Here is a 554,137-nt window from a genome sequence, read left to right as displayed (position 1 = left end):
TCCCATTGGCTATGAGCATTAAATCCACCAGTGTAAAATTCACTGCCGTGTCTCTGCAAAATCTACCATTATACATATCTTTACCTGCTCCATTAAGAAAACAAAATTGCGGACTCCTTGTGTACCCTGTAAAGAGAAGGGGTTTACTATTGGTTGTGATGCTCTCAGGGGGAATGGGTTGGGTGATGTTTAGCAGCTGCTCTAGGGTCACTGGCCTTCCAACCATCGGAACTGAGTGTCGGCCAGTTCCCATATGGGAACAAACCCAGCATTCTGAATAATTCTGCTTTCTTGCGAAAGCATGCATCATTATGGTAGAAAAAGGGGACACTCAGAGGAGTACAGACGAAAGGGCTGCGCACGCCCCAAAAGATGCATAGAAAAAACAAGAAACCCCCTAACGGGGCTTTAATGCAGCCAATAATATATAATTCAGGATGAATAGATGATCAAAAAGTAATTTTATTGGTACAAAAAAGTATAAAAATTGTAAATTCTGACATTAAAAGTCAAGACATGAACTGGAGTACAAAATTTGATAAAAAGCAGACAATACCCATAACCGGGAACAGTGTACAGTACAATGGCACTAAGACAACAAGATCAAAAATAGTAGAATCCTGACGCGTTTCGACCCTGAGGGTCTTCCTCAGAGGATAGATGACTAACAGCTGTAAGGATGTAAACATGTATCAAAAAATCTTTAAAGACAGCACAAAACAGAAACAATGAATTTGTATGTATGCATAAACAACTTCATATATTGCATAATTACCAATCATAGTGCTCCCAATGAGTATAAATGGACGTGATGTAAAGAGGTTGCCCCCTCTTGTATCCTTGGTTTCCCAAGCGACGGGCCGGTTCCCCGGAGAGCAGGTATCAAGCCAGCATGACTTACAAGGGATCACGCATAAATTACCCCCGAAGGGAGTTGGAGGAGGGGAGGGGCATACACCGCACCCACAGTATATTAACGATAATACTAGATCAAAAATAAGAGCAAAAAAGGGAAAAACCAAGTTAAGATAACTTTGAACATGTTAGGCAGTGTAGGTCCATGAATGTGCAAGGAGCAAGGTGGAAAGGGGGGAGGGGAGGTCAGGGGAAGGGGGGTAAGGAGGGGAAGGGGGGGGGAAGCGGGGAGGGAGGGGGGAAGGGGGGGAGGGGAAGAAGGGGAGGAAAGGAAAGGAAAGAAGGGGAGGAAGAAAGGGGACGGGAAGGAGATGAACAATGGACATGGAAGGGGGGATAGTGTGATGGAGGAAAGGAGAGAAGGAAAGCGCAGTGAAAAATCTTGTGTGGCTAAGGAGGGGTTGTGAGGGAAATAGAATACTGGAAAGAAAAAAGTGGGTGAGACATATGCAAGGCAAGCAACTTGCAAACATGTCTGGACCATCCAGCGACAAGGATGTGGTGATCGCATTGTATGGGTGAAATTGAAGTGCCAAGATGCAAAGTGAGAGAAGCCGGCCGGAGGCTGGAAGGAAGGAGGGGAAGACCGGGGGGAGTGATGGGAGTGGGGAGGTGGAGGTGGGGTGGGAAGCATGTGTGTGTGAGTGAAGGATACAAAATCAACAAACAAACCAAACCAAAACGTGATATGTGGAGAGGAAGGTGATACGTGATAATAACAATGCAATTTACCTATTGGTAGGGGCACAGGTAAATAAAATCAGGATGCCCGGAACTCTGAAAAGTTGTAAGTATATCAACATCAAAAGTGGGTTGATAAAAAGAATGGATGAGAAATACGCATAGTGTGAACCACACATCAAAGGAAGCAATTAAAAAGAAGGGTTGAGGTTCTTACCCGTCAATCTGTAGGATTTCGGCATAAAAGCGTTCGGCGGGACCAGGAGGTATCAGTGGACCTCCCCCGCCATGATGTAAAGAGGTTGCCCCCTCTTGTATCCTTGGTTTCCCAAGCGACGGGCCGGTTCCCCAGAGAGCAGGTATCAAGCCAGCATGACTTACAAGGGATCACGCATAAATTAGTCCCCGAAGGGAGTTGGACGAGAGGCTGGCCATACACCGCACCCACAGTATATTAACGATAATACTAGATCAAAAATAAGAGCAAAAAAGGGAAAAACCAAGTTAAGATGACTTTGAACATGTTAGGCAGTGTAGGTCTTTGAATGTGCAAGGAGCAAGGTGGATAGGGGGGAGGGGAGGGAAGGGGGGGGTCAGGGGAAGGGGGTGATGGAGGGGAAGGTGGGGGAAGCGGGGAGGGAGGGGGGAAGGGGGGGAGGGGAAGGAGGGGGAGGAAGGGAAAGGAAAGAAGGGGAGGAAGAAAGGGGACAGGAAGGAGATGAACAATGGACATGGAAGGGGGGATAGTGTGATGGAGGAAAGGAGAGAAGGAAAGCGCAGTGAAAAATATTGTGTGGCTAAGGAGGGGTTGTGAGGGAAATAGAATACTGGAAAGAAAAAAGCGGGTGAGACATATGCAAGGCAAGCAACTTGCAAACATGTCTGGACCATCCAGCGACAAGGATGTGGTGATCACATTTTATGGGTGAAATTGAAGTGCCAAGATGCAAAGTGAGAGAAGCTGGCCGGAGGCTGGAAGGAAGGAGGGGAAGACCGGGGGGAGTGATGGGAGTGGGGAGGTGGAGGTGGGGTGGGAAGTGTGTGTGTGTGAGTGAAGGATACAAAATCAACAAACAAACCAAACCAAAACGTGATATGTGGAGAGGAAGGTGATACGTGATAATGACAATGCAATTTACCTATTGGTAGGGGCACAGGTAAATAAAATCAGGATGCCCGGAACTCTGAAAAGTTGTAAGTATATCAACATCAAAAGTGGGTTGATAAAAAGAATGGATGAAAAATACGCATAGTGTGAACCACACATCAAAGGAAGCAATTAAAAAGGGGTATGAGGTTCTTACCGGTCAATCTGTAGGATTTCGGCATAAAAGCGTTCGGTGGGACCAGGAGGTATCAGTGGACCTCCCCCCGCCGCCCGGTTCATTTATAAGAGTGTTAATTGCTTCAAGGTATTGTCAGGTGCAGGAGCCTGTCCACTCCCCCATCTCCCCTCCAATCAGGGGAGAGAGCAGCACATAGTGGCGCTCACTGAGTGACCCCCCCGGCGTTCCAGAGGATTGGTCATCCCGGGTCCCCCGTCACTTCCCCTGCAAATGCGCAGGCGCCGTGACGTCATGCGCACGCGCATTCCATCGCGCGCGTGAGCACGGCGTCCAGAAGAGATGCGGGATGCCGCTGGCAGGGAAGAAGGCGCCCAAACCAGGTGCCGCCACCTGGTGGGCACATCAGGGAGACGCAGGGCCCTTGCGCCTCCCTTCTTACCCTGCCAGAAAGGCATGTATGGCACGATCCCGCCCCCCAGGGAAAAAACACGGCCGGCCAGGGGAGATAGCCAAGGTGGTATCTCTCCCTCAAAGTGGGTGAATTGAAAGGAAAGGGGGAGGGGGGAAGAAAAAAAGGGTAAAGTGCACACATATAGCCATTGGACAATGACTTGGTGGTAAACTTACATATAAAATGTAAAAGATCATTTGTTGAATATAGCATATATACTGTATATACATTAACACTGTCATGGTAGAGTTAATTACATAGCTGATAAACCATAACATAATAAAATGTATTTAAACAAGAAAAAGAACTGTGGACTGGCTTTTTAGTAAAGCTTTATCCCTATGAGATATAGATGATTTTCACTGAGAAGGAGATACACGCTCCCATGCGTTATATTATTCAGGTTGAAAGAATGGTAAGTCATATAGTTGAGGATAATATATGTGATCAGATGGAATTACTAACAACGGGGTAAAAGCACGGCAGGAATAATCCATAGAGTGGAAAGCATTTTTCAAAATGATTTCTCAAACTGTTACCAAAACTAAATACGGCCAGAGGGCAGTATCAGATTTGTTAATATTAGTAATTTCTAAGGCACCCCAGGTGCAGATCAAGGGTTGTATACCCACTCTGATGTAAAGGACTATTGGGTGGTATGCATCTTACATACAAATGAATTTAAAGATTTGTTCAGATTAAATTCAAAGATTTCATCACTATCTGATTCGCTCACTGTGTCTTGCCAGAGGAGAACCCCTGCAAGAAAGGAGCGATTGAGATGGATTCATTGAGGCCTGGGGGAGAGGTGGCCTCTAATTGGAATATCCATCTCTGCTCTTTTTGTAGCAGAGACTTATTCCAATCCCCACCTCTGTTGGGAATATGCATCCTACAAAGGGCCATGAAGGTGACTTTTGGGACTCTATAGTTGTGTGTTGAGACCACATGTCTCCCAATGGGGAGGTATGGGTTCCCCACCTGCATGCTATATACATGTTGAGAAATGCATCATTATGAAATGATGAGGAATTGAGTCTGGTACTGAGTAAGTTTCAGGATCTAGTTGTGCCCCCTTATTAATACTTTTAAAGTCTGGTCTTAGGAGTTCCCTTCTGGATTTTAGGAATTGGAATTTTGATTTGGGGGCCTTTTTCATACTGGTATTATTTAATGGTGCAAAGGGCGCGTAGTTTGATCTCTTGTTTTGAATAACTTGACTGATTCCTATATCCCTGAGTTTGGCCTTTTTAAATTTGGACACCAGGTTCTGACTTGGTTTATGATTGGGATTCATACACCAGGTCTTTTCTACTCCCTTATATTTGGCTGTAAAGACAATGGCTGCTATGTGGCAATTCTCATCCCTTCTTTGATTTTGATACCCTGTAACTGCTTGAGATTGGGTTTTGGACATTTGTCCGGCTACCTGAATGCAGCAAGGATAAATAGAACTTCCCATAAAACCTCGCCAAGTACGGTTAGTATGATTAGAGGGGGGCTGAAAACCACAACTGTTAGTCATCCAACATACAAAAGTGGTTAGTAGAAAAATCTTAAACGTGATCAGCATGGCAAAGACTAAGATTATTTGAGTGGTGCATTTCCAGGGCCTCCATTTGAGTGGATCCTGGAAACCTAGGGGAAATACTTGAACATCTACTACTCGAATGTCATTAGGTTTAAGGTCTCTGGGGCTCCGGAGTCCTCTAGGGAGGGTGCTGCAGGGGGGTTTGGGGGGCTTGGGCAGGGGTTTGAGTTCAATGTCTCTTTCTTTTGCGGTTCTTGGCTTGCTTCCAGGCTTGGTGCTCTTTTTATCCTTGATGCGTGGATCCATTGTGGTCCCTGGTCTGTGAGGATGGCGGTTCGGGTTGCTTTGAGTCCTTCAAATGGTCCTTGGTAGATGGGCCCTGGTACCTTCCTTGCTGCAAGCTGCTTTATCAAGACTTTGTCACCACCAAGGCTCTGTGGAGAGAGGAGGAAAAGTGACAGCTACCTTGTCGTAGTTTTCAGTAAGGCTACTTACCAGATATTTCACATGCTCTTCCTGTAAGGAATAAATATTAACCTCCTCTCCCTCAATTGCTTTCTTCTGGGCCGGCTTTCCTATTAGTATTTCATATGGGGATAAGCCTGTCCTGCTATGGGGGGTGGTTCTTATCTGGAAGAGGACCCCTGGCAGGTATTTTAGCCAGTTCTTCATGGTACCGTTAGTGGCCTTTTTAAGTTTGTCCTTGATCGTTCTATTCATTCTTTCCATTACCCCTGAACTCTGTGGGTGATATGGGATGTGTAGCTTCCACTGTATCCCTAATACCCTTGTCAATTCTTTCACCAGCTTTGAAGTAAATGCTGGGCCTTGGTCAGAGAATATGGTAGCATGAAGTCCGTATCGACTGATCCAATGATTGATCAGACACCGGGCTGCAATGCCTACGGTTTCCCCTGTAACGGGTATGGCCTCTGGCCAAGTTGAAAATTTGTCCACCATCACGCACAAATATTTGAGATTACCTCTCTGCCTGGGCATGTGTGTGAAGTCTATCTGTAAGTCTTTTAGCGGGCCTAATGGTGGTGGCAAATGTCCATGTTTCCCATGTTGAGGGTCCTGAACATTGTTCTGAGCACAAGTCAGACTAGAGGAGACAAGCTGTTGTACTCAAAAAGAAGGAAAAAGTGGGACTTTGAATGAGGTGGCTGACATGTGAAGGTGAACAAATGAATTTTATTAAGCAAAAACATTATATGAAACATGGCAGTATATAAACCACATAGACTCTTGTATACTAAATCATAATAATCCATCCACACGTAACATACAGGTGTGGTATGGATATAAAGTACATAGGTAAAAGGTTTCTATTTAATACATTGCATGAAATAAATTCATATAAAATTGCATTGGACATGGAAGCAGCACTAGCAGCAAGAGTATGGATAAATAAATAAAACAATGAAACCGTAATTAATACCTCAAGTAAATAAATAAATAGTCTATTTGAGACAAAAGTCAACATCATAATTCATTGTAGATATGGGTCAGCATCGCATATGCCCGACCGTTTCGTGTAAAAACACTCTTCAGGGGCGGATGCTCAATTAATCTATAAAGTATAAAAAATGGTAACATTAGTCTAGTTGTAAATAATATAAAGGAAAGGCAAATTGGCCCATCCTAAATACTTACAGAGGGTCCAATAGGCAAAATACTGCGGCCATGCGACCAAGACCCCAAACATGATCTTTCCCGGGAGCTGAGGTAATTAAAGCCGTGTGCAGGCAGGGCACATACAACCAAATCCCCCGATGACACAAAGACATGCTGCTGGTAGCTATGTGAGAAAAAAAAAAAAAGGTGTATAAATGTGATGTGAAAAATTGTATGATAAATGTGTAGATTGTGTGAACAGGAGCCAATGGCATAAAGAGGAGTGAGGGATAAAAAAGGTGAGGCCAAAGAAATAAGCCCAAAGTGAAAGGCATGAAAAGGAATATCATGAAAGTGTGTCAACCAGTGAACAAACTTACTCGTGGAACAAACTAAAAAGGGGAATGAGTGCTGCAATGTGGTGTGGCGTCTGGAATGTGTGGCAGCAAGGTTGATCTGACACCGGGCTGCAATGCCTACGGTTTCCCCTGTAACGGGTATGGCCTCTGGCCAAGTTGAAAATTTGTCCACCATCACGCACAAATATTTGAGATTACCTCTCTGCCTGGGCATGTGTGTGAAGTCTATCTGTAAGTCTTGTAGCAGGCCTAATGGTGGTGGCAAATGTCCATGTTTCCCATGTTGAGGGCCCTGAACATTGTTCTGAGCACAAGTCAGACAATAGGAGACAAGCTGTTGTACTAGGTCGTGTGCCTTGTGTGTACTGAAACAGTCTTGGTACTTTTTTAAGAGTGGTCTTGGTCCTATGTGTCCTGGACCGTGGAGGTAAGACAATAATAGGGGCGCTGCTGCTCTAGGTATGCCTATGATTCCCTCCTTATTTGTCCAGAGACCTGTAGGGTCTCTGGTCAAACCCATATCAGTTCAGTAGTCCAGGTCATCAGCCGATGCCTGTTTTTGCAAGAGTGCTGATGTGTGTTGGAACGAGGGGGTGGTAAAGTAATTTTGGAATAATAGAAGTTGTGTCATGTGGCTGTGGCTGTCTTTCTGCTGCAGCTTTTGCTACTCTGTCTGTTAGAGCGTTTCCCTGGGACTCTAGGGATCCATCTGTGGCATGTCCCTTAATTTTGATAATGTTTAATCTATGGGGCTGTTGTATTGCATTAGTTAGATCGTACACATACCCACTGTTATTTATTTTTTTGTTATCTGCGGTCCAAAATCCGCGTCTAAACCAGATAATGCCGAAATCGTACGCGACCCCGAATGCATACCTGCTGTCTGTGTAAATGTTCACCTTTTTTACCTTTGTGGATTAACCACTTAACAACCGGCCCATAGCCAAATGACGGCTACAGGGCGGTTGTTTAACTCTGGGAGGACGTCCAGGGACGTCCTCCCAGAATTCTCCTCTCGCGCGCCCCCTAGGGCGCGCACTCGAGAGCATCCGTGACCGCCGGGTCCAGAGGACCCGGCGCATCACAGATCCCGGTAAATGGCCGCTGATCGCGGCCGTTTACCATGTGATCGCTCCGTCAAATGACGGAGTGATCACATGTAAACAAACCGGCGTCATCTGATGACGCCGGTTCCTCTCCTCCACTCTGTGTACCGATCGATACACTGTGAGCGGAGAGGGGGATGGATGGATGGCTGCAGCGTTGTGGGCTGCATGTGTAGTGCCCACAGCGCTGCACAGAGACATCCAGCCATCCATCCATCCATGCTCAGCCATCCCCACTACTCTGCATGCCCTGCAATGCTCTGCAATGCCCTCTACAATGCCCCACAGTACTCTGGTATGCCCCACAATACCCCTGCAATACTCTGCCATACCCTGCAATACCCCTGCAATACTCTGCCATACCCTGCAATACTCTGCCATACCCTGCAATACCCCTGCAATACTCTGCCATACCCTGCAATACCCCGCAATACTCTGCCATACCCTGCAATACCCCGCCATACTCCGCAATACCCCGCCATACTCCGCAATACTCTGCCATACCCTGGAATACACCGCAATACTCTGCCATACCCTGGAATACCCCGCAATACTCTGCCATACCCTGGAATACCCCGCAATACTCTGCCATACCCTGGAATACCCCGCAATACTCTGCCATACCCTGGAATACCCCGCAATACTCTGCCATACCCCGCAATACTCTGCCATACCCTGCAATACCCTGAAATACCCCGCAATACTCTGCCATACCCTGCAATACCCCGCAATATCCCGCAATACTCTGCCATACCCCGCAATACCCAGCCATACTCTGCGATACTCAGTGATACCCAGCCATACTCTGCAATACTCAGTGATACCCAGCCATACTCTGCAATACTCAGTGATACCCAGCCATACTCTGCAATACTCAGTGATACCCAGCCATACTCTGCAATACTCAGTGATACCCAGCCATACTCTGCAATACTCAGTGATACCCAGCCATACTCTGCAATACTCAGTGATACCCAGCCATACTCTGCAATACTCAGTGATACCCAGCCATACTCTGCCATACTCTGCCATACCCAGCCATGCTCTGCAATACCCCGCAAAAATCTGCAATACTCTGCCATAACCCGCAATACTCTGCAATACCCCGCAATACCCAGCCATACTCTGCAATACTCGGTGATACCCAGTCATACTTTGCCATACCCAGTCATACTTGGTGATACCCAGTCATACTCGGTGATACTCTGCAATACCCAGCCATGCTCAGCCATACTCGGCCATGCTCAGCCATACCCAGCCATGCTCAGGCATACCCAGCCTCTGTATGTGGCCAGGCTGTGGAAGTCTCACACATGTGGTATCGCCGTACTCAGGAGGAGTAGGAGAATCTATTTTGGGGTGTCATTTTTGATATGTACATGCTATGTGTTAGAAATATTGTATAAATGGACAACTTTGTGTTAAAAAAAAAAGCGTTTTAACCACTTCCGGCCTTCCGTCATACGACGTCCTTGAATTTGTGTGGGGATATTTGAATGATGGGTGCAGCTACAGGCATCATTCAGATATCATCTTTTTCAGCCGGCGATTCCCTACACCATAAGAATGATCATAGTGGCTGTTACACTGCTTGATCGTTCTTACGGGAGGAGAGAGGGGACATCCCCCCCTCCCGCCGCCCTCCGGTGCTTCTACCGACTCACCGCTACGATCAAAGCCAGGATCTTTTTTTTTTTTTTTTTTTTTTTTTAATTTCAGGCACAGCCTAGAGGTGAGATTTGGGGTCTTATTGACCCCATATCTCACTGTAAAGAGGACCTGTCATGCCATATTCCTATTACAAGGGATGTTTACATTCCTTGTAATAGGAATAAAAGTGATCAAAAAATTTTTTTTTTGGAAAAAAGTGTCAAACTAAAATAAATAAAGTAAAATGAACAATAAAAAAAAATAAAAATTTTTTTAAAGCGCCCCTGTCCGTGTGCTCGCATGCAGAAGCGAACGCATACATAAGTCCCGCCCACATATGAAAACGGTGTTCAAACCACACATGTGAGGTATCGCTGCGATCGGTAGAGCGAGAGCAATAATTTTGGCCCGAGACCTCCTCTGTAACTCAAAATTTGTAACCAGTAAAAAATTTTAAAACGTTGCCTATGGGGATTTTTAAGTGGCGAAGTTTGGCGCCATTCCACAAGCGTGTGCAATTTTGAAAGGTGACATGTTAGGTATCTATTTACTCGGCGTAACTTCATCTTTCATATTATGCAAAAACATTGGGCTATTTTTACTGTTTTGTTTTTTTTTAAAGCAAAAAACATTTTTTTTTCCAAAAAAAAAACGCTGCGCAAATATCGTGCGAGATAAAACGTTGCAATGACCGCTATTGTATTCTCTAGGGTCTTTGCTAAAAAAACATATATAATGTTTTGGGGTTCTATGTAATTTTCTAGCAAATAAATGATGATTTTTACATGTAGGAGAGAAATGTCAGAATTGGCATGGGTGCTCCAGAATGCCTGAAGGTGCTCCCCTGCATGTTGGGCCTCTGTATGTGGCCAGTGGCCACGCTGTGTAAAAGTCTCACACATGTGGTATCGCCATACTCAGGAGTAATAGCGGAATGTGTTTTGGGGTGTAATTTGTGGTATGCATATGCTGTGTGTGAGAAATAACCTGCTAATATGACAATTTTGTGAAAAAAAAAAAAGAAAAAAAAAAACTTGATTTTGCAAAGAATTGTGGGAAAAAATGACAACTTCAAAAAACTCACCATGCATCTTTCTAAATACATTGGAATGTCTTCTTTCCAAAAAGGGTCATTTGGGGGGTATTTGTACTTTTCTGGCATGTTAGGGTCTCAAGAAATGAGATAGGCCGTCAGTACTTCAGGTGTGATCAATTTTCAGATATTGGCACCATAGCTTGTGGACGCTATAACTTTCACAAAGACCAAATAATATACACTAATTTGGGTTATTTTTACCAAAGATATGTAGCGGTATAAATTTTGGCCAAAATATATGAAGAAAAATTACTAATTTTCAAAATTTTATAACAGAAACGAAGAAAAATTAATTTTTTTACAGATTTTTCGGTCTTTTTTCTTTTATAGCGCAAAAAATAAAGAACCCAGCGGTGATTAAATACCACCAAAAGAAAGCTCTATTTGTGTGAAAAAAAGGACAAAAAATTCATATAGATACAGTGTTGCATGACTGAGTAATTGTCATTCAAAATGTGAGAGCACCAAAAGCTGAAAATTGGTCTGGTTATTAAGGGGGTTTAAGTGCCCAGTGGTCAAGTGGTTAAACAGGCCCTTGTGAGTGCATATAACTCGGCTTGTTGTGCGGAGGTTGCGCCAGTAAGGTAACCATCTTCTAGAATGAGATTCGGTAGCATTACCACTGAATAGCCTGTCTTGTATTGATTATCCGCTGGACGTGTGCAATTCCCATCTACAAAGATGTTAGGGTAATCTGAGTTAGGTAGATCAGTGAGATCTCTGCGAGGTGCTGTGACAGTGAGAAGTTCCTGTGTGCAGTCATGACAGTCTTGGGAAGTGACTGGGAGTTTTAGCAAAGCATATAAGAGTTTGATTGCCAGTGTTACCTCAGCACAGCTTTTGACAGTTAAGTTGTGCGTGTTTGTAAGAATGATTTCATACCCTGATGAACGCTGTGTAGTCATGTGTTGTGTATTCATGTTTTGTAGCAAATGAAGAACACTATGTGACGTGTATAGGGTGGTTGGAGTCCCTAAGGTGATCTTTTGTGCATCTTTTACGATCATGGCACAGGCTGCTAATGCTTGTAAGCAGCCCGGCATCCCTTGGACTGTTACCGGTAGTTTTTTTGAGATGTAGGCTACGGGGCGGTAGTGGGTGCCATGCATTTGGGCCAGAACTGCAGCAAAGGCATGACCCCTGACCACACAGTATACGGCAAAGGGCTTTTCATAATTAGGGAGGCCAAGCGCCAGAGCCGAGGCCAGTGATTTTAAAAGAATTTGAAAGGCTTCAGTCATTTCTGGTGTGTATGTGACCAGTTTCGGTGCCTGTGCTGTTGTTGCCTGCTGTAGCAGGGAGTCATAATAGGAACAATCAGGTATCCACTGCCTGCAGTATACTATTGAGCCTAGGAAGGACAATAGTGACACTTTGTCCTTAGGTGGGCCGAGACAAGTGAGGGCTTCGATCCGTTTTGGAGACACCATCCGTGTTCCTTCTGCAATGACGCACCCCAGGTACTCTACCTGCTCTTGGCACCATTGGATCTTCTTTCGGGACGCCAGATGGCCCTTGAGTGCTAGGTGCGACATCAGACTCTCGGAATCGACCTCACATTGTGCCCTGCTTTCACTACATATCAGTAGATCATCAACATACTGCAAGAGTGTGGATTTCATTGGGGGAACCTAGTCATCTAAGGTGGCTTTAAGCACCATTGAGAAGGCGGCCGGACTGTCCACATAACCTTGAGGAAGCCTAGTCCAAGTTAGCTGGCCAGTGGCCAGTTCTGTGGACCATGTAAAAGAAAAGATGTCTTGGAAGTCCTTGTGCACTTCTATACTGAAAAATGCATTTGATGAATATTCCTGTGATGTCTGCCTCTAGTGGGGGTAAGGGTTGTATGCTTTTGTTAACTACCCTAAGATCCTGCACCATCCTCCATTCCCCGCTAGCCTTTTTAACTGGATTAACTGATGTGTTCCAGGGACTAATTATAGGTCTTAGAATACCTAATCCTAGGTATTCTTCTATCTGGGGCTGTAGTCCCATGATCTTTTCCTTTGGCAAAGGATATTGTTTCTGGAATGTGGGCACTATGTCTGTTTTGAAGGTAGGTACGTATGGTGTACATGGTATGTGTCCTACATCAGTTTTGGATTTTGCCCATATGGGGTGTGTTTCTAAGTATGTAGGAACTGTCATGAAGTAACACAGAAAATCTTGTCTTTTTGGCATCTGTAAATCACAGTGGGGGTATTTGGCAATAATCCCTCCTTCTGCTGTAAAAGTTATATGCAGTTTCAATTTAGACATGAGGTCTTGGCCCATTAGGCATAGGGGACATTGTGGTAAAATTGCAAACTTAGATTTGGTCAATACTCTGTTCTCCAAGTCACAGACCTCTAGGATAGGTGTAATTTTGTGTACCACATCAGTTCCATTGATCCCCATAGAGCAACCCTCCATACAATCTTCACATAAAAAGTTTTCATCGTTTAAGCAACTGCTACTAGCGCCTGTGTCCAATAGCATACTGACCACTTGACCCTTGATCTTGAGGGTGACTTGTGGTAAGATTTTCCAATGATCTGAAAACATGTGAAGTACCAGGGCTGGAACCTGCTCTGGGCATCCCTATTGTCTAAATGGGTTATTGTTTTGATCCCTTGAATGTCCAGAATTACCTGGCCAATTCATTTGCACTCTCTGTTGGGTATTCCTGTTAGCTTGGTTGTATCCTCTTCTATGTGGACAGTCTGATTTCCAATGTGATGGGTCCCCACAATTGAAACAACCCTGATCTGTTTGGTGAACATTATCTCTGTTTTGATATTGTTGTCTGTATGCATAGGTGGGCATTGGGAGAGATGTACACATTGGTGTGATCTCTTCTTTTATTCCAGTGTCCTCTACTATAGTAAAGAGTCCTCCTTTTGTGTTAAAGACACCAGATGTTGCCCTTGTTTGTATGTCTTCCATAAATGTCTTAACTGGTTGTGTTCCCCAGTTAGTATTTACCAGTTTTATAAGTTGGGCTGACTTGGGATCCCCGTTATTCATCACAGTACTGACAAATAAGGGTTCACTTTCTATGCCACAGGAGACATAAATTTTGTATAATCGGGAGACAAAAGCGTGAAAAGATTCTCCGGGTAATTGTTTACATGAAATTAAGTCATTGATGGGCATCTCAGGTCTATAAGCTTTTCTCCAGGCAGCTAACAATAATGCCCAAAATTTTTCCCAATCTTCCCCATCCTCATATAGACTACTTTCTGTTACCCATGTGCCTATTTTAATCTCGGCTGTACTGTCAGGATCTACTGCGTTAATGATAATCTGTAGATCCTCCGCTGACATTCTTCCACCTAAACAATATCGTTTTAAGAAATTAACTGCTTGTTTCAGATCTTTGTTAGTCTTGGGACAGGTGTCTTTTATTTCTTTAATTGTGCCCAGTGGGAGGGGTATTTGTACTTGAGTTGTTCCCATTGTGATAAGGGGACATATGGTCTCTCTGGTGGGCATGGGTATGTCTGTGATAAACAAAGTCTGAGTACCCGGAGACCCCTCAGTTTGTCCTGCAAAATGGGTGTTCCGGGGGGGTTGATGGAATAACCTTAATCTCCCTTATGGTCTCCTCTTCGGCCCCTGACTCTTCTGATTCATCTTCCTCCCTATGTTCTGTTTCCTCCATCAGTTTATATTTTTCCATAACTGCCTGAAACCTCTGTCTGGCGGCTCTAGTAACCATTTGTCCCTCTTGGTCTATCTCATTCAATATTTTCTGTGTTTTAGCAGTTAACTCTTCTATTTTCTTCTGTCTCTTTTGACTTTCTGTTTTGTTAGATTTTTTTCCACTCTCTATTGTGTAATGGGTGTCTATAGTGTCGGTTAGATTATCTATAGCAGATACATATTCTTTGATAGTTCTTCTTTTATTTTCTTGTTCATCTAACCAATGTGTACCCTTTTCCTCAGGTATAGCCAATAATCCCCCCAATGTCAGTTCTAATGAAGGATACAATTTCTTTTCCTGTTTAACAGTTTTATTTGTTTCTATGGGGGTCTCAGGATTCTCTGGTTTATTTGTTTCTATGGGTTTCTCAGGATTCAATTTCTCTTTAGGTTGGTCAATTTTGGGAAACACATAAAGGGGTGGAGTAGATTCATAAAAAGGATTACAAGCCTTTGGAGTATCTAAAAGTGGGTCGGGTGCGGTGGGAAAACGTGAGGTCGGGTTTTTGTATATAGTCTGTGGGAATTTTCTTTTTCCTTCAGTGCTTTAGACCATATTTTATAACACTCTTTCATATAGTCATTGTTAGAAGGAAACGGTGGATAATTATACTGTTTATGTTGCCCACACATTTTAGTAACTTCTTCCCAATCATTCTGACTACAAGGGCCATAGGGAGTTAATCCCGAAATTTGCAGACTATGTGACCATTTTAATATTTGAGACCAAAAAGGATTAGTATAATATTTTCCACAGTTTCCAGACAGGAAATCAATTGGGGTGGGTTGTTCTGACTTACCACCAGAATTTGCCTTTTCCAAATGATTTCCCATTATTTATACATCTCTCTACAATCACAGACCAACAATGAATTAGGACAAATTGTATAAGTTTGTTTATAGAAATGCTCAATAAGAGCCCATTCACACAGGGACGACTTGTCAGGCGACCTAGTCGCCTGACAAGTCGCCTCCCGTTCTGTGCTATGGAACCGTTCTAAGGGGAGCGACGCAAGTCGCTCCGACTTAGAAAAAGGTTCCTGTACGACTTCGGGGGCGACTTGGGGCGACTTGCATAGACTTCTATACAGAAGTCGTTTTGCAAGTCGCCCGGGCAGTCGTTTGCAGGTCGCCTCACTGAGGCGACCTGCAAGTCGTGTTGCCCCTGTGTGAAGGGGTCTTAGACTCCTTACACCACCTACTGTTAAATTTGGTCTTAAAGGAACCTGATTATGAATGTTAAATCTCAGAGTCCAAACCTTTGGATCTCCTTCTTCAAAATAAGGTCCCTTTCAAATTCTATGTACATAACCTCCTGGACAAGTTACTTTCAATATTGCCTAGATCCTTCATACACAAATAACAATCCAAGACTACAATTATTGCAGCGTCCCGCGTAATACCTCTCACTCTTGGTGGCCACCTTAGTTTTATCAAACATATCTCAATACACCATAGACGCTCTTTGATGTCCAGTCCTATTTCTTTAGTAAAATATTTACAATATTCTACCAGTCCTAGCCAACCTAGCGGGGACACTTATACAATTATTCTTCCTATTATATTTTGACAAGCTACTTGACCTTACCAGATTCTGGAGTCCGGTCAAGCACAAGACCTCTTTACAAAAAAAAATTAGAGAGACCTTACCTTTTGGCTTTTGCCAAAATTCTTTGGCTTTGGCTTAACCGGAACTTCAGAACCCCACTTCTGGTACCACTGAAAGGGTAAGGGTCAACTGGTCAAGTGCGCCCCCAAACCTTTTCCTTTGCTCGAGCTGAACTTGCACACCAAAAAGATATTTCAATCGATTGGGTAAATCAAGACACCATACACCGAGTTGGATATCCATAAATACAAATGTATTATACCATTTTACATGTTATATAGGGCAACAATCATTACAATCATTATACATCGTAAGGGGCAGACTAAGGGGCAGTCCCTTAGTTTATCCAATCACAAGAGTACAAATATCACAAGTTACATATCACAAGTTACATTTTATATGACATATATGTATTTGCATAATATTCTGCTCAGTGACGTGCCTAAAAAGTACCTAAAATGTCCTTTGTCTAAATATACCTTCTTAGCTTGAATTCAGAGAAAATGAATAATATGGGAATACCCTTTTAAGATAGTCTCGGTCATGTACCATTGGCTTTAGGCCCAGATGTGCGGTGAGATGTATTAGCTAGTTCCCTTATATCTATTAAAAGGGTATCATCGCAAGTACTTCCCTATTTTGCTAGTAAATTTCCATTTGACATTTAAAAAAGCCTTGCGATAGCATTTCATATAGCTTGTATCAAAAGTTCAGGCCCCTTATCTAAAGTATATAGTGAACCAAAGTGCAGCCATTTTCCTTACAGTCTGCATGACTGTCATCCCAGAAGGAAGCCTATTCTAAAGATGATGCACAAGAAAGCCTGCAAACAGTTTGCTGAAGACAAGCAGACTAAGGACATGGATTACCGGAACCATGTCCTGTGGTCTGATGAGACCAAGATAAACTTATTTGGTTCAGATGGTGTTAAGCATCTGTGGTGGCAAGCAGGTGAGGAGTACAAAGACAAGTGTGTCTTGCCTACAGTCAAGCATGGTGGTGGGAGTGTCATGGTCTGGGGCTGCATGATTGCTGCCGGCACTGGGGAGCTACAGTTCATTGAGGGAACCATGAATGCCAACATGTACTGTGACGTACTGAAGCAGAGCATGATCCCCTCCCTTTGAAGACTGGGCTATAGGACAGTATTCCAATATGATAATTACCCCAAGCACACCTCCAAGACAACCACTGCCTTGCTAAAGAAGCTGAGGGTAAAGGTGATGGACTGGCCAAGCATGTCTCCAGACCCAAAACCCTATTGAGCATCTGTGGAGCATCCTCAAACGGAAGGTGGAAGAGTGCAAGGTCTCTAACATCCCCCAGCTCTGTGATGTTGTCATGGAGGAGTGGAAGAGGACTCCAGTGGCAACCTGTGAAGGTCTGGTGAGCTCAATGCCCAAGAGGGTTAAGGCAGTGATGAAAAATAATGGTGGCCACAAAAAATATTTGGGCCCAATTTGGACATTTCACTTAGGGGTGTACTCACTTTTGTTGAGATACTGTATATGAATACACTGTCTGAAGTGTATTATATACTGTACCCCACCGAATGCACTGTATATATAGTCTAGACTGAATGCAGAGTATACAGTATCTCACAAAAGTGAATACACCCCTCACATTTTTGTTAATATTTTATTATATCTTTTCTTGTGACAACACTGAAGAAATGACACTTTGCTACAATGTAAAGTAGTGAGAGTGTACAGCTTGTATAACAGTGTAAATTTGCTGTCTGCTCAAAATAACTCATCAAGGCCACACAAAAGTTTGACATTTTGGGCCCAATTTGGACATTTTCACTTAGGGGTGTACTCACTTTTGTTACCAGCTGTTTAGACATTAATGGCTGTGTTGAGTTATTTTGAGGGGACAGCAAATGTACACGGTTATACAAGCTGTACACTCACTACTAGGGATGAGCCGAACAACCCCCTGTTCGGTTCGCACCAGAACATGCGAACAGGAAAAAAGTTCGTTCGAACATGCGAACACCGTTAAAGTCTATGGGACATGAACATGAATAATCAAAAGTGCTAATTTTAAAGGCTTATATGCAAGTTATTGTCATAAAAAGTGTTTGGGGACATGGGTCCTGCCCCAGGGGACATGGATCAATGCAAAAAAAAGTTTTAAAAACGGCCGTTTTTTCAGGAGCAGTGATTTTAATAATGCTTAAAGTCAAACAATAAAAGTGTAATATCCCTTTAAATTTCGTACCTGGGGGGTGTCTATAGTATGCCTGTAAAGGGGCGCATGTTTCCTGTGTTTAGAACAGTCTGACAGCAAAATGACATTTTGAAGGAAAAAACTCATTTAAAACTACCCGCGGCTATTGCATTGCCGACAATACACATAGAAGTTCATTGATAAAAACGGCATGGGAATTCCCCAAAGGGGAACCCCGAACCAAAATTAAAAAAAAAAAATGACGTGGGAGTCCTCCTAAATTCCATACCAGGCCCTTCAGGTCTGGTATGGATATTAAGGGGAACCCCGGCCAAAATTTAAAAAAAAAATGACGTGGGGTTCCCCCTAAATTCCATACCAGACCCTTCAGGTCTGGTATGGATTTTAAGGGGAACCCCGCGCCAAAAAAAAAAAAAAAACGGCGTGGGGTCCCCCCAAAAATCCATACCAGACCCTTATCCGAGCACGCAACCTGGCAGGCCGCAGGAAAAAAGGGGGGGACGAGAGTGCGGCCCCCCCTCCCTCCTGAACCGTACCAGGCCACATGCCCTCAACATTGGGAGGGTGCTTTGGGGTAGCCCCCCAAAACACCTTGTCCCCATGTTGATGAGGACAAGGGCCTCATCCCCACAACCCTGGCCGGTGGTTGTGGGGGTCTTCGGGCGGGGGGCTTATCGGAATCTGGAAGCCCCCTTTAACAAGGTGACCCCCAGATCCCGGCCCCCCCCCTGTGTGAAATGGTAAGGGGGTACATAAGTACCCCTACCATTTCACGAAAAAAGTGTCAAAAATGTTAAAAATGACAAGAGACAGTTTTTGACAATTCCTTTATTTAAATGCTTCTTCTTTCTTCTATCTTCCTTCATCTTCTGGTTCTTCTGGCTCTTCTGGTTCTTCCTCCGGCGTTCTCGTCCAGCATCTCCTCCGCGGCGTCTTCTATCTTCTTCTCCTCGGGCCGCTCCGCACCCATGGCATGGGGGGGAGGCTCCCGCTCTTCTCTTCTTCTTTTCTTCTCTTCTTCATTTTCTTCTCCCGGCCGCTCCGCAATCCATGCTGGCATGGAGGGAGGCTCCCGCTGTGTGACGGCGCTCCTCGTCTGACAGTTCTTAAATAACGGGGGGGCGGGGCCACCCGGTGACCCCGCCCCCCCTCTGACGCACAGTGACTTGACGGGACTTCCCTGTGACGTCACGGGGAATGCCACAGGGAAGTCCCGTCATGTCCCGTGCGTCAGAGGGGGCGGGGTCACCGGGTGGCCCCGCCCCCCGTTATTTAAGAACTGTCAGACGAGGAGCGCCGTCACACAGTGGGAGCCTCCCTCCATGCCAGCATGGATTGCGGAGCGGCCCGGAGAAGAAAATGAAGAAGAGAAGAAGAGAAGAAAAGAAGAAGAGAAGAGCGGGAGCCTCCCCCCATGCCATGGGTGCGGAGCGGCCCGAGGAGAAGAAGATAGAAGACGCAGCGGAGGAGATGCTGGACGAGAACGCCGGAGTAAGAACCAGAAGAGCCAGAAGAACCAGAAGAACCAGAAGATGAAGGAAGATAGAAGAAAGAAGAAGCATTTAAATAAAGGAATTGTCAAAAACTGTCTCTTGTCATTTTTAACATTTTTGACACTTTTTTCGTGAAATGGTAGGGGTACTTATGTACCCCCTTACCATTTCACACGGGGGGGGGGCGGGATCTGGGGGTCACCTTGTTAAAGGGGGCTTCCAGATTCCGATAAGCCCCCCGCCCGCAGACCCCCACAACCACCGGCCAGGGTTGTGGGGATGAGGCCCTTGTCCTCATCAACATGGGGACAAAGTGTTTTGGGGGGCTACCCCAAAGCACCCTCCCAATGTTGAGGGCATGTGGCCTGGTACGGTTCAGGAGGGAGGGGGGGCCGCACTCTCGTCCCCCCCTCTTTTCCTGCGGCCTGCCAGGTTGCGTGCTCGGATAAGGGTCTGGTATGGATTTTTAGGGGGACCCCACGCCGTTTTTTTTTTTTTTTTGGCGCGGGGTTCCCCTTAAAATCCATACCAGACCTGAAGGGTCTGGTATGGAATTTAGGGGGAACCCCACGTCATTTTTTTTTTTTTAATTTTGGCCAGGGTTCCCCTTAATATCCATACCAGACCTGAAGGGCCTGGTATGGAATTTAGGGGGACTCCCACGTCATTTTTTTTTTTTAAATTTTGGTTCGGGGTTCCCCTTTGGGGAATTCCCATGCCGTTTTTATCAATGAACTTCTATGTGTATTGTCGGCAATGCAATAGCCGCGGGTAGTTTTAAATGAGTTTTTTCCTTCAAAATGTCATTTTGCTGTCAGACTGTTCTAAACACAGGAAACATGCGCCCCTTTACAGGCACACTATAGACACCCCCCAGGTACGAAATTTAAAGGGATATTACACTTTTATTGATTGACTTTAAGCTTTATTAAAATCACTGCTCCTGAAAAAACGGCCGTTTTTAAAACTTTTTTTGCATTGATCCATGTCCCCTGGGGCAGGACCCAGGTCCCCAAACACTTTTTATGACAATAACTTGCATATTAGCCTTTAAAATTAGCACTTTTGATTTCTCCCATAGACTTTTAAAGGGTGTTCCGCGGCATTCGAATTTGCCGCGAACACCCCAAATTGTTCGCTGTTCGGCGAACTTGCGAACAGCCAATGTTCGAGTCGAACATGAGTTCGACTCGAACTCGAAGCTCATCCCTACTCACTACTTTACATTGTAGCAAAGTGTAATTTTTTCAGTGTTGTCACATGAAAAGATATAATAAAATATTTACAAAAATGTGAGAGGTGTACTCACTTTTGTGAGATACTGTATGTATGTATGTATGTATGTATATATATATATATTAATAATTTCAAGTCCAGGCCTCAAAGGTTACTCGCCACCAGTTGTCCCGCCCAACCCCTACCCTGCCCCGCCCCTTATCACGCCCTCATAAATTATCTTATGAAATTACACTTAAATGTTTTATGCAGAATTAAGTTAGAAAAATAAATATTAACAACAACTTTATCCGTGTCCACCAATGCAGCCTACACGTGTCCACCAATGGCTGCGCCCCCCAGTGCAGCCTGCGTCCTCCAGTGCAGACCGGGTCCCCCCAGTGCAGACCAGGTCCCCCCAATGCAGCCTGTGTCCCCCCAATGTAGCCTGTGTCCTCCCAATGCAGCCTGTGTCCCCCAATGCAGCCTGTGCCCCCCCCAGTGCAGCCTGTGCGCCCCCCCTAGTGCAGCCTGTGTCCTTCCCCCCAGTGCAGACTGTGTCCCCTGTGCAGCCTACCTCTGCAGGGGGAGAGAGAGGAGAGATGCCAGCTGGTTATTTAGAGCACCGGGAACATAACAGCTTTCATTTCAATAGCTGTGTGTTTCCCGCCGCACGCCATCATATACAGCCCCTCCCCCCTGTCCGGGCACTTTGATAGACAGATCACCCGTCCAATCCTGGGATGGGTGATCTGTCTATCAAAGTTCCCCGGACAAGGGGGAGGGGCTGCATATGACAGTGCGTGGTGGGGAACACACAGCTATTGAAATGAAAGCTGTTTTGTTCCCCAGCGCTCTAATCAACCAGGCGGCGGCTCTCCTCTCTCTTCCCCTACGATCGCTGGGAGAATGGCTCCCATACCATCCAGGCTGCCAGAGGTGCTCGCCCGCCGCTCCCAGGCAGCCCACACTCGCCAGTATATACAGTGGGGATGGAAAGTATTCAGACCCCCTTACATTTTTCACTCTTTATTATATTGCAGCCATTTGCTAAAATCATTTAAGTTCATTTTTTTCCTCATTAATGTACACACAGCACCCCATATTGACAGAAAAACACAGAATTGTTGACATTTTTGCAGATTTATTAAAAAAGAAAAACTGAACTATCACATGGTCCTAAGTAGGGATGAGCTTCATGTTCGAGTCGAACAAATGTTCGACTCGAACATTGGCTGTTCGGTCGTTCGCCGAATTCCGAACGTTATGGGCCGTTCGCGCCAAATTCGTGTGGCGCGTCACGGCCCATAATTCACTGCGGCATCGCAGTGCATTGCTGGCTGATGATTGGCCAAGCATGCACTATGACCCGCATGCTTGGCCAATCACAGCGCCGCCGGTAGAGAGAGCTGTAATTGGCCAAAGCCAGGATGGCTTTGGCCAATTATGGCTCAGGGGGTTTAGAACACGCCCCACACTATATAAGGCCGCCTGCACAGCGGCCCTGTGTAGTGTGTGTTCCGGCGTTGAGATACATAGATAGAGAGGCAGTGTCATTTCATTTGAGTTAGCTAGATTAGGCAGGACAATCAGTGAGTTAGCTGCACTTACAGTGTATTGTGTATATATATGCATCCCAGGTGTTGCATATATATATATATATATATACAATGTATTCAGTTTAGCTAGATCCGATCCTGTTATCTTCCTACTGACAGGCAGGCTTGTCTTGTTACAGTATTTACAGCTACCTGAAGAAAATTGCTGGTGTTCTTTTGATCCTATTAGTACCACAGTCAGGCAGCTAGACTATTTACAGTTAGTGTAGTGCGTCCTGCTCACAGTGTATAGCTAAAACTACAAGTTAGTGTAGTGAGACCTCTGCACAGTGTTCATCTAAAGCTACAAGTTAGTGTAGTGCGTCCTGCTCACAGTGTTCAGCTAAAACTACAAGTTAGTGTAGTGAGACCTCTGCACAGTGTTCATCTAAAGCTACAAGTTAGTGTAGTGCGTCCTGCTCACAGTGTTCAGCTAAAACTACAAGTTAGTGTAGTGAGACCTCTGCACAGTGTTCATCTAAAGCTACAAGTTAGTGCAGTGCGTCCTGCTCACAGTGTTCAGCTAAAACTACAAGTAGTGTGGTGCGTCCTTCTCACAGTGTTCAGCTAAACCTACAAGTTATTTTTTTGCGAGCTCTGCACAGTGTTCATCTAAAGCTACAAGTTAGTGTAGTGCGTCCTGCTCACAGTGTTCAGCTAAACCTACAAGTTATTTTTTTGCGAGCTCTGCACAGTGTTCATCTAAAGCTACAAGTTAGTGTAGTGCGTCCTGCTCACAGTGTTCAGCTAAACCTACAAGTTATTTTTTTGCGAGCTCTGCACAGTGTTCATCTAAAGCTACAAGTTAGTGTAGTGCGTCCTGCTCACAGTGTTCAGCTAAAACTACAAGTTAGTGTAGTGAGACCTCTGCACAGTGTTCATCTAAAACTACAAGTTAGTGTAGTGCGTCCTGCTCACAGTGTTCAGCTAAAACTACAAGTTAGTGTAGTGAGACCTCTGCACAGTGTTAATCTAAAGCTACAAGTTAGTGCAGTGCGTCCTGCTCACAGTGTTCAGCTAAAACTACAAGTTAGTGTGGTGCGTCCTCCTCACAGTGTTCAGCTAAACCTACAAGTTATTTTTTTTGCGAGCTCTGCACAGTGTTCATCTAAAGCTACAAGTTAGTGTAGTGCGTCCTGCTCACAGTGTTCAGCTAAAACTACAAGTTAGTGTAGTGAGACCTCTGCACAGTGTTCATCTAAAGCTACAAGTTAGTGCAGTGCGTCCTGCTCACAGTGTTCAGCTAAAACTACAAGTTAGTGTGGTGTGTCCTCCTCACAGTGTTCAGCTAAACCTACAAGTTATTTTTTTGCAAGCTCTGCACAGTGTTCATCTAAAGCTACAAGTTAGTGTAGTGCGTCCTGCTCACAGTGTTCAGCTAAAACTACAAGTTAGTGTGGTGCGTCCTCCTCACAGTGGTCAGCTAAACCTACAAGTTATTTTTTGCAAGCTCTGCACAGTGTTCATCTAAAGCTACAAGTTAGTGTAGTGCGTCCTGCTCACAGTATTCAGCTAAAACTACAAGTTAGTGTGGTGCGTCCTCCTCACAGTGTTCAGCTAAACCTACAAGTTATTTTTTTGTGAGCTCTGCATAGTGTTCAGCTAAAGCTACCTGTAGAAGGTTGGTGGTGTTTTCCTGATCCTATCACTACCGCAGGCAGCTAAATAAGCTGCAAGTTATTTTTTTGCGAGCTCTGCACAGTGTTCAGCTAAAGCTATCTGTAGAAGGTTGGTGGTGTTTTCCTGATCCTATCACTACCGCAGGCAGCTAAATAAGCTGCAAGTTATTTTTTGGCGAGCTCTGCACAGTGTTCACCTAAAGCTACCTGTGGAAGGTTGGTGGTTTTTTCCTGATCCTATCACTACCGCAGGCAGCTAAAAAAGCTACAAGTTAGTTTTTTGCGATCTCTGCAGTGTTCAGCTAAAGCTACCTGTAGAAGGTTGGTGGTGTTCTCATACTACAGGCAGGCAGTTGATTTTGCTAGCTGCAGTATCAGTACATATATATATATATATATATATATATATATATATATATCCCAGCTTAGTGCAGCTACAGGCCATTAGTATGTCTGGAAGGCCAAGAAGGAGAGGCAGACAGTCACAAGCCAAAAAAGAGGGCAAGCAGGCTCTGTGTCTAGTGCTGGTCGTGGAGACGGTGCATCCTCATCAGCACGTGGCCGTGGGACACGCTTGGCCTTTTTTTCGGCAGCTGGCCGTGTTGAGCCGCAACATGCGGAAGACTTGGTCGAGTGGATGACCAAGCCGTCCTCATCCTCCTCATCCTCTCTCACCCATGCTCAGGGTACTTTGTCTGGCAAAGCAGCGGCCTCTTCCCTCGGCTCAATGTCATCAGTGACTCCTTCCCTAGCCCCACCATATCCTCCTGAGGAGTCCCTCGAACTGTTTGACCACAGTGTTGGGTACATGCTCCAGAAGGATGCCCAGCGTTTGGAAGGCTCTGATGATGATACTGAGCTCGATGAAGGCAGTAACATGAGCAGTAACATGACAGAGGGGGTGCCCAAGAAGGACAGCAATCTGGCAGTTATGCTCCCCCTGCTGCAGCATACTGCCAGGTTTGCTCCAGTGATGAGGAGGGAGGGGATAATGAGGTCACTGACTCAACGTGGGTGCCTGATAGGATAGAGGAGGAGGAGGAGGAGGCGACACATCACCAACGAGGCAGGATGCCCTCCAGGGGCCAGCCTAAGGGCAGAACACTGACTGCATCACACCCCAAAGCTCCACATGTGCAGGGCGCTGCAGTCTCTACGCGTTATTCAAAAAGTTCTTTGGTGTGGACCTTTTCTGAGACGAGTGCATCAGATCGCACCGCTGCTATTTGCAACATATGTCTCAAGCGTATCTCGCGTGGCCAAAACATCTCCCGCTTGGGTACCACATGCTTGACCAGACATATGTTGACCTGCCATGCAGTTAGTTGGCAAGCGTATCTAAAAGACCCACACCAAAGAACAAAGAGGACCTCTCCTTGCTCCTCATTATTATTATTATTATTATTCAGGATTTATATAGCGCCAACAGTTTACGCAGCGCTTTACAATATAAAAGGGAGACAATACAGTTATAATATAATACAATACAATACAATAGGATTAAGAGGGCCCTGCTCAGAAGAGCTTACAATCTAATAGGGTGGGGCAGGTGGTACAGCTGAGATCTCCAACCCCACTCATCAGCTGAGATCTCCAACCCCACTATACCTTAAGTCCTCTCTGAGACCTGCACTGAAAGGAATGAAGGTGTAGAATTAGGTGTGTCACAGCCAAGTACTTGTGAGCAATCTGCTTTTGGTACACCGACGTCAGATTGTACCAGGCAAATTTCCCTGCCCCAGCTGCTGCACCGCCGAAAGAAGTTTGCTCCCAGCCATCCACATGCCCAGCGGTTGAATGCTAGCTTGGCAAAATTGCTAGCACTTCAACTGCTGCCTTTTCAGTTGGTAGACTCTGCCCCCTTCCGTGAGTTTGTGGAATGTGCGGTTCCTCAGTGGCAGGTACCCAAACACCACTTTTTCTCACGGAAGGCGATTCCGGCTCTCTACCGGCATGTGGAAGGCAATGTCCATGCCTCGCTGGACAGGGCGGTCAGCGGTAAGGTGCATATTACCGCTGACTCATGGTCCAGCAGGCATGGACAGGGACGTTACATAAGTTTCATTGGGTGACTCTGCTGGCAGCTGGGAAGGATGCAGGACAAGGTGCAGTAGTGTTGGAGGTTGTTCCGCCACCACGCCTCCAAAATGCCACTACTAATGATTGTGACACACCTCTCTCCTCCACCCCTCCTCTTCTTCTTCCTCCATGGCTTCTTCCTGTGCTTTGTCCTCGGAACCAGCGGTGCTCCGTAGCCGTTCAAGGGGCTACGCAAGTATGCAGGCCAAAAGATGACATGCGGTGCTTGAGCTGGTGTGCTTGGGGGACAGGAGCCACACTGGGGCAGAGGTTCTGTCAGCTCTGCAGGGGCAGGTTCAGAGGTGGTTGATGCCACGCCAACTTAAGGCAGGTATGGTGGTTTGCAACAATGACACCAACCTCCTCTCTGCCCTCCGACAGGGACAAATGACCCATGTGCCCTGTTTGGCTCACGTCCTTAACTTGGTGGTGCAGCAGTTCTTGGGCAGGTCCCCGGGCTTACAGGATGTCCTGAGGCAGGCCAGGAAAGTCTGTGTGCATTTCCGCCGGTCATATAATGCCAGTGCTCGGCTGGCGGACCTCCAAAAGGAGTTTAACCTGCCCAAGAACTGCCTAATCTGTGACAAGCCCACCAGGTGGAACTCAATGTTGGCCATGCTGCAGCGGCTGCACACGCAGCAGAGGGCCATCAATGAGTACCTGTGCGACTAGGTTTTTTTTCCCCACGCCAGTGGGCCATGATCAGGGATGCATGCACTGTCCTGTCACCATTTGAGGAGGCCACGAGGATGGTGAGCAGTGACAGTGCATGCATCAGTGACACTGTCCCCCTTGTCCACGTGTTGGAGCACACGCTGCATGGAATAATGGACAGGGCACTTGAGGCAGAACAGAGGCAGGAAGAGGAGGACTTCCTTAGCTCTCAAGGCCCCCTTTATCCAGACAGTGTTCCTGCGTGCCCGCCGATCACACAGGAAGACGAGGAGGAGGAAGATTGTGTCAGTATGGAGGTGGAGCCTGGCACTCAGCATCAGCAGCAATCTTTAAGGGATCGGTCCCAAGAAACACATGGACTTGTACGTGGCTGGGAGGAGGTGGCTGCGGACCATGTCTTCCTCTGGGTCACCTTAGTGACCCAGAGGACTCCGGACCGAATGCCTCAGCAAACCTACGCTGCATGGCCTCCCTGATCCTGCAAAGCCTGCGTAAGGATCCTCGTATTCGTGGTATCAAGGAGAAGGACCAATACTGGCTGGCAACCCTCCTTGATCCACGTTACAAGGGTAAGGTTGCGGACCTTATCTTGCCATCGCAGAGGGAGCAGAGGATGAAACATCTTCGGGAGGCCTTGCAGAAAGGTCTGTGCAACGCATTCCCAGAGACTGGGAGGTTACAAACTCCTGTTTCTGGACAACGTGTTGCTGAGGCTTCGGTCAGTCAAAGAAGGAGCGGTGGAGAAGGTGGCCATCTGACCGATGCGTTCAGACAATATTTTGGTCCGCAGCCCCAAGGTATGATCGGTTCCAGCAACCATCGCCAGCGTCTGTTTTACATGGTGCAGGAATACCTAGGGGCAAGATCTGACTTGGACACCTTTCCCACCGAAAATCCTCTGGGTTACTGGGTCTTGAGGATGGATCACTGGCCAGAGCTTGCACAGTATGCAATTGAGCTACTGGCCTGTCCTGCATCCAGCATTCTTTCGGAACGCACATTCAGTGCTGCTGGAGGCTTTGTAACCGATCACAGGGTGCATCTGTCCACCGACTCGGTCGATCGACTGACCTTCATAAAAATGAATCAGTCTTGGATCACCACCAGTTACCAAGCACCTGATGCTGATGTAACCGAATAATTTTTTTTGAAATCTCAGATCCCTTCAAAGACGGCCTATGCTGATGCTGAGTGACTATCCTGAGTAATTATCCTCTTCCTCCTCAATGATCACGCTGATAGCTTGTAAGAACATTTTTGGTTCTGGGCGCCACCACCAGTGCCTAAGGCCCAATTTTTCAGCCCCTGTTTAACAGGGGCGTGTAATTACAATTTTTGATGCAATACTTTGCAGCAGGGCTCGTTCCTGCGTTCCAACTAGAGTATCTGTGAGGGGTTGCAGTGTTGTGGCACCAGCACCAGTGCCTAAGGCCTCATTTTTCAGCCCCTGTTTAACAGGGGCATGTAATTACAATTTTTGATGCAATACTTTGCAGCAGGGCTCGTTCCTGCGTTCCAACTAGAGTATCTGTGAGGGGTTGCAGTGTTGTGGCACCAGCACCAGTGCCTAAGGCCTAATTTTTCAGCCCCTGTTTAACAGGGGCATGTAATTACAATTTTTGATGCAATACTTTGCAGCAGGGCTCGTTCCTGCGTTCCAACTAGAGTATCTGTGAGGGGTTGCAGTGTTGTGGCACCAGCACCAGTGCCTAAGGCCTAATTTTTCAGCCCCTGTTCAACAGGGGCATGTAATTACAATTCTTGATCTAATATTTCACAGCAGGGACCATTTCTGCGCCCACCAAGAGTGAGTGAGGACTTACAGTGTTGTGGCACCAGCACCACCACCACCACCACCAAAGGCCCAATTTTTCTGCCCTTGTTCAACAGGGGCATGTAATTACAATTCTTGATCTAATATTTCACAGCAGGGCCCGTTTCTGCGCCCACCAAGAGCGAGTGAGGACTACAGAGTTGTGGCACCAGCACCACCACCACCACCAAAGGCCAAATTTTTCTGCCCTTGTTCAACAGGGGCATGTAATTACAATTCTTGATCTAATATTTCACAGCAGGGCCCGTTTCTGCACCCACCAAGAGCGAGTGAGGACTTACAGTGTTGTGGCACCAGCACCACCACCACCACCAAAGGCCCAATTTTTCAGCCCTTGTTCAACAGGGACATGTAATTAAAATTCTTGATCTAATATTTCACAGCAGGGCATTGATACATGTCCCCTGGGACAGGACCCGGGTCCCCAAACCCTTTTTAGGACAATACCATTCAAATTAGCCTTTAAAATGAGCACTTTTGATTTCGAACGTTCGAGTCCCATAGACGTCAATGGGGTTCTAACGTTCGTGCAAATTTTCGGTCCGTTCGCAGGTTCTGGTGCGAACCGAACCGGGGGGTGTCCGGCTCATCCCTAGTCCTAAGTATTCAGACCCTTTGCTGTGACACTCATATATTTAACTCAGGTGCTGTCCATTTCTTCTGATCATCCTTGAGATGGTTCTACACCTTCATTTGAGTCCAGCTGTGTTTGATTATACTGATTGGACTTGATTAGGAAAGCCACACACCTGTCTATATAAGACCTTACAGCTCACAGTGCATGTCAGAGCAAATGAGAATCATGAGGTCAAAGGAACTGCCTGAGGAGCTCAGAGACAGAATTGTGGCAAGGCACAGATCTGGCCAAGGTTACAAGAAAATTTCTGCTGCACTTAAGGTGGAAGACTGCGTTTAACACTAGGGACAGGCATTACGAATACCTGGTTATGCCTTTTGGTTTGTGTAATGCTCCAGCTGTGTTCCAGAACTTTGTCAATTAAATCTTCAGGGATCTACTATACCAGTTTGTTGTCATCTATCTGGATGACATTCTCATCTTTTCTGAAAATCTGCTTGCTCACAGGAACCATGTCCGCACCGTACTTCAGCGCCTTAGAGAGAATAATCTCTATGCCAAGCTGGAGAAATGTTCCTTTGAATGTCCTGAGGTCCTGTGTCTGGGATGTTTTGTTTCTAGTTTGGGTCTTCGCATGGATCCCGGAAAGGTCTCGGCCATTACCAACTGGCCCCTTCCTGCTAGCCTTAAGGCCACAAAGCGCTTTCTTGGCTTCACAAATTATTATAGGCAGTTCATAAAGAATTACTCTTCCATTGCCGCGCCTATTATCGCTTTAACCAAGAAGGGTGCAAATGCCAAAGACTGGCCTCCTGAGGCTGTCTCTGCGTTTCACGATCTGAAACAGGCCTTTGTTTCTGGACCTCTCTTGAGGAGACCAAATCCTAAGGACCCATTTTTTGTTGAAGTAGACGCTTCTTCGATGGGGGTGGGAGCTGTGCTTCTTCAGTTCTTTGAGAAGAGACGTCAACCATGTGCGTTCTTCTCCAAAAAATTTTCTCAGGCAGAGAGAAATTATGTGTAACGAGCCCCTTGCTCACTCGGTTCCACTCTCCCGACACTCCTCTGCAGCTATAGAATCAGATTGCAACGTCTGATGGTTCGGTCATCCAATGCTCCGGGATTAGAACTTCGGCTATGTGCCATTCTAACCCAGTTGTGATAGCTCAGAACAAACACCAGGCAGGCTGTATGTAAGTTCAAACAGGAATCTATCTTTATTGACAAAATACAGGCTTTTATACACTCAAAGTGGAGGTGCAGACCTCCTGCTCATATTACTCTAACAATACAGCTGTAACCTAATTAACCTAATTAACATGAGCTAATTAACTAATCCCTTTAGACAGCCTAGATGACTCAGACATGACCGTTAGGCCAGACTGGCCGTCTTGTAGTTCAGAAAATCCAATCAACATTATCACAATCAACATAGACTCTTCTTCATACAATAGCAGAGTTAATTAACACAAATAACAATGGGGATCTAATGACTCTTAGATCCCATAGTAGACTTATTTACAATACACATTTTAGCAGACAATAGACAGACAGGTGTTGGAATTTACATCAGCATCTCCTAACAGTATCTGTCCCAGCATTTTGAATCAGCCACTATTCCAATATGGCAAATCCAGGGTCCCCAGACATACAGCTCACAAAGAGCACCGTTCCCCCAAATGCAAGGGCCCCCGATCGATCGGCAAAAGGCTAGCATACAGTCCCCTCCAAAAGTCTCTCTCCCGGCTAGGTCTGTCACATTTCTCCCCTTTCGGCAGGAGACTAACACAGGAGGAGACCCCAGACGGGTTGACTCTGAAGTTAGTCAGTAGTTTCAGTCCTCCAATGCCTGTACCCACACAGTACCCCAAACAAATTGTTCCAAACAAAGCATTACTCACCCAGCCAACCTCTGCCTCTCTCAGAGAACATATCTGCCGCTGGGGAGAGGCCTGGACTGGCCCTTCTACCTGGAGTCCTTTTTGCCGCTGGAGAGAAGACAGGGTGTCTGGGCTCACTCCGCCATGCTGTTGGGGATCTGGGCTGACTGCCCAGCATCCCTGGGGTATACAGGTGGAGACTGAAGTCCCATCCACCTTCACAGGACATCCATGCTCTGTTAGTTGAGGGCAGAGTCCAGCAGTACTCGGCCCTGTTGCCAGCCCTTCTGCTGGAAACCCCACACCATCTGCTCTGGCTAACTGTTGGGAAGGGACGACGAACACCTCCTCTCCCTTCTCCCCCTGTACCCTTATCTGCTGCTGGGAAGTGACCACCTCCTTCTCACCCTGAGCCTCCGGAACTGCTGCATGTGTAGGGCAGAGATCTTGGACCCTCTGTCCGGTTGCCAGCGCTTCAGCTGGGGAAGTTCCTTGTAACTTCACAGATACTTCTGTTGGTGCTGGGCAGAGCATAGTGAAGTTTGGCCCTAATAACAGCTCTTCTTCTGCTGGAGGCTAACCAGGTTGTTCTTCCTCAGCAGAAAAGTCTATCAAATCCCCTGTCTCTGCAACTGGTGTCTGGGGATAAAGGTTCACCATCTCCTCTCCATGGAACCCAGAAGATGCTATCAGTGCTGGGCAGAGGTTAGCAGAGCTCTGCCCTGTTGTCAGCACTTCAGGTTTGGGGACGGCAATTTTCAGATTTTCCACTGCCGATTTTCTGGCATTCTGCTGAACAGGCACATTCCTCCATCCAAGATCATCCAATGCAGAAACAGGTTCATCAAGGTCAATCAGCACTTGCTGCATCCGCCATAAGACCTCCGCCTCCATAGCTGCGGGTGCAGGTTGGCAAAGCACACCGTTACTCTGCCACATGGTCAACTCTTCAGCCAGGATTTCAGAGTTGTCAACTGGTATTTCCTGATAGTCCCAGGCAAAGGGAGCACCACCCTGCTGCTGAGCAGAGTCTAACAGCTGTTTGTAGGCGATCTCCAACTCCCATTCCTGAACGGCCAGAAACTCCAAATCTTCCAGTACCCAGTGCACTTCTGAGACATTCAGTCTCCGCTCTCTGTGCTCCATTATTTCCTCCAAACGCCACTCCCGATCACTTCCAAAGTCAGGGTCCCTGGACAGCCTCCAGTATACCAATCCCAGGCCATCGTAGTCAAAGCCTTCCGTGGGGCTGTCATCCGCTGTCCATGGGCACACCTGGGCTACATACCACTGGAGGGCTCTGTAGCTCTCGTCCAACCGCATTTCTGCCCGGATCAGCCTGCTTAACTCGGCTGTCCACTCCTGGTTCAGCTGTTCCCCCAAAAACAGCATTCGCACTTCATACTGCGACCAGTACCTCACATGGACGGAGGGGAGAACTTTTCCCTGGTGTCGCTGCTCACGGGCTAGCGCTTCCTTCCAGAGCTCACAGCGAACAGAATCAAACCATCCTAGCAGGACCTGCTCTGATACTGGTCCTCTGTGCTGTATCTCCTCTCGCAACCTCCTTCTGAATTCCTCATCCATGGTGGCTGGTATTTCTCCTCTCCTGCTATCCTGCTACCTTGGATACAGGTGATGGTTTGGATGTGTTTACGGCAAGGAAGCGCGATCCCACCATTCCCTCCACGGCTCTCAAGTAAGTCTTTCAGCGTGGCTCTCCTGCAGGCTGGTTTGAAGTGTCCCAGTAACTGGAGAGCAAATCCCACCGCTGCCACCAATGTAACGAGCCCCTTGCTCGCTCGGTTCCACTCTCCCGACACTACTCTGCAGCTATAGAATCAGATTGCAACGTCTGATGGTTCGGTCATCCAATGCTCCGGGATTAGAACTTCAGCTATGTGCCGTTCTAACCCAGTTGTGATAGCTCAGAACAAACACCAGGCAGGCTGTTTGTAAGTTCAAACAGGAATCTATCTTTATTGACAAAATACAGGCTTTTATACACTCAAAGTGGAGGTGCAGACCTCCTGCTCATATTACTCTAACAATACAGCTGTAACCTAATTAACCTAATTAACATGAGCTAATTAACTAATCCCTTTAGACAGCCTAGATGACTCAGACATGACCGTTAGGCCAGACTGGCCGTCTTGTGGTTCAGAAAATCCAATCAACATTATCACAATCAACATAGACTCTTCTTCATACAATAGCAGAGTTAATTAACACAAATAACAGTGTTGGAATTTACATCAGCATCTCCTAACAGTATCTGTCCCAGCATTATGAATCAGCCACTATTCCAATATGGCAAATCCAGGGTCCCCAGACATACAGCTCACAAAGAGCACCATTCCCCCAAATGCAAGGGCCCCCAATCGATCGGCAAGAGGCTAGCATACAGTCCCCTCCAAAAGTCTCTCTCCCGGCTAGGTCTGTCACATTATGGCATTGGTGATCGGGAACTTTTAGCAATTAAATTGGCATTGGAAGAGTGGCGTTTATCTCTTGGAGGGTTCCCCTTACTCCATTACGATCTTTACTGATCACAAGAATCTACAATACCTACAGACTGCTAAACGTCTGAACCCCAGACAGGCCAGGTGGAGTCTCTTCTTTTCTCGTTTTAAATTCATGATTACGTACAAACCTGGTTCCTGCAACGGTCGGGCTGATGCGCTCTCTAGGTCATTTGACACTTTGGACGAGGAGTCCACCCCTGATCCTGAGCCGATCATTCCAACCTCATGCATTGTTGCCCATTCTACCACCCTGGAATCAAAAATTCCTCCTGGCAAGACCTTTGTTCCCACGGAGCTAAGAGCTAAGATCCTTCGTTGGGGACATGATTCCAAGGTGGCAGGTCATGCTGGGTTCCTCCAAACCTTCCTGCTCATCAGTCATCTCTACTGGTGGCCTAACCTCCGCTCGGATGTTAAAGATTATGTTAAGGCTTGTCATGTCTGTGCTCAGTCTAAATCTTCCACACAAGCCCCTGCTGGTCTTCTCATGCCCTTGCCCATTCCTAAGGAGCCCTGGTCTCACATCGCCATGGATTTTATCACCGATCCTCCACTGTCGGAGAATAATACAGCCATTTCGGTGGTAATCGATCGGTTCTGCAAGATGGCTCATTTTGTTCCTCTTCCTGGTCTCTCTTCTGCCTCTGCCTTGGTTCCTATTTTTGTACGAGAGATTTTCCGCCTTCATGGTGTTCCTTCCCATGTCGTTTCGGACAGGGGTGTTCAGTTTACGTCCCGTTTTTGGAGAGCCTTTTGCAAATCTCTCAACATTACCTTGCATTTTACCTCTTCTTACCATCCCCAATCCAATGGCCAGACTGAGAGGGTTAATCAGGAGTTGGAGGTCTTTCTCCGTACCTTGGTCCCGGCTCATCATGTTGATTGGGCATCACTACTCCCGTGGGCAGAGTTCTCCCACAATAATCATGTCAACGTCAGTTCTCAGAAAACACCCTTTATCACTGTTTATGGAAAACATCCTCAACTCCCTCTTCCTATGGCCTGTTCTTCTGACATTCCAGCCTTGGCTACTGTTCAGGAATCATTCAGTTCCATGTGGGCTGACGTTCATGATTCCCTCCAGAAAGCTGCCAACAAATTCAAGAATTTTGCTGACTGTCACAGGCGTAAGCCGCCTTCTCTTCAGCCAGGAGACAAAGACTGTCTCTCCACCAGGAACATCAATATCCGGGTTCCTTCTCTCAAATTTGCCCCAAGATTCATTGGTCCGTACACCATAACTTCTAAACTGAATCCGGTTTGTTTCAAGCTCCAGATTCCCAAAAGCCTCAAAATCTCTAACTCCTTCCATGTTGCCCTTCTGAAGCCTTTAGTCCTCAATAAGTTCTCTCATCCTCTCTCTACCGCAGCGCCGGTCTCTGAGGATAATCAGGAGTACGAGGTTAGCCAAATTTTGGATTCCCGACTCTGTAGAGGCATTCTCCAGTACCTTGTGCATTGGAAGGGGTTTGGTCCTGAGGAGAGGTCGTGGATCAAGGCTTCTGAGGTCTTTGCACCTCGTCTGTTGAGGAAGTTTCATTTGAAGTTCCCCTCTAAACCTGGTCCCAGGCGGGGAAGGGGGGGGCCTCGTAAGAAGGGGGGGACTGTCATGGTTATGCAATAGAGGTTGTTTGTCAGCTTACCTGTTTCCATGTGTTCTTCTCCAAAGACCAGCTGTCTCTCACCTGACTGCTTTTATTAACTCTCCTTTAGCATGGCTCCACCCCAGCTCCTATCAGAGAACTCTATATTAACCTCTGCTGTGCAGGTCAGCTCTGCTGATCAACCTTTGTGTGTTTGGCTTCCTGTTCCTGCCTGCCGTGTGCTCTACGTTTGTTTCTGTTACCGACTTTGGAGTGTTCTCTACTATTCCTGTCTGCTCGTGACCCTGACCTCTGGCGTGTCCCTGACTATCCCTGTTTTCCTGTGACCCTGAACCTTGGCGTGAACTCCGTTGTCCTTGTCTGCTTGTAGCCCTGACCTTGGCTTATTCCTTTATCCCTATCCTCCTGTTGCCTACTGTGGGTGTGAGCTGGGGGACCCTGGGGGCCGCGACCTGGAGACAGTTGCAGCCCAGTCCATCCTCACCTCTAGAGGCTCTGGTGAACACCTCCTGGATCTTAGACTCCGCGCCCCAGGGAATCCTACGCTCTAGCCCCGGTGGGATCAGTGTTGGTGTCCCAGCGGCCCTGCCTTCCTTACCACCCGGACTCCCATCCACAGCAGTCAGCCGTAGGGTCCACTGCCTTGTGGTGCACTCCTGATTCCAACGGTGTGCATCACCCAGCCTCTAGATGACCTGACACAACTTTTACTAGAAAATCAATTAAAGAAAAGGATCATAGGATTGAGCCTCATTTATACCTGGGGCCCGAGTGGCATCCAGACGCTCTATCCAGAGTGTTTCTTGTCTAAGTATTTGTTTGTCCCAGTCGCCACCTCAGGGGCTCTTTGGGATCACTACAAGAGCAATGAAAGAAACCACTGAGGTGTCGAATTTGTGGTAGAGATCCAAGTGTCTACTCACTGAGGTAATCATCTTGCCCCCTCCTGAATAGTAAATATGATCTTTGATGCGGGAACTAAATTGCCTGTTGGTTTTCCCAATGTAAAAGGCTCGGCAGTTACAGGTCATTAGATAGACTACACCCTGGGTTTCGCAGTCAGCGTGAAAAGTGGGGGTAAAGATTTCCCCATTAGGTAATTTGAAGCAAATGCCTGTGCGGATCCAGGGGCAGAACGTACATCTCCCACATCTGGTAATGCCATTTGGGTGGCCTTGAGATGGGGAGTTGTTGTGATAGTGGCTAGACGTAAGTTTATCCCGTAGGGACCTAGATCTACAGAAGGTAATAGCCGGGGTCGAGGTAACGTATTTGGCCAGAATTGGATCATCACGCAACAAAGACCAATGTGCTGTTAAAATGTCACGTAGTTCGGCATGATGTTGGGAATATTTAGTAATACCGTATTTATCGGCGTATAACACGCACTTTTTTCCCCTTAAAATCAGGGGAAAATCGCGGGTGCGTGTTATACGCCGATCCCCTGCGATCCTGACCTGTCAGAACGAAAAAATCGCTGACCGCGATTTGAAAATGGCGCCGCCGGCGCCGAAATACACAGTGCCGGTCCTCGGCTCTTCTCGGCGGCTTTCGGTTTCACTCGAGCGCCGCCCGAACCTAGCCGAGTATACTCGGCTAGTTTCGGATAGCTCTGCTCACCGTCCGAGTGGAACCGAAAGTAAATGAGAGCCGCCGAGAAGAGCCGAGGACCGGCTCTGTGTATTTCGGCGCCGGCGGCGCCATTTTCAAATCGCGGTCGGCGATTTTGAAGCTCAGAGGCTTCAGCAAGACTGCACTGGGGCAAGGCTGGACTGGGGCAAGGCTGGACTGGACACTGGGGAAGGCTGCACTGACATGGCTGCACTGACAAGGCTGCACTGACATGGCTGCACTGACATGGCTGCACTAGCAAGGCTGCACTGGCAAGGCTGCACTAGCAAGGCTGCACTGACATGGCTGCACTGACAAGGCTGCACTGACAAGGCTGCACTGACAAGACTGCAATGATGGGCATTTAAATGTAAGTTTTTTTCCCTTCAACTTCCCTCCTAAAAGTTTTTTTTCCTTAAAATTCCCTCCTAAATTGAGGTGCGTGTTATACGCCGATGCGTGTTATACGCCGATAAATACGGTATATCTTACCGTAGAGGTCTTGCTCTGGTACAATAAGGAGTTCCGTGATTGGCACAGCGCTTTGTTATATGCGCAGCGGAGGAGGGATTTGCTGTAGCCTCTTGCCCTCAAACGGTCACGGAGTAAGTTGGCTTGCCGTTTAAATTCCTCCGTGAAGGTGCAATTTCTACGGAGCCTTAAATATTGTGCATACGATATGCTTCGGATGAGGGTATGTGGATGAGCACTTTCAGCGTGCAACAGAGTATTGCCTGCCGTCTCTTTGCGAAAGAGCGTAGAGGCCAGGCACCCATTGCTATCTATACAAATTGTGAGGTCAAGAAAGGTGATTTTGGATCTGTCACTACAGACTGTGAATTTAAGGTTGAAAGAGTTACAATTCAGAGTCTCAATAAAGGTATTCAAGCTTTCCGTGGTGCCCGAACAGATGACAAAGATATCATCAATAAAACGCAGCCAACACAAGGCCTGGCTCGTAAATTGTGATAGATTGTCATCCGAGAAAATGGTACGTTCCCACCCCCCAGGTACAAGTTGGCGTAGGTGGGTACACAACACGTGCCCATGGCTACGCCCCGGAACCTGGAGGAAGTGGGACTCTTTAAAAGTAAAACAGTTGTGCATAAGAATGAATTGTAACAAGTCCAAGAGAAACTCACAGTAGTCCCACCGGTGGTGGGTTTGTTCACGAAGGAAGGTACATGCTGTCCTGATGCCCTGCTCGTGAGGGATGCTCGAATAAAGAGCCTCGACATCCAGGGTCACGAGCAGAGCATCAGGAGGCACGACCATCCCCTCGATCTGTTTGAGAAGGTCTAATGTGTCTCTAATATACGACGGTAATGCTAACACATGTGGTAAGAATATTGAATCAACTAGGTGGCTGGCATTCTCCGTGAGAGACCCAATGCCTGATATTATGGGTCTGCCAGGGGCTTTGGTGGGATTTTTGTGCACTTTAGGAAGTGCATAGAATGTGGCCAGTCTTGGATGGCTTGTATTCAAAAAGATGTAAAGGTCCTGGTCAATGAGGCCTCCCTGATGGGCGGAATCAATGATAGTCAAAAATTCCATTCTGTATTGGTCAATTACAGTAGAGTCAATATGTCTATACCATTCTCTATTACACAGAATATTCATAACCATGTGTTCGTAGTTAGCCTTTGTCATAAGGACAATATTCCCACCTTTGTCGGCGGGCTTGATTACGAGGTCTGGATGATTCTGTAACGGTATAATTGCTTGTGTCTGTGCCGGGGTAAGGTTCTTGTGTTTCGGAATCACATTCATTTTTTTGACATCATTGTTCCCATCAGGAAGGCCCAGATGTTGGAGTTGGTCATTAGGTCGGGAAAGCGTTGAGATTTGCCTCTAAATGTAATTTTGGGTGCGGATACTACGGGACTAGGATTAGAAGCCAATGGGGTGTCAGTCTGTTCAGATTGTTCATTTTCATCTAGTAATAACATTAAATCACGGAGGGCCCGAAAGTCCTCCATTGTGTAATTTTTGACTTGTTCAGAAATGTGTTTATCTTGTAAAAATCGGAGGCGATCATTGTCAAAAAGAAATTCATATGTAAGGTTGCGAGAAAATAGATATAGGTCCTTGATAGTTTCATATTTGTCAATTGCCATAGAAGGGCAGAAGCTCAAGCCAAGTCGAAGAACCTCAACTTGGTGAGTAGTGAGAGAATAAGGTGTGAGGTTAAAAATGTCCAGATCGGAACTCAAGTGGGAAGTGGTGTGTGAACATGTGTCTGAAAATTTAGTGAGGGGTTTCTAATTTGAGAAACATGTGAGTCTAGCGTGCTTTGCCGTAGTTGAGTAGCAAGAATATTGTTTCTGGGAGTATTCTGCAGTGATGATTGTGAGATCTCGGCGGCAGCGGCTCCCTGCAAGGGTAGTCTACCCGTGTCGCCGGCAGTTGAGAGGGGGATCCCATTTACAGACATAGTCTGTATTTGTGATTGTGAGTTAAGAAGCTGGATAGCCTGTAAAGCTGTTGCACCCAGGTATTTGACTGGTGGGTGACCATTAGTGTCTACAGTTTGAGGAGTGTCATGAACTGGCCTAGTGTGAAAGAAAGTAGTTTCTGAAGGAGTACGTTTTTTGAAATAGGGTGTATAAGACCCACCACCAAGATCCCGCTTACGTGCTCCTTGATGAGAATGATGAGCTGTAGAGTTGTTTTTCCTGGAAGAAGGCTGTGGAGGAAACAAAGAAGAATCAGATTCTGTATCATCATCAGTAGTATAAGGAACATTTCCCTGATTTTTTGATGTCCGGTGTTTTGTCCTAGGTCCTTTATTATGTGAGGGTAGCTGCCAGTGGTAGGCAAAGCCTTCCATGAAGGCCAGCCTGTCTTTGGATAGCTTATTTTGTTTTTTGTAAATAATGTCTCTGGTGATTCTGGTAACAAAATCCTTGATGTCTTGCCAACGTTTAGTATATAAGGCATGGGTTTTTATATTCTCATTAGAGGACTGTAACAATACAATCTCCTGATCAAGTGTAGTTCAGAAATGATATTGGATAATGCGAAGTTTCATCAAGTTCGTGCTACAGGTCGTGAGTGCACTTTCCCATGCTACTTTAAATTCGGGAGTGGTAGTTTGAAATGAAGGATATATTTGTATCCTAAGGCCCAAGGGACTTATGTTTTCACGGACATATTTATTAAGGAATTCTATGTGCCAGTAAAGGTTAGATTTCTTTTTCAGAAGGCGTTTCATTTTCGCCATATACTGATTGATCCCAATTTCCTGTTCTGTGTCCACATTACAGTTGGTTTGGATTTCTGACATATAGCCAGTCCATGCTGTGCCTACAAAGTCCATAAATTCTATCAATCTATATTATATTCAATCTATACATATTTTATTAAATTAATAAAAAGAAGACTATTGATCGATACAAAGGTAATCAATCGTCTGGTAGTGAATCAAGAAAAAAATAGTTAGAAACCACTAATGGTCCCCACGCGCATGAAGTGTGGGGACCAAGGGCCTGGGTGCTTCTGCCCAATTCAATAGATGCAAAAATAGGGATGTATCATAACAGAGAGTGGTGCTGTGGATACATAAACCGTATACGTGTGCCACGTCCTGAAACTGTATTATCAAATGAAGAACCAAAAAGGGGACTTTGGACTTTGCAGGCACAGTAACAACAAGTATATATAACAAAAATAATTTATTGAAAAAAAAAACATATAAATAGGACATCAATTAAAAACCACAGATCATATATATGTAACAAGATATTTAGTGGAACGATTGCTATACAAAACCATTTAAATGTGTGATAACTTGGACATGAGGATATTCATCCAGAGTAGCAACAGGTCCGAGAAGATGGTTGGATAGCAGATCAGCGAACGATTAGTTCATATCATGCAGGTGCTCAGTGCTCAACATGTTTCGCGTGTCTTCACACTTCTTCAGGAGCAGAAAGTGTGTTGTGGCTATCAAAATACATAGCATGTAATTAGTATATAAAACCATAAAAACAACATACAAAACAAAGCAAAGTACTATGATTCAAGAAATGCGTGCTGGTCAGACCAAAGCGATAAAGGATGGAACACCAAAAAGGGGGCAATGAAAGGTTACCACGGGGGCGTGCACAACATAGTACTACCATTGTATCTGAAAGATGTGTCATGATAGGGAAATTTATAGTTCATCTACGGACCATAGAAACAAAAAAATAGGGATGAGAAAGAGCAACGAGGGATGGGAGAGGGGGGAGGGGAAGGTAAAAGAAAGGGAAAAGGGGGGGGGAGGGAGGGAAGAGGGAGAAGGGGGGGGGAAGGGGAGGGAGAAAGGGAAAAGGGGGAAAGGAAGGGAAGGGGGGAAAGGAAGGAAAGGGGGGGAAGGGGGGGAGAGGAGAAATGAAAAGAATGGGAAAGAGGAGGATAGGTTAAATACTTACAAAGTAGGTATGTATGATAATATAACATAAAATGAAGTGGCCCGCAGAGGTAGGAAGAAGCAGATGATACAATTAAGCACCACACGTGTGGTTGAGTAGGAATTGGTAATATATCCTAAAGGGAAATATAGAACTCAATTCAGTAAGCAATGATAAACAAGTCTCAAATGGTAAGGGTATGGCATAACTCACTCACCAGCGGATAGGATAGAGGGGTGTAATCCACACAGAGCTCATATAGGTAGATATGAGTACATATAAAGAGCTCAACAATCACAAGCTAGTGTGTAGATATAGGAGCCATAGTATCAAGGGGGATAATCCTAGAGTGAGAGCTGCATAAGCCTAAAATACAAAAAGGATAAAAGTCACAGCGTGTGGTGCCCTCCGTCTGCTGGAACGGGTTGTACACAATAACAGGACGCCTATTTTTTTTTTTTTTTATCAGAAAATTTTTTATTTTAATTTAATACATACACTTCTCAAAGCAATTATACATAGTACATAATAATACAATTTCTATAAAATTATACAAAATCTCTATTGTGTTCTCATTATCATATCTTGTCCCTTACCCCCTCCCTCCCTCCCCTCTACCTGTCAATCATCGCTTTAGGGTTGCTTTATTTTATTTTAATTACCACTCCCTCATTTGCTGCTGGCTTCCCCCACAACCTATTCTTTGTTGTATCGTCATCACCCCTTGGGTCCACTTGCTGTCTTGCTCCTTCTTCTCCCCTTTCCTTTCCCCTCCTCTCTCTTCCTCCCTTTCCGTCTATTTTTTAGCTGCTCTTTCCTCTCTCCGCAACTCCCTCTCCTCTACATCCGGAGCTTTTCCACTACCAGTCGATGGGGGGCCACATCCGCTTCCTTCAACCAGGATTGCCATATTTTCTCAAATTTCCCCTTGTCGCTTCTACGGTTGTAGGCCAGTCATTCTCTTGGAAGAAGGGAGTTTACATATGAGATCCATTGCCTCCCAGTAGGTACCGTAGGAGCCATCCAGTATTTTGCAATAAGTTTTCTAGCTAAGTACATCAATCTAGTTATCATAAGATACTTTCCTCCAGGGAACATTTCTGCATCAATGGTGCCAAGCAAATAAACTGTCGGATTCAGGGGGATATGGGCTTGCGCCAGCCCAGAAATACGTCGGGATACCTCTTCCCAGTACCTATGCAACTTTGGGCACCTCCACATTAGGTGAATAAAGTCCCCCCTGTGCACTCCACACTTGGGGCACATAGGAGAATCCCTACCTCCACATTTGTGGAGTTGCACTGGTGTCCTGTAGGCCCTGTGCAAAATAAATAATTGTGATAACCTTTGTGATGCAGATAACGAGACCACTGGGATAGCTTTGAGTGCCATTTCCCACTGATTATCGTCTATCTTGCCTACATCCTCTACCCATTTTTTCCGACACTTTAATGATGTATGGTCTTGGGTCCTAGTCAATAATTCCCTGTATATTTTTGTTATTAGTCCTTTCCTTGTGTCTGCTTTCAAAACTTCATTCAATATTGGGACTGTTGTTACTCCTAAGGAATGAGTCGTTTGTTGTGCCTGTAGGGCATGGCGAATTTGGAGATATTGGTAAAAGCCCCTAGGGTGCAAATGGAATTCCCTACATAGTTGTTCATATGACTTTAATACGTCCCCCTCATAGATTTGTGAGAAGAACCTAATCCCCCTTTCCTTCCAGTGTGAAAAACCTCGCAATTCCTGGACCTGTGTATCTGGACCTCAGTGTATCTTCCTTCCAGTGTGAAAAACCTCGCAATTCCTGGACCTCAGTGTATCTTTTATTGTTCCATATTGTTCCTTACCTTTTTGTATTTTAGGCTTATGCAGCTCTCACTCTAGGACTATCCCCCTTGATACTATGGCTCCTGTATCTACACACTAGCTTGTGATTGTTGAGCTCTTTATATGTACTCATATCTACCTATATGAGCTCTGTGTGGATTACACCCCTCTATCCTATCCGCTGGTGAGTGAGTTATGCCATACCCTTACCATTTGAGACTTGTTTATCATTGCTTACTGAATTGAGTTCTATATTTCCCTTTAGGATATATTACCAATTCCTATTCAACCATACGTGTGGTGCTTAATTGTACCATCTGCTTCTTCCTACCTCTGCGGGCCACTTCATTTTATGTTATATTATCATATACATACCTACTTTGTAAGTATTTAGCCTATCCTCCTCTTTCCCATTCTTTTCTTTTCTCCTCTCCCCCCCTTCCCTTCCTTTCCCCCCTTTTCCCTTTCTCCCTCCCCCCCCTTCTCCCTCTTCCCTCCCTTCCCCCCCCCCATTCCCTTTCTTTTCCCTCCCCCTCCCCCCTCTCCAGTCCCTTGTTGCTCTTCCTCATCCCTATTTTTTTGTTTCTATGGTTCGTAGATGAACTATAAATTTCCCTATCATGACACATCTTTCAGATACAATGGTAGTACTATGTTGTGCACGCCCCCGTGGTAACCTTTCATTGCCCTCTTTTTGGTGTTCCATCCTTTATCGCTTTGGTTTGACCAGCACGGATTTTCTTGAATCGTAGTACTTTGCTTTGTTTTGTATGTTGTTTTTATGGTTTTATATACTAATTACATGCTATGTATTTTGAAAGCCACAACACACAAGACACGCGAAACATGTTGAGCACTGAGCACCTGCATGATATGAACGAATCGTTCGCTGATCTGCTATCCAACCATCTTCTCAGACCTGTTGCTACTCTGGATGAATATCCTCATGTCCGAGTTATCACATTTAAATGGTTTTGTATAGCAATCGTTCCACTAAATATCTTGTTACATATATGTGATCTGTGGTTTTTAATTGATGTCCTATTTATATGTTTTTTTTTCAATAAATTATTTTTGTTATATATACTTGTTGTTACTCTGCCTGCAAAGTCCAAAGTCCCCTTTTTGGTTCTTCATTTGCTAATTGAACACACCATGATTCAACAATTTATTCTTGAATTTCGGAGTCTGTGCGTTGGGGGATTCTGGGGGGGCCTCATTGATGAGGATACTCTCAGGTTCATCAACACCCAGACTCCTCGATTACCTACATTTTACACATTACCAAAAACCCATAAAAACATTGTCTCAGGCATTGGGTCTCTCACTGAAAATGCAAGCAAATTCATTGACGCATTTTTAATGCCAAATGTTTTGAGCCTACCATTCTATATTTGGGACACAACGGATCTGCTCTGACATATCGAAGGGGTCCAGGTCCCTCCGGATGCCCTCCTCGTGGCTATAGATGTCGAGGCGCTATACTCGAGCATCCCCCACGAGCAGGGCGTCTGGATGGCTGGTACCTTCCTGATGTAGCAGGATGGGGATACTTGGCAATTTAACCACTTTATTTTGACATTTCATTCTGACTAAAAACTATTTTACATACATGGACCAAATGTATTTACAAACTCAGGGGGTGGCCATGGGCACTTCCTGTGCACCCTCTTATGCTAATCTCTACTTGGGGGCATGGGAGAGATCCATCTTTGGAGATGAATCCCTGCAACCTTTCTTTTTTTTTTATTTCTTTCTTTTTTTTATTATATCAAAATGTAATCACACTATACAATAAAAAAAGGCCCTGACCACTCAGGGCACGTACAGAGTTATCTTACCTTTTACAATTTCCATTCCTCTCCTCAACCAGCCCCCCCCCACGCTCCACCCCACCTTATCCATTACATCTACCTCTAAGAATTCATCAACTCAGTATATCTCCTCGTCAGTTTAAACATTTTCCATTTTCCCCATCTGTTTATGAATCCCTCCTGATTTTCTTCTACATATATCGCAAATTTTCCATATTATATATCTCCTGTATTTTATTCATCCATTCCCCCAGTTTGGGGCTATCTACTTCTTTACATTTTTTTGGGATCAGGCTTTTAGCTGCATTCATCATACAAGGTATCATTGAGTCTCTATATTGCTTTATAGAGATATCTACTCCATGGAACAGACACGTCCATGGTTCTTCGAGTAATCCTATGTTGGTAATCTCTTTAGTATATTTCAGGATCTCCCTCCAATATGTCTTAATCTTGGGGCAACTCCACCAGATATGGGCCATAGTTCCCACTTCTTTACAGCCTCGCCAACATTCTGATGTTTGCCCAATTTGATATTACCCTATTTTATCTGGTGTTATATACCACCTAGTAAGACATTTATAGTTAATTTCCACCATTTTTACATCTACAGAAGTACCATGTACCAGTTTTAAAATTTTTCTCATATCCTGCCTCTCACCACATGCACCCAATTCCCTTTCCCATTTTTTTTATATATGGCGGGATTTCCAGCCCTCCCCCGTTTCCAACAGGAACTTGTATATCCTGGAAATACCCCCCCCCCCGAGTTTTATCCGTTATACATAACTTCTCAAAAACTGTAAGTTTCTCTCCATCCCTTATTGGCTGCGGTAGGTTTGCTATGAAGTGCTTAAGCTGGAAATATTGCCATTCATTAACCTCCATCAATTCTTTTTTGTGCTTAATTTCTCCAAGTGCGCATATTTTCCCCTTGTGCAATATATCCCGTAATTGTGCATTGTCGTTTTTTTATCCAATTACCACCCACAGACCTTTTCCCAGGTGCAAAGTAATTGTTATCTTTTAACGTGACTAAAGGTGAGTTGTATTTCCATTTCCTTTGTTTGTGTTTGTGTATAAGTCCCAAATTCTGAATACGTTACGTGTCAATACATGTGTGTTTTCTCCTAGTGCCCAAAATTGTGGTGGTGTCCAGGTGGGCATTAGATCCGGTCGTGATCCGTTTCCTGAAGGCAGCCATTAAAATCAGGCCTCCCCTGAAGTCCTACTTTCCTAAATGGGACCTGACTCTGGTCTTAAAAGCTTTGTTGGCTCCTCCATTTGACCCGACATCATCTTGTTCTTTATTTCATCTAACACTGAGGACGGTGTTCTTGACGGCCATAGCCTCCATTAGGAGGGTTTCCGAATTATGCGCCTTTTCATCCAGAGAGCCTTTTTGTGTAATTTTCCCAGACAAGATTGTTCTTAGACCAGTTCCTAGCTTTCTACCAAAGGTTTCTCCGGCTTTTCACATGAATTGGGAGACTATTCTGCCAGCCTTTACCTTGGACCAGTTGCAGGATGAGTGGAAGAAGCTAGACTTAGTCTCCTCTATTTCAGCTTACTTGGAGCGGACTGAGGAGTTGCGCAAGCAAGATCAACTGTTCATCTTTCCTTTGGGACCCAAAAAGGGCATGGCGGCTCCACCTAGGGTTGTCTCATCCTGGATTGTGAAGACCATCCCGATCGCTTACGAGGCTCTGGGCCTTTCCTCTCCTGCAGAGATCAGGGCACACTCCACCAGGGGCATGGCAGCATCATCGGCAGCGTTACCATACTGCACGCCATATCATTGATTTTTTCAACCTTTGCAAGCCTGATACAGAGTGGTGTACTTACACACCTGTTAAATGTGAGTACCCCGTTGTGGGGAGTGTGTATTTTTCAATAAACCTTACGTTATTATACTATTGAGTTTTTTCTTATTTATGGCCGGGAGTGGTACTAATCGAACGAGCTGGAGACTGACACCTGTACTGCATTACTGAGCCCGGGGGTGGCTCCAAAGCATGTTTGGACGCAGCTAGCCACTGTGTAACACGCTCTATGGTGAGCGCATAAACCTTTGGGGGGTCACAGTAGTGCACCGGAGCATGATTTTGGCATCTACACGTATTGGATGGGCATGCTGGCGATACCACTGATGGACACTATTTATAATATTTGATTGTCTACACTCATCACTTATGAAGTTTTTTATTATATATATTCTTGATGTATATGCAGTTTCACTGTGTATTTTTACATTTTTATATGCACTCTGATTATATGCACATTGCACTTTTAATACCTTATCACGGTTTGTCACTTTAGTATTTTAGTGTCACGGAATGGTAATACTTTTCCACATTTTTATGTGTTCTTTGCATCTAGTATTTGTTTGAATTTCGTGTGAGCACTCATTTTTTATTTTTATTTAAATACATTGTCCTAGCGCAACGCATATTTTATCTTTTGTTATTCTTTGCACGATTATGAAACGTGATCTGCGTTTGCAGCTGGATATCACCGTTACTTCTATGTATAGGCATTAATTCATTGTGGCTCGCAAGATCTTTTTTCCTATAAACAGCGTTTCACATGTAGTGTTCCCGATCTCGGCCGTGATCGGAAACGAATGTCACCCGACTCTCTTCACTGACGCGTTGCATCACTGTTCACGTGACTCTTTCAAAGGGTATAGAGTCGGATGCACGGCGGTGATTAATAAAGCAGAGCGGTTGCTATAGCAACCCTCCTGATCCTGCTAAAAAAACTCCTAATTTGGTACAAAGATGCAATTACACTGCTCGTATTGACAAATAAAACGAAAGAATTGTCTGAGGATTTAACAACAAAAATTGTGGAATCTCCAGGGATCTTAATGTTCCTGTGTCCACTGTGCACAGCATTGTCAAGAAGTTTACAGCCCATGGCACTATAGCTAGCCTTCTAGGTCGTGGACGAAAGAGAAAAATTGATCAAAGATTGTAATCAAGGATTGTTTGAATGATGGGCAAAGAACCTCGATCTTCTTCCAGGCAAATTCAAGTTGATCTTCAGGCACAGGATGCAACAGTGTCAGCTCACACTATAAGTCGCCATCTGCATTAAAAATGAACGCTATAATAGGACACCCAGGAGGACCTGGGTCTGTTAACAGAAACATAAAAAAGCCAGATTGGAGTTTACCAAAAGTTACCCGAGGCAGCCAAAATCCTTTTGGGAGAATGTTTTGTAGACAGATGAAACAAAATTACAGCTTTTTTGTAAAGCCCATCAATATACGATTTTAAGAAAACAAAGTTAGGCCTTTATAGAAAAGAATACAGTTCCTACAGTCAAACACGGTGGAAGTTCACTGATGTTTTGGGGTTGCTTTGCTGCTTCAGGCACTGGATGTCTTGACTGTGTGCATGGCATTATGAAATCTGAAGACTACCAAAGAATTCTGGGGTGCAATGTAGGGCACAGTGACAGAAAGCTGGGTCTCTGTCATCGGTCATGTGTCTTACAGCAGGACAATGACCCAAAGCACACGTCAAAAAGCACCCAGAAATGGTTTAAGACAAAGGGCTGGAGAGTACTGAACTGGCCAGCAATGAGTCCAGATCTAAATCCCATAGAGCACTTGTTGAGTGCACAGGTTGGGAAACGGAACAGCAGTTGGGAAAAGGAACCCATCCAATTTGAGAGACCTGGAGCAGTTGTGGAAAGAAGAGTGGTCCAAAATTTCAGTAGAGAGGTGTAAGAAACTCATTGATGGTTACAGGAAGTAATTGATTTTAGTTATTTTTGCCAAGGGGTGTGCTACCAAATATTAAATTGAGGGTGCCAATAATTTTGTCCAGTACATTTTTGGAGTTTTGTGTGGAATGTGTCAGATTTGGGTTTTTGTTTCTCCACTTTTTGTGTCATACCAATACAAATAACAGAAATAAACATGAGAGTGCCTAAACATTTGTAATTACAACATTTTTCTGGGCGAAGTAGTGCATTATATGACAGAAATGCAGGGGTGCCAATATTTTTGGCCATGACTGTACATACATGGGTGTGCAAAATCACATGTAACACATGTAGCACACAGCTCAGGCAAATTAGTGCAATGATAGACAGCTGTGAGTGTTCCCCTCGGTTCACCACCATGGATACAATATAGGAATACAGGAAATGGTGGCACACTGCAGACGTAATCAAGTTCTTTGAAAATATTTATTGGAATTCAGCCAGACAATACACAGGGTGCAAATATGTTGACACGTTTCACTCGAGTCGCTCAAGCTTACTCATAAGCTCCCCCCACCCAGTTCCAGCAGGTGGGCATCTTCTCCGGGTGCCTGCTGTCACGGTTTGAAAATAATGTGGCCGTGCGGGGCTCTGCCCAGCCATGTCATTTATTCACAGTCCTCTGTGAATGGGAAACTACAAGTCCCGACAGCCTTTGTGTCTGTCGGCTTGTAGATTCAGTGAACTACCATGGCACGGTTGAGCTCTCTGGTAGTTCATTGTCTTTTCCTGTCAGTGTGTATCTGCCTGCCCATACGAGCAGACAGATACACTGGGAAGTCTGCAGGCGTTCTGCATGACACCTGTGAGCTACTAATCGTGAGTGCAATGCTTTCCTGGCTCCAAGTAGAAAAAAAATAACTGCAAGTTTTTTTACCTGCAAAAAGATGTGCATTTATTTTTTGTTTAAAAGGTAAACTTATCCTTTAAAGATTCACACTCTGAATGGTCTAAGGTTATTAGTGGTATACCCTAAGGTTCAGTGTTGGGACTTACATTTTATAAATGGTATAGGGTCTGGGATTAAAAGTACCATTTCAGTGTTTGCAGATGACACCAAGCTATGCAGTGGAATTATGTCCTTACAGGATGTCTGCAACTTACAAGCCGACCTCAATGCACTAAATAGGCAACTATATGGCAAATGAGGTTTAATGCTAATAAATTTAAAGTTATGCACCTGAGAGCATAACACATGCGGGGGGTGAATTTATACGCACATGCCAATTATCATTTTTTTTATTTCTGAAAAATAGTTTTATGTATATATTTTTCTAATTTTACTTCACCAACTTAGACTATTGTGTTCTGATCCATCACAAATAATTCAGATTAAAAAAACATTGAACTAAAAGCTGTAATGTAACAAAATAGGGAAAAAGCCAAGGGGGGTGAATACTTTTGCAAGGCACTGTAGGCTCTTTACCATGGCTCTTTAACATGCAGTCAGCTGTGTCCAAGCTGATTACATGTTAACAAATGCTGGTTATCTACATTTCCTTTCCTCAGAGCTGTCAGTGTCTGAGGAAAGGAAAGTCGATAGGTGGCTTTCCTGTGACAGGAGCACATTTACACTGAAAATCAGTGCTGACTATCAGTGTAGCTTCATCAGTGCCACCTATCAGTGCCCAGTGTATTAATTTGGGATTATGTGTGTATCTGAGTGTGTTAATTTGGGATTATATGTGTGTCTGCCAGTGTGTTAATTTGGGATTCTTTTTGTGTGTCTGCCAGTGTGTTCTTTTGGGATTGTGTGTGCGTGCTTCCAAGTGTGTTAATTTTGGATTGTGTGTGTGTCTGCCAGTGTGTATATTTTGGAATTGTGTGTGTGTCTGCCACTGTGCTAATTTGGGTTTATGAATATGTGTGTCTCCAAGTGTGTTAATTTGATATTGTGTGTGTTTGCCAGTGTGTTAATTTGGGATTTTGTGGGTATTTGTGTCTCTGCAAGTGTGTTAATTTGGGATTGTATGTGTGGGTGTCATTGTGTTATTTTGTGATTGTGTGTGTTTATCTATCAGTATATGTGTGTATCAGTCATTGCAGCATGCACCAAGAACCGTCACAAACACACAAAGAAATCATCACAAACACATACTGACAGTACACACACTGAAACCATGACACCCAAACAATAGAAATTACTTTCTTGAGACAGGGATACTTAGGATTTTTTTTTAGACCTGCATGGGTACTTCACGGTAAAAGGTTGAGAAACACTGCACTATGCCACTAACGCAGTCGTGTCAAGCCACAGGCAAAAGTTCTAGTTGCTGGTGTATGGAAGGATCCAGTAAGATGGCTGCATTGTGAGGACTGCTAAGTAAAAAAGGACCTCAAAGATAGCCTCTAATCATTTACCCACAGGGGCCTTGATAAAAGGATTATCCTCTACAGCGGAGGTAGGCAACCTTTGAGAGATGGAGATCTACCTGGACAACATTGAAGAGACCAAAGATCACCGGGGTGCAGCGCCCTCCCCTCCCCCCTTTTTAAAAGAGATTAAAGCGTAGGTCCACCCACCGCTGCAAAAATGAAAAACCAGCAGCTACACATACTGCACCTGCTGGCTTTTAATAACCTGTCCTGGAGTCCAGCAATGTCAGTACGTTTCCATCAGCTGTTGGGTGCTGCCGCCGCCATTTTAGAATTTCGGCAGTGTAGCCTTACGGCTTCACGCCGGGAACCCTACTGTGCATGGGCAAAGCTCTGCTCCTCTCTCCTACTGGCCCAGCGACAGGAGGAAGAGGAGGGAGCCGTGACGTCAATATCCACGGCTGTGGCTCCTGGAAGTGGGAAGACAGGTATTCTGTTCCCCTTCCCCCCGAAAGGTGCCAATTGTGGCACCAGAGGGGGGGAGAAAACAAATGAGCGGAAGTTCCACTTTTGGGTGGAACGCCGTTTTAACTAGCATGTCCCCAATAAAAAGTAAAGACAGCATTAAAAAAACCTAGAAAAATCTACTAAAACGAATGTCACGGTAAAAATATAAACTTAGCCTTCCTTAAAAGTTAGCTGCATTCGTTTTCATTCACAATTTTTTTCATGTCTGGGAAGCTGATTTTCTTAACCACTTTGCTCTGATTTCTGGCCAGTGCAAGTAGTTTGTAGGGCAGTGTCCAGGGGTCAGTAGTATGTAGGGCAGTGTACAGAGGTCAGTAGTATGTAGGGCAGTGTACAGAAGTCAGTAATATGTAGGGCAGTGTACAGAGGTCAGTAGGATGTATGGCAGTGTACAGATATCAGTAGTAGGTAGGGCAGTGTACAGGGATCAGTAGTAGGTAGGCTAGTGTACAGAGGTCAGTAGTAGGTAGGGCAGTGTACAGAGGTCAGTAGTAGGTAGGCAAGTGTACAGAGGTCAGCAGTAGGTAGGCCAGTGTACAGGGGTCAGTAGTAGGTATGTCAGTGTACAGAGGTTGGAAGCATGTAGGGCGGTGAACAGAGGTCAGTAGGATGTATGGTAGGGGTCGGGAAGGCATGGTACAGGGAGGTTAGGAGGGCAAGGTATAGAAGGTTTGGGGGGGACGGTACTGGGGGGTCAAGAGAGCGCGATACTGGGGGATATGGAGGGCACAGTACAGGGGGACCAGGAGGGCTGGAGTCTCAAAAGGGCATGGCACTGGGGGGACAGGAGGGTATGGTATTGGGGGGGATCAAGAGGGCTGAAGTGTAAGGAGGGTATAGTATTAGAGGGATCAGGAGAGCTGGGGTGTCAAGAAGGTATGGTATTAGGGGGGATCAGGAGGGCTGGGGTGTCAGGAGGGTATGGTATTTGGGGAATCAGGAGGATGGTATTCGGGGGGGTGTCAAGAGGGTATGGTATTTGGGGAATCAAGAGGGCTGGGGTGTCAGAAGCATATGGCATGGGGGATCAGAAGGAAATGGTACTGTGGTGTCTGGATGACTGGGGCGTCAGGTGGGCTGGGGTGTGTACAGAAGTTTTAAATGCAGAGTGGCGCAGGGAAGGTGCGGCTCTGATGCCTGCAGGCAATCCTCTCACCTTCCCTCATGGTATCCTTGAATTGAGGAGGAGGGCCGGTGACGATGGGCGTGCAATATCCATATGAAGCACTTGGGCTTGTTCGGAGAAGAGCCCAAACCCACCCGAGGTATTCTGGAGGCTTTCCCTGCCCTGCACTAAAATGTGCGGGGCAGGGAAAGCACTAATGAGTAAATCTGCTGGGCCTGCATCCGTTTAGACGTGCTCCTTTGAAAGTATCTTTTCAAAAATTACATTTTTGTTGCAGGGGATGCCTGAAATCTGACTTGTATCTTAGGCAGACTTCTGGGAAAATTGGTGAGCCAATCACACAAGCAGAAAATTATGTTTCTGGGGAGTGATCAGTACACACTCTGTGTACAGAACAACTCCATGCAGCCATATTGCAATGCATTCTCAGAAAATAAATTACAGTGACTGCAGATTAAAAAGGAAAGGTCATTTAAATAACATTCAATTACAATATGACTTGTGTCGCAATTATATGTGCTATATTATTTTTTCTTTATTTGCCATTTTTTTCCCCCACGAAAGTGGTGTTACCCTTTAATGGTATGAAAAAATTTTTGGAAAGCTACATATAAAAACACACATGACAAGACACATACATTGCTAAAATTATGTGACCACTTCTACGGTTGTATTGTAAAACCATAAGTGCTATTGTGTTGTATACATTGTATATACAGTTGTGCTCATAAGTTTACATACCCTATCAGAATTTATGATTTCTTGGCCATTTTTCAGAGAATATGAATGATAACACAAAAACTTTTCTTTGACTCATGGTTAGTGTTTGGCTGAAGCCATTTATTATCAATCAACTCTCTCATAATGACAACAGAAACTACCCAAATGACCCTGATCAGAAGTTTACATACCCTAGTTCTTAATACCGTGTATTGCTCCCTTTAACATCAATGACAGCTTGAAGTCTTTTGTGGTATTTGTGGATGAAGCTTTTTATCTTCTCAGATGGTAAAGCTGTTCATTCCTCTTGGCAAAAAGCCTCCAGTTCATGTATTTTCTTGGGCTGTCTTGCATGAACTGCACGTTTGAGATGTCCCCAGAGTGGCTCAATGATATTGAGGTCAGGAAACTGAGATGGCCACTCCAAAACCTTCACTTTATTCTGTTGTAGCCAATGACAGGTCGACTTGGCCTTGAGTTTTGGATCATTGTCATGTTGGAATGTCCAAGTACGTCCCATGCGCAGCTTCCTGGCTGATGAATGCAAATGTTCCTCCAGCATTTTTTGCTAACATACTGCATTCATCTTGTCATCAAATTTGACCTTTGTAGCTCACACAATTTTTTTCTCGTTTTTATTTTTCATGATTATTTTTTTATTTCATTTCATTTTTTTGTTATTTGTTTATTCATTTATTTTATTTTTGTTTTGTTTAGGTGGAAAAATTGTTAGGTTTAGTCCACCTGAAAGGGGGGGTCATTGGCTATGCCCTCAAGTAGCAGCTGAAAGGGGGGTCATTGGCTGTGCCCTCAATATAGCAGCTGAATACATTTTAAGACAAGAGTTGGTAGAAAGCCATTTTAGCCGCTGGAGTTATTGCAGTTTTTTTTGTTTTATTTTCATTCAGGTGGAAAAAGTTCCAGAATGTTTAGGTTTTATCCACCTGAAAGGGGAGTTTTGTTCAGTAATTTGTTCAGAGATGCAGAAGCCAGGAATACTAAGTTCCTGGGTTCCAAGGAGGGAACTATAAGTAAAGATAACAAGCGAGTAGATATTGTGCATAAAAATTTGATTCTGCTCTTATTTTTCACTTCCAGAGTCCTGGTGGAGCGAGAATTTGGAGAGGTCTCTGAAACATGGATGAAAGATGTTCATCTGGTTGTCAGTTTGTCTGTGCATACCACACCGCAAATTTGTTCTGACAAACATTCAGGGGAGAAGGGATAAATGAGAGGATTCAGATTAATACTTGCAATATAAGGTTTCTTCTTCTTACGGACAATTTAGTGCTAATGTTGAAGCTGAAAGACTGCCCAGCAACAAGACTGACTGGTGAAACATTTTGCCGGAGTCCTTCTGTCATTTATGAATGCAAACGTACTTTGAATACATGTGCAGTGGGTTGAAGGTTAGGGAAGGAATATAACCTATCCAATCCTTCAGAACAAGAAATGTAAAATATGTTTTGTTTTTGTGGGGAGGAATTGAAAGAAGGAAACCATGTTTTTAATGTGACATTTATTGACATAACTGAATTAATATGGTGCAGGTACCCAGGAGACTGGCACTTACGCATAGTAAGGTGTCTATTGGCCAGACTAGAGGGTGCCAGGTGACACATCAATGGGGTGAAAATTTCTTTGTGGGGGTGGTGTCTCAATATGGGGGGAGATACACCTGGTTGATGTCTCACTTGAGAGGGTGGAACCTTGCACAGGTAATGCCAGTGACTACACACAGAAACATGCTCCGTTAGAGAAAGGGGAAACAACACTGGCTACCAGGGTACAGTATGCCTTCACCACATGGCGCTTAAACATCCCACAGTGGTTGATAATAACCTATTACCCTATATGTGCTGAGTATGCACTGAATCAAGTGCGGTCATTGTACCAGTGGTTTACTTCCAGAGATGTGCTGGCAAAGAATGAGGTTCATGCAGGACCCTTATTTCTGAGGAGTAACTGAAAGAGGAGGCATGTATTCAGCACTATATTGGGGGGAATAGGAGCTGACATGGGTGTTATTAATGGAGTGGACATCGGTCTCATGAGGAAGAAACTCTCAGCCATAGCTTCAGACAGTAAGCGGGGCTTTGTTACTCAGGAGATTAATGACATTCTTGATAACATTCAAAAAAGTCACATAAATACCCAGGTTAAAGTGGCTCAAGATTTTATCCACCATTTTAAGAGGCTGGTAGAGAGTGTGGTGGTCAGAAATCTGTCATGGGCTCTGGCGTGCATGCAGGGGCAGGCATAGCTATCAACCAACATCAAGCTGATTGTACAGTCTCTGTATGAGGGGCAGTGGCCTGGAGTTAGCCTCACAGCTCAGTAATGCAGTGTACACACGATCAGAAATTCGGCCAGCAAAAGACTGATGAGAGCTTTTGGTCGGAAAATGCGACCATGTGTATGCTCCATTGGACTTTTGCTGGCGGAATTCCCGCCAGCAAAAGATTGAGAGCAGGTTCTCAATTTTTCGGTCGGAAAAAGTTCCTATCCAAAAATGCGATCGTCTGTACAAATTCCGACGCGCAAAATTCTTACGCATGCTCGAAAACAATTCGACGCATGCTCAGAAGCATTGAACTTAATTTTCTCAGCTCGTCGTAGTGTTGTATGTCACCGTGTTCTTGACGGTCTAAAGTTCAGAGAACTTTTGTGTGACCGTGTGTATGCAGTGCTCAGTCTTTGGCTGTGGAACTTTGTGTAAGTGGAACTTGGTATAAGTGGGAGTTAAAAACTAGAGTTATAGAGTGAATAAGTCTTGCTTGTTGATTGCTGGGTTTGCTGGGGTGCATTTTTGGGGCTTTTCCTTTTTAGTTTTTCATTTGCCTTTTTCTGTCACTTTTTAAATAGCTTTTTTTTTTTTCCTCTGGTTCCTTCAGCCTATCAATTAAGGGGGGTGGTTAATTGCTCACAGGTGCCTATTTAACTGGGTGTGGAACTCAGTCTGAGCGTGCTCAGTCTTTGGCTGTGGAACTTTGTGTAAGTGGAACTTGGTATAAGTGGGAGTTAAAAACTAGAGTTATAGAGTGAATAAGTCTTGCTTGTTGATTGCTGGGTTTGCTGGGGTGCATTTTTGGGGCTTTTCCTTTTTAGTTTTTCATTTGCCTTTTTCTGTCACTTTTTAAATAGCTTTTTTTTTTTCCTCTGGTTCCTTCAGCCTATCAATTAAGGGGGGGTGGTTAATTGCTCACAGGTGCCTATTTAACTGGGTGTAGAACTCAGTCTGAGCGTGCTCAGTCTTTGGCTGTGGAACTTTGTGTAAGTGGAACTTGGTATAAGTGGGAGTTAAAAACTAGAGTTATAGAGTGAATAAGTCTTGCTTGTTGATTGCTGGGTTTGCTGGGGTGCATTTTTGGGGCTTTTCCTTTTTAGTTTTTCATTTGCCTTTTTCTGTCACTTTTTAAATAGCTTTTTTTTTTTTTTTTTTTTCCTCTGGTTCCTTCAGCCTATCAATTAAGGGGGGTGGTTAATTGCTCACAGGTGCCTATTTAACTGGGTGTAGAACTCAGTCTGAGCGTGCTCAGTCTTTGGCTGTGGAACTTTGTGTAAGTGGAACTTTGTATAAGTGGGAGTTAAAAACTAGAGTTATAGAGTGAATAAGTCTTGCTTGTTGATTGCTGGGTTTGCTGGGGTGCATTTTTGGGGCTTTTCCTTTTTAGTTTTTCATTTGCCTTTTTCTGTCACTTTTTAAATAGCTTTTTTTTTTTTTTTTCCTCTGGTTCCTTCAGCCTATCAATTAAGGGGGGTGGTTAATTGCTCACAGGTGCCTATTTAACTGGGTGTAGAACTCAGTCTGAGCGTGCTCAGTCTTTGGCTGTGGAACTTGGTATAAGTGGGAGTTAAAAACTAGAGTTTAAAACAGGAGGTTATAACAGGGGTCATAGTACCTGTGTAGTGTGAGTATCTGAGTGTTGTCTGAGTAGTGTGTGTGGATCGTTAGTACTTGTGTATTGTGTACTGTATACTTGAGTATTGCGAGTGCACATAGGTCTGCGACTGTTCTGCGATTGCACGTAGGTCTGTGAGTACCTGTGTATTGTCTTGTTGTGTACCTGTGTATTGTATTGTCGTGTACCTGTGTATTGTCTTGAGTATTAGTGCCAGGAAGCTAGCTGTTAGGTAATTTGGACAGGGTAAAATCCCCAAATCCTCACTAAATTTAATAGGTACGATGCCCGGCGGGTGTGGAGAGGCGACTCTTTGTACATCTTGCCACATGTATGCGTTCCTTGATCATCCGATCGAGGGTGAATACTGCTGTGCAAAATGTAAGCACATTGTTTCCCTGGAAGCCCAGGTTCTGAATCTAGGGAAGCAACTGTCAGCACTGAGAAGTCCCTCCATACTAAAGGTGAGCCAGGAATGTACACGGCAGGTGGCGGCAGGGGCCAGCACAGAGGCGGGTGGAGACAAAGAGGCACAGGCACTAGCAAAGAGTAGATGGGTGACAGTCAGGAGGGGTAGAGGGGGAAGTGCCAGAGAGGCCGATCCAGGACTGGAGCATCCCAATAACTACACTCCATTGAGTGTCATTGGGGAAACCAGTCAGGGACCAGCACTGCTGGAGATGAGGGACTCTCCTAGCTGCCAGGGGAAGAACTCCTCCAGTGAGAGTGGGGGGGCAGCAAAGGGAAAGGAAAGACAGATTCTGGTGGTAGGGAACTCAATTCTTAGAAGGACAGAGAGGGCAATCTGTAACCAAGACCTGAAGCGCCGAACAGTATGTTGTCTACCGGGCGCTCGGGTTCGGCACATCACGGATCTTGTGGACAGATTACTGGGAGGGGCTGGGGAATACCCGGCTGTCATGGTGCATGTTGGCACCAATGACAAAGTCAGAGGCAGATGGAGTGTCCTAAAGAACAATTTTAGGGACTTAGGTGCTAAATTGAGCAAAAGGACCTCCAAGGTAGTATTCTCAGGAATACTACCGGTACATCGAGCCACACCAGAAAGGCAGAGGGAGATTAGGGAAGTAAACAAGTGGCTGAAGAGCTGGGGAAGTAAGGAGGGGTTTGGGTTCCTGGAGGACTGGGCCGACTTCTCAGTCGGTAACCGGTACTATAGAAGGGACGGACTGCACCTAAATGAGGAGGGTGCAGATCTGCTGGGAATGAAGATGGCCAAAAAGTTAGAGGGGTTTTTAAACTAGGCGATGGGGGAAGGGTCCAGAGACAGTGATAGCCAGCGCGGATGATATTCCAGAGGGTAGTGTTGGGGGCATTAGTGGTAGGTTAACCAAAGTACAAAAACACAAGGTGAGTATAGTAGCAAGTCCTAGTTGCAATTTTGAAACACCCAATACGAGGACAATATGTGACCGGTCTAAACTATGTGGCATGTTCACCAACGCCAGGAGCATGGCAGACAAGATGGGTGAACTAGAGATACTGTTGTACAAGGAGGATTTGGATTTTGTGGGAATTTCAGAGACCTGGTTCAACAGCTCTCATGATTGGCTGGCAAACATTCAAGGGTATACCCTATACCGCAAGGATAGAGAGGGTAAAAAAGGGGGAGGGGTATGCCTATATATCAAGAATAATGTACAAGCGAATGTGAGAGATGACATCACTGAGGGAGCTAGAGAGGAGGTGGAATCCTTATGGGTAGAGCTCCAAAGGGATGAAGCTAAGGGGAAAATAATACTGGGAGTATGCTATAGGCCCCCTAACCTGAAGGAGGAAGTGAAGACGGATCTCCTATCACAAATTGGATTAGCAGCAAGGATGGGAAGTGTTATCATAATGGGGGATTTTAATTATCCAGACATAGACTGGGCGGAGGGAACCGCGCATTCATTTAAGGCTCGCCAGTTCCTTAATGTCTTGCAGGACAATTTTATGGGTCAGATGGTAGACGCACCAACTAGAAATAAAACATTACTGGATCTACTGATTACCAACAATACAGACCTGATCACAGATGTGGAAATACGGGGCAATTTAGGGAACAGCGATCACAGGTCAATTAGTTTCAGCATAAATCACACAAATAGGAAACATAAAGGGAATACAAAGACACTGAATTTCAAAAGAGCCAACTTCCCTAAACTACAAACCTTGCTAAAAGGCATAAATTGGGATAAAATATTAGGAACAAAGAATACGGAGGAGAGATGGGTTTGCTTTAAGAGCATATTAAATAAGGGCATTAGCCAATGTATCCCATTGGGTAATAAATTTAAAAGAGCGAACAAAAATCCTGGATGGCTTAACTCCAATGTAAAAATGCATATAAAAGCAAAGGAGAAGGCCTTCAAAAAATACAAGGTTGAGGGATCATCCTCAGCATTCAGACTTTATAAAAGAATGCAATAAGAAATGTAAGGGTGCAATTAGGACGGCTAAGATAGAACATGAAAGACACATAGCGGAGGAGAGCAAAAAAAATCCCAAGAAATTCTTTAAGTATGTAAACAGTAAAAAAGGGAGGACAGACCATATTGGCCCCATAAAGAACGAGGAAGGACATCTGGTTACAAAGGATGGGGAGATGGCAAAGGTATTGAATTTATTCTTCTCCTCAGTCTTCACGAGTGAATCGGGGGGCTTCAGTAACCAAAACTGCAGTGTTTATCCTCATGACACAACACAGGAAGCACCTCCATGGTTAACAGAGGACGGAATTAAAATTAGACTTGAGAAACTTAACATTAATAAATCACCGGGACCAGATGGCTTGCATCCGAGGGTACTTAGGGAACTCAGTCAGGTGATTGCCAGACCGTTGTTCCTAATTTTTACAGTCTATTGACTGGAATGGTACCAGCTGATTGGAGAAAAGCCAATGTAGCACCAATATATAAAAAGGGCCCAAAAAACATCCCTGGGAATTACAGACCAGTTAGCCTAACATCAATAGTATGTAAAATCTTGGAGGGGATGATAAGGGACTATATACAAGATTTTAGTAATAAGAACGATATCATTAGCAGTAATCAGCATGGATTCATGAAGAATCGTTCTTGCCAAACCAATCTATTAACCTTCTATGAGGAGGTGAGTTGCCATCTAGATAAAGGAAGGCCCGTAGACGTGGTGTATCTGGATTTTGCAAAAGCATTTGACACAGTTCCCCATAAACGTTTACTGTACAAAATAAGGTCCGTTGGCATGGACCATAGGGTGAGTACCTGGATTGAAAACTGGCTACAAGGGCGTGTTCAGAGGGTGGTGATAAATGGGGAGTACTCAGAATGGTCAGGGGTGGGTAGTGGGGTTCCCCAGGGTTCTGTGCTGGGACCAATCCTATTTAATTTGTTTATAAACGATCTGGAGGATGGGATAAACAGTTCAATCTCTGTATTTGCAGACGATACTAAGCTAAGTAGGGCAATAACTTCTCCGCAGGATGTGGAAACCTTGCAAAAAGACCTGAACAAATTAATGGGGTGGGCGACTACATGGCAAATGAGGTTCAATGTAGAAAAATGTAAAATAATGCATTTGGGTGGCAAAAATATGAATGCAATCTATACACTGGGGGGAGAACCTCTGGGGGAATCTAGGGTGGAAAAGGACCTGGAGGTCCTAGTAGATGATAGGCTCAGCAATGGCATGCAATGCCAAGCTGCTGCTAATAAGGCAAACAGAATATTGGCATGTATTAAAAGGGGGATCAACTCCAGAGATAAAACGATAATTCTCCCGCTCTACAAGACTCTGGTCCGGCCGCACCTGGAGTATGCTGTCCAGTTCTGGGCACCAGTCCTCAGGAAGGATGTACTGGAAATGGAGCAAGTACAAAGAAGGGCAACAAAGCTAATAAAGGGTCTGGAGGATCTTAGTTATGAGGAAAGGTTGCGAGCGTTGAACTTATTCTCTCTGGAGAAGAGATGCTTGAGAGGGGATATGATTTCAATTTACAAATACTGTACTGGTGACCCCACAATAGGGATAAAACTTTTTCGCAGAAGAGAGTTTAATAAGACTCGGGGCCACTCATTACAATTAGAAGAAAAGAGGTTTAACCTTAAACTACGTAGAGGGTTCTTTACTGTAAGAGCGGTAAGGATGTGGAATTCCCTTCCACAGGCGGTGGTCTCAGCGGGGAGCATTGATAGCTTCAAGAAACTATTAGATAATCACTTGAATGACCGCAACATACAGGGATATGTAAGGTAATACTGACACATAATCACACACATAGGTTGGACTTGATGGATGTGTGTCTTTTTTCAACCTCACCTACTATGTAACTATGTAACTATGTATGCAAGGCAAGCTTGAGCAGAATTCCGTCAGAAAAACCATCCAAGTTTTTTCCGACGGAAAATCCGCTCGTGTGTACGCGGCATAAGACTTTGCCAAAACACGTTGCTTACACTAATCCGAAGTGGTGGTCGAATGCCTGGACGGGCTGTGCTATTTTGGATTGTGAAAGGTGTTATGCTGCCTCATTGATCCCATAAACAGAAGTGCAGACTCGGTCTGTATATTTCGTGGCATCAGTGGGCTTACTGACTGGGGATTCTACCTTGTTGCATCTGAGGCTAAATTACCCACATGTGATCAGAGAGGATGGAAGCTGGAGGCAGGTTGCTATTTCCCTGTCGGAGGCATGACCATGATGTCCTTTGTATGCCAGGTCAATACACGGTGGTGAACGAAAATGTTGGGAAGATATTTTTTCACTGCGTGCTGGATGGAGAGATCATTGCTGGGAAGGAAGCACCTGGGTATTATTTGGGACATAGACGAGTTTGTTTCTATTTGTCCTAAAGGATACCGATGTAACGTTAGTCATGGAACTAGGGTATTCCTTGAACCTAACAATAGGTAGAGGTGCATGATATACCCTGGGCATGGTCTCTGAAATCCAGGCACAGGGTTGTAATTTTGTGATTTTTGTCATTGTTTGAAGTTGTGTTGCTGGACTCGACATTTATATAGGAAGGTCTCACATTTATCTACTGTATGCAAGTTGAGGGACAAATTGACAGTAAGGTCTCCTCGTACAAGTTAGAGGCTTTGCTGCCAATTCAGATTCCTAAAGTACCGCTGACATGCCAGAATTGCAGTAGAAAAGGCCACTTTGAGCAAGCCTGCCTAATCCCGACCCGTACCCACAATAAAGGTTTATAGGAGGTTGGGGGTGGGATGCTTAATTTGGTTGGTCACATACATATGCATATATTATGGTAATGGGTTGATTTATGTGATGGTATAGTGAGATATATATGTGTATTTTAGATTAGTAATATGGGCGAGTAAGACCCTCCTCGAGGTTCTGTATCTAAACGCTCATTAAAACGTGGCTCTGAGTGTGCGCTGGTAAATGGTGAGTGAATGGACACCCCTTGCCTGTATTGCACCCCGTCGTGAAGACACAGAATGGTGACATAGAAGCTGTCGCTGAAGAATGATGGTGGCATGTCACTCAGGGGCAAAGCGGTACATGTTGGGAAGCACAACACATTAAGACTATTTTGGACTGTTCCATAGGAGCTGTTTCTGAAGCACATGTTGGGAAGCACAACACATTAAGACCTTTTTGGACTGTTTCATAGGAGCTCTTTCTGAAGCACATGTTGGGAAGCGCATCAAGTTAAGACAGTTATGGACTGTTCCATAGGAGCCATCTCTGAAGAAGGGTGATATGCACCCTTTAGGCGCAAAGCAGCCTTTGTTGGAAGGCAACATGTTTTATATCATAATACAAGATATGTTTGAATATGAAATCTGGAATGTAACAGGTTGCCCATTCCAAAGCTTTGTAACATATCAGAAGCTTCATCTGAAAGAAGATTCATGCCCCCGGGGGGGGGGGGTATGGGAACAAAAGCTTGGTTCTAGACCAGTGGTTCTCAACTCCTTTCCTCGGGACCCACTAACAGGCCAGGTTTGCAAGTTAACTGAAATACATCACAGGTGATATAATTTGCTGCTCAGTGATTGCAGCATTCTAGTCTGCATCTCCCCAAGGTAATACTTAAATTCTGGCCTGTTAGTGGGTCCTGAGGACCAGAGTTGAGAACCACTGCTCTAGACCAACTGGTGTGGTAAAGATTGAAATGCTTAATTAACAAGCCTCAAAAGAGAGCAACAGCTGCCAGATGATTGATGAGTTGGGCTACATAAGATCAAAGGGCCAACTGTCACTGAAGATGACCCAGGTCACATAGCGATGATATATGGACGAATTCTGCCCCTAGAGGACTACAGCATGCTTTCTGGAGGATGGACAGATACTAGGACTGCCTCTTGGCGATATTCCATTGGACAGGAGGCTAGTGAGATGAGGTGTATGAGGGAGTCTGAATGCAGTTTAATGCACAGAATGGAAAAATCTCTCTTGCTTCTTTGCCTCATGGCTTGCTCTTGCCATTTTGAGCCCAGCTGACAAGACAATATGTAGGGGACGACCTTACGTAACCTATCATTGATGTTTTTGTATTTTATATGCTCTGTAATATTTTCCTTTAGTGTTTTTATGTTAGCATTTCCTATTTTCTTGGGAACTAAATAAGACTTAGTTTTACTAAGCAGTGTGTTTGTTTTCATAGCTAACCTTATATCGTTGTACTATAAACAGTAACATTATCAGAGCTTTAATAGACTAGTTAACTATAGGAATAGACAAGTTAATACGTATATGGAATAAATAGGGAATCCATCTATAACCCCCTAATATTTATTTCACACATCCCCAAAACATCAGCAATCCACCTCCGTGTTTCACAGTAGGAATGGTGTGCCTTTCATCATAGGCCTTGTTGACTCTCCAAATGTAGCATTTATGGTTGTGGCCAAAAAGCTAAATTTTGTTCTCATTACTCCAAATTACTTTGTGCCAGGTTTGAGGCTTGTCTCCGTGCGGTTTTGCATATTATCAAGTGCCTCCTTATTGTGCATCTTGAAGCAGCCACACCACATGCTTTCAGAGAGTTCTGTATTTCACCTGAAGTTATTTGTGGGTTTTTATTTGCATCCCCAACAATTTTCCTGACAGTTGTGGCTGAAATTTTAGTTGGTCTACCTGACTGTGGTTTGGTTTCACCAGGACCCCCTCATCTTCCACTTCTTGATTAGAGTTTGAACACTGCTGATTAGCATTCTCAATTCCTTGGATATCTTTTTATACCTCTTTCCTGTTTTATACAGTTCAGCTACCTTTTCCTGCAGATCCTTTGACAATTCTTTTGCTTTCCCCACGACTCAGAATCCAGACACATCAGAGCAGCACTGGATGAAAGATGCAAGGGTCTGTCAGGAGTCCAGACACTCACTGACCTTTTATACACACACTAATTACAAGCAAACAGATCACACGTGAAGATGGTTACCTTTAATAGCCATTCAAACCCCTTTGTGTCAACTTGTGTGCATGTTATCAGGCCAAAATCACCAGGGTATGTAAACTTTTGATCAGGGTAATTTGGGTAGTTTCTGTTGTCATGATTAAAAAAAAGTAAACACATTTGATAGATAATAAATGGCTTCAGCCAAACACTAACTATGAGTGAAAGAAATGTTTTTGCGTCATCATTCATATGCTCTGAAAAATTGCCAAAAAATCATAAATTCTGCCGGGGTATGTAAACTTATGAGTTTAAGTACTAAGCTACTTGGCGGGAAAAAAAAACAGATGGAATTATGCACCCTGGTAAATGGCAAAATTATCCTGTGAGGTAAGGAATTGAAGATGATCCACAGAAAGAATGCATGTAGCACCAAAATCCCAACTCCAAATGAACACAGACCGCTGGCAAATTGTGAAAGTAAACAGGATTGAATGCATCTGAAAGCTGATGACAGTGGTCAAGTGTCAGGAACTAGATGCGAGAGTTAAGCATCTTTCATTTATTCATGTATGCAATGGTGGGATCATACTGTATCTTAGACTGCCTCCCTCCCACTAAAAAGTAAATTCAGTCTATAAAGCACTGGGCTACCAATGAGATTCCTGTGGAGTCCTTATGGAGTGAATAATCCGGACTAAGTTGTTACACAATCAATGTTCCTTTGAAATAAAGTATGAACAGGTACTTATCCGGTCCTAGGCTACTTCATCAAACTCAGTGCTCAGTCATTACAGGTTATGCCATGCTTCAAATCCTCAGGGTGATACTGTTGTGGTCACAACATCAGAGGTGGTCACGAAAGATCGCCTGACCGGTTTCACCAAACTCTCACGGCTGCTTCAGATGCTAAATCATAAAACGGTCTGCTGCCATGTGCCAGCCCTTGCCTTTAAATGGCTGCAGGTGCATGTCTATGCCCACTGCATCATGTTTCACATTGGACAGAGGCATCTAGCTGTGCACATCCAGACACTGATGCTGCAGATCGCATCACAAAAACCAAGTAATGTCCTTGGATGTCCACAAGATGGAGACAAATCCTAAAGGCAGATCCAAACAAACCAACACTGCCAAGATAAGACACAGGGCATCAAAACTGTTAAGTAGCTTAACCACTTCCCGCCCGGCCTATATCAGAATGACAGCCGGTCGGTGGTTCAGTTATCCTGACTGGGCGTCATATGACATCCAGCAGGATAACGTGGGGGTGCGCATTGCGGCGATCGGTGGTGTGGTGGGTCAGTCTGACACACCACTACATTGATCTCAGTAAAGAGTCTCCGGCGGAGGCTCTTTACCATGTGATCAGCCGTGTCCAATCACGGCTGATCACAATGTAAAGAGGAAGAGCCGTTGATCGGCTTTTCCTCACTCGCGTCCACAAATGGGCACTGACTGGCACATATTTACATGACAAAACAGGGATGCCCAGCAATGCCACCTATCAGTGCCCAATGCCACCGATCAGTGCCACCCATAAGTATGCATCAGTGCCACCCATAAGTGCCCATCAGTGCTGCATACCAGTGCCGCCTATCATCAGTGCCCGTCATTTAAGAAGAAAACTTAAACATTTTTTAAAAGAAACAAAGAAAAACTTGTTTTTTTGCTAAATTTTCAGTCTTTTATTTGTTGTGCAAAAAATAAAAATTGCAGAGGTGATCAAAGGCGGCACAGTGGTGTAGTGGTTAGCACTCTCGCTTAGCAGTAAGAAGGGTTGCTGGTTCGAATCCCGACCACGACACTACCTGCCTGGAGTTTGCATGTTCTCCCTGTGTCTGCGTGGGTTTCCTCCGGGTACTCCGGTTTCCTCCCACACTCCAAAGACATGCTGGTAGGTTAATTGGATCCTGTCTAAATTGACCCTAGTATGTATGAATGTGAGTTAGGGACATTAGATTGTAAGCTCCTTGAGGGTGTAGGGACTGATGTGAATGTATAATGTATATGTAAAGCGCTGCGTAAATTGATGGCGCTATATAAGTACCTGAAATAAATAAATAAATACAGTACCACCAAAATAAAGCTCTATTTGTGGAAACAAAATGATAAAAAATTTGTTTGGGTACAGTGTAGCATGACCGTGCAATTGTCATTCAAATTGCGACAGCACTGAAAGCTGAAAATTGGTCTGGGCAGGAAGGTGTCTAAGTGACTAGTATTGAAGTGGTTAATATCAATTGATTTGTATAAAAAAAATTACAAAATACCCCAATATGTACAGTGGGCTTTGAAGGGGGGGGGGGAAAGGGAGAGAAAAGGAAAAAGAGGGGGGGGAGGAGGATTGACTTTCCAAACATCACAGCTATTTGAGAAAAGGAACAAAACTCAGACTGTCATTCAATCCTGGGACCTTTGTGGCCATCTAGTTCCCAAATCCAGCGGGCTTCATGTTGAAGAACCCGCTGATCAAAGTTACCCTCCCTCTTGTCCTGTGGGATCACTTCCAACACCCAACATTTCAGGCAACTGGGGTCCCTATCATATTGTAAACATAAATGCCTCGCAAGTGGTGCTTTTAGATGTTAGGTCTCAATCTCATAAATATGTTCCTGAAACCGTTTGCGAACTGGCCTAATTATCTTACTCACATAAAATTAATTACATGAGCAGACAACTATGTATACCACCTCCATAGTGCCACAGTTAGCCCTTTGTCTACATTTAAGGAGCCTCCCAGTAGGTAGCTGTAGGGTGTCACCCTCTATCATATAGGGGAAAGATTCAAAACTTCCACGTGTACATGCCTACACATGCGGAATATTGAAGGGGTTTCCAAGAGACGTCACTGTGAACCAAAATGTCATTCAGTGATCGTGCCCTTTTGTATATCAATTTTGGGTCTCTAGAAATTAATTTGCTATTGGCGGCATCCTCCCTCAGGAGGTGCCAATGTTCAGAACAAATGCCCCTTATTTTATTAGTCTTCTGTGTGTATTGTATACTTAATCCTATGGGACTGGATTGCATATCCTGTTCCTCCTCACATTTAAAGAGAAGGGAATCCCTGTCACTACTTTTTGCCGGACTATAGGGCTTGTGTCAGCCACTTATTATAACCTCTCTATTGGAATCTTTCCCTTTGCCATTATTGACCATGCATTTTCGGTATATCTAATTAATAAAGACACTGTTGAATTTTTAAAAGTGGACTTTCCAAAGCGCCTATATTTTATGCACTTATCGAAGGTTCACAAGTCCATGGAGGATCCACCGGGTCATCCAATTATTTCAGGAGTGGGCTCACTCACTGAGCAGATTAGTGAATACATATACAGAATCCTACAGTCCTTTGTATGTAGCCAGTTATCCTATGTCAAAGACACCTCACACTTACTAACTTTATTGCATGATATAACAGTGCCGGAGAATATGTTCCTTGTGACATTGGAGGCTCTATATTCCTCATGACAGGAGGCTACGAGCCATCAACAAAATCTTGGACAGTAGACCATTGGGTAGGAGGGATCATAATAAATTTATTGTGGAATTATTGGATTTCCTACATAAAAACAACAAGTTCCAGTTCAACAGCATATGCAAATATTTACCTAGGTGATTGGGAGAATTGGCTATTTGATAGAGGGGGGGGGGGGGGGCGTCAGAGTGGTGCCTGTCCAGGTACATTGACGACGTCCTCCTGCTGTGGTTGGGTAGTGAGATAGAATTGCAGTCATTTGTGTCTTACACTTTACCTGTGAGTTTCACAGGGAGATGGTCACGTTCTTGGATTTGACATAATTAGTGGACAAAGAGAGATGTATCCAAACAAAATTGTTTAGGAAGCCCACTGCGGCCAGTCTATTACATGCAGAAAGATTCCATCTTAGAACATTGATAAAAAACATACCTGTTGGTCAATACCTCAGGGCCTGTTGTATTTGTACAAACGATCAGGACTTTGAGGAGGAAGCTCAAGTTTTAAGGGAAAGATTCCAGGTTATAAGTGGCTCACACAAACCTATAGTTGGTCAAAAAGACACTATCAGATTTTCTGCTGAGTTTTTCCTTCAGATTTACCAAAACCATATAATATGAGGTCAAACCTTAGGAGTTCCAGTGTGTATGCAATCAGTCAGGCCCTTGCATTACATGGTTTTGGTAAATCTGAAGGAAAAACTCAGCAGAAAATCTGATAGTGTGTATGGGGCTTAAGGAGGAACAGTATATGCAATCCAGTCCCATAAGATTGAGTATACAATACAGTACACACAAAAGACTAATAAAATAAGGGACATTTGTTCTGAGCATTGGCATCTCCAGAGGGAGGATGCTGCGGTTAGCAAATGAATTTCTAAAGACCCAAAATTGGTATACAGAAGGGCACGATCACTGAATGACATTTTGGTTCACAGTGACGTCTCTTGGAGACCCCATTCATATTCTGCACATGTAGGCATGACATGTTGTGGAAGTTCTAAATCTTGCCCCTATATGATAGAGGGTTACACCCTACAGCTACCTACTAGCAGGCTCCTTAACCTATTCAGCCCCGGACCATTTGGCTGGCCAAACACCAGAGCACTTTTTGCGATTCGGCACTGCGTCGCTTTAACTGACAATTGCACGGTCGTGCGACGTGGCTCCCAAACAAAGTCAACGTCCTTTTTTCCCCACAAATAGAGCTTTCTTTTGGTGGTACTTGATCACCTCTGCGGTTTTTATTTTTTGCGCTATAAACAAAAAAAGAGCGTACATTTTTTAAAAAATGCATTTTTTACTTTTTGCTATAAAATATATCCCCCAAAAATATATAAAAACACATTTTTCTCCTCAGTTTAGGCCGATACGTATTCTACATATTTTTGGTAAAAAAATAAAATAAAATCGCAATAAGCGTCTATTTTTTTTTTTTTTACTAGTAATGGTGGCGATCAGCAATTTTTATTGTGACTGCGACATTATGGCGGACACGTCGGACAATTTTGACACATTTTTGGGACCACTGGCATTAATACAGCGATCAGTGCGATTAAAAATGCATTGATTACTGTAAAAATGCCACTGGCAGTGAAGGGGTTAACACTAGGGGGCAGTGAAGGGGTTAATGTGTGTCCTAGGGAGTGTTCTAACTGAAGGGGATGTGGACTGTGCAGGGAAACTAACAGATCCTCTGTTCATACTCTGTATAAACAGAGGATCTGTCAGTTCTCCCCTCAGAGAACCGGAAACTGTGTGTTTACACACACAGATCCCGGTTCTCCGTGTGCACTGAGCGATCGCTGGAGCTCGGCGGTGATAGAGACCGCCGGGCACTTGCATCGGCACCCCCTAGTGGCCACATGGCGAAGTGATGTTACATAACGTCGTTTCACCCAGCCGTGCCATTCAGGTATGTGGTTAATTGTAGACAAAAGGGCCAACTGTGGCACTATGGGGGTAGTATACATAGTTACCTGCTCATGTAATTAAATTTATGTGGGTAAGAAAATTAGACCAGTTCACAAACAGTTTCAGGAACATTTATGAGACACCTACCATCTAAAAGCACCACTTGCGAGGCATGTATGTTTACAACATGATAAAGACCCCAGTTGCCTGAAATGTTGGGTGTTGGAAGTGATCTCGCAGGACAACAGGGGGGAGGGGTGTAACTGATCAGTGGGTTCTTCAACATGAAGCCCGCTGGATTTAGGAACTAGAGGCCACGAAGGCCCCAGGATTAAATGACAGTCTGAGTTTTGTTCCTTTTCTCAAATAGCTGTGATTTTTGGAGAGTCAATCCTCCTCCCCCTTTCCTTTTCTCCTTTTTTTTTTTCTCACAGCCCACTGTACATAATAGGGTATTTTGTAATTTTTTTTTTTTTATACAAATCAATTGATATTAAGCTACTTAATGGCTTTGTAGCCCTGTGTCTTATCTTGGCAGTGTTGGTTTGTTTGAATCTGCTTTTAGGATTTGTCTCCATCTTGTGGACAGCCAAGGGCATTACTTGATTTTTGTGATCTGATCTGCAGCATCAGTGTCTGGATGTGTACAGCTAGATGCCGCCGTCCAATGTGGAACATGATGCAGTGTGCAGAAAGACATGCACCAGCAGCCATTTAAAGCCAAAGGCTGGCACATGGCAGCAGACTGTTCTTTGATTTAGTCTCTAAAGCAGCCGTGAGAGTCCGGTGAAACCGGTCAGGCGATCTTTCGTGACCACCTCTGATGTTGTATCACCCTGAGGATTTAAAGCATGGCATAACCTGTAATGACTGACCACTGAGTTTAAAGAAGTACCCTAGGACCGGATAAGTACCTGTTCATACTTTATTTCAAAGAAACATGGATTGTGTAACAACTTACTTAGTCCGTATTATGCACTCCACAGGAATCTCATTGGCAGCCCAGTGCTTTATAGACTGTGAATCTACTTATAGTGTGAGGGATGGAATCTAGGATAGAGTGATCCCACCATTAAATATATGAAAGACACTTTACTCTCACATCTAGTTCCTGACACTTGAACCTCCACTAGACCACAATTATCAGCTTCCAGAACATTAAATCCAGTATTTGATTGCTTTCACCATTTGCCATCCATCTGTGTTCATTTGGAGTTGGGATTTTGGTGCTACATCCATGATTTCTGTGGATCATCTAATTCCTTACCTCACAGGATGATTTTGCCATTTACCAGGGTGTATAATACCATCTATGTTTTTTTTCCTCCAAGTAGCTTAGTGCTTAGAGGACATTATATAAAATGTATATAACACAATAACACTTATGGTTTTACAATACAACCGTAGAGGTGGTCACACACTTTTAGCAATGTATGCGTCTTGTCATATGTGTGCTTTTACATGTAGCTTTCCATAACTTTTTCATACCATTAAACATTTTGCCTTAATGAGATGTACGGTGGGCTGTGAGTTTTTTTTGTCAAATGTGGAGGTGGTTGAGCTAAATTGTAAGTGGACCTTTAACGAACCTTTAAATAAAGACGGCAAACAAACTTTTCTTTTATTACGATTGTCTTAAAACTTTATTTATAAAAAACATAATTCTTAGCATGAGATTGTTATGAAAAAAGTTGCAAGTATAGCATGATGAGACAAGGTTAGAGGAGTCCATTACACAACCACCTCCCTCCATTCCTCAATAAAGGCCACTGGTGATTCCAGAAAAAAAAATAGAGGCAAAAAAAAGAAGAAATCATTTGCAGCAAATATGAAACCAAATCACCCAGAAGGATTAAAAAAAATGGAAAAAAAGGTGATGCTGGAATAACTGCACCACAAGATGTCCTAAAAGACTGTTAGTGTTGTATATCAGCCACATTATATGTTAGTGTTCCTGTATTTACAGTCAGTCATTGTTATTATTGTGATATTCCAGTGTTATTGCATCCGCTGCAGCTGATGTCCAAAAATCCAGTAATTATCAGCTCAGTTTGCACTTCATCATTGATCTGCAGAGGACATTAGAGAGATGGGAATGAAGAATGGAAAAAGAGGCAATTGGGGCTAAAAGATTAAGAGTTCCTGGTCCAGTAGCTCCAATGAGATCAAGCACGAGTGTCACCCTGCAAAAAAAAAAAAACAAGATGAAGTGGGTCATTAATGAAAAAATATCTTCCAGTTAGTGTGCAAATAAATCATAATGCTATATAAATTGAAGTATGTATCCTATACAAGTGGTTTCAAGAACTGGTATGGCATGCTCAAAAGTGGCTTCATAATTTTCTCTTTATTCCTACATTTTATATTTTGGTCAATGACACAGAACAAGCATACGGCTAGCATTCATGTTTTTGCCCCTACAGGTTCCCTTAAAGGTACAGAATTCAATCAAGTAACTCAAAGCACTAGAGGTGCTCAGAAAATAATTAGCTTTGCATTATCATTCAAATGATAGTCATTAAAAAAAAAGCTGGTGGAAGGTTAAAAAAAAGCAGGCACCTAGAAATGTCCGCACACGCAGTACCTCCCATTCCCTTCTGCTGTGACCAAAAAACCAGGCTGTTATAAACAGACATGTAAAAATGTGCACTGTGTCAGAGAGAAGGCACAGTGCCAAGTGCCACACAGGAGAGCCCAGGGAAATAATAACCAAAAAAATGCATAAACAATTAATCAAATATAAATTTATTTAAAAAACAAACCAATTGATTAAAGGTATGCAGAAATTCTACACCTAACAAAATAAATAGAAAATGTTGTCTGGTGGTACTGTGGTGTACCTTTATTTAGATGGTTCCCTCTCCATCCTTTTGTTATATGCTTGCTTCTATAAGGTACTAGTGACCTTTTCATGGGAACCATTTTTGTTCGCATATTTATTCTCACCTTCCATCATCTTGGATGCCCACTTTGTTTTTTTTTTTTACAGTAGTTATGATACTGGAAGGTCCCAGCAAATGCAGGGACCCCTCACTTTTTATCATCACAGTTTTTCATGTTTGCTAGTATGTGGTTTCTCACCAACATCACCTAGTTAATGGGGTTTCTTTACTTCACTCATAGATTTATGTAAGCAATCATAGTTGGGTCTTTGTGAGCTTATTAGTGGGATCACCTGGCAATTAGCATCTGCCCTTCAAAGCTATCACTTTATATAGTCAGCATCAATTATTGGACATTTTTGCCATTATCACCTTTAAGATTTGATATTATGTATATTAACTCATATACTCATCTATTATTCACTTTTTTCGAATGGCACACAATATTCAGTTCTGAACATATATATATAGTTAGTAAGGTTGAATAAAGACACCAGTCCATCCCGAGTGAGTGTGGGTGCTTGTCTACAATTATCCCTATTTATTTAAAGGTACCCATATAGTGCCGTCAATTTACGCAGCGCTCCACACATACTTCGGTCCCTACCCTCAAGGAGCCCACAATCCAAAGGTCCCCAACTCATACTCATATACAGTCAGATCCATAAATATTGGGACATCGACACAATGCTAATGTTTTTAGCTCTATACACCACCACAATGGATTTGAAATGAAACGAACAAGATGTGCTTTAACTGCAGACTTTCAGCTTTAATTTGAGGGTATTTACATCCAAATCAGGTGAACGATGTAGAAATTACAACAGTTTGTATATGTGCCTCCCACTTTTTAAGGGACCAAAAGTAATGGGACAATTGGCTGCTCAGCTGTTCCATGGCTAGGTGTGTGTTATTCCCTCATTATCCCATTTACAAGGAGTAGATAAAAGGTCCAGAGTTCATTTCAAGTGTGCTATTTACATTTGGAATCTGTTGCTCTCAACTCTCAATATGAGATCCAAAGAGCGGTCACTATCAGTGAAGCAAGCCATCATTAGGATGAAAAAACAAAACAAACCCATAGAGAGATAGCAAAAACATTAGGTGCGGCCAAATCAACTGTTTGGAACATCCTTAAAAAGAGAGAATGCACCGGTGAGCTCAGCAACACCAAAAGACCCAGAAGACCACGGAAAACAACTGTGGTGGATGACCGAAGAATTCTTTCCCTGGTGAAGAAAACACCCTTCACAACAGTTGGCCAGATCAAGAACACTCTCCAGGAGGTAGGTATATGTGTGTCAAAGTCAACAATCAAGAGAAGACTTCACCAGAGTGAATACAGAGGGTTCACCACAAGATGTAAACTACTGGTGAGTCTCAAAAACAGGAAGGCCAGATTGGAGTTTGCCAAACAACATCAAAAAAGCCTTCACAGTTCTGGAACAACATCCTATGGACAGATGAGTCCAAGATCAACTTGTACCAGAGTGATGGGAAGAGAAGAGTATGGAGAAGGAAAGGAACTGCTCATGATCCAAAGCATACCACCTCCTCAGTGAAGCATGGTGGTGGTAGTGTCATGGCGTGGGCTGCCAATGGAACTGGTTCTCTTGTATTTATTGATGATGTGACTGCTGACAAAAGCAGCAGGATGAATTCTGAAGTGTTCTGGGCAATATTATCTGCTCATATTCAGCAAAATGCTTCAGAACTCATTGGATGGCGCTTCACAGTGCAGATGGACAATGACCCGAAGCATACTGCGAAAGCAACCAAAGAGTTTTTTAAGGGAAAGAAGTGGAATGTTATGCAATGGCCAAGTCAATCACCTGACCTGAATCCGATTGAGCATGCATTTCACTTGTTGAAGATAAAACTGAAGGGAAAATGCCCCAAGAACAAGCAGGAAATGAAGACAGTTACAGTAGAGGCCTGGCAGAGCATCACCAGGGATGAAACCCAGTGTCTGGTGATGTCTATGCGTTCCAGACTTCAGGCTGTAATTGACTGCAAAGGATTTGCAACCAAGTATTAAAAAGTGAAAGTGATGGATGATTGTTAATCTGTCCCATTACTTTTGGTCCCTTAAAAAGTGGGAGGCACATATACAAACTGTTGTAATTCCTACACCGTTCCCCTGATTTGGATGTAAATACCCTCAAATTAAAGCTGAAAGTCTGCAGTTAAATCACGTCTTGTTTGTTTTATTTCAAATCCATTGTGGTGGTGTATAGAGCCAAAAAGATTAGAATTGTGTCGATGTCCCAATATTTATGGACCTGACTGTACTAGGGCCAATTTTGGAGAGAAGCCAATTAACCTAACCAGCATGTCTTTCGAGTGTCGGAGAAAACCGGAGTACCCGGATGAAACCCACGCAGGCACAGGGAGAACATGCAAACTCCAGGCAGGTAGTGTCGTGGTTGGGATTCGAACCAGCAACCCTTTTTATTGCTAGACGAGAGTGCTACCCACTACACCACTGTGCCGCTATATATATTATATATACACACACGTTCACTACTTAAGGTGAATTTTTTTATTGATTTTTTTTTAGGATTTGGGTGTTCCTTTTTGTATCTGACACTCAATCCTGGGGGCTCACCCTGGGAGTGCTTGGCTTCCTCTCCCTGCGTATCCACAACTCCCAGTTAGAAAACAGTGAACCTGTGAGCTGTTTCATCCTGGCCTCTCCTTTTTTGCACACACCTGGAAGACATTTGATTTTAATAATCTGCTTGCCATACTATCATATCAAGGTGGAATTTGGCCAAAACTCTCACAACTGTAAGTCTAATATGTGAGGTGTGATGTATGGTGGACTTTGGGTTTTTGTTTTATATATTATTGGCACTTATGTGTATCCTTAGTCTCCAAATACTCTCTGTGCTTCTCCTGAGGAAGCAAGGTTTTGAACTCACGAAATGCGTTCATAATACCAGCACCGATTTTCCAGGCTAATGGCGGATATCAATACAGACTATATAGGTTCTATGCAAAAGTCTTGCACATGGTAATTGCTTTTCTGGTGTAAAACAATAGGAGCCCAAGTAGTATCCTTCCAGCCACTGTAGATGGCAAGTTCTCAATGAGGCCTAAGAGGCAGACTTTTGGAAACAGGATGATAGAGATTTGAGCAACTGCATTCATAACCCTGACAATATCTGTCCAGTAGCAGGCAATGTCAGAGCAAGTCTAAAATACATGGAAGATGTCTTTCATTGGATGATCAGATCTCCCACAGAGAGATCATAGGGTTAATCCTGTGGTGCCTAACGAGTAAAGTATGCTCTGTGAATTATTTGGAACTGGATACATTTATCTCTGATGGATACTAGTTGCCGAAATTATGAATCCCATAGGTCTGTCCAAACCTCATCAACCATATCTGGAACATGTTAACTGTTTTTTTTTTCCCCAGAGAGAGGACATGTTCAAAAGTGCAGCCATAAGGATTGGATTGTAAAGAGCTGAAGCTGGCTTCTCCAGATGATCAGAATGGAGCAGCAGTCCAAGATCAGAGCAGGCAATATTCAGAGGGTGTTGAGAAAATTGTTTACCGAAGGCATAGGAAATCCTGCAGATGTCTGAAATGATCATTGTTGCATCTTTTGTGCACTAATTTTTGTTTTATTTAATCCTGTATACTGCTAGATATGTGCTCTATAGTCCGACGGTGCAGTGTAATGGATGTGATTAAGAAATGTGATCATGGTGAAATGTCTATTCCAATACATGCTTTATATACCTAAAATAAATATATATATATATATATATATATATATATATATATATATATATATATATATATATATATATATATATATATATATATATATATATACACACATACATATATACTTCTACGCTTAATAAGCCTTAAGACATATTCAGATATTTTGCAAAGCTTATCCCTCCCTTGCTGCTGTGGAACTGAAGAGTTAAACAGAAGGACAGTTAACAGAAGAATCGCACCTCTTCTAAGAATACACTCAGAGTTAAGACCAACATTTCAAAAGAAGCAAGAAATGCTGCAAGAACAAGTTACTTCCCCATAACAGCACCCAGCTAAAGCCAATATTTTGTCACTATATGCATTTATATAATTGTGGCTGTTTTGTGGTTTGCATGCGCTAGTCTTATTGACGTATCTTAATCTTTAACGAAATTGTATAAAAGTCTGGAAAAGAGGAAATTAAAACAGAAAGTGACTTGACTCTGAACTAAGTCTCAGTGGGTTGTTTGAAGCATGCATGCTTATAGATATTCAATCTGATCAGGTGTAGATATAATAATCAGACTTTTGTTCTGATCCAAAACAGCAGGGGAATGTACCTTAAACAAAAGCTACAAGTTGATTGCAGTGAATAAATGATTTGCTGTGGGGAATGCCTGAAGTAGATTGTAAGCCCTTAAGGAGCAGGGCCTCTGATTCCTACTGTGGTAAAGTGTATTGTATTTGTACTGTCTACCCTCGAGTTGTAAAGCGCTGCATAAACTGTTGGCGCTATATAAATACTGTATAATAATAATAAATAAAAAAAAAAAAAAAGAAGGAAGAGATCCCCCAACCACAGGCTTATGTGGTGGAGTCCCAGAAAAAACTGAAAACCAGAAATGGTTTACAAAATAGGCAAAAAAAACCAAATTGTCCAAAAAGAAAAAATAACTAGTGTTAGAAATATAGCAGAACTCCAAAGGGAGGGAGTGTGTTGAATTTGACAGGTATTGTAGATAATTCCATGACCACGTTGTCAAGGGCTTGATGCATTTACAGGTACAGTGGATATAAAAAGTCTACACACCCGTTAAAATGTCAGTTTTTTTTTATATAAATGTGATCTATAAATTGTACAACTCAGTTGAACAACAAATTGAAATCTTTTAGGTGGAGGGAAGTAAAAATAAAAAAATTAAATATGGTTGTACAAGTGTGCACACCCTTAAACTAACACTTTGATAAAGCACCTTGTGATTTCATTACAGCACTCAGTCTTTTTGGGTAGGAGTTATTAGCACAGCACATCTTGACTCAATATTTGCCCACTCTTTGAAAAAAACACTCCAAATCTCTCGGATTGCAAGGGCATCACCTGTGCACTCTTCAGATCACCCCACAGATTGGCCGGGCCATTCCAAAACTTTAATCTTCTAGTGAAGCCATTCCTTTGTGGATTTGGATGCATGCTTTGGGTCGTTGTCATGCTAAAAGATGAAGTTCACTTCATGTTCAGCTTTCTAGCAGAAGCCTGAAGGTTTGGTGCCAATATTGACTGGTATTTGGAACTGTTCATAATTCCCTCTACCTTGACTAAGGCCCCTGCTCCAGATGAAGAAAAACAGCCACAAAGCATTATGCTGCCACCAGCATTCTTTTAGTGATGTGCAGTGTTTTTGCACTAAACTTATCTTTTGGAATTATGGCCAAAAAGTTCAACCTTGGTTTCATCAGACCATAACACATTTTCCCACATGCTTTTGGGAGGCTTGGATGTTTTTCTTTGTAAGAAAAGGCTTTTCTCTTGCCACTGTACCCCATTAGCCCAGACATATGACGAATACAATATGGGAGATTGTTGTCACACGTACCACACAGCCAGTACTTGCCAGATATTTCTGCAACTCCTTTAATGTTGCTGTAGGCTTCTTAGCTGCCTCCCTGACCAGTTTTCTTCTTCTTGTCAATTTTGGAGGGATGTCCAGTTCTAGGTAATGTCACTGTGCCATATTTTCTCCACTTGATGATGACGGTCTTCTCTGTGTTCCATGGTATATCTAATGCCTTGGGAAATTCTTTTGTACCCTTCTCCTGACTCATACCTTTTACCAATGAGATCCCTGTGATGCTCTGGAAGCTCTCTGCAGACCATGGCTTTTGCTGTAGGATGGGACTAGGAACATGTCAGGAAAGACCTACTAGAATAGCTGAACTTCATTTGGGATTAATAAGAGGCACTTGTGTGTGCTGACTCCTATTTAACATGAATTTGACTGTGATTGCTTAATTCTACATCCCCAGTTATAAGAGGGTGTGCACACTTATTTATTCTTACCCCCCCCCCCTAAAAGATTTCAGTTTGTTTTTCAATTGAGTTGTAGTGTATAGGTCACATTAAAGGTGGAAAAAGTTTTTTACATCACAGAAACCTGACGTTTTAACAGGGGTGTGTAGACTTAATATCCACTGTAAGATCCCTGAGTGCTGCTAAAATTTTGACAGGTTGATGTCTGCAAGGAGAGAGCTGCAATTACACATGGCAGATGTTACTAGGATGAATCTGTAATTTCAGTCAGCAGCAACATGTCACCATCTCTGTAAATGAGCAGCATGCAAAGAAGAAATGGCCGTGGTGGTGCCTCCGGCATGGGAGTGGGGGGGGTGCAGTGTACCCACTCATCCATGAACATGGGTGGCAGATTCTGGGAGCCCAGGTTAGTTAAAAAGGTTTCCCCAAATTTGGCTGGCCTGGGCTCTCTTTCTGGTAGCCTCAACAATTTCAGGTTCTTGGGGTGAATTGATTTTTTCTGGAGGTCCTTTACTTGCCTCTCTACAGCATGCAGCTTGAGGGAATCTGATCGAATGGTGTCCTGTACCTGGGAGATCCACTCCTCTGCCCCCCATCAGGCGCAAACAGAATTTATGTAGTTAGTTGCAGATAAGACTAATGTCTGCAGACAAAGTAAATTTTATCAGCAAGTCTCCTTGCAGGCTCTCCTTGCCACACTGGAGGGCTAGTCCTTCCCCATGACTGCTGAGGAGATCTGAGTGCTCACGAACATGGTAGTTGCAAGAAACCACGTCAAAGATGGTCACTGCAGGATGTGTACAGGGGACACTGAAGTGCATGTGGAGCACAAATTGTCAGACAACATATAGAGAGCTAGTAGATAGTAAAATCCAGAACACCACAGTAAGCTTGGAGCTCTAATTCAGTAATTTAGCTATGAATCACTTCCTATCCACATGCCTGAGGGTTAAAGACTTTAACGCAGTTGTTCAAAACCCCTGAAAGCTTTTCCGATACTCTGCAAAAATGATGCTCCACACACCACTCTTCTAAAAGCTGAAGCAAAATTATAAAGACAAATAAGAAAAAGTGATGAATCGGAAGTGTGCGATTAGGCACTAATGTGAACATATACTATGTAAAGCACACCGTAAAAGCGCAAGCACTATATAGATGCCTGCAATAAATAATTGAAAAAGGTCCCTAGATATCTTAACTGCAGATATAACTGTACTTGCACGATTAAAGAATGGGGAAAAAAAAAAGTACCTGGAAAAAGCAAATAAAGGAATATAATAAAGCCACTATTAAGTTGGAACAAAACAGTCAGTAACCACTGGAGGCTCAATTTACTAAACCAAAATTAGCACAGCAACATTAGCACTAATAGAAAAGCATGCGTTTTTATTTCCCCAAAAATGGGATTTCTTCGTCATACTTACCTGTAAAATCCTTTTCTTGGAGTACATCACGGGACACAGAGCAACCATAATGACAACAATAAGGGTTATACGCCACCTACTGGTGGATGGACACTGGCAGATAGTCAAACAGGAAGTCCACCCCTATATAACCCCTCCTACACAAGAAGGACCTCAGTTTTGTAGCAAAGCAATGACTATCCCAAAAAAGGTGGGAGGAAATTCTGTGCAATGTACTCCAAGAAAAGGATTTTACAGGTAAGTATGATGAAAAAATCCTATTTTCTTTATCGTACATCACAGGACACAGAGCAACCATAATAATGACTATATGGGATGTCCTAAAGCAATGCACTTGAGGGGAGGGAGACAATCACAGAAACTGCCACCTGAGGACTCCTTCTGCCTCCCAGAGCATACTGTGGCCAAAGCAGTATCCTCTGTGGCTTTGATATCAATCTGGTAAAATTCTGTGAATGTATGAACAAAAGACCATGTAATGGCCTTAAATCCTGAGCCGCCGACACCGGATGGCCCAAGATGCCCCCACACACCTGGTAGCGAGTGCTTTTACCAAAAAAAAAAAGGGGTGGGGAACCTTGCCCTTTCAAGCCATAGGCTTGAATAATTAACCACTTGACGACCGCCTCACGCCGATGTACGTCGGCAAGGTGGCACGGACAGGCAGAATCATGTACATATACGAGGCGGTCGGCTATTGTACAGCGGCGATCGGAGATGAGGGGGAGACCATCCATTCGTGCCCCCCCCCCTCGCGATCGCCACCGGCCAATAGAATCATTCCTCTGCTGCTGTATGCTAAACAGCAGCAAAGGAAATGATGTCATCTCTCCTCGGCTCGGTATTTTCCGTTCCGGCGCCGAGGAGAGAAGACTGCAATGTGAGTGCACAAACACTACACACACACACACAGTAGAACATGCCAGGCACACAAAAACCCCCCTTTACCCCCCGATCACCCCTCCCCCCCGCCCTGTCACACTGACACCAAGCAGTTTTTTTTTTTTCTTTTTCTGATTACTGCATGGTGTCAGTTTGTGACAGTTACTGTGTTAGGGCAGTTACTATTAGCCCCCTTTAGGTCTAGGGTACCCCCCTAACCCCCCCAATAAAGTTTTAACCCCTTGATCACCCCCTGTCACCAGTGTCGCTAAGCGATCATTTTTCTGATCTCTGTATTAGTGTCACTGGTGACGCTAGTTAGGGAGGTAAATATTTAGGTTCGCTGTCAGCGTTTTATAGCGACAGGGACCCCCATATACTACCTAATAAATGTTTCAACCCCTTGATTGCCCCCTAGTTAACCCTTTCACCACTGATCACCGTATAACTGTTACGGGTGACGCTGGTTAGTTCGTTTATTTTTTATAGTGTCAGGGCACCCGGCATTTATTACCGAATAAAGGTTTAGCCCCCTGATCGCCTGGCGGTGATATGCGCCGCCCCAGGCAGCATCAGATTAGCGCCAGTACTGCTAACACCCACGCATGCAGCATACGCCTCCCTTAGTGGTATAGTATCTGAACGGATCAATATCTGATCCGATCAGATCTAGACTAGCGTCCCCAGCAGTTTAGGGTTCCCAAAAACGCAGTGTTAGCGGGATCAGCCCAGATACCTGCTAGCACCTGCGTTTTGCCCCTCCGCCCGGCCCTGCCCAGCCAAGTGCAGTATCGATCGATCACTGTCACTTACAAAACACTAAACACATAACTGCAGCATTCGCAGAGTCAGGCCTGATCCCTGCGATCGCTAACAGTTTTTTTGGTAGCGTTTTGGTGAACTGGCAAGCGCCAGCGGCCTAGTACACCCCGGTCGTAGTCAAACCAGCACTGCAGTAACACTTGGTGACGTGGCGACTCCCATAAGTGCAGTTCAAGCTGGTGAGGTGGCAAGCACAAGTAGTGTCCCGATGCCACCAAGAAGAAGACAAAGACAAACAGGCCCGTCGTGCCCATAATGCCCTTCCTGCTGCATTCGCCAATCCTAATTGGGAACCCACCACTTCTGCAGCGCCCGTACTTCCCCCATTCACATCCCTAACCAAATGCAGTCGGCTGCATGAGAGGCATTTTCTTTATGTCCTCCCGAGTACCCCTACCCAACGAACCCCCCCAAAAAAGATGTTGTGTCTGCAGCAAGCGTGGATATAGGCGTGACACCCGCTATTATTGTCCCTCCTGTCCTGACAATCCTGGTTTTTGCATTGGTGAACGCTACCATTCACTAGTTGAGTATTAGCGTAGGGTACAGCAATGCACAGACTAGGCACACTTTCACAGGGTCTCCCATAATGCCATCGCATTTTGAGAGACCCGAACCTGGAACCGGTTACAGTTATAAAAGCTAGTTACAAAAAAAGTGTAAAAAAAAAAAAAATACATAAAATAAAAAAAAAATCGTTGTTTTATTGTTCTCTCTCTCTCTATTCTCTCTCTCTATTGTTCTGCTCTTTTTTACTGTATTCTATTCTGCAATGTTTTATTGTTATTATGTTTTATTATGTTTGCAATTTTTTATACTTTACCGTTTACTGTGTTTTATTGTTAACCATTTTTTTGTCTTCAGGTTCACGACTGAGTGGTTATACCAGAATTATGCCTGAAGGTTTAGGTATCATCTTGGTATCATTCTTTTCAGCCAGCGGTCGGCTTTAATGTAAAAGCAATCCTAGCGGCTAATTAGCCTCTAGACTGCTTTTACAAGCCGTGGGAGGGCGCCACCCGTCTTCCGTGTTTTTCTCTGGCTCTCCTGTCTCAACAGGGAACCTGAGAATGCAGCCGGTGATTCAGCCAGCTGACCATAGAGCTGATCAGAGACCAGAGTGGCTCCAAACATCTCTATGGCCTAAGAAACCGGAAGCTATGAGCATTTCATGACTTAGATTTCGCCGGATGTAAACAGCGCCATTGGGAAAGCATTTTATCACACCGATCTTGGTGTGGTCAGATGCTTTAAGGGCAGAGGAGAGATCTAGGGTCTAATAGACCCCAATTTAAAAAAAAAAAAAAAAAAAAAAAAAAAAAAAAAAAAAAAAAAGAGTACCTGTCACTACCTATTGCTATCATAGGGGATATTTACATTCCCTGAGATAACAATAAAAATGATTTAAAAAAAAAATGAAAGGAACAGTTTAAAAATAAGATAAAAAAGCAAAAAAATAATAATAAAAAAAAAGAAAAAAAAAAAAAGCACCCCTGTCGCCCCCTGCTCTCGCGCTAAGGCGAACGCAAGCTGCGGTCTGTCGTCAAACGTAAACAGCAATTGTACCATGCATGTGAGGTATCACCGTGAAGGTCAGATCGAGGGCAGTAATTTTAGCAGTAGACCTCCTCTGTAAATCTAAAGTGGTAACCTGTGAAAGCTTTTAAAGGCTTTTAAAAATGTATTTATTTTGTTGCCACTGCACGTTTGTGCGCAATTGTAAAGCATGTCATGTTTGGTATCCATGTACTCGGCCTAAGATCATCTTTTTTATTTCATCAAACATTTGGGCAATATAGTGTGTTTTAGTGCATTAAAATTTAAAAAAGTGGGGGGCGTGGCCGGATGTGAGCGAGGCAGCTAGCTTTTCTTCAGAGCTCCGTCCATCCTGATCACAATCCGCTATATTGGAGCATTTCGATCCGTTCTAAAACAGAACTGGCACCTGGGGGAAGGTGAGAGGATCACAGAGATGCCTTCCGCGGCCTCTAAAATGCAGCAGAAGGGCCATACAGAGCAGCGCCAGACTCGCTCCGCTAAGGGGACGGACAGAGGCTCCGCCCCAGCCATCTTGTCTTCCCGGAAGCCTGAACAGCGCGCCCAGCACACAACCAAGATGGCACAGGCAGAGGACGCAGAGGAGCTGCTGGCTGATGCAGAGGGGGTTGAGGAGCAGGCTGTGGTGGTGGATGCGGAGGCGATCACAAGACCGATCCTGGAAGCCATCAGCGCTAGTAAGTCAGAATTAATGGGGAGAATTGACCACTTATCTTCTGAATGCACATTGATTAGACATGATCTTGACAAAATTAGAGGTCGCCTGACCACAGTGGAGGACAGGGTTTCCGGGGGGAAGAAGACACATCCCACACTCAGAGCAACCAGCTTGCTGAACTCCGCGGCCTGGTAAACTCCCTGCAACACAGAGCAGATGACGCTGAGGACCGCCAAAGAAGAAACAATGTAAGGGTGGTTGGCCTGCCAGAGGGAGCAGAAGGGGACAGGCCAGCGCTATTTGCTGAAGAGTTCTTCGCAAAGCTCCTCTCGCTGGAAGATTTACCCCCCACTTATATAGTGGAAAGAGCGCACAGGGTCCCCACTGGAAAAAGACCACCAGGAGCCTTCCCAAGACCCTTTCTGGTGAGATTCCTAAACTATAGAGATAGGGACATGATCCTGACGCAATCCAGGAAGGCCAAAGAATTAAAATTTGAAAATGCCAAGATAATGCTGTTCATAGACTTTTCTGCAGCCACGCAACAACAGTGTCGTTCCTTTAATGATGTACGCAAACATTTACGGGAGAAGGAGGTGCAATACAGCATGCTATATCCCAGCAGGCTCAGGATACAGTACAAAGGCAATGTGAGATTCTTTGATAATCCCGCTGAAGCATCTGAATGGATGGACAAAGAACTCTCCTAAAATCAGTGATTAGAAAGAATGATACCTGGGTGGACAGATGCAGTTTAACCTCTTTAAAGGCACCACTGTTTGAAAGCAAGGTTGTTATTTGCTAAAAATCATTCCCGCTGTTGGAGATGGAAGTATGCCAATTGGTCATGTGTCGGATCCAGCGCCAGGAAGATACGTCATGAAGCTAAAAAAATGGAGAACTTATGACCACTCCTGGAATTAACATCGCAACCAGAAGGAGTTAACATATGACTACAGGGCCTGGGAGTTAGGAAATATCCCGGTTTCAGCCTCCAGAATTTTAGAGCAGTTTGGCAGAAGTTATGACAACCTTTCTGAAGGTCTCCGCCTCAAGTGGTGTTGACACTTATTAAGCTGATTTTCATTCTTATTCTTTTTTTCGAATCTATTTCTTTATTTTTTTCTTTTTGTTCCTGTTTGCCCTTTGGGTGGGAAGTATTTCACCAACAAAGGGGTGGGGTGGTCCTCCTTAAGGGTGTCTAATGGAGATCACTCCAATCATACCCGCCCTCAAATCCCAATAGCGAGCGGAGGGCCCTTGTAGGGACTCTCATTTAAGTCCCCTAATTCCTCTAAAGTTTACAGGCTCCAAAGAATATGTTGCCCGGAGCGTTTTGAAGGAAGAAGAGTACAGTAGAAGAGCTGTCAGACTTTCGTCGTATGCGGCAGATGCCCACGTTATTTTTTGTTTTTTGGGATAAAGCTACACGCCAGACTTCTTTATGTTCGGTTGGGGTTGCTCACTGGTATAATAGCAGGGGGGGGAGGGTATAGCAAACTTGTCACGGCTCAGATTGATAAAAGTGGAATAGATTACATAACTAGTTGGTGTTTAATGCAAAGGAGGGAGAAGTTTTCTTTAAAATGTGGTAACAAATTTTATTATCATTCCAATGACAGGGACGGATAATTTGCATATAGTGTCTTGGAACGTTAGAGGCCTAAACAATAAGTTTAAGAGGGCTTTGGTGTTCCAATACCTAAGGCAATCAAAACCGCACATTGTATTTTTACAGGAGACACACTTGGATGGTGGCAAGGTGATGTCTCTCCGCAAACCATGGATACAAAAAGCTTTCCACTCCACCTACTCCACTTTTGCTAGAGGAGTGTCGGTACTGGTTAGCAAGGCAATTCCGTGTAACGTACACCAAATTATAACAGACCCTAATGGCCGCTATGTGGCAATGGTAATGGATGTGTATTATAGTAGGATACTACTGGTAAATGTTTACATTCCTCCTCCTTTCCAGATCCAGATGCTATATGACATGTTGACCCGATTGGCCCAGTTTCTGCATCTCCCTCTGCTCCTGATGGGAGACTTCAATGCGGTACTAGATGCTGCATTGGACTCGTCCAATCCGGGCAGGGTGAGTTCGGCGGACCTGTGTGGATGGGCCTCTGCGGCGGGCCTAATAGAATTATGGAGATGGAAACATCCGACGGATAGATGTTATTCTCACCTGTCGTTGACACATGGGTCGGCAGCGAGAATCGATCTAGCCTTTGGTAATAACAAAATCTTACAATATGTGGGTAATATTGAATATCTGGCCGGAGGCCTTTCTGATCATAATCCTCTCTCTCTTGCTCTGTCCCTACCATCCGGGGCAGGGGGGGAGGATGGCGCCTCTCGGCCGTCTGGTTGCAAAACGAGCAGGTGGCAACCCAGATAGAGGAAGTTACTAAGTCATACTGGGTGGTTAATTCAGAGTCTGCTGAACCAACAACGGTGTGGGATGCTTTCAAAGCAGTAACTAGGGGGGAATGCATATCAGCTATAAAAACTGCAAGAGTAAAATGAGAATGAGGAAATGGAAACTTTAAAACAGGGTGAGAGGGATTGTGCTGAGGTTCATGCTAGGACTAACAATGGGTCCTCCTATGAAGCTCTGCTAGAGGCGAGATGGCGATTATCTCTACATGTGAAGGGTTTAACTAGCTCAGACTTGACAAGGGCAGCACATAGGGTGTTTGCAGAGGGGGGCAAGAATGGCAAGCTCCTGGCTATGCTAGTGGCAGACCAATCACCCATTGCTCATATACCGGTCATTAAAAACAAGCAGGGTGTTTTGGTCAATGAACCAACCGCCATAATGCAGGAGTTTATTGATGACTTCTCCTCCCTATACTCACCAATCCCTAACTATAACGCTGAAGAGATGCACGCGCTATTAGAGGGGCTACCTATCCCGAGATTATCAGATAGTGATTGTCAATTATTAGAGGCAAACATAACAATTAAAGAAATACAGGCAGCAATATTTGCTTTCCCGCCTAACAAGGCTCCGGGGCCGGATGGGTTCCCTATAGATTTTTACAAGGATAACGTAGAACAGTTGGCGTCCAGACTTAATTGGCTACTGGAGTATTGTCACAAAAATTCTTCCCTTCCTAACTCTATGCTAGAGGCATATATGATCCTGTTGCTGAAGCCAGGGAAAGACCCTACGGACTGTGCCTCTTACAAGCCAATAGCACTTTTAAACACAGACTTCTTGCGACAAGACTAGCGACGGTAATCCCGGCCATAGTAAATATCGACCAAACGGGATTTATGCCAGGTAAATCGACAGACACAAACTTGAAAAGACTATTTACTCACTTGCAGCTACCGCCCTCAGACTCGGAAACAAGGATTGTAGTATCCATAGACATAGAAAAAGCATTTGACTCGGTCGATTGGAACTTCATGTTTAGGGTGCTGGAAGTTACGGGATTTGGTCTGAATTTCAGGAAATGGATTTATATGCTTTACAAGAATCCAAAAGGTAGCTATAAGACTTGGATCTACAGTTTCTACATTCTTTGAGGTGGGTAGAGGTACTAGACAAGGGTGTCCACTATCCCCATTTCTGTTTGCCCTGGTAATGGAACCCGTGGCTATTGCCCTGAGATCCTCGAGTAGTGTAGAGGCGGTTAGAGTAGGAACAATTCACGAAACGTTGGCCTTATATGCCGACGACATGCTTCTGTTTCTGAATGACCCTGTCAATTCCTTAAAAGCGGTCTTAGAAATTCTAAAAAAATTCGCCCTCTTTTCAGGGCTCAAGGTAAACTGGAGTAAGTCATCCATATTGCCCATAGACGTCAAAGCAAAAGATGAGGCGGACCCAAATCTTCAACTGCAATGGGTGGATACACTCAAATATCTCGGGGTAAAAATAACAGCGAAAGTACAGGATTACTTCAATCTAAATTTGCTCCCACTGCTAACCCTAATTAAGCAAAAATTTCAGGGCTGGGCTAAAATACCCCTTTCCTTGATAGGCAGAATATGCCTTATAAAAATGAAAATCTTACCGGTAATCCTGTATTTTCTCAGACACGCCCCGGTTTGGATACCAAAGGCGTACTTCAAGCGCATATATAGTTTGATAGTTTCATTTCTGTGGACACCTAAGCTTCCCCGGGTGGGTCTCAAGGTTCTCCAGGAGCCAAGTGCACAGGGAGGACTAGCGTTACCGGACTGGCATAAGTACTATCTGGCAGGACAAATGGTGTTTGCCCGCAGATGGCTACTGTCTGACGATGGGGACGCGGCTACGGTTTTAGAGGCGGCTCATCTTGGGTCATACGAAAGCCTACGACTGGACTTATTTAGGGGCACAAAAACAGACCTACCACTTACAGAGACAATGATAGCCACAATTAGAGCTTGGGGATTGGCGGTAAAATTAGCATCTCCTAGTTACCTAGGTATCTCCCCGTCCTCACCATTATGGATGAATCCTTTACTACCACAATTTTACAGTTTGCCGGACCCAATGATATGGGCAGTAAAAGGCATAAAAACACTCAAGGACATCACATCATTTGGTGAACTTGACATTTTCACAGCTCAAGGCCAGACATGACCTGCCGAATTCTTACCTCTTCCGATTCCTCCAAATCAGGCATGCATTCCAAAAACAATTCGGGGAGCTGAAGGTGGAGTCCCTGCCTTCGGCTCTTGAATCTCTGTTGACAGCGGAGGATTTACCTAAAATTCTCTCAGTAACATACAAAGAATTTTTCAAAACTACTCCTAAGGCAGTTCTTAAATGTAGAACTAATTGGGAGACAGAGGTTCCAGAACTACAGGGGGAGGAATGGGATGATTTATGGACACAACCTTTTAACTACTTAGTTTCAGCAAGAGATAGATTGATACAATTTAAGTTTTTACATAGAAGTTATTATACCCCGGCCAGGCTTGCAAAAATGCACGGAGGAGACACAGCAAACTGTTGTATGGGGTAGGCTTAGACTGTACCTGTTAGGATTTAGACATGTTAGGCCCTGCGAGGCCAAAGTTTACTGGGAGGGTGTCACGTTGACCCACCCAGTTGTACACTACTCTATTGAAAAAACTCAATAAAAAGAAGTTTAAAAAAAAAAAAAAATTTTTTTAAAAGTGTGTTTTTTCCCCAAAAAATGCGTTTGAAAAATCGCTGCGCAAATACTGTGTGAAAAAAAAAATGAAACACCCACCATTTTAATCTGTAGGGCATTTGCTTTAAAAAAATATATGTTTGGGGGTTCAAAGTAATTTTCTTGCAAAAAAAAAAAAAAAAAAAAATTTTCATGTAAACAAAAAGTGTCAGAAGGGGGTTTGTCTTCAAATGGTTAGAAGAGTGGGTGATGTGTGACATAAGCTTCTAAATGTTGTGCATAAAATGCCAGGACAGTTCAAACCCCCCCCCCCAAATGACCTCATTTTGGAAAGTAGACACCCCAAGCTATTTGCTGAGAGTCATGTCGAGTCCATGGAATATTTTATATTGTGAGAGAAGAGAAGCAGCTAAATGTATTTTGGGGTGCAATTCCACATATGCCCATGGCCTGTGTGAGCAATATATCATTTAGTGACAACTTTGTGCAAAAAAAAAAAAAAAAATGTCACTTTCCCGCAACTTGTGTCAAAATATAAAATATTCCATGGACTCAACATGCCTCTCAGCAAATAACTTGGGGTGTCTACTTTCCAAAATAGGGTCATTTGGGGGGGTTTTGTGCCATCTGGGCAATTTATGGCCTTCAAAACTGTGATAGGTAGTGAGGAGTGAAATCAAAAATTTACACCCTTAGAAATCCTGAAGGCGGTGATTGGTTTTCTGGGCCCCGTACGCGGCTAGGCTCCCAAAAAGTCCCACACATGTGGTATCCCCATACTCAGGAGAAGCAGCTAAATGTATTTTGGGGTACAATTCCACATATGCCCATGGCCTGTGTGAGCAATATATCATTTAGTGACAACTTTTTGTAAATTTTTTTTTTTTTGTCATTATTCAATCACTTGGGACAAAAAAATAAATATTCAACATGCCTCTCAGCAATTTCCTTGGGGTGTCTACTTTCCAAAATGGGGTCAATTGGGGGGGGGGGTTTGTACTGCCCTGCCATTTTAGCACCTCAAGAAATGACATAGGCAGTCAAACTAAAAGCTGTGTAAATTCCAGAAAATGTACCCTAGTTTGTAGACGCTATAACTTTTGCGCAAACCAATAAATATATACGCTTATTGACATTTTTTTTTACCAAAGACAGAATACATTTTGGCCTAAATGTATGACTAAAATTGAGTTTATTGGATTTTTTTTTATAACAAAAAGTAGAAAATATCATTTTTTTTTCAAAATTTTCGGTCTTTTTCCGTTTATAGCGCAAAAAATAAAAACCGCAGAGGTGATCAATTACCATCAAAAGAAAGCTCTATTTGTGGGAAGAAAAGGACGCAAATTTCGTTTGGGTACAGCATTGCATGACCGCGCAATTAGCAGTTAAAGCAACGCAGTGCCAAATTGGAAAAAGTCCTCTGGTCCTTAGGCTGCATAATGGTCCGGGGCTAAAGTGGTTAACTGGCAAATCCAAATGAAAATAGTTAACTTGGATGCCTCCTGCCCATCCTGGGCTCTACTGGCAGCACAAACCAGGATTCCTGTCCTGTACCAACAAATCAAGTAATTCTGACCACCAGAACTATCTCCAGAGTATGCAGTGATCTAACTCCTGCCAACTGAGGATCAGAAAGAAAAACAAGACAATGTCTTGATTCAAGTGAAAACTAGACACCCCTCTAGGCAAAAAAAAAAAATGTATGAGGATCCAACTTCACCTTAACATGATGCGAGACCAAAAACGGCTCCTTGCATGAAAGGGCCGCAAACTCTAACACTCCACGTAGTGAAGTAATAGCTATCAAATATACCACCTTCTGAGATAAGGGACTAACAGAAGCTCCCAATTGGTTAAAAAAGTGGGCTCTGCAAGGACAGTCAAGATCAAATTCAAGTCCCAAGGACACAAGAATGTCCTGACAGGCGAGACTGTCTACGTTACACGCTGTATGAATCAAGGAGCGAGAAACAACAGCCCCTGTAAATGTATAGGGACGAACCCTGAACGGTACTTAAGGCCAATCTCCTTTCCCCTACTGATTGGAGAAAGAAAAGAATCTCCCACTTGCATATTTCTGCGGGTGCCACTTCCTGGCTTCACCCCAGGCAAAAAATATTTTCAAGTCCTGTAATTGAAGTTCCCTGAAGCTGGCTTCCAGGGGCTCAACAGTGTTGAGATACAGGACTCAAGACCATTAGGTCCCGCTGGACTGGGAGTGTTCAAGAAGCGACCCCCGCAAGACTGTCGGTGTACCAAGCCCTCCTGGGCTAATTTGGCTAACACTATTATCAGTGTTACCACCTGCCGGATCCTTCACAAAAGATGCAGGAGAAGTCGAAACAGAAGGAAGCGCCAAATAAGGGAGAACTGGTCCCTAAGGTGTTACCAGTGCATCTACCCCCCTATTGCCAGTGGGACCCTCGTCCCGGACACAACCTGTCCCAACTTGTTGTAGAACTTGTAATCTAGTAGATTCACCTGAAGAGTTTCTCTTGCCACTATTCTATACCTGAAATATGCACAGATGATAGAGACAGTCCTTGTGCTGTCCCAGACAGAATGTGGTTCACCTTCCTGTGCCGCATAACTCCTGGTGCCGCCCTGATGGTTGATATACTGTATATGCCCCCTGCAGAGGTTTTCCTGGATAGAACCTACAACTGGTTTGTACCATAATCCAGACCAAGGCGTACTGGCCAAAAGCTCCAAGATATTTATGGGCAGTATACTTTCCTGTGGAGACCAAATCCACTGAACTGTAGCCACCCGCAAACCAAATGGAGAAACTGGCATTAGTGGTTATCTTCCAATACCTGAAAGGAGGAATTCAACCTTTCTAGATTCCGAACCATCAACAACCAATCTTTAGTTATGCAACATCCCGGGAACAAAGCCCTCTGGCAATCCAATGCCTGGATCTTTAAGTTCGAGACAGAGAGAATGATCCTCTCCAAGACCTGGAGTAGGACTGTTCATAAGGAATGTGCTTCGACCTAGATACGGCTTCCTACTGCAAAATGTATCGAAGAAAAGTCTGGACCAACTGCTTCCTGAGGAAAGGTTATTGAGGTATACTGAGATTGACACCCCCTGCGTCTTTAGCAAGTACAGCACCGGAGCTAGGAGCTTTGTGAACCTCAGAAGCTGTGGCCAGCCTGAAGGATGGTCACAAAAAAGAAAACAGACGACTTTCCACTGCAATTACAGAAATCTTTGATGAGGCTGGAAACACAGCACATAAAGCTGTGTGTTTCCTGATGATTATGGGTCGCGCTACTCTTGCAGAGGAGGTCATCACTTAACAGACCGAGCCTATCTGAAACAGAAGGATGCCCAGCAGATTGAGATCTAAAGATATACCTCATGTTCCTATTCAGTTTTGTTAATTTTTTTTACAATAATGAGCACATAACTTTTACTCCAAGACCCAACGCAAGGCAAGGACTGACTCGACTAGGGAAGGAGCAACCACCTCAGAGACTGCTCTAAAATCTTATGGTCTGAGATGCTCTCAAACACAGCAACCTCAGATGCCTCCCTCACTTAGGAGGGAAACCTGGGCATTCTCCCATCCAAGTACTAACCAGGCTTAATCTGAGATCAGGCGCCACAGTGGCTCAGATCACCCTGATGCCATTGGTCCAACAGGAGACGTGAACATTGCCAGAACACTGAACCAGAGGGCGGTGTGCCTGCCTCACCCTTCTAAGTCATTTAGCTAGTCTAACAGATACATAATAAAGTGACTGTATTAGACAAACTAATACGCAGTTCCACGAGAATGCAGGCCTAGACAATGTTGGTCTACCGCTATACAACTGCTATACCCCATAAGTATGCAGGTACCCAGGTATGCAAACATTCAGGTATACAAGCATTCTTGCTGTTCATGGATCTATGTATGCAGCTCAAGGCAATAAGCACATTTGTATGTAGTCCTAGGCAAAAAAACAGATATGTATGTAGTCGTAGGCAACTAAGCACATATGTATTATTATTATTATACAGGATTTGATTTATATAGCGCCAACAGTTTACGCAGCACTTTACAATATAAAAGGGAGACAATACAGTTATAATACAATAAAATACAAGAGGATTAGGAGGGTCCTGCTCAGAAGAGCTTACAATCTAATAGGGTGGGGCAGGTGGTACAAAAGGTTGTAACTGTGGGGAATGAGCTGTTGGAAGTAGTAGGAGATTAGTTGGAGACGTGATAGGCTTTCCTGAAGAGTTTTCAGGGATCGCCTGAAGGTAGCAAGAGTAGGGGATAGCCGGATAGATGGAGGTAGCGAGTTCCAGGGGATGGGAGAGGCTCTAGAGAAATCCTGGAGATGGAGCATGGGAGGAGGAGATGAGAGAGCTTGAAAGCAGGAGGTCTTGAGAAGAGCGGAGAGGTCGATTTGGGTGATATTTGGAGACTAGATTGGTGATGTAGCTCGGGGCAGAGTCGTGAATGGCTTTGTATGTTGTGGTTAGTATTTTGAATGTAATTCGCTGGGTGATTGGGAGCCAGTGTAGGGATTGGAATAGAGGGTTGGCAGACACTGAGCTGTTGGTAGATAAGTCTGGCAGCAGCATTCATGATAGACTGAAGAGGGGATAGCCTATGGAGAGGTAGGCCAATGAGAAGGGAGGTGCAATAGTCAAGGCGAGTGATAACAAGGGAGTGAATGTATACAGTTTAATGCAAGTAAGCACATATGTATGCAGTTTAATGTCACTGAGCACATATGTATGCAGTTTAATGTAACTAAGCACATATGTATGTAGTTCAAACTAAGCATATATGTATGAAGTACAAATAAAAAACATGCCAGCATGTGTTTCATCAATGTGCATTTAATGGAGGCACGCGTTTATGGAAGCATGTAGGTATGTGTTTAACTGCTCACGCGCACGTCGGTGTCAGCGTGTTCCCGGGAACATTGCTTGTCACCGACGCTGGTAAACAGCCATTGGCCGGCGGCTGTTTACCACGTGATCGGCTGTGATCCTTTCACAGGCGATCACTAAATGTAAACAGAGCAGTAACGAGACGTTACCGGGTTCTCCTCCTCACACACCGATCGTGTGTGAGAAGGAGATTGCGGTAACATCTCGTTACCGCTTACAGTGTACACCAATCACACTGAGTGCCCCCACCCCAATAAAGAGGACCTGTCACAACCCATCAAAGTACCTGCCACAGTCCTCATGAGTACCTGCCACAGTCCTCATGAGTACCTGCCACAGTCCTCATGAGTACCTGCCACAGTCCTCATGAGTACCTGCCACAGTCCTCATGAGTACCTGCCACAGTCCATGAGTACCGAGTACCTGTCACCACCCTACAGAGTACCCAAATACCAGTCACCAGCCCATCAGAGTACCCGAGTACCTGTCACCAGCCCATCAGAGTACCCGAGTACCTGTCACCAGCCCATCAGAGTACCCGAGTACCTGTCACCAGCCCATCAGAGTACCCGAGTACCTGTCACCAGCCCATCAGAGTACCCGAGTACCTGTCACCAGCCCATCAGAGTACCCGAGTACCTGTCACCAGCCCATCAGAGTACCCGAGTACCTGTCACCAGCCCATCAGAGTACCCGAGTACCTGTCACCAGCCCATCAGAGTACCCGAGTACCTGTCACCAGCCCATCAGAGTACCCGAGTACCTGTCACCAGCCCATCAGAGTACCCGAGTACCTGTCACCAGCCCATCAGAGTACCCGAGTACCTGTCACCAGCCCATCAGCGTAACCGAGTACCTGTCACCAGCCCATCAGAGTAACCGAGTACCTGTCACCAGCCCATCAGAGTAACCGAGTACCTGTCACCAGCCCATCAGAGTAACCGAGTACCTGTCACCAGCCCATCAGAGTAACCGAGTACCTGTCACCAGCCCATTAGAGTACCCGAGTACCTATCTGCAGCTCATCAAGTTACCAGAGTACCTGTCTCCAGCCCATCAGACTACCTAGAATATTAAGTTGGGTGTTTGCTTTCCAAAATGGGGTCATTTTGTGGGTAATTCCATTGTCCTGTTGCACAAGGACCTTCAAAAAGGTGATAGGTAGGAATGAAATGAGGTGTAATTTATGCTCCTAGAACGCCTGAAGGTACTACTTCAATGTTGGGCCTCTGTATGTGGCCAGGCTGTGTAAAAGTCTCACACATGTGGTATCGCCATACTCGAGAAGATTAGCAGAATGTATTTTGGGGTGTAATTTGTTGTATGCATATGCTGTGTGTGAGAAATAACCTGATAATATGCCAATTTTGTAAAAAAAATAAAAAAAAACCACAACATATTCATTTTGCAAAGAATTGTGGGAAAAAATTACAACTTAAAAAAACTCACCATACTATTACTTAATACCTTGGAATGTCTACTTTCTAAAAAGGGGTCATTTGGGGGGTATTTGTACTTTCCTGATTTGCTAGGGTCTCAAGAAATGATTCACCTGATGTACTGAAGGCCTGATCAGATGATTTTCAGTGATTGGCACCATAGTTTGTAGACTCTAACTTTCACAAAGACCAAATAATATACACTAATTTTGGTTATTATTACCAAAGATATGTAGCAGTATACATTTTGGCCAAAATTTATGAAGAAAAATTACTAATTAGCAAAATTTTTTGACAGAAACAAAGAAAAGCATTTTTTTTCACAAAATGTATGGTCTTTTTTTATTTCTAGCACAAAAAATAAAAAAACCCATTAGTGATTAAATACCACCAAAAGAATGCTCTATTTGTGTGAAAAAAAGGACGCAAATTTCATATGGGTAAAGTGTTGCATGACTGAGTAATTGTGAGTAAGTGTGAGAGTGCTGAAAGCTGAAAATTGGTCTGGGCAGGAAGGGGGTGTAAGTGCACTGTATTGAGGTGGTTAAGCAAATATGCGTTTAGGCAAAACATGAAAGAACGTATCCATGCAAACACGCACATACGCAATACGTGCTCATGGAGACATGCTTTTACGGAATAAGCAAGCATGCGTTTATGAAATGTGTTTATGCAACATATATTACACAACACGCATCTATGCAAACATATGTCTAAGCACCATGTGTTTATGCAAACATGCATCCACGTATATCTATGCAACATGCATACACACTTATGCCCACACGTCTATACAAACATATGCTTACAAAAACCTGCGTCTACGAAACACGCGTCCACGCAGTCGCGGTCAGCCTTGGGGGGCTGCATGCTGGGTGCGGCTGGCTTGTCGGACGCAAGGGCCCCAGGGCGGGGCCCTCTGCAAACATGTGCCTATGCAGGCGTGTGTTTTATGCAAGTAAGCAAGCATGTATACTATGCTGAACCTGCTCAACTGCACCTGGGCCCATACTAGTTATAGTCAGGATTATCCAAATACATAGGCATCCAATGCAGCCTAAGGCCTCTTCCACACCTGTGCGACCCGTCCTGCGACTTAGGACTGGAAGGCTGCCTGACAAGTCACACCCCATGATTTCCAACGAGTACCCTTTACATACATGCGTCTTCAAGTCGCAGAGACCTCAAGATTACACAGACACTGCTTCACGTCGCTGCAAAATCGCATTAAAGTTGCGGCCAAAATGCGCGTCCTTCAAGTCGCACAAGTATGAAAAGGGAGCCCAAAACTAAGCTCCTGCAGACCCAATGAATGCTTTTCTGGAGACGCAACTCCTTCAAGTGCACCGATGTCCATGTTCTTCCAAACATGTGTTTATGCCACATGTATGTATGCAACATCTATGGAAAACATGAGTTTATTAAAGCATGCGTTTAGGTAACAAGCTTGCAAGCATGTATACTATGTTGAGCCTGGCCTACTGCACTTGGCCCCATACTAGTTTAGCACATATGCATGCCATGCAGCCTTTTCCTGCTTCAGCCTAAAAGTAAGCTCCTGCAGATCAAATGCACATTATTCTGAAGTTTGCAAGTATGCACCTGTTCAACTGCACCAGGCCCCATACTATTTTTGTGCCAAATGCACAGTATTCTGGAGACCCAACACTTTAAAGTGCACTGCTAGGGGTGTATCGACTTTCAGTTGTACAGGCCCCCCGGATTAAGCAGTAAGTAAGCAGTATATAATCATGACTTGTCTGGCCACACAGTTCTCCCATAGTAATTACTTAAACTTCACTAGTATCCATGGGCTGGTGTTATGTCTCAAGAGGCCCTGCTGAAGCGGTCGACCTCATTGCAACATGGCCGCCCTTCCACTTCCTGCCTATATAAAAATAGGCCATACTGAGCCTGCGTCCACTAGTGGCTGGGGGAGAAACAGCAGCCCACACGACTAAGTACACAGCATGATTAAACAGCACACTGCCCCCAGTGGCCACTGGGAGAACAGACAGATCTCTCTCTTTTTTTTTTTTTAAAAGAGAAACTGCAAAAATGCAGACTTGCCATTCCTGCTGCAGGACTCTGAACATAACAGGAGCCCAATCACGGCAAGCTTTGTCATAAAAGACCTTCAGGGACTGGGTCCCCCTTAATATGGGGGTCCACTCCCCTGGACCTGTATAGCACCCTGCAGGAAAGCACCTTGGTCAGAACAAAAACTGCACAGGGCTCAATTACGCAGGGGCAAGCTCCATAAGGCTGCATTACAGGAAAAACCTTGAGGAGTCTTCTCTCCTTCCAATGAGGCTTGGGTACCATCCATTTTGGCTGATAGCTTTTTCGAATGGATCTGAATGAAGTCTATGATTCTAAATAGAACCGTCCAGACATCCAAGTATGCTCCAAGAGCACATGTGTCACATCAGTGACCATTCCACCTTACAGACACTATAGGGGTGGACTTCCTGTTTGACTATCTGCCAGTGTCTATCCCCCAGCAGGTGGCGTATAACCCATATAGTCAGTATGGTTGCTCTGTGTCCCGTGATGTAAGATAGAGAAAAGTTATTAAATAAAAAACATTTCTTCAAATAATGCATGTATTACATTTTTATTTTGTGGTATTTAGCACATTTTTTACACTTTATAGTACCATGCTTTACATTTGTAAAAAGTTTTTTTTTTTTTTTTTTACTTTAAAATTTTTGTTGAACTTTACTGCTATCACAACTGTATTCAGAGAGTAGTGATGGATGATTCAGACTCTGAATGGTATAAGGTTATTAGTGGTGTACCCCAAGGTTTAATGTTTACTTTTTAACATATTTATAAATGATATAGGGTTTGAGATTAAAAGTACCATTTCAGTGTTTACAGATGATACCAAGCTATGCAGTGAAATAACATCCTTACAGGATGTCTCCAACTTACAAGCAGATGTCAATGCACTAAATGGACAACCAAGTGGAAAATGAGGTTTAATGTTGATAAATGTAGAGTTACACACTTGGGGGCTAGGAACATGCATGCATTGTACATTCTAAGAGGAGAACAGCTGGGGGAGTCAATGGCAGAGAAGGACTTGGGTGTTCTAGTAGATCATAGATTTAATGACAGCATGCAATGTCAAGCTGCAGTTTCTAAATCTAGTAAAATACTTTCTTGTATTAAACGAGGTACAGACTGCAGAGAGACACAATTTTGCCCCTGTACAAATTAGTAAGACCTCATCTGGAATATGCAGTTCAGTTTTGGCCACCAGTTCACAAAAAGGATATCAGATAACTGGTGAAAGTGTTGAGAAGGCCAACCAAACTTATAAGAGGCATGGAGGATCTCAGGAATGAGGAAAGATTAACTGAACTGAATGTATTCCCGCTTGAGAAGAGGAGATTAAAAGGAGCATATAAGCAACATGTATAAATACATAAGTGGCTCATATAGTAAACCTGATGTAGCGCAATTCACTTTCAGGTCAGTACAGAGGACAAGGGGGCACGCCTTACGTCAGGAAGAGAAGACTCCCTCAAGAATAGGTTCTTGCCAGCTCAGTAGATTGTTTAAAAAAAAAAAAAAATGGATGCATTCCTAAATGCAGACAATAGAGCTAAATATTTAGATTAAATATCACCAGGGATAGTTGATCAAGGGAATACTCGAGTGCCTCCCGGGGATCAGAAAGGTATTTTCTGCCCCCACTGGGGCGAATTGGATCATGCTTAATTTTTTTTTCTTTGCCTTTCTCTGCATTAACTGTGGGTACAGGACGTACGAACACTGGACGGGAAGTGGTTAAACTGTCCATGCTCCTTTGTTTACATTTGCCTGACAGCTGGGAATCCACGGCTGACAGCTGAATGAGCAGGGCAGTAATGAGTCACTGGCTGTTAAAGTGGTGTTCCACCCTAAAAAAAAAAAAAAAAAAAAAAAAAAATGCATGAATGTGCCTAAAAAAAATAAAAAAACATTTGGAAATTTTTTTACCTCTAAATGCCTGTTGCTAGGGGGTCCCTCGTAGTCTGCCTCTTTCAGTGCCTGGGCTGGTGACATCACTTCCCCTCGGCACAGGAAGGGCTCAGCTCTGCTCCCTCCCCCTTCTCAATCATCTGGGACCCATTACAGGTCCCAGATGACTGAGCGGCCAATCACGGCATGCGGCGCCCCTCGCGCATGAGCAGTGGGTGCCCGGCTGTGAAGCCACAGCCCGGCGCCCACAGTTGCAATGCAGAAGCTGACGGAACCCAAACATAGTGATGTCATCTTGGCATGGCCAAAGAAAGTGGCGCCAGCAATCGTGACCCGGAAGCCAGCCACTCAAAGATGGCTGGCAGGGAGTTCAGGGACAGTGCATAGCTGGACTGAGGGGGAATATAGTTCTACTTTAATACATTTGATATGCCTGTTCAGGCCCTGTTATCTTTGTCAAAAAGCTTTGATATTTGGGTACAACCCTACGCTGTTCTACTTTATTTTTCTGTAAAACAAAGATATAAATGCCTCCAATTAATACATTTGTTAAATAGCGAGTGGTTTGACCAGGAATTTATGAATGTGTTATTTTTTAAATGAATTGATCTTTAATGCATATCACAACATTTTATGAGGTATTTAGCGTCTGTTCGTTTTGCGGTATTTACCACAGGAACCATAAAGTCGATGGACTTTTTAATTAGCGCATTGGATATTACATTGGAATGAATCACGTGACCTAAATATTGAATGCGCTAATACTTAGTGAATTGAGCCCTGGATGTGTTACTCTTTAGGAAAAAGGAAATTAATTTCACCAAGAACACGCCATAACTATGACAGTTGAAACAAAATTAAATGAAAAACAAATGAAAAAGAGTTGGCTTTACATACACGTGTGAAAGATGTATGATTAGACTGGTTGGTCTTCAGCATCCCCAAGATCCAAAGATCCCCCAGTACTGAGAGACCTCTCCTGTGACAGAGAGGGTTAGTGATGAGATGAAAAGTCACAACACAGTATGAATGAAAAACACAGATGAGGTCACAGTCTGATATTTTAACTGAGCAGCACAATGTTTGCATTAATATTTTCTACACTGTATTTACTGAATTACAAACAGACACAGTTCAAAGGCATGCAAGCAATTAACCACTTCGGGGTTTACAAGTTAAAATCAGTTTTTTGTTCCCTAGAAAATTAACTTAGAACCCGCAAACATTTTCTTTTTCAGACACCCTAGAGAATAAAATGGCTGTTGTTGCAATACTTTGACACACTGTATTTGCGCAGTGGTCTTACAAGCGTACTTTTTTTGGAAAAAAATACACTTTTTTGAATAAAAAACCAAGACAACAGTTGGGCCAATTTTTTTTTATATTGTGAAAGATAATGTTACGCCGAGTAAATTGATACCCAACATGTCAGGCTTCAAAATTGCGCCTGCTCGTGGAATGGTGACAAAGTTTTACCCTTAAAAATCTCCATAGGCGATGTTCCAAAACTGGTAACCTGTAGAAATTTTTAGTTACAGAGGGTGTCTAGGGCTATAATTATTGCTCTCGCTCCAACGATCGCTCACATGTGTGGTTTAAACACAGTTTACATTGGCGGGTGCGACTTACGTATGCGTTTGCTTCTCTGTGTGAGCTCGGTGGTTATCAGCGCTTTAATTTGTTTTCTTATTATGCGTTTTTGTTTTTTTTTGACACTGTCCTTTTAGAAAAAATTTTTTTGGGACACTTATTCCTATTTCTATTGTAATAGAAAAAAAGCCTGACAGGACCTCTTAAATATGAGATCTGGTGTCAAAAAAACCTCAGATCTCATAATTACACTAAAATGCAATAAAAAAAAAAAAATCCCGTTAAGAGCATTGGGCGGAAGTGACGTTGCTTCCGTCTTCCAATGCTATGGAGCCGAGTGGGACCCATCTTCCCCTCACTCGGTATCCAGGCTCAGAGGAGAGCAGACGCAATAGTCTCCCCTGCTGCCGACGGCTCCGGTAAGCGGCGGAGGCGACCGGAGCGCGGTGGGACGGGGACCCCTCTCCCGATAAGAAATCTTGCAGCGAATCCGCCGCAGAGATCACTTTTATCTGAAAGCGGACTGCCCGCTGAAGAAGAATATACCAGGGTTATTGCAGCTAGCTGCTGCCATAACAACGATACTCCTCTTCAAACTGCCAACGTATAACGATGGCGGGCGGTTCGCAAGTGGTTAAAGTAATTTCTGTAAAGGGAAACACTGCAAGTAACCATTTAAAATACTTGATTTTCTGTGCTTTTACCTGCAATTTTAGATTGGGTGACAGAATATGTTTAAATAGGGGCATTTATGTATATTTATTAAAAATGCTGGAATTTTTATAGGTGTGAAGGTCCTTGTTAATGTAGAGATCACCATAACCCATTTAAGATTAGAATAATGTTTAGTTAATTAAGACAGTGTGGACAGGTGAAAAAAATAAAAAGCATGCATGCTGTGCAACATATTTACCTTAAGAGGCTCCAGTTCAGAGAGATCTCCTGAACGATTCAGTAGGCGAGAGTTATTTTCCCCATTGAATGGTTCTGGGGAAAAAGTAATGTGATAGGAGAAAAAACATAGAATTTATTACAAGTTGCAAAAAAGTATATGCAGTATATGGAAACATGCACTACTGTGCAAAAGTTTTAGGCAGGTGTGAAAAAAATGCTGCGAATTAAAGAATACTTTCAGAAATAAAAGTGGTAAAAGTTTATCAATTAACAAAATAAAAAGTAAATGAACAGAAGAAAAATCCAAATCAAATCATTATTTGGTGTGATCATCCTTTGCCCTGAAAACAGCATCACTTCTTCTAGGTAAACTTGCACACAGTTTTTAACCAGTTCTGGAACAGCTACTGCAGTTATATTGCGGCAGGTTGGCCCCCTTGGCGGCCACGACGATCGGATTCGCTTCAGAACCAATCAGTCTCCAGGCCCAGGCCAATGATTTCTGGCCTGAACCTGGTGATCGGTCCTGGCAAATGAAACCCTTCCCCTGCATGTGTAAGTGTAAACACAGCAGGGGAATTGATGTCATCTCTCTTCGTGGAACTCTTTTCCATTCCAGAGAGAGGAGAGAAGACATCTCAGAGTAAGTGCACCAACACTACACTGACACCAGTTCACGTAGGTACACTACCCCCCTGATCACCCCCCCCCCCCCCAGTTAACCCCTTCACCCCCCTCACTGTGTCACCCAGTGCAGTGTTCATATTTTTTTTGATCACTGTACTGGTGTCATTAGTGACAAAAATCAGTGTTAGGGTACTTAGTGGTAGGCCCAGATAGGTCTAGGGAGCCCCCTAATAGGTTTAACCCCTTTGATAACCCTGTCACCAGTGATCACTGTATTAGTGTCACGGGTGACGCTGGTTAGCTAATTTTTTTTTTTAAAGTGTCAGGGCACCCGCCGTATATTACCTAAATAAAAGTTTAACCCCCTGATCACCCGGTGGGTGATATCAGTTAGGTTTTAGTGACAGATAGGGTCTACGTTGCCCCAGGCAGCGTCAGATTAGTGCCAGTAGCGCTTACACCCACACACGCACCATATACCTCCCTTAGTAGCATAGTGTCTGAACGGATCAATATCTGATCAGATCTATACTAGCGCCCCCAGCCGTTTAGGGTTCCCAAAAACGCAGTGTTAGCAGGATCAGCCCAGATACCTGCTAACACCTGCTTTTAGCCCCTCCGCCCAGCCCAGCCAAGTGCAGTATCAATCACTGTCACTTACAAAAACACTAAACACACAACTGCGACATTCGCAGAGTCAGGCCTGATCCCTGCGAACGCTAACAGTTTTTTTGTAGCGTTGAAGCAGTCGCTGTCAGGAGCTCCTTTTCCTGTGAGTCTCACTACTGTACCAGTAAATTTAGAGACCAAAATGTCAAATCGAAGGTACAGTAGTAAAGAGGCCTACATGTTTCTGAGCATGACCGATAGTGAAGAGGAAAGTCACCCATTTGTCAGATTCAGGCTCAGAATACAAACCGGTAGACAGCAGCAGCACCCTGACAGGGCACCCTGACAGATACCTCTGTAGACGGAGTAGTGGTCCCTGCCAATGTCAGGCGTACCCGACCCCGTTCTGCTGTCATTGAGGTGCAAGAACCGCAGGGCTCTTGTATGGAGCAGAGAGCAAGTACTAGTGCCGCTGATCCTTCTGGTGAACTGGCAAGCACCAGCGCTCCTAGTACATTCTGGTCGTACATCCAGCACTGCAGTAACACTTGGTGACATGGCGAGTCCCATAAGTGCAGTTCAAGCTGGTGAGGTGGCTAGCACGAGTAGTGTCCCGCAGCCAGCAAGAAGAAAACAAACGCAGGCCCGTCGAGCCCATAGTGCCCTTCCTGCTGCATTTGCCAATACTAATTGGGAGCCTACCACTTCTGCAGCACCCGTACTTCCCCCATTCACTGGCCAACCCGGAATTCAGTTGGAAACAGTTGATTTTACATCGCTTGATTTTTATTTGCTGCTTTTCAAGGAAGATCTCTATAGATCTATTGTGGATCAAAGCAATTTGTATGCTGGTCAATTCATTGCCGCTAATCCCCAGTTGATCCTTGCCAGAGATTGGAGACCTATTACGGTCTCCGAATTTAAGACTTTCCTAGGCCTATCCCTCCTCATGGGCATAACTAAAAAGAGTGAGTTGCGGTCATGTTGGTCCACTGCCCCAATTCACCATATGCCCATGTTCCCCGACTCCATGACCAGGACACGATACGAGCAGATCTTGCAGTTCATGCATTGCAATGATAGTGAACTCTGTCATCCTCGGGGTGACCCTGGATTTGATCGGCTCCACAAAATTTGGCCCCTCGTCAACCACTTCAACCAACAGTTTGCAGCCTTGTTTACTCCCGATCAAGTTGTCTGCATTGATGTATCCCTGATTAAGTTTTCTGGCCGCTTTTCTATCAAACATTTCTTCCTAGCAAGCGTGCCAGATATAGGGTCAAGATGTATAAGCTCTGTGACAGGGCAACAGGCTATACATATAGTTTTATGATTTACGAGGGGAAAGATAATCACGTAGATTCCAGGAAGAGATCGTCACAGCCCTTCTGTTTCCAGACAGTGCTATGGCCCACCTTCCCAACGTAAATGCATTGAGCTGGCTGCATGAGAGGCATTTTCCGTATGTTCTCCCTGGTACCCCTACCCAAAGAACACCCCAAAGAAGATGTCGTGTCTGCAAAAAACACGAATTTAGGCGTGACACCCGCTTTTAGTGTCCCTCCTGTCCTGACCAACCTGGTCTCTGCATGACTGTTTCAAACGCTACCACACACTAGCGGGGTATTAGTGTAGGGTACAGCACTGCACAGTCCTAGGGCACACTAACACAGGATCTCGAAAGATGAGATGGCCATCACATTTTGAGAGACCCTAATCTGGAACGTTCAGTTTACAGTTTTTATAAAAGTGCAAAAAAAATAAACATAAAAAAGCCAAAAATAGTTGTGGTTTCATTTTTCTTCTCTCTCTCTCTGTTGTTCTCTTATGTTTTCTCTCTATTGTCCACTCACTATTGTTCTATATCTATTGTTCTCTCTATGTTGTTACTGTATTTTAGAACTGTAATGTTTTATTTTTACTATGTTTTATTAGATTTGCTTTGCAGGTATTGGTATGTCTTACTGTTATACTGTAATGTTACTTTGTTTAATTGTTAACCATCATTTGCTTAGCAGGTACGCCATTGGGTTTATTTAATCTGACAGCAACAGCATTTGCTCCCACGATACGTAAAGCCGTGACTCCAGCACTTTAGGAGGTGATTTCACCACCACAGTTAAAAAAAAAAGAGCATATATGCTAACATTAGGGCGGATTGTGCCCCCATGCTTCAGCATATATTTTTTAGGCACAGATTGTGTTAAAAAATGTTTTATTGTTTACTATGTTTTATTATATTTGCTTTGCAGGTATGGTATGTCTTACTGTTATACTATAATGTTACTTTGTTTTATTGTTAACCATCATTTGCTTAACAGGTACGCCATTTAGCTGCAGCACTTATTTATCTATCTTGACAGCAACAGCGTTTGCTCCCACGATACGAAAATCAGCGACTCCAGCGCTGTAGGAGGTGACTTTACCACCACAGTTAAAAAAAAAAAAAAAAAAAAAAAGTGCATGTGTGCCCATCATTAGAAGTGGGTGGATGAAGGGCAGTATTCTAATGGTGGGCATACCCACTGATCAATCTTTTTTTCATGCAGCCCACAGCCTGCATGAAAAAAAGAGCATTACAATGTATGCCCAACAAGGACCAGTGACGTACTGGTATGTTGCTGGACTTTGAGTGGTTATACCAGAATGATGCCTGCAGGTTTAGGTATCATCTTGGTATCATTCTTTTCAGCCAGCGGTCGGCTTTCAGGTAAAAGCAATCCTAGTGGACAATTAGCCTCTAGCCTGCTTTTACAAGCAGTGGGAGGTAATGCCGCCCCCCCCCCCCCCACAGTCTTCCATGTTTTTCTCGGGCTCTCCTGTCCCAACAGGGAACCCGAAAATGCAGCCGGTGGTTCCGTCAGCTGACCATAGAGCTGATTAGAGACCAGAACGGCTTCAATCATCACTATGGCCTAAAAAAACCGGAAGCTACGAGCATTTCATGACTTTGGTTTCCCCGGATATAAACAGCACCATTGGGAAATTGGGAAAGCATTTTATCACACCGATCTTGGTGTGGTCAGATGCTTTGAGGGCAGAGGAGAGATCTAGGGTCTAATAGACCCCAATTTTTTCAAAAAAAGAGTACCTGTCACTAACTATTGCTATCGTAGGGGATATTTAAATTCCCTGAGATAATAAAAATGATTAAAAAAAAAAAAGAAATATGTCCCCTGGTGCTTACATGCAAAGGCGAACGCAAGTGTTGGTCTGGTGTCATATGTAAACAGCAATTGCACCATGCATGTGAGGTATCACCTCAAAGGTCAGATCGAGGGCAGTCATTTTAGCAGTACACCTCCTCTGTAAATCTAAAGTGATTACCTGTAAAGGCTTTTAAAAATGTATGTAGTTTGTCGCCGCTGCATGTTTGTGCGCAATTTTAAAAGCGTGTCGTGTTTGGTAGCCATGTACTTGGCATAAGATCTATTTTTTTATTTCATCAAACATTTGGGCAATAGCGTGTTTTAGTGCAATAAAATTAAAAAAGTGCGTTTTTTCCAAAAAAAATTGCGTTTGAAATATTGCTGCGCAAATACTGTGTAAAGAAAATTACAACAACCATTTTAATCTGTAGGGCCTTTGCTTTAAAAAATATATGTTTGGGGGTTCAAAGTAATTTTCTTGCAAAAAAACAAATATTTTTCAATGTAAACAAAAAGTGTCAGAAAGGGCTTTGTCTTCAAGTGGTTAGAAGAGTGGGTGATGTGTGACATAAGCTTCTAAATGTTGTGCATAAAATGCCAGGACAGTTCAAAAATGACCCCTTTTTGGAAAGTAGACATCCCAAGCTATTTTCTTATAGACATGTTGAGTCCATGGAATATTTTATATTTTGCCACAAGTTGTGGGAAAATTGATTTTTTTTTTTTTTTGTACAAAGTCGTCACCAAATGATATATTGCTCAAACATGCCATGGGCATATGTGAAATTACACCCCAAAATACATTCTGCTGCTTCTCCTGATTACTGGGATACCACACATGTGAGAATTTTTGGGAGCCTAGCCGTGTAAAGGACCCCGTAAACCAAGCACTGCCTTCAGGCTAAGGGTGTAAAACGGTGATTTCACTGCCTCACAGTTTCGGAGGCCATGAAATGTCAAGATAGCACAAACCCCCCCCAAATTACCCCATTTTGGAAAGACACTTCAAGCTATTTGCTGAGAGGCATGTTAAGTATTTTGCAGATCTCGCTTTATGTCACAAAGTTTTGAAAATAGAAAAAAGAAAAAAAAAATATTTTTCTTTTCTTTCTTCATTTTCAAAAACAAATGAGAGCTGCAAAATAGTCACCGTGCCTCTCAGCAAATTTGGGGGGGGGGGGGTTCGTGCTATCTTGACATTTCATGGCTTCCAAATCTGTGATAGGTAGTGAGGAAGTGAAATCACCATTTTACACCCTTAGAAAGCCTGAAGGCGGTGCTTGGTTTTCGGGGTCCTGTACACTGCTAGGCTCCCAAAAAGTCTCACACGTGTGGTATCCCTGTACTCAGGAGAAGCAGCAGAATGTATTTTGGGGTGTAATTCCACATAAAACCACTTTGTGCAAAAAAAACCACTTTGTGCAAAAAAAAAAAAAAAAATTGTAATTTTCCCGCAACTTGTGGCAAAATATAAAATATTCCATGGACTCAACATGCCTCTCAGAACATAGCTTGAGGTGTCTACTTTCCAAAATGGGGTCATTTGGGGGGTTTTGTGCTATCTTGGCATTTTATGGCCTTCGAAACTGTGATAGGTAGTGAAGAGTGAAATCAAAAATTTACGCCCTTAGAAATCCTGAAGGCGGTGCTTGGTTTTCGGGGTCCCGTACGCGGCTAGGCTCCCAAAAAGTCTCACACATGTGGCATCCCTGTACTCAGGAGAAACAGCAGAATGTATTTTGGGGTGTAATTCCACATATGCCCATGGCATGTTTGAGCAATATATCATTTAGTGACAACTTTGTGTAATTTATTTTATTTTTGTCATTTTTCAATCATTTGTGACAAAAAAATAAAATATTCAATGGGCTCAACAAGCCTCTCAGCAATTTCCTTGGGGTGTCTACTTTCCAAAATGGGGTCATGGGGGGGGGGGGGTTGTACTGCCCTGCCATTTTAGCACCTCAAGAAATTAGATAGGCGGTTATAAACTAAAAGCTGCGTAAAGTCCAGAAAATGTACCATAGTTTGTAGACGTTATAACTTTTGCGCAAACCAATAAATATACGATTGACTTTTTTTTTTTTTTTTAAATTGAGTTTATTGGAATTTTCTTATAACAAAAAGTAGAAAATATAATTTTTTTTTTCAAAATTTTTGGTCTTTTTCTGTTTATATTGCAAAAAATAAAAAGGCAATCAAATACCATCAAAAGAAAGCTGGCTGTGGGAAAAAAAGGACACAAAATTTCCTTTGGGTACAACATTTCATGACCGCGCAATTACCAGTTAAAGCAGCGCAGTGCCAAATTGTAAAAAGTGCTCTGGTCATTGAGCAGCCTAATCTTCCGGGGCTGAAGTGGTTAAAGGTACTCGGCACATAGGTTGTATGGGTAAGCTGATAAACTGACAGTGTGCAGGAGACCTGCGTGGCACCAGTGATTTGCACATTGCTGGTGCAATGCTTTACAGGCCTCTACTACAAAAAAATAACAAATGCATGTATTGAATTGTATTGTAACTGCACTGTCTGCCTCCATGTTGTAAAGCACTGCGCAAACTGTTGGCGCTATATAAATCCTATATATTAATAATGCTAATTTAACTGCAAAAAAATGGGCATTTAAAAAAAAAAAAAAAAGTGAAATAATACTTTAACCACCTCAATACTGGGCACTTTCACCCCCTTCCTGCACAGGCCATTTTTTTTTTTTAGTTTTCAGTGCTGTAGCACTTTGAATGACAATTGCGTGGTCATGCAACACTGTACCCAAATTATTTTTCTTCACACAAATAGAGCTTTCTTTTGGTGGTATTTAATCAATGCTGGGGTTTTGTTTATTTATTTTTTTTAATAAAAAATAAGATCGAAAATTGTGAAAAAAATAAAAATAAAAAAGTTTCTTATTTTCGGTCAGTAAATTTCGTCAATAAATAATTTTTCTCCTTCACTGATGTGCGCCGATGAGGCTGCACTGATGAGGAGGCACTAATATGCCGCACTGATAGGTGGCACCATGGACGGGCGGCGCAAATGGGCAACACTGATGGGAGGTACTGACGGCATCACTTATGGGCACTGATTGGTGGCACTGCAAGGGCTTTCCTGTAATCAGGGCACTGATGATCAGTGCCCTGATTACCTGCCCAGGTCTTCTCTGCGAAGAGATGACGCTGATTGGCACTCCTCGCCACACACTGTCAGTGTGAGGCGAGCCAATTCACAGCACTTCCGTATTTACATGCGACTGGCCGTGATTGGACACAATCTTTACAGAGATCGTGTCACGACGTGTCTCAGCAACATGGCGCAGCCACGATCGTTGCGCGCCCCCGCTATAGCAGCCGTTTTATGACGTCCTCCCAGAACGAGGACGGCGGGCGGCAATCTGTTAATGCACGAAAATACAATACCCAATTATTTTGTAAAATATAAAAGATGTTATGGCGAGTAAATAGATGCCAAACATGTCACGCTTTAAAACTGCGCACTCCTGTGCAACAGCGACAAATGACACAAATTTTACTATCCATAGGTGACGCTTTAAAAGTTTTTATAGGTTACCACTTTAGATTTACACGGGTGGTCTGGTGCTAGAATTACTGCCCATGTTCTGAAGTTTGCGATTATACAGCACATGCGTAAGGCGATGGCTGTTTGCACGTGTGGGACCGATCTGTGCATTTGCCTTTGCGTGCGGGGCACTTTACATTGTTTTTTTACTTGTTGGTTTTATTTTTACACGGTTGCCTTCATTTTTTGAAATCACTTTTACTATTATTACAAGTAATATAAATATGGTTAGGGACACTGATGTATAAGAATGATATTTTATGTAACTTGTGATTTCTAGACTCATTATTAGTAGTATTTTACTCATTTGTGCACACAGCAGCGCAACAGCAGATTTATATTTATTATTACTTATTTCAATGAATGCACTGGGATTGAAGTGGGAGCACATTCCTTTTTTTATTTCATTTAACATATCTGAGGTTCATATGCACTTGTGCTTGCAGCCATGGATATTTTAGCTTTCTTGAAACCATCTAGAGGAAGTTCCCTGCACACAATACTAAACAAAATGGAGATTTAGATTTAGTGCCTTCAGAAAGCTAGAACATCTGATGGAAAAAAGAAATAACAAGAGAAAAAAGGGGGCGGTGCCCTCTAAATGCAGCGTGTTTTACAACAAATTATAGTGGATTAAAAACAGCATTTTAGGCACTAAAATAGGTTAATCCGCATGTTCCCGAGTGGTAGGGTTATCACGGGCTGGTGTCCTATGTCCTGGGTCCTTTGGCTTCCTGGCGGTGCTGTGGGTACTCAGCGCTTCCGGGTGGCTGGGACGCAGAGGAGGAATGCTCCACGTTTTGATGGTGTCCTCACTTCCGGGAACGGGGTCAGGTGGGCGGCACTTTGCGTTTGGAGCATGCGTGCTCCTTCTTCAGGCTATGCTGGTGGCCAACTTGGTTGAGGGAACTCATACCATAAGCGAGGGGAGGGGTTGAGTTGTAATTGGGAAGAGGGCGGAACTGTGTGTAGTGATGCGGTGCATTTGTCCATGACAAAGCAAGAGAAATGGTAGCAAACCCCACCTGAGGCTGATCAGAGCCAAGAGCTATTCCTAGCAGCGTTGATTCTCTCAAAAGAACAATAAAAATAAATGTTATTTGGAATATACGTGGAAGACTATTGCACAAAAGAGGTCATGTGACTCAAATGTAGCGCTACCCCTGCAGGAACTGCTGGTGAATGAAGATTTCAAACCTTGTTCCCACTGGTTGTTTTCATATAATCCCAACATTATTCCCGTACTTTGTTTACCTCGTTTCCATGGTTACAAATGCACCGCATCACTACACACAGTTCCGACCTCTTCCCAACTACAAATCAAACCCTCCCCTCGCTTATGGTATAAGTTCCCTCAACCAAGATGGCCACCAGCATAGCCTGAAGAAGGAGCACGCATGCTCCGAACGCAAAGCGCCGCCCACCTGACCCCATTCCCGGAAGTGAGGACACCATCACAACGTGGAGCATTCCTCTTCTGCGTCCCAGCAACCCGGAAACGCTGAGTACCCCACAGTAAAGCTGGAAAGCCACAGGACCCAGGACACTCTCCACCGGCCCGTGATACCCCTACCACTCGGGAACTTATCTGCTCAAATGAGTGTTTTTAATCCACTATAATAAATTTGTTGAAAAACACGCTGCATTTAGAGGGCGCCGTCCCTTTTTTTCTCTCGTCTTGTTCCAGAGCTCCTTCTAGCTTTTTTGGACTGGCTGCCTTTTACACTTTTGAAACTTTTAAAATTACCACCAAGTTCTCCCTTCCCCCTACATTGGCAGACCCTGCCCCCCCCCCCCCCCCCCCCACTTCACCCCCTATTATATGTATACAGCTTTATCCAGAGTGCGCCAAATTAACCCCTTGATTGTCAGAAAAAAGAAATGAGTCTATGGTGGGACATAACCACCCAAGAGGTGTACAGTATATCAAAGAAAAAATTGTACCAGGAGGATTGAGATGAGAGGTCCCCATCAATGAGAGTCTCACAGATGAGGACTCAGAGGAATGATTAAATTTTTTCAATGATAAAATAAAGGGGGTGGTTTAAAGCTTTTTTTTTTTTTGCACATTGCTTGTGCTGTGTAATTTGGCCCTTTCGATCACCTAAAATACCTGGACGATACTGCCTAGTTCTGCCCTCCCCCCCTGTAAACTAACCAGTTTATCATGGCTGCTGAGCCCTGACATTGTGGTCCCTCATCTGCAGCTCTCCTCTGTCCTCCTCTCCCCCCCTCCCTGCTTGTCAGCTCATACCAGTACCCGCTCCTCCCCTCCTGATGCTAAGATTACCTTTTGAATTTCCATACAAGCCTCTCAGGCTTATAATCATAGGTGCCCAGTGTATGTGCTTTATAAAAAATGTAGTTCTGTACCTTATTTCAGAGCGCAGCTCAGCATTCATGTGACTGCCCGCCTCTCTCCTCCTCTCGGCTGTCATTAGCGGGGAATTCTCGGCCCCTCCCGCTGTAGCTGTCAGATCGAGAGAGGGAAGAGGCAGCCGGTCACATGAGCGCTGCTCTGAAATAAGGTATATAGCAGCATTTTCTTTTATAAAGCATATACACTGGGGCACCTATAATCAACCCGAGAGGATTGTATAAATAGATCACAGTGGCTTAACAACCACTTTAAGTTGTTGTTAAAAATGAAATAGCTTAAAATGAGGAAGAATGAACAAGTAATGGATAGAAAAGAAAAACTGGAACAGTTTAACTACTAGGTTCAATCGAGATTTAGAAAAAAAAAAAAGATCAGGAAGTAAGGCACGGGAAGAGTAAGAAACATCAATGAGACATCAGTAATTATAAAAAATGAACAGGTGCTCAATTGGCAAAGTAGAGTTTTGGAAATGGAACTGGGATTGGTCAACACAACACCAGAGCAAAGTAGGGAAAATTAGGGAGTGATGAACAGATCTAAAAGTAAAAGCAGTGCATAAAGTATGAGCTCCCCTGGTTGAGTTTTGTAAACAACCTCTTCCTATTGGGACATGAATAGATTTGAAACTCTAGGCACAAAATTTGGCGCTCAAAGCTATTCTCCTATTTTTTGCTTAAAGAACTCCGGTTTGTAACAAAAATAGTTATTCACTAGACAGAAATCCTGACATTCTACCAAAAAATGTCTTTGTGCATTTCAACTGACTCAACTGTCTTAGCACCCATTTAGTAGCTTCTATTGCTTCTTGATGGTTTATGATGGTATAGAGAGAGGCTACATCAGCTGTGGATAATTACTGTATATGTGTCCTGCGTCCAATTCTATCTTGTCCAGCATTTGTAGCAAATGTTTAGCATCTCTAAGATACTCTTTAGTTGGTTGTACTACAGGTTGCAAAAACCAATCTATATATTCCCTCATTCTTGCTGTGACGGATAAAATCTCATTCACAATGGGCCGTCCAGGGGTATTTGTCCTATCTTTGTGTATTTTCAGAAAATATATATATATATATATATATATATATATATATATATAAAGAAAAAAGCAGATTTAGATTAGATGAACTTTAGATTTAGATTAGATGAACTTTAGATTAGATGAAGCACACAGTTGCAAGTGGATGAAATTGTCAATATATTGTCATATTTATTGATTCATATATATCTGTCAAAGTACAAAATAGTAATACATAATAATAGTAGGTATCCCAATAAATATAGGATTTTTTGGTCATCTTTACCGGTAAAATCCTTTTCTGTGACTACATCTTGGGACACAGAATGAGGCTATTATTCCTTACTTAGCGTGACGTCCCAGAGCAATAGCCTTGAGAGGAGGGAGACACCCTGCCAAAACAATAGCTATCAGACCTATTACAGCAGCCCGCAGTACACTGCAGCCAAAAGCCGAATCCTCGGCTGCTCGAACATCCACAAAAATTTTGTGAATGTATGCACTGAAGACCAGGTAGCAGCCTTACCAATCTGAGCCACAGATACCTGATGGCGAAAAGCCCAGGAGGCTCCTACATCCCTGGTAGAATGAGCTCCCACCCTGAAGGGAGGAGCCTTACATTTCAGACCGTAGGCCTGAATGACCAAATGACGGACCCAATGGGCAATGAAAGCCTTGGAAGCTGCCTGTCCCTTCTTGGGTCCATATGGTAAAACAAAAAAGAGTCTGATCCTCGGATCGCCACAGATCTAGACAAATAAAACTCTGACTGCTCGCACTACATCCAAGGAGTGCAGTCGTTTCTCTTCCGCCGAACAAGGCTAAAAGAAAAAAAGGCAAAACAATGTCCTGATTCAAATGAAAAACCACCTTAGGTAAGAAGGATAGAACAGGTCGTAACACGACCCTTTTGTGGTGAAGGATCAAGTATGGTTTCCTGCACGAAAGGGCCAACTCCGACACCCTTCTACCCGAGGTGATGGCCATCAGGAAGGCTAGCTTGTGTGACAGCAAGACTTGGGCCTTGAGCCTATCAAGGAGATTCCATTAAACAGTTGTTTCTGTAACACAGACATTACCAGGTTTAAGTCCCAAGGACACATAGGCGACCTAATGGAGGGAAGCAAACGAGTGCCCCCCTGCATAAAGGTACAGATCAGCGAATGGGACGCTAAGAGGCTTTGGAAGAATACCAACAAGGCCGTAATCTGACCCCTGATCGTACTCAAAGCCAATCTGATTTTCACAGTCGACTGTAGAAAAGAGAATTCTCCCAATCATGTATTTCTGAGGATGCCATTTTCTGGCCTCACACCAAGCAAAATAGGCTTTCCAGATCCTATAATGGATTTTCCTAGTGATCGTTTTTCTGGAATTCACTAGGGTAGACACTTCCGGTCCCGAGATGCCACGATCCTTTAACACCCTGGCTTCAATAGCCATACCGTCAAATTTAGAGACTGTAATTTGGGGTGGAATTATTGGACCTTGAGACAGTAGATCAGGGGCGGCACAGAAGCATCCATGGCCCATCTATTGCCAATCTCACGATCTCTGGGAACCAGGGCCTTCTGGCCTCTCTGGCCCTTCTGGATGACTGGAGCCCCCTCTCTTCAAATCCTGTGCAACAAATGTGGAAGGAGAGGGTTTGGGGGGAGCATAAACCAGAACTGGTTCAATGGAACTACTAGAGCATCTGCTCCGATTGCCAGGAGATCCCTTGTTCAGGATACAAACTGCTGTAGCTTGTTGTTGAACCTGGATGCCAACAGATCGACCTCTGGCCATCCCCAACGCTGGCAGATCTCCTGAAACATGTTCGGGTGTAGGGACCATTCCCCTGGGCAGATCTGCTGGCGACTGAGATAATCTGCCTTCCAGTTCTCTACTCCCAGGATATGGAATGCAGATAGAACCGGCACATGTCCCTCTGCCCAGGTTAATATGTGGTTCACCTCCTCCTGAGTTGAACAGCTCCTGGTACCGCCCTGGTGGCTGATAAAGGCCACTGAAGTAGCATCGTTGGACTGAACCCTGATCGGGCAGTCCTGAAGCTCCACCGTCCAGGACTATAGGGTCAGACGTACCACCCGTAACTCCAGGATGTTGATGGGCAGGCTCTGCTCTTGACTATCTCCCCTGAGCTGTGAGCCCCTCTAGGGTCGCTCCGCAGCCCGAGAGACTGGCGTCTGTGGTCAGTACTCGCCAAGACACCGAGAGGAAGGAGCTTCCCTTTTGCAGGTTCCGATCCTGCAACTACCAGCATAGGCTTAAATGTGCCCGGGGAGATAAGGACATGGGGTAATCCAGGGCTTGTGCTCTCCTGTCACTTTTTATTTTATAATCACTTTTTCTTTATTAACCGCTTGTCGACCAGCCACCGTCATACTGCGGCAGGTCAGCACGATACCGTGAGCCGTCGTAGCTATATGTCGGCTCCTTTAAGCGGGATAGCAGGCGCCCGCTGCACTGCGGGGGTGCTGATGCTCGCGATGACCGCCAGCCACGAGCGATCATGGGCATGAGAGGCAGGACAGGGATGTGTGTGTTCTTTATAATGCTAGAAGAATGAAGTTGTTTTGCTGCTGATATTCACACAGCGTTCTCACAAGCTTATTTCTTTATTATTTCTCGTGATCTCCTGAATCTTTTTTGTTTTTAAAGCCAGATCTCCATAATAATGTTTAGAATTATTTTTTATAGTCATTTTTTTTTATTTTTTTAATCAAGAACTCTTTTTTGGATTATTTTTAAATTATTTTCTAGTGATCTCCATATTTTTTTTTTTTTGGCGTGTCAAGTTTCCACAACATTATTATCTTGTATTTTTAAAGCTCAGGAGGTTGGTGTTCCTTGTGAATTAGACATTGTATTTTTGAACTGTACCTGCCTACTCACAAACTGTCCTATTTGAATAAAAACACATAGGCAAGTATTGTCATATAAAAAAAAACCTCCATTTATTCTGGCTCAAAATAACAAAATAAAGAGGAAGGCAACGCTGGAGAAACTGCTGGAATTTGCGAAGCCTTTGGCCCCCAGGGCAGACATCAACTCTTTGTAAATTAAAATTGGTAGCCTGAGAAGTCCATATAATAGGGAGCACAATTTGGTCCAGGACTCCCAGAGATCAGGAACAGCAGCAGATGACATATGTCCCCAGGCTGTGGTACCACCACAGCCTGCGTCTTCCCTCAGACCAGACTGAACCCAGGCCATCACTTTCTTGTCTTCCTTGCAGCCTTCCCTCCACACTTCCCTCCAGCCTTCCTTGGAGGCTGTGGCTCTGGAGGTGGACTTGTGGCAGGAGGAGGAGATGGGCACGCGCACATAAGTATACGTCATCAATCATTGTGAATGGCCTCAACAAAAAGTTTTTCACACTTGTGACGTTGGCCCTCCTCCATTTGCAGCAATTTGGAAGCTATATAGTAGCTATAGGCCTCTTCAGCGTGTGGGGGGGGGGGGGGGGGGGGTTTCAGGGCCGCATTAGCCTCCTTAATGAGGCCCAGTGCTGCCTCCTCCACGTTACTCGCCTTCCTGGCCCTTTTTGTTGGAAGGCGGAGGGTGAGGGTACTGGGCCCGGCCACCTCCTGGCTGACACTTAGACCCGCCTCCTCCTGTGTGACACATTCCAGAGCCTCATTCTGAGGTCTTCCTGTGTATGAAAAAGGGACACACAATTTTCAGCTCATGACTGTTGCAAATTGAATGTTAATAAATAGAAAAGACTATCATTCTGAGCCCAGCATTTTTCATTCTTGTCCCAATCATTGCTGGTCTCTACTGTCTATTGATATGTAAAACACTTTGTTCAATCATTCATTTGTTATAAATAATAACATCTATTTAACAATAATTTTCAGACAATCAATAATTAAAAAAAATACTATACCTGCCTCCAGCTGGGCTCCTCCACTTCTTCCAGGATGGAAGGCCCAGGTTGGTCCTCGGAAGCCTCGGCTGGGGTTGAGGGAAAGGAGGAGGGAAGGCTGGATGGAAGTGTAGATAGTGATTCCCTGACTCCCATCTGGTCTTCCAGAAACCGCATCCTGGTGTAGTACCACAGACTGGGTACATGCACATCCTTTGCTGCTGCTCCTGACCTCATGGAAGCCTGGATCTTATTAAGCTCCTTCCTATACGTGCTTCTCAAGCTACCAATTTCCCTCTCCACAAACTTGATGTCTGCGTCGGGGACCTGCGTCTTCACAAATTGCAGTTTCTCCAGCGATGCCTTCCTTGCTGGTTTGTTGTGATATAAGGGGTTTTTAACCTCCCACAAATTTGTCATATCCCTGTATTTGTCAATGAACTGGCCCATGAAATCCGGGTCTTTGAATTGTTTCATCTTTGCTGAAAGGCCAAACACAAGACAAAAACACAAATTACCAGGCTACACTCTCCTAATCTTATCCCAATATAGGCCTCAATCGATAATCAGTATAGGCCACTGATGTCCCAAGTTAATATGTTACCTTCGTTATAACGTTCCTCGGTTCTGATCCTCCTTTCTCCGCACACAGAACGTACCTACGACACACATGTTAACTTTATATACACTGCGCATGCATGAAACTCTGACCCGCCCCTGAGTTCCTTCTAGAATATTCTCCGCCCCTTCTCTTTCTGCGCAGTGGGAGATGAACATGGCGGAGACACAGCAGGTGCGTAATAGCAGTAACGAGGAGGAGGAAAGCCCGGAGCCCAAAATGTCCCGGAGGAAAAGATTTAAGGCCTCAAATACGGCCTTTGTAGAGATGTTGGACATCTTGAAGAGGGCGAACTATGACGGGAAGTATGGACCGTACCTAAACCCAAATGTGGGAAAGGCTAAGATCATGACTAAAGTTGTGAAGAGTCTGCACAGGAATTTTGGGGTATGAAGATCCAAGGAGCAATTGAGGAAACGCTGGTCAGATCTTAAATTGAGGGAGCAGGATCAGTACTTGTCATGTGTTCCGATTATTATTACTTGCATGCTGCGCCATGTACTCTTCTTTACTGTTGCACAGTTTAAAATGGCGACTTTCATGTTCGTGGGCACAGTAATAGGAAAGATGGTTCGTTTGTCAACTAAATACGTTTTTGGCAGATACAGAGTTAATTACATTTGGTCATGCTAATTTGTATTAAAAGAAGTTTAGGACATTGTTGTCTAGATGTGTTTGTAACTAGAATGAATTGCAAACTTGATTCAGTGTAATGTAAGGAGAGGACACTCAGCAGCTGTTCACACATCTGGACTCAGGAGCACTAGTGTGGGACACAAGAACAAACTTTTTAGGGTGTCCCACACAGGTACACCAGTGGATACTTGGGGTGTCTCCATGTGTGAAACTTGTCCAAAAAAAGGTAAGTATTGAAGCTTTGTTAAGGGAATAAATAATGTCTTCAACTTGGAAATCTGCCCAAAACAGACAATTGTACCCCACTTCCAAGCAATGTTTCACATTCACATTTCTGGCCACAAATATCTGTGTGCCCAAGTATACCTTTTATTTCATTCTCATAGGGGAGAAAAGACTTGGGATGTCTGAGGACAACAGGAATCCCCCCCACCAACCTCCTGAAGGAGGGGAACAGAGGACACAACCAGAGGATGTGGAGGAAGGAGAGGTGGTGGAAATTGTCACAACAGGTGAGTGTCTGACACCACAGATTCAGGTAATAGATGTATGACTGCATATTTATAATACATGGCGTTTCTTTTTTCTTTTAGGTGATGTGCATGTTGTGGAAGAACAATCTACTCTTTTCACGACTGACAGTGCACAAAGACTAATCCAGGACATCATGTATTGTAGTCAGGATTTAGACATCATCAAGCAAAAGACAAATGAGGTTGAACAAAAACTGAAGAACATGATTGATGTACTAGGAAGAATCTAAATAACTACCAAATAACACCAGTTTATATTTTTGGGGACCACGTTTTTAAATTTTTTGACGCATTTTAAAAGCCAAATTTGGAAGATGCACACAGTGTGTCAACATGTGCTATCTGCCATCAGGGGATATCAATGTACGTGTTTTGTGGATGCAACTCCTTCCTCGTAACTCTAGTAGGTTAGAGGAAGGAGTTGCACCCCCAAAACACGTCCATTGATCCCCCATGATGGGAGATAGCACATGTTGACATGAGGTATGGGATCAGAAAGGAAATCCCCAGTTTTAATCCCAATTTTTGTGCATCTTCTAAATTTGGCTTTTACGGGGTGACATCACCCCATCTGATGAAGGCAAGATCAAGACATTTTTGACACTATAATGTCTGATATTGCCTTCAGTTTTTCAATGTTGAACTTTGTAAGTTCCAGAGTTGTGTAGGTTATGTTTGCAAACATGCCTGTTTGTTTATGTACTTTTCTAAAAATTTCAAGGTAAAACTTTAAAAAACAATTTGTGTTTTTTTGAACACAAAATGTTTTATAACGCACATGTGAATGTGCACGGAGTAAAAGGTTTTATACTCAACAATGTGAAGCTTCTTCTTTCAATGCTCAATACCACTTTTTCTATTAAGTGGGTGTTTATAGTGACAATGGGGGTTAGTTAATAATGTAAAAACCACTTGGCACTACAAGTGCACTAGGAGAACCTAGGAGACAGATTAAAACAAACACAAGCAGTAAATCAAAATCAAGATTTTATCAGATCATTTTTTTTTTTTAAGAAAATATTTATAAAATTTTTCTGGCAAAGCAATGGGCCCCCTACTAGGGCTAGATTTTCTTAAAAAAAAACTCGATTCACAATTCGAATAGAGTTTTTTTTCTGTGGAAACCGCGCCGGAGCTTATAGGCGAGGCTGCGGCCTAGTCCACGGGGTCTGGCCTCGCGGACTAGGCCGAAGCCGCGGCCTCACCTAAAAACTCCTTGCCCGCAGCGCCTCAGGACCGGCACGGTGAAAAAAAAAAAATCTAAAAAAAACCGATTTGCTTAAATTTTGAATCGATTTGACCTCTCAACTCGATTCAAGATTTAAATCTATTTTTTTCCCCAGCCCTACCCCCTACCCGTAAAATATTCAGCATATTTTTCCCGCACTTCTCGGGCGCAAACCAGGAACTTTGGTAAGTAAATAATTTTTAAGAGGTTGCCTCTTCCTACCGGGGTCAAAGGGAGAGATCTCCAAGTGGAACACTTCTGTTGGAGTTGGGTCAACAGTGGGTACACATTTTTTTCTAGGTAACCTGTCATTTCATTCCCTATTTTCACCCTCAGGTCAGTGAATTCGTCCACCCATTGCAAATGCCAAATTTGTCAAACACAGCTGGAGCTGCTCTTAGGGATTCAGAGGCGTCTGCCAGATATAGGAGCGAGTCGTCGGCATATAAGGAGATCTTCACCTCTGCGCCAACCTGTAGTCCCTTAACTGACTCATCCGCTCTGAGAAGGATGGCAAGAGGCTCGAGGGCTAAGGCGAATAGAGCCAGGGAAAGCGGGTACCCTTGCCTCGTACCTCTCCCCAGTGTAAAGGCCCATGAGAGGACCCCGTTGATACGGGCTCTGGGCAGACAGCAGCTGGAGCCAAGCCAGGAACCTAGGCCCGAATCCAAATTTGCTAAGGACCGCCCAAAGGTAGCCCCACTCGACCGAGTCGAAGGCCTTCTCGGCGTCGAGTGAGGCCACCACCCCTGGTTTATCTGAACGAGGCGATCGCTATATGTGTGTGCAACCGACGGATGTTTATGTCTGTTCCCCTGCCAGGCATGAATCCCATCTATCAGGGTGCATCAGGGCCGTGATGACCTCGTTCAATCTATTGGCCAGAATTTTAGAGAGAATTTTTGTGTCAACATTAAGGAGGGAAAAGGGGCGATAGGAAGAGCATAGAGTCGGGTCCTTTCCTGGCTTGGGGATGACCACTATTACCGCCTCATGCGTTGAGTTGGGAAGGTGGCCCTCATCCATGGATTTAGCTAGTAGAGATTGAAGTCTAGGGGCCAGTTATTCTGCATAAATTTTATAACATTCCACCGGGATGCCGTCAGGTCCCGGTGTCTTACCTGCTTGCATCATTTTAAATGCCTTCTGGATTTCTTCAATTTTAATGGGGGCATCTAGTTTGTTCGCATAGGTTGGGGTGAGGGTCGGTATATCAACATCCTCAAGGTAGGCTATCAACTACTCAGAGTCGTAGGCGACTCGGGAGCTATATAGAGGAAAATGATCACCGCTCCAGGAGCACCAGGCAGACAACAGGTGAATCAATCTTGGTTCGGAAGTCATGGGTGCTGACTAATGCTGATAGCAACAAACATGAACGAATTCTGGACAGCCGCACTCGTATATAGCCTTGTTTATTGAAAGATGCACATCAAATTCGAAAAATCACAGCGGACAGAAAAGAGCTGACGTTTCGCACTAGCGTTAGTGCTTACTCATAGCTATATAGTGTTTGGTAATAGGAGGCAAATTCGCGATTAATGTCCTCCATTGTGGAGAGGAAAGAACCGTCGGCAGCCTGGATCTGTCCTATGGTCATACCTATGGATTGCTCCTTGGAGAGCCAGGCGACCAGTCTTCTCCCCCTGTTCAAATATCCTCTGTGTTTGATGGAGGAGTCTCTTCTGTGTCAGAGATGTCCTCGGCAGAAGGGTCTCTCGCAAGAGGGATTGCAATCGGGCATAAGTCTGTGGGTCAGGGCACCTGACATATAAAGCCTCCTGTCTCTCTGCCTCCACCTCAAGGTTTGTAAGATCCTTTCTACGATACCTACGAACTTGCACTATTATGGTCTGGTACTATCCCCTGGAGTATGCCTTAAAAGCATCCTAGACTGAGGAGGCCGAGTCAGCATTTATCCTCCGGTATGATTCTATCCCTCATCCCTGTATTTCAGTTCCACCTCAACATCCAAGACCCAATATCTGGACAATCGCCAGAGTTTGTCTGATGGGGCCAACGAGAGATCTAGCTCCAGGAGAACTGGAGTGTGGTCAGAAATACCTTGGGGAAGGATTGTGACATCCCAGACTTTAGGGAGAACAGGTTCTCCCGCATAGACTAAGTCGATGCGAGAGAAAGTTCTGCGAGAGGCAGCGTGGCATGTGTATGCTCTGGCCCGGGGGTATTTCCATCTCCAAAGATCATAAAGACCGTAGGTGTCAGCCCAATCGGCAAGCCCCTGGCGGGTCGTACCAGAGGGAAGTAGTCTGTCTAGTCCTGCGTCGGGAACCAGATTAAAGTCCCCTAGTATAAGTACATTTTTAGTGGAAAAATAGGATTTTTAAAACAGCTTACCTGTAAAATCCTTTTCTTGGAGTACATCATAGGACACAGAGCCTCAAGTAATTACTTGGTGGGTTATGGGCCTACCTTCAGGTGTTGACACTGGTATAACCAATACAGGAAGTTGACTTCCCTATATAACCCCTCCTCCTTCCAGGAGTCCTCAGTTTTTGTAGCCAAGCAATATAAGCAATATACTCTCACCCCATAAAACAGAGGGGCGGGAGCTCTGTGTCCTATGATGTACTCCAAGAAAAGGATTTTACAGTTTTAAAAATCCTATTTTCTTAATCGTACATCATAGGACACAGAGCTTCAAGTAATTACTTGGTGGGATGTCCCATAGCAATGCTACTTGAGGGGAGGGAGACACAACCCCTAGGGCACCCCCAGACCTTGAGGAATTATACTGCTGCTTGCAGCACACTGCGCCCGAAGGCGATATCCTCATTCCATTTTACATCTACTTGATAAAATTTTGTAAATGTATGCACTGAAGACCAAGTTGCGGCCTTGCAGCTCTGAGACATGGAGGCCTGGTGACGCACTGCCCAAGAAGCACCAACCGCTCTGGTAGAGTGCGCCTTAACTTGAAAAGGGGGAATCTTTCCCTTTAAATCATAAGTTCGAATTATAATTTGCCGAATCCACTTAGCCACAGTGGATTTTGACGCTGCCTGTCCTTTTTTAGGACCCTCTGGCAGAATAAATAAGACATCAGTCCTGCGAATTTGAACAGTTTTCTTTAAATAGATCTTCACTGCTCTCACCACATCAAGACAATGTAGTGACTTTTTCTTCCTTGGAACATGGTTTTGGAAAAAACGATGTCAGGACAATATCTTCATTCAGATGAAAGCCTGAACGAGGGCGTAACACCACTTTGTCCTCATGAATAATCAAATATGGCTCTTTACAGGAAAGAGCAGCCAATTCTGAAACCCTCCTTGCTGAGGCTATAGGAACCAAAAATATCAGCTTCCTAGTCAGAAAGACTAAGGGAATATGCTGTAATGGTTCGAATGGCGGTTTTTGTAACACTGACAAAGCTAAATTCAAGTCCCAAGGGCTTAAGGGTGATTTAATTGGCGGATTAATCCGCATCACTCCTTGCATGAAACCCCGGACTAAAGAATGCGTAGCAAGTGGTCTTTGAAATAAAATTTATAAGGCTGAGACTTGGCCCTTAATAGTACTCAGGGCCAACTTCATCTCTACGCCTACTTGTAGAAAGGCAAGAATTATGCCTATAATATATCTCCAAGGGTGCCAACCCTTGGATTCACACCAGGAAACATAAGCTTTCCAGACTCTATAATATATAGCTCTAGAAGCTGGCTTCCTAGCATTAAAGTAGAAATAACTGCCCTGGAAAGCCCACGTCTTTTCAGAATGTGGGTCTCAATAGCCAGGCCGTTAAATTTAGCATTCGTAAGGTAGGATGGAATATCGGCCCCTGTGAGAGCAGGTCTGGCCTTAGTGGAAGGGACCACAGATCCTCCACTGCCATCTTTACGACCTCTGCATACCATGACCTTCTGGGCCATGCTGGTGCTGCCAGAATTACCGGTTTTCTTTCCAGCTTAATCCTGCAAAGAAGTCGAGGCAGTAACTGAATAGGGGGAAATGCATAGATCAGTAAAAGCTGATCCCACAGATTCACCAACGCATCTGTTCTGCATGCGAATGGATCCTTTGTTGTGGACACAAAGTTGACTAACTTTATGTTGCACTGGATGCTAGAAGATCTACATCCGGAGTCCCCCATCCTTTACAAACAGCCCGAAACATGTTGGGGTGAATAGACCATTCCCCTGGGAATAATCTGCTGGCGGCACATGTAGTGCGCGTGCCAATTCTCTATTCCCGGAATGAAGACTGCCGATGGGCACGGAATATTTCTTTCTGCCCAAGTTAGAATATGGTTCACTTCTCTCTGCACTGAGAGATTCTTGGTGCCCCTTTTGGTGATTGATATAGGCCACAGCCATGGCATTGACGGATTGGATCCTGTCGGGACAATACCTTAACCTGGAAGTCCAGGCTTTTAGAGCCAGATGCACTGCCCGAATCTCTAGGATGTTGATGGGCAAGGCTCTTTCGGTTCTTGAACACTGTCCTTGGACAGTTGTCTTCTCTGTCATTACCACTTTCCAGATAAGTGGTCTGAAGGATTTACCCTTTAGGACATTCTTTAGTAACCACCAATTGAGGCTTTGGGACACCCTTGGGGACAGCTGCATTGGCAAGTCCAAAGCTTGGATTGTTTTGTTCCAACCAAAAAGAATACTGCTTTGCAACAGTCTCGAATGGAACTGGGCAAAGGGAACTGCTTCGAATGAAGCCACCCTCCTTTCTAACAACCTCATGCAAAGGAGAATGGAGGGACCTCCTTTTGACCTGACCATCCGCACCAACTCTTATGGAGTTGTGTTTTTTTTTTTTCTGGGCAAGAAGACCCTTTGTCTGGGCTGTATCTATGATCAGATCCAAATACTGCAGCCCTTTTTTAGCGATTTTAACGGAGACTTTACTAGGTTGAGAACGCAACCCAGACCTTTCCAGGTAACTGGTTGTAATGCGTACACCTTACCCTGAACAGCGATTGGTCTATTAGCAATAGATCGTCTAGGTATGCCAAGACTGTTTAAGCCCTGTGCCCTTGACCTGGCTACAGGTGGGGCTAGCACTTTTGTGAACACTCGAGGTGCTGTAGCTAGCCCAGAGAGTAAGGCTATAAACTGAAATGCTGCTGTTCTACTTCGAACCGCAGAAACCTTTGGTGAGCGGGAAATATATGGACATGCAGATATGCATTCCTGATGCCGATAGGCACCAGAAGTATTCCTCCTTGCAGGATAGAAACTACTGACTTGATCGACTCCATAGAAAGGAGCGGATCTTCAGGAACTCATTTCGATTCTTTTAGATCTAGAATGGATCTGTTGAATTTCTGCGTGGCTCTGTACATGTACAGGAAACGCATTAAAAAGGCAGTGAAGGTTCTAAGGAACCTAAGAAAAAACAGAACTATCAATGCTTGTGTATTCTAGAGGTCTATGTTCCTCAAGTCGCATCAAAGTGGTACCAAAGTAGTGCAGGGACTACCTTGAAGTCGCACAGATCTGAACAGTACTTCTTGGAAATCATGCCCTAGAGTCTCACGGTGAAAGCTGTCACCGCTGCCTAGAGGCAGCTGCCCCTGCGTAGGGGAAGGAATCCGTTTAAATGACTTATCCAAGGTCACAAGCAGCCAACGTGAGGACGAGGTCCCACGTCTTTCAGGAAGCCTCCCATGGCTAGGCTGTTCACTAGTGAGGAGTGGCTCCTTCACTAGTGAACGCTGACATGTGGATCTGAACCCATGTCTGTCAGGAAGTCTCCCATGGCTGCACTGGCCGTCAGAGTACTTAACCTGTGAGCTGTTGTGGCTTCACTTTAAATAAAAGGACATTTATACCTTTTTTTGGACAAAAAGAGTTTTACTGCTAGAAATCATTTGGATGTATTTCACCAAACCTTCCCCAATGAAAAGGGAAACTAGTCAGACACCCTTTTTTGCAAGATGCTTCGGCTGACCAACCCCTTTAACCACAGGGTCCTAAGCATGCATTTTAGCACAAGCGCAAGGCGAGACGCCTGGTGGATAGGGTCTTTTATTGCATCTATGGCGAAACATAGCACCATTGGTAGGAGGATTTTAACAAAAAAATTTCAACTCCTTATTTGTTGGATGCTTAAGCAATTATGCATCTTTATTGATGCTGGAAACCGCAGCGTCTACTGCTGGTACTTTCCAACCTTTGTGAATTTTTCCTCCATGATAGAGAACTGAGAAACTCTTTGGAGGGAAAAAATGCTTATCCAGATGATCCCATTCAGCATAAATAAGCGCTGTAAAAAGGTTTTTTTAAAAAACAAAAAACAAAGAAGGGACCTGGACTTTCAGCTTACTCTGTCAGGAGTAGTATAAAAAGTGGAATGAACCATCTCTGTAAGAGTTTGTACCATCAATCTGTCAGATTGTGAGGTTGCATAAGGTTCATCAACTGTTTCCTCCGCAGAGGAAAATTTGGCTTGTTTTTCCCCGTGATCACCTGAGGATAACACCTCATCCTGTGCCCACTGTTCCCTTGGAAAAATGGGTTTGAGGTGGGGGGGGGGGGGGGAAAAATCTAGCATGCTTCCTATCCTCTTGGATGGAGAATGTGATTAAAGCCGCTAATCTTCCTTCTAAGCCCAACAGGCAGAGGAGAATGCATCTTCAGTCACATACACAGGGGCTGAAGTGTGAGAAGCAGTTGCACCACCAATTGCTTCCAATGACTCACCCTGGCTTGCCATATCAGGTATCTCCGGAGAGGATGACAGTGTGGAGGCATGACTGGAGTTCCCAGCGCCTAGGGGTGGAATCCTTGGTACCTTTGTGGTACACTGGAAATCAAATGTGCTAAGCACAAAAGCAGAGGCAATTTAACAAATTATGGTATTTGCTGAACAATAATTTTAGCAAAAGAAAACAAACGTCACCATAAGGATCAGCCTTTGATGCTGAGTACCATAATATTTCCTGTGCTGAAAAACCCTATTTACATACCTTTACATGCCCAGCGCTCCTGTGTCTTAGTGTGACAGACGTCTGTCTTCAGCATATGAACTGAGAGCGTCTGTGTTAAGCCTCAGGTGAGAACCTGATTACACATAAGTGTCAGCTGTTACCGCACCTCTCCAGGAGGAGAGGGGAGGGGTAGGGGAATTTTTATCAGCAGTGTTTGTTAGGCTCCTAGTTTTAAAGGAAGACTTCATCTTATACAAAAAAAATGCAAATGGCTGGTTTTGTATGTTCATAAACTACTGCTGTAACCCCTTTAGATCCCTCAGAAGAGGAACAATATCTGTTCAATTAAGAACTCCCCTCTGGCTGCAGGGACCACACCCGCTGCTATAGCCAGACACAGAGCTGCTGAAAAAGGCATCGTACTAGGTAAGTGTAATATACTCCCTCTAGGGGAGACATTTTACGGCATACAGTTATACATTTTATTTATATATATATATATATATATATATATATATATATATATATATATATATATATATATATATATATATATTTTTTTTTTTTTTTTTTTGAGAAAAAGGCATAAGTGGACTTTTTACAGTTCCTAGGCTTCTCCCCTTACCTTATCCTCGCTACAGGATACTGCTGATTTAACAGACAGATCCAACCTTCACCCATCACAGCGGGCAGCGTAGTTAGACCTTCAATGACTGGGGCCCTTTTTAATAGGGGTTCCGCTCCTTTGGACCTGTATAGCACCCCTCAGGAACAACTTTAGGTAATATGAAAAACCAAAGAGTCCTGGTTCCTAGGGTCCAGCTCTCAAAGAGAAGCTTACAGGCAAAACCTCGTTCTTCAATGTGAGGCCCAGGTACCATCCTATGGCCTCAGTGGCGAGGATGGATCAGGTTGTGGAGGTTTTTTAAATCCAGCATGGATCCCTCCCTGGAGCTCCTCAGAGCACATCTTCACTCGTGACCAACACCTTAGACACTGGCGAAAAAACTGTGGACTCCTGGAAGGAGGAGGGGTTATATAGGGGAGACAACTTTCTGTATTGGTTATACCAGTGTCAACACCTGAAGGTAGGCCCATAACCCACCAAGTAATTACTTGAGGCTCTGTGTCCTATGATGTACGATAAAGAAATTCTGCTATTTTGGCAGTGATTTGGTTCAATACCTGAAGGGAGGCCGGGGGCGGGAGGTACAGGCCTACAATTACCCATGGCATGTTGTGTATTAATGCATGTATCACCACATACCTACCCTCCGGGTCCAGAGCCAGATCGAGGAGTCGGAAGGGGAGTGTTTTTAGAATTAAAATGCTTACCCCTCTTGAAAATGCAGAGGAGGTTGAGTGGTAGTGGTGACCCACCCACGTTTTTTTTAAACTTAAAGTCTTCTTTCCCACCAGATGAGTCTCCTGGAACACACACATGTGGATGGTAGGTTTTAACAAATTGGAATACCAGGGAGAATTTAGGCCTCTCGTGTTCCAGAAGAGTATCTTAAGGGAAGACATCTGCGTTGTCTAAGAATGTTATAGGATGATAGGTGCGGGTCAGACTTCCTCCATGAGGGCATCCGCGCCCAGAAGAACACACAGGAGACATTAACAACCATGCAATGTTAGTCAGAACATTCACCAGCAATACTGTCATATACCATAAAAACAATAAAAATAATAACTCAGGGTCTGCAACAGCAGTCCAAGATAACCAACTGTCCCCTCCCTCAAACCCGGCAGGAGGGCTTTCTTCCCCAAAAACAGGTCGGCTTTCCAGCCTAACATGAGGGCAATGTGCAAGAAGTACCTAGCCTCCCACTTCAGACCTGGCTGAAAAACGATATAATCATTTTGCAGTCCGGCAAGGATATTTAGTGTAGATCTACCGGACCCCAGGGGCACTTACTTCAGAACACGGGGGAACATAACATAAGCATCAACCCCTGAATTATAAAAATTATTGGCTCATCATAGCTGCATACCCTGACCCCTCTGAGTATGACACAACTAAGTATTTGAAGAGAGAACATCCCAAACTCTGTAAGGGATATCTCCCCCAAGCATTCCCAGGGCATTGGGGTATCTCCAGGCAGGAGCATTATAGGAGGACTGTAATTAGAGTCTGGGAGAGACCTTGCGCCCAGGGGCAGTACCCTCCGCCACTTAGTCAATTCCTCTACGGAGGGAGCACCACGTGGAAAGTACAACCATATGCATAATTTTGCAGGGTGGGTATCGTGCACGGCCAGGACATCCTCCCAGCCAGGTTAGTGTGCCGCAGCACCATCAAACCATATGCCATTGTGCACAGAGTGATCCTTTGAATGGAACAGGGACAACAAGTCTCTAAGCTGTGGAGTCCGTTGATCAACCAGCATATCTCATGCTGTCTATAGGTGCAAGAACATTGGGCATTTCAGTACTGAGCGCAAATATAAATACACTCCCCACCCTCGCCGCCACAGTCCGCCGCTCCGTGGCTCAGCCAGGGGAGGAAAGGAACAGTCCCCACGTCATCTTGAGTCCCCTCACGCCCGGGGTCCCCCGGACAAGGACATGCAGGGAGGACAGGAATCCATGTGGGAGCATCCATTGCATAAAGGAGTGAGTTACTCAGCTCGCCTTCCAATATCTCTCAAATTTAAGTTTCCTCTATACTCAGTAAGGGTAATGTCTCAGTTCAGGAGTATAGACAGGGGGCTCGAACAAACAGTGGGCTAAGGTATAAAGGGTTTAACATACCTGACAGGGTCTAGTTGGGGAGTGTTTCAGCCCATGCTGCAGCGTCTCTAGGCGAGGTGAAGAGCTGCACTCTCTCCCCATCTTGGACCCACAGCCTGGAGGGGTCTCAGCGTTCCTCTTTTGGCCGAGTCATCTGCCTCCGGGCATCACCCAATCCTCTTGCAGAAACTCCGCTGAGGGATGGGTGTGATTAAGTCCTCATACACCAGGATCGTGGCAGGATGAAGAGACGGAGACGGGAGCTCAGCTAACACACGTTTGCTCCCTGCGCCATCTTGGACACGCCCCCTACCTCTGTTCTTTAAGTATGTGTTTTTGTTGCCAAGGCAGCAAACATTGACAGCTACTTTAATTTTACAGTTAATCTCAGTGCACTGCAAACCATGACCCGTGGTCACTATTTTCGGAACCCTGTCTTGTGTTACTCAGGTTTTTTCTGAGTTCCAGAACAATGCAGTTATCATTCTTGTGATTTGTCATCCTCTACTAGTCTTTTCACAAAAGTTCAACAGTCAAGAGTAAGACCACTGGACATGTTCTTATGACACCCGTTACTGGAGGGTGGAGACATTGGTAACAATGGATTTTGATATAAAGTATATCTATCAACAGAAATGGTAAATTCTTTGGAGAGGTAAAAAGAGGATGCCCAAAATGTATTTGGTGTTGCCCTTACTTGATACAGACATCAGTTTGGTCAGATGCTTTACAAGCTGGTAACGGTAATAAAATTACATATAAACATACATTTTGTTTTAAAACTACAGTTCTAATAAAATACTACAAAATATAAGATATCATGTACTGCAGTAGTAGGTTCTCTTTATAGATATCAATATGCATCTGTAGACACCTGTCTACAATATGGATGGGGAAAATTAATTAGAGTTATGTATTTATGTAAGAGGGGGGCATTAATAAAATAATGTAAGTGTGTACTACCTGTTCTAATGTCACTCAGTGGAATGTCCACACCTTCAGACATTTTATCTGGGGGGAAAAAACAAAACGCACAACTATAAAACATATTCTACCCATTACAAATAAAATAAGAAAGTTCTATACATCACACAAAACATTAATGGATAAGTTCACCTTTTGGAACATGTTACACCCATATTTAGGATGGAAAATTAACATGTTCCAGCAGCTGCAGCCATTTCCCCTCCTGCCCAGTAAAAGCGGACGGGCATCTTCTCTGGGCGCTGAAACGAATGCGGTCATGAAGAGCTCCGCCCACTCAGCCATTGAGCCCAGGGTTCACATTGAGGGTGGGTTTGAAATCGTTCAGCCGAATTCGCAAAATTAAAAACCTTCAATCCAGTCTGACTACGGGGGGCGATTTGATAGACATCTGTGCGGGTTCATGCACAGATTTCTATTCAAATCTTCCCCGAAGTCGCCAAAAGTAGTACAGGAACTACTTTTGGGAAAAAGTTGGCGTTGCACCAATTCAGACGGTGCCGTTGCCGGCAATAGCCGGCGATTTTACATGTCAAACCGTATGTTAAAACGGTCCGATGTGAACGTGGGCTCACAGTCCTCTGTAAATGGGAAACTACAAGTCCCAAAAACCTTTGCAGCTGTCAGCTTGTAGTTCTCAAGGAACTACCACGGCGCTGTAACCCACTCTGGTAGTTCATTCATTCTTCCTGTCAGTGCGTATCTGCTTGCCCGTACGAGCTACGAGCAAACAGATACGCTGACAGGTCTACAGGAGTCCTGCATGGTACCAGTGATCTATTGTTTGCTGATGAAATGCTTTACAGGCTCCCAAAACAAAAAAATTTAAATGCTAATTTTTTTACCTGCAAAAAAATGTGCATTATTTTTTATTGAAAGGTGAACTTATCCATTAACAAATATTTCAAAATGTCTTGAACTGATTGCATTACAAATAGGAAGAAATACATAATGCTATATTTGTTTATGCCTTGAAATCAGAAAGAGAAAAAAAAAGGAATTTTGTATTTTCCATATGATCCCTTTATGAGAGTTACACAGCATTTTGTACTCATTAACTTTGGGCTAAACAGCAACCAACAAGAGTATGGACAGTAGGCAGAAAAAAAAAAGAACTGCCCCTAGGGGCAATAAGCCCTACTCTAACCTCTACTTTTTTGCTCAGCTGTACCAAGTAGTACAAAAGAAAAAAAAATAACATACAGCATTAAAGCAAAGGGCGTTGACACTTAAAGTGTTACTAAACCCAGGACCCTGCATTCACCATATCTGGTTTCCCACAATACACAGAACATTGAAATGCAATTATTTTAGTAAATAGAAGCTGCTAAATACCTTTACTCAGTAGTATATAGCAGTCTCTGGTTTAAGCTTGTAGAAGGAGCTTTCATTTTACTCTGATTGTCCTATGAGGCTGCAGGACCCCTGACCCTTTGTCTGGACAGTGCCGATTGGCCGTGTGCTGGTCACAAACAACCCCCCCCCCCCCAGAAAAAAAAATATCTCTAGCAATACACACCAAACTGAGCATGTGCAGAGTGACTTCAAAGGCTCTGTCTTATCAGGAGATGGATTGGGGACAGTGGAAGAAGGGGAGGATCAAAGAAGACTGGATTGAACAGCCTTTTTACACAATGCACAATGCAGAGCATGAACCTCTTAGGTTCCACAGTGAATATAACGCATGATTTACTCCATTTACAGAATGCTGTTCAGTAACACTTTATCTTAAATAAAAGTTTTTATTGAACAAAAATAAAAATAGGCATCACAAAGTCCAGAACAAGACACGTTTATACAGGTTTCAAGGAACATTATCTTGTGTGGAAAGGAGCCTCCTTTTAAAGTTTGGTGGAAGAGGTGTTTCCTGTTTGAAAGGGGAGGAGTCACTCTCTCAAGTGCTGTCCTGAAAGACGTTAAGGGAAATATAATCTCAGTCATTGAATATGGAAGGACAACCAAGGATCTATACAAAGAAAAACTAGAGTTAGACTTACCGGAAACTGTTTCTGGGAGTGGTCAAGGACAACACAGGAGAGAGACAGGCTCCACTTCCGGAGGCAGTAAACACAAAAATTCCAGGAGGCCCAGGCATCCCCACTTCAGTATAACATACGAGTATCTCCCAAGAACACTTCAGAAACACCACAAAAAAACATCCACCATTAAAACAGCATTTTAGGTAGGGAATCCCTGCTATCCTGGACAACTCCTAGAGACAGAGTTACCGGTAAGTAACTGTTTTTCTCCAGTTGTCCAAGACAGCAAAGGAGAGGATCAGCGAGAACTTACCAGATTTGGGGTGGGTGGGGTGAGGGAAACGACTGCCTGAAGCACTTTTCTCCCAAACGCCTGATCTTTCACGGAGAGAAGGTCCAACCTGTAATGTTTTATGAAGGTCGGGTAGCTTGACCACATTGCTGCTCGACAAATCTGCTCTGGTGTGGCCCCAGCTCACTCTGCCTATGAAGCCGACAGTGCCCGTGTGGAGTGAGCCATGGGGGGTGGGGGGGGGGGGGGGTGGGGGGGCTACCTTATTTAAGACTTTGTAGGATTCCACGATTGCCTGCTTAATCCAGGGGGTGACCATATTCTTTGAGGCTTGCAGCCCTACCCTGTTAACGGAATGCAGAATAAATAGGGCATTCGTTTTCCTAATTTCCACTAGTTACCTCTATATACTGCAAGATACAAGCCCTCACATCCAGATGGTGGAACTCTTCTGCTTTCGGATTCGCTGGAGATGCAAAGAAGAAGGGCAGGAGGATTTCCAGTGATCTGTGGAACTTCGAAGACACTTTCGGCAAGAACCCCAGGTCAGTGTGCACCACCAGTCTATCCTCAAAGATTTGCAGGTACAGCTCTTTAATAGAGAGAGCGCAATATGCCTGTAGAGATAGCCACCAGAAAGACCGCTTTAAGGAGTAAGCCACTTCAATGACATCTCCTGAAGCTGACCGCTTAATCCATCCCTGCAACACGACCGACAGTTCCCATTTGGGCAAAAACTTGAAAGGCACGGGGCCTTAAAGAATCTACTAACCAGCAGATCTATCTCCAAGGGATACCCCTTTTGCTTCCCCTTTCCCCATGGTTTCCTGGAGGCTGGCTCTTTGGAAGCCTGTTAAAGTGCCTTTTGAGAGAGAGAGAGAGAGAGAGAAAAAAAAAAAAAAAAACAACACTTTGCTGGAATCTGCTCATTTTTGACTGGAAATGATTTCTTTTTATCTGCTGTTCGGTCTAACACTTAACACTCCTTCAAAAGGAACGCCACAAAGCCTCACCTTCGAGGCTGGGTCCCCTGATCAAGATTTCAGCCAAAGGGCCCTACAAGAGAAGTTCACTAAGGCTGCGGCTTTTGCGAGAGCTTAACGGACTCCACTGTGGCATCCGCCATATAGCCTGCAACGTAGGGAGCGAGTCTTGGATCTCTTTCCGTGAGGTTCCCCCCTCTAGATGGGCCTACAATTGGCCTAACCAGACCTCCAAGTTTCGCGCCACTACCGTGGTAGCCATGGCTGGCTTAAAGTAACACTAAAGCTTTGTTTTTTTGTTTTTAAAAAATAACATGCATATTATACTTACCTCCACTGTGCAGCTCGTTTTGCACAGAGTGGCACCGAACATCCTCTTCAGGGGTCCTTAGGCGGCTCTCACAGCTCCTCCCCGCATTAGATAACCCCCTAGGAGAAGCTCTCTCCTGGGGGGTTACCTTGCAGGCGTGCCCCTGAGTCATTCCTTCGCCGTCCATAGAAGCTGAATGTAAGACTCGGCCCCGCCCCCCGGGCCATTGGATTTGGTTAACCAGTTGCTGACTGCCGCACGCTGATGTACGTCGGCACAATGGCACGGGCAGGCATAAGGGCTTACCTGTACGTCCCTGCCTGCCCGCGGGCGGGGGGTCTGATTGGACCCCCCCCCCGCTACCTGCGGCGGTCGGATTCAGGTCAGGGGCAATCAGAGGTGAGGGGGAGGCCACTCAGAACATTGTACATTGTAATGTAAACAGAAGCGGAGGAAGTGATGTCACCTCTCCTCGAGCCGGTCTTTTCGTTCCGGTGCTGAGGAGAGAAGACATCAAGTAAGTTTGCACCAACACTACACTTCCAGTAGAACACGCAGGCACACTTTTCACACCCCCATCACCCCTCTGTCACAGTGACACCAATAGCAGTTTTTTTTTTTTGCATTGGTGTTAGTTTGTGACAGTCATAAGTGGTAGGGCAGTTAGGGTTAGCCCCCTTTAGGTCTAGGGTACCCCCCTAATAAAGTTTAAACCCCATGATCACCCCCCGCCGCCAGTGTCACTAAGCGATCGTTTTTTTGATCGCTGTATTAGTGACACAGGTGACGCTAGTTAGGGAGGTAAGTATATAGGTTCGCCGTCAGTGTTTTATAGCGACAGGGACCCCCATATACAACCTAATAAAGGTTTTAACCCCCTGATTGCCCCCTAGTTAACCCTTTCACCAGTGATCACCGTATAAGTGTTACAAGTGACGCTGGTTAGTTTATTATAGTTTTAGGGCACCCGCCGTTTATTACCTAATAAAGGTTTAACCCCCTAATTGCCCGGCGCTGATATAAGTTAAGTTTTTAGGGTCAGATAAGGTCTGCATCGCCCCAGGCAGCGTCAGGTTAGCACCAGTACCGCTAACACCCACGCACGCAGCATACACCTCCCTTAGTGGTATAGTATCTGAACGGATCAATATCTGATCCGATCAGATCTATACTAGCGTCCCCAGCAGTTTAGGGTCCCCAAAAACACAGTGTTAGCGGGATCAGCCCAGATACCTGCTAGTACCTGCGTTTTGCCCCTCGGCCCAGCCCTGCCCCCCAAGTGCAGTATTGATCGATCACCGTCACTTACAATACACTAAACACATAACTGCAGCGTTCGCAGAGTCAGGTCTGATCCCTGCGATCGCTAACAGTTTTTTGGTAGCGTTTTCATACAGTCGCTAACAGTCAGGAGCTTTTTTGCCTGTGATTCTCACTAGTGTACCACTAAATATAAAGCCCAAAATGGCAAATCGAAGGTACACTAGTGAAGAGGCCTACACGTTTCTGAGCATGACAGATAGTGAAGAGGAAGTCACTCATCGGTCAGATTCAGGCTCAAAATACGAACCTGTAGACAGCAGCGGCTCCATGACAGATAGCTCTGACGACGGAGTTGTGGTCCCTGCCAAGGTCAGGTGTACCAGACCCCGAACTACTTCTTCTGTCCTTGATGTGCAAGAACCGCAGGTCCCTTGTATGGAGCAGAGCAGTACTAGCGTCGCCATTCCTTCTGGTGAACTGGCAAGCACCAGCGGCCTAGTACACCCTGGTCGTACATCCAGCACTGCAGTAATACTTGGTGACGTGGCGAGTCCCATAAGTGCAGTTCAAGCTGGCAAGCACAAGTAGTGTCCCGCTGCCACCAAGAAGACGAACACAGGCCTGTCGTGCCCATAGTGCCCTTCCTGCTGCATTCGCCAATCCGAATTGGGAACCCACCACTTCTGCAGCACCCGTACTTCCCCCATTCACTGGCCAACCCGGCATTCATGTGGAAACAGTTGATTTTACGCCACTGGATTTTTATTCGCTGTTTTTCACCGAAGATCTCTATAGATCTATTGTGGACCAAAGCAATTTATATGCTGGTCAACACATCGCCACTATTCCCCAGGCCTCCCTTGCCAGAGATTGGAGACCAATTACGGTCTCCGAATTTAAGCTCTTTCTGGGCCTTTCCCTCAACATGGGCATAACTAAAAAGAGTGAGTTGCGGTCATATTGGTGCACTGACCCAATTCACCATATGCCCTTGTTCTCTGCCTCCATGACCAGGGCACGATACGAGCAGATTTTGCGGTTCATGCACTTCAACAACAATGAACTCTGTCGTCCTCGTGGAGACCCTGAATACGATTGGCTCTACAAAAATCGGCCCCTCGTAAACCACTTCAACCAACGTTTTGCAGACTTGTTTACTCCCCATCAAGTTGTCTGCGTTGATGAGTCCCTGATTAAGTTTTCTGGCCGCTTGTCATTCAAACAGTACCTTCCCAGCAAGCGTGCCAGATACGGGGTCAAGATGTATGAGCTCTGTGACAGGGCCACAGGCTATACATCTAGTTTTATGGTTTAAGAGGGCAAAGATAGTCACGTAGAGCCGACAAACTGCCCTGACTACATAGGAAGCGCTGGCAAGATTATGTGGGACTTGGTGTCACCCTTATTCGGAAAGGGGTACCACTTATATGTGGACAATTATTACACGAGCGTGACACTTTTTAGTCACCTTTTTGATTGGAGCATGTGGCACCGTGCGACCTAATCGCTGGGGCTTTCCCCAGCGGCTTGTAGATTCCCGTCTTAGGCTGGGGGAGAGAGCCTGCTTCAAGTGTAATAATTTGCTCGCTATGAAGTGGAGGGATAATAAGAATGTTTTCGTACTTACCTTCATGCAGACACGACGGTCCAAATTACTACGGCGACTGGTGTTGTGGAGAAACCCCTCTGTGTCCACGAATATAACCAAAATATGGGAGGGGTGGACCTCAACAACCAGTTGTTGGCACCGTACCTAGTTGCCCGTAAGGCCAGACGCTGGTATAAAAAAGTGTCTGTATATTTATTTCAATTGGCTTTGCTGAACGCGCAAGTGCTATACAGAGTTTCAGGACGGACTGGATCCTTCCTTAAATTCCAGGAAGAGCTCGTCAGAGCCCTTCTGTTTCCAGACGGTGCTCCACCTCACCTTCCCAATCTAAATGCCATAAGCCGGCTGCATGAGAGGCATTTTCATTATGCCCTCCCGCGTACCCCTACCCAACGAGCCCCCCAAAGAAAATGTTGTGTCTGCAGAAAGCGCGGATATAGGCGTGACACCCGATATTATTGTCTCCCCTGTCCTGACAATCCTGGTCTTTGCATTGGTGAAGGTTTTGAACGCTACCATACACTAGTTGAGTTTTAGCGTAGGGTACAGCACCGCACAGACTAGGACACACTTTCACAGGGTCTCCCAAGATGCCATTACATTTTGAGAGACCCGAACCTGGAAACGGTTACAGTTATAAAAGTTACAAAAAAGTGTAAAAAAAAAAAAAAAAACCCCCAAAAAAAATAAAATAAAAAAACCCAAAAATAGTTGTCGTTTTATTGTTCTCTCTCTATTCTGCTCTTTTTTACTGTATTCTGTTCTGCAATGTTTTATTGTTATTATGTTTTTATCATGTTTGCTTTATAGGTATGCAATTTTTTTTATACTTTATGGTTTACTGTGTTTTATTGTTAACCATTTTTTTTGTTTTCAGGTACGCCATTCAGCTGCAGAGCGGATTTATTTATCTTGACAGCAACAGCGTTTGCTCCCACGATACATAAAGCCGTGACTCCAGCGCTGTCGGAGGTGATTTCACCACCACAGTTACATACTTCAGCATATATGCCGAAGCGTGGGGGCAGCAGTGGGCGGAGGAGCGATTTGCTCCTACCTTTTGCGGGAGGATGCCCCCATGCTTCAGCATATATAAACGGTGCATGTACGCCCATCATTAGAAGTGGGTGGATGAAGGGAGGTATTCTAATGGTGGGCATTCCCACTGATCAATCTCTTTTTTTCCTTCAGCCCACAGGCTGCATGAAAAAAAAGTTTACAATATATGCCCAACAAGACCAGCAACATGTTGGTAGACTTTGAGTGGTTATACCAGAATGATGCCTGCAGGTTTAGGTATCATCTTGGTATCATTCTTTTCAGCCAGTGGTCGGCTTTCATGTAAAAGCAATCCTAGCGGCTAGTTAGCCTCTAGACTGCTTTTACAAGCAGTGGGAGGGAATGCCAACCCCCCCTCCCACCACTGTCTTCCATGTTTTTCTCTGGCTCTCCTGTCCCAACAGGGAACCTGAGAATGCAGCCGGTGATTCAGCCAGCTGACCATAGAGCTGATCAGAGACCAGAATGGCTCCAAACATCTCTATGGCCTAAGAAACCGGAAGCTACGAGCATTTTATGACTTAGATTTCGCCAGATGTAAACAGTGCCATTGGGAAAGCATTTTATCACACCGATCTTGGTGTGGTCAGATGCTTTGAGGGCAGAGGAGAGATCTAGGGTCTAATAGACCCCAATTTTTTTAAAAAAAAATTACCTATTGCTATCATAGGGGATATTTACATTCCCTGAGATAACAAAAATGATAAAAAAAATGAAAGGAATAGTTTAAAAATAAGATAAAAAAGCAAAAAAAATAATAAAGAAAAAAAAACAAACAAAAAACACCCCTGTCCCCCCCTGCTCTCACGCAAGCGTCGGTCTGGCGTGAAATGTAAACAGCAATTGCACCATGCATGTGAGGTATCACCGCGAAGGTCAGATCAAGGGCAGAAATTTTAGCAGTAGACCTCCTCTGTAAATCTAAAGTGGTAACCTGTAAAAGCTTTTAAAAATGTATTCAGTTTGTCGCCACTGCGCGTTTGTGCGCAATTTTAAAGCATGTCATGTTTGGTATCCATGTACTCGGCCCAAGATCATCTTTTTTTATTTCATCAAAAATTTGGGCAATATAGTGTGTTTTAGTGCATTAAAATTAAAAAAAGTGTGTTTTTTCCCAAAAAAATGCGTTTGAAAAATCGCTGTGTAAATACTGTGTGGAAAAAAAAAATTAAACACCCACCATTTTAATCTGTAGGGCATTTGCTTCAAAAAAATATATAATGTTTGGGGGTTCAAAGTAATTTTCTTGCAATAAAAAATAATTTTTTCATGTAAACAAAAAGGTGTCAGAAAGGGCTTTGTCTTCAAGTGGTTAGAAGAGTAGGTGATGTGTGACATAAGCTTCTAAATGTTGTGCATAAAATGCCAGGACAGTTCAAACCCCCCCCAAATGACCCCATTTTGGAAAGTAGACACACCAAGCTATTTGCTGAGAGGCATGTCAAGTCCATGGAATATTTTATATTGTGACACAAGTTGCTGGAAAGAGACAATTTTTTTTTTTTTTGCACAAAGTTGTCACTAAATGATATATTGCTCAAACATGCCATGGGAATATGTGAAATTACACCCCAAAATACATTCTGTTGCTTCTCCTGAGTACGGGGATACCACATGTGAGACTTTTTGGGAGCCTGGCCGCGTACAGGACCCCGAAAACCAAGCACCGCCTTCAGGCTTTCTAAGGGCGTAAATTTGATTTCACTCTTCACAGCCTATCACAGTTTCGGAGGCCATGGAATTCCCTGGTGGCACAAAACCCCCCCAAATAACCCTATTTTGGAAAGTAGACACCCCAAGCTATTTGCTGAGAGGTATAGTGAGTATTTTGCAGACCTCACTTTTTGTCACAAAGTTTTGAAAATTGAAAAAAAAATTTTTTTTTCTTGTCTTCATTTTCAAAAACAAATGAGATCTGCAAAATACTCACCATGCCTCTCAGCAAATAGCTTGGGTGTCTACTTTCCAAAATGGGGTCATTTTGGGGGGGGGGTTTGCGCTATCTTGGCATTTTATGGCCTTCGAAACTGTGATAGGTAGTGAGGATTGAATCAAAAATTTACACCCTTAGAAATCCTGAAGGTGGTGATTGGTTTTCGGGGCCCCGTATGCAGCTAGGCTCCCAAAAAGTCCCACACATGTGCTATCCCCATACTCAGGAGAAGCAGCAGAATGTATTTTGGGGTGTAATTCCACATATGCCCATGGCATTTTTGAGCAATATATCATTTAGTGACAACTTTGTGCAGCATTACAGGAGGATTATCACCTCAATGCATAGAATGCGTTGAGGTGAAATAAGGTTGGCAATGACCACTTCCCATGACGGCTTACACAACACCTCTTTTTTATCCATGGGTTCTCTTAAAATGGTTGTATACCCTTTTTTAAAATTTTTACCTACAGGTAAGCCTATAATAAGGCTTACCTGTAGGTAAAATGAATATCTCCTAAACCTGTACAGTTTAGGAGATATTCACTTTGCATGCAGCCGCTGACGTCAGCGGGACATGCGCTGTGAAGGCTCAGCTAAAGGCCAGTATATTCACATCATTCACAAGATTCCTCGGAGAAAGGCCTTAAAGGTCTCCCAAGCGGTACCCACACTAGGGTATAGGGTAGAGGGACGCTCCCGCTGTGATTAGACAGACACTCTATGCCTGTCTGCCACCACCCGCCGATGCTTCAGTACACTGACAGAACTGCGGTCTGTCTATGGAAACAAGGCAGATCGCCATTCTGTCACTACAGAAGACATGTATCCTGTGTGTCTGCTATGCAGAGGCACTAATTCATGCCTTCTCCTAGTACAAACACCTCCCCCACAGTAGTAAAGCACATGTCAGGCATACATTTAACACCGATCGCCCCTGATGTTAATCCCTTCCTTGCCAGTGTCATCAGTACAGTGCTAGTGCATATTTTAGCACTGATCACTGTTTTGGTGTCACTGGTACCCAGATAGCGTCAGTTAGTGTCCCGACTACTGCAATAATCGCAGTTCTGCTACAAGTCGCTAATCGCTGCCATTACTAGTAAAAATAATAAAAATAAAAATATCGAGCCTACAAACTATGGGATAACTTTTGCATCAACCAATCAATATACGCTTATTGGAATATTTTTTTACCAAAAATATGTAGCAGAATACATATTGGCCTAACTCGATGAAGAAATTCGATTTTGTAAATTTTTTTATTGGATATGTTTGATAGCAGAAAGTAAAAAATATTGTTTTTTTTTTCAAAATTGTTAGCCTTTTTTTTTTGTTTATAGCGCAAAAAAATAAAAACCGCAGTGGTGAACAAATACCACCAAAAGAAAGCTCTATTTGTGGGGAAAAAAAGGATATCAATTTTGTTCAGGTACAGCGTCACACGACTGTGCAATTTTCAGTTAAAGTAACGCAGTGCCGTGTAGCAAAAAATGGCCTGGTCATGAAGGGGGGTAAACCTTCTGAAGCTGAAGTGGTTAAAAGAGCAGATGATTTTAAAACACTCACCAGTTTTCTGGCTGCGGTCGATGAGAGGGAGTGTGCTGTCATCATATGACTGAGGTTGTGGTGTGCCAGCAAGAGACACCTAAAACACAAAAACAATCATTAACATACTTTTAGAATTAGAATACTCTATTAAAATTTTCAGCAATTAAGAGTTACAGTACATTTCTATATTCTCTTTAAAAGACTTCGGAACCAAGTAACACAAAAGAGCAAAAAACAGGGGTGCCCGTTTATGAAATCCAAGATCCTGATGATCTTGTCTGATCTCTCATGTGTGCCAGTTTATGTAGCTGAAATGAGGAACAGAGAACATGTTCTTCACTTCCCATCACAGAACACACCCTTCTGTCATTCACTTTTACAGAGATAGCTGGTTTATGAAGGTGACATCTAAAAATCTCACTGGCCATTTCTGTAAAATATCTCTGTCCCAGCTTCTCCAGTGCAGAGGTAGAGAATATGTGAGGAAGAAAGCTTATTTCTGCCTAATATCAGAACCAACAGGATTTAAAATTGATAATAACTACGTATGTTTATATACACAGAGTATACTGTATAATGTTATATATGGTTATACTGTATTGTCTTTTATGCCCCATTCCCATCTGAGCAATGCAGAACCGTGGGCAGAATCTCGCAACTCTGACCACAATTACAAATTGCGCTAAAATCGTGTCACAATACGTAGTACGCTTTTGGATGCCATTCATTGTTAATGGCAATCCAAATGTGGTTAGCAGACATGTGTTTTAAATTCAAAAGTGACAAGTGAGCGCTCAGTGCAAAAACAATACTAATAAGCCTCAAGCACTAAAATTGTGAAAATACAATTCTCAGACACAATGTAAAAGATATAGATGAGGGACTCTCCTAGCTGCCGGGGGAAGAACTCCTCCAGTGAGAGTGGGGGGGGCAGCAAAGGGAAAGGAAAGACAGATTCTGGTGGTAGGGGACTCAATTCTTAGAAGGACAGAGAGGGCAATCTGTAACCAAGACCTGAAGCTCCGAACAGTATGTTGTCTACCGGGCGCTCGGGTTCGGCACATCACGGATCTTGTGGACAGATTACTGGGAGGGTCTGGGGAAGACCCGGCTGTCATGGTGCACACTGGCACCAATGACAAAGTCAGAGGCAGATGTAGTGTCCTAAAGAACGATTTTAGGGACTTAGGAGCTAAATTGAGGAAAAGGACCTCCAAGGTAGTATTCTCAGGAATACTACCGGTACATCGAGCCACACCAGAAAGGAAGAGGGAGATTAGGGAAGTAAACAAGTGGCTGAAGAGCTGGTGTAGTAAGGAGGGGTTTGGGTTCCTGGAGAACTGAGCCGACTTCTCAGTCGGTAACCGGTACTATAGAAGGGACGCACTACACCTAAATGAGGAGGATGCAGATCTGCTGGGAATGAAGATGGCCAAAAAGTTAGAGGGGTTTTTAAACTAGGCGATGGGGGGGGGAGGGTCCAGAGGCAGAGATAGCCAGCGCGGAAGATATTCCAGTGGGTAGTATTGGGGGCATTAGTGGCAGGTTAACCAAAGCACAAAAACACAAAGTGAGTATAGTAGCAAGTCCTAGTTGCAATCTCGAAACCCCCAATACGAGGACAATATGCGACCGGTCTAAACTATGTGGCATGTTCACCAATGCCAGGAGCATGGCGGACAGGATGGGTGAACTAGAGATACTGTTGTACGAGGAGGATTTGGATTTTGTGGGAATTTCAGAGACCTGGTTCAACAGCTCTCATGATTGGCTGGCAAACATTCAAGGGTATACCCTATACCGCAAGGATAGAGAGGGTAAAAAAGGGGGAGGGGTAGGCCTATATATCAAGAATAATGTACAAGTGAATGTGAGAGATGACATCACTGAGGGAGCTAGAGAGGAGGTGGAATCCTTATGGGTAGCGCTCCAAAGGGATGAAGCTAAGGGGAAAATAATACTGGGAGTATGCTATAGGCCCCCTAACCTGAGGGAGGAAGTGGAGACGGACCTCCTATCACAAATTGGATTAGCAGCAAGGATGGGAAGTATTATCATAATGGGGGATTTTAATTATCCAGACATAGACTGGGCGGAGGGAACCGCGCATATATTTAAGGCTCGCCAGTTCCTTAATGTCTTGCAGGACAATTTTATGGGTCAGATGGTAGACGCACCAACTAGAAATAAAACATTACTGGATCTACCGATTACCAACAATACAGACCTGATCACGGATTTGGAAATACGGGGCAATTTAGGTAACAGCGATCACAGGTCAATTAGTTTCAGTATAAATCACACAAATAGGAAACAAAGGGAATACAAAGCGATGAATTTCAAAAGAGCCAACTTCCCTAAACTACAAACCTTGCTAAAAGGCATAAATTGGGATAAAATATTAGGAACAAAGAATACGGAGGAGAGATGGGTTTGCTTTAAGAGCATATTAAATAAGGGCATTAGCCAATGTATCCCATTGGGTAATACATTTAAAAGAGCGAACAAAAGTCCTGGATGGCTTAACTCCAATGTAAAAATGCATATAAAAGGAAAGGAGAAGGCCTTCAAAAAATACAAGGTTGAGGGATCATCCTCAGTATTCAGACTTTATAAAGAATGCAACAGGAAATGTAAGGGTGCAATTAGGACAGCTAAGATAGAACATGAAAGACACATAGCGGAGGAGAGCAAAAAAAATCCCAAGAAATTCTTTAAGTATGTAAACAGTAAAAAAGGGAGGACAGACCATATTGGCCCCATAAAGAATGAGGAAGGACATCTGGTTACAAAGCATGGGGAGATGGCGAAGGTATTGAATTTATTCTTCTCCTCAGTCTTCACGAGTGAATCGGGGGGTTTCAGTAACCAAAACTGCAGTGTTTATCCTCATGACACAACACAGGAAGCACCTCCATGGTTAACAGAGGACGGAATTAAAATTAGACTTGAGAAACTTAACATTAATAAATCACCGGGACCAGATGGCTTGCATCCGAGGGTACTTAGGGAACTCAGTCAAGTGATTGTCAGACCGTTGTTCCTAATTTTTACAGATAGTCTACTGACTGGAATGGTACCAGCTGATTGGAGAAAAGCCAATGTAGCACCAATATTTAAAAAGGGCCCAAAATACATCCCTGGGAATTACAGACCAGTTAGCCTAACATCAATAGTATGTAAACTCTTGGAGGGGATGATAAGGGACTATATACAAGATTTTAGTAATAAGAACGGTATTATTAGCAGTAATCAGCATGGATTCATGAAGAATCGTTCTTGCCAAACCAATCTATTAACCTTCTATGAGGAGGTGAGTTGCCATCTAGATAAAGGAAGGCCCGTAGATGTGGTGTACCTGGATTTTGCAAAAGCATTTGACACAGTTCCCCATAAACTTTTACTGTACAAGATAAGGTCCGTTGGCATGGACCATAGGGTGAGTACATGGATTGAAAACTGGCTACAATGGCGAGTTCAGAGGGTGGTGATAAATGGGGAGTACTCAGAATGGTCAGGGGTGGGTAGTGGGGTTCCCCAGGGTTCTGTGCTGGGACCAATCCTATTTAATTTGTTCATAAACGATCTGGAGGATGGGATAAACAGTTCAATCTCTGTATTTGCAGACGATACTAAGCTAAGCAGGGCAATAACTTCTCCGCAGGACGTGGAAACCTTGCAAAAAGACCTGAACAAATTAATGGGGTGGGCGACTACATGGCAAATGAGGTTCAATGTACAAAAATGTAAAATAATGCATTTGGGTGGCAAAAATATGAATGCAATCTATACACTGGGGGGAGAACCTCTGGGGGAATCTAGGATGGAAAAGGACCTGGGGGTCCTAGTAGATAATAGGCTCAGCAATGGCAGGCAATGCCAAGCTGCTGCTAACAAAGCAAACAGAATATTGGCATGCATTAAAAGGGGGATCAACTCCAGAGATAAAACGATAATTCTCCCGCTCTACAAGACTCTGGTCCGGCCGCACCTAGAGTATGCGGTCCAGTTCTGGGCACCAGTCCTCAGGAAGGATGTACTGGAAATGGAGCGAGTACAAAGAAGGGCAACAAAGCTAATAAAGGGTCTGGAGGATCTTAGTTATGAGGAAAGGTTGCGAGCACTGAACTTATTCTCTCTGGAGAAGAGACGCTTGAGAGGGGATATGATTTCAATTTACAAATACCGGACTGGTGACCCCACAATAGGGATAAAACTTTTTCGCAGAAGAGAGTTTAACAAGACTCGTGGCCACTCATTAAAATTAGAAGAAAAGAGGTTTAACCTTAAACTACGTAGAGGGTTCTTTACTGTAAGAGCGGCAAGGATGTGGAATTCTCTTCCGCAGGCGGTGGTCTCAGCGGGGAGCATTGATAGCTTCAAGAAACTATTAGATAAGCACCTGAATGACCACAACATACAGGGATATACAATGCAATACTGACACATAATCACACACATAGGTTGGACTTGATGGACTTGTGTCTTTTTTCAACCTCACCTACTATATGTAAATATAACAGTGCAGTGCTAGAAAACTTAATATGTGAATTTCCAAAGATCAAAAAACAAAATACAAAAAAAAAAAAAACAGTCAACAATTATTAAAAAAAGATTGCTTGTGGATAAGCTTGGTAAATCACAAACAGTTCTTTTTACAGATATAGATGGTATCAGGACTAGGGATGGGCTGAACACCCCCCAGTTCGGTTTGCACCAGAACATACCGAACACGCAAAAAATTCGGCAGAACACACGAACACCGTTAAAGTCTATGGGACACGAACATGAATAATCAAAAGTGCTAATTTTAAAGGCTTATTTATATGCAAGTGTAGCACTAACTCTCGGTGGAGCTGCTGGTTTAAGCGGGTCTGTTACCTTCACTTTGCTTCCCTTGGTTTCACCGTCACCGGGTCTAGGGGTTCCGTTGAGTTTACTTCTGGACGACACACGCACCAACACTGGAGTACGTTTTCAATGCTTTATTGAACAAACTTTAGGAAGTAGCAGGAAAGAGGCGGAAAAGGAAACTTTCAGGAGAAACTCAAATATCTCCTTATAGAATCTTAGCGACAAATGTCCTGGTAGAATTCAAATAATTAGGTGGATTGCGCTTCCCCTCGTTGGACACACTCCTTGCTCGTCTGGATAGGCCTCTCTCACCGGTCTAGCAGCCAGTACGCAGCACAAATTAAAAGTCTCTGCCACAGACTTGTTTAGGGGGTAAATCCGTACGAGCCTCTGCCACAGGATGTATCAGATTTTTCTGGAATTAAACAGTGCTTGAACCTTTAAGCCGAACCGGCAACAGTATGCTGTATGGTTACTTCTTTTGGATACGTCCTCCAACCGAGTCACCAGGCCCCTCTATAAACCAGCTCACTGCGTGATCTCTCCAAGACGGGTCCTCCCCTGGGATCTCCTCGGTTGTCCAGCTTCGTCACACAGGACCGACAGCTCAGGACCATTCCTCGGCCGCGGTGGTAGGCCCCAGACAAGCCTCTGGACCCACCCCGGTGCCGTTGTATCGTGGGCCTCCCGATCGGAGGACCACGAGGTAGCTCCTTAACGCATACTTGTCGGCCAGGAGGGCCAGCAGGTGGCTGTAAAACTAACCCTGGAACATGGCGTCTTTCCCATAAATACCCCCTTCCCAGAATGCAACTCGGAGGACCACCTCCACCGAGCTTGTCTCCGAGACAGAGGAGCATCTATACACTTCGACACGTTGCCTTTTCAACACCGACCAGTGGTAACAGCGACACCCACCGGTCAGCATGGAAGTACACACAACGTCAGCCAAGCTGGAACAGAGGCGAACTTTTAACCTTCCTAACACACAATTTACTAAATTTACCTAACCTGCGGTAGATTGCAAATCTACCAGCGTTGCACAAGTTATTGTCATAAAAAGTGTCTGGGGTTCCAGGTCTTGCCTCAGGGGACATGTAGCAATGCAAAAAAATGTTTTAAAAACGGCCGTTTTTTTCGGGAGCAGTGATTTTTTTAATACTTAAAGTGAAACAATAAAAATGAAATATTCCTTTAAATATCATGCCTGGGTGGCGTCTATAGTATGCCTGTAAACGGCACCACAGCAAAATGACATTTCTAAAGGAAAAATTGTCATTCAAAACTGATAGCGGCTGTAATGACTTGTCGGGTCTCGGCAATATAGATAAAAATCATTGGGAAAAAAAAAAAAAAAAGAGCACGGGATCCCCACCCAGTCCATTACCAGGCCCTTTGGGTCTGGTATGAATATTAAGGGCAACCCTGAACCAAAATAAAGAAAAAAAAAATTACGTGGGGGTCCCCCTAATATCCATACCAGGCCCTTCGGGTCTGATATGGAAATTAAGGGGAACCCTGCGACAAATTAAAAAAAAAAAAAATGGCGTAGGGGTCCCCCTCAAAACCATACCAGACCCTTATCCGAGCATGCAACCTGGTAGGCCGCAGGAAAAGAGGGGGCGGAACGAGAGAGTGCCCCCCCTCCTAAACCATACCAGGCCACATGCCCTCAATATGGGGAGGGTGCTTTGGGGTGGCCTGTTGATGGGGACAAGGGCCTCATCCCCACAACCATTGTCCGGTGGTTGTGGGGGTATGCGGGCGGGGGGGTTATCGGAATCTGGAAGCCCCCTTTAACAAGGGGACCCCCAGATCCCGGCCCCCCCCCCCATGTGAAATGGTAATGGGGTACTAATATACCCCTACCATTTCACAAAAAAAGTGTCAAAATGGTAAAAAAGACAAACACTGTTTTTTGACAATTCCTTTATTAATAATGTCTTCTTCTTTCCCCCGCTTCTTCCTCCATCTTCTTCTGGTCTTCCTTCGGTTTTCTCCTTCCTCCGCTTCTTGCTCCATCTTCTGCTTCTTCCGGTCTTCTCCATCTTCCTCTGGACGATCCACCTCAATGGGAGGCTCCTGCAGTGTGACGCTTCTGTGCTTGTGACAGTTCTTATATAACTGAGGGCGGAGCCACCCGGTGACTCTGTCCCCTCTCACGTCACAGGGACTTCCCTATGGCTTTCCTGTGGCGTCAGAGGGGGGGCGGGGTCACCCGTTTACGTAAACAGGTGACCCTGCCCCCCTCTGACACCACGGGAAAGCCATAGGGAAGTCCCGTGGAGTCAGAGGGGGCGTGGTCACCGGGTGGCCTCTCCCTCAGTTATATAAGAACTGTCACAAGCACAGAAGCGTCACGGGGTCACCGGGTGGTCCCTCCCTCAGTTATATAAGAACTGTCACAAGCACATAAGCGTCACACTGCGGGAGCCTTCCATTGAGGCGGATCGTCCGGAGGAGGAAGTGTGGAAGAAGAAGCCGGAGGAAGATGGAGAAGAGCGGAGGAAGAAGCAGAGGAGGATGGAACAAGAAGCGGGCGAAGAAGGAGAAAACTGAAGGAAGACCAGAAGAAGATGGAGGAAGAAGCGGTGGAAAGAAGACATTATTAATAAAGGAATTGTCAAAAACCAGCTATTGTCTTTTTTTACCATTTTGACACTTTTTGTGAAATGGTAGGGGTACACTTGCACCCCATTACCATTTCACATGGGGGGGGCGAGATCTGGGGGTTCCCTTGTTAAAGGGGGCTGCCAGATTCCGATAAGCCCCTCCCCGCATACCTCCACAACCAACGGGCAAGAGGTTGTGGGGATGAGGCCCTTGTCCCCATCAACATGGGGACAAGGTGCTTTGGGGGGCTACCCCAAAGCACCCTCCCCATGTTGAGGGCATATGGCCTGGTACGGTCCCTTTTCTGTGGCCCACTAGGTTGTGTGCTCGTATAAGGGTCTGGTATGGATTTTGAGGGGGACCCCTATGCCTTTTTTTTTAAATTTGGCTCAGGGTTCCCCTTAAAATCCATACTAGACCTGAAGGGTCTGGTATGGATTTTGAGGGGGGCCCCCACGCCATTTTAAAAAAAAAATTTGGCGCAGGGTTCCCCTTAATTTCCATATCAGACCCAAAGGGCCTAGTATGGATTTTAGGGGGACCCCCTCGCAATTTTTTTTTTTATTTTGGTTCGGGGTTCTCTTAATATTCATACCAGACCCAAAGGGCCTAGTAATGAACTGGGGGGGATCCCACGCTCTTTTTTTTCAATGATTTTTATCTATATTGCCGAGACCCGACAATTCATTACAGCCACGATCAGTTTAAAGTGATAATTTTTTTCCTTTAGAAAGGTCATTTTGCTGTGGTACTGTTCTAAACGCGGGAAAAATGCTACACTTTACAGGCATACTATAGACACCTCCCCAGGCACGATATTTAAAGGAATATTTCATTTTTATTGTTTTACTTTAAGCATTAAAAAAATTACTGCTCCCAAAAAAACGGCCGTTTTTAAAAATGTTTTCTTCATTGATACATGTCCCCTGGGGCAGGACCCGGGTCCCCAAACACTTTTTATAACAATAACTTGCATATAAGCCTTTAAAATGAACACTTTTGATTATTCATGTTCTCATGTTCGTGTCCCATAGACTTTAACGATGTTCCGGCGACTTTCGAATTTGCTCTGAACACCGCATATTGTTCGGTGTTCGCAGAACATCCGAAAAACCAAATTTCGGCCCAAACTTATGATCGGGCCGAACCGTCCACTCATTCCTAATCAGAACATATGGTGACCCACAATAGAACTTAAACCTCCTCTTTAAAAAGGAAAATAAACCCCCACTCTGTGCGATGTATTAAAACTTTGCAGTGAATACCCGCCACCAGTATACACTGCACTCACCAGAAACTGGATATAAACCAGCCTTGCATGGGTACCCTGTGTCCCAACGATGGTGCCCATTAGATGCGAGTATCCTCAGTCAGCATCCAGGTGGACATGGAATTGGGACGGTAATCCATCCGCAATACCCGCGGGGGGTGAGTACTGTGTGAAAAAAGCTCACCGGGAGCTGAGAAGCTAAGGTGTACTATTTATTGGACTCCAATATTAGTACATGTACAATATACATGGCCAGTAAAAACAAGCAGAAAAACCATGTGCAAAAAAAAAACACAGCTACCACGAGTCTGTGGCAATGAAAACTCTGCCTCAGATCCCTTTGACAATGTGCTTGAGCACGAAACGCATCAGTAAAAGTTCTACGCACTGACTGTTTCATTGCCGCAACCTCATGGTAGGAGAAGCGTTTTTTGCACGTGTTTTTTTGCTTGTTTTTACTGGCCATATTGTATATGTACTACTATTGGAATCCAATACTAAACCATATTAGCTTCTCCTCGGCTCCTGGTGAGCTTTTTTCACACAGTACTCACCCCACCGCGGGTATTGAGGATGGATTAACTTTCTGATTAGATACTGACATCTATTGGGCACCATCGTTTGGACACAGGATACCCATGCAAGGCTGGTTTATATGCAGACATGCATTTTGCCGCACACTTTGTTATTTGACAAATGCGCTACAAATGTGCCAAAAAACACGAGCATTGAAAAAACACAGAACGCTCCATGCCCAAAAAGGTTAAATTTTTTTTTATGCTTATTTTGGTGCAGTTTTTTAAACACATTTTGGCGTGTTTTTAAAAAAGCATTTAAGCAAATTTTTTACGGACATTTTGGTGCTTTTTTAATGTGCATTTTTGCTCATTATTTTAACCTATGTTTTTGTTTGTGTTCTGGGAACGCATGCAAAATGAATATCCTGCTTGTGGTGACATTAACTGTTAATGGCACCCCAAAAGTGGCTAGCAGATATGCGTTTTGCCAAAATGTGCATACAAACTACATCAAAAAAGTGTTAAACTATGTTAAAAGAAGTGCCAAAATATGCGTTACAAACTACACCAAAGTGCATGTTCAAATAACCTGCGCCAAAATGTGAGTTTAGAAAAGCGACAAAATGCACATTAAACAAACAAAAAAAAAGAGCCAAAATACATATTTAACCAGTTTCTAACCGCCCACCGCAGAAATACTGTGGCAGAGTGGCCGCTCTGCGCCATGGTCTGGGGAGCACATGCGTGTTGCTGGCGCCCCGCTCCTGCTATGATTAGACACAACGGGAGCTGATCTGTGGGTACCGCGGCTTTATGTCCGCTGGTACCTGCCGATCATTAGGCAGAGAGCCAGAATGGCGGCCTGCCTATGTAAACAAGGCAGATCGCCGTTCTGTCAGTAAGGAAGACATTGATTCTGTGCTCTTGCTAAGCAGAAACATGGATCAATGCCTTCCCCTAGTAAAAGCACCTGTCACATAGTGAGAAAACACTGGTTAGGCATAGAGTTAACCCTTTAATCGCCCCTGATGTTTAACCACATGCCGACCAGCGCACGATGATGTACGTCGGCACAATGGCACGGCTGGGCAAATGGGTGTACAGGTACGTCCCCCTTAAATCCTGGCATTGTAGGCGTGCGAGCGCCGCCGGCAGCGCCCATCGCGTACTTCGTGACCGTGGACTCGACCGTCCGCCGGGGGCCTGCGATCGTGTCACAGAGCGGAAGAACGGGGAGATACCTTTGTAAACAAGGCATTTCCCCGTTCTGCCTAGTGACATGACAGGGATCTACTGCTCCCTGTGATCGGGAGCAGTGATCGATATCATGTCAGTGGTAGCCCATCCCCCCCACAGTTAGAACACCTCCCTAACACACTTAACCCCTTGATCGCCCCTTAGTGTTAACCCCTTCCCTGCCAGTGTCATTTACACAGTAATCAGTGCATTTTTATAGCACTGATCGCTGTATAAATGACAATGGTCCCAAAATGGTGTCAAAAGTGTCCGATGTGTCGCCATAATGTCCCAGTCATGATAAAAATCGCAGATCGCTGCCATTACTGATAAAAAGATATTAAAAAAATAATAAAAATGCCATAAATCTATTCCCTATTTTGTAGACGCTATAACTTGCGCAAAACAATATACGCTTATTTCAATTTTTTTTACCAAAAATATGTAGAATACTACATATCGGCCTAAACTGAGAAAGAAACGTGTTTTTTTATATATTTTTTGGGGATATTTATTATAGCAAAAAGTAAAAAAATATTGCTTTTTCTTTCAAAATTGTCACTCTTTTTTGTTTATAGCGCAAAAAAAAAACAAACAAAAAAAACTGCAGAGGTGATCAAATACCACCAAAAGAAAGCTCTATTTGTGTGTAAAAAAGGACGTCAATTTTGTTTTGGTGCAACGTCACACGACCGCGCAATTGTCAGTTTTTCAAGCGACGCAGTGCCGTATCACAAAAAGTGCTCTGGTCAGGAAGGGGGTAAATTCTTCTGGGGCTGAAGTGGTTAACAACTTCCCAGCCAGTGTCATTAGTACAGTGACAGTGCATATTTTTAGCATTAATCACTATTAGTGTCACTGGTCACCAAAAAGTGTCAAAAGTGTCTTGACTGTCCGCCGCAATATCGCAGTCCCACTAGAAGTCGATCAAGGCTGCCATTACTAGTTAAAAAAAAAAAGACAAATAAAAAAAAAAATCCCAAAGAAATCCCATCGTTTTTAGACACTATAACTTTTGTGCAAACCAATCAATATACGTTTCTTGGGATTCTTTTTTGCTGAAAATATGTATCGGAATAGATATTGGCTTAAAGTAAGAAATTCAATTTTTTTTTTTTTTTATTGGATAGGTTTTATAGCAGAAAGTAAGTGTTTTTTTTTGTTTTTTCAAAATTGTCGTTTTTTTCTTTATAGAGCAAAAAAAAAAAAAAAAAAAAAAAAAAAAACGTAGCAGTGATCAAATACCACCAAAAGAATGCTCTATTTGTGGGACATACATTTTGTTTGGGTACAGGGTTGCACAACTGCGCAATTGTCAGTTAAATTAACGCAGTGCCATATCGGAAAAAATGGCCTGGTCATGAAGGGGGGGGGGGGGTAAATCTTCCAGAGGTCAAGTGGTTAACCACTTGGCACTTAAACCCCCTTAATAACCAGACCAATTTTCAGCTTTTGGTGCTCTCACATTTTGAACGACAATTACTCAGTCATGCAACACTGTATCTATATGAAATTTTTGTCCTTTTTTTCACACAAATAGAGCTTTCTTTTGGTGGTATTTAATCACCACTGGGTTCTTTATTTTTAGCGCTATAAAAGAAAAAAAGACCGGAAAATCTGTAAAAAAAATACATTTTTCTTTATTTCTGTTATAAAATTTTGTAAATTAGTAATTTTTCTTCATATATTTTGGTCAAAATTTATACCGCTACATATCTTTGGTAAAAATAACCCAAATCGGTGGATATTATTTGGTTTTTATGAAAATTAGAGAGTCCAAAAGCTATGCTGCGAATATCTGAAAATTGATCACACCTGAAGTACTGACGGCCTATCTAATTGCTTGAGACCCTAACATGCCAGAAAAGTACAAATACCCCCCAAATGACCCCCTTTTGTAAAGAAGACATTCCAAGGTATTTAGAAAGATGCATGGTGAGTTTTTTGAAGTTGTAATTTTTTCCCACAATTCTTTGCAAAATCAAGTTTTTTTTTTTACTTTTTTTTTTCACAAAATTGTCATATTAGCAGGTTATTTCTCACGCACCGCATATGCATACCACAAATTACACCCCAAAATACATTCTGCTATTACTACCGAGTATGGCGATACCACATGTGAGACTTTTACACAGCGTGGCCACATACAGAGGCCCAACATGCAGGGGAGCACCTTCAGGCGTTCTGGAGTGCCCAGGCCAATTCTGACATTTCTCTCCTACATGTAAAAATCATCATTAGCTATAAAATTACATAGAACCCCCAAACATTCTATATTTTTTTTAGCAAAGACCCTAGAGAATACAATGGTGGCCATTGTAACTTTTTATCTCGCACGGTATTTGCGCAGCAATTTTTTTTAACGCATTTTAAAAAAAAAAAAAAAACTGTTTTGTGCTTTAAAAAAAAACAAAACAGTAAAGTTAGCCCAATGTTTTTGCATAATGTGAAAGATGAAGTTACGCCGAGTAAATAGATACCCATGTCACCTTTCAAAATTGCACGCGCTTGTGGAATGGCGCCAAACTTTGCTACTCAAAAATCCCCATAGGTGACGCTTTAAAATTTTTTACTGGTTACATGTTTTGAATTACAGAGGAGGTCTAGGGCCAAAATCATTGCTCTCGCTCTACCGATCGCAGCGATACCTCACATGTGTGGTTTGAACACCGTTTTCATATGTGGGCAGGACTTACGTATGTGTTCGCTTCTGCATCCGAGCACACAGGGACAGGGGCGCTTTAAAAATTTTTTTTTTATTGTTCATTTTACTTTATTTTATTTTGATGCTTTTTTCCCAAAAAAAATTTTTTTGAGCACTTTTATTCCTATTACAAGGAATGTAAACATCCCTTATAATAGGAATATGGCATGACAGGTCCTCTTTACAGTGAGATATGGGGTCAATAAGACCCCACATCTCACCTCTAGGCTGGAAAGCCTGAAATTAAAAAAAAAAAAAAAAAAAAAAGGATCCTGGCTTCGATCGTAGCGGTGAGTCGGTAGAAGCACCAGAGGGCGGCGGGAGGGGGGGACATCCCCTCTCGCCTCCCGTAAGAACGAACAAGCAGTGGAACAGCCGCTATGATCGTTCTTATGGTGTAGGGAATCGCTGGCTGAAAAAGCTGATAACGGAATGATGCCTGTAGCTGCAGGCATCATTCAGATATCCCCGCACAAAGTCAAGGACGTTGTATGACAGCCGGTGGGCGGGAAGTGGTTAAAACGCATTTTTTTTTTTTTTTTTTAACACAAAGTTGTCCATTTATACAATATTTCTAACGCATAGCATGTACATACCAAAAATGACACCCCAAAATAGATTCTCCTACTCCTGAGTACAGCGATACCACATGTGTGAGACTTCCACAGCCTGGCCACATAAAGAGGCCGAGTACAGCTCAGCATTGCAGAGTATGGCAGGGTATTGCAGAGTATGGCGGGGTATTGCAGAGTACGGCGGGGTATGGCAGAGTACGGCGGGGTATGGCAGAGTACGGCGGGGTATGGCAGAGTACGGCGGGGTATGGCAGAGTACGGCGGGGTATGGCAGAGTACGGCGGGGTATGGCAGAGTACGGCGGGGTATGGCAGAGTACTGCGGGGTATGGCAGAGTACTGCGGGGTATGGCAGAGTACTGCGGGGTATGGCAGAGTACTGCGGGGTATGGCAGAGTACTGCGGGGTATGGCAGAGTACTGCGGGGTATGGCAGAGTACTGTGGGGTATGGCAGAGTACTGTGGGGTATTGCAGAGTGGTGCAGGGCATTGCAGAGCATTAGGGATGGCTGAGCATGGATGGATGGATGGCTGGATGTCACTGTGCAGCGCTGTGGGCACTACACATCAACAACAATCAACATCAACAGCGCTGCAGCCATCCATCCATCCCCCTCTCCGCTCACAGTGTACCGATCGGTCGGTTTGTTTACATGTGGTCGCTCTGTCATTTGACGGAGCGATCACATGGTAAACGGCCGCGATCAGCGACCATTTACCGGGATCCGTGAGGACCTGGCGGTAATGGATGTGTTCGGGTGCGCGCCCCAGGGGGCGCGCGAGGGGAACTCTGGGAGGACGTCATAGTACGCCCTCCCAGGGTTAAGCAACCGCCCTGCAGCCGTCATTCGGCTATGGGCCGGTTGTTAAGTGGTTAAAGAATGTGCCAAAATGTGTTAATTTTTTGCTAGAAAATTACTTATAACCCCCAAACATTATACATGTTTTTTTAGCAGAGACCCTAGGAAATAAAATGGCAATCGTTGCAATTTTTTATTACGGTATTTGCAAACTCAATTTTTTGCAAAAAATAGTTTAATGAAAAAAAAATAAAACTTAAAAATGCAATAGTCACCCCAATTTTTTTCTATAATGTGAAAGATGATGTTATGCTAAGTAAACAGATACCCAACATGCATCAAACTAGGCTACCTAAAAATCTCCATAGGTGATGCTTTAACTGCTTGCCAACCAGCCGCCGCAGTTTAACTGCAGCAGAATGGCAAGGCTGGGCGAAACGTTACCTTACGTCGCTTTGCCTTTTGCCCACTAGGAGCGAGAGCGTCCGGACCCGATGCGAGTGCCAGAGCGAGAACCAGGATGTGTGTGTTTAAACACACACATCCCGGTTCTTTCAGGGGAGTAGAGACAGATTGTGTGTTCATACTAAGTATGAACACCGATTTGTCTCTCCTCCTAGACAGTCTACAGTTAGAACACACCTAGGGAACACGGTTAACCCCTTGATCGCCCCCTAGTGTTAACTCCTTCCCTGTCAGTGTCATTTATACAGTAATCAGTGCATTTTTATAGCACTGATTGCTGTATAGTTGGCAATGGTCCCAAAAATGTGTCAAGTGTCCAATTTGTCCGCAATATCGCAGTCCCGATACTATATAAAAAAAAAAAAAAAAAAAAAAAAATCGCAGATTGACGCCATTACTAGTAAAAAAAAAAAAATAATAAAAATGCCGTAAATCTATCCCCTATGTTGTAGACGCTATAACACTTACGCAAATCAATCTATATACGCTTCAGATTTTTATTACCAAAAATATGTAGAATACCACCTATCGACCTAAACTGAGGAAAAAAAGTTGCTTTTTTAAAAAAAAATTGGGGATATTTATTACAGCAAAAAGTACAAATAGGTGTTTTTTTCAAAATTGTCCCTCTTTTTTGTTTATAGCGCAAATAAAAACCGCAGAGATGATCAAATACCACCAAAAGAAAGCTCTATTTGTGGGGGAAAAAAGGACGTCAAATTTGTTTGGGTACAACGTCGCACAACCGCACAATTGTCAGTTAAAGCGATGCAGTGCCATATCGCAAAAAATGGCCTGGTCATTGAGCAGCCAAATCTTCCGTGGCTGAAGTGGTTAATTGCCTTTACAGATTACCGGTTTAGAGTTAGAGGTCTAGCGCTAGAATTATTTCTCATGCTCTAACGTTTACGGTGATACTTCACATGTGTGGTTTGAATACCGTTTACATTATTTTCTTCCAGCCTGGACCAGAACATGACATTGCTCCAGTCCTCCAAGGCCAAAGAGTGTTTACTCTTTGATCGAAAAGGGGTCAAACACCTCTGGTGAGTTGCCACCTTCCCTTTGAGTGCTCGTGGTGAAAGAACTAGAATATACCTACCTATAGAAGCATAAAGTTGGTGTTGAGATTTGTCACAATGGACTCTTTATGTTTGTTTACATATTATGTCACTGTTTAGGGTTGAGTTTTGATGACATCCAGTATAGTTTAAACTGTATTTGGTTCATTGATGCATTGTTTTTAATGAGCACAGTAAGTGCCAATTCCTTTACACACTTTTTTATGTATCTCAGAGGGGTCGTTTAGGATTTTTAATATTTGAATACAACACTCTAGATTTATCAGAGGAGTCCTCCAGAAGGGAATCTGGACAGACATTAAAGCGGAGTTCCACCCTAAAGTGGAACTTCCGCTCATCGGATTCCTCCCCCCCTCCGGTGTCACAATTGGCACAACACAACGGGAACCAGTGAAGACGCGCAGCGCGAATCGCGCATGCGCAGTAGGGAACCGGGCAGTGAAGCCGCAACGCTTCACTTCCCGATTCCCTCAGTGAGAATGGCTACGGCAGCACCCGAGGATTGAGGGACGGTTTGGCCTCGGGTGCCGACATCGCTGGACCCCGGGACAGATGAGTGTCCTTATTTTAAAAGTCAGCAGCTGCAGTATTTGCAGCTGCTGACATCTAAAAAAAAAATTTTAGCGAAACTCCGCTTTAATATTTTAGGCGGAAATAGTCAAACTCCATAAGTTTCCGAATGGCCATTTGGAGAAAGGGTACCTGAATAACATTTGATGCATAGTTGTTTGCTATTGTGACTTCTCCATTTTATAATATGCCCCTAAAGTAGATATCCACCCCTACTGTCAGACTGCATAGAGTTTATAATATAGGAAATCAGAGTTACTAAAGCTGGTCATAGACCATTCGAATCTCAGACGGTTCACCAGGACCCAGCCGAGATTCAAACCATGTATGGGCAGACTGAAAGTACCCAAGTTGATTGATCAATCAACTTGGGTACAACCAGCCTGCCGGATTGTACATGCACTAGCTATAACTAGCGGCTGGTATAGTCGTCCCCACCGGGAGAATACAATACTACCCTGTGGTTGCAGGAAAGAAATTTGCTCTGTCTATGGCTGGCTTAAAGTGACTGTAAAGTCTCAATTTTTTTTCTTTTAAAATAACAAACATGTTATACTTACATGCTCTGTGTAGTGATCTGCACAAGGCAGCCCTCCTCTTCTCAGGTCCCTGGCTGGAGCTCCTGTCGAGTGCCCCCACAGCAAGCAGCTTGCTATGGGGGCACCCGAGCTGAGCTGAAGCTCCGTGTATCCATTCAAACACGGAGCTGTGGTTCGGCCCCTCTCTCTCCTGATTGGCTGAGTTTGATCGACAGTAGTGGGAGCCAATGGCGTCATTTCTGTGTCTCAGCTAATCAGGATGGAGGGTGCCGGACGGCCGAGGCACTCGTGGACATTGCAGCACACAGAAGGCTTTTTATCTGAATGCATACCACAACAGGAAATCCTTCGATTGTTGTCTTGGCGAGGAATCAATTTAAAAATGTATCTCCAGGAGACATGCAATTCCACCCATAAATTGAGTTGATTCCACTGTTTCAACTGCAAGTTTAAAGCTGTGTTAAACTCAAAAACAAAAATTTATTAAACTGCAGCTTACCAATTCTAAGATGTGGTGGTTGCATTAGTATTTTTTTTCAACTGATGATCAGCCAGCAAGTCTGCTATTTAGCTTATGTTAACAGACCAAGCTCTCTAGACAAAGAAGCATTTAGAGCAGGTGTCAGTAAATGTCGGACCGAGTTACAGTTCTGTCTGGACCACAGCCTCACCACTGGGTGGACTCCCATCCTGCTGCTGCGGTTAAAACTCACAGCAAGGCAAAGGGCGGGAGATACAGTAAGGTTGATTCCTCTTCTGTATATGTATTCCCCTGCCTGCCCCTGTTGCTGCTGTTAAAACTCGAAGCAGGAAGGGGGACGGTAGATATGGCAGGTCTACACGAGGAGTGGGAGCTTTCGCTTGTTAACAAAAAGAGTTGGGCAGCTCCTGCACTCAGTGCAGAGCTTCCATATCTTCCGCCCTCTTCCCTGCTGTGAAATGGCAATGGCAGGCAGGAAAATACATAAAAGGTTCCTTGCACAAAAATACATATATAGAAGAGAAATCCATCCTACTGTGCCATCCACCCTCTGCCGTGCTGGGGTAAGGTAGGACTGTGAAGGGGGAAGAGCTGTAACTGCAGTGGGGGGTGGCTGTGATTGTAAGGGAGGATGGTTTTTGGGGGGAGCTGCGATGTGAGAGCAATGATATGGGGGGGGGGGATGTGAGGAGGGTGGCTGTGATTGCAAAAAGGCCTGTGAGGTAAGGAGGGGGGAGCTGTGATGTGGAGAGTTGTGATGTAGAGGGGGATTGTGATGTAGCGGGGGGTTTGTGATGTGAAAGAGGATTGAAGTCCAGTGGTGGCACGTGCATTGTAGGCGCCGCGAACCCCCCCCCATCCCTGCCACCTCACCCCTATCCATGCGCCCTTTCAGGATGCCGGACACATGGATTTCTATGGTGGGGGTGGGCCAGAGGCTCTAATAGGCTTCAAAAAGGGGTGGGCTCAAGGCGCAGAGTATGTGCCCCGATCCCACCCAATTGTGTGACCATGGTGAATGAATTTTCACTATATTGCACACTACAGTACCTCCCTGCCAATTAGGAGGCAGGTCAGTGAGACACAATGATTACTGCAAGGTGCTATATTCACTGGCCATAATTTGCATGCTAGAAATCGGACATGCTGAATGTACATTTTTGACATGCTGAATGTACATTTTTATCTTTGCATTTAATACCGCTTTAAAAACTTCAGCCCCGGAAGACTTGGCTGCTGAATGACTGGGCCACTTTTTGTGATTCGGCACTGCGTCGTTTTAACTGACAATTGCGCGGTCGCGCGACGCTGCACCCAAACAAAATTGACGTCCTTTTTTTCCCACAAATAGAGCTTTCTTTTGGTGGTATTTGATCGCCTCCTTTTTAATTTTTTTTTGCGATATAAACCAAAAAAGACAATTTTGAAAAAAACAAAACAAAAAAAAAAAAAAAAAAACCACAATATTTTGTACTTTCTGCTATAATAAATATCCCCAATTTTTTTTTTTTTTTAAAAAAAAAGCTAATTTTTTTTCTCAGTTTAGGCCGATATGTATTCCTCTACATATTTTTGGGAATTTAAAAAAAAAAATTTAAAAAAAATCGCAAACAACGTATATTGATTGGTTTGCACACAAGTTATAGCGTCTAAAAAATAGGGGATAGATTTATAGCATTTTTATTTTATTTTTTTTATTAGTAATGGCAGCGATCTGCGATTTTTATCACGACTGCAACATTATGATGGACACATCGGACAATTTTGACACATTTGTGGGACCATTGGCATTTATACAGCGATCAGTGCTATAAAAATGCATTGAATACTGTATAAATGTCACTGGCAGGGAAGGGGTTAACACTAGGGGGCAATCAAGGGGTTGTGTTTCCTGGGAGGTGATTCTAACTGAAGGGGGAGGGGACTGACTAGAGGAAGTCACGGATCGTGGTTCCTAGCTAAAAGGAAAACACGATCTGTCACTCCTCTCAGAACAGAAAACGGATTTGTGTGTTTACACACACTCACACACACTTCCATGTTCTGTCCCTCGTGCTCGTGATCGCTTGCGGCCGGCGGTCATCGGCACCCCTGCAGTGCTTTGGGCGCGCGCCTCCGGTGGCATGCGTGCACCTACTATCCCGATTCCGCGAGCCAACGTATAGCTATGACGGTTCGCGGGATCGTGCCGACCTGCCGCCGTCAAATGACGGCGGCTGGTCGGCAAGTGGTTAAACCATAGACATTATATGTGTAGATTACACAGTAAATATAAGCAATCACTTTTTGGCTGGTATTTGGTACGACACCAACAGGTGCAGAAGATAAATAATAAAAAAAAAAAAAGTGAGAGAGAGAGAAAGAGAGAGAGAGAGAGAGAGAGAGAGAGAGAGAGAGAGAGAGAGAGAGAGAGAGAGAGAAGACCAAGTAGAAGCCTTACTCACTTGCACGACAGAAGCTTGAAGTTGTATCGCTCAGAAAGCGCTGACATGTTTAGTGGAATGGGCCTTGACCGAGAAAGAAGGAATTTTGCCCTTAGGACCACAGGCCTGAGAAATGAGGTGATGATTGAGAAGCAGCCTGACCCCTGAGAGGACCCTCAGGTTGAACAAACAGGGAATCAGACAGGACAAAAAAAAAAAAAAAAAAAAAGACAAAAAGATGGCATCTTTAAGTGGATTGAGAAAACCACCTTAGGTAGGAAAGAGGATTGAGGCCTCAACACCACTGTATCCTGGAGAACAACCAGGAAAGGTTCCTTGCACGATAGAGCAGCCAGCTCCAAGATTTTACAGGTCACAGTAATTGCAAATCAATAAGACAAGCTTGAGTGTAGTAAGTGAAAAGAGAACCTCTCGAAGAGGCTGGAAACATCTGTAAAAAGACAACACCAAATTAGGGCCCTACAGAAGCAATGGAGACTGCACAGGTGATACAATCTGCACAATACTCTGCATAAAGGATTTTACCATATACCCTGCATAAGGATTTCTCTGAAACAAAACAGCCAAAGCCAAGATGATCCTTCATGGTACTTAAGGCCAGAGACATATCCAAACCAGACTGCAGAAACGCCAAAATGTGCCATCGACAGTCAAGGATGAAACTTTTGAGCCTCAAACAAGGGAAAATAAGCCTTCTATGTACGATGGCACACCTTCCTGGAGGTCGACTTTCTTGCCCTGAGAAGAGTAGGAATCAGAGTCAGAAACACCTGTGCACTCAGGATGTGACCTTCAACTGATATTCCATCAAACGACCATAAAGCAGGGTAAAAGATCAGATCCTGTGCCAGCAAGTCTGGCTGATCTTATCTACCAGGGGATTAAGTCCCAGGTTCACACTTGTGTGATGCGGGAACCAGCACGATTCCTGCATCGCATCTCACTCGCAGTCAGTTCCCACTGTTCTCTGCTGCGGGTGTCAATGTAAAGTTAATGACACCCCCAAATCGGTTCGCAGATTGCAGTACAAACTGTGAAATTGGACAGAAATCGAATCGCATGGGTGTGAACACCCATGAGTACCAATTCCAGTGTAGGCCAAAAAAAGGGTCCTGCACCATTTTGGTGTGAAATATCCAAACAAATAGACTCGCTGCTCCAGGTGAGGATTTGAGAGCCTGATGATCTGGACAGGTGCCCGCCTCGGCTCGCCTCCGCATTTAATCAAAAGAAGAAATGGCTGCACTCTGCACTCGATCAAAATTCCTTTATTCAGAACATCCCAAAGTGTTGACAGAAAGCTGGTAGATGCATTTCACACACTCCAAGTGCACTTAATCATTGGTAATGAAGAAGGAAGAAGCTGTAGTGAAGAAAGACAAAGATCAGGGAGAACTAACAGTAATGGACATCTACTAAACTAGATCAAGCTTTTTTTTTAACAGTGTATATAGAAAGTAAGGCAAAAACGCATGTGATTTTAACACCTCTGTTGTAATTAACCCCTTCCCGACCAGCCGCCGCAGTTGTACTGCGGCAGGTTGGCTCACCTGAACGAACTGACATAACTGTACGCTGGGTCACCTTTTGACCACTAGGGGGTGTGACACCAGAGCCAATGCACGTGGTCGATGGTCACGATGACCACCGGGCACCAGCGATCGCTCCACACAGAGACAGAACGGAGATCTGTCAATGTAAACAGACAGATCTCCGTGCAATCAGGGGTGAGGAGACTACCAAGTATGAACAACGATTGCTTTCCTCACCCAGTCAGTCCCCCCCCTCCCCCCCCCAGTTAGAATCAAACCCTAGGGAACACACTTAACCCCTTCCCTGCCAGTGACATCTACACAGTAATCAGTGCATTTTTATAGCACTGATCACTGTATAAATGCCAACGGTCCCAAAAATTTGTCAAAAGTGTCCGATCTGTGTGCCATGTTGCAGTCCCGATAAAAATCGCTGATAACCACCATTACTAATAAAAAAAATAACAAAAATGCCATAAATCTTTCCCCTATTTTGTAGATGCTATAACTTTTGCACAAACCAATCAATATACGCTTATTGCGATTTCTATTACCAAAATATGTAGAAGAATACATATCGGAATAAACTGAGGAAAAAATTCGCTTTTTTAAAAAAAAAATTAGGGATATTTATTACAGCAAAAAGTACAAAATGTTTTTTTTTTTTCAAAATTGTCGCTTTTCTTGTTTATAGCGCAAAAAATAAAAACCGCAGAGATGATCAAATACCACCAAAAGAAAGCTCTATTTGTGGTGAAAAAAAGGACTAGGTACAAGGTCGCATGACCGCGCAATTGTCAGTTAAAGCAACACAGCGCCGTATCGTATAAATGAATGGTCATTTTCGGGGCTGAAGTGGTTAAAGATAAATTTCTTTTCATGTTTTAAGGTGCTTTTAAAACTTGTTCAGAATGTAAAAACACTTTATTTGCATAGTCTGGGTCCTAATTTACTATCTTTGGAAATGCTGCTGCCAGACTCATCCATCTTACCAACCACTCAGTGCCTCTCCGCCAACCCCTACACTGGCTTTCTAATGCCCAGCAAATTAAATTAAAAAATACTAGCTACAAAATACAAAGCCATTCACAACTCTGCCTCCAGCAACATCACCAATCTTGTCTTCAAATATCACCCAAACCGTCCTCTCTGCTCCTCTCAAGACCTCCTGCTCTCAACCTCCCATGCTAGTCTCCAGGACTTCTCCAGAGCCTCTCCCATCCTCTGGAACCCTCTACCTCTGTCCGGCTATCTCCTTCTCTGGCGGCCTTCAGGCAATCCCTAAAAATTCTTCAGGGGCACCCCGGTTCTCAGACTACATTTGATAGGTGTACTGAGGTCTCAGGGCCCTAAGGGCTTAATCTCTGATGTCTACTCCAACCTTCTGAATAAACCAGTCAATAATAATCCCCTAGCAGTTAAGGCTAAGTGACAGATACTCAAACCTGATTTATCGGAGGATGACTGGGATGAGGCGTGCTCCTCTCATTTAACTGTCTCTCCGGCCAAAAATATTAAATTAATTCAACTGTATATGCTACATCAGCCATATCCATCACCGGTAAGGTTACATGCCATGCACCACATTCCCACACCTGGGTGCACTAATCAAAAGGCTGACTTTTTTTAATCCAATAGCTTTTTTTATTGATTTTTACATACATACACAACAGAAAAAAAAAAATACATTGCAAACAAACTCTACCTACAGTCCAGATACCACCCGATAAAAGCACACACACACAAAAAAACAAAACAAAAAAAAAACACACCCCTACTCAAAACCTAGACGTCTCTCCCTCTCCCCTCTAAGCCCTCGGGAGGACTCCACTGCCGCCTTCTTTTATGTACAAGCGCTTTTTATCATCTAAATCATGTAAGTGTATTTCCTTTTTTAATAAAACGCGGTTTCTACGGTATCACACTATGTGGCCCTTTTTATATTTTCTTTATGAGCCATATGCGGGGAGATCCTTTGTTACGTTTGGAGAAGATACATCTTCATGAACCCCCCGTGATCCCTTCAGGCTGTCAAGGTCTTCCCACCATTGCCAGTGTGCAATAAAAGCTGGTTTGACCCTTACAGTATATACTGTCTTGGGTTCAAACCCTCCGGTAAGCCTCCACCTTTACCGTCTGAGTGATTTGCACGTTTGTGAAGACACTGTGGTGTGATGTTTTAGAGCTGATCCATCCATACATTATCCAACATGGACATGTGTGTTTTTTAAAAACCAGCTGTTCATCATCATTTTCAAAGACTTTATGGCCTCACACCGGTGAAGGTGGTTCACACATCACTCATAAGCAGTGACCCATTCAGTTTCTCACTCACGGACTTCTTTTAAATTGTATTTGTATCCATATTAATTTTTTAATGTGAGACATTCAACTGTTTTTCAGTTAAACTTTATGTATGGCACTGGCTCTTTATCTTACCAGTTTGAAGGTGCCTTATTCTTCCTTTTAGCGCTACACGTTTGGTTTTATAGCTGCAAAACCCCACCTACATATCAGGGCCAAAATCAACCAACCACCACCTCCATATACTCTTGAACTTCCCTGGACAGTCCCGATGCATAAACACATATTTCTCTTAACAGATTTTCCCTGATTTGTATTCTCCACTCTTTCACTGTATGTGGATATCCATTTTTGAGCTATTAACTTACGCGCCTGAAACATGCTTCTCAATATTGTGATATAGTCACCATTCAGGTTCCCAAATGATTCCATCATATTTAACAGGCACAAACTGGGATTGAATGGCAACTCAGTTTATAACAAGCTGTCAATAGTCTCTATTACCCCCCGCCAGTATCGGTGAAGTTTGGGACATTTCCATAACACATGAATGAGGTTCGTAGGCTGGCCCCTGCATCAAGGACAGAGGGGAGTCCCTTCATTTCCATTTGAATAGTTCTCAGGAGTGTGATACACCTTATGTAAGATAGTTGTGTTAACTTTTGTGTAGTAAAGATACATCAGGAACTGTGGATAAGGCCTTTAACCATTAGTCATCTGATATTGGACTCATCTCATGTAACCATTGAGCCCTTGCTGGTATAACTACTGAATCTTGAAATGTCATATATAGTACCCCATACTGTTGTTGATACAAGTCCTTTCTTTTGTACTGTATTGAGTCTAATAGTGAGATTATTGTTGACTTATTTAATCTTAATTTTAAATCGCAGAAGTGGGACTGTGCTTTTATAACATGTCTAAGCTGGAGGTATTGAAAAAACTATTCTTCGGGATTTCATATTCTTCCATTAATTGAGTAAAAGATTTTAAAGTATCCTCCTGGAATAATTGACTCAGGTACCTTATTCCATGTTTTTGCCATAGATCGAATCCTTCCAATTTTCCCAATTCCTCATAGTATATATTTCCCCACATTGGGGTATGGGATAGATACCCCTTTATATTGGTAGTATTTTTCATTTCTTGCCATACTCTATCAAATAATTTTCCAGTCATAAACCCTTTTACCCTACAAACTTTCCCTGTCTTAAGTAGAGAGACGAGAGAATAATCCCTACACAATGGCAGCAACAGACCCTGTATAGGGTCAGCCTCCGATATTTCCGTCCAACCAGAGAATTGCTGGAATTGTGAGGCTAAAAATTAGCTTTTTATATGTGGAATAACAAGCCCTCCTGCATCTTCTGCTAACATAACGGAGGTTAATTTTATACGAGATTTTTTTCCGCCAAATAAGTTCTCGAAAGAGATTCTATCCTCCGAAACCAATGCGATGTAATCCAAATGGGGGCGTTATGAAGAATATGGAGAAGCTGCGGGGTCCAAATCATCTTAATAAGATTTGCTCTACCTATCACTGTGAGCGGGAGTTTACACCAGTTCCAGCATTTTTCCCTAAATTTAAATATTAATGGTTTAAGATTCAAGTCAATGTAATCCTTCACATTTCTAGTAACCTCAAGCCCCAAATATTTAACCCTAATTTTAATTTGTATTTTGTGAGGCCTGAGCAGGCAGAGGGGTTTCCAACTCATCCAATGGCAACAGAGTTGATTTCTCCCAGTTGATTTGGAATTCCGAAAATTGACCAAACGCAGAGATAAGCGTCATTAGTTCTACCAATGAGCCTGCGGGATCTCCCAAGAAAACCAAAGCATCATCTGCATAGAGGGCAACTTTATCCTCCCTGCCTGAATGACAGAACCCAACTATCCCCTCTGACTGTCTGATGGCGATAGCCAAAGGCTCTATCACCAATGCAAACAGCATAGGGGACAGAGGGCAACCATGTCTAGTTACTCTGGATAATGGAAAGAATGGGGATATTGTGTTGTTGATTCTCAACCTTGCCTTGGGATCCTTGTACAACAACCTCAGCCAAACTAAGAAACCTGGGCCAATTCCAAAGGTGGACAATACAGTCCATAAATATTCCCATACTACCATATCAAAAGCCTTCTAGGGCTCCAGACACAATATGGCACTAGTCCCGCCATTATCCTGGGTAGTTGCATATTCAAAAAACGTCTGCGAATTATTTTAGAAGCGGCTCTAGTGGGGATAAACCCAGTTTGGTCCTTATGAATCAAAGAATTAATATACCTAGACAGTCTGTTTGCAAGTACCCTAGCGAGAATCTTAACGTCAAGTAGAGTTAAGTAGGGAGATAGGACGATAGGAGTCTGGTTTTAATGGATCTTTACCCGCTTTTAAGATTACTGTAATTATTGTTTCTTGCATTGATTTGAGGAGTTCTTGCATGTTATATGCCTCATTTAACAGTTCAGGAAGTAGGATCTGGCCATATTTTTTGTAAATTTCAGATGGTAACCTGTCTAGTCCAGGAGCCTTATTATTCTGAGTTTGTGATACTGCTTCCTCTAACTCTTTCAGAGTTACAGGATTGTCCAGTATTTTTCTTTCTTTTAAATTAAGTTTCAGGATAACAAATCTTTCCAAAAATGGTTGACTTTGATTCATTACATCTACTGTTTTAGATTCATATAATGAATTATAGAAATCTACAAAAGTACTCTGAATACTCAATGTATCATATACAATTATTCCATTTATATTTTTAATGGCGGCTATTTCTGATGGGCCATCTTGATTACGCACTATCGCCGCTAAAATATGACCTACCTGCTCCATTTCATAAAGTTTTTGAAAAAAATGTGCTATTCTCTGCTTTCAATAAAGAAAATACGCTACACATTTTTTGGGCTTCCTGCCAAGCTAAATGTCTATCTTCCGTCGGATCCAGTATACATTCCCGCTCTACCCGATTTACCTTTTGCAATGGTTTGTAGCAAGAGATATACAAAGAAATTGCGCCAAAGAAAAGTGCAAAGCTATATAAAAGATGTGTAAATGAATACAAAATGTGTGTACATACACAGTGTACAGTGAAAAAAGCTGCCACTTAAATACGTAAACTGATCAGAATACCAAAACTATACCTCTCACACGTGTACAGATAGAGATAGTGGCGCTAATATAAATTGTGTAAAATAATGGGTCAGAGCAGCATAACGCCTACGACCCTCTACTTATATATAAAAATAATAATAGTGTCATGAAAAATATTTTTATCATGAAAAGAAATTTCTTTAACACCCAGTGAAAAGTGTCACAATAAATTACAAGAAATGAATGAATAAGTTCAACAGTTGTTTTTCAATCTTCTTGTGTGAAAAATCTTCTACTCTTCCACCACACCACCGTGATAGTGGCACCACTCCCTCTGAAGAGCGCACTCACCAGATTGTATAGCCTCCCACTCTCGTGTTCGGCAAAACAGCAATTTAACCACACCTGGGTTGCATGTGATGGACCGTGAATCCAATCAAGCCAGCTCCATATGTGAAAAAATGAATAAAGTGCTCCACATAGCGTGATACCATTTTGACAGATTTATTAAAATTACTTCAAACACACTTCAATGGTTACACTCACTTTTAAACTGAAACATAAAAGCCTTTAAAAAAAATCCACAGCAAGCAACAGGATCAGTGATCCAACGGTGCACCGCGGTCACAGCGGACCTGAAGTGTAAACTGGTGTATCCGTCACCCAACCTTCTAAGGCCCAGCCATCCGATTGGTGCAGTGCTCCTCAGACAGCGGTATCTAATGTCAGTGCGATGGAATGCCGTGTCTATAGTTTTGGGATTCTGATCAGTTTACCTTTTGCATTACTTCCTCGTGTTGGCTTGTTGATCTCTTAAATTTTAGAAATTTCTTTAATTATCAGTCCTCGCAGGTAAGCTTTCATAGTGTCCCACACTACTACAATGAAGTTGACTTCTTATTCTCGCTAAAAAATACTGATAGCAAATGTTCAATTCTATTCTCCTCCGGAATCAAGGATCACCACTGTGGGTTGACTTTCCAGGGCAGTCTAGGTAATTGCACCCCTGACCTCAGGGATAAAATCAAAGGGGAGTGATCTGAAAGACCTCTCGGGGCATATTGAATCGAGTCCAACCACGGAGAAAAAGAACCATTCCCCAGGGCCAGATCGATTCTTGATAACGACCCGTAAGTGCTGGAGCAGCATGAATATTCTCTAAGTGGGTGTCTAGATCTCCACATATCAACCAGCCCCATTTCCTGCAATTGACTAGCAAATCCGGTTACTTTTCCCCTCCTATTAATACTAATACATTAAAATCTCCCATCAGCAGTGTTGGAATATCTGACCATTGTGCCATTTTATTAAACACTATTTTTAATACCTCATCTTTATAAAGGAGGGGGAACGTAGATGTTTACCAGTAAAAATGTTTTCCCTCCAAAGTGCACATAAGCATCAAGTAACAACCTTCGGGGTCCTTGATGCTCTGTGTACATGCAGAACGGAGCGAACTAGCGATCAAAACACTTACTCCTCTTAAATATGTAGAATAGGTGGCATGGTACTGACAACTAAATCTTGAAGTTCCAAACAAAGTAATATCTTCCTTTTCCAAATGGGTCTCCTGCAAACATACCATTTCTGGTCTATAAAATTCAATTGATTCAAACACTGCTTGTCGTTTATTTCTATCCCCCAATCCTCTCACGTTCTAGGAAATCAACTTTATTTTACTTAACATCTGTACCTTCTATCAGATGAAAAGAAATATAAAAAAACAAAATAAGGCCCAAAAGAATCCTTGGTACATTTATTGTGTATCTCCTTTCTTAGTATTGCACCACTAGAGGGGCAGAGAGAGAGAGAGAGAGAAAGAAAGGAGAGAGAAAAAAAAACAACAAAACAAAAAAAAAACCAAACACCCCAAAAGCGGTCCACCACCCCCAACCCACCCCTCATACAACCTGCACCTGGGCACAGTCTCAACTGTACAAATCTTGTCCTCACGGGACACATACGGAGGACCCATTGAAAGGTCACGGAATCTTATTAGTACCTTATGAAAAATCTGTGTTTAACTTCTACAAATGTCACCCTTTGTTTCTGTATGTCAACTGAAATATCAAGGAAAAAAAGACACTTTGCTACCATTATATAATATTACCCCATTGCCGTGCCTTAGATAATATAAGATCTCTGTCCCAAGAATTTAATAACTTGATTATAATTGGCCTGGGCATGCCTCCCCGTGGTGGGGACTGGCTAGGTATACGATGGGCACCTTTAATTGAGAAAAGCCGTGAAAAACCCTCCACTCCCAATATGTCCATTAACCATTTCTCAAAAAAAGCAACAGGGGATTGGTCGTCTTCATGCTCCGGGAGGCCTAAAATACGAACATTGTTATGTCTGTCTATTTTCCAGAACTTCCAGTTTCTGTCCACAGCCTTTTATCTGTGTTTTAATTAACTGCAAATCCTTTTTTATTAGGGGTAAAACATCCTCCAGCACACCCACTCTCTCTTCTATAGCAGTCGCGTGTTCACATATTTTTTGATTCTCCTGCCTAATAACTAATGTCACCCTTTAATTCCAACATCTGATTTGCTAATGAGAATAACGAGTTGTTAAAAGACATCACTTAAGGTGCTGTTAATACAGAAGAGGATGGACTTTTTCTGCAATCTTTTTAGTACCCGACCGCCACTTGCCTCCTGACTTTGCGGCAGATAGTCCACTGACTCCATATTTGTTTTGGAATCCATTGCTAACGTGGAAGACATACTGGATATTGATCTCCCCTTCAGACCCCAAGAAATTTGTGGAATCCGGGACACCAGTGTTTAATTCTAATCTGGTAGATTCTGATCCATCTGGAGTCGATAGGGGTCACTTTGTGACATGTTCTTTATATTATGTTTGTCCTGTATATCAATGCTCTCCATAAAACTAGGTTTAGAAAGTATATAAGTTTCAAGCCCCTGTTTAATTACATTTTCTCTGAGCCCTTTTTTAAAAGCTGTCTGGGCTTTAACATGGGGAATATTGGGAGCACTGGCCACACAGGGTTCTTCAATTTCCTGTAATCCCTTCTCCGATTCCTGCTCCCTTCTCTGATGAGTCATAATCCGCAACACTTTCCTTGTAACAGACAAATTACTAAAGTATTAATATGATGAAATTTGTCAGATATGAAGCGGGGACACAAACTTTAATTGTTTTTCTGGACAGCTTTTTTACTTCTACTACTAGAGAGATGCAGATAAAAATATAGTATACTACTACTAGTGTCCCTAAATAGATCAGCACATTTATGCTGTAGATTTCCACACCATGGATTGAATAGCTAAAAAAAAACAAGGCTCCTCTCGCCTCTATTCCTTATTTCTCCACTCAGATGTAGTGTCTGTTTATTCTTCAAGCTGGAGCAAGTTAGCTAATAATAAATGTCTTGAGAAGTATAAAATCTCAATGTCGGCTCAAATTGTTGATCAGACCAGCTAAATAACCAATGTGGAAAAATCCTTCAGCCCTTCTGCCTATAAGGATGCTGGAAGCAGTGGAAAAAAACACACAAAAAAAAAAAAAAAACAGCCAAATATCAGATAGGTGATAGACGCACTAAACTGGATGATAAATCAGTTCTCAATCCTGCTGGATTAGCCCTTCAAACAGTGAAGCTACGAGTCAGCTGGTTGGTGGACTAATGCAAATTGACGGCCCATCCACGGCTAGAACCGGATAGTGTCTGATGGACGACCGGAGCCAAATACCAGCATATAGACAGCAGGGGCCAAATGTGAGCGTCTAGCCGGCAGTTAAAGCCACGTAGTGAGGTTTGATTAATGGCAAGAGTCGAGTGGGGCCGAGTATCAGCGTCTGTCCGGTGCTTCTGACTAGCGGCTGGACCTGGAAGGTGACGTCCGGTTAACGGCAATGGCCGAGTGTCAGCGCCCGTCTGAAGGCTAGAGCCGAATGGCGGCAGGTATCAGATTTTGGCTGGCGGCGAATGGTGGCATTCAGTTAACGGCAATAGCCAAGTGGTGTTGAATTTCGACGTCCGTCTGACGGCTAGAGCCAAGTAGCAGCGTCCAATTGGGCAGAAGCCGAGTGTCGTCGTCTATTTGACGGCTTGGAACCGACTGGCAGCTGAACAACAGATAGAACAGACCCAGTTTCAGGAAATATCGGTGTTAAACAGGATGGGAGCGGTACAACGTGAGCTTGGAGCTACGCCCACCTGCTCACATCACGTCCATGCCGTAACTACCTCCCCCAAGTTGGCTGACTTTATTCATATTATGTGGTTAGGTCTGGTTATAGCTGGCTATTGGAAAAGGATACTTGCAGTATTATCTCAAATTCTCTCTGTTCCAGTGCCATGTGGTCCACAGATATGTTTGCTGGGTATTCTAGACAAGGAACAATGGCCAAACCTCACTAGAATCTTGTTGAGGGAAACACTTTTCTTAGCTCGCAAGGCCATAGCGATTAAATGGAATCGATCTGCTTCTCTATCTACCCGACAGTGGATCCAGATGGTGAACCAGATACTCCCATTTGAAAAAAATTATCTTTGAACATAGGGGCTGTACTAATACAACAAAGTGTGGGATTCTTGGTGTTCATCCACTCCTATTATTAGAACTACCTGAAGAGTTTGGGACTTATACTTGGTTTATAGATTTGGACGTGATCATGCATGTATATTTGGTAGAGCGTTGCCTGATACCTGACCCATCATTACACGGTTGCTGAGTGACTGGACGTCATCTTTATATGTATAAACTGTACCGCTGGTCTCTGTATGTACAGCTGTAAATATGATACGCAATTGTGTACAGAATTGTTTATTCCTTGTGCTCATGTTGTGCACATTGGTCATTGCACCACAATGTCTTTTTGTACATCTTGTCAATAAAAAAAAAACAAAAAAAAACACAAAAAACTTTCAGGGAAGCCCATCACGCCTCCAACTAACATTTTATCATTTCTATCAGCTCATTCCACACATTACAACCTCTTGTACCACTTGCCCCACCCTATTAGATTGTAAGCTCTTCTAAGCAGGGCCCTCTTTTTTTTTTAATCAAATAATTTTTATTGTGAACTAACACAAAAAACAAAAAACAACTTTTTTCCCATTTCACTACACAGTACAAATCCTATATTTGTGAGGACACATAGATATCAATGTGAAATGACCATGCAGTCTGATATGTCATTTGTTTATACAGTAATAAACGTAACAGCACTTTCGAGAATAAAGATATGCTTGTATAATAAGGCAACTATGGTTGTATTTCTTTAGTCTTGTTGCATGTCATGTGTTCCCTCCTTATGTCTTTCTTTCCCTTTCTGCTCCCGGTCCTGTCAGGGTCACTGAGCAGAACAGGGCACCATCATCCCCTAACCAGAGGGGAGCGGTGTATAGCATTATCATATATTAACCGTTGGGTAAAACAAACAATTTAAACCTCTGCAGGACCCAGTATTATCATAGTTGCTCCCTTTCGGTAGCTGTGTATATGAAGCGGTATTGTTTCCCCCGCTCTCATCTCTAGTAAGTTCCTCTTAGTACTGGTTCTAAAGTGATCTGGTAGCTGGTGTTGTCCTGCCCCCTAGGATTCTATTGTGGGCAGTGGAGCTAAACCAGGGATGTCCAACCAGGGATCCCAAATATTCTCAAATTTTCTCGGACTACCTTGGTGTTTGTATGCGAGTTGTTCTCTAATAAGAGAGTCGTTTATGGATGTAATCCATTCTGTCTTTGTGGGGGCTGTCGTAGATAGCCATTTTCTAGCTATAAGTTTCCTAGCTAGGAATAGTACCCTGAGAATGGCAGTATATGTGTGGGGTGTGTATTGTTCTTCATCCAGCCAGCCTAATAGACAAAGTTTGGGGTCAGTTATAAGGTTGAGGTTCCATATGCTATTGATAGTATTTATCACTGCTGCCCAATATCTTTGTAGTTTCAGGCATTTCCATAGCATATGGATAAGTGTACCACTGTCAACAAGGCAGCGGGGGCAGAGTGTGTCATCTCTTCTGTGCCATCTATGTAATTTCTCAGGTGTGCGGTACCTGAATAATGAATAGTTGGGTACGTTTTTGAAAGGAGGATAGATACACCTTGAGTAAGTTATCTAGTATGGTGTTCCATTCCTCGTCTGAAATGCGCCCTATGTCATCTCCCCAGCCAGCTCTACAGTTCAAAGTCATCGCTTTTGATATATGACAAAGAGAGCTATATATAGAGGAAATTTGTCCCTTCCGGGATGATGACATAATTAGCTGTGTAAGCACCACGGGCCTGGTTAGTTTCCAAGTGGAGATCGTAGCCTGTGCCGTTATAGCATGCCTAAGTTGTAGGTATTGGAAGAATGAGGTATTTGGCAAGGTAAATTCTGAGCGTAATGATTGGAAGTCTCGGAGTATACCCCCACAATATAGTTGTGGAATATAGTTTACTCCGCTCCTAGACCAATTGGAAAAGTTCTGTAGTTTGTTTAGTTCTGGGTAGTTTTGGATATTCCAGATGCATGACCAGTTTGTGTAGCCTGTATATTGCAGGTGTTTGGTTTTCTTCCATGTTCTATCTATAGGGTTGTCCCGATACCACTTTTTTAGGACCGAGTACAAGTACCGATACTTTTTTTCAAGTACTCGCCGATACCGATACTTTTTTTTTAATGTCACGTGACAGTGTTTTCTTTTTTTTGGGGGGGGGGTGAACGGTGTATGTGTTTTTTTTTTTACAATTTTTATTTTTTACAATAATATTTTTTTTATTCTTTATATGTTTTTTTTTTTTTTTTGTGTTTTTTTTTTAATCAGCCCTGTTAGGGGGCTTTGGTGAGATATCAGGGGTCTTAACAGACCTCTGATATCTCCCCCTTGAGACAAAGAAAGAAACAGAGGATAGAGATTCCCCAGTCCCTTTCTCTGCAGCCTCAGCTGCACTGAGAATGAATGGAGAGAAGACAGCGGCTCCTCTCCATTCATAAACTGAGACATCGTAATCACAGAAGATTACAATGTTTCAGTTATGTGAATGGAGAGAGTCAGCTGACTCTCTCCATTCACGCAGCGGAGAGAGACAGCAGAACGGAGAGGCACAGAGAAGAGAGAGGAACGGAGGGGACAACGGAGAGGCACAGGGAAGGAGAGAGGAACGGAGGGGACAGCGGAGAGACACAGGGAAGGAGAGAGGAACAGAGGGGGACAGCGGAGAGACACAGCAGAACGGAGTGGACAGCGGAGTGACACAGGGAAGGAGAGAGGAACGCAGGGGGACAGCGGAGAGACACAGGGAAGGAGAGAGGAACGGAGGGGGACAGCGGAGAGACACAGCAGAACGGAGGGGACAGCGGAGGGGGACAGAAAAGGAGAGAGGAACGGAGGGGACAGCGGAGAGAAACAGGGAAGGAGAGAGGAACAGAGGGGGACAGCGGAGGGGGACATAGGAAAGGAGGGGGCATGGAGGAGGATGCAGTGACATACAGCGGTGACCGATCACCGCTGTATGTCACTAAAGCTGCTGAAAGCCGCTGGGGGAGAATCTTGTAACTCTCCCACGCGCCGATCACAGCTGACTTCAAGGTATCGGGAGAAGCATCGGGAGCATTTGCCCGAGTACAAGTACTTGGGCAAATGCTCGGTATCTGTGCCGATACCGATATTAGTATCGGGACAACCCTAGTAGTAATGTGGGGTATTGAGCCAATGCTCCCAGTTCACCTGCCTCTCTACATTCCACAAGTCCATCGCCAGACATCTGCGTGCACACGATGTTCCGAATGGGATCAGAGGACTCAGGATATAGCCAGCCCGTTAATTGTTGCAGCTGAGCTGCCATAAAATAAAATGGATTTGGTACCGTCAGGCCACCGGAGTCCTTCGCTTACGGTAAGGTTTCCAATTTGATTCTTGGAACCTGTTTCTTCCATATCAATGTGCAAAAAATGGTGTTGCACCTCTTAAACACATGGATAGGGATCCAGAGAGGGGCATTGTGGAGTGCATATAATATATGCGTGTTCCAGATCATCTTTATTAAGTTGCAGCGGCTGACTACGGAGATCGGCAACTTAATCCTGGTAATTGTTTTTTCTTGAAATTGTTTAAGCAGTGGTCTATTGTCTAATATATTGGTCTAGGCTAGGGTGTACAGTATACCTGGATATTTGAACTTATCCACTACTTTAATCTGTTCAGCTATCCCACGTAGGGACCCCGCCAGTGGATCTAAGGGCAATATTATGGATTTGTCCAAATTTATTGTGAATCCGGAGAAGGTCCCGAATGTGTGAATCAATTCCATAAGTTTTACCAGGGATGTAGAAGTGTCACCTAGAAATAGAAGTGAATCATCGGCATAAAGTGCCAATTTGTCTTCCAGCTCACCCCACTTAAATCCAATTATTTCTGGGCTCCCCCTTATGGCAGCGGCCAGGGGTTCTATGGCCAGGGCAAAAAGTAGTGGAAACAGGGGACAGCCTTGTCTAGTTCCCCTGTGTAGATCAAAGGAAGCCGATAAGGTGTTATTTATTCTGATGCAAGCTTTTGGCGCTTTGTACAATAATTTGATCCAAGAAATTATATTTTCTCCCAGGTTAAGCTTTTCTAGTACTCTCCATAAATATTCCCACTCAACACTATGAGCAGGGCCCTCTTAACCCTCATGTATATTATTGTGTTGTAACTGTATTGTCTCCCTTATATTGTAAAGCACTGTGTAAACTGTTGGCGCTATATAAATCTTGAATAATAATAATACTACTACAATGCACAGGAAGAGAATACAGGTTGCCAGATATTTTTACCTGAAAGTCACTTTTTTTCCATCCTTCTTTTTCCAGTGGTTTTCTAAGCTCTTTAAACCCCCATACAGTCTGAAGGCAGAGACCAGCTGCACGTATCTCTCGATCAGAGCGCCCTCTATAAGAAGTACAAACCAACTCATGTTACAGTAAAAAGTCAGACCTTTTAAGTCTGCAAAGTACATACAAATTTAGTCAATTAAAAATATATTATAAAAATCTAATTATATATATATATATATATATATATATATATACTGTATTTATTGGCGTATAACACTCACTTTTTCACCATGAAAATCGGGTGCAAATAGCGTGTGCGTGTTATACGCCAATACTTCAATTTTAGCTACCTCGGAGGGGACAGGACGAGCGCCGTCAGATTACATACAATGAGAATCTCCTGTTTACTTGGCGGCCTCTGTAATAGGAAGTCCCGTCTCCTGAGCCGCCATTGGACCACTGTTCTGTCTATCATAGGAGATTCTCACTGTATGTAATCTGTCGGTGCTCGGCCCACCCCCCTCCCTGTCCCCTCTAGGCTGTAGATGGTCATCGATCAGACAGCACTGATGGCAATGGTGAGGCTGCTGCATTGAATGCATTGGTGAGGCTGCTGCATTGATGACAATGATGAGGCTACTGCATTGAAGGCATTGGTGAAGCTGCTGCATTGATGGCAATGGTGAGGCTGCTGCATTGATGGCAATGGTGAGGCTGCTGCATTGATGGCAATGGTGAGGCTGCAGATGGGCATTGATCAGGCTGCATTGATGGCAATGGTGAGGCTGTAGATGGGCATTGATCAGGCTGCATTGATGGCACTGGTGAGGGTGCAGATGGGCACTGACCCTTATTTTGCTTCAAAGTTCCTTATTTAAAATGTAAGATTTTTTCCCTGAAACTTCCCTCTTAAAATGAATGTGCGTGTTATACCCCTGTGCGTATTATACGCCGATAAATACGGTATATATATATATATATATATATATATATATATATATATATATATATATATATATATATATATATATATATATATACACATACATACATACACACACACACACACATATCCTGTACATGCAAGCTCTATAAACTCAGGCTTTAAAGTAAAATGCAAAATACTATCAGACACTTACCCTCCTTTGTTGATGAGAACAAGCCTCTCAATTCCTTGGCTCTCCCGCAGCTTCTTAGCTGCCTCCAAATTTCCAGTGATGACTTCCTGGATGGTGCCAAGTACGGCCACAGTTGTATCCTCTGAAACTTTGTTTGACTGGGGAGAAGAACTGGGGAGACGAGCAACCAGACTGCTGAGAGCATGCTTACCTGCAAAGGTAAGAAATTTAATATGCATGTTTAACCTTATTCCTTATCCACTCCCCAATTAGCTTGTTCTGTCATGTTCTACCCACTCCAGTAACCAATCCCTACAAGAATCACAAGACAACTGCCTCACCAATCAGCTCCCTGTTCCGGTTGTCTCCACATAGATTTCGAAGAGCCCCACATACGGCACGTACAACACGCTCATTCTCATGGGTAAGGTGATCAGCAAGTGACGAAAGACCTTTCTCCAGACGGACAGCAGCACGAATACAACGGCCATACTGCGAAAGCCACACCACATAGTATGAGACACAATGCAAGCTCACTAACCACAACAAAATCAAATTATGCATCTCTGTAAAAATTACACACCATTAAAAAGGTTAAGAGTATTTGAGGCCACATTTACGTGTTTTTGTGCAGTATAATAAAGTGCAGTGAGGTGACTTGCCATTCAATTTCAATGGCACCCCAAGGGACATGCATGAACAAAAACACTTGAGCAGTGGAAACAAAACAATCTAGCAGGGGTTTTTGGCTTGTGGGTTGTCAGTGTTCCAAAAAGGCCGAAAAATGCAAGTGGGAATAGGAACTTAATGCTGATATCTTATTTCAGTATTTTTAGGACACCAAGCAGATTTGCAAATAGAACGACATACCTGTCAGTCAATGCCTTCAGTGCAATTACACAAAACTGATTATTTCTAGACTGCACTCATTAACCAAGTAGCCACCGGACCATGAAAAAGAGGAGTTTTCACTTACCTGTAATTTCATATCTTGGAGTACAGTGTAGAACACGGACTGAATATTCATAGACCCTCAGATGTAACCAAGCAATGAAGAAGGGTGAGCAACAACATATTGTAAAAAAGGAAAAATTCCCCGTGGGTTTTTTTTTTTTTAGCAGCAATTGTGCGTCAACAAAAATTTGTAAAAAATATATAGGTAAATTTTATTATCAAAAAACAATTTGAACAATACCAACACAGAAGTTAAAACATGAGCTCTGGGTATGTACAATGCGAGACTGGTAGATTAGAAAAGGGGGAACACAATGTTGACAATACCATAAGGGTTAGAAAAAAGTGAAATTATCTAATGTATCAGCCTACAATAATTAAATTGTGGTTATACTGTCCGATGTTTGGAAAACAGGCCCCAATGTATTTCGACCTATATGTTTACCGTCTTCCTCAGGGGGTTCTTCTATTTTTCTATAATTACATCAAAAAGACAGTTTTCAATGGTATAAAATATAATGTATAATGTATAATCATTTATGCATCTATCATGTTAAATGATTATGATTGTACATTATATTTTAGACCATTGAAAACTATCTTTTGATGTAATTATAGAAAAATAGAAGAACCCCCTGAGGAAGACCATAAACATATAGGTCGAAATGCATTGGGGCATGTTTTCCGAACATTGGACAGTAGAACCACAATTTAATTATTGTACGCGGATACATTAGATAATTTCACTTTTCTCTAACCCTTATGGTATTGTCAACATTGTGTTCCCCCTTTTCTAATCTACCAATCTCGCATTGTTCATACCCAGAGCTCATGTTTTAACTTCTGTGTTAGTATTGTTCAAATTGTTTTTTGAAAATAAAATTGCCTATATATTTTTACAAATTTTTGTTGACTCACAATTGCTGCTAAAAAATCCCACAGAGAATTTTTACTTTTTTACAATATTTTGTGCGGGGTGTGCAGCCTTTCAGACTCCGCATATGTGTCATACCATGCTAGGGTGAGCAACAACTAGCCAAACGATACTGTGCCAACAACCCATCTTCAGAATGCCACTGCATGAATCTTGTGGCTGAAAGCTGCATCCGCAGAAGATTAGATGTCCATCTGGCAGATCTTTGCAAGGGTATCAACAGATGTCCAGGTGGTGGCCCGGTGCCAGAAAACCCAGGAAACTCCCATGATCTGGTGGAATGGGTACAAAAAAGCGCAAGCGGATATTTATACTTCAGAATGTAAGTTCTAGTGGTTATATTTCTTATCCATTCAAGAGGTGAAAGCTTTTGAAGCAGGAGCTCCCTTGTGAAGTCCTAAACACAGGACAAAACGCAGAATCCGTTTTCCTGATCGAAGCTGTCATTAAGCGAAGCTGTAGACGCTATAGGCTCAGACTAGGTTCAGGCAATAAAGATTTTGTTTTGATGCTTTAGAGCAGGGCATAAGGAAGGGTAGGACTATGCCCTCACTGAGGAGGAACTTAGGACAAACAGTCTTGGGCATAAGACTATGCGGTCAATATAAAAGAGAAGTAACAGCTCGTTACAAGAGAGTACAGCCAGCTCAGAAACACATCTGACAGATGTGATGACAACCAAAAAGGACACTTTGCAAGAGAGGTCATCTACAAGAATTTAAAGGGTGATTTCTAAAGAGGCAGAGAGAACCAAGATAAAATCCAAAAAAGTACAGGGTGCTGTAAGGTGGGCTTTATGAGAGATCCAAAATGAATAAAAATGTTTTTTTTTTTTTTTTTTAACAAGGGAATGTGAAGCCAGAGGTCTTTCAAAAAGACAAGACCGGGCCAAAACCTGATCCTTTCAGAGTGGTGAAAGTCAAATTCTGCTCAAGGCTTAATTGCAGAAAGGCTAGGATGTGAGGCACAGATTTATCACTGGGATTTAAGTGCCTGTGTTCATACCAGGCAAAGAATGGATTTCCACATACAATAATAGATCTTTTTGGAAGTGGCTTTTAAGAATAAAAGACTCAGATGTTCCTCCATCTCATAAGACCTGGGCTTCAGCAGCCATGCCATTAAAGCTAGAGACTAAGAAGCCAGATGGAACAGGGAGCCCTGGGACAGCAGATCTGGGAGGGGAGAGGCCAGGGGTCATCTGCGAAAAGTCAGAGTATGCGTGTTTACCAGGTTCTTCTGGGCCATTTGGTGCAACAAGAATCACCCTTGTCCTCTCTAGCTCTATCTTCTTGAGTAGATGAGGCAAAATTCAAACTGGGAGGAATGCATAGATTAGCCTGAACTGAAACCAGGAAATTATTAGAGCAATCAAATTCAGCTCTAGGAGGATCCTTGGTCCTGGCCACAGAGTTAGTTTGTCATTCAATTGAGGTTAGGATGTTTAAATCTGGAGTCCCCCACTTTGTATTGGCCTGAACTCTGGGATATTTATGAGTAGCTTAGTTCCCATGGGTGACAATGTTCCCTAGACCACGAGGGAATGGAACACACCTCCTCTGCCTGAAAGACTGGCATTTGTTATTTTCCAGTGATAAAGGAAAAAACTCCACTACTGCTAAAACTGGGCTGGAGCTCCACAAAATTATGAAATTCTTGCTTGGCTGGGTAGCAGCATGGGTAATTCACAAGCAGGAATGTGTCTGTTCCTGATCGACAATTTGTGTTAGAGAGGTCTCCGATAAAATTGAGTGAATGGTACAGCCTTGAAGGAAGCCAACAACGCTCATGAGATTATGCTCCCGTGGCTTGCCTTTGATCTCAAAACATATTTTCTAGGAGGAAAGCCTGGTTTGGGATAGGTCCAAGAGCAGACCTAAATATTCCTGGCAAAGAAAAGGCTGGAAAGCAGATTTTAGGAAATGTAACCAAAGGCCTGGAGCACCTGAATTGTCCTGTGAACATTTGCAGATAGCTGTAATACAGAGGAGTCCATCAAGATAAGGACGTCTAGTTAAACTGTGACATGGATGCCCTGAGTTCTGAGAAGTGCAAAAAAAGGCACTCAAAGCAGAGAAGAGGCCGAAGGGCAGCGTGACAAGCCGGAAATGAATGTCTGTCCCTGAAAAGTGCAGAAAGAACCCACGAGGTAGATAAATGGGAATATGCAGCTAGGTATCTTGCATATCTACAGATGTCCAACCATGCGGATTTCATGCAAAATTTTTAAATTTTGTGAAAGTATTTGTTGAGAGATTCCAGAATAGAACAAATACCCCATTGGGCTTTGCTACTGTAAAAAGATTTGAGTAGAAGCCTTTAAACCCATCCTTTAAACCCATCCTGTAGATACTGCCATAACTACTTCCTGAGATAAGAGATGAGACTCAGAGCCACTCATAGCTGCTACAGATCATCTGTTACTAAGTAGCTATATAAAATCCATCATTCGCAACGGATGCTTCTAATTCTCCTGGGTATTGAGTTTCCCCAAGTTCCCAGTCTCAAACTGGGGGATAGGGAGAAGGCTTTTTATCTCCTTTTTACAAATTGTGTATATGCTATATGAGAAGTGGATATGGTATTGGTGGGAAACTTCCCGCAGACTATTCTACAATATACCATTATCATGCAATATAGTAGTTTGAATGCCCAGAGAGAATTTATCCGATTTATATTCAGTGGATATAAAAAAATCTACACACCCCTGTTAAAATGTCAGGTTTGTGATGTAAAAAAAAAAAATGAGACAAAGAAATAATTTCAGAACTTTTTCCACCTTTAATGTGACCCAAAAACTGTACAACTCAGCTGAAAAGAAACTGGAGAGTAAAAATAAAAAAAAACTAAGATAATGTGGTTGTATAACAGTGCACACTTTCTTGTAACTGGGGATGTAGTTGTGTACAGAATTAAGCAATCACATTCAAACTCACGTTAAATAGGAGTCAGCACACACCTGCCATCATTTAAAGTGCCTCTGATTAACCCCAGATAAAGCTGTTGTAGTAGGTCTTTCCTGACATTTTCATATTCTACATGGTTCGCAGAGAGCTGCCAAAGGGATCTCATCGTTAAAAAGTATCAATCACGAGAAGGGTACAGAAGAATTTCCAAGGTATTAGATATAACATGGAACACAGTAAAGACAGTCATCAAGTGGAAAAAATATGGCACAAGAGTGACATTACCAAGAACTGGACGTCCCTCCAAAATTGATGAAAAGGCAAGAGGAAAACTGGTCAGGGAGGCTGCCATGAGGCCTACAGCAACATTAAAGGAGCTGCAGAAATATCTGGCAAGTACTGGCTGTGTGGTACATGTGACAACAATCTCTATTCATATGTAGAGTGGCAAGACGGAAGGAAGCCTTTTACGAAGAAAAATATCCAAGCCTGGCTAAATTAAAAAAAAAAAAAAAAAAAGCACATTTGAAGTTTCCCAAAAGCATGTGGGAAAATGTGTTATGGTCTGATGAAACAAAGGTGGAACTTTTTGGCCATAATTCTAAAAGATACATTTGGTGCAAAAACAGCACTGCACGTCACCAAAGCAACACCATACACACAGTGAAGCATGGTGGTGGCAGCATCATGCTTTAGGGCTGTTTTTCTACAGCTGGAATAGGGGCCTATTCTGAACAGTTCCAAATATCAGTCAATATTGGCACAAAACCTTCAGGCTTCTGCTAGAAAGCTGAACATGAAGAGGAACTTCATCTTTCAGAATGACAGCGACCCAAAGCATACATCCAAAACAAAGGAATGGCTTCACAAGAAGATTAAAGTTTTGGAATGGCCCAGCCAGCGCCCAGACCTGAACCTGATTGAAAATCTGTGGGGTGAGCTGAAGAGGGCTGTGCACAGGAGATGCCCTCGTAATCTGACAGATTTGAGGTGTTTTTGCAAAGAAGAGTGGGCAAATATTGCCAAGTCAAGATGTGCCATGCTGATAGACTCATACCCAAATAGACTGAGTGCTGTAATAAAATCAAAAGGTGCTTCAACAAAGTATTAGTTTAAGGGTGTGCACACTTATACAACCATATTATTTTATTTTTACTTCCCTCCACCTAAAAGATTTCAGTTTGTTGTTCAACTGAGTTATAAAGTTTATAGGTCACAGAGGTGGAAAAAGTTCTGAAACTATGTATCTTTGTCTAATTTTAGAGAATTCTGCAACCTTGTGTTCGGTTACTCCAATATTTACTGCCCCTATATCTTTACTACTACGGATGGTGGTCAGTAGTGGTCCTAATGATAAAACAAACAAAAGAGGCGAGAGCGGGCATCCTTGTCTAGTTCCGTTGAACATTTCAAAGGGAGGTCTGGTCTGTATGTGTCCAGTCAGGCATCAGCTCTTTTATTCTTGTAGCCAAGATCTTTACGTATAGTTTTGTATCGCTATTTAATAGCGCGATTGGTCTATAACTAGAACACAAAGTTGCGTCTTTTTCCTCCAAGTATTACCGTAATGTGTGCTTATAGTGATTCCCATCCCTTCTCCATTCCCCAATGCGTTCATATAGGCTTCTAATTTTGATACCAGCTGTTCTTTAAATCTTTTATAGTATAAAATTGTGAATCCATCGGGGCCTGGACTTTTCCCATTTCCTGTATTTTTTATCGCTGATCTAATTTCTCTTTGGGTTATAGGGTCTTCAAGGGCAGATAATTTTTCTATTGAAACCTTTGCTAGTTTTGCTTCTCTCAGGTGTTTTTTTGTTTCCTCTAACTGTTCTTCCGGAGTCCCCCATGTCTTACAGAGTAAAGAGCACTATAGAAGCTGTGAAATGTCCTGGCGATTTCTGATGTTTTATATACTTCTCCTTTCTCATTTTTTCTATATAGTTTTTACATTTTTTACTTTTAAGTATTCTTGCTAGGTATTTTCCTGGCTTATTCCCCCCCCCCATTTATATCTACCCTTGGCCACTCTGTTCAACGCTTGTCTTGTCTCTTGCTCCCCAAGGTCTTTCAGATTCTCTCTTTTAATACTAGGGCGTGTTGTATCTCCCTAGCTGGTTTCTTTTTATGCATCTGTTCCAAGTCATATTTTTCTTTCACTAATTTTTGGAGGTTGTTGGACCTTTCCTTTTTTCTTCTGGCACCTATAGATATTAGGATTCCTCTGATATATGCCTTGTGTGCTTCCCATTTCATGGCCTGATGCATCCGGAGTATTGTTTAAATGAAAATATTGATTTATTTCTTCTATTTTACCTTCTACTTCTTTGTCCCAAATTAAATCCTCTTTTAATCCCCAGGCACTCATCTTTTCATGAGTCTCTGGAAACCTCAACATCATTATTACTGGAGCATGGTCTAATATAGTCCTTATTCCTATTGATGTCTTTATTACCAATTCTAACAGTATATGTTCTACCATAAAATAGTCTATTCCAGAGTACGTCCTGTGCACCAGGGAGTAAAAGGAGTAATCATTTGTCCTAGGATGCGGATTTCTCCAAACATCTACCAGTTGACATTGAGAGTTTCTTTTTTAGCTTCCTTTATTACTTCCAATTCCCAGAGCACTTGACGTACTGTCTACCTGGGGGTCCATGCCAATGTTAAAGTCTCCGGCAAGGATTATTTTACCCTTCTTAAACTCCATTAATTTTCCCAATATCTCTATCAGATATCTAGTTGGATTTTTATTAGGACAGTATATGTTCGCCAGTGTACATTCCATTCCCTGCAGAATTCCTTTCAAGAATATAAATCGTCCATCCCTATCTACCAACCTTTCTTCCAACTGAAATCTTACGTCTTTTGCTAATCCTATTGCGAATCCCTTTGCTCGCTTGATTGGGGAATCACTGTAGTACCAAACTGGGTATTTTTGAGAATATAGTTTTATATTTGTATCCTGGGTTAAATATGTTTCCTGTAAGAAGATTATGTATGCGGAATATCGTTTACATTCCCCCAACATTTTGTCTTTTTTCAGGGCTATTAACCCTCGTGTTTTTTCACCTTAATGCATCCTATGCATTAAGGTGAAAAAATACCTGGCAGTCACCGCCCCCCCACCCCAGCCCCCCGTTTCACCTGAGCTCCTTCATCTCCTCAGTGGGGACGCACTGCCCCCCTCTCCACGGGGTCCCGGCTCTTGATTGGGACTCTTTCCCTTCTGTTCTGGGGGGATGCTCTATCTGGACCTCACTAGACCCACCCCTTCTATCTCTGAAGGTGCGGATCTATGCCCCCACCAGGAGTCCAGGTCTTCCTCCTTTGTTTCATGTTTCTTCCTTCCTCGGTTCCCTCCCCCCCACTATCCCCTCAGTTTATTTTTTTCCTAGAGATAAGTTGACATTGATCTTCTTCCTGGATATTTTTTCTCTCACTCCTACTTCCTGTTCATTCTGGCATTTCCAGTATAGGGATTTTCAGTCTTTTACAGAAATCTTGTAGTTCATCTGGGTATCTCAGTCTCCCCGTACGGCCTCCTTTCTGACCTATCAGACAAGCGGGGAAGCCCCAATTATACTATAGACAAAGATACGTAATCTTCAGGGTTCAATGCTTGGTGCTCAATGTAAGATGGCCACTACTCAAGTGCTATGGGAATGGTTATCCCCGTTTTTGCATGCTGCACATAAGACATATAAGGCTAAGGTAAGGGGGACCCATAAGAAAAGTAATAATAAATGATGGGCAAGAGGACCTTAACCTCTATATATTACTTCCAACTAATCCATGCTTAATAGCGGGGGGTGTCACTCTCAAAGATACTCTGTGTACCCACACAAGGTGGGTTCAACTGGCTCCCTGATGATCTGGCACTTCAGGGCTCTGCCTCTAACTGTCTCCAGCTCCCGTTGCTGCCCTGGGACTCTGGCTGGGACCCCCTCTCTCACTCTGGATGTCCGAATGGCCGAGTTGGTGCCTCCTCCTCACTCCCGAGCAGTGCAGGGTCCTCCCGCGTGTCACCTAGTGTCCCCGAGCTTCATGTGTATTCACCAGCCTCTAGGTATTCACCAGCCTCTACCGGCTATCAGGTCACCTGGGACCAGGTGACAGATGCACTCTGTAGGAGTCGGAAGTGCACCGCTAAGGTAGTGGACCCTAGGACTGACTGCTGCGGATTGAACCCTGGAAGGTTCAGGAAGCAGGTCTACAGGATAACTAACATGGATCCCAGTGGGAGCTAGAGCATAGATTCCCCAGGGCGCAGAGTAAGAGCCAGCGGGTGTTCACTAGAGCCTCTAGTGGTGAGGATGGACTGCGCTGCAGTCTGGCTCCAGGTCTCGGCCCCCAGGGTCTCGCAGCTCACGCTCACCGTAGACTACAGGAGAAGAGGAAGGAGGCAGCAGGCTGGAACGACAGGGAAGTAAGGGACAAGCCAAGGTCGGGGCCACAAGCAGACAAGGACAACAGAGTTCACGCACAGGGTGCAGGGCACAGGGTCACAGGCAAACACGGATGGTCGGGGACACGCCAAAGGTCAGGGTCACGAGCAGACAGGAATAGTTAAGAACAGGCCAAAGTTGGTAACTGGAATCAGACGTAGGAAACACAGCAAGTACACACGGAGGCTAACACACAATGGTTGATCAGCACTGTTGGCTTGCGGTGCACAGGTTAATATAGGGTTCCCTGATAGGGCCTGGGGTGGGGCCATGCTTAGAGGAGAGGTTATAAAACCAGTCAGGTGAGAGGCAGCTGGTCTTTAGAGATGAACACATGGAGACAGGTAAGCTGACAGAGAAACTATTGCATAACCATGACATCGGCGTCAGCGGTCACGGCTCGGGAATTTCCACTCAGCCCCGGTGCACAGGTCTCTGGAATCGCTTTCCAACCAGCTTAACAGGACAGGAATCAGCCTAAGGTAAGGGGGGTGGGAGGGAACCGCCAGTCAGCCGAGGGGTCCGACGCAAACAACAGGGTGGCTCTTGTTCTTGGACATCACATGACGGCGTCCCAGAACAGCCACGCCGTACCCAATCTCTGTAAAGAGCCGCGTCCTCGGCTCTTTAACTATGTGGTTGGCTGTGTCCAATCACAATCGGTCACATGCAAACACAGAGATGCCCGTAATCGTCGCTCCTCATCTCTCACTGACAGTGTGTGTGGCGAGGCGAGCCAATCAGCGGCATCTCCTGGCAGGAGACAACAAAACATGTAATCAGGGCACTGATCATCAGTGCCCTGATTACATTATAGTGCCACAAGTGTCACCAATCAGTGCCCATTAGTGATGCCAGTCAGTGCTGGCTATCAGTGTCGACCATCAATGCCCAATTGTCAAAGTGAGACAGCGCTAAAAACTGAAACTTAGCCTGGGCAGGAAGGGGTAAAAATGCCCAGTAGGCAAGTGGTTAAATAAAGTCCAAATCTCGCAATGTATACGTAATGCAATGTTTTCTTTGTTTTGTGCTTCTCCACCTGCCACATCATCTGCTCACCTTTATAAAATTGACCCATAAGAATAATGAAATGCTATCCTTATGCATATATATTTAACCACTTCCCTCCCGCCCAAGGGTGTCATATGACGTCCTGGACTTTCAGTGGGAATATCTGAATGATGCCTGCAGCTACAGGCATCATTCAGATATCCTTGTTTTCAGCCGGCGATTCTGTGCACCATAAGAAGGATCATAGCGGCAGTTCTGTCGCCTGTAAGAACGATCAAGCGACGGAAGGGGACATCCCCCACCTCCCGTCGCCATCCGGTGCTTCTCCGGGCTCTCCCGTGCCATCAGGGACACGGAGAAAGGATCGGATGACGAGCATAGAGATGAACGCTGACCAGATGGTCACCGGTCATCTCTATGACCGTCGGAGGCCCGGGCGTGACGTTAGGTCGTCACGTCCGGGCTGCGGATGTAAACAAAGCCGCGATCGCGGCTGGTAAGCACGAGAGCGTGAATTTTTTTTTTACGATCTCATGCTTTCCAGCCTGGAGGAGAGATGTGGGGTCTTATTGACCCAGCATCCCTCCATGAAGAGGACCTGTCACGAATGATTCCTATTACAAGGGATGTTTACATTCCTTGTAACAGGAATAAAAGTGATTAAAAAAAAATGTTGTAAAAGTAAAAAAAATAAAATAAAAATAATTAAAAAATTAATTTAAAACGCCCCTGTCCCTAGTAGCTCGCGCTCAGAAGCGAACGCACGCGTTAGTCCCGCCTACATATGTAAACGCCGTTCAAACTACACATGAGGTATAGCCGCGTGCGTTTGAGCGTGAGCAACAATTCCAGCTCTAGAACTCCTCTATAACTCTAAACATGTAACCTGTAAAAAATTTTAAATTGTCGCCTATGGAGATTTTTAAGTACTGAAGTTTGGCGTCATTCCATGAGTGTGTGCAATTTTAAAGCGAGACATGTTAGGTATCCATTTACTCGGCGTAACATCATCCTTCACATTATACAAGAAAATTGGGCTAACTTTACAGTCTTGTTATTTTTTAAATCATGAAACTGTTTTTTCTCCCCCCCCCCCAAAAAAAAAATGCGTTTGAAAAATTGTTGCGCAAATACCGTGCAAGATAAAAAATTGCAATGACCGCCATTTTATTCCCTAGGGTGTCTGCTAAAAAAAATATATAATGTTTGGGGGTTCAGAGTAATTTTCTAGCAAAAAAATTATGATTTTTACATGTAGGAGAGGAGTGCCAGAATAGGCCCGGTATTGAAGTAGTTAAAAAAGAAAAAACTACAAGAAAAGCACTCAATGCAAGTGCACTTAAAACCAATGTGCAGAGAAAATCGCTTAAAAAAAGAATCGCCTGTGTAGAAAAAGTATAATTCATTCACTTTCCTGGTATTGTGAAGGCCATCACTGACTCCTCCCCAATGCATTTTTGTCACAGATCGTGTGACTTCCTTAAGGGGAATAACTGAAGACAACAGTCTTCAGATGGAAAAATAAAACAAATATCCCATTTAACGCTTTTGCTGCCATTTTTTCCTAGAAATTTTTTCCTAAAATCATTTTAGGCCTGAAGATACACTATATTACCAAAAGTATTGGAATGCCTGCCTTTACTCACATGAAATTTAATAACATCCCAGTATTAAGCCTGATTCACACCTATTCATTTTTAGTGCTTTTTGCAGATTTGCACTACAGTAAATTTAACACGGTTTCCTATGGAACACTTTCTGTAGTGCAAAATGCAAAAAGCACTAAAAATGCATAGGTGTGAATCAGGCCTTAGTCCATAGGGTTCAATATTGAGTTGGCCTGCCCTTTGCAGATATAAAAGTTTCAAATCATCTGGCAAGGCTGTCCACAAGGTTTAGGAGTGTCTATAGGATTGTTTGTCAATTCTTCCAGAAGCGCATTTGTGAGTTCAGGCACTCATGTGGACGAGCACAAACAAGGTCCATAAAAAAAATGGATGAGCGAGTTTGGGGTAGTGGAACTTGACTGGCCTGCACAGAGTCCTAACCTCAACCCGATAGAACACTTTTGGGATGAATTCGTGCGGAGACTGCGAGCCAGGCCTTCTTGTCCGACATCAGTGCCTGACCTCACAAATGCGCTTCTGGAAGAATGATCAAACATTCCCATAGACACACTCCTAAACCTTGTGGACAGCCTTCCCAAATAAGTTGAAGATGTTCTAGCTGCAAAAAGGGTGGGCCAACTCAATATTGAACCCTACGGACTAAGACTGGGATACCATTAAAGTTAATGAAAAGGCAAGCGTACCAATACTTTTGTTAATATAGTGTACGATAGTTGCACAATATTACCAAAACTTCAGTAAAAATGACACTAAAGTTAATTTTAGAACACACAAATGCAATAAACTACCCAATGTTTTTATAAAAAAAATAAAAAAATAAATAAAAACATGGAGGTTGCACCAAGTAAACCGATACCAAACATGTCAAACCTTAACTGCTTTCCGACCAGCTGCAGTTGTACTTTGGCGGGTTGGCACAGCGGTGTGAATCACCTTTATTGTATGTGGACCGCTTTAAGAAGCTATAGGGGGGCACGTCCGCGGCAAGACGCCGGAGCCGATGTGCGTGGCCGGGGCCCACGATGTCTGCTAGCCACCCACGATCGCTCCTCAGAGAGCCAAAGTGGGGATCTGTGTGTGTATGTAAACAGACAGATCCTCGTTCTGACAGGGGAGTAGAGAGATCTGCTGTTCCTAGTGATCAGAAACAGCGATCTCTCTACTCCTCCAGTCAGTACACTGTCCCCAGTTAGAAACACCTCCCTAGGGAACACTTAACCCCTTGATTGCCTCCTAGTGTTAACCCCTTCCCTGCCAGTGACATTTATACAGTAATCAGTGGCTATTTTTAGCTCCGATTGCTGTATAAATGTCAATGGTCCCAAAAAAAGTGTCAAAAGTGTCCAATCCGTCAGCCACAATGTTGTAGTCCTGCTAAAAATTGCAGATCGTCGCCATTACTAGTAAAACATAAAAATGCCATAAACCTATCCCCTATTTTGTAGATGCTATAACTTTTGTGCAAAGCAATCAATATACACTTATTGCGATATTTTTTACCAAAAATATGTGGAAGAATACTTATTGGCCTAAACTGATGAAAAAATTTAACAGGAAGATTTTGGGTTGCAAGATCAAAAAGGACACGACATGCCAATTTTTTATGAGAAATACATGAAAAAAAAGGAAAACTGTGGGACTTTAAAGACTTTTAAAGGTGTCAAAGAGAAAAATGTAGTATTTTTTAATTATAAAAACACTTCCATAAAAAAATCCCTTGTTACATATCAAATTCATTTCATATACAGACACTACTGCTCTACATGTTTCGCTTCGAGTGAGCTTCTTCAGGAGATTTTAGACTGCTGTATGAAATGATTACTAAAGAAAGTAAAACAACAAAGATGGGATTAATTACTACAAAATTACAATTAGTTACACTTGTGTATATATTGAATATATCGTTAAAAAGGAATTTTACAATCAAATATTGTTGAAGCATAGAAAGACCTACCGAGCACTCTAGAATTTATTTTACATAATATGATTCCTAGGCGTTCAATTTCTGAGTATTTCCAGCAGACAACTCCATGTAAAGGTCATAGTAACCACAGGGAGGCGATGTAGACAAAACTGACTGAAACCTGAGAAGGAAACATATGTATGTGTATATATATATATATATATATATATATATATATATATATATATATATATATATATATATATATATATATATATATATATATATATATATATATATATATATATATATATATCTATATCTCGCTCTATCTATAGAGATATATCTCTCTCTCTCTCTAAAATCAGGGGAAAATCGTGGGTGCGTGTTATACGCCGATCCCCGCTAATTGTGATCTATCGGCGGCAATCGCCGCCGACATTCACATAGCGTGTAGTTTTAAATATGGCGCCATGGAGTTCGGAGGGACTCGGTGGAGCTGAACGAGCGCCGCCGAAATCACAGTGACTGAGCGGAGCCGAGATGCACACAGTCGAGTGTTCTTGGCTCTTCCTGGCGCCGCTCACAGTCACGCCCAGTCCCGCCATTGGACCTGTGTTATGTCCATCATAGAGCGGGACTGTGAGCGGCGCCGGAAAGAGCCGAGTACATTCGACTATGTGTATCTCGGCGGCGTTCGTTCAGCTCCGCCGAGTCCCTCCGAACTCCACGGCGCCATATTTAAAACTACATGCTATGTGTATGTCGGCGGCGATCTGTCCAAGCATGGACACTGGGGGCAAGGCTGCACTGACCATTGGGGCAAGGCTGCACTGACAAGACTGCACTGGGGCAAAGCTGCACTGACACTAACAAGGCTACAGATGGACACGATAAGGCTGCATTGATGGGCATTTTAATGTAAGTTTTTTTTTTCCTTAAACTTCCCTCCTAAAAGTTTTTTCCTTAAAATTCTCTCCTAAACTTGGGGTGCGTGTTATACGCCGATAAATCCGGTATATCTATATAATATATATATATATATATATATATATATATATATATAGATCTATCTATATATATAGATAGATCTATCTATATATATATATATATATATATAGATATATATATCTATATATATATATATATATATATCTATATATATATATAGATATATATATATATATATATATATATATATAGATCTATATATAGAGAAGGTATACCGGGACATATCCCCTTTGCCCACATGTATTTTTGTACATCTATATAAAACTCTATAGTTAAACCCAGATTATCCCAAAAATGAGATAAAGGTAATGGTAAAACGTTATCTGGATTAATGTCGGTAGGATCAAAAAGGAAAGGAAATATATCATTCAGGCTGAGTCTTTTGGCCTGAGAGGAAGTAAAAATTGGCCAGGTATAAATCTGGGGGAGCAGGATCCAAGTCTGTTTGAATATCACATGATCAGATGCGGAGAGAGAGGAGAGATGGACACTCTCTCTCTCGTGCGGACCCTCTGACAGATGGCGGCAAATGCCGCGTTCATAACCCCCCGTTCAGGAAGAGTCTGACATCACTTCTGCAAAGCGGACGTCAAAAAGGTTGCTAGTGCGCACGCGCAGTTCAAGATGCGGGAAATATGCATCGCGCATGCGCAATCACCGGATCCGCCATCTTGGACATGGGCTGCCAGCACATCGCAAACACTACTGGATATGGGGACGCAGAGCAGCAATTGTAACAACTTGCGCAGGGGGGGTTATGAACGCGGTGTTTGCTGCCATCATCTGTCAGAGGGTCCGCACGAGAGAGAGAGTGTTCATCTCTTCTCTCCCTCCGCATCTGTTACTTCCTTTACTGATGGGTAAGCTGAACATGCTGTCCGATTGCTGTTCACTCGCTTTCTATGAATTTATTTAATTCATGGCAAACTCTTCTTTTATGCACAAACCCTCATTTTCTTTAAAAAAATACCATTGTTTATTGGCTTTTTTCTTTGTTTTTTTTTTTAGGCAAGCATTCCTTAATGTATCTTCCATTTAGGGGGACCAAACACTGAGTTTTTTTTTTTGGTGGAGTGATATTCAAACAGACTTGGATCCTGCTTCCCCAGATTTACACCTGGCAAATTTTTCCTTCCTCTCAGGCCAAAACACTCAGCCTGAATATTTTTCCTTTCCTTTTTGATCCTACCAACATTAATCCAGGTAATGTTTTACAATTACCTTTATCTCCTTTCTGGGATAATCTGGGTTTAACTATTGTTATATAGATGTACAAAAATACATGTGGGCAAAGGGGATATGTCCCGGTATACCTTCCATATATATATTATATTTAGACATCTGTTTCCTTCCCCTTCCTTCCCAGACCAATATTCAGCTTTCAGCGCTCTCGCACTTTCAATGACAATTGCGCGGTTATGCTACGCTGTACCCAAATGAAATTTTTATCATTTTGTTCGCACAAAGAGCTTTCTTTTGATGGTATTTATTCACGACTCAGTTTTTTATTTTTTTGCGATATAAGCAAACAAAGAGTGGAAATTTGGAAAAAAAACATTTTCTTCTGTTTTAAAAGAAATCCAATAAAATCGAATTTTGTCATAAATTTAAGCCAAAATGTATTCTGCTACATGTTTTTGGTAAAAAAAATTTCCGTTAAGTGTATAATAATTGGTTCGTGTGATCACGGACAGATGTATGCAAATGATCCTGTACAGATGTGCGCAGGTGATTACAGACATATGCGAGCAAATAATCATTGGGACATATGTGGGGGACAGGTGTTTTGGGGACATTGTGTGGTGACACAAGGTTGGTGATCAGTGAGTAAAAAGCTGTAAAAAAACAGCTCATACTCACTGATCACCAGCCGGCTGCAGCGATTCCCTCTCCTCTCCGACAACTTCTGTGTGAGGAGAGCCGATTGCCTAGCCACCGGCTCTGTGTTTACATCATATGACGGCTGTGATTGGACACGGCCGTCATGTGATCAGGAGGGCCAATCACAGAGCCCTCCTGCCGATTGGAGATGCGCCATGTCTGGGTGACACGAGCGCATCGGGGCTGCGCGGGCACGCGTGCGACCCCCCTCCTCCTGACGTTCCTGAACATCCACTCCACAGAAGGAGAGAGCGCCCACCCGGCCGTTTATGTACTTTGGCCAGGTGGGAAGTAGTTAAAGTCCCACAGCTTTCCTTTTTTCATGTACTTCTGATGTTTTTTTGGATATTTTATTTATTTATTTTTCTCAAAATTGACGCTTTTTTTGTTTATAGCGAAAAAAATAAAAAACGCAGAGGTGATCAAATACCACCAAAAGAAAGCTCTATTTGTGGGAAAAAAAGGACATACATTTTGTTTGGTTACAAAGTCGCACGACTAAAGCGATGCAAAATTCTCAAAATTCTACAAACAATACCACATAATGACGGCTTAAGACATTTGTTTGCAATCTTTACAAATCTATTAAAAAAAAAAAAATCCCATGTACTTAAGTATTCACAGCCTGTGCTCACAACTTTGTTAAAGCACCTTTGGCACCAATTACAGCCTCACATCTTTTTGAGTATGATACCACAAGCTTGGCACAGCTATTTTTGGGCAGTTTCTCCCAATCTGTTTTGCAGGACCTCTCAAGCTCCATCAGGTTGGATGGGGTGCGTTGGTGCACAGCCATTTTCAGATCTCTCCAGAGATGTTCAAATGGGTTCAAGTCTGGGCTTTGGCTAGGACACTCAAGTTGTCTTGAAGCCACTCCGTTGTTATCCTGGCTGTGTGCCTAGGGTCTTTGTCCTGTTGGAAGATGAACCTTCCCCCCAGTCCGAGGTCTAGAGCGCACTGGAGCAGGTTTTTGTTAAGGATGTCTCTGTACATTGCTGTATTCATCTTTCCCTTGATCCTGACTAGTCTCCCATTTCCTGCCACTGAAAAACATCCCCACAGCATGATGCTGCCACCACCATGCTTCATTGTAGGGATGGTACTGGCCAGGCGATGAGCGGTGCCTGGTTTCCTCCAGAACTCTTTGGCCATTCAGGCCAAAGAGTTCAATCTTTGTTTCATCAGACTGGAGAATTTTTTTTAAGTGAAGGACACTCTCCAGGAGGTAGACTTTGCCAAAAAACATTTAAAAAAGCCAGACCAGTTCTGGAAAAGCATTCTTTGGAACTAAGATTAATCTGTAACAGAATGACTGGAAGAAAAAAGCGTGGAGAAGGCTTGGAACAGCTTATGATCCAAAGCATACAACGTCATCTGTAAAACATGGTGGAAGCAGTGTGATGGCATGGGAATGCATGGCTTCCAGTGGCACTGGGTCATTGGTGTTTATTGATGTGACAGAAGCAGCTGGATGAATTCTGCAGTGTTTAGAGATATATATTGTCAGTCAAGATTCTGCCAAATGCAGCAAAGCTGATTGGACGGCGCTTCACAGTACAGTTGGACAATTTTATTATTATACAGGATTAATATAGCACCAACAGTTTGCGCATCGCTTTACGACATCAGGGAAGACAGTAAAATTACAATAAAGGAAGGATCAGAGGGCCCTGCTCGTTAGAGCTTACAATCTAGAAGGGAGGGTCAAGTTGAACAAAGGGTAGTAGCTGTGGGGGATGATCAGATGGACAAAATGAAAATACAGTTGTTAGGTGTGGGATAGGCTTCTCTGAAGAGGAGGATTTTCAGGGATCATCTAAATGCCAATAGAGTGGGAGATAGACAGACATATTGGGGTAAGGAGTTCCACAGGCTTAGAGAGGCTCTGGAAAAGTCCTGGAGGCGAGCACGGGAGGAGGTGATGAGTGAGCTAGAGAACTGTTTTACCAACAGTTAATATCTTGGACTCGCTCATCTGGTTTTGGTCTGTTCTGTGTTCAATGGCTAGATTTGAAAGACTGAGATGGAAATGCCTGCTTTCAATGCCAGTGTGAACTTGACATATGAATGCATTTCAAAATATTGTTTAATAGTAGAGAAGGTAACATGGTGCAAATAAAAACACAGAAAAACACAGGGGTTTTAAAGTGAAAACACTTAAAGTCTGCATCAGTGAGTTCGGCAGAGTCCAATCAAAGAGCAAGATGGATCAGTGACTCTCACAGATCTTGGTTGATGTTTCCTTTAATGAAAAAAGAGCTCCATCTTTTCTGGTCACTGAAGAGGGTGTTGACAGAAATTAACTGACGAAGAAGGTCTGAGGAGTTGCCAATGGGATGTCACATGGAATGCATTTTGGGATACCTACAGGTTGCATTGTGGTAACTTGCATATTATTGTGCAGCATGAAATTACGGTTTGAATGAATACAAATATGATGGCTATTACACCTATGAGAGGTAATGGGCCTAATCTGCTTCTGGTACCTCCCTTTGGGCTTAAATGCTGCTAAAGGACTGTTAAAAGAACTGTTAAAAGAGAAGTATGGGTTATCGTTTTGTTTTTTAGATTCATACTTACCTAGGTGGATGGAGCATCAGATCGATGCTGCAGCTGTCCCCCAGCGTCTCTGCACTGAGAACCGAGCCACCGAACACGGTCGATGGCTCGATTCTCACTCCTCCCTTAAGCAGAGAGATGCTGCCTGTCAGTCAGCATCTCTCCTGCTCTGATCTTCCACGCTCATTGGAGCGATGAGCTGTGGAGGGGAGGGGAGCAGCCATCTCAGCAGCTCACTGAGACGCTGAGTGAGACTGCCAACAATCAAGGTAGCCGGCGGATCCAGACTTGAGAAGTCAGGATGATGCACTGCCTCGACTGAACGACAAAACGAATTGCACTCCTGTGACCCAGAGGAGAAGCCCAGCCTAAAAAGCTCAGGCTGGACTTCTCCTTTAACCACTTCAATACAGGGCATTTTCACCCCCTTCCTGCCCAGGCCAATTTTCAGCTTTCAGCGCTGTAACATTTTGAATGACAATTGTGCGGTCATACAACGCTGTACCTATATGAAATTTTGATCCCCCCCCCCCACACACACACAAATAGAGCTTTCTTTGGGTGGTATTTGATAACCTCTGCGGTTTTTATTTTTTGCGCTATAAACAAAAAAAGAGCGACAAATTTGAAAAAACACACTTTTTTTAAAAACTTTTTGCTATAATAAATATCCCCAATTTAAAAAAAAAAACACGAAATTTCTTCCTCAGTTTAGGCCGATATGTATACTACATATTTTTGGTAAAAAAAAAAAAAAAAAAAAAATCGCAATAAGCGTATATTGGTTGGTTTGCACAAAAGTTATAGTGTCTGCAAAATAGGGGATATGTTTTTGGCATTTTTATTATTACTTTTTTTTTTTTTTTTTTTTACTAGTAATGGCGGCGATCTGCGATTTTTGTGATTGGTGATGACATTGCAGCGGACACTTTTGACACTATTTTTGGACCATTGACAATTATACAGCAATCAGTGCTATAAATATGCACTGATTACTGTACAAGTATCACTGGCAAAGAAGGGGTTAACACTAGGGGGCGATCAAGGGGATAAATGTGTTACCTAGGGAGTGATTCTAACTGTGGGGGGAGGGGACTGACTGGGGGAGGTGACAGATTGGTGTTCCCCTATACTAGGAACACATGATCTGTCTCCTCTCCCCTTAGAGGACATGGATCTGTGTGTTTACACACATAGATCCACGTTCCTGCTCTGTGACCAGCAATCGCAGGTGCCCGGCAGACATCACCCCCTAGACTGCCAGGAAGCTGAGGACGTCAAATGACGCCGCCTGGAGGGACAGAGTGTTCCTGCGGCAGTCATATTACAATACGCGGGATGGGAAGTGGTTATAAAAAAGGTAAATATTTCCTTATTCTGGTTGTACTATTTTCAACTCAGAAGTTATGAAATACACTGAAGCTTGGATTCTTTGGTTTATAACAGACAGCCAGGAATGTGTATTTGGCCATTCCATTGAGCTATTAATGAGAGGTGATGAGCCTGAGAAGAGGATGGATATTTGTTAGAATTCTAGTTACTCAATCTTGAAGGTTTATGATGACTATTAGAGCGAGACGAATATGTGTATTGTGTCAATTATGGTCATGGGGCTAAATTATAGGTTTATCTGCTTTCAATGCTTTGTTTTGTTGTTGGTTAATTTGGTTATGAGGTTCTGCTGTGTATCAAAAATGCTGATAAGGATGTTTGGAATACAGCTATGATGTTGTGATAATAGGAGATGCATTCCTGAAATTATGGAAAAGGAATCAGTGTTATGTGCCTCCTATTCTACAAAAATGGCATGACTGACTTATGAATTCTGAACAACATTCTGCCCTCTCAAAAGCTTTTTGGTTGCCCAGCCCACATTCTCCTCACAGATATGCTTTTGAGGAAGAGCCGAGTGCTGTTCTTTGCTAAGCTACAGCTGAGTTGTGGTGTACTTTTCTTTGGACCCCCTGAAACAGAGACTTAAAGCCTGGGAAGGGGCAAGGTCCATAGTTTATGGACTGCTTTTGTTTTGCACGGTGAAGAAAGGCAGTTTTGTTTCCAGGTTTTTTAAATCGCATATAGGCAGTCCACTGAAATGAATCAGCTGCTCTGTGTGTGTTGCACAACATGCAAAAATGCATAGAAGTGTGAATAAGGCCTTAGTTCAGACAGCAATGGCCTAGTATACTGAAGCAATCTAGTGTTGCATGGTGAGGACCACAAAAAAACAAAACAAAAAAAAAAAAAAAAAAAAAAAAAAAAAAAGGAATTTTGACTTGCCTGTATATTTCATATCTTGCAGTATAGTACAGGACACAGGCAACTTTTCACACACCATGGGTTACACTCATACCTTCAGGTGATTGGAAACAGGCAAAACTTTCATGCGCCTAGCACAGCCCTCAAATTTTCCACTCGCCTACTCGCATTTTGCGAGTGGAAAATGAGGGCTGACAAGCGTGGGCTGCCTCGGAGAGGGGGGACAAGCACAGCTGGCAGAGAGCCATTCCCCCAGCGATCGCCCCGGGGAAATAGAGCGTGGAGGAGAGACGTGAGATCACAGAGCGGGGATTGCCCATTGTAAAAGCTTGCATTAGAATTGCCGTCCGCTCGTGGTCACACAGACCCGCCTCCTGACCTGCGCCTATAACAGATGGAACACCGGTCCAATACTGGGATGTGTTCTGTCTAACACAGGTGCGGGGTCAGGAGGCAGGGCTGTGTGTGACCATGAGCGGACGGCAATTCTACTGTAAGCTGTTACAGCAGGCTATCCCTGCTCTATGACCTGGCTGGCAAACCTCTTCCTCCACGCTCTCTTCCCCTGTGATGATCCAGCCGCCCTCTCTCTTCCTCTGCACATGTGAGGCTGCAATGGTGGGCACAGGACGCGGCTGCAATTGTGGGCACAGGTCATGCTGCAATGGTGGGCACAGGTCATGCTGCAATGGTGGGCACTGACGAGGCTGTGCTGATGGGCACTGACGAGGCTGTGCTGATGGGCACTGACGAGGCTGTGCTGATGGGCACTGACGAGGCTGTGCTGATGGGCACTGACGAGGCTGCGCTGATGGGCACTGACGAGGCTGCGCTGATGGGCACTGACGAGGCTGCGCTGATGGGCACTGACGAGGCTGCGCTGATGGGCACTGACGAGGCTGCGCTGATGAGCACTGATGAGGCTGTATTGATGGACACTGGTGAGGCTGCACTGATAAAGTTGTTAATATTTATTTTTGTAAATTAATTCTGCAAAAAACATTTAAAGTGTAATTTCATGAGATAATATTTGAGGCCGTGTTTAGGGGCGAAATTAGGGGCAGTACAGAGTAGGGATTGGGTGGGGCAACTGGTGGTGAGTAACCCTTAAGGCCTTACTAGTTGCTCAGGACTTGAAATTTTGAGCCCTAGTCTACCTATAATCCTGCTCCATTCTGTTAATCCTCAGTTATGCAGCAAGTAATCTCAATAAAAATTAAATATGTAGTGGCACGCTCACCATCTCTTTTCTCCTTGATGTTTACATGCAGCGCACAAAGACGGCAGAACAATGTCCTCACGGTCATCGAACACTGAAACCACTTTTAGAAGAAAGGATGGTCTAAGACATAATACAACCTTGTTGTGAAGTATAAGTAAGGGATCTTTACAGCAAAGGGTCACCAGTTCAGAGACAAGTCTGACAGATACGATGGCCTCCAGAAAGGCTATTTTCGCTGGCAAGAATCTCAAAGGGTAAGTCCCTGATGGGCTCAAAAGGTGGCGTCAGCAAGGAAGAGAGAACCAAATAAAGGAATCAGGAAAGCACAGGGTGTTGCAAAGGGGTCCTAATGCAAGCAACACCTTGATCTTGAATAAAGGCTTTTATAAGTGAACGCTAAACCCTTGAAAAAGATGGATAAGGCTGAAAGCTGGCCTTTTAGGATGCCAATAGCTAAGTTCTGGTCAAGACCTGTTTGCAGAAAATGTCAGAATGAGAGGCACAGAGTAATCTTTGGGAATGAACAGACTACGCTCACACCAAGTGAAATCAAAATTTCAGGTACAAAAATAAATCTTCCTGAGTGTAGCTTTTCTGGCCTTCATCTAGGTAGGACTCCAAAACCCCTCTATCCTTTAAGATCTGGGTTTCAACAGCCATACCGGTAAACGACAGACGTAGGGCTGGAATTGAGGGCCTTGAGACAGCAGTTCTGGCCTGCTGGTAAGAGGCCAGGGGTCCTTATCAAGAAGTCTCAGTATGTCTGTGTATCAGGTTCTTCTGGACCAGTTTGGTGCTAGAAGAATTGCCATCTTCATCTCTTGCTCTATTTGGCAGAGCAGTTGAGGCAGAATGCTCAGTGAAGGTAAGGTATAGAGCAGCCTGAAATGAGACCATGGGATAACTAGTGCATTTGAGGTCAGAAGGTAGAGGATTCCTGGTTCTGGATACAGACAGTCTTCTGTTGTATTTGGAGGTTAGCATGTTCACATCTGGAGTCCACCATTTTAGGCATATCATATTGAACACATCTAGGATGAAGAAACCATTCCCCTTTGTCCAAGAGGTGGCATCTCTGTCGGCCAGTTGTCCATTTCGGTCATATGTACTGCAGAAATCACTGGCCAGTGAATTTCTGTTTAAGATAGAATCTGGTTACCATGCGTCAACAGCCAGTCTCTTCAAGCCCCTTTGATGATTGATATATGCTACTGTGGTGGCACTGTGTGACTGTATCTGAATTCATTTTCAATTTAGGAGGGGGGTCCATTGCAGAGGAACAGCGTGACAGCCCAGTTCCAACACACTGATAGAGTGTTTGACTTCTTCTCATGACCATGATCTTTGTGAACCCCCTGGGAGCAAAGGACAGGCTGATGAAGTGGGTTAATTCAAACATGCAGATAAGCATCTTGGATGGTCATAAAGAAGCAATTACCTTGCAAATTTCCATTTGAAACTTTGGAATGTGAAGAAACATATTGAGGATCTTTAACCACTTCCCGCCCAGCCTTTTGCAAAATAATGTCGGGGCAGAAAATATAAAACAGTGAAGGGCGCAACAATAGTGCGATACAAACATACTTAATACATATAAAGTGAATATAAATGCAATTAAAAGTTCATATTGTATCCGAAATTGTTATAAAACAAAAACAATGAATTTTCTTAAATGTGCTCCAAACACGTGTGATGCTAAAGTGAAATGCTTTAAAATAAAGTGCTTCGTCAAAGCAATCACCAGATGATATCGGCTAACAAGTGACCCCCAGGCATGTAATAAACCAGACAGACTTCTTTCATCCGATGTTCCCTTTATGAATGTTGCAGCATGAGTCTGCTTTATAAGGACACCCAGATCTCAATCCAAGCGGGAATGATTGAGAGATAGATATCTATCTATAGCTACCCTGTTTCCCCGAAAATAAGACCTAGCGTGATTGTCTGTGATGGCTGCAATATAAGCCCTACCCCCCCAAATAAGCCCTACTCTGTTTCCCCGAAAATAAGCCCTACTCTGCAAATAAGACCTACAATGACTTTAATTAGGGCTTATTTGGGGGGTAGGGCTTATATTGCAGCCATCACCGACAATCACGCTAGGTCTTATTTTCGGGGAAACAGGGTATATCTATATCTATCTATATATAGATAGAGATATAGAGATATATAGATAGATATATCTATCTATAGATATTTTTTATTATGACTCCTTAGGACAATCAGCTCACATCCAGTTCCTCCACAACATCTGCAAATGGTGGCTCCTCATAATTCCCGTTTCCTGATGATGAGCGCATGAGCGTGAAATGTATTGAAAGTGAGGCTCGACACGCAGCACATGAGTCCTCTGTTCCTGCATATAGCTGGGACGCACGCCAAGACGCATGCTGAGTGTTATACACACTTGCAAGTTGCCGGACTAGACTCTGCTTCCCTCTACAACTGCATCCCGTTTGTACCTGTACCTTACACCATACAAACTTGGATTTGTAAGTGTTGTTTTAAAGTCATTAAAAAGACATTATTACACTATCCGTGTGTAGTGCTGGTAGATTTATGATCTACCATCTGATAGGTAAATTTAGTGAATTGCTCGTTAGAGGAAGTTAGATTTGCCTCTGTTCCAGCTTGGCTGACGTTGCGTGTGATTCCACACTGAGTCGGTGGGTGTCGTTGTTACCCTGAGCTGGTGTTGGTAAAGCAACGTGTCGAAGCGCATGGGTGCTCCTCTGTCCCGCAGACAACTCGGTGGAGGTGGTCCTCCGAGTTGCATTCTGGGAGAGGGTATTTATGGGTCGAACGCCATGTTTAGGGGTCGTTTTACAGCCACCTGCTGGCCCTCCTAGGGCCTGACAGGTATGCGTTAGAGTACCACCTTGCGGTCCTCCGTTCCGGAGGCCCGCGTCACTGCGGCGCGTGGGTGGGCCCAGAAGCCTGTGTGGGGCCTACCACAGCAGCCGAGGAAAGGTCCTGAGCTGTCTATCCAGAGTGAAGAAGCTGGACAACCGAGGAGATCCCAGGGGAGGACCCGTCATGGAAGGATCATGCAGAGTGCTGATCTGGAGAGGGGCCTTGTGACTCGGTTGGATGACGTATCCTGAAGTAGTCTTATTACATAGTACTGCCGGGTTGGCTTAGAGGTCCAAGTACTGTGTCTGACATTCACCGCAAACCAATACATCCTGTGGCAGAGGATCGTACGGGTTTATTTCAAGCAATCTGTGGCAGAGACTTTTGTTCGTGCTACGTACTGGCTGCTAGGCACGTGAGAGAGGCCTATCCAGGTGAGCAAAGATCGTGTCCCACAAGGGGATCGCATTCAATTACAGTATTCAACGTTAAAGGACGTTCTAAAGAATCCTAAAGAAAGGTATTTGAGCTTCCCTGTAGCTTTCCTCCTGCCTCTTTCCTGCTACTTCCTTCGTTACTTGGTTCAATAAAGCATTGAAAACGTACTCAAGTGTTGGTGCTTGTATCGTCCAGGAGGTAAACTCAATGGAACCCTAGACCCGGTGGCGGTGCATATATATATATATATATATATATATATATATATATATATATATATATATATATATATATATATTTATTTATTACACACACACACACATCATTCCCGCTTGGATTGAGATCTGGGTGTCCTTATACAGCAGACTCGTGCTGGAAGATCCATGAAGGGAACATCGGATGAAAGAAGTCTGTCTGGTTTATTACATGCCTTGGGGTCACTTGTTGGCTGATATCTGGTGAGCGCTTTGACATACCACTTCGGGTGAAGCACTTTATTTTGAAGCATTTGCACTTTAGCATCACACGGTGTTTGGAGCACATTGAAGAAGATTAATTGTTTTTGTTTTATAACAATGTCGGATACAATATGAACTTTTATTTTAATTGCATTTAGATTAACTTTATATGTATTAAGTCTGTTTGTATTGCACTACTGTTGCGCCCTTCACTGTTTTATATCTTGCTTATTAGTTATCGCTAATTTTAGGAGCAGCATCAGGTTGTGATAGTGCTTGATATTGGATTTGGCACTGCACCCATGTTTTTCATTGGCGGGGCATGACTTTCATCGTTCCAGTTGGACGTCATATGACATCCTCCCATGACGTGGCCGTGCTGCTGGCCCGATTTGTCCGATGACAGATCACTGTGTCGGCACCATATAACCGCTGTGACCAATCACAACAGATCGTATGACAAATGTAAACAATGGATGTCTTCCTTTCATACCATCTTTTGTGTTGCTAGCTGTAATTGGTCACAGTGATCATATGGTACAGACCGGGCCAATCACAGCCCAACTGTACCCATTTTAAACAGTTAAGGATAAAGAGTGACTGTCTTAGCTGTCCACGACACTGGACTGTATATAAATCTCAGGCTTTGCCCATCATGGTGGGCATACCCCATCCCAGTTCTATAGCAATCAACCATGACCCTGCACCTGTATAGCACCCTGCGGCTAGCTCGACACCACAAGTGGCAAGGTGAGCTTCCCACACAGGATTCAGTGCCGTCCGTACAATGTGAGGTCCAGGAATAGCTCCCCAGGAATTACAGAGGTTGCACCAATCCAAATAGACAAAAAAATAGCAAAATAATAAACTAGTCAAGCTGGTTTATCATGGAAGAAGAGGTCCCATCACCTAAAGACACTAGCAAAAAAAAACTGACTCCTCACGGAGTAGCATATGGTCATAGGGGAGACACCCCAGAAGGACATGTCCTCAAAAGCTTGCCAGTTTTCAAATACCTGAATGTACAAGCCTAAAACCCATGGTGTATGAATAAGGTGTCTGTGTCCTGTACTGTATGATTAAAAGAAGAGCTTTAAAGTGGATGTAAACCCTCACATATACCCAATGAAGTTAACAGCTTCAGATGATACACAGAGATGAAACAAATCCTCCTTCATAAGTTTTACATGTATATAAGCTGTCTTCAGCTTTATATGCTGTTTAGAAAGTGCACATCCCATTAGAATTTTCACTTCCTCATTCAGCAGTAGCAGAGTAGTGTTGGATTACACAGGGAGACAGCTGATGAGAGGAAAGACACACACACCCCTCTAGATAGGCAGAGACTTTCAGAGCTGTGTTGTGACAAGTCAAGCTGTCTGCTAATCCATTTATAGCACGCACCCCGACACAAATTTCAGCCTGGTTTTATCACGTGTCGAAGAACTTGTCAGAGGTTATGCTGATAACAAAAGAACGGAGCAGGAGAAAGCCACGGGACTTAGTGCTTTAAAGAGAGAGAAGAAAACACTGCAAATACAGTGCCTTGCAAAGTTTTATCCCTGTATTTAGCACAATCCATCTTTCCCTCAACTCTGACCAGTTTCCCGGTCCCGACTGCTGAAAAATGGTGTTTTTTGGGCGATGTGATGTGTTGGATTTGCGCCAGACACAGCGTTTTCTTTGATGGCCAAAAAAGGTCAATTTTAGTATCAGGCCAGAGAACCTTCCTCACTCCATTTTGGGAGTCCCCCACATGCCTTTTCGCAAACTCAAAACATGACATTTTGTTTTTTGCTGAAAGTAATGGCTTTCTTCTGGCCACTCTGCCATAAAGCCCAACTCTATGGAGCGTACAGCTTCTTGTACAGATACTCCAGTCTCTGCTGTGGAACTCTGCAGCTCCTCCAGGGTTACCTTAGGTCTCTGTGCTGCCTCTCTGATTAATGCCCCCCTTGCCAGGTCCGTGAGTTTTGGTGTGCGGCCATCTCTTGGCAGGTCTGCTGTTGTGCCATGTTCTTTCCATTTGGTTATGATAGATTTGATGGTGCTCCTAGGGATCATCAAAGATTTGGATAATTTTTATAACCTAACCCTGACTTGCACTTCTCAACAACATTGTCCCTTACTTGTTTGGAGCGTTCCTTGGTCTTCATGGCAGTGTTTGGTTTGTGGTGCCTCTTGCTTAGGTGTTGCAGCCTCTGGGGCCTTTCAAAAAGGTGTGTAAAAGTAATGACAGATCATGTGACACTTAGATTGCACACAGGTGGACATCATTTCACTAATTATGTGACTTCTGAAGTCAATTGGTTGCACCAGAGCTTTTTATGGGCTTCATAACAAAGGGGGTGAATACATACACACATGCCAATTATCAGTTTATTTATTTCTGAAAAATAGTTTTATGTATATATTTTTCTAATTTTACGTCACCAACTTTGACTATTGTGTTCTGATCCATCACATATAATTCTGATTAAAAGAACATTGAACTAAAGGCTTGTAATGTAACAAAATAGGTAAAAAGCCAAGGGGGTGAATACTTTTGCAAGGCACTGTATATGTGCCCAGCTCAAATTTCATGAATGGGGTTTACATCCACCTTAAAGAGGTGTCTACATTGTCCTTGAACATAGTATTATCATCCACGGGTGCCATGAGGGTCTTGCCAAGACAAGAAATGGCAGGATCTCCCACAGAACTGCCCAATATCTTAACTTCCATCTCTCCTCAATAACATACAGCTGAGTGAAAAATTCCTCTCCAGATAAGGCCAGTCTTCATACAGGACAGACTACCAACAAGTGGACCCGCTGCTGGATACCAGGCTACTCTAATGCTAGGCAGGAGTGTACAGCATCAATACGGGTAGCTAAGGTAGCCTTAAAGGATAAGTTCACTCATGTTACATGTTCCACCTGTATTTAAGTAGATGCAGCCTCTCCCCCCCCTCCCCAGTGACAGCCGCCCAGCCATGTCTTTCATTCACAGTCCTCTGAATGAGAAACTACAAGTAGCGATAGCCTTTGCGGCTGTCAGCTTGTAGTTTCAATGAACCACCATGGTGCTGTTGAGCACTTTAGTAGTTCATTCTCTCTTCCTGTCAGTGTATCTGCCTGCCCATATGAGGTATGAGCAGATAGACTGACAAGTCTACAGAAGGCCTGCATTGCACCTGCGAACTACTGATCGCGGGTGCAATGCTTTACAGGCTCCAAGTAAAAAAAGTAATAAATGTAATAAATGCATGCAAAGATGTGCATTTATTATTATTTTAAAAAAAGGTGAACTTATTCTTTAAGCTACAAATGTGTCATTGACTCCTTACATGCTAGTACGTATGTGGTATTATGCCAAGATCAATAATGCTCATCTCCAGGACTTCTCCAGAGCCTCTCTCATCCTCTGGAACTCTCTACCTCAATTTGTTCTACTATCTCCTAGTCCAGTAACCTTTAGGTGATCCCTGAAAATATCTTTAGGGAAGCCACCTCCACCTAACAACTGAAATTTTCATTCTTTCATCCGCTCATCTCTCACAGTTATGTTTTGTACCACTTGCCCCACCCTATTAGATTGTAAGCTCCTGCGAAAAAGGGCCCTCTTAACCATATTGTACTGTACCCGTACGGTCTCCCTTTATATTGTAAAGTACTGCGCAAACTGTTGGCGCTATCTAAATCCTGTATCATATCAAGTCTTCTAAGACCCTCTAAAAGAAAACTATAGAAACATAATCTTGGAAAAGGATTTAAAAAGTTGATTTGAAACAACTGCTATTTTGTTCTTGACTGGCAGGACCTGCAAACTCAACCCAGGAGCGGATCTTGTTTGATGCTAAAAGTAGTCTCCATAAAGCCCAAAATTTCATTGTGGTCTCTTAAGTAACTCTTGCAACAGTTGGGTTCAAAGAGCATTCATTTAGAATCACAAAGATTGCACTAGTTAAACCCGAATGACAGGTGTGTAAAAACAAATCTGCTGTTTAAAAAAAAACAAAAAAACAACAGTGCTGGATTATAGTTGGTCATTAACCACTTGCTGACTGCCCTATAGCTGGTTTTACTGCTACAGGGCGGCAAGCTGTGCTCAGGATCATGTGTACTTCCGGGTAGCTGGCACGAATATGACTATACACAGCGGGAGCCGATCAGCAAGTACCGCAGACTTGATGTCCGCCAGCACCCACCGATCATACTGCCAAGACACCGAACAGCAGTCTGCCTATGTAAACAAGGCAGATCGCTGTTCTGACAAGAGGAAAGGCATGGATCCTCTGTCTCTGCAAAGCAAGGACATGGATCGATGTCTTCCCCTAGTAAAAGCAGGTCCCACACTACAGTGAAAAACACTGGCTAGGCACACAGTTAACCCTTTTTATCGCCCCTGATGTTAACCCTTTCCCAACCAGTGTCATTAGTACAGTGACCGTGCATATTTTTTAGCACTGATCATTGTATTAGTATTACTGGTCCCCAAAAAGTGTCAGTGTTCTAATGTCCACCGCTATTGCAGTACTGTTATAAGTCGCTGTTCGCCGCAATTACTAATAAAAAAAATGAATACGAATATCCCATAGTTTGTAAACGCTATAACTTTTGCGCAAACCAACCAACATACGCTTATTGGAATTTTTTTTTTTTTTACTAAAAATGTGTAGCAGAATACATATTGGCCTAAATTTATGAAGAAATTTGATTTTTTTTTCAGGTTTTTTTTTTTATAGGATAGGTTTTATAGCGCAAAAAAAAAAAAAAAAAGAGACCAAAAGAAAGCTCTATTTGTAGGAAAAAAAGGACATACATTTTATTTGGGTACAGCATTGTACAATCGCGCAATTGTCAGTTAAAGTAACGAAGTGCTGTATCTCAAAAAATGGCCGGGCCAAGGAGGGTAAATCTTCCTGAGCTGGGGTAGAAGTGAGTAAAGTCCTTTTAAACCTTCACAAACACCATGAAGTGAATGTCCTCAGGTGATACACAGACTAAATTATTTTATATATATATTGTACCTGTTTATCTGCAGTCTTCCTATCTCCACCGCCATTAAAAGTGCCAAATTTATACAGCATGTCTGAGCTTTCAGAAAACAGGGGATGTGGAGCTAAAAGTTACACTATGCAGATCTCAGTGAGGGGAGCTCTGAGAGCTAATTGGATGGAAAGGGACAGAACACCTTCACACAGCATACAGGAACAGAGCTGAAGCCATTCATCACAGGCAGCTTTTTTTTTTATTGGGGTCAGGAAAACACGTCAGAAGTGACTCATGTTAATAGCAGAGCAACAAGGCTGTAGACAGAAATGAACACTTTGTGCTCTGGATAGAAACATCTACACACTATTCCAATTTCATGTCAGAGGTTAACAACCACTTAACCCTTTTACTGCCAGAGCAATTTTGTAAATACTGTATATATTTTCTGAAAGCAGGCACAATAAAATGAGGCTAGTTTAAGTTTTTTGTCACACAATATTAGCCTCACTGAATATTAAAAAAAAAAAAAAAAATACAAAATTTTAGAGCACACAAAACACAATATATTACCCTTTTTTTCCCAAATAAAATATTAGTATGCATCAAGTAAATAGATACCAAACCTGTCAAGCCTTAAAACTTCATTACCCCAAGTTGTCCATAGATTATGCTTTAAACGCGATTACAGGTCATCAGTTTAGCGTTAACCACAAATTATTACTCTGTGTCTTGTACGTAGCCACACCTGACTGCAGTGGCGGCACACACCACCCCACCCCCACCACCCCAGTCGGGTCACCCACAACCCAGAGACTGGTGGGCAGTTATATACCTATAGGAAGAAATTTCTAATAAATGGCAATACCAGCTTTTGATGCCAAAGGTATAAACTTTTTCCAGAATACACCATTACATCTGATATTTTTGACTGAAAAGGCACATTTTTATTGTGTTCTTATTTCAAGCATATAAACTTTATTGGTAGGCAGTGTTTGAATAAATATCCAGTGTTTGTCTATTCAGATATGTTGAGAAAGCCAAAGATTTCAATGGAGTATGCTTAACTCTTTATATGACTGTATTTCTATGCACTTGCCAAATTTTTAAAGGGAAATGGGCACGTACTGCAGAAATGTACTGAATGTCTTTTTCATCTTTTGCCCAGACTTGGACTTTAAAAAAACAGCAAGCGATTTTAGTTAGCATGTAATTGTAACATTTCACACAAACACATGGGACAGAAGCTCCTGAACATTTCACCCCAAAAAATTTAAAGCAACCACAGGAACCAATGTACAGTTAGATTCAGATAAAACTTACAGTCCAGTTTCCAGCACAAAGGTTCTGTATTGCTCCAGCCGCCGCTTCCAAGATAGCAGGCGTAGGCGACAGCTTCACAAGAGAAATGTAGAGACGCACTACCTCTGGTTGAAAGAGGAGCTCATAACCTGCCATTGAAAAAAAAAAAAAAAGTTAATTAGCTTGGAACCACAATATGAAAATGATCAAAAACCTAAAAACTAATTCCAGGATTTTTCTCCTATTGCTGCTTTTTAGACAACAGGCTGATTTGTTTAACATTCTGTGCAGCATTGCAAGTGAAAAGTTTAAAAAATCTAAACAGCAAAAATATTTTTCAATTTTTTTTCTAAGTAATATCAGCATAGGTCAGACCGCTATAAAGCACAGAGGTCTTAATCTAATAAATCCAAACAAACAAGTATGGATTACATAGGAAAGGACACAATATACATTAGCTGATTAATACAGGGTCATATTTATGCTTCACAATATGACATCCAGTATACAGACCCCTGGACACAGTTTTGCAACTGATGTAGATTAGTAAAACTGTACATATCATTGCAACCACTTAGGGCAGCTTCACACTGCTCCGCTGAGCTTTTGGATGCTCTCTCAGAAAGCACACCTAAGTTGCAGCATGCAGGAGTTTTGGTGCACTTTCTGAAACTGCACCAAAACCTGCAGGATCTCATAAAAGTCTACGGGACAGCTCAGCTAACCCGCAAGAGAACTGCAGGCTAGCTGCGCTTTAGCAAACGCTAAGCAGGGCAGTGTAAAGCTGCCCTTAGTGTCTCAAGGTGAATTATACCTGGTTTGTTTCAGAACACATTGTCCCTTTCATTTAGTGGTAAATAGTAATGGATATCGCATTATCAAAGAAAAAAATGGCACAAAAAAAAAATAGTAAAATAGGATTTTTAAAACAGCTTACCTGTAAAATCCTTTTCTTTTGAAGCGGTTTTAAAAATCCTATTTTTTTATCGTACATCACGGGACACAGAGCCATAGTAGTTACTATGTGGGTTATAGGCCACCTTCAGGTGATGGACACTGGCACGCCCTAAGATAAAAAGTGCACTCCCTATATAACCCCTCCCACTACTGGGAGTATCTCAGTTTTGTAGCAAAGCAATACACGTGGTTTACCAAAGAAGGGAGGGACCTCTGTGTCCCGTGATGTACTTCAAAGAAAAGGATTTTACAAGTAAGCGGTTTTAAAAATCCTATTTTCTTATTGTACATCATGGGACACAGAGCCATAGTAGTTACTATGCGGGATGTCCCATAGCAATATCAACTGAAGGGAGGGAGACAACAAAAAGTATGGCAATAAGAGACTAGAGGACTAATACTGCAGCCTGCAGTACCCTGTGCCCAAAGGCGATATCCTCATGACCTTTTACATCTATTTGATAGAATCTGGTAAATGTATAGACCGAAGACCAAGTTGCGGCCTTACAGATTTGAGCCATGGAGGCTTGGTGATGCACTGCCCAGGAAGCACTAACAGCCTAAGAGGAGTGCGTTTTGATTTGAGAAGGTGGAATCCACTTCTTAATCATAATATTGAACGATTACTTGTCGAATCTATTTAGAATAGTAGATTTCAATGCTGCCTGTACTCCTTTAGGACTTTCAGGCAACACGAATAAAAACATCCGTTTTCGAATCTGAGCAATCGCCTTTAAGTAGACAATGCTCTCACCACATCAAAAAAAAAAAAAAAAAGTGATTTTTCTTCCAAAGAACAGGGTTCTGGAAGAAGGATGGTAGAACAATATCCTGGTTTAGATTAAAACCTGATACTACCTTTGGTAAAAAGTTAGGATGAGGACGCAATACTACCTTATCCTTGTGAACAATAAAAGTATGACTCTTTACAAGAAAGAGCAGCCAATACCGATACCCTTCTTGCAGCAGATGTGGTTACCAGAAAAAATAGTTTCCTTGTCAAAAAAAGGACCAAGGGAATATGTCGTATCGGCCCAAAAAAGGGTGCTTTGTAATGCCGACAAAACTAAATTCAAGTCCCAAGGGTTCAAGGGTTACTTAACCAGGGATTAAGCCGAGTTACCCCCCCAAATAAAGTTATGGACCAAAGAATGCGAAGCAAGTGGTCGTTGAAATAATACAGATAAGGCAGAGACCTGACCTTAGAAAGCACTCAAGGCCAGCTTTATTTCTCACCCCATGTGCAGAAAAAAATCAAGGACTCTACCTAGACTAATTTTCTGGGGTGCAGCTCCTGGTTTCACACAAGGAGACATATGTTCCCCAGACTCCATAATATAGAACCATGGAGGCTCGCTCTGCATAAACCAAGGTAGAAAACCACCGAACCCAACAGCCCACACTTCTTCAGAGTGTGGGCCTCAATATTCAAACCTTTAAAGGGGTTGTAAAGGTATTTTTTTTTTTTTTTTTTAAATAACAAACATGTTATACTTACCTTCACTGTGCAGCTCGTTCTGCACAGAGTGGCCCCGAACCTGGTCTTCTGGGGTCCCTCGGCGGCTGTTTCAGCTCCTCCCCGCAAGCATTTACCACCTTAATGCGAGCTCCCTCGCATGGTGGCGAGTGCTTGCGGGCGCGCTCCCGTGATATAGCCGCTCGCTGTATCACTCGGCCCCGCCCCCCAGTGCGCCGCGTCATCGGATGTGATTGACAGCAGCGCGAGCCAATGGCTGCGCTGCTTTCAATCCATCCACTGCAGCCAATCAGCGACCAGGCTGAGCTGCAATGAAGATGACGAGGACAAGCAGCGAAGATTCAAGGCATCAGGTAAGTAAAACGGGGGGGCTGGGGGCGGCGGTACTGTCAAAAGTTTTTTCACCTTAATGCATAGAATGCATTAAGGTGAAAAAATTTTTACCTTTACAACCCCTTTAAATTTATTGTTTGTAAAGTAAGATGGAACTTCGGCCCCTGCGAGAGAAGGTCTAGCCGCGAAGGTAGGGTCCATGGGTTCCCTACTGCCATCTCTACGATCTCCCAAGATTTCCTGGACACCGCAGGGGTTACAAGAATCAACGACTTTCCTTCCTGCTTGATCCTGTGAAGTTGTGGATGCAGGAAGAATAGGAGGGAATGCACAAATCAGTGAGAAACGATTCCACGGGAATAGCAAGGCATCCATTCCGCATGCTAGCGGATCCTTTGTTCTTGACACAAAGTTATCAATCTTATTTGTTGATCCTAGATGCAAACAGGCCATGTCTGGGATTCCCCATCATTGACAGGAAGATATCGGGGTGAAGGAACCATTCTCCTAGGAAAAACTGCTGGCGACTCAAGTAGTCCTCCTGCCAATTTTCTATTCCTAGAATGAAAACTGCCGATAGGCAAAGTACATTGTTTTCTTCCCAAGAGAGAATAAGCTTTACCTTTCTCTAGACCGCACAACTTCTTGTGCCCCCTTGGTGATTAATATAGGCCATTGCTGTGGCATAAACAAATGGACTCTGAGCAGGAAAATACCTTAAACTGAAGGTTCAGGCCTCAGAACCAAGTGTACTGCCTGAATTTTTAAAATGTTAATGAGCAAGGCCATTTCTGATCTAGGCCACTTCTCCTGGACAGCTGCCTCTTTCAGGACTGTCCCCCAACATACACAAAAAAAGGTTGGCATATGTTATTTCCCAGTTAACTGAAAGAAGGATTTTCCCTTTCACAGATTTTTGGATGTTAACCATAAACTGAGGCTCCGGCGCACTCAGCCTACAGCACCTGGTATTTCCAGGTGGTCTTTCATCCAGGTACTAACCAGGCTTGACCCGGTTTAGCCTCTAAGATCGGACGAAATCGAGTGCTATCAGGGTGATGTGGCCGTAGGCTTTGGAGTCAGACACATTGGGAATATAGAGCATGAATTCTCTGTTTCAAGACGATAGGATACTGCTTTGCAGCAGTCTGGTATGATGAGACTGAGCATAAAGAACGGCCTCGAATGAAGCCACCATCTTTCCAGACAACCTCACGCAAAGTTGAATAGAAGAAAAACCATCTTGCTTCGACTACCTAGATCAGACCTTTATGGTGCTGATCTTAGCCTAGAGTACGAATACCCTTTTCTGGGCGTACCTATGATCAGACCCAAGTATTTTCTTCATGTTTTAAAGAAAATTCCTCCTAGGTTGAGAATCCGACCTAGATATTCCAGGTAGTCAAATGCGGTGACCATACTTTTGGTCTAAGCGGGCCTACCGACTGGTCTAACGAGAACAGATCAAATAGGTAAACCATAATAGTTATACCTTGGACCCTCAATCTGACTAGAAAAGGAGCCAGAACTTTGTACTCAAGGTGTAGCAGCTAGATCATAAAGCAGAGCTACACACTGAAAAAGAAGATTTTCCACTTTGAAAGAAAATAATACTAGAGAGCGAGGAAATAGGCATATGGAGATATGGAAAAATTGGAAAAAACTGCGCTAAAAACCAAGTGAATAATTAGATCGTTTGAAAAGCTGCAAATCCGACAATAAACATTATTTGTGAATAAAACAAATAAGGAAAAAATAAGGAGTTGCGCTAATACCTATATAACATACCATAAAAATCTACGGTGAAAGAAGATAGTGATAAGTATAAATAAAGGTGAATATAAAAAGCGTGTGATTGTAATCAAAAAAGTCCCATTGAGTGAAATTTCAATAAAATATCCTAGTGGCTGCAAATCATCAGCATAAAAATAAAAAACAAGTCCACGTGATAATGAGTGTTAATCCGTGACAGCAAGGGAGGGTCCACCACCGGGAATGGAAGGGGTTACTCCTTACCAGATGGCCGTGACCCCCTACTACAGAGGATCACAGCAAGCAGATAACTTTGTGAGCCACTAGAGGTCGTCTCATCGTCCGCCACACCAGCGAAACCCAGGGCAAGGGTACTTTACTTGTCCTCGTCCATGTATCCATTTGTGATATGGATATGGAGATATGCATCTTCATGCAAAAAGGGGAGAGATTATATTCAGCAATTGAATTTTAGATTTTTGAGATCGAGAATGTCCATTTGGATTTAACCAAATCACAATCTCTGCTCTTACATGGGGCCACCATGAACACTTTTTGCCAAAACATGGTCCAAAGCTAGAGCGAGATTTCTTTTTCTCTGGATCCTTAGGAACGTTTGATCTGAGAAAACGAGGAGATGGAAACTCTTGGAACTCCAGTTTGTACGTTGGAGCTATTGAGGAAGTCCCCCATTCGTCTTGACATGCCTTCTGCCAGATCCCTGAGAACTGTAGAAGAATTCTCCCTATTGAGCAAGCAGGGGCACCTGCTCATAAGGAGGCTATAGTATCTTGTAGGCATCCTCCTTCAAGACCTCTTTTGTTCCTGGGGTTAACCCTGAGGATTACCCTTTGAACCTGACGGCAGAGGCTGTCGTGACTGCCTGGAGGCTGACGCCCCTGGCACAGAAGAAGGAACTTTGAAATAAAAAAAATACAATTAGTCCTTCATTTAAAAGGCAAAAGGGGTATCTTTCTTTTGCTAGAAATTCTTTGGATATATCCAAAATATCCCCAGATAGCTGTCTTACCGCAAAAGGGAATACTAGCCAGGAGCTTCTTGCATGATGCTTAGCGAAGGCGCAATCTGTCATAGCAACTATTGCAAACAGAAAGCTGCCTCCTGGACCTGCTGAGCAGGATAACCTTAAACACCTGTTTAATTGGTTAATCGTTGAGAAACCAGTTTTCTGTTAGCGCAGGCTGGGACACTCAACCTGCCAGAGAAAAAAGTGTTTTTTTTTTTTGTAATAGGAATTCCAACCTTTTATTCATTGGATCCCTAAGTATTAGAGTAATTTCTGCCTGACAAGTCAAACTTACTCACAAAGGATATAGTAGCGTTAATTGCTGGTATACCCCGCTTAGTAAATTTTCTCTACTATAGGATAAAGTATGAAAACTTTTTAGAATGGAAAATGATGCTTATCTGGGTGATCCTACAGATACAAAAAAAAAATTCCCAACAAAGAATGGACAGTAAAAAGCATGCACAGCTTGAGGAGGCTTTAGCGAACCCAAACACTCAGTTAAGGGTACATAAATGTGGAGTGGATCATTCAGCAAGAAATTGTACCATCAATCATACAGATTGTGAAAGCTGACCCTCCCGCAATTGACACCTCAGAAGAGGAGTAATCAGCCTCACCACGATCCCGAGGGAATAGTTTTCTCCTGCCCCTAGTTCCTCAGTCTGAGGGTCTTTAGGAAGATGGAAGAGAACCTGTCGCATCTTGACCACACTGGGATGCGATTAACCACTCTGGGATGCGATTAAATTCACTAAACTTATTTAAAAACTTAGCATGGTTGGGGAAAAAGAGTAAAATGAACAGGGACTGTGGTGTTGAAAACAGCTGCAAACATTTCATGGCCCCGATGCTCCCTCTGACCAGCCACCCCCTCTCAGGGGAGGATGCCATTTGAAGAGTAGGCTTTCCAGAGCTTGAGGGAGACCCTTTTAGCTTTTTTTTGGGGGTGTTTCAACCCCTCCTTCTGAATATAGCCCGATGCACAAAGCAGAGGTACTACCAGAAGAATCGCATCCATTGCTTGAGCAATAGTCAGCCACTGCCGCTGCTATTAATGCTCAGCCTGATGCAAAAGTAAATGTGTTCAAAAAGAATGCTTGTGTCACCAACCTCTTACATGCCCCTCTGCAGCTTGCAGCAATAACACTAGTGCTTTTAAAAAAACACTCTTTCCTGCGCTGGGCGTTGGACGCCAACGCATCGCTAAGCCCCACCCCCCCGTCGCCTACGACCCCCCTACTCTCTTTGAAAAAGAAAGTTTTCCTCTCTGATCCTATGGGATCTTACAGAGAGGGGAGAAAATGGCGAGGAGAGCCTGGAAGCCACAGAGTAGTACGGCGTGCCGTTCGTTTTTTTTTTTAGTGCTTCTTCCTCTTGAAAAGGGGTAGCAAATGGCACAGGTGGGGGGCGTTTGGTGGGTAGGAAACCCCCCCAGACTTACCGGAGGTCTGCTGCTGCTCCAGGCACATCGTGAGCTCTCTGAGGAAGCGTGAGAAGGCATGTGCTCTATACAGCCCCCAGTGGTGACACATAAGCATGACAACATTTACTAACATAACCACTTCCCGCCTGACGTATGCAGAATGACGGCTGGGAAGTGGTTCTGTTATGCTGACTGGGCGCCATATGACGTCCCGTGGGGGGCGCGCAGCACGGCGATCGCGAGTGTGGCATGTCAGTCTCCAATTGTGATAAGCCACCTGTCCGTGCCCATCACTGCCGCCTGTCAGTGCCCATCAATTCTACATATCAGTGCCTCCTCATCAGTGCCCGTCAGTGGAGGGGAAAACAAAATTTTATGACAAACTAAAAAAAACATTTTTTTTTTTCAAAAATTTGGGTCTTTAGTTTGTTTAGCAAAAAATAAAAACCGCAGAGGTGATCAAATACCACCAAAAGAAAGCTCTATTTGTGGGAAGAAAATGATAAAAATTTAGTTTGGGTACAGTGTTGCATGACCGCGTAATTGTCATTCAAAATGTGACAGTGCTGAAAGCTGAAAATTGTCCTGGGCAGGAAGGGGCGTAAGTGCCTGGGTTTGAAGTGGTTAAAGGAGACATTCATAAGAAAATTCAAAAATTTCTTAGAAAAACTCCACTTACCTTTCCCGCCGCAGGGTTTTCTGTGGTAAAAACCAACAGACCCAATCTTCACCCTTCACGGTGGGTTCTGTTAAACCTTCAGGAGCTGGGGATCCTCGAGGAAACCCACAATCCTGGACCTGTAATAGCACCACCACCAGTAAAACTTTATGGGCTTACTACCAAAAGTACTGGATCCCGGGGTCCAGCTCTCTAAAAAGAGAAGGCAAGACCTCGTTTCTTCGGACACGAGGCCCAGGTACCATTCAATTCTGTCTAAAAGACGCTTTGAATGGATCTGGCTGCATGGCTAGCCCCAGCAAGGATTGCTCCAGTGGAGCTCAGCACAGCACATCTTTACTCATGACCAACACCTTAGACACTGGCAAAAAAACTGACATACTCCCAGTAGTGAGAGGGGATATATAGGGAGTGCACTTTTTATCTTAGGGCGTGCCAGTGTCCATCACCTGAAGGTAGCCTATAACCCAAATAGCAACTACTGTGGCTCTGTGTCCTGTGATGTACGATAAGAAAAACATTGTTTTAAATTTAGCTGTATATTTCTTGCTATTACCATGACCTACAAGCAAAGAACCACTCAAAACAAATTCTCCTACTCCTGACGATCGTATCGATATCACATGTGTGTATTTTGTTTGTACCTAGTAGGACCCAAAGACAAGAGGGCACATTTTGCTTTTTTTATCCCACCTAAGAACACACTACAAGACACAGATAAATAAAATAAATATATATATTTTTTTTAATCCTATCTAAAATACACTGACTCTGAGCATAACCTAATCCACCGACACCTAGATCAAACCATGATCTAGCCATTTTATCTTTATTTTTTTAAACTATAAACTTATTATTGCCCATGCTTTGTTTAGAATTTTCACCTCTAGCAAGTAGAAAAAGATGCATTGCATATTCAGTTCCATTCAAGATGAGAAATAAACACAGGGGCAGGTTGTACAGTGACCGATTATGGTGATAACCAATCACAAGCTATCACAGCAATCAGGTGATCGGTGGAAGTTGCTGATTGTTGGTGCAAACCCCAGGGCTGTTGGTTTCAGCTCGGTCTCTGTACTGGGAGCACACTGTGTAGCGCAATTCCAGCACAAACACAGTAGCATACATACATACATATATATATATATATATATATATGCTGCCCCATGGATTTCTGTGTGGCCGCATATACAGTGGGTATAGAAATGCATCATCCCTTTTAAAATAATCATATTTTATTGCTTTACAGCCTGAAATGAAGACACAGTTTTTGTTTTAAAAAATTAAAATAAAATTGCATTTGCGCTAGGAAAATAAAAATAACACCAAAATAAATAGTTATATAAAGTGCATAGCTATCAAACGAATGTACCCAAAAATCTATTATAATCCTTGCACGATTAATCTTGTGACACAACAAATAAATAACACAAAAATAAATAGTTATATAAAGTGCATAGCTATCAAACGAATGTACCAAAAATCTATATCCATCTAAAATCTAAATCTAAAATCTATACCATGTGAGTACCCCATGAGGGGAATATTTACTTTTTAATAAAAGTCCTTACAATATCACACTATGGAGCTTTTCTCTTTTATCCATGATCTGGAATCCTGCTGATTGAGCGAGTTGGATTTCATCACCTGCATATCGTTAGAGCCCAGGAGTGGCTCCTAAGCGTGTTTTGGCATAGTTTAGGTACTGTGTCACACGCTCTGAGGTGAGCGCATAGACTTTTGGGGAACACTGGAGAAGCACTGAAGCATGTTATATGTTCTGCACTGGTTTTGATGAGCATGATGAAAAACACTTTTTGATGAACACTGGATCTGTGCACTCATGATATAATTTTAATGAACGTTTATGGTTTTTTATAAATAAATTTGGTGAAGGAGTGGATACTCTCATGCCGGAGTTTACACCTGTATCTTCAATATTTTTCGCACGTTGCACTTTGTTGTGTCACAAGATTAATGTTGCACGGATTGTAATAGATTTTTGGTACATTCGTTTGATAGCTATGCACTTTACATAACTATTTATTTTTGTTATTTATTTGTTGTGTCACAAGATTAATCGTGCAAGGATTATAATAGATTTTTGGGTACATTTGTTTGATAGCCATGCACTTTATATAACTATTTATTTTGGTGTTATTTTTATTTTCCTAGCGCAAATGCAATTTCATTTTAATTTTTGAGTGTTATCTGCACGAGTATGAAACGTGTTTAGCTTGCAGCTTGGTAACGCTACGTGCTCACTTTATTAATATTATTCCATTGCTGGCTCGCAAGATCCACTTTACAGTTTTTGTTTTATCCAGCTGTATTTACTAAGAGCAACTTATAACAAGTGAAAGATATAACAGCAACATGTCAGAAAAAAAAAAAAAAAAAAAAAAAAAAAAAAAGTACAAAACAGAATCACTGAGTTGGAAAAATGATCTTTTGCTTTAAATTACAGCCTTTAGTCTGTTGGGGTCTCTACTAACTTTGCACATCTAGACTTTGCAATATTTGCTCAATCTTCTTTCAAGAACTGCTCAAGCTCAGTTATATTTGAAGGCGACCACTAGTGGACTGCAATCTTCAAGTCATTCCACAGATTTTTAATGTACTTTAAAGTGATTGTAAGGGGTCTTTTTTTTTTTTTTTTAATAACATATTATACTTACCTCCACTCGTTTTGCATAGAGTGGCCCCGAAACTCCTTTTCTAGGGTCCCCCGGGGCTCACGGCTCCTCTTGCATCAGATAAACCCCTAGGAGAAGCGCACTCCCGAAGGGGTTACCTTGCGGGCGCACTCCCAAGTCCATCATTCGGCGTCCACAGCAGCAGGAGCCAATGGCTACGCTGCTATCAATCTTTCCAATCAGGACATGACACACCGGCCGGAGCTGGTGTGCTCGTTCCCGTCGCACAAATTTCGGGGCTCAGGTAAGTATAAGGGGGTTCGGGGGCGCTGCTGCATTTAAAAAAATGTTTTTCACCTTAATGCATAGAATGCATTAAGGTGAAAAACGGTGAGGGTTTAAAACCCCTTTAACCACTTCAGCCCCGGAAGGATTTACCCCCTTCCTGACCAGAGCACTTTTTACAATTTGGCACTGCGACGCTTTAACTGCTAATTGCGCGGTCATGCAATGCTGTAACCAAACGAGATTTGCGTCCTTTTCTTCCCACAAATAGAGCTTTCTTTTGATGGTATTTGATCACCTCTGCCGTTTTTATTTTTTGCGCTATACACGGAAAAAGACCGAAAATTTTGAAAAAAAATGATATTTTCTACTTTTTGTTCTAAAAAAAATCCAATAAACTCAATTTTAGTCATACATTTAGGCCAAAATGTATTTGGCCACATGTCTTTGGTAAAAAAAATGTCAATAAGTGTATATTTATTGGTTTGCGCAAAAGTTATAGCGCCTACAAACTAGGGTACATTTTCTGGAATTTACACAGCCTTTAATTTATGACTGCCTATGTCGTTTCTTGAGATGCTAAAATGGCAGGGCAGTACAAAACCCCCACAAATGACCCCATTTTGGAAAGTAGACACCCCAAGGAAATTGCTGAGAGGCATTTTGAGCCCATTGAATATTCATTTTTTTTGTCCCAAGTGATTGAATAATGACAAAAAAAAAAAAAATTACAAAAAGTTGTCACTAAATGATATATTGCTCACACAGGCCATGGGCATATGTGGAATTGCACCCCAAAATACATTTAGCTGCTTCTCCTGAGTATGGGGATACCACATGTGTGGGACTTTTTGGGAGCCTAGCCGCATACGGGGCCCCGAAAACCAATCACTGCCTTCAGGATTTCTAAGGGCGTACATTGTTGATTTTACTCCTCACTACCTATCACAGTTTTGAAGGCCATAAAATGCCCAGATGGCACAAACCCCCCCCAAATGACCCCATTTTGGAAAGTAGACACCCCAAGCTATTTGCTGAGAGGCATGTTGAGTCCATGGAATATTTTATATTTTGACACAAGTTGCGGGAAAGTGACAATTTATTTTTTATTTTTTTTGCACAAAGTTGTCACTAAATGATATATTGCTCACACAGGTCATGGGCATATGTGGAATTGCACCCCAAAATACATTCTGCTGCTTCTCTTGAGTACGGGGATACCACATGTGTGGGACTTTTTAGGAGCCTAGCCGCGTACGGGACCCCGAAAACCAATCACCGCCTTCAGGATTTCTAAGGGTGTACATTTTTGATTTCACTCTTCACTGCCTATCACAGTTTCGGAGGTCATGGAATGCCCAGGTGGCACAACCCCCCCCCCAAATGACCCCATTTTGGAAAGTAGACACCCCAAGCTATTTGCTGAGAGGCATTGTGAGTATTTTGCAGCTCTCATTTGTTTTTGAAAATGAAGAAAGACAAAAATAAAAAATTTTTTTTTCTTTTTTTAATTTTCAAAACTTTGTGACAAAAAGTGAGGTCTGCAAAATACTCACTATACCGCTCAGCAAATAGCTTTGGGTGTCTACTTTCCAAAATGGGGTCATTTGGGGGGGGTTTGTGCCACCTGGGCATTCCATGGCCTCCGAGACTGTGATAGGCAGTGAAGAGTGAAATCAAAAATTTACGCCCTTAGAAAGCCTGAAGGCGGTGCTTGCTTTTCGGGGTCCCATACGCGGCTAGGCTCCCAAAAAGTCTCACACATGTGGTATCCCCGTACTCAGGAGAAGCAACAGAATGTATTTTGGGGTGTAATTTCACATATTCCCATGGCATGTTTGAGCACTATATCATTTAGTGACAACTTTGTGCAAAAAAATTTGTCTCTTTCCCGCAACTTGTGTCACAATATAAAATATTCCATGGACTCGACATGCCTCTCAGCAAATAGCTTGGGGTGTCTACTTTCCAAAATGGGGTCATTTGGGGGGGGTTTGAACTGTCCTGGCATTTTATGCACAACATTTAGAAGCTTATGTCACACATCACCCACTCTTCTAACCACTTGAAGACAAAGCCCTTTCTGACACTTTTTGATTACATGAAAAAAATTTTTTTTTTTGCAAGAAAATTACTTTGAACCCCCACACATTATATATATTTTTAAAGCAAATGCCCTACAGATTAAAATGGTGGGTGTTTAATTTTTTTTTTTCACACAGTATTTGCGCAGCGATTTTTCAAACGCATTTTTTGGGGAAAAAACACACTTTTTTACATTTTAATGCACTAAAACACACTATATTGCCCAAATGTTTGATGAAATAAAAAAGATGATCTTAGGCCGAGTACATGGATACCAAACATGACATGCTTTACAATTGCGCACAAACGTGCAGTGGCACCAAAATAAATACATTTTTAAAAGCCTTTAAAAGCCTTTACAGGTTACCACTTTAGATTTACAGAGGAGGTCTACTGCTAAAATTACTGCCCTCGATCTGACAGTCGCGGTGATACCTCACATGCATGGTGCAATTGCTGTTTACATTTGACGCCAGACCGACGCTTGCGTTCGCCTTAGCGCGAGAGCAGGAGGGACAGGGGTGCTTTTTTTTTTTTTTTTTTCTTTATTATTTTTTTGCTTTTTTATCTTATTTTAAAACTGTTCCTTTCATTTTTTTTTTTTTTTAATCATTTTTATTGTTGTCTCAGGGAATGTAAATATCCCCTATGATAGCAATAGGTAGTGACAGGTACTCTTTTTTGAAAAAATTGGGGTCTATTAGACCCTAGATTTCTCCTCTGCCCTCAAAGCATCTGACCACACCAAGATCGGTGTGATAAAATGCTTCCCCAATTTCCCAATGGCGCTATTTACATCCGGCGAAATCTAAGTCATAAAATGCTCGTAGCTTCCGGTTTCTTAGGCCATAGAGATGTTTGGAGCCACTCTGGTCTCTGATCAGCTCTATGGTCAGCTGGCTGAATCACCGGCTGCATTCTCAGGTTCCCTGTTGAGACAGGAGAGCCAGAGAAAAACACGGAAGACGGTGGGGGGGCATTCTCTCCCACTGCTTGTAAAAGCAGTCTAGAGGCTAATTAGCCGCTAGGATTGCTTTTACATGAAAGCCGACCGCTGGCTGAAAAGAATGATACCAAGATGATACCTAAACCTGCAAGCATCATTCTGGTATCACCACTCAAAGTCGTGAATGCTGTACCTGAAGACAAAAAAATGGTTAACAATAAAGCACAGTAAACGGTAAAGTATAAAAAATTGCATACCTGAAAAGCAAACATGATAAAACATAATAACAATAAAACATTTCAGAATAGAATACAGTAAAAAAGAGCAGAAGAATAGAGAGAGAGAGAATAGAGAGAGAACAATAAAACGACAACTATTATTTTTTATTTTATATTTTTGTTTGTGTTTTTTTTTTTTTTTTACACTTTTTTTGTAACTGTAACTTTTATAACTGTAACCGGTTCCAGGTTCGGGTCTCTCAAAATGCGATGGCATCTTGGGAGACCCTGTGAAAGTGTGCCTAGTCTGTGCAATGCTGTACCCTACGCTAATACTCAACTAGTGAATGGTAGCGTTCAAAACATTCACCAATGCAAAGACCAGGATTGTCAGGACAGGAGGGACAATAATAGCGGGTGTCACGCCTATATCCGCGTTTGCTGCAGACACAACATCTTTTTTGGGGGGGTTCGTTGGGTAGGGGTACTCGGGAGGACATAAAAATGCCTCTCATGCAGCCGACTGCATTTGGTTGGGGATGTGAATGGGGGAAGTACGGGCGCTGCAGAAGTGGTGGGTTCCCAATTAGGATTGGCGAATGCAGCAGGAAGGGCATTATGGGCACGACGGGCCTGTGTTTGTCTTCTTGGTGGCAGCGGGACACTATTTGTGCTTGCCACCTCACCAGCTTGAACTGCACTTATGGGACTCGCCACGTCACCAAGTGTTACTGCAGTGCTGGTTTGACTACGACTGGGGTGTACTAGGCCGCTGGCGCTTGCCAGTTCACCAAAACGCTACCAAAAAAACTGTTAACGATCGCAGGGATCAGGCCTGACTCTGCGAACGCTGCAGTTATGCGTTTAGTGTTTTGTAAGTGACAGTGATCGATCGATACTGCACTTGGGTGGGCTGGGCTGGGCCGGGCGGAGGGGCAAAACGCAGGTGCTAGCAGGTATCTGGGCTGATCCCACTAACACTGCGTTTTTGGGAACCCTAAACTGCTGGGGACGCCAGTATAGATCTGATCGGATCAGATCAGATATTGATCAGTTCAGATACTATACCACTAAGGGAGGTGTATGGTGCGTGCGTGGGTGTTAGCGCTACTGGCACTAACCTGACGCTGCCTTGGGGCTGGTGCTTGCCAGTTCACCAAAACGCTACCAAAAAAACTGTTAGCGATTGCAGGGATCAGGCCTGACTCTGCGAACGCTGCAGTTATGCGTTTAGTGTTTTGTAAGTGACAGTGATCGATCGATACTGCACTTGGGTGGGCTGGGCCGGGCGGAGGGGCAAAACGCAGGTGCTAGCAGGTATCTGGGCTGATCCCGCTAACACTGCGTTTTTGGGAATCCTAAACTGCTGGGGACGCTAGTATAGATCTGATCGGATCAGATATTGATGCGTTCAGATACTATACCACTAAGGGAGGTGTACGTGCGTGGGTGTTAGCGCTACTGGCACTAACCTGACGCTGCCTGGGGCTGGTGCTTGCCATTTCACCAAAACGCTACCAAAAAAACTGTTAGCGATCGCAGGGATCAGGCCTGACTCTGCGAACGCTGCAGTTATGCGTTTAGTGTTTTGTAAGTGACAGTGATCGATCGATACTGCACTTGGGTGGGCTGGGCCGAGCCGGGCGGAGGGGCAAAATGCAGGTGCTAGCAGGTATCTGGGCTGATCCCGCTAACACTGCGTTTTTGGGAACCCTAAACTGCTGGGGACGCTAGTATAGATCTGATCGGATCAGATATTGATCCGTTCAGATACTATACCACTAAGGGAGGCGTATGCTGCGTGCGTGGGTGTTAGCGGTACTGGCGCTAATCTGACGCTGCCTGGGGCGACGCATATCACCGCCGGGCGATCAGGGGGCTAAATCTTTATTCGGTAATAAACGGCGGGTGCCCTGACACTATAAAAAATAAACTAACCAGCGTCACCCGTAACGGTTATACAGTGATCAGTGGTGAAAGGGTTAACTAGGGGGCAATCAAGGGGTTAAAACATTTATTCGGTAGTATATGGGGGTCCCTGTCGCTATAAAACGCTGACGGCGAACCTAAATATTTACCTCACTAACTAGCGTCACCAGCGACACTAATACAGCGATCAGAAAAATGATCGCTTAGCGACACTGGTGACAGGGGGTGATCAAGGGGTTAAAACTTTATTAGGGGGGGGTATCCTAGACCTAAAGGGGGCCTAACACTCACTGCCCTAACACTGTAACTGTCACAAACTGACACCAATACAGTAATCAGAAAAAAAAAAACAGCTTGGTGTCAGTTTGTGACAGGGGGGGGGGATCGGGGGGCGATCGGGGTGTTTTGTGTGCCTGGCATGTTCTACTGTGTGTGTGTGTGTGTTGGTGCACTCACATTGCAGTCTTCTCTCCTCGGCCCGCAACGGAAAATACCAAGCCGAGGAGAGATGACATCATTTCCTCTGCCTCTGTGTACAATACAGAGGCAGGGAAATGATCCCATTGGCTGGGAGCGATCGCGGGGGGGGGCCACGAATGGATGGCCTCCCCCTCACCACCGATCGCCGTGGGAGATTTGCCGACCGCCGCAGGCACCGGGGGGGGGGGGGGGGGGGGGGTCTGATCGGACCCCCCACCCGCGGGCAGGCAAGGACGTACCTGTAAGTCCTTTTGCCTGCCCGTGCCATTCTGCCGACGTATATAGTCGTGCGGCGGTCGGCAAGTGGTTAAGTCTGGGCCCTAACTAGACCTTGCAAGGACATTCACCCTTTTTTCCTTCAACCAATGTGTGGGTAATTTTTGCTGTGTGCTTTGGGTCATTGTCTTGTTGGAAGGTAAACCTTTTTCCCATTGACAACTTTCTGGCAGAGGGCAGCAGAATTTATTGGCATTTTGCCCCATCCATTTTTCTTCTATCCTGACAAGTGCTTTAGAGAAACATGTAAATGCTTTACTTTAGGAATGGTGTTTTTTGGATGGAGAGCTGTATTGGATTTCCGCCAGACATATCGTTTGGTGTGGAGGCCAAATAATTACATTTTAGTCTCATATGACCACTCTAAATGCACCTTGAACATTCTGAGACCACATGGAAGGTGTTATGGTCAGATGAGACTAAAATTGAATTATTTGGCCTCAACACCAAACAATATGTTTGGCGGAAATCCATCCAAACACCATTCCTACAGTAAAGAAGCATGGAGGTGGTAATATCCTGTTATGGGGGTGTTTCTCTGCAGAAGGGACTGGAGCACTTGTCAGGATAGAAGGAAAAATGGATGGGGCTAAATACCATCACATTCTTGAGGAAAATCTGCTGCCCTCTGCCAGAAAGTTGTCAATGGGAAAAAAATTAGCTTCCAACCTGACAAAGAACCAACACAGCAAAAATAACCACACAGTGGTTGAAGGAGATAAAAGATGAATGTCCTTGCATGGCTTAGTTAGAGCCCAGACTTAAACCCCATTGAAAATTTGTGGAATGACTTGAAGACTGCAGTCCAAAAAAGGGTCACCATCAAATTTAAATGAACTTAAGCAGTTCTGTAAAGAAGAGTGGGCAAATATTGCAAAGTCAAGATGTGCAAAGCTAGTAGAGACATATCCCAACAGACTAAAGGCTTTAATTAACCATTAACTGACCAGCCGCCGTCGTTATAAGGCAGCAGGTCAGCTCTCCTGGGCAAAAATCGCTGTAGCTGTATGGTGGCCCTTTAAATAGCCTTAGCAGGCGCGCATGCCCACCGCATGACATAGGTGCCGATGCGCATGGCTGTGATGTCTGCTGGGCACCCTCGATCGCTCCTGAGAAAGACAGAATGGAGGATCTGTCGATGTAAACAGACAGATCGCATGGTGACAGGGAGAGGAGGGAGAACTGCTGTTTCCAGTGATTAGAAACAGCGATGTCTCTCTACTCCCAGTCACTACACTGCCCCCACAGTTAGAAACACCTCCGTAGGACACACTTAACCCCTTGATCGCCCCCTAGTGTTAACTCCTTCCCTGCCAGTGACATTTATACAGTAATCAGTGGCTATTTTTAGCTCTGATCGCTGTCTACATGTCAGTGGTCCCATAACAGTGTCAAAAGTATCCTATCTGTCCGCCGCAATGTCGCAGTCCCGCTAAAAATTGCAGCCATTAGTAGTAAAAAAAATAAATAAATAAAAATGCCATAAATATATCCCTTATTTTGTAGACGCTATAACTTTTGCACAAACCAATATACACTTATTGTGATTTTTTTTTACTAAAAAGGATACATATTGGCCTAAACTGATTAATTTTTTTTTTTTTTAAATTGGGGATATGTATTAAAGCAAAAATGTAAAAAATATATTTTTTTTCTTTCAAAATTGTCAGTCCTTTGTTTATAGTGTAAATAAAAACCGCAGAGGTGATCAAATGCCACCAAAAGAAAGCTCTATTTGTGGGAAGAAAAAGGACATCAATTTTGTTTGGGTACAGCGTCGCTTGACCGTGCAATTGTCAGTTAAAGCGACACAGTGCCGTATCGCAAAAATGGCCTGGTCATTAAGTGGGCAAATCCTTCCGGGGCTGAAGTGGTTAAAGCAAAAGGTAGCCCAACAAAATAGTGACACAAGGGAGTGACCCTTTTTCCAGCTAAGATTTTTTCAGTTATATCTTTCACCTGGATGTTATAGGTTGCACTAGTAAACATAGTTGGATAAAACGAAAAATGTGCGTCTCCATTTCAGGTTTCAAAGCAACAAAATGTGATTTAAAAATGGGGGGGGTACGGGGGCGATTCTTTTCTATACCCACTGTGTAAGTGCGTGAACAAGGGGGGGACATAGTTAACACCTCGTGACTTTATAGTAATTGTATTCCCCTTTGTCTGAGGGGAAGCTCTGCTTATTTGCACCCTCCACTGCCACATTTGGCACTTTTATGGGGGGGGGGGGAGCAGGTACCTAGGTTTGGTATCTTTGAAGCAGTTTGGCCCCTCCCCCTTCCAGGACACATAGACTGCAGGACTATCCACAAAGGGAGTGCGACTGGCGCATGCACAGTTGGAAACTGGCTGTGAAGATGCCGGTGCCTGCACCCAAAGCCCATTGAAGAATTGGCGCTGGCATCGCTGGACAGGTACTGTAAGTGCCCTTATATTAAAAGTCAGCAGGTACAGATTGGAGCTCCTCTTTAATTGAAGGACATAGAAACAGTAAATCTTTACATTTGGGTGTACTGGCTGCTATAGACACTAACCCCTACCTGCATAAAAGCTCAGTAAAACCGGTAAAAGGTGGTAAAACCAGTAAAAACAACAGTTAAACTTATGTGTACAACAAATAAAAATGAGCAACCAATAAAAGCATACAAAAATGTGCTGTGATTAATATGCTGTGATTAATTAAAAATATTAAACTATAGTCCAAAAAGTGCTTGACCCGATGCAAACAACCAAGACGAACTTCTCAGAAGAACAAACGACTTTTCTGTTCAAACAAAGTAAACATTGCCGCTTACCAGATGTGATGGATCTCAAATTATAGAGATCAGATAGGCACACACAGGAAGGATCACTTGGCCAAAAAAAAATGTATCCACAGGCTCTTCCAATAGCGGGAGCCCTCCTCCTGTAGCGGCTTTCCTCTGCTGTGATATTCCTCACAGAGCCTTTAGCAAGATAAACTCCACCGTGGGATGTATTATGAAAAGGAAAGAAGAGGCTTCATAGTGCAGTACTCAAATTAAAAGGTGTTGATTCTTTCGATTTTTTAAGAATAAACACCTTTTAATTTGAGTACTGCACCATGAAGCCGCTTCTTTCCTTTTCATAATACATCATAATAAAAATCAAAAATTCATAATACAAAATTGATTGTTCTTCTGAGAAGTTCATTTTGGGTGTTTGAATGGGTCAAGCAGTTTTTGGACTACACGGTTAAATATTGTTTTTAATCAATCACAGCACATTAATCACGGCACGTTTGCATTTATATATGCTTTTATTGGTTGCGCATTTTTATTTGTTGTACACATTTTTTATTTATTGACTGAATATTCAGGTTTTTTTTTTTTTTTAGATGCAGCACCAGTTTTAACTATATATATATATATATATATATATATATATATATATATATATATATATATATATATATATATATATATATATATATATTTATTATACACATACACACACGCATACATACACACATATACACACGTATTCCTTTGTCTTTTGGGTTTAGTGCAGATATCCGGTTTTACATACTTTACCACCCTAGAATATAATATATCTTGCTGCTACCCCGTATTTAATTACAAGGTTTCTCATTTTTTATGAAATATGGATATTTTTGAATATCACATAAATAGAAGGATTAATCTGGATGAAGTATTCGATCAGACGAGCCTGTAGACAGACAGTATACGGGGGATTTTTATTATATTAAAAAATGTCCTAGTATCCGAACTGGATACAGGCAGTCCCCGAGTTACGAACAACTCCTACATACGAACGGCCTCAAATGCCGGCCACTTGTGCTCCACGCTGGTCCTGGATACCTCCGGGCACATCCCATACTGTAGTACTACATGTACTGCATGGCCAGACGAGCCCCATATAACATAAGCGGCCGGAACATCCCAAATCCATGCACAAGCGGACGTTACACTTACGAATGCAGTGTTCCAACCGGAAGTTACATTTACAAATGCAGCGTTGTGACTTAAACAAACCTACAGTCCCCTATTGTGTTCGTAAAGGGACTTCCTGTACATCCTGGGACATAGTTTTCTTGGAAGGATATCCCCAGGAAAAGATGATCTCCAGAAGCCTAAGGTGACATGTATGTCTGGACAGAGGGGACAAAGAACTCAATGAGTGGTTCCTATATTTCAATGGTGTAGGTTTGGCTTTCCTTGAATTCTTGGTGTCCAAAAAGAGATCCAAGGTTGCCAAATTACAGCAAGAAATAAATGAAAGCAAGAAAAAACTTGTCCCTATGAGTAAGGAAGGTTTGTACCAGGTATACACTAAGGAATTAAGGGAAATTATGAAAGAAGAGGAAGAGCAACAGTGAATAAAAAAACGGGAAAAATACTTAAGCAATGTGGAGGACTTTAAGTCCCGCAATGTCTTTAAGTGGCAGGAGATATACAAAGAAAATTTTATACAAACACCTGAAGTTTTTAATATTGGACACAGTGTGGAAAATCTTGTAAGCACACAACCACACCCTACTTCTGAGAATATGACATCAGAGCCCGGATCCCAGACCCCTGGCCACAGAGATCTGGGACCCCCGAGGGCAGGGTGAAATCGCACACCATAGGAAGAAAGGAAGTAATGGTACATTCAGACACCAAACTAATGTATCTAGGAATTATTATCAACAGCCTTCAAATAATGGTTTCAGAAATCAAGGAAGGGGTCCACATACAGGATCCAATAGGGGAAACAGACAATCTCATGTACCTTACAATAATTATGCCAATCAATACCCATACCCCCAAGGAAGGCAACCTCATATGGATCACAATGGAAGGTATCAGGATTCTTCTCAAAGGAGATCTTCAGAAGGTGGATATTTTGAAGGTCCACCCAATTCCCCTAGAGCCTCTTGGAGATATGATATACCTATGGGAAATAGATTTGGACCATTACAGGAATATGGCAATATGAATGAGGATGAAGGAGAATATTCCACTTTGGGGTATGGACCCTCTAGGGACACTCAAATGCGTCCCAATGAGGGACCACCAGGAGCAGTCCCTTTGAGGAATAAAACAGATTTTTTTTTTAGGAAAGGGACAAAACAAAAAAAGGAAGACTAAGAGGGGATGCAGGGGAGGGAAGCAGAGCCATGCCCAAAAAAAGAAAGAGGTGACATGCCAACAAATTTTTAATTCAAGTGGAGAGGAACTAACCGAATCTGAAAAAAATCACATTGAACCAGGGTTTGAAATATGCCCCCAAAAAAATCTCTGAACAAATTTCAAATGTTCATAGACATACAGAAATATGTTAGGGAGTTGAGCATAAAGCGACACTTTTTTTCTAATCCTAATTCTAGGGATGGCAATCAGTACACAGGAGGTAATACTTGGGGGACAGGCTTGAGGAATGCATCCCTGTTTATTCCACCTGGTAAACATGCCCCTAGTATAACAGTTTTCAAAGACTTAGTATTACGTGATTTACAACAACTACAATTTAAAAAGGAACACCAGAAGGATATCAACGAGGGTATAGCATCATTATGCGAGAGAAAAACGTAATCATACATCCAGCAGATAAAGGGGGAGGGATTGTGCTACTAAAAAAACAGGATTACTTGGATGAGATGGAACATTTATTATCTAATAGACACACATACACTGTCTTAAAGAGGGATCCCACCAACATTTATAAGAGATCTCTTAATATTATAATTCAAGAGGGATATAGGAAAGGGATCAATAAGAAAGAGATGGAATGTTTGATACCATTAGCTCCTCGTATTCCCATCATTTATTATATCCCTAAAGTACATAAAAAAATCCTGCCCACCCACCAGGTTGCCCTATAGTAAGTGGCATAGACTCCCTTACCTCATGAGTAGGGAAATTTGTAGACCAATTTCTCCAGCCCTTAGTCACCAGAACTCCAGCCTTTTTGAAGGATTCTATGCAAATAATTACATTTCTCAATGTAGTCTGGACAATGACGTCTTACTGGTAACTCCTCTTTATACACTATTATACCTCACGAGCTAGGATACCAAGCAGCAAGATTTTTTTCTAACTAAAGAACATTCTCTCCAAGCTTCCACTTTAGAATTTATTTTGAAACTGTTACAATTTGCTATGGAGCACAATTATTTCTTTTATGATGGGGATTACTATTTACAGAGTACCGGAGTGGCTATGGGGGCTAAGTTTGCCCCCGAGCCTTGCCGGTCTTTTTATGGCCCTTTAGGAGAATGACGATTTTTTTTTCCGAAATGAGCCCTCCTTTTTTGGTGTCGCTATATAGACGACTACTTTTTTTCTATGGAAAATGGATGAGGAATCTTTGTGTACATTTATGTTAAGTCTCAATGACAACCAATGGGGGGATTACATTCACCCATGAATGCAGTAGAGGATCAGTTAATTTTTTGGATTTGGTAATTTTTAAAGAGCAAGGTTTACTATTAACCAAAACTTTTTTTAAAGACACAGACAGAAATGGATACATTCCAACAGATAGTTATCACCCTAATTGGCTTAAGGCCATACCCAAGGGACAATTCCAGCGCATTAGAAGAAAATGTTCTCGCCTTGAGGATTTTGAATCCCAGGCTAATGTTTTAAGGGTCGCTTTATGGAAAAAGGGTATGACTCAAGGATTTTGGATAAGGAATTACAAGCAGTTTCTCTACTGAACAGAACTAATTTATTGGTCCCCAAAAAAGAGAGATAAAGAAAGTGTTGGTAGTGGTTTTGAGTGGTCCTTTAGAACCACTTTTTCGTCTTAATTTTGGTGGGTCAATAAAATAATTAGAAAACATTGGCAAGTCCTGAAGTGTGACAAAATAATGGGGCCCACATTTCCTGACAAGCCAAAGGTTCTATATAGGAAAAATTAAACTCAAGGACCTTTTGGCACCTAGTGCAATAGATCCACCTCAAAAAAACTAGCATGTTTGGGAATTTGAAGAGGTGCACAGTACTTCGAAAACCATCAAGACCTCTACTTTTTCCTCTTCTGTCACTTCTAGGGTTTATAATAGCACAGATTTTATCACATGTGGAACTATAGGGGTGCTATATCTTCTCAGGTGCCCATGTGGCTTCCAATACGTTGGGAGGACCACAAGGGCACTTAAAGTACGAATAGGGGAACACCTCTCCAACATCCCCAGGGGATTCATCTGTCACGGTGTTTCTTGGCATTTCTGCCATTATCACAATAGAGATCCCTTCCTACTCCAGGTTATAGCTATAGAAAGGTTTATCCCCCATTGGAGAGGAAATAATCTAAAAAGACACATTTCACGTCGAGAAACTAAGTGGATTTTTTTTTTTTTTTAATTCCTATTAGAGTATTTTTAAAACAAACATTAAAAGAGTGACCCTGACAACGCCAGGCCCCTCCATGACCAACATGGTAGACAATGACACAACATAGGCAACTGACTGTGTGTACTCATTGAAAAAGCTTGAAAAAGCTTCACCCCCCCTCCCCCCAACAGCCCATAACTCAGTTCACCACGGTCCTCGGATGGCAGATTAACAATAAAACAAAAAGGGGATACACAGGGATACAGACCACGGACATACAAATGTGGCCAAAGTAATGACAAGGCAGTGCACGTCTACCACCAGCAGTCTAATACAATACCCAGAGGACATACCTACAATTATTTAAGCTCCACCCTCAGCATAACAGGGAGATATTAGAGGTCTTTTTAGCCCTGGCTCAGGGGTCCGTTATTTACAGCAGACGAGACAGCGAGCTGACCTAGCCAACAGTTTTATCAGAGTTAAACCATGCTTGCCATACTTTGTCAAACTTCTTCCCGCACCCCCTGGAGAGATACGTTGCCTTACAGTAGAGCATCATGGAATTCACAATATCCTTCCAAAAGGGTACACTGGGGGGTGTGGAAGACTTCCATTTAAGTAAAACAGCCTTCCTCCCATAGAAGAATAGGATGTTCAGTAACGTTCTAAGAGCTCTGGAGGGAACCACCTCCTCTACCAGGCCCAATAGACATACCCTAATTGATACTGGGATAGGCACCTTGTGGCCTTGCAGTATGTCTATGCAGGAGGCCACCCCTTCCCAGAAGGTCTTGATCTGAGGGCATTCCCAAAATATGTGTTTAGCATCAGCCGGTGAAAAAGAGCATCTCCAGCACTCCGAGGAGACCGACGGGTAAATAACTGAAAGCCTAGCAGGAGTGAAGTAAATTCTGTGCAAAAATTTGAAGTGTATTAGTCTATCCGTTGCAGAAACCAAGTGTTTGAAAGTGTGATCCCACATATCATCCCATTCCTCCCCCTCTATGTCGGGGACCTCCCCCTCCCAGGGCTCCCTACAATTAGTCAGTGCCACCAGGCTCCTCAAACAGTTCCTTATACGTGACATACAGAGTTTTGGGAAGGTCTTCCACCATAAGCATATCTTCCAGAGCCGACGGAATGGAATCCCCCCCCCCCCCCGACCTGAATTGAGCTTGAAAGGCATGGCGAAGTTGTATGAACCTGAAAAAATATGAGTTAGGGAGATCGTGCCTGGCCTTAAATGGCATCTGAGAAGGAGTAGAAGTGAGGCAATTTACGGTTCCCCCACAGCGGAGTCTGTGGCGAGAAATCCAAATAACTAGGGCATGCTAACTCAACCGTCTCATCCCATGCCTTAATAGTAGCCTTCATAGACAGTGTGAGGGGTAGGTCCGATTTTGCACCTCTATGAATGGCCAAGCGAAGGGTCTCGTACAACCCTAAGTGAGCCACTTCCACAACTGTAGCGGAATCCCCATAGTCAGATGTCAACCATCTATGGGCAAACACCAGTTGACTGGCGAGATAATATTTCCTCCAGTCGGGTAGGGCCAACCCGCCCTGTCCCCAGGGTTCTTGAAGCACCTTGAGACCTATGTGTGGTGGTTTGGGGGCCCAGAGGAACGAACTACTAATGCCATCCAACTGTTTGAAAAGGACTTAGGTACCCACACTGGGGCGTGTCGCAAGAAGTACAAAATGACTGGAGAATTTTCATCTTCAGTAAGTTTATTCTCCCTATAAGCGACAGTGGAAGCCTCTGCCAGGCCTGAGCCTTCTGCTTTAAGAAGGTCAATAGGGGCAACAAGTTAAGTGTCAAATAATCAGTACAGTCGGCCGTAATCTTAACTCCTAAATGCGTGATGGAGGAAACCCACTTTAACGGCAGACTGGGGTCAGCCTTCTCCCTGGCCCCATCATCCAAAGGCAGAATGGAGGACTTGCTCCAATTCACCTTCAGGCCAGAAAAGGTTGTAAAGTCATTCAGAATTTTCAGGGCCGTCTGCAGCGAGGACCCAGAGTCCTCAAGAAACAAAAGCATGTCATCTGCATATAATGCCAGGCATTCCTTAATGGTTCCCACTCTAATGGCCTTGACTTCACTAGACGATCTGAGTGCCATTGCTAAAGGTTCCATCATAAGTGTGAAGATGGGGTTAAAGGCCATCCCTGCCTAGTACCCCTACCCACTGAAAAGAAGGGAGAGGTAGACTGGCCCAGCCGAATTGCCACCCTGGGATTGCTGTATAACAAGGTAATCCACTGCCTGAAGACCCGGCCATACCCCATTTCTTCCAGCACCCGGAGCATGTACTTCCAATCAACTGAGCCGAACACCTTTTCAATTTCGATTGACACAAAGATTCTGGTACCAGCATCAGGCCCCGAAAGCTGGAGATGAGTAAATAACCTTCTTTAATTAGTATCCGTAGGCTTTCCGGGCATGAATCCTGTCTGATCAATATTGACCAGGGAGGAAATCATCCTGACAAGCCTATTGTCTAAGACCTTCGTCAAATTTTTCAGATCCATGTTTAGCAGAGCAATAGGCCTGTAAGACGAACAATCTAGAGGGTCCTTACCTGGTTTTACCAGTAAGACCATGTACACATCCAGCATGGAGGCTGGAAGCCTATTTAGTTCCAAACATTGGGCCAGAAGTGCGTTTAGTCTAACTCTAACTCTTCGGCATAACTTTTGTAAAAGTCAGCGGGGAAACCATCCGGCCCCGGAGCCTTATAAGGGGGAAAATCAAAAATAGTTGCAACTATCTCCTTAGTGGTGATCTTATCATCCAAAGCCAACTGTTCCGCATCAGATAACCTCGGGAGGGCTAGGCCCTCCAAGAGGACATCCAACGCAGCAGGGTCATAGCTCGGAATAGGGGCATAAAGGTCAGCAAAGTTCTGAGTACCAGGAACCTGAATGCAGCACCCTGTATCCAATGTGGAAGGAGTGCACAAGCCACATTGAAAAGAGAGACGGGGCCTCAGGTCTCAAAACTGTCTGTGCATGGCGATATTGTGCCAAAGATACAGATTGCAAATCGGCTGTATGGTAGGTCATGCGGTTGATGAGTTTTAAACGGCAATGTAATACTGGGAAAAATTCCAAATCATGGCTTTCCCTTATGATATGGTGTCTAATGCCCACATCCCAAAGTGGCAAATCAACGCTCACAAGGAACAGCCAAAACATCAGAGGTGTCAATCTTATTAGACAGGTCATATGTATGACCAGATCCTGGCTGTGCAGCCATTGCAATCTGTATCTTTGGCACAATATCGCCATACACAGACAGTTTTGGGACCTGAGGCCCCGTCTCTCTTTTCAATGTGGCTTGTGCACTCCTTCCACATTGGATACCATTGCTACATATAACTGGTTCGTTTTCATCTAATCCCTGAGGAAGGAAACAAATATGTTTACTCTTATTCCCCCTGCTTTTCCAAAACATGTTGGGATTTCTTGGTGTTGATCCAAGAATAAAGCAACGTTATATGCATTGTTATCCTTTCTAATGATTTTAGGAATATTTTATAGGAATTTCTAGTGTATGTTATTTTGTAAAAAAATGTATCTACTTTTATTTATACTTTTGTTGTTTATCCCTTACTCATACTCCTGCGTACATGTATGTCACCCAGCCTGCTCCGGCTACCCACAGCTCAGTGAACATGTGGAATGCTATGCGATCACATGATCACTATGTCAACAAAGCTGTTATGAATGGATTAATAACAGCTGTGTTTCCTATGCTGTAATTGGCCCACAGCTATTACATGGTACCTGGGTCAATCACAGCACCCCGTACAATGTGATTAGCTGTAGCCAATTACAGATCACCAATAACCATAGCGGTCATGAATGTAACCCATTCATGCCCGTTAAAAACTTTAGTTACAATAATGTCAGATGTGACAAAACACACAGGGCGGAGCTTACGCTCATGACATCACCACGTACGCGGAACCCAGGAAATAGTCTGGGATTGGTATTTTTTAACATTCAAGTGCTTGTTGTTCTTTTACCATTGTGAGTGGCTAGTCATATCAAATTATTTATACGGTTTTACACTCTATATGGGTCCTCCTGGTTCTCTTTTTTTGTATTCTATTAAAGAACAGCTCATGTTGCTGATCGGGTGACTGTATTGACTGTTGGTGAAGCTATGGTGGAGAAACCAGTCCCTCTACAGAAGATATATCAATCTATATAGCTTTTCTGACTCTTTTCATGCAAAGGGCCCACATGTTCTGGTAAGAGTCCTTTTTGTCTATGGTGAAGGTACACCTGGGTTTTGTGCATTTCGGATTGGAAAGATCCTACTACATCCCATTTCTTCACAAATTTTGACTCATTTGGGCCCATTATTTTCTCTTTTCACATTTCTTCTTTTTTTAATCTTATTTTGAACACCACTGGTCACCTTTAATCACGGCAATATTGTTTTATAAAATGACCATTGTTACCGCAAAGTGTAAAAATAAAGAAAAAATCCCTGATCGCCTCCTCAAAGATATTGTCACCTGTCGGTGCCCCTGATCACCACCACACCATAGGACGACGATGTACTGCACTGGTAACAGTATGTTAAAAAAAACAAATTGTATAAAATTTCTACATTTTCAAAAAAAAAAAAAAAAAAAAAACAAAACACAACTTACCTGGCCTCTTATTAAAAGCCTGACAGTCTACTTTCCAAAAAGGGGGTTATTGGTGGGTATTTGTACTGTCGTGGCATTTTAAGGGCCTCGAGAAACGAGATCGTCCGTAAATCAGAACTGAATAATATATATATATATATATATATATATATATATATATATATATATATATATATATATATATATATATATACACACACACACACACACACACACACACACACATACATACACAAATATTAGTATTTTTTCTACAACTTACCTGTAAAAATCCTTTTCTTGGAGTACGTCAAGGGACACAGAGCTGCCATAATAACTGGGTTATACGCTACCCATTGGTGAATGGACACTCGTAAATCCTTGGATTACGTCAGTTTCATTGGCGCTCCAGCATCTCACTCTGCTGCTGATTGTGACTGATCCACAGTGTGTCATACACGAACAAGCCTGAGGACTTCCTCCCGCCGTGACCCTTTCCAACGCTGCAGAATGCATCCATCTAAACACTCCTATGATGTGCCTTTTTTATCTCCTCATCCTGTAAGTGTTTTTAACCCCGTTGGGATATTAAAACATGTTTACTTCTGCACTTAGAGGCGCCTTTTCTTTGTTTGTACTGTTTCAGACAGAATGTTGTTCTCTCCTGAGCCGTATGACTCCTGGTGGGTTGATATATATGCCTGCAGAAGCATTACACCTACAACTGGTTTGTCCCAGCATACAGAGCAAGGCATACTGGCCAACAATCCAAGATACTGATGTGCATTACTTTCTCATGCGGAGACCAAGTCCACTGAACTATAGCCACCTTCAAACCAACTGGAGAAGCTGGCATCAGTGGTTTTTGCCCATTTCTTCTCCAGATCTTGAACCATCAACCAGCAATCTTAGCTCTGTAATACCCCGGGAACAGAGCCCTCTGGCAAGCCAATGCCTGGAACTTCATGTTTCAGACACAGAGAGAGAATGATCATCTACCAAAGACCTGGAGTAGGACTGTTGGTAGGGAACGTGCCTTGACCTAGATACAACTTCCTCCTGAAGAAATGTATCAAAGGATAATCTGGAACAGACTGCTTCCTGAACAAAGACTATTGAGGTAAACTGAGATTGAATGAATGAATGAATGAATGAATGACTGACTTGTATAGCGCCACCTATGCGAACTGAATCGCCTCAGGGCGCTTTTTGCCGCCGGTGTCCATCTACGGTATAGCGCGGTCCTTTACCCCATGGGGTCCCGACATTCTTACAAACACATACACATATTTGACCTTTTTTTTTTTTTTTTGACGGGATCTAATTAACCTAACAGCATGTCTTTGGAGTGTGGGAGGAAACCGGAGTACCCAGAGGAAACCCACGCAGGCACAGGGAGAACATGCAAACTCCAGGCAGATAGTGTCGTGGTCGGGATTTGAACCAGCAACCCTATTGCTGCTAGATGAAAGTGCTAACCACTACACCACTGTACTGCCCTTTGGCACATCTGCGATTTCAGCAAGTCCAGTACTGGGCTGGGAGCTTTGTGAACCCTCTGAGGTGTGGCCAGCCCGAAGCAGTCACAAAAATAAAGGGATTAAAAAAGACGACTTTGCAAAAAACCGGCACATAAAGATATGCGTCATTGATAACTATGGACCCCAAAATCTACCTCTTGAAGAGGTCAACACTAAATGGACAGAACCTGAAACAGAAGGATGTCCAGCGGCTTAAGATCTAAGCTAGACCCTATGTCCCCATTTGGTTTTGGCACCGCCAACGGTTGAGTTTATTTTTTTTTATTTTAAATAATGAGCCTATACCTTCTACTCCAAGGGTCTAATGCAAGGCAAAAGACTGATGAGACTGTGGCAGACCCCGAAGGCCAAGAAGAGGTGTACCTACCTACCAAGCTTTTGCTGGCTAAATATGGAGCAAAACCACCTCAGAGACTGCACTAAGATCTCCTAAAACACAGCAGCCTCAGATGCCTCCCTCACACAGGTGGGAGAAAACTTACAGCATCTGGTATTTTCGGGCATTCTCACATCCATATACTAACCAGGCTTGATCCTGCTTAGGCTTCGATCAACAGATCAGGCCTGATCAAGGTGATGCGGCAGCAGACCATCTAATGAAAAATAAATGGGTCAGGAAAATGCTGCAATGCCAAACACCACAGTGGCTCAGATGCATCTGACACCACTGTCCATTAAGGGGGATGTGGACACCACCAGATCACTGAACCTGAGAGCGGTGCACCTGCCTCCCCCGGCTGCCTCTCATTTCTGGAACCATTTAACTGGTATAACAGGTAAATAACGTAGCAACTATATTAGCCAACTTAATACACAATCCTCTAAGGATGCAGACCTAAACAATGTTGGTTTACTGCTATGTACCCAGGCATGCCGTTATGTAGGTACCCAAGTTATGCAAACATGCAGGTATACAAGTATTCTTGCCTTTCATGCATTTATGTATGCAGCTCAAGGCAATATGCACATATGTATGTATCCCAAAGCAAATAAGCATGTATGTATGTATGTAGTCCTAGAGAAATAAGCACATATGTATACCATTTACTGCATCTAAGCACATATGTATACAGTTTACTGTAAATAAGCACATATGTATACAGTTTAAACCAAGCATATATGTATGCAGTATGAATAAAAACTTGCCAGCGTGCGTTTAAGTAATATGCATTTATGGAGGCATACGTTTATGGAAGCATGTAGGTATGTGTTAAGCAAAAATGCGCTTAGGCAAAAAAAGGAAGTGCGTGTCCATGCCAACATGCACTTACTCAATATGTGCCCACGGAGACCTGCATTTACGGAATAAGCAAGCATGCATTTATGAAACTTGTATATGCAACATATGTTATGCCATATCCATCTATGCAAACATGTGTCTATGCACCATGTGTTTATGCAAACATGCATTCACGCAAACTTACATCTATGCAACACGCAAACACAGTTATGCCCACACGTCTATACAAACAAATGCTTATAAAAACCTGCGTTTACGCAACATGCGCCCATGCAGATGTGCTGTCATGGCCAGCCTTAGGGGGCTGCATGCTGAGTGCCGCTCACTTGTCGGCGCGGGGGCCATGGGGCGGAGCCCTCTGCAAACATGTGCCTATGCAGGCTTGTGTTCTATGCAAGCAAGCATGTATACTAAGCTGCACATGGCTCAACGGGACTTGTGCCCATACTAGTTATAGTCAAAATTAGCAAAGTACCCAGGTATCCAATGCAGCCTCTATGCTACTTCAACAGCCTAAGGCCTCTTCCATACCTGTGCGACACGTTCTGAGACTTGGGACTGCAAGGTCCCCTGAGAAGTCATACCCCATGGAAGTCCAACGAGTACCCTTTGCATCCATGCGTCCTCAAGTCGCAGCGCCCCCAAAGCAGCCCCTGCACCACTCTGGTCTGAACTTGGCGCAGCTTGAGGTTCATAGACACCATAGCCACCTTGATTATTTCTAGGTCATTTGTAATGTTCTGAACAAACTGAAATTTTGATATCATGTAATCTAGGCTAGTAACTCGTAAAACTTGCAAACAAATGCATTAATTTATGGTATGGTTTTATTTTTCATTTTTGTTTTTAGGTTTTTTTAAATTATGTGGAATGTGTCTTCCATCGAAGTAGGCAAGACACACACAAGTTTATCTTGGTCTCATCAGACCACAGGACATGGTTCCAGTAATCCATGTCCTTAGTCTGCTTGTCTGTAAACTGTTTGCTGGCTTTATTTAGCATCATCTTTAGAAGAGGCTTCCTTCTGGGACGACAGCCATGCAGACCAATTTGATGCAGTGTGCGGCATAAGGTCTGAACACCGACAGGCTGACACCCCACCCCTTAAGCCTCTGCAGCAATGCTGGCAGCACTCATACGTCTATTTCCCAAAGACAACCTCTGGATATGACCCTGAGCATGTGCACTCAACTTTTGGTCGACCATGGCAAGAACTGTTCTGAGTGGAACCTGTCCTGTTAAACCACTGCATGGTTTTGGCCACCGTGCTGCAGCTCAGTTTCAGGGTCTTTGCAATCTTCTTATAGCCTAGGCCATCTTTATGTAAAGCAACAATTCTTTATTTCAGATCCTCAGAGAGTTCTTTGCCATGAGGTGACATGTTGAACTTTCAGTGACCAGTATGAGAGAGTGAGAGCAATAACACCAAATTTAACACACCTGCTCCCCATTCACACCTGAGAACTTGTAGTACCAACAAGTCACATGACAACGGGGAGAGGAAATGGCTAACTGGGCCCAATTTGGACATTTTCACGTAAGGGTGTACTCACTTTTGTTGCTAGCAGTTTAGACATTAATGGCTGTGTGTTGGGTTATTTTGAGGGGACAGCAAATTCACACTGTTATACAAGCTGTACACTCACTACTTAACATTGTAGCAAAGCGTCATTTCTTCAGTGTTGTCACATGCAAAAATAAAATATTTACATTATATATATATATACAGTGGGGATCGAAAGTTTGGGCACCCAAGGTAAAAATGTGTATTAATGTGCATAACGAAGCCAAGGAAAGATGGAAAAATCTCCAAATGGCATCAAATTACACATTAGACATTCTCATATGTCAAAAAAAGTTAGATTTTATTTCCATCATTTACACTTTCAAAATTACAGAAAACAAAAAAATGGCGTCTGCAAAAGTTTGGGCACCCTGCAGAGTTAATATCTTGTACTGCCCCCTTTGGCAAGTATCACAGCTTGTAAAAGCTTTTTGTAGCCAGCCAAGAGTCTTTCAATTCTTGTTTGAGGTATCTTTGCCCATTCTTCCTTACAAAAGTCTTCCAGTTCTTTGAGATTTCTGGGCTGTCTGTCACGCACTGCTCTTTTAAGGTCTATCCATAGATTTTCAATAATGTTGAGGTCAGGAGATTGTGAAGGCCATGGCAAAACCTTCAGTTTATGCCTCTTGATGTAATCCCCTGTGGGTTTTGAGGTGTGTTTAGGATCATTATCCAATTGTAGAAGCCATCTTCTCTTTAACTTCAGCTTTTTCACAGATGGCATTAAGTTACCATCCAAAATTTGCTGAAATTTTATTGAATCCATTTTTCCTTCTACTCGTGAAATGTTCCCTGTGCCACTGGCTGCAATACAACCCCAAAGCATGATTGATCCACCCCCATGCTTAACAGTTGGACAGAGGTTCTTTTCATTAAATTCTGTGCCCTTTCTTCTCCAAATGTACCTTTGCTCATTCCGGTCAAAAAGTTCTATTTTAACCTCATCGGTCCACAGAACTTGTTTCCAAAATGCCTCAGGCTTGTCTATATGTTCATTTGCAAAGTTCAAACGCTGATTTTTGTGGTGAGGACGTAAAAGAGGTTTTCTTCTGATGACTCTTCCATGAAGACCATATTTGTACAAGTATCTCTTTATAGTGGAATAGTGTACCACAACTCCAGTGTCTGCCAGATCTTTCTGGAGGGATCGTGCAGTCAAACGTGGGTTTTGAATTGCTTTTCTCACAATCCTGCGAGCTGTTCTGTCTGATATTTTTCTTGGTTTTCCAGATCTTGCTTTAACTTCCACTGTTCTTGATGACTGCCTTTTCTTAATTACATTCCGAACAGAGGATATTGACATCCGAAAACGCTTTACTATCTTCTTATAGCCTTCTTCAGCTTTGTGAGCGTCAACTATTTTCAGTTTCAGTTTTCTAGACAACTGCTTAGAAGAACCCATGGTGCTGATTGTTGGGGCAAGGTCAGATGAGTCTGGCTATTTAAAACCTTTGAGATTGACATCACCTGGTCTTCCCAGACGATGATTGAGAACAATCCATGACACTGACAGGTCTCAGCTTTGCAAAGGGGGCAGTGCATGCTATAAATTCTGCAGGGTGCTCAAACTTTTGCAGACGCCATTTTTTTCTTTTCTGTAATTTTGAAAGTGTAAATGATGGAAATAAAATCTAATTTTTTTTGACATATTATAAGAATGTCTAATCTGTAATTTGATGCCATTTGGAGATTTTTCCATCTTTCCTTGGCTTCGTTATGCACGTTAATACACATTGTTACCTGGGGTGCCCAAACTTTCGATCCCCACTGTGTGTATATATATATAAAATATATCATCTCAAGGATGATCAGAAGAAATGGACAGCACCTGAGTTAAATATGAGTGTCACAGCGAAGGGTCTGGATACTTAGGACCATGTGATATTTCTGTGTGTATATATATATATATATATATATATATATATATATATAAAATATAAAAATAAATATATAAAAATATTATATATATATATATATATATATATACATATATATACACACACACACAGAAATATCACATGGTCCTAAGTATCCAGACCCTTCGCTGTGACACTCATATTTAACTCAGGTGCTGCCCATTTCTTCTGATCATCCTTGAGATGGTTCTACACCTTCATTTGAGTCCAGCTGTGCTTGATTATACTGATTGGACTTGATTAGGAAAGCCACACACCTGTCTATACAAGACCTTACAGCTCACAGTGCATGTCAGAGCAGATGAGAATCATGAGGTCAAAAGGAACTGCCTGAAGAGCTCAGAGACAGAATTGTGGCAAGGCACAGATCTGGCCAAGGTTACAAAAAAATTTCGGCTGCACCTAAGGTTCCTAAAAGCACAGTGGCCTCCATAATCCTTAAATGGAAGACATTTGGGACGACCAGAACCCTTCCTAGAGCTGGCCGTCCGGCCAAACTGAGCTATCGCGGGAGAAGAGCCTTGGTGAGAGAGGTAAAGAAGAACCCAAAGATCACTGTGGCTGAGTTCCAGAGATGCAGTCGGGAGATGGGAGAAAGTTGTAGAAAGTCAACCATCACTGCAGCCCTCCACCAGTCGGGGCTTTATGGCAGAGTGTCCCGACAGAAGCCTCGCCTCAGTGCAAGATACATGAAAGCCTACATGGAGTTTGCTAAAAAAAACACCTGAAGGACTCCGAGATGGTGAGAAATAAGATTCTCTGGTCTGATGAGACCAAGATAGAACGTTTTGGCCTTAATTCTAAGCGGTATGTGTGGAGAAAACCAGGCACTGCTCATCACCTGTCCAATTCAGTGAAGCATGGTGGTGGCAGCATCAGGACGACTGGTTGCAATTGTGGGAAAGATGAATGCGGCCAAGTACAGGGATATCCTGGACGAAAACCTTCCCCAGAGTGCTTAGGACCTCAGACTGGGCCCGAAGATTTACCTTCCAACAAGACAATGACCCTAAGCACACAGCTAAAATAACGAAGGAGTGGCTTCCCAACAACTTCGTGACTGTTCTTGAATGGCCCAGCCAGAGCCCTGATTTAAACCCAATTGAGCATCTCTGGAGAAACCTAAAAATGGCTGTCCACCAACGTTTACCATCAAACCTGACAGAACTGTAGAGGATCTGCAAGGAGGAATGGCAGAGGATCCCCAAATCTAGGTGTGAAAAACTTGTTGCATCTTTCCCAAAAAGACTCATGGCTTTATTAGTTTAAAAAGGGTGCTTCTCCTAAATACCGAGCAAAGGGTCTGAATACTTAGGACCATGTGATATTTCAGTTTTTCTTTTTTAATAAAGCTGCAAAAATGTCAACAATTCTGTGTTTTTCTGTCAATATGGGGTGCTCTGTGTACATTAATGAGGAAAAAAAAATGAACTTAAATGATTTTAGCAAATGGCTGCAATATAACAAAGTGAAAAATTTAAGGGGGTCTGAATACTTTCCGTCCCACTGTATATATAAATAACACACTACGGCTTAATTAATCATTTACCACTGAGGGTATAAATAGAATTTTCAGTAATAACTAGATATTACCCCTCAGGGACTCCCTGTACATCTTCCCTTGATCAACACCAGTGGAATTAGAGCAGACCTACCATATATTATACACTCACAGAAAACAGGTGGGTCTGTATATGAGTGAAAAATAAAAATAAATAAAAAATGATCTGTATTCCCCTCTTTCTTCCACAGCTGCTCCATTAACAAACTACTGAAATCATGTATAAAATCTCACCTGCATTCAGGTCTCTGCCAGCATGCGGGCTTCAAGAGGAACTGCTGCCGCCAGACCAGTGTGCACATTGCTCACCCTCTCCTCTGCTCTGAAAGGAATGTGCAGGGCAGGGAAGATTTCCTGCAGTTGGGAGAGGATAGCTGTCACATGTGAATACAGAAATCGAGCTCCTGTGTTTAAAAGTGACACTAGCAAATGGCTAGAACAGAAGCCAAATTGACTATCCAGGGAAGCGATGCTGTCAGTGGGGTTCGAGCTGCTGGGCTCTGTGCTTTTGCTCTGTCTAAAGCTACAGCTCCAATAGTCCCTATGTTAATTCGGCCCTGATTAAAGCGATACTAAAGTCTTGGGGGTTTTTTGTTTAAAAATAACAAACATGTTATACTTACCTGCTTCTGTACAGTGGTTTTGGACAGAGCAGCCCAGATCCTCCTTCTCGGGTCCCTTGCCGGTGCTCCTGGCCCCTCCCTCCTGCCAAGTGCCCCCACAGCAATCAGCTTGCTAAGGGGGCACCCAAGCCAAGCCGCTGCTGTGTGTACATTCTGCTGTGCGTCCCCTCTCTCTCTGCATTGACTCAGATTTTAAAGTACAGCAGCAGCAGCTAATGGCACTTGCTGTGTGTCTCAGCCAATCAGGAATGATAGTCCCGGACAGTTGAGTCTCTCATGCAACATTGCTGGATTGAGATGGGGCTCAGGTAAGTATTAGGGGGACTAAGAGGGGCTGCGGTAAACAGAAGGTTTTTATCTTAAATGCATAGAATGCATTAAGATAAAAAAAACTTCTGCCTTTAGAACCACTTTAGGGATAGCCATGATAAGTTTATTTATTTATTTTTAAAGAAGAGGTGCCAGCTAAACCTGTCTCCGACATATACAGCCTTCTATATTTTATTATTTGTTTGGGGTTCCAAATGTTTAACCGCCACAAAGCCAGTCATATCTGTATGCTTATGATTCACATCTGGCCCAATCATATTGGAGAAGGTGGAATAGAAGGCTCCATTAAGATGGCGGTGGCTAAGCTTCCTGATGACGCACATCCTGTGAAACGCATCGAGGCTGCTCTGTCTCCACTGATGTCACTTCCAGTGGGGGGGCACTCTGCGTCACTTCCAGGTGTTTGGAACGCACACTGGCTCCATACGAACGGTGGTGCTTGTTTACTATTGAAGCTGCCTAGCTAGGCAAGTGCAATATATTTTTTACCCATTTCCCAGAGTTGAATACTACACCATATTACTTGCCACCCAGGCAAATTCTGACATTTCTCTCCTACATGTACAAATCATAATTTTTTTGCTAGAAAATTACATAGATCCCCTAAACATTATATAGGTTTTTTAGCAAAGACCCTAGAGAATACAATGGTGGTAGTTGCAACTTTTTATATCTCTATTTTCGCAGTAGTTTTTCGAACACTTTTTTTTTTTTTTGGAAGAAATACTATTTTGTGATAAAAAAAAAAAAAAAAAGTAAAGTTAGCCTAATCTTTTTTGCATAATGTGAAAGAAGAAGTTACTCTGAGTAAATAGACACCCAACATGTCACACTTCAAAATTGCACACACTCGTGGAATGGCGCCAAACTTTGGTACTTAAAGCGGAGTTCCACCCAAAAATGGAACTTCCTCTTTTCAGATTCCTCCCCCCCTCCGGTGTCACATTTGGCACCTTTCAGGGAGGGGGGGCAGATACCTGTCTAATCCAGATATTTGCTCCCACTTCCAGGCATAGATCACCGCAGGCTCCGCGGCGATCTACGCTTTGTCTGGCCCCTCCCCCCGCTGTCTTCTGGGAGAGACACAGGTCCCAGAAGACAGCAGGGACCAGCGAGGGTGTGCATCGCGACTCGCACATGCGCAGTAGGGAACCAGGCTGTGAAGCCGCTAGGCTTCACTTCCTGATTGCCTTACCGAAGATTGCAGGGCCTCCATCCGAGGGACAGATGGCTTCGGGTGAGGACATCGTGGGCACCTTGGACAGGTAAGGGTCCATTATTTTAAAAGTCAGCAGCTGCAGTATTTGTAGCTGAAGACTTTAAAAAAAAATTTTTTGGCGGAACTCTGCTTTAAAAATCCCCATAGGCGACGCTTTTGATTTTTTACTGGTTACATGTTTTGAGTTAGAGGAGGTCTAGGGCTAGAATTAATGCTCTTGCTCTAACATTTGCGGTGATACCTCACGTGTGGTTTGAACACCGTTTTCCTATGTGGGCGGGACTTACGTATGCGTTCGCTTCTGCATGCAAACACACGGGACAGGGGCGCTTTACATTTTTTTATTATTGTTAATTTTAATTTAAAAAAAAAAAAAAAAATGTAAACATCCCTTGTAATAGGAATATGGCATGATCAGTCCGCTTTACAGTGAGATATGGGGTCAATAAGACCCCACATCTCACCTCTAAGCTGGGAAGCCTGAAACAAAACAAAAAAATTAAACACGTTCTCGGCTTCCCAGCCGAGGTGGCACCGTTTTTTAATGCAGAGGCCGGGCGTGACGTCATAACATGAGGTGACCATCTGGTCTGCCGGAAATCTCTATGGTAAACATCATGTCTCCGACTCACCGATGGAAGCGGTGAGTCGGTAGAAACATCGGAGGGCGGCGGGATACACGTCCCCTTTTGCCGCCCGTAAGAAGGGTCAAGCGGTGGAACAGCCGCTATGATCATTTCTATGGTGTAGGGAATCTACGGCTGAAAAAGCAGATATCTGAAAGATGCCGGTAGCTGCAGGCATCATTCAGATATACCCGCACAAAGTCAAGGATGTCATGACGGCTGGCGGGTGGGAAGTGGTTAATAACTTCTTTGGTTTTATGGAATACTAAATCAGTTGAGAAAGCTGTATTTGGAATCTATTATCGCTTGCTTTTTTATTTTTCACTTATAGCTTTCAGAGATTGCAAACCATATATTTTCTTAAAGCACATGACCAGTAAAAAAAAAAAAAAAAAAAAAAAAAAAAAAAAAAAAAAAAGAAAGTGCTACTGATTTTTAAAGGTCCCACGATATTTGCGCAAATGTTTATCAAAACAATATTTTTGCTAAAAATCGTCTGTCTCCACTGACGTCACTTCCAGTGGGGGGGACTCTGCGTAGAGTCATAACTTCTTATATTTTGGCTTGTTATAAGTGGTTTTCAGACTTAAAAGGGCAGCTGCTCATTAATTTTGATTTATTAGCATTTATATTGTTGGCATCAATTTTATCACTTTTTTATTATTATAGGAGTGTATAGCTGCATATTTCTGTATTGATCTAAATAATGGCTATACACTGTTCTATCAACCTAATAAGATATTGAACAAGGAGACCATTGGTTAAGCCCACAGGTCTGGGACATCTGTGACCAGGAAGTAAACTGTAACAGATGTCTTCCCACTCTTAGAGGTGAGGGCGTCCTTTTCAAATGGGAAGACTTTATGCAAACAATTCACCAACTAAAAGTGAGTGAGTCAGCGCTCACTGACATTAGATGATATCTATATATAATAAAATAAAAATATGCAGACTGATAAGTACAAAAAATGAGAAATACATAATTATAGTTATTCAAGTCCATGTAGTCCATAAATAGGTGAAAACCACAAGTTAACAAAGTCCAATAGGAAAAAACATCAGGTAGTGACTGGAAAGCATACACACAAGCCGACAGCTCCTTGTTGAGGTATGGGACTCCCTCGGAAACAGAAATGAAATACAGGTGCGTGGCTTAGCAATGGCAGAGTTAGGAAGCACTTCTGGAGAGCCCCTCTCTAACCTGTAATCTGACGGTAATTATACAGCGGATACAAGGCATGATATCAACCAAAAGGTACAGGACACGTTCTTCAACCAGCGGTCCCCGGTCCTTAACCCCCCGGAGTGGCATCAAGCGTTACTTCAAAGACTCACAGTCGGTCTCACCAGGCGCCATTGCGACGGCACCTGTGCATCCTAGGACAGAGACAGATACGCTGGACTTACTAACTTCTCCATCCCAGGACTTTTTGTCAACGATACCAGCGGTATTTCGGGAGGACATGGCAGGCTCGTCCCAACGCCTGAGTGGTTTTCCGGAGGATCTCCAGAGTATATTACAGGCCCTCCCCACTAAAGCTGACATTGAGGCCTTGCCCTCACGATCGGACATGGAGTCCCTTATCTTACGAGTGGAGGAGGAACACACACGGGACATTCAAGAACTGAGAACGGGGATCCAAGATCTCACAGAAAGAGTGGATAATGGCGATTTGACAATTTCATCGCTTACACAGCGGGTCATAGCCCTGGAACGATTGCAGGAATCACAGGTCTCACAGACCACCGACATGCAGCTGCACATGGAGGACCTGGAAGACTGCAGCCGTCGTAACAACTTACGGCTGCGAGGCATTCCAGAAGCCACAGGGTCGGAGGACCTGGCAGCCTCGGTTACGGCTATTTTTCACAAAGTACTAGGTACCACCCCACCGCAACTGGAGCTAGACCGGGTACACAGAACTCTTGGGCCCAGGTCGCCGGACCCAGACAGGCCACGGGACGTGCTTTGCAGGATCCATAGATATACGCAGAAAGAACTCATCCTCCGCAAGGCATGGGAACAAGGCGAAGTGGAGTTTGATGGAGCCATAATTAAAATTCTCCCAGATCTATCGAGAGCCACGCTGCAGCGGAGAGCCTTACTGAGACCGGCACTAGAACTGGCCAAACAACATGGATGCACGTACCGCTGGGGTTACCCCTTGGTGGTAACATTCCGAAATGGAGTATCATCGTTCACCTTGCGCTCTCCTGCGGACTTACCAGCCTTCTTCACGTATCTAGATACAGAACCGATCCAGGTCCCGGACTGGCTAGCTTTCATCCCCAGGTTATCGACCCGCTCGGAACCCAACACCCAAAGGAACCACCAACCTCCCCGCCAGCAGAGATCTCGTCGGAGAGCTCGTACAGTGTCCACTGAGGATTCACGGGAAGCGTGACAATGATGTGCACCCAAAGATCAGGCATCAGCATATGTTTAATTTCACTTATTTTTTATTTTGTTTTCCTTCTACTCCTAGCCTGTTGACTGTGCCCCACACGCCAATAATAGTAGCTCTGCAATATGTAGGACACCTCGGACTGCCTAGAAGATGTTGGCTGGGCTGAACTGGGGGGCGGACTCCCCCTCCCTCTGTCACGCATTGACACCGCTCAGCGTATTGTGCTCCACACGGAGGTGAGCACCACGTCATCAGCCCAAGGACTTTCTCCTCCTGCAGGCTCATCGAACGCTGCACAAACAGGGAACTGCAGGTGGTGTAACGCTGTGTCGGAAACACAGGCACCTCAGGAATGCACTGCATTTCACCTTTCGTTGCGGGTCATGACCCCGGAAACACGGAGACATAAAGGTAAAACGGATCACATGCAGTGGTAGAGAACTCTGTTACTAGATAACCCACCGGCACCACAGGCATGGGAGATCCTGACCTGGAACGGTGTCATGGCATACCAGAACCTGAGAAAATACCACTACCTCTGGGAATAAACGCAGGCGGACACACACCCATATTTCTGACTCTAATATGATTCCAAAGCTGGTACTGGAGGTTGTTGGTGAGTGATGGGGGGAGGAGGGAATGTTTCTCACTGGTCTCCACCGGACTCAGATATGGGACAGATCACAGGTACTGATGAGGTATAGATACATAACTTATAATAGAGATTATGCTGTGGGCCATACCCATGTCTTTTACTGTGTGCATGTGAGAGGAGAGAGGAGGGTATATAGACACATGAGAAATAATAAGATTAGATGGAGATTCTGCGGGTTTCCCCCCCGTCTCAAGTCCTCATGAAGACCCCCCGTCCCCCCCTCTTTTTTTTTCGGGAGGGGATGGTACCTCCGCAGATAACATAAACCAATGGGCTCACAAGTTTAAGTTCAAGATTAGTAACTGAGCAGGGATAAAGAGTTTAATGCTGTTATTATGCTTTTGCCTGAATTAAGTATAAACGACTAGAGACGATATATCTATGCACACAATACTTTATTTTATGTTTGTTTCCATTTATTTCTTTCACAATAATTTGTACCTTGTTTACGTAAAACTAGTTTGCTGCCTTATAATACCTTGCACTAAATCCGTCATCATACTTAATGAGTCATACATAGACATAAACAGGGATGGAGAGGGGTAGCAGGTAAACTCCTCGTTGGTTATTGCTTTACACAACCCCAATTAGGCCAACGCTCAATCACCAGATTTGTCCTGGTGAGCGTCATAGCACTATTGTGCATTTCTACTAGAATATCTAATTGTACTTAACGAGTACATCTTAGACTCTAGCTTCTTCTTTGTCTTAACTACCCTTTCTACTCTACATCTCTTCTCACCTATTCCCCCTCCCCCTCTAATTTCCTAACCTTCCCTACCCCTTCCCTCACTAATTCAGGGAAACATGGAAGCGGTGAATATACTCTCTTTAAACACAAACGTCTTAAATGTGCCGGAAAAGAGACGTATGCTGCTACAGGATCTAAAACGCAATAGAGCAGACCTGGTCCTACTCCAGGAGACACACTTTAAAAGTGGTAACCTCCCTATACTGAAAAACAAATATTTTCCAACGGTTTATCACTCTACCAACGGGTCTACCAAGACCCGTGGAGTGTCCATACTCATCGCCAGCAAAGTACCCTGGAGAAGCGCAGAAACACTATCGGACTCAGAGGGAAGATATTTGTTTCTTAGAGGTGAAATCGGAGGGACTAAGGTAACCCTTGCGAACATTTATGCGCCTAACAATCACCAAGAACTTTTATTACTAAGACCCTAAAGGCTCTGCTGGAATTTTCTAGAGGCCACCTTATCATAGGAGGTGACTTTAATGTCCCTCTTAGTCCCTCTGAGGATACCTCCTCAGGAACCTCCTCCATCACCCCCATGGCTAGGAAACGAATATCCAGAGCACTACATAAGGCACAATTGATCGACGTTTGGCAACTTCTCCACCCAACCGAACGAGACTACACTTTTTATTCCAATCCTTACAAACAATACTCCAGGATTGACTATTTTCTACTCCCTCATGCCCAATTGCATTCTCTTCGAGAATCCAAGATTGGTTCCATAACCTGGTCTGACCACGCTCCTGTCCTATTGACCTATGCCCTGACTGACAACCCTACTGACAGACAAAGGACTTGGAGACTGAACGAAAGTCTCATGCAGGATGACGAGGTACTAACAGATGTCAGGAAGGAGCTATATTTCTATTTCCAAACCAACTATACCCCTGATAGTGATCCTGGAATTGTTTGGGAGGCACATAAAGCGGTGATCCGCGGAGTTCTAATAAAACACGGAGCACGCATTAAACGACTAAGATCAGCCCAGATGACAACCCTTTTGCATGATTTACACCTGGCGGAGGCAAGACACAAACATGCCCAGACACCGGCGGGGGAAGCGGAAATCACTCACACGCAATAAAATTACTGAAATAATGCAGTTTCGAGAAAAAGCCGCGTTACAAATCTGTAGACGGGTGACTTATGAAACCGGTAATAAATGTGGCAAGGTGCTAGCCAAATCATTACGAGAGCAAGTCTTAGCGAACTACATCCCCCACATTGTGTCGTCCTCTGGCCAGAAGACTATACTACCTCAGGCGATAGTAGCTGAATTCAAGGATTTTTACTCCTCCCTTTATAACTTAAAACAGCAACCGGCATCGCAATCGCAAATAGAAGACTATATAATCAAATGTAACATGCCTAAATTACCAGCTGAGTTCAGCGAGTTATTAGAGGAGCCTATTACCATGGAAGAGATCCAGAAAGTGATTGCATCCAAGAAACTAGGGAAAGCACCGGAACCAGATGGCTTTACGGCCCTATACTATAAAACCTTGCTACCATCCCTGGGCGAACCCATGCATAGATTCTTTAACTCACTGGATTCTAGCACTCACTTCCCCAGAGAAACACTAACAGCACATATTGCAGTGATACCCAAGGAAGGGAAAGATGCGACGCTGTGTGGGAGTTATAGGCTAATTTCCTTTCTCAACATCGATCTTAAAGTCTTTACGAAAGTATTATCAACTAGACTCCAAACGTACCTTCCGTCCCTGATCCATCTAGACCAAGTTGGCTTTGTCCCATCTAGAGAAGCCAGGGACAACACAATCAAAGTCCTCAACATCTTGCATGTAGTTAATCAGAATAAGACCCCCTGCATATTTCTAAGTACGGATGCGGAGAAGGCCTTTGACAGGGTGAATTGGCATTTCATGACATCAGTTTTAAGACATGTGGGCTTGGGGACCAGGATGCTAGACTGGATTGCTTCAGTTTACACCAACCCCACAGCGCGAGTTCGGGCAAATGGGACCCTATCTGCCCCCTTTGAGATCAAGAATGGAACCCGCCAGGGATGCCCACTATCCCCGCTCCTCTTCGCCCTGTCACTGGAACCCTTCCTGCGAACAATTCGGGCCCACCCAGATCTCTGGAGTAACCATAGCAGAGACTCCACAGAAAATCGCCGCTTACGCGGATGATATGTTGTTCACTCTCACAAATCCGATAATCTCTCTTCCCAACCTGCTCCAGGAATTCAAAACATATGGGAACATATCTAATCTGAAGATAAATTTTAACAAATCGGAGGCCATGAGTATTGGGCTCCCCCCGCGTCTCCTCAGCACATTGCAGGAAAGTTTCAAATTTAAATGGACCAACACTGCCCTGAAGTATTTAGGCACTTATATTCCTCCCAAACTATCCCAAATTTTTGCCCTGAACTTTCCCCCATTAATGTCCACGGTCAGATCCCTACTTAAAAATTGGAGCACAGGGCTACACTCTTGGTTTGGTAGGTGCAACATCCTTAAGGTGTGCATCCTGCCAAAGTTTCTATACCTCATACAGGGTCTTCCAATTCAAATACCTGCCCGCTACTTTGATCAGACCAACAGTTTGTTCCTGGACTTTATTTGGGAACATAAGAGACCTAGGATTAACAGAAGACAGCTCACATTACCCAAATTATATGGAGGTCTAGCAGTTCCAGATCTTCGCAAATACCAACAAGCAACCCACCTGACCAGACTTATTGACTGGAACCGCCATAATACCACCAAGCTATGGACCCAATTGGAACAAGCCCAATGTACTATACCTTTAGACAGAGCTCCCTGGTGCCATGATTTATTACCCGGGAATATGAAGAACCATCCCCTGATAGGAATAACCACATGAACCTGCTCATTTCTTTTTGCTAGAATACATCTTACATTCCTTAGATCCCCATTACGCCCGATCCTGGGAACCCCAGAATTCAGCCCAGGATGTACAGATCCAGTATTCCGTTCCCTACGCAATGCAGGGTATTCACAAGTAGCCCATTTTATCACAAATGGAAGGTGGCCCTCCATAGAAGAGCTAATGAGACCGGAGGGGCCGTTCCATCTAAATTTATGGAGAGCTTTACAGTTTAGTCATTTCCTCAAGACGTTGCCGCCTCCTGGAAATTTTGACCGGGACTTGACTACATATGAAATATACTGCTCAGGAGAGGATGCTCTACCGCACACATTGTCAGCCACCTACCAACTGTTGATTACACCACTAGAGAATTACCAAATGCCCACCCTCAGGACATGGGAAAGAGATATGCAGTGCAGCTTTACACTACGGCAAAAACAAAACATACTCTACTTTACATTTAAATCCTCGATATGCACAAAAATGCAGGAAACCAATTATAAATTAGTGACCAGATGGTACAACACTCCAGACAAACTGCAGAAATTTTTCCCATCTTCCTCGGGTATGTGTTGGAGATGCGGGGAGGAACGGGGCTAAATTTTTCATGTTTTCTGGACCTGTCGGAGGTTGGAGCAGTTCTGGAAGTCCATACAGCAGACGATACAGAAATTCACGGAACGCCCTATTGTGGCGGACCCTAGTCTCTTCTTACTACATGCCACTACCGTGTCCAGAAAGACATAAAAATAATCCCTGATCCGACATCTCCTAGATGCGGCCAAAGCTTGTATCCCCCTGCTGTGGAAGACTACCAGACCCCCAACTGTGGGTATGTGGTTAAAAAAAGTAGAGGATATCAGGAAGATGGAGGATCTCATCCTCACAGCCCGTAACCAAACTGAAATATACACTAAAACCTGGTCGCAATGGCTTATATACATATACTCCAATGAGGGCAAAATTTACTAGCAAACTCGTGAAGTGAAGCAGACAGTGGAAGCCAATTAGCAGCAGCTTCTTTCTCGACTTGTATGTACCAAGTAATAGCTGGGTGCCGCCTCCGTGTTCCCCTCCCCACCCGTGTACCACACCCCTGCCCTTTCCACTCTTTGAACCTATTAATTCTCACCCTCTTCTCTTTCTTTTCTCCCTTCTAATATTTTTCTATAATTATTTTGAAAAAAGGAAACTGGTAGGTGGGATAAGGGCAAATAGATCTGTTTGAGTTACAATGCAAGGTTGAATCTATTGTACAGAATGTAATAACATGTATATGACCCTGTAATGGAAAACCATATTGTCATGATCTCAGTCATGTTACTGTAAGAGGCTGCGTCCTCAAATTTTGTTTATGTTCATGATGATACTGCGGGCTCTTAGCCCCACCTGCTTTTGAATAAACTTATAACTGAGAAAAAAAAAAAAAAAAGAAATTAAATACAGGGTGTCAGGTCAGTGTAGGTAAAAACAAGAAATTATTTCAATATCCACTTACATCAGAGAAACTTGCAAACTGCGTGTGGAGGTGCTGTGGTGTGTGATTTACCAGGACAGTAGACAGGGTGGACTGGGGCAGTTGTAAACGTTCAGACCCGCTGGAGATGAGAACAGGGACGGACAACATCAGCAAACACCAAGACTCCCAACCTCCAAATGACCGAAGATGAACACGCCAGGTGGAAACCAGCCACTCACACAAGCCAGGACCCGCTGCATAGGAAAGCATGAGAACAGCAGCGTCACAGGCTCTCGCGCCTCTACGAGCTACAGCAAGACAGGCCACACGAGCTGGGGAGGGGGCGGGCTGCAACTCTTTTTTAGAGGCAGGTTTTCCTTTACCTTGCATAGATGCTTTAAATCACAGTCAATGGCTTGGTATTTTGTACAAATATTTTATCTAAGAGAAATTCCCAAAACATGGCCTGTTGGGGGTACTTGAGGACTGAGGTTGAGAACCATTGCTCTAAGGCATCCACACAAAAAGCAGAGCAGAAAGCAACTGCTGTGAATGACATGATGCTGGAATCAATCCATTAGGGGCGCCACTCCCTCTGTGTACTCGCATTGCATGAATCTATCCACGGCCGCTGTAGCCACCCCTATTCAGGCGTCTGGCCCCTTTTTGGGCGCTGGGCGCCTGAATTACAGCAGCGCGCACAGGGGTGGGGGGTGTTTTTGGACCACCTGATTAGAGCCATAGGCTCTAATAGGCTCCAAAAAAATGTGCACTGCGAGCGCAGTGCACCCAGGTGTGTTATAGCGAATAAATATTTGCTTTGCTAACACAGAGCCGCCTCTCAGGAGGTCCGAGATGTAATACCAGGCACCTGATTGGCTGAAGGCAGAGGCGATCTCATTAGCAAAACAGGAAGAAGACACGCATGGAGGACAGCATCCAACGCCATGCTACACGTCCCACAGCTCGCCGCCTGACCCACCACCACAACGGGGAAAGTTCCGGGCAGACGGCGGGTGGGGGGGGCAGTGGCTGCATATTATGGGCACAAAGGCTGCAATTGATGGAGTACAGTTGGCTGCAATTGATGGGGTACAAGAGGCTGCATTTGAATTTCTCAGATCGTTTGTCCCCCCCCCCAAAAAAATTTTAAACACCAACCACCACTGGCTGGAATACAGGGTCATGTTGGTTGTTCGTTGACCTGGTCCAGTTTGCTGCAGTTTGACAAACTGCAGTGATCGCTGGTTGCAGGACTGGGCGACAAAAGACAGCGATTAAGACATCTCAAACTTTCTATCTACAGAGTCTTTGAAAGAAGAACAAATTTAATTGTGACAGTGATATTTGTTCAAGACTGCAACGGCAGGATCAACAACAAGAATAGATCAGTTTTTAGTGAGCTATTTTTCCACTGGATAGAGTTCAGCAAAGATTTTGGGAGAAGTGAAAGTCCTTTCTGGAGTGATCCAATAGTCAGAGATATTGCACATTCTATTTGTTTATTAACAGGGAATGCCTTAACCACTTTTAACCCCTTCCTGACCAAGCCCTTTTTTGCGATACAGCACTGTATCGCTTTAACTGACAACTGCGCGGTCGTGCAACGTTGTACCCAAACAAAATTGACGTCCTTTTTTCCCCAAATAGAGCTTTTTTTTGGTGGTATTTGATCACCTCTACAATTTTTATTTTTTCACTATAAACAAAAAAAAGCAACAATTTTGAAAAAAAAAAAAAAAAAAAAAAAAAAAGCAACATTTAATTTTTGCTATAACAAATACCACCCCCCTCCCCCCAAAAAAAACACTATGGGGCGATCAAGGGCTTAACTGTGTTCCCTCAGCATGTTTTAACTGTAGGGGGGATGGGCTCATAGGAACATGACAGATCACTGCTCCCGATCACTGGGAGCAGTAGATCCCTGTCATGTTGCTAGGCAGAACAAGGAAATGCCTTGTTTACATAGGCATCTCCCCGTTCTGCCTCTCCATGCCACGATCGCGGTCCACCCACGGACATAGAGTCCGCGGGACCCACGGCACGCTAGCCGCGGATGACGCAGCAGTGTACGGGGACGTCGTTTTGCGCATCGTGCCACTTTGCCAACGTATTTCAGCGTGAGCTGGTCGGCAAGTGGTTAAAGATTTTGCAGATCTCTATACCCAAGGGGGAATAGCAAGATGGAAGAGTATAAATCTGAATAATGCCAAGGTTTGCCAATGGCAGCAGGGAGCTTTTCCACATTAGCAAGCATTTTGCATTAAAGTGGATGTAAACCCTCACCCAGTGAAATGAATAGCCTCAGATGATACACAGATGAAAAAAATTCTCCTACATAAGTTTTACATGTATATCTGCTGTCTTTAGCTTTATATACGGTTTAGAAAGAGCACATTGGGTAAGAATTTTCACTTCCTCAGTCAGCAGTAGCAGTGTAGTGTTGGTTACACTGGGAGACAGCTGACTGGAGGAAAAGCAAACACCCACCTCCACATAAGCAGACTTTCAGAGCTGTGCTGTGAATAGAGCAACTTTCTGCCAATTTATAGCACCCACCCTGACACAAAATTTCAGCCTTGTTTTATCACGTGTCAGAGAACTTCTCAGAAGTTATCATGCTGATAACAAAAGAAAGGAGCAGGAGAAAGTCACAGGACTTAGTGCTTTGAAGAGTGATAAGAAAAACACTACAGATATATGTGCCCAGCTCAAATTTCATGAATCAGGTTTACATCCACTGAGTTCCCTCTCCTATAATACTTTGGAAGGATATAGAGGCACTGTATAAACGTCTGTTTAAAGACTGGAGTTTCCAAAAGTTCCTCTTTACTGAAAGAAGAAAGAGACTTGGCATCTGCCTTAGTGTGCCCTAAAGGCACATCTGGCAGAGTGTTAACATGAATCCGTTAGAGGCACAAGGTGCTACCCCCTCGATTATGCCTAGATTGATCTAGACCACGAGTAAACAGACATAAATCCCTCCATATGGAGTGAAAGCAAGCAAAATGCAGGACAGCTACCCGAAGGGACACCTGAGGGCAGCCAGTCAATTTTTTGTCAGTTGTGATATCAGGGAGGGTTCATTCAGCACACCATAGCACAAGTGTGGTCTCTAAGGCTGGCCATAAATTATATAATTTTCTTGAACAATTTTCCTTTAAATTAACAAAACTATATAATATAAGGTCATACCTAAATACTTTGTATGCATTCAGGCAAGCCCTTGCACTATATAGTTGAAGGTAAATCTAAAGGAAATTGAAGAAAATTGTATAATTTATTGCCAGCTTAAGCACTGAAGCCACAGCTAAGTCTCTCTCAGAGTGCTACTTCAAAGTCCAGCAAGATAGTGAGGTACACACCAATGGATTGAAGTCCAGTATTTGACCTTTTGCAAATGTAGTAAAAAAAAAAAGTTAGGTCTGTCACTACTCAAAGGTGGCATTGCTGAATAGTAGGGCAAATTTGTGCAATGTAAACCAAGTGACTAACTTGGATTACAAGTTTTTCTGCCGGATTTATGCTGTATGCCAAATGAATGTGTGTTTTAGACCTTGCGGTATACCCATGTGCACTTGAATGTGCTTTTCACCACTTGACTACTAAGCCAATTCTGACACTTTTCATATGCATTAAAAATTCAGCATTTTTTGTACTAGATAATTATTCAGAAACCCAAGCATTATAATATTTTCTGGAGAAAAAAAAACGTTTGTTGCAATTTTTTACCTCACATAATTGCACAGCGGTTTTTCAAAAGCAGATTTTTTGGAAAAAATACACTTAAGGCTGGGTTCACACCTAAGGACGAATCCGTCACACAGCAGGGGTCTGGTGTGTCCTGGTTCACCGTTTCAGGTCCAATTTCAGCCCGAATATTGTACATCGTATACCTCTGTATGTTGTGGTCGGTGAGGTGCCCATCTAATAGTTTTTTAAACTATCAATGCTCCCTGCTAGAGAATTCCACATCCTTACTGCTCTGACAGTAAAGAACCCTCTCCGCAGTTTATGGTTAAACCGCTTCTCTTCCAACTTTAGTGAATGACCGCGTGTCTTTTTAAAATTCCCTTTCACTAAGGCTCCGTTCACATCTCCATGTTCTGAATCGCGGGTGGAATTGCCGCGATTCAAAATAGAGGCACATCGCGGGACGCCCCTGCGTTCCCTGTGATTTCCAATGGCACCCCAATTGTGGCACGATTTTACAGTGATTCGGCGGGCGACAATCGTGCTAAAAATGTGCCAACATAATCGCAGAACGCCTGGTGCCCAAAAGAAGTACAAGAGCTTCTTTGGGGTAAAAGGCATCCCATGATTCTGTTTGCGCGTTTGTCGCCTGCCGAATCGCGGTAAAATAGAGCTGCAATTGGGGTGACATTGCAAGTCACAGGGAAAGTCACAACAGAAACTATCCAAATGACCCTGATCAAAAGTTTGCATACCCCAGCTCTTAATACCGTGTATTGCCCCCTTTATCAATGACAGCTTGAAGTCTTTTGTGGTATTTGTGGATGAGGTTCTTTATCTTTTCAGATGGTAAAGCTGCCCATTCCTCTTGGCAAAAAGCCTCCAGTTCCTGTAAATTCTTGGGCTTTCTTGCATGAACTGCACGTTTGAAATCTCCCCAGAGTGGCTCAATGATATTGAGGTCAGGAGACTGAGATGGCCACTCCAGAAGCTACACTTTATTCTGCTGTAGCCAATGACAGGTCGACTTGGCCTTGTGTTTTGGATCATTGTCATGTTGGAATGTCCAAGTCCCTCCTATGCGCAGCTTCCTGGCTGATGAATGCAAATGTTCCTCCAGTATCTTTTGATAACGTACTGCATTCATCTTGCCATCAATTTTAACCAAATTTCCTGTGCCTTTGTAGCGCACACATCCCAAAAACATCAGCGATCCACATCCGTGTTTCACCTTTCATCATAGGCCTTCTTGACTCCTCTCCAAAAGTAGCGTTTATGGTTGTGGCCAAAAAGCTCAATTTTGATCTCATCACTCCAAATTACTTTGTGCCAGAAGGTTTGAGGCTTGTCTCTGTGCTGTTTGGCATATTGTAAGTTAGATACTTTGTGGCATTTGCGTAGTAATGGCTTTCTTCTGGCAACTCACCCATGCAGCCCATCTTTCTTCAAGTGCCTCCTTATTGTGCATCTTGAAACATTCACATCACATGTTTTCAGAGAGTCCTGTATTTCACATGAAGTTATTTGTTGGTTTTTCTTTGCATCCCAAACAATTTTCCTGGCAGTTGTGGCTGAAATATTAGTTGGTCTACCTGACCATGGTTTGGTTTGAACAGAACCTCTCATTTTCCACTTCTTGATTAGAGTTTGAACACTGCTGATTGGCATTCTCAATCCCTTGGATATCTTTTTATATCCCTTTCCTGTTTTATACAATTCAACTATCTTTTTCCCGCAGATCCTTAGACAATTCTTTTGCTTTGCCCCATGACTCAGAATCCAGAAATGTCAGTGCAGAACTGGATGAAAGATGCAAGGGGGTCTGTCAGGAGTCCAGAAACTCATTGACCTTTTATACACACACACTAATTACAAGCAAACAGATCACAGGTGAGGACGGTTACCTTTAATAGCCATGTTATTAGGCCAAAATCACCAGGGTATGTAAACTTTTGATCAGGGTCATTTGGGTAGTTTCTGTTATTATGATTTAAAAAGAGTAAACACAGTTGATTGATAAATGGCTTCAGCCAAACACTAACCATGAGTGAAAGAAAAGTTTGTGTTATCATTCATATTCTCTGAAAAATGGTCAAGAAATCATAAATTCTGGCAGGGTATGTAAACTTATGAGCACAACTGTATATTATATATATATATATATATATATATATATATATATACATATATATATACACACACACACACAGTGGGGACAGAAAGTATTCAGACCCCCTTAACATTTTCCCTCTGTTATATTGCAGCCATTTTCTAAAATCATTTAAGTTCATTTTTTTTTCCCCAAATGTCTTCCATTTAAGGATTATGGAGGCCACTGTGCTCTTAGGAACCTTAAGTGCAGAAGAAATTTTTTTGTAACCTTGGCCAGATCTGTGCCTTGCCACAATTCTGTCTCTGAGCGCTTCAGACAGTTCCTTTGACCTCATGATTCTAATTTGCTCTGACATGCACTGTGAGCAGTAAGGTCTTATACAGACAGGTGTGTGGCTTTCCTAATCAAGTCAAATCAGAATAATCAAAACACAGCTGGACTCAAATGAAGGTGTAGAACCATCTCAAGGATGATCAGAATAAATGGACAGCACCTGAGTTAAATATATGAGTGTCACAGCAAAGGGTCCATGTGATATTTCAGTTTTTCTTTTTTAATAAATCTGCAGAAATGTCAACAATTCTGTGTTTTTCTGTCAATATGGGGTGCTGTGTGTACATTAATGAGGAAAAAAAATGAACTTAAATGATTTTAGCAAATGGCTGCAATATAACAATGAGTGAAAAATTTAAGGGGGCCTGAATACTTTCCGTCCCCACTGTGTAAAATGTATGTATGTTAGTTATATACACACACACACACATACACACATATATACATACATACATACATACACACCCCCCCCCCCCCCCCCCATATTTATCGGCGTATAGCACGCACCTTAGTTTTAAGAGGGAAGTTTCAGGAATTTTGAAGCAAAATAAGGGTCAGTGCCCATCAATGCAGCCTTATCAGTGCCCATCTGCAGCCTGATCAGTGCTCATCTGCAGTCTTGCCCATTATTGCAGCCTTGCCCATCATTGCAGCATGATCAGTGCCCATCTGCAGCCTTGCCAATCACTGCAGTCTGATCAGTGCCCATCTGCAGCCTTGCCCATCATTGCAGCATGACCAGTGCCCATCTGCAGCCTTACCCCTCTTTGCAGCATGATCAGTGCCCATCTGCAGCCTTGCCCCTCTTTGCAGCATGATCAGTGCCCATCTGCAGTCTTACCCCTCTTTGCAGCATTATCAGTGCGCATCTGCAGCCTTGTTATTTCCGAAATAGACAGAGCCGGATCTCCTATGTACTCGGACGGGCTCGCAGTCTAGCTCCTATGATGGACATAACACTGGTCCAATGGCAGGACGTTATTGCTAGGAGGCAGGACTGGGTGTGACTGCGAGCAGAGCCGAGTACACAGGAGATTCGGCTCTGTCGATTTCCCCCCGATTTTATGGGGAAAAAGTGCGTGTTATACGCCGATAAATACGGTATATATTTTTACACCTTTTTTTGTACTAACTTTATTGCTATCACAAGGGATGAACAACATCTCTTGTGACAGGGTGAGCAGTGAAAGGTCCTCCTTATGGAGAGATTTGGAGTCTATTAGACCCCAAATCTCTCCTCTGGCCTCCCACACAGCCGATCAGACACAGATCGGTCTGATCGGCTGCTTTCCTGGCCGCTGGTGGCCAGGTAAACAAAGGGGCGTAACCGGAAGTGACAAACTACTCGTCGCTCCCGGTTTACAGAGAGAGGAGTGACTTCAGTTCCTCTCTCTGTACAGGGCAGCCATCGTAATGGGACTGGAGAGCCTGGGAGAGGCGGCGGCAGGATGAGGGTGGGATCCCCTTCCGCCACCCGCAGAAGTGATCAAGTGGCTAATTAGCCACTCATATCACTTCTGCAACTAAAGAGAATCATCAGCTGAAAAGAGGTGCAGGGATCATCCCGGTATAACCACTGAAACTCAAGGATGTCCATGTACAGGCCTTGGGTGTCAAGTGGTTAAAAATCTTTATATGTGACACACTGAAAGCCTTCCAGGTTACCACTTTATAGTTACACAGTAGCTCTGGCACTACAATTCTCGCTCTGTTTGTGGCGATACTTCACATGTGCTGCAATCTTTATTTATATATGCGCGCAGAACCGACATGCGCGTTTGCATTTGCGCATGAGCGCTTTAATTTTTTTAGTTATTTCGCTTTACATTTTTTTTTTTTCAACTTTATTGTGATCACAAGGGATGAACATCCCTTGTGATAGCATTGGCAGTGACAGGTACTCTTTACTGAGAGATCTGGGTTCTATTAGACCTCAGGTCTCTTCTCTACCCTCAACAGCAAACCGAGATTGGTTTTATCTGATGCCTTCATAAACCATTAACGGCTTGTAAACAAAACAAAACCAGAAGCAATATCCTCATTGACTCCAGGTTCATAGACCACAGAGATTTTGTTCCTCCCTCATCACTATTGTTGGAACCAGAGGAAGGGGGCAGGATGAACCACCTTTGGCCACATGTAAATGTGATCCAGCAGCTATTCGGCAGCTTGGATCACTTTTACATTATTCAACATCTCCAGATGAAAAAAAAAAAGAAAAAAAAAAAGAAGGATACCAGTGTCATGATTGGAGCTGCGGACAATAGCTTTTTTTTTTACCTTAAGGCAGAGAATGCATTGAGTTAAAAAAAACTTTCAAGTGATTGTAAAGATCACTTTGTAAAACAGCCCATTCAGTTTACAATAGAAAGACAAATCATTTGTGTAAAAGATAAAAACAAAACATTATAAAATACCTTATTTTCGCTTTTTTATAATCAATCACATTCCCATCAATCACTGTCCATGGTATGTTCTCATTCTTAGTGTGATCAGTTTTTAATAGGAAAGCAAAGGGACTGGCAGGAACACCAGGGATTGCACAGCAAAAGAAACAATACAAGGAGAACAAGATACTTTTTCATAAAAGTAAATGGTACAGCAGGCACAGATCAGGAATATTAAAGGTTGGATTAACATACTCTAACCAGTTCCCAACCCAGGCCAATTCTGACATTTCTCTCCTACATGTAAAAATCTATTTTTTGCTAGAAAATTACTCAGAACCACCAGACATTATATATGTTTTTTTTTTTTTAGCACCATAGAGAATAAAATGGCAATCGGTGCAATTTATGTCACATAGTATTTGCGTAGCGATTAAAAAAAATATATACACTTTAACCACTTGCCAACCAGCTACCGTCATACTGCGGAAGGTCAGCACGCTCCCGCGAATCACCGTAGCTGTACGTCGACCCTTTAAACGGCTCTAGAAGGCTGCACGGCGGGGGACAAATGCGCGTTCTGGCCGGGCACAAGTGCCAGAACGGGGATGTGTGTGTAAGCACACACATCCACATTCTGTCAGGAGAGGAGAGATAGATCGTCTGTTCCTACTAAGTAGGAACAGTGATATGTCTCCTCCTCTAGTGTTGACCCCTTCCCTACCAGTGACATTTACACAGTAATTGATGCATTTGTATAGCACTGACCGCTGTATAAATGTCAATGGTCCCAAAAATTTGTCAAAAGCGTCCTGTCCCCCCCCAATGTCGCAGTCCCGCTAAAAATTACATACCGCCGCCATTACTAGTAAAAATAAAAATGCTGTAAATCTATTCTCCATTTTGTAAACGACCTAACTTTTGCGCAAACCAATCAATATACATAATTTTTTTTAACCAAAAATGTGTAGAAGTATATCGGCCTAAACTGATGAAGAAATTTATTTTTTATATTTTTGTGGGGGGGGGGGGTGATATATCAAAAAGTAAAAAATAGTTTTTCAAAATTGTAGTTTTTTTGTTTATAGCGCAAAAAATTAAAACGGCAGAGGTGATCAAACACCACCAAAAGATAGCTCTATTTGTGGGGGAAAAGGACGTCAATTTTGTTTGGGTACAGCATCGCACGACTGCACAATTGTCAGTTAAAGTGACGCAGTGCTGTATCACAAAAAATGGCCTGGTCATTAAGGGGGAAATTATTCCGGTCCTTAAGTGGTTAATGAATTTTAATACAAAAAATATATGAGATATCTGAAACACACTCGCACCACCAACAGCTAAGTGCAGCTGTTTCAAACCAGTTAAGTTGTGTATTCCTCAAAAAAGATACACAGGAGTATTCCTTGTGTGCAAACAGCATTTGCAGTTATAAACAATTAATTTGATTAACGAGCAACCCTGGTCTAAGAGTCCACCAAAGCGATCTGACTCCTGTTATATAACCAGGGGGTCAACTCCATCTAGTAAGTGGGGACCTACATCACATAGGCTGTGTATTGGTGGCACTGAAGTGGAAATTGCAGGTGAAGAGAGCACAAGGCACTTTACTATATGTTGAAGACTTGCTAATTGCACATCACTATTTTCTGGGACTGAGCATGTTTAACATAAAATCAGAATATGTAAATAATGTAAATAATATTTGAGTATTGATTATTTGCACATTAAATTGTTAAAAAAGCGTGGTTTGCGCACAACGAACACTCCTGTGGGTCTTTTTTTGAGAAAGAAAATAAATAACCCTTTTTTTGGTAAAATATAACAGATTATGATACGCCGAGTAAATAGATACCCAACATGTCATGCTTTAAAATTACACACGCTTGTGGAATGGTGCTAAACTAGGGAACTTAAAATCTCTATAGACGACGCTTTAAAAATGTTTACAGGTTACCAGTTTAGCGTTACAGAGGAGGTCTAGCGCCATTATTATTGCTCTCATTCTGACGTTCGTGACGATACCTCATGTGTGTTGCGTACACCGATTAGATATGCGGGTCCGACCTACGTATGCGTTAGCTTCTGCATGTGAATACAAGGGGATGGGGGGGCGCTTTATTTTTTTATACTATCCCTTTATTTTTGGACCACTTTTATTCCTATCACAAGAAATGTAAACATATCTTGTGATAGAAATAAGGCATGACAGGTCCTCTTTATAGAGAGATCTGGGGTCTCTCGTGGAAAAAATGAGATAAAAAAACAACACAACACCCTAACCTCTGCTTTCTAGGGGGCGGAAAATGGCAGCCAGAGCTGGGCGTGACGTCATGACTGCCATTCCGGCCTCCCAAGGTCATAAAAGATGGCAGGGGACCATCCGATCCTTGGCCAGGTCTGTGGAAACTCGGCGCCAGATCAGATCTCCAGTTTCCTGATCGCAAGGAGAGCCCAGAGAGGTGCCGTATGGCGGTGGAGCCTTCCTTCCCGCTGCCTGTAAAAGCAATCCAGTGGCTAATAAGCTGCTAGGATAGCTTTTACATTTTAAGATATCTGCATGATGTCTGTAGCTGCAGGCATCATCTAGATATCTCCACTCAAAGTCCATGAAGGCGTATGATGTCAGGTAGGCAGGAAATGGTTAAGCAAAACTTAAAATTTTATGAACACCAACAGGAATGCAACTTTCCTGCAAATCAAGAATTTCCTGTATAAAAAAAAAAAAAAAAAAAAAAAAAAGGAGCGGAAAACGTGTGTGTGTATATATGTATATATATATATATACACATATATACACATATATATATATATATATATATATATATATACACATATACATACATATACACATACATACATATATACACACACACACACACACATATATATATATACACACACACACACACACACACAGATATCATTAAGGCTGGAGGGAATAAAAATGACAACCAACCTCAAACTATATCTATATTATATAAATATATCTATATACACACACACACACACACACACACACACACACACACACACATACATATATACACATACATAATCTCACAAACGTGAGTACACCCCTCACATTTTTGTAAATATTTTATCATATCTTTTCATGTGACAACAGTTTGGATAAAAATATGATTTTTTTTTTTTTTAATTTTATTTAAATCTGATTTTTTGGACTTTTAGCAAATTCATTTTAAATAAAATGCTTTTGGAGTAAAAAAAAAAATCTAGCTAAAGATGATTTTCTATTTAAGATACAATAATTGTGTTTATGCAGCATGAAATGGAGCTTAGTTATGTAGCAGGAGGCTGTATATTCTGCAATATTTACATCTTTGGTAAACTCGTTCAATGAATCCAAGCTCTACAAGCTGATAACATGCACTGCATTGATGCATTCACACAATTCAACAGTAACCACAAGATAAAACAAAGTTCAGGAATATTCCTTTATCCCATTGTTTTGCAAATCTATGTACACTACAAACTGTATGATTGAATCAGTTCTGATATCGCTGTTTTACTAACCCGACAGCTTATTCTAAATAGGAAACCTTCATTTTGTTTGTAAAGCCACATCCCTCACCTTGTTTTGTCACTGCCGCATCATCAGCAGTCACATTAAAATGAATGGTGACTGTCGGCGACACTTTGCTACAATGTAAAGTAGTGTGTACACAGCTTGTATAATAGTGTAAATTTGCTGTCCCCTCAAAATAACACCACACAGCCATTAATGTCTAAACCGCTTAGGGCTGCAACTAACGATTATTTTCATAATCAATTAGTTGGCCAATTATTGTTTCGATTAATCGGTTAATGACCTTAAAAAAAAGTGTGGCGTATAATTTAGTTAATATGAAACGCTTTAAAAAAAAGCAATTCTTAAATATCTCTAGGCAGCGGTAAATATAAATAACCAACTTTATGGTTAGGGAGTAAAATCTCTAATCCACTCTGAGAATAACAGAAGAGATATACTGTATAAACTATTAAAGGAGATATATACTGTATATACTTTTAAAAGGGTGAATCTGGTAAATATCATCAGATGCAGAGATCAATTTTTTTTTATTTAAAAAAAACAATGTCTTCCTTCAAAAAAAGTCATTTTAACAACGTTCGTTCAATTTTCTAATCGTTAGTGGGGTCAAATCGACTTTCATTTTCAACCACAGTGATGGGAAAATTTGGAAATAGAAAACTTCTTGGTCAAAGGAATTTTTAGACCGTGTATGTGGTTTCCTTCAGAAATTACATTCATTTTAAAACAGAATGTTAAAAACAAGTGAAAATTTCAAACAACATTCATTCAGCGAATGTACCAAGATTTTTCATCTGAATATTCTCGTCTGAAAATTGATTCATTTGGCCAGCATAAGGCTCGGTACACACCTATGCAGTTTGCTTTTGATCTGTTTCTGCAGTGCTTTTTGCTGTGAGTTTTGATTTTTGCGCACGTGATTTTGCTGCGATTTGCGTTTTGCACTTTTTTTGTTGAGCAGATTAAAAAACACAAATTGCTGCAAAAACGCATTACATGCTTTTCTGCAGCTTCTCCATTGAAGTATATTGAACCAAAAAAAGCACCGTTTTGTGTTAAAAAAAAAGTCCCTGACCCTGCAGCTGAAAAAAGCATAGATGTGAAAGTGTCCCAGAGGAAACCATGTAAATGAACTGTAGTGCGTTTCTGCAAAAAGCACCAAAAACACAGATGTGAACCTGGTCTAATGCACACACCATCGTCATTTCGGCCCGCAAAAGATCAATGAGAGTTTTTCGTTGGAAAATGCGACCGTGTGTATGCTCCATCGGTGGAATTCCAGCCAGCAAAAGATTGAGAGCATGCTCTCAATTTTTCGGTCGGAAAAAGTTCCTATCCGAAAATGTGATAGTCTGTGGCAATTCCGATGTGCAAAATTCCTACGCATGCTCGGAAACAATTCGATACATGCTCAGAAGCATTGAACTTAATTTTCTCGGCTCGTCGTAGCGTTGTACATCACCGCGTTCTTGACGGTCGTAATTTCAGCGAACTTTTGCATGACCGTGTGTATGCAAGGCCAACTGTAACAGAAACCCGTCGGAAAAGCCGTCATATCTTTTTCCGACAAGAAATCCGTGTGTACGCGGCATAAGAGGTTTAGTAACCTAATGGAGTTCAAAAAACTAAAATTAGCCCTTTATAGTACAAAAAAAAAAAAAAAAAAAAAAAGCATATAATCACTACTGTAAGGGGTTCATTTTTTTACTGTAGAATTGTGAAAGTAATATTTACAGTAGCGATAATTTGCTTTTTGTACAATAAAGGGCTCATTTTAGTTTTTAACCCCATTATGTTACTGGCCAATTAATCGATTATGAAAATAGTAATCAATTAATTTCATAATCGATTAGTTGTCCATTAATTGATTAGTTGTTCCAGGCCTAAAACCGCTGGCAACAAAAGTGAGTATACCACTAAGTGAAAATGTCCAAATTGGGCCCAAAGTGTCAATTTTTGTGTGGCCACAATTATTTTCCAACACTGCCTTAACCCTCTTAGGCATAGCGTTCACGAGAGCTTCACAGGTTACCACTGGAGTCCTCTTCCACTCCTCCACGAGCACATCATGGAGCTGGTGGATGTTAGAGACCTTGCGCTCCTCCACCTTCTGTTTGAGGATGCCCCACAGATGCTCAATAAGATTTAGGTCCAGAGACATGCTTGGCCAGTCCATCACCTTTGCCCTCAGCTTCTTTAGCAAGGCAGTGGTCATCTTGGAGGTGTGTTTGGGGTCGTTATGTTGGAATACTGCCCTGTGGACCAGTCTCTGAAGGGAGGGGGATCATGCTCTGCTTCAGTATGTCACAGTACATTTTGCCATTCATGGTTTCCTTAATGAACTGTAGCTCCCCAGTGTCGGCAGCACTCATGCAGACCCAGACCATGACAAAAAAAGAAAAACAGGCAGTCTGGCAAGTTTCACCACATTTCTCAGCAGCTGAGCTAACTATAAACATTGTAACGTTTTGTTCTGTAGATCAAAGTAATGAACTTCGGACTGTAAATGAGGGAGGTTTAACCACTTAAAGACTAAACCTTTTTCTGACACTTGTTGGTTTCAAGTTAAAATCATTAATTTTTTTGCTAGAAAATTACTTAGAACACCCAAACATTATATATATTTTTTTAGCAGAGACCCTGGAAAATAAAATGGTGGTTGTTGCAATATTTTATGTCACACTGTATTTGCGCAGCGGTCTTTCAAATGCAATTTTTTCAGAAAAAAAAATACACTTTAATGAATAAAAAAAAAACTAAACAGTAAAGTTAGCCCAATTTTTTGTATAATGTGAAAGATGTTACGCCTCGAGAACCTGAGAGAATCATGATCTTTATTCTAAGCAAAAAAATTGTGATTCTCATTTTTCCCAGAATCGCGCAGCTCTAATACATACACACAGGAAATTAAAAATAGAGAACAACCTAAATTTCAAGGTCACTGCTTAGTCCTATTTGAAATTATCTAAACAGAAGTAAAAGAGTTTTGTTAAGCATATTTCATGAGCTACATATATTTTGCAGCACAGAAAAAAAAAAAAAAACTTGTGCAATGTACTTTTTCAAATCTCATTGATCAAAATTAGAGAACACTTTCAGATACCTCCCAGTTATTGGTGTTAATCTGGCACCTTGTGCCAATTTCTTTAGTTATCTGACAAACCCCATTTAACTGGCATCCTAACTTGCTAGTTTTCACTGACACTGCAAGATGGTGAGCCATTCTAAAGTGACTGAAACCACCCGGCAGAAGGCTGTGCAGATGAAGGCCAAAGGGATGACAATTTCAGCCATAGCAAGAGAAGAAGTTTAATTTATTTGAGTCCAACGGTAAACATTATGTTCGTTGTCAAACTGGGGAAAGACTGAACCCAAAGTGTGTAAAGGTGGAGAAGGAAGCGTCATGGTTTGGGGGAGATTTTCTGCAGCAGGCGTTGGGCCTCTTATACAGCTACATGGCAGAGTGAATGCAAATGTTTATCAGAGCCTTCGACAACATGCTGTTCATCACCCAATCAGCCAGCGCTTTTCATGCACAACAATGCCCGTCACACAGCATAATGGGTAAAGCAGTTCCTTAAAGCTGAAAATAATAAAATGACCATCCCAGAGTCCTGATCTAAACCAAGAATCAAGAAACCCACTACAGTCACCAAACTGTGGAAGAGTGGAAAAAAAAAAAATCACATCAGAGCAGTGCAAGACCCTAGTGATGTCCTGAAGTCATTCAAAGCAACGTTTTTTTTTTTTTTTTAAGTGCCTTAGTTACTTTGAAAAACACTATTCTATTAGCATGGTATAGCCGCAAGAAAAATGCCATCAAATGTTGAGCGATCAAGATTACGTTATTTCTGAAAAAATCAAGTGTTCATAAGATTATATATATATATATATATATATATATATATATATATATATATATATATATATATATATATATATACACATATACACATATACACTGGGTCACATAGTCACATACTTGTTCATCTACAGTGGGGACGGAAAGTATTCAGGCTCCCTTAAATTTTTCACTCTTTGTTATATTGCAGCCATTTGCTAAAATCAAGTTCATTTTTGTTGACATTTTTGAAGATTTATTAAAAAAGAAAAACTGAAATATCACATGGTCCTAAGTATTCAAACCCTTTGCTGTGACACTCATATTTAACTCAGGTGCTGTCCATTTATTCTGATTATCCTTGATCCATTTATTCTGATTATCCTTGAGATGGTTCTACACCTTCATTTGAGTCCAGCTGTGTTTGATTATACTGCTTGGACTTGATTAGGAAAGCCACACACCTGTCTATATAAGACCTTACAGCTCACAGTGCATGTCAGAGCAAATGAGAATCATGAGCTCAAAAGGAACTGCCTGAAGAGCTCAGAGACAGAATTGTGGCAAGGCACAGATCTGGCCATGGTTACAAAAAAATGTCTGCTGCACCTAAGGTTCCTAAGAGCACTGTGGCCTCCGTAATCCTTAAATGGAAGGCATGTTTGGGACGACCAGAACCCTTCCTAGAGCTGGCCATCAGGTCAAACTGAGCTATCGGGGGAGAAGAGCCTTGGTGAGAGAGGTAAAGAAGAAACCAAAGATCACTGTGACTGCGCTCCAGAGAAGCAGTTGGGAGAAGGTTGTAGAAAGTCAACCATCACTGCAGCCCTCCACCAGACAGGGCTTTATGGCAGAGTGGCCCAACGGAAGCATCTCCCCAGTGCAAGACACATGAAAGCCTGCATGGCGTTTGCTAAAAAAAAAAAAAAAACACCTGAAGCACTCCAAGATGGTGAGAAATAAGATTCTCTGGTCTGATGAGACCAAGATAGAACTTTTTGGCCTTAAGTCTAAGCGGTATGTGTGGAGAAAACCAGGCACTGCTCATCATCTGTCCAATACAGTCCCAACAGTGAAGCATGGTGGTGGCAGCATCATGCTGTGGGGGTGTTTTTCAGCTGCAGGGACAGGACAACTGGTTGCAATCGAGGGAAAGATGAATGCGGCCAAGTACAGGGATATCCTGGACGAAAACATTCTCCAGAGTGCTCAGGACCTCAGACTGGGCCGAAGGTTTACCTTCCAACAAGACAATGACCCTAAGCACACAGCTAAAATAACGAAGGAGTGACTTCAAAACAACTCCGTGACTGTTCTTGAATGGCCCAGCCAGAGTCCTGACTTAAACCCAATTGAGCATCTGTGGAGAGACCTAAAAATGGCTGTCCGCCAATGTTTACCATCCAACCTGACAGAACTGGAGAGGATCTGCAAGGAGGAATGGCAGAGGATCCCCAAATCCAGGTGTGAAAAACTTGTTGCATTTTTCCCAAAAAGACTGGCTGTATTAGATCAAAAGGCTGCTTCTACTAAATACTGAGCAAAGGGTCTGAATACTTAGGACCATGTGATATTTCAGTTTTTCTTTAATAAATCTGCAAAAATGTCAACAATTCTGTGTTTTTCTGTTAAAATGGGGTGCTGTGTTTACATTAATGAGGAAAAAAATTAACTTAAATGATTTTAGCAAATGGCTGCAATATAACAAAGTGAAAAATTTAAGGGGGTCTGAATACTTTCCGTCCCCACTGTAGAAAGTTGTATAAATACATTCGTTGGATTCCCATTTATGCATTATGACACCAATATTAATGCATTACAGCGCATGTTGCAACACACTCTCTATTAAATGCCAATTAAATCATAATGACGTGCTGAATTGACATGTTTTTGAAGGATTACCATAGATTTCAACGAATAAACATCAAGTACAAATGCAAAAAGGTGTGAATCCAACCATGAAGCATATTGTTACTTGAATTAGTTACCTTTTGCTGAAACCGTTCTCTTTGGAAAATCCACATTGTCTGGCGCTTCTTCCGAAGTCTTTTTACCTAAAAAACATCATCAGGTTTACCATAAATGGACCATTTACGCAACATAACACCTGACTAGATACACAAATCTAAATTCAAATGAACCTGCAAAATGGAATCAGGTGCTGGCATAGAGCCAATGTTAGATGCTGTGAAAACAACACCATTCACAGATTTGGATAACTCACAACATTATGCAAATACATAAGCAGATATTACCGTCCGTGAATAAAAATGCATGTTAGATGATCAGCCGATCCAGAGATACAGGCATCTGAAGTTATAAGCAAATCTGGTTAAAGTCAGATTTGGCCCTTTCCGCCATCTCTTCACAGCTTTTCTCTAGCAACAGGTTTCCTAAGGTAATGGCTTGGTGAGTAGAAGCAGCTGGGGTCACGCTTTTTTTTTTTTTTTTTTTTTTTTTTTTTTTTTAAAAGCGAAAGCCTGTGTATATCATATTAGTCTATGTATTTTCAGTTGCCTAAAGTCTAGATCTACAGATCATTTTGCAGTTTTCACAAAAGGTAGGCATTCTTTAAGCCTATTAATTTCTTCATTACACACTCCATTTGAATTTGTCAGATTTTCTTTACCACATTGAGTAGAAAAACTTTACACGGGCATTTATTCACCATGGGCCATGCTATGTAATGCAAAGACACTACTTTCCTTCTCTTAGAGCCCTTGCACACTGGGGCGGCGTCGGCGGTAAAACGCCGCTATTATTAGCGGCGTTCTACCGTCGGTATGCGGCCGCTAGCGGGGGCGGTTTTACCCCCCGCTAGCGGCCGAGAAAGGGTTAAATACCACCGCAAAGCGCCTCTGCAGAGGCGCTTTGCCGGCGGTATAGCCGCGCCGTCCCATTGATTTCAATGGGCAGGAGCGGTATACACACCGCTCCTTCACCGCTCCGAAGATGCTGCTGGCAGGACTTTTTTTACTGTCCTGCCAGCGCATCGCTCCAGTGTGCAAGCCCTCGGGGCTTTCACACTGGAATACAAGCAGCGGCACTTTCGGGGCGGTTTGCAGGCGCTATTATTAGTGCAATAGCGCCTGCAAACCGCCCCAGTGTGCAAGGGCTCTTAGAGCAGGGACATGCAATTAGCGGACCTCCAGCTGTTGCAGAACTACAAGTCCCATGAGGCATAGCAAGACTCTGACAGCCACAAGCATGACACCCAAAGGCAGAAGCATGATGGGACTTATAGTTTTGCAACAGCTGGAGGTCCACTAATTGCATATCCCTGTCTTAGAGGGTCATTGCTCCCTCACAAAAGCTTTAGCCAGTGAGGGGGTGAAGTCCAATAGGGAAACTGTCAATCGCACCTTGGTGTCCCTGTTGAGGTGCAGATTTACCAGTGTGACATAACATTAAAAATCTAACAAAACTTTAAAGGATTGTTTCATGTGGTACTAAGCTTAAAGGTTTCGGTACTGCATACACACATCTGCTAACCATAACAGGTGTTCTAAGCCGATAAATCTGCACGAGATACTGCAGCTCACAGTAATACTGTTAAAACTACTGTAAACATTAAAATTGTTCTTAACCTCCTTGGCGGTAATCCCGAGCGTGACTCGGGTCTGACTGTCAGGAGCGGTAACCCCGAGTCACGCTCGGGGTAACATTGCAGAGCATCCAGCGGAGCCCTTACCTTCTCCTGGGTTCCAGCGATGCCCTCCAGTGTCCTCGGCTGTGCTCCGCTGTGATCGCCAGCGCGATCACAGCATCTCACTTCCTAGTTCCGTTCCCTGCGAGCAGCAGCGGAGCACGGGAGCGGAACTAGGCGGGAAATTCAAAGTTCAAAAGTTCAAACACAAAACACACATATAAAAAGAGGTGATACAGTGTAATCTGAGAGGATTACATTGTATCATCTCAGATCTCACTGATACAGTGCCCCTTGCCCCAGTCCCCATTGCCTCCAATAAAATATTGAGAAAATGGAATCCAAAAAGCGCCATTTCGCTACAAAATCGCCTTTGGAGCAGTTGAATGACAGCAACAGCGACAGCGACATGGAGTTGCTCCCAGAACTCAGCGATAGCGAGAGGCGTGGGGAGATTTGTCGTCTGACACTGAGCTGACAAGTGACAGCGATGACAGCGGTGATGATCCTGCACCTGACATCAGCGATGTGCGCACTTGGTGCCCTATTGAGTGCGATACGGACCAGGTAGCGCCCCCAAGATTTCCCTTCACTGGATCACCTGGGATGAAGGTCAAAGTTGAGCGTGGCAACCCTCTGGCATACCTGCAATTATTTCTCACAGAGGAGGTAATTGAAAAAATTGTCATAGAGACAAATCGCTACCAACAGCAGCAATCCGCTACGCTGCATGCCAGGTTTTCCCGAAGCAGAAGGTGGGAACCGGTGACTAAAGAGGACATCTGGCTGTTTCTCGGACTCATTATTCTTCAGGGGGTGGTGGAGAAACCACGCCAGAAATGGTACTGGACCACCAACAAGTTATTGGCCACTCCGTTTTTTGGTACTGTGATGTCCGAATACCGTTTTTCCCTCATCATGAAATATTTTCACTTCACTAACAATGAAGAGTTTGATGAGGCCACGCATCCTGCGCCCAAGCTAAAAAAAATCTGGGAGGTATGCCAAATTATTGGGAACAATTTCCAGCGGGCCTACGTGCCAGAAAGGGACGTCAGCGTGGATGAGAGTTTGATGGCCTACAAAGGACGCCTAAGCTGGATCCAGTATATTGCATCCAAAAGAGCGCGGTTTGGCATCAAATCATACATGCTCTGCGAGTCATCCACCGGATACATATGGAACTCGGTCATTTACACCGGTAAAGGCACGAAGTTCAACCCCCTGTCCTTACACTGCTGGAGCCATTACTGAACCAGGGATATTGTGTGACCATGGACAATTTCTATACGTCGCCGGAACTGTTTGAGGTTTTGATCCAAAACAAGACGGATGCCTATGGTACAGTTAGGCCTAACAGACGTGACATGCCATCAATGTTTGGAAAGAAAAAACTAAAACCCGGAGAAATGGTTGCCTGGCAGAAGGGTAAGATGATGGCAATACGTTGGCGAGACAAGAAGGACGTGTGTCTCATGAGCACTGTGCACAATACCTCCACTGCCACGGTCCACACAAAAGGTGGGAAAGATGTGCTGAAGCCGCAAGTCGTCAGACTATAATTGCACTATGGGAGGTGTCGACCGAGCCGATCAGGCAATGACCCTTTATCCGACTATGCGGAAACAGCAGAAAAAATATTACAAAAAGATTTTCAGGCATCTTCTGGAACAATGCCTTTGGAACGCTTACATCTTGTACCGAGCAGGGAGTGACAGGCCTCTTGTTCATTCAGATTTTATCTGGAAGGTGGCTGAGCAGATTTTTGCCAAACACCAGATGCCATCAGTTGATGTGAACAGACCTGGACGACATGCTGTTGGTGTTGCCAACCCAGAACGCCTAACAGGTCGGCACTTTATGGACTATATACCGCCAACCGCAAAAAAGGCAGCACCTACCAGGATGTGTGTGGTTTGCTGTTCACACAGAGATGACAAGGGAAAAAAAATCCGAAAAGAAAGCAGGTTCTTTTGTCCGGATTGTGACGTGGGACTGTGTGCTGTACCTTGCTTTAAAATTTATCACACTCAGGATGTTTACTGAATTTTCTTTGTCTGACAAATTTCTTTAGTTTGTATTACATTATTGAATAAAATTATATTATTTAAAAATTTAAAATCATGATTTTGTGTTTCAAACTTTATCACATCTGGGATGTCTACTAGAGTCTTGTTTGGTCAGGTTTAAGTAAGTAATTACTAAGAATTGCAGGCCTATAATACATAGCATCAAATTTCCATGCAAAATAATTGTACCGCTTTCAGCACAAAATTCCAGACAGAATCATACCGCCAGGGAGGTTAACCGCTTGCCGACCGCCTCATGCAGATATACTGCGGCAGAATAGCAAGGCTGCGCAAACCCCCACATGGGTGCGTTGTCCTCTTTAAGAGCTGCCAGAGGGCATGCGCACGCCAGCTGCATGGCGGGGGACCCGATGCGCATGGCCGGCGGGCGCGAACGCGTGCACGAGAGCCAGCACAGGGATGTATGTGTGTAAACACACAAATCCCTGTTCTGTCAGGGGAGCGAAGACCTATCGTTTGTTGCTACTAAGCAGAAACAACAATATGTCTCTTCCCCTAGTCAGTCCTATCCCCATACAGTTAGAACACACTTAGGGAAACACATTTAACCCCTTGATCGGCCCCTAGTTAACCCCTTTCCTGCCAGTGACATTTAAACAATCAGTGCAATGTCAATGGTCCCAAAAATGTGTCAAAAATGTCCGATCTGTTCGCCGCAATATCGCTAAAAATTGCAATAGCTGCCATTACTGGTAAAAAAAAAAATTAGAAATAATATAAACATAACAGTTTGCAGACGCTATAAACTTTTGCGCAAACCAATCAATATACTCATCTGCCGGGCACTCCACCGAATCCTGATCTTTAAGCTCTTCCCCATTCCTGCTCCAGAGTAGGAGACTCCGGGGAGGGGGATCTGTCATGCTTCCTGCCACCCTGTGGGATGGAGGCAATCATGCCGGAAATCCTGTGCTCTAACACGGCTAGGGCTGAGGACAGTTCATCCTTAGTGATAAAGGGTGAAGCAGCAGCGTTGACTGTAGGCACAATACCAGATGATAGGCTCAGCGGCTCAGATTGCCCGGGAGCCTCTGGACTTTCAGGGGACAACACAGGGAAATGACTAGGTTCATCAGGAACTACTGATGGCATAGGTGTGCCCTTCCCTATGGTGTTAGTCCCACTCCTCTTTTTGGAAGACATTCAATGCCTGCAAACAGTACTTGAATGAACGAAAAGGAAAATGTGAGCAAGGGACATTTACCCACGTGAACGTACGGTTTCCCTGGAGCTCTGCCTGTGTAAAGCCTGTGAGTGTTTCCGCTCCCAGCAAGTGAGTCCATAGCGTGCTTAGCAGTTAGCACTGTGCAGCATTACAGGCGTCCTCAGACTACTGTCCCAGAGCAGTAGTGTGCATTACAGGCCGCCGAACGAGAGTCCCGACTTAAGACCATCCAGAGCAGAGCACCGAGTGTGTACATTACAGGCCTCCCCTCAGACCACCATCCAGAGAACTGTGCAGCATTACAGGCCTCTCAGACCACCATCCAAGAGCACTGTGCATTACAGGCCTCAAACCCCCGCCCAGAGCACTGTATGCATTACAAGCCTCCTTAGATCGTCCAGAGCACTGTGTGCAGTGCAATGCAATGCATTACAGGCCTCCTCCTCAGACTGTCCATGTGGAGACATGGAGACACTAAAAAGCACTGTGCAGCATTACATGCCTACTCAGATCATCATCCAGACCACCGTGCAGCATTACAGGACTCCTCAGACCATCCAAAGCGGCTAAATCTGTATCGGAGTATGTTCAAACCTTAATACCATCAATAACATTCAATATTTTTTTTTTTATCAACTCCAGGAGTATATAATGCGTTTCCAAATTCTACAGAAATGCATTACAATTAAACTAAACCCATAACATTTTAGGTCGACTAAATACCACAAGCTAAAACAATTGCAGATGACTAAAAATGGGACAAAACTAAAAATGGCATTTTATACAAAAGACTAGAACTAAAACTAAATCGAATTTGATGCCAAAATTAACTGGTCAGGATCTACCCAAAGTCCATTAGGGAACGCATGGTGATCTCCACACTGTCCAGCAGGGAACGGCAGGCCTTCACACGCCAGAGCAGGTCGGTCAGGTAGCTGACCCTTGCAATCCCTCGTAGTCTCAGCGAGGCGAGGACGGGGGCCAAGACCTTGGTAAACACCCAGGGAGCAGAGGCAAAATTCAAGGGCTGCGCTACATATCACTAATGTGCATCCCCGCACAAAACATCAGATACACTGATGTCTTTCGCAGATGGGAACATGCAGGTAAAAGTCCTTGATGCCTATAGGTGCCAGAGAATCCCAAGAACCCGCATAAAGGCCTTCAGGTCCTAAAATCCAAGATCGGACAAACCCAGTCAATCGTAGGAACTGTGAACAGATTAGAGCAAAAACACCTAGACCTCTGTGGTCGGGGACTGCAACAAATCACTACTCGAAGGAGCAGATTCTGCGCAGCCCTATACAGGGCCCACAGACATGTCAGCGAGAGCCCCAGAGTGGAGGGAGGAACCCGTCCAGTGGAAATGAAATTCCAGTTTGCAGCCTGAGAAAATGAGTTTGCAGACCCACTGGTTGGAAATGTGGGAAGTCCACTGGCCCTGAAGGCAGCAAAGGCGACCCCCCCACCCTTGAAATGGGTGGGGACAACCTACTTGCTGAGGATTTATCCGTGGGCTAGGAGGGGTTCTGGAGCCAGGGGTGCCTGGCGTCACCTGCAGGAGCCTGAAAGGGATTGGGGTCCTTTGTCGAGGATCCAGGGAAATTAAAAATCCGCTGATGTTTCAAGGTTGGTCGGTCCTGTGCTCCTACAGTTTCTTTCCCTTGTTTGACTGAAGCAGAAAGGTACGCTGGCCACCCTGAGGTTCCGGAGAAGACTGGTCAACGTAGCCCTAAAACGGTCTCCCTGGAAGGGCAGCCCACCAGGGCCCGTGTTTTTTTTTTTTTTTTTTCTTGCGGTGTGGTCAGCCGTCCAACACCTGAGCCACAGGACTCGCCGCAGTACTACCGCCAAAAAACAGAGTTGAAAGAGGAGAGGGGCTGCGACAAGGGACGTGTCACAAAAGGCACTGTAGTCCCTGGACCAACTAGTCCACTAGCTACACTTCGACTGAAGGCAGCTGGGTAAAAGCCAAGTCTTGTTGCAAAACCCTGGCCCATTCGGACAGTGCCAGAAATACCAGAGTCAAGGCCAGTGCAGGCCCGGCAAGGGTGAACATAAAACAGGCTGCCACCTCAACCCCACATCCGCAGGGTCTGTAGGAGAGGGAATTCCTCAACCGGGCTCACGATGGCCTAGTTCAGCCATGTATATAGGGGAATCCCCCCCAAGAGGAGAGGTCCACTACTTCAGAAGAATCCCCTCAAAGGGGCCCCCACCACCAAAGCCCCCGTACAACCGGCAGGGAATGAGCAGGCATACAGCTATGCATCCGCATGGAACATTGTGGAGTCACATCCAAGCAGCAGGAGCCTAATAGAGTGAAAAACTGCACCCGGATGGAATATAACTGCCGCTATAAATCCAAAGACATATAGGGCCTAGAAATCCCCCACTGAGCGTAGTTTGAGCACACCTCGCGCCAATGTGTCACAGTGGGCATACATAGCCAGTGTCGCTGATCCTGGTGCACTCCTTAAGCACGCCAAGTAACCTCTGTGGGGGCATATAGGGGCACAGGGCAAAGGCATAAGTAGACCGCCCCTCCCAGTGTTGTGGAAATTTGTATGTATGTTGTCAGACCGCCCCCCCCCCCAGTGTCAGTTTTGCTGTAATATGCTCATGTGAGCGTATTCGCACATACAGATGTTGGTGAAAGACCATGGCTGCGGAAACCTTCAAGTGGACACGGCAGATCTGTTTGCTCTTTTAGGGATGATCGTTTATGCCTCACCAGGAGACTGGCCACCCCATGGCGATTGCATTAACGCTCCTAGCAAATGCATCTGTGTACATGGAAACAATAGCATAACCATACAAAAATCATGGCCCACCGAGCCATGATAAAAGTACGGCTCGCGTCACTGGTAGCAGTGGGAATGTGCACCCGATCATGTTCAAGCCCATGTAAGTAGCGTTAAAATTGTGAAACACTGTCTCACAAAAAGCTGGCCGCATGGCTCTGCACACGTCCATCTGCACACGTCACTACTGGAATTCTATTTGAATATATACGTGTGTGTTATTGGTTCTTTTGAAAGAATACAAGTGTCTGATTGGCCGATTCTGAAGCCACCACCTTCCTTTGTTATTCATGTTTGCAGTATAAATAAAAGCAGCTGATGATCCTAGGGAGGATTTTGCCAAGCTCAACGGGATACCAGCATCTGTGTTAATTGGAGATAAACAAGCGCGCTTTCCCGGCATTATACAAGAGAGCTATGATTGTGCTTATTAGCGCATGGAATTATTTGTTTATAGGAGAAGCTTTAGTTAATAATCCACAACACCAGTGCCGCTCATCAGTGTGAAAGCGCTGGCCCAAACGTCTGCCTCTGGCTCAGGGGAAGTGATGCAGCAGGAGGGCAAGCACCCATAGTTAAAATGAATGCTGGACTAGGAAAGAAAAGCCCCAGCCTACATTTTTGGGCACCCCGACCGTGTGGTGCAGGTACTCACGGGGGGCGAGTGCAGAAGCACAGTTTGGGAAGGAGGGGGTCTGAGCACACTACCTCCTGCAGCGTTGTCAACACATGGAGCACCAAATGCCAGCTTCCAGTCCAGTACAGCTTTTCCCCTCAGTCCCTCTATACAAACGACTGGCGCAGGGGAGGGGTGAATGTAGCCCGCATGTCCCACGGGTACCAGGCTGAGGCCAAGGGGCTCCCCACCTCTACAGGGACTAGGCCACCTGATGGCGAAGGCACATTTGCGACCCCACAAAAAACCATCCCCATTGTCACACACCCGATGCCACCCACAGCGGGGGGGTTGTTGGGGGAATATGTACAGGGCCCCAGGCCTTTGGGGGGGGGGGGGGTAACTGACATGGAGATATACATGACCATGCGCCTCTATGAGACATTTAACTTGCTGCCAGTCCCCATCCAGAGTGAGACATCATCGCAGCTGACCGAGCGCTGAGCTAGTGGTTGGCACACGCTCGCTGGTCAGGCCGGGGTGATAACTGGATCTAGGTTATCCAGCCCATCGCCAAGCCCGATAGAAGATAGTTGATAGATCTCCCCAGGAAAAAGAAAAATTCCAGGGAAAGAAACAGAATGTGACCACTAGTCCCAGCAAAAAAAAAATGACATACATACTCCTGAGACAATAGGCAGAATGACTGGAGGTTTATAGCAGAAAGTGGGTTTTAAGCCCAGATAGGACTGCCCATAGGAGGGGCCAAGTTTTTTTCTGCCTACTGTCCTACCCCTGTAAGTGGGGCTTTAAAACCCTGTTTAGTCATGGATAAAGAAGAAGCTGTGTCCGTCAATTAACTCCAGATTTTTTTTGTCACCAGTCAGTGTCCCTGATCACTGCCACACCAGTTATATGATGGTGCTGTACTGCACTGGTGACGCGTATGTAAAATACTTTTAAAAATATTGATGACACAGCCACTGCCTTCCTTCAGCAGCAGCATTGTGGGTCCTCCTCTTCCCGATTCTCATACAGCAGCCCCACTAAATCCAAGAAGTGCGGACAGGGAGAGATAAAAGGTGACAGGCTCTGACACACAGGAATCAGCCACTCTTCAGCACGGCCATTAGAGGAATTTCCTGCCTCCACACAGCCAGCCACACGTGCTGACATGAAGGATATGTTGCTTGCTTTGCAAAGCTCCCTACAAGCAGACAGGTCATTCATGAAAGTCTACGTGTCCTCTGCTGTTCAAGACCTTTCCATAAGGTGAACATGAATCGGCCTATTAAATGACCATGCTTTTTGCCTGCCTCCTGAACTGATCATTTGCCCTGCCACTGTACAGCACAGGGGTCTCACACATATGTGAGGGGCTCCAGAAAAGGTTTTCTGAGTGGAGAAAACATTTTTCTCCGGGTTTTTAGTTTTCTTGGATTAGGGTCTGGAGACTCGGAGCCTTGTAGAGATTTGGGTGGGAAGAAGCCTCTATCCCTGTCCTCAGGTCTTACCTGACCAAGTCCCAATGTACAAAGTGCTGCCTGCTGCCACCTGAACTGGTCATGCCTCTGCCTGCCACCTCAACTGGCCATGCCTACGCCTGTTACCTGAACTGCCTGCTAAACCTTGGACTGTACTGAACCATACTTTTCGAGCTTTTTTTACCCTTTGCTCAGCAGAGTGCATTTTGGGGTGTAATTCTTGGCGTGTACATGCTATGTGTTAGAAGCCTGAAGGTGCTACTTGCATGTTGGGCTTCTGTATGTGGCCAGGTAGTTGAAAAGTCTCACACATGGGGTATCGCCATACTCAGGACAAGTAGCAGAATGTATTTTGGGGTGTCATTTTGGCTATGTACATGCTATGTGTTAGAAAGATCTTCTAAATTGACAACTTTGAGAAAAAAATAGGTTTTCATTTTCTTTCCACATTTTCCAAAAACTTGTGGAAAGAAATGATATGTTCAAAAGCCTCATTATGCTTCATAGAATATACATTGGGGTGTTTTCTTTCCAAAATGGGGTAATTTTGTGGGTAATTCCATTGTCCTGGTGCTCCAGGGCCTTCATAAATGTAATAGGTACTCAGGAAATGAAATGCCAATTATGCCTGCACTGTGTGTGAGAAATAACTAGTAAATATGAAAATTTAGTGAAGGAAAAAAAAAATATAATATATTATATTCAATTTTCCAAAGCATTGTGGGGAAAAAATTGCAGCTTCAAAAAATTCACTATGCCTTTTACTAAATACCTCAGACTGTCTCCTTTCCAAAAAAGGAGTCATTTGGGGGGTTATTGTACTGTCCTGACATTTTAGGGCCTCAAGAAATGATAGGCCATCAGTGCATTAGGATTGATACATTTTCAATAATGCGTAGCATGGCTTGTAGATTCTAACTTTCACACAAACAAATGATCATACACTTAACAGGATTTTTTTTTACCAAAGACATGTAGTGGAATACATTTTGGCCTAAATGTGACAAAATTTGATTTTTTTGGTTTCTTTTAAGAGAAAGTAGAAAATTTTGGGTTTTTTTTAAAATATTCGCTCTTTTTTCACTTATATCACAAAAAAAAAAAAAATGAAGTGGTGAATAAATACCACCAAAAGAAAGCTCTATTTGTGTGAACAAAATGATAAAAATTTCATTTGGGTACAGTGTAGCATGACTGAGTAATTGTCAAATTGAGAGAGCACTGAAAGCTGAAAATTGGTCTGGGAGGGAAGGGGGTGAAAGTGCCCAGTATTGAGGTGGTTAAAATCATTGAAAAATATTGTTGAATGGAGTATAAGTAACAATAGCGGAACATCATTTCTGTATGATACAAGAGGTTAACATGTTTTGCAACAACAAGCTTCCTCAGGACCTCCTTGGTTTAATTAGCAAAGAGAAAAATGGCACACTCAAAAGAAAAAAAAAAAATAAATAAATAAATAAAAATAAATACTTTTCAGAAAATCCACAACGTACAAAAAAAAAAAAAAAAAAAAAGCAAGATTGCTTAGGGACAGACTGGTCAAAAGTAACTTTCAGGAAGGTTTGTGAGGACTTGTTGGAGGGCAACATGGTCTTCTAATGTTATATTTCTAAAGTTTATACACATCTGTTTTTACAACCAAGATCAGCCATGTTGACACTTGCAGTTCCACAGTTTTAAAAAGGTACAGAGGAATGTGGCCCCAAACAGAATCTGCATAGCAAAAGGGCTTGCCCACCAGAATTGTTACGGAGAGCGCTTTCTCTTTTCGCTGCAAAGCCTTGTCATGAGGCTGTCTCTCTGCCATCTTGGGACTTTGCTCTGAATGCTGACTTGGGCCTAAGCCATGCGACACAGAGCTCTCTCCAACATCTTGAGACCAGCCGAGGAGTCTAGCTAGCGGATGTGAAGTATATTCTTGTATTGTGTTCTGATTGTAAGCTTTGTAACATTGTAATTCCTTTTAATACTTTTATGTTAGTTTCCCCAATCTGCTGTTTAATATATTCTTATTTTGTTGGGAAATAAATGTAACATTGTTTACTAAGCAGATATGTTTACACTGTTTTTTACTAATTTATAGGGATAGGCAATTTAATACATGTATGCAATAGTTATATAGGATATATATTAGATTGTATATTATTGCATAGATTCTTTTGTATAGTATCACAGAAAAGATATCTTTGAATGGTCCAGCTAAATTATTAATAACCGGAGACTAATGCTATACTTGATCCTGTTCTGGATAAACCAACCCCCCCTAAATATTTTTCGTGAGAACTTAGTAATTGGGCCAAGATGGTAGATCTGGTAGAAGATTGGCGGTGGAAACACTCATCAACTAGAGCATACTCATGCTACTCAACTTCTTATAAGACCGCCTCCCGCATAGATCTAGCGTTCGTTAATTCAGCGACATTAGCGGATATGGTGGATGTTAAATACTTGCCGAGAGGGTTATCTGATCATGCTCCACTTATACTTACAGTTCGCATGCACCACTTTCGTGATGCAGCATAATGGAGATTGGAAACTTACTGGATTTCACATCCAGATGTGACTAAAAAAATTCGGAATCTCTTAACGGAGTATTGGTAAATTAATGCAGGGTCATCTACTTTAGCAATAACATGGGATGCATTAAAGACCTATACAAGGGGACAGTATATATCCGCTACTAAAGCATTTAATAAAGCTCGGCAAATAAGGAGTGATGATTTAAAACTTACAATAGAAGAAAAAATATGCCAATATGCTGCGGATCCCTCAGAGTTAAATTTTAATGCTTTACTTCATGACAAACGGGTATTTCACTTACATATGGCGGAGGCCATAAGGTTGGATTTATACCAAAATAAAAAGAAGCTTTTTTAGCAGGGAGATCGTAATGATAGTTTTTTGGCTATGATGGCTAAACATGAACAAGCTAGTGTTCCGATATCAGAAATATGCACCATTTCCGGAGATATGGTTTGTACACAGCCCAAAATTTGAGACTTTTCGGCAATTCTATCAGACACTGTACACATCTCAGTTGTGTTCTGATTTTCAGCCAACAGAAGCTTGGCATGGATTCAGTTGCCTTGGCTTGGTTAACGGATGAGAGGGAGATGTTAGTACATTTAATAACACCGGAAAAGGTCCTTTCGGTCATCGGTTCCTTTCCATTGGGGAAGTCACCGGGGCCGGATGGCCTTCCTATTGAATTTCATAAGGCTCATGGAGAGCTTTTAGCGCCTGTACTGGCTTCTCTTTACTCTGAATGTTTGCGGGAAGGAGCCCTACCCGAATCAATGAGTCATGCTCATATAGTTCTAATTCATAAGTACCCAAAAGATCCATCTGTTTGTGCTTCATATAGGCCTATCACACTTTTGAATGTAGGATTTTAAGATTTTGACAAAGCTTATCTCTAGGCGATTACAAACTCCGCGGTCGAATATTATTGATTCAGATCAGACAGGATTTATGTCAGGTAGAACTACCATTGTGAATTTGAGGAGATTACATACCAACATTCATGTTTCACATCCTAATATAGGTTTTAGGGTTATTGCCTCCTTAGATATAGAGAAGGCTTTTGATACTTTGGAGTGGCCCTTTCTGTTTTAAGTACTCCGCAGAATGGGCTTTCCAATAGAGTTTATAAAATGGTTGCAGGTCATATATAGAAACCCAACAGCTGCAGTGAAGATGGGAGGAAGATGGTCAACTGCTTTTTCATTGTTTAGGGGAACACGGCAGGGTTGCCCTCTCTCTCCGACCCTCTTTGCTATGGAGCCTGTGGTGGAGGCTTTACGCACCTCCCCTAATATTAAGGGATTGCGGATCGGTTGGTTGGAGGAGAGGGTAGCCTTGTACGCAGATGACCTCCTATTATTTTTAAATGATGCCGGACCCTCTCTGCAAGGGGCTTTGAAGATATTGGACTCTTTTTTAATGGTCACAGGGCTGAAGGTAAATTGGAGCAAGTCTTTGCTGTTTCCAATAGATATGGAGGCCCGTAGTACGGCTTCTAATGACATTTCATTGCAGTGGGTGGAGAACTTTAAATACTTAGTTGTTATTTCCCTTCAAGCCTCTGAATTTATCTCCCTGAATTTGACTCCGATTTTGGAAGCTATTGGGTTAAAATAGAAGGCATGGAAGTCTTTACCATTGTCTTTATTGGGACGTATTAATCTCTTAAAAATGAAAATGATACCAAAATTTATGTATTTATTTAGACATTCCCCCCCAGTGGCTCCTTATGTCCTTTTAAACAAAATTAAACCAACTGTTTTCACTTTTATGGGGATCGAAGAACCCCAGGTATAAACTAACCACCCTGATACGTCCTTGTGACCAAGGAGGACTAGCTTTTCCGGACTTATACAGATACTTTTAAGCCACTCAGTTGGTTACGACCACGTGGTGGCTGAATCCTGATATATGCAATTCCTCTACTCGGCTGGAAGCAGCAGTAGTAGGTTCTATAGATGCTCTTAAGTCCCTTTTGTTTAGGGTCCGAAAGGCATAATACCAGTTGACTCCTTCAATGCTCATTACTATTTGTGCCTGGGAGGCCGGTCTTAGATGTGAGCATTATCACAAAGGTGCGTTTTCTCCAAGCGCCCCTCTATGGTTTAATCCTACTCTTCCTCAATTTTTAAAGCACCAAAGCCTTTTGCATGGACTAAATATAATATTAAATTACTTTCCCAAGTGATCACTGATCGGAAACTATCTACTTTTTCTACACTTACCACGACTTTCAATGTTTCCAGTTCCCATCTATTTAGATACTTTCAGCTTCTTCACACTTTCCATGCACAATTTCCATAGGATAGTTTAACGATCAATCTACTTTAGAATTAGTGCTAAGGTCTGAGTGCCTGGATAAGTCTATCTCAAGATTGTATTCTCATCTTACATTATATTCTATCCTGCCATTAGAGGCTCTTAGAGCTAGGTGGGTGCAAGATATACCAGATTTAGATATGGAAGATTGGAGGGGTGTATGGGGCTTTCCTTTGCCATCTCTGATATCTTTGAGAGATCGCATGATCAAATACAAACTGGTACATAGAGCATATATCACACCACACAGACTTAAGAAGATAAACGCTCTTCAGAGTGTTGGCGATGTGGAGTAATTCGGGGGGAATTTTATACATATCTTTTGGACTTGCTCATTTATAACAATTTTTTGGGTGGAAGTGGTGGCTTTATTGAATTCTATCCCTTCCGCTCCTCTACCAACCTCAATGTCTGTCTGTTTATTGGGTTTGGTAGAGACTATTTTTCCAACAGTGTCTGAGCGAATGTTTGCGAATATAGCATTATTCTATGCAAAAAAAGCTATTGCGTTGTATTGGAAGAAACCTCGTCCCCCTACGCTCTCATACTGGAAGCAATTGGTAAATAATAATCTTCCACTGTATAGAGATACTTGCATGAATAGGGGCTAACCTAGTAAGTACGATAAAGTGTGGGAAAAGTGGTTGGATAAACAGTATATAGCATTGAATGTCCATGGGGGTTATTGTCTATAATAAGTGTACTCTCATTTGGGAAATGTTTGAGGTCATTGGTGAAAGGGAGGAACTAAGGTTTACTTTTTCTCTATTAATTCCTTTCTTTTTTTTTTTTTTTTTTTTTGTGGGATTAATAATGTTTATATTAGATTTTGGAAAATGTATATTTTTGGTTCAATGTGTATGATGTGTTTTTTTGTGTTTTGTTTGTAAATAATGACATTTAATAAAAAGATTTATAAAAAAAACAAAACCTTTCAGGAAGGTTTTCGGACAGAGGAAAATAAACATGGTATGTTTAGATGTGGGTCGAGTGGATTTTGGAAGGCCCACAGGCATGCACACATTAACCACTTCTGGACCAAGCCTCTTTTTGAGATTTGTGGTTTACAAGTTAAAATCATTTTTTTTTTGCTAAAAAAATTTACTTAGAACCCCCAAAATTTTTTTTTAGACACCCTAAAGAATAGAATGGCAGTCATTGCAATACTTTATGCCACACCGTATTTGCGCAGCGGTCTTACAAGCACATTTTTTTTTGTGGAAAAAATACACTTTTTTGAATTAAAGTAAAAAGTTAGCCCAATTTTTTCTATATCATGAAGGATAATGTTATGCAGAGTAAATTGATACCCAACATATCACGCTTCAAAATTGCGCCCGCTCGTGGAATGGCAACAAACTTTGGCATCTAAAAATCTAATTTGGCAAAGTTTAATAATTTTTTACAGGTTTTGAGTTACAGAGGGGATCAAGTACTAAAATGATTGCTCTCACTCCAACGATCAAGGCGATACCTCACATGTGCGGTGTGAACACCATTTTCATATGCGGGCGCGACTTCTACTTTTTATTTTTACACTGTCCTTTTAAAAAAAAAATAATTTGGGTCACTTTTATTCTTATTACAAGGAATGTAAACATCCCTTGTAATAGAAAAAAAAAAAGCATGACAGGACCTCTTTAATGTGAGATCTGGGGTCAAAAAGACCTCATAGACTAAAACTCAATAAAAAATAAATTAAAAAAATCCCCTTTAAAGTGGATTATAGTGTCTTTTTTTTTTTTTTTTTTTTTATAGGAAAAAACTAAACATGTTAGTTATATTTACCTGCTGTGTTACAGTGGATTTGCACATAGCAGCCTGGGTCCTCCTCTTCTCTGGTCCCTCTTCTGTGAGCCTTGCCCCTCCCTCCTGTTCAGTACCCCCACAGCAAGCAGCTTGCTATGGGGGCACCAGAACTGAGTCAGTTCCCTTGTGTCCATTCAGACACGGAACCCCGACCCGGCCCCGCCCCCTCTCTCCCAATTGGCTGACTGATTGACAGCAGCGGGAGCCAATGGCACAGCTGCTGTTTCTCAGCCAATCAGGAAGGAGAATCTCAGACGGCTGAGACCCTTGTGGATATTGCTGGACAGAGAGGGACCTCAGGTAAGTGTTAGGGGTGCTGCTGAACACAGAATGATTTTTATCTTAAGGCATAGAATGCCTTAAGATAAAAAAAAACCTTCTGCCTTTACAACCCTCTGCCTTTGACGTCGCTTCTGTCATCCAATGTTATGGAGCCAAGTGGTGGCCACCTTTCCCTCAATCAGCATCCAGTGTCACAGGGGAGAAGACCTGATGGTCTCTGCCGCTACCAACAGCTCCGGTAAGCGGTGGAGATGACCGAAGCATGGCGCGGGGGGGGGGGCACCTCTCCCACTGCCGATAAGAGAGATCTTGCAGCGAATCCACTGCAGAGATCACTTTTATCTGAAAGCCAGCCGCCGCTTAAGAGGATACCAATGGTGTTCCACGCCAAAGTACCGACGTATAAAGACAGCGGCTGGTAGTTAAGTGGTTAAGGCAATATGTGGACTGCCGCCAGACACAAGGCGACATTTACATTATGTTTTGCCAATGTGGGACTATGTCGGCAAGACAATTTGAGATTTTTGGAGGAGAATATACGACCACATCTATTATATCATATATATTGGTGCCATTTACTCCATGCAGACCTGCCACAACACCACAGGCTAAATCAGTCACTGCAGAGACTTCTTGTGAGATATTTGAGATACTTGCCCATATTGGCTAGTGAATTGGACGTGGTTTTCTTCAACATAGATACCTTAGAAGGTGGTCCTTATGTATACTCTTAGGCTCCATTCACACCTGAGCGTTTTGTAGCTTGAAGCCCGAAGCTACAAAACGCTTGAGGGGAAAAAATATATTATTCTCTATGGAGATGGTACACATCTCCACTCCATTCGCCTGAAGCTCAAACAAGTTCTGGACCCTTTTTTGTCGCTCGAATCGGGCATATTTGGGTGTTTTTGGAGCAGGAAGCAGATGCCAAAATCTAAAAACATAGCAACAAATGATGAAACAGATGATCATTTTTCCTATTGGCTAATAAAAAAAAATGCCAAAGCTCAAAAACGCTGCATGGAAACGCACAAATACGCCCAACAAAACGCTCAAAAACGCTACTCTCAGGTGTGAATGGGGCCTTAGGGTCCTGCTGAGTGACTGAGGAATCCCTACCTTCACCTTGCCCTTTGGGGTTTTGTCTGCTCTCCCTCTCCCTTCCTGAGGGGAGATCTACTAGACGTGAGCAGGCAGTGGCCTGTTTTTCTACCGATTTTTTTTTATGAAATTGGCTTTTTCTCCTACCCAGGAGGAGCACTTGATCATAGTACATTATTTGCAGAGTCTTCTCTGAAGAAGGAGCTACTTGACTCTGAAACAGTTGGACATTTTCTCTACATGTACAATTTATATGAAGTGCATAGACTACTGTATTGTATGACCTCATGCCTACTCCAATCTTTGTTATTTTATGTATGTACAGTTCTGTCTTTTTAATATTATAATAAAACTACATTTTAGGCTACACTTTTAAACCTTTTAAGTCCCCAACATATGGGGGGATTAAAATGTTTTCTACATCTACTATATTAGGAACAATATTGTATATACACCTATAGGCAGACACGTAGCCCTGAAACATAACCATGACACCTCTGTGGTTCAATTTCCCTGTCCTTGAAAGAGTCCTAGATCACCCAAGAGTAGAGCTGCACAATTAATTGTTAAAAGATCACAATCTCCATTCACCCCCTCTGACAATCCACGTTGCGGAGTGTCTCCATTCTTTCATGTAACGAGTATAGAGTTCTCTGCTTACTCTGGCAGTCTGTCAAGATTTTAACATTGTAACTTTTCCCTCTTAGATCAAAGGGATAAAACTTCTGTGTGAATATGCAGGAAGTTTAACCACTTAAAGTGGATGTAAACCCAATGTCATCCTTTCTAAACTACTGCCATAGGGGTTATCTATAAGGATATACATGCCTCCTGCATGTATCCTTACCTGTCAAATGTCTCAACCCTCTCTGTTATTAGACCCGAAAAACTGCAGATTCTGTGGGTGGGTCTGTTGTCTGGAGCTCGGTGGGTGGAGTCGTGATGTCAGTACACTCCCCGCCCACCTCTACAATCCCCTTGTCAATATGCATTTTCTCCTGTGTATTTCTAACACTGAACTTCTGCTATGATCTCTAACATCCAGTGAAAAGACAGGAAAGTAACCACATAACTTCAGCATGCCAAATCATTCTGAGGTGTGGAACAGCCAATCCTTGCAGAGCTGCTGAAGAAAGGAGTGGGGGAGGGAATTTAAAAATACTGCATGTCTCTTAGGCTAGTGCATGAGATATGTAAAACACCTGTCACTCACAGCAAGGGGGAGGATTTGACAAAGTTTTTCTCAGTTTGTCAAGAATTGTCTCACTGAACAATAAAAGAGGATTGCTCAGAGATGGATTAACTCTGTGTGGCAAGACTGGGCTCCAATGATAGGAAATCTTATACTCTATATACATTATGGTATAAAAAAAATAAATAAATAAAAAAAAACATTTTCGGGTTTACATCCACTTTAAAGTCTAAACCTTTTTCTGACACTTGTTTTACAGTTAAAATCAAATTTTTTTGCTAGAAAATTACTTGGAACCCCCAAACATTTTTTAGCAGAGACCATAGAGAATAAAATAGGGATTGTTGCAATATTTTATGTCACACTGTATTTGCACAGTGGTCTTTCAAATGCATTTTTTTGGGAAAAATACACTTCAATGAATAAAAAAAAACGAAACAGTAAAGTTAGCCCAAATATTCTGTTTAATGTGAAAGATGATGTTACGCCGAGAGAATCGTGATCTATCTTCTAAGCAAAAAAATTGCAATTCTCATTTTAGCCAGAATCGTGCAGCTCTACCCAAGAGGCAGAAATTTTCATAGGAAATTACGAGAGGCATGGTAGATTTTTTTTTTAATCTAAACGCCACCTCCACACCAGGACTTAATGACGCTTCGAGTTTCAAACCCTTCCTATGAGTATAACCTATGCACCTCTAGGGTAGGGTTACCAGAACTGGGTCCAATAAATAAGGCCATTTATAAATTAAAAAAAAACCTGTACATTATTTAGCATTTGTGTATCATTTATGTAGTATTTCATAGTTCCAGATTTGTGCATTACTTTTAGTGAGCTCTAAATGCTGGCATGTGTCCTCAGCAATACCTTTGGAGTCGTCTTGTGTTGGTGACAGGGTATTTATCTATGGCATATGGATATAGGTATAATTATTGTTAAGAAGGCCCCCCTGTTAGGTAAGATACTGGAGGTTGAAGGGCATTAATATGGTCCTCTGGGCTCCTAAGGAGGCAGAGTTGAGGTGATGGATTTAGGGGGAATACTCTTATTTGTGTAGTTACAAAATTTTTGGATGTTGGTGTTTAACCACTTGCCGACCAACCGCCACAGTTTTACTGCGGCAGAATGGCACGGCTGGGCGAAACGACGTTATACAACCTCGCTTCGCCCTGTGGCCACAAGGGGCACTTCTCGCCCCGGGGGCCAATGCGAGTGCCTGACGGTCGCGTGACAGAAACACACAGATCCCGGTTCTCTGAGGGGAGAAGACACAGATTGTGTGTTCATACAAAGTATGAACAGCGATCTGTCATCTCCCCTAGACAGTCCCATTCCCCCTTCAGTTAGAACACACACTAGGGAACACAGTTAACCCCTTGAACACCCCCTAGTGTTAACCCCTTCCCTGCCAGTGATATTTTTACAGTAATCAGTGCATTTTTATAGCACTGATAGCTGTATAAATGCCAATGGTCCCAAAAATGTGTCAAAAGTGTCTAATGTGTCTGCCATAATGTCGCAGTTGCAATAAAAATTGCAGATCACCGCCATTACTAGTAAAAAAAAAAAAAAAAAAAAAAAAATAATAAAAATGCTATAAATATATCCCCTATTTTGTAGACGCTATAACTTTTGCGCAAACCGATCAATATACGCTTATTGCAATTTTTATTACCAAAAATATGTAGAAGAATACATATCGGCCTAAACTGAGAAAAAAATGTGCTTTTTTGAAATAAAAAAATAAATATGGGGATATTTTGGTTGGGAGTAGCGCCGCACGACCGCGCAATTGTCAGTTAAAGTGATACAGTGCCGAATCGCAAAAAATGGCTTGGTCATTCAGCAGCCAAATCTTCCGGGGCTGAAGCGGTTAAGGTAAGAGTATTGAGACTAAGATAGAATAGTTTATACTGCTCCCAACCTGTGAGGGTATGGATATATTTATGCATTTTATTGTTTTATAGATCTCTTCAGCTGCGTCTTCAATTACAATTGCAGGCAAAAAGATCACATGTGCATTGTTCCTTCCTGCTGCCCTTCCAGATTTCCTCCTCTTCCCCCCTTTTTCCTTGTGGTGGAGGCTCCTAGGAGAGGATTTGGAGATATTTGGTGTATACAGGTAATTGGGTGTTGATACATTGGAATATATATATACCCAAGGTTGTGATTTTCCATCCTATCAAGATACCATAATAATGCTTTATTAATTGCGGTTGTTGCAGGTTGTCAATCTGTGTTTTTGCTGATATCAAGGGCTGGTTGAGACTGTGAATAAAGATTAATATAACATATATGCAATATCCGCTTTCCCGAAAGGTAAAGCCACAACTCCCATTGGAAGTAAGAAGTGCACCTGTTTACGGTAAAACGGCTTTCTCTATCTCATGTGATATTTATCATCCAATTGAATCCAAATTTCTGTTACCCATAGATATATTTTTGCCATAAGGCCCAGCTAATTAAAAACCTTCACTGATCACATTTTGGACTAAACTATATGTCCATGCAGCATAACCTGTCACCATCTGAAAGCTAGACTCTCTCTCTCTTCACTTTGCTACCAAACCAAGGAGGTCCTGAGGAAGCTGGTTGTTGCAAAATGCATCGACCTCTTGGATCATACAGAAAAGATAATCTGCTATTTTTACTGATATGGCCTATACCGCATTCAACAATAATTTTCAATATTTTTATTTTAATTTTATAATATAGTGCCTTGAAAAAGTATTCATACCTCTTAAAAATGTCCACACTTTGTCATGTTACAACCAAAAATGTAAATGTATTTTATTGGGATTTACAAATAATTATCTGAAAAGTGTGGCATGCATTTGTATTCAGCCCCCCTTAGTCAATACTTTGTAGAACCACCTTTCGCTGCAATTCTTTTGGGGTATGTCTCTACTAGCTTTGCACATCGAAAGAGTGACATTTTTGCCCATTCTTCTGTGCAAAATAGCTCAAGCCCTGTCAGATTGGATGGAGAGTGTCTGAACAGCAATTTTCAAATCTTGCCACAGATTCTCAATTGGATTTAGGTCTGGACTTTGACTGGGCCATTCTAACACATGAATATGCTTTGATCTAAACCATTCCATTGTAACGCTGGCTGTATGTTTAGGGTCGTTGTCCTGCTGGAAGGTGAACCTTCGTCCCAGTCTCAAGTTTGCAGTTGTGCCATACTCTTTCCATTTGCGGATGATAGATTGAACAGTGCTCTGTGAGAAGTTCAAAGCTTAGGATTTTTTTTTTCTAACCCAAACTTGCTATAAACTTCTCCACAATTTTATCTCTGACCGGTCTGGTGTGTTCCTTGGCCTTCATGATGCGGTTTGTTCAGTAAGGTTCTCTAAACATTTGAGGGCTTCACAGAACAGTATTTATACAGAGACTAAATTACACACAGGTGGACTATTTACGAATTAGGTAACTTCTGAAGGGAATTGGTTCAACTAGATTTTAGTTAGGGGTAACAGAGTAAAGGGGGCCGAATTCAAATGCACACCACACTTTTCAGATATTTGTAAAAAAATAAAAAACATTTTACTTCCACTTCACAATTATGTGCCACTTTGTGTTGGTCTATTACATAAAATTCCAATAAAATACATTTACGTTTTTGGTTGTAACATGACAAAATGTGGAACATTTCAAGGGGTATGAATACTTTTTCAAGACACTTTAAATATACTATCTGTCCTTGTCAAATGTTTTTTTGGTAGATTTCTTAGAAACAAATCACCCTGACTTTCCCTTAAACATTTTTCCCAGATTTTTGCTGCTAATTCTGATAAGAAAAAAACTGGAGTGCTAATTGCGATTAAAACGGAGTTCCGCCGTTTTTACAAATACTGCAGCTGTTGACTTTTAAAACATGGACACTTACCTGTCCAGGGAGCCCACAATGTTGACACCCGAAGCCGATCTGTCCCTCGGCTGTCGGGTGCTGCCGCCCCCATCCTCAGTAAGAGAATCAGGAACTCTAGCACAACAACAAACCGAGCATGTGCAGCCTGTCCCCTAATGCTTGGTTATATCAGGAAATGGACTAGAGTCAGTGTAAGAAGGGGAGAATCAGAGAAGACAGGATCACACAGCCTTTTTACACAATGCAGAGGATTAACCCCTTAGGTACCACTGAGTATAACAAGCATGCTTTACTGCATAAACAGACTGATTTTACTGTTGTGGATTTAGTAACACTTTAAGATGGTCGAATCTGGTCATCAGTTGCTTCTGATCATGAGAGGGGACTTTACTGCTATTGTTGATCCTCAGCTCAATTTGACGTCCTCATGGAGGAAACCATCCACTTGTTTACATGATTTACTTTACAGAAGGGATCTGTTTGACATCTGATGGTTTTCATGCGGTGGAGAGGGACTACACCTACTACTCTCCTTCGCATCATTCTTACTCTAGGATTGACGTTTGTTTTTGAAAAGTGGTCTTTCCAGTCTCTACAGTCATAGGTGCAATTACATGGTCCAAACCCGTCCCTATCACTAACAATTTTGGCACACCCGAAGCCTGCGTACTCTCCCCTATGAAAAATAAACATCCATCCTAGCAGATCCCGACCATCTCTGCTCACTCACAGAGGAGTTGAATTCATATTTCTCTTTGAATGAATATTCAGATATTGACTGTTATACCCTCTGGAATGCCCACAAGGCAGTCCTGAGGGAGAAATTATTACAATTAGGCTCACAATTAAAAAGACGCAGATTGCAGCGTTTTGATAGCCTAGTACAGTCAATAAAGAATATAGAAGATCTAAACAAGTGCACACCATGCCTCTAAATTGCGGAGCCTGAGAATCAATCTCTGTTCCTTGTTGCTCTATAGCTACGAAAAACAGATCAAAATTCTCAAAGCCAACTCAAATGCTTTGGGCAACAAGGCAGGTGCTTTTTTGGCTCGACGCATAATGAGTAAACGCTTGGTCACTAAAATACAACACCTAATGGATTCTAAAACTGGTACTAAACACCATGACCCTGACCGAATAGTAGAAGTATTTAAAGACTACCTAGATCAGTGGTTCTCAACCTGGGGGGTCGTGACCCCCTCGGGGGTCAAATGATGATTTGCCAGGGGTCACCAAATCCTTGGCTGTTCCTGAAGCCCGCACCACTCTCCCAGCCTTTTTGCGGCCGCCCAGCAGGGCTGTCCCTGGAGCCCGCAGCTGCCCTCTCAGTCTCTTTGCAGCCACCCATTCAGTTCACGGCATGACTGGGGGGCAGAGACTAGAAGTCAGCTGACTGGTGAGGAATGTGAAGTGGGAGGGGCTGGAGGAGACCCTATCTCCTGATTTCGGCATAGGTGTCACTGCTACGAGACACCACAAAGTTGGAGAAACATTGAGTAACACTACCTGGGATTATAGTTGCCATTAAAGGTCCCCACTAAAGTTCTCAGATCAGCAGATGACCTTGATCAAGAGCACCTTAGTTGGCTGATCAGAACTCCCGCCAACACTGCCACTTATACCATTCCCCCCACCAAGAAGAGAAGGAATAAAAATAGAGAATACATGGAATTGAGAGGAAAAGAGGGGGAGGAACAAAGAAAAAGGGAGAGAAAGAATAAGAGAAAGAACAAGAAAGATGGCTAGAAAGAGGGATGGGGGAAAAAAAACAACAATAAATTAGGATAGAGAGATAAAAGGGCAAGAAAGGAGAACAAAGAGAAAGAGTGGTACACCCCAAAATGCACCATCAGGGTTTTAATACTGTACGAGTGTTAGGGACTCAGGGAGTGCTAAATGTCCGTGGGTTAGGGGAGCAAATTACTTGTCTTGCCTTGGGTGCTGACAACCCACGCTATGAAAATAATTTTACCGTTGGGGGTCTCCACAAATTGGGAAATTTTATCAAGGGGTCACGGCACTAGAGGGGTTGAGAACCACTGACCTAGATGAATCTACCTTTGAACCAGATCCAAGCATTTCTCAATCCCCTTGACACTACACAATTAGAAGCTCTATCCCAACCTTTTCATGACAGCCGAAATTTTCAAGTTATCTATCGTCTCCCCACACCTAAAGCCCCAAGATTAGATGGTTCCCCTAATAAATATTATCACAAAATTGCGGATATCCTTGCTCCACGACTAAGCACTGTTTATAATTAAGTGTTGGATTGCGGTAAATTTCCTAAAGAGATGCTACAAGCTATGGTAATAACCATTCCTAAACCTGATAAAGGATACTTCTTCTATCCAATTATAGACCTCTCTCTCTCTTCCTCTCCTTAATTCAGATATAAAAATCTAACCGAAGGCCCTGGCACTTTGGCTGCTGGATATACTTCCTTCTTTGATTGACCCTGGTCAAGTAGAATTCATTAAGCTCCGCCAAGCTCCTGTTGCCACCAGACCAATCCTTCATTTACTCAGATATGTAGAACTACGTAAACTCCCCACGACCTTCCTAGCCCTAGATGCAGAGAAGGCCTTTAATCGGGTGCAGTGGGGGTTCCGTGAGGATGTCCCATTAAAGCGGAGTTCCAGGCTTTTTTTTCGTTTATTAAAAGTCAGCAGCTACAAAAAGTGTAGCTCCTGACTTGAAGGGGACTCCTATCTCCTCACCAGACTCTCGATTTCTTCAAAATCTATGGACTTTGCTACCACTTGTGCACTAATGATTTGATGCCATTTGATGTACTGTATTTGCTACCATTTGTGCACTAAAGATTTGATGTCATTTGATCTATATTTTTGTGGTTACTGCATATATTGATTTTTTTTATGCACTTTTTATTCACTGTATAGAGCAGTTTTTTCTTTGTTGGTTGTGAATATTTCACAGTTGAACTGCTGCTTCCTTGGGGGGTTTTTTATGATAGCGCAGGGATTTTTTTGTTTTTCTCCGTTTACCTCCTGACTTGAAGGGGTTGTAAACCCTCCTGTTTCTTTTTAAAAAAAAAAACACCTGGCAGTGACCGGCCTCCTAGTTTCAACCCCCCTCCCGGAGAGCGCTTCTCCTAGGGAGTTATCTGATGCGGGGAGGAGCCGCGAGAGTGTGAGACTTTTTCGCAGTCTCTTGCCTCTTAGTAAATACCTTGGGGTAATTTGGAGGGGTTTTGTACTGCCCTGCCATTTTAACACCTCAAGAAATTATAGGCAGTAAAACTAAAAGCTGTGTAAATTCCAGTAAACGTATCATAGTTTGAAGATGCTATAACTTTTGCGCAAACCAATAAATATACGCTTATAGAAATTTTCTTTACCAAAGACATGTGGGTGAATACATTTCGGTCTAAATGTATGACTAAAATTCAGTTTATTGGATTTTTTTCAAAATGCTTGGTCTTTTTTCATTTATATTACAAAAAATAAAATCCCAGAGGTGATCAAATACCACCAAAAGAAAGCTCTATTTGTGGGGAAAAAAAGGATGCAAATTTTGTTTGTATAGAGCATTGCACGACCGCGCAATTATCCGTTAAAGCAACACAGTGCCAAACTGTAAAAAGTGCTCCGGTCATTAAGGGGGTGAAACCTTCCGGGGCTGAAGTGGTTGAGGGAACAACTTACAATTGTGCTATACTATTCAAGGGGAATGGAAGGAGTTCCCATTAATGGGAATGTCTGAGGCATGAAAGCTGCCTGAAGGATAGTCAAAAAAAAGGGTCAACCACAGCTTAACTGAGAAGTCATAAGGAAATCATTCCGGACGGCTGCACTTCCAAAAATCCTTTTATTGAAGCTTCATATGACAAGTGGTTGACAGATGGAGCAAGGAACAAAGAGGTAGACTAGTTCCGCACAGGTTAGCGCTTAGTCATTACCTATTGGAACTAGTCACCACAATCACCTATATATTTCTCTAATGTGTCATCATTAAGTTACAGGTGAACTAACCAATTAAAAACAGTACTCAGCTGGTATCACAAAGAAAAACCGGCTGGAGTACATGGTACATACACTCAAACCTTATGTAAAGAGTTCGGTCCAGATCCACTGCCAAAAAAAAAAAAATCTGATACATCAATTGCACTCGAAACAAACTAGACACATCATTCAAAATCATTGTATAGTAACAACATAATACATAAAATGATAGAATAAAACATGTACATATGTATACATACACACAATCAAGTTGATGTGAAGAACAAACGATATTAAAAGCAAAGTGTTAGAACATCATGAGGACCAATACTGACATATTCTCAAACGTCACTGGCTACATAAAAAGCCGCAGAAGATCCATTTAGACACAGGAAAGGAAAAATAATGCACTAATAAGGTTTCCAGAGATGCACTAAAGGCTGCAAAAAAAAAAAAAAAGAAGAAAAAAAAAAAAAACTAATGGTGGAACGTAGATACGAATAGACCGAATGTGACTAGCTGAAAAAATAAATTATTAACTGAGAAGTCCCCTGGTTGTGCTCTGTTGATGCAGAGACCTTGAGAGTGAGTATTCAAGTAAGGATCAGACAGCAAAAGGAGACTGTATTAGTAAGCTGAAAGCCCCACTGTACAATCTTAATCTGGAAACCTCTAGTGTACAACCAGAAGAAAAGGACAGGGTTAATACAGATCCTAACACAAGGGTGCAAGGTACAGTTCTGAAGCAAACCAGTTAGAAGTGCACCCAAAAGACAATATGTTACAGAGAAACAGGGAGGCAGAAGGTAGGACAGGTAAAAGGAAGAGAACATTTTGCATGTAAAGAAATTTGTTGAGGGATTTTAAGTCCAGAATAGGATGAATAACTGAGTTCTGGTACCGTGAACATGTCCTGAGGTGTTAGTTTTTGGTTGATTTGAAAGAATAAAGCGGTTAATTAGGAAGAGTTTAGTTAGAACTCCATCTTGTAACCTTCTGAGACCACCAATTGATCCCACAGGTCTGGAACGTCTGTGGTCCAGAGAGGGATGCAAATTGCAACAAACATTTCCCTACTGTTAAGGAGAGTAGACATTCCTGCAATGCATCCTAGCAATGAAAGGGCAGGAGGAAGCACCCAAGTACCTTATATAAGGCTTACTGTACATGGGACGATTTAACTTGACAGATAGAAACCAATGTTTAAAAACATCCGTTTAGCTACGTTTACGTTTAGAAGAGTTTTTTTGCATTTAGTCAAAAATAAAAAATGCCTGTAAACCAAACACGGCTAAATGCGAGTTACCGCATTTACAAGCCGTTAAAGGCGTTTCTAAACTCAATTGCCTAGAAAGGACCCTGTGTACATGTACTGATAAGATAACAGAGGAGAGTTCAGGAGTAGCTGAAAAAAAATGCCCAACTGCTCCTAAACGTCCGTTTACCAGCAGCAATGTACATCAAGCCTAAGTGCTCTAGGTAGAAATGGTATTAGGGCTGCAACTAACAATTATTTTCATAATCAATTAGTTTATTATTTATTGTTTCGATTAATCGATTTATAACCTTTAAAAAAAAAAGTGAGGTGTATAATTTAGTTAATATGTAAAGTTTAAAAAAGGCAATTTATTCTTAAATATCTCTATGCAGTGGTAAATATAAATAACCAACTATATGGTTAGGAAGCAAAATATCGAATAACAGACAGAAGAGATATACTGTATATACTATTATGAGAGAGATCCTGTATAAACTATTAGAGGAGAGATATACTGTATATACTATTAGAGGAGAGATATACTGCATATACTATTAGAGGAGAGATATACTGTATATACTATTAGAGGAGAGATATACTGTATATACTATTAGAGGATATATACTGTATATACCATTAGAGGCTATATACTATTAAAGGGTGAATCTGGTATATATCATCAGACTGAGATCACATTTTTTTATTTAAAAAAACAATGTCTTCATTAAAAAAAAAAAAATGTCATTTTAAGAACGTTCGTCCGATTTTCTAATCGATGTTCATTTTCAAACACAGTGATGGGAAAATTTGGAAATAATAGAAAACTTCTTGGTCAAAAGGAATTTTCAGACAGTGTATGTGGTTTTCGTTCAGAAATTACATTCATTTTAAAAACAGTATGTTAAAAACTAGTGAAAAATTTCAAACAACATTCTTTCATTCAGCGAATGTACAAAAATTTTTCGCCTGAATATTCTCGTCTGAAAATTGATCCGTGTGGCCAGCATAAGGCTTGGTACACACCTATGCAGTCTGCTTTTGATCTGTTTTTGCAGTGCTTTTTCCTGTGCATTTTGATTTTTGTGCACGTGATTTAATAAAGTCTACGGCAACATGTATTTGTATATCACTTATGCAGAATGCATTGTGAAAGATGAAAAGTAAAATCATAGAACAGTATAATAACCTAAATTTGCAGTCTGACTTTATGGCTTACTATGAGTTCTGTCATGTACGGGAAAGGTTAGTATATATAGCAGAATATCTGGGCTAAACCCCAAAGAAATATATATATATATATATATATATATATATATATATATATATATATATATATATATATATATATATATATATATATATATATATATATATTTATATTTATTTTGAAAAGACACTGTCGCTGCATCTAAAAAACCTGCATATTCAGCTAGTATGTACAATAGAAATGCGCAACCAAGACAAAGAAAAAAAACTCTGAATATATAAATGCAAACATGTGCTGTGATTAAGAATAATATTGTGCATTATAGTCCATAAAGTGCTTTAGTCGGTGCAAAACAGCAAAGCAAACAGCGCCACTTACCAGATTTGGTAGATCTCAAATTATAGTGATCAAACAGGCACACACAGGAGGGATCACTCGGCCAAAGACCGTATATCCACAGGCTCATCCGATAGCAGGATCCTTCTTCCTATAGCGGCTCTCCACTGCTGCGATATTCCTCACTGAGCCTTTCAGAAGATAGACTCCACCCATGGGACATATTATAAAATGGAAAGAAGAGGCTTCATGGTGAAGTACTCGACTTATTTATTAAAAAAAAAAAAATCGTAGGCACTGACATCCAAATGGTATTCAGTATATTCAAAACAACCGCGGCTCAAGCCAGCCAGCTGATGCTGATCCACCAAACCTGGTAAGCGACGCTGTTTGCTTTGCTGTTTTGATGAACATAAAAAAAAATCGCTTGTTCTCCTGAAAAATCCGTCCTTGTCGTTTGCACAGACTAAAGCACTTTATGGACTATAATGAATAATATTGTTCTTAATCACAGCACATGTTTGCATTTATATATGCAAAGATTTTTCTTTCTCTTGGTTGCGCATTTTTATTTGTTGTACATGTATGGACGGAAAAGGGGTCATAAAATGAGTGGCATTGGAAAGGTAGAAAAAGGCACAACAAGGTAATTTTCCAGCTGCACAGTGGCTGTGGCAGTTTGCTTGTTTCTACACAATTACAGGTTCAATTTAATGTCACACACCATTGGAATCTGCCAGGTTCTCAAAAGTCATACAGAAGAATGTAAAATATTTGAACATACCAAGAGAAAAAAAAAAAAAAACACACAAGAAACAAGACACAAAAACAAATATTTGAGAGAGATTTCTATGCTTAAAATGTTTATTCTATTCCTTTTTTTATCCCATCTAACAGTGCCTGTGCTTAGGGGCTACAGTATGACCATTAATGATCCTTTTTTTTCATTGCTCCATCACTCATGTCACATCCCTTTAGAAATAAATAGGTAAAAACTAGTATAAAATATGACTTTACCTTCTTTCACTTTCTTTATTCTGTTAGATGGCATAGCAGAGGAATGTTTAGATGTCACACGTTCCCCATTTTATAAACAGTATAAAATAATCAGTAACCAGACAATACCTTTGCCACGTCGCACACCAAAGCAACTAGGATTCTGTGGTTCTGTATTAGTGGTTTGTGGGGTTTCTTGATATTTTTCAGCCTGTGGGATCTCACGATGAATGTGGTAGGAGAGATTCCTAAGCAGGCACACAGCATTTTCCGCAAGCTAAAAAGTCAAAGAAAGAAAATACATGACAAACATTTCTCACGATGCCTTGCCTACGCCATCTTGAACAATTTTTTATTCTTATAGCCTTAAATAGAATGAGGGGAATTTATTAAAGATGGAACAAATATAATCTGGGGGAGCTGTGCATAACAAATAATAAGCTTCCATCTTCCACTTGTTCCATTTACCTTGAAGTGAAAAAATAGTAGCTGACTGGCTGTCATGCACAGCTGTTCGAGATTCTGGCTACTCCAGTTTTGATCATTTACCTTTGCTGAATTTAAGCACTTCAATACCAGGCACTTTTACCCCCTTCCTTCCCAATTTTCATCTTTTAGGGCTGTCGCACTTTAAATTACAATTGTGCAGTCATGCTACACTGCACCCATGTGAAATTGTTATTTTTTTCACACAAATAGAGCTTTATTTTGGTGGTATTTAATCACCACTGGGGTTTTTTAATTTTTTTCCTAAATAAATGAAAAAAAAAGACCAAAAATATTGAAAAAAAAAAAACTTTTTTTCTTTGTTTCTGTTATAAAATTTTGCAAATATATAATCTTTCTTTGTAGATTTAGGCCAAGCTTTATTCTGCTATATTTCTTTGGTGAAAATGACCCAAATCGGTGTCTATTTAGTATTTAGGAAAGTTAGAGAGTCCACAAACTATGGTACATATATCTGAAACCTATCATACCTGGTGTGGCAGTGACCAGGGACACTGACTGGTGACAGTATGTATATATAAAAAAAAAAAAAAAAGGTTAAGAATTGTGGAATTACTGTTGAGCTTCTAGGAATTTAGTTGAAATTATTCCTGAACCTTTGCGTCAGTTACTACTGAACCCCTGCACTCTGTGTCCCTTTAAGCCACAGCCAGTATTCAGCGCAATGAAAATCACACCCAACTTTTGCTGCGACGCTTCGTGCCACACTTTTCCTCAGCTGCAGGGGCCCAACTTATTAACCTGCACACAGGCCCACTGCTTTCAGAAAATGCCCCTGACCTGAGCTCATCATTGCACATCCATTCCAGATGGTTCTATGTACATCCCATACATGCACATGGGCTGAATGCGAGAGGTGGATCAGCAGGATAAGTGTGCCAGGACAGGTAGATGTGTCTCATCTCTGCTTCCTTTCACCACTCTGTATATCATAGATGAGAAGAGGGTACAGCGGTGGAGCAGATGAGCAGGAGGGTACAGAGGTGAGGCAGATGTGAAAGGAGGTTTTTTTGGTGGGACAGATGAGCAGGGGGGGAGAGAGCAGTGAGGCAGATGTGAAAGGAGGTTTTTTTGGTGAGACAGATGAGCAGGGGGAACAGAGGTGAGACAGATGAGCAGGGGGAACAGAGGTGAGACAGATGAGCAGGGGGAACAGAGGTGAGACAGATGAGAAGGTAAATCAGTAGTGAGACAGAAGAGCATGGGGATACGGCAGTGGAGCAGATGTGCAGGGTGGGGCAGATGAGCAGTGAGGCAGATGTGAAAGGAGGTTTTTTTGGTGAGACAGATGAGCAGGGGGAACAGAGGTGAGACAGATGAGCAGGGGGAACAGAGGTGAGACAGATGAGCAGGGGGAACAGAGGTGAGACAGATGAGCAGGGGGAACAGAGGTGAGACAGATGAGCAGGGGGAACAGAGGTGAGACAGATGAGCAGGGGGAACAGAGGTGAGACAGATGAGCAGGGGGAACAGAGGTGAGACAGATGAGCAGGGGGAACAGAGGTGAGACAGATGAGCAGGGGGAACAGAGGTGAGACAGATGAGCAGGGGGAACAGAGGTGAGACAGATGAGCAGGGGGAACAGAGGTGAGACAGATGAGCAGGGGGAACAGAGGTGAGACAGATGAGCAGGGGGAACAGAGGTGAGACAGATGAGCAGGGGGAACAGAGGTGAGACAGATGAGCAGGGGGAACAGAGGTGAGACAGATGAGCAGGGGGAACAGAGGTGAGACAGATGAGCAGGGGGAACAGAGGTGAGACAGATGAGCAGGGGGAACAGAGGTGAGACAGATGAGCAGGGGGAACAGAGGTGAGACAGATGAGCAGGGGGAACAGAGGTGAGACAGATGAGAAGGTAAATCAGTAGTGAGACAGAAGAGCATGGGGATACGGCAGTGGAGCAGATGTGCAGGGTGGGGCAGATGAGCAGGGGGTTACAGTGGTGGGGCAGATGAGCAGGGGGTTACAGTGGTGGGGCAGATGAGCAGGGGGTTACAGTGGTGGGGCAGATGAGCAGGGGGTTACAGTGGTGGGGCAGATGAGCAGGTGAATTGGGGCCGATCTGGGTTGTGAAGTTGACATTTTTTTGTAATAAAAAGCGGCACATTCAATTTCTTTGAAAACATTTTTCGGCACACTGTGCTCAGAAGTTTGCCTACCCCTGCTCTAGAGTAATCAATTACCTTTAAAAATCACATTTGTAAATTCCATTCCACTGTGTACAATGAAAGAGTCGCACAAATGCAGCACAAACAAGGTGGCAATTTATAGTACACATCGCTAATGTGGTTCTAAAGCCAAAACGTTTTTTTTTTTTTCTTAATGCATTCCCTGCATTAACCAGTTTGGCTCAAGAGCAATTTTTTTCATTTTTTGCACAAAACTGGATTTTTTTCTACTCACCGTAAAAGCCCCTTCTCTGAGTTCATTGACGGACACAGCTCTTCACATTCTTGACCGTAGAGTTATAGAGCCACCTTCAGGAGTAGGACTATGCAGGAAAAAAAAAAAAAAAAAAAAAACGAACAAGCACAACACTGCCTATGGGCAGTCCAAACTGGTAGTAACCCCCCACCCCTGTCATAGGCAGCTCAGTTCAACACAAAGCAGTACAAAAAAAGGAGGGGAGGGTGCTGTGTCTGTCAATTAACTTAGAGAAAGGGCTTTTACGGTGAGTAGAAAAAAAATCCTTTTCTCTTCTGTTCATTGACGGACACAGCTCTTCACATGCTTGACCGTAGGTATGTCCTAATGAGGGGTGGGAAAACAGAACAAAAACAAACTCCACCCAGAAGAACCTCCAATAAGGGGAAAAAGAAACCTCAGACAGCCGCCTGCAAGACTACGCCTGAAACCGGCATCTGAAGATGCCAGAACATTAACTTTATAAAACTTTGGAAATGTGTGCACAGACGACCAGGTAGCCGCCTTACAAACTTGAGAAAAGAACGATTGGTTTCGAAAAGACCAGGAATCACTAATCGCCCTGGCAGTGTGGCGTGATGGGAAAGGGAAGTACCTGACTCTAATGGCATAAGCCTGGAAAACCATTTATCTGATAGTAGCCAATGAGGCCAACAGACCCTTTCGCGGCGGGTCCACAATCACAAAAAGCGACTCCAACCCCTGAAAGGGGGCTGTTGCAGACAGGTACACACGGATCACCCAAACCACAGCCACCAAATGAAGTGGGACCTGCTTACGATGAGATGGACACAAGGAAGGAAGCCATGGACACAAAGAAGGAAGAACAATGTCCTCATTCAGATGAAAGGAGGGATGTGGACTTAGAACCGCCTTAACCCTGTGGAGAACGATACAGGGAGACTTACATGACAAGGCCGCCAGCTTGGACACTCGACCAACGGAAATAATGGCAACTATAAATTCTAGCACAGCTTAAGCAACAGGAGCTCCCTAATGTTCTCAAACGGTGGCTTCTGAAGGACCAAGAAAACCAGGTTCAGGTCCCACGGTGACAGTGACGAGCACACAGGGGGAACAACATGCCGAACCCCTTGAATAAAGGTACTAACCAACGAATGAGTAGCCAAAGGGTGCAGAAAAAAAAATGGCAAGAACAGATATTTGACCCTTCATAGTACTCAAGGCCAGTTTCTGATCAACACCATGTTGTAGAAAAGCCAGGATCCAAGCTACAGAAAAGGATCGCAGATGCCAACCCACAGCCTCGCACCAAGAAATGTAAGCCTTCCAGGTGCAATAATAAATCCTCCAGGAAGTATGTACACGCCTTGAACATTGTGGGGATCACAGACGCCAGCAATCCTCTGTCCCTCAGCACCTGGCTTTCAATAGCCAAGCCATCAAAACAGGATAGATAAATCTGTCCTTGACACAGGAGGACCTCGCACAAAGGAAGCCGCCAGGAGACGTTCATGAACCTGATGGTGACTGAGATAGTCTGCTAGATGATTGTCCTCCCCTTTGAGGTGAACTGCAGAGATTGAGCCCAGGTTAACCTTGGCCCAAGAAAGAATCATACTTGTCAATCGTATCAGGGATGGACAGCTTGTACCTCCCGGTTTGTTCATTGTCCAAAAGAACCTGAACGTGGTGATCCCTTATCTCCTTGGCAAACGCTCTCAGAGATTCCAACTCTCTCCAATTGGCTGATCTTTGGGACTTCCGTTCTGGACCAGGACCCTTGAGCCACTTTGGTGCCCAAGTGGGCCCCCCATCCTCATGCACTGGCATCTGTGGTGATACGAACGTACACTAGGAAGGACCAGAGAAGACCGCTGGAGAGATTTTGGTATCTCTCTTGGCTTTTGGATATAAACAGAAGGTTTGATCCAAAGATTGTCGATTACCGTCCCAATTCCTCAAGATGTCAGCCTGGAGACATCTGAAATGGGCCCACGGAACTGCTGGGATTGTTGCCAAGAGATCTAGACCCAACAAGGGTGTTCAGATAGACTGTTAGATTGCTTTGAAACCAGGCAGCTGATTACTTCTTTTACCTTCTCCTCCGTGAGGTAAATTTTATGTGCTACTGAATTGACACTGTATCCTAGGTAGCGCAGATCCTGCGCCGGGGTCAGGTTTGATTTCTCTCTGGTTTACCAGGTCTTTCAGGAAAGGATTGGCCACCTACAGATGCCTCTTTAGTTGGGGCATACTGGAGCCGAAAAAAAAAAAAGTTGTTTAAGTATGGGATAACCGAGATTCCCTTCAATCCCAGTTGGGCTAGCGCCTCCAACAGGACTCTTAAAAATCCTGGGGGACATTGATAGGCTGAGAGGCAGAGCCCTGAACTGGAGGTGGCGGATGTTCTTCCCCCACTTGATTGCCAAGCCTCAAAATTTTTACGATTTTCCTTATGGATTGGGACATGTAAGTAGGGATGAGCCCGATGTTCGCGTTGAACATGTGTTCGCCGAATAGCCGAAATTTTATAAAAGGCCTTTCAGGTCTGGTATGGATTTTAAGGGGAACCCCGCGCCAAAGTTTTTAAAAAATGGCGTGGGGATCCCCCAAAAAATCTATTTAACAAGGGGACCCCCAGATCCTGGCCACCCCCCGTGTGAAATGGTAACAGGGTACAAACGTACCCCTACCAGTTCACAAAAAAAAGTGTCAAAATGGTAAAAATGACATGGCTTGGGACAAGTCCTTTAACCCTTTCATGACTAAGCCCATTTTTTAAATTTTGTGTTTACAAGTTAAAATCTGTATTTTTTGCTAGAAAATTACTTAGAGCCCCCAAGCATTATATATTTTTTTAGCAGAGAATCTATTGAATAAAATGGCGATTGTTGCAATACTTTATGTCACACGGTATTTGTGCAGCGGTGTTTTAAAAGTAACTTTTTGGGAAAAGGGACACTTTCGTGAATTTTAAAAACCAAACAGTAAAGTTACCCCAATTTTTTTGTAAAATGTGAAAGATGTTGTTACGCCGAGTAAATAGATACCAAACATGTCACGCTTTATAATTGCACGCACTCGTGGAATGGCGACAAACTACGGTACCTAAAAATCTCCATAGGTGATGCTTTAAACTTTTTTGTTACAGTTACCAGGTTAGAGTTAGAGGGGGTCTCGTGCTAGAATTATTGCTCTCGCTCTGACAATCGCGGCGATACCTCACATGTGTGATTTAAACACCATTTACATATGAGGGTGCGACTTCCGTCCGAGGTCCGAGCTTGTGTCTGGGGTCAGCACATCAGCTCCTCCCTCACGTTTCGTCATACAATGACGTCGTCTGGGGCACGGGCGACGCACTGACGTGTCGCGTATAAATAGTAACAACTAAACCAAGCCTCGATGTGAGTCCGGACTAGGGGATTTTTTTGAATTTTGAGGCTAGGCAATCTGATATTAACTTCTTAGATTTAAATATAACTATCTGTCACAACCAGTTCACTACTTCTACGTTCTTCAAAAGCACGGACCGCAACTCATATATATCTATTGATAGTTGCCACCATAAATCATGGCTCCAGTCTGTGCCTAAGAGCCAGTTTACGCGTCTCAAGCGAAACTGCTCGGATGGTACAAAATTTTTGGAACAGGCAGACGTACTGATTGAAAGATTCTTAGAGAAGGGCTATTCCTTAGAATCTTTGAAATCCGCTTTGGAAGCAGTCAACAATTTGGATAGAAGTGAACTTTTGGGTGCTAGACCATCTCGTGAGTGGGATTCTTCTCGTATCCCTTTCATTACTACCTATTCTGTACAGCATAGTAGTATAAAAAAACTTGATACGTAAACATTGGCACATTTTGGAAAATGATCCTATCCTTAAATCCATCTTACCAGCCAAGCCACAGGTGGTATTTAGAGGAGCATCATGTCTTAAAAACAGATTGGCCCCTAATGTCTTGGATCCCCCTGTTAAAAAACCCTCCTTTTTTGGTAATCTGACAGGATATTATAAATGTGGTAGATGTCGAGTGTGCTCTATTAATATAGGCACACAAAGACGTACCCACAGGTTTACTGCTCATAGCACACAAATGGAACATGATATTGAGCCATTTATTACATGCTCGACATGGGGGGTCGTCTATCTGCTTCAGTGCCCTTGCGGGTTGCAGTATCTGGGCAGGACTAGGCGACCCCTCTCCGTCAGATTAAATGAGCATATTACTAATATTAAAAATGGATTCCCAAAACATTGTTTCCAAACACTATTTAACTACACACAACAAGGATCCCTCTAACACTATTTTCTTGGGGATTGATAAATATCGACCACATTGGAGGGGTAGCTCTCTCGTCAGGAGTATCTCCAGACTTGAGAAGCTATGGATCCACAAAATTAAATGCTATACCCCGTATGGACTTAATGTGGATATCGACACAAATGCCTTCATAGATAATTCCTGAGGGCATTTTTTGTCTGGGGTAGTGGGAGGAGCTTATATCCACATCCACTGGGTGGTTGATTTTCAATATGTTATGGTATCCGTTTCAATTTCCCCTTTTATTCCTCATTAAGAAGAAATTTATACCTCTGTTTGATAATTGATCTATTGGAATGTTTGATATATATTTTTTATAGGTTTTATTTTATGACCCATTTGTATGTTTCAAACCAGACTCGATGTGGGCCATAGGAAATCACCTTTTGTCTTTAGTACTGCATCAATGGGGTGACAGTTGTTCTCAAGGATTATCAATACTATATATTTTTTCCCTGTAGGGGGGGTTGAGATTAGGGTCCACTCATCTGGTTAATGTTACTTATCTTTATGGACCCACATGAGATTTAATTAGGATTTCCATACCACCATTCAATGGTGTGCTTAGGGAGTTGTTTTGCCTTTTATTTGGCAAGCACCCCGGTTTATACCATTTTTAACAGTACCTATATTTTATATTATGTTTTCTTGTCCTCCTTAATGTTTTATATTTTTTTAAATTTTACATTTTTTACATATATTTTTATTTATAATTTCTAAATATCCACATTAGCAATCCCGAGTAGCCCTATTGGTTTTCTGGTGCTGGAAAAGCCCAATTTGATTGGTGGCATGTGGTTGCTAAATAACTCACATGGGGGACTATACCTTCAACATTTTTGGGTTGTTTGTTTTTTATTATTTGTCTGACCCGCTGTACGACCCACTCTTCCAGTGTCCAATATGGCGGATCGGGACTTTTTGCCATGTTCTTAGGTGGAACGCCGGATGACTTCCTAGTCCGGACTCACATCGAGGCTTGGTTTAGTTGTTACTATTTATACGCGACACGTCAGTGCGTCGCCCGTGCCCCAGACGACGTCATTGTATGACGAAACGCGCGTCGGGAGGAGTCGACGTGCTGACGTTTCGTGTGTTCCGTCTGCAGGACGGGTGATCGCCTAAGCCGGCCAGCTGACTTTTTTATGCTGTCTTATGTCTACTGCAATGTAAGTGTGTTTTCTACAATTTTAATAAACGAATAATTATCAGGATTACGCTATGTCGATTCCCTCTTTTCTCTTGGGGAACCCCTGAGCGTTAACTATCCCGGTGCCTTGGAGGTACATATGAAGTGTTCTATCCCTCTGTGTGGCTTGGTGGATCATTGCTTTCCAATTATTCCCTCTGGATAAAGGCCCCGACCAGGTTAAGGTTGCAAGCTTTTTTGGGCTTGCCTTGTGGTAAGCGCACAATTTTATTGGTGTCATCACAGCGGTGCGGTGGAGGAACCATTTATTTATTTGTTTCCAATATCACTATGAAGATTGTGATCTGGGTTTTGGACTTTTTCACTCACATCTAGATGGACTTTAATTATTGGCCATTTAGTGTTGCTTTTGATTTGTTAAATTTCACGTTTATACGGTTTATATGCTAGCCCTGTCTCATATATATATATGTAATCCTTCAACTCCTATTGCCAACAGTCCATCTGTGAGGTTCACACACCAGCCTGTGATAGGTGTCTGGCACAGAACTAGTCTCTGCCAAGGGAATGAGGGAACTCCTAATGCACAGACCTTCTCGTTTTCTCCATGAATTATCCTCTTCCAGGCAGGTTCATATTTTTAAAATCAAACCAGGCAGTTCCCAGAATGTGTAGCAGCACAGCCATCTATGTACTCCAGCAGCTCAAAAGAACAGGAAACAAGCCAGGCCTGGGCACGTTTGGTACAGTAGTTGGGGTCCATGGTTTTCCATACTTGGGTGTTCTTAACGATGAGTCAAACTATACAAATGTGCAAAGGGTGCTGCTCACATATACATTTGGTAGAGAAATACCATAGTGTTGGATACATTATTGGTTTGAAGTGTTTTATTAAGTGCATTTTACTACACTATGAGAGTCCATCCCATGTCTGAGCATAACGGCAGTAGACAAAGCAGAGACCGGAGGTCTCATGGAATATACGCCAGGAAATATAGGTACAAGTACACGATTAAAGTTAACAACCACTTTAAAAAGGGAAAAGATCCATATGTGAGGAAGTCCTGGAGCATATTCATACCCCAAGGGGGAACACACATCTAGACTTAATAATTAAAGTTATTGTTCCATGATTGGAGGTGAGGATAGGTGGTGGGATCGATTTGTATGCTGGTGTGGACGAAGATATTGCCTGTTTATACAAATATTATGTTGGGGACTACAAGCACTGATCGTGGAATTGTTCATGGACTAATTTATTAGTTTATCACATTTAATCTTTTTTGTATATATTATATTTGGATTTTGTATTTTGCACTATAAGGGAGCGCCTTCTAGATTGTCTACATTGTCACAATGCAGGAACGCATTTATAGGTGACCGGTGTCCTTTGCACATTTGTATAGTTTAATTAGAACACAACAGGGGTACATATTATTAAATTATACACTTTTCAACATATATATTTTCTGTAATAGTAGAGGTAGCACGGAAGTCAAAAATAGTCGTGTTCCAAAGGAAGAACACAAAACTCAAGATTTTTTTCTTTACATTAAACACTTGCACTCTTGATGAATTAACAGCTACACATACTTTGGCTTAGAATTTTGGCTATATTCTTTATGTACTCAACAGTGGGGGGACACTAAATGCTGGAGACTTTCCACCGCTTCACACTTCACTTCTATAAAAAGGGGAAACTCCTCATTCTAAAAGGGATATACGGAGGCAACAGTGAAAATAGCTGTACAACGTGTTTCAGCAAGTCACAGGCTGAGAGAAACGTGAGAAATTGCGCATTTAAAATATCAGTTACCCTGACTCCCCACCTATCCTCCTTTACATCACCCCGAGAGAGAGAGAGAGGGGGGGAGAGAGAGAGAGAGGGGGGAGAGAGAGAGGGGGGAGAGAGAGAGAGCGGGGGGGGAGAGAGAGAGAGCGGGGGGGGAGAGAGAGAGAGAGCGGGGGGGAGAGAGAGAGAGAGCGGGGGGGAGAGAGAGCGGGGGGAGAGAGAGAGAGAGCGGGGGGGAGAGAGAGAGAGAGCGGGGGGGAGAGAGAGAGAGAGCGGGGGGGAGAGAGAGAGAGAGCGGGGGGGAGAGAGAGAGCGGGGGGGAGAGAGAGAGCGGGGGGGAGAGAGAGAGCGGGGGGGAGAGAGAGAGCGGGGGGGAAGAGGGGAGAGAGGGAGGGAGAGAGGGGGGGAGAGAGAGGGAGAGAGAGAGAGGAGAGAGAGAGGGGGGAGCGGGAGAGAGAGGGGGGGGAGAGAGGGGGAGAGGGGGAGAGAGGGGGAGGAGGGGGAGAGAGAGGGGGGGAGAGGGGGGAGAGAGAGGGGGGGAGAGAGGGGGGGGGAGAGGGGGGGGAGAGAGGGGGGAGAGAGAGGGGGGAGGGGGAGAGATCTCTCAAAAAGGAGACAGATCTGGAAAGAAAGAAAGAAAAACAGAAATCTTGAGAGAGGTCCTGATGACAAACACTTGACCAAAGCCTCGCACATACTACTACTACCTGCCGGGGGTGAGTGAGAAAAAAAAAAACTGACAGCTCAGGTCAGAGCTGTTGTGCTAACAAACTGATGTACAGCGATCTCCCCTGCTTTGCTTTGACAAACACGCAGTTAAGTGTGCCGATCGGCATGACTTTTTTGGTCATGGCCCTTTGGCAGAAGCCGACCAAACAGCCAGCTTCTGTTGGACCGGCTGCCATAAACACGTGCCGAATGTCAGCCAGTTTCTATTGAACCGGCTGATGCCCCTGACATTCAGCCCATGTGTACGAGGCTTTACTACTGAATTCAACATTAAATATGTCCCCCTCTGTAGTAAGAAATACAGTGATAAATATTACAAAGCAAAAATTGTCTAGTTTTTTTACAGTATTCAGATACAACTGAAATACAATTTCAATTGAGAGGCGCATGTATTTGTACCTTGCTGTTAACATGTCCATGACCAACCTCTGACCGCAATACGTGGACTACAGAATCCACTAGCCCCTCACACTCTCGCATTTTTCTGCGTGCTTCAGAGCGTTCAGATGAGATATTCCTAGAAAGAAAAGGTATTTAGGTTTATGTTTTTTGTTAAAATTTTACTTCGTAAAGGTAATGCTGTATAGGAAATATTTAAGTAAACTTCACTTTCAAAGTTAAGCTGTCACTACAGAGTTGAAGTTAAAATAAAGGCAATCTCTAAAAAGAGATCGTATATACTTGCCTATCTGGTGGCCTGTGAATTAAAAATCTGCAACGTTGCTGACAAATGCTGCAAACTTCTGGGCGTGTAAAATACCCATTCTTCCTACCAAAGACTGATCTCTCCCACAGGCTCATACAGTACATGGCACCAGGAGTAGATATCTGTCACATCGGAAAGTGTTGGGAGACATGCAGTGGCCATGTATCAGCAACGTAGCAGAGTTTTTTCACACAGACAACTGAAACGTCTAATACTATATATATAGCATCTTCTTTTACAGGCTGCTTTTTTTTCCAATTTTCGACATTCATTTAAATTTTTTACGGCACAAATTCTCTGCATGCTTACCTCAAACACCCTGTTGTATTAATTAGAGACGGTTCCCATTCAATATGTTGGGATTTCCCATCCTCCATATTTACTGATCCTCCCTCTTTTTTCCATCCTGAATAGGGGACCAGGATTTCCTGAGTCAAAGTGTATAGGGCTTGGTCCACTAGCTCCATTTTGATAGAGTCAAGAGAAGACAAATTCCAAAGAGTGCCTAGTGAACATTTACCAAAAAAGATTAAAATTAACAGATACACATATAAAGCATTGCATATGCCTTCATATATTAATTTTCCTTAAAACCACTTGCCTACTGGGCACTTTTAACCCCTTCCTGCCCAAGCCAATTTTCAGCTTTCAGCGCAGTCAAGCTTTGAATGACAATTGTGCAGTAATGCAACACTGTACCCATATGAAATTTTTATTTTTTTGAAACAGAGCTTTCGTTTGGTGGTATTAATTCACCAATTTTTTTTATTCTTTGCTAAATAAAAAGGAAAAAAAAAAAAAAGTTTTTCATAGTTTGTTATAAAATTTTGCAAACAGGTAATATGTCTCCTTCACTTATGAGCACTGAGAGAATGCACTGCTAGGTGGCACTAAATGGTAGCACTGGTGGGACTGCACTGATAATCAATGCCCTGCTTAATAGTATACAGCAAGGGGAAAAAAAAAAAAAAAAAAAAGTGTTTGATCCCCTGCTGATTTTGTACGTTTGCCCACTGAAAGAAATGATCAGTCTATAATTTTAATGGTAGGCCCTAAAAACAAATATCTGTAATAGCAATGAGACCTGCGATAGCCCTGTCAATGACACTGTTTGACACACAACACTGGCATCATGAATGATTGAATGAGAAATGTCATAATATCCCCACATTTAGAAACCCAGTTGAACTGCCCCAACAGTGTTAAATCGGAAAAATACAGAAAAGATAAAAAAGGGAGGAACACAATGGATCCAGAGAGAATAAAAAGAAGAAAGAAACAGTAGCCAAATAAATGAAAGATAAGACATGGGAGTAGTTGGGGGAAGCGAAAGTAAAGGGGGGGGGGGGGGTGCCAACCCAGAGGCGGTGAGCATGTCGCCACTTCAAATAGCTAATCGGGCCTCTATCCATTCGCTCCTCATGCCCCGAGCAGGGATGTACCTTCATCGGATAGAATAAACATATTCCATAGCCTCCATGCCTTAGAATGTTTTTCCCAAGTAGTGCGTGATCATCATGTGAGTGCTCCTCCCCCCCACGTTCCCGGGCTAATCACACAGGCAATCATCCGGTCGTCAGCTGAGGAGCAGTGCGTGTGTGAGACTGCTCTGTTCCGGCCCTGCTCTGCACCAAAGCAAACACGTGCAGAGCGTCAGGCTCCTGACAAGTGGACAGCTGAATCGTGGATGAGAGGTGATCGGCTGTTCCACCTCCTATTCGGGCAGACGCTACAGGCATAACAACAGCGGCGTGTCAGATGACGACAACCCACTTCGCAGCCAACAGCGGGAAGGGGTAGGAGCTCAATGGACGGCATCAGAGCTTACCTGTCCCCCCGTGCCCCTGAGCAAGGAGAGGGGAGACAAGCAGGAAAACTTGACACAAGGAAGCGGAGCGGAGTGAACACCACTGGTGGTACAGACAAAGCAGAGCGGGAGCCCAGGATAAAGAAGGTGAATACCCAGATGACAGGGGAAAGTGTCCCAGTGCAAGGTAAGAGATCACCTACAGCAAGTAGGGGGAGGAAGACCCCTGAGCAAAGCCCCCCCGGTGGAGGTGGGAGCCCCAGGAGGAGAGGGAAAGAAGTTGGGGCTAAGGAAAAGGGACAATTTAACCCTGGTATGGGACACCTATCACTGGACAGTGACATGCAAAGCCTACCAGCTCAGAACCCGGGTATAATGACCCATTTGGGGACTAATAGGTGGACATTAGAAGCGACACAGAATACAGAGATTATGCTGGGAAGGGGAGGGGAGGAAACAGTCCCCAATATAGATCAAAGTCCCAGACAGGGTCACCCAACAGTAACAGGAGGGGACACGGGAATATGTATGTCTACACATAGACAGGCCGTGCTGTATGAACAGGTGAGCCCCAAGGACGGTGATGGGAGGTCACAGGGGCGGAACGGACAGAGTGCAGACCCAGAGAGGGATATCTGGGAATTGTTGAAGGCCCTTCCCACCAAAAATGGCATTCAGCAACTAATCAATGCAGTTGAACAGTCATGCCTACAGGCAGTGGAAAGTCTAAAGGAGGACATCAGGGACCTGGGATACAGAGTAGAGGAAATGGAAAAAGAGCAAGAAACCACTGTACATGTAGTGGCAGATGTTCAAGAGTCCATTAAAAAGTATGAAGAGGTGTTAAATTCTTATAGGGACCAGCTGGACGAATACGAAAATAGGGACAGACGACAAAACATTCGTATAAAAGGACTGCAGGAGTCAATTACGACGTCAGAATTAGTCCCAACAGCACAAAATTTTTCAGGCAGATTATGGGGGATCAAGCCCCAAACATCATTGAAATAGATCGGATACACCGGGTCCCACTCCATAGTACAAAAGCTGATGCACCCAGAGATGTAATCTGCAGTGATAGAGAATATAATGAAGACGGCTCGCAATAACCCCACGATTACATTCGAAGGTTCAAATATAGCGCTATACCCAGACATATCAAGAAGGACTCTTTTCAAGCGAGGGTCAGTCCATCCACTGTTAGAAGTCCTACGTGAGGCAGAAATTAAATATCGGTGGGGGTTCCCATTTAGCTTGACAGCTACCAGGAACAGGAAAACAGCAACACTACGAACAAAGGATGACTTAAAATCATTTGTGGAGAAACTGGACCTTCCTTTGGTGGATTTTATAGACTGGAGAATACATTTTTTAGGGCCCCCCCTGCAGCAAGCTGATAAGTGGCAAGAAGTACCGGCAAGGGTTAATAGGGGTGCAGCCCAAAAAAAGACTTAAATAATTGATAAAGGACTTTTTTCCTTTTTTTTTCCCACCTGGGAAGGGATCCATAGATTAATGCCTGGGAAAAGGGGGGAACAGATGAGGGGATGTGGTGGGAAACGGGGACCTTCTTTAGGTCAATAGGTCAGCCCCAACTGAAGGGGAGAGGCATCCTGCGGGAGGCAGGGAAGGGAGGTAGCTTGCGTGCAGGAGGTGTCTATGTGCACAGGCTCCCTCTCCGATTTTTAGATATACCCCTAAAAAGAGGTTTTGAGTATGTAAGAGGAGTATGTAAGGTCTATGTTTATGACACATATGTGGAACAGTTTTTTTTCATTTGTTTTTTCATGTATGGGTCTGTGTTTAATGTTGGGAATTGTGGTGTTAATAGGGGGGGTGGGAATAGCAGAGGAGAAGACAGAACAGGGACAAGGGGAACGGGGGTTCCTAAGGATAAAATAAATGACAGCCATATTGAAAATTTTGAAAATTTTGTCATGTAACGTGAGGGGTCTGAGCTCACCAAATAAGAGAGGGCGTCTCTGGGTGGAGCTGCAACATTTAGGGGCTGATGTTGTTTTCCTACAGAAGACCCATCTCAGGGGTAGCTCAATCCCCGGCCTACCCCAGAATATAATGAAACAATGGTATCATGCAGTGTCGCCAATTGCAAGCGCAAGAGAGGTCACAAATGCGTTCAAGAAGTCATGCCCTTGGTTAATGGAGGCCCTGCAAAGTGACCCAGAAGGTCGGTTTTTGTTTGTGAAAGGTGTACTGCATGGGAAACGATATACCTTTGCTTCAATATATGCGCCCAACGAAGAGTCTGTTAATTTCTTGGTTAAAACGTTCAGAAAACTGGAAGAATTTAAGGAAGGACGTTTAGTGGTGGGAGGGGACTTTAATATAGTGCTGGACCCGAGTATAGGCACAGTATAGGCGGGTAGAACCGCCTTATCCTTCAGAGCCATAAAGCGGGTTAAACAAATTCTACGCACACAGCATCTTGTGGAAAGCTGGCAAGCACTGCATGCAGGGACTAGGAATTTTAGTTACTATTCTAAAACACACGATATGTACTCACGGTTAGACCTTTTTCTGGTGGATCAATTTTATCTGGGGAATGTCAGCGCAAGTACAATTGAACCTATAACTATGTCTGACCACGCCCCAATAACCCTGACCCTCCGCCCAACTCAAATGGATCGTGCGGAACGAATATGGTGTCTGAACGAATCATTGTTGGATAAGGAGGACATAGTGGAGAAATTAAGTATTAAGATAAAAGAATACTTTGAAAAAAATAAAACAGAAGAAGTGTCAGATCAAGTGGTGTGGGAAGCCCACAAGGCAGTTATCAGAGGGGACCTGATCGCTTATGGATCGCATATAAAGGAAGGTAAAAGAGAAATAGATGAATTACTAGAGAAGATTAGTGTTTTAGAGATGAAACATAAGAAAAATCACGACCCTGCGGATGGCAGATGTTTGGAGAGCTTACGAGCAGAGCTCTCACAATGCCTAGAGCATAGAGTAAAAAACAAAACCAGGTTTTTCGCAAATAGAGCATATGAACAAGGAAATGAGTGCGGACGGTTACTGGCAAAACAACTCAAAAAAACAACAAGACTCCAGACATGTGCACAGCCTATTAGTTCAAGGCAGGAAAATAATAGATACGAAAGCCATAGCGAAAGAGTTTGGTAAATTCTATGAGGCATTGTAGAATACTTCTAAAACAGAACCATCGGGAACAGGAGAAAGTGAGGGACAAAGGAGGAAGGAGATAGGTGAATATATCGAAGACGCCGCTATGCCCACACTACCTACAGCAATTATAGAGGATATTGAACGTCCAATCACAGTAGATGAGTTGAGCAAAGTGATAGCAACCCTGCCCCTGGGGAAAAGTCCAGGGCCGGATGGGCTGACAAATTCATACTACAAAAAGCTTCTTCCAGTACTGGTAAAACCACTCTGTAGTTATTTTAATTCAATTAGTGCCTCTAGTCCACTTCCCCCAGAAGCATTATTGGCATATATATGTATGTTCTAACTACAGGCCTATCTCTTTGCTAAACTTGGACACCAAATTATTGGCAAAAATTTTGGCTCCGAGACTTCAAGAACATATAGGAGATTTGGTGCATCCAGACCAAACGGGGTTCATAAAGGGACGCGAGACAAGGGACAACACCACTCGTGCACTCCATATTCTGCATTGGATGCGGTTCAGTCCGGATAGGGCCCCAAGGATCACTCTGTCAATAGATGCCGAAAAGGCGTTTGACAGAGTGAACTGGGGCTTTATGAAAGTACTGGGGAAGAAAGGCCTGGGGGGAAAAATGTTGGGGTGGATTATGTCCCTGTATGCGAAACCAAGAGCGAGGATTAAGGTCAACGGGACACTATCTGAATGTTTTAGTATACGAAATGGCACCAGGCAAGGGTGTCCGTTATCCCCCTTGATATTTGCGATAGTAATGGAGCCATTTTTACGTAAAATCAGGAATAATAAGGAGATAGCAGGGACGTGCATAGGCCATATGGAACATAAAGTAGCAGCGTATGTGGATGACCTTCTCTTTTTTCTTTCCGCCCCTCAGACATCCATAGCTGCATTGGTGGTGGAGGTACATGAATTTGGTAGGATGTCAGATTTTAAGATTAATTTTGAGAAGTCAGTCATCCTCCCCAGCAGCGATGGAAGGGTCACTGAGAGGGATGTATCCATTTGCATGGAACAAGGGGTCGCTGACATACCTGGGAGTACAGATTAGCGCAGACCACGAATTATTGTATGAACTTAACTATGGCTCATTGTTGAAAGAAATAACAGAAGAGCTAAAAAAATGAAAGGGTAAATACCTGACCTGGTTTGGGAGAATCAGTGCCATAAAAATGAGTATACTACTCAGAATAATTTATGTGCTGCGCACAGTGCCAATCAGGTTACCGGCGACTCTCTTCAGGCAGGTGCGTAGGCTGTTCGTGGCCTTTGTGTGGAGCGATAGGAGACCTAGACTGGCATACGACATCCTAAGAAGGAACAGGGCTGAGGGAGGCCTGGGACTACAAGATATAGCATCATATTATAAGGCCATAACTCTAGTTAGGATACTGAATTGGTGTCACGATCTAAAGGGGAAACCATGGGTACAAGCAGAGATGTCAATGGCGGGGAGAAACCTAGCAGGAGCACCTTGGATCCAAGGGTCTCTGAGAGGGCTGTCACAATGGACTTCACTGCTGACCCTGAATTCATTGGAAGTGTGGGATAGGATGAACAGGAAGGGTAGATACGCTCCCTAGACATCCCCTCTGACCCCTCTGGAGGGATTCCCCTGGTTCCCCACAGGGGAGGAGATGGGATGTCTTGGGGCCTGGGGTCAAGATGGGGACACCAGGAGTGGCAAGTTTGCCCCAAATGGAGTCCTATTACCACTGACAGAAATGGTCTCGAGATTCGGGACGATACGAATGGCAGAATGGACAGATAAACAAATTAAGAGAACGATTTCGCTAACGTTTAACACTTCCATAAGCTCAAAGGTGCAAGAAATGGCATATAAGTTCCTAGCAAGGTGGTATAGGACTCCAGCTAAACTAGCACAAATTTCCCCAACAACAAGTGATAGGTGCTGGAGAGGATGTGGACAGAGGGGTACCTTTCTCCATCTTTGGTGGACATGCCCAGTAATTAAACTGTTCTGGGAATCAGTGGCCCCATGGATTGAGAAATTAACAGCGGACCCCTTGGAGTTCGGGCCTATACAGTACCTATTTCATGGTAAGCCCGGACCCATCAAAACTTACAGAGAAAGTATAACCCCGCATTTATTAAATGCGGCGAAAAAGCTAATCCGGAAGTACTGGAGACAAGCTCTGGGCCCGACAGCTATGGATTGGAGAAATGAAGTCAATTTAATAAGGGAAGCGGAGAGGTGGATCCATGTGGTTAAGAATCAAAAAGGGAAATTTGAAAGGACCTGGGCAAAATGGGAACAATGCGCTAAGGAGATAACAGAAGAGGGAAATACTAATGAGTAGAGGAGGAAGATATGGTATAGTCATTAAGAATAAAGATAATAAGAAGACTGACCCTGGAAAGAAAGAGTTAGATACTGACTTGACTTCTCTAATGCTAATTATGTGTAAAGCGGGCGGGGGGTAAAATAATATATGTTTCTTTAAGGGGGGAGGGGGGGTGTTTTTTTTTTTTTTTTCTGTAGCGGTCTTCCTCTTTCCCTTACTTAAGCACTGGGTAGGTGGGAAACACAAGCAGGGGGGGGGGGGTCCTTTTTAAGCAACACAAGTTAAGAGGGGAAGAGGAGAGTGTCTTCCCCTTCTCACTAGTCACAGGGTACAAGGATTATTGTGGAGGCAAGTTTGAATGGCCACAGTAAAAGAGAGAAGGGGAAGGATATAATTTATTTTTTTTTTTTGCACTATTCAAGAAAGGAGCAATTAATACTTTAATTCACAAGCACTACGAATTTAGAGGGGAAGAGGAAAGTGTCTTCCCCTTTCCCACTATTTTTTTTTTGTGAAAGATCACATACACAAATTAATAAGTAATGAATTAACAGTAATATATTACACGAAATTAGTGTAAGGGGAAACTCACTTAATAGTTTTTATCTAAAGTACGCACGTATACGGGGGAAGGAGTTGGAGTAAATCAACATGGAGGAGTGGGGATGGATCACAGATTAAGGAAAGGGATAGGAGAGAATAATAGGGGGGAGGGAGAAAGGGGGAAGAGGGAGAGGGGAGGGAGAGGGAATAGAGAGGGTGAGAAGGAAAGGGAAGAAGGAAAGGGAAGAAGAAGAGGAAATTCCACTTTTTTTTTTTTTTTCTCTCTGGGCTGTAAGTTTATAATATGTCAATTATTGATGCGGGGATAGGAGGGGTAATTATGGAATGATGGAATGTAATTTGTTTTTTGGGTTGAATGAAGGGGTATAGTATGTTGTATAACTGGTGTAATCATATAAATGAAAATAAAAATTGTGATTATTTAAAAAAAAAAGAATGTTTTTCCTGTTTATTTTGGGCCATAAGGACTAAGTCTTCTAATTTAATTTCCTCCACTCTGCGTAATCACGTCCCAATAGACGGAGGTGTGCTTTTTTTCCACATTAGGGGAATGCAGGATTTAGCGGTATTCAACAAATGCTGCACTATCAATTTTTGGTATCTTTTTGCCAGGATTGTGGTAGCGTGGAGTAGAAGGAAAGCTGGATCGTCAGGAATCATATGATCCGTACATTTCTGAGTGACCGTTCGAACTGTCATCTAGAAAGGTTGAAGCAGAGGGCAGGAGCAAGAGATAAGGAGCGTCACCCTGTCCGTCTGGCATCTACAGCAGTTGTCAGTGGTGGTTAGGAAATACTTGTGCAATAACTGAGGGGTATAATACCACCTAGTCAAAATCTTAGTTAGATTCTTGTATTTTCCTACCAAATAGATGTTTTTAAAGGAGAACTCGATTATAGTTTGTTTTTGGGCATCTGTAAAAGAGCGGTGTAAGTCAAGCTCCCATTTCTGTAAGAAAAACAAATCAGGTTGTTCCGATGGGGAGTTAAGCAAAGCATAAGTTTTAGCACTTGAGGTAAAGCCCCCTCGTCACTACAGTAATCCTCAAAGGTTGTCAGGGTACGGTTAAATTGAGCCAGATTGACGATCGAGTGCAGGAAATGTTGTAGTATATTGCTTTCCAGAATGGAAGTCGAAAGTGACCGGTGTCGCTTATTAGCGATTGAATGGAAGGCCACTGATTGGCATCTAAAAAGTGCAAGGCAAGGTCCCGACCTGCAGATAGAAGCGCCTCATATTCTGATTGTTCAAGTCCAAGAGGAACGCCGGGTTGCCCAGTATTGGTAAAAAAGGAGTGTTTCTAGTGGAAAGGGAAGTTGTCCCATTACGGGGTGGGATTTCTGATCAGAAGGTAACTAGTCAAAACCCTACACAGCCCCTTTCAATGGAACCATAGTCTGAGATTGTTCTAGTTGCGTCCAAAGTTTGGTCTTACCGTGTTGATTCCAGTCGATAATTCTCCCAAGGTGTACCGCCAAATAGTAATTTCATAAGCCTGAGAGAGCTAAACATAGTGTTTATGCAGTGTAAGTAAAACGTCAGAGCAAACGTTGTTTCGAGTGTGCCCAGATGAATAAAAGCAAGTGTGCTTGTTTGAAATATTGTGGTGCAGGGCCGACCCTAGGGTCACAGACGCCTGGGTGCAGAAATATTTCTGGCGCCCCCACGTGGGTGTGGTCATCTTACCAACTCCTCCCCTTTACAAATGTTACTATGGCAACGACTCAAACACAGAGATGCTCCCCTAAGAAGTTTTTGTTACCCTGGGATCCTCCCATGATCTTTTAACAATAAAGAAAATACAGGAAGAGCATACACTAATGAGACCTGGAGGGGAGTCTCTCTGATGCACACAGAGAGGGCTTCTGTTAGAGAGTCTGTTAGAAAGAGCCCCCAGACATACTACAGGAGATGGTCAGAGACGGCAGACATGTTACAGGAGATGGTCAGAGACTGCAGACATACTACAGGAGATGGTCAGAGACTGCAGACATACTACAGGAGATGGTCAGAGACGGCAGACATAATACAAGAGATGGTCAGAGACTGCAGACATGTTACAAGAGATAGTCAGAGACTGCAGACATGTTACAAGAGATGGTCAGAGACTGCAGACATGTTACAAGAGATGGTCAGAGACTGCAGTTCCTATGGACGTTAGTAGATAATGGCCGATCGGCCCTCTCACCTGACCCAGCGATACAGCAACAACGGTTCCTCTGACCAGGAGTCTGCTCACTCTTAATTGCTCGTGGCGACTCAGCTGGGTAGCACCCAGATCTGTATTCTGGCAATGTTTCCATTCCTTTCTCCGCCAGGGATGGCACTAGGCTGTGTGGCTTTCCCTCTGGTGGCGCAGGGCAGTGGGGTTCTCTCTCTGATGGTGTTCCCTCAGCACTGTCCTCTCCCTCTGGAGTCCTGGGTGTACTTCCCTGAAAGCTTTCCCAGGCTCCTTGCTCTCTCTCTCTCTCTCCCATTCAGCTGAGCATGCTGTGTGGGCTGCAGTTTCCGTGTTACAGTGGGGCTGCCAGTCCTCGGGACAACACATCCCACAATCCTCTTCTTTGCTCCTTTTTTTTTCTTCCCTGGCCGATATGAAGGCGGGGGAAGAAACATAGTGCGCTGCTCACTAGTACAGCAGCGCGCACGAAGAGGAGAGGGAGAGGGGTGTCACCCGGTGCGGTAAAACATGGTATCGACCCCCCCTCCATCAACTATAGTCGCCCCTCAGTACAGAGACCCCTCCACTAAGTATAGACCCCCTCCGTCAGTGTAGACCCCCCACTAAGTATAAACCCCTCCCTCAGTACAGACCCCCCATCAGTATAGACCCCCCTCAGGACAAACCACCCCCCCTCCAATAGTACAGACCCCCCTCAGGACAAACCACCCCCCCTCCATTAGTACAGAACCACCCCCTCCATTAGTACAGACCCCCCCTCAGGACAAAACCACCCCCCTCTATTAGTACAGAACCACCCCCTCCATTAGTACAGACCCCCCTGAAAAATCCACCCCCTCCATTAGTACAGACCCCCCTCAGGACAAACCACCCCCCCTCCATTAGTACAGAACCACCCCCTCTATTAGTACAGACCCCCCAAAACAAACCACCCCCCTCCATTAGTACAGACCCCCAGAACAAACCACCCCCTCCATTAGTACAGACCCCCCTCCATTAGTATAGACCCCACCAGGACAAACCCCCCTCCATTAGTATAGACCCCCCCAGGACAAAATCCCCCCCCCCCTACATTAGTATAGACCCCCCCAGGACAAACACCCCCCCTCCATTAGTATAGACCCCCCCAGGACAAACACCCCTCCCTCCATTAGTATAGACCCCCGACAACCCACCCCCACCCCTCCATTAAGCTAATTAAAAAACACCCAGGCGGCAGCTGGAGAGGAAAGTGTGCAGCCGCGCCGCCCGGGTGGAGAACAGAGCGTGTCAGGCTTGGGCAGGAGTTACGCACAGGAGGAGGAGAACTGGAACGCGTCGGGCATGGACCCCCCCCCCCCCCCCCCCCCGTGACGTCACTCTGCACACAGAGACACAGCCGCTCCGATCTCCGGCTGATTCCGCTCTACTCTAAAAAACAGAGGACAATCAGCGCAAACTATACTAAATGATGGATGCAAGCTGAACACTAAAGGATAACACCAACCTCATTAACAATCATAAAACAAGTGCAGCGCAAAAAGAAACAATCAAAAAACAATCATCGGGAGTATACACATCCTAAAGAAGGTTGCACCTGCCGAACCAGGAGTGTAGTCCTTTGTTCCACTCCTCTAGCAGTAAAAGGGCCTTGGTTAGCAGGGGTGGAAAGTTAAGTTCAAAGGTGTGTGTCAAGTCATTAGGAATAAGGGATCCTAAATATTTGAGGGCGCAGTCTGACCATTTGAAGTTGAACTAGATTTGTAAGGATCTTAGTCTATTTGGTGCTACATTAACCACTTTAGCCCCGGACCATTATGCTGCCTAAGGACCAGAGGACTTTTTCCAATTTGGCACTGCGTCGCTTTAACTGCTAATTGCGCAGTCATGCAATGCTGTACCCAAACAAAATTTGCATCCTTTTCTTCCCACAAATAGAGCTTTCTTTTGATGGTATTTGATCACCTCTGCCGGTTTTATTTTTTGCGCTATAAACGGAAAAAGACCGAAAATTTTGAAAAAAAATTATATTTTCTACTTTTTGTTATAAAAAAAAATCCAATAAACTCAATTTTAGTCATACATTTAGGCCAAAATGTATTCGGCCACATGTCTTTGGTAAAAAAAATGTCTAAGCATATATTTATTGGTTTGCGCAAAAGTTATAGCGTCTACAAACTAGGGTACGTTTTCTGGAATTTACACAGCTTTTAATTTATAACTGCCTATGTCATTTCTTGAGGTGCTAAAATGGCAGAGCAGCAAACCCCCCCCCCCCCCCCCCCAAATGACCCCATTTTGGAAAGTAGACACCCCAAGGAAATTGCTGAGAGGCATGTTGAACCCATTGAATATTTATTTTTTTGTCCCAAGTGATTGAATAATGACAAAAAAAAAAAAAAAAAAAATACAAAAAGTTGTCACTAAATGATATATTGCTCACACAGGCCATGGGCCTATGTGGAATTGCACCCCAAAATACATTTAGCTGCTTCTCCTGAGTATGGGGATACCACATGTGTGAGACTTTTTGGGAGCCTAGCCGCGTACGGGGCCCCGAAAACCAATCACCGCCTTCAGGATTTCTAAGGGTGTAAATTTTTGATTTCACTCTTCACTGCCTATCACAGTTTCAGAGGCCATGGAATGCCCAGGTGGCACAAAAACCCCCCCAAATGACCCCATTTTGGAAAGTAGACACCCCAAGCTATTTGCTGAGAGGCATGATGAGTATTTTGCAGCTCTCATTTGTTTTTGAAAATGAAGACAAGAAAAAAAATTTTTTTTTTCTTTTTTCAATTTTCAAAACTTTGTGACAAAAAGTGAGGTCTGCAAAATACTCACTATACCTCTCAGAAAATAGCTTGGGGTGTCTACTTTCCAAAATGGGGTCATTTGGGGGGGTTTTGTGCCACCTGGGCATTCCATGGCCTCCGAAATTGTGATAGGCAGTGAAGAGTGAAATCAAAAATGTACGCCTTTAGAAAGCCTGAAGGCAGTGCTTGGTTTTCGGGGTCCCGTACGCGGCTAGGCTCCCAAAAAGTCTCACACATGTGGTATCCCCATACTCAGGAGAAGCAGCAGAATGTATTTTGGGTTTAATTTCACATATTCCCATGGCATGTTTGAGCAATATATCATTTAGTGACAACTTTGTGCAAAAAAAAATATTCCATGGACTGGACATGACTCTCAGCAAATAGCTTGGGGTGTCTACTTTCCAAAATGGGGTCATTTGGGGGGGGGGGGGGGGGGGGGGGGTTTGAATTGTCCTGGCATTTTATGCACAACATTTAGAAGCTTCTGTCACACATCACCCACTCTAACCACTTGAAGACAAAGCCCTTTCTGACACTTTTTGTTTACATGAAAAAAATTTTTTTGCAAGAAAATTACTTTGAACCCCCAAACATTATATATTTTTTTAAAGCAAATGCCCTACAGATTAAAATGGTGGGTGTTTCATTTATTTTTTCACACAGAATTTGCGCAGCGATTTTTCAAACGCATTTTTTGGGGAAAAAACACACTTTTTTAAATTTTAATGCACTAAAACACACTATATTTCCCAAATGTTTGATGAAATAAAAAAGATGATCTTAGGCCGAGTACATGGATACCAAACATGACAAGCTTTACAATTGCGCACAAATGTGCAGTGGCAACAAAATAAATACATTTTTAAAAGCCTTTAAAAGCCTTTACAGGTTACCACTTTAGATTTACAGAGGAGGTCTACTGCTAAAATTACTGCCCTCGATCTGACCTTCACGGTGATACCTCACATGCATGGTGCAATTGCTGTTTACGTTTGACAGACCGCCGCTTGCGTTCGCCTTAGCGTGAGAGCAGGGGGAGACAGGGGTGCTTTTTTTTTTTTTTTTTTCCTTTATTTTTTTTTGCTTTTTTATCTTATTTTTAAACTGTTCCTTTCATTTTATTTTATTTAATCATTTTTGTTATCTCAGGGAATGTAAATATCCCCTATGATAGCAATAGGTAGTGACAGGTACTCTTTTTTGAAAAAATTGGGGTCTATTAGACCCTAGATCTCTCCTCTGCCCTCAAAGCATCTGACCATACCAAGATCGGTGTGATAAAATGCTTTCCCAATTTCCCAATGGTGCTGTTTACATCCGGCGAAATCTAAGTCATGAAATGCTCGTAGCTTCCGGTTTCTTAGGCCATAGAGATGTTTGGAGCCACTCTGGTCTCTGATCAGCTCTATGGTCAGCTGGCTGAATCACCGGCTGCATTCTCAGGTTCCCTGTTGAGACCAGGAGAGCCAGAGAAAAACCACGGAAGAGGGTGGGGGTGGGGGGGGGGGGGGGGCACTGCTTGTAAAAGCAGTCTAGAGGCTAATTAGCCGCTAGGATTGGTTTTACATGAAAGCCGACCTCTGGCTGAAAAGAATGATACCAAGATGATACCTAAACCTGCAGGCATCATTCTGGTATAACCACTCAAAGTCGTGAATGGCGTACCTGAAGACATAAAAATGGTTAACAATAAAACACAGTAAACGGTAAAGTATAAAAAATTGCATACCTGAAAAGCAAACATGATAAAACATAACAATAAAACATTGCAGAATAGAATACAGTAAAAAAGAGCAGAACAATAGAGAGAGAATAGAGAGAGAGAACAATAAAAGGACAGCTATTTTTTTTTTTATTTTATATATTTTTTTGTAACTAACTTTTATAACTGTAACCGGTTCCAGGTTCGGGTCTCTGAAAATGCGATGGCATCTTGGGAGACCCTGTGAAAGTGTGTCCTAGTCTGTGCAATGCTGTACCCTACGCTAATACTCAACTAGTGCATGGTAGCGTTCAAAACATTCACCAATGCAAAGACCAGGATTGTCAGGACAGGAGGGACAATAATAGCGGGTGTCACGCCTATATCCGCGCTTGCTGCAGACACGACATCTTTTTTGGGGGGGTTCGTTGGGTAGGGGTACTCGGGAGGACATAAAGAAAATGCCTCTCATGCAGCCGACTGCATTTGGTTGGGGATGTGAATGGGGGAAGTACGGGCGCTGCAGAAGTGGTGGGTTCCCAATTAGGATTGGCGAATGCAGCAGGAAGGGCATTATGGGCACGACGGGCCTGTGTTTGTCTTCTTCTTGGTGGCAGCGGGACACTACTTGTGCTTGCCACCTCACCAGCTTGAACTGCACTTATGGGACTCACCACGTCACCAAGTGTTACTGCAGTGCTGGTTTGACGACGACCTGGGTGTACTAGGCCGCTGGTGCTTGCCAGTTCACCAAAACGCTACCAAAAAAACTGTTAGCGATCGCAGGGATCAGGCCTGACTCTGCGAACGCTGCAGTTATGCGTTTAGTGTTTTGTGACAGTGATCGATCAATACTGCACTTGGGTGGGCTGGGCCGGGCGGAGGGGCAAAACGCAGGTGCTAGCAGGTATCTGGGCTGATCCCGCTAACACTGCGTTTTTGGGAACCCTAAACTGCTGGGGACGCTAGTACAGATCTGATCGGATCAGATATTGATCCGTTCAGATACTATACCACTAAGGGAGGTGTATGCTGCGTGCGTGGGTGTTAGCGGTACTGGCGCTAATCTGACGCTGCCTGGGGCGACGCCTATCACCGCCGGGCGATCAGGGGGCTAAACCTTTATTCGGTAATAAATGGCGGGTGCCCTGACACTATAAAAAATAAACGAACTAACCAGCGTCACCCGTAACAGTTATACGGTGATCAGTGGTGAAAGGGTTAACTACATTAACATTAGATAGTATATGGGGGTCCCTGTCGCTATAAAACGCTGACGGCGAACCTAAATATTTACGTCCCTAACTAGCGTCACCAGTGACACTAATACAGCGATCAGAAAAATGATCGCTTAGCGACACTGGTGAGGGGGGGTGATCAAGGGGTTAAAACTTTATTAGGGGGGGTTAGGGGGGTACCCTAGACCTAAAGGGGGCTAACAGTAACTGTCCCACCACAGTAACTGTCACAAACTGACACCATGCAGTAATCAGAAAAAAAAAAAAAAAAAACCTGCTTGGTGTCAGTGTGATGGGGGGGGAGGGGTGATTGGGGGGTGATCGGGGGGTGTATTGTATGCCTGGCGTGTTCTACTGTATGTGTTGTACACTCACATTCCAGTCTTCTCTCCTCGGCGCCGGAACGGAAAATGCAGAGCCGAGGAGAGATGACATAATTTCCTCTGCCTCTGTGTACAATACAGAGGCAGGGAAATGATCCCATTGGCTGGGAGCGATCGCGAGGGGGGGGGCCACGAATGGATGGCCTCCCCCTCACCACCGATCGCCGGGGAGGATTAGACGACTGCCGCAGGCACCGGGGGGGGGGTCCGATCGGACCCCCCACCCGCGGGCAGGCAAGGACGTACCTGTAAGTCCTTTTGCCTGCCCGTGCCGCTCTGCCGACGTACATCGTCGTGCGGCGGTCGTCAAGTGGTTAATCCCCATTGCTGCAGATTTATCGAAGTTAATTTTTAGGTTAGACAGTGTTCCATATTTATCAAACACTCTGAGGAGATTCAGCAAGGACACTACGGGGTTAGTTAATGAAAAGAGGAGATCATCAGCATAGGCCAATATCTTGTATTGGGTGATACCTAATGTTATTCCCGATACGTCTGGGTTTGAGCGCATGGTACACAAAAAGGGTTCTAAGGACAAGGCAAAAGGAAGGGGAGAGAGCGGACACCCCTGTCTGGTGCCATTGGTAATGGGGTAGGGATCTGAGAGGACACCATTCACCATTAGCCTTGACCTGAGCACTTGGTGTGGAGTAAATATTGCAGCATTTTGTGTCCCAGACCAATGTGCGGACAGAGGACATGATCTTCCAGTTGATACGATCAAACGCTTTCTCAGCATCCGTGCTGAGGAAGACGCGCGTCGTTTTAGTCGCAGAGGCAACATGAATGAGGTTGAGCACTTTGGTGGTATTATCTCTAGCCTCTCGTGAGGGGATAAAGCCCACCTGGTCTAGATGAACTACATTCTGCATGTATTGGCCAGTATCTTGGTAAAAAGCTTCAGATCTATATTTAGAAGGGAGATGGGTCTATAGGTACTGCATGTGGAAGGGTCCTTACCGTCCTTAGGTATAAGGGATATGTGGGCCTTCAGGGTATCTCTAGGAAAATGCACACCCCCGCTGAGGGTGTTGAACAGCTTCACCATAAGGGCCTAGAAGTGGTAGAAGGGATTAGTAATACTGTAGGGTGAAACCATCAGGACACGGAGCTTTGCCAGGTTTCATCCCCCCCACCGCTTGTTGCAATTCTTCTAGGGTGATGGGGGCATCCAGCTCCACGCCTACTTCTGCCGTGAGTCGGGACGAGGCAATGTAATCCTCTTTTGCTGCTTCATTGGATGACCGTCCCAGGAGATTGTATAAGGAAGAGTAGTAGTCCCCGAATTCTTTCGCAATCTGGGTGGGCATGACCCTTTTTTGGTCCAAGGGAGTTATAATTTGGGGTACATATGTATTAAGTCTGTGATTTCTAACTGCTTTCGCCAAGAGTTTCCCGTATTTATTGCCGGATTCGCAAGTAAGCTTCTGGCAGAATTGTAGCACCACTTTTGCTCTATAATGTAGTAAATCCACAGTTTGCCTTCTAAGAGACAACAGTTCCGTTTCCAGTGAGGCTATAGGTGTACGTTTATGCCTCAATTCCACTTTATGTATCTCATGAAGAAGCTTAAAGGGGTTGAAGAGTTCGTGTGTTTTCAGTGCGCGTCCCCCAGCATCCTCTTCTCCACGGAGTCTGGTCGTTGATTGGATAGATTGATAGCAGTGCAGCCATTGGCTCGTGCTGCTGCCAATCACATCAAATGATGCGGCCGCCGGGGGGTGGGGGGCGGGGCGGGACCGAGTCATACACTATGTGTCTATAGACGCAGAGTATGACAGGGAGCGCGCCCGCAAGCTAACCCCCTCAGGATAGAGCTTCCCAGAGGGGGGGGGGGGGATTAGCTATTGCGGGGAGGAGCCAAGACAGCCGCAGAGGGACCCCAGAACAGGAGGATCAGGGCCACTCTGTGCAAAACTAACTGCACAGTGGAGGTAAGTATAACATGTTTGTTATACTTACATGTTTTTGTTATTTTAGTATTTAAAAAAAAAAAAAAAAAAGACCCCATACAACCCCTTTATCAGTTGTTCTCTTTCCCGTTTTAAGTGTGCACCATGTTTAATCAACACCCCTCTTACAACTGTCTTATGAGCTCCCCCATAGGATACCCCGGGCAAAATTCTGCACTGTCATTCGTTTGGAAATCGTGCTTCAGCTTGTCCTTAACGTCGGTTAGTACTGCTGGGGTCTGTAAGAGACTTTTGTTCAGTTTCCAGAACCTAGTTCTGGTGGTTACATGCTGGGGAGTTCTGGAGGATATAGGCGGAATTGAATTTTAAGCTGGTTTAGGCTGAGAAGGGCTGGGAGCTCCACAGACGCACTTCCTTACACGGAAATGTCCAGACCACGCCCCGTCATTAAGGTTTCAAGGCTGACATTTGGAAACTTGAACCTTCAGCTCCCTCCACATATTTTCTATGCGATTAAGGTCTGGAGACTGGCAAGGCCACTCCAGAACCTTACTGTGTTTCTTCTTTAGCCACTCCTTTGTTGCCTTGGCCCTGTGTTATGGGTCAATGTCATGCTCAACCAATTCACGACCCACAACCCATTTTCAATGCCCTGGCTGAGGGAAGGAGGTTCTCACCCAAGATTTGACGGCACTTGGTCCCGTGCCCTTAGCAGAAAAACACCTCCAAAGCATAATGTTTCCACCTCAATGTTTGACAGTGGGGATGGTGTTCTTGAGGTCATAGGCAGAATTCCTCCTCCTCCAAACACAGCGAGTTGGGTTGATGCCAAAGAGCTCGATTTTGGTCTCATCTGACCACAACACTTTAACTCAGTTCTCCTCTGAATCATTTAGATGTTCATTATCAAACTTCAGACGGGCCTGTACATGTGCTTTCTTGAGCAGGGGGACCTTGTGTGTGCTGCAGGATTTCAGCTTTTCATGGCGTAGTGTGTTACCAATTGTTTTCTTGGTGCCTATGGTCCCAGCTACCTTGAGATCATTGACAAGATTCTCCCGTGTAGTTCTGGGCTGATTCATCACCATTTTAATGATCATTGAAACTCCGCGAGTTGAGATCTTGCATGAAGCCCCAGACTGAGGGAGCTTGACAGTTATTTTAGGTTTCTTTCATTTGCGAATAATGGCACCAACTGTTGTCACCCTCTTACCAAGCTGCTTGGCAATGGTCTTGTAGCCCATTCCAGCCTTGTGTAGGTCTACAATCTTGTCCTTGACATCCTTGGACAGCTCTTTGATTCTGTGGACAAGTGTCTTTTATACAGGTAACAAGCTCCCTTGAAAGGATTGCTCCTAATTTCAGCTCGTTACCTGTATAGAAGACACCTGGGATTCAGAAATCTGGCTGATTGATAGAGGGGAGCAAATACTTATTTCACTCATTAAAATGCAATTTATAACCTTTTTGAAAGGATAAACCTACCATTAAAATAATATAGAGTGATCATTTCTGTCAGTGGGCAAACGTACAAAATCAGCAGGGGATCAAATACTTTTTTCCCTCACTGTGGATGTCCCTTTCACACAAGCCACTTATTGGCTCTCCTCTCCTCATGCTGACAGCGCGAGGAGAGCCCGGTTGTGTAAAAGGGACATCTACACTGATAATCAGGGCACTGATTAATACAGTCCCCCAAAGAATGCAGATAACTGGCTTGTGTTTCATCGTGATCAGCTGTGATTGGACACGGCTGATCACGTGGTAAAGAGTCGCTGATTGGCTCTTAAGCCTGATTTGTGATCAGCTGTGTCCCGAGGACACAGCGACAACAGAGCTTGATGCAGTGGTCACGGGGGGGAGTATTCCCAGAACTGGCTTGCCCACGCTGTAGCCATATTCTGGCTATAGCGCTGTCAGCATGTGGTTAACCTATCATTATAGGAAACTAGCAAACTTACACTTTTAAACCTGCACAAAATTTCAGGCTCACCAGTTACACACTCTGCCATCTCTCTCCCTTCTTGTCCCTCTCCTCTCCTGCGTAAGAGTCTTGCCAAAGCTGGCACTCCATCACAGTTCTTTACTGCCATTTTGTTCTCACGTGCAGGGCCATATGAGAGATTCTTTAGTGCCCCACATGCTGCAAGTCTGACAGGAGCCCTTGAATCCTCCAGAAGACTGATCAGAGGTGGTATTCCACGTAGGCGGCAAACCTTCAAAGGAGGAAAAAATAATAATAAAGATAAAGATAAATCAAGGCATCAGTGTACTTGGAACAAGGAGAAATTATTAAAAAAAAAAAAAAAAAAAAAAAAGGAAGAAATAGCAACTGTAGTTTCATATACAAGATTAATTTGCACAGTTATCAGACATTTCCCAAATATCTAAAATGTTTACAAATTGTTTTATAAAACAAAGTAGTTATTTCTTTGGAAAATAAATATGCAATATAACCCTATGCAGCAAACAAATTAAAATGTCTTGCAGGACAATTTCATGGGTCAGATGGTGAATGCACCAACAAGAAACAATGTGTTACTAGACCTACTGATTACTAACAATACAAACCTGATTGAGGATGTAGAAATACGGGGCAACTTAGGAAACAGCGACCAAAAGTCAATTAGTTTCAGTTTAAATGAAAGAAATAGGAAACACAAGAGGAATACAAGGACACTGAATGTCAGATGATGATATTAAATGGTATAATGTCCCAGGAAAAAAAAAAAAAAAAAAGAGTATGGAGGAAAAAAAATGGGAGAGCTTTAAGTGCATACTAAATAAAAGGTATTGGCCGGTGTATTCCAACGGGAAATAAGTTTAACAGAGCTGAAAAAAATCCTGGCTGACTAAACTCCAATGTAAAAATGCATATAAAAACAAAAGAAAAGAAAAGGCCTTCAAAAAATACAAGGTCATTGTCAGCATTTCAACATTACAAAGAATGCAATAAGAAATGTAAGAGTGCAATCAAGGTGGCTAAGATAGAGCACAAAAGGCATATAGCAGAGTATAAAAAAAAATAAAAATTCTGTAAGTACCGTATTTATCGGCGTATAACACGCACATTCATTTTAAGAGGAAAGTTTCAGGGAAAAAAAAAATTTTAAATAAAGAACTTTGAAGCAAAATAAGGGTCAGTGCCCATCTGCAGTCTCACCATTGCCATCAATACAGCCTGATCAATGCCCATCTGCAGCCTTACCATTGCCACCAATGCAGCCTCATCAATGCAGCGGCCTCACCATTGCCATCAATGCAGCAGCCTCACCATTGCCATCAATGCAGCAGCCTCACCATTGCCATCAATGCAGCAGCCTCACCATTGCCATCAATGCAGCAGCCTCACCATTGCCATCAATGCAGCAGCCTCACCATTGCCATCAGTGCAGCCTGATCGATGCCCATCTGCAGCTTAGAGGGGACAGGGAGGGGGGTGGCCCAGGAGAGGGGACTTCCTTTTACAGAGGCCGCCAAGTAAACATGAAATTCTCCTGTATGTAATCTGACAGCGCTCGTCCTGCCCCCCTCCCTGTCCCCTCCGAGGCATCTAAAATTGAAGTATTGGCGTATAACACGCATGTGCTATTTGCACCCAATTTTTAGGGTGAAAAAGTGAGTGTTATACTCCAATAAATACAGTATATAAATCGTAAGAAAGTGATGTCAAAACAAATTGGTCCCATAAAAGTTGATGTAGGGAATTTGGCTACAAAAGACACAGAATGCAAAATTTTTGAATGTAAAGGGGCCGAGATATATCCCTGGGAACTACAGGCCGTTTAGCCAAACATCAATAGCCTGCAAGCTATTGGAGGGGATGACAAGATTTTAGTAATGAAAACTGTATCATTAGTATTAATCAGCACGGATTCATGAACAATCAATTTTGCCAGACCAATCCATTAACCACTTAAAGCGATTGTAAAGGCTCGCTTAAAAAAAAACAAAACAAAAAAACACATGTTATTACCTCCTCTGTGCAGTTGGTTTTGCACAGCGCAGTCCAGAGCCTCCTCTTCTTGGGTCCCTCTGTGCTGTTTCCTAGTCCCTCCCTCCTTTGAGTGACCCTCAGCCAGCAGCTTGTTACAGGTTGTCACCCAAGCCAGAGCTCAGTGTATCCATTCAGACACGGAGCCCCGACCTGGCCCCACCCCCTCTCCCCCGATTAGCTAACTGACTTAGATTGACAGCCACGGGAGCCAATAGCCCCATCAAAGCCCCCCTGCAGATCTGTGTCCCCATCAGAGCCCGCCTGCAGATCTGTGTCCCCATCAGAGCCTTCCCCCTGCAGATCTGTGTCCCCATCAGAGCCTCCCCCCTGCAGATCTGTGTCCCCATCAGAGCCTCCCCCCTGCAGATCTGTGTCCCCATCAGAGCCTCCCCGCTGCAGATCTGTGTCCCCATCAGAGCCTCCCCCTGCAGATCTGTGTCCCCATCAGAGCCTCCCCCTGCAGATCTGTGTTCCCATCAGAGCCTCCCCTGCAGATCTGTGTTCCCATCAGAGCCTCCCCTGCAGATCTGTCTCCCCATCAGCGCCCCCCTTGTACGTTTCCTCCATCACAGCCCCCTCCCCCACATTTTTGTCCCCCAAAAGACCCCCCCTACACTTGTATCCCCACCAGAGACCCCCCTACACTTGTGTACCCATCAGAGACTCTCCCCCCAGCACATTTTTTTCTCCATCAGTCTCCCTGCACTGCCTCATATTTCCCCTGTAGATCAGTGTCCATTACGGCTGTAGTACTCATCTGAAGGGTTGGCTGTAGTGCAGACCTACTGCACTTCCCGGCTCCCGGCCCGTTGTTACACAGGCACGCTGTATGTTATATTACAGTGGTAAAGGACACTGACATTACTGAGGCGGGAGCCGGAGAGGTCCAGCAGCCAGGTTTCTTGGGTTGCCGGACTTGCGCTACACACCCTCTCAGTGCCCGTCAGTATGCAGAGCAAATCCTGCAACCCAAGCAGAGACCGTCCCTGCAGCGAGTCCGGTGACTAGCTGCGGGCCGGGAGAAACATCCTAGCGGGCCGGATGTGGCCCGCAGCCATACTTGAGGCTCCTGGTCTAGAGGAGTCAATAGTCCCTAATTGAACATAGACGGATGTTCCAGTTGTGGGTTTAACTGGAAGTAATCCGCCCCCCCACACACACATCTGTATGGGAGGTGTAGCTCAGTAAGCCCCCTCCTTTTTGTTTATGCTCAAGAGTTCAAGCATAATCCAAAACATCAAAATTCATCTCCAAGTCTTCTCTAAACAATAAATAAATCCTCTAAACATTATAAAATATCTGCCTGGGGGAAGCAGTGGTCCAAGCCAAGAGTCCTTGTACAACATGAATGCTGTAATAGCCATTCGATTAAACGTGCAAGATTTAGTGCTAAATGCAGATGCAATTTCTATACAGGCATTTCTTGACAACCTATATAGCTTAACCACCTCACTACCCAGCTATAGACATATGACGCCCGCAGATGGGATCTCCCATCATGGGCGGGCGTCATATGACATCCTCGGCTTCCCAGCGGTATAGGGGGCGCACGTTCGCCTGCCGGGTCACCGAGGAGCCGATGCGCGTGCCCAGTGGCCACGATGTCCGCCGGGCACCCGTGATCGCTTGTGACAGAGCAGGAACGTGGATCTGTGTGTGTAAACACACAGATTCACGTCCTGTCAGGGGAGAGGAGACAGACTGTGTGTACCTAGTATATAGGAACTCCGATCGGTCTCCTCCCCTAGTCAGTCCCACCCCCCCCCCAGTAGGAATCATTCCCTAGGCAACACATTTAACCCCTTGATTACCCCCTAGTGTCAACTCCTTCCCTGACAGTGACATTTACACAGTAATCAGTGCATTTTTATAGCACTGATCGCTGTATAAAGGTCACTGGTCCCAAAATAGTGTCAAAAGTGTCCAATCTGTCCGCCACAATGTCACAGTCACGATAAAAATTGCAGATCGCCGCCATTACTAGTAAAAAAAAATGCCATAAAATCAATAACCTATTTTGTAGGCGCTATAACTTTTGCCCAAACCAGTATACACTTATTGCAATTTTTTTTACCAAAAATATGTAAAAGAATAAATATTGGCCTAAACTGAGCAAAAAATTTGTTTTGTTTTTTTAAATTGGGATATTATAGCAAAAAGTTAAAAAATTTTGTGTTTTTCAAAATTGTTGCTCTTTTTTGTTTATAGCGAAAAAAAAAAAAAAAAACGCAAAGGTGATCAAAATACCACCAAAAGAAAGGGGAAAAAAGAAAAGCAGGAGAGGGGACAACAAAAATTCTGCTGGAAATGCGCACAATTTACTTATAGATAATGATAGTTTCTGAGGCCAAGGAAAGGGGGAAAGTTTCTAATAAGAAAGTGACTGCTCTGGGCTTCAACAAAATGATGGTCTTCATGAATAAGAAATAGGAGTAATGCTGGGGGCAATTTACAGCACACACTAATTAATTGTTATCATGTTATAAGTAAAGTTACATTTTAAGCAATGAATAAAATGGAGGGAAAACAAAAGGCTAACAAAACTGTGCCAACGGGCCTAACAATAAAAAGGGTCAACTGACCCGTTAAAGTGATTGTAAAGTCTCGCTTCAAGAAAAAAAAAAAAAAATCATGTTATACTAACCTCCTCTGGGTAGTTGGTTTTGCACAGAGCAGCCTGCATCCTCCTCTTTTTGCTGCTCCTTGCCCCTCTCTCCTGATGAGTGCCCCCATAGACCAGCAGCTTGCTCTGGGGGCACCCGAGCCAGGGCCGATCCTAGGGTCACAGACGCCTGGGTGCAGAAATATTTCTGGCGCCCCCACGTGGGTGTGGTCATCTTACCAACTCCTCCCCTTTACAAATGTTACTATGGCAACGACTCGAACACAGAGATGCTCCCCTAAGAAGTCTTTGTTACCCTGGGATCCTCCCATGATCTTTTAACAATAAAGAAAATACAGGAAGAGCATACACTAATGAGACCTGGAGGGGAGTCTCTCTGATGCACACAGAGAGGGCTTCTGTTAGAGAGTCTGTTAGAAAGAGCCCCCAGACATACTACAGGAGATGGTCAGAGACTGCAGACATATTACAGGAGATGGTCAGAGACTGGAGATATAATACAGGAGATGGTCAGAGACTGCAGACATACTACAGGAGATGGTCAGAGACTACAGACATGTTACAAGAGATGGTCAGAGACTGCAGACATACTACAGGAGATGGTCAGAGACTGCAGACATACTACCGGAGATGGTCAGAGACTGCAGACATAATACAGGAGATGATCAGAGACGGCAGACATAATACAAGAGATGGCCAGAGACGGTAGACATACTACAGGAGATGGTCAGAGACTGGAGATATAGAACAGGAGATGGTCAGAGACTGCAGACATAATACAGATGATCAGAGACAGCAGACATAGTACAGGAGATGGTCAGAGACTGCAGACATAATACAGATGATCAGAGACAGCAGACATAGTACAGGAGATGGTCAGAGACTGCAGACATAATACAAGAGATGGTCAGAGACTGCAGACATACTACAGCAGATGGTCAGAGACTGCAGACATAATACAGCAGATGATCAGAGACGGCAGAAATAGTACAAGAGATGGCCAGAGACTGCAGACATAGCACAGGAGATGGCCAGAGAATGCAGACATAGCACAGGAGATGGTCAGAGACTGCAGACATAATACAGATGATCAGAGACAGCAGACATAGTACAGGAGATGGCCAGAGAATGCAGACATAGCACAGGAGATGGTCAGAGACTGCAGACATAGCACAGGAGATGGTCAGAGACTGCAGACATAGTACAGGAGATGGTCAGAGACTGCAGACATAGCACAGGAGATGGTCAGAGACTGCAGACATAGCACAGGAGATGGTCAGAGACTGCAGACATAGCACAGGAGATGGTCAGAGACTGCAGACATAGCACAGGAGATGGTCAGAGACTGCAGACATAGCAGAGGAGATGGTCAGAGACTGCAGACATAGCAGAGGAGATGGTCAGAGACTGCAGACATAGCACAGGAGATGGTCAGAGACTGCAGACATAGCACAGGAGATGGTCAGAGACTGCAGACATAGCACAGGAGATGGTCAGAGACTGCAGACATAGCACAGGAGATGGTCAGAGACTGCAGACATAGCACAGGAGATGGTCAGAGACTGCAGACATAGCACAGGAGATGGTCAGAGACTGCAGACATAGCACAGGAGATGGTCAGAGACTGCAGACATAGCACAGGAGATGGTCAGAGACTGCAGACATAGCACAGGAGATGGTCAGAGACTGCAGACATAGCACAGGAGATGGTCAGAGACTGCAGACATAGCACAGGAGATGGTCAGAGACTGCAGACATAGCACAGGAGATGGTCAGAGACTGCAGACATGTTACAAGAGATGGTCAGAGACTGCAGACATGTTACAAGAGATGGTCAGAGACGGCAGACATTAAACAGGAGATGGTCAGAGACTGCAGACATAATACAAGAGATGGTCAGAAACTGCAGACATGTTACAAGAGATGGTCAGAGACTGCAGTTCCTATGGACGTTAGTAGATAATGGCCGATCGGCCCTCTCACCTGACCCAGCGATACAGCAACGGTTCCTCTGACCAGGAGTCTGCTCACTCTTAATTGCCCGTGGCGACTCCGCTGGGTAGCACCCAGATCTGTATTCTGGCAATTTCCCAATTTCTGACGTTCCCTATAATGTCTCTTACCTGGGGTACTATTGACATTTATATATATTTTTATACTACAATAAGGTGAGAATGTTTGGGACCCCCCCTTTTTTGTTCCCCTTCTTATACATTTTTTTACAATTGTATATTCTATATTATACTCATTCTGGTAATTATTTCATTATAGATACCCCCTATTATTGCATCTGCTCCTGACGAGTGGTATAACCACGAAACGCGTAGAGCTTTCCTATGATGCGTTGTCACAGTATCTATGTTCAATATTTGTATTTTACTCTATTTACTTTTATGAATCAATCTACCCTTGCTTTTATACCCTAAGATTGCCTTTGTTACTATTGGGGTTCACAGACCTAAGTTAAAATTATGTACACTGTTATATCAGCTTTACATTGATGTGGAATGTCCCGATCTTGTCAACCACTGTTCATTAACATATTATACTGTTATATATTACTTTCTTGTTAATGAACCTACCGTGTACTACTTTGTATTGTCCAGATCCGCTCATTTAGACCCATTAGTGCATTGCTATATTTATTTACTATTTATTACCCCTTGGGTTATGTACAAACCTTGCAATTAATAAACATTGGTATATTGATTGGTTTATATTATGTAGTGGCTGCTTCATTTAAAGTCCCACCATTTAGTTTTCCCTTTTGTTCAATGTATCGGGGATGGAGGCGTATGTGTAGTTCACTGCCTCAATTAAAGTCCCACTTTAGCCTTAGGTTTTAATTTATTCTTGTATTCTGGCAATGTCTCCATTCCTTTCTCTGCCAGGGATGGCACTAGGCTGTGTGGCTTTCCCTCTGGTGGCGCAGGGCAGTGGGGTTCTCTCTCTGATAGTGTTCCCTCAGCACTGTCCTCTCCCTCTGGAGTCCTGGGTGTACTTCCCTGAAAGCTTTCCCAGGCTCCTGGCTCTCTCTCTCTCCCATTCAGCTGAGCATGCTGTGTGGGCTGCAGTTTCCGTGTTACAGTGGGGCTGCCAGTCCTCGGGACTACACGTCCCACAATCCTCTTCTTTGGTCCTTTTTTTTTCTTCCCTGGCCGATATGAAGGCGGGGGGAGAAACATAGTGCGCTGCTCACTAGTACAGCAGCGCACGCGAAGAGGAGAGGGAGAGGGAGAGGGAGAGGGGTGTCACCCAGTGCGGTAAAACATGGTATCGACCCCCCTCCATCAACTATAGTCGCCCCTCAGTACAGACCCCCCTCCACTAAGTATAGACCCCCCTCCGTCAGTGCAGACCCCCCACTATTAACCCCTCCCTCAGTACAGACCCCCCATCAGTATAGACCCCCCTCAGGACAAACCAACCCCTCCTCCATTAGTACAGACCCCCCTCAGGACAAACCACCCCCCTCCATTAGTACAGACCCCCCTCAGGACAAACCACCCCCCTCCATTAGTACAGACCCCCCTCAGGACAAACCACCCCCCCTCCATTAGTACAGAACCACACCCTCCATTAGTACAGACCCCCCCCTCAGGACAAACCACCCCCCCTCTATTAGTACAGAACCACCCCCTCCATTAGTACAGACCCCCCTGAACAAACCACCCCCTCCATTAGTACAGAACCCCCTCAGGACAAACCACCCCCCTCCATTAGTACAGACCCCCCTCAGGACGAACCACCCCCCCTCCATTAGTACAGAACCACACCCTCCATTAGTACAGACCCCCCCCTCAGGACAAACCACCCCCCCTCTATTAGTACAGAACCACCCCCTCCATTAGTACAGACCCCCCTGAACAAACCACCCCCTCCATTAGTACAGAACCCCCTCAGGACAAACCACCCCCCTCCATTAGTACAGACCCCCCTCAGGACAAACCACCCCCCCTCCATTAGTACAGAACCACACCCTCCATTAGTACAGACCCCCCCCTCAGGACAAACCACCCCCCCTCTATTAGTACAGAACCACCCCCTCCATTAGTACAGACCCCCCTGAACAAACCACCCCCTCCATTAGTACAGAACCCCCTCAGGACAAACCACCCCCCTCCATTAGTACAGAACCCCCTCAGGACAAACCACCCCCCCTCCATTAGTACAGAACCACCCCCTCTATTAGTACAGACCCCCCCAAAACAAACCACCCCCTCCATTAGTACAGACCCCCCTCCATTAGTATAGACCCCCCAGGACAACCCCCCCTCCATTACTATAGACCCCCCAGGACAAAACCCCCCCTCCATTAGTACAGACCCCCGACAAACCACCCCCACCCCTCCATTAAGCTAATTAAAAAACACCCAGGCGGCAGCTGGAGAGAAAAGTGTGCAGCCGCGCCGCCCGGGTGGAGAACAGAGTGTGTCAGGCTTGGGCAGGAGTTACGCACAGGAGGAGGAGAACTGGAACGCGTCGGGCATGGACCCCCCCCCCCCCCCCGTGACGTCACTCTGCACACAGAGACACAGCCGCTCCGATCTCCGGCTGATTCCGCTCTACTCTAAAAAACAGAGGACAATCAGCACAAACTATACTAAATGACGGATGCAAGCTGAACACTAAAGGATAACACCAACCTCATTAACAATCATAAAACAAATAAGTGCAGCACAAAAAGAAACAAACAATCAAAAAACAATCATCCGATATCCTGGGAAGATCCGTATCAGACAGTTTTATGAGCCAGGTTTCATATCATTTCACTTTCACAATATACACTGAAAATCTCCAGTCAAACCGAGCTCTTTGCCTTGAATCCTACGCTTCCCGTGTTTGACATCAATGCATTTATTCAGTGCACTGGTCCGGCTGGTTCTGCCACACTCGTTTCTCCTTCTCTGACCTCTCCTCTCCGGACAATCCCGCTTGCAGGCTCCAAGCAAACTATACACTGTCTGCCTTGATGATATTAGGAGAAAGGCTGAACACAGGCGTCGCCCTGGCTTATAAAACTGTCTGAGTTACGGATCTCCCTATCTGGTACGGATCTTCCCAGGATATCGGATGATTGTTTCCTGCAGATGAAATTTAGCGGAGCAGTTTGCCATTGGTTCATTTACGTTTCATTGACCCCCTGTAATTAAGGGGTCTACCTGGTCTGGTAAGCGCATTCTCATGATTTTACTTACCACATCTATTGCAATATGAAAAGTGATTGGCCTGTGTTTACCAAGAGGAATTAAATTACAGTTCTGATCATATGGACTTTCATATAATATACATTTATTAGCTCTGATCATATGGACTTTTATATAATTTATTTATGAGTTTCTTTTTGCACTGCACTTATTTGTTTTATGATTCCGCTCTACTCCTCTGACAGGAGGGAGGGAGGGGGGGATGGGCTTCTGCAAGAAACACAGGGGCGGCGGCGGTGACCAGCGGAAAGAGTCGCCTACGGACAAGGAGAGGAGGAGGAGGAAGGGGAGCACTCTGGCACTTCAGCACCCCACCTCTGTTGCGCCCAGGTGCACTGCACCCCGTGCACCCTGGCCAGGATCGGCCCTGTTGTGGTGCGATCTTGACTGGAAGTGCTTGAAATAAGAATAGAAACTTCGGGAGCATACACATCCTAAAGAAGGTTGCACCTGCCGAACCAGGAGTGTAGTCCATTGTTCCACTCCTCTAGCAGTAAACGGGCCTTGGTTAGCAGGGGCGGAAAGTTAAGTTCAAAGGTGTGTGTCAAGTCATTAGGAATAAGGGATCCTAAATATTTAGGGCGCAGTCTGACCATTTGAAGTTGAACTAGATTTGTAAGGATCTTAGTCTATTTGGTGCTACATTAACCACTTTAGCCCCGGACCATTATGCTGCCTAAGGACCAGAGGACTTTTTCCAATTTGGCACTTTCTTTTTGCACTGCACTTATTTGTTTTAGGATTCCGCTCTACTCCTCTGACAGGAGGAGGGGGGGGGGGGGGGTGGGCTTCGGCAAGAAACACAGGGGCGGCGGCGGTGACCGGCGGAAAGAGTCGCCTACGGACAAGGAGAGGAGGAGGAGGGAGGGGAGCACTCTGGCACTTCAGCGCCCCACCTCTGTGGCGCCCGGGTGCGCTGCACCCCGTGCACCCTGGCCAGGATCGGCTCTCCCAGTCAGAGCTCTGTGTACCCTTTCAGACACTGAGCCCTGACCGCCCCCCCCCCCCCGGCCTCCCCCGATTAGCCAACTAACTTTGAATGACATTCGCTGGAGCCAATGGTGCCGTGGCTGTGTCCCAACCAATCAGAAGAAGAGTCCCGGACGGCCGAGGAAATCGTGAGCATCGCTGGCTAGAGAAGGGACTCAGGGTAAGTATTAGGTGGTGCTGGGTGGCCTGCTACACACAGGTTTTTTTTTTTTATCTAAATGCATAGAAAGCATTAAGATAAAAAAAACTTTTGCCTTTACAACTCCTTTAATAGTGCTGCTGCAAAAACTCTGAGGCCAAGTTACATTTGCAGATGGCTAGACATCCTAGTAGAAGAACTTGGAGAAGGTATGAGCTGAAGACCAGGTGGCAGCCTTCAAAATTTTCACCCCTTTGACAAAGAATTCAGCTGCCACTCTGCAACATACCATACTTTCTCCCGCATTGATCTAGTTTATACCTCCTCATCAGCACTGGAGTGGGTGGTGGCAGTAGATATACTAGCTAGAAGGGTCTGATCATGCCCCGCTTTTGGGGTCGATGCAGCTGGCTACTTCTTGGGATCGAGTGCTTTGGAGGTTGTGTCGTTTTTGGTTATCGAGTGAAGACACGACCAGGCTTTAATAGTCTGGGATACCTTTAAGTCTTGGCTTCGGGGAGAAAACATCTCGTATTTCAACTGTAAAAAGGGACTCCAGTCATAACCTTGAACTACTAGGAGGAAGACCTACAACACAAGGAGGCTGCCTATGTGTAGAACCCGGATCGAGACCACTATGAAGCATGCCAGCAGGCCTTGCGAGAGGTGTCTTTACACAGTAGAATAGACCCAGAAATCCCTTCTTTCCACCGCTCAATGGATATTTGAATTTGGGGATAAGAATGGTAGGTTATTAGCTTGGCTGGCTAGAGGTCAGTTTTCTGCCACACATATAGGGAGGCTACGGGACCCTGACGGGAGGTTGTCGTCGACTCTAGATGATATGATTATTCGATTCTTACACTTTTATGCCTCACTATTCCACCAGTGTTGACTATGATGCTTCTGAGCTCAGTGCCTATTTAGATCCCATCTCCTTTCCTTCTCGTGACCTTGAGGCATGAGACCGGTTAGATGGGGACATCACTCAGCTCGCCCTGGGGCATATGCAGTTAGGTAAGGCTCTGGGTTTTGTTGGGATTCCTATTGAAATCCATTCACAATACAAGGAATTGTTGGCGCCCAGGTGCACTGCCCTTTTTGCCCAGTTTACCTCTCTGAATTCTTTTCTGGACTATGTCAGAGGCCCTTACTGTGTTGGGGCCTAAACCCAGCAAAGACCATGAGGACTGTGCTCTTATAGGCCTATTTCCTTGCTTCCATGTTTAATGCAGATGCTAAGCTGTTGGCCAATATATTAGCCCTCGTCTCTCCACAGTTATAGAAGAACCTATCCATGTGGACCCTAACTGATTTTATGCGGGGAAGGGTCCTGATATCATTTGTCGCTTTTCCCCAATCTAGCTACCAATCATGATAATGCTGGCACGAGAGTCTTGGCTTCCTTCGATGCAGAGAAAGCCTTCGACTTGGTCGAGTGGACATTTCTCTGAGAGGGTGCTGCCTAGCTTTGGCTTTGATCCTTGGTTTCTACAGTGGTTGGGTATACTGTATGGTGCCCTTCGAGTTAGAGTGCGGACCAATAGTAGAACAACAGAGCCCTTTTCTCTGGAACGAGGGACTCACCAGGGCTGTTCACTCTCCCCGAGCTTATTTGCTTTAGCCTTAGTGCCTCTGGCTACTTTGGCTAACGATTCCCAGCTTGTTGAAGGTTGGCGGGTAGGCCCCCCAGGAGGAAAAAACTTTGCTTTATGCAGACGGCACCTTACTATAGTCACATGATGCGCATTCCTCTTTGCGGGCCACCCTTGCCATCTTCAAAAAGTTGGGTAGATACTCAGGAATCTATATCAAATGGAACTAAAATCGGTTCTTTTCCCACTTGATCCTGATGTAAGATTCTGCAGGTCTTATGCCCCGTACACACGGTCGGACATTGATCAGACATTCCGACAACAAAATCCTAGGATTTTTTCCGACGGATGTTGGCTCAAACTTGTCTTGCATACACACGGTCACACAAAGTTGTCGAAAAATCCGATCGTTCTGAACGCGGTGACGTAAAACACGTATGTCGGGACTCTAAACGGGGCAGTAGCCAATAGCTTTCATCTCTTTATTTATTCTGAGCATGCTCTCAAACTTTGTGTGTCGGAAAATCCGATGGAAAGTGTGTGATGGAGCCTACACATGGTCGGAATTTCCGACAACAAGGTCCTATCACACATTTTCCGTCGGAAAATCCGACCGTGTGTACGAGGCATTACTCCACTGCTATGGGCTGATGCATTTAAATACTTGGGCATTAGGATTGCAAAGCACCTTGGCAGTTTTTGCAATCTAAATCTTTCCCGTATGCTTCAGCAGTTAAAGGAAAAGTGTACCGCTTGGTCCTCCCTACCTCTTAACCTTATGGGCCGCATAAATAGCCTCAAGATGATCTTCCTCCCTAAATTCAATTTTTTTTTTTATAAACTGCCCTATTTTGATAGGTGGAAACTTCTTTTGAGAAGCTGATTGTTATGTGGCCTCATTTCTGTGGCATGGTGTTGCCCTTCATCTAGCAAGATCCACCCTTCAACTGCCTATTGGATGCGATGGCTTGGCCCTACCCAATTTACAGATATACTATTGGGCCACAGTTCTGGTCACAGTTAGAGATAGGTGGTTCACGAGATCCAGGACAAACGCATCAGTCTGTCTGGAAGCTGCTATATTGGGTTCCCTCACGAAACTGGCCAACCTGGTTTGGCGAGGTCCTATAGCTTATGTTTTCCTCCCGCAGCCCACAAGACTCACACTTAGAGTTTGGGGTGTGGTTAGGAAACGTTTCCCAAGACCCAACCAATGGTCCCTGTCACGGAACGTCCCACACTCCGCTTGAGTGCTTCCGTCATATACCGCTTCCTAAGTTCTGGAACACAAGTCCAATGGATCTGGCTATAGGAACCCCAAGAACTAGACAACACCAGTCTTGGAGTACATCAGAACTAACTTTTATTTTTGAGATCTCACACACATTTATACAGCAGGGATGACTCAAAGCTAACCTAATTAACATGAGCTAATTTACTACAAAATGTACCCAGACCAGATGACAGACTTGTGGGCACCGAGCTTCACACATTAATATAAACACAATAGCTGGAGCTAATTACAATTAACAATACAAACAACAATCTACCCCCTCCTCAGCCTAGACCATTCGTCTCCTAGCCAGTGCTGGTGGCTAATGTGATCAGCTCTCTCAATTAACATAAACACAGGTTGATGACACTAGCATCTCCTCACAGGATGTGTCCCAACAGAATGAATCAGTCTTATCAGCAGGGAGCTGCTGGAGGAACCCCCCTCCCTCTTCAGGGACACAGATCCACAGCAAGGAGTCCCCAACAGAATCAAACAACAAACAATATATACATATATACACGACTGAGTCCGATTAGTACAGTTCAGACCGGACCTCCAATTCACCCCACAAAGAGCACCGTTCCATTGAAAATCCAGGGCCCATAATCAAAAGGCAACAGGCTAGCGTTCAGTCCCCTCCAATAGCCTCTGTCTCGGGTGAGTCTGTCACAGTCCCCTTTATCGCCCTCTATGGGGTAATTCCTTACTGAGTAATTTCAGGTCAATCATTGTAGTGCCCATAGCATTTGCAAATTGAAGTGATATGAGAGACGCTGTATGTATGTTTGCACTGTCTGTACTTTATGAGAAAATTAATAAAACATAAAACTTTAGTAAAAAAAATGGTCTGGGCAGGAAGGGGGTGAATCTGTCTGGTCTTCAAGTGTTTAAGGGCTTCGCACAAGGACAATTTGTGGTGCAAATACTGTATGCTCTAGTGGTAAAACTCCCAGTGTTTTTCCGTGTCCACACAGCTGCAGGTAGTGCCTACAACAAAGTACTGAATAGCTGTACGTGGCTGTACTCATGTAAACACCAATGTTTTCTTGAGTTGCCATTTACACTGTAAGGAGGTATTCCTTGAAAGCAGAACTTCCAAAGATCCTGGATATTCCTCCCTGCCTCACTCTGAAAATACGATCTCTTTCAGAAATGTTGTTCATTGCTTTGGTCAGTTTTCCTGTGCATCCCCATCAGGAAATGAATGGCATTTGTGTCAGAAAGATCTTTGTGGTGGGAAAACATCCCACTTTCTACAATCATCTTCACTCCACAATCTCTGCATCTCGGGGACACAACAGACCATGGGACTGCACTGTTGAGACTCCTGGCAATTAGATACCCACCCTAACTTCTGACTTGGACCTGGCAGCACAGGGAAGGCCCAGGGGAAGAGGTATTTTTTCTCTCATCTTAACTTAAGGACACAGTCTTGAATGTTTGGAATATCCAAAAGCAGAGCAGCTGAGGGGTGGGCAACACAGCAACACAAGCTCAAAAACAGGAAAAGGGAACAGCATGCAGTTTAAAGAGCTACCTGTAAATCTCTATGTCCAAAGTAGGCATCAGAAGAGGCTAAAAAGAGAAGATGTGAATGAAAGTCCAAGAGACAGCCTTACAAACTTAACAGATGCATGAAACCAAAATCCCCAAGAAGCACGCACAGTCCTGATGGAGTGAGATTTAAAAGGAAACCCTATTCTTCAGATCATTCACTTTAATGACGGTGTGCCAGATCTACTGAGAAATGGTAGAAGCAGCAGCAAGGGCGCCCTTCCTGGGCCCATTTTAAATGGAAAACAGGAAGCCTATTTTTCTCAGAGGCTGTAGCTAAAATAAAGGCCCTCTTAGCAGGAACCACATCTAAACAAGGAAAAATCTTTCTGGTGACCTGGGTCTGGGCACAAGTGCTGGTTAAGGTGAAAGACAGGGACCCCCTTTTTTAGACAAAACAGGAGAAAAGTTTTCTTGGAAGGTAAAGGTCAGTGGATCAAAAATTGATCAAGCATTAGAGACAAGGAAAACTACTCTTTGGGTCAGGGTAGGGAGAGGGATGTCTCAGACAAGCTAGCCATACATGGATTGAAATTTGTCCGATTCCTGCTGAACCAGCCAAATTTCAGTCCATGTTTGGCCATTCTTATTAATGAGAAGTCGATCAATCATGAACAGAACTGCTGGAAATTTCAGTTTGACCTATTGGTTGCAGAGCTGATTTGTTTATTCTGACAGCAGGGTGTTTTGTTTTTTTTTATTGCCTGCTATCAGAATACAATGGCACAGTGGGGAGAACTCGTGCATCCACACCATATGTGTGGATAGATGCATCGGTTCACTTTTTTTCCCCAATTTTAGCAGGGTGAAAAAATAAATAAAAAAACCTGAACCATCTATGGGCAGCTATAGGCTCAAATAGAGACCTTTGAAGCACAGAGAACCAGAATCAAAGCGCATAGAGGAAGAATGGATTTGGGATGGAAGCCATGAGGGACCCCCTAACCATAAGGCTGATTAGTGGAGGTAGAAGCTAGAGAACTTAAAGAATTGCTAGAGCAGAAATTGTGCTCTTGATAGTTACTGCTGATGACCAAGCATAGGTCTTAACTGTAGGAAAGAAAAAAAATCTTTCCAACATGATCTAAGTTTCTAGCCATTCAATTTCTCAGCAGATATCTAGTGGGCTCAAATAAAGGGGACCACCCACACAATAGCCAATTACAGAAGAGGCATAAACAACTATCTGTTAAAAAATCAGCCTCTGTATGGACTTGCTGTATGGAGCTATAGGCATCTATAAAGCATTATAACCACGGTTTACCTTATGTTGACAATTTGTAAAATGTCAGAGCTCAGAATACATGTGTAATATCTCAAGTAACTTTACAGTTAAAAAGGAGTTCCTTCAAATACTGTAACTGCTGATTTTTACTATTAGGGCACCTACCTGTCCAGGCAGCAGGGGGTATCCTCGCAGCTGCACAGCTGGTCTCCTACTACGCGAACCGCGCTGTGCTCTGTGAATGGGCAAACTGAGCCAGAAGTGGATAACCGTCAAAACCAGGTACCCGCTCCCCCCCAAAAAGGTGCCCAATGTGGCAGCAGAGGCAGACAAGCGGAGCTTCCCCTTTTGGATAGAGCTTTTCTTTAACTGTCATCACAGCAATAATTCTCCTTTTCTTTCTATGTATTTATGGATGACTTCCTTGTGGGCAAAGTAAGCTTTTAGATCTCGTATAGAAAAATTGTGCTACATAAAGAAAAAAAAAAAACAAAAAAACAAAAAAACACAAACCTCTTTCTTGACCTCCTCATTACGATAGGACAGGTGCTGCAAGTAGGCAGCAGCATTCAGTCTGACAGCATCCAGTGTGTAACTCAACATAGCAAGAACTTCTGGCAGTTCTGGCTGCCGCCAAGGGCCGCTGGGTACTGCAGTTAACGGAGCAGGTCCAAGACTGGAAAGACTTCCAGACTGAGGCAATGATGAGCCATAATGATCGCTAAGTGGATCTTCGTAACTCCTAGAGAGAAACAAGTAATCAGTTTAACAAAAGAAAATCAGCTAATGTTTATCATTAGTTTATTAAAAGCTGATCTTTCATCAAAATCAAAAGCAGCCTCAGATTTTACAAGACATGCAGATATTAGCTGAAAGTGTGGTGGTGGAGGCTGTACAGTTGCATGTACAATGTACAGTTGTAAGAACATGGGAAGAGGCATGGGGGTCAGGGGTGGGAGCAGAGGCTGATAAAAGAATGGAGGTGCAAACACACAAATGAGGAAAGGGGGTGCACGGTGGTGAAAGAAGGGTGCAAAGGAGGAAGAGACGGTCCACAGAGGTTACAGTATGAGAAGCAGTGGTCTCCAAACGGTGGCCCGGGGGCCAGATGCGGCCCTTTGCTTGCCCTTATCCGGCCCTTGAGGCACTATTTCTCTGACAAACACCAATGATAGGGCACTATTGATCCCATGACATCATGGGGCACCATTCCTCCCACTGCCACCATCAACGGGCACTATTCATCCAAATGATATCAATGATGTGGCGCCACTCCACCAACTGACACCAATGAAGGGGCACCATTCCTCCCACCACTGATACCCACGATGGTTCGCTATTCCTCCAAATGATATCAATGGGGCACTATACCTCCAGCTGACACCAATGAAGGGGCACTTTTCTACTCCCACTGGCCACAGTAAGAGGTACACCTTATTCCTCTACCCTCAGGCAAAAACAAGCACTTAAAGTAGTTGTAAAGTTTCTGCTTTAAACCGTCATACTTTCTCTTTTAGGGCAATAGTAATGGCTTTTTTGTTATATTATCAGTAAAATAGGATTTTTACGTAATACTTGCCTGTAAAATCATTTTCTTTGAGTACATCATGGGACACAGAGTCAGGCTAATATTACCTGCTGGGTTATACTCCACCATTAGGTGAATGGACACTGGTAGACCAAAGGTCTTCAGACAGGAAGTGATCCCCTATATAACCCCTCTCATACAGGAAGTACTTTAGTTTTATAGCAAGCAATAAATCCTCAAAAAAGGGGAGGGATCTCTGTGTCCCATGATGTACTCAAAGAAAAGGATTTTACAGGCAAGTATGATGTAAAAATCCTATTTTCTTTTTCATACATCATGGGACACAGAGTCAAGCTAATATTCATTACCTGCTGGGACGTCCCAGAGCAATAGCCTTGAGTGGAGGGAGACACCCTGCCAACAAAAGCCATCAGAACTTATACGGCAGCCCACAGTACACTGCGGCCGAAAGCCGAATCCTCAGCTGCTCGAACATCCACTTGATAACATTTTGTGACTGTATGCACTGAAGACCAGGCGACAGCCTTACAAATCTGAGCCACAGATACCCGATGGTGAAAAGCCCAGGAGGTTTCTACACCACTGGAAGAATGAGCTCTCACCCTAAAAGGGAGGAGCTTTAGGTTTCAGACCGTAGGCCCGAATGACCAATTGACAGACGCAATTGGCAACGGAAGCTTTGGAAGCTGCCTGCCCCTTCTTGGGTCCTTTTTTTTTGTTTTACAAAAGAGTCTGATCCTCGGATCTCCGCAGATCTAGACAGATAAACCTCAACTGGATCTCTTCCGCCGAACGAGGACGAGAGAAAAAAAGAAGGCAAAATAATGTCCTGTTTTAAATGAAAGGCCAACACCACCTTTGGCAAAAAGGATGGAACAGGTCGTAACACGACTGTCATGGTGAAGTATCAAGTACGGTTCCCTGCATGAAAGGGCCGCCAGCTCCAACACCCTTCTGGCCGAGGTGATAGCCATCAGGAAGGCTAGTTTGCCTGACAGCAAGTCTAATGGGATTCCCTTAATAGGTTCAAATGGTTGTTTCTGTAACACAGACAGCACCAAGTTTAAGTTCCAAGGACACATAGGTGACCTAATGGGGGGAAGCAAGTAAGTTGCCCCATGCATAAAGGTTTGGATCAGTGAATGGGAGGCACATATTTCCGAGGATGCCATTTTCTGACTTCACACCAAGCAATACAAGTCTTCCAGACCTTATGATAAATCTTCCTAGTGACAGCTTTTTTAGCATTCACTAGAGTAGATACCACTGGTCCCAAGATGCCATGGTCCTTTAACACCCTGGCTTCAATAGCCATGCTGTCAAATTTAGAGACTGTAAATTGGGGTGGAATATAGGACCTTGAGACAGTAGATCGGGGCGACGTATAAGCATCCATGGCCCGTCTATCGCCAGTCTCACAAACGCCGGGAACCAGGGCCTTCTGGGCCAGGCTGGTGCCACCAGAATGACTGGAACCCCTTCTCTGAATCCTGCGCAACAAATGCGGAAGGAGAGAGTTCGGAGGGAAAGCATAAACCAGGGAGTACTGACTCCATGGAACTATCAGAGCACCTGCTCCAATTGCCAGAGGATCTCTTGTTCGAGACACAAACTGCTGTAGCTTGTTGTTGAACCTGGATGCCAGTAGGTTGACCTCTGGCCATCCCCAACATTGGCAAATTTCCTGGAACACCTCTGGGTGTAGGGGCCATTCCCCCGGGCAGATCTGCTGGCGGTTGAGATAATCTGCCTTCCAGTTCTCTACTCCTGGCATATGGACTGCTGATATCATTGGCACATGTCCCTCTGCCCAGGCTAGTATGTAGTTCACCTCCTTCGGGCCTGAACGACTCCTGGTACCGCTTTGGTGGTTTATATAGGCCACTGCCGTGGCATTGTCAGACTGAACCCTGATGGGGCAGTCCTAAAGCTCCACAGTCCAGGACCGCAGGGCCAGACGTACTGGCCATAATTCTAGGACGTTAATGGGCAAGGTCTGCTCTGTCCCTAACCATTTCCCCTGAGCTGTGAGCCTGTCTAGGGTCGCTCCCCAGCCTGAGAGACTGGCATCTGTAGTCCGTACTCTCCATGTTGCCGGGAGAAAGGATTTTCCCTTTTGCAGGTTCTGATCCTGCAACCACCAGTTTAGGCTTAAGCATGCCTGAGGAGATAAGGACATTGGATAATCCAGGGTCTTTCTTCCTGTTACAAGCTGACAAGATGTCTTGTTATAAAGGCCTGGAATAGAACTGGGCATAGGGCACTGTCTCGAAGGAGGATACCATCCTCCCTAGAAGACTCATACAGAGCCAAATGGAGGGTTGTCTGATGCCCTTTACCTGATGCACCTGATCCTTCAGGGCACAGATGCTTACGGGTGGCAAGAATACTCTTGCTTGGACCGGGTTTAGAATCAGACCTAAATATCTTAGACTTTAAGCTGGTCTCAAAGCTAACTTTTCGGTATTTATGATCAAGCCTAAGCTTTTCAAATACCTCACTATGTATATTATGCTCTGTTCTAGAGCCTGAGGTCATCTAGATACCCGAGCACCAGAATCCCTTGGGCCCTTAAAAGACCCAGTACTGGTGCTAGGACCTTTGTGAACACCCGAGGAGCTGTGGCAAACCAGAAGGGTAGAGCCACAAACTGAAAGTGACGTTCCTCTACTGCAAAACGTAGGAACCTCTGATGAGGTTGAAAGTTAGGTACGTGTAAGTACGTTTCCTTTATATCAATGGAGGCTAAAAAGTCTCCTCTCTGGAGTGAGGTTACTACTAAGCGGACAGACTCCATCCGAAAGGAATGTATCAATAGATACTTGTTCAGGGATCTTAGGTCCAAAATGGGCCTTGTGTCCCCGTTTGGTTTCTGAACCGTAAACAGGTTTGAGTAAAACCCTGTGCCCCTTTCGAATACAGAAATCACTCCTTAATGCACTAAATGTAGTGTCTGAAACAATAAGTTTAATTTTGGAGGATCCGAGGGAACGCTGGAGCTTAGAAACCTCTGAGGGGGAACCCCCCGTAACTCCAGCTTGTAACCACGAGATATAATTGAGGTGACCCACTCGTCCTGAATTGTTTTCCAAATGTCCGCAAAGTGCACCAGCCTTCCCCCCACCCAATGGAGTGGGGGCGTCCCCTCAAAAGGAAGGCATGGTGCTGGGTTTAGAAGAATTTTGGACTCGGGGCCTTTTCTGGCCCTGGCCTTGCGGCTTGCCCCTAACGCCCTGTTGGTGGCAGAACCACCCTGACGCTGAGACATTTGAGGAAGCAGTCCCTGGGTTTTTAAACAAGGGACGTTTGGCGCTTTTCTTCACAGGAAGTAGAGAACTCGTCCCTCCGGAAATCTTTTGGATATATTTCTCCAAGCGATCACCAAATAAACGTTCCCCATGAAACGGAAACCAGCCAATAACCTTTTACAAGAAAGCTCGGCTGACCAGTTCTTAAGCCATAAAAGTCTGCGCATATGTACAGACAAGAGAGCCAGACAAGAAACCTGCTGTATTGAATCCTTTAAAGCATCAAGAGCAAAACAACGCTCGAAAAAAAGGGGAGCTTTTAATAATAATTCCAATTTCTTGTCAACAGGTTCTTTCAAGCCCTGTGCGTTATCTACCGCAGCCCTCAAAAATTCCACTCGCCTGCTCGCATTTTGCGAGAGGAATTTAGTGCAGGGCGAGTGAAGAGCAGCTACCTAGCTGATCGCTTCTGGCAGAAACGGTGCAGGCTTTTTTTACAGGACATCAGAGCGGCCCGGAGGGGCGATTCCCTGACACCACCACCACCACCCCCCCCCGCCGCCCTGATGTCCTGTAAAAAAAGCCAGAAGCGATCAGCTGGAGGACACAGAGCGGCAGGACCGGATTGAACTGGGGCCGCTTTGAGCGAAGGCTGCAACGCTCCCTCCCCTCTCTTCTCCTCTTGTGTGCAACGGAGATGCAGGCTGTGTGTTACAGAGCTGGTGTTCTGTGTTCGGCGGCGCTGTAGTAAGGTCCCGCCCACCTAGGCCGGCTCGTGTGATAGTAGATTAAATCAGTGTTCCGCCTATCACACGAGCCGGTCTAGGGGGGCGGGACCTTGCTACAGCGCCGAACACAGACCCGGCTCCATGACACACACCATGGTGAGTCTGTATTGATGATGGGCGCAGTGAGGCTGCATTTGATGGGCACAGTGAGGCTGCATTTGATGGGCACAGTGAGGCTGCATTTGATGGGCACAGTGAGGCTGCATTTGATGGGCACAGTGAGGCTGCATTTGATGGGCACAGTGAGGCTGCATTTGATGGGCACAGTGAGGCTGCATTTGATGGGCACAGTGAGGCTGCATTTGATGGGCACAGTGAGGCTGCATTTGATGGGCACAGTGAGGCTGCATTTGATGGGCACAGTGAGGCTGCATTTGATGGGCACAGTGAGGCTGCATTTGATGGGCACAGTGAGGCTGCATTTGATGGGCACAGTGAGGCTGCATTTGATGGGCACAGTGAGGCTGCATTTGATGGGCACAGTGAGGCTGCATTTGATGGGCACAGTGAGGCTGCATTTGATGGGCACAGTGAGGCTGCATTTGATGGGCACAGTGAGGCTGCATTTGATGGGCACAGTGAGGCTGCATTTGATGGGCACAGTGAGGCTGCATTTGATGGGCACAGTGAGGCTGCATTTGATGGGCACAGTGAGGCTGCATTTGATGGGCACAGTGAGGCTGCACTTGATGGGTACTGATATGCTTTATGTTAATATTGTTAAAGAAGTTAATATTTATTTTTGGAACTTTATTCTGCATAAAACATTTAATGTAATTTCATGAGCTAATTTATGAGGGCGTGTTTAGGGGCAGGGCAGGGGAGGGGTTGGGTGGTGCAACTGGTGGCGAGTAACTTTTGAGGCCTGGTTAGTGGCTCAGGACTTGAAATTTTGAGCCCTGATCTACCAGACAAGTTACGTTCTTGTTTAAGGAAGAGACTGCTGCATCTATGGCTGGCATGCTCCATTTTTTAACAAACTTTTCATCCATGGGATATTAAAGGGAAAACCTTTTAGGAGGCAAAAAAGTCCTGTCAGGATGTTCCCAATTAGCATACACTGCCTGTTCCAACAGTGGGTGTAGCGGCAAAGTATATGCGATCTGAAAAGGTCTCAGAGATCCCAAAGAGGACCAGGGGAGCTCAGTCACCTCTGCAAGAGGCAACTTAAAGGCAGAACGAACCATTTCGGTCAGGATCAAAAGCCTCTGCGACTGAGAGGCAGACATCGACAGGATATCTTCTTGTCCAGATTGCTCAGAAGCAGACTCATCTGCCGGGCACTCCACCGAATCCTGAGCGTTAAGCTCTTCCCCATCTTCAACCCAATCCTACTCCAGAGTAGGTGACTCCAGGGAGGGGGATCGGTCACGCTTCCTGCCACCCTGCGGGATGGAGGCAATCATGCCGGCAATCCTGTGCTCTAACCCGGCTAGGGTAGTGAAGACGCAGCGTTGACTGTAGGCACAATACCAGATAGGCGCAGCAGCATAGATTGCCCGGAGCCTCTGGTCTTTCAGGGGATACGACTAGGTTCATCAGGAACTACTGATGACGTAGGTGTGCCCTTCCCTATGCTGTTAGTTCCACTCCTTTTTGGAAGACATTGAAAGCCTGCAAACAAAGTGTACTTGGGTGTAGTTAAAACATCTCAGAAGGGAGACCCTTTAACCGCCTGCCGACCGCTGGTCGTCAATTGACGGCCAGGCGGCGCAGCTCTCGTTGCGGGCGGACGTCATATGACGTCCTCGCTTTCTTAGGCCACCAGGGGGCGCACGCGCGCGCTGTGTCACTAAGCACCCAGTGCGCGTGCCCGGCGGCCGCGATGTCCGCCGGGCACCCGCGATTACCGGTAACACAGCAGGACCGTGGATCTGTGTGTAAACACACAGATCCACGGTCCTGTCAGAGGAGAGGAGACCGATGGTGTGTTCCCAGTACAGAGGAACACCGATCGGTCTCCTCCCCTAGTGAGTCCCCGCCCCCTACAGTTAGAATCACTCCCCTAGCAACACAGTTAACCCCTCCATCACAACCCAGTGTTAACCCCTTCACTGCCTGTCACATTTATACAGTAATCAATGCATTTTTATAGCATGGATCGCTGTATAAATGTGAATGGTCCCAAATATGTGTCAAAAGTGTTCGATGTGTCCGCCGCAATATCGCAGTCACAATAAAAATCGCAGATCGCCGCCATTACTAGTAAAAAAATAAAAAAAAAATAAAAATATGTTATAAAACTATCCCCTATTTTGTAGACACTATAACTTTTGCGCAAACCAATCAATACGCTTATTGCGATTTTTTTTTTTACCAAAAATATGTACAAGAATACATATCGGCCTAAACTGAGAAAAAATTTGTTTTAAAGAAAAAAAAAATTGGATATTTATTATCGCAAAAGGTAAAAATTATTGTGTTTTTTTTTAAACTTGTCACTCTTCTTTTGTTTATAGCGCAAAAAATAAAAACCGCAGAGGTGATCAAATACCACTAAAAGAAAGCTCTATTTGTGGGGAAAAAATAACAATTTCATTTGGGTCGAGTGTTGTATGACCGCGAAATTGTCATTCAAAGTGCGACAGCGCTGAAAGCTGAAAAATGGCTTGGGCAGGAAGGGGGCGAAAATGCCCAGTATTGAGGTGGTTAATAGGGCTCACCAAGCCCCTATGCAACAATCCTGCTAAGCACCTTTAGCCTGCCAAGCAACACCTGGTGACTCACGTGACCCGAGTAAGGAAAAACGAACCACTGCAAGTCTCTGTTCAGAGCCTGCTCTGTGTCCCACAGCTGCCTTCTGGAAGCAACACATGCTTGGCCTGCACAGATTAAAAAAGCTGGGTGTGCGCCGCAACATTCTATGCGTGTGTGCGCAGGCATGTGAGCGGTCCCAGGGAGCGTGACTGTATTCGCGCAGGACGCAAATCTTCGTGCGCCCAGATAAAGGCTACGGCACATGTGCGGTGAAGCCGCGTGCGTCATGGTCGCCAAACTGCTGAGCCCAGCGGCGCTCTTGTAAACGCACATGTGCCATGGTGAACCAAGGTGAAACGGCGCACCGTCATACGCCATCATACAGGTAAAAAACAGCCAGACACAAGCAAAAAAGGTACACTTTGCAAACACCCACAGCTAGCCCAGAACTCCCCCGTATGGTCACTGCACACAGGTGTTCAGCCTTTAGCTAGCTTGACTGATTGTTACAATCACTGGGACACCCCACAATAATAAAACAAAAGGGGTTTCACTTACCCGTCCAGGCGCAGGGCCACTTAGAAACTAAGGGCCCAATCTTCACCCTTCACGGCGGGTTCCTGTCACTTGGACCTTCAAGGACTGGGTACCCTTTCATGTTTAGGGTCCACTCCCTTGGACCTGTACAGTACCCTGCAGGAAATGTCTTAGCGCTGTAGTTTCCAGGATTTCCACTCCGCAGGGTCCAGCACCCGGAGGCCACGTTACAGGCAAAACCTCGCAGGATCTTGAGTCTTCTTTGCGAGGCTCGGGTACCATTTATCTATGCATAAAAACCTGTGTCAAATGGATCCGATCGGTCAATCCTTTGATTCATTTTTGGAACCGTTTGTGAGACTAGAGACCTGGAGCTTAGAGAACTCAAACAAACTGTGCCATCCACCTTGCAGACACTGGTAAAAAAACTAAAGTACTTCCTGTATGGGAGGGGTTATATAGGGGATCACTTCCTGTCTGAAGAACTTTGGTCTACTAGTGTCACCTAATGATGGAGTATAACCCAGCAGGTAATGAATATTAGCCTGACTCTGTGTCCCATGATGTATGAAAAATAAATATTTTAAATTCTTCCAAGGTTAGTTCTGTCCACTCATAGGGACAGGCATAACGGGCCAGGGTTGCTTGATATGAACTGTTGCGCATAGAGGTGGCACTGGGCCATGATGGAAGATAATAGGTCTTTGGTAAAAATGTAATGAAAAAATCAATAGGGGCAAAATTCTGTCTTCACTTGGCTTGGCAGTAAAAAAGGTGAGGTTTCCTTCTCCTGAATTAGGGGGGAGCCACAGAGGGTTTTGAAGGGTATATGGGGGGCTGGCATAGTTCCCAACCATTTGGAGCTGAGAGGATACCCCACTAGTGCTTGGCCTTTCTTGCAGCGGTACTCCATTTAACATGGATGCCACTGCACTAATAGTGGATGGCACGGAGCTTAAGGTTGATGCCACTACTCTACTTGTAGTAGCCTGCTCCTTGCTAGAATGCTTTTGTTTCATGGGCACACTTTTCTCTGATTTTGTAGCAGACCCACTGCTTATAACAGGTTCATATGCCAAATCAAAATCTGACTTAGACTCAAGAAAGCTGCCTATTGCTCTGGCTAAGAAGCTGGTATGCCTCCTCACTGGAAAAATATCTTGCCATACTGGTGACTAGGGGGTTTTGGTGCGATAGGGACACTAGGACAGATGTGGCTGTACTGATGGGTGCTGATGAGGCTGGTCTAATGAGGCTTCACTGATGGGTGCTGATGAGGCTGCGCTGATGAGGCTGCACTGATAGGGTGGCACTAATGAGCACTCACTAATGGGCACTGATGTGCACTATTGGGCAGTGTAGCGGCACTGATGAGCACTGTAGTGGTACTGATGAGCACTGTAAATATAATAGGTAGTCTTGCAAGCAACTAGGATGCAATCTGAGTAATATATGCAAGCAGCAAGTAACACTCCATTTCTAAATGTGCATATAAACACAAAACAAATAATGCCTGTAGAGGATAACTGTGCCCTTGCCTAGAGGATTCTTTAACCAAGTGTCCAGCCTGCTATCAGGATTTGTCCGGAATAAGTGAAGACCACGATTCGCGAGTGCTGAGCTGCCCGAGACACGCAGGAGGCCTAGGCCTACCGGACATTCAGGAGGTATTACAGAGCAATTGTCTTCCAGGAAGATACTCAATTGGCATTTCCACACTCAAATTCTGGGTCTCCCTGGAGAATTGCATGGCGGGCAGGAACCTGTCTTACGCCTCATGGCAGTCTCGGGGCACAGGGGGTTGTCAGACTCTACCTCCCCATTGAGGACACATGCTCTGGCAGTATGGGATCGCATCAATCCGATGCTGGACTTGGCACCCCGTGTCCCCGCTGGCTCCATTGGGAGGGTTCCTGTGGTTCCCTCCTGGGGGAGAAATGGCCAATTTTGGGCCATTACAATGGTAACACCAGTTGTGGTAAGCTTCTGCAAAATAGTAAGCTGTTGACCTTTGAGACCCTGCGGGACCGACATGGGGGTTTCCTTATGGACTTCTGGAGGTATAGGTAACTCCACCACTTTAAGGTTAATGGATGCACCATAAGGGATATCTCTACCCTTATGCCCTTTGAGCGCCTTTTTATAGAAGAAGAACCGATACTGCATATGGTCTCTGAACTATATCAACTGATGGGCTCTGCCACTTCCAAAGCGAAGCCCACATATATAAGGACTTGGGAACGGGACCTGTGGCTTGACTTTACCCCAGCCCAATTGACCCACCTTTATCAGCTTACTCATTCTAGCTCGATTGATTACCAAAACCCAGGGAACAAACTAGAAGATTCTGTCATGCGCACAAATTTACCTCTCTACTTCTGACCGATGCTGGAGGGGCTGTGGTCACTGGGGTACACATTACATCTCTGGTGGGATTGCCCGGTGATTAGACCCTTTTGGGTAGACATTAGGTCCCAGATTAAGTACATCATGGGCCTGGATGTCCCTCTGTCTAGGGCTGCAACTAACGATTATTTTCATAATCGATTAGTTGGCCGATTGTTTCGATTAATCGGTTAATAACCTTAAAAAAAAAGGTGTGGTGTATAATTTAGTTAATATGAAACGTTTTTAAAAAAAGGCAATTTATTCTTAAATATCTCTATGCAGTGGTAAATATAAATAACCAACTATATGGTTAGGGAGCAAAATCTCTAATCTACTCTGAGAATAACAGACAGAAGAGATATACTGTATGAACTATTAGAGGAGATATATACTATATATACTATTAAAGGGTGAATCTGGTAATCAGACTCAGGAGATCAATTTTTTTTTATTTAAAAAAAAAACAATGTCTTCCTTCAAAAAAAGTCATTTTAAGAATGTTCGTTCGATTTTCTAATCATTAGTGGGGTCAAATCGACATTCATTTTCAACCACAGTGATGGGAAAATTTGGAAATAGAAAACTTCTTGGTCAAAGGAATTTTCAGACAGTGTATGTGGTTTTCGTTCAGAAATTACATTAATTTTAAAACAGAATGTTAAAAACAAGTGAAAATTTCAAACAACATTCTTTCACTCAGCGAATGTACATAGATTTTTCATCTGAATATTGTAGTCTGAAAATTGATCCGTGTGGCCAGCATAAGGCTCGGTACACATCTATGCAGTTTGCTTTTGATCTGTTTCTGCAGTGCTTTTTGCTGTGAGTTTTGATTTTCGGACACATGATTTTGCTGCGATTTGCGTTTTTGCATTTTTTTTGGCCAATGTGTTGAGTAGATTAAAAAACACAAATTGCTGCAAAAACACATTGCATGCTTTTCTGCAGCTTCTCCATTGAAGTATATTGAACCAAAAAAAGCACCCTTTTGCGTTAAAAAAAAAAAAAAGTTCCTGACCCTTTCCAAATACGCAGCGGCTGAAAAAAGCATAGATGAGCGTGTCCCATAGGAAACCATATAAATTAATTGTAGTGCGTTTCTGCAAAAAGCTTCAAAAACAGAGATGTGAACCAAGTCTAATAGGTGTAGTAACCTAATGGGGTTAAAAAAAAAAACTAAAATTAGCCCTTTATAGTACAAAAAAAAAAAAAGCAGACCACTACTGTAAGGGGTTCATTTTTTTTTTTTACTGTAGAACTGTGAAAGTAATATTTACAGTAGCAATTATGTGCTCTTTTTGTACAATAAAGGGCGCATTTTAGTTTTTAACCCCATTATGTTACTGGCCAATTAATCGATTATGAAAATAGTAATCGATTTCATAATCGATTGGTTGTCGATCGATTCGTTGTTTCAGCATTACCGCTCTCCCCGATTCACTTCCTTTTGCACATTCCTTCCATGCCAGTTAGCCAATATAGTTAGCCAATATAAGAAAAGCGCATTACCTAATTTATTGAATGCAGCTAAGCACCTGCTCCCAATCTATTGGAAGCGATCACAAATCCCTAGCAGGGAGGAATGGATTCACAAGATGAATAAAATAAAAGGATCGCTTCCTGCAGGGGTGCCCGTGACCGCTTCTCCAGCACCTGGTCACATTGGATAGACTACATTTCCGACCCAGGACAAGTGTCCTCTAGTCTAGCCTTGGTGATTTTTTTCTTTAGCTGCACAATTTATTTTGCTATGGCATTATGGGCTGGGTGCAAGAGGTGGCACCATCTGCAAGATGCAAGGTATGTTCCTGTTCTTTTTTTTCTTCCCTTCTTTATCCCCTATACTTTTATTTCTCCTCCTCTCGGTCTCCTGGCCGCTGGTTTATCATTTATTTATGCATCAGGAAGTAAGTTATAAGATGACGAGCTAACTGGACAGGCAGACTGGATAGTTTGTCATCATGGGGTAGACCAGCTCATCTGGGGTAGGCATCGTTTTGCACCAGTGGCGCAAATGCTCTGCCCTGGTATGGGTGGCGTGCAGGGGGAGGTTAGATGGAGGCCTTTTTATGCCCCCTCCCGCCCCACCCGGAGGACCAAGCCCTTAATTTCTTTAGCACACTTATTACTGGTTGTCTTGGAAGCTGGCCATTCCACTTTCGTGGTGCAATTATTCCTCATATGACATTTATATGTAGAAGACAGGGCGGTTGGTGTTTCCCTCACTCCCTGTGAGGAGGGGTGCCCCGCTTTTACCCTGCTACATGACTGTTGCTCCTTTTATACTTCCTGATAGAATACTTATGCTATCTGTATTTTATACTTTACTATAAGCTGCTCTTAGAACATATGATCCTTATGCTAATGACACCGCTCATTGGAGCTGTGATACCTTGTCTTTAATAAAGATTATACACAAAAAAAAATTAATAATTATGCGCTAGCGATAAATGATTCCAATTACTTAGTGCATCAATTCTCCGGTGCAAATATGAGTGCCCACATAACATGTGAATACACAATAATATAATACATTCATGTGTATTTCTTCGTGTGATAATATAAATCCCGTTTTTGAGTGCAATCAAATATTTCATTTGTTTTAATATATTTTTATTGAAACGATTGGCATTGTACAATGGTAATACAAAGAGAAAAAGAAAAAAAAAAAGGAAAGGGAATAATTATGCTTAGTGACCATGGCCTTCATATCCTTAAGTTAGCCAAGTTTTATATTTCCCATTCCCACTTGTATTTTCACAAAATAAAGAACTGAAAGTTGCCTAAATATAACGTGCCGACATATTCGCCAATGCCAATTTTTATATACATGTATGCACGGATAAAAAAAAAAAATAACCAAGGACATAAAACAACCACCACCACCAAACAAAAATGCTAAATATAGCATAGAACAGACAGGATCCCAACAGTTAGGCCCCTTTCACAGGTGCGGATCAGTTTTCAGACATGCGCCTGCTCGGCAGGGATCGATCCGTTGATCCCTGCTGAGCCGGCAGATGACAAGTCCGTCTCTGCACACCATACAGAAACGGACCTGTCAGATCTCCGCTCTCCTCTATGGGGGGAATCGGATGAAAACGGACCGCCTGTCAGTTTTCATCCGATTCGCCAGACAGGTGGAAAATAGGGTTTCCATCCGTCTGGATTTAGCGGAGCGGATCAGATCGGATGTCAGCGGACATGTCACCGCTGACATCCGTCACTTCATAGAGATGCATGGAGCGTCCGTTCAGGTCCGCCTGAAAAAACTGACAGGCGGATCTGAACGGTCCGCACGTGTGAAAGAGCCCTGACAGTTACAGAAAATAGGATTTTTATAAACAGCTTACCTGTAAAATCCTTTTCTTTAAAGTACATCATGGGACACAGAGCCATAGTAATTACTATGTGGGTTATAGGCCACCTTCAGGTGATGGACACTGGCACACCCTAAACAGGAAGTTGCCTCCCTATACAACCCCTCCCATACCGGAAGTACCTCGGTTTTGTAGCAAAGCAATACACGTGTATACCAGAAAGAGGGGCGGGACCTCTGTGTCCAGTGATGTACTTCAAAGAAAATGATTTGACAGGTAAGCCCTTATAAAAATCCTATTTTCTTAATCGTACATCACAGGACACAGAGCCATAGTAATTACTATGTGGGATGTCCCAGAGCAATGAGAAATGAGGGGAGGGATACAACAAAAGTAGGGCACCATGAGATCAGAAGACTTATACTGCTGTCTGCAGCACACTGCGCCCAAAGGCGACATCCTCATGTCTTTTTACATCCACCTGATAGAATCTGGTAAATGTATGGACTGAAGACCAAGTTGCGGCCTTGCAGATTTGAGCCATGGAGGCTTGGTGATGCACTGCCCACGAAGCACTAACAGCCCTGGTGGAGTGCGCTTTGATTTGAGAGTGTGGAATCTACCTCTTTAAGCTCGATTACTTGTTAAATTCATTTAGAAATAGTAGATTTCGATGCTGCCTGTCCTCTTTTAGGCCCTTCAGGCAACACAAACAAAAACATGTGTTTTTTGAATCTGAGCAGTTGCCTTTAAGTAGACCTTGACTGCCCTCACCACATCAAGAGAATGTAGTGATTTTTCTTCCATAGAATAGGGTTCTGGAAAAAAATGAAGGTAGAACAATATCCTGGTTTAAATAAAAAAACCTGACACTACCTTCGGTAGCAAGTTAGGATGAGGAGGCAATACTACCTTATCCTTGTGAACAATAAAAAATATGGCTCTTTACAAGAAAGAGCAGCCAACTCAGATATCCTTACAGAAGATATGGTTACCAGAAAAACTAGTTTCCTTGTCAAAAGGACCAAGGGAATATGTCGTATTGGTTCAAAAAGGCTGTTTTTGTAATGCCGACAGAACTAAATTCAAGTCCCAAGGGTTCAGGGGTGACTTAACCAGAGGATTGAGCCACGTTACCCCCTGAATAAAGCTACGAACCAAAGAATGCGAAGCAAGTGGTCGTTGAAATAATACCGGTAAAGCCGAGACCTGGCCTTTGAAAGTACTCAAGGCCAGCTTAATTTCTAACCTAATCTGCAGAAAGTCAAGGATTCTATATGTGACATACTTCCTTGGGTGCCAGCCCCTTGATTCATAGCAGACATATGCCTTCCGGACTCTATAACATATGATTCTGGACACTGGCTTCCTTCCTTGCATTGACCAAGGTTGCCAAGATACCACTGAACCTGACAGCCCACGCTTCTTCAGAATGTGGGTCTCAATAGCCAAACAGTTAAATTTAGCATTTGTAAGGTAGGATGGGATACTGCATCTTGCGAGAGAAGGTCTGGACGTGGTGGTAGGGTCCATGGGACCCCTACCGCCATCCTTATGATCTCTGCATACCAAGATCGCCGGGGCCACAAGAATCACAGACTTCCCTTCCTGCTTGATCCAGCAAAGAAGTCGTGGACGCAGGCAGAACAGGAAGGGAATGCATAAATCAGAGAAAACTGATTCCACGGGAACACCAAGGCATCTGTTCTGCATGCTAGTGGATCGTTTGTTCTTGACACAAAGTTGTCGATCTCTTTGTTGAATCTGGACGCAAACAGATCTATGTCTGGGATCCCCCATCTTTGACATATTGTCAGGAAGATATCGGGGTGAAGGAACCATTCTCCCGTGAACTGCTGGCGACTCAAGTAGTCCGCCTGCCAATTTTCTATTCCTGGAATGAGGACTGCCGATAGGCAAGGTACATTGTTTTCAGCCCAAGATAGGATATGATTCACTTCTCTGGGCCACACAACTTCTCGTGTCCCCTTGGTAATTGATATAGGCCACTGCTGTGGCATTGTCGGATTGGATCCTGACAGGACAATTCCGTAAACTGAACGTCCAGGCCCTCAGGGCCAAGCACTCTGCCCGAATCTCTAGAATGTTAATGGGCAAGGTCATTTCTGATCTGGACCACTTCTCTTGGACAGTTGCCTCTTCCAGGACGGCTCCGCAACCTAAAAAAGGTTGGCATATGTTGTTACCACTTTCCAGGTAACTGGTAGGAAGGATTTTTCCTTTTGCAGATTTTTGGTTATCAACCACAAACAGGCTCTGACGCACCTTTGGAGTCAAAAACATTGGGAAATCAAAAGCTTGGACCTTCTCGTTCCAAGCCAATAGGATACTGTTTTGCAGCAGCCTCGAATGAAACTGAGCATAAGGAACGGCCCCGAATGAAGCCACCATCTTTCCCAACAACCTCATGCGAAGCCGAATCAAAGGATTCTTCTTTGCTTTGATCACCTGAATCAGTTCCTTTATGACGCTGATCTTTGTCTGAGGCAAGAATACACTCTTTTTTGGCTGTATCTATGAGCAGACCCAAGTATTCTAGTCTCCTCCATGGTTTTAAAGGAAGATTTCTGTAGGTTGAGAATCCAACCTAGGTATTCCAGGTAGTGGACTGTGGTGACCATACTTTGGTCTAAGCGGGCTGCCGACTGGTCTATCAAGAGCAGATCGTCTAGGTAAGCTATAATTGTTACACACTGGGCCCCTAATCTGGCTAGAGGAGGCGCCAGAACCTTTGTAAACACTCAAAGTGCAGTAGCTAGACCAAAAAGCAGAGCCACACACTGAAAATTAAGATTTTCTACCTTGAAAAGTAGATATTTCTGGTGAGCGGGGAAATAGGCCCATGGAGATATGCATCCTTGACGTCGATCAACGCCAGAAGTTCTCCTCCTTGTAGGATGGAGACAACTGATTGGAATAACTCCATGCGAAAGAGCGGATATTCAGGAACCGGTTTAGATTTTTGAGATCCAGAATGGGTTTGACATCTCCATTCGGTTTTGGCACCGTGAAAAAGGTTTGAATAAAACCAACCCCTGCTCTTTCATGGGGACCACCATGATCACTTTTTGCCAAAAGATGGTCCAATGCTTGAAAGAGACTTTTTTCTCTAGGTTCCTTAGGAACGCTTGATCTGAGAAAACGAGGAGACGGGAACTCTTGGAACTCCAGTTTGTACCCAAGAGCTATTGAGGAAGTACCCCATCTGTCTCGACACGCTTTCTGCCAGACCCTTGAGAATTGCAGAAGTCTTCCCCCCACTCGAGCGAGCAGGGGCACCTCCTCATAAGGAGGCTTTAGTATTTTGTTTTGTAGGTTTCCTCCCCCAAGACTTTTGTCCCTGGGGTTGACCCTGAGGATTACCTCTTGAACTTGATGGCGGAAGCTTTCGTGACTGCCTGGAGGCCGATGCCCCTAGCACTGGAGAAGGAGCTTGTTTAAATAAAATACGTTTACTGTTTTTCTTAAATGGCAAATGGGGTACTTTCCACTAGAAATTCTTTGGATGTATTATCCAAAACTTTCCCAAACAGCCGTTTCACCACAGAAAGGAAAACTAGCCAGGAGCTTTTTGCATGGTGCTTCGGCTGACCAATTTTTCAACCATAGTATTCTATACATATGTACCAGCCCAAGCGAAAGGCGCAAGGCCTGAAGGCTAGAATCTCTCATGGCGTCTATTGCAAACATAAAGCTACATAGGAGCTTGCCATATCCCGAGCCTGCTGAACAGGGATAACCTTGAGCACCTGTTTAAACTGGTCTCTCAAGGATTGACATATACCAATTACTGTCAGCACAGGCTGAGACACTAAACATGCCAGAGAAAAATGTGTTTTTTTAATAGGAATTCCAACTTTTTATCCGTTGGATCCCCAAGCATTTGAGCATTGTCTGCTGGACAAGTCAAACTTTTATTCACAAAGGCTATAGCAGCGTCAATTGCTGGAATCTCCCACCTTTAGTAAATTCTTTCCTCCATTGGATAAAATGCTTATCTGGGTGATTCCACTCAGAATACATAAGCTTTTCCAGCAATGAATGGACAGGAAAGGCATGCACAGCTTGAGGAGGCTTTAGCGAACCCAAACAATAAGTGGACACTCAGTTAAGGGTAGCATAAATGTGGAACCATCAATCTCAGATTGTGAAGCTGATCCTTCCGCATTTGACCCCTCAGAAGAGGAGTCGTCAGCCTCTTCACGGTCCCCTGAGGGAAATGTATCTTCTCTCGCCCCCAGTTCCTCAGTTTGAGGGTCCTGGGTAATGGAAGGGAACCTGTCGCATTTTGTCCCACTCTGGGATGCGATTAAAGCCGCTAACATTTCTCTAATCCAATCATGGCTGAGGAAAAAACCTCTTTAGTAATATAGACAGGGGCTGCAGTGTTGGAAACAGTTGCAAACATTTCATGGCCCCGATGGCTCACTCTGACCAGCCACCCCAGAACTCTCAGGGGAGGATGCCATTATATAGATGAGTTTAGGCTTTCCAGAGCTTGAGGGAGACCCTTTTAGCCCCTTTTTTGGGGTGTTTCTACCTCTGCTTGAGCAAATAGTCCAGCAACTGCCGCGGCTATTTAACGCTCAGCCTGATGCTTAGTAAATGTGCCAAGGGAATGCCTGTCACCACTTACATGCCAAGTCTGCCAAGTGGAGCCTTTACATAATTTACTCCCGCGCTGGAAGTTGCTACGCGCTAACGCCGCCGCGCCAAGCCCTCCGCCTTCCCACCGCGCCCGCCCCCTTCTCAAAAAAGAGTGTTTTCCCGCGCGAGCGCAGGCTTCAGATCCGACAGGATCGGTGTGTGTCTGTGGGGGGGTTGGAGGCGAGCAGATGCAAACCGCTGTCAGAAGCCGTGAAGGTACAGAGCGGCATCCGCCGATCGTTCTAGCTTCCCCCTACCTCTTGGGAGAGGGGGTGAGTTTAGAGAAAAATCCCCTCCCCCCCAACATCTTACCGGAGTCCTGGGACTGCTTATCCGGAGAAACTGCAGCTTCTGCTGACACAGAATGATTCATGGAAAGCATAGCAAGGTACGTGCTCTATAGAGCCCCCAGTGGTGACTTTAGACATAACAGCATTTACTTTTTAAAGGAGACAATTCATAAGAAAATTTAAAATTCCTTAGAATTCTCCACTTTCCTTTCCTGCCGCAGGGAAACTGTGGTAAAACCAACAGACCTAATCTTCACCCCTCACAGTGGGTTCTGTTACAAACCTTCAGGAACCAGGGTCCCCCTTTTTATCGGGGGATCCACACTCCTGGACCCGTAAAACACCCCGCCAGAAAAACTTTATGGCTGAAAAAAACCAAAGTACTGGATCCCGTGGTCCAGCTCTCTAAAAAGAGACGCGTTACAGGCTAAACCTTGTTTCTTCCACCACGAGGCCGGGGTACCATTCAATTCGGCCTGAAAAGACACTTTGAATGGGTCCGGCTGCACAGCTAGCCCCAGCAAGGATTGCTCCAGTGGAGCACAGCATATCTTTACTCGAAACCAACACCTTAGACACTGGCGAAAAAAAGTAGGCACTCCCGGTATGGGAGGGGTTATATAGGGAGGCAACTTCCTGTTTAGGGTGTGCCAGTGTCCATCACCTGAAGGTGGCCTATAACACACATAGTAATTACTATGGCTCCTGTCCTGTGATGTACGATTAAGAAAAGATGACATCTGAGGAGACTCCAGCAACTCCACCCACGGGGCCCAGACTTCCCAGAAGTTACATTCACCATTATTTGCTGTACATATCAGCTCTTTCATCCACATTATATGGTTCATCTCTACTACCCATTCCCGTAGTGTTGGTATTATTTGTCTTGGAATTAAGGCTCTTCCTGCCATCCCAAAAAATCTAAATATTCCCTTTTTAATTTATTTGACCCAGCAATTAAAGAGAAAAGCGCTACCTCAGGATTCTCCTGACAATTTTTACCAGTGACCACATGGCTGAGTTTAAATATAGCCAACCAAAATGGTTATATTTTCGAATACCACCATAGATGTAATAATGTGCCCCCTCGATTCACCGCATCTCCAGCATAGGTCAGACATAGCTGGATTAATTTTATTTAGTAAGACCAGACAGCGGTACCATCTCGTCATAATCTTATAAAATCAAATATTTAATTAATGAAAATGTCAGAAAAAAGTTGCAACTTGTTGAGTCTTCACAAATCCTCAAAAATCTGTGCTTGGTATCCATTCACCTCAGTGCTCCCCCATAAGAAATGCGCTCACTTCAGTATGACCTCACACTTAAGTTTGATCAACTAAAGATTTTTTAGTCACCTCGGACAGGGGCAGATTTGTTTGGCAAGACGCTTTTTCATCTTTCATGGAGAGGCACGAAGTAGTTGCAGTATCTTGGTTTTAAATGATATACGCTGTATACAGCTGGTGCACAGGAGCACCTTTTAAATGTGAACTCTAGGCACATTTTTTAATAAATTGAATATTGTTTAACCCTTTCATGACTAAGCCTATTTTTGAAATTTGGTGTTTACAAGTTAAAATCCGTATTTTTTGCTAGAAAATGACTTAGAACCCCCAAACATTATATATATATTTTTTAGCAGAGAATCTAGAGAATAAAATGGCGATTGTTGCAATATTTTTTATCACACGGTATTTGTGCAACGGTGTTTTAAACACAAATTTTTGGAAAAGTGACACTTTCATGTATTTTAAAAAATCCAAACAGTAAAGTTACCCCAATTTTTTTGTATAATGTGAAAGATGATGTTACGCCGAGTAAATAGATACCAAACATGTCACCCTTTATAATTGCACGCACTCGTGGAATGGCGACGAACTACGGTACCTTTGAATTTCCATAGGCAACGATTTAAAAAATTTTTACGGTTACCAGGTTTGAGCTACAGAGGAGGTCTAGGGCTAGAATTATTGCTCTCGCTCTGACGATCGCGGCGATACCTCACATGTGTGGTTTGAACACCGTTTACATATGCGGGCGCGACTTCCGTATGCGTTTTCTTCGCTGCGCGAGCTCGCGGGGACAGGGGCACTTTAAAAATTTTTTTTTTTTTTTTTTTTTATTTAATTTATTTATTTTTGTACTTTATAAATTGTGTTTAAAATTTTTTTTTTTTTTTTACTTTTATTGCTGTCACAAGCAATGTAAACATCCCTTGTGACAGTAATATGTGGTGACAGGTACTCTTTATGGAGGGTCTAAAAGACCCCCCATCCCTCCTTTACACTTCAAAGTATTCAGATCGCCGAAAACGGCGATTCTGAATACTGTGTACTTTTTTAAATTCTGCGCCATTGGCAGCCGAGTAAACGGGAAGTGACGTCATGACGTCGCTTCCGCATTTACAAGAAGAAGGCTGGAACGAAGCCGCTCGCAGCTTCGTTCCAGTCCGCCCCCAGCCGCCGAAGGCAGCCGAACGGACACCGGGCCTCCCGATCGCACGGGAGGCCCGGTAACAGCGGCGGGAGGCAGCGGGAGGGGGGGGATGTCCCCTCCCGCTCCTCCGGTATAACAACCGAGCGGCTTTTAGCCGCATCGGTTGTTATATTCGGGTAGCCGATCGCCCGCTGAAAACAACGGTACCGGGATGATGCCTGCAGCTGCGGGCATCCTCCCGGTATAACCCCGGAAAGCCGAGTACGCATATATGCGTTCGGTCGGCGGGAAGGGGTTAAAAACGATATAAGTACTACTTGAAGCTCTTTTTCTCTCATATATATCGAGTCATAATGGAGGCACATCAATGGAGCAATGAGGAGGAAAGCATGATCTGTTAATCCAGGGTGACTAAAAAGATTTAGTTGATCAAACTAAGTGTGAGGTCACACTGAGGTGAGCACTGAGGTGAATAGCTACAAAGCACGGATTTTTGAGGATCTGCGAAGACTCAACAAGTTTTCATTTTCATTAAAGCGGAGTTCCGCCTAATTTTTTATTTTTTTTTTTTTTTTTAAGTCAGCAGCTACAAATACTGCAGCTGCTGACTTTTAAAATAAGGACACTTACCTCTCCATGGCGCCCGCGATGTCAGCACCCGAAGCCGATCTATCCCTCGGCTGTCGGGTGCTGCCGCTGCCATCCTCGGTAAGGGAATCAGGAAGTGAAGCCTTGCAGCTTCACTTCCTGGTTCCCTACTGCGCATGCGCAACTCGTGCTGCGCTATCCCACTGGTCCCTGCTGTTTTCTGGGACGTGTGTCTCCCAGAAGACAGCAGGGGGGAGGGAAGTGGTGTAGATACCTGCGGGTGGCTTGGGTATCTATGCCCGGAAGTGGGAGCAAAATACCTGTATTAGACAGATATCTTCTCCCCCCCTCCCCTCTGAAAGGTGCCAAATGTGACATGGGGGGGGGGGACCGGAAAAGCGTTAAGTTCCATTTTTGGGTGGAACTCCGCTTTAATTAAATATTTGATTGCACTCAAGCATGAAATTTATATTATCACAAAAATAAATACACATGAATGTATTATATTATCGTATATGCACATGTTATTATGTTGGCACTCATATTTGCCGAGAATTGATACACTTAGTGGTTGGCTACAATATCACTAGCGCAGCAGTATTTGTTTGGACTGATGGGCACTGTAGTGGCACTGATGAGGTCTCCAATGGCACAGGTGCCACTGTAGTAGCACTGGTGGCACAGTAAAAATGAATCAGACTCAGTTTGGCACTCAATCTCTCTCCTCTCCACACATGCTGTATCAGTGTGAGGAAAGGAGAGAGCCGAATCCCTGCATGACCCCAGAATGTTTACATTGGGTAAAGTGCCCCTGTCATTGGCCCTTTAAAGTGATCCGCTGGGTTCGGTGAAGCTGGCGAGCATGGACACTTCCATGTGCGCGCTGCAGGGGGTGTGTGTGGGAATCGCGAGTCCGGGAGGACATAATTGTACGCCCTCCCAGAATTAGCCGACCACGCTGTAGCCGTCACTGTGGTAGAAGGTTTGGCAAAAGTTTCAGCCTCCAAACCAATAGGCAAGTCGGATACCTCTGATGTATGTAACAAAATATATAGAAAGGAATCTAGGTTAGGCTAGTTAAGACCCGGATTAGTGAGTGCTATAGTGCTGTAATTGTGCTGCCAAGTAGTACAACCAAGGATTGGGCATGGCTAGACCTCCAGTAGCCTTAGGTCTATGTAAGTACTTCAATCTCAGTCTAGGTGTCTCATTATGCCAGAGTAGGTGCCTAAAAATGGAATTCACCTCTCGGAAGATACTTAGTGTTACTAAACATATTTTTTTTTTTTTTTTTTTACCTTCAATGTTTTGTTTTCATTAAGGTAAAAAATGTTTTCAGTTTCCCTGTGGCTCCCCCCCACCTCCCTGTATGAAGAGTTAGAGAGGGGAGAAGAGATCAGCGCTGTGCACGGCTGCATCTCTTCTCCCCTCTTTACACAGTATTTGAGCAGGAGCCATTGGCTCTTGCTGCTGTCAATCAGATGCAGTGAAGAGGAAGTGGGGGGGGCAAGCCTAAGTCCCGCTGTGTAAATCTATGGAGGGCAGCTCCATATACACAGCTCGGGACCGCAGGGACCACGCTTTCCCCATAGCCAGCATATGGCTATGGTGGTCCCTCTAAAGAAGTGGAGAAGCCAAGATCGCCACTGGGGACCCAAGAAGAGGAGGATCGGACCACTGAGCAATACCACTGCACAGAGCAGGTAAGTATAACATGTTTGTTATTTTAACCACTTGCTTACTGGGCACTTAAACCCCCCTTCTGCCCAGACAAATTTTTAGCTTTCAGTGCTGTCACACTTTGAATGACAATTGCACGATCATGCTACACTGTACACAAATTAAATTTTTAGCATTTTTTTTTCACACAAATTGAGCTTTCTTTTGGTGGCATTTAATCACCACTTGGGTTTTCATTTTTTGCTAAACCAAAAAAAAAAAAAAAAGACAGAAATTTTTTTAACTATTTTATAGTACGTTATAAAATTTTCCAAACGGGTAATTTTTTTCCTTCACTGATATTCGCTGATGAGGCTGCACTGATAGGCACAGATAAGACGGTACTGACAGATGTCACTGATGGGCACTGGTAGGCAGCACTGGTGATGAGGAACTGATTGGTGACATTTATAGGTGGCACTGATAGGTGGCGCTGGTGGGCACTGGTCGGCGGCACTGTTGTGCACTGGTAGGTGTCACAGAAGCCTCTCCAGAGGCTCTCCACGATCGGGACTAATGTCCCTCTCACAGCCGCCGGTGATCATCCTTTTTTTCCTCCTCACGCTGCCAGCGCGAGGAGAAAAAATAGCCGATTACCGGCTCTGTTTACATCACATGATCAGCTGTCATTGGCTGAAAGCTGATCACGTGGTAATGGGACGGAATCGATGAGCCGAGTCTCAGACTCGCTGATCACAGAGCACGCAGGCCGCTCAAGCACAGGAGTAACAATTTAACCACTTGCCAACTGCCCAACGTCATGATTGACGGCGGCTGTTTGAAGAGGAATACCGCTGTTATGGCAGTAGATAGCTGCCATAAGCCCTCTATCCTCTTCTTTAGCGGGCAGTCGGCTTTCAGATAAAAGTCATCTCAGCGGTGGATTCGCCACGAGATCACTTACCGGAGCAGGAGAGGGGGGCCCCCTCCCACACGTTCCCGTCGTCGGTAGCGGCGGAGACTATCGCTTCTGCTCCCCTCAGCCTGGATGCCGAGTAAGGGAAAGGTGGCCCCCACTCGGCTCCATAGCATTGGAGGGCAGAAGCAAAGTAAAACGTCACTTCTGCCCAATGCTCTTAAAAGGGGAATTTTTTTTTGTAAAAATACTTTATTTTTTTTTATTGCATTGTAGTGTAAATATGAGATCCGAGGTCTTTTTGACCCCAGATCTCACATTAAGAGGTCCTGTCATGCTTTTTTTTTATTACAAGGGATGTTTACATTCCTTAAAATAGGAATAAAAGTGACCCAAATTATTTTTTTAACCACTTGCTGACCAGCCGCCATTATACTGCGGCAGGTCGGCACGATCCCACAAACCGTTGTAGCTGTAAGTCGACTCCTTTAAGTGGGATAGCAGGCGTGCGCGCCCGCTGCAGTGCATTGCTGCACTGTAAACACACAAATCCCTGTTCTGTGAGGAGAGGAGAGGCAGATTATGAGTTCCTAATAGCTAGGAACTAGAGCTGCACGATTCAGGCTAAAATGAGAATCACGATTTTTTTGCTTAGAATAAAAAGACCACAATTCTCTCACGATTCTTGTGACATAAAATCTTTCACATTATACAAAAAAAAAAAAAAAAAGGGCTAACTTTACTGGTAAAAATTATAATATATATATATATATATATATATATATTTTATATATTTATTTGGGGGTTCTAAGTCATTTTCTAGCAAAAAAAAAAAAGTGATTTTTAACTTGAAAAACAATGTCAGAAAAAGGTTTAGTGTTTAAGTGGTTAAACTTTTTTCACTTACAGACTATTCCATTGACAAATTGTTAATAAAGAATAAATAAAGAATGTTGTAATTCTTGGCAGACTGCCCAGTTCTTCTCTTCCTTTCTTTTGAGGGCTGTGGCTTTAGAAGAGCAGAGAGAATTCTTTGCATAGAAAGAATTGTGTAACACTTTAGTCAAGATCAGGATAACGATTGACGATTAAATTGTGCAGCTCTACTAAGAACCACGATCGGTCATCTCCTATAGTCAGTCCCCCCCCCCGTTAGAACAGTGTCAGGGAACATAGTTAACCCCTTGATCGCCCCCTAGTGTTAACCTCTTCCCTGCCAATGACATTTACTCAGTAATCAGTGCATTTTTTTAGCACTGATCGCTGTATAATTGTCAATGGTTTCAAAAATGTGTCAAAAGAGTCCGATGTGTCCGCCATAATGTCGCGGTCCCGATAAATAGCGCAGATCGCCATTACTAGTAAAAAAAAAAAAAAAAATAATAATAAAAATGCCATAAATCTATCCCCCATTTTGTAGACGCTATAACTTTTGCGCAAACAAATCAATATACGCTTATTGCGATTTTTATTACCAAAAATATGTAGAAGAATAAATATTGGCCTAAACTGAGGCAAAAAAATTAGCTTTTTAAAAAAAAAATAGAAATAAAAAAAATGGGGATATTTATCATAGCAAAAAGTACAAAATATTGCTTTATTTTCAAAATAGTCTCTCTTTTTTTGTTTATAGCACAAAAAATAAAAACCGCAGAGATGATCAAATACCGACAAAAGAAAGCTCTATTTGTGTGTGTTTGGGGGGGGGGGGGGGGGGAGTTTTGTTTGGGTACAGCGCCGCACGACCACAAATATGTAGAAGAATATATATTGGCCTAAACTTATGAATACATGTATTTTTTGGGAGATGCATTATAGCAAAAAAAAAAATTTTTTTTTTTATTTTAAATTGTCGCTCTGTTTATAGCGCAAAAAATAAAAATGTGATCAAATACCACCAAAAGAAAGCTCTATTTGTGTTTTAAAAAAAGGACGTCAATTTTGTTTGGGTTCAGCGTCGCACGATCGTGCAATTGTCAGTTAAAGTGACACAGTGCCGAATTGCAAAAAATGGCCTGGTCATTGCGCAGCCAAATCTCCAGGGCTGAAGTGGTTAACCACTTTGCATCCAGGCCAATTCTGACATTTCTCTCCTACATGTAAAATTCATCATTTTTTTTGCTAGGAAATTACATAGAACCCCCAAACATTATATTTTTTTTTTTAGCAAAGACCCTAGAGAATACAATGGCGGTCGTTGCAACTTTTTATCACAGTATTTACGCAGCAATTTTCCGAACATGTTTCATGCTTTTAAAAAAAAAAAAAACAAACATTAAAATTAGCCCAATTTTTTTGCATAATGTGAAAGATAAAGTTACGTCGAGTAAATAGATACCCAACATGTCACGCTTCAAAAATTGCACACGCTCATGGAATGGCGCCAAACTTCGGTACTTAAAAAGCCCCATAGGCGGCGCTTTAAAATTTTTTTACTGATTACAGGTTTTGAGTTACAGAGGAGGTCTAGGGCTAGAATTATTTCTCTCGCTCGAACGTTCGCGGCGATACCTCACATGTGTGGTTTGAACACTGTTTTCATATGTGGGCGGGGCTTACGCATGCGTTCGCTTCGTCCTAGAGGACGGGACAGGCTCTACATACTGCAATAGAGTTACGAGCTCGCCGCTCGTCGGAGATAGGAACATTACTGTTGATATCTATGTGAGTACCCTTGTTTTACCTAATAAAAGCATCTGTTTGAATAGTATTACACTATTGGGGCTCCCCGTGTTTTTTATCCCCCTGTATTACCGAGGGAACCTCCCCCCGTAACTAGGACCGCGAGGAGAGGTCTCTGCACCTGGGAGGACCCCCTTTGAAAGATTCTGGGCCATATGTGCTTGCTTCATTGCTCTAAGGAGGATCCTTTTAAAGACCCCTGGTTATATGCGCTTGCCCTGTTGCCTTCAGGTAAGGGGCCATCTCTTACATGAGTGTGTTTACACGAAGTTGAGCACCGTGTGATTTACATCAAGCACCACGGAGCGACTGTTGCATGTTAGGACGCTATCACTATTTTTTAAAAAAAAGGACTTATTTTATTGTCACATCTGGTGCATGTTAAATTATCCAAGTCACATCGTTTATTAATATTGCCTGCTATAGTTCCGGACAATCCCTGAACATTGCACTGGTTTACACTTATTTATTTACTTATTCCCTTTATATATTTTTTTTTTTTTTTCCACCTTGCACCTGGTCACTTTGTGTGCTAATCTGATTGTTACTCAATTTGGATCACATAGATTTGCTGTTACTATGTGATGATTGCGAACACCACTGTTTTTTTTTTTTTTTGCACATGATTACAGTTAAGGACTGATGATTTACTGTATGGCACTATTTTATGATGAGTGAATTTCTAGCGATTTTATCTTTCACATTTATTTGTGTTTAGCACCGCTAACGTTTATTTATTTATTTGTGCGATTTTTTATGATTAATGATAACACCTCCTTGCTGTTTACATCACCTTTTAATTATTTATTATCACTCTTAGCCTCTTAATAAGGGTGTCTAGGATTAGCGCAGCACCATTTAATATTTCTATGTCACTTTAAGGTTTGGTTTGCACCTGTATTCGGTGCATGCAGCTGGTCCTTAAGATTATTATTTGAATATATACCTGTTAGCGCGGGAATAATTCCTTTATTTTAAAGGCTGTGAATACTTGCGAGTTGTTCCGTTTTTTATTTTTAATAAATTTGCAAAGATTTCAAACAAACTTCTTTCACATTGTCCTTATTGGGTATTGTTCGTAGAATTTTGAGGGAAAATAATGAATTTAATCCATTTTGGAATAAGGCTGTAACATAAAAAAATGTGGAAAAATACAAAGGGCTGTAAATACTTTCCAGATGCACTGTCTGATGGAAGCAGCCAAGGGCTCAATCACCAGTGCAAACAATAATGGCGACAGGGGACGCCCTTGGTGAGGCAGGGGAGCAGAAAGATGAGATTATCTCTCACCGCCTGCCCCCATTACTTCTGTTCTCCCTCACTTGAAACCTACCACTCCAGGCCTGATTCTGAACAAATGCGCACACCTGCGCTGCCACCACTGCAGTGACAATCCACATCTGGTGGCAGGCGACGTGGCAAGTGACAATCCACATCTGGTGGCAGATTCTGCATTATGGTGAGTTGAACTGTTTCATTCTACTGTATATTACAATGTAATAATAGAAATAACACGCTTCAATCATTCTGATACCTGGTACATGACGGAGAGAAGCCACAAAGCCTTTCAAGGTTATCAAAATCAAACAGGAGAATCAACACTGGAACAATTACAAAATTACCCAGAATCAACAAACAAGAGGTTTACAAGGAGGGAACTTCGAAAAATCACATACCGGTATGAGAAGATGGAGAAATAGGGAAAAAAAAAAAGTGAAGAAAGGAGAGAGAAGGGTGAAGAAAGGAGAGAGAAGGGCAGAAAAAGGAAAGAAAGGAGGAAGGAGTTTTTTTTTTGTTTTTTTTAAATGCAACTGAACAGCAACTGACCAGTGTAAAGGGCTGCAAAAGGATGCATTTTTCTTCCGCTTTTTTTTTTTTTTTTTTTTTACTTTAGAACTGAACAAATCAAATCAGTGTTAAAGCAGCCTAAGGCTCCGTTCATACTTATGTGACTTGCCATGTGACTTTAGACACAGTCACAGACCACTGATTGCAAAGGAATACGTTCAAACCTATGCGACAAAGTCGCAGTGACTTTTAAAAAGGTTACTGCACTACTTTGATGCAACTTGAGTGCCAGAAAGCGTAAAGTCGAGCGACTTTGGAGTTGTGGTAGTGTGAACGTAGCCTTAGTGCTGGTTCATGCTGGAATGTGCACTGCATTCCTGTGCAATTCATTGCAATGCAATTTTCAGCACTACAGCCTACACCTGTGCGAGGGCCATGTTTACCTGCACAGGAATGCAGGATGTTCAATGCAGTCCCATTCATGTCATTTGGGACGCAGCAGTTGCAGTCACTGCTCCCAATTTGACATCTGTGTGGGTGCATGACCCCAAATGCAGACATTTTGCGCCTGTGTAAACAAGGCTATAATAACAAGGACAAGACAACTTGAGATGAATTCCACTATAGGTCCAATAGATAAAATATACACAGCGATTCCAGTATAGGATGAATCCTGGCACTCTTTCCAATCGGGTCCAGGTCAACATTTGGCCTCCCTAGAGTACCATCAAGGGCCTGGCTGGCAATTCCGTTTCAAAGACCGCTGACTTCTCACTCATTAGAAAAGCTTTTGTAGCGGACATTGCTCACTTCCACCTATGACTGTGTGGGATTTCAACCTGGTTCTTTTGCAATATAATAATGCAATATTTTAGTTTCTCCTCCAGTTCCCCTGCATATGCCCTAACATTATAGCCCCAGCCCTAACTCAACAGCCCCAACCCCTTTTTTTTTCTCTATCATAATTTTTTCTGAGCCCAACGCCCCTCCCTCCACCCACATTACTTTAAATTAGGGAACTTTGGCCCTCTACCATAAAACCTAGTTTGCTTGCCTCCATTCTTACCTTCTGGTGCCCATTTTATTTGTTTAAGAAGTTAAATGAAAAATCAGACTTCTAGATTGTCACAGATATAGAACGGTCATTCCCTTTTCAATTTCTTTATAAATCAAACAAAAGTGTGATGTGTATTTAACGGTCACTGCTCCACAGCCAACTATACAACCACCTAATAAGACACTGGGGTTCATTTTTAAACTGGCGTGTACAAAATATGGTGCAGCTCTCCACAGAAACCAGTCACCTTCCAGGTTTTATTGTCAAGGCTTCATTTAAAAAGCTGAGGTTAGAAGTCAATTGGCTACCATGCACAGCTGCACCAGATTTTGCACTCTTCAGTTTTAATAAATCAACCCCATTGTGTGATACGCATTCTAACTGCTGCTGTGAAAATTCCATTAGGCATCCTGTTTTATGTGACCTTGTTTATTTCTATGAATAAAGAAAATTTAAAAAATGACACTGGGTGATCTGGACAGGAACACATCTAGAACCCAGCAGACAAAGTGCACATTACAGGCAAGTCCAGCTTCATCTTCCTTGTAGGGTCTGGATACGGCCTCCAAGACAGCATCAAACACTAGAATTTCTGAAGATTGCAAAATGAGCTCTTTTGGCTGCAAACAAAAATCTTAACTAAGGAATACTATCTTGAACAAAAAAGTGGCTACTAAAGTGGGTATGCTTCTCTCTCAGAGAAGACATATGTTCTCCTATGTCACTATAGCAAGACGCTGAAGCATGATGGTAGAGGTTGAACTGGCTAACTATTTGGGTACAGCGTCGCACAATTGTCAGTTAAAGCAACGCAGAGCTGAATCGCAAAAGATGGCCTGGTCATGAAGGGGGGGGTAAAACTTCTGGAGCTGAAGTGGTTAATTGTGCAGCAAAAAGGTACATAGAAAACATTTTACCATCAAAAATTTCAAAGCACAAGAAATAGGTTGTAAAGGAGGGCCACTGCTCACTGTGTGAGCGTAACAGACTCTCTGAAACAGTAATACATGTCCCCTTCTAAGTCGAAAACTGATACAATTAGCAGGGAGCAAAAGCTTTGCAGACTTGATATATTTTACAGTAAACTTCAACTGGGCTTTTACTCACTGGCCTGGGTCACAAGCTATGAAGTCAAAGCAGACCAATTTTGTACAAGAAAAGAAAATTATCAACTAACCTTAATCTTCTACGTGGGTCTGTTGAACTGGGACCCCTCCGTCCAGCAGTGGAATAATCTGGCCCATCCATATAACCACCAAGGCTCCTACGATCATCTTCCAGTCCATAAGCATCCTCAGATGTATACCTGGCTGAAAGCAGGTCAGACTGGCTGCCTCCAAAACCAGCACCTCTGACTTGGGGTTGAGCGCCATAACCAGGACCCCTATAGGGCTCAACAGAATGGTAGCGATTGTTTGGTCTGGATAAGCTGCTGTAGCCAGGATGCTGTTGAGGTAAAACCATCTGCATTGGCTCTGTTCCAGGTCCTCGAAAATGGTAATTGCGGGGAACAGTGGTGTAGGTACCAACTCCACCACAAACGTCACGGTAAGGTCGATCCAATGTCTGAGAGTACCCCACAGAAGGTTTTAACTAGAACAAAGAATGTATGCTATGAAGAAACCTGGTTGTCATGGTCACAATAATCTAAAACTTGCACTGAGGCACTTACTGTGATGTCACTGTGTTGGGGTTCATCAGATATACTGTATGACAAGTAGGATGGGTCACCATCTGGTGGATAAGCCTCATCAACGGGATGACCGTGACTATCCATCCTGGCTGGGGAGTAAACAGGTGAAAGATCCTAATATAAAAAAAATAAAAAAAACACCCTAAGTACATACACAGTATTTAATGCCCATAAATCTACATGTTATACAAATTCTAAACTACTACTTATCTCACCTGAGAGGTGTGTATATCTGTATATTTTTTCCGCTGCCCCTCTTGGGGGTGAACAATCCTCCCGTTCTGAAAAGACAAATTTTAGTTTTGTTTTTGTTTTTAGGTATGACTCACTGGCACTACCACTTCAAGGGAAAGGACACACAAATAAAAAGTACAACTGATAATTAGGATTAGGATAATTTTCCTGTGAAACTTTATTAAACAGAAAGATTAAGGCAAAACTATGGGCAAAATCAAAAATGAAATCGGATATAGGCTGTCATTAGCATTACACATCAGTCTTTGTTTTTCCATGTGCCCCATAACAGTTTTACTGCCTATCGAGCCTGCCAGTAAGCCTGTTATTTTTTTAACATCCTTTAAAGTGGTTCTAAAGGCAGGTGTTTTTTTATCTTAATGCATTCTATGCATTAAGGCAAAAAAACCTTCAGGGTGCAGCCCACCCCTTATACTCACCTGAGCCCCCTCTGGATGCAGCAATAATGTACATGAGAGTAACTGAGGCGGGGCCGGGCCACAGCTCCGTGTCTGAATGGGCACAGGGAGCTGTGGCTAGGTTGCCCCAAAAGCAAACTGCTTGCTGTGGGGGCACTCAACAAGAGGGAGGGGCCAGGAGCACCAAAGCGGGACCCAAGAAGAGGAGGATCTGGGCTGTTCTGTGCAAAACCACTGCACAGGGCAGGCAAGTATAACGTTTATTTTAAATTTAAAAAAAAAAAAAAAAAAAAAAAAAAAAAAAACACAAACAACAACATGAGACTTCACAATCACTTTAAAACCTATATCCCAAAATAAAATAAAAAATATGTTGGTTAGGTTTAACTAGGTAAAAGGTTAAAAAGTGTTACCAGGAAATAGGCATTATAATGTTAACCACTAATGTAAATCTAACACAACCATTAGCCACAGCATAATAATGACATAGTTATGCTACTCCTTAAAGATACAGTGCAGCCACCCGTAAACCTAGTACACATGGGCCGAATGTCAGGCGGCATCGGGGTGTTAAATAGAAACGGGCCAACATTCATGTTTACTGGAGTCGGGGAGGCTTCCGTCGAAGAGGCATAATCGAAAAAAGTCTGCCGACCGGCTCCTAATCAGCACTGAGTGGGAAGGGGCATCCCCCTGTCAGAACACAATAGCACAGCAGGGGAGATCGCGGTACTAACATTGGATAGTTAGTACAGCGGCACCTCCTGAGCTGTCAGGTTTTTTTTTTTCCCTTCAGCCATGCTGGGTGTGTACAGGTGGTCTCCGGGTTACAAACATTTAACTTACATATGACTCATACTTAGACGGAAGGAGACAAGAGGAAGCCTGCCCCTAGGAAATGAAATTCACTCCTGTAAGAGTTATCATGGGAAAAAGGTGTCTCCACTGAAGCTTCATCACCAATCCTCGTTTCCACAACAACCCAAAATTTTCAAAATCCAATTGTCACTGGGACAGAAAGCGAGGTGAAATCTTCTGAACAGGGGCACAGACAGCAAAACAAATGTTACAGGGGTGTTAACCCTTCCCTATGCTATCAAAAAATAAACTTTTTTTTGGCTGGAGCTATACTTCAAAAAAAAATTAAAAAAAATTAAAAATGTACTTGTTCCGACTTGCATACAAACCTACCCTATCTTGTTTGTAACCTGGGGACTGCCTGTGCTTGGCTTCAGACAGAAGGTTTGTTACTGCCCGAATCACCAGATGAAAAATAAAGAAAAAAAAATTAATAATAATAATAATAATAATAAATTATAGCTGCGATATCTAAGGACTGAAAATATTTCATTTTTGTTCTTAAACTTAAATACACAAACTTTGATTTTACTTTTGCAAAAGGAAAATGTTTCAGATATTGCAAGGGATTGCAAACTTAAAAGGATAATTCTAGGCAGGTATAAAATATATTCTTGCAGCTCCATCATCATTAATAGAGCTTTTTTTTAAAAAAAAAGTGTTACTAAACCCAGGACCCTGCATTCACTAGATCTGGTCTCCCACAGAACATGGAAATGCAATTATTTTAGTAAATATAAACATAAAAAAATAACATAAAAATACAACTTGACAGTGTCAAGTTAAAACTTGCAGGAGGAGTTTTCATTCTACTCTGACTGTCCTATGAGGCTGCATGACTCCTAACCCTCTGTCTGGACAGTGCTGATTGGCCATGTGCTGATCACATGCACCATCCCAAGAAGAAGAAAAAAGAAACTCCAGCAATACACGGAGAGTGCCTCCAAGGCTTTAGTTCTATCGGGAGATGGATTGGGGGCGGTGGAAGGGGAGGATCAGAGAAGACAAGATTCAAACAGCTTTTTTAAACAATGTGGAGGATTCACCCCTTAGGTTCCACAGGGAGTATAACAAGCATGCTTTACTGCATATACAGACACATTTAATTGTTGTGGGTTTAGTAACACCAACGAAACCAAGAGAAGTACCTGAATTTGACCTGGTATGGGCCTCTTGAAGTTCCTGTCCAGCAGAGGTCACATTTGGGAGGAAGGAGCAGAACAAGGAACCAGTTTGTGCTTAAGGGGGGGCAATATTCAACTTAATGTAAATCCTTTCCTTGCAGGGTGGATAAAAATCCGAATTTTTTTTTTACTCTGATTTTTTTTTTGTTCAAAAATCTGTTTTGTTTTTTTTTAAATCAAATTTATTTATCCACCTCAATACAGGGCACTTACACTCCCTTCCTGCCCAGACCAATTTTCAGCGCTCTCGCAGTTTGAATGACAATTACTCAGTCATGCAACAACTGTACACATGAAAATTGTGTCCTGTTTTTCACACAAATAGAGCTTTCTTTTGGTGGTATTTAATCACTAGTGGGTTTTTTATTTTTTTGTGCTATAAATAAAAAAAAGACCGTGAATTTTGTGAAAAAGAAAATGCCTTTTTCTTTGTTTCTGTCATAAAACTTTGCTAATTAGTAATTTTTCTTCATAAATTTTGGCCAAAATGTATACTGCTACATATCTTTGGTAAAAATAACCCAAATTAGTGTATATTATTTGGTCTTTGTGAAAGTTAGTGCCGGTTCACATAGGGGCGACTTGTCAGGCGACCTAGTCGCCTGACAAGTCGCCTCCCGTTCTGTGCTACGGAACCGTTCTAATAGGAGCGACGCAAGTCGCTCCGACTTAGAAAAAGGTTCCTGTACTACTTTGGGGGCGACTTGGGGCGACTTACATAGACTTCTGTACAGAAGTCGTTTTGCAAGTCGCCTCGGAAGTCGTTTGCAGGTCGCCTCGCTGAGGCGACCTGCAAGTCGTGCCGCCCCTGTGTGAACCGGCACTTAGAGTGTCTACAAACTATGGTGCCAATCACTGAAAATTGAGCACATCTGATCAGGCCTTCAGTACATCAGGTGAATCTCATTTCTTGAAACACTAAGGCTGGGTTCACACTGGTCCGACAAACGCTCCGACATTGGGAGCTCATGTCGCATGACGTGTGAAATTTAATGTTTCCCTATGGGAGCCGTCCTAATTGGTCCGACACAAGTCGTTCCGACTTTAGAAATGCTCCCTGTACTACTTTGGTCCGACTTTGATCCTACTTCAGTCTATTGACTATCATTGAAGTCGGATCAAAGTCGGATTGCCGTCTTGCATGATCCGACTTTGGCACGCGACTTGTGCTCAGATGTTCTTGAGGGGGAACTCCGCGCCAAATTTTAAATAAAAAACCGGCATGGGTTCCCCCTCCAAGAGCATACCAGGCCCTTGGGTCTGGTATGGACCTTGAGGGGAACCCCCTACGCCGATAAAAACGGCGTGGGGGTCCCCCCCAATCCATACCAGACCCTTATCCGAGCACGCAGCCCGGCCGGACAGGAATGGGGGTGGGGACGAGCGAGCGCCCCCCCCCCCCTCCTGAGCCGTACCAGGCCGCATGCCCTCAACATGGGGGGTTGGTGCTTTGGGGGAGGGGGCGCGCTGCGGCCCCCCACCCCAAAGCACCTTGTCCCCATGTTGATGAGGACAAGGGCCTCTTCCCGACAACCCTGGCCGTTGGTTGTCGGGGTCTGCGGGCGGGGGGCTTATCGGAATCCGGGAGCCCCCTTTAATAAGGGAGCCCCCAGATCCCGGCCCCCCACCCTATGTGAATGAGTATGGTGTACAGCGTACCCCTACCCATTCACCTAGGAAAAAAGTGTCAATTTAAAAAAAAAACACTACACAGATTTTTAAAGCATTTTATTAGACAGCTCCGGGGGTCTTCTTCCGACTTCGGGGGTCTCTCCGGTTCTTCTCCACGCTCTCCGGATCTTCTGCCGGGCTCCTCCGCTCTCTTCTGCTCTTTTGCCGCTCTTTTGCTAAAGCGGAGGAGCCCGGTCTTCAATCTTCTGCCTTCTGCCTTCTGCCCTCTTCTCCTGATGTTGACACGACGCTCTCTGGGGCTAGAATGCTCTCTGTGCGCTCTGCTCTGACTTATATAGGCGGTGACCCCGCCCCCTTATGCCGTCACAGTCCCTGGGCATGCTGGGACTGTGACGTTTTAGGGGGCGTGGTCATCGGGTGATGACCACGCCCCCTAAAACGTCACAGTCCCAGCATGCCCAGGGACTGTGACGGCATAAGGGGGCGGGGTCACCGCCTATATAAGTCAGAGCAGAGCGCACAGAGAGCATTCTAGCCCCAGAGAGCGTCGTGTCAACATCAGGAGAAGAGGGCAGAAGGCAGAAGGCAGAAGGCAGAAGGCAGAAGATTGAAGACCGGGCTCCTCCGCTTTAGCAAAAGAGCGGCAAAAGAGCAGAAGAGAGCGGAGGAGCCCGGCAGAAGATCCGGAGAGCGTGGAGAAGAACCGGAGAGACCCCCGAAGTCGGAAGAAGACCCCCGGAGCTGTCTAATAAAATGCTTTAAAAATCTGTGTAGTGTTTTTTTTTTAAATTGACACTTTTTTCCTAGGTGAATGGGTAGGGGTACGCTGTACCCCATACTCATTCACATAGGGTGGGGGGCCGGGATCTGGGGGCTCCCTTATTAAAGGGGGCTCCCGGATTCCGATAAGCCCCCCGCCCGCAGACCCCGACAACCAACGGCCAGGGTTGTCGGGAAGAGGCCCTTGTCCTCATCGACATGGGGACAAGGTGCTTTGGGGTGGGGGGGCCGCAGCGCGCCCCCCTCCCCCAAGGCACCACCCCCCATGTTGAGGGCATGCGGCCTGGTACGGTTCAGGAGGGGGGGGGGCGCTCGCTCGTCCCCACCCCCATTCCTGTCCGGCCGGGCTGCGTGCTCGGATAAGGGTCTGGTATGGATTGGGGGCGACCCCCCACGCCGTTTTTTCGGCGTAGGGGGTTCCCCTCAAGGTCCATACCAGACCCAAGGGCCTGGTATGCCCCTGGAGGGGGAACCCATGCCGGTTTTTTATTTAAAATTTGGCGCGGAGTTCCCCCCTAAAGATTCATACCAAACACAGTGCCGGCATTGGCGGGGATCCAAGTCGGATCCCCGTTCATTGAAAGTCGGACACATGCCGGCTTCATGTCGCAGGGCAAAGTCGGATCCAAAGTAGGACGGCTGTCGTGTCGCACCAGTGTGAACCCAGCCTTAGGCTCCATTCACACAGGGGCAACTTTGGAGCCGACTTCAAGTCGCCCTTGGTCACCTCAAGTCGCGCTACATGAAAGTGAAATGGATCAGTCTTAATGCACACTACTGCAGTCGCTCCAGCTTCAGAAAAGGTTCCTGTACTACTTCAATCCGACTTCTAGGTGACTTGTACCCATTGATTTCAATGGAAGTTGCCTCCAAGTCTGATCACCGTTCATGCTGAGGCAACTTTACAGGAAGCAGAAAGGAAACAGAAAGTAATTTACTCCACTAAACAGCCAGCCCCCTCCTTCTCACGCACGGCTGATAAGCTCTGATTGGCCACTTGTAAAGTTCCCTGTCCTGGAGGCGACTTCAAGTTGTGTTGTAAGTTGTCCCAAGTCGCGCTGTGATTCATACTCAAGTCGTGTCCAAGTTGCCTCCCAAAGTCGTGCTGGAAGTTATGTTGCCCCTGTGTGAATGGGTTCTGACTCCTTTCACACTGCCAGGGTTTTCAGGCGCTGCAGCACTAAAAATAGCGCCTGTATACCGCCTAAAAAAAAAGCGGCTCCATTCACTCCAGTGTGAAAGTCTGAGGGCTTTCATAATGTAGCGGTGCGCTGGCAGGGCGTCACAAAAAGTTCTGCCAGCAGCTTCTTTGGAGCGGTGAACTCACCGTCCTTCACCGCTGCTCTCCATTGAAATCAATGGGGCAGCGCTGCGATACCAGCAGCATTTTGCGGGCGGATTTAACCCTTTTTGGGGCGCTAGCGCCGTTAAAACGACGGTAATCAGCGCTAAAAATAGCGTTGTTTTACCGCCGACGCCCCCCCGCGGCTTGGTGTGAAAGCCGGCTAACAAGTCAGGAATGTACAAATATCCCCCAAATGACCTCTTTTTAGAAAGTAGACATTCCAAGGTATAGCATGGTGAGTTTAAGTTGTAATTTTTTCCCACAATTCTTTGCAAAATTTAACAAAAAAAATGTCAAATTATCAGGTTATTTCTCACACACAGCATATGCATACAACAAATTACACCCCAAAATACATTCTGCTATTCTTCCAAAGAATGGCGATACCACATGTGTGAGACTTACACAGCCTGGCCACATACAAAGGACCAACATTGAAGTAGCACCTTCAGGCGTTTTACGAGCATAAATGACACATCTCATTTCTCAACCACCTTTTACACTTTTGAAGGCCCTGGAGCACCAGGACAATGGAATTGCCCACAAAATGACCCCATTTTGTGAAAGGATCACAGCCGATCAAGTGGTAAACAGCTGCCGGCCAATGGCTGTTTACCAGCGTCAGTGACGAGCAGTGTTCCCGGGAACACGCCGCCACCAACGTACACGGGCAGCGCACTCGAGATTAAGATATATTAATAATTTAATTTATTCAGCATGAAATGGAGCTTAGTTATGTAGCATGAGGCTGTACATTTTGCAATATTTACATTTTTGGTAAACTCATTCAATGAATCCAAGCTCTGCAAACAGATAACCTACACTGCATTGATGCATTCACACAATTTCACAGTAACCATGAGATAAAACAAAGTTCAGGAATATTCCTTTATCCCATTGTTTTGCAAATCTATATACACTAAAAACTGATTGAAGAGAAATGCATCTGTACCAGGCTCTAAGTGAGAGGAGGAAGGGCAAGCAGTAAAAATGAAATGAAAGATTCTAACTACCAGCAAGAATGAGTCCTTACATTTAAAAGGGGACCTGTCATTTCAGATGTATCATGGCAGCGCCTGTCAGCAGGCATCCACTCACCTGCTGCCGCCACGTCCCTCACCTTGTTGTGTCACTGCATCATCACCAGCTGTACCATTAAAGTCAATGGGACTATCGGTGAGTCAACAGCGGGTCAGGGGAGGAACTGCTGTGGGACAGAGATGACAGCTGCTCTTTAGAAATTATGATTTAAAATCGAGATGATTTAAAGCAAGCCTTTTTACTAGTGATTTACATAGACTTGATTTAAATCAAATCCACCCTGTTTTCCTGGATTGCTTTAGGGGACATAGTGTTATGAGGCTGCAGCCTTTAGAAGATTGGCAAATAAAGCTGCATTAACAATCCAGTATAGTCCCCCCCACCCCCCAATCATGTCTCAGTTTCGTAGCAAGCAGTAGGAGTAACACTTAAAGCAGAGTTCCACCCAAAAATGGAACTTCCGCTTTAAGCGAAGGTGACCCCCCGATATGCCACATTAGGCATGTCATTTTTTTGGGGGGGGGGGGGCGGATACCCTCTTTTTAGAGGCACCCAGCTCCCACTTCCTCCCGGGGCTCTGCGGCGCCAGAAGGAAGTTCACCTCTCCCCCTTCCCTCCTTGCAATCTTCTGGGACACGTCACAGGTCCCAGAAGATTGCACAGCCAACCACAGCGTGGCTCGCACGTGCGCAGTGTGTGCCCGCACCCACAATCAGAATGCCGGTGCCGCGGAGGAGGGAGAGGAGCTGGGCTTTGTTTGCCCGCATCGCTGGACCGTGGGACAGGTGAGGGTCTGCTTAAAACAGTCAGCAGCTACACCTTTTGTAGCTGCTGATTTTTATATAGGTGGAACTCCACTTTAAAAAGTGAGAGGTGGGAATGAACTTCAAGAAAAGTATTTTGCAGAAAGTCAAAAATGATGTTCATTAGGGACACAGATGTTATATTTAGAGACATAGTAAGATCACAGAGCTGCATGAAGAACTTTACAGCCAAAGCTGGCATCAGATGAGGTCTAAGCACTCATCTGGTAAAACTGAAAATGTGCTGGCAGCTTTCCAATTCTGAGAAACAAACTCCTTATTCTAAAAGTCCATGAAGCACTAACCACTCTGGTGGAATGGGCCTTGAGAGGGAAATGTGGAATACTATCCTTTAATGCTAACTTCACATTTAGTAAAAGGTTACACCTGTATTCAGGGTGTAACATGTTAACATGCTAAAAATGCAGCAGTCCTACCCCCCAATCCCCCACTGTAACAGGTGGCTATTTGAAAACTGCTCATCTGTGTGGGGCCAGCCCACACAGCTGTGTCTCACAGCTATCTGTGAATTAATGAACTATAAATCTCGTCTGCCACCACGGCTTGTAGTTCTCAATGAACTATGAGGGCGCTGGTGAGAAGGAGGTACAGGCACACAGCTGTACTGAGAGAGTGCAGGAGCCTGACACCACACCCGCGATCTGTTGACCGTGGGTGCCAATGTTCTTCAGGTTCCTAAAAAAAAAAAAAAAAAAAAAATTGAATGCAGATTTTTTAACCTGCAGAAAAACGTGCATTTTAAATGTTTTTGTTTAACCACTTGGACCGTCGACACCGTCATTATACGGCAGCTGTTTGAAGGGGATTATCGTTGTTGTGGCAGCAGCTAGCTACCATAACCCCAGTATCCTCTTCAACAGCAGACGGTCCGCTTTCAAATAAGTGGTCTCTGCAGCTGATTCGCCACGAGATCACTTTTATTGGGGGCGGGAGAGGGCCCCCCCCCCCTCCTCCCGCCCCGATCGTCTCCGCCACTTACTGGAGCTGTCGGTAGCAGCAGAGACAATCACGTCCACTACCCTGACAGGCCTGGAGCCGAGTGAGGGAAAGATGGCCCCCACTCCCCTCCATAACATTGGAGGGCGGAAGCGACATCAAACGTCACATTTTTTATTGCATTTTAGTGCAAATGTTAGATCTGAAGTCTTTCTGGAGATCCTGTCATGCTTTTTTTTCTATTACAAGGGATGTTTACATTCCTTGTAATAGGAATAAAAGTGACCCAAATTTTATTTTTTAAAAGGACAGTGTAAAAACAAAAAATAAAGTAAAATAAGGAAAAAAAAAAAAAATTATATATATATATATATATATATTTATATTTATATTTAAAGCGCTCCGTTAACCTCGCGTGAAGAATATGAAAACAGTGTTTAACCACTTGCCTACCAGGCCAATTCTGACATTTCTCTCCTACGTGTAAAAATCATATTTTTTTTGCTAGAAAATTACATAGAACCCCCAAACATTATATATGTTTTTTTTAGCAGAGACCCTAGAGAATACAATGGCGGTCATTGCAACTTTTTATCTAGCACGGTATTTGCGCAGCAATTTTTCGAATGCGTTTTTTTGGGCTTTAAAAAAAAAAAAAAAAAAACAAGAAAGTTAGCCCAATGTTTTTGCATAATGTGAAAGATGAAGTTACGCCGAGTAAATAGACGCCCAACATGTCACGCTTCAAAATTGCACACGCTCGTGGAATGGCGCCAAACTTCGCTATTTAAAAATCCCCTTAGGCGATGCTTTAAAAATTTTTACTGGTTACAGGTTTTGAGTTACAGAGGAGGTCTAGGGCCAAAATTATTGCGCTTGCTCTAACGTTCGCGGCGACACCTCACATGTGTGTTTTGAACACCGTTTTCATATGTGGGCGGGACTTATGTATGTGTTCGCTTCTGCGTGCGAGCTCACGGGGACAGGGGCGCTTTAAAAAATTTATTTTTTTTATTGTTAATTTTCCTTTTTTTATTTTAGCGTGACACTTTTTCCAAAAAAAAATTTTTGGATCACTTTTGTTTCTATTACAAGGAATGTAAACATCCCTTGTAATAGGAATAAGCATGACAGGTGCTCTTTACAGTGAGATGTGGGGTCAATAAGACCCCACATCTCACCTCTAGGCTTAGAAGCCTGAAATCAAAAAAAAAAAAAAAACCTCTTCCCAGCCGAAGCAGTGCCATTTTTTTGAATACAGAGGCCGGGCGTGACGTCGTGACTTCATAACATCGTGCCCAGCCTCCGAACGATCATAGAGACTCCGGCGACCATCTGGTCCGCTGGAAATCTCTATGCTAAACATCCGGGGCTGGCGGATCCTGTGACCGACTCACCGATCGTAGCGGTGAGTCGGTACAAGCACCAAACGTCGGCGGGGGGGGGGGGGGTTGGGCCGCTATGATCATTCAGCCGCTATGATCATTCTTATGGTGCGCAGATTCACTGGCTCTAAAAGACGATATCTGGATGATGTCTGTGGCTACAGGCATCACTCAGATATCCCCGCTCAAAGCCGAGGATGTCATTTGGCGTACGGCGGGTGGGAAGCGGTTAAACCACACATGTGAGGTATCGCCGCGATCGTTAGAGCAAGAGCAATAATTCTTAAACCTCCTCTAACTCAAAACTGGTAACCTGTAGAAGTTTTTAAACGTCACCTAAGGAGATTTTTAAGGGTTAAAGTTTGTCGCCATTCCACGAGCAGTCACAATTTTGAAGCGTGACATGTTGGGTATCAATTTACTTGGTGTAACATTATCTTTCACAAAATAATTGTTTTTTACGGTTTTATTTAATTCAAAAGTGTATTTTAAAAAAGTGCGCTTGTAAGACCTCTGTGCAAATACGGCCTGACAGACAAAGTAGTGCAACAACTGCCATTTTATTCTCTAGAGTGTCTGAAAAAATGGGGGTTTTAAGTAATTTTTTTGCTAGAAAAAGGATTTTAACTTGTAAACACCAAGTCTGAAAAATAGGCCCAGTCCTTAACTAGTTAAGTAAATTATCCATTAGGTCTGTTAAGTTTTTCACACAAACCCTGCCCTCAGCTAATTTTTCCTATTTTTTTGTGTATTTTCAAGCCTCTGAGCTTTCTCTTGCTTTTTCGGGCACTTAGCTTTAGGGCTCGTGCACACTACATCTCAAAGAAGCTGCTCCTATGGGCATTTTAGCTTTTTTTGAGCTCACTTTTTCTGCATGGAAACTCTTCTCCAAGTTAGCCAATGTGTCTATGCACACTATGGCTTTTTGCAGGAGTTTACAGGCCTATGTTCTTAGGGGCATGAAAAAAAAAAAAAAAAAAAAAAAAAAAACATCTAACTCGTATTCTGCCTGTAAGAGCATATGCCTGTAAACTCCTGAAAAATCCATTAGTGTGCATGGACACATTGGCTAACATTAAGGGAAGTTTACAGGCAGAAAAAAAAAAAAATCTCAAAAGAAAACCTCTTTTACAGAATTTTTGGCAGCGAATCAAGACCAAGTCGGTTAATTACAAGCTGGGATGCTTTGTAAGCAGTCCTGCGGGGAGAGTTTATAGGCCGGGTTAGTGGAGTTAAACGCAACACGCACAGTTTACATGCCAAACAGGTGCAACAATTGTAGCAAGTGTTGACAACCCTACAGACTCTACTAGGGGGTCTTGGTTGTCTGCTCAGGATACTTTTAATTGTGTGGTATCTTTCATAAACGTATAAAAAGCGATTCTTCTTTAAATTGGCTTTCTACGAGGAAGGTGAACAAACTGGGAGGCTACATGCCAAAAAATCGCCAGAACACAGAACTCGGGGAGCTCTATTGGTGCATTACGAGATGCGGATGGTAGGTTGGCCAATACACCAGATTCTAGAATGATAGTACTGGTCTCCTACTCCACTCTATCAAAGCAGGCTTCTACAGCCAAAGATATCCTGACGTATTTGAGCAGTATCCGCTTACTGGTACGGTCTACCGAAAACAGGAAAATGCTTGATACTCTGATTACCATGGAGGAGTTGCACCAGGTAACTGTTGCATTCCCAAACTGTAAGGCACCAGGAGATGACGGTAGAGGTATACAAAATGTATTGGGAACAGATCTTGCCTTACCCGTTAAAGGTGTTGAACGCTGCCAGACAACAGGGTATTTTACCTTTATCTGACAAAAGATAATACAACTCTTTTACTGAAGCCAGGTAAAAGACCCCACGGACACGGGTTACTTCAAAGTGACATTTTAGCAAAGGTACTGGCACTACACCTTAAGCCATTTCTATAATTATCCACTCAGATCAAGCCAGCTTTATGGCCCAAAAGTTCAAGACTGTCAATTTACGCAGATTGTTACCCAACATGCAGACCAGAGCAGACAACATGGGCAGAGGGGCATTGCTGTCCCTGGATGCAGCCAAGGCCTTCGATAGTGTGGAATGGCCCTTTCTTTGGGCTGCCCTATCTAAATTTGGCTTTGGCCCTGTTTTTAGGTCATGGGTCAAATTACTGTACAGTCATCCAGTGGCGGCTATTTGGCTGGTAGGATCTCTCCTACGTTCCATCGGGGCAGGGGCACTCGCCAAGGGCGTCCCCTGTCGCCATTATTGTTTGCACTGATGATACAGTGCATCTGGAAAGTATTCACAGCCCTTTGTATTTTTCCACATTTTGTTATGTTACAGCCTTATTCCAAAATGGATTACATTCATTATTTTCCCCAAAATTCTACAAACAATACCCAATAAGGACAATGTGAAAAGAAGTTTGTTTGAAATCTTTGCAAAGTTATTAAAAATAACAGACAGAACTACTCACAAGTACATACATACTGTAAGTATTCACAGCCTTTGCTCAATACTTTGTTGAAGCACCTTTGGCACCAATTACAGCCTCAAGTCTTTTGGAGTACGATTGCTGCTACAAGCTTAGCACACCCATTTTTGGGCAGGTCCTCCCATTCTTCTCTGCAGGACTTCTCAAGCTCCATCATGTTGGATGGGGAGCGTCGGTGCACAACCATTTTCAGATTTCTCCAGAGATGTTGTATTGGGTTTAAGTCTGGACCCTGCTTGCGCCACTCAAGGACATTCAGAGTTGACCCATAGCCATTCCTATGTTATCTTGGCTATGTGCTTAGGATCGTTCTCTTGTTGGAAGAGGAACCTTTGCTCCAGTCTGAGGTCCAGAGCGCTCTGCAGCAGGTTTTCCATCAATGATGTCTTTCTACATTGCTGCATTCATCTTTCCCTTGATCCTGACTAGTCTCCCTGTTCCTGACGCTGAAAATCATCCCCTCGGCATAATGCTGCCACCATCATGCTTCACTGTATAGTATTGCCCAGGTGATGAGCAGTCCCTGGTTTCCTCCAGACATGACGCTTGCCATACACGCCAAAGCGTTCAATCTTTGTTTCATCAGATCGGAGAATTTTGTTTCTCATGGTCAGAGTCCTTCAGATGCCTTTTACTGAGGAGTGGCTTCCATCTGGCCACTCTACCATACAGGCCTGATTGGTGGAGTGCTGCAGAGATGGTTGTTCTTTTGGAAGGTTCTCCTCTCTCCACAGAGAAATACTGGAGCTCTGTCAGAGTGACCATCGGCTTCTCGGTCACCTCCCTGACTAAGGCCATTCTCCCCCGATCACTCAGTTTGGCCCGGCGGCCCACTCTAGGAAGAGTCCTGGTGGTTCCAAACTTCTTCCAGTCACCGATGATGGGGGCCACTGTGCTCTTTGGGACCTTCAATGCTGCAGAAAGTTTTCTGTACCTTTGCCTAGATCTGTCTCGGAGGTCTACAGACAATTCCTTGGACTTCATGGCTTGGTTTGTGCTCTGACATGCACTGTTAACTGTGGGACCTCATATAGACAGGTATGTGCCTTTCCAAATCATGTTCAATCAACTGAATTTAACAGTCAAGGATGATCAGTGGAAACAGGATGCACCTGAGCTCAATTTTGAGCGTCATGGTAAAGGCTGCAAATACTTATGTACATGGGATTTTTTAATTTACAACAAATTTGCAAAGATTAAATCAATTGAGTATCAACACATAGTGGTACTGTGGATACATATAGAATATTAAGTGCAACTTCCCAAAATAATTGTTGAATAGAAAAATATCTAAGGGCTTGGACTTTATAGGCACGATAACCAAAGTTGTATAGTTAAAAACTGAAATTTATTCAATATACAAAATATTGTTTAAAAACAAGGAAAGAAAAAAGGAAACAAATACAGAAATCAGTTCATAAAAGTACAGTATTATATACTCCATACATAGCTCAATGTTGTATAGGCAGATCATATAAGAATGGGATACCAATCATTCCACCATAATATTACTTTGTTGTCAAGGAAGAACTATGTAGTTGGTAGAAATGGGTGTCTAGAGCTCACTCAACATGTTTCACGCCATAGTGCTTCTTCAGGAGAATGAAACAGATTTACATGATCATAGTAGTGGAATGAACGAAAACAGATAGGAAGGACAGGAGAGGGGCGGTAAGAAGTTTTCTGTGTATCCTTAAAATGGAAAATATACTGCTAGAATCATCTAGCAAAGCATGTTGGCGATGAGACGGCTATGCAAAAATGGAAAAAATATGCCAGTAACCAAATTAGGCCAGTATCTATGTATAAAGGAAACAGCGGTCACAGTCACTTGTATGTGGTTTCGGATGATGATTCAACATCCCAAATAGTTATCTGTGATGCAGGACCTACTGTTGATAAAGCAGCTTTATATCTCAGTCGCTCTCTACCCGAGCGGCTGTTTGTTGTTTTCGGTCACTCATCTACACTATGGATCAACAGTAGATCCTGCATCACAGATAACTATTTGGGATGCTGAATCATCATCCAAAACCACATACAAGTGACTGTGACCGCTGTTTCCTTTATACATAGATACTGGCCCAATTTGGTTACCGGCATATTTTTTCCTTTTTTGCCATTTTTCCATTTTAAGGATACACAGAAAACTTACCGCCCCTCTCCTGTCCTTCCTATCTGTTTTCGTTCATTCCACTACTATGATCATGTAAATCTGTTTCATGCTCCTGAAGAAGCACTATGGCGTGTAACATGTTGAGCGAGCTCTAGACACCCATTTCTACCAACTACATAGTTCCTCCTTGACAACAAAGTAATCTTATGGTGGAATGATTGGCATCCTATTCTTATATGGTCTGCCTATACTACATTGAGCTATGTATGGAGTGTATAATTGTTACTGTATTTTTATGAACTCATTTCTGTACATGTTTCCTTTTTCTTTCCTTGTTTTTAAACAATATTTTGTATATAGAATAAATTTAAGTTTTTAACTATACAACTTTGGTTATCGTGCCTATAAAGTCCAAGCCCTTAGAAATTTGCAAAGATTTCAAACAAACTTCTTTCAAGCTGTCATTATGGGGCATTGTTTGTAGAATTTTGAGGAAAATAATGAATTGAATCCACTTTGGAATAAGGCTGTAACATAAAATGTGGAAAAAATGAATTGTTGTGAATACTTTCCGGATGCACTGTAGAAGGATTTCAATTTGGCAAGTTGCAGGAAAGTCATGCTTTATGCTGACGACACTGTTACTATCGGGGGATACCCAACGATCTCTTGAGGCAGCAAGCAGTTCTATCACCAGATTTGGGGAATTCTCAGGTCTCCTTATAAACTGGGATAAAAGGAGTGTTGATCCCCCTTGATGGTAACCCCTTGAGAGCCATCACTCCCTTTTGCCCCATGCCTGTCACATAGTTACATTGTAGGCAAGGTTGAATAAAGACAACAGTCCATCCAGTTCAACCTGTGTAGGTGTATGTGCGTCAGCGGCGATAATCATTTCCCATATTTCTGCATGTTGTGTTCTTTAAGATGCACATCCAAGAGTCTTTAAAAAAAATATCAATATTCCCCACTGACACCACCACTTGTGGAACAGAGTTCCACATTCTTATCGCCCTGACAGTGAAAAACCTCCTGCGCAGCTTAAGATGAAAGGGTTACTAAACTTGGACTGATCTTTTACCCTGCTACTGGAGCAGTGGGATTCATAAACACAGGTGTCTCACATAAGTGAGGGGGTTCAGAATTTGAAACAAATAAAAAGGAAGAACCGCTAGGCCGGACTAGAAAATTTATATAAAATCCATTTTTTTTTTTTTTTTTATTTGTAACCAAAATATAAAATAAAAAAAAAATACATAGAAAAATGATCAGCTGAAAACATGTATACATCGCAAAAATCAGGTCATACAGGACCCTGCACTTCAGAGGTTATGGTTGTTGCATAATTTAGTGTAGGTGAGCCCCTGTGCACCAACGCATTTCGCTGGTCTGCTTCTTCAGGACACACAATGGGGAATCAACAATGAGTAGATCTCACTATACAAATTTCATATTATATATATAATATATAAAAAATGTAATATAATATATATAAAAAATATATATAAAAAAATATATTAAAATATATATATAAAATATTAAAATATATATATATAAAATATTAAAATATATATATATAAAATATTAAAATATATATATATATAAAATATTAAAATATATATATATATAAAAAAAAAAAAAAATTATATATATATATATATATATATATATATATATATATATATATATATATATATATATATATATATATATATATATATATATATATATATATATATATATATATATATATATATATACATATACACACACACACATATACATATACACACTATATAATATAATACACACACCTTGCCTAGGATATGAACACGCATAGAAATCTCCCTGGGTGGGCACTGGAGCACACAGAAAAACCAAGTGAGATATGACCCACGAATATGATAACATCCATGCATATCCTAAACAAGGTGAATATATAGTATATACAGTGGATATAAAAAGTCTACACACCCCTGTTAACCACTTAAGGACTAGCTTCGTTTTGGATTTTAGGTGTTTTCATGTTTAAAACAGGTTTTTCTGCTAGAAAATTACTTAAAACCCCCAAACATTATATATGGTTTTTCTTCTAACACCCTAGAGAATAAAATGGCGGTCATTGCAATACTTTTTTTTGCACCGTATTTGCGCAGCGGTCTTAAAAGCGCACTTTTTTTGGAAAAAATTCACTTTTTTGAATAAAAAAATAAGACAACAGTAAACGTAGCCCAATTTTTTTTTATATTGTGAAATATTTACACCAAGTAAATTGATACCCAACATGTCACGCTTGAAAATTGCGCACGCTCATGGAATGGCGTCAAACTTTTACCCTCAAAAATCTCCATAGGCGACGTTTAAAAAATTCTACAGGTTGCATATTTTGCGGTACAGAGGAGGCCTAGGGCTAGAATTATTGCTCTCGCTCTACCGGTCGCTGCGATACCTCACATGTGTGGTTTGACCACCGCTTTCATATGCGGGCGCTACTCGCGTATGCGTTTGCTTCTGCGCGCGAGCTTGTCGGGACGGGGGGGGGGGGGGGGGTTAAAAAAAAAATTTTATTTTTTTATTTATTTATTTATTTTTACACGTTTAAAAAAAAAAAAAAAAATGGTGTCACTTTTATTCCTATTACAAGGAATGTAAACATCCCTTGTAATATAAAAAAGCATGGCAGGACCTCTTAAATATGAGATCTGGGGTCAAAAAGACCTCAGATCTCATATTTACACTAAAATGCAATAAAAAAAAATAAATAAATAAAAAAGTCATTTAGAAAAATGACATTTGAAAAAAATGTGCCTTTAAGATGCGTGGGCGGAAGTGACGTTTTGACGTCGCTTCCACCCAGCAGTGTCATGGAGATGAGTGGGCACCATCTTAGCCTCACTCGTCTCCAGACACACCACAGGGAAGGATGCGATCGCCTCCGCCACTACCGACGGCTCCGGATCGCGGTGGGAGGGGGGGGGCCCTCTCCCGCCACCGATAAAAGTGATCTCGCGGCGAATCCGCCGCAGGGACCACTTCTATCTGAAAGCCGACCGTCGCACGAAAACGGGGATACCGGGGTTATGGCAGCTAGCTGCTGCCATAACAACGATATCCCCGTTCAAAGTTTGGACGTACATAGGCGTGCGGCGGTCCTTAAGTGGTTAAAATGTCAGGTTTCTTTAATGTAAAAAGACAAAAATCATTTCAAAATTTTCCACCTTTAATGTGACCTATAAACTACAATATAGCTGGGGATGTAGCTGTGTTCAGAATTAAGCAATCACACTCAAACTTAATGTTAAATAGGAGTCAGTACACACTTCATCATTTAAGGTACCACTGACTAACCCCAAAATACAGTTCAGCAGGTCTTTCTTAACATTTTCTTAGTTGCATCCTACAGCAAAAGCCATGGTCCGCAGAGATCTTCCAAAGCATGTCATCTCACTGAGTTAAAAAGGTATCAGTCACCAAAGGCACCCTTATGAAAATGGACAATGTGCGCATATAGTTTTACCCGTTTTCTCTGCTGACCTTCAACACCAGAGGGCCAAGTTTACCGACGTGAAGAAGAGTCTAAGATATGATTTCACCTATGCCATGTTATATCCTGCCAAGCTTCGAATTGCAGCAAATGGTGAGACAATTCTTTGATAACCCTGCCAATAGGTACAATTGGCTGGATCGTGTGGAGCACACTCTTAAAAAAGCATCTACATCCATGGCCGATTGTCAAGCTGCCTGTTCTTGCTGGGAAAATGTACCCTAGGAGAAGATTGGAATATGTTATTCTCCTCTCTTTGTTTTTCCTTTAAGGCGGTGAGGAGTCCTTGAGTAGACCTGCTACATTCTTCCAATGACTTGGATTTGCAAGTCCCTTTGAATCAGTACTTGATCTGAGACTTTGGAGCCCCCTTAATACTGTCCTGCGTGGACATGCCCTATGTTTCTTGTCTCCTTGACTGTTCTGAGGATACAGAGATCTTTTATTTTGGTTATTTGTTGTTTCTTTTCTTTGCCTCTACTGACCCCTGCTGGTTGCAGGGAGGAGGGTTTAATTTATGTTTATTCAACCATTCCTTCAGACTTTGTTTGGAGAGTCCCATTGTTCACAATACTCAAGTGGAGCTATGGAAAATCCCCTGGTGACTGCCTACACCTAGGAGACATCACCGTCTGACCTGTGTTCTCTCTTTTCCCTATGGCCAGCATATGTACTCTGACATTGTGGAATGTTAGGGGGCTGGGTGATGGCGTGAAACGGTGGCTTTTTTCTCTACGGTGAAGGCCTACAAGCCAGCTCTGATGTATTTACAGGAAACACATGAGCCAATACTACCTCTACACTTAAACACCGCAGCTACCCTACCCTGTTCCACTCCACTCACACAGCCAACTCTAGGTGTTAGCATTCTCATTTCACATGCGGTCTCCTTTCAGTTATTGCACTCCCTGGTGGATGATCAGGGATGGCACATTTTCTTATTATGCAAATTGGCAGGGATGGTGTGTATTATTTCAAATATATGTCCCTCTTTTGACAGCCTGAAATGCTTGACACAAATTATAGCTTCATACTCCAATATCCCTATATTTAGGTGTTGGGGGATTTTAATAACATTAGCAATAAACGGATTTTCACCCAGAGCTGGCGGTAATCCTCAACCGGGGGGGGTCCTACCCCTTTTGCTTGATTTCCTAAATAAATAGGCTTAAGAGATGTGTGGAGAGACAAACCTAGTGTCCACTATTTTTCCTGCTATTCAGCACCTTACAGAGGTCTCTCCCGTATAGATGGGTTTGGGCAACAATTTGGCACATCACAAGGCTGACTCGGTGATGTACGCTCCTCGGAACATCTCTGATCATTCCCTTATCAGTGTCAAAATTACTATACGTCTCCTAGCCATAAATACAGGCTATGTCAGGTCTACCCCTTCTGGTTTATGCTTTTCCCAGACTCTAATCCCATTCCCAAAGCAATTGTAGAGTTCTTGGAATATAATCAAGGTATGGCTAGGTCAACAGTGGTTTGGGATGCCCTGAAGGCTCATTTATGGGGATTATTACACAGATCACCGCTATTAAAACCAAAAAGTGGGAGAATCTCGTGCTCAGTGAGGCTGCCAGGACAGAAGAGTCATATATTGCTACCCCAACCTCAGAGTCTGAGCGTAGATGGCTGGAAGCTCAGGCCTGTATCAACAGGTTTCCACTATTGCAGCTGAAAACATACTTTAAATGAAGAGGAAAATACAGAACACTTGCTAGCAATGATAGCCAAGGCACAATATGGAACAACCCATATAGAAGCCATTCAAAATGATGAAGAAGAAACGGTCTCTGGCTAGGATTGGATATCTGCAGTATTTTCACACTTTGAGGATCTATACACTTCCAAGGTGCATCCCACAAAGAAAGTGCTAGATCACTTTCTGGATCAGTGCTCCCTTCCATGTATTTCAAGGCAGGGCTTTGATGCACTCAACGGCCCAATAAAACTAGAGGAACTTTCCTTAGCAGTAGCACAGATGACCAATAATAACTGAAACCTATAAGATGTATGGGGATGATCTTTTACCTGCTCTGTTAAAAACCCTGAATGATGCCCTTCAAGATGGTAGTTTACCTATATCTATGAATGAGGCTATAATAGTAGTTATCCCTAAAGCAAGAAGAGACCCTTTGCAACCTGACTCCTATACGCCCATCTCTTTGCTCAACACGGATGGTAAATTACTAGCACAACTACTGGTTACTAGACTGGCGGGCACTGTTGCAGATTTGGTGCATTTGGACCAGTCTGGCTTCATTCCTGCCCGATCCACAGCGTCAAATATCCGTAGGTTTTTCTTAAATATTGAAATCCCTGTGAATAATCCGGGCAATAGAGCTATTGTTTCCCTCGACTCTGCCAAAGCTTTTGACTGCGTCAAGTGGAATTATCTGTGAGAGGTACTCCATAAGTTTGGCCTGGAAGACCGATTAATTTCTTGGATACAACTTTTATATGCTGCACCTACGGCAAGAATAAGGATTAATGATACCTCATCGGAAACCTTTCCTTTGTTTTGCGGTACACGGCAGGGGTGCCCACTGTCGTCCCCGTTTGCCCTTACATTGGAACCCCTGACGGCTATGGTATGGGCAACTATCGGGCTTCGCCATAAATTGGCACAAATCAGTTCTTCTACCTTTAGATCCTTTGCCGCGTCCTTGCAGGAGAGTATCTCAGATACAGGATGTCACTTCATTCAAGTACCTGGGTATAATGGTAACTGGAGACCCGTGCGAGTATATCTCTTTAAACCTGAAACCAAAGCTTCAAAAATATCAACAGAAGTACACCAGCTGGTGTAAACTGCTGCTGATGGTAACCGGGCGTGTAAATCTCATTAAGATGATTTGAGCCCCGCAATTATTGTATAATTTACATAACGGCCCCAGTATGGATACCGAATTACTGGTTCCAGTGCATAGAGTCGCAATTCCGGGCTCTTATTTGGAGAGGTAGAGTGGCCCGTATGAAACTTGCCACTCTGTAGTTTCCAAAGGATCAGAGTGGACTGGCTATCCCACATCCGCAAACGTACTACTTTGCAGCCCAATTACAACACTTTGCAGGTTGGGATTTGAGTGCAACTGCAGACTCTTCCAGGGGTCTGCTAATCAGTCCCAATACAAGCTATACAGCTTTGTTCCATATGGAAATGGGTTTCTCTATGGTGCCATCTCATTGTCCCACAGTTCAGCTGCTGATGAAAATTTGCGGAAGTGTCAAGCATAGATTGGGATTAACTGGGTTTCCCGTAAGACATCTATTTGGCGTAACCGCTTTTATAAAGATTTGGCTAAGGTTGATAAACACCCAGTGTGGGAGAGGGTGGAGATCAGATACATCGCTCAAGTGCTAAATAATTCTGTCATGAAACCATATGACCAGCTAGTACGGGAGTTTCCGCTGTTGAAAGGCCATCATCATCAATATATACAGCTATATCATGCTATGCGGTGCCAGAGCAGCCATTCTGCTTTGAAGTTAGAGGACTCCACGTTCTTGGAATCCATATACGCCGATGCAAAGAAAAATGGGTATGATCTCTGGAATCTACACACACCTCATCTCATATACAAGCCCCTGACCTTTTAGCCTGCCGGGAGGGTTGGGAGAGAGATGTCGGCCCCATTGATGGTGAACAGTGGGATCAGATCCGTGGGGTGGGACCTTTGGTGACTGTCCACGGCGCAGAAACTGTCACATCTGTTTATTTTGCAACGGGTAAAATGTACACTAGTACAGCTGCATAAATGGGGTAGGAGGGAGTCTTCTATATGCCTTAAACATCAGGCTCATCCTGGTGATCTTAGGCCTCATGTACACTGCTGCTGGTAAACGGACATTTAGGAGCAGTTGGGAGTTTTTTTCAACTGCCCCTGAACTCTCCTCCATGTACACAGGGTCGTTTACAGTAGTTTCTAGGCAGTTGAGTTTAGAGGCATTTTTTTGAACGCAAGAAAAAGGGTTCAGAAGCTGAGTTTACAGGCATTTCAAGCGCCAAGCGCTTCTAAATGCGGCTAAATGCAGTAACTCACATTTAGCCGCGTTTCGTTTACAGGCGTTTTTCATTTTTGGCTAAAAAAAAAAAAAAAAAAACTTTTTTTTTTTAAATAAACGCCTCTAAAATCGCAAATGCACCAAAACACTGCTAAACGCAGCATGTAAACGCAGCAAAATGGAGGTTTTAAACGTCGGTTCCCATCTGTCAACTTAAATCGTTCAGGAGAGGTTGTAAAAGCGTCCCATGTACATGAAGCCTTATCCACATGCTCTGGAGATGTCCCAAGCTTGTGAGATAATGGAATCGAGTTATCACGAAAATCAATAAAATATATCAAGTTCTGAACTGACTATGGCCCGGCTGACGTGTCTGTTGGGAAGTCTCAAATGTACCTCTCTCCGGTGTACATTGCCCTTACGAGACTTCTATACCTAGCCAGGAAACTGATTGCTGAGCTTTTAGCACAATCGACATTCAGTGTATCGAAGCGGTTAATAAATATCCTTGTATGAGAGAGAAAAACCCATTATCGTAGGAACTCGCCAAATTCATAAATATCTGGCAGAGCTGGTTAAATGCCCCAGAGGTATAGGGCATATCAATGCAGTAAAGATGGTCATTGTCCCAAAAATTTTATACAAGTTTCAGATGCTACCTATACCACTCCGGCAAACATACATCAAAACTTTAAAATCTATCATAATGAAGTTTATATGGCAAAATAAAAAAAACGAGAATCGCAGCGGCTGTACTAGAAAAGGGGAAAAAAACAGGGGGGCTTAGCCGTCCCGGATTTTAGAAAATATTACAAAGCTGTAGTACTTACACGAGTGGTGGAATGGACGAAGGAAAATAAATGAAAAAAGATGGGTTAAAATAGAAAACGCAATGTGCAGTACACAATGAAGAAGGGTAATTTGGGACCCTCAATACAGGACACTGGGGGGGGGGGGAGAATACACACAGAATAAAAACAATGTATTTAAAATATGGGACAGGATTCACAAACATAAAATGGACACATAATTCACCTTTGATTTTTTTAAAAGATAACGAATATGCACCAGGGAAAAAGAATCAATTGGAGGGAATTGGATAAAAATGGGTAATGCGCAGTTGAAAGACATATTGAAGAATGGAACAATAAGCACATATCAGGATTTAAGATTGGACACAGAATTAATGGTGATAGATGGATGGCGGTACCTCCAGTTAAGACATTTTGTCGAGAAACTGCCCCACCCAATAAGGAGATGTGGAGGATCTCAGGCAGGGGTCTTCAAACTATGGCCCTCCAGTTGTTCAGGAACTACAATTCCCATCATGCCTAGTCATGTCTGTGAATGTCAGAGTTTTACAATGCCTCATGGGATATGTAGTTCCGCAACAGCTGGAGGGCCATAGTTTGAGGATCCTTGACAGGCCTCTGGAGCGGCTACGTATGAGGGGGAAATCAAGAAATATAGCTCAGATATATAAAATATCTGCCGGAGGCGATCTGGAGGTCCCGCCATACATCAAAAAATGGGTACACGAACTAGGGTCACAAAGAAATAAATACACTATTGATAAAATTATTCAATTAACACATAATTCTGCTGTAGATACCAGGACAGCTGAGATGAATTACAAGTGCCTAGCAAGGTGGTACGCGACTCCGGAAAAAATAAGTAAATATCAACCGGGGAAATCCTCGGACTATTGGAGAGGATGTAAGGCAGTGGGAACAATGGCCCACTTATGGTGGGAATGCCCCATAATCAAATATTGGAAAGAGGTCCTACAATTAATAAAGGAAATCACCAACAAAGTAATTCCGGAAGATCCCTGGATATGCTTGTTCCATGGGGTAGAGGGCCCGGTTAAGCAATACAGAGAGTCTATGGTTCCCATCTTAACGTAGCGAAAAGCCTTATTCCTAAATGTCAGGAACCCGAAAGCCCAAGAGTGAAGGAAGAAGTGGAGAGGAGAGATCGAAAGGAGAGGGGGATTTTTGAGAGTCTTGCATATTTGGATGTAAGTACAATCATAGGCTGTGGATTTTGTAAAAGGATGTTTTTTACGTTAAAAAACTAAAGAATAAAAATAAATAAATGCCCCAGAGGTGGCACCCCCGCAGCTGGTCCTGGACAGATTATTGGGCTAGACGGCTACCTGCACTAGTTCCTGTTGTATGACCATATGGGACTATTTACATTACAACCTAAAAACAATGTTTTACTTTAAGGGCTGACAGTGACATGTTGGAATTAGAACTTCTTAAGAACAAGGTTTTTCTTTTTTTATTGTTTACCTGTCTTTGACAGTACATTAAACGGTATTATGCAAGGTCTATTCTCCTTTTGATAGACGGGTTGGCTACACAGTTATTGCAGATCATTTTCTGCATTGATGATTCTCCTGTTTTCCAAGGACTATATGCCTACTTATTTGTACTGTGTAATGCCTTAGGTTTCACTCAAAATTCTATTTTGTTGATAAAAAAAATAAAAAAAAGGCATCAGTCAGGAGAAGGGCACAAAAGAATTTCCAACACATTAGATATACCATGGAACACAGTGAAGACAGTCATCAAGTGGAGAAAATATGGCACAACAGTGACATTACCAAGAACTGGATGTCCCTCCAAATTTGATGAAGAAAACTGGTCAGGGAGGCTGCCAATTGGCCTACAGCAACATTAAAGGAGCTGGGGGAATATCTGGTAAGTACTGGCCATGTGGTACATGTGACAACCTCCCGTTTTCCTAATTTGTCTGGGCCAGTGTTTCTCAACTCCAGTCCTCAAGGCGCCCCAGCAGGTCATGTTTTCAGGCTTCCCATTATTTTGCACAGGTGATTTGATCAGTTTCACGGCCTTAGTAGTTACCAGAGCCGTTTCATTTGAGGGTAATCCTGAAAACATGACCTGTTGGGGCACCTTGAGGACTGGAGTTGAGAAACACTTGTCTGGGCTATGGGGTAGAGTGACAAGACGGAAGCCTTTTTTTTAAGAAAAAACATCCAAGCCCGGCTAAATTTTGCAAAAACACATCTCTGAAGTCTCCCAAAAGCATGTCGGAAAATGTGTTATGGTCTGATGAAACAAAGGTTGAACTTTTTGGCCATAATTACAAAAGATATGTTTGGTGCAAAAACAACACCGCACATCACCAAAAGAACACCATACCCACAGTGAAGCATGGTGGTGGCAGCATCATGCTTTCGGGCTGTTTTTCTTCAACTGGAACAGGGGCCTTAGTCAAGGTAGAGGGAATTATAACAGTTACAAATACCAGTCAATATTGGCACAAAATCTTCAGGCTTCTGCTGAGCATAAAGAGGAACTGAGCATAAAGAGGAACTTCATCTTTCAGCATGACAACGACCCAAAGCATACATCCAAATCAACAAAGGAAGGCTTCACCAGAAGAAGATTAAAGTTTTGTAATGGCCCAGCCAGAGCCCATACCCAAATCAGATTGAAAATCTGTGGGGTGATCTGAAGAAGACTGCACAGGAGATGCCCTCGCAATCTGACAGATTTGGAGTATGTTTGCAAAGAAAAGTGGCCAAATATTGCCAAGTCAAGATGTGCCATGCTGATAGACTCCTACCCAAAAAGATTGTGTACTGTAATTAAATCAAAAAGGTGCTTCAACAAAGTATTAGTTTAAGGGTGTGCACACTTACGCAACCATATCATTTATGTTTTTTATTTTTACTTCCCTCCACTTAAAAGATTTTACTTTGTTGTTCAACTGAGTTGTACAGTTTATAGGTCACAAAAGGTTCTGAAATGATCTTTGTCTTTTTTTTACAACACAGAAACCTGACATTTTAACAGGGGTGTGTAGAGCACTGCCGGCAGCCTGGGTTGCGATCATAGGGGGAGAGAGAGGAGAACCGCCTGGTTGATCAGACCACACATAGCTCCAATGGGGACACAGGCTGCATTTTTGGGCACGGATAAAGTTAACATTTATTTTCATAACTTATAATGATAGATAGATAGATATTAGAGCTGCACGATTCGAGCCAAAATGAGAATCACAATTTTTTTGCTTAGAATGAAAAGATCACGATTCTCTCAATGTAAAACCTTTCACATTATACAAAAAATAAATAAATACAAAAATTGGGCTAACTTTACTGGTTAGTTTTTGGTTTTTTTTTAAATGAAAGAATGTTGTGAATCTTGGCAGACTGCCCGTTTTTTTTTCTTCCTTTCTTTTGATGGCTGTGGCTTCAGAAGAGCAGAGAGAATTCTTTGTATAGCAAGAATCGTGAAAACACTTTTATCAAGATCGCAAAGGGGGGAAAAATAAATAAATAAATCGCGAAAACGGTTCTTGACGATTAGTCGTGCAGCTCTAATATATATACTTTCAAAAGTATTCACCTCCCTTGGCTTTTTACCTATTTTGTTACATTACAGCCTTTAGTTATTGTGACAGACTCACCCGGGACAGAGGCTATTGGAGGGGACTGAACGCAAGCCTCTTGGCCACCGATTATGGGCCCTAGCATTTGGGGGAATGGTGCTCTCTGTGAGCTGCATGCCTGGGGACCCTGGGGTTGGTGTTACTTTGGATTCAGCTCCATGTCCCCCCAAAAACACACAGACTCTGGGAACCCTTTATATGCCATATTAGAATGGTGACTGATTCATACCGTTGGGACTTTGTACTGTTAAATGCTAATGTCATCAATTCTGCTATGATGTTTCTTGTAAATAAGTCTAGTGTGGCTCTAAGAGTCTTTTCACCCATTGTTGTTCGTGTTAATTAACTCTGTTACTGTGTGAAGCTCGGTGACCACAAGTCTGGGCGAAAGGTCATGTCTCAGTCACTCAGTCATAAAGGATTAGATAATTAGCTCAGGTTAATTAGGTTACAGTTGTATTGTTAGAGGAGGTTCCAACGGCATATAAAGTCTTGTAATTTTGATTCTAAATAAAGTGAGTCCATGTTAGCAACAAGCAAGTGTCGCCTTGTTTTGTGCTCAGAGAGGTTGGAATATCTGATATCTGTATACAGACTGGGAGGAAGTGGTATATGACGGAAGCACTCAAGCGGAGTGTGGGACGTTCCGTGACAGTTTTTTTTTTTATCTGAATTACATGTGATGGATCAGAACACAATAGTCTAAGTTGGTAAAGTAAAATTAGAAAAATATATACATAAAACTAATTTTTCAGAAATAAAAAAAAAAAAAAAAAAAAAAAACTGGTAATTGGCATGTGCATATGTATTCACCCTCTTTGTTATGAAGCCCATAAAAAGCTCTGGTGCAACCAACTACCTTCAGAAGTCACATAATTAGTGAAATAATTTCCACCTGTGTGCAATCGAAGTGTCACATGATCCGTCATTACATATACACACCTTTTTGAAAGGCTCCAGAGGCTGCAACACCTAAGCAAAAGGCACTACTAACCAAACACTGCTATGAAGACCAAGGAACTCTCCAAACAAGGGACAATGTTGTTGAGAAGTACAAGTCAGGGTTGGGTTATAAAAAAAATATCCAAAACTTTGATGATCCCTAGGGAGGGCCATCAAATCTATCATGACCAAATAGAAAGAACATGGCACAACAGCAAACCTGCCAAAAGACGGCCGCACACCAAAACTCACGGACCGGGTAAGGAGGGCATTAATCAGAGAGGCAGCAGAGAGACTGAAGGTAACCCTGGAGGAGCTGCAGAGTTCCACAGCAGAGACTGGAGTGAGTATCTGTACATAGGATGACAATAAGCCGTATGCTCCATAGAGTTGGGCTTTATGGCAGAGTGGCCAGAAGAAAGCCATTACTTTCAGCAAAAAACAAAATGCCACGGTTTGAGTTTGCGAAAAAGCATGTAGGAGACTCCCAAAACATATCTAGGAAGGTGCTCTGGTCTGATGAGACTAAAATTGAACTTTTTGGCCATCAAAGAAAACGCTATGTCTGGCGCAAACCCAACACATCACATCACCCAAAGAACACCATCCCCACAGTGAAACATGGTGGTGGCAGCATCATGCTGTGGGGATGTTCTTCAGCAGTCGGGACTGGGAAACTGGTAAGAGTTGTGGGAAAGATGGATGGTGCTAAATACAGGGATATTCTTGAGCAAAACCTGTACCATTCTGTGTGTGATTTGAGGCTAGGACAGAGGTTCACCTTCAGCAGGACAATGACCCCAAACATACTGCTAAAGCAACACTTAAGTGGTTTAAGGGGACATGTAAATGTGTTGAAATGGCCTAGTCAAAGCCCAGACCTCAATCCAATAGAAAATCTGTGGTCAGACTTAAAGATTGCTGTTCACAAGCGCAAACCATCCAACTTGAAGGAGCTGGAGCAGTTTTGCAAGGAGGAATGGGCAGAAATCCCAGTGGTAAGATTAGGCAAGCTCATAGAGACTTATCCAAAGCGACTTGGAGCTGTGATATCCGAAAAAAGGTTGCTCTACAAAGTATTGACTTTAGGGGGTGAATAGTTATGCACATCGACTTTTTCTGTTATTTTGTCCTAATTGTTGTTTGCTTCACAATAGAAAAAAAAAAAACACATCTTCAAAGTTGTGGGCATATTCTGTAAACTAAATGATGCAAATCCTCAAACAATTCATGTTAATTCCATGTTGTGAGGCAACAAAACATGAAATATGCCGGGGGGGGGGCTTGGGGTGAAAACTTTTGCGCACACACACTTAAACCTTGGATTGCGAGCATAATTCTTTCCGGAAGCAGGCTTGTAATCCAAAGCACTTGTACAGTATATCGAAGCGAATTTCCCCATAAGAAGTAATGGAAACTCAGATGATTCGTTCCACAACCATTTATTCATAAGTCCTTCAGTTTATAGTCCATATAAAAAGATTATAGCAATGTGATAGGTCATGTACAAATGGCCGCCTCCACAAGGTACTGGAAGCAAAATCCAGCAGGAGTTACAGAGTATAAAAGAGAAGAGAGGCGCCTCTAAGGCTCGATTCACACAGGGGCAACACGACTTCAATGCGACTTTGCAACACGACTTCAATGCGACTTGTGGATCCGACTTTGCCCTGCGACATGTGTCCGACTTTCAATGAACGGGGATCCGACTTGGATCCCCGCCACTGTGTTTGGTATGAATTCTTTAGGGGGAACTCTGCGCCAAATTTTAAATAAAAAACCGGCATGGGTTCCCCCTCCAGGAGCATACCAGGCCCTTGGGTCTGGTATGGACCTTGAGGGGAACCCCCTACGCCGAAAAAACGGCGTGGGGGGTCCCCCCCAATCCATACCAGACCCTTATCCGAGCACGCAGCCCGGCCGGACAGGAATGGGAGTGGGGACGAGCGAGCGCCCCCCCCCCCCTCCTAAACCGTACCAGGCCGCATGCCCTCAACATGGGGGGTTGGTGCCTTGGGGGAGGGGGCGCGTTGCGGGCCCCCCCCCCCAAAGCACCTTGTCCCCATGTTGATGAGGACAAGGGCCTCTTCCCGACAACCCTGGCCGTTGGTTGTCGGGGTCTGCGGGCGGAGGGCTTATCAGAATCCGGGAGCCCCCTTTAATAAGGGGGCCCCCAGATCCCGGCCCCCCACCCTATGTGAATGAGTATGGGGTACATCGTACCCCTACCCATTCACCTAGGGAAAAAGTGTCAATTTAAAAAAAAACACTACATAGATTTTTAAAGTATTTTATTAGACAGCTCCGGGGGTCTTCTTCCGGAGAGCGTGGAGAAGAACCGGAGAGACCCCCGAAGTCGGATCTTCCTCCGGGCTCCTCCGCTCTCTTCTGCCGCTCTCTTGCTAAAGCGGAGGAGCCCGGTCTTCCGTCTTCTGCCCTCTCCTCTTCTTCTGATGTTGACACGACGCTCTCTCTGGCTAGAATGCTCTCTGTGCGCTCTGCTCTGACTTATATAGGCGGTGACCCCGCCCCCTTATGCCGTCACAGTCCCTGGGCATGCTGGGACTATGACTGCATAAGGGGGCGTGGTCATTGGGTGATGACCACGCCCCCTAAAACGTCACAGTCCCAGCATGCCCAGGGACTGTGACGGCATAAGGGGGCGTGGTCACCACCTATATAAGTCAGAGCGGAGCGCTCAGAGTGCATTCCAGCCCCAGAGAGCGTCGTGTCAACATCAGGAGAAGAGGGCAGAAGGCAGAAGATTGAAGACCGGGCTCCTCCGCTATAGCAAAAGAGCGGCAAAAGAGCAGAAAATAGCGGAGGAGCCCGGCAGAAGACCCGGAGAGCGCGGAGAAGAACCGGAGAGACCCCGAAGTCGGAAGAAGACCCCCGGAGCTGTCTAATAAATTACTTTAAAAATCTGTGTAGTGTTTTTTTTTTAAATTGACACTTTCCCTAGGTGAATGGGTAGGGGTTCGATGTACCCCATACTCATTCACATAGGGTGGGGGGCCGGGATCTGGGGGCCCCCTTATTAAAGGGGGCTCCCGGATTCCGATAAGCCCACAGACCCCGACAACCAACGGCCAGGGTTGTCGGGAAGAGGCCCTTGTCCTCATCAACATGGGGACAAGGTGCTTTGGGGTGGGGGGGGCGCAGCGCGCCCCCCTTCCCCAAGGCACCAACCCCCCCATGTTGAGGGCATGCGGCCTGGTACGGTTCAGGATGGGGGGGGGCGCTGGCTCGTCCCCCACCCCCATTCCTGTCCGGCCGGGCTGCGTGCTCGGATAAGGGTCTGGTATGGATTGGGGGACCCCCCACGCCGCTTTTTCGGCGTAGGGGGTTCCCCTCAAGGTCCATACCAGACCCAAGGGCCTGGTATGCTCTTGGAGGGGGAACCCATGCCGGATTTTTATTTAAAATTTGGCGCGGAGTTCCCCCTCAAGATCATCTGAGCACAAGTCGCATGCCGAAGTCGGATCATGCGAGACGGCGATCCGACTTCAATGATAGTCAATAGGCTGAAGTCGGATCAAAGTAGTACAGGGAGTACGCTCTGAAGTCGGAGCGACTTCAGTAGTGTCTATTAAGACGCTACCATTCACTTAAATGTGAATCTCTTTCTGGGGCGACTTGAGGGCGTACAAGTCGGATCCCAAGTCGTCCCAGTGTGAACCGACCCTTAGTATAGCAATATGGTTACATTTAATAAAAGGTACAACATTTAGCAACTCACATGGTTGATGATTAAAAGAGGCACATCTAAGTATGCAGGCATTAGGGATAAACCTGTCCACATAGACCAGAGGTAGGCAACCTCAGCCCTCCAGCTGTTTTGAAACTACAAGTCCCATGAGACATTGCAAGACCCTGACTAACACAGGCATGACTCCTAGAGGCAGAGGCATGATGGGATTTGAAGTTTCACCACAGCTGGAGGGGCAAAGTTGCCTACCCCTGACAGAGACCATCCCCCGCACCACCGTCTCTCACCACTGTCATTCTGCAATCGTGACCGGGAAGTCTACCCTTAGAGTAGAGTGATCTGAAAGCGAGGCTTGAACTGCTCGTGGAGCGCAGCATGGAAGGGAGGACGTCAACGGCGGTGAGGAGGATGGTCTATGTGGACAGCTTTACCCCGAATGCCTGCATACTTAGATGTGCCTGTTTTAATCATCAACCATGTGAGTTGCTAAATGTTGTACCTTAATTAAATGCAACTACATTGCTACACTTAGAAGCGCCTCTGTTCTGTTTTATACTCAGTTGTAACATGACACTACTTGTATATCAAGACATCGCTTATATATCAAGTCAAAATGTATTTTAAAATTTTGCTCCTCTTGCAAAACACTCTCAAACCAAGGTTTTACTGTATACATATACACACACTTCTTTATGATGTACATTTTGCCGTATTTATGACATTTCTTCATTTGTATAGTGAGATCTACTTATTGTTGATTCCCCATTTTGTGTCCTGAAGCAGACCAGCAAAACGCGCTGGCGCACAGGGGCGCACCTACCCTAAATTATACAATCATAACCTCTGAAGTACTGGGTCCTGTACAACCCAATTTTTGAAATTTATATGTATACATGTTTTTAGCTGATGACTTTTCTATGTATGTTTTTTGATTTTATATTTTGGCTACAAATTAAAAAAAAAAATGGATTTCATATAAAAGTTCCTAGTCCAACTTGCCTCTAAAGTCCGACCTAATGGTTCTTCCTTTTCGTCATTTCAAAATAGGTTTACGAATGCAGCAAGGGAGTCTCTAGCAAGGGCTTGAAAAACACATTTTTTTCGTTTTCTTATTCCCGGATTAGGGACTGGAGGCTTCAAAAGATTTGGGTGGGAGAAGCCTCTACCCCTGTCCCTATTCTTTCCTAGCCTGCTACCTTTCTTATGGACCATGTTCTTGTCTACCATCAGGACCAATATTTTGGCACTGCTGGCAATAGCTCTACCTGCACTGACCCTTAACTGTATATGGACAGTATCCCTGACTGTACCTACTATAATATACAATATTCCTGCCTGCGGTCTGGAAAATTCCACTTATTGTTGCTAACCACATCCCTGGAGATACTACTTGCATGTTACACATAGTCAGGTTGAAAACAGACAATTCCACACAGTTCAACCATAAAAAAAATAAAATAAAATAAAAAAAATATCATACAATCCAATATACCCAATTCTATACCCACAGTTTATCCAGAGGAAGGCAAAAAACCTCAGCAGAGTATGCTCCAATTTGCTACAGCAGGGGAAAAAATTCCTTCCTGATCCCCCAAGAGGCAAACGGATTTTCCCTGGATCAACTAGTTTCTGACACAGTGACATCAGAGGCTGAGCAGAGTGGATGACTGTGGTCTGAAGTCCATCTGTGACGGAATACCTAGGGGAACCATCCAGTATTCATACATGCCTATATTACCCCTGCAGGGGTATGAGGAGTCGGTGAGTGGGGACTTATAGGAGGAGCACCAAAGTCACCAGATCAGCTTTGAGCACAAAAGTCACCAGACTGTTTTGCACCTCTTTTGCTATTGGATCATCACTATTTTTTGCCACTTGGATCATCTCTATATACATACCTCTCTGGCTCACCATTTTTGTTTGGCTTTGTTTTTTTGGACTTGATATTGTTTTTGATGCACCGGTTTTATTGTTGTTTAGGATTTTTGATGCACTTGATTTTTACATTTTTAATTTTAACTTTGGATTTGGTGATTAGTTTACATAGATGTACATACATTATTTGTCTATGTTTGGCGATAAGTTTACATAGATGCACATACAATTTCTTCACAGGATTATGAATTAAGGTGACACATGATTCACCATTTTCACTATAATTATACATACACCTTTATGGCTACTTTCAGTCACACATTTCGTTGTGACTAGGTATATAGCATCACGCACGTATATAAACACACCTTTGCATTGTTTAACCACTTGCTTACTGGGTACTTAAACCCCCCTCCTGCACAGACCAATTTTCAGCTTTCATCGCTGTCGCACTTTGAATGACAATTGCGCGGTCATACAACACTGTACCCAAATGAAATTTTTATCTTTTTTTCCCCACAAATAGCACTTTCTTTTGGTGGTATTTCATCACAGCTGGGATTATTTTTTGCTAAACAAAAAAACATAGAAAATTTTGAAAAAAAAAAAAACATCATGTTTCATAGTTTAAAGTAAAAAACTGTGTTATAAAATAATCCAAAATAGGACTAAATCATCGCACTAGACAGCGCTAATGTTGAGCAATTGAAATATGTGGCCAACAACACATGCAAAGGAAAATCATATAACAGACAAGTCCCTTAGGAGAATGTCCCTTATATAGATTGCTGGTTTACGCCAGATTTTGGAGAGAGAGGCACGCTGCAAAATCTGGCGTAAACCAGCAATCTTCCAGCCCTGAAAATCTGTGACCCTGCATGAAGTGATGTTGACAACTGCTGGCAAAGAGTGATTATTCTGAATGCTTTATTACTCCCCTTTTCTGGTGAGTTTAACCCCCTAGGGGGAGAGTGTTTTGCACCGGGTGGAGTTCGCAGTGATCGGTGGAAGGTGCATGCGGAGGATTGCTTTCATGATCACCTGATTTTTTATGTTTTGAACTACACCCTGAACTTTACATCACTACCCTATATAAGGGACTTTCTCCTAAGGGACTTGTCTGTTATATGATTTTCCTTTGCATGTGTTGTTGGCCACATATTTCAATTGCTCAACATTAGCGCTGTCTAGTGCGATGATTTAGTCCTATTTTGGATTATTTTATAACACAGTTTTTTACTTTGACGTATTTGATTTGAGACAGCTGCTTTGCACTTTCTTTCAGGTCTCCTCTCTGCTTAACAGGCAAAGTGGAGTTTAATTTCATTTATGTGTATATGAATGATTTTATAGTCGCATATCGATGTTAATTCACATGTATGCATTTTTGAATGTTCAATAAGATTTTTATATATATATCTTTATTTATATCTACATTTTTGGATCAGTATAGTGACCTGGCGCTGAGTAGTGTTTCTGCAGGTCTGGTGAAACACTTCTATTTTTGCATTTTTATGTTTCATAGTTTGTTATAAAATTTTGCAAACAGGTAATTTTTCTCCTTCATTGATATGCGCTGATGAGGCGGCACTGATAGGCGTCACTGATGGGCACAGATAAGGCGTCACTGATGGGCACAGATAAGGCGTCACTGATGGGCACAGATAAGGCGTCACTGATGGGCACAGATGGGCACTGATGGGTGGCACGGATGGGCACTGGTGTGCAGCACTGATGTGGGCGCTGTGGGCACTGATGGGTGGCGCTGGTGGGCACTGGTAGGCGGCACTGCTCCCTTTTCTTAGGTGTCACTGGCAGGGGGCAGATGATAGCCGTGATCGGGACTGATGTCCCTCTCACAGCCTCCGGTGATCGGCTTTTTTTTTCCTCCTCACGACGTCAATAGACGTAGTCCCGGCAATGTAGATCCACGCTGTTGCCATCATTTGGCAATAGCGCGGATATGAACCGGTTAAAAGGGGGCATCAATTTCAAGTGGACAATCTATTTACTTATTTTATCGGTTATATCCTATCCTAATTCACACAGTGTTAAGGGTTTATGTTATTTTTTGTTTAGGGTGCCTAAACTTAACATTACCCCCCTTATAAGGGAGCGCCACTTACCCCACCTTTTGTATTTATCTTTACCTATAAATGTTAGTACCCAGTTATATTATGTACATTTAGGAAAGTATCCCGGCCTTTCTTAAAGCAATCTACTGAGCTAGCCAGAACCACCTCTGGAGGGAGTGTATTCCACATTTTCACAGCTCTTACTGTGAAGAAACCTTTCCGTATTTGGAGATGTAATCTCTTTTCCTCTAGACGTGTCCTCTGTGTTGACCGTAAAGTGAATAACTCAACACCAAGTTCACTATATGGACCCCTTATATATTTGAACATGTTAATCATATCCCCCTTAATCTCCTCTTTTCAAGACTGAATAAATTCAGTTCCTCTAATCTTTCCTCATAGCCGAGTTCCTTCATACCTCTTATCAATTTGGATGTCCTTCTCTGTTGGGCCTCTGTATGTAGCCAGGTAGTGTAAAAGTCTCACACATGTGGCATCGTCATACTCTGCAGTAGCAGAATGTATTTTGGGCTGTAATTTGTAGTATGCACATGTCATGTGAGAGAAATAACCTGTTAAAGCCTAGGTCCACATTGGAGAGCTTTTGTCATGCGTTTTGAGAGATCAAATTGCATGACAAGTCGCAGCCTATTGGAGGCAATGACACTGTTCCAATCGATGTGACACCAATTTGCAAAAGTAGTTTCTGCACTACTTTTGCCGATTTCAGGTGCGAATTCAATAGATATCTGTTTGGCTTCATGCACAGATGAAGATCAAGATCAATCACAGATCAAGTAGCACCTGAAATCGGCTGACCTTGCTACTTTGAAATTGCGCTACTTCAAGTGAAGTGGGCATGATTTTAAAGTAGCATCAATGTGAAACGGGGCAAAATGATAATTTTGTAAAAAGGAAATATATTATCTTCATTTTGCTGACAACTTAAAAAAAAGAAAAAAGGAAAAAAAAAAAAAAAAAAACACAACCATGCCCCTTACTAAATACTACTTTCCAAAAAGGGGCTATTTGGGGGGTTATTTGTATTTTTCCTGGCTTGTTAGTGTCTCAAGAAAGGAGATAGGCCTTCAGTACATCAGGTGTAATCAAATTTTCAATGATTGCCACCATAGCTTGTAGACTCTATAACCTTCACAAAGACCAAATTATATACACAAATTTTGGTTATTTTTACCAAAGATATGTAGCAGTATAACTTTTGGACAAAATTTATGAAGAAAAATTACTAATTTGCAAAATTTTACCAAATTTTCAGTCTTTTTTTCATTTATAGCGCAAAAAATAAAAACCCAGTGGTGATTAACCACTTAAGGACCGGAAGGATTTGCCATCATGACCAGGCCATTTTTTGCGATCCGGTACTGCATCGCTTTAACTGACAATTGCACCGTCGTGCGACGCTGAACCCAAATAAAGTTGATGTCCTTTTTTTAAAACACAAATAGAGCTTTCTTTTGGTGGTATTTGATCACCTTTTTATTGCGCTATAAACAGAGCGACAATTTAAAATAAAAAAAATAAATAAATCAGTTTAGGCCAATATATATTCTTCTACATATTTTTGGAAAAAAATAAACAAAATCGCAATAGGCGTATATTGGTTTGTGCAAAAGTTATCGCTTCTACAAACTAAGGACTTTTTTTTATTGTTTCTACTGGTTTTGGCAATTTTTAGCGGGACTGGGACATTGCGGCAGACAAATCTGACCTCAAATGACACTTTTTGGGCACCACTGACATTATTACATTATGGCAGCTAGCTGACATAACACGGTATCCTCTTTTTCAGCAGGCCGCATTCATATAAAAGTGGTCTCTGTGGCGGATCCGAGAGATCACTTTTAAATCGGCGGCAGGAGAGGGTAAGTGTAAAAGTTTGTCACCGTTCCACGAGCGGGTGCAATTTTGAAGTGTGACATGTTGGGTATCAATTTACTTGGCATAATATTATCTTTCACAATATAAAAAAAAAAAAAAAAAAGAATTGGGCTAACTTTACTTTTGTCTTTTTTTTTTTTTTTATTCAAAAAAAAAAAAGTGTACTTTTTTCCCAATAAAAAGTGTGCTTGTGAGACCGCTGCGCAAATACGTTGACAAAGTATTGCAACGACCGCCATTTTATTCTCTAGGGTGTTAGAAAAAAAATATATAATGTTTGGGGGTTCTAAGCAATTTTCTAGCAAAAAAAAACAAACTGTTTTTAACTTGTAAATGACAAATCTCAGAAAGAGGCTCGGTCCTTAAGTGGTTAATGGGATGGCTGGTGATGCGGCAGCCACACAAGGTGAGAGACGTGGTAGCAGGTGAGTGGATGCCAGCTAACAGGCACTGTCCTGATGGATCTGAAATGACAGGTGTTTTTTAAATGTAAAGACTCATTCTAGCTGGAATCTTTATTTGCAAACAAATTGAAGGTTTCCTATTTAGATTATTAAGCGGTCAGATTAGTAAAACAGTGATATCAGAACCGATTCAGTCATACAGTTTGCAGTGTACATAGATTTACAAAACAGTGGGATAAAGGGTTATTCCTGAACTTTGTTTTATCTCATGGTTACTGTGAAATTGTGTAAATGCATCAATGCAGTGCATGTGATCTCAGCTTGCAGAGCTTGGATTTATTGAATGAGTTTACCAAAAATTTTAATATTGCAGAATATACAGCCTCATGCTACATAACCAAGCTCCATTTAATGCTGAATAAACTAAATTATTAATTCTAAAATTGAAAACTCTTTTAGAGCATTTTATTAAAATAAAATTTGATATAAAAAAAAAAAAAAAAAAATTTGAATGACAAATCAAAATTAAATCAGATGTTTTATTTTTTTTAATGAAAAAAAAAAAAATTGTGTGGGCATGCAGCGTGTCGATCGGTGGTGCTGCGTGTCAGTCTGACAACGTGATCAGCTGTGACCAATCACAGCTGATAATCGCGTGAACCAGGAAGTGCCGGTAAACGGCTTTCTTCGGTTTGCTCTGTCAGGGAGAACGATCGGTGGCTCTCTGTCAGGGGGGGGGGGGGGGGGGGGGCATGCTGATAATCAGCACATCCATTATCAGCACAGTCCCCCATCAGATGTGCCCATCAGCTGCCAGTCTGCGCCATCAAGAATGCCTGTCAGTGCCTCATCAATAATGCCTGTCAGCTCAACAGTGCCACCTCATCAGTGAAGGAGAAAACAAAAACTTTTATAACAGAAATGAAGAAAAACTATTTTTTTCCAAGATTTTGGTCTTTTTTGTGTTGTATGGCCGCGCAATTGTCATTCAAAGTGTGACAGCGCTGAAAGCTGAAAATTGTCCTGGGCAGGAAGGGGCGAAAGTGCCTGGTATTGCAGTGGTTAAATCAAGAAAAAGCTTGTAGATGTAATGTGCATGAGCCCTTAGTCCTCAAAACAACCTTCTCGGTGTAGCACAAGAAAGGGTTCCTTGCAGATAAAGGCCACCAACTCAAACTCACTTCACAGAGGGATGGCAAGGAGGAGGGCAACTTTGTGATTGTGGTCAGATAAGGTAATTATCGGCAATCTTTTTCTGGGAAAAAAAAAATAAAGACATACACACAAACCAGATTGAGATCCCATCGAGTCACCGTAGATGGAGCAAGATGTGCAACACCTTGAAACAAAGGCTTTCACTATAGAGTGAAAGGCAAGCAGTCTTGGAAAAAAAAAAAAAAGGCAAAAATTTCACCCTCAAGGGTGGGTGTTGATCCAGACCACACTAGAGAAAAGGCCAGGCCAATAGTAGACTTCGCAAGAAGTCGAATTCCTAGCTTTCAAAAGTGTAGGAATAACTGGAATCAGGCAAGGCCCTTATCCTTTAGGACCTGGGCTTCAACAGGCAAGCTACAGTGGGGCAAAAAAGTATTTAGTCAGCCACCAATTGGGCAAGTTCTCCCACTTAAAAAGATGAGAGTTCAGTAATTGTGATTATAGGTATACCTCAACTATGAGACACAAAATGAGGAAACAAATCCAGACAATCACATTGTCTGATTTTTGAAAGAATTTATTTGCAAATTATGGTGGAAAATAAGTATTTTGTCAATATCAAAAGTTCATCTCAATACTTTGTTATATATCCTTTGTTGGCAATGACAGAGGTCAAACGTTTTCTGTAAGTCTTCACAAGGTTGTCACACACTGTTGCAGGTATGTTGACAGCAGGTCGGTCCCTGCAGTGTGCATAGACAGACCTGTCATCTGCCTGCTCAGCGGGGATCGACGGAGCAAATCCCCCGCTGAGCAAAGCGGAACCCTACATGGACACGTCCATGTGAAAGTGCCCTTAGGTTCTTATTTTTTTTTAACCTATAGTTTCTTGTTTGTACATCAAGTTATTTTTAAATAAAAATATTGCAGCATTTATATTTCTACATGACAATGTGACCAGAAGACGCTAAAAAATGTATACCCATAGTTAGCTACATCCGTCTCTACAAACAGATGCTAACAAACATTTTAAAATGTTTTGCATTTTCAATTGTAGATTTTGTTATGAATAAACTACAACTTATTGGCATAAGAGAAAAAAAACAGACTCTGTCAAGCTATTCAAGTCTCCTCCCTAGTCTGGAATTCATTGTGAGAACTTTCCAGACCAGTTGCAGGAAGATTTCCCCCCAACTCCAGTGCTGTGCTTGTGACCCACCATGCCACAGAACGCCTAGTCATTAGAAGTTAATACACTGGTGACATTAGCACACCAACCGGGCACTATTGACAGTAAGCCTAAAAGAGTTCTTCTATGTACTGACCATCCATTTACACCCTTGTTCTATTTACCCAAGAGCCATAAAACCTTGACAAGCCACCTGGACATCGGATTATACTGGTATTGACTCTTTTTTTAGGTCCTTATAAAGCGGAGGTCCACCGAAAAAAAAATATTAAAAGCCAGCAGCTACAAATACTGCAGCTGCTGACTTAATATATGGACACTTACCTGTCCAGGGAGCCTGCGATGTCGGCAGCCGAAGCCGATCTGTCTGTCGGCTCTCGGCTGCTGCCACCGCCAACCTCGGTAATGGATTCAGGATGTGAAGCCGCGCGGCTTCACTTCCTGGTTCCCTACTGCGCATGCCGAGTCGCGCTGGGCGTCCTCACTGGTCCCAGCTGTGTTCTGGGACCTGTGTGTCTCCCAGAAGACAGCAGGGGGAGGTCAGAGTAGGCGTCGGAAGTGGCATAGGTCACCGCACTGATCTATGCCAGGAAGTGGGAGCAAATACCGGTATCTGCTCCCTCCTCCCCCCCTGAAAGGTGCCAAATGTAATAATAATAATAATAATAATAATAATAATAATAATAATAATAGTGACACCGGAGGGGGGAGGATTCCAAAAAGTGGAAGTTGCATTTTTGGGTGGAACTCCACTTTAAGTCCCCCTGAGCCAGATAATAAAGCTTATAGCTAGGGTTGTCCCGATACTAGCATCGGTGCAGAAATCCCAGAGGCCCTTACCAGAGAGGGGGAGGGAGACAAGTGCCCCCCCAGGATTACATGCCCCCCAGAGGAGAAGAAGGGGGTGTAGGGTGGGAAGATCCAGGAAATCCAAGGAAAAGACCAAGGGATGTAGAGACATAGGGATATACAACCTCAGTAGTGTTGAGCTCAACCATAAAGAGCTCAACATTTTGAACTTGGGATTAAAATGTGCCCCAAAAAAGGAAACGAATAAGTTCGATGTCTACATAGACACGCACAAATTCATTAGAACCATGAATATTAAGAAACATTTCCTAAGTCATCCGGTGGAGGCCTCAGTTAGAGCCAAGGTACCACTGAATAGGATAGATTCAGGTTTAAAAAACAAATCTATCTTCAATCCACAGAACCCAGGGAATCACTTTATAGAAGTGTTCAAAAGCCTAGTACTGAACGATATTGATAAACTTCCTTTACGGAAGGGTGTCAACCCCCATTATATCAGAGAAGGAATCAGCTCCCTTGAAAAAAAGAAAGATCTTATAGTACGACCTGCTGATAAGGGGGGGGGTTGTGCTACTGGATAAAAAATTTTATCTGGATCAGTTGTTGCAGCTAGTGGGAGATAGATCAACATATAAGAAATTATCATCAGACCCTACGGAAGCATATAAAGCACAATTGGGAGCTCTAGTGGATTGGGGATATAGATTGGATGCAATAAATTCTAGAGAGAAAAGATATCTCATCCCCAGTGCTTGTAGAATCCCGGTTAGCTATACCTTACCGAAGGTACACAAGAATATCCAATGCCCACCCCCTAGGCCTATTGTGAATGGGATAGGCTCTGTAACAGCCAGGCTGGGGGAATTTCTAGATAAGTTTCTTCAACCCAGTGTCAAGGCCACTAGGGCATATTTGAAGGACACAGGGGATCTACTGACTCTATTAAATGATGTTAAATTAGACACGTCATCATCAGTGTATATGGTAACGGCTGATGTAGCCTCCCTATACACCATCATTCAACACGAAGACGCAGCGCTGGCCCTTAATTGGGCATTAAGCAAAAGAGAAGACATTCCGTCTGTGCAGAAGAGATTTTTGGGGCATGTATTAGATTTTTGCATGTCCCATAATTATTTTTGGTGTGATGGTGATTTCTACTCCCAGCAGGTTGGCGTGGCTATGGGAGCTAAATTTGCTCCCAGCCTCGCCAACCTGTTTATGGCTGAGTGGGAAGACAGGAAGGTATTCAACCAGAGAAGGCCTCAGTTATTATTTTACCGAAGATTTATTGATGACCTCCTATTTATTTGGGAGGGTACAGAGGAGTCAGCGATGGAATTTATACAGGAACTTAATAATAATTCTAATAACATTAAATTGGAACATCAAATTAGTAGTACCTCGGTAAATTTTTTGGATGTGACGATTATCAGGGAGGGAGATGCACTAATAACAAAAGTATTTTTTAAGCCAACTGGTCGTAACAGTTTTTTATCTATAAGAAGTGGTCACCATCCTGCATGGATAAAAAACATCCCCAAAGGACAGTTGCTACGTGTTCGACGTAATTGCACTAAATTAGACGACTACTATGAGCAGGCTGAAGTCCTTAATAATACATTTTTACAAAAAGGGTATAGAGTGGAAACACTCAGCAGGATCACTGAAGAGGTGGCTTCAACCTCCAGGGACCTGTGTCTAAATAAGCCCTCAATGGTGTCAGAGGATACTCGACACCAATATGGATTCATTTCAGGGTTTCACTGCCAATATAAAGAGGTCGAGAATATTTTTAAAAAACACTGGCACATCCTATGTAAGGATAGGCACTTGGGTGGGATACTTCCGAACCAACCGAGGTTCATATATAGGAGGGCTCCTAATTTCGGAGACCACGTGGTAAGGAAGATATTGGATCCACCAAGACGGAATGTGTTTGGTTTTGATTTCAAGGGCTTTTATTGCTGTAGGAGGTGCATCTGCTGCCGAACAACAAGAGTGAACCACAGAGGTGTCACCAGCATAACCAATAGGGAAGGGGAATCCTTTGAAATTAGAGAATTCAGTACATGCAACTCTACGCATGTGGTCTATTTAATGTGGTGTCCGTGTGGCTTGCTATATGTAGGGAGAACCAAGAGACTCTTGAGAATTAGGATCTCAGAGCATATGACCAACATAAAAAATGGATATAGGTTCCACAGTGTCTCCCTACATTTTAAAGAAAAACACCAAAAGGACCCCACACTTTTGCAGTTCTGTGGGATAGATGTGGTCCACCCCTCTTGGAGAGGGTCCAATAGAGTTAGGGACCTATCCCGTAGGGAAACCAGATGGATATATCTTTTGAAGAGTCTGGCCCCGAAAGGATTGAACATAGAACTGGATCTTAACTGCTTTATTAATGATTTTTAATGTAAAGTTATCTCAGTTTTGTAGGGTTCCGATTTTCTGTAGTCTCTTTTAGTCCCACCTTTTTTAGGAATTTTTAAAGATTTTTAGTAGTTTTTATCAAAAAAAAAAAAAAAAAAAATTTTTTTTAGGGATCTCTTAGGGTTTGATTATAGGAGACATCATCGTCATGATAATAGCTTGATGTGATGCCCCCCATGTGGGTATGAGTGAGGGGGGGTGGTGAGGTTATATCATCATCAGCCCCCGACCCTGTTCACTCGACCTACATAGAAATTTAATAATAGATCAAATAGAGATATATAATATGGCTCTTGTTATATCCCTTGACATATTTTTGATTTTATCATATAATATGCAGGGGCAGCCAGTTATAGAGACAGTTTAGCCTGTTTAGTTTACTATGTTTGTAATATATCGTTATGAGGGTATATTTTATTTTAGACCCATTCCTGAAAGGGTTGATATATTGAAATAAGGTAATCTCTGAGCATGAACACTCAGAGTTTATATTTAATAGTTTTATAATATAGAGTCCATGTGATCTTATTTAAAAAAAAAAAAAAGATCTGTAAAGACGGATACATTTGATTGAGAGAGGTTCCCACCATGAATACTTTCACGCATGCTGAAAAATCTGCAATATGGACACTGGACACTAGGGGGCTGTTTGCCTTTTGATCACCATCCAGCATTTGATAAGGTTGGATGGGATAGGGTATGCAGTTACCACTCTTGTCCAGCGGGGGAGCCCGGGCAGGATCCCTCTATCCAACTCACCATAATTGATCTTAGGTTTGAAACAACCATTGGGAATGATATGCATATTTATCAGTTAGGTGTGATTTATGTGTAATGTCCAAAAGATTTTCAATGATTTTGTTTTATGAGTGTTTTAAATGAGATATCCCATGCATAATTAGCGGAACGGGGACGCGAGGTGTGCGCATGCGCAATGCGTGGCCGAATGGGCATCAATTAGAAGCAAATATAAGGGGTGAATGACAGCCTGCACAGCCAATCCCATGATTAAGTCTACCTATGACGAAACATGTCGGGGGCGTGGCAGTGAGACGTGACACACAGCGCAGTTGAACTACACAGGAATCAGGAAGTTTTAGTGGACGGAGGAGCGGAGGAGAGCTGAAGGGAGGGTGAGATTGCAGTGATACTGCAGCCCAGAGAAAGCACACCTCGGGTCCGCTGTGACCACCAGTTGTTTATTATTTGAGTTACACCGGTTTGAAGATTGCTTGAAGATTGATGTGATCCACAAATGATTTCTGCTGTTTTATCTTTTGTACAATGTGAGTGCATCAGTTGAAGGTTGCAGTGGTTTTAATAAATAGTTTTGCTGGTTTACACTATTGGAGCATTTTATTTTCTTACATGTGGATCCATATAACAACTATCCTCCTGGACACGTATCTTGCCATTTTTTACACCTGAGTGTGGTAAAACTTGCGTTTTTTGCCTTGCATGAAAGTGCTGGCATTGTAACTCGGTGAGTGCATTTCTGGAGGGTGTGATTCACTGAGCACAGGGGTGAGGTGGAAGACACATGAAGACACTTAAATGTATGCAGCTGATTTACACTGGATGTGATCACAAGCAGTTCCTCTTGGATGGATCTGATTCATATGGACTGTCATTTAATGTTTTGAGATGTCACAGCATGGAATGCAGTGATTTCACAGAGTGTTTCACGTGAATGTCACAATTATTCATTTAATGTGTGTTATTTGTTACGTGCAGCACAAAACACAGTAGGAGGGTTCCACCACTATTGTGCTATATACAGTTTTTTGGGTACACTTGTTACGTGCAGCACTAAACACAGTAGGAGGGTTCCACCACTATTGTGCTATATACCGTTTTTTGGTTACACTTGTTACGTGCAGCACAAAACACAGTAGGAGGGTTCCACCACTATTGTGCTATACACAGTTTTTTGGTTACACTTGTTACGTGCAGCACTAAACATAGGAGGGTTCCACCACTATTGTGCTATATACAGTTTTTTGGCTACACTTGGTACGTGCAGCACAAAACACAGTAGGAGGGTTCCACCACTATTGTGCTATACACAGTTTTTTGGTTACACTGGTTACGTGCAGCACAAAACACAGTAGGAGGGTTCCACCACTATTGTGCTATATACAGTTTTTTGGTTACACTTGTTACGTGCAGCACAAAACACAGTAGGAGGGTTCCACCACTATTGTGCTATACACAGTTTTTTGGTTACATTTATTTATATTTGAAGCGCCCCATATTTATTCCAGGTGCCTCTAGGGGAGTATTGGGCTAGCAGTGGCATGGTGGAGTAAATATTTTGCCATCGGTGCAGATACCAAGCATTTGCAGGAGTACTCCCGATGCCTAGTCCGATACCTGGACACTCAGGGATGATCGGTGTGGCGGCGGGGGAAGTCATAATCACCGATCTCCCTGTGTGGTTTACAATAAAACAGCTGACAGACGCTTCTCCTTCTCTCCCCTCTGTGGCTTTCAGCTGCTTTATTAACCTCTTCAGCCCCGGAAGATTTTACCCCCTTCCTGACCAAGGCACCTTTTGCACCCAAACAAAATTGACGTCCTTTTTTCCCCATAGAATTTCTTTTGGTGGTATTGATCACCTCTGTGGTTTATATTTTTTGCGCTATAAACAAAAAAAGAGCGACAACTTTGAAAAAAAATATTTTTAACTTTTTGCTATAATAAATATCCCCCAAAAATACATTCAAAAAAAATTTTGACACATTTTTGGGACCATTTGCATTTATACAGACGATCTGTCTCTTCTCCCCTCAGAGAACCGGAAACTGCGTTTACACACACAGATCCCGGTTCTCCATATGTCAGCAGCGATCACAGGAGCCCGTCGGTGATCGTGACTGCCGGGCACTCGCATAGACTCCGGGGGCGAGCGCGCGCCCATAGTGACCACAGGGAGAAGCGATGTAACATAACGTCGTTTCACCCAGCAGTGCTAGTCTGCCGCAGTACAACTGCGTCGGCTAGTCGTTAAAATCCACACAGGGAGATCGTCGATTATAACTTCCGGCACTTTACCGATCATCCCTGTATCCTCCTCCGGGGTCCCCTGTGTTCCTCTGCCCCACCCTCTCCCAGATCTTTCAGGATGGAGAGCAGAGGAAGGAGCCCGTAAAGATGTCAGTTACCCGCTCCTTCCTTTTCTGAATACACAGACTCAGTGATTACTGACTGTCCATTCATAACTGAGCATTATAAACTGTGTTTACGATGCTTTAGTTTATGACTGGAGAGGAGCCGCTGTCTCCTGTCCATTCATTTTCCATGCAGCTGAGGCTGCTGAGAAAGGGACTCGGGAATCTTTATCCTCAGTCCCTTTCCATGTCTCAAAGGGGAGATGTCAGGGGTCTGTTTAGACCCCTGACATTTCACCAAAGCCCCTCCTAACAGGGTTGAAGAAGAAAAAAAAAAAAAAAAGCATCGGCATTGGCGAGTACTTGAAAAAAGTATCGGTAATTGTACTCTGTCATAAAAAAGTGGCATCGGGATAACCCTACTTATGGCTATACCCAGGACATGACCAATTTCCTTAGGCAGCTACAGAGAATGGGTAGGTTAACAGCCGATAGCCTATTATGCATTATGAATAATATTAGCCTATATATTTCTCAGCATTCAGGTAATCTGTGGTATCCTTGCCAATATCGACCTACAATCTGACTTGCAGAGCTTCTTAATGCGTCTAATGGAAATAGTTTTTTACTTCAATTTTGATAGACCATTCTAGTTATAGCCATGGGGGCTTAATTTACATTAAGTAGTTTTTGTATAGCAGTTGCTTAATTTTTAGGTTTAGTATGCAATATATAGGTTTACACTCTTTTGGTGTTTATTCTCATTTTCCGTGTTTCTTTTTCTTCTAGGATTGTCCACCACAGCTTAGAAGACTACTTCTGGCTCCTGCCCACTCCCATCCATGAACTAGATACTGCTTGCTCATTATTGGCTGTATTTTAGATGAAGCACTCGGGGTCCCATGTGCCTGTGTCGATAATTCTGCCTACGGTGGCAGTCTGCTTCTTCTTGCTTGACACAGGTTGGACCCTCATTGCACCGAAAGTGATGTCACACACGCCTGATATTGTTTCCTGTTCCTCTGGTTGGACTGACACTAGACAGGTTTTTAAAGTAATTTATTAGGCAGCTCCGGGGGTCTTCTCTGGTGCCTTCTGCCTGGCTCCTCTGCTATCTTCTTCCAGCTCTTTTACTAGCGTTGGCCCGGTCTTCTCCCTCCCTTTTCTCTTCTTCCGATGTTGACACGACGCTCTCTCCCGCTGTTAGCCATGTGCACGGTGCGCAACGATTTATATAGGCATGGGGCGTGGTCAGCGGGTGATGTCACCCGGTGACCCCGCCCCCTTATGACGCCAGAGTCCAATCATGACATCATAAAGGGGCGGGGTCACTGGTGACATCACCCGTGACCACGCCCCATGCCTATATAAAATCGTTGCGCACCGCAAACACGGCATTACAGCGGGAGAGAGTGTCGTGTCAACATCGGAAGAAGAGAAGAGAGAGGAAGACGACGGAGAAGACCGGGCCAACGCTAGTAAAAGAGCTGGAAGAAGATAGCGGAGGAGCCCGGCAGAAGGCACCGGAGAGCGGGAGAAGAAAGCAGAGAAGTCAGACGAGACCCCCGAAGTCGGAAGAGACCCCGGAAGAAGACCCCCGGAGCTGCCTAATAAATTACTTTAAAAACCTGTCTAGTGTGTTTTTATTGACACTTTTTTCCCCCCAGGTGAATGGGTAGGGGTACAATGTACCCCATACTCATTCACATAGAGCGGGGGGCCGGGATCTGGGGGCCCCCTTATTAAAGGGGGCCCCCAGATTCCGACAACCAACGGCCAGGGATATCGGGAAGGGGCCCTTATCCTCATCAACATGGGGGAAAGGTGCTTTGGGGTGGGGGGGCCGCAGGGCGCCCCCCTGCCCAAAGCACCCACCCCCCATGTTGAGGGCATGCGGCCCGGTACGGCTCAGGAGGGGGGGGGGGGCTCGCTCGTCCCCACCCCCTTTCCTGACTGGCCAGGCTGGTGCTCGGATAAGGGTCTGGTATGGATTTTGGGGGGGACCCCACACCGCATTTTCCCCTTAAAATCCATACCAGACCGAAGGGCCCGGTATGCTCATGAAGGGGGAACCCATACCGGTTTTGTTTAAAAAAAAAACATTTGCGTGGCGTTCCCCTTTATGCACAAGTCGCATGCCAAAGTCGGATCAGTTAATATGAAATCCGACTGATGCGACTTCAGAAAAAAAAAAGTAGTGCAGGAACTACTTTGAAGTCGGCACGACTTAAAATTGTGCCAATATGAATGGTAGTCATTCAAAATCATGGAGAATGACTTGTCATGTGATTTTGCAGTCCAAAATCGTGGGACAAGTCGTATAAGTGTGAAAGGGGGCTTAACCAGTTTCCGACCAGCCGCCGCAGTTACACTGTTGCAAGGTGGCTCGGTTGCGCAAATCGACTTACTGGTACATCGGTTCGTGCACTGGCTTCTGTGGGCGTGCGCCCGCCTCACATCGCGGGAGCTCGCCCGCGTGTCCAGCGGACTCGTTCACCTGCCACCAGCGATCGCGGGAAAGAGCCAGAACGGGGATTTGTCAATGTAAACAAACATATTCCCGTTCTGACGGGAGGGGGAGAGAGAGAGAGAGAGAGAGAGAGAGAGAGAGAGCGAGAGAGAGAGAGCGAGAGAGAGAGAGCGAGCGAGCGAGAGCGAGCGAGCGAGAGAGAGCGAGAGAGCGAGAGAGCGAGAGCGAGAGAGCGAGAGCGAGAGAGAGAGCGAGAGAGAGAGCGAGAGAGAGAGCGAGAGAGAGAGCGAGAGAGAGAGAGAGAGAGAGCGAGAGCGAGAGAGAGAGAGCGAGAGCGAGAGCGAGAGCGAGAGCGATCAGTGGAACAGCGATCTCCCTCAGCCCATCCCCCATACAGTTAGAAACACCTCCCAGGGAACACAGTTAACCCCTTGATCGCCCCCTAGTGTTAACCCCTTCCCTGCTAGTGCGTTTTTCAAAATTGTCGCTATTCTTTTGTTTATAGTGCAAAAAAATTAAAAACCGCAGAGGCGACCAAATACCACCAAAAGAAAGCTCCATTTGTAGAAAATAAAAGGACGTCAATTTTGTTTGCATACAATGTCGCATGACTGCGCAATTGTCAGTTAAAGCGGCGCAGTGCCGAATCGCAAAAAATGCTCTGGTCAGGAAGGGGGTACATCCTTCCGGGGCTGAAGTGGTTAAGCGCTTCGATTTCATTTTTTTGTTGTGCATTTGGCTTTTTTTAATCATAACAAACCAATTGATGCTGCAATTAGCTGGCACTCCCTTGTGTTCCTCTTTTGTAATTTCAGGAATTTGTTCCCGTCTCAGGTGGAACTGCCTACTGAAGTACATCACCCTTTTTATGAACTTGTTATGCCCATTTTATGAACCACCTATGCTACACAAGCTTATCTTTACAAGTATTTAGGGAGCTAGAGGCTTACCCATCTGGATGGTGCATTAGCATTTGTTTGTGCCACAATTTCAATTGTTGTTTGCAGTTTTCTTTCTAAAAGGACAAAACAGCCCAACGTACCCCAGCACAGGTGATGGATAACAAGCTGGCAAGGCCATCCTGGACCTCTGCCATTGCATATATGGTTCATAATAATTATGTATGTAAGTGAGGGATTGCCACAAGGGGTACTCACAAGCACCAGTGGAGCAGAAAGGGTTAATGCTAGGGCTGCAACTAACGATTATTTTAATAATCGATTAGTTGGCCGATTAAATCAATTAATCAGGAAAAAAACTCATTAAAAAATATGTATATGCCATTTTTTTGTTTATTTCAAATAATGAAAAAAATGGACTGTTGCACTCAAACTGCATCACAACATAACTACTAAAGTAAATTCCTCATTCATTACTGACAATGAAGTGAGGGGGGACGGGCCCTAAATGGGAGAGGGGACCATGCTGAAAAGTGGGAGGGAGTGACCTAGTTTGGAGACCAGGCGTAGTGAGCAGGTTGGGAGGGAGTTTAGAAGAGAGGAATGTGGGGGAGGAACCGGACCAGAGGGGGTTGCGATAGAAAGGGAGTTTGTTTGGACCAGGGGCCAGACCGGGGTGGTGGGGGGGTTGGAGTGGGCTGGGGCATAGGAGCAGACCAAAGCAGGCTGGAGGACCCAGACCGGAGTGTGGGAAGGAGGAAGGAGAGGTGGTGGCTCCAGACCGGAGTGTGGGAGAAAGAGGTCTGTGTATTCCTCAAACGGACACCAATGAAGGGGCACTATCCCCCCCCCCCCCCAGGAACACCCACGATGGGCCAACTATTCTCCCCAGAAATACCCACGATGGGCCAACTATTCTCCCCAGAAATACCCACGATGGGCCAACTATTCTCCCCAGAAATACCCACGATGGGCCTACTATTCTCCCCAGAAATACCCACGATGGGCCAACTATTCTCCCCAGAAATACCCACGATGGGCCAACTATTCTCCCCAGAAATACCCACGATGGGCCAACTATTCTCCCCAGAAATACCCACGATGGGCCAACTATTCTCCCCAGAAATACCCACGATGGGCCAACTATTCTCCCCAGAAATACCCACGATGGGCCAACTATTCTCCCCAGAAATACCCACGATGGGCCAACTATTCTCCCCAGAAATACCCACGATGGGCCAACTATTCTCCCCAGAAATACCCACGATGGGCCACTATTCTCCCCAGAAATACCCATGATGGGCCACTATACACCTGCCCAGGGCACCAATGATGGGGCACCAATGATGGGGCACTATTCCCCCCCCCCCCCCCGAGGAACACCAATGATGGGCATTACCCCCCTCAGGAACACCAATGATGGGACACTAATCCCCTCCCCCCTTCCTCACAGAAAGTTCACTCACTGTATTAAAGTAAGCCGCTACCTTACATGGCGGCTCGGCACTCACGGCTGCTTCTCTCGCTCTCAAGGCAGCAGGCTGGGGAATTCCCTGCTGACGTCAGCGAGGCGGACGTTCCAGGTCACATGAGCGCCGCTATGAGAATACAGCAGCGCCGACTTGAACACAGAGGATTGTACGGGACTTGGGCGGAGGCGGGACTGGCAGGGAGGAAGGTGCGTGCAGTTAGCAGACCAACAATTTTCATTATCGATTAATCATTTCAGCCCTAGTTAATGCAGTCTGACATTGTGCTGAAGGCAGTAGGGAGCCTAAAACACATATGGTGTGGCTGGGTTTGTGGCGAGCGATGTCCAGAAACTAGCTGAGGGGTCTGCATGCCCCAGGTTATGGCAAGGATCAGCTGATCTGGAAGCTGCAAAATAACCCCCAGGGCTCTGCAACAATAATCTTGCTAGAAGGAAAAAAAAAAAAAAAAAAAAAAAAAAAAAGAAAAATATAAAAAAAGGCTTGCTTCTCTAATTCTCTCAAGAGTAGAGAGAAGACGTCAGTTCTCCTAGGGTCACTAGCAAAAAATGGAGGCAGGCTGACAGTGGGAGTGGTTTTACTTGACTGTTCTTGCAGTTTTGTTTGCCCAATTCTGATAAAGGCATAACCCTATATACACCCCATGTCCTCCAATATACAATTAAGCCTAGGTTCACACTGATACGGGTTTGAAATCGTGCAAGTTCAGCTGAACTCACATGATTTCAAACCCGCATGTCAGTCTGACTTTGGGAACAATTTCAGAGACATCTGTGCGGGTTGCTGCACAGATGTCTACTGAAATTGCCCCCAAAGTCACCAAAAGTAAAGCAGCAACCGTTTCGGACGATGCCATTGCCGCAATAGCCGGCGATTTGACATGTCAAATCGCATGTCAAAACGGCTCAGTGTGAACGTGGGCTAACAGTGTGAATTGTAGGGCCGAAACAACTAATCGATTACTATTTCCATAATCGATTAATCAGCCAGCCGATTAGTTGGCCTGCATACAGAATGCATTATTCGTTTACATAGCAGGAAATACAGTGCAGCACACATACAGCTCAGTACTCCGTCCACACGTCACTAAGTGCCTGAGAACTTGTGAAGGTGTGAGTAATGCAATGAGCAATGCCTCATGGGACATGTAGTCCTGGGCAGGAAGGGAGTGGTTCTAAAGGCAGAAGTTTTTTTACCTTGCTATAGGGGCACTCTATACTATACTTTGCAGCTTCCTATAGGGGAACTCTATACTATGCTTTGCAGCTTGCTATTGGGGCATTCTGAAGACAAGATGAGCCAGAAGTGTAGGTGGGGGACCCTAGAAGAGGAGGATCTTGGCTGCTCTGTGCAAAACAATTACACAGAGCAGTTAAAGCGGAGTTCCAATAAAAAAATAAATCAAAAGTCAGCAGCTACAAACACTGCAGCTGCTGACTTTTAATAAAATCGGACACTTACCTGTCCCAAGGTCCAGCGATGCGAGGGAATGAATCCCCGCTCCTCTCTGCGGCGCCAGCATAGTCACTGTGGGCATGCACTGCACATGCACGAGCAACGTGCTGTGACTGGCCAGGCAATCATCTGGGACCTGTGATGTGTCCCAGATGGTTGCCTTGGGGGGGGGGGGGATGGGGCGGGGGCGGGGGGGGAGAAGAGGTGATCTTCCTTGCGGCGCCCTGGAAGTGGGAGTTGGAACCCTCTAAAAAGAAGGTTTCCGCTCCCCACCAAAAAAAAAAAAAAAAGCCACAATGTTTAGGGGGTCACCTTCTCTTAAAGCGAAGTTTCATTTTTGGGTGGAACTCCGCTTTAAGTATAACATGTTTGTTGGTTTTAACTTCCAAAAAAAAAAAAAAAAAAAAAATAAGACTTAAAGAATGTGTGCAGGGAAGATCAACGTCTAAACCCAGAGAAGGTGGAGGCTAATAGTCTGGAGGTGATATAAAGGGATTACAAGTTCAGTAAGCTTTTACCAGTATTGTGCATTATATTTAAAATTATTATATCCATGAAAAAAAAAAAAAAAAAAAAAGTCTCAGCATTTAGTATTACTTTATTATAAAAGATTTATATCTCCCTTCCACCCTTCATATCGGACTTCTAGTTACAATGCCCATATATCCTATTTCTGGGTATATATATCTTTCACAGTATAAATGAACCCCTTATAGTAGCAATTATCTGCTCTTTGTGTACTATAAAGTGCTAATTTTAGTTTTTTTTAACCCCATTATGACAGCCGATACAAAAAAAAAAAAAAACAAAACAAAAAAACAAACAAACAAACAAAGCATGCTGCTACTACTGAGCGTGCTTTTTACAGAAACGCACTTCGGTTCATTTAACATGGTTTCCTATAGGACACATACACATCTATGCTTTTTTCAGCCACTGCATATTTGGAAAGGGTCAAAGACTTTTTTCAATGCAGAACGGTGCTTTTTTGGTTCAATAGACTTCAATGGAGAAGATCCAGAAAAGCATGTAGTGCGTTTTTGCAGCAATTTGTGTGTTTTTTAATCTGCCCAACATCAAATTTAACAAAAAAAAAAAAAAAAAAAAAAAAAAAAACTGCAAATCGCAGCAAAATCACGTGTGCAAAAAGCACTGCAGAAACAGATCAAAAGCAAACTACACAGGTTTGTTACCGAGCCTTATGCTGGCCACACGGATCACAATTTGATCCGAGTGATGATATTTACCAGATTCAACCTCTAATAGTATTTATATATATATATATATATATATATATATATATATATATATATATATATATATATATATATATATATATATATATATATATATATATATATATATATATATATATATATATATATATATATATATATATATATATATATATACACACACATACACACACACTATTAGAGGTCAGTTATTCTCAAGAGTGGATTAGAGATTTTGCTCCCTACCTATATATTTGGTTATTTATATTTACCACTGCATATAGATATTTAATAAATTTAAACTTACCATATTAACAACTAATCTATACACCACACTTTAAAGGTTATTAACTGATTAATCGTAACAAAAACAAAAAATACACAAAAAAAAATAAAAACAACAAAAAATAAATAAATAAATAATCGGCCAACTAATCGATTATGAAAATAATAGTTAGTTGCAGCCCTAGTGAATTGTATATTGTGATGTGATCACAGTGTAATGCGAGATAAGCGTATCACTGTGCTGCTTTTACTTTCAATGTCCAATCACAGGCTGGGGCACAATCATCACAGCTTGGACTCAGAGGAATAGGATTGTATAATGCTGACTGTTAGAGGGCATCTAGTGGCAAAATTAAAGCGGAACTTTGGTCATTTTTTTTCCATCTTTCCATTTATTAACCACTTTCCACTGGGCACTTAAACCCACTTCCTAACCAGACCAATTTTCAGCTTTCGGTGCCCTCACATTTTGATTGACAATTACTCAGTCATGCAACACTGTACCCATATGAAAATTTTGTCCTTTTTTTCCCCCACAAATAGAGTTCTTTTGGTGGTATTTAATCACCTCTGGGTTTATTTTTTGCGCTATAAAAGAAAAAAAAAAAATGAATTCTGTAAAAAAATATGCATTTTTCTACGTTTCTCTTATAAAATTTTGCAAACTAGTCATTTTTCTTCATAAATTTTGACCAAAATTTACAATGCTACATATCTTTGGTAAAAATAACCCAAATCATTGTATATTATTTGGTCTTTGTTAATGTTATAGAGTCCACAAGCTATGGTGCCAATCTCTTTATCACACCTGAAGTATTGACGGCCTCTCATTTCTTGAGACCCTAACATGCCAAGAAAGTACAAATACCCCCCAAATGACCCCTTTTTGGAAAGTAGACATCCCAAGGTATTTAGTAAGAGGCATGGTGAGTTTTTTGAAGTTGTTGTTTTTTCCCCACAATTCTTTGCAAAATCAAGATTTTTTTTTTTTTTTTTTTCCACAAAGTTGTCATATTATCATGTTATTTCTCACAGCATATGCATACCACAAATTACACCCCAAAACACATTCTGCTATTACTCCAGAGTATGGCGATACTACATGTGTGACACTTTTACACAGCGTGACCACATACGAGGCTCAACACGCAGGAAGCACCTTGAGGCATTCTGGAACATAGATTACACATCTAACTTCCTGGATACCTCTTACAATTTTGAAGGCCCTGGAGCACCAGGACAATGGAAACGCCCCAAAAATGACCCCATTTTGGAAAGAAAACACCCCAACGTATAATCTAAGAGGCATAATGATTCTTTTGAACATGTCATTTTTTTTCTACAAATTTTTGGAAAACGCATTTTTTTTTTTTTTTTAACACAAAGTTGACCATTCATACAATATTTCTAACACATAGCATGTACATACCAAAAATGACACCCCAAAATAGAGTACCTACTCCTCTTGAGTACAGAGATATCACGTGTGAGACTTTTCCACAGCCTGGCCACATACAGAGGCTGAGGACGGCTGGGTACGGCTGAGTATGGATGGCCGAGCATGGATGGAGGGATGGCCGAGCATGGATGGAGGGATGGCCGAGCATGGATGGATGGCTCCCCTGTCCTGTCCTGGCCACCTCTGTCTACAACAGTTCACTCATCATTACTAGATGCACTAGCTCCTCTAACCACAGGCAGACTCAGGCACTGACCGTTACAACCCTGGCAAACTGACAACACTAGAAATCTCAAAAGACATTGCCATGCTCTTAAACGACTGTGGCGTAAAACCAAAAGCCTGCAAGACCCTATATAAATCTGCCCTTCTAAAATACAATTCCTGCCTCCATGCTGCCAAACAAGCCTTCTTTGTCTCTTATTAATACCTTGCCATCCAGTCCCCGTCGGGTCTTCTCAACCTTTAACTCTCTGCTTCGTCCTCCACCACCTCTACCCACTAACTCACTCACTGCCCAAGAGATTGACAATCACTTCAAAAGACATGATTGAAGCAATTCGTGAGAACACCTCCACTGTGCGTACATCTTCCCCACCCAACATACCTTGCCTAACAGCATAATCAACATTTTCCTCTTTTGAATTGAATACTACTGAAGAGGTTACAAAACTTCTCAGATGCCCATCCAACCAATTGTCCCTTGGATCCTGTTCTCTCACAACTACTACGGTCACCCTCTTCTCCTATCCTATGCTCCCTTATTCACATCTTCAATCTCTCCCTCTCTAGTGGCACCTTCCCCTCCCCTTTAAAACAAGTGCAGATCACTCCCATTCTTAGCTCCTACCTCAGTGAAAATAACCTTCTTGACCCCTTACAGTCTGGCTTTCGCTCGCAGCACTCCACTGGAAACTGCCTTACTCACTAACGATTTACTAACTGCTAAAACCAACAGCCAGTACTGCATACTCCTACTACTTGACCTCTCTGCGGCCTTTGATACTGTTGACCACCGGCTCCTTCTCAAACTACATTCCCTTGGCCTCAGAGATTCTGATCTATCCTGGTTCTCTGCCTATCTATATCAGCGCTCCTTCAGTGTCACCTACAACTTTATCTCCTCCTCTCCATTGCCCCTTTCTGTGGGGGTCCCCCAAGGCTCTGTTCTTGGACCCCTTATCTATCTACACCTCCTCCCTTGGTCACTTGATAACCGCCCACAGCTTCCAATACCACTTATATGCCGATGACACCCAAATCTATCCGTCTACTCCTCACCTCACTCCTTCAGTCTCCTCTCGACTTACTAACTGACATATCAGCATGGATGTCGCACCACTTCCTTAAACTAAATCTCTCTAAAACTGAGATATTAATATTCCCTCCCGCCCGTGCCCACCTCCATGACTTTCCCATCAAAATCAACAATGCAACTATCAGTCCCTCCCCTCATGCCAGGGTACTAGGTGTAATCCTAAACTCTGACTTGTCATTTCAGCCTCAAATCCAATCATTGTCAAAAGTTTGTAGAATTCACCTCCGTAACATCTCTAAAATTCACCCCTTTTTAACAAATGAAACCACCAAGCTCCTCATTCACTCCCTTGTTATCTCTCGCCTTGACTATTGCAACTCCCTTCTCATTGGCCTGCCTCTCCATAGGCTATCCCCCCTCTTCAGTCTATCATAAATGCTGCTGCCAGACTTATCCACCTTACCAACCACTCAGTGTCTGCCAACCCTCTTCTCCAATCCCTACACTGGCTCTAAATCACCCAGTGATTTAAAATTCAAAATACTAAACCACAACATACAAAGCCATTCACAACTCACCAATCTTGTCAACAAATATCAACCAAATCGTCCTCTCCGCTCTTCTCAGGACCTCTTACTCTCAAAGCTCTCTCGTCTCCTCCTCTCATGCTCGTCTCCAGGATTTCTCTTGAGCCTCTCCCATCCTCTGGAACTCGCTACCTCCGCCTGTCCAGCTATCCCCTACTCTTTCTACCTTCAGGCGATCCCTGAAAACTCATCTCTTCAGGAAAGCCTATCATGTCTCTAACCAATCTTTTACCACTTCCATCAGCTCATTCCCCACAGTTACAACCTTTTGTACCACCTGCCCCACCCTATTAGATTGTAAGCTCTTCTGAGCAGGGCCCTCTTAATCCTCTTGTATTTTATTGTATTATAACTGTATTGTCTCCCTTTTATATTGTAAAGTGCTGCGTAAATAGTTGGCGCTAAATAAATCCTGAATAATAATATTATTATTATTATTATTATTAATGGCCTAAACTGGGCAAATTTTTTTTTTTTCTTTTTAAAAAGCAAAAAGGGGATATTACATCAAAACGTACAGAATAGTGTTTTTTTTTTTTCAAAATTGATGCTTTTTTTGTTCATAGTGCAAAAAATAAAAACCGCAGAGGCGATCAAATACCACCAAAAAAAAGCCCTATTTGTGAGAAAAAAAAAAAAGGACGTCAATCTTGTTTGGGTGCAGCGTCGCACAACCGCGCAACTGTCAGTTAAAGCAACGCAGTGCCGAATCGCAAAAAATGGCCCGGTCATTCAGCAGCCAAATCTTCCGGGGCTGAAGTGGTTAAGTTTTCTGATCGCTTGTCTTTCAAACAGTATCTTCCCAGCAAGCGTGCCAGATATGGGGCCAAGATGTATAAGCTCTGTGACAGAGCCACAGGCTATACATTATAGTTTAATGGTTTACGAGGGAAGAGATAGCCACATAGAGCCGGAGAACTGCCCAGACTACATCTGGTAAGATTATGCAGGACTTGGTGTCGCCCTTATTCGGAAAGGGGTACCACTTGTATGTGGCAATTATTACACGAGCGTGCCACTTTTAAGTCACTTGTTTGATCATGGAATTGGCCCGTGTGGCCATCTAATCACCGGGGCTAACTCCAGCGGCTTGTAGATTCCCGTCTTAGGCTGGGGGAGAGAGCCTGCTTGAAGTGTAATAATTTGCTTGCTGTGAAGTGGAGGGATAATCGGAATGTTTTCACGCAGACACAAGGGTCCAAATTCCTACAGCAACTCGTGTGGAGAAACACCTCTGTGTCCACGAATACAACCTTAATATGGGAGCGGTGGGCCTCAAGGACCAGTTGTTGGCGCCGTACCTAGTTACCCGTAAGGCCAGACGCCGGTACAAAAAAAGTGTCTGTATACTTATTTCAATCGGCTCTGCTGAATGCTTATGTGCTATACAAAGCTTCAGGACAAACTGGATTCTTCCTTAAATTCCAGGAAGAGATCACAGCCCTTCTGTTTCCAGACGGTGCTGTGGCCCAACTTCCCAATCCAAATGCAGTAAGCTGGCTGCATGGGGCCATTTTCCGTATGTCCTCCCTGGTACCCCTATCCAACGAGCCCCCCAAAGAAAAATGTTGCGTCTGTAGAAAGCACAGATATAGGCGTGACACCCACTATTATTGTCCCTCCTGTCCTGACCATCCTGGTCTTTGCATTGGTGAATGTTTTGAACGCTACCACACACACTAGTGGAGTACTAGCATAGAGTACAGCACTGCACAGACTAGGACACACTTTCACAGGGTCTCTAAAGATGCCATCGCATTTTGAGGGATCCGAACCTGGAAAGGAACCATTACAACCACTACATTTGTTACAAATAAAAGCGTAATAAAATATATACAAAAATATAAATAAAAAACAAAAAATAGTTGGCGTTTTATTGTTCGCTCTCTATTGTTCTGCTCTTTTTTACTGTATTCTACAATGCAATGTTTTATATTGTTACTATGTTTTATCATGTTTGCTTTTCAGGTATGCAATTCTTTTATACTTTACTGTTTACTGTGTTTTATTGTTAATCATTTTTTTTGTTTTCAGGTATGCCATTCAGCTGCAGCACTGATTTAGCTATCTTGACAGCAACAGCGTTTGCTCCCACGATACGTAAATCAGCGACTCCAGCGCTGTAGAAGGAGATTTCACCATCACAGTTAAAAAAAAAAAAAATGGTGCATGTATGCCCATCATAAGAAGTGGGTGGATGAAGAGTGGTATTCTAATAGTGGGCATACACACAGATCAATCGCTTTTTTTCGTTCAGCCAATAGGCTGCATGAAAAAAAGAACATTATAATTTATGTCCAACAAGGACCAGCAACGTATTGGTATGTTGCTAGACTGAGTGGTTATACCAGAATGATGCCTGCAGTTTTAGGTATTATCTTGGTATTCTTTGCAGCCAGTCGGCTTTCATGTAAAAGCAATCCTAGCGGTTAATTAGCCTCTAGACTGCTTTTACAAGCAGTGGGAGAGAACGTCCCCCCCTCCCCTACCGTCTTCCATGGTTTTCTCAGGCTCTCCTGTCCCAACAGGGAACCCGAGAATGCAGCCGGTGGTTCTGCCAGATGACCATAGAGCTGATAAGAAACCAGAACGTCTCCAATCATCTCCATGGGCTAAGAAACCGGAAGCTACAAGCATTTCATGACTTGGGTTTCGCCGGATATAAACAGCTCCATTGGGAAATTGGCTAAGCATTTTAATCACACCGATCTTGGTGTGGTCAGATGCTTTGAGGGCAGAGATGAGATCTAGGGTCTAATACCCCAATTTTTTCAACGAAAAAAAAAAAAAAAAAAAAGCACTCCTGTCCCCCCCCGTGCTCACGCACAAAGGCGAACGCAAGCGGCAGTCTGGTATCATATGTAAACAGCAATTGCACCATGCATATGAGGTATCACTGCGAAGGTCAGATCGAGGGCAGTAATTTTAGCAGTAGATATGAAAGAGAAGAGAACTAATGCGCAAAATCTAAACTCACTCAAATAAAAAAACAAAATATGAATATGAGAAGCTGCCAACATATGAAAGTGTTCCCACACAGAAAAAATACATTCCAATTGTAAAAAATAAAGTTACATCCAAGCACATAAAATAACAACCCTCCCAAAAAAAAAAAAAAAAAATTTGAGGGTCCCCCACATATACGCACAAACGTAAATGCGCACGTCGGGGCGGCTGAGCCTAAAAGCGTCGATTGCGATACACGCCGTAATGAGAGCAATAATTCTAGCACTGGCCCTCCTTTGGAACGCTAAACTGATGACCTAAAGTGTCACCTAAAGAAGATATAGGGTACTGAAGAGCTTGTCGCTATTTCACGGATGCACGAAATTCATGCACTAAATTTAAGGTGCGATATGTTGGGTATCTATTTACTCGCTGCAACCTCTGTTTTATTTTTTACCAAGAAATTGGGTCATTTATTGTGTTTTTGTGCCCCCCCCCCCCCCCAAAAATTAACTTTAACGTGTTTACTGACATTTTGTGTTTCCTAGACCCTTACAGTAAAATAATGTAAGAATTGGAACTACCACTATTTTATTCTCTAGGGTTTCTGCTTTCAAAAAATATCTATTTATTTTTTATTTTTTTTTTGGGGGGGGGGGGGGGGTATGCAAATTTCAGGCCTAAAAGGCTTTTTTTTTTTTTTTTTTTATAAAAAAAAAAAAAAAAAAATTTGCAAAAACTGCTCTGGCAGCCAGCGAAAGGGTTAAAGAATAAGCTCACCTTCGGGAACATACCAGTAAGCTTTCTTAGTTAAAGAAAAATAAATAAATACTAACTTTTTTAGCTAGCGCCTAGATTCAAGGCAAAATTTGTCAAGCCCTAAATTACCAGATGAAAAAGATCCACCTATCATGACTTGTGGGGCCAATCCAGAGTCACCAGGATCATAGGAATCCCCTGGCATTTTAAACTGGTGTATAAGCACATCAGAGTGTATTGATCCCACAGAGCTACCAATGCCCTACCAAGGGTCTTTTGCCCTTGCTGCTAAACCTGTCCCGTTTGTTTGAGAAATAACAGAAGATCTTTTTTTTTGGGGGGGGGGGGGGGGGGGGGAGGGGGGGGGTACCTAGTTTTGACAGGTACCTGCTCCCACTTCCGGTCAGGTCGCCTAGGCAACTTAAGCAGAAGTTTTCCTCTCCCTCCCTGCAATTTTCTGGGACACGTCACAGGTCCCAAAAGATTGCTGGGTGCCCACACTAGTGATGCCAGCTCCGAGGGGAGGCAGGGGAGAGAACCGAGGCGTCGGCCGGATCGCTGGATCCTGGGACAGGCGAGAGTGTGTTTATTAAAAGTCAGCAGCCACACTTTTAATAAAAACACAGAAACGGCTGTAACTGTATTGGCACCAATGTTTTGGTAAACACTCAAGGAGCCATGGTTAGCCAAAAGGCAAAAGTTGCAAATCGTTAGTGCTCCTCTCCCAAACGCAAGAACTTCTGGTAAATGGGTACATGAAGGTATGCGTCTGATGTCTCCATGTGCCAGGAAGTTCCCTGAAGTTGGAATACTACTACTGAAATCTTTGTGGCCAAGAGTCCCTTGATTGCCAAATGCAAGTCCCACAAGAGACAAGCCCAGGTTGGAGGTAAAAACCCTCTGCAGAGGAAGTGCCTGGTATCTGATGTTACTCACAAGGATACCACTTCATTGTTAAATACATGAGCTAGCCAATAGTTTGCAAACACTTGAAATTGTCCACCGACCTTGAACTGGACAGGAGGGAGCAAAACCCACTTTATAATTTTCTGGCAATTCCCTGTGTTAAATGATGCAATTTCTCCAGAGTATGTGCTTTATTAAAAAATGCAGTGTACCTTATTTCACAGCACCACTCACACAACTGCCCACCGTTCCCTTTCCCAATCTGACAGCTACAGCGGGAGGGGCCAAGAATTCCATGCCGAGATCAGTAGGGAGGAGGAGGAGAGGATAGGAGAGAGGTGACCGGTCACGTGAGCGGCACTCGGAGATAAGGTATACAGGGGCATTTGTTTTAATAAAGCACATACTCTGGAGACATTGCATTATTTAACACAGGGGATTACCAGAAAATGATAAACTTATGATAGCAGCAGGAGGGGAGGGGTGGGCACTGTCACAAGCCGACAGGCAGGGAGTCGTGGCTCAGCAGCCATAATAAACTGTGGGCAGTTTACGGGGGGGGGGGGGGGGTTTGGCTGGCTGATCCTGCCAGGGGATATATTGGGCCAAATGACACAGCATAAGCACTATGCTGTTATTCATGCTTTAACCACTTCAGCCCCGGATGATTTTCCCCCTAAATGACCAGGCCTTTTTTTGCGATACCGCACTGCGTCGCTTTAACTGACAATTGCGCGGCGTGCGACGCTGTACCCAAACAAAATTGACGTCCTTTTTTCCCACAAATATAGCTTTCTATTGGCGGCATTTGATCACCCCTGCGTTTTTTTTTTTTGCGATATAAACAAAAAAAAGACCGGACAATTTTGAAAAAAAAAAAAAAAAAAAAAAAACTATATATTTTTTACATTTTGATAAATATCCTAAAAAAAAAATAAAAAATAAAATGTCTTCATCAGTTTAGGCCAGTATGTATTCTTTTACATATTTTCGTTAAAATAAAAAAAAAAAAAAAAAAAAAGCTATAGAGTCTACAAACTAGGGGATATATTTATGGCATTTTTTTTTAATTTTTTTTTACTAGTTTTATTTTTTACTTTATTGTTGGGATGAGGTGCCTTATCTACTAGGGACACACCTGCCACCATTTCTTTTTTTACTAGTAATGGCGGTGATTAGTGGTTTTTAGTGGGACTGCGACATTGCAGCAGACTAGTCGGACACTTGACACTTTTGGCACCAGTGACATTTTTTATAGTGATCAGTGATATAAAAATGCACTGATTACTGTATAAATGACACTGTCAGGAAAGGGGTTAACATGGGGGGGGGTCAAGGGGTTAAACGTGTTCCCTGGGAGGTGTTTCTAACTGTGGGGGGAGGGGAATGACTGGGAGTCACTAGGAACAGACGATCACTCTATACTTCCCTGTCAGAACAGGGATCTGTTTGTTTACAACAGATCCCCGTTCTAGCTCTCTGTGGAACGATCGTGGGTGGCCGGCGGACATTGCGGCCGCCAGCCACATGCATCAGGTCCCCCGCCGTGCAGCGGCGTGTACGCTCTGCCCGCTATAGCTCTTAAAGCTCTTAAAGTACTGGTACAGCGATTCGTGGGAACGAGCCGACCTGCCGCAGTATAATGACGGCGGTTATTTGGCAATCGGTTAAAAAAGGGACAGCATCTTTTAGGGTAACAAAAACTTTAATTAAAAAGAAGGGACGAGCTTTTACATAGACTTGGCAGGTTTGAGCGCACGCCTACAGGAAGTTGGAATGGGGCCTTAGACGCATGGGATCACTTCCATATTAGAATCATTGCAGTCTTAATGCTCGTTTAACTGCTTCAGGACCAGCCGCCGCAGTTTTACTGCGGCAGGTTGGCTCCCCTGCACGAAACCACGTAACTGAATGTGGGCTCGCGGGGTTCGGATAGCAGGCGCCCGCTGCACAGCGGGGGTGCCGATGCTCGTGGCCGACGCACGCGATGACCACCGGCCACGAGCGATCAGGAGCCGGAGACACAGAACAGGAACGAGTGTGTGTAAACACACACTTCCCTGTTCTGACAGGAGTGACAGATCGTATGTTCCTATTAGCTAGGAACCACAAACTGTCACCTCCTGTAGGTAGTCCCTCCCCCTTCAGTTAGAATCACCTCCCAGAGAACACAGTTAACCCCTTCACTGCCAGTGACATTTTTACAGTAATCAATGCATTTTTAATCGCACTGATCGCTGTATTAATGCCAATGGTTCCAAATAGGTGTCAAAATTGGCCGATGTGTCCGCCATAATGTCGCAGTCACGATAAAAAAAAAAATTTAAAAATAAACCCCCCGATAAGAATTGCAGATTGCCGCCAATAATAATAATAATAATAATAATAATAATAATAATACTATAAATCTATCCCCTATTTTGTAGATGCTATAACTTTTGCGCAATATACGCTTACTGTGATTTTTTTTTTACCCAAAATATGTAGAAGAATATATATCGGCCTAAACTGAGGAAAAAAAATGGTTTTTGTTTATATATTTTTGGGGGATATAGCAAAAAGTAAATAATAATGCGTTTTTTTTTTTTCAACATTGCCAGAGGATCTGCAGACAACAGAGCAACATGGCACAGAGGTATGATCTATGCTGGGACTGATCATTCCATTCAATGCTAGTGAAAATAAAGCTGGAGTTCAGCTTTAAAGTGGTTGGTGCCCCGAAAGCACAATGACCCTGAACCCAGCAGGTAACCCCATACTGAGGGGAACCCCGAGGCCTTTTTACCATCAATACATTACCTCCCATATATTAAAATAGAATAAGCAGGGAAAAGAATGGGTCAAAGAGCAGGAGGAAGACAGAAAGGAGATATATTCATTACACCTTAAATAACGAACACTGGTACCGCAGACCAACACCATTCAGGGCAGAGGTGGTACAGGCCTTGAGGGAGATCATGTGAAAAACGGCAGAGTTTAGCCAGTCATTTGTGCCCCCTTAGGGTAAAAACTCCAAGGCTTGCCTATTCGGAAACTGTGCAGTCGCAGCCAAATTCAGACAGGGCAAGAAAAAGCATGGATTTGAAGGTTGCAATTAGGGTTGTCCCGATACCGATACTAGTATCGGTATCGGCACCGATACCGAGCATTTGCCCAAGTACTTGTACTCGGGCAAATGCTCCCCCCGATACCTTGACAGTCAGCAGTGATCGGGGCGTTGGAGAGTTACAAGCTTCTCCCCCCGCGGCTTTCAGCTGCTTTAGTGACATACAGCGGTGATCGGTGCTTGTAACTCCCCCACACGCGATCACTGCTGACTGTCACTGCATCCTCCATGCCCCCTCCGTTCTGCTATTTCTCTCTCCACGTCGTCCTCCTTCCTTTGTGAATGGACAGAGTCAGCTGACTCTGTCCATTCACATAACTGAAACATTGTAATCTCCTGTGATTACGATGTCTCAGTTTATGAATGGAGAGGAGCCGCTGTCTTCTCAACATTCATTCTCAGTGCAGCTGAGGCTGCAGAGAAAGGTACTGGGGAATCTCTATCCTCGGTCTCTTTCTCTGTCTCAAGGGGGAGATCTCAGGGGTCTGTTAAGACCTCTGATATCTCACCAAAGCCCCCCCAACAGGGCTGATAAAAAAAAAAAAAAAAAAACACACACATATTGCAATAAATAAATATTATTGTAAAAAATAATAAAATTGTACATAAAGAAAAAAAAAATAAAGAAAAAATAAATAAATAAAATAAATAAAAAGTATCGGTATCGGCGAGTACTTGAAAAAAGTATCGGTGCTTGTACTCGGTCCTAGAAAAGTGGTATCGGGACAACCCTAGTTGCAATTTGGGTACTACCAGGATCTATATTATCCAGCAACTTGCTTGAAAAAAACCAAAGCATCTTCGGATTTCCAGGTGGAAGATTCTATATTCTAACTACTAGATACCAGGCTAATAACCTAGTTGTCTACATCTGTGGAAATGGTTTTGTCTACAAGCAGGAGCCACCCCTGGGTTGTCGTTTTTTTTTTTTTTTTTTTGTTTTTTTTTTTGGTGCAAGTGGTGATAAACACAAGAACACATGTGTATCCACAAGGCAAAAATGTTTGATCCCTTTTGCAGGCACATGGCAATGAATGTACTGCCCTAAAACGTAATGTGCAAAATAGTGCAAACACACTCTCAAAAGCTGCATCCTCCAATTAACAAAAGAAATAAACATTTATATACATTACAAAAAATATTATACACTAGCAGTGTTAATTACCTGCTGGCGACGGGTGAGGGTGCCATTGGCTTGACTGGAAGTGACCTCCTGAGGGGTCACCCACACCCGGTCCAGCTGAGCAGTGACGTGTCTCCTCTCTTCTTCCAGAGCACGAGACAGCAACTCAAACTGTGCTTCCTGCGCTCTCACCGAGGCCAAGATACTGGCCGGACTCTCAGAATCATCCATAGAAACAGGAAAGAGAACCCAAACTGAAGGAGAGATCATAAAGCGGAGGTGGATGGGGGAACAGAAAGACAGTGGGTTGGAAGGGGTGACAAAAGGAAAAAAGGGGGGGGGGGGGGGGGGAACAGACACCAAATTAAAATCAGCAAAAAAGAGACAGTCCCAAAAACCATAGATGATTACTTTCACAGCAGATTGTTGCTAAAGGGAAGCTATAATGGTTTGGGGTCAATGTACACTTTGTTAATATATTGTTTTCAAACTGACATGAGAAATTTTAGATTATATATTTTAAATCAATTCTTTAGCTTTTAAAAATTAATTATGTTTTTCAAATAATAAATACATGTCAAAAGGAATTCCATATCACTAAAAAGGTAATTTAATGGGATAGCATATCAGTCTCCATTTAGGCAGTGCCTTTCACGTAAACCTAAGACTAAGGCACCGAGTGGGGGGGGGATGAGATGATTGTTCTGTGTAAGTTTCAGTTTGAGTTACTAAACTCTAAAGAAAGAGTTTTTTTTTTCAGTCATGACCAAGAGAGAATGAGATCATACACAAAACCACTATAAAGTCCCTTTAAACAAAGAAAAATGTACATATTACTTTAAATATTTGCAAGCCAGGTGTGAAAAGGCAGAAATTATTCCAAAGACGATCTCAAATTATTCAACAAGAGTGAGAAATTATCATTAAGATACTGAGCACAGTGAAATAAACCACTGGTTCAAAACCATGTATTAGATTGCGAGTCTAGGAGTAAGAAATTTGGAAAAAGAAATTAGCGTTTAACAATTTTCAGCCACTGCAACCCATTAAAGGGGTTCATCCCTGTTCAATTTCACACCATCAGTGGCTGATTAAAAAAGCCAAAAATCTGCTTGGGCTCCATAGGGTTTAGGCATTAACATACACAAAAGCAATGTTTGCAGCACTCCAAAGATTTATTAGAAGAATAAAGCGGTAGTAAACCACATTTAAAGAAAAAAATAAATAAAAAAAATTACCCTGCAGGGCAATGTTATAATGTGCTAGTATGCATCACATACTAACACATTATGAGAGACTTGTGCTGAAAATGAAGCCCTCCATCAGCACGCTGTCATCGCTGCAGAGGCTTCCCATCTTCACCCGGTATTCCTTTCAGGTTCGCGGCCTCCAGTTGCATGAGTGGCTGGGGGTGCGTTGACGTCACTCCCACACATGCGCGCAGGAGCCGCTGTTTACGGTGTGCCAGACCTTCAGAGCGCAAGCGCCGGTGACGTCACTTGCTGCATGCACTCTGAATATCTCCTTAACAGTGCAAGTTTAGGAGCTATTTACTGTATTTACAGGTAAGCCTTATTATAGGCTTATCTGTAGGTACAAGTGGTAAAACTGAGTTAACTACCACTTTAGGAACCGTAGTATGCATTTCAAACTCAGAGTGACGTCAGCCTTAAACTGTAGCTGTTCTGCTACTTTTTTTTAAAAGGCAACGCCACTTTAGTGGGGAAAAAAAAGCCAATAATTAAAAAATAAATAAAATACAAAAAAAAGTTACACAAGCCATACTGTAAGTTATTACAAATTACTTTTCCTATCGGCAGAGCTGTAATTTTCTGTAAAAGTCAATATGGCAACTTGGAGGCATTTCATACACCATTGGTGTAAGGAACACCCCCAGAAATGTAATTTCCTGCTTGTGTGATTGGATCACTGATTTTCCCCAGAAGACTGCACAAAGATACAAAAGAAAGTCATATTTTAGGGTATCCTCTGCAACAAAAGTAAAATTTATGGTGAGATACTCCCAAAGGGCTAATTACTTCTAAAGGAATACAGCCCCTGCATTATTCCTTATTAGAACACTGCAACTGCATTAGCTGATTATTAATGAAAAAGCCATTCCCGTGAAGATTCACACTGCAGAAAACAAACGGTTTTCTTCAAAGCAGAAATAGGAAGGGTTCTGCAGTAAAGTTTGTTAAAGCGGAATTCCAACATCTAAGAAAAAAAAATAAATTTAAAGTCAGCAGTTACAAATAATGCAGCTGCTGACTTTTAATATAAGAACACTTACCTGTCCAGGGATACCGCGATGTTGTCCCCCTTCCGAAACCGATTTGTCCATCGGTTTGGGTGCAGGTTCCGGCACTGCAACTAAGGGTTTGGTTTGGTATGTGACAATGTAAAAACTACAAGTACCAACAACCTTTGCAGCTGTTGGCTTGCAGTTCTCAATGAACTACCAGGGCGCTTCCTGTCTGAGTGTAACTGCCTGCCCATACGAGATATGTGCAGTCAGCTTACACAGAAGAACCCTGCATTGCACCCGCGATCTGCTGCTCGCGCTTGAAATGCTTTGCAGGCTCATAGTAAATGCACAATTTTTTACCTGCAAAAAGATGTGCATTTATTTTTTACAAAAGGTGAACTTATCTTTTAGAACACTAGGCAAAAATGACTGGTATGCCTATAGCAGAGGGGATTTATACCAGCTAGGACTCCTCATAGGCAGTACGGTGTTCTTTTTCTGCCTAGTGTCCTACTCCTGTAAGTGGCATTATACCCTATAGTCAATGTAGAGAAGCCGTGTGTCAATGAACGTAAGGTAATTGCAGATTTTTTCATGTACTGTATGACAAAACTGTCAGAATTGGCCTGGTTGGCCTGGTAGGCAAGTGGTTAAAATCCCTACAATGTACAATACCCAGAGGAGATTGATTCCCCCCCCCCCCCCCCCCTCAACAAAAGTGAAAATTACTCTTTAAAGTATAACTAAAGGCAAAACATTTTTTTTTGTTTTGGCTTGAGTGGAGAGGGATTACAACATCTGTCAGTTTTTATTGCGATCTGCGATCCTGTTAAGGAGAGTCACCCTCTCTATTTGTCCTGTTTACCCTGATCATGGGCAGCACAGTGGTGTAGTGGTTAGCACTTTCACCTAGCAGCAAAAGGGTCGATGGTTCGAATCTCAACCACGACACTACCTGCCTGGAGTTTGCATGTTCTCCCTAAGCCTTGCATGGGTTTCCTCCGGGTACCCCGGTTTCCTCCCATACATCAAAAGACATGCTGGTAGGTTAATTGGATCCTGTCCAAATTTACCTTAGTAGGTATGGATTTAGGTTAGTTAGGAACCTTAGATTGTAAGCTCCTTGAGGGCAAGGACTGAAGTGAATATACAATGTATATTTAAAAAAGTGCTGCCTAAATTGACGGCACAAAAAAAAAAAAAAAAGGATGGAGTTAGACTTACCGGTAACTCCTTTTCCAGTGGTCTTCCAGGACAGCCCTTGAGAGATGGAGTCCCTCCCATCGACAAAGGAAACACATTGCCACAGTTCAAAAGGCCCCTGGTCAGTCATTTACCAAGAACCGAAGGATGGAACTGAAAAACATAACCATAACAACAGGTAATAAGGTTAGTACATCAACATAATTCAAAAGGGTGGGATCATGCTGTCCTGGAAGACCACTGGAAAAGGAGTTACTGGTGAGGTCTAACTCGGGTTTTCCCCAATTGTCTTCCAGGACAGCCCTTGAGAGGATCCCCAAGTACTCACCAGATTAGGAGGGGGACCACGGCTTGGGAGAACTTTCCTCCCAAAAGCCTGATCCTGACTGGACATTAAGTCTAGTCGATAATGCCTTGTAAAGGTGGAGAAGCCCGACCATGTGGCTGCTTTATATATTTGCTCCAGGTTGGCACAAGCTCTTTCTGCCCAGGATGCCGAGAGTGCCGTTGTGGAGTGGGCTTTAACACCCCCAGGAGGATCTCTATTTATTGTTCTATACCCTTCTGCAATAGCTAGCCTTATCCACCTAGCTATGGTGACCTTTGAAGCCTTTTGTCCTTTACGTTGTCCTGAAAAAAAGGACAAACAGTGAATCTGTAATTCTGAATGGATTGGTTACCTTTAGGTATTCTAGGATACACCGCCTCACATCTAGTAAATGAAATGGTTTTTCTTTTTCGTTTGAGGCGTTCTGACAGAATGAAGGGAGGACAATATCTTGTGACCTATGAAACCTGGATGCTACCTTTGGCAAGAACACAGGGTCTGTCTTTAGGATGACTCTGTCCTCTAGAATCTGAAGGAATGGCTCACTAATGGAGAGAGCTTGGATTTCACTAACCCTACGGGCTAAAGTGATTGCCACGAGGAGCACTGTCTTAAATGTGATCGGTCTTAGAGAGGCCTCTGAGGTTCAAAAGGTGTGGCCCCAAAAAGGCCCCGAGAATGATCGATAGGTCCCAGGATGGAGTTATATTAACTCTGACCGGTTTCTAGAAATTGCCTTACAGAACCTAGTGATGAAGGGATCTTCCTGTAAGCGTTTCTCCAAGTATACACTTAAGGCCGATATCTGAACCTTAATGGTACTAGGCGTTAATCCCTTGTCTATCCCTTCCTGGAGAAACTGTAGGTGGTTTGTTGTATCCTTGTTTACTTCACCTCGGCTATTCAGCCAGCTATTAAACTTCCTCCAGAATTTCCTGTAAATAGCTCGGGTGACTGGTTTTCGACTCTGTAGTAAGGTCTGAATCACCCTGTGAGGCCTTTACGCCTCAGAATTTCTTCCTCAGTAACCACGCTGAAAGGTTCAGCATGTCTACTTGCGGATGTAGGAGGTCCCTGTGACAGAAGATCTTGTCTGCAGGGAAGGCTGGTCTGTCAGCTGTAGTGAAGTTGTGAACCATGGCCTCTTGAGCCAAAATGGTGCTACTAGGATTAAACAAGTTTCCTCCACTAGAAACATCGCTAGAACCCACGGGATGAGGTGTAGCGGTGGAAACGCATAGGCCAAGTTGAAGGTCCATGGAGTCTGTAAGGCATCTTCCGCCAAGGGTTGATCTCCTGAGCAAAGCGAGCAAAAACTGGGAACTTTTGCATCCTCTTTGTTTGCAAATAGGTTCACTTCTGGTTTCCCCCAGTAAGCTGCTATGTGGTCGAAAACTTCTGGGTGCAGAGACCACTCTTGATTCAAAACTAGTTGTTGACTCAAGAAGTCTGCAGTGCTGTTCTGCTCCCCTTTCAGGTGTATTGCAGAGATGGATTCTGCCCACTGAAATATGTGCCTGGCCACCAACATTAGTCGAGGACTTCTGGCTCCCCAACCGCTCGCATCCGTAGTCAGTGTGGATGTGATAGGCAAGACCCAGAGTACCCCTTTGTTTAAATTCTCTGTGTCCTTCCACCAGAGGGAGCGTTTTACTTTGGTGGGGATCTATACATCTTCTTCCAGATCCTTGTCTTTTAACAGTTCCAACACAAACCTCTGAAGGTCTCTTTGGTGGAACCTAGCCCATTGTACGGCCGGAATTGCTGCTGTCATAAGTTCTAATACTGACATCACCTCTCTCACTGTACATTTGGAGCTGGTTTGAAGAAAGGACATTCTCTGCCTCAGATTCAATATCTTTTCTTCCGGCAAGACTATCCTTTGAGCTACGTACAGGATCTTGTAGCCCAAATACAGAATATTCTGTGTTGGGGTAATTTTGGACTTTTCCAAACTAATTATCCACCCCAATTGATTCAGGCTAAGTTGTGTTAACTCTAAGTCCTGACAAAGTTGTTTCTCCGAGTGGGACATGAGGAGCAAGTCATCTAGATACGGAATGATCGAGACTGACTGAAGTCTTAAAAAGGAACTAATGCCTCCCCAAGGACCTTGGTAAAAATTCTCGGGGAGGACGACAGTCCGAAGAGAAGTGCTCTGCACTGAAAGGGATAAATCTTGGTGTCTATCTGAATCGCTATCCGAAGAAATTGCTGGCATTTCTTCCTTATCGGGGTATGCAGATAGGCATCCCTTAAATCCAGGGTAGCCATAAACACCTCTTTTGGAGAAGATTCCGTAATGAGTAAATTGACTCCATCCGAAATCTTTTGTATCGGATGGAGAGGTTCAGGGGGTCAGAGGTTCATGATTAGTCTGAACTTCCCTGATGTTTTTTTCACCACAAAGATGTGCGAGTAAAAACCGTCCCGCTGTTCCTGAATAGGGACTGGTGTCAAAACCTCTTGATCCACCATCTTCCCTATTAGTAATGGTAAGGCCCTGACCTTTTCTGAGTGTCTTGGAAGTTTTGTCACAAGAAACTTAGAGGGTGGATCGCTGTGAAATTCCAGCGCATAACCTCTTTTTATTATGTTTAAAACAAACTCAGTCGAGGTTATCTTTTCCCACTGCGGGAGAAAATTGTTTAATCTTCCTCCCACAGGGACCCTGATGTCACTGGGGTTTGGGGTTCTGACTGGGGCGGTTAAAAAGTATACCCCCTTTTCCTTTCCCTTTTTGCCCTGTCCAGTGCTTTTTGGGTTTGAACTCCTCTGTTTTTGAGGGTTCTTTTGAGGGACGAAAAAAACTTTGAAAGTTTTGCTTTAGTGGGAAAAGTTTTCTTCTTATCCCCCCTTCTTTCTAAGGCGGTATCTAATTCAGGGCCGAAGACTAAGATTCCTGTAAAAGGGACACTGCACAGGTGTGTTTTGGATGCCATGTCTCCCCCCCCAAGTTTTCATCCAGACTGATCTCCTGGCTGCGATAGAAAGCGCCACAGTCTTAGCCATAAATTTTACGGAATCAGTAGCCGCATCAGAAAGGAAACTTGTTGCCTTGAAAAGCATAGGGAAGGTTTTTAAGAGCTCCCCCCTAGGAGTGCCTGCTTTTAGGTGTCCTTGTAGTTGTGATAACCAGAACTCCAGATTTCTAGCCACACAAGAAGTGGCTAGAGCTGGTTTCAGGCCTGCCATAGAAGCATCCCAGGTCCTTTTTAAGACTACGTCTGTTCTCCTGTTGATTGGGTCCTTGGGTCCTTTAAATGACCCATATCCTCGAAAGCAAGGTCAGAAGGGGCGTCTAGTTTTGGATTTTTATTCCAGACCGCCTCTGGGCTCGCGTCAAAGGGGAATCTTCTTGTAAGGGAATTTGGAAAGAAGACTTTCTTATCCGGTTCGGCCCACTCCTTACGGACAAGGTCAGAAAGCACGTTATGTATAGGGAATACTTTTGCCTTCTTTTTCCTCAAGGCCTCATACATATGTCTGGACAATTGAACTTCTTCCTCATCAATTTCCAGCGTATCATAAATAGCGCTCAACAGCTCATCTACTTCCTCAAGAGACAGCTTATATTTTGCGGCTTTGTTAGCTACAGCCTTATCCTCACCCTGGTCTGAGTCTGCGTCAGAGGATACAGGGCTAACTAATGCGGGGCTATGCTCCCTGACTGTACAGGGCTCGCCGAAGCTGGGTATTGTAAGGCCTGGTGAAGGGGGAATCACAGCTGCTCTACTGGTGGAAGCAGACCTGTTTACATCTGCGATTAACTCCAAGAGATTTAAAGGTTGATGCCATCTCATCTTTAAAGGATCTAAGGAATTTAGCCAAGGGAGACTCTGCCTCTGTTTTAAGCAAACCTGCAATATACTGTCTGCATAAAGCTTTGTTAGAGCCTGAGGATAACTTGTTTCCACAATTAGGGCACTTTTTGCGGCCTGACTTGTCCTCCCTTGGAGCCTCCTTAGCCTGAAAATAAAAAAAAAAAAAAAAAAAAAATAGATGAACTCAGCATCAAAAACCTTTAAACTCTTTAAAAACACCCGTGCTGCAACCACCAAACTGCATATACCCAGGACAGTGAGGTATCCACCACCATGGGGTACTACAGGTCCCAGCCTTACAACTACCCACATGAAAAACCACAGTACAGGGCTTGCTGAGCAGTCTACCTGGTTTTGGCTGGTGCCTGCATCCGCCGGAGCGTCCTGGGGATTAGACTCCATGGTTCCCCCTCCCCCCCCCCCGTCTTGCTCCAGATCCCACCGCTAGTCTGGTATTGCTGGATGCTGGTCGGGAATAGTAGGCCCAGCCTGGGCTTTCCACTTCCTCCTTGCGCCTCCGGAGACCCGGAACCGGAAGTCTCGGCGCAGTTATGACGCGGTTCCACCGGAAATTACGCAAACGCCGTCTCTGGCCCCCAACGCAACTGCAGCAAAGAGCTAGGATGGATGAATCCACCAAGAATGCTCCTGGGGGAACCTGCCTCACCCTGTCTCTGGCACACCTCAGCACTGGAAGGAGTGGGGGGGTAACGGGTCTGCTCCTTAACATGCTGGACGGTACCCGAGCCCTGAATAGGATAAGGTAGGAACTTCATTGGAGCTGATGGATAGGACCCAGTCCTCCTATGTGGTCTCCTACTCCCTTAGGAAGATGAAGACTTCTCCTGGTTCCTGGGAACATGTTCTTTCGACGGAGGAAACACAAATGACTGAGCAGGGACCTCCTTTTGAACTGTGGCAATGTTTCCAGTGTCGATAGGTGGGACTCCATCTCTCAAGGGCTGTCCTGGAAGACAACTGGGGATTTAATTTCACTTCCCGTTTGGCTAAGTGACGGTATAGTCTCTGAAATGGGACACCGATACAGGGGAAAAAAAAAAAAAAAAATTTTTTTATATATATATATATATATATATATATATATATATATATATATATATATATATATATATATATATATATATATATATATATATATATATATATCTTGAAGAAAACTAACTATTTTAACAAGGTTGGTCTTGTTGTGAGCCCCGGACCTTCATTGTTGACATGTTATCCTCCAGCTTCTGTAGTAGAACATCTTAACCAGGAACAAGGGAACAAGTTTAAATGCATCTATTAGCCAGTGGTCCAGCATCTGGCAGAACTTGTGCATGAATGTTTGAGTGAAATTATTAATCGAGTGTAAAAATTTTGAATGAAAAAAAAAAAAAAAAACCCACACCACACGACAAATTAACACTAAAGCTATGCATAATTAATAGGGTTGTCCCGATACCGATACTAGTATCGGTATCTGCAACCAATACCGAGCATTTGCCCAAGTACTGGTACTCGGGCAAATGCTCCCGATGCTTCCCCCGATACCTTGAGAGTCAGCAGTGATCGGTGCGTGGGGGAGTTACAAGCTTCTCCCCCAGCGGCTTTCAGCTGCTTTAGTGAAATCTATACAGCGGTGATCGGTGCTTGTAACTCCTCCACACGCGATTACCGCTGACTGTCACCGCATGCTCCATGCCCCCTCCGTTCAGCTGTCCCCCTCCATGTCCTCCTCCTTCCTTTGTCTATGGACAGAGTCAGCTGACTCTGTCCATTCACATAAGTGAAACATTGTAATCTCCTGTGATTACGATGTCTCAGTTTATGAATGGAGAGGAGCCGCTGTTATCTCTCCATTCATTTTCAGTGCAGCTGAGGCTGCAGAGAAAGGGACGGGGAATCTTTATCCTCGGTCTCAAGGGGGAGATATCAGGGGCTGATATAAAAAAACAACAAAAACAAAACACACACACACACACACACACACACACACACACACACACCCCTAAAAGAAAAAAGAAAAAGAAAAAAAAAAAAAAGCAAAAAACAAAAACAAAAAACACTGCCACGTGACATTAAAAATAAAAGTATTGGTATCGGCGAGTACTTGAAAAAAGTATCGGTACTTGTACTCGGTCTTAAAAAAGTGGTATCGGGACATCCCTAATAATATCAATTAAGCCAAGATTTAGCTCAAACAATTAAATCAGTTGTTGACAGTACATAATCTGATTAAGAAAGAGCCCAACTGAACTCTAAAATTTAAATGAATGAAATAACTAGAGGGTGTAAGAAAAACAGGATTTTGCAGCTACTCTCAGATTAGACAATGGCAAATAAAGTAATAGGACAGCCCAACATAACCCCATCCACTCCCATCATGCTTTAGTTTTGTAACTAGGAATAGTAGGAGTGGAAAATAAGGAAAGAGATGGGACCCGTGTCTGCCAATAAACTCCAAGAAAAGGATTTTATGGCAAGAAAAAAAATAAATAAATAAAAAAAAAAAAAGAGAAGGAAGAAGGGGGAATTTGGATAAGCCAAAAATTTCATATCTTGGAGTACAGTACAGGACAAGGACAAAAGTAGTTATAGGCCCTGGGTTATACAGTAGGCTTGTAACGTCAAGTGATTGGACACTGTCAAGAGTTTTCTGTGCAATATTTGAGTTTTAAAGGGAGGTAATATAGCAACAGGTTCACCCACACAGGGGGACAAAAGCTATTGCATGGAATACAGAATAGGGTGCAGGCCGATTATTCAGATGCCCCCAAGCAGTAAGAGGGGTAGGCAAGAGCTAGCCAAACAGAACTGTATCAACAGGCCCAACAACTACCATGGATCAATAGACCCAAATTACAGTGCCACTGCAATAACCTTGAGAGTTATAAACTGCATCCACAGAAGATTGGACATATACCTTGTAAAACTTTGAAAAGGTATAAAAAGACGACTAGATAGCAGCCTTACAGAGGCATCATGGCGGAAAACTCAGAAAACACCCACTGTTCTGGCGGAGTGGGCGCATAAAAGCACAGGAGTTTTGACCTTTAAGCCTAGTACATACAGGCCTAATGTTGGGCGGCATTGGGCGGTTCAACAGAAACGGGCCACCATTTGGCCCACGTGTACCGGAGTCAGGCCAGCTTCTGTCGAAGGGGCATGACCAAAAAGGGTCCGCCGATCAGCTCCGGATATTCGCTCTCAGCCAATGGCCGAGACGCTGACCAGAGGGTTTTGGCGGGGGGCATCCCTCTGTCAGAACACAATAGAGCAGCAGGGGAAATTGCTGTATTAATGTTGGATAGTTCGTACAGCAGCTCCTCCTGAGCGGTCAGTTTTTTTTTCATTTAGAACTGATGGGTTGAACGGAAAAAAAATACTAGTGTGTACTAGGCTTTAAAAAGGTAAGCTTTAGTGATCAATACTTGATCCAGTGAACAATGGTTGATTTGGAAGCAGGGTGTCCCTTGGGCGGTTCTAAGGCCAGGACAAATAGGGAGTCCTCCTTCCTGACAGAAACGGTTCTTTTGAGGTAGACTGATGGCTCTGACAACATCCATGCAATGAAGAGCAATTTGAAGTAGGGCACAAATATATAAATCAACTTGTGGAAGAGGTCAGCTAAGGGGATATTTCTGATGGGTTCAAAGGAAAGTTTTGGCAGGGAAGTTGAGGTCCCAAGAAGGAACAGGGTGCTGCAAGGGAGGCCTGATCCAAGAAATATTTTTATTTTAAAAAAAGTTAACAAGCAAGCCTATACTTACCTTCTCTGTGCAATCGTTAAACACATAGTCCCAGTTCTCCTCTTCTGCGGTCCCCCGCCGATGCTCCAGACCCCTCCTCTTTATTGGGGCCACCACAAAAAGCTGCTTTCCCCTAGGGCACCCGTGCAGGCTCACTCCCGAAAAACTGTCAAATCCTCCCCCTTGCTGTGAGTGACAGGTGATTTACATATCTTGTGCACTAGCCTAAGACATGCATTATTTTTTAATTCCCACCCCACTCCTTTTGTTAGCAGCTCTGCAAGGATTGGCTGTTCCACACCTCAGCATGATTTGGCATGCTGAAGTCATGTGGTTACTTTCCTGTCTTTTCACTGGATGTTAGAGATCATAGCAGAAGTTCAGTGTAAGAAATACACAGGAGAAAATGCATATTGACAAGGGGAGTGTAGAGGTGGGCAGGGAGTCTACTGACATCACGACTCCACCCACCGAGCTCCAGACAACAGACCCACCCACAGAATCTCCATTTTTTCGGGTCTCATAACAGACAGGGGAGACATTTGACAGGTAAAGATACATGCGGGAGGCATGTATATCCTTATAGATAACCCCTATGGCAGTAGTTTAGAAATGATGACATTGGGTTTACATCCACTTTAAGGCCAAGTCCAGATTGGTGGAAGGCCAGAATGCAATTTATGGAGAATTCTTTAGGATTAAAGCTCCCCTGTTCACACCAGGCAAAGGAGGATTTCCAAGTAGGATAACAGATCTTCCTGGAAATGGATTTTCTTGCTTTCAGCAAGGTAGGGATGACAGACTAAGAGATCCCTCTGTCTGTTAAGATATTGGCTTCAACAGCCCAGCTAAAGTTAGTGGTTGAGAAGCAAGATGGAACAGAGGTCCCTGGGACAGCAGGTCTGGCCTTATGGAAAGAGGCCAGGGGTTGTCTACCAGTAGTCTGAATAGACCTGTGTACCAGGTTCTTCTGGGCCAGTTTGGTGCAAAAAAAAAAAAAAAAACCCAACACACACACTAGCTTGTTCACTTGTTATATTTTGTGCAGCAGACAAGGTAGAGTATGCACTGGAGAGATTAGCCTGAACTGGGACAAGCAGATTTTTAAGACATTTAATGTCAGTGTTAGATCTTTGAACCTGCCCACAAACAGGTATTGTTTGTTGTGGATAGTCTGGACCCCAGATTCAAAACCTGAGATCCCCCATTTCTGACATATCAGGTTGAAAATGGCAGAGTGAAGGGCCCTTTCCCCTTGATCCAGGCAGTGATGGCTGAGGTTGTGAGTCCTGGGATGTGGACTGCAGAGATCACTGGACAGTGAGCTTCTGTTGATGAGATGAACTGGCTTGCTCCCTTAAGGGTCCACGCACACTGGCTTAAAAAAGGCAGCTTCTTCAGGAGTTTCGTGTTTTGTCTGTAGAAGAAGCTCAATGTTATTCTATGTGTCCATGCACATTAGGACGTTTAGAGGCATATTTTAAGTTCAACATTTAGAGTCAGAAAAAAACCCTCCTGGTTTGCGTTTTTGATTGAAGTTCTCTGGCAGAAAAAAACTCTAAACACTCCTAAACAGGTGTACAAAAATGATCTATATGAGCATTTTTTTTTCTGCCAAGTGTTTTTTTTTTTTTCCCCATCAGATCAGTGTGCAGGAAGCCATAAGATTGCATGACTATTGGTGCCCCCTTAGTTGTTAGTGCCTTAGGCCATGGCTGTGGCATTGTCCAATTCGCACCCTGATAAGGAGTCCCTGGGGGGGGGGGGGTCAGGAGTTGTATAGCCGTTTTGATTGCTCTAAGTTCAAAAATGTTGATTTGGAACTTAGCTTCCACTGATGAAGGCATGAGAACTCTTTTCCCCAACCTAAAAGACTGGCATATGTTGTTATTGCTTTCCAAGGATAAGGAAAGACAAACTTCCCTATTTTTAAGGATGGGATGGAGAGCCACCAAATTAGAGAGTTACTTGCTTGGCTGTATGTGAGCATGGGTCGAGAAAAGCATGCTTGTTCCAGCTTGTTGTGCTGGAGCAGCCTTGAATGGAATTGAATGAATGTAACAGCCTCCAAGGAAGCTACCAGGAGACCTAGACCCTTTATGGAGAACCAAACCAAAGGGTGGTTCTATGACTTTAAATTCCCGAGCGTGAGAGAGAATTTTCTTCTCAAGAAGAAAAACTTTTGCATGGGATTTATCCAGGATCAGACCCCAGTATGCCAGGTGAAAAGAAGGCAGATTTTTGAAAACTGATTAATCTCAACTGAAGACCTGAAGCACCTGGGATTGTCCTGTGGAAATTTGCAGATAGCTGGGAGGGAGAGGAGTCCTTCAGGAGAAGGTCGTCTGGACAACCTGTGACCTGGATGCCCTGAGAAGGGCAAGAAGACTTGCCAAGACTTGAATACTAATGGAGCAGAAAATAGGCTAAAAGGCAGTGCAGGATTGCAAAGCTGAGGTGGCTAAACAGGAACATGCAAATAAACCTCTTGGAGATCTGCAGATGCCAGGTATTCCCCAGTCTCAGAAAGGCAATAACCAACCTTTTGGATTCCATCTGAAATTTTGGAATTTTAAGGAATTTGTTGAGGGTTTTCTTTTTTGGTCTAGAATAGGACAAATACCCACCCATTGGGCTTTGGTATGTGAACAGATGTGAACGCATCTTATGGAGGTACTGGCACACCTGCTCCCTAGAACAAGAGATGGTTCAGGGAATGCTGCAAATTTGATTGTCCTTGGGCAGCTTGTGGATGGTCTGAGAGCAGTGAAGGGGTAGGAGTTCTGAACTCTAATTTGTACATCTTTGAAATCACAGGTTTGGGATTGTCTGTGACGCAGAGAGGCAATTTGCAATAGATGTCCACCCACTCTAGGAGTTATAGTGCCTTTTCACTGGGAAGAGGTATCTGGGAAAGACTTGGTAGGCTTTGTGGTCTTAGTAGAGCAAATGGGTGCTCTGCTTCTTGAAGAGGTAGAGGCTTCAAAGTAGGGGAGTCTTGGAATCTTCCACTATAAAAGATGTAAAACCTTCCCATTTAATTAATTTGTCAAGTGCCTCATCAAAAGAAAAGAAAAGAAAAAAAAAAAAAAGAAGAAGGGGGATTTCCACCTTCAAGGGCATGCATGTAAAGCATCTTTAACAGGCAGCTTCAGCTGTCCTGGCTTTTAGCCTTAAAGTGGTTGTAAATCCTTTACAACCACTTTTGCCTACAGGTAAGCCTATATTAAGGCTTACATGTAGGTACCGTGAATTTCTCCTAAATGTGCAGTTTAGGAGATATTTACTGTATACGCATGTGCCGACGTCATTGGCACATGCGCACTGAAGAAATGGCTCGTATGTGCCGTTTCTTCAGCTGCTGTGCCTTTACCGGCGGCTCCCGCGCACATGCTTCCGGCGCTGTGATTGACCAGAGCCAGCGAACCCTGGAAGTAACATTCCAGAGACATGTCGCCCATCCCAGCGGTATACGGGGACCGCTGCAACAGCTTCGTTCTAAGGTAAGTTTTTCTTGATTCTGAACCTGTACGTTTGTCCACTGAAAAAGAAATGATCAGTCTTTTTTAAATTTTAATGGTAGGTTTTATTTTAACAGTGAGACAGAATAACAAAAAGATCCAGAAAAAAAAAACCAAACAAAAAAAAAAACGCATTTAAAAAAAAGTTATACATTGATTTGCATTTTAATTAGTGAAATAGGTATTTGATCCCCCATCAATCAGCAAGATTTCTGGCTCTCAAGTGTCTTCTATACAGGTTTACCAGCACTGCCAGGAAGGATGGCACTCTGACTCTGACACATTTATGGTCTGCCACCAGCCTTTGGGGACCTCCGTGGGATACCTAGTTTTGGCTTGGAGGTAGTGTCGGAGATCTCCATTTGACGCCATCCTTTGCAGTGACGCTTGTAATTTCTGCTAGAACAATTCAGCCAAGCATTGCACAATTTACTATATCCTACTTTGACAAGTATTTGAATATACATTCTCCTAATAAGAACCCCTGACGAAAAGCTTGAATTTGAAATGCATAGGTACCGAAGAGTGGTTTCGGACCATGGAGAGTAACACGATATATACTTTGTATGCTTGCATTGATTCCATAATTTGTTTTTGTTTGGATTTTATCAGATCACCACATCTGTGATTGATCTTTTTTATATGTATCAATAAACTTGTTTTTACTCTCATTGGTGGTGGAACCTCCTTCCCTAAGCCAGGGCATTGTAAATGGGTCGTGGATGGGTATTTCAGCATAACAATGACCCAAAACACACGGCCAAGGCAACAAAGGGAAAGCTCAAGAAAAAGCACATTAAGGTTCTGGAGTGGCCTGGCTAGTCTCCAGAGCTTAATCCCATAGAAATATGTGGAGGGAGCTGTAGGTTCAAGTTATCAAACGTCAGCCTCGAAACCTTAATGACTTGGATCTGCAAAGAGGAGTGGGACAAAATCCCTCCTGAGATGTGTGCAAACCTGGTGACCAACTACAAGAATGGTCTGACCACTGGTTGCCAACAAGGGTTTTGCCACCAAGTACGAAGTCATGTTTTGCAAAGGGGGTCAAATACCCATTTCACTCATTAAAATGTAAAATCGATTTATAAAATCTTTTTTGAAATGCGTTTTTTTCTGGATTTTTTTGTTGTTATTCTGTCTCAATGTTAAAATAAACCTACCATTAAAATTATAGACTGATCATTTCTTTTTCAGTGGGCAACCATACAAAATCGGCAAGGGATCTAATATTGTTTCCCCTCACTGTAAACTAGCTGCACAACTGGGCCTGTAAGAGTAAAGAGATCCTTTAAAGCAGGGGTTGGCAACCTGGGGCCCTCCAGCTGTTGTGGAACTACATTTCCCATGAAGCACTGTAAGGCTAGCAGTTACAACTACTCTGAGGCGCGATGGGACTGGTAGTCCTGCAACAGCTGGAGGGCCCCAGGGTGCCTACCCCTGCTTTAAAGCATCAAGCTTCCCATCAGCAGCACCTTTCAAAAAGTTTACACCATAGAAACGTAACCCAGGAGCGTTTCAGATGCTTTTCTTTTAGATTTTGATGTAAGAAAATCAGGTGTGGTAATGTCAAGGCATCTGCACACTGCAGAAATGAGCATATCCAACATAGCAAGTATGCTGCTTGACAGGCACAAAAATGTCCAGAGGAGAGAAATCTTCCAAAAGCCTCCTCTAACACTGCCTCCAGGTCTTCATTCCCTTCCACGCCTACCTCTTCAAGGCTATGCATATTGAGATATCGAGATCTGGCTGGATGAAAGGTCTGTCGTTTTGGGGCCCTGAGCAGTGATGACTGTATTAAAGCCATTAGTGGTCTGAGAAGTTGTGACATTGTTGCAGAAAATATGCTTTTGTACAGGACACTTGAGAAAGAATCCAATGCAGAGGCCAGTATTAAAACTGGGTACAGGGGAAGCATTGTCTTTCTGAGGTTGAGCGTTATGTGGGCCTTCAGCAGAGCAAAGGTTTGCCTGAGGTTTTGCTGTGACTCTCTTTCACCTGGTCTCCACCATATCTAGTATTCCCCTCGGGGTTACTCACAAAGTAGGGTGCAAAATATAGAGTACCCATGTCTGGAATGAGAATACTGCCACCCAGTTATAGACCGCCCTGTAACAAAAAAACAAAAACAAAACAAAAAAAAAAAAAACACCCAGATTTATACTTACCTGCTCTGTGCATATGGCTCCCCAATACCTCAGCAAATCCAGTGAATCCAGGAAGTGAGTGGGGAGAAGAGCTGCAGACGAGTACAGTGCTGGATAGAATGGGGGCTCAGGTAAGTAAAAAGGGGGTGGGGAGGGGGGATCCTGGTGGCTAAACATTTTTTACCTTAATGCAAGGCATGCATTAAGGTAAAAAAAACGTTTAGGCAAAATAACCTATTAAGTCCTCATGGTGAAATGTCAAGGAGAATCGTTGGAGTTCCTTATAATGACTAGTCGGAAATGGCGGTTAAGTGCACAAACCACGGTATGATTGTATTATGGTGTACACAAGCTGATGTGCATCAGGCACATGCTCTGCAGTGGTCGATTTCTTTTTTAGACTTTTTTTTTTTTTAATTGCATTGATGTGTGGCAGTGTTGCTGTGCTTCCACTGCATAACCATAAAATGTATGCTGGCATCATTTTACCACAACACTCACCAACAGTGCAAGGGGTCAGTAATAGCACAGAGTTCCGAGGTCAAGTAGAACATAACACAAGTATGTAACGCAAGGCCCCTTTAAAAAGAGCGGAAGGTTTGAAAATAAAGGGGTCCGTAGTAACACAGGGGTTGATTTACTAAAACTGGAGAGTGCAAAATATGGTGCAGCTCTGCCTAGAAACCAATCAACTTCCAGGTTTTATTGTCAAAGCTTAAATGAACAAGCTAAAGTTAGAAGCTGATTGGCTACCATGCACACTTGCACCAGATTTTGCATGCTTCCGTTTTAGTAAATAATCCTAAGCTGCAAAGGCAGCCATATGAGCATGTACAATTTTTATAATTTTTTTTTTTTTTAAAACAAAGCTAGTGTTAAGTTGAAATTGAACAATAAATGGCGATGCTCATTCATCCACTGCCATGATGTGAATGCAGCCTTACTTTGGAGAGATCTCCTTTCACTTCCTATTATGCCTATGGGTCTGGAAGTGATGGGTAATCTCTATAAAAACGGGAGTCCAAGCAAAAATGAGAAGTAGGGCCAAAGCTTTTTGGCCCTACTTCGTTCTGCACTCCTGTGACCAATTTCCAGCCAACAGCATACTAAAGTCCACTGACAGCTGAGGTCACTCAACTGTTACAGGCTTTGGAGCAATCCTGACTTTACAGTCGGGATCCACCCTGATCCCTGGGCCAGTAGCCGGATCAGCCTCTCAGTGTACCGCTGAGAGCCTGAGCAAGTAGCTCCAGTGAGCGCTAGAGGGGCAAAGCAAAAAACGTTGACTGATCATCACCAGCTCTCTGCTCAGAGCAAAAAAAAAAAAAACACGGGGAAGAACCAATCAATCAGCAGTCTTTGAATGCTCAGTTCTCAGAGCCAGCGGGAGACCGATGCTGTATTCACCAGGGTGAGTATAAGGGTCCTTTCACACATTCATGTCCGTTTCCACAGACTCCGCTTGCTCAGTAGAGATCGATCCGTTGATCCCTGCTGAGACAGCGGATGACAGGTCCATCTCTGCTCACTGTGCAGAGTTGGACCTGTCAGAGCCCCGCTCTCCTCTATGGGGATCAGATGAAAATGGATCCACCTGTCCGTTTTCATCCGATAGATGGATAGAAAATAGGGTTTCCATCCGTCTGGATTTAATGGAACGGATCGGATGTCAGCAGACATGTCACTGCTGACATCCGTCGATCCAAAAAGGTACATGGAGCGTGAAAAACTGACAGGCGGACCTGAATGGTCCGCATGTGTGAAAGAGCCCTTAATGTTTGTTTTTTTTTTAAACCCAAACTTCTCTTTTTATAAGGCTATTTTTTTTTTTTTTTGATAGAATGGAGTGGAATTAAAACTTGTTGATTGCAGTCTCTATCCGCTTTAACATCTCTTTGGACCAGTTTACCTCCAACACTTTCCTAAGAGTGAAAGTGAAAGGAAATTCCAAAATTGGCTTGTCACCGAAACAGGAATAGGAGGAAAACCCTTCCAAAGGGGACACTAGTTCTGGTGACAACCAGAGATCCCCTAACTTTGGAGGGACTTCCTCTCACTTCCTGTTTTAGCCATCAAACAGCAGTAGAAGGGACATTTCCCCAAACTAAAACTGACAGGTGGTATAATTCTCTTTTGTCCTATTCAAAACGGGAAGAAAAAATAAGTTTTGCTTTTAGTTCTACTTTAAGCCTTGAGATAGGCTTTCAATTTTGACTGTTCCCATACTTCCCACCACACCAAGCTAAGTCTGTTGTAGGCAAGTAACCGCTCGACATCTAAGCACAAAACACATACATGACCTGACAAAACAGTGCATATAACGAGGGTTACATTGAAGATCAACAGGCCAATTACACAGCTTCCAAATGTCACCACCCTACAGGCGGGCTATTCATTGCCTTCAACTGACTTCTACGGGCCTCTCAACACACCCTGCACGGCTGCCACACATGACTATTCAACTAATAACCCATCAAAAGACACAAAGGACATGCTCTACATACGGTGTTGTCTGGATCTCTTCCTGACGTCAAGCCGAATTCAGTGACGTCCACCGCAGACACAAAACCCAATTCTGCCGCCTGAACCGAACCCGCCCTACCAGGCCCTGTTACTGACGTCACCAATCGTCTGCCATTCAGCTTACGCGAAAAGAAAAAATTCCAGGAGAAGCCAATCAGTGTGTACCTTGTACAAAGAGAGGAAGAGGGAGGTGGTATGCACGTCACATTGCTGAGATTGCGGGCGTGTAGAAGGGGGGGGGGGGGGGAGAATAGACATTTTGGAGGCGAATGATAGGTAGAGACCATATAAGGAAGAATAATTGTCAAGTCACTCGTTTTACAGAGCTATAGTTAGTGTAGTGTTGTTGTTTCAGCTTGTTAGAAGGGAGTAGTGTGTATGCAGTTGTTTTGTGAACACCGAGTGTAGACGGGTACACTTATACGCGCAATAAAAAGCATACCTTTATGCTTTATGCATACCTGCAGCAATTTTAAAGCCCTTGACCCTTGTCTCAACACTATGTGAGACAAACCCGCAAATTTGTGTCATTCTAACCCGTTTGTGTGCATTTTTTTTCTTTCTATTTCAATTTCGCCCATTTATTTTTGTTTTTTGACGGAGTGGGGTTAGAGACCTTGTCACGCTTTCACTGCAGTCTGTGTCTTGACTCGTGATTAACCACTTCCCATCTGGGATATTTCTGGCACTCTGCTCCTACATGTAAAAAATCATTATTTTTTTTTTTTTTTAGAAAATTACTCAGAACCCCAAACATATTTTTTTTAGCAAAGACCCTAGGGAATAAAATGGCAGTCAATTGCAACTTTTTATGTCACACGGCATTTGTGCAGCGATTTTTCAAACACCTGTTTTTATTCGGAAAAAAAAGTTTCATGAATTAAAAAGAAAAAAATAACAGTAAAGTTGGCCCATTTCAATGTTTTTGTATAATTTTACAGGTTCCATGTTTAGAGTTACAGAGGAGGTCTTGGTATAGAATTGTTGCTCTCACTCTAGCACATGCGCCAATGCCTCACATGTGTGATTTGAACGCCGTTTACATATGTGGGCGTGACTTACGTATGCGTTCGCTTCTGTGCGCGGGCACGGGGGCACTTTAAATTTTTTTCTTTTTTTTATTCTTTATTTTACTTTTATTGTTTTATTTTTACACTTTCTTAAAAAAAAAAGTTGATCACTTTTATTCTTATTACAAGGAATGTAAACATCATTTGTAATAGGAATAGGGCATGACAGGTCCTCTTTATGGAGACAGTAAGAGTCAATAAGACCCCACATCTCTTCTCCAAGCTGGAAAGGCTGAGATTAACAATTACTCCCACCAGCCTGGACGTGACGTCATAACATCGCGCCTGGGACTCCAAGGGTCATAGAGATGACTGGGGACCATCAGGTCTCCAGAAATCTCTATGCTAAACTTCCGGCGGCGACCGATTCATTCTCCGGCTCACTGATCGCATGGGTGAGCCAGGAGTAGCACCGGAGGGCTGCGGGGGGGACGATCAAGTGGCTGAACTGCCGCTATGATTGTTCTTACGGTGCATGGAATCGCCGGTGGAAAAAAATTATATCTGAATGATGCCTGTAGCTGCAGGCATTATCCAGATATACCCACTCAAAGTCCATGACGTCATATGACGTACCTTGGGCGGGAAGTGGTTAAATAGTCCCAGCAACAAACGAGGGGGAATCTCTCTCAGTCTGCTGCAAAGAAAATTGAGTGCTGTCTGTGATACTTTTTTTATTCACTTTTTTATTTACTCTGCTGCAAAAAAATGAGTAAAATTAGGAAGGATTAGAGAAGTTGTCCCCAAACTGCAACATTCAGCTAAGAGGGCCTTTACTTGGCCCTTGGGGCAAGTTACTCCCGCTGACACCAATGATGGAGGCACTATTTCTCCCATAGGGGTCAATTTACTAACATTTATCACAAAAAATATTGCATAAAGTGTTTAACCTCTTCCAGTCCATCCGCTTTACACAAACGGCAGGCTCTGTGATCGTTGTGTGTGTTTTGAGTTTCCTTCTAATTTTGCCTATGATGTGTGTTAGAAATACCTTATTATGCTCGGTTCACATATATGCGAATTGGATGCATTTTGAACCACATGTGATTCGCAGGACATGTGAAAAAAACTTAGATTTCCATTAAAGCTGTTCACATATCTGCAAAGAATCCACAGTGCGGATTTGAAAAGAATCCTGTGCGTTCTCTGAGCATTGCTCTGCAGTTCAGATGCAAATTCTAGGCTCATTCTATGGGAACACTTCTGAATCGCATGTGTCATCAGTTGAACACAAATTGAGAAAAAAACACATTAAAAAAAAAAAAAAGGCATGCCCCCCCCCCCCCCCCCCCAATCCATACCAGACCCTTATCCAAGCATGCAGCTTGCCAGGCCTCCCCCTTCCTTTCAGTATCATACCAGGCCACATGCCGTCAATATGGGAGGATTCTTCTATCAAAATCTGGAAGGCCCCCTTAACAAGGTGGCCCCCAGATCTCTCTCCCCCTCCCAATGTGAATGAGTGGGGGTAATTTTACCCTTACTCATTTACAAAAAAAAAGTGTAAAAAATTGTAGCCAAGTCCCGGACCTCTCCCAGGCCTAATGGTGACCTCCAGAGTTAGGGACAGCTGTCATCCTTCTGTGTAGAGTGGGTTACGAGGCATGGTGGGTGCAGTGTAAGGTAGACTGATGGGCACCCAGCCGGACACCAAGTCTGCATGTGTAGAAACGCTGTCTCCTATGGCAACAATCTTGAACAGTTTCTAATGTGTCCTTGCAATGCCCTTGTCTTATATGATGCCACCAGATACCCAGCCATCTAGTGGCAGAAGAAAGAAGTGCAGCAATTCTAGAATTAGGGCTAAAATCAATTGACCTCCTAGCAATTGGCCAAGGTAACTATCACTTGGCAGATAAATTTGAGAGCAACCCTTCCTAAACATCAGGGTGCTACATACCTCCCACCTACAAAACTACATCTCAGAGTTTTCAGAAAAATAATTTGAGCTCAAGCCTGAGAGCAAATGTCCTGACAAAAACTGGGATGGGTGGGGAAACAGGAAAGGAACAATAATAACAAATAATACCACATGAAATAAACATGTGTAACACATACATGAGCAAATGGTAGTTCACACAGGGTAGATAAATATCAGACATTATATATACAATTTAACGTGTGGTGTACCACCCAAATGGTTAAGGGAAAACATAAACAGTAGCCTTATATCCTAACTATCTACCTAATATATACAGTAATAAAGAGCATGAACAATTAGCATTTTTATCCATGTCGGGTCACTGTCTCTCCTTGTCCAAGGAAGGCGCAATGGTGCAGGAACACCTGAAAGAGAAAATAAACAGCAATGCAAATGCATCCTATCCCTATGCTAATACAGTGTAATATGTACATAAGTGAACCTTAAGAAGTTTGTTAATTGTCCTCAGCCGAGAGCAGCATAGCAGTGTAAATACACCCTATAACATGTCTAAACCATACACATATGAATGAAAGTGGGCCCAGGGGTGGATCCAAAGTCTTGTCTCGGGAGGGGCACTGCCAGAAAACACTTTTTTTGCAAGCAATTTATCAGGGAAATGGCTGTTGGTGCTTTAATCATCCCAACACCATGGTTGTTATGGTGTCAGGATGATTGAAGCGCATTATTTCTATTAATACATTGTAATATAAAATGAAATCATTCAACTCACCATAATGCAGAATCAGTGGGAACCCCAAGCGTGTCACTTGCCATTGTCGCTTGCCACATGTTGTGGATTGTCACTTGCCTGCCACCGGATGCAGATTGTAACCCGCCACATGTTGCGGACTGTCACTTGCCACGTCAGCTGCCACTAGATGCGGATTGTCACTTGCCACGTGTAGCGCCCACCTACTTAGGTGTGTGCTAAATTAGTCAGTTAGGATTAGTGTCAGGTAAATTTGCTAGTGTTTTACCCTGTTGGTGTAAGCTGGTTGGTTAATGTGGTTGGGAGGTTTGTTAGAATAGAGGAAGGTGTGGCCACCTACACTCTGCCCTGTAAGATTTCCATCACTTTCTCTGAAATGTTCTGGAAAGTGGGTGGACTGAAGGAGTAGAGCGGCAGGTCGTTTTTGGAGCCCCTCTGAACCAATCATTGTATTGCTTGGGCAGATGCGGGACTGTTATAAAAACTAAGGTCACATGTTTCCTAGGGTGGTTGGAGATGGGATTTTGATCCAGAGAGGAAGCAAGAATGTGACCCTCAGGGGTCCAGGCTTGAAGCCCTGGGGGTGTAATGCTCTCAGCGCTGGATAACACCAGATCTTGAACCTGAAGGCCTGAGGGTTCAGAGACCTCAGCGCTAGATGGTTTATTCACTAAAGTCACCTAAAGAATTCACCAGGAGCAATGGATCAGACATCACAGGCTGGGATGGTTCTGAACATTCGGAGCAGGAAGCGGCTGCTAAAAGGATGTGGTAGATCGGGGTGCGCACGGACTTTTCCTGAACCGACCAGGGAGGATTGCAGGAGTCAAGATAGGCAGGTGAGGCCTGGCAATTCTAAGATCTGAATCCCAGGGTGTTTTTCAGAGAGGCACCTGTCGGTTCATTAAGGGAAAAGGATAGAACTACCATTACAGGAACCAAAGATTTAGAGGCAGCTCATACTTCCTGAAGATACAGACTGTACATATTGCACATTCATTTCTGCCATGCAGTAAGGGAAAAGAATAAAAGTTTAATGTTCAACTGTTCTGGACTGTCTGCTGTGTCATTCATGCAGGGGAGGAGAACGGAGCTACACTAATGCCCCGTACACACGGTCAGACATTGATCGGACATTCCGACAACAAAATCCTAGGATTTTTTCCGACGGATGTTGGCTCAAACTTGTTTTACGTACACACGGTTGCACAAAGTTTTCGGAATTTTCGATAGCCAAGAATGCGGTGACGTAAACCACATACGACGAGACTAGAAAAGGCCAGTTCAGAACCAAGCGCGGCACCCTTTGGGCTCCTTTTGATAATCTTGTGTTAGTAAAAGTTTGGTGAGAGACGATTTGCGCTTTTTCAGACTCGTGGTTTTCAGATCGTTTTCTGCTGTTCAGTTTGTGCTTGTGGGTTTGTATCTGCTCTTCAGTGCGTGCAGCAAGCTACACGTGACTTATTTGAGTCATTGCATTCTTGTTCGTTCGTTACTGTTTTTCAGGTCGCTCTTCACAGGCCTTGCTGTTCTTCAGTGCGTTCTGTTACCTCGTTCTGAGCAGCCGACCGTTTTCTAGCCATGTTGCGTATACGTACTCCTCATGGAGTTCGTGCTGTGCGGGGGCTTGGTGTTGGGGTCCTGACCTTGACACAAGTCCAGTCCATGAACAGGGCGGGGAGGAGTTCATGGACCAAGAATTGGTTGCTTCAGCGTGACCAGTTCTGTCATATGCCTTTGCTCCGTGAGATCCGTGAGAATAATCCTGATGATTTCAGGAACTTTCTCTGGATGACGGACCCCGTATTTCACCGTTTGTTGGCTTTGCTGACCCCCTTTATCAGCAGGCAGGATACCTGCATGAGGCAAGCCATCACTCTGGAGCAGAGGCTCATCGCCACCCTGCGGTACTTGGCGACGGGGAGAAGCCTGCAGGACCTCAACTTCTCAACAGGCATCTCCCCCCAGGCTCTGGGGATCATTATCCTAGAGACCTGTTCTGCCATCATCCAGGCCCTGCAGAAGGAGTATATTAAGGTAAGATTTTTATCCTTTAATATCACATTTTATTGTATTTAATGTTTGATAATATATTGTATTTCTCATTCCCTCATTCCCTAATTACCATGATTGGAATATGCTGTTAATGTCCCCTTTGTCCTCATTCATGCTGGATTTTTATCTAATTATTTTTTTGTCCTTCATACATATTTGCCTTCACTTACCTCCCCAGCATGGTCTACAGGCCCTATATTCACCTCATGTAGTCACTTAACAATGTATTTTGTCAGCTCCATAGTAGTGCTTTACCCCAAACACCCCCTAAAATGTTTTAAAATGTGATTGGTGCTTTAAATTCAGGCAGAGTGTCAGAGGCTTTTTTGGGGGGTCCACAAATCATTTTTAACCCTCCCTCCCCCCAACTGCTAAGTCAGCTGATACCAATTCTCTATCTATCCTCAATCATCTATCTGCCGACTTTGCCAAACCCATACACACTATACCCATCTCTTTAGTGGTCAGATTTATGGATGAATTCCCCAAAGCATGTAGTGCAAGGGCCTGCCTGTATACTTTCAAATGGTACTGTTTAAAGTTTTTTTATCCTATTATTATCTTGATAGGTAATAGCAGAATGTCCAAATGTGTACAATGTGTATTTATATCTTTGTATTATGACACATCTTACCTGTCCAGTGGGCTGCCAATAGTGTAACTAAGGAGGGACTGTTCAAAGTAATACCCATTATTTAGGCATTCATCTCTCAATGAAGTGGAGAGGGTTACCTGTCCAAAAGCTCCCCCCCCATAATGTTAGAAATGGCCCATGAGAGGGGGTGGGGGAGGGGGAATCTGATAGGTGTACCTTATACTTTGGTGTTTAAAAACTCCCATTAATAAATGTTATCTTGATGTTGGGCAAGAATGTTTGTGTCTAATCTGCTTTCCATGTTTTAATGTGCAAAAAGACTCATTTTTTTCTTTTTCCTCCACAGTTTCCTTCCACGCCACAGGAATGGCAGACTGTGGCCTCCCACTTTGCCCAGCAGTGGAACTTTCCTAACTGCGGAGGGGCAATTGATGGGAAACACGTCCACATTGTCCCACGACCCAACTCGGGATCATACTATTATAATTATAAAGGGTTCAATAGTATTGCGATGTTTGCGGTGGTGTCGGCTAATTATGAGTTCCTGTATGTGGACGTGGGGAAGAATGGCCGGATGTCCGATGGTGGAGTCATCGCCCAGACGGAGTTTTACAGGCATCTCCAGAATGGCAGCTTGGACTTGCCACCTCCAGAAGACAATGTGGAAGGACTCCCATTCGTCTTCGTTGCGGATGAAGCCTTTGCGCTGGGGGACCACCTTATGCGGCCCTTCCCGATGAGGACCCTTACCCCGGACCAGAGGGTTTTTAATTACCGGATGGCCAGAGCCAGAAGAGTGGTGGATAACACATTTGGAATCATGGCCAGCCGGTTCCGCCTATTTCTTACACCCATATCCATATGGCGGAGTATAAACTGAATCATATAATCCTGGCGTGCTGTGTTCTACATAACTTTTTACGGCAACATTCTGCCAACTATGCTGGCTCAGTTGGGCCTGAGGCCGGAATTATAAATGAAACAACCCTGACGGCGCTTGAAAGTGGCCGTCCTGGCTTGCCCTCCCTGAGTGCCCGTGATGTCCGGCTAAGATACCTTGAGTTCTTTGCGGGTAGGGGGGCCATCAATATGCCAGACAATTTGTGAAACCTTGATCAAATAAAAAAAAAATAAGCAAATCTTTGGTGACATTTACTGCTTGTGTTTGTTTTAGCTGACCCTGACCGAAATGTGGTGAGTCCTGAAAATGGCGTGATTGTGTAACCTTATACAAAGCACTGTTGGGTGTTATTTAATAAAGGCAAATACACTTTGCACTACAAGTGCACTTGAAAATGCACTGAAACTGCACTTGTAGTGCAAAGTGGATTTGCCCTTAGGAAATAACACCCATTGTCAGAGAAAACACCAATTACATCACCACAAAAGTGTTGTAGCGTTGAGACAATAATCCACACATTCTTGATTAACAATCTTTTTAATACCTGCACAATCACATGTGAATTTAGAAAAGGTTTTTAAAACAAACCAACATGTTTGTTGTATAACAATTTTTGGGGTGGCATTATCAAAAATAGAAATGTCCATTTCTGATAAAACAGACATGTTTCAAAACAACAAGAAAGACACAAATCTTGAACTTACAAAGTTCACATTAGGTAAAACTTGAAGGCAATATCAGACATGAGTATTTAGGAACTGTGTTTGATATTGCGTTCAAATGGGGTGAAGTCACCCCAGGAAAAGCCAAATTTTGAAGATGCACATCAATTTACGAATGTCAACATGTGTTAGCTGCCATCACGGGGGATCAAGGGACGTGTTTTGGGGGAGAAACCTCTTCCTCTCAGCTACTTTATTATTGAGGAAGGGGTTGCACCCCCAAAACGCGTCCATTGATCGCCCGTGATGGCAGATAGCACATATTGACACACTGTGTGCATCCTCAAAATTTGGCTTTTCTAAAAATCACTAAAACATTTTTAACATTGTAGCACACAAAAAAACAAAGGGATTTTGAGGGGTTTTAAACTCTCCCCAATACATCAATGATGTTATTATTTTTTTGAATAAAATCATTGATGTTTTTCTTGAGGTTTTCCAATGCTAAATTACACCCCATGATCTCCCCGATCAGGATCTGTGCACTTTCCGAGGTGAAATGCCCTGGATCCACAACATCACGATCACCTAAAAAGAGAGAAACCAAAAAAACCCCAGGTATTATAAATATGCCGGCATCCATCTCTTACCTGAGCCTGTGGTCGCAGACACTCACCTGTTGTGGTGCCTATTTCCACCACGTCTTCCTCCTCCTGCTCTGCTTGTGTTGGGGGTGTTTCCCCTTTTTCCCGAGGTGGGGGGTCTCTGGTCTCCTCGGATGAGGGGTGTCCTCCGAGTCTTTTCTCCCCATGTAAAACAAAAATGGTATACTTAGCACACAGATATTTGATGGCAGAACTATAAAGATGAAACATTGCTTGGAAGTGGTGTACAATTGTCTATTTTTGCAGAGTTCCAAGATGTAGAATTTTTAGTGTCCTTTGTCAAGCTTCAATACTTTACCTGTTTTGTACAAGCTTCACAGATGGAGACCCCCCTATAGTATCCACTGGAGCACCTGTGAGGGCCCCCTAATAAAAAGGGTGTTCTGGTGTCCCACACTACTGCTCCAGCGTCCAGATGTGAAAACAGCTGCTGAGTGTCCTCTCCTTACACAGAATCTAGTTTGCATTTCATTCTAGTAACAAACCCATCTACACAACCAAATATTTTTCATACAAGTAGGCCCTAAAAAATGTGGGCAAATGCATATGGCCAAAACAATGGTGTTTTATAGGCCGAAAGAAAAATGTTTGATACGAACGAATAATGTGCCCATGAACATGAAAGTTGCCATTTTAAACTGTACACTTAAGAAAAGCACATGGAGCAGCACGAACGTAATAAAGACAAATAGAATAGGAACACAGCACAACTACTTACTTTTTTGCAGCACTCTCCGGATCTTTCTGTACTGCTCGGGCTCTCTTAATTTCAGGTCCGACCACCGCTTCCTGAGCTGATCTTTCGATCGTCGTACCCCGAAATTCCGGTGCAGACTTTTGACCACTTTCGCCATGATCTTGGCCTTTCTGATATTGGGGTTGGGGTAAGGTCCATACTTTCCGTCATAGTCTGCCTTCTTCAGGATGTCGACCATCTCCAAAATCTCCCCAAAGGACATATTTGAGGCCTTAAATCGTCTCCTTCTGGATCAGGACGTTTCCGGATCCGGGCTTTCCTCCTCCTCTTCCTCTTTTCTATAATTAGCACGCACCTGCTCTGACTCCGCCATGTGCTCTTCACCCACTGCGCCGAACGAAAAGGGGCAGGGAATAGACTAGAAAGAACGTCAGGGGCGGGCGGAGTTACACTCATGCGCAGTGTGTATAAAGCGTAACACGCGTGCATAGTACGTACGATCTGTGAGCGGAGGAAGGAGTATCGGAGGCGCCGAATATGATAACGAAGGTAAGAGCCAAACTTGGGCCTATACTACTTCTAGATTGAGGCCTATATTGTAACTAGATTAGGAGAGTTTTGCCTGACATTAGGGTTTGTCTTGTGTTGTGTCTTGCAGTGAAAATGGATATCTTGAAAGATACCGACTTTATGGCAATCTTCATAGATATGTTCAGGGAGCTGCCTTGTCTTTGGGAGATAAACCACCCACATTATAGGAACCAAACAAAGAGGAAGGCAGCACTGGATCAATTGCTGGAATTTGTGAAGATGGTGATCCCCACGGCAGACATGACCTATTTGAAGATCCTAATTGGTGGCCTGAGGAGCGCTTATCTAAGGGAGCACAAGAAGGTCCAGGATTCTCAGAGATCCGGAGCAGCAGATGACATCTATGTCCCCAGGATGTGGTACTATGACAGGCTGCATTTTCTGGCACGCCAGACTGAACCCAGGTCATCACTCTCCAGTCTTCCTTCCACGCTTCCTTCCCCCCCAGCTGAGGCTTCTGACGCCCAACCTGGGCCTTCAAGGCAGCAACGTGTGGAGGAGCTCAGCTTGAGCCAGGTATAGCCTTCCTCTAAATATTTCTGCTTGTCCAATCAATGATGTTAATTAGATGTTAGTTTGGAGTACTAATTTATGATTGTGATTGATGATGCAAAAAGTAAAACCATGTCCCTTTTTCATACACAGGGAAGTCTCAGCCAGGAGGTGGCCGGGCCGGGCAAGCTGCCTGATATCCAGGTCCCTCCCAGCCACCTGCAAAGAGAAAGTGGCAGGAAGAGGAGTACCCTGGAGGAGGCTGCCATAGGCCTCTTTTGGAAAGCTACAGAGGCCCTGACTGCCCCCCACACTGTGGAGGAGGACTTTGCTGGCATAATTGCCTGCAAAATGCAGCGGATGGAGGAGGGCCAACAACTCATGTGTGAGTCCTTAATGTTGGAAGCTCTCAATAAGGGGTTGAAGGGCCAAATAACATCTGCTACCCACATTTGTGACCTCACACATGGTCCTCCTCCTCCTCCAGGTCCTACTACTCCTCCTCCTCCTCCAGGTCCTACTAGTCCTCCTCCTCCTCCAGGTCCTACTCCTCCTCCTGCCACATCTCCAACAGCAGAGCCACAGCCAGGAAGGAAGTGTGGAAAGAAGACCAGAAAGTGATGACCCTGGGTCCAGTCTGGTCTGGCAAAAGATGCAGCCTCTTGTAGTACCACAGCCTGGGGACACAGATGTCATCTGCTGCTTTCCGGATCTCGGGGACTTCGGGACCAGACTGCACTCCCTTAGATATGGACTCCTCAGGCCACCAATTTTGATGTTAAAGAATTGATGTCTGCCCTGGGGGTCCAAGGCTTTGACAATTTCTGCTGTTTCTCCAGCGTTGCCTCCCTCTTTGTTTGGTTCTGAGCCCTTAATAAAGGAATTTTTGTTTCAATTATACTTGCCTATGTGTTTTTTCCTTCAAAAAGGATAGTTTGTTTGTGAGGATTCAGGTACATTTCTAAAGTACAATGTGAAATTAACAAGAGACACCAACACCAAGCAATCTCCTTGAGATTAAATAATACAAGATATCAATGGTGTTGTAACTTGACACACAAAACACACACAAAAATATTCTGGAGTAAAACTAACAATAAAATAAAACCAAGATCAGCCTTAAAAAAAATACAAACCTAAAAAAAAAAAAATAAAAAAATAAAACACAAAAATAATTTTCTCAGATGTGACAAATGAAAATATATTGAGGGAATCCCGATAAATAATAAAGAAAGAAGTTTGTGAGAAGTCTGTGTGAATATGAGCAGCAAAACTACTTAATTGTTCTCACATTATAAAGAAGAAGAGAGTGCGCTGTATTAAACCATTTTTAACATTGCACCGTGATGAAAGTGTTGTATCCATTGCGAACACTAATTTTACCAAACCGAGCAGTTCCGTCTCGGAATTTCTTCTCAGCATGCGTGGCACTTTGTGCGTCGGAACTGGCCACACACGGTCGGAATTGACGCAATCGGATTTTGTTGTTGGAAAATTTTATAGCCTGCTCTCAAACTTTGTGTGTCGGAAAATCCGATGGAAAATGTCCGATGGAGCCCATACACGATCGGAATTTCTGACAACACGCTCCGATCGGACATTATCCATCGGAAAATCTGACCGTGTATACGGGGCATAACAGAGTGGAATGAACTACCAGCAGCTCATACGGGGTAGTGCGCTACATGGAGGTCCCACCAAGATTTTCACCTTTCTGTTAGTCGTCACCCCTAGCAACTTCAGAGACAGAATCAGCAAATCAGTGACTGTATTCCGGATAGTCCTAAGGGACCATCGCAGGCGGCACCTTGCCATTTATACAGAGATGTCTGGCGTGGGTACAGCACCAGCACCGCCACTGTTTGCCAAAACTATCCTGCTACACAGTTGAAAATGTGGATGGAGTTGTGGATGTCACTGTTGCCCTTGGAAACATGGACACAGGGGGTGGTGTGGCCGGAGACTGCAGGGAACATGTCTCTTACAGTTGGGACATCACAAGGGACAAACAGTAGTTGCTGTTTAACCTGCAATTCTATTGTGTCTGCCACCAGGGGTCGCTGGAGTACACTATAGGAATGAAGAGCTACAGTTCCTAGCGCGCTGGACCAGCGAGAGAAGGGGGTGGAGTCACGCCACAGAGGAAAGGTTACCAGCGTGCCACGCGTTGTACTCTCAGCAGAGGAAGATGGCACAGAGCTTTACCAGCCCACACGACATGCAGCAACTTACTGAACAGCAGGAACAGATCCTCGTAGACACCGGCATCCGTCTGGAAGTCACTGGTGGGCTAGCGCTGGTGGTAGTTGATGGAGTGGAGAGACTGTGTCTGATCTGTCCCGGCCGTCGGAAACCCACCTTGGGAGTCACCGCCTGGGCCCGGTGTGACCACTGCAGCTTGCAGCCTACGCGGCTGGGACCTGAACAGCAGGAGGTATGCTACTACCACGTAAACAGCACCACCGGACTCTGCACGCCTCAAGCCTCAAACCTCCAAAGGGTCAGAGAGGGCCAAGTCATCACCGAGACTGCAGTGGAGGAGTTTAGTCCAGAGTCCATAAAATCGGATACACCGGCGGTCCAGGTAGGATCTGTGGGGAAGGCCTGTGGTCTGGTCGGGGATCCGGGGGTTGTTAGTGTTGTTGGGCAAACCCCGGAAAATCTCCCTGAAACGCCGACCTCTTCTAGTAAGCCCCTCGTTGAACCTGTCCAGAAGGAGCCACTAGTAGGAAGGGATGATCCCTTGGGTGAGCTGGGCAGGGGAAGCAAGGGCCGGGCCATGGACTGGGGTTCCCCAGAAGTGCTGGAGAGGTACGGGCCTTTGGAACATTTATTTGTTTGGTCCTCTCCAGAGGAGTGTGGTTCTAGTGAACAGGAAGAATGGTATGTGGAAAGCTCCACTTCATTAAGTGCTTCCACTGGGGCTCCGGAGAGCACAACCACATTTCCTGCACCCCCAGTACCCCCTACTACATGCATTATAGGTGCCCCTCATAACAAGGCACCCACGTATCAGCAAAGGGCTGTTAAAGCCTCAAACCCTTGTGTGCTGCCTGGGCGGGGAAGGCCGAAGGAACTGCCACGGCTGTCACGGTTTCAACGGGACGTCCAGAAGAGGGTTGCCCAGGAGTGGGGATTAGACTACCCTTACGTGACTGAGGAGATAATGGATATTGTGGAGGCTTCCCGGGAACAATGGGAAGGGGACCTTATTTGGGGCTGCTTGCACGTGCCAAAACCCGAAAGTACAGCTGACCATGAGATGTGGATAAGGTTTCAGGACATTTATAGAGAATGGCGGCAAGGACGGGCCATATACAAAGATCATGTCTTGGTGCAGAAACCTGGTCGGCATACAAAAAACTATTCAATCTCGGTCAGAGGGGAAGGAGACACGCGGAAGAGACTGCCAGATCCCCGGTATTATCTGTAGAGCGCTATACAGATATGCTGGACTAATCCTGGACCGCAAGTGCGCAAATAGGTTAGGGTGGGATGTCCCATTGACTTCTTACACAGGGTAACAGTTTCAGTGCCTACCTGGCCAGTATGGACACTATTCCCTTGCTATCCCTGTCAATCCCTTTGTTAGTTTGTTGAACAAAATATTATGAACTCCCGTTGGAGTCACTCAAAAAATATTTGGCTCATGGACTTAAATGTAACTGACCTGGCGTGTCTACTCAGGCTCTGTCCTGCAGGAGTCCCCAGACTCCTTTTGAGGGGATGGTAGTCCTGGTAGTGTTACCCATGCCAACAAGAATCGTAGGTTGAAAGATAAAATACAGAATAGGATGTATGTCTATCTGTTTTTTCCTACAGGTATTTTCTGGAAAAACGGCTATCTGAGGGGATATTACAGATGAAGACGTGGAGTAATTAAAGCATTTCTCCTTCGGGAGTGGTGTTTTGATTCTTCTTGTATTGACTGTAATCATAGGGACTTATAGTTAGGAAATTGTACAGTGTTGAAATTGTGACTTTGTGAAGATATTTATGTTTATTTCTTTTATGTCACACACACATCACTGCAAATTAGGGAAATATGAGATGCCTCGTGTTAGAAGGTAGGTAGTACTGTTTCCTGGTCTGTGGATTCCTTATGTAGCGCCCACCTACTTAGGCGTGTGCTAAATTAGTCAGTTAGGATTAGTGTCAGGTAAAATTGCCAGTGTTTTACCCTGTTGGTGTAAGCTGGTTGGTTAATGCGGTTGGGAGGTTTGTTAGAATAGAGGAAGGTGTGGCCACCTACACTCTGCCCTGTAAGATTTCCATCACTTTCTCTGAAATGTTCTGGAAAGTGGGTGGACTGAAGGAGTAGAGTGGCAGGTGGTTTTTGGAGCCCCTCTGAACCAATCATTGTTTTGCTTGGGCAGAGGCGGGACTGTTATAAAAACTAAGGTCACATGTCTCCTAGGGTGGTTGGAGATGGGATTTTGATCTAGAGAGGCAGCAAGAATGTGACCCTCAGGGGTTCAGGCTTGAAGGCCTAGGGGTGTAATGCTCTCAGCGCTGGATAGCACCAGATCTTGAACCTGAAGGCCTGAGGGTTCAGAGACCTTAGCGCTGGATGGTTTATTCACTAAAGTCACCTAAAGAATCTCCAGGAGCAATGGATCAGACATCACCGGCTGGGATGGTTCTAAACATTCGGAGCAGGAAGCGGCTGCTAAAAGGATGCGGTAGATCAGGGTGCGCCCGGACTTTTCCTGAACCGACCAGGGAGGATTGCAGGAGTCAAGATAGGCAGGTGAGGCCTGGCACTTCTAAGATCTGAATCCCAGGGTGTTTTTCAGAGAGGCACCTGTCGGTTCATTAAGGGAAAAGGATAGAACTACCATTACAGGAACCAAAGATTTAGAGGCAGCTCATACTTCCTGAAGATACAGACTGTACATATTGCACATTCTTTTCTGCCATGCAGTAAGGGAAAAGAATAAAAGTTTAATGTTCAACTGTTCTGGACTGTCTGCTGTGTCATTCATGCAGGGGAGGAGAACGGAGCTACACTAACAGAGTGGAATGAACTACCAGCAGCTCCTACGGGGGTAGTGCGCTACACACGTAACCTTCCACTAGATGCGGATTGTCACTTGCCACGTAACCTGCCACACCTTGTGGATTGTCACTTGCCACGTCACCTGCCCCTAAATGCGGATTGTCACTTGCCACGTCATCTGCCACTAGATGCGGATTGTCACTTGCCATGTCATCTGCCACACATTGCGGATTTTCACTTGCCACATCACCTGCCACCAGATGTGGATTGTCACGTGCCAGGTAAGGTGGTGTTTTGCTTGTCTCTTGCTTCTTTGTTCCAGAGTAAGGCAGCAGAGAGATAATGTAATCTCCCTGCTGCCCATGCTACCTGCACAGTGAGGGCGGAAGTTACTGCAGAGATGCGGGGGCGGTGAGAGATGATGTCATCTCTCTGCTTCCCTGCCCGTTGGCTCGCTGATTGGCCAGCCGCCCACACACACACACACACCTAGCCTGCTCAGCCTCACGTCTCACCCGCCCATCCACACACGGAGCCACCCGGCAGCCCGGCCAATCCGCTCTCTCACCCGCCTGCCCGCCCTCAAACGGAGCCACCCGCTTTCTTATCTGCCTGCGGAGCCGCCCGCTCTCGGAGCTGCGCGCGGAGCTTACCTGCCCGACCCGCAACAGATTTCTCGGGGGTGGCAATTGCCCCGTTTCCCCCCCCTGGATCCGCCCCTGAGTGGGCCCCATTCTCATCCGAGAATGCCACCCCCTTCCACAACTATCCTACAAATTCCCTTAATGTTTCCTATAGATGAACACATAATGTAAATGAAGGCTCACTCAGGCTGGCACTTCTCACACCACCTAGTTGCCAATATGCGTTAGTGAACAGTCCATTACTCAGAATACACAGTAAGAACTTTTACCCTCTTTCTTTAACATAGCCTATTCTATCTATCTAACTGACACCCCACTGTCTTTGAATCTTCAGAGTCCATCATATTATCACTTGGGTGAAACACATTTCCCAGCAGTTTCCCTTCTTCTTAGGGATAACTCCAGGGACAGATGGCACAATACTCAATACAAGTGAAACCAAAGCACTGCTCCCGTGGGAGGAATACTCTGATTACCACAGGCCTTCTTCTGTGGAAAGGACAGCCGTCACATCTCCAATATACCTAAAGGAAAACACACAATAATTTCTAACTACTACACAAACATTACCATGCAGAGGGGGTTATAATCCTCTACCGGGTAATTTAAACAATATACATTTCTTTATGGCATGTATGTTCCATTGAGATAATCGCTCCCTCAAAAGGAGTCCAACAGTACTCCTGCAAAGAGCATCCCAATAGACATGCCTGTTGGCAAAATAAACTTTCTGTATGGCTCTGAGTCCTTGAAGAAACACTGGTGCTACAAAGGGGTTCAAGCAAAGACAGCACACCCTAGTGTCCTTAGCTTTGTCCTTGTTAGGCACCATGAATGCGAGTCTCCTGCTTAACAGTTCAATTGGGAGAAACCCACCCTAAACCATCTGCCATCCTGCAGTCAATCTGGGTAAAAGACATATACATGTGAATACAATCCTTCTACAAATAATATCTCGGGTCAGGCAACCTCTTGCGACTAGGGATTAGCCGAACACCCCCCTGTTCGGTTCGCACCAGAACATGCGAACAGGAAAAAAGTTCGCTCGAACACACGAACACCGTTAAAGTCTATGGGACACGAACATGAATAATCAAAAGTGCTCATTTTAAAGGATTATATGCAAGTTATTGTCATAAAAACTGTTTGGGGACCCAGGTCCTGCCCCAGGGGACAAGGATCAATGCAAAAAAAAGTTTTAAAAACGGCCGTTTTTTCAGGAGCAGTGATTTTAATGATGCTTAAAGTCAAACAATAAAAGTGTAATATCCCTTTAAATTTCATACCTGGGGGGTGTCTATAGTATGCCTGTAAAGGGGCGCATGTTTCCCGTGTTTAGAACAGTCTGACAGCAAAATGACATTTCTAAGGAAAAATTCCATTTGAAACTACCCGCGGCTATTGCATTGCCGACAATTCACATAGAAGTTCATTGATAAAAACGGCATGGGAATTCAACACAGGGAAACCCCGAACCAAAATTAAAAAACGTCACGTCACGGGGAATGCCACAGGGAAGTCCCGTCATGTCCCGTGCGTCAGAGGGGGCGGGGTCACCGGGTGGCCCCGCCCACCGTTATTTAAGAACCGTCAGACGAGGAGACGCCGTCACACAGCGGGAGCCTCCCTCCATGCCAGCATGGATGCGGAGCGGCCCGGAGAAGAAAATGAAGAAGAGAAGAAGGAAGAAGAGAAGAGGATGAAGAAGAAGATGAAGAGAAGAGCGGGAGCCTCCCCCCATGCCATGGGTACGGAGCGGCCCGAGGAGAAAAAGATAGAAGATGCCGCGGAGGAGATGCTGGACGAGAACGCCGGAGGAAGAGCCAGAAGAAGATGAAGGAAGATAGAAGAAAGAAGAAGTATTTAAATAAAGGAATTGTCAAAAACTGTCTCTTGTCATTTTTAACATTTTTGATAGTTTTTTTGTGAAATGGTAGGGGTAAGTACCCCCTTACCATTTCATACAGGGGGGGGCCGGGATCTGGGGGTTCCCTTGTTAAAGGGGGCTTCCAGATTCCGATAAGCCCCCCGCCCGCAGACCCCCACAACCACCGGCCAGGGTTGTGGGGATGAGGCCCTTGTCCTCATCAACATGGGGACAAGGTGTTTTGGGGGGCTACCCCAAAGCACCCTCCCAATGTTGAGGGCATGTGGCCTGGTATGGTTCAGGAGGGGGGGCCGCACTCTCGTCCCCCCCTCTTTTCCTGCGGCCTGCCAGGTTGCGTGCTCGGATAAGGGTCTGGTATGGAATTTAGGGGGAACCCCACGTCATTTTTTTTTAAATTTTGGCCGGGGTTCCCCTTAATATCCATACCAGACCTGAAGGGCCTGGTATGGAATTTAGAGGGACTCCCATGTCTTTTTTTTTTATTTTGGTTCGGGGTTTCCCTGTGTTGAATTCCCATGCCGTTTTTATCAATGAACTTCTATGTGTATTGTCGGCAATGCAATAGCCGCGGGTAGTTTTAAATGGAATTTTTCCTTCGAAATGTCATTTTGCTGTCAGACTGTTCTAAACACGGGAAACATGCGCCCCTTTACAGGCATACTATAGACACCCCCCAGGTACGAAATTTAAAGGGATATTACACTTTTATTGTTTGACTTTAAGCATTATTAAAATCACTGCTCCTGAAAAAACGGCCGTCTTTAAAACTTTTTTTTGCATTGATCCATGTCCCCTGGGGCAGGACCCGGGTCCCCAAACACTTTTTATGACAATAACTTGCATATAAGCCTTTAAAATTAGCACTTTTGATTTCTCCCATAGACTCTTAAAGGGTGTTCTGCGGCATTCGAATTTTCCGCGAACACCCCAAATTGTTCGCTGTTTGGCGAACTTGCGAACAGCCAATGTTCGAGTCGAACATGAGTTCGACTCGAACTCGAAGCTCATCCCTACTTGCGACTATCTCCCTTTCCTCTCACCGAGATAGAGTAACTGCGGATATTTTGTCCAGCTTTTACCACCAACACTCTGTCTTTGTGGATCGCTCTTTCAAGCTTCCATTCTCGATGAATGTCTTTGAACCAAACCCAAACCTCACTGTCAGGTGTCTTTTTTGGCTTGGGAACATGAAGGTAGTACCACACAAGTTCATCCTCCCATGATTCCCGGGAACTTTCCACAATGTCCATAACTTGTTTCGGGACATATGGAAAATCAAAACCCCATTCTTGCGCCACCTTTCGCTGCATCTCTCTCTGAAATCTAGAGAGTCTAGGCAAGTCTTTAGCCTTTCTGACCCATTTCTGAAATGTAGCTGGCCTGCTAGGAACAATGGTACTTGTCACATTAAATGGAGGTGTTGAAACTTTAACTGAACCAGACACTCCTGTGGAAGCCTCCACTGAAGTCTAACTCTCAATAAAACATTCCTCCTCACTTGAATCAAACTCTTCAGGGGATGACCATTCAAATAGATCGCTCATTGAACCATATTTCTGCAAGATCTGTGGTGATCCCCAATCTACAACCCGATCTTCGCTTAACCTGTCCGGCTCACCCGAGGGATCCCCCCTTCTGTGGTTTAGGCTCCTTCCGGACAGGTAAATCAAAGGGCTCACTGTTAACTGGCTTCTCAGGGGTTCCCTCCGAAGACTGGGCAACAACTTCAACAGTCCCCGAATCCCCAACCAAGTCACAGGCTTTGTCAGTAGATCCTACCTGATCTCCTGATTGCTCTGATTCAGCTGAATCAGACGGGAGCTCCTCTACTGCTGCTGCAGGTGACACACGACCCTCTCCAGCCTTCCAAATCACACATTCCCGTAGCAAACAAAGTCCCATTTTTTCTTTAAGAAAATAGTACTTGACCTCCTGTTGGACGGGTCCCAATCTTGTCAACTGGAACCCGCACTGTCTGCACTGAGCCCAGGCAGTGACTCCAACTGTAGGCCTCCAACATCCAGGACACTGGTGTCAACCAGAACCCGGTCCTGCACATCAGACAGCAGCTGCAGAGCAAACGTGTCCTCAACACTTTCCCCCATCTTGCTCTGGCGCGTGGCACGCTGAACACTGAAACTTTTTCCTCTGGGGCATGGCTTCACCCCCCCCCCACTTGTTGGTTCAACGCGCGAGGAACTGTAGCTATATATTTTCAAAGTCCTCCCCAGCAACCCCTGGCGGCAGGTACTGTTATACTGCAGGCTATCTTGGCAACAATCACTGAAATGCAGTTTTTCGTTGCTATGGGAGATGCTTAGCGGCAAATGTGAAACAGATATCCCGGACGATGCCCCCACATGTAGCACTTACCCCCAAAGGAGCGGCTTAATATTTGCTATATATAAATATATCCGTAATTCACGTTTACTACTCAACCCTCGCAGCCCATAGATTTAAAAGTCACAGTCCTTAATGCTTTTTCTTAATGCTTTATTCATCAACATAAACTGGGATGGGAGAAGGACTTCCTTTGAGATGGTCTTTTACTACATTGTCATCTTTCATGAATCATACAAGAAAATCTGAGTATAATTGCGGACAGTCAAGAAATCATTTTGTCAATGATCTCTTCAATCAGGGACGATGGAAGTAGATTTGATAGAGAATGAGTTGACAAAGAGTCACTCCGAATAACTTCTTCATCTGGATAACTTTAAAGAACAATCCATATCTCTACATGTGTGCTTGCAGCTTCACCGCTACCTTTTTACCACTACTTCCCACCGACATGGTACTTCCAGATTATAAACGTTAAAACAAATTGTAGCGCTAAAAACACACGAAAAAATGATGAATAATAAATAAAAAGTTCAAAGTGCATATAAACGTAATGTCCCAGGAAAAGCAAGTGTGTGATCCAAAGGAACAAAAAACCACAGTGCAAATAAATGATCTGTATATCAATCTTGTCTGCTTCACAACCTTCAGCTTGTATATCATCGATTAAAGCGAATAGAGGGAATACGCTTACCAGAGAGGTTGGATTCTACTGCCGTAAGCATAGAATCAATGAAACTTATTGCCACCCAGGGCGAAGTGGTGAGATGTTGGAGGCAAGGGTAGAGCCTCTACCAGGCCGGGACGTCCCCTCTCTCCCACCGAAGCAGAGCCGGAAATGGATTCCAAAGGTGGTTTCTCAGTTTCCCAGGATCACTCCCATGGGTACATCATAGCTTCAGCTAAATAATCCATTATTGTTAACACATCCGGTCCTTAATACTGTGTGATGTTGTCTGTAAACCGAGGATCTTCCAAAGCGTCTTCTCTAATATGATATATGTGAAGCAGACAAGATTGATATACAGATCATTTATTTGCACTGTGGATTTTTGTTCCTTTGGATCACACACTTGCTTTTCCTGGGACATTACGTTTATATGCACTTTGAACTTTTTATTTATTATTCATCATTTTTTCGTGTGTGTTTAGCGCTACAATTTGTTTTAAAGTTTGTTTTCCTTTTGTCACATGGCTTTGTAGCAGCTGCTGTTATCTCTTTTGGATAGCGCATTAATCATTCCCCCTTTTTCACTACTTCCAGATTAGGCTAAAGGAGAGCAAATCTGGATTACTCCTCTTGCTTGACTGATTGGAATCCCGGGGCAATGCTGAACTCAAAGTCATAGGCCATCACTGCCCATCTCATTGACTTGTGCACCAACAATCCTCAGTCTCTGGCAGTACCTTTCCCTTGGGCTTTCACTCACGTGATCCATAGTCCATGTGCCACTCATAAACGATCAATCGCCCTGTTTCCTTCCGCTTTGTTGCTACTTTGTCCCTCAGTTTCCTTTATCTCTTTGTGGCCTGTTCTCCTCCCCGCAGGGGCGGCCTACGACATCCACGACTAGTCGCGGCAAGATGTCGTCTGTTCCTCCATGTGGACCGGATCTCCACCCTTCTCGCTAGGGTGAAGCTCCGTTGGCTCCCCGGAGGGGAAAACCTCCAACTTCCCCTCCGGCAACCAGGCTGGCTCTCTCGTTCCTCAGAGCAGGACTGGACTAGAACTCCCGGGCACCACGTGACCCCCCTTTTTATATGAGAGTCCCTACACACTTGGACACCATTCTAGTTTCTCTACCACCATACCTCACTATTTTTTAGTATCCATATGTCTACTATCTATATTGATCTTGATCATTATTATTTTAATTAGAGATGTTCACTTACAATCCCCCTTGTCCACCGGGGGGGGGGGGGGGATTTGTGGGAGCCTGTCGCTAGCCACTATTTGGTCCATCCGGGTGAGCAGGCTTTCTTGTATTAATGTTGATTTTAACATATAGTACGCCTTGCAATTATTGTATAGCATGCATTTTTATGCATTGTTCTTTTTTTAATGCATTATTTTCTTCATAGACCTCCTAATCTCCTGAAGAAGCGGTCATACTGCAAAACCCATAGAGGAATTTTCTATACCCCACCTTAACAGAAACTTTACGGGCAAACCTGTTATTAGTTAGTTATGTGTGGTGTATATTTTGTCATATATATACTCTTTTTTAATATTGTTTGCGTATTGTTATAGAATAAAAATTTGCATTTTATTAAATCAATTTTGTCATTGTATCAGTACCGAGATAGTCCATTTAAATCCTCTGGGTGTTTATGTATATCGGTCAGCCTCGCAACTGCCCTTACATCTCCACCCTCTCTATTTTTACATGTCAGTTTGGATGATGATACTTCCTTACTGTATACTATTGAATAATATGTGAGGCTAAACTCAACATTGGACTACAATTTAAAGTAATGAGTGTACAGCTTGTATAACAGTGTAAATTTGCTGTCCTCTCAAAATAACTCAACACACAGCCATTAACCACTTGCCGACCGCCTAACGTAGATATACGTCGGCAGAATGGCACGGGCAGGCAGAATCACGTACCTGTACGTGATCTGCCTCCTGCGGGCGGGGGGTCCGATCGGACCCCCCCCCGGTGCCAGCGGCGGTCGGCATTTCACTGGGAGCGTTGGGAGGCGAGGGGGAGACCATCCGATCGTGGCCCCCCCCCTCGCGATCGCTCCCAGCCAATCGGAATCCTCCCCTGCCTGTGTGTAGTTTCATGTGATGTCATCTCTCCTCAGCTTGGCAGTTTCCGTTCCAGCACCGAGGAGAGAAGACATGTAAGTGCACAAAACACTACACACACACAGTAGAACATGCCAGGCACATAAAACACCCCCGATCGCCCCCCGATCCCCCCCCAACCACCCCCCCCCGTCACAAACTGACACCAAGCAGTATTTTTTTTTTTTTTTTTTATGATTACTGATTGGTGTCAGTTTGTGACAGTTACAGTGTTAGGGCAGTGAGTGGTAGCCCCCTTTAGGTCTAGGGTACCCCCCTAACCCCCCCTAATAAAGTTTTAACCCCTTGATCACCCCCTGTCATCAGTGTCACTAAGCGATCATTTTTCTGATCGCTGTATTAGTGTCGCTGGTGACGCTAGTTAGGGAGGTAAATATTTAGGTTCGCCGTCAGCGTTTTATAGCGTCAGGGACCCCCATATACTATCTAATAAATGTTTTAACCCCTTGATTGCCCCCTAGTTAACCCTTTCACCACTGATCACCGTATAAGTGTTACGGGTGACGCTGGTTAGTTCGTTTATTTTTTATAGTGTCAGGGCACCCGCCGTTTATTACCGAATAAAGGTTTAGCCCCCTGATCGCCCGGCGGTGATATGCGTCGCCCCAGGCAGCGTCAGATTAGCGCAAGTACCGCTAACACCCACGTACGCAGCATACGCCTCCCTTAGTGGTATAGTATCTGTACGGATCAATATCTGATCCGATCAGATCTATACTAGCGCCCCCAGCAGTTTAGGGTTCCCAAAAACGCAGTGTTAGCGGGATCAGCCCAGATACCCGCTAGCACCTGCGTTTTTCCCCTCCGCCCGGCCCAGCCCAGCCCACCCAAGTGCAGTATCGATCGATCACTGTCACTTACAAAACACTAAACAAATAACTGCAGCGTTCGCAGAGTCAGGCCTCATCCCTGCGATCGCTAACAGTTTTCTTGGTAGCGTTTTGGTGAACTGGCAAGCACCAGCCCCAGGCAGCGTCAGGTTAGCGCCAGTACCGCTAACACCCACGCACGCACCGTACACCACCCTTGGTGGTATAGTATCTGAACGGATCAATATCTGATCCGATCAGATCTATACTAGCGTCCCCAGCAGTTTAGGGTTCCCAAACACGCAGTGTTAGCGGGATCAGCCCAGATACCTGTTAGCACCTGCGTTTTGCCCCTCCGCCTGGCCAAGCCCAGCCCACCCAAGTGCAGTATCAATCGATCACTGTCACTTACAAAACACTAAACGCATAACTGCAGCGTTCGCAGAGTCAGGCCTGATCCCTGCGATCGCTAACAGTTTTTTTGGTAGCGTTTTGGTGAACTGGCAAGCACCAGCCCCAGGCAGCGTCAGGTTAGCGCCAGTACCGCTAACACCCACGCACGCACCGTACACCTCCCTTGGTGGTATAGTGTCTGATCGGATCAATATCTGATCTGATCAGATCTATACTAGCGTCCCCAGCAGTTTAGGGTTCCCACAAATGCAGTGTTAGCGGGATCAGCCCAGATACCTGCTAGCACCTGCGTTTTGCCCCTCCGCCCGGCCCAGCCCAGCCCACCCAAGTGCAGTATCGATCGATCATTGACACTTACAAAACACTAAATGCATAACTGCAGCGTTCGCAGAGTCAGGCCTGATCCCTGCGATCGCTAACAGTTTTTTTTGTAGCGTTTTGGTGAACTGGCAAGCACCAGCGGCCTAGTACACCCCGGTCGTAGTCAAACCCGCACTGCAGTAACACTTGGTGACGTGGCGAGTCCCATAAGTGCAGTTCAAGCTGGTGAGGTGGCAAGCACAAGTAGTGTCCTGCTGCCACCAAAAAGACAAACACAGGCCCGTCGTGCCCATAATGCCCTTCCTGCTGCATTCGCCAATCCTAATTGGGAACCCATCACTTCTGCAGCGCCCGTACTTCCCCCATTCACATCCCCAACCAAATGCAGTCGGCTGCATGAGAGGCATTTTCTTTATGTCCTCCCGAGTACCCCTACCCAACGAACCCCCCCAAAAAAGATGTCGTGTCTGCAGCAAGCGCGGATATAGGCGTGACACCCGCTATTATTGTCTCTCCTGTCCTGACAATCCTGGTCTTTGCATTGGTGAATGTTTTGAACGCTACCATTCACTAGTTGAGTATTAGCGTAGGGTACAGGATTGCACAGACTAGGCACACTTTCACAGGGTCTCCCAAGATGCCATCGCATTTAGAGAGACCCGAACCTGGAACCGGTTACAGTTATAAAAGTTAGTTACAAAAAAAAGTGTAAAAAAAAAAAAAAAAACACAAACAAAAATATAAAATAAAAAATAATAGTTGTCGTTTTATTGTTCTTTCTCTCTCTATTCTCTCTATTGTTCTGCTCTTTTTTACTGTATTCTATTCTGCAATGTTTTACTGTTATTATGTTTTATCATGTTTGCTTTTCAGGTATGCAATTTTTTATACTTTACCGTTTACTGTGCTTTATTGTTAACCATTTTTTTGTCTTCAGGTACGCCATTCACGACTTTGAGTGGTTATACCAGAATGATGCCTGCAGGTTTAGGTATCATCTTGGTATCATTCTTTTCAGCCAGCGGTCGGCTTTCAGGTAAAAGCAATCCTAGTGGCTAATTAGCCTCTAGACTGCTTTTACAAGCAGTGGGAGGGAATGCCCCCCCCCCCCAACGTCTTCCGTGTTTTTCTCTGGCTCTCCTGTCTCAACAGGGAACCTGAGAATGCAGCCGGTGATTCAGCCAGCTGACCATAGAGCTGATCAGAGACCAGAGTGGCTCCAATCATCTCTATGGCCTAAGAAACCGGAAGCTACGAGCATTTTATGACTTAGATTTCGCCGGATGTAAACAGCGCCATTGGGAAATTGGGAAAGCATTTTATCACACCGATCTTGGTGTGGTCAGATGCTTTGAGGGCAGAGGAGAAATCTAGGGTCTAATAGACCCCAATTTTTTCAAAAAAGAGTACCTGTCACTACCTATTGCTATGATAGGGGATATTTACATTCCCTGAGATAACAATAAAAATGATTTAAAAAAAAAAAATGAAAGGAACAGTTTTAAAATAAGATCAAAAAAATAATAATAATAAAGAAAAAAAAAAAAGCACCCCTGTCCCCCCTACTCTCGCGCTAAGGCGAACGCAAGCGTCGGTCTGGCGTCAAATGTAAACAGCAATTGCACCATGCATGTGAGGTATCACCGCGAACGTCAGATCGAGGGCAGTAATTTTAGCAGTAGACCTCCTCTGTAAATCTAAAGTGGTAACCTGTAAAGGCTTTTAAAAATGTATTTAGCTTGTCGCCACTGCACGTTTGTGCGCAATTTTAAAGCATGTCATGTTTGGTATCCATGTACTTGGCCTAAGATCATCTTTTTTATTTCATCAAACATTTGGGCAATATAGTGTGTTTTAGTGCATTAAAATTTAAAAAAGTGTGTTTTTTCCCCAAAAAATGCGTTTGAAAAATCGCTGCGCAAATACTGTGTGAAAAAAAAAAATGAAACACCCACCATTTTAATCTGTAGGGCATTTGCTTTAAAAAAATATATAATGTTTGGGGGTTCAAAGTAATTTTCTTGCAAAAAAAAATTATTTTTTTATGTAATCAAAAAGTGTCAGAAAGGGCTTTGTCTTCAAGTGGTTAGAAGAGTGGGTGATGTGTGACATAAGCTTCTAAATGTTGTGCATAAAATGCCAGGACAGTTCAAAACCCCCCCCAAATGACCCCATTTTGGAAAGTAGACACCCCAAGCTATTTGCTGAGAGGCATGTCGAGTCCATGGAATATTTTATATTGTGACACAAGTTGCGGGAAAGAGACAATTTTTTATTTTTGTTTTTTTTTTTGTGCAAAGTTGTCACTAAATGATATATTGCTCAAACATGCCATGGGAATATGTGAAATTACACCCCAAAATGCATTCTGTTGCTTCTCCTGAGTACGGGGATACCACATGTGTGAGACTTTTTGGGAGCCTAGCCGCGTACGGGACCCCAAAAACCAAGCACCGCCTTCAGGCTTTCTAAGGCCGTAAATTTTTGATTTCACTCTTCACTGCCTATCACAGTTTCGGAGGCCATGGAATGCCCAGGTGGCAAAACCCCCCCCAAATGACCCCATTTTGGAAAGTAGACACCCCAAGCTATTTGATGAGAGGTATAGTGAGTATTTTGCAGACCTCACTTTTTGTCACAAAGTTTTGAAAATTGAAAAAAGAAAAAAAAAAATGTTTTTTCTCGTCTTTCTTTATTTTCAAAAACAGTTGAGAGCTGCAAAATACTCACCATGCCTCTCAGCAAATAGCTTGGGGTGTCTACTTTCCAAAATGGGGTCATTTGATGGGGGGTTTGTGCCACCTGGGCATTCCATGGCCTCCGAAACTGTGATAGGCAGTGAAGAGTGAAATCAAAAATTTACACCCTTAGAAATCCTGAAGGCGGTGATTGGTTTTCGGGGTCCCGTACGCGGCTAGGCTCCCAAAAAGTCCCACACATGTGGTATCCCCGTACTCAGGAGAAGTAGCTAAATGTATTTTGGGGTGCAATTCCACATATGCCCATGGCCTGTGTGAGCAATATATCATTTAGTGACAACTTTGTGCAAAAAAAAATAAAAATTTGTCACTTTCCCGCAACTTGTGTCAAAATATAAAACATTCCATGGACTCAACATGCCTCAAAGCAAATAGCTTGGGGTGTCTACTTTCCAAAATGGGGTCATTTGGGGGGGTTTTATGCCATCTGGGCATTTTATGGCCTTCAAAACTGTGATAGGTAGTGAGGAGTAAAATCAAAAATGTACGCCCTTAGAAATCCTGAAGGCAGTGATTGGTTTTCGGGGCCCCGTACGCGGCTAGGCTCCCAAAAAGTCCCACACGTGTGGTATCCCCATACTCAGGAGAAGCAGCTAAATGTATTTTGGGATGCAATTCCACATATGCCCATGGCCTGTGTGAGCAATATATCATTTAGTGACAACTTTTTGTAATTTTTTTTTTTTTTCGTCATTATTCAATCACTTGGGACAAAAAAAATGAATATTCAATGGGCTCAACATGCCTCTCAGCAATTTCCTTGGGGTGTCTACTTTCCAAAATGGGGTCATTTGTGGGGGTTTTGTACTGCCCTGCCATTTTAGCACCTCAAGAAACGACATAGGCAGTCATAAATTAAAGGCTGTGTAAATTCCAGAAAATGTACCCTAGTTTGTAGGCGCTATAACTTTTGTGCAAACCAATAAATATACACTTATTGAAATTTTTTTTACCAAAGACATGTGGCCGAATACATTTTGGCCTAAATGTATGACTAAAATTGAGTTTATTGGATTTTTTTTAGAACAAAAAGTAGAAAATATCATTTTTTTTCAAAATTTTCGGTCTTTTTCCGTGTATAGCGCAAAAAATAAAAATGGCAGAGGTGATCAAATACCATCAAAAGAAAGCTCTATTTGTGGGAAGAAAAGGACGCAAATTTCGTTTGGGTACAGCATTGCATGACCGCGCAATTAGCAGTTAAAGCGACGCAGTGCCGAATTGTAAAAAGTGCTCTGGTCAGGAAGGGGGTAAAACCTTCCGGGGCTGAAGTGGTTAATATCTAAATCGCTGGCAACAAAAGTGAGTACACCCCTAAGTGAAAATGTCAAAATTGGGCCCAAATGTCAATATTTTGTGTGTCCACCATTATTTTCCAGCACTGCCTGAACCCCCTCGGGCATGGAGTTCACCAGAGCTTCACAGGTTGCCACTAGAGTCCTCTTCCACTCCTCCATGACGACATCACGGAGCTGGTGGATGTTAGAGACCTTGCACTCCTCCACCTTCCATTTGAGGATGCTCCACAGATGCTCAATAGGGTTTAGGTCTGGAGACATGCTTGGCCAGTCCCTCACCTTTATCCACAGCTTCTTTAACAAGGCAGTGGTCATCTTGGAGGTGTGTTTGGGGTCGTTATTATGTTGGAATACTGCCTTGCGGCCCAGTCTCCGAAGGAAGGGAATCATGCTCGACTTCAATATGTCACAGTACATGTTGACATTCATGGTTCCCTCAATGAATTGTAGCGCCCCAGTGCCAGAAGAACTCATGCAGCCACAGACTATGACACTCCCACCACCATGCTTGACTGTAGGCGAGACACGCTTGTCTCTGTACTCCTCACCTGGTTGTCGCCAGACACGCTTGACACTATCTGAACCAAATACTGTAAGTTTATCTTGGTCTCATCAGACCACAGGACATGGTTCCAGTAATCCATGTCCTTATTAAGAAAGAAAAAGATGCGCAAAGAAACTGCTACAAATAACAATAAATATTGCTGTAAACAGATTCTCTAAAACATAATAATGTGAAAAATTGAATAGTGTATCAAAAACAAATAGTCCATGTGATATAAAAAATAAATGAATAAAACCAAAACTGAATTAATCAAAAACAAAAAATCCCAAAATGATTCTTCAAAATTTAAGAGATGTAAAAGTCCTTCACTTAATCTCAGAAAGCAGGACACATATTCATTCGAATTATCTGGAATACGGAGCATAAAATGCAAATACAAACTGCTTACCAGATCTGTTGGATCTCAAATGATAGAGATCAGAAGCGCTTGTGCATTAGCCTGCCAGCAGGTGAACTCACGGTGATTGAAAGCAGAGAGGAATCCACCTGTTTATCCAGGAATCAGCAAGGAAAAAACTTCACTCTCTAGGACACTCTCATAAAAGCCAGGATCTGGGTATTCTCATGAAAGGAGGAATACAAGAGGGCTTCATGGTGCAGTATGTTCCAGCAAAAGTATTTTTTTAAAAAACAAATCATACAAGGAAAAAGTCCATAAATACAAGCGGGTAAGAAAAGTAGGTTTGAATCAGCCACGGTGTCTACCAGTCAGCTGTTCAGCATGGTGATGTCTCAGGCTCATGCTCCACCCAACATGTTTCCCCTTAACAGGCATCCACTGGGAACGGAGATCATGCCTGGACATCAGCACACCACGCTTAAATACCGTTCAGGCAGGAGAGACACAGGAAGCAAGCAACCTGTGTCACTGGCTTAATCATTAAAAATTAAACAGATTTAATATAAAATAATATAAAAACTATTCTTAGGACTAATGATAGGTATTTTAAACCTTAAGCACATAGAAGAAAACTAAAACAAATTTTAATATTCTAAAAAATAGATATATAGAAAAACATATATGTACATACATATATAAATAATATACATAGATATTTATCTCTGATTGTAATACATCTAAAATTAGGAAAGAGATACATATTCGATTTTGGGTTATTTTAAAAAACTTATTAGAACATTAGTAAATCAAGATAAAAGAGGGGATCTCGTAAATAAAAGAGGGATATTTCATGCAACACAAGCTCAACTATTATCTATGAAGCAGTTTGTATCCCATTCAATATTCTAGCCCCAAGGCCTGTAACACTGGAGGTCATATATCCATTTCATCTCACGACGTGAAATATGTCTTTTAAGGTTGTCACCCCTCCAATGCGGAACATATTTTTCTATAGCTATGACTTGGAGAAGTGAACTATTTCGGTTATGACATAGACGAAAATGTTTAGACACGCTATGACCTATGAATCCTCTTTTAATATTGCCTATGTGTTCGCCTATTCTGATGTTAAGGGCCCTAGTGGTCCTGCCTACATACTGTAACCCACATGGGCAGGCCAGTAGGTACACAACCCCTACAGTTCCACAAGTAATAAATTCTTGTATATTGAAGGATTTTGTTGTAACATTGGATTTGAAAGATGTGGTTCTAATGGTTTCTGAAGTCTTACACACTTTACATCTTTTACAGGGAAAGAAACCTTTCAGGTTTCCAAACATGTTCACTTTAGGGGGTATGTCAATTGCACTGAGTGCCAATGTATCTTTCAGGGTATAACCTCTTCTGTATATCACATTAGGTTTGTCTGGAAGTACTGGTCCCAGAATTTGGTCCCCCTTTAGCACTTTCCAATGTTTCTTCATTATTCTATTCACTCACCAATGTTGGGAAGAAAACGTAGTAATAAAATCCCACTCAAAGGAATTATCTTGCTTTTTAGTTATACTGTTTTTAGGCCTCAGAAGTTGTTCTCTATCCATAGTAGTAACATTCTGGAGATCTTCTTCAATCGACTTAGGATCATATCCTTTGTCGAGAAACTGATCTCTCAGGACAATGGCTTGAGTTTTATAGTCTTCTACCCGAGAGCAATTTCTTCTTACCCTGCAAAATTGGCCCTTGGGGATGGCCTTAAGCCAATTGGGGTGATGGCAGCTATCTTGGGGAATGTACCCATTTTTATCTGTCGATTTAAAAAATGTTTTGGTGAGCAATCGCCCCTGATCTTTAAAAACCACCAAGTCCAAAAAATTAACAGAGGTCAAACTAAAATCATATGTGAATCTAATGCCCCACTGGTTATTGTTAATCATATTCATAAATGAATGGAGAGATTCAGAGTCCCCTTTCCATTGAAAGAAGGCATCATCTATGTATCAACGCTAAAAAAGAAGGCGGGAGCATTTCCAAGAAAAAATATGATCATTTTCCCATAAGGCCATAAAAAGATTGGCGAGGTTAGGGGCAAATTTAGCCCCCATCGCCACGCCAGTGCACTGTAAAAAATATTTTTGATCGTAATAAAAATAGTTATGCTGCATAGCGAATTCTAACATTTTCAGAATGAATTCCAACAGGGGTTTACCCAGTGACCCGTCTTTTATCAAAAAATATTTGGCCGCAGTGAAACCTAGATTATGGGGAATATTAGTGTACAAAGACGATACGTCCGCCATAACCAGCAATACATCCTCATCCACTTTCAACGGTGCAAGATTATTAATCATCTCTTAGATTGTAAGCTCTAAGTGAGCAGGGCCCTCTGATTCCTACTGTATCAAATTGTATTGTATTTGTACTGTCTACCCTCAAGTTGTAAAGCGCTACGTAAACTGTTGGCGCTATATAAATATTGTATAATAATAATAATATAATAATCTGTATAGGGTCTTTCAAAAAGGCTGGAGTTTTGGTGACTAATGGTTGTAGAAAAAAGTCTATAAACTTGCCTATTCTAGAAGTGAGGGAATCGATGCCACTCACTATGGGCCTACCAAGTGGCATATGTGGGTTTTTGTGTACTTTGGGCAAGTAGTAAATAATAGACATTTTCGGTGCTAGAGGGATTAAAAATTCTGCTTCTTTTTGAGTAATAATATTTTTTCTTCGTCCTTCTCCAACAAGTTCTTCGAACTTCTTCTTATAACTGGCAGTAGGATCTTTTTTCAGTATAGCATAAGGCCTCTTTCACACGGATGATCCGTATGTCCGTTTTTCATCCATCCGTTTTCGGATGAAAAACGGACATACAGTCATCCCTATGGAGCGTCGGATGTCAGCGGTGACATGTCCGCTGACATCCGACCCCGCTCCGATCCGAAAAGTGTAACGGAGGAAAAACCTACTTTTCCCTCCGTTTTCGGATCGGATCGGATGACGACGGACACTACGGACCGTCATCATCCGATCCCCCCATAGGGGAGAGCGGCGCTCTGACAGGTCCGTCGCTGCACAGTGTGCAGCGATGCACCTGTCATCTTCCTGCTCAGCGGGGATCGGCGGAGCGATCCCCGCTGAGCCAGCGTGTGTTCACGGGGCGGATCATGACTGATCTGCCCCGTGTGAAAGAGGCCTTAGTCTCTATATCTGATAAGAGACGGTTCATCTCTGTCAGATAATTTTGTTTTTTGAGGAGCACAATTCCCCCTCCTTTATCCGTGGGGCGAATAATAAGCTCTTTGTTCATACATAAGGATTCTATCCCCTCCTGTATTACTTTCTGATTGTCCTTTTTAAACTGCGCTTTCTGTAAATCTTGTAAAACTAAATCTTTAAAAACGTTAATACTGGGAGCGGGTTTCCCTGGAGGATTAAATGAGGAAGCATTTCTTAAACCCGTTCCTTTTTTATTACCATTAATCTCATTGCTTTGATTTCCTATTCTGGTGATGGGATTAAACAGAAAGTATCGTTTTATGCTGAATTTCCTCATATATTTCTGAATATCAATGAACATTTGGAACTTATTCAGTCTTTGTTTAGGTGCATATTTTAACCCTTGACTTAAAGTAAATTTCTCTGCTTCCGTAAGGGCTGTCCCGCTAAGATGAAAAATACCTTCTGTATTTATCTTCTTTTTTGGGGGATGCTTCCATTTCCCTCCCCTGCATCCTCTCTTCGTCTTCCTTTTTTGTACTGTCCCTTTCCTAAAAAATTGTTTGACTTAATTCTGAGGGGAGCCGCCCCAGGGGGACCCTCATGGTGGTGTGGGTAATTATTCCGGGGCGGACCATGTTCCGTATCAGAATAGCTGCCACCATAGCCCCAATTATCATGATGATCTTCAGACAATGGACCATAATGGCTATTAACTGAGATGTCATATTCCCATTTCCTTAGTCTGCTTGTCTTCAGCAAACTGTTTGCGGGCTTTCTTGTGCATCATCTTTAGAAGAGGCTTCCTTCTGGGACGACAGCCATGCAGACCAATTGGATGCAGTGTAAGGCGTATGGTCTGAGCACTGATAGGCTTACCCCCCACCCCTTCAGCCTCCGCAGCAATGCTGGCAGCACTCATATGTCTGTAGCACTTACCCCCGAAGGAGCTGCTGGTATTTGATTGGGCTTACTGTTCCTTTACTGTTTCACCACATCCGTCATAGGGGTCCCATTAAAGACTTCTTTTAGTAATTGTAGCTCCATCACACAGTCTCTTTCTTCAATGCTTTATTTAAGAAAGACGCATGCAATAGAGGAATGAAGGGTTTAGGGGAATTCAGGTACCTTGAATTGCAGATCAGGAACACTTTCTTTGATCCAGAGGACAACAGCTCCATAACTGGATTCAGCAACCACTGGACAGGCCTCTCTCACTGACCTAGCAGCCGATGCGATGCTCAGTCATAGTCTCTGCCACAGACTTTAAGATTTGGTATAACTGTTACACAATCATCTGCCACAGGATTGGGTAATTAGTGACTTGTTGCAATATCAAGGCTTGATCACACAGTACCAGTTCCCTTCTTTCGAACCTATTGGACTGTACGGTAGGTGACCCGGGATGCATCCTCCAACTGAGTCTCCGGGCTCTTCTAGAGGCACCGGCCTTATTGCACATTCCTCTCCTGAAAAGTCCTCCCCTGGATCCTCCAGTCGCTCGGCTTCTTCCCGCAGGCAAGACAGCACAGGACCATCCCTGGATCAGTAGACCCCAAGACTTTTGGGCCTACCTTCAGTAAGGACGCCTCGGGGCCAACCAGCCCCGAGACAATTTGACAGCAGTGACACACCTTAGGCCAGGAGGGCCATCAGGTCGGAACTCTCTCGTGTCACGGGGTCTGTCCCTTAAGTACCCCCTCCCAGAATGCACAGCAGGCAGACCACACCCACTGACTGTTTCCGGGCAAAGAGGCACTCAATACACCCAGCTTGTTGCAATTTCCAACCAATAATAGAGCGCCATCCCTAGGCCAAGGTGAAAACCACACAACCAGCCAAGCTGAAACAGAACCAGAATTTACAATAATTGCAGTCTGAGCTAAACTACAGCTTCAGACGATTACATTTTTACTTATAGCGCCTGTATTAAAAATACCAGCGCTACATACTCCCCCTGCTGCAATAGACAATGTCCTCATCGTCTGAAAAAGAAAAAGAAAGACTCTCAGTCCTGAGAGTCAAGTACCTGAATTCAAAACTTGGATAGGAAGGGGGGGGCAAGGTAAAGTGGCAACAAATTGTACATTTAACGGTAATACACACAGGAGAATTACAGTGATATAGTTCCCCAGATCTGACTCTCTATCTAAACCACCCACTCTTCAGCAGCTTGATAGAAGATCCAGTTGAACCTGAAACAGAACACAAAAGGAAAATCCAAGACACACATATCAATATACAACAGAGGAAGCAAAACCCCATCTCCTAGAAGATGAAGCTCTCTTTCCCCAGCATTTTCCTTTATGTTTTTTTTTGTTTTTTTAATGCAAGAATTTGACCGTAGTTGTACAAACTCCTACCACCTAGTGGCAGAAAACATTATAAAAAGTCCTTGATGCAGGTGTTAGAGCAGATAGAAAAAATTGACTCACAGATGACATTCCTCCAACTGAGTCTCCAGGCTCTTCTAGAGACACGGGCCTTATTGCGCAGTCCTCTCCTGAAAGTCCTCCCCTGGATCCTCCAGTCGCTCGGCTTCTTCCCACAGGCAAGACAGCACAGGACCATCCCTGGATCGGTAGGCCCCAAGACTTTTGGGCCTGCCTTCAGTAAGGACGCCTCGGAACTCTCTCGTGTCACGGGGTCTGTCTCTTAAGTACCCCCTCCCAGAATGCACAGCAGGCAGACCACACCCACTGACTGTTTCCAGGCAAAGAGGCACTCAATACACCCAGCTTGTTGCAATTTCCAACCTTGGCTGCAATAATAGGGCGCCATCCCTAGGCCAAGGGGAAAACCACACAACCAGCCAAGCTGAAACAAAACCAGACTTTACAATAATTGCAGTCTGAGCTAAACTACAGCTTCAGACAACTAAATTTTTACTTATAGCGTCTGTATTAAAAATACCAGCGCTACATGTCTATTTCCCAAAGACAACTTCTGGATATGACGCTGAGCACATGCTCTCAACTTCTTTGGTCGACCATGGCACAGCCTGTTCTGAGTGGAACCGGTCCTGTTAAAACGCTGGTCTTGGCCACCATGCTGCAGCTCAGTTTCAGGGTCTTGGCAATCTTATTATAGCTTATTATATCTTATTATATTATTATATTATTATATTAGAGCGCTGTTTTCGGTGCAGAGAGTGGGGGCATGTTATCTCCAAGTGCCCTTTGTCTCAGTCTCCAATATAAGGCGACACGGCCAGACAGAGGTCTGCAACAATGTTTAGGAAGCCTGATTTAAGTCCCAGGAGTGTCCAAAAGGCTTATCAGAAGTTCGACAAGTATGTGGTTGCCCGTAGCAATGGCAGTGATGTCAAGTCTGTGGACTACGCGAGAAACGTATTGCCGACAGAGGATCGTGGCAAGTTTAAAGCAACAATGCTTCAAGGAGCGCAAAGTCGCTGCGTTTGGGAGTCAGCAAAGTACAGCTGGAAGAGTGCCATCTCCCTTAGCAACAAGGGATCGGGTGTTAACCGGAAGGAGGAGATATAGTGGAGATGTGGAGCGGCATCCCACTAAAGATATGTGTAAAAATGTACCATGCCTGGAATGTGGTCAACTGGGGCATGGAATTTTTTCTTGTCCCAGGTTATGGAACATGCCTGGAGATGTGGTTACTGGGCAGAAGTCTTTGTCTGCAAGCCCAGATTTTTGTGCAAACCTATTTTCAGTCACCTCTGGCAACAGTGAGGAAGTACCTGTTGTGCCTGCAGGGGGTGCTAAGGAGTCAGAAGTGGCTGCTGCAGTTTCATCCCATGGCCACCAGGGAGAGTTGGTCAGTAAAAGTGCGATAAAGGATAGACAACGTACTCAAACGAAGCCAGAATTACCTGCTACAGATTATGGTAAGACTGTTGCAGTTTGTGGGACTGATCCCAGTGAAGTGGGAGTATATCCGGCTGGGAGATCAGCAGAAGTTGTAAAAATGGACTTGCTGCAGTGTGCTACCCCGAGTAGTGGGGAGACACAGGTTGAAGCTCAACCTGCAGCAAGGTTAAGAACTCAAAAAGACTGGACTCTGTATGTGCCTGGTGTAATCCACCAGAGTGCTGGAAGTGGTAACCTAGGGGTGACCAATACAGTTTGTGTGCCAGGTTCCCTAGTGACAGGTGCTACAGAGATGCCCAGGGAAACCTCCCAGGAGCCCGCAGTGGTGAGGCACATGGTTTCCCAGGACAACTGTGGAGCCGCCCTAGTGGGCAAAAGAATGCCTTTGGAGAGGAAGGGTGGTGTGCTGAGCGTTACACGGGGTGCTGTGTGTTCTGACCAAAAACGGCCTCTTAAAGCTTATAACACTGCTATGTCTATGAATGCTGATGGTAAAGGTATGGCTGATGATACATGTACTTATTGTGATGTATTCAAAAGTAATGAGGAAAGAGGAATGTCTCCCTTGGCAACCAGACACAGAGCCACAGGGTTGTCCATGGAAGTCTCAGGGGCTCTCCATGCGTTTGAGCCAGAGATTTTCCAGGACAGCACCGAATTTGCTCGGGTGGAACAGACTGGGTCTACACCATGCAGTAAGAGTTTGTGTGAGCAATCCGTTTACCATCTGTGTAACCCAGTTGGTAAGGGGTTAAGTCATCTGGCCAAAGCTGAAGGTACACAGCTGAGTGTGTTAGCACCCCAGGAGCAAGGTGGTGATGGTGTATTGCAGCCTGCCTTGTTTGATGAAGCATTAGCCAAGAGTAAAAGCATGTTGTCAAAATGTGATTTATATAGAAATGACAAAGGTACTGTTTGTGCTGCAGAATCCCAGGTGCCTCCTAGAGCAGATGATGAGGTACTGCTGAGCCCTCATAATGGAAGAACAATGGATTGGGACAGTTGGGCCAAACAATTACTAGCCATGTTAGACAAGGCTATATTAAGTGACAGGGGTGTGAGTACAACAACTGCTATGCCAGACAGGGGGATTGCAGAGCGACCGATAGTTGAGGGTGCGATGGTCCCTGCAAGGGTTGTTTCCCTCCAGTCAGAAGGACCAGATCAGGAGGCATGCATGGCAGATGTGGTGTTCACAGCCCAGCAGCTAAATGTCAAGTGTCAAGGTGACAATGTAATGAATGTTGACTTGCAGAGGCTTATTGGTGAGTTAGAGGGCATGAGTGGGAGACATGCATCTGACAGTGGTTCAGAGGAGTGTCAGGCTGTGATGGGTACTTCCAGTGAGGTGGAGGCTCCCTTAAATGTTGTGGCCCCTCAAGCTGCAGTGAATGAGCCCCTCCATGTTTCTAATAAGGGAAAGGTCCCCAAAAATGTTTTGCAGATTGATGTGGAGTGGGTAGAAATTACAGATATGCTAGTGGAACTGATGAAAGCACATTCCTTGTATACCTGGGTGCCTCCACTACAGTCAGATGTGGTAGTGCTGCATGGTACCAAAGGGTGGAGCCAGGTAATGCAAGCTGTGCTGGGCAACATTAATCACCAGTGGAACTGGGTGGTACGGTGCTTATTAATAGTCTGGCAAGTGATCTCACAGTTCCCTGTGAGGGTGCTTCCGGATACGGTTCAGTATGGAAGGCGCTCTGGGGGGCTGCTGGAGACATCGGAGGTCTCTCCGCCTTTTGTGGTGATGGACATCTCTGCTAGTGCGGTCCAAGGTGTGGCTGAGCAGGGTTTAGTAAATGGCGCGGATACTGCCTCACCCGCTAGACCTGCTAAGAAGGAGGGGCCAGATATGGACACGGCAAAAGCAGAGATTCTGTCTGTCACCTGCAGAGAGGTACAAGTTGGGGTACCCGGAGACGCTCTTAAATATAGTATGGAGAGGAACAAAAATAGTGACGTGGAAAAGTGTGAGCTGGCAAAGATTGGTATTGCTAGAAATGGGTCATGCGTTGTTCAATGTCAGTTGTTAGGACAACTGCCCACAGAGATTTGGACAACAGGTGAAGTGAAGCCTTGTGAAGGTCTCATAGGGGATTGCTGCTCACCTGTGTGTTGTCCCTCTTTGAGCCTGGCCCTAACAAACCCAGAGCAAGAAAGAACTGACGGTATTGGTAATTGGAGAAATGGTGACTTATTGCTGAATGTTAATGTAAATAGTGGCTTGGATATGAAAAGTAATTTTTCCTTGGAAAATGAGCATGATAAACAGATATTGAGCTCTGGGGAGTTGGTAGTCAAAGGTAACGGCAAAAGAGTTGGTAAGCCCAGGGACCCGAAAAGAAGAGGGAGAAGGCTGAGGATGGGAAAATGTAGGACCCTGTTAAGATCCAGGGTGGCACGTACCTGGAAGCGCACCCGAAAAAAGAGTTGGGCCTACGTGGCTGACAGCCAGCACAGAGGTGTCCCAACCAGGACGGGTGCTGGTGTTCCTCCCTCCGGATCGAAACAAAGGGGGGGATATGTAATGGTGAGAGTCCCTGTCACTATGAAAATGGGGTTAAAGTGGACACAGAATATGCACATTTGCTTGGTGCAAGGCTGCAGAGCATAAATGTGGACTGGAGAAAACTGCTTTCGCAGCTTTCTCCAGATTTTGAGATCCACCAGCATATTGACTGGTCAGGTGTGTGTTGGGCTATTTGTAGACACCTGACCATAGTTCTGGGCTCCACCCTCCCGAGGAGTTCAGGCAAGCAAGGGAGAAGTGTGCATGTCTGCATAGGTCTGTCAGAGTAGACAGAGGGTCCAAGCCTGTGGGCTGGAAAAGGAAGCTGAAAAAGAGTGCTGAGGTACTGGGTGTACAGGAACTCTGTTATAGAGCCGAGAGGGCTGAAGCACAAGTCTGAGCAGCAGTGCTGCTAAAGAGAGCCAGCTGGCTTGGTATTTTTGATTGAACTTACATTTGTTGCTGTGGAAAGCTAAAACCCCTGTGTGGGCAACTCTTCTGTTATCGGACATTTTCTTTCTTTAATAAAAGTGGGCCTACAAGCCCTTAAAACTGCATATCTGGCGTGGACTCAGCTCACTGGTAAGCTCTACCTTTAAGCTAAACCAACCCCCGATGTTAATATATATATATATATATATATATACTCTGCATTTAGTGTACCGTATATATACAGTGCATTCATGGTGTACAGAATATAATACACTTCAGGCAGTGTGTATATACCGTATTTATCGGCGTATAACACGCACCTCAATTTAGGAGGGAATTTTAAGGAAAAAAAACTTTTTTAGGAGGGAAGTTGAAGGGAAAAAAACTTACATTTAAATGCCCATCATTGCAGCCTTCTCAGTGCAGCCTTGCCCCAGTCCAGCCTTGCCCAGTGCAGCCTTGCCAGTGCAGCCATGTCAGTGCAGCCTTCCCCAGTGTCCAGTCCAGCCTTGCCCCAGTCCAGCCTTGCCCCAGTGCAGTCTTGCTGAAGCCTCTGAGCTTCAAAATCGCCGACCGCGATTTGAAAATGGCGCCGCCGGCGCCGAAATACACAGAGGCGGTCCTTGGCTCTTCTCGGCGGCTCTCGTTTACTTTCGGTTCCACTCGGACGGTGAGCGGAGCTATCCGAAACTAGCCAAGTATACTCGGCTAGGTTCGGGCGGCGCTCGAGTAAAACCGAAAGCCGCCGAGAAGAGCCGAGGACCGGCACTGTGTATTTCGGCGCCGGCGGCGCCATTTTCAAATCGCGGTCAGCGATTTTTTAGTTCTGACAGGTCAGGATCGCAGGGGATCGGCGTATAACACGCACCCGCGATTTTCCCCTGATTTTAAGGGGAAAAAAGTGCGTGTTATACGCCGATAAATACGGTGTGTATATATATATATATATATAAATATATATATATATAATATAGTACAGTATATCACAAAAGTGAGTACACCCCTCAACTTTCTCATGTGACAACACTGAAGAAATTACACTTTGCTACAATGTAAAGTAGTGAGTGTATAGCTTGTATAACAGTGTAAATTTGCTGTCCCCTCAAAATAACTCAACACACAGCCATTAATGTCTAAACCGTTGGCAACAAAAGTGAGTACACCCCTAACTGAAAATGTCCAAATTGGGAAAATTGGGCCCAATCAGACCCCCCCCCCCCCCCCACCTGTTATGTGACTCGTTAGTGTTACAAGGTCTCAGGTGTGAATGGGGAGCAGGTGTGTTAAATTTGGTTTTATCGCTCTAATTTTCTTACTGGTCACTGGAAGTTCAACATGGCACCTCATGGCAAAGAAAAAATAATTGTTGCTCTACATAAAGATGGCTTAGGCCAGTGATGGCTAACCTTTTTGAGCCCGAGTGCCCAAACTGTGACACAAAACCAACTTATTTCTTTCAAAGTGCCAACACAGAATTTAGGCTCAGTTCACACTGGAACCGACTGCGGATCGCACAGGAAAGCTGTTCGTCTCCATTCTCCGGTTCAGGGACGAATCAGGGCCGAATCTTTGCCTGAAGTCGGCCCTGAAACAGAGCTAAAGATGCACAGCGTTTCTGTGCTGCACTCTTGGCAGCCGCCCCGGAGATATGTGAACCATCTCCAAAGAGAGCCGCATCCAATTCGCATAGGTGTGGACCCAGCCTAAACCTACCGGTGGCTCTGTACAGATGATGGGACTGACCATCCCTCTGAGTTCTAAGGGACCAAGATTCGCTCAGAATGCAGGGTTCAGGAATGCGTTGTGCTCAGAATACACTGTGCAACCTACACTGACCTACCTGACACGTGCACTGACCATTACACTTACCTAGCTGACACATGCACTCACCTGCCTGACCATTACACTCACCTACCTGACCATTACACTCACCTACCTGACCATTACACTCGCCTACCTGGCCTTTACACTCACCTACCTAAAATATTTTTTTTTTTACAAAAACGATAAATTTAATCCAAATTTTGGGGGTTAATCTGGATAGTATCCTAGAGACAGGGCCAGGATGAAGCAAGTGAAACCGGACAGGAAGGAGTTGAAAGGGGAAGATACCCACCAGCAGGTGAGCAGCTTGAGCCTCTGCCTCTAAGAAGCAAAACCCCACGAAGATAAGATACTTAAGAAAGGTAGCTAAATGGCCGCACACCAAATTAACACCTTTATTGTACAAAATTGAGTAAAATCCAAAACAGTCAATCCATGTACAGAAGAGGTACAAAAAGAACAGCTAGCTTTTTCTACATGGATTGACCGTTTTGTATTTTAATTAATCTTGCACAATAAAGGTGTTAATTCATCCAGCTACTTTTTTTGATTGTCTGCAGTCCACACTTGCAGAGCTAGCACCTGATGTCTGAGAGTGAGGCAGAGTGGGTTATCCATGGGATAACATGCCTGGAGCGGTGTGAACCCTTTTTCTTCAGACTGGTAACTGTACATGTCCACTCCACATCTCTCACCTGTTTCCAATCTCTCCAGCAGCTCATTCCTGCACGCAAGTCTCCCGCAAGCCTCCTCTGATCCCAGCCGCGTGTGTTCTCTCTCTCACGCCCAGCACGTCATCGCTGACCCCAGAGATTTGTGGGAAATACAGTTTGATGGTGGGTGCAGTGTGGATGAGACAGCTTCCTTGATTGGATTTCCACCCGCACGTCATCCCTGACCGTTTCTACTTAGTCACACCCACCTCAGACACGTCACCGCTGTCCTACAGACCTGTGGGAGATGTCGTTTGTGATAGGGGGTGCGGTGCATGATTGGATGTCAGTGTTTCAGTGTGTTTTCTCCGTTTTCCTGGCGTGCCGGCAGTGGCACGCATGCCACGGGTTAGCCATCACTGGCCTAGGCTATAAGAAGATTGCCAAGACTCTGAAACTTAGCTGCAGCGTGGTAGTCAAGACCATACAGTTGTTTAACAGGACAGGTTCCACTCAGAACAGGCCTCACTATGGTCGACCAAAGAAGTTAAGTGCACATGCTGAGCTTCACATCCAGAGGTTGTCTTTGGGAAATAGACATATGGGTGCTGCCAGCATTGCTGCAGAGGTTGAAGGGGTGGGGGGTCAGCCTGTCAGTGCTCACACCATACGTCGCACACTGCATAAAATTGGTTTGCATGGCTGTCATTCCAGAAGGAAGCCTCTTGGAAATGGATTTTTAGAACAGGGAGATGGAAGAAGAGCTTGCTCTGTCCACTCCACGCATCGACCTGGTATTGCAGTACCTCCAGGTCGGATGAGACCAAGATGTGGTCTGATGAGACCAAGATAAACTTATTTGGTTCAGATGGTGTTAAGTGTGTGTGGTGGCAACCAGGCAAGGAGTACAAAGACAAGTGTGTCTTGGCTACAGTCAAACATGGTGGTGGGAGTGTCATGGTCTGGGACTGCATATGTGCTGCCGGCACTGGGGAGCTACAGTTCGTTGAGGGAACCATGAATTCCAACATGTACTGTGACATACTGAAGCAGAACATGATCTCCTCCTTTCAGAGACTGGGCCGCAGGGCAGTATTCCAACATAACGACCCCAAACACACCTCCAAGACGACCACTGCCTTGCTAAAGAAGCTGAGGGTAAAGGTGATGAACTGGCCAAGCATGTCTCAAGACCCAAACCATATTGAGCATCTGTGGGGCATCCTCAAACGGAAGGTGGAGGAGCGCAAGGTCTCTAATATCTACCAGTTCCATGGTGTCATCATGGAGGAGTGCAGGGCCGATCCTAGGGTCACAGACGCCTGGGTGCAGAAATATTTCTGGTGCCCCCACGTGGGTGTGGTCATCTTACCAACTCCTCCCCTTTACAAATGTTACTATGGCAACGACTCGAACACAGAGATGCTCCCCTAAGAAGTCTTTGTTACCCTGGGATCCTCCCATGATCTTTTAACAATAAAGAAAATACAGGAAGAGCATACACTGAGACCTGGAGGGGAGTCTCTCTGATGCACACAGAGAGGGCTTCTGTTAGAGAGTCTGTTAGAAAGAGCCCCCAGACATACTACAGGAGATGGTCAGAGACTGCAGACATGTTACAGGAGATGGTCAGAGACTGCAGACATATTACAGGAGATGGTCAGAGACTGGAGATATAATACAGGAGATGGTCAGAGACTGCAGACATACTACAGGAGATGGTCAGAGACTGCAGACATGTTACAAGAGATGGTCAGAGACTGCAGACATATTACAGAAGATGGTCAAAGACTGGAGATATAATACAGAAGATGGTCAGAGACTGGAGATATAATACAGAAGATGGTCAGAGACTGGAGATATAATACAGGAGATGGTCAGAGACTGCAGACATACTACCGGAGATGGTCAGAGACTGCAGACATAATACAAGAGATGGCCAGAGACGGTAGACATACTACAGGAGATGGTCAGAGACTGGAGATATAATACAGGAGATGGTCAGAGACTGCAGACATAATACAGATGATCAGAGACAGCAGACATAGTACAGGAGATGGTCAGAGACTGCAGACATGTTACAGGAGATGGTCAGAGACTGCAGACATGTTACAGGAGATGGTCAGAGACTGCAGACATGTTACAGGAGATGGTCAGAGACTGCAGACATGTTACAGGAGATGGTCAGAGACTGCAGACATGTTACAGGAGATGGTCAGAGAATGCAGACATTACAGGAGATGGTCAGAGACTGGAGATATAATACAGGAGATGGTCAGAGACTGCAGACATACTACAGCAGATGGTCAGAGACTGCAGACATAGCACAGGAGATGGCCAGAGACTGCAGACATAGCACAGGAGATGGCCAGAGACTGCAGACATAGCACAGGAGATGGCCAGAGACTGCAGACATAGCACAGGAGATGGCCAGAGACTGCAGACATAGCACAGGAGATGGCCAGAGACTGCAGACATAGCACAGGAGATGGCCAGAGACTGCAGACATAGCACAGGAGATGGCCAGAGACTGCAGACATAGCACAGGAGATGGCCAGAGACTGCAGACATAGCACAGGAGATGGCCAGAGACTGCAGACATAGCACAGGAGATGGCCAGAGACTGCAGACATAGCACAGGAGATGGCCAGAGACTGCAGACATAGCACAGGAGATGGTCAGAGACTGCAGACATAGCACAGGAGATGGTCAGAGACTGCAGACATAGCACAGGAGATGGTCAGAGACTGCAGACATAGCACAGGAGATGGTCAGAGACGGCAGACATAGCACAGGAGATGGTCAGAGACGGCAGACATAGCACAGGAGATGGTCAGAGACGGCAGACATAGCACAGGAGATGGTCAGAGACGGCAGACATAGCACAGGAGATGGTCAGAGACGGCAGACATGTTACAAGAGATGGTCAGAGACGGCAGACATGTTACAAGAGATGGTCAGAGACGGCAGACATGTTACAAGAGATGGTCAGAGACGGCAGACATGTTACAAGAGATGGTCAGAGACGGCAGACATGTTACAAGAGATGGTCAGAGACGGCAGACATGTTACAAGAGATGGTCAGAGACGGCAGACATGTTACAAGAGATGGTCAGAGACGGCACACATAGCACAGGAGATGGTCAGAGACGGCACACATAGCACAGGAGATGGTCAGAGACGGCACACATAGCACAGGAGATGGTCAGAGACGGCAGACATAGCACAGGAGATGGTCAGAGACGGCAGACATAGCACAGGAGATGGTCAGAGACTGCAGACATAGCACAGGAGATGGTCAGAGACGGCAGACATAGCACAGGAGATGGTCAGAGACGGCAGACATAGCACAGGAGATGGTCAGAGACGGCAGACATAGCACAGGAGATGGTCAGAGACGGCAGACATGTTACAAGAGATGGTCAGAGACGGCAGACATAGCACAGGAGATGGTCAGAGACGGCAGACATAGCACAGGAGATGGTCAGAGACGGCAGACATAGCACAGGAGATGGCCAGAGACTGCAGACATAGCACAGGAGATGGCCAGAGACTGCAGACATAGCACAGGAGATGGCCAGAGACTGCAGACATAGCACAGGAGATGGCCAGAGACTGCAGACATAGCACAGGAGATGGCCAGAGACTGCAGACATAGCACAGGAGATGGCCAGAGACTGCAGACATAGCACAGGAGATGGCCAGAGACTGCAGACATAGCACAGGAGATGGCCAGAGACTGCAGACATAGCACAGGAGATGGCCAGAGACTGCAGACATAGCACAGGAGATGGCCAGAGACTGCAGACATGGCACAGGAGATGGCCAGAGACTGCAGACATGGCACAGGAGATGGCCAGAGACTGCAGACATAGCACAGGAGATGGCCAGAGACTGCAGACATAGCACAGAAGATGGCCAGAGACTGCAGACATAGCACAGGAGATGGCCAGAGACTGCAGACATAGCACAGGAGATGGCCAGAGACTGCAGACATAGCACAGGAGATGGCCAGAGACTGCAGACATAGCACAGGAGATGGCCAGAGACTGCAGACATAGCACAGGAGATGGCCAGAGACTGCAGACATAGCACAGGAGATGGCCAGAGACTGCAGACATAGCACAGGAGATGGCCAGAGACTGCAGACATAGCACAGGAGATGGCCAGAGACTGCAGACATAGCACAGGAGATGGCCAGAGACTGCAGACATAGCACAGGAGATGGCCAGAGACTGCAGAAATAGCACAGGAGATGGCCAGAGACTGCAGACATAGCACAGGAGATGGCCAGAGACTGCAGACATAGCACAGGAGATGGCCAGAGACTGCAGACATAGCACAGGAGATGGCCAGAGACTGCAGACATAGCACAGGAGATGGCCAGAGACTGCAGACATAGCACAGGAGATGGCCAGAGACTGCAGACATGGCACAGGAGATGGCCAGAGACTGCAGACATGGCACAGGAGATGGTCAGAGACTGCAGACATGTTACAGGAGATGGTCAGAGACTGCAGACATGTTACAGGAGATGGTCAGAGACGGCAGACATGTTACAAGAGATGGTCAGAGACGGCAGACATAGCACAGGAGATGGTCAGAGACGGCAGACATGTTACAAGAGATGGTCAGAGACGGCAGACATAAAACAGGAGATGGTCAGAGACTGCAGACATGTTACAAGAGATGGTCAGAGACGGCAGACATAAAACAGGAGATGGTCAGAGACTGCAGTTCCTATGGACGTTAGTAGATAATGGCCGATCGGCCCTCTCACCTGACCCAGCGATACAGCAATGGTTCCCCTGACCAGGAGTCTGCTCACTCTTAATTGCCCGTGGCGACTCCGCTGGGTAGCACCCAGATCTGTATTCTGGCAATGTCTCCATTCCTTTCTCTGCCAGGGATGGCACTAGGCTGTGTGGCTTTCCCTCTGGTGGCGCAGGGCAGTGGGGTTCTCTCTCTGATGGTGTTCCCTCAGCACTGTTCTCTCCCTCTGGAGTCCTGGGTGTACTTCCCTGAAAGCTTTCCCAGGCTTCTGGCTCTCTCTCTCTCTCTCTCTCTCTCCCATTCAGCTGAGCATGCTGTGTGGGCTGCAGTTTCCGTGTTACAGTGGGGCTGCCAGTCCTCGGGACTACACGTCCCACAATCCTCTTCTTTGGTCCTTTTTTTTTTTTCTTCCCTGGCGATTATGAAGGCGGGGGAAGAAACAGTGCGCTGCTCACTAGTACAGCAGCGCGCGCGAAGAGGAGAGGGAAAGGGGTGTCACCCAGTGCGGTAAAACGTGGTATCGACCCCCCTCCATCAACTATAGTCGCCCCTCAGTACAGACCCCCCTCCACTAAGTATAGACCCCCCTCCGTCAGTGCAGACCCCTCCCTTAGTACAGACCCCCCATCAGTATAGACCCCCCTCAGGACAAACCAACCCCTCCTCCATTAGTACAGACCCCCCTCAGGACAGACCCCCCTCAGGACAAACCACCCCCCTCCATTAGTACAGACCCCCCTCAGGACAAACCACCCCCCCTCCATTAGTACAGAACCACCCCCTCCATTAGTACAGAACCACCCCCTCTATTAGTACAGACCCCCCTCCATTAGTATAGACCCCCCAGGACAACCCCCCCCTCCATTACTATAGACTCCCCAGGACAAAACCCCCCCTCCATTAGTACAGACCACCCCCACCCCTCCATTAAGCTAATTAAAAAACACCCAGGCGGCAGCTGGAGAGAAAAGTGTGCAGCCGTGCCGCCCGGGTGGAGAACAGAGCGTGTCAGGCTTGGGCAGGAGTTACGCACAGGAGGAGGAGAACTGGAACGCGTCGGGCATGGACCCCCCCCGTGACGTCACTCTGCACACAGAGACACAGCCGCTCCGATCTCCGGCTGATTCCGCTCTACTCTAAAAAACAGAGGACAATCAGCACAAACTATACTAAATGACGGATGCAAGCTGAACACTAAAGGATAACACCAACCTCATTAACAATCGTAAAACAAATAAGTGCAGCGCAAAAAGAAACAAACAATCAAAAAACAATCATCCGATATCCTGGGAAGATCCTTATCAGACAGTTTTATGAGCCAGGTTTCATATCATTTCACTTTCACAATATACACTGAAAATCTCCAGTCAAACCAAGCTCTTTGCCTTGAATCCTACGCTTCCCGTGTTTGACATCAATGCATTTATTCAGTGCACTGGTCCGGCTGGTTCTGCCACACTCGTTTCTCCTTCTCTGACTTCTCCTCTCCGGACAATCCCGCTTGCAGGCTCCAAGCAAACTATACACTGTCTGCCTTGATGATATTAGGAGAAAGGCTGAACACAGGCGTCGGCCTGGCTTATAAAACTGAGTTACGGATCTCCCTGTCTGGTACGGATCTTCCCAGGATATCGGATGATTGTTTCCTGCAGATGAAATTTAGCGGAGCAGTTTGCCATTGGTTCATTTACGTTTCATTGACCCCCTGTAATTAAGGGGTCCACCTGGTCTGGTAAGCGCATTCTCATGATTTTACTTACCACATCTATTGCAATATGAAAAGTGATTGGCCTGTGTTTACCAAGAGGAATTAAATTACAGTTCTGATCATATGGACTTTCATATAATATACATTTATTAGCTCTGATCATATGGACTTTTATATAATTTATTTATGAGTTTCTTTTTGCACTGCACTTATTTGTTTTATGATTCCGCTCTACTCCTCTGACAGGAGGGAGGGAGGGGGGATGGGTTTCGGCAAGAAACACAGGGGCGGCGGTGGTGACCGGCGGAAAGAGTCGCCTATGGACAAGGAGAGGAGGAGGAGGAAGGGGAGCACTCTGGCACTTCAGCGCCCCACCTCTGTGGCGCCCGGGTGCACTGCACCCCGTGCACCCTGGCCAGGATCGGCCCTGGAGGAGTGGAAGAGGACTCCAGTGGCAACCTGTGAAGCTCTGGTGAACTCCATGCCCAAGAGGGTTAAGGCAGTGCTGGAAAATAATGGTGGCCACACAAAGTATTGGCATTTTGGGCCCAACTCGAATACTTTCACTTAGGGGTGTACTCATTTTTGTTGCCAGCGGTTAGACATTAATGGCTGCGTGTTGAGTTATTTTGAGGGGACAGCAAATTGACACTGTTATACAAGCTGCACTCTCTCTACTTTAATATTTACAAAAATGTGAGGGGTGCACTCACTTCTGTGAGATATTATAGAGATATATATATATATATATATATATATATATATATATATATATATATATATATATATATATATATACTGTCTAATGTGTGTGTGTGTGTGTGTGTGTGTGTATATGTATGTATATATATATATATATATATATATATATATATATATTCTGCATTCAGTGTAGCCTATACATACAGTGCATTCGGTGGTGTAAAGTTTCTAATACACTTCAGGCAGCGTACACAGTATATAATATAGTGTGTACAGTTTCTAATACACTTGAGGTGGTGTACACAGTATACAATACAGTACAGTCGGTGTATAGTTTCTAATACACTTCAGGCAGTGTACACAGTATATAATACAGTGTATACAGTTTCTTATACACTTCATGCGGTGTACACAGTATATAATACAGTGCAACCGGTGTACAGTTTCTAATACAGTGCAGGCGGTGTACACAGTATATAATACAGTGTGTACAGTTTCTTATACACTTCAGGCGGTGTACACAGTATATAATACAGTGCAGCCGGTGTACAGTTTCTAATACAGTGCAGGCGGTGTAAACAGTATATAATACAGTATGTACAGTTTCTAATACACTAATGCTCCGATACCGGAAACCGATACCGGAAGTGACGTCCAGGGGCAGGGCAGATCCAAGGGGGGGGGGGGGCAACGGGCAAATTGCTCCCCCCGAGAAAATATTACTGACTCTGAGGCTGAGTGTGCCCCGTGAATTCAGGGCGGCGGTCAGGACGACATACAGCCTCTCTCAGCATTAGGAATTACTGCCCAGATGCATCGGGACTGGACACTCTGCCCCCTGTACCTCCCCCAGCAGTTTTCCAGCCTCTCTCTCCTGCAAGCTGCTGCTTGAGTAGGTGGGAGCCTCCTGGCTTCTGCTGCTTGGGTGGGAGGGACAGGGGATGTGCCTGCCCCCCGAGATCGCGCCAGCCTGGAAGCGGGAGGTGTGAGCAGCTGAGCAGCGGGAATGTGAACTTCCTGGAGGTAAGCTCAACTAGCAGCACATCGTGGATTCATTTACAGGCACCTCTATGCTAAGTCTGCTGAGTTAATACAGCTTAGCATAGAGGAGCTGTTAGCTGACAAATGGGATTACATCTCCTTTTCATGTGGCACAGTGAGAAATTGGGCTCATTAAAGCATTGTGACTAGCCCCTGATGTGATCCCTCCAGACCTCCCTGGCTGTCTCCTGTACCATGCCTGCAGTCTCTGGCTGTCTCCTGTACCATGCCTGCAGTCTCTGGCTGTCTCCTGTACCATGCCTGCGGTCCCTGGCTGTCTCCTGTACCATGACTGAGGTCCCTGGCTGTCTCCTGTACCAAGACTTAGGTCCCTGGCTGTCTCCTGTACCAAGACTTAGGTCCCTGGCTGTCTCCTGTACCATGACTGAGGTCCCTGGCTGTCACCTGTACCATGACTGAAGTCCCTGGCTGTCTCCTGTACCATGACTGAGGTCCCTGACTGTCACCTGTACCATGCCTGCAGTCTGACTGTCTCCTGTACCATGCCTGCAGTCTGACTGTCTCCTGTACCATGCCTGCAGTCTCTGGCTGTCTCCTATACCATGCCTGCAGTCTCTGGCTTTCTCCTATACCATACTTGCAGTCTCTGGCTGTCTCCTGTACCATGCCTGCAGTCTCTGGCTGTCCCCTGTACCATGCCCGCAGTCTCTGGCTGTCCCCTGTACCATGCCTGCAGTCTCTGGCTGTCCCCTGTACCATGCCTGCAGTCTCTGGCTGTCCCCTGTACCATGCCTGCAGTCTCTGGCTGTCCCCTGTACCATGCCTGCAGTCTCTGGCTGTCTCCTGTACCATGCCTGCAGTCTCTGGCTGTCTCCTGTACCATGCCTGCAGTCTCTGGCTGTCTCCTGTACCATGCCTGCAGTCTCTGGCTGTCTCCTGTACCATGCCTGCAGTCTCTGGCTGTCTCCTGTACCATGCCTGCAGGCTGTCCCCTGTACCAGGGCGATAGGTATCTGTAATCTAGTCTAGTGTGTATATATACTCTTCATTCAGTGTAGCCTATATATACAGTGAATTCGGTGGTGTACAGTTTCAAATACACTTCAGGCGGTGTACATAGTATATAATACAGTGTGTACAGTTTCTAATACACTTCAGGTTGTGTACACAGTATACAATACAGTGCAGATGGTGTACAGTTTCTAATACAGTACAGGCAGTGTACACAGTATATAATACAATGTAGTGTGCTTTGAAGAAAAAATCCCCATCGTATCCAGAAGGCCACCAAGGAGAGGCAGACGCTCACAGGCCACTAAAAGAGGGCAAGCAGCCTCTGTGTCTACAGTCAACAATGGTGGTCATGGACATGGTGCATCCTCTGCAGGTGGCCGTGATATTAAGCCACAACATGCAGAAGAGTTGGTGGAGTGGATAACAAAGCCGTCCTCATCCTCCTCATCCTCTGTCACCCAGGCTCATAGTAGTTTGCTTTCCAACACAGCTGCCAAGGCGGCCTATTCCATTGGCTCCTTGTCTACAGTTAACTCCTTCCTTAGCCCCACCATAATGCACGGAGGAGTCCCCAGAATTATTCAACCACCTTGTCAGTTACATGCTGCTAGAGGATGCGCAGCAATTTGAAGGCTCCGATGTTGGGTTGAGGAAGGGAGTACCGTGAGCCTAGAGAGAGGGGGTGCCACAGCAGGACAAGAAACTGGCAGTCATGTTCCCCCAGCTGCAGCATAATGCCAAGTTTGCTCCTGTGATGATGAGGGAGGGGATGATGAGATCACTGACTGTACTTGGGTGCCTGAGAGAAGAGAGGAGGAAAGTGAGGAAGAGGCACAACTCCAATAAGGCAGGATTTCCTCTAGGGGGCAGCTTAAGGGCAGCCACCTTATTGCATCACACTGCAGCCCTCCACAGGTGCAGGGCGCTGCTGACTCCCTGTTGACTTTTAAAGGTTTACTGGTATGGGCCTCTTCCGCTATGCTCTCTTCATCCTGGGCTTGGCGTGTGACGGACCTCTGAGAGTATGAGGTCGCAGCCTACCACGCAGCTTACGGCATTCTAAAGCGGCCGCGAAGGGCCCATTCCTGCTTGCTGATTATCAGACACCTATCCAGCATCACCCTGATAAACTGACAACCCGCACTTTGTGCTGTTCATCGGATGTTCATCGCTAGTGGAACCACTGCAAAGACGCCTCTTCAGGAATCGCTGTTCAGAAGGCAATGAATCGGCTTGGTCGCTGGTGAGAGGGCCATTGCCCATTTTTACAAACCTTTCTTTACTGTTTCAATGAGACACTGTGCACAGACCACTTTACCCTGGGGAAACACTTTACTGCATCTCTAGTTGAACATTGTACATATACATTGCATCAACTTTTACAAGAAATATATTGCCTTGTTACTGCACCTTATTGGATATAGTTAACAAGCTCCAACTGTTAGCGAAGACTATCAGGCCAGCAACGGAGATGTTGCTGTCATTACTACTTAAAGGGCCCACATACTGTTCTTGTTCAATTGATCTCTCATTAGGATTAAAGTTGAATAGGCCGGCCTGGGTATCCCCTTTAGAAGTCTTACTAGAATTAATGTCTTAAAGCTTGTATACCCGCACCTTTTTTTTTTTTTTTTCAAAATAAGAAATCCTGCATACTAGCTCATTATGAAATACTCACCTTAGAATGAGGCCTCCACATCTGATCCCGGTCCACGCCGAGGGAGCTGACATGTTCCCTCAGCATTTCTTCTGGGTATCGCGGCTCTGGCGCTGTAAGTGGCCGGAGCCGCGATTACGTCACTCCTGCGCATGCGCGTGGGAGTCTTTTTCCCGGCAAGGTCTGGCAGCCTCTGCCGGACCTTCAGCCGGGCCTTCACAGCGCATGCGAACGCTGACGTCAGCGGCTGCATGCAAAGTAAATATCTCCTAAACCATACAGGTTTAGGAGATATTAATTCTACCTACGGGTAAGCCTTATTATAGGCTTAGCTGTAGGTAGGGATGAGCCGAACACCCCCCGGTTCGGTTCGCACCAGAACCTACGAACGGACCGAAAGTTCGCGCTAACTTTAGAACCCCGTTAAAGTCTATGGCACTTGAACGTTCGAAATCAAAAGTGCTAAATTTAAAGGCTAATATGCAAGTTATTGTCCTAAAAAGGGTTTGGGGACCCGGGTCCTGCCCCAGGGGACATGTATCAATACAAAAAAAAGTTTTAAATACGGCCGTTTTTCGGGAGCAGTGATTTTAATGATACTTAAAGTGAAAAAAGAAAAAGTGAAATATTCCTTTAAATATCATACGTGGGGGGGTGTCTATAGTATGCCTGTAAAGTGGCGAGTGTTTCCCGTGACCCTGCACAAAATGACATTTGTAAAGGAATAAAAGTCATTTAAAACTGCTTGCGGCTTTAATGTAATGTCGGGTCCTGGCAATATGGATGAAAATCAGTGACTCAAACAGCATGGGTAACCCCCCCCCCCACTCCATCCATTACCAGGCCCTTTGGATCGTGTATAGATATTAAGGGGAACCCCGCACCAAAATTTAAAAAAAGGCCCTATATACTCTGAACAGCAGTATACAGGCGGTGCAAACAAGACAGGGACTGTAGGTTTGTTGTTAAGTAGAATCTGTTTGTAATTTTGAACTGGTACATTTTTAAAGTGTAGCTCCAGCCAAAAAATCTATTTTTAAGCTTTTTGGAAAACATGGGGAAGGGTTATCACCCCTGTAACATTTGTTTTGCTGTCTGTGCACCTCTTCAGAAGATTTCACCTCACTTTCTGTCCCAATGACAAATGTTTTTTGAAAATTTGGGGTTTTTAGTGAAACAAGGATTGGTGATAAAGCATCAGTGGAGGGGGGACACGTTTTTCCCATATTAACTCTTACAGGAGAGAATTTCCCTTCCTAGGGGGTATATTTCATCTCACTTCCTGTTGTCTCCTTCCATTTGCAAGTAGGAGTCGTTTGTAAGTTGGATGTTTGAAAGTAGGGGCCTGCCCTATATACTCTGCAGAAATTGGGGCCTTAGGTGTTGGTGTTGCCACAACACTGTAAGCCCTCACAGTTACTCTTGGTGGGCACAGGAATGGGCCCTGCTGTGAAATATTAGATCAAAAATTGTAATTACATGCCATTGTTGAACAGTGGTAGAAAAATTGGGCCTTTGGTGGTGGTGCTGGTGCTGGTGCCACAACAATGTAAGTCCTCACAGTTACTCTTGGTGGGCGCTGGAACAGGCTCTGCTGTGAAATATTATATCAAGAATTGTAATTACATGCACCTGTTGAACAGGGTCAGAAAAATTGGGCCTTTGGTGGTGGTGTTGCCACAACACTGTAAGCCCTCACAGTTACTCTTGGTGGGCGCAGGAATGGGCCCAGCTGTGAAATATTAGATCAAGAATTGTAATTAGATGTCCCTGTTGAACAGGGGCAGAAAAATTGGGCCTTAGGCACTGGTGCCACAACACTGCAACCCCTCACAGATGCTATAGTTGGAGTGCAGGAATGAGCCCTGCTGTAAAGTATTGCATCAAAAATTGTAATTACACGCCCCTGTTAAACAGGGGCAGAAAAATTGGGCCTTAGCCACTGGTGGTGGTGCCCAGAACCAAAAATGTTCTTACAAGCTATCAGCATGAAAATTGAGGAGGAAGAGGATTGTCACTCAGCATCAGTATAGGCAGTCCTGAAGGGATCTCACATTAAAAAAAAAAATTATTCGGTTACATCAGCATCAGGTGCTTGGTAGCTGGTGATCCAAGACTGATTCATTTTTATGAAGGTCAGCTGATCGACAGATTCGGTGGACAGGCGCACCCTGTGATCAGTTACAAAGCCTCCAGCAGCACTGAATGTGCATTCATAAAGAACGCTGGATGCAGGACAGGCCAGTAGCTCAATTGCATACTGTGCAAGCTCTGGCCAGTGATTCATCCCCAAGACCCAGTAACCCAGAGGATTTTCGGTGGGAAAGGTGTCCAAGTCTGATCTCACCCCTAGGTATTCCTGCACCATGTGAATCAGACGCTGGCGATGGTTGCTGGATCCGATCATACCTTGGGGCTGCGGACTAAAAAATTATCTGAACGCATCGGTCAGATGGCCACCTTCTCCACCGCTCCTTCTGTGACTGACCGAAGCCTCAGCAACACGTTGTCCAGGATGACCAGGAAATTGTAACCTCCCAGGCTCTGAAAACGCGTTGCACAAACCTTTCTGCAAGGCCTCCCAAAGATGTTTCATCCTCTGCTCCCTCTGCGATGGCTAGATAAGGTCCGCAACCTTACCCTTGTAACGTGGATCAAGGAGGGTTGCCAGCCAGTAATGATCCCTCCCCTTGATACCACGAATACGAGGATCCTTCCGCAGGCTTTGCAGGATCAGGGAGGCCATGCAACGTAGGTTTGCTGAGGCATTCAATCCAGAGTCCTCTGGGTCACTAAGGACGACATGATCCGCAGCCACCTCCTCCCAGCCACGTACAAGTCCATGGGTTTCTTCAGACTGTAAATGATCCCTTGAAGACTGCTGCTGATGCTGAGTGCCAGGCTTCACCTCCATGCTGACACGATCATCCTCCTCGTCCTCTTCCTGTGTGATCGGCAGGCATGTAGGAACACTGTCTGGATAAAGGGGGCCTTGAGAGGTAAGGAAGTCCTCCTCTTCCTCCCTCTGTTCTGCCTCAAGTGCCCTGTTCATTATTCCACGCAGCGTGTGTTTCAACAGGTGGACAAGAGGGACAGTGTCACTGATGCATGCACTGTCACCATGCTCGTGGCCTCCTCAAATGGTGACAGGACAGTGCATGCATCCCTAATCATAGCCAACTGGCGTGGGGGAAAAAAAAGCTCCCCTGACCATGTCCTGGTGCCATAGTCGCATAGGTACTCATTGATCACAGTAGAGGAAACACACATGAATTGGAGTCAGCCGCACACCCCAGTAAATTATAAAGAAAGGATTTGAAAGTTCCCCAGGGGGGCTTTTAAGCGGCATAATAATGTATGGATCATATAATTAGAGTATATTAAAATCATTTATTAGTACAAACAGTAACATACAGACTAATCATCAATTTTGCAGAAGAACATGTACTCTGGTTACAGGCATGTCTCAAAGAGTGTTATAGCTAGGTATGGAAAATACAGTACATTTCAGATATTAAAAATTTATTGATATCCACATGAATACCCCAACGCGTTTCGACCAATGATACAGTCTTCTTCAGGGGATTTGTATTCTAGTGAAATACATCAAAGAAAAGATTTTATTATTCCAACACTTTATAGCGCACTAGCATCTATGTATAAAAATGGTCTGTTAATATAGTTACCACTTAAAAAATGGATTCCAAAAAAGTGCCACATAACCAGAGATTCCTAAGTAGAAACACAAATTCAGGGGTCCTCATTGGTCAATTCCCACCCCTCCAGACGGGTGCCAACACCAGGAGGCTTGCAAGGAGTCACACGTAATTGAAACAATGGAGGGGGAGGGGATGGAATGCACCTGGAATATATTCCAATAAATGGTTGAGTATTTATATTTATTTAATAGTAATTATCATCCCCAATAGGCTCATCCCCACCTATATATCCAGATGTCCTCCCTCTTTATATGCTCTCATACATGGTAGGACTTTCAACATCTCGTCCACCAGAGGGAGCATCACCGTGCCAGCGGCGTTCTTTGATCTCCACTGGACGTTCAATGACGCGGCGCGCACCGGAGGCTGCGGCCCCATGTGTGTGCGGCGCCGTGACGTCAGGTGATTATGACAGTGGAGACGGCAATGGCCGGAGCCTTGGCTCACAAGAACGCCGAGGGAGCCACACGATGCAAACGATTTAATATCTGAAATGTACTGTATTTTCCATACCTAGCTATAACACTCTTTGAGACATGCCTGTAACCAGAGTACATATTCTTCTGCACAATTGATGATTAGTCTGTATGTTACTGTTTGTACTAATAAATGATTTTAATATACTCTTATATGATCCATACATTATTATACCGCTTAAATGCCCCCCTGGGGAACTTTCAGGTACTCATTGATGGCCCTCTGCTGCGTGTGCAGCCACTGCAGCATGGCCAACATCGAGTTCCACCTGGTGGGCATGTCACAGATTAGGCGGTTCTTGGGCAGGTTAAATTCCTTTTGGCTGTCAGCCAGCTGAGCACTGGCATTATATGACCTGTGGAAATGCACACAGACTTTCCTGGCCTGCCTCAGGACATCCTGTAAGCCCGGGTATCTGCCCAAGAACCGCTGCACCACTAAGTTAAGGACGCCTGCCAAACAGGGCACATGGGTCAGTTTCAGAGAGGACTGAAGGTATAGTGGGGTTGGAGAGCCCAGCTGATATGGAACAAGGAGAGGTCCGCTTTGTTCTTTGGTGTGGGTCTTTTAGGTACGCTTGCCAACGAACTGCATGGCAGGTCGACATATGTCTGGTCAAGCATGTGGTGCCCAAGCGGGTGATGTTTTGGCCACGCAAGATACGCTTGAGACATATGTTGCAAATAGCAGTGGTGCGATCTGATGCACTCGTCTCAAAAAGGCCCACACCAAAGAACTTTTGGAATAACGCGCAGAGACAGCAGCGCCCTGCACATGCGGAGCTCTGCGGTGTGATGCAGTCGGTGTGCTGCCCTTAAACTGACCCCTGGAGGACATCCTGCCCCATTGGAGATGTGCCTCCTCCTCTCGCCTATCAGGCACCCACGTGGAGTCAGTGACTCCCTCATTATCCCCTCCCTCCTCATCACTGGAGCAAAGCTGGCAGTATGCTGCAGCTGGGGGAACATGACTGCCAGATTGCTGTCCTTCTTGGGCACCCCCTCTCTCTGGGCTCATGTTACTGCCTTCCTCTAGCTGGGTACCATCATCGGAAGCCTTCAAAATGCTGGGAATCCTCCTGGAGCATATACCCAACACTGTGGTCAAACAGTTCGGGGGACTCCTCGGGAGGACATCGTGGGGCTAGGGAAGGAGTGACTGATGCCATTGAGCCGAGGGAAGAGGCCGCGTTGGCAGCTGCTCTGCCAGACAAAGTACCCTGAGCCTGGGTGAGAGAGGATGAGGAGGATGAGGATGGCTTGGTCATCCACTCTACCAAGTCTTCGGCATGTTGCAGCTCAACACTGCCAGTTGCTGAAAAAAAAGGACAAGCGTGTCCCACGGCCATGTGCTGATGAGGATGCACCGTGTCCAACGACCAGCACTGTTGCCTCTAGACACAGAGCCTGCTTGCCCTCTTTTATTGGCTTGTGACTGTCTGCCTCTCCTTGTTGGCCTTCCAGACATACTAATGGCCTGCAGTGAGATGTAGCTGCACAAAGCTGGGATGTATATATACTGATTATACTGCGGCTAGCAGAATCAACTGCCTGCCTGTAGTATTATTAGTATGAGAACACCAGCAATTGTCTTCAGGTAGCTTTTGGTGCACACTGTGCAGAGGACACAGTACACTAACTGTAAATACTGCAGCTGCCTGCCTGTGGTATTAATAGGATCAGAACAACAGCAATTGTCTTCAGGTAGCTTTAGGTGCACACTGTGCAGAGGACACAGTACACTAACTGTAAATACTGCAGCTGCCTGCCTGTGGTATTAATAGGATCAGAACAACAGCAATTGACTTCAGGTAGCTTTAGGTGCACACTGTGCAGAGGACACACTACACTAACTGTAAATACTGCAGCTGCCTGCCTGTGGTATTAATAGGATCAGAACACCAGCAATTGTCTTCAGGTAGCTTTAGGTGTACACTGTGCAGAGGACACAGTACACTAACTGTAAATACTGCAGCTGCCTGCCTGTGGTATTAATAGGATCAGAACACCAGCAATTGTCTTCAGGTAGCTTTAGGTGCAGAGGACACAGTACACTAACTGTAAATACTGCAGCTGCCTGCCTGTGGTAGTAATAGGATCAGAAGAACATCAGCAATTTTCTTCAGATAGCTTTAGGTGCGCACTGTGCAAAGGACACAGTACACTAACTGTAAATACTGCAGCTGCCTGCCTGTGGTATTAATAGGATCAGAAGAACAGCAATTGTCTTCAAATAGCTTTAGGTGCACACTGCGCAGAGGACGCAGTACACTAACTGTAAATACTGCAGCTGCCTGCCTGTGGTATTAATAGGATCAGAACACCAGCAATTGTCTTCAGGTAGCTTTAGGTGCACACTGTGCAGAGGACACAGTACACTAACTGTAAATACTGCAGCTGCCTGCCTGTGGTAGTAATAGGATCAGAAGAACATCAGCAATTTTCTTCAGATAGCTTTAGGTGCGCACTGTGCAAAGGACACAGTACACTAACTGTAAATACTGCAGCTGCCTGCCTGTGGTATTAATAGGATCAGAAGAACAGCAATTGTCTTCAAATAGCTTTAGGTGCACACTGCGCAGAGGACGCAGTACACTAACTGTAAATACTGCAGCTGCCTGCCTGTGGTATTAATAGGATCAGAACACCAGCAATTGTCTTCAGGTAGCTTTAGGTGCACACTGTGCAGAGGACACAGTACACTAACTGTAAATACTGCAGCTGCCTGCCTGTGGTAGTAATAGCATCAGAAGAACATCAGCAATTTTCTTCAGATAGCTTTAGGTGCGCACTGTGCAAAGGACACAGTACACTAACTGTAAATACTGTAAAAACGCCTGCCTGTCAGTATATTAGGAAGAGAATAACAGGAGCGGATCTAGCTAAACTGAATACAGTGTGTGTGTGTATGTGTATGTGTGTGTGTGTATATGTGTATATATATATATATATATATATATATATATATATATATATATATATATATATAATTATAAACTTCAGGTGGGTTACCTTTTTTTCTTTAATCCTTGATTCGATCACAGCACCATCAGGGTGGACTCCCAAATTTCCACCATAAATTAGGAAGAAAAAACGTGGATGGATGCTTGATGCAAAAAACTTCTTTACTTGAAAGTTATAATCATACAAACATTGAAAGTGCAGACATGCAAGCCACTGTACAGTATCGAGCGTATGTCGCTCTTCATCAGGCTTCTCTGGCTGTGTGTGAAAAGCCTACCCTCATTAGCTTCCCATATCCACATCCAAGAGACCGCCACACATGTGTTACATCAAACAATTAACTTACTAATTACCCACGTTTAGGTGATTAACTTGTATTCCATAAACATGTCTGGTAAAGACCTAACATTTTTATATACAACAAATATTTACATAAAAATATTTACACCTACTGATCTTTTGTCATGTATCATCTTCTACTAACTTTGGTCCAAGAAAGTATATCCTCTCTCATTCCTATGTTGCTCTTATCCATATCTTATTTAAAACAAACATTGCCATATATTGATATAATGTCTCAGATTTCATAATAAGTTCCAGCTGATAGAGATGTAAACTTATTGTCCCAACGGGAGTTCATTCCACTGAATCTGAAAGGAACATAATGTATGAATTTAAAAAAAAATTCATGCAAATCCTGAACAAATGCTCATTTGATCTAATGACTCTGACCATTTCATTTATTCATAAAGAACTGGCCTCACTATCGGAACAACTCACTAAAATTAAGCTTGATTTGCGAACGGCAATGACCACTGATGAGTTCAATAGATGTAAAGAGTTGGCCGATGAAAACATAAATAAATATCGGCTTGAATTGGAGACCAGAAAGCGCAATAAATTCGATCGGGACATCGAACATTATGAAAGGAATCAAGTATACAGATGGCCACGTCCCTACAATCGACGAGGTCGGATGGAGTATGGAAATCATAGGAGAGAGATGTCTGATAATTCTTCAGCTAGTACAGACACCGATTCCTCATCTAATTTTTTACAAGCAGATCAGAGCGAGTTATCTACTACTCGGATGCAAACCAGGTCCCGATGCAACAGAGATGGAAGTCGAGACGGACACCGCAACACACAAGGCAATCGTGATCATATCTCCAGACGGGTCTTATCATCGGAGGAGGTAGGGTTGTTTAACCGTGGTTTATCGTTTTGTCTGAAAAGTCACCTAGACCCTTTTCAGTTAGATCAAGATTTATACCGTCTATTTCGCAGTATCAGATGGAAGGTACACTTCCTTCATAAACCGTTTACCCGGAATGAAATAACTGAAGGGAGATTGAATAGTAAAGCATTGGGGTTAACAATGAACTCCAAATCTGTTCCCCCTACCACTTATGTACCAGTCGAAATGTTTGTGCAGGAGGTGACCCGTGATGTAAAACATTTGATACAACAAGTGGACTTTAAAGATCATGTACACTAATAATCTTTCCCCTCAAGAAAGAATAGCTTTACGGGAACTAACTAAACGAAATGACATTGTTTGCAAACCTGCTGATAAGGGGGGTTCAGTGGTGATTATGGACCCCCAGGCATATGAGAATGAGATCAAGCATCAATTGGACGATCGCACGGTATATAAACTCCTACACGCTGACCCCACATGGAGTATTAGAAAGGTCCTAGAAAGCAGTGTGAAACCAGCGGTCAAGGAAGGGTTAATCTCACAAGACCTATATGAATTTTTGCTACCATCACATACCCGTATCCCTGTTTTATATGTATTACCGAAGATCCACAAGGACAGACATTTTCCACCAGGGCGCCCGATTGTATCGGGGAGAGATTCTATTTTTGTCCCTACAGCCAAATTGTTAGATAAAGTACTATCACCTTTGGTGAGAAATACCCCATCCTATATTAAGGACTCTGGCAATGAATATATTCTTGTCACTTGGGATGTGACAAGCTTATATACATCCATCCCGCATGAAGCGGGTATTGAGGCAGCGATCAATTTGATCAGAGACTGTCACGAGTACTCAGAAGCCCAGATTTCTTTTTTTGAAAAATTATTTAATGTGGTTTTGCGTAATAACTATTTTCTTTTCAGGGATCAGTACTATGTGCAGTTGACCGGAGTTGCTATGGGCTCCAATGTTGCCCCGCCATATGCATGTTCATTCATGCATGATTTTGAACAAAAATATATTTTTGTCAATGAAAGTTTTCGGGAGCATTACGCCACCTGGTAGCGCTATATAGATGACATTTTTGCTATATGGCGGGGCAACATTGAATCACTTAGAACTTTTGATGAAATGATTAACAGTTTTTCACCCAATATTCAATTTAAAATGCAAATTGGTGGGTCCTCGGTTTCTCTTTTGGACGTACGAGCTTATATCAAACAGGGACGGATTGAAACAGATATATATACTAAACCCACAGATAGGAATCAATTATTAAGGTTTGATAGTTATCATCCCCCTCATGTATTTAGTTCCATCATTAGAAGTCAACTTTTTAGAGTAATGCGGATTGTGAGTGATACTACAATAAGAGACAGCAGATTGGATGAAATGTGTTGCAAGTTTAAAGAACGAGGCTATCCGGAGGATTTGATCAGACAGGAACTAAAAAAGATCCTGAAGCCAACTAGCACGTGTAATTATAAAAAATATCGACCTGACAAACCTAGGATTCCATTTGTTTTTCAATTTAACAGTTACGGTGATAAAATCTTTAATATATTGAGGAAACATTGGCCAATTTTGAGACGATCATACCCACAGATAGAAGAGTTCCAGCAAACCCCTATGAAAGCTTATCGACGCAATAAAACTGCGCGATTCTTTGGTACGATCTGAATTTAGACCTGATACCCAGGAAGAGAAAAAAACATCCTTTTCTTGGTAAGAAAATGAAGGGGTGCTATCCGTGTTTGAATTGTATCCAATGTAACCTAATGCTGAAAGGGAATCACTTTATTCATCCTACTACTAGGAATAGGATAATAGTGAATGGCTTCTACACATGTCAGTCCTCATATGTAATCTATATTCTCATGTGCCCATGCAATCTCCTTTACGTGGGTGAGACTACCCAGAAAATAAAGGATCGTATTGCACAACATCGCAGCATGATCCGACATCCACAGTCAAGTCTCCCTGTGTCGCGTCACTTTTCTGAGATGGGACACAGGGATACTGATTTACGTTTTATGATACTGGAAGAAATTCCTCGTGATAAAAGAGGGGGTGACAGGATTCTTAAATTGGAAAAAAAAAAGGTGAGGTTTGGTGGATCAATAGACTACAGTCTTTACATCCTGATGGGATGAATAAGGATTATGATTTATACCTGTTTCTATAAGATTTGGATACAGGGTAGCCCTTTGTGATTTATATACATTATGTTCCTTTCAGATTCAGTGGAATGAACTCCCGTTGGGACAATAAGTTTACATCTCTATCAGCTGGAACTTATTATGAAATCTGAGACATTATATCAATATATGGCAATGTTTGTTTTAAATAAGATATGGATAAGAGCAACATAGGAATGAGAGAGGATATACTTTCTTGGACCAAAGTTAGTAGAAGATGATACATGACAAGAGATCAGTAGGTGTAAATATTTGTTGTATATAAAAATGTTAGGTCTTTACCAGACATGTTTATGGAACACGGGTTAATCACCTAAACGTGGGTAATTAGTAAGTTAATTGTTTGATGTAACACATGTGTGGCGGTCTCTTGGATGTGGATATGGGAAGCTAATGAGGGTAGGCTTTTCACACACAGCCAGAGAAGCCTGATGAAGAGCGACACACGCTCGATACTGTACAGTGGCTTGCACGTCTGCACTTTCAATGTTTGTATGATTATAACTTTCAAGTAAAGAAGTTTTTTGCATCAAGCATCCATCCACGTTTTTTCTTCATATATATATACACACACACACACACACACACACACAATACACTGTAAGTGCAGCTAACTGACTCGCCTGCCTACTCTATCTAACTTAATTCTAATGACACTGTCTCTCTGTCTATTTCCCTCCGCCGCTGCAACACACTACACAAGGCCGCCACGCAGGCGGCTTTATATAGTGTGGGGCATGTACTAAACCCCCTGAGCCATAATTGGTCAAAGCTACCCTGGCTTTGGCCAATTATGGCTCTCTGTACAGACGGTGCTGTGATTGGCCAAGCATGCGGGTCATAGTGCATGCTTGGCCAATCATCAGCCAGTAATGCACTGCGATGCCGCAGTGAATTTTGGGCCGTGACGCGCCACTCAAATTTGGCGCAAACGACCTATAACGTTCGCAATTCGCCGAACAATCGAACAGGCGATGTTTGAGTTGAACATGGGTTCGACTCGAACTCGAAGCTCATCCCTACCTGTAGGTAAAAGTTTAAAAAAAGGGTATACAACCGCTTTTAACGCTTGCTTATCCTTTCAGGTCATGTTCAAGTGGTACTCCATTGTACATACAGTAAGTTTATATAAGACATTGTTATCTCCAGATTGTCTAATTTGTATTATTGTAGGGGAATTTTTCTACTGAACTAGGACTGTTTTAATCTGAAGTTCAGTTGATCTATTACCTCTTTGTGCAAGAAATTATTTTTTGAGTTATTCAGTAAACGTTAATCGAATATAAACTCATTGAGTGGATTGTCTTATTACTTTAAGGTGGTGCAAAGATGTCTGAACCCAAAGTGTCAGGTGGGTTGGAATGTTCCCAGGGTCATGAAGGTGCAGATGAGCCAGTAAATCCAAGGAGTCCTCAAGGGGGCAGTGCTACACAGGAGTTTGGAAGATAATAACCACTAGTGCTAGTCCTCTCCAGTTGGTTTGAAGGTGACTACAGTTCAGTGGACAGGAGAGAATACTGCCCTGCAATATCTTGAAACTTTTGGCAAGTACACCTGGCTCTGGATTATTAAACAAATCAGTTGTAGATTCAATCCAACAATGCCTCTACAGTGGCATATATTAACCAGCAGGGTGGCACCAGGAGTTGTGCGGCTCAGGAAGGTGAACCACGTTATGTCTGGGGCAGAACAAGTGCTTTCTCTGTCACCAGTACATATTCCAAGCATAGAGAAATGACAGGGGGGGTTCCAGTTATCAGCAACTAATGCCGGGACCACGCGGTCCCTGCTTCCTGAGACTTTTTTGGCAATCTTCTAGTGTTGGGGAACTCTGCAGGTGGATCCACTGAATTCCAAGATCATCAACAAGTTGGACAGATTGTGTCTGCCCACTGGCAATAGGGGTAGATGCACTGCTAACACCTTTTATAGCAGTTCTCCCTAATTGACACCTTCCCTCTGTTTTAACTACTCCAGCATCTTTGAGTCCAGGAGGTGGTAACACCAATCATTGTGTTAGCCAAATAAGTCCAGGAGGTAGCCAGATAAGTCAGGTACACTGACATAGCCTTGGACACTTCCAGTCCAGCTGGACCTAATGGTCTTGGGTCCTGCTGTCTCTGCACTGTTGAGCGCCTGGAAGCCGGCTTCAAGGAGCTTCAATACCAGGACTTGGAAATATTTTATGCCTGGGGTGAAGCCAGGTAGAGGCACCCACAGTTAGTCAGGTCCATAAATATTGGGACATCGACACAATTCTAATCTTTTTTGGTCAATACACCACCACAATGGATTTGAAATGAAACGAACAAGATGTGCTTTAATTGCAGACTTTCAGCTTTAATTTGAGGGTATTTACATCCAAATCAGGTGAACGGTGTAGGAATTACAACAGTTTGTATATGTGCCTCCCACTTTTTAAAGGACCAAAAGTAATGGGACAATTGGCTGCTCAGCTGTTCCATGGCCAGGTGTGTGTTATTCCCTCATTATCACATTTACAAGGAGCAGATAAAAGGTCCAGAGTTCATTTCAAGTGTGCTATTTGCATTTGGAATCTGTTGCTGCTGTCAACTCTAAATATGAGATCCAAAGAGCTGTTACTATCAGTGAAGTAAGCCATCATTAGGCTGAAAAAACAAAACAAACCCATCAGAGAGGTAGCAAAAACATTAGGTGTGGCCAAATCAACTGTTTGGAACATCCTTAAAAAGAAAGAATGCAACGGTGAGCTCAGCAACACCAAAAGACCCGGAAGACCACGGAAAACAACTGTGGTGGATGACCGAAGAATTCTTTCCCTGGTGAAGAAAACACCCTTCACAACAGTTGGCCAGATCAAGAACACTCTCCAGGAGGTAGGTGTATGTGTGTAAAAGTCAACAATCAAGAGAAGACTTCACCAGAGTGAATACAGAGGGTTCGCCACAAGATGTAAACCATTGGTGAGCCTCAAATACAGGAAGGCCAGATTAGAGTTTGCCAAACAACATCTAAAAAAGCCTTCACAGTTCTGGAACAACATCCTATGGACAAGTTAGACCAAGATCAACTTGTACCAGAGTGATGGGAAGAGAAGAGTATGTAGAAGGAAAGGAACTGCTCATGATCCAAAGCATACCACCTCATCAGTGAACCATGGTGGCTGTATGGCTGTATGGCTGCCAATGGAACTGGTTCTCTTGTATTTTTTGATGATGTGACTGCTGACAAAAGCAGCAGGATGAATTCTGAAGTGTTCTGGGCAATATTATCTGCTCATATTCAGCAAAATGCTTCAGAACTCATTGGACGGCGCGTCACAGTGCAGATGGACAATGACTCAAAGCATACTGTGAAAGCAACCAAAGAGTTTTTTAAGGGAAAGAAGTGGAATGTTATGCAATGGCTAAGTCAATCACCTGACCTGAATCCGATTGAGCATGCATTTCACTTGATGAAGACAAAACTTAGGGGAAATGCCCCAAGAACAAGCAGGAACTGAAGACAGTTGCAGTAGAGTCTATTAATAGTCTATGCATTCCAGACTTCAGGCTCTAATTGACTGCAAAGGATTTGCAACCAAGTATTAAAAAGTGAAAGTTTGATGGATGATTGTTAATCTGTCCCATTACTTTTGGTCCCTTAAATAGTGGGAGGCACATATACAAACTGTTGTAATTCTTACACTGTTCACCTGATTTGGATGTATATACGCTCAAATTAAAGCTGAAAGTCTGCAGTTAAAGCACATCTTGTTCGTTTCATTTCAAATTCATTGTGGTGGTGTATAGAGCCAAATAGATTAGAATTGTGCCGATGTCCCAATATTTATGGACCTGACTGTATATGTGAGTCGGAGTCTTTTTCCTTTCTCGAATCAGTAGGGAAAAGGAGATTGGCCTTAAGTACCATTAGGGGTCAGATTCGCCCCTATCCATTTTTTTTTCCCAGAGACCGTTGTTTCTCACTCCTTGGTTCATACGTCATACAGGGTGTAACGCAGACAGTCAGACAGGGTGTAACGCAGACAGTTGCTGAAATTTATAGGACTATGGTTTTCAGCTCTTATAGGTTGTGGAATAACATCTACCTTATCAATTGCACTGAGGAATAAGGACACTTATAGAGCACGTTTGTTTTACACTGTTTATATTTTTTGCTCATTTGCTCACTTATGAGCTTCACATATTTAATATTGCTCTACTAACAGCTAAGTAAAAGACTGTTAGCTCTTATATACGTTGGTATATGTTTTAATACACACGTATCATTATATATGTCACTATTCACTTGTTTCTAATTTTATTTTTGCATATATAGCGCAGCTTAATTTATTCTGATTGTCCATGGTGTGTATCTCACTTGAATTTGCAGCTGATTCACTATTCATTTATTTAATTATTTTGATTATTAATTGAGATTGGTCTTAGACAGCGCAGTAATCCTATTCTTTGAAGTTCCGGCTGTTGAGCCACTCTTCTGTCCTTGAGACTTGAATTTGCTCTTGACTGTCCTTGCAGAGGCCACCTTTTGAACCAATTGTTAGTTCTTGACTCAGAAGGTGGCTTCTTTGGTTACTATCACTATAATTTAATAGAAAAGGAGGTGGAAAAAATGGACTTTATAGGCACCAATCATAAAATTATAGATAAATATTTTATTATACACATAATACAAAAAAACACCATGTTAAAACAAAGGTCTCTCTCATGGGGGTCATAGACTCCAAAGAGACATACCCTTAAAACAGGGACATATCCCTCTAATCAACTATAAAGGACATCAAACTTAAAAAGCTCTACATGTTTCACAATTGAATGCTTCTTCAGGAGCTCGTTTGATTGGTCTATAGAAAAAAAAAGAGAGAAAAAAAACAAAAGCAAAAAGCACATACAATTAATAAGGAACTTAAACATCTTAGGTAGAACATCTCATTCATTAGCGGGGAGTACCATAAAGAAACCAGCAGGTGGACCTCACATGGGACATGCAATAGGTGAAAACAACTCACATGTGGGGACGTGCCTGGTAGCAGAACCATAAGAAGTGTAAAAAGGAAAAGAAGACGAAAGCAGCAGAGATAAAAGAGGGTTACATATCTCTACTGCCAGGAATGAGGGGAAAATAATGTGTAAAAGCCCACCCAGCATTAGTTGGGGTATAGTAAAAAGTTTCACTCCATGCAGGAGAAAAATAGATACGATGGTAAAATATAAACATATAGTTGAGTCTACCTTAGAGGAAATGATTAAATGTTGCCTCTAGATGACTGGAAAATGCTCAATAAAAAATAATCTTTTTAGGTGGTGAGACTGTGCTTGATGATAGACATCACTGCTTCTAGAGAGTGTGTGTATATATAGCTATATATATATATATATATATATATATATATATATATATATAATATCATAGAAGACTGTTTGTCACATGAGTGAAGTATGTTAGTAAAAGCATGCAGGGTCTCACCTTTTAGAGGTAGTTTTGAATATATGAAACTAGTGAATCAAGCATAAAATTGTTCACTTCAGAGAGCAACCAGCAAAAGTAGAGGGGGGAGGCTTAATAAGGATTTAAATATAGCAGCACAGTCAATTTGGCACAAGCCAGGTGAAAACTATCTTTAAAGAGAAAAATATATGTAACAGTTAGTAGCAAGAGTACAGCGAACCAGGTATACAAAAGGGGGATCTTACCAGGAAGGATATAGTGGTGAGGATAGGTATGTCCAAAAAACGAAGCACCATAAGAGTGGAATGGAGTGGTAGAAGGCTGAATCAGCAGCCTTAAATGCACGCCCCAATCAGGTGTGCGACTTGCGCATCACCTGATTTGGCCGGGCAGGGCTGCGCTCGCAACCCCGCACCGCCGTGCATGCGCAGTGCACAAAGGCATCTGCCATGGACACGGCCGCGCGAGGAGAGCATAGTCCTAGAGGTAACAGGGCTGAGAGCTCCCTCCTGTGGATAATCCACAATGCCAGCGTAATAACGCTGTAGAAGGCAGATGAAAGAAGCCTGAAAGATGGTAGTAAAGCATAGGGGAGAAAAAACACACAGGGGGAGAATAACAGGCCTAGAACTAAAGCCGCAAAAAACGTCTCCAATGAGAAACAAACTGCGGCTACCCGGCCGCACATGTGGCTAGGCACACCAGCAGGTCAGCAAAGTCCAGAGGCTGATATCAATGGGGTCTCCACCGCAGGCCTGAGACAAAGGGCCAATAATCACAAGTGGGTAAAGCAGATAGCACCTAGAGAAAATAAAAATAAAGGGAACAACAACCATTAATTAATAGACATGACTGCAAGCGCTTTTTGATACAATGTAACATGGATTGAATGTTAGATAGCAGGGAAGTATGGATAGAGGCAGTACTAAAGAATCAGGAATCACACCGTTAGAAGTTCAAGCAGTGAAAAAAACAAAAGGGGCACCAGAGGAGGAGAAAGGGACACTGGATCGCCAAAACATGAGGAGGCAGGATGTATTCAAGATGCATGATCCATAGTAAATTTGTTGGGTAAAAAGATAATTCAGCACATAACACGTTATTAGAGAAATGACTTGTAAGATTGTACTTCATTAATGCCTGGCCATCGTGTGGCATTCAAGCGCTCAATCCATTTTGCCTCATGTTGGAATATCTTCCTGTCCCAATCTCCTCCTCTCGGGTCCCACGGAATCACTGCCAAAACAATAAAGGTCGCAACAGAAGTATCAAATCTATGACAGAGATCAAGATGCCTACTAATGGGACTAAGCATCCTGCCATTGGCCGAGGAATAGATATGATTATAAATTCTTTGTCGTAGTTGGCGAATTGTTTTGCCGATATAAAAAACCCCACATTTGCATTTCATTAAATAGACCACCCCCTGGGTACTGCAATCCTCCTAAAAAGTGGGTAAAACAGCTCCCCATTAGGTAGTCTAAATCTATGGCCAGTAGAGATCCAAGGACACAGAGAACAGTGCCCACAAGTATAAATGCCGAATTGGTTGTTGGTATGACCGTGAAAAGGAACAAAATGGCTTTTGGTCAATTTATCACGCAGAGAAACCGCTCTTTTGAAGACGATCTCTGGATAGTCGCTGACATATTTACTCAGAATGGGGTCCTCATATAAAATGTGCCAGTGTTTCTTCAGCACATTTCTAACTTGGTATTGTTGGTAAGAGTATTGCGTGATAAATTTTACCGTGGGGTGCTCATCTGACTTAGTTTTGTTCTTATAGAGCAATGTGTTTCTAGGTTGTTCATACGCTTTGTTGAAAGCTTTACGTAAAAGCGATTTGGAGTATCCCCGTTGGAGAAGTCGTTCCCTTAGTTGGTCCGCATGGTATCTGAAGTTACGGTCACACATACAATTCCTTCAGAGCCGAATGTATTGCGCGTAGGGAATGCTGAGTGTAGTAGCCAAACAATCATCATGATCTTTATAAATTATAAGGTCAAGAAATGAAATTTTTTGTGGATCACTCTTGACTGTGAATTTCAAATTGTAAGTGTTATTGTTCAGATGGTCAACAAAGGTATTCAATGTGTGCTGTGAGCCAACCCAGATGATAAATCGATATATCTTAGCCACACCAGCACATGACTGGTGTGGCTACTGAGTTGCTCACTAGAAAAGATGTCACGCTCCCACCCCCCCAGGTACAGGTTTGCTTAGGACGGGGCACAGCAGGTGCCTATGGCCACGCCCTGCACCTGGAGGTAGTGGGAGCCATTGAATGTAAACCAGTTGTGTGTCAAAATAAAGAAAAGTAGTTTCAACAGAAACTCACTGAAAGGCCATAGGTGATGGTTTTCCTCCATGAGAAAGGAGCGTACCATCCCAAAACCCCGCTCGTGGGGGATGCTGGAGTACAAAGCCTCCATATCAAGAGTCACGTGCAGGGCGTAGGGAGGGACCGCAACCCCCTCAATGTGTTTGAGGAGATCTAGAGTGTCACGAACATAGGAGGGCAATTGTAGAACATGAGGGGGCAGAAAGAAATCGATAAATTTACTAGCGTTTTCCGTAAGTGAACCTATCGCGGAAACTATGGGCCGGCCTGGAGGGGCATCTATACTCTTATGAATCTTCGGTAATGCGTAAAATGTAGCAGTACGCGGAAATTTGTTATCGAGGTAAGCATGAGTGTCCTGGTCAATCAGACCCATATGATAGGCATCTCCTATGAGTAGTTTGTATTCGTTAATATATCGATGAGTTGAGCTCACCGCAATTTTACAATACCAAGATCGATTGTTAAGGATGCCCATGCACATCTCAATGTATTACTGGTAAGTCATTAGTACAATATTGCCACCCTTATCTGCCTGTTTGACAACAAGATCGTGGTGATTACGTAGTTTGGAGAGGGATTGCAATTGATCAGGCAGTAAATTCTTAGGCATGGGATCCAATATGAGTTGCCTCATGTCCCCTATAGTAGCTGTCAAAAAGGCCCATACATGCGGGCTACTGGTTAGGTCCGGAAATTTCTTGGACCTGGGTTTGAATCTCTTAGTTGGCTTAGGCCCTGAAGGTAGTGTCAAACAAGTGGTGTCATTGCTGGGTAGTGCAGGCTCAGAATTGTCACTTTCCTCTAGCAAGAGAATGAGGTCTCTGAAAGTTCTAAACTCATCCATAGTGAAGTGTTTAATACTTTCAGAGAGTTCCTTATCTTGTTTAGAACGTATATGTTCGTGATCAAAGAGAAATTTGTAGGTCAACTTTCTACAGAAGAGATATAGATCTTTAATAGTATCATACTTATCCAGTGTAGGAGGTGTAGGACAGAAACTCAGTCCATATCTCAAGAGGTCGAAGTCTGCTTGAGAAAAGGAGTAAGAAGTAAGATTGATGTAGCGCTGGTAGATTTGCGATCTACCATATGTTAGGTAAATTTAGTAACTTGTTCGTTAGGTTAGTTTCGCTTCTGTTCCAGCTTGGCTGACGTTGTGTGTGTTTCCATGCTGACCGGTGGGTGTCGTTATCACTGGTCAGTGTTGGAAAGGCAACGTGTTGAAGCGCATGGATGCTCTTCTGTCCCGGAGACAACTCGGTGGAGGTGGTCCTCCGAGTTGCATTCTGGGCGAGGGTATTTATGGGACAGACGCCATATTGTGGAGTTTGTTTTTACAGCCACCTGCTGGCCCTCCTGTCTGACAGGTATGCGTTAGAGAGCAATCTCGTGGTCCTCCGTTCCGGAGGCCCACATCGCTGCGGCGCAGGGGTGGGCCCAGAAGCTTGTCTGGGGCCTACCACAGCAGCCGAGGAATGGTCCTGAGCTGTCTATCCAGAGTGAAGAAGCTGGACAACCGAGGAGATCCCAGGGGAGGACCCGTCATGGAAGGATCATGCAGCGTGCTGATCTGGAGAGGGGCCTGGTGACTCGGTTGGAGGACGTATCCTAAAAGTAACTATACAGCATAATGTTGCCGGGTTGGCTTAAAGGTTCAAGCGCTGTGACTGACATTCATTGCAGAAAGACCAATACATCCTGTGGCAGAGGATTGTACAAGTTTATCCCAAATAAGTCTATGGCAGAGACTTTTGTTCGTGCTACGTACTGGCTGCTAGGCAAGTGAGAGAGGCCTATCCAGGCGAGCAAAGAGTGTGTCCCACGAGGGGAGCGCATTCTATTGTAATATCCAAATTCTACCAGGACATTTTCAAGAATCTTACAAGAAGATATTTGAGTTTCTTCTGCAGTTTCCCTTCTGCCTCTTTCCTGCTACTTCCTGAGTAAATCGTTTAATAAAGTATTGAAAACGTATTCAAGTGTTGGTGTGTGTATCGTCCAGAGGTAAACTCAACGGAACCCTAGACCCGGTGCCGGTGAAACAGAGTTAAGGAGAGTGAAGGTAACAAGCCCGCTTAAACCAGCAGCTCCATCGAGAGTTATTGCTACATGTGGGGGCGTCATCCGGGATTTGTTGACCGTCAATTTTCGCAACACAGAGAAGTGTTTTATTACCGGGAGTTTACAGAGAGCTGGACTTTAAAAAGAAAAATTCTTCAGGAAGAGAAAAGGTTAAACTGCAGGACTTTATTTCTGAATGCGTAGACGGCGGGCGCCAGTGAAGGCCCGGGAGCAACGTGACCAGAAGAACAAGTGGGAGCAGCCTACCCTACTTGCTACCGCGTGGGAAGCGTGTGTGTGTTTGGCGCCAGAGGAGAAGAGAGGCCTCGTGATCGTGCTGAGAAGATCAGAGTGTGGCCATGTCATTTCCGGTGATGCAGCCAATTATGGGACCGAGAATGTTCCCTGCAAGCACCGTGATGAATGCTGTGCTGACCGGAACCATGCTTACAGATACTGGAGTTCGTTTGAAGCCGCAGGGGAGGTTTGTTCTGTATACCTCAGGAGATATTGAGGGACTGGGCATGATCTGCAACCGATGTGAAGGATTGGCCATGCATCGCTGTCCGTTTGGCCGATGTCCGCAATGTAGAGAGTACTTGTTTGTGGTAGAGCAACCTACCACATCGCCCCGTGCTTATCGAATGGATTGAGCAACAGGTAACGCCACAGTAGAAGCTGCTACTACTACAGAGAGAGAACGGCAGGCCACCACTTTGCCTGTTGTTGCTGACAATCTTCCGGAAAGAGACACTGCTGCTGTCGTCTCCTCAGGGGACATTACTTTGATTTCTGCGTCCACTACACCTACTCCTGTTGTGCCTACTCAAAGGAAGGTGGGATATGTGAAGGCTTCCCGCGGCCGTGGTCGAGGCCTACCACAGAGGTTACCTGAACCGGAGCTACCGGAGTCCACATCAGGAACGGGTAAGCCACTGATGGGGAATGTATCTGGGACTGTAAATAAATATCTGCCAGCGGAAGAGTTGGGAGATTCGGAAATAGAATCCATGTCGGATCTTTCCGGGGATGATGACCTATTTGAGACTATGTCACAAGGTGAAGATGTTGCCTCTGCTATGACTTTCCCTGAATGGACAGCCCAGAGTTCTGGGAAGACGTCGCCCTGTGTGGAGCCACTCAGTACTGTTACTGGGACTTTGCCAAAAGTTGCTAGTTCACTACAGACACCGGCTGGGTCTATGGTGAGCAAGTCATTGGATTCCTGTGTACCGCCTGGCAGTGGTGTATTTTGTGCTGCCCTAGGCCTGACTAAACTTGGGCACCCCCTAATTTAAATATGACTCACCCCTTCCTGTCAAGGCCACACCCCTTCCTTTTTAAGACCCGCCCTGTCATCTTCATCTGATGAAGACAGAGGGACGTCGGGGGAGGAGGACAGACAGGGTTGTTGTGGTGGTCAAAAAGGCCTAGAGAATAGCAGGTTAGGCACGGCTCAGTCCGTAGGAACAGTAATGGATAATGGCCAACAGGCCCTCTTACCAGACCCAGCGAAACCGCAACAGTGATCCTGTGGCTCCCTCTCTGGTGGTTCGGGTACAGCGTGGCTCTCTCTCTGGTGGTGCAGGTACAGCGTGGCTCTATCTGGTGGTGCGGGTACAGCGTGGCTCCCTCTCTGGTGCGGGTACAGTGTGGCTCTCTCTCTGGTGGTGCGGGTACAGCGTGGCTCCCTGGTGGTGCAGGTACAGCGTGGCTCTATCTGGTGGTGCGGGTACAGCGTGGCTCCCTCTCTGGTGCGGGTACAGCGTGGCTCCCTCTCTGGTGCGGGTACAGCGTGGCTTCCTCTCTGGTGCGGGTACAGTGTGGCTCCCTCTCTGGTACAGTGTGGCTCTATCTGGGGGTGCGGGTACAGCATAGCTTTATCTGGTGGTGCGGGTACAGTGTGGCTCCCTCTCTGGTACAGTGTGGCTCTATCTGGTGGTGCGGGTACAGCATAGCTTTATCTGGTGGTGCGGGTACAGCGTGGCTCTCTCTCTGGTGGTGCGGGTACAGCGTGGCTCCCTCTCTGGTACAGTGTGGCTCTATCTGGGGGTGCGGGTACAGCATAGCTTTATCTGGTGGTGCGGGTACAGTGTGGCTCCCTCTCTGGTACAGTGTGGCTCTATCTGGTGGTGCGGGTACAGCATAGCTTTATCTGGCGGTGCGGGTACAGCGTGGCTCTCTCTCTGGTGGTGCGGGTACAGTGTGGCTCCCTCTCTGGTACAGTGTGGCTCTATCTGGGGGTGCGGGTACAGCATAGCTTTATCTGGTGGTGCGGGTACAGTGTGGCTCCCTCTCTGGTACAGTGTGGCTCTATTTGGTGGTGCGGGTACAGCATAGCTTTATCTGGTGGTGCGGGTACAGCGTGGCTCTCTCTCTGGTGGTGCGGGTACAGCGTGGCTCCCTCTGGTGGTGCGGGTACAGTGTGGCTCCCTCTTTGGTTGTGTTGGTACAGCGTGGCTCTATCTGGTGGTGCAGGTACAGCATAGCTTTATCTGGTGGTGCGGGTACAGCGTGGCTCCCTCTCTGGTGGTGCGGGTACAGCGTGGCTCCCTCTCTGGTGATGCGGGTACAGCGTGGCTCCCTCTCTGGTGGTGCGGGTACAGCGTGGCTCCCTCTCTGGTGGTGCGGGTACAGCGTGGCTCCCTCTCTGGTGGTGCGGGTACAGCGTGGTTCTATCTGGCCTCTCCCAGCACAATCCTCTTTTTTTCTTCCCCTGTAGCAGTCTGCTGTTTGCCGGGTTCCAGGTCCCACCCAGTGCATGTATGTTGGGGGACTGTAGCCTGTCTGTGGACATACTGGGCCGTCAATCTTCTGGGACTAAGTTTCACATAATGCCCATCCCCCGTGTGTCCTGATTGGCTCTCTGCTATGACCAATGGGGAGGGAATCAGAGCGGGCAGAGAGGGGAACACGAGAGCCGCTCTTTTTCTCCTGTTCAACTTCAGCTGACAGGAGAAAGGAGGGGGGCGAGCGGGGGAATTACACAGCCGCTGTGTACAGTTCTCCTCTCCCTGTCACAGCGCCGCTGCCTAAGTTAACATCGCTTTGCCGCTGAGGGGGAGGGGGGGCGGCGGCGGCGACTGCACCTACTACAACTGCTTCCTAGTGTCACCCGGGTGCAGCCTGCCCACCCCCCCCGCACTCCCATAGTGATGTCATTGGGGGCCCTGCATGCGTGAGTCGGGAAGAGGATGCAGGTGTTTTTTTTTCGTGGGGGGGGTTGACCCCCCGCAAAGTGCCGCCCTAGGCCTGGGCCTTGTCGGCCTAGGCCTAAATACAGCACTGCCGCCTGGTATGGGGAGAGACAGATCTTTGCCCAAACTTGCACGTTTGCAGAGGATGTTGAACAAGCGTGTAGCTGCCGAGCATGGTTTGGAGTTCCCCTATGTGCCCCAGGATATAATGCAAGTGATTGAAACTAATCGGGAACTTTGGTACAGTGAAGCTGTTGGGGACTACTTGTCTGTGCCTAAGCCCTTCCGAAAGACTGGATGTTCTGTTAAGATGGATGAACGTTTTAGTGGATGTTTCATGCACTGGAACTTCGGTCGGCACATCTATGCTGACAAAGTGGTCATTTGCAGGCCCGGAGAAGATGATGTTGTCTATTTCATTACCACCGTGGACAAAATGGGAAAATCCCTGACATTGCCAGATCCCCGGTTTTATTGGTGATTCTGGACAAAAGAACTTTGGGTTAGCTAGTTAGTGTCAGTGTAAAGAAATCTGCGTGGTCAAGATCTACATATTCTGTTAAGTGTTTTAAATCCAAGGACTTCTTTATGCTAGCCGGATTTTTTCTTTATTTGAAGAGATCATATTACAGGGATGGACTCCTTAAGATTTTTTTTCTTTTTTTCCTGATGTTAGATGATGGGAAGAGAGGCTCATTTTCTCTAAAAATGAGGCTTTGCTCCTGATATTGTACAGTATATATATGTGTGTGTTTAATAAGTTTTCCTTTTCAGGAATTATTGGATCTCCTATCAAGCTGGGAGGCTTTTCAGCTAGATAGTAAGGTTGTGTACAATCAAGGATGGTTTTGTTTGCGGATGTGAACATAATGTTTAATAGGTGTAAGTCTTATAATATGTTTCCACTGTCTTTTCCTCTCTCTTTGTCTATCCAAGTTATAAGAAACTCAAATACCTACTCCCAGGCTTGGGAGTTACAGTTACTGTTTTTGGACAGACGTTGGGGACAACGTCTATTGTAGTGGGGGGAGTATCTAGCGCTGGTAGATTTGCGATCTACCATATGTTAGGTAAATTTAGTAACTTGTTCGTTAGATAGGTTAGTTTTGCCTCTGTTCCAGCTTGGCTGACGTTGTGTGTGTTTCCATGCTGACCGGTGGGTGTCGCTGTTATCACTGGTCAGTGTTGGAAAGGCAACGTGTCGAAGCGTATGGATGCTCTTTTGTCCCGGAGACAACTCGGTGGAGGTGGTCCTCCGAGTTGCATTCTGGGCGAGGGTATTTATGGGACAGACGCCATATTGGGGGGTTTGTTTTTACAGGTCGGCACATCTATGCTGACAAAGTGGTCATTTGCAGGCCCGGAGAAGATTTACAGCCACCTGCTGGCCCTCCTGGCCGACAGGTATGCGTTAGAGAGCAATCTCGTGGTCCTCCGTTCCGGAGGCCCATGTCGCTGCGGCGCAGGGGTGGGCCCAGAAGCTTGTCTGGGGCCTACCACAGCAGCAGAGGAATGGTCCTGAGCTGTCTATCCAGAGTGAAGAAGCTGGACAACCGAGGAGATCCCAGGGGAGGACCCGTCATGGAAGGATCACGCAGCGTGCTGGTCTGGAGAGGGGCCTGGTGACTCGGTTGGAGGACGTATCCTAAAAGTAACTATACAGCATAGTGTTGCCGGGTTGGCTTAAAGGTTCAAGCGCTGTGACTGACGTTCATTGCAGAAAGACCAATACATCCTGTGGCAGAGGATCATACAGGTTTATCCCAAATAAGTCTATGGCAGAGACTTTTGTTCGTGCTACGTACTGGCTGCTAGGCAAGTGAGAGAGGCCTATCCAGGCGAGCAAAGAGTGTGTCCCAGGAGGGGAGCGCATTCTATTGTAATATCCAAATTCTACCAGGACATTTGTCAAGAATCTTACAAGAAGATATTTGAGTCTCTTCTGCAGTTTCCCTTCTGCCTCTTTCCTGCTACTTCCTGAGTAAATCTTTTAATAAAGCATTGAAAATGTATTCAAGTGTTGGTGTGTGTATCGTTCAGAGGTAAACTCAACGGAACCCTAGACCCGGTGCCAGTGAAACAGAGGGAAGGAGAGTGATGGTAACAAGCCCGCTTAAACCAGCAGCTCCATCGAGAGTTATTGCTACATTGATAATATCCAATTCTATGTGTGCGGGGTCAGTGTTGGGGGTGAGGGAAAATTTGTAGATGGTGCTGCTGTAGAAGTTAAATGAAAATCAAGTGTGCTCTGTTTAGTGGGAATCGGCGCAGATGCCACTGAACTGGATAAGATTGGTGTTGTGCTTGTTAAGGAGCGTGTGGATACATTTGAAATGCTTGGGCCACTACCATAAGTGGAATTAGCATTAGACCCAGGTGAGGTGTGTAACAGGGTGAGTGCCTGTGCCGCTATAGGGCCCAAGTGGTTAGTTGTATGAGTGCCAGCAGTGACATCCACGTTAGGACCCATGTGTGGGTATTGAGAGTGTGATTTAGACATAGGTGGGTAGTGTTTAGTGGTCTCATCAGGGCGTTTTTTAGGGTGAGGGGTAAAGGGTTGGTTACCAATCAGACCTCTTTTGCGTGGACCCGAATTGGAATTGGGGCCTGCATTAGTAGGTTGGGAGGTAGGCTGTGTAGAGGAAGAGGCAAAGGAGGAGTCTGATTCAGTGTCATCCTCTCTAGAAGAATAACCCGGACCATTGCTTGTGAACTCAGGGCCTTGTCTAGTTCTTTTGTTTTGTGGCATCAAATGCCAACGGTATGCATAGCCCTCCAAAAAGGCAGTCTTGTCTCTAAACATTTCAGTCTGTTTTTTGGAAATAATGTCTTTATTCAATCTGTTTAAGTATTCCTTGAGTTCCTGCCATTTCTTATTGAATTGTGCATGACTTTTAGCAGAATCTTGTTGTGTCTGTAGGGAGATAAGTTCTTGGTCTAGGGCCATTAGATCTGCTCTATATTGTGCGACTGGAAGTTTAATCAGTTCAATATTACATTTAGTGAGTTCCTGTTCCCAATCGTGTTTAAGTTCAGGGGTCACATTTTTAAAGGAAGGGAACAGTTGTATTCTAAGGCCAGTCGGACAGATATTGTCATGCATATATTGTTGAAAAAACTCAATATGCCAGTATAGATTAGACTTCTTTTTAAGGAGTCTCCTTGCTTTTGCAAGAT

At 43.9% G+C, this 554,137-nt stretch overlaps 1 protein-coding gene and 2 pseudogenes across 5 annotated transcripts; 1 reads left to right on the top strand and 2 right to left on the bottom strand.

Annotated features, from left to right (window-relative positions):
- Positions 1 to 71,658: 71,658 nt before the first annotated feature.
- On the bottom strand, positions 71,659 to 474,777 carry LOC141106305 (catenin delta-1-like). 5 transcript variants are annotated; one of them, XM_073596974.1, is made up of 20 exons: positions 474,457 to 474,592; positions 454,975 to 455,186; positions 388,347 to 388,412; positions 388,111 to 388,245; positions 387,616 to 388,031; positions 356,338 to 356,566; positions 339,212 to 339,434; positions 319,466 to 319,661; positions 318,850 to 318,967; positions 307,687 to 307,834; positions 276,876 to 276,941; positions 211,766 to 211,893; positions 179,349 to 179,499; positions 179,029 to 179,218; positions 177,890 to 178,004; positions 142,058 to 142,136; positions 131,040 to 131,087; positions 102,214 to 102,287; positions 100,608 to 100,689; positions 71,659 to 72,227 (listed from the first exon to the last, which is right to left on the bottom strand). In XM_073596974.1, the coding sequence occupies exons 2-19, from the start codon at positions 455,161 to 455,163 to the stop codon at positions 100,627 to 100,629; spliced, it is 2,634 nt and encodes an 877-aa protein (XP_073453075.1). In that variant the 5' UTR covers positions 455,164 to 455,186; positions 474,457 to 474,592; the 3' UTR covers positions 71,659 to 72,227; positions 100,608 to 100,626. The 5 variants fall into 5 exon arrangements, with proteins under 5 accessions (XP_073453075.1, XP_073453070.1, XP_073453071.1 ...); XM_073596969.1 differs by lacking the exon at positions 454,975 to 455,186 and having other exon boundaries at positions 474,457 to 474,777; XM_073596970.1 differs by lacking the exons at positions 100,608 to 100,689; positions 454,975 to 455,186 and having other exon boundaries at positions 474,457 to 474,777.
- Positions 215,465 to 215,583, bottom strand: LOC141107020 (5S ribosomal RNA; annotated as a pseudogene).
- Positions 474,778 to 517,236: 42,459 nt separating the features above from the next.
- On the top strand, positions 517,237 to 517,328 carry LOC141106966 (U2 spliceosomal RNA; annotated as a pseudogene).
- Positions 517,329 to 554,137: the final 36,809 nt, after the last annotated feature.

The sequence above is a fragment of the Aquarana catesbeiana genome, linkage group LG08 (genome assembly GCF_042186555.1).
Source record: "Aquarana catesbeiana isolate 2022-GZ linkage group LG08, ASM4218655v1, whole genome shotgun sequence".
Lineage (NCBI taxonomy): Eukaryota > Metazoa > Chordata > Amphibia > Anura > Ranidae > Aquarana > Aquarana catesbeiana.
Note: the sequence above shows the minus strand (reverse complement) of the source record. Positions and strands in the feature narration are given on the sequence as shown.

What these genes read in the sequence shown, in the direction of transcription:
- LOC141106305 (XM_073596969.1), bottom strand. Translation starts at nt 474,762, where the DNA reads ATGGTCTCTACCTATCATTCGCCTCCAAAATGTCTATTCTCCCCCCCC. An exon ending in ATGAGGAGGTCAAGAAAGAG is followed by an intron (nt 339,435 to 356,337) that starts GTTTGTGTTTTT and finishes CCTCCTTTGAAG; the next exon opens with GTTTGCCGCCTACGTGGAAT. An exon ending in CGACCGCAGCCAGAAAACTG is followed by an intron (nt 131,088 to 142,057) that starts GTGAGTGTTTTA and finishes TTTTCCCCCCAG; the next exon opens with ATAAAATGTCTGAAGGTGTG.